This window comes from Rutidosis leptorrhynchoides, chromosome 10, assembly GCF_046630445.1.
Source record: "Rutidosis leptorrhynchoides isolate AG116_Rl617_1_P2 chromosome 10, CSIRO_AGI_Rlap_v1, whole genome shotgun sequence".
Classification (NCBI taxonomy): domain Eukaryota; kingdom Viridiplantae; phylum Streptophyta; class Magnoliopsida; order Asterales; family Asteraceae; genus Rutidosis; species Rutidosis leptorrhynchoides.
Genome location: NC_092342.1, coordinates 295859122 through 296435837, shown reverse-complemented (window position 1 = coordinate 296435837; position 576716 = coordinate 295859122). Strand labels below are relative to the sequence as shown.

The 576716-nt window shown below is 34.1% G+C and overlaps 4 protein-coding genes, 1 long non-coding RNA gene and 1 pseudogene across 10 annotated transcripts; 3 read left to right on the top strand and 3 right to left on the bottom strand.

Annotated features, from left to right (window-relative positions):
* The first annotated feature begins 44821 nt into the window (after positions 1-44821).
* On the top strand, positions 44822-50179 carry LOC139871603 (probable E3 ubiquitin ligase SUD1). Its single transcript, XM_071859315.1, has 8 exons — positions 44822-45219; positions 45512-46159; positions 46459-47232; positions 47688-47899; positions 47985-48320; positions 48451-48611; positions 48968-49131; positions 49221-50179. The coding sequence occupies exons 1-8, from the start codon at positions 44899-44901 to the stop codon at positions 49821-49823; spliced, it is 3219 nt and encodes a 1072-aa protein (XP_071715416.1). The 5' UTR covers positions 44822-44898; the 3' UTR covers positions 49824-50179.
* Positions 50180-198102: 147923 nt separating this feature from the next.
* On the bottom strand, positions 198103-203098 carry LOC139873440 (polyadenylate-binding protein 2-like). Its single transcript, XM_071861366.1, has 9 exons — positions 202518-203098; positions 201469-201587; positions 200710-201366; positions 200546-200623; positions 200362-200451; positions 200111-200248; positions 199825-200004; positions 199536-199733; positions 198103-198507 (listed from the first exon to the last, which is right to left on the bottom strand). Exons 1-9 carry the CDS (start codon positions 202780-202782, stop codon positions 198259-198261), a joined length of 1974 nt encoding a protein of 657 aa, XP_071717467.1. The 5' UTR covers positions 202783-203098; the 3' UTR covers positions 198103-198258.
* Positions 203099-395285: 192187 nt separating this feature from the next.
* On the bottom strand, positions 395286-398665 carry LOC139872601 (uncharacterized). Of its 6 annotated transcripts, none has more exons than XR_011767100.1 (8): positions 398267-398665; positions 397572-397610; positions 397005-397139; positions 396718-396826; positions 396393-396473; positions 395886-396325; positions 395676-395738; positions 395286-395553 (listed from the first exon to the last, which is right to left on the bottom strand). It is a non-coding gene; the product is annotated as an uncharacterized lncRNA (long non-coding RNA). The 6 variants fall into 6 exon arrangements; XR_011767099.1 differs by lacking the exon at positions 398267-398665 and adding an exon at positions 397717-398222 and having other exon boundaries at positions 397005-397135; XR_011767101.1 differs by lacking the exon at positions 397572-397610.
* A 413-nt stretch (positions 398666-399078) lies between these two features.
* Positions 399079-403378, top strand: LOC139872123 (elicitor-responsive protein 1). Its single transcript, XM_071859944.1, has 7 exons — positions 399079-399240; positions 399455-399559; positions 399674-399800; positions 399941-400012; positions 402409-402454; positions 402708-403005; positions 403102-403378. The coding sequence occupies exons 1-7, from the start codon at positions 399198-399200 to the stop codon at positions 403137-403139; spliced, it is 729 nt and encodes a 242-aa protein (XP_071716045.1). The 5' UTR covers positions 399079-399197; the 3' UTR covers positions 403140-403378.
* On the bottom strand, positions 401673-401781 carry LOC139873821 (U6 spliceosomal RNA; annotated as a pseudogene).
* Positions 403379-404988: 1610 nt separating the features above from the next.
* Positions 404989-407550, top strand: LOC139871174 (cyclin-D3-1-like). The gene is made up of 4 exons (XM_071858911.1): positions 404989-405528; positions 405775-405976; positions 406104-406234; positions 407314-407550. Exons 1-4 carry the CDS (start codon positions 404989-404991, stop codon positions 407548-407550), a joined length of 1110 nt encoding a protein of 369 aa, XP_071715012.1.
* Positions 407551-576716: the final 169166 nt, after the last annotated feature.

The following is a 576716-nucleotide window of genomic DNA, read 5'->3' as shown; positions in this document are numbered from 1 at the left end:
TTAATACATATATTACTGATATAAGGTATATGATATGCATGTTTTTGGAAAGCTGGCGAAAAATCAATAACTTTTCATTTAGAGATCGCGTAATTTTGATGAACGGATTAAAAGATATGGTCAACTGAATTATGTTTGACGTTAATTGAAATTGTGTTTGACACTGTAAATTAATATTTAAACAACTTGTTTATAAGATTGATAAATTGGATTTTCAAATATTACTAATCGAGTAAATAAATTTCTATATAAGGCACGTCTCGTCTTGTTAAACAATTGTCAAAGTTGACTGTCTTACCATGTTTTAAAGCTTTATAAATACTAAATCTGGTTTTACAAGTATTGGAAAACTATATGAAATGTTAAAATATATCCAATTGCCATGATCATTCAAATACAATATAACTCTTGAAATAAATAATGTTTTGAGTTTGATAAACTATAAATTCGTTCAATTATCAAGACTTATACTATGTTAATAAACATGTATAGATTTAAAGATCATATTGGGTCAGGTTGACTTTTGAGATGACTTTTGTTAACTTTCACATGTCGGTCTCGAGCATTAGGATTGTGATACACTATGACCTGACCTAGCTTATTAGACATGTATTGACCAACATATGTTCTCCGGGTTGAGATCTACGGTTATTTTGCATTTCGAGTTTCGGTCACATTTCGGTGAATGACCTTATGTGCTGCTAAGGTGATTTTATAGATCCCTTTTTAATTTCTTTTGCAATATATATTTTTGGGCTGAGAATACATGCAATATATTTAAACGCAATGGATACAAGTACATACTTAATTCTACAATGAGTTTGAATCGAAAATCCCTTAGCTTTGGTAACTAGTAACTGCCAGTACATAGGATATGGACTGGTGGGCGCGAATAATAGTATATGGATCCATAGGGCTTGACATCCCCGTCCGAGCTAGAGCGCTAGCCTTTTAACGGACGTATATTATTTGAGTTTATGACACGTTTTGCGTGTATTAAAACGAAGAGGGTAATTATCATTATAACGTTAAAGTTTAGTGACCAGGGTGCTCTGTTACGTAGAATCTTTTGATAAACATTTCTCGATGAAACAATTGAAATCTTGTGATCCACCTTTATATACAAATTATATGCAACATTAAAACTATGAACTCACCAACCTTTGTGTTGACACTTTTAAGTATATTTATTCTCAGGTTCCTAGAAGTCTTCCGTTGTTTGCTTATATGTGATACAAGCTATGTGCATGGAGTCATACATGCTTTATTCAAGAAAACTTTGCATTCACAAAATCATCACCATGTATCTTATTTTGACTGCATTGTCAACAGATGTAGTATTGTAAACTATTATATACGGTGATTGTCTATACGTAGAAATCATCAGACGTCGAAAACCTTGGATTTATATATTCGTTTATGGTGTGCCTTTTCAAAAGAACGCAATGTTTACAAAACGTATCATATAGAGGTCAAAACCTCACTATGAAATCAATGAATGATGTATTCGTCCAAAGGGATTTGGAAGGATCGTCACAGTGAGGGTGTTGGAGAAGACAGAAGAGGGTGGTGGATGTTGTGGCTCAATTTGGGCATATGCAATATGTATATATGTAAATAAAATAAGGTAGATATTAGATAGATTAGATGTAGGATATGCAGACAAAACATTTGATCACATTTGTAATTTGTTCACGGACGAAAATTGAATAAAGCATGGGTGGTGTTTGTTATTAATCACATAAAGCACATCAATAATACTATATTAATAATTAACATATCATATGATAAAGTAAACACAGTAATTGAAATTGAAATGATTAGCAGCCGGGTAATTGGTTTATTAACAATTCACGAAGTATTATATCGTGGTCCGTGATTAATCAATGGCTTTCATTAACGAAATTCTAACCAAGTATTACAATCGTTTACTATTTAAGCTCGAAATCATTTATTTTCAATATACAATATATATATGTAAATACATTTTAATATCAGGTTTTATTATATAACTAAATATATTAAATATATATATTTTCAAATAATTAAATTTAATATTTAATCTCATGTATTTACAATTAATATTCATGTATATATACACACACACACACACATATATATATATATATACATATATATATATATATATATATATATATATATATATATATATATATATATATATATATATATATATATATAATATTTCTCATTACATCGTATTTTATTTCAAATTATATTCCAAATTAAAATATATGTATATATATACATATTTAAAATATATATGAATCTATTTTCAAATAGTTGTTCGTGAATCATCGAGAATGGTCGAAGGTCAATTGAATGTATGAAACAGTTCAAACTCTGGAGACTCAACATTACAGACTTTGCTTATCGTATCGAATTCCTATAAAGATTAAGTTTAAATTTGGTCGGAAATTCTCGGGTCGTCACAGTACCTACCCGTTAAAGAAATTTCGTCCCGAAATTTTAGTGAGGTGGTCATGGCTAACAATAAAAATGTTTTCATGACGAATATGAGTTGATAAATAGAGTTTTATCATCATTGAGTAATATGGATAAAACAATTCGATTATTCGAAGAGTATGAATGAAGCTATCACAAAAGATTGAGATATGGATTTTAACTTTTGACGTAGTCATGGTTGATTTCCGGAATTTAAGGGATTTAAAGAAAATCTTCGAAATCCAAAAGATTTTATTCTTCAGCGAATAAGGAAATTAAGATCTCTATAATTTAATACGGTGATCTACCTCGATTACTCTGTCTGTTATTTCCATTATAAATTAAACTCTTCTGTTCCATTATTTTCACCATCCCTATACTTTCTTTCTTAGTGCATACATCCAAAAGATTGTGAAAATGCTTAATCCAGTTCTAATTCTTGATATTTTTCTAATTATCATTTCTGTCTTCCTTCTATTCAATCTTCCACCAGAAGAATCTGTTTACTTCTACTATTACCTTGGGGTGATACTATTCTTAATTCTACCGTGTCTTTATATTGCTATTCGTATTAATATCCACGGTTTGTAACCTCCTTGTTGTTATTGGGCTTTATATTTTCACTTATATATCAGAGCTTCATGCTCTTGTTTTCTCTTCCTGACTTTAAATCAAGCGAGTAATGGTCCAGAATTCTTAAATATGGAATTTCGAATGAATTTAATGTTCTAACAAGAAAGAACGAAATCGCACGATTTGATTTGTCAAATTACCAGAATCACAGAGAATAGAACTATCAAGAATATACTTTCTTGATATGTTCAGAAGTTAAGCAAAATGAAAGAGTTATGTAACATGGCACGTGATGACATTATGATTTGTGAATCATCACGTTCCATTAGAAACTCAGCATGATGTAACAACCCAACCCAATATACAATCGAACACGCATAAGAAATTTTTTTATTTTTTTTTTATTAAAGGGGAGTGCGCCACGCGCACCACCTCAGGGTGCGCGGCGCGCACAGGTCTATTTTCAGTTCTGTCCGATTTTTCAATTTTTCAAATAAAGATCTCCCACTTCCGACATATTTAGACGAAACGCTTTTCACAACATGTTCTAATATGAAAAACTCATATGATTCAAACATAAAATGAGTTTTACAAAACGGGGCCCACATCGGCCGTTTTACGAGTTTCATACAAAAGTTCGAGTTTCGACCACACTAGTTTAAATTCCAAACGACACTATGAGCATGGTGTTTGGGGTTAAACTACCCATATCTCGGTCAAACTCCAAAAGCTATCACATCTCAAAAGTGTCCCCTGTACAATAAGCGGGATCTCTAATCCAATCGAAGGCCCTTACCCTTGTCAACGTCGGAGCCTATAAAAAGATAAACAACGAGAGGGTAAGCAAAGCTTAGTGAATGCAATAATTATACCCATATATATATATATATATATATATATATATATATATATATATATATATATATATATATATATATATATAACATACCTACTTGCAATCACTTACACATATACCGCATACACGCTAGCAATACAATTAGCATACCATCTCAAGTACAAAGATAATAATCTCCAACAAACCACTACTAGCGTAATAAATAACATATAATCGGCATAATATAATATGCTACAAAACAATACACAACCATGGTTAACCATTCTCGCGTCATGGTGCTACCGGCTCTTTGGTTTACACCATACGCATTTGTCATGATGCTACCTGCTCTTTGGTTCACATCACAACTAGAGTCATACTCACGCTAGAGTGCTACCGGTTCTTTGGTTCACACTCTAACAACGCTAAGGTGCTACAGGCTCTTTGGTTCACACCCTAACAAATCGTGCTATAGCGCTACCGGCTCTTTGGTTCACAGTATAACACACGTACTATGATGCTACCGGCTCTTTGGTTCACATCATAGCACGCTCGCACATACTATGGCACTACCGGCTCTTTGGTTCATAACATAGCATACAAATAAATACATTACATACATATGCATATAATCATTCCACTCACCTTTAACGATTCGGTGACGGTTTTATACTTACGCAAGCTTCAAAGCAAAGTACCTAATATAATAAGTACTTCAATCAACTCACAAAAACTAGTTGGACTAAATACCAACAATTTCACTTATGTGCATTTTAATGACTTAAATGCATTAAATGCCTCATTTTCACCAAAACCGCCCTTTAAGGGTCAAGACCATCATTAATCACTTAAAAGCTAGTGATTAAGGTCCAACAACACTAACCATTACACAATTAGGGCATTTCATACCCATTTTTCCCAATTAGGTCAATCATTAGCCCTTTGCCTAATTTAAAGTCAATGCACTCATTTCGGGTTATCTACTAACCCATCTAACACCCATTTACTAATTAACTAGGTATTCTAGTGATTATCTAACCAATTAGGACTCATAAACATCAATTAACACTTTGAAACCCTAGGTTAGTTACCATTGAGTCTTCATGACGCCATCTTACCCAAGAACACCCAAAATCACCAAATATGGGTTTTATGTTCTTCATTTACCCAAACCCTAACCCATACATAAATCAAAGTAAGGAAATCCAAGTTAGAACATACCACTACAACCAAAACGTAGCTAAAGAGGATATGGACAACTTTAGAACTCGAGCTAAGACCCAAAACTAGCTCCTCCTTCCTTGGCTTGAGCTTTCTCACACAAGAATCACTCTCTCTCTCTATCTCTAAATTGAAGTGGATAGGATGAGGTTGTTCGAAATGGAGTGAATGACACCCCAAGATCTGACCTACTGGCTCCAACTCGTCCACAAGTGAAATTACCAAAAAGCCAATCAAAATATCTAATTAAAAGTAAGCAGAACCCGGCTACAGTAATAGTGTGCTGCGCGCACCCTTAGGTGTGCGCTGAGCGCACCTTGCCCAGTTCAGCTTCTGACCTCCGTTTAAATACACAAGGTCACCCACACTTCATGTACTCTATATACGCTTATGTACAATAAATATTCGGGTCTTACAACTCTCCCCCACTTAGATTGGATCACGTCCTCATGATCCGCACCAATTACTAGTAGTTAAGCACTTCTACCTTGAACATTTCCGTCTCCAATGTGGAATTACACATGAAGTAATCACCCATCCAGGTTCTCACTTCGTACACTAACGCATCATATTACAACGAGCAAGGGTAATCATCCCTCGAGACAAAACAACCGCAACTGCTCGCTCCTACACCTAGTATTTAACTCGTACCATATATTCACAATAAATCCAAAAGTGGAATAATCCCCTAACGACCTCCGTCATCACACCTTCCCACCATAGAATACTCGGGAATCATCCCGACACCTTCCTAAAACTTCCCGTAAAGATCATCGGAAAACTCGCCACTTTGACTCGTGTCACTAAATACCTTCACAATTCATTCCAAAGTTCAACTTGGGACTTTTTCGAAGACCGCTAAAGTCTTTCTTTCCTATATAAGCGACACCCGTTCGCTCATCACATCTACTAGTTAGGGACTTTTTCCGCATTCTCCGGTACTTAACTCCCCCATTTAGGGTCTTAACCCCCTACTTTCACCGTCAAGGTGATAACGCCCCACGGAATTTCGACATTCCACAACGCCCATTACATTTTCCAGCATTGGTTATACTCAATAGTCCTTCCAAAGACTCACTATAAGATATTCGAACCTCAATCTTTCAAATCAGTTAAGTGTTAATGCCCGCTAAACACCACAATATACCACAGTTGTAACTTTGGGTTTCTCACCGGTACCCGAATCCAAAGTAATCATACCATCGGAGTCAAAAGTTACACTAGCAGGTATAAGGAGGCACCTGATGTTGTGTTATCCAACTCCAATTTCTAACACCGAGTCTCCAAAGACTCGACCCTTACAGGGTCTACTCCCGGCGTCACACGTCACCTGACTACACGCGGTCACATAAATCTAACGAAACTTACGGCTCAACGCCCATGACTTCCTAGCGACACCCGTTAGTCACTACCCACCTAGGCCGCATAGCTAGTCTATTTATCTTTCAACTCAACACTAAGGAGGTGCTTGGAACACCAAGGCTTACACCTTTCTAACTTCGTCATAACCATTAACCCGGTTACCTACATACATAAGAATACTTAACCACCATGACTCTACCCGCACACGAACGTGGTTAACGGAAATGCCTCTCGAACGGCATACCGCGTACACCCCCAAAAATCATAAAAGAAAAGAGTGGCCGTCAAGAGCGTACAACACTCGCCACACAATCACAAAACCGCCATCGAAATCGAACAGCCAATTAACATGTGTATATACATCATAGTATGTTATTATCGTCAAGCGTACTACCACACTCTGGTTATGGCCTAATTGTAACAACCCAACCCGTAATACAAACGATCACAAGGAAATATCAATTAAATTTTTTTTTTGTTGGAACAGCATATGGCGCGGCGCGCCATATGGCCGCGCGGCGCGCCAAACTGGCCTGTCCAAAAAGTCATGAAATGCGAAAATGTTTGACCACTTCCTGACGTATTTAGGCAAAACGCTTTTCACAACCTATTCATATATGAAAAACTAACACGTTCCATTCATAAAATAAGTTTTATGAGGCCGGACCCACATCGATCGTTTTACGACATTCATACGAAAATACAAGTTTTCAATCACATGATTTGTAATACAAAATAAAGACCGAGCATGGCGATTGGGGATACGCTACCCAATCCTAATTAATCCAAAAGCAAGCCTTCTAAAGCAACTACGCGAGTCTACTAGTTCCCACGCTTACCAGAGCCACCGCATCCAAGCAAATCTATAAAAATGTAAACAACGAGAGGGTAAGCTAACGCTTAGTGAGTGATAATATACTACATACATATATATGTATAAAATGGACACGCCACACCAATATCAAATACCGCATACCGAAGCATCCATGAATAAGGCAACTACACTAAGCATATCGTACGATCTCTAAGCAACAAGCTAAAGATATCAACAAAATATAAGTTCACCAACGACGATGTGAACAACGCCAAATAAGCAGCACCCGGAGGGTTAGCTACATCACAACAATACATCAATATATATATATATATATATATATATATATATATATATATATATATATATATACAACAATATATAAACGCCCAAGGTTAACCAATCGTAAAAAGAAATGGTACTCGAATTTCCCATCGGTGTTCATAACAACCGTTAGTGTACAACACATATATCACTAACCCTTGGACAACACATATCCGTTTATAAAATCGTTAGTGTACAACACATATAACACTAAATTGGACAACACATATCCATTCATAAATCATTAGTGTACAACACATATAACACTAAATTGGACAACATATATCCATTCATAAAACCGTTAGTGTACAACGCATATATCACTAACTTGGACAACACATATCCATACAATAAACCGTTAGCATACAACACATATATCGCTAACTCGGACTACATACATCCGTTCATAAAGGCCGTTAGTGTACAACGACATATATCACTAACTTGGACAACACATATCCGTTCCTACAAATAAATACATTATATACATACATGTATACTTATTCCACTCACAACCACGTGTGATAACGTACACCCAAAGTGTGTACTTCGCCAAAGGTGGTCAACCAAAATGCACAACCGTGCCAATTGGACCCATACACAAGTCCATCAAATCCATCTATATGTGAAGTGAGCTCTATAGCCGAGAATCACTTCACCCGACCCGCACCCATCCTACACATACATATGCACATAGGATATTAACACTCACCTTGAAGTCTTGATGAATGCTTCCAAGTAATTCGTGACTCGTCAATGGAAAGTACCTATTCCATTATCACGAAACATGCAACACAATTAGGGTTGACTTACAAACCAACCCAATTCGACACTTAGTGCCATTTTGACCCAAATGCACTTTCAAGCACAAACCATGCCCAAACTAACCAAAAATCACTAACACAAGTGAGAATGGTCCTAATATGCCAAATAAATCCAATCATAGGTATTAAACACCTATCTTGCCCATAATGACACTTAAACCCTAATTTTGACCCAAAGGAGTCAACATCGCGCCATTAGCGAGTTTTGATACCAAAACATATTTAACTCGGTTTTATACTTCAACTTAATCCATTTTAAGTTTATAAACCTTATTAAATCGGCAATTGAGTCATAATCATCAACAAACCCTAATTTTGACTCTAGTCAAAATAGTCAACCATAAGAACCCTAATGGTTTCCAAAACACCAATAATTACTAACACTAGTGATTATACACCATTTACAAGTATTAAACATGGTTAAATCATTAACCAACCCAAAACCCGCTAATATCAAAATAGCAAGTTTCCATAAACCCTCTTCATCAACCAAATGGGTTTTACAACTAACAATCTCAAACCCTAACTTGAATATCAAATCTAACAAATGAAATTCGGTGTTAGGACTTACCAATACTACCAAAACGTAGCTAGGAGCGAGATGAACAACTTTAAAACCCGAGCTTTGGCTAGAATTCAACTCCTTCTTCTCCAAATCAAGCTCTCTCACTCTAGAACTCTTCCTCTCTCTCTAAATATGGATGAGAGTGTTTGTGTAGGTGAGAAATGAGCTCCAATGGAGTTCTAGATCAGTTTTGGTGACCCTAAACCGACCCTAAATAAAAAGACCAAAGTACCCCTCATTTAAACCTTTTAAAAAGGCTGAAAATTGCATCAGACGGGATCGGCGTGCCACGCCAAAAGGTGGAGCGCCGCTCCAACCTACAAGTCAGTTTTCAGAAACTTGTTTTGGCCATAACTTTTTGACCGTAGCTCCGTTTTCGATGAATCAAATATCGTTAGAAACGTAATAAGATTTCCTTTCCAATGGTAAGGCTTTGAAACATCAACACAAACTTTATTTGGGGTTAAAAAGATACGTACACCCTTTGTCACCTCAGACACGTCCAGTTTCCCTCGACGTTCGAGCAAGCAACACGTACATGCTTCGTACACCTCATACACGCATCGTACACCATAAATACATTATGTACCATAAAAATTTCGGTCTTACAACTCTCCCCCACTTAAACTCGATAACGTCCTCGTGATCCTCGTCACTTAACCAATCCGGAACTACTCAACGGCCCTCAATCCTAAGTTCCAATCCGAACTTTCCTAGATAATTCTTCCCAATCAATCACCTTTAACAACTAAAATCGTCACCCGCAATTTATCAAAACCACATCTGAGCACTAAAACCCACTCAATTCCCCATATCGGGAAAAACTCAACCCATCTCGTACCGAGATATCCATTCCTTAGCTTACCTTTACCAAGGACAACACTAAAAACGACCAAGTCTCAACCTAAAGTCAACAATCCGAACGTTGAAGATCAAACCACATGAATCCTTACGGATTACACTTACCGCTAAACATCCTTTGTAGCGCGCAATACAACTAATACGCCACTAACCTAACATCATAAGCAACGGCTAAGATCGATAGCGTCCAAAATGACTATCGCAACGCTAAACCCAAGGTGCACAAAAATCGACTATTGTTACACCCGTAACAACATGTGAGCGAAACACGGCTATCGCCTTACTAATCCCACAACACGGTCCTCACGATCCTACCATCGGTGTATAAAACAACCGATAGATCACTCAATACCAGATGAAGTCAGCGGACCCCGAAGGTCATGCTTCACCGATATAATAATACCATGATGAAGTCAGCGGACCCCGAAGGTCATGCTTCACCAATCAACGCCTTTTTGATCTCGAACAACGAGTAGCGTAACAACGCGCTCTGCTACGCCGTAGTGAATCCTAACGATTACCACTAACCATTCACACAATCGAGCAAGAACCACCTATATCGAACATAGGCACAAACAATAATTCTCCAAAAGAGAACCCGACTCACACACATCTCTTGATCGAGGGATTTCCCCTTGCTCGCTAAACACGTCCATTAACTCTCAACGAGATTTACCATCTCACCACCTCGGTGATAATTTACAGTCCAAAATCATAAGTACAATTTAACCGAAATTGTACTCTACCACGAATCGACCAAAACTAGGTCTCGACCAAATTTTCGGATCTACCAAAAGCATCATCCGAAATCTCACACCAAAACCTTCTCGTGCGGGAGTGTAACTCCCCCACTTGGAACTACGTTCCAATATCACAACTCGTACAACCATACAATGCTACCAAAGGTAGACTTTACCAACAATTAGGTTCACACGGCCCTTCACCATGTCTTGCTTCAACTTGAGCATACCAAGGATCCTAACCTATCCTTAAACACTTCGAACACAAAGTGTACCACAAATTACACGAACTATACACTCGCAATCGTCCAACTGCTTTAGTTTGTCGAATTTCACCCGATCACTCATGTACCTAAGGGTTTCACTTCGGTACCCTAAGTACAATGTAACCGCAACACAATCGGAGTCGAACACCACGCAAGTAGGTATAAAAAGGCACCTAATGTCGCGTCATGCAGACTCCTTTATCAACATGCATCGAGATCAACACTCGATTTCAAAAGTTTCAATCCACCCGACGAACCTCATGGTTCATTAACTTCAACACGAAAACGAACATGCGCTTAACGACCGAACACCAAAACCCATTTCCATGGTTTGGTAGAAACATTTCCCAAATACTAAGGAATGCTTGGTTACGCCAAGTCTTACGCCCTTCGCCCGACAATCCAAAGTCACCATAGGGTACTTCCATTAGGAACGTCACCCATATCAATAACATGCACAACACAATTGAGACCTTAAGGGTCTCACTCGAACGAGCTTAACGACCCGATATCAACCAAAATGCTTAAGCACCCAAGGATTTGCACCATAGGATCAAGGCACAACACACCACTTATACACTCTGCTGAGAGCAAACCGGAACCATAAACGTAAACCGCCCGCTTACTACTAATTATCTCCAACGGAGAATAAAGTTTAGCTAAGACTTACGCACATACCGCATGTTATTACAAACGAACAACATATAATTTCGTACTAAAAGTACCTGATGTAGAACTGTTGGGCTTCCGTGCTCCACTTCCCATCATGTATTCGCGCTCTAACCTCGTAACCCGATCGTCATGCAATTCGGAACACTCTGACTTCCGGTGTCCCTCCATCCGGCAAATGAAACACCTGATTGAGCCTAAAGGCACCACCGTACAATCTTGTGCCAAATGACCCCGTTCCCCACACTTAAAGCACGTGAGCTTGTAACCCTTTTTACTCTTCTTCTTCACATTCCCGACGCCTTCAGGCGTACTTCGTGCCCTCTTACCATGAGCACCATGTAATCCTAACCTTGCAAGTACATCTTCATCATCACTACCTCGAGGTTTGGGAAACCTCTTTTCAAACTCTTCCTTTACAACTTTAGTCACTTGGTCTCGGACCATTTCCGCCATTTGTCCTTCGACCAGCTCCTTGGTTACTTCCCTAACTTTGCCGGTGAAAACAGAGACATATTGTTCAAACACGGCCTCAATCTTTAACGTTAACTCATCCTTCCCTTCGTGAATAGGCTCACTCGTTCTGCATCCATCTTCCGTTTTTATTCTAAGGAATGCAAACGATTAGATCACGAACGTATAAACCACACGCACAACACCGCCCCATCTTGCTAAACACTCATCGTACATCACTTTTTAGACACGATTTGCACCCGTAATAAGGTTTGCAAGTCCTTATTATGCACACACGCCGTATCGACCCGTTAGTACAACGACCGCCTCGCTCGATGATATAAACAATCACAAACAAAATCCTACGCGATATAAGCACACGCAAGACTTATCATCGCACACAATAACATATTAATAATATCCGCATTACTAATATAAACGTTAGTCCACCTATAAACAAGGCACTAACTATAACCTATTCCGACCCGTACTCCTCCAAGTACCGCAACAATTAAGCACACACAAAAGTCTAAGTCTAGGCACCTATCTCAAGTCACCTAAATCCCTTAGACCATGCTCTGATACCACTTGTAACAACCCAACCCGTAATACAAACGATCACAAGGAAATATCAATTAATTTTTTTTTGCTGGAACGGCATATGGCGCGGTGCGCCATATGGCCGCGCGGCGCGCCAAACTGGCCTGTCCAAAAAGTCATGAAATGCGAAAATGTTTGACCACTTCCCGACGTATTTAGGCAAAACGCTTTTCACAACCTATTCATATATGAAAAACTAACACGTTCCATTCACAAAATAAGTTTTACGAGGCCGGACCCACATCGACCGTTTTACGACATTCATACGAAAATACAAGTTTTCAATTACATGATTTGTAATACAAAATAAAGACCGAGCATGGCGATTGGGGATACGCTACCCAATCCTGATCAATCCAAAAGCAAGCCTTCTAAAGCAACTACGCGAGTCTACTAGTTCCCACGCTTACCCGAGCCACCGCATCCAAGCAAATCTATAAAAATGTAAACAACGAGAGGGTAAGCTAACGCTTAGTGGGTGATAATATACAACATACATATATATGTATAAAATGGACACGCCACACCAATATCAAATACCGCATACCGAAGCATCCATGAATAAGGCAACTACACTAAGCATACCGTACGATCTCTAAGCAACAAGCTAAAGATATCAACAAAATATAAGTTCACCAACGACGATGTGAACAACGCCAAATAAGCTACACCCAGAGGGTTAGCTACATCACAACAATACGTCAATATATATATATATATATATATATATATATATATATATATATATATATATATACAACATTATATAAACGCCCAAGGTTAACCAATCGTAAAAAGGAATGGTACTCGAATTTCCCATCGGTGTTCATAACAACCATTAGTGTACAACACATATATCACTAACCCTTGGACAACACATATCTGTTTATAAAATCGTTAGTGTACAACACATATAACACTAAATTGGACAACACATATCCATTCATAAATCATTAGTGTACAACACATATAATACTAAATTGGACAACATATATCCATTCATAAAACCGTTAGTGTACAACGCATATATCACTAACTTGGACAACACATATCCATACAATAAACCGTTAGCATACAACACATATATCGCTAACTCGGACTACATACATCCGTTCATAAAGGCCGTTAGTGTACAACGACATATATCACTAACTTGGACAACACATATCCGTTCCTACAAATAAATACATTATATACATACATGTATACTTATTCCACTCACAACCACGTGTGATAACGTACACCCAAAGTGTGTACTTCGCCAAAGGTGGTCAACCAAAACGCACAACCATGCCAATTGGACCCATACACAAGTCCATCAAATCCACCTATATGTGAAGTGAGCTCTATAGCCGAGAATCACTTAACCCGACCCGCACCCATCCTACACATACATATGCACATAGGATATTAACACTCACCTTGAAGTCTTGATGAATGCTTCCAAGTAATTCGTGACTCGTCAATGGAAAGTACCTATTCCATTATCACGAAACATGCAACACAATTAGGGTTGACTTACAAACCAACCCAATTCGACACTTAGTGCCATTTTGACCCAAATGCACTTCCAAGCACAAACCGTGCCCAAACTAACCAAAAATCACTAACACAAGTGAGAATGGTCCTAATATGCCAATTAAACCCAATCATAGGTGTTAAACACCTATCTTGCCCATAATGACACTTAAACCCTAATTTTGACCCAAAGGAGTCAACATCGCGCCATTAGCGAGTTTTGACACCAAAACATATTTAACTCGGTTTTATACTTCAACTTAATCCATTTTAAGTTTATAAACCTTATTAAATCGGCAATTGAGTCATAATCATCAACAAACCTTAATTTTGACTCTAGTCAAAATTAGTCAACCATAAGAACCCTAATGGTTTCCAAAACACCAATAATTACTAACACTAGTGATTATACACCATTTACAAGTCTTAAACATGGTTAAATCATTAACCAATCCAAAACCCGCCAAATATCAAAATAGCAAGTTTCCATAAACCCTCTTCATCAACCAAATGGGTTTTACAACTAACAATCTCAAACCCTAACTTGAATATCAAATCTAACAAATGAAATTCGGAGTTAGGACTTACCAATACTACCAAAACGTAGCTAGGAGTGAGATGAACAACTTTAAAACCCGAGCTTTGGCTAGAATTCAACTCCTTCTTCTCCAAATCAAGCTCTCTCACTCTAGAACTCTTCATCTCTCTCTAAATATGGATGAGAGTGTTTGTGTGGGTGAGAAATGAGCTCCAATGGAGTTCTAGATCAGTTTTGGTGACCCTAAACCGACCCTAAATGAAAAGACCAAAGTACCCCTCATTTAAACCTTTTAAAATGGCTGAAAATTGCATCAGACGGGATCGGCACGTCGCGCCAAAAGGTGGAGCGCCGCTCCAACCTACAAGTCAGTTTTCAGAAACTTGTTTTGGCCATAACTTTTTGACCGTAGCTTCGTTTTCGATGAATCAAATACCGTTAGAAACGTAATAAGATTTCCTTTCCAATGGTAAGGCTTTGAAACATCAACACAAACTTTATTTGGGGTTGAAAAGATACGTACACCCTTTGTCACCTCAGACACGTCCAGTTTCCCTCGACGTTCGAGCAAGCAACATGTACATGCTTCGTACACCTCATACACGCATCGTACACCATAAATACATTATGTACTATAAACATTTGGGTCTTACACTAATTGGTTTTACCATAAGTTCAACACAACAATTGGGACTACGCCCTACACGGTCTCATCACTATACGCTCGGTTAAGCTCTCGCGGCTACACCAAATCAAAACACAACACTCTCGATAAAACGATCAAAACACCCGGTGCATACTAACCCAATAACACGCGCACACAAGCAATTAGTTGTTAAACTCACATACGAGCAACAATACACACACAATCTACAAAGCCTACGGGTCTCACTCGAACGAGCTTAACGACCCAAAACCACAACCATCTCGTAAAAGAGAGACGAGGTTCACCCGTCTTGCATCTCATAACACACATATCACCAAACTTTGCTCCATACTTGAGCATACGAAGGATTTCGGATTATCCTTTGCTACTTAACCGAAGCACTTACCTAACCGTACGAGTATTACTCTAGTAATCATCGAGTTGCTATCACTTGTAACTTCCACACCGCCACTAGAACACCTATGGGTTTCTTGCCGATACCCTATGTTCGATGTAACCGTAACACCATCGGAGTCGAATACCACGCTAGTAGGTATGAAAGAGACACATAACGTTGGGTCCCATAGACTCCATTACCAACATTCGTCTAGATCAACACCTTATCTTAACGGTTTCATCAACTTCCACATGAAAGTGAACACACTCAACATCCGAAAACCAAAGCCCGTCTCCATGGCTTGGTAGAAACATTTTCCCAAACACTAAGGAATGCTTGGTTGCACCAAGTCTTACGCCCTGCAATCGTCAATCCAACTCCAACGTAGGGTAATTCCATTAGGAATGCTACCCGTAATAATACCACGTATTTACACTAATGCATTCGCCCCCAAGTCGCATTCTCATGAGTTAATGACTCAAGTGCTACCCTAGTGCACCGTCATCGTAATTACTAACCCCGCACTTATATGGGTACTATTGAAATATACGTTCACTCGAGACTAATTAGGTTTCGTAACGAGACTTAAGTCTCAATCTTCATAATCGAATACATCGGCATACAACAAATAATAATAAGGCATATTTGCATCGAAAATGAAAGTACCTGAAGCAGTATTGCTGGACTTCTGTGCTTCACTACCCATCAAGTAGTCGCGCTCTAATCTCTTAACCCGATCAGCAAACGATTCGAAACACTCCGACCTTTTGTGTCCCTCCGCCTGGCATATAAAGCACCTGATCGTGCTCACAGGTACACCCGTACAATCTCGTGCCAAATGGCCTCATTGCAGACAATTATAACATGTAGGAACAAAACCTCCTAACTTTTTAGTCTGATTACTAGCTTGATCGGGACACTCAGACCTTTGGTGCCCTTCCTTCCGACAATAAAAACATACAGTTTTGCCCGACGGACATTCACAAGACTTATGTCCCCGTTGCCCACAATTGTAACACTTCAACCCACTAGAGCCCGACGCTCCCTTCCTCATGCTACTAGCTGCCTCAATTACACCTCTACTTTGATCATTAAACAATTCGGGACACTCCGACCTTCGGTGCCCCTCTTTATGACAATGGTAGCACATTCCATTATCACTCCTCGGCAACATGCACTCCCATATCTTATGGCCCCTAACACCACAATTGAAACATTTAGATGTGCAACCTCCCTTACTCTTCTTTTTCACATTCCCGACGCCTTCAGACGTACCTCTTTTCCTATTGCCCGGAGCACCATGTGGCTCTAGCCTTGCAAGTACTTCTTCTTCACCACTACCTTGAGGGTTGGAGAACCTCTTCTCGAACTCTTCCCTTACAACCTTAGTCACTTGGTCTCAGACCATCTCGGTTACTCGTCCTTCGATTGACTCCTTGACTACTTGACTAACTCCATTGGCGAAACCCGAGACGCATTGTTCAATCGCGGCTTCAACCATTACCGTTAACTCATTCCTCCTTTCATGAGTAGGCTCTTCCATTCCGTACCCATCTTCCGTCTTCATTCTTAAGAAATGAAATAGATTAAACAATGAAACGAAAAGACATAACACGTATGTATATATACATATACACCACACTACCCCATCTTGCTCAACAATCGTCGTACATTGCTTGTTTGACACGATTTGAACCCGTAACAATGGTAGCTAATCATTGTTACGCGAGCACGTCGCATTAACTTGCTAGTACAACGTCTATCTCGCTTGATGATTGCTAACACAACACAAAACAATTAGCGCAAGGTTAGTTCACATAAACCTAAGCACTAATCAACACCCGGTCCAACCCGTCTCCTACAAGTCCCGCATAAAGCGCATACACAAATAAATCTAAGTCTAGGCACCTATCTCAAGTCGCCTAAATCCCTTAGACCATGCTCTGATACCACTTGTAACAACCCAACCCAATATACAATCGAACACGCATAAGAATTTTTTTTATTATTACAGGGGAGTGCGCCACGCGCACCACCTCAGGGTGCGCGGCGCGCACAGGTCTATTTTCAGTTCTGTCCGATTTTTCAATTTTTCAAATAAAGATCTCCCACTTCCCGACATATTTATACGAAACGCTTTTCACAACATGTTCTAATATGAAAAACTCATACGATTCAAACATAAAATGAGTTTTACAAAACGGGGCCCACATCGGCCGTTTTACGAGTTTCATACAAAAGTTCGAGTTTCGACCACACTAGTTTAAATTCCAAACGACACTATGAGCATGGTGTTTGGGGTTAAACTACCCATATCTCGGTCAAACTCCAAAAGCTATTGATAATGCTAAAAACGAACATATATTTCATAGCATTATTCCTCAAGAAAGACAAGCTTTTAGTTGCAATTGTTCTATTTACAAGTGATATTCGTTTAAATAATAAAAGGTGAAGACAAAAGACAGATTCGACGAATTGAAGACGCAAACGACCAAAAAGCTCAAAAGTACGAAAGACAATCAAAAAGGTTCCAATTATTGATAAGAAACGTCTCGAAATTACAAGAGTACAAGATTCAAAACGCAAAGTACAAAATATAAAATTGTACGCAAGGACGTTCGAAAATCCGGAACCGGGACCAGAGTCAACTCTTAACGCTCGACGCAACGGACTAAAAATTACAAGTTAACTATGTATATAAATATAATATAATATATAATTAATTATATTAATTATATATATATTATATTTATATATATAAAACCGTCGGCAGAGAAACTCCAAGGGTGTGAGCTGTAATTTCTATCTCCGCGACTCGCGGAGTTTGAAGGGGATTTTGCCGCGAGTCGCGGAGCCCCAAAAATCAACTCTGGCTATAAAGCCAACCGAATTCTGATCAAAATTCATCATCTTTTTCTTCCTCTTCATACGTAAAACTTATATATATATATATAATTTATATTTTAATTTTAATTTTAATTCTAATAATAAGGGTATGTTAGCGAATGTTGTAAGGGTGTAAGTCGAAATTCTGTCCGTGTAACGCTACGCTATTTTTAATCATTGTAAGTTATGTTCAACCTTTTTATATTAATGTCTCGTAGCTAAGTTATTATTATGCTTATTTAAAACGAAGTAATCATGATGTTGGGCTAATTACTAAAATTGGGTAATTGGGCTTTGTACCATAATTGGGGTTTGGACAAAAGAACGACACTTGTGGAAATTAGACTATGGGCTATTAATGGGCTTTATATTTATTTAACTAAATGAAAGTTTGTTAATGTTAATATAAAGATTTACAATTGGGCGTCCCTATAAATTACCATATACACTCGATCGGACACGATGGGCGGGGTATTTATATGTACGAATAATCGTTCATTTAACCGGACACGGGAATGGATTAATAGCCACTAGAATAATTAAAACAGGGGTGAAATTACATTCAAGGGTAATTGGTGTAATTGTTAACAAAGTGGTAAAACCTTGGTTTACACGCAGTCGATAACCTGGTGTATTCATTAAACAAAGTATTAAAACCTTGTTACAATTCGAATCCCCAATTAGTTGGAATATTTAACTTCGGGTATAATAATAATTTGACAAGGACACTTGCAATTTATATTTATGACTGATGGACTGTTATGGACAAAAACCAGACGGACATATTAAATAATCCAGGACAAAGGACAATTAACCCATGGGCATAAAACTAAAATCAACACGTCAAACATCATGATTACGGAAGTTTAAATAAGCATAATTCTTTTATTTCATATTTAATTTCCTTTATTTTATATTTAATTGCACTTCTAATTATCGCACTTTTATTTATTGTTATTTAATCGCACTTTTAATTATCGTACTTTTTAATTATCGCAAGTTTATTTTATCGCACTTTTATTATTTGCAATTTCATTATCGTTATTTACTTTACGCTTTAATTTAAGTCTTGTATTTATTTTATATTTTACATTAGGTTTTAACTGCGACTAAAGTTTTAAAATCGACAAACCGGTCATTAAACGGTAAAAACCCCCCTTTATAATAATAATATTACTTATATATATATTTGTATTTTTATAAAAGTAAACTAATATAGCGTTGAGCTTTGTTTAAAGATTTCCCTGTGGAACGAACCGGACTTACTAAAAACTACACTACTGTACGATTAGGTACACTGCCTATAAGTGTTGTAGCAAGGTTTAAGTATATCCATTCTATAAATAAATAAATATCTTGTGTAAAATTGTATCGTATTTAATAGTTTTTCCTAGTAAATATAAACTATTTTATATACACCTCGTACGACATCAAGTATTTTTGGCGCCGCTGCCGGGGAACACTCTTAAAAGCTGGAAGCGCAACGCTAATATGAAAAAAAAAAAAAAAATTAGTTAACTTTTATTAAAATTCGTTTTTGTAAAAATACGTTTTAAAAATATAAAAAGAAAAACAAAAATATAAGTATTTTTAAGATTTTGTTAAATATTTAAGTTTTATAAGTTTCTTTATTTCTATTTTAGTTTATAAAAATATAAGTTTTATTTTAAAATCTTTTATTTATAAAAAAAACAGAAAACATAAAATAAAAAAAAAATAAAGAAAAACGCGTAAAATTTCAAACCTGTCAGCTGAAATTCTGAACCCCGCGACTCGCGGGGTTTTCTTTATAAATTGCCGCGACTCGCGGAGGCCATCTGACACGCGAACAGAAACCCTAAAACTGCATTAATTACGGGATATTATTAATTATAATTATTATTTAACCTAATTATTATTATTATTATTATTAGTTTTAGTTTTATTTTTACTTTTTATTTAATTTATGTATTTAGTATTAATTAGTTTTTATTAAATTGTAAAATTAGTAGTTTTATTAAATAAATATTATAAAAATAATATTTTTATAAAAATTGTACTTTTTACAACTTTTTGTATATTTTTATATTTTGTCCCTTTTTAATCGTTGTAGCATAATATTTGTATTTTTTAGCTCATATTTAATTTTAAACTTAGTTTTTGCTATAGTTATTTTTACTCCTAGATTTTTAGGCTTTGCCGTAGAATTCCTAAGTGCTTTTTCTTTAGACTAAGATTTAGGTGCTTTAGAATTTTGCGACGCCTTTTTAAGTTTTAGTTTCTTTTTAAGTTATTTCTATTTGGGATTTAGTTTCTCCTGTAAGCTTTAATATTTTTAGACCTTTTACTATGTATCAATTATCATTCCAATTAATAATTTCAATTTGCGATTATAATTTTAAGTTAGTTGTAGTAATAAGGTTAGGTTAGTTAAGTATTTTTAAGTTTTTATAAGTTTCTTTTATTTTTCCGTCACCTTTTATTTTTCAACCATTTTTTTTTCTTTTTTCGACGAACTCTTTTTCTCTCTTATTTCTCGCCATTCTAGTTTTTAGGACTTAGAATTTTTTTTCTACTTCTTATCTAAATTTCTTAAAATTACGAAAATTTATTTTAAGTGGTTAAATTGATAGACATCAAAATTTTCTGGTTCGTAGTAATAGTTGGATTTGTACGTGGACCGGGTTATTGGAGCCAAACAGTCCTCAATTATATTGAGACCAAACGAATCCTGCCCCTCTGCTGCATCTTTTGGCTATTCGAAACGTGGGCAAAATCAGAAAAGTCTATTGATTGGATAACTTATTATAATTTTTCTTTCCTTTTAAAAACTAATAGGATATTCAGTGAATGCACCGAGCAAGACGTTCATCACCTTTTGTACGTTCACCACCTGTAACTAGATCAAGACATTTAGCAAATATAACTGCCGTTGATTTTTCTTTAGAATCGTCATCCAGTCGACCAAGTACTTCAGTTCAAATTTCCGATAATCCATTTTTTGAACCCAACCTCACAATTGAGAATCCAGAGAATATTCAGGAACGGTTCATAGATCCTGAACCATTAAACTTTCCTCCGAAACCACCAATCATTCAAACAGAGATTGTTGAGGAACGAACCATTAAATCAGAATCATTTAGTGATACCGATTCAACAAATTCAATTATGGAGAATCTGGAACCTTTAAGTATGGAAGACCGAATGAGAGCTAAACGCACTGGCCAAGGTCACGCAATTACTCATCCAGACATTAATGCGCCAGATTATGAAATCAAAGGACAAATTCTACACATGGTGACTAATCAATGCCAATTTAGTGGTGCGCCGAAGGAAGATCCAAATGAACATCTACGTACCTTTAATAGGATCTGCACACTATTTAAAATACGAGAAGTGGAGGATGAACAGATATATCTCATGTTATTTCCCTGGACTTTAAAGGGAGAAGCCAAAGATTGGTTGGAATCGTTACCTGAAGGGGCGATCGATACATGGGACGTTTTAATTGACAAATTTCTTAAACAATTCTTTCCTGCATCCAAAGCCGTAAGACTTCAAGCAGAAATTGTTACGTTCACACAGAAACCAAATGAAACTCTATATGAGGCGTGGACAAGATATGGAAAGTTATTAAGAGGATGTCCGCAACATGGTTTAGACACCTGTCAAATAGTACAAATATTCTACCGAGGATGCGACATCACTACAAGAAAAGACATAGATATAGCAGCTGGTGGTTCTATTATGAAGAAAACCGAAACTGATGCTTACAAAATTATTGATAACACTGCTTCCCACTCACATGAGTGGCACCAAGAAAAAGATATCATTAGATCATCTAAAGCAGCTAGAGCCGATTCTAGCCATGACTTAGATTCCATTTCCGCAAAGATAGATGCTTTCGAGAGACGAATGGAAAAGATGACTAAAGATATTCATTCAATACGAATTAGTTGTGAGCAGTGTGGAGGACCACATTTGACAAAAGATTGTCTCAGTATTGAATTAACAATGGAACAAAGAGAGAATATTTCATACATAAACCAAAGGCCTGGAAATAATTATTAGAATAATTATCAACCGCCAAGACCGATTTACAATCAAAACCAGAATTATAACCGAAATATTCCATACAACAACCAACAAGGTCCTAGCAATCAACAAGTATCCAATAATACTTACAATCAGCAAAGACCTAATTTTCAAAACAAACCACCACAACAAACCGATGATAAAAAGCCGAATTTAGAAGATATGATGACGAAGCTAGTTGAAACTCAAACGCAGTTTTTCACATCTCAAAAACAAACCAATGAACAAAATGCTCAAGCATTTAGAAATCAACAAGCTTCTATTCAAAATCTGGAACAAGAAGTAAGTAACCTAGCAAGGTTAATAGGTGAAAGAAAACCGGGAAGTCTACCTAGCGATACAAACGCTAACCCCCGGAATGAAACAGCTAAAGCTATTACCACAAGAAGTGGTACAACACTTAAACCACCTGAAATACCTGTAACTTGTGATGAAACCATTCCTACTCCACAAGAACCACAACCTGATCAAGATAAGGAAAAAGAACCGGTAGTTGAAAAGGTTAATGAAAATAACACAGTTAAGGATAAACCTTATGTTAAACCATACCAACCACCACTTCCTTATCCGAGTAAAATGAAGAAGGAAAAACTTGAAGCCGAGCAATCCAAATTCTTGGATATGTTTAAACAGATAAATGTAAATCTTCCTTTCATTGATGTGATTTCAGGAATGCCAAGATATGCTAAATTCTTGAAAGATCTAATCACGAATAGAAAGAAAATGGAAGAACTCTCGGCTGTTACTATGAATGCTAATTGTTCAGCAGTGCTGTTGAATAAGATACCAGAAAAACTATCTGATCCAGGAAGTTTCACAATTCCATGTTTTCTGGGTAGTCTTAGTTCAATAGAAGCATTGGCAGACTTAGGTGCTAGTATAAATCTAATGCCGTATTCACTATACGCTAAACTAGACCTTGGAGAATTAAAACCAACCAGAATAAGCATACAACTAGCCGATAGATCAGTAAAATATCCTAGAGGGATAATGGAGAACATGCTAGTTAAAGTTGGTACTTTAGTATTTCCAGTAGATTTTGTTGTTTTGGACATGGAAGAAGATTCTCAAGTTCCTCTCATATTAGGAAGACCATTCTTAAACACGGCTAAAGCAATGATAGACGTGTTCGGTAAGAAACTGACCCTAAGTATAGAGGATGAGAGTGTTACCTTTTCAGTTGATAGAGCAATGCAACAACCACAATCTGCAGATGATACATGTTATTATATTCAAACTATAGATGCACATGCAGAATTATTAGAAGAATTTCCAGAATTACAAGGAACAGGAGAATGTTCTTTAGGAGAAGGTAATGAACCAATTGATGAAGCTGAAATGTTAGCTACACTTATAGCTAATGGATATGAACCAACAACAGAAGAAATTCAAATGCTAAAAGAAGAAGACAGATATCGATATAAATCATCGATAGAAGAACCTCCGAAATTAGAGTTAAAGCCACTTCCAAACCATTTGGAATATGCTTATTTACATGGTGAATCTGAATTACCTGTAATAATATCATCTTCTCTTACTGAAAATGAGAAATCACAACTCATTTCTGTGTTGAAAGCTCATAAACCAGCCATTGCATGGAAGATTCATGATATTAAAGGAATAAGTCCTTCGTATTGCACACATAAAATCCTTATGGAAGAAGGTCATAAAACGTATGTGCAACGCCAACGAAGACTAAATCCTAATATGCAAGATGTTGTTAAAAAGGAAATTATTAAACTGCTAGATGCAGGTTTGATATATCCAATTTCTGATAGTCCATGGGTAAGCCCAGTTCAATGCGTACCTAAGAAGGGTGGCATGACTGTTATCACAAATGAGAAAAATGAGCTTATTCCTACTAGGACTGTAACAGGATGGCGTGTATGTATTGATTATAGAAAATTAAATGACGCCACCAGAAAAGATCACTTTCCCTTACCTTTCATAGATCAAATGTTGGAAAGATTAGCCGGAAATAGTTACTATTGTTTTCTAGATGGATTTTCCGGATATTTTCAAATTCCAATAGCACCCGAAGATCAAGAGAAAACCACATTTACGTGCCCTTATGGTACTTTTGCTTACAAACGCATGCCATTTGGACTTTGTAACGCCCCTGCAACCTTTCAAAGGTGTATGATGGCGATTTTTCATGACATGATAGAAGAATGCATGGAAGTATTCATGGATGACTTTTCAGTCTTCGGTGATACATTTAAATCATGTCTAGTTAATCTGGAACGAATGCTAATTAGATGCGAAAAATCAAATCTAGTACTTAATTGGGAGAAATGCCATTTCATGGTTAAAGAAGGCATCGTTCTTGGACATAAAATTTCAAAAGAAGGAATTAAAGTGGATAGAGCTAAAGTAGATGTAATTGCTAAACTTCCACATCCCACCAATGTTAGAGGAGTTAGGAGTTTTCTAGGGCATGCCGGTTTTTACCGACGTTTCATAAAAGATTTTTCTAAAATTGCCACTCCTATGAATAAACTCCTAGAAAAAGATGCGTCATTCATCTTTTCAGATGAGTGTATCAAATCTTTTAATATTCTTAAAGAAAAACTCACTAATGCGCCGATCATGATAACACCAAATTGGAATCTACCATTTGAACTAATGTGCGATGCAAGTGATTTTGCAATGGGAGCCGTTTTAGGACAAAGGATTGAAAAACGATTTCAACCTATATATTATGCTAGTAAGACATTACAAGGAGCACAAACGAACTATACAACTACTGAAAAAGAACTCCTTGCTATTGTCTTTGCTTTTGACAAATTTCGATCATATCTCGTTCTAGCAAAAACGGTGGTCTATACCGACCATTCTGCTCTTAGATACCTATTTTCAAAACAAGATGCTATACCAAGATTAATCCGTTGGATCTTACTCTTACAAGAGTTTGATATTGAAATCCGAGATAAAAGAGGAGCAGAAAATCTCGCCGCTGATCATCTTTCTCGTCTTGAAAATCCCGAATTAGAAGTTCTGAATGAATCGGCCATAAAAGACAACTTTCCTGATGAATATCTATTGAAGATAGATTATAAAGAAATCCCATGGTTTGCAGACTATGCAAACTACTTAGTTTGTGGATTCCTTGAAAAAGGATTATCGTACCAAAGACGAAAGAAATTCTTCAGTGATATAAAACACTATTTCTGGGAAGATCCACATCTGTTTAAAAGTTGTCCCGATGGAATAATACGACGATGTGTATTTGGAGATGAAGCTAGTAAAATTTTAAACCATTGTCACACAGGACCAACAGGAGGGCATTATGGGCCTCAACTAACAGCAAGAAAAGTTTATGAAGCTGGATTCTATTGGCCTACAATTTACAAAGACGCACACCTTCTTTGCAAATCCTGTGATGCATGTCAAAGGGCCGGAAAAATAAGTCAACGTGATGAAATGCCACAAAATGTCATCCAAGTATGTGAAGTATTTGACATTTGGGGTATTGACTTTATGGGTCCATTTCCAAAATCTCATAATAATTTATATATACTCGTAGCCATTGATTATGTATCTAAATGGGCGAAAGCACAAGCTCTCCCAACTAACGATGCACGAGTTGTAGTCAACTTTTTAAAACGTCTTTTTGCAAGGTTTGGAACACCGAAAGCTTTAATAAGTGATCGGGGAACTCATTTTTGTAATAATCAACTTGAGAAAGTTCTTAAAAGATATGGAGTAACTCATAAAATCTCCACCGCATATCATCCACAAACAAGTGGACAAGTTGAAAATACCAACCGAGCTTTAAAACGTATTCTAGAGAAAACCGTAGGATCAAATCCGAAGGAATGGTCCATTAAATTGGAGGATGCACTCTGGACTTTTAGAACAGCCTACAAAACTTCAATTGGAACCACAAATTTTAGACTTGTTTATGAAAAAGCATGTCATCTTCCAGTAGAAATTGAACACAAAGCATTTTGGGCTTTGAAGACATGTAATCTTGATTTACATGAAGCCGGACGTCTACGATTAAGTCAACTAAACGAATTAGAAGAATTAAGACATGAAGCATACGAAAATTCGTTAATCTATAAAGAAAGAACGAAGAAATGGCATGATAAAAGAATCAGAAGTTCAAAGGAATTTAAAGAAGGAGACAGAGTTCTTCTTTTCAATTCACGATTCAAGCTATTTCCTGGAAAATTGAAATCAAGATGGTCTGGACCATTCATAGTCAAAAGAGTTTTCCCATACGGAACGATAGAATTGATAAATTCAAATGGGATTGAATTTAAAGTTAATGGTCACAGAGTTAAACATTACATACATGGTCCGATGGAAGTCGACAACGAAGTTAATCACAATTTCGACACCACAACTAACTAAGTGTGGGGAGAATCAAGTCTTTAAAGGATAATATGTATTTCTGTTAGAGTTAGATTGTCTGTTTTCGTGTAGTTCTCGAAAATGGAACACGTATGGTCTTTCCCTAGCAGACCCTAAAGAACTAGTCTTCTCCCCCCATTCTGAATTTTTATTTTTTTTAGGTTTTTACGAAATGAAGACTGCCTGTGAACTAAACCATGGTCTAATGCTACACGCTTTGATCACTAAACGTAATAATGACATACTACCGAGCGAATTAGTATCAGTAATCAGAGAAAGAATGGACGGAGTTAGAAAAGAATCCAGATGTGAAGATAATAAGTTACAATTTGGTAAAGGAAAATCAAAATCCGCAGCGAAAAGAAGAGCACGACACCTAGAAAGATGTCACAAATGCGGAAAATGGTCACATGGAGGTAAATGTTCAAATAATCAAACCTATTCAAATACCGAATTTGTTACTTTATGCAGAGACGGACCGTTCATATGTTTAGAAGAAAAGACACTGAATGCTCGAGGTTACGCCTATGTAGCCATGGAAAATCAATTAAACCGACTATCTTATGAATGGAATAGATCATATAACTAAGAAATATATTTCACAGAATGAAAGGGGTGAATCTTCATCCCAAGCCCGCAATGCTCCTGCCGAGAATTTAGAACAACATGAGGTAGATAACTACTACAAGCAGGATGTACCTCATCCAGTCATGACCTTTTCCGATATGCATTTGGAAGAGTTGCACCCGAACCTGAGATTTGACAGACTTTGGATAGATTATCCAAAATATCAACGGGGTTTGCATACTCTTCATTCCAAGGTTGTTGAGGTACCGAGGGTCATAGAATGGGGACCCTTAGAAGCTGTAGAATTGGCCGGGCCAATTAGGGAATTACTTGTACAGAGGTATGGTAATTCTTCTTTTAATGACTGGATATGTTTATTCACCATACGCAGACCTGTATATAAAGTATGGTGTGAAGAGTTGTTATGTAGTATAGAGTTGAATGATCGGGTAGCTAGTTTAACCGATCGTTCTTTTATTAGATTTTTGTTAGGCGGTTCGATGCGCCACATGTCTTTACTGGACATGGCTCAGGCTTTACGTATATATACGCCTGAGGAGTTAGCGTCGGCCGATTGTAGAGGATTGATACTAAACGGTAGAAAGATAGATGAGAATTTTGATACACACGGTGTGTGGAGTCAAATGACAAGCCATCACCGTTTCAAAGGGGGAAACTACTCTTATTTGGATATAGATAGAGCCGAATTAAGAGTGATACATAGGTTTTTAGCCAATTCGATTACACAAAGGGGTAAGAACAAAGAAAAGGTAAATGAACAAGATTTGTTTTACCATATGTGTATTCGAGACCCATAGAGCGCTGTAAGTATACCATATTGTGTGGGTTATTATTTATCAGCTATGGTTCGGGGGATGCGTCCACATAGCATAATAGGAGGTGGTATTTTTATTACTTTGATTGGTGAATATCTCGGTGTGGATATAAGTCGGGGGGGATTATTACTAGAAGAGCCGGAACCCCGCGATACTATAGGTTTAAATGTATACCATGGTGCGAAAGTTTTGAAGCGGCGAAATAACGCCGCAGTACGATACCATGGTAGACATCCACAGGTGGAGAGAAACCAGGAGCAAGGTAATGTAGGAGGGGGGAATGAGATGCAAGAAATGCATAGGTTTATAGCTTCTCAGGAATACGAAAATGCTAGACAGAGAGCATTTGAAGATTGGCAAGTTCATCAGAACCAGATCATAGCGCATTGCCAACATATAGGTAGAAACTATATTCCTACACCGAAACCCGTCTTCCCTCCTTGGTCGATAGAGATGCAGCCACCATATCCTACGTATGACCCTGCCGAAGCATTCTATAGCACTTATGGTTATGCCTGGAACCCCTATTGGTACCAATATCATCCTTAGTATACTTATTTTTTTTTTGTAATTTGTAATTATTGATACATTTAATGTTTTTGTTAATATTGTAATCATTTTTATAATTTCTAACTTTTATTCTTAGACTTTAATAATTTTTGAATGTGGGGTAATATACCAAACTTCAAAAATGTATATATATGTTTGCAGTTTATCTTATGTACACAACAGGGTAAAACAACGCATTTTCAAAGACTGGCATTAAGTTCAGCAATAGCAACTAATTTTGACGACAAGATGCAAAATATATGTGAAATAACAACAAGACGGAATGAACAAATGATGTGCACCATTTATCATTCAGCGAACAAACATCAATATATTTGGAAACTTTGGTAAAAATTTAATCATTTTCACACAAATCACCCTCAATAATTTAAATTGTTACTGATTTCTTGCAAATGAGGGCATTGCAAGATCTTAAGTGTGGGAAGGGGTTAAATTCTTTCGGATTTTAAAATTTTATATTAAACACTTGGTTACCATTAAAAATACTAGTAAAGCAGTAGTTGTATTAGAATCTAGTGCTCTCTGATAAAAAAGAACAGCCCTAGTCTTATATACTAACTACCCAATTCTAGTAAAAATTTTCAAAATTTTCAATTAAATGAATTCAAAATCATGTTTATACATATTTATGAACGATAAAACTAGGTTTTAACACCGAAATTATTGTTACCTCGAAAAGGACATAAATTGAGAAACAAACTAAAATGTCAAAATTCATTTAAAATGGAATAGAGGACGATAAAAAGGAAAATAAAAGCCAAGTGTGGGAAAATTTACCAAATTATTTTAAACATATGTCACATATATCTGTAACAAATAACTGAAAATACTTTTGCTTTGGACTAAACTAAACTGTTTTACCCGATGAAAGAAAAGAAGAGATGGATCTACACGATGAATCAATTCCATCATTAAAAGGAAGTAAAGTCTTCCGAAAAAGAAACGCGCTTCTTGATTTAGGTCATGAAGTTGTCGTCCAGACCAGCTGTAGGTTGACGAAAAATCTAGAAAAGTCATCACTAAAATCAGCAGGAAATCCACGGACCTCAGCATTAAACAGGGTCGCCAAGTGGTCAGATTTATCCTAACCATAAGAAGGATTTATCTCGTACAATGGGGGGGCACCATGCAAATTAGCTGGATAAGACTAATGAATCAGATCCCCAGAAAGGATAATCTCCTTAAAGATTAAAAATCAGCTTTTAAGACTGATATTACTCAATCCTTGAGATTGACCTTAAAGATTGAGAATTCAAACTCATGGAATTCAATGATATCTAAACTCGAGCTTAAACGAGAAAATATTTTGATCAAAATTACAAACCGATTTGTTTTCTGAAAACCCTATTTTCAATGCGTTCATTACCATTGAACGTAAAATCCTAAGAATTCACCTGGAATTCATTAGGTCACCTGAACTAAATCGGGTGTCAACCGTAAGAACGGTGGTTGCATAGTGGTCAAAGACAGGACCTTGTGCCAGACCGAAAAAATTATAAGGGTGAGCTTTACTATTGCTCCTACCAAGGATAGTAATTGCGTCCGACACGTTATAGACCATAATCAAAAGCATGTCACGGGACATTGCCTTAACAGTTGCTTGTTCAACGCTTTCCTTTACAACCGGACGGTAGTTTGCCGAAAGGTAATATACGGAACAAGTAAACTGGACGTGTTGCTTTCCAAATACAAGGTTAGCAAGTGGGTGACACAAAACAGCAAGTTTTGAGCTAAAATTTTCAAATCTAAAACCCACCAAACCCACAAAAATATTTTGCAAACACCGGTAAAGGGTTATTCCGGAAAACTTATCTAGGGTAAAAACTAGATTTCAAAAGATCAAATGTTTTCATAAAGATCCAATTTCCTTAATTGATCTAAATTTTTATAGTCATGTGGCACTGTAAACCATATCGTTACTACCATTGTTTATACCGCCGTATAGAAATCACTGATGTACAAAGTGTGAAAAATAAAGAAGTGATTCTAGTATTTCAAGACAATATTGCTAGAGGACAAGCAACGCTCAAGTGTGGGAATATTTGATAATGCTAAAAACGAACATATATTTCATAGCATTATTCCTCAAGAAAGACAAGCTTTTAGTTGCAATTGTTCTATTTACAAGTGATATTCATTTAAATAATAAAAGGTGAAGACAAAAGACAGATTCGACGAATTGAAGACGCAAACGACCAAAAAGCTCAAAAGTACGAAAGACAATCAAAAAGGTTCCAATTATTGATAAGAAACGTCTCGAAATTACAAGAGTACAAGATTCAAAACGCAAAGTACAAAATATAAAATTGTACGCAAGGACGTTCGAAAAGCCGGAACCGGGACCAGAGTCAACTCTTAACGCTCGACGCAACGGACTAAAAATTACAAGTTAACTATGTATATAAATATAATATAATATATAATTAATTATATTAATTATATATATATTATATTTATATATATAAAACCGTCGGCAGAGAAACTCCAAGGGTGTGAGCTGTAATTTCTATCTCCGCGACTCGCGGAGTTTGAAGGGGATTTTGCCGCGAGTCGCGGAGCCCCAAAAATCAACTCTGGCTATAAAGCCAACCGAATTCTGATCAAAATTCATCATATTTTTCTTCCTCTTCATACGTAAAACTTATATATATATATATATATATATAATTTATATTTTAATTTTAATTTTAATTCTAATAATAAGGGTATGTTAGCGAATGTTGTAAGGGTGTAAGTCGAAATTCTGTCCGTGTAACGCTACGCTATTTTTAATCATTGTAAGTTATGTTCAACCTTTTTATATTAATGTCTCGTAGCTAAGTTATTATTATGCTTATTTAAAACGAAGTAATCATGATGTTGGGCTAATTACTAAAATTGGGTAATTGGGCTTTGTACCATAATTGGGGTTTGGACAAAAGAACGACACTTGTGAAAATTAGACTATGGGCTATTAATGGGCTTTATATTTATTTAACTAAATGAAAGTTTGTTAATGTTAATATAAAGATTTACAATTGGGCGTCCCTATAAATTACCATATACACTCGATCGGACACGATGGGCGGGGTATTTATATGTACGAATAATCGTTCATTTAACCGGACACGGGAATGGATTAATAGCCACTAGAATAATTAAAACAGGGGTGAAATTACATTCAAGGGTAATTGGTGTAATTGTTAACAAAGTGGTAAAACCTTGGTTTACACGCAGTCGATAACCTGGTGTATTCATTAAACAAAGTATTAAAACCTTGTTACAATTCGAATCCCCAATTAGTTGGGATATTTAACTTCGGGTATAATAATAATTTGACAAGGACACTTGCAATTTATATTTATGACTGATGGACTGTTATGGACAAAAACCAGACGGACATATTAAATAATCCAGGACAAAGGACAATTAACCCATGGGCATAAAACTAAAATCAACACGTCAAACATCATGATTACGGAAGTTTAAATAAGCATAATTCTTTTACTTCATATTTAATTTCCTTTATTTTATATTTAATTGCACTTCTAATTATCGCACTTTTATTTATTGTTATTTAATCGCACTTTTAATTATCGTACTTTTTAATTATCGCAAGTTTATTTTATCGCACTTTTATTATTTGCAATTTCATTATCGTTATTTACTTTACGCTTTAATTTAAGTCTTGTATTTATTTTATATTTTACATTAGGTTTTAACTGCGACTAAAGTTTTAAAATCGACAAACCGGTCATTAAACGGTAAAAACCCCCCTTTATAATAATAATATTACTTATATATATATTTGTATTTTTATAAAAGTAAACTAATATAGCGTTGAGCTTTGTTTAAAGATTTCCCTGTGGAACGAACCGGACTTACTAAAAACTACACTACTGTACGATTAGGTACACTGCCTATAAGTGTTGTAGCAAGGTTTAAGTATATCCATTCTATAAATAAATAAATATCTTGTGTAAAATTGTATCGTATTTAATAGTTTTTCCTAGTAAAATATAAACTATTTTATATACACCTCGTACGACATCAGCTATCACATCTCAAAAGTGTCCCCTGTACAATAAGCGGGATCTCTAATCCAATCGAAGGCCCTTACCCTTGTCAACGTCGGAGCCTATAAAAAGATAAACAACGAGAGGGTAAGCAAAGATTAGTGAATGCAATAATTATACCCATATATATATATATATATATATATATATATATATATATATATATATATATATATATATATATATATATATATATATATATAACATACCTACTTGCAATCACTTACACATATACCGCATACACGCTAGCAATACAATTAGCATACCATCTCAAGTACAAAGATAATAATCTCCAACAAACCACTACTAGCGTAATAAATAACATATAATCGGCATAATATAATATGCTACAAAACAATACACAACCATGGTTAACCATTCTCGCGTCATGGTGCTACCGGCTCTTTGGTTTACACCATACGCATTTGTCATGATGCTACCTGCTCTTTGGTTCACATCACAACTCGAGTCATACTCACGCTAGAGTGCTACCAGTTCTTTGGTTCACACTCTAACAACGCTAAGGTGCTACAGGCTCTTTGGTTCACACCCTAACAAATCGTGCTATAGCGCTACCGGCTCTTTGGTTCACACTATAACACACGTACTATGATGCTACCGGCTCTTTGGTTCACATCATAGCACGCTCGCACATACTATGGCACTACCGGCTCTTTGGTTCATACCATAGCATACAAATAAATACATTACATACATATGCATATAATCATTCCACTCACCTTTAACGATTCGGTGACGGTTTTATACTTCCGCAAGCTTCAAAGCAAAGTACCTAATATAATAAGTACTTCAATCAACTCACAAAAACTAGTTGGACTAAATACCAACAATTTCACTTATGTGCATTTTAATGACTTAAATGCATTAAATGCCCCATTTTCACCAAAACCGCCCTTTAAGGGTCAAGACCATCATTAATCACTTAAAAGCTAGTGATTAAGGTCCAACAACACTAACCATTACACAATTAGGGCATTTCATACCCATTTTTCCCAATTAGGTCAATCATTAGCCCTTTGACTAATTTAAAGTCAACACACTCATTTCGGGTTATATACTAACCAATCTAACACCCATTTACTAATTAACTAGGTGTGCTAGTGATTATCTAACCAATTAGGACTCATAAACATCAACTAACACTTTGAAACCCTAGGTTAGTTACCATTGAGTCTTCATGACGCCATCTTACCCAAGAACACCCAAAATCACCAAATATGGGTTTTATGTTCTTCACTTACCCAAACCCTAACCCATACATAAATCAAAGTAAGGAAATCCAAGTTAGAACATACCACTACAACCAAAATGTAGCTAAAGAGGAGACGGGCAACTTTAGAACTCGAGCTAAAACCCAAAACTAGCTCCTCCTTCCTTGGCTTGAGCTTTCTCACACAAGAATCACTCTCTCTCTCTCTCTCTCTCTCTCTAAATTGAAGTGGATAGGATGAGGTTGTTGGAAATGGAGTGAATGACACCCCAAGATCTGACCTACTGGCCTCCAACTCGTCCACAAGTGAAATTACCAAAAAGCCCATCAAAATATCTAATTAAAAGTAAGCAGAACCCGGCTACAGTAATAGTGCACTGCGCGCACCCTTAGGTGTGCTCTGAACGCACCTTGCCTAGTTCAGCTTCTGACCTCCGTTTAAATACACAAGGTCACCCACACTTCATGTACTCTATATATGCTTATGTACAATAAATAATCGGGTCTTACACATGACTTACTGTAATATAATCACGTTGATCAAGTGTCATTATATTATACTAATTCATGCATCAATTTCTTTACATTTCTCCAGAATTCATTCATAAATTAAACTTAGATTTTACAGAAGTTTCCAATATAATGAAACACAGGAAGCACGAAGAGGTATATAATTTCGGACGAGAGTATTTATGAAAATATCCTCAGAAATATCGAAGATATTTATGATGATATTTTGGAATTTCCAAGTTCGAAGGTTGATGAATAAAAATTTTCCGCAAGATTTTAACACGACTTCGGAGCAAGATATTCTGTAAAGATTTCAACGGATCCAGAATTACCTGGATTCTTTGAATATAGGGTATGGTCCTTGTATTTGTCATTGGCCTCCTTCGTGATTAGCTCAATCCGTTTTTCAGTTCCAATTTTTTTTTCTGAGCTTTTCCAAGATACCATTATATATGCATATGTAAATTATGTATTGCAGGGTACTAATCTACATTCTATAATCTATTTCTTATCAAAAATCCTTCATCTGATCGTACGAGATGAATCCCTCAACCAGTTCGAGTCCCTCAGATTCCGATAGCTATTCCAATAGTTATTCCGACAGCTATTCCGACATGGATATTTCACCTAAGCTTCGGAAGCAGCGTTACCAGAATGAATCAACCAATCAGCCATCCCCAATTCATCTGATGGGTTCGTAGTCTACTTAATCATTGGAGACAAGAAGAAACGATCCCTTTCATTCACCATATTGTCCTCTGGGCGAAGAACCTGAAGCATTCACCGGCGAACCAATCCGAAACACCATTTTCACACTCATTTCCAGAGTATCTCACCACGATTATATTATATCTAAAATTTTAAACCTTATTCACCCGCTCGTTCTGACCGACAATCATCCCAGAATAATAGAAGAAGTCAACGAACTTCGCGCTCGAGTAATCAATTTAGAGAATATGGTGCAAAATTTACCAGTTTCAGCAACAACACATGCACCAACAGTACCATCAATAACAGCACCAGTACCATCAACAATCCATGTCTCAACATCTCATTCGGTACCTCGAGTATAATCATCATACTACGTATCGTTCTATCTATTTTATCTTCGTTCGACATGGCAATTATGTAATCTCTAATGTTCTAGAGATTATATATTCTTGTTCTAACGTAAATCAAATGAGATTAATATTATATTAACTCATTAAATCCATGATTATATCTGAAGAAAATATATATGTATATATATTTTCATAAGGATTGTAATTAAAAATTCTTTTGTACAAACTGTTAATGGTGAAAATATTTTAACGGGTAGGTAATACCCAAGGAATATTTAGATTTCACATTAATAAGTTACATTGTACATTCTTCAAATCTGATTCAACGGTCATTTACTATCCTACTTACATCCACAGATATACGAATCCGTTCACCACAGAATAATCATTTTCATTCAATTTCATATTTGGATTTTGACTTATCAGAATCCAACAAGTGGCATAATGAAGAAAACACTGGACAAGATAAAATTTGTTAGAAACAAACAAATTAACTATGAGAAATTTTGTTAAGAATCCACGCTAACTGTTCCTAGCTAACTGATTACATTTTATTTATCGCAATTTATTTATCGCATTTTATTTATCGCAATTTTAATTCTCGCAATTTTATTTATCGTCATTTAATTTCTGTTATTTATTTTATGCACTTTAAATATCGAGACATGTATACAAGGTTTTGACATATCATATCGACGCATCTATATATATTATTTGGAATAACCATAGACACTCTATATGCAGTAATGCTGGAGTTAGCTATACAGGGTTGAGGTTGATTCTACAATAATATATATAGTTTGAGTTGTGATCGAGTCTGAGACATGTACACGGGTCACGATACGTATTAATTAATTCGAATATTATATATTAAACTATATATGAATTATTGGACTGTTAACTGTGGACTATCGACTGTGGACTGCCGACATTGGACAATTAAAATGAATAAAAATATTGATTATAACATATGAAACTAAACAATTCTTTAAGTTTGCCACTTGATTTCATCTTAAACCTCATTGGTATTTTGACGGTTACAATCTGCGTTCAAACCTTTCATAATTCTTGAAAACACCTCAATCGAGAGGATGAACCAACCGCACTTCATCTACGGAAGAAAAGATCGATGCATATAGTTATGCACCTGAAAAATCTCGAAAACTGAGTAAACGTTTAACGCGTAGCTGTGCTAATTCCTTTAGCGTTATTATTACCGAAAATAACTTTGCAATCTCTTTCCAAATTAGCCAATTTTGTCACAGCTCCAACAAGTCAACTTCGATTTTTCGTTCGAAACAACCTTATTATAACCTTGATATATATGTGTGCTCTTTTATTGTTACCGGGGAACCTTTTATATACCACCATATTACCAGCAGACGTACCAGCAACCTCGTTGCTCCTTACCTTAAATTCCTCCGACAAATCACTATATTTATCTATTGAAGTCTTATCATATTCTCCTCCGCATCTGGTAACGAGAATTGCCATACCAATTACTGAGAATCAGCAATCAGTATTTCGAATCTCGCAGCGTTTCTACATCAACAGTTATATGTATACATATAATATTTACCTCTTAGAATTATGATCTTTCATTCTGAAATTCTGAAAAGCAACCAGTCTACGAATCAATACTCGGAATGTTAAAAAAAAAAAGCTCAAAGATTTTGATACTGAAAAATGAATTGAGCAAATCATGAAGGAGACTCTGAACAAATTACAAGGACTAAACTTGTACATAAAGGATTCAGATGATTCTGTTTCTGATGAAATCTTTAACGAATACCTTGCTTCTTAATCGCTCTAAATCATCGTGAATGAATTTCTTCATCACAATTTGATTATAAAATTCTAAGATATTATCGTATCTTTCATTATTAATACCCTAAATATTTCTGAAGATATCTTCATAAATATTCTCGTTCGATATTAATCATCTCTCTGCACTGTCTGTGTTATTTCATAAAAGGAAACTGTTTTAGTTTCTATATTATGTAAATCTTCGAATTTAAAATATGAATGTTTTGAAGCAGTGTTGGAAATTGATGCATGAGTTAGTATAATATAATGACACTTGATCAACGTGATTATATTACAGTAAGTCATGCTGAGTTTTTAAATGGAACGAGATGATTCACAGACTATAACGTCATCATGTGCCATGTTACACGACTCTTACATTCTATCTAACCTCTAAACATATCAAGAATATATAATCTTGATAGTTCTATCTTTTTCCTTGAATTCAGGAAATCAACCGTGAATACGTCACCGGTTAAGACGAACCCGCATTTAATCATTTCACTCTTTTGTAATAGCTTCACTCCTACTCTTCACATAATCGTGTTGTTTTATCTATATTATTCAATGATGATAAAACTCTAAATACTAGCTCATATGCGTCTTAAAAACATACTTATTGTCAGCCATGACCATCCCAATCAAATTTCGGGACGAAATTTCTTTAACGGGTAGGTACTGTGACAACCCAGAAATTTTCGACCAAATTTAAACTTGATCTTTATATGTTTTCGATACGATAAACAAAGTATGTAATGTTGAGTCTAGAAAATTTTGAAACGATGTTCATATATTCAATTGACCTTCGACTGCTCTCGACGATTCACGAACAATTAATTGTAAATAGATATGTGTGCATGTATATATAAATAATAATTCGAAATATAATTTGAAGTATTATATGTTGTTGTTATTAAAAATTAATAAAATAAAAATAGGATATTATAATAATTATTATTTAAAATATATCTCTATATATAAATATAGTATATTAAAAATAAATATTAAATGATTGTAATACTCGTTTAATGTTTTGATTGATATTAAACAAGTTAAAATTCAAACTTATATAATTTGAAAATAAACGGTGACTTGAAAATGAATTCTATAAACTTTAGACTTACTAAAAATGTATTTAAGACCTATTTATTAAATTTTAAAACTTTGTATATTTTACTTGGGGTGGGAGTAAATAGTAATTTAATTTTTATTTAATAATTAATGACCGAATTTTATACCATAATGACTGAAATAAATAAATATAAAAATTTAGGATTTTTCTGGAGACTTTTATCCGTCAATTAACAACGGAGCACGATATAACACTCCGTGAATTGATAATATGACAAACACCCGGCTGCTAACTATTTCACACTTTTAGATTTCGGTTTCAGGTCAATTCACTTTCACGTTTTATTCTTCTATGAATATAGTAATTTATTATAATTATATTTCTTTATCATTATTTCTTTTTATACACGATTTAATTAAATTGTATATGATTCGGTTATGGTTCTTTTCACCACCCACTATCACATATTATATATCATATATATACATCGAATGAATATATCTAGTTACTTTTTGTTTCAATAAACATCACCACCAAATCTTTTCCTTTATGTGAACCCGACACCACCACTGCATCATAGTCATAAATGAGATTAGTTTGGATCCCACATATTTTGTTTTTACACCTACAATCATATTATATTACTCATCATGTAGAACCATTTCTCTATATATTTATATAATTACGTACGGTATAAGAAGCCAAATATATGGTTGTTTTCCTATTCGACACCTTTTCACCAACTATGAATTATAATTATTATTAATTATTAATTATTAATTATATCATTATATATATCATATATATGCACATATAGTGATACATATAAGTCATCACCTAGCTCAATCACACACCACCTTCTACAATTACCACTGCCGCCATCACCAATGATCAATCATCATCTCACCGCCGCCACCTTCTATCATTTGATCATCACCATGGAACACCTCCAACAAACACCACCTTCGACTTTTATTTCAAGTTCATGATTGTGAACAAACCGATCACCACCTCTACGCCACCACTATCTTCACCACTTTCCTTAAACCATTATGATCACCACCACCGTATTCCCTACCATCAAGCCACCACAGTCCACCACCAAGGACCACCTTAATTGTTCTTCTCTCTCTCTCTCTCTTCATTTTCTTCTTTATTCGTGAATGATCAAACCCAAAAACTGCTGTTGTAGTGCAGTCGTGAATCACTTGAGAACATCAACATCAAACCCACTAGAACTATAACCATAACTGTCAAACTGCTGCTCCATGATCAACCTGCAACGATGACCAAACCAAACCAAACCATCACAAGCTGTTTTCTTCTGTTTTCTACTTCAAACTGAACGTTTAAATCAAAAACCTTCGATTATACAAACCATATAGAACCCATCTTTTTGATGATGCACGTTTCGGTTATAACTCAAATATAAATCAAAATCATTCGGACTACTGTTAAGTTATAATTTTTTTCGGTCTCGGTTGTGAACTCAACTTGAATAAACACCACCCTACCTTCTGTTTTAAACTACCACAAACTACCATCGAAACCCACATGAAGGAGATGATGAATAGTGAAAATAGTGATGAACATGCTCGATGATAATGGTAGTCATGGTTACGGGTAAGATGGTAATGAAGGAAACGATGATAATGAGGCATGAAGATGATGACGATTGTTGATGATAATATGAAATTATGATGATGATAAAGGAGTTACGATGATGATGCAAGATTGATGATGATGATAATACACGATGATAATTGGTTAATAATGATCGTAATTTTGTTAATGATACCTTGAGAATGATGATACAGTGGTATGATGACCACGGTGATATTGATAATGATAAGAAGATGATGACGTGATCATGATTTATGATGAGATGATGATAATGAGGAACCTAAGTCACTGGATCGATGCAGATTATATGTAGATAGTTGGGCTTATTTAATTGGGTTCCACTAATGGGCTATTGTGTTTTGATCTAAGTTGTAGTTGGACTTCATTTAAAACGGGTTAAATGGATTCATATAGTAAATTAAAATAGAAATGCGTTATAGCTTGGATGGTTAGGAGGGTGAGCGGGTGATCGAGGGGTCACGGGTTCGAGCCCCGTCTTGGGCAATTCTTTTTAGCACGAATTTAAAGGGTATACACTCATTTTTTTTCTAATTATTATTATTATTATTATTTGTTGTTAATATTAATTATTATTATTATGATGATTACTAGTAATGTTGTTATCATTATTAGTATTACAAATTATTAATATTATTATTATTACAAATACAAGAATTAATTATTATTATTATTATTATTATTATTATTATTATTATTATTATTATTATTATTATTATTATTATTATTATTATTATTATTATTATTATAGTTACAAATTTGAATAATATTATTATTATTGTTAACTTAATTATTATTATTATTACTAACATACTACGATTTATTATTATTATCATTAAATATTAGTATTATTATAATTACAATTGTTAGTATCATTATTATTACTATTATTATTATTATTATTATAGGTATTATTATATTATTATGTGTAATATAATTAGTAACAATATTATTAACACTATTATCATTATTATAAATATTATTATTATTAGTATTAATATCATTTTTTAAACATTAGTATTATTAATCTATTTATAACTAATATTGTTAATATTACTAAACTTTGCATTTAAAAACTGTTATTATCATTATCATTACTATAATTACTATAAGATTTATTAATAAAACTATCATTAATATTATTACTATGAGAATCATTAATATTATTGTCATTATTAATACTAGTATTTTCATTATTATTATCACTAATAATGTTATTCTAGTATTGTTACAATCACTATTTTATCAAACAAATGAAATATGTATATATAAAATATTTAATACATATGACATAACAAAACTTATATTTTTTAAATATATATATATATATATATATATATATATATATATATATATATATAATTAATATATATTAATAATGAAATATAAAAGTTACTAATATAAAAATTATATCACTAATAAATATATATATATATTTGTTCGATTACGATTATATGTTTTAATATATACACAAATGATATAGGTTCGTGAATCCGAGGTCAACCCTGCATTGTTCAGTTGTTCAATGTCGTCATATGTATTTTTACTACAAAATACAGTATTGTGAGTTCATTTGATTCCCTTTTACTCTTTACATTTTTGGGACTGAGAATACATGCGCTACTCTTACAACTGCTTTATTAAATGCTTTTGAAATACATTTTGAACTGCGAATACATGAAATGCTTTTATAAATGTTTGACGAGATATACACAAGCAAAACATTCCTCGAATGAATTATGTGGACGTGATAATTGCCACCATTGAATTATGTGGACGTGATAATTGCCACAATTGATATGAATATTATTCCCCTGATTATTATTGCTTGGTAACCTAAGAATTAGGGAACATCACTAATTTTGAGAATTATTGCACGCCTAATTGACGCGAATCCTAAAGGTAGCTACCGGGTTTAACATCCCCACCCAGAATGTTCACTAGACGGAAGAGCTAGTGGGCGTGGTGTTTAGTACTTCGAAGTTTATATGATTATTATACAGACGAGATGTTCTGTTTTGGAGATATTATTGATGCGCATTATATGTTAAGGTCGGTTACCAAGCCAAGCAATGAAAGTAAAGTGAATATTATGTATCGAGAGAATGATTTTATACACATGTTATATGTATGTTATTTTTGTGCACGGAATATGTGTACTGTTACTATGATTTATGAAAAATGGATTTCGTACACGAGAAATGTGTACTGTATTTAAAAGATATCGCATGTACATTACAGGTGGGTATAGGATTCGGGCCCATTTGTACCATGCAGCATTTAAATCTTGTGGTCTATCAAAATGATAAATTTTATTGTTTTATGATAAACTTATGAACTCACCAACCTTTTGGTTGACACTTTAAAGCATGTTTATTCTCATGTATGAAAGAAATCTTCCGCTGTGCATTTGCTCATTTTAAAGACATTATTGGGAGTCGATCATCGCAATGGGACCAGATGTTGGTGACTTCGTCCAGATGGATTAGGACGGGGTATGACATGCCATTTTCCCTTCTGTAAATAAAACTGCGTTAAATATGAATACGCCGACCGAAAGCCCTCGTCGCATCGCGCGGGCCGAACCCGGACTAGTTTATGTTTATTAGTCAGTAGCATTTATGTGTGTATCCGATTAAAATGTCACTTTTGATAATTTAGATGAGCTTGTAACTAACTGGAAGTTAATCTTTTTTTTCTTTCGAAAAAACGAATACTATATAACCAGACTTTTTCTCCGCAAGAAAAAAAGAAAAGAATATGAGACAGGAAGCAAGCACGGTTAGGGTTCGGGAACAAAAAAACCAAACCTATTGACAGAATCCGAACTAGTGCTAACTCGACTCGAGCCTTGCCAAGAGCCGACAAACAAAACATCTTACAATCTACAAACATGAAGATAAATGAAATAAAAGAACAAACTATCAAAGAAGACCATACTAACTAGCAAACAAAGTCAACCTCATCGCCGGTGTTGTTGATGACTACACCATTGACCGCACCCACCTTGAAAGAGAAAGTCAAATCACTACAGGAAACTTTGCGCATAACATACTCTAAGAGTTGTAGTCGAGACATGTTGCTTCTAGTTTTTCAGACATTACTTTTATCCTCCAACTCCATTTCTAGAAAACACATACTTTCATAAGAGCTTCTTTTATTTGAGCTTTGAGTGCAGAAAATTGATTATCAAGATCACAATTACAAAGTAATAAGTTTCAGATTCTCCAAGTAATTCTCGGTCGTTCCCTTTGTATCGTTCATGTTTTCGAGTTTGGATTTTAGAAATACACTTTGCTTTTCTGAATCCAAATGCTTTGCCTCCAATTCTTCCATCGCTCCATGTCCATGTTATTTTTATCTTAACAATGTGAATCAACTGAAACTTCTTCGTACCCAAATTATCACATAAAGCATAAATCAGACATTTACGAGTTTAAGCGTTACTTACAAAAAATATTATATATTCAATGATATTCTCACACACATTCTCAATAAATATCGTCCAAAATATACTTACTAGAATCCAAAATCCATGCGTAGGCAAGGATCAATATCTATTGTTGTATGACACGTCTCAAATTGTTTATGGGAGGACACATCGATGCTAAATTAGATGGCGTCGGCACTTCCTCGAGCAAGTATGTCATTATTTTGGAAGCAGTTATTAAGGTCTTCTAAGGGTTTTAAGGTCGAAGGCAAACTCATTAACTCTTCAGTGGTTCCCAAGTCTATGAAGACTAGGAAGAAAAAAGTCCATGGGGCCGAGCTCAAGAAATTTAATGTTGACGATTTGTAGTTTCTTTTCGGGTGTGGATTGTTTCGGCTTTTAGGTGATATATGGTTTGCAATCACCCCGTGTGGTTTTGATTGTTTGTCGTTTGTCTCGTCCTTGATTTTTAGTTTTAGTTGGTTTGTTTAGTTGTTAGGTCAGCTTGGTTTATATTTATTTGGTTTCTCTTTGTATTTGTCCTTTTGAGATATGTTGTTTTTTATTAAAAGTTTAAACAAATAAATAATAAATAAAAAAATAAATATAAATAAAAGTAAATAATAAAGTCAAAATTAAATCATTTAAATGGGCGACGAATGCAAAGCTATATTATCCTCACCAATTGGGATTCGAACCCGTGTCTGCTTCTTTAAGTAAATTTTCGATGGCATCAAAGCTTCTATTTACAATACTTTGGGATGTTTTTTCCTAACTAGTCAATGGTATTTTTTACTTTAATCTCCGATCCAAGTGTATATAATGAATCAAAAGAGTGCATGTTGTGTAATGGACTAAGCCAACATTTTGATTACTAACCTTGATTACCTTAATATATATTTTTTTATTTTTTTGCCAAAAAAAAAGAAGTTAATAATAAATAATGATAATAATAAATAATAAATAAATAAAAAAGAAGAAAAACAAGGTCATAAATCCAAATAACACAATTTCCACGATCCATCCGTCAACAACACTCGGACTTCCGTTTTCGTAACGGTTTCCCTCTGATTCCAGATTCCGATAACGAATATCGCCGTAAACCTAACCTCCGACCGCCAATAAACAATGAACGAACAACCGGTTCCGGCGGCACTCGATGGAGTCATCAACGCTGACGTCAATGCATCGGGATCTTCGTCATCTTCTGCTGCTTCAAAGATATTCGAGAGTGAAGCTACAGATAATACAAATAGCAGCAAAAATACATCAAATAGCATTTACGATGATGACGATGATGAAGACGGTGACGTTTGCCGGATCTGCCGCAATCCTGGTGACGTCGATAATCCGTTACGGTATCCGTGTGCTTGTAGCGGTAGTATCAAGTTTGTTCATCAGGATTGCCTTTTACAGTGGCTTAATCATAGCAACGCTCGCAAGTGTGAGGTTTATTTCTGACTTATCTTAATTAGTTCTTTGCTGAAATCAATTATACTGTATATGTACATATTCTATTATATAAGTTATTTGTATGATTTATGTTGCTTGTGTAATGAATTAAATCAACAATATTGATATATATTACTCTGTAAAATATTGGCATTTAGCTAGGTTAGTGTATTACTTTTACTCAAATGTGATCAAGTCATCAAACACATTCTTTCTGGTCGAAGTTTTTACTTTTGCTCTCGCCTTTTATTTTTTATTAATTAAGTAGTTTTATGTGCATATGTGACAGGTTTGCAAACATCCATTTTCATTTTCTCCCGTGTATGCTGAGAATGCCCCTGCAAAGCTTCCTTATAAGGAGTTTGTAGTTGGGATGTCGATGAAAGTCTATCACGTGTTGCGGTTCTTTCTCCGTCTCACTTTTGTACTATCTGTATGGCTTGTGATCATACCATTCATTACTTTCTGGATTTGGCGCTACTCATTCACTAGGAGTTTTGGTGAAGCTCAAAGACTTTTTATGAGTCATATTTCCACCGGGGCTATTCTTACCGACTGTATGCATGGGTTCTTACTCTCTGCAAGTATCGTATTCATATTTCTTGGGGCGACATCGTTGAGGGATTATTTTAGACACTTACGAGAAATTGGTGGTGATAGAGATGCTGGAGATAGAAATGGTGCTCGTGCCAGAAGACCACCTGCACAACCGAACAGAAATCTTAATGGTGATGATGGTGGTGGAGCTGGTCAGTTGATTAGAAGAAACGCAGAAAATGTTGCGGCCAGGTGGGAGATGCAAGCAGCTCGTCTTGAGGCTCATGTTGACCAGTTGTTTGATGGTTTGGATGATGGGGAAGTTGCAGATGATGTCCCATTTGATGAGCTAGTTGGCATGCAGGGTCCTCTTTTTCATTTGGTGGAGAATGCATTTACTGTGAGCACACTTTTTTTATTGTTTCCATTATATATATCTTATTTTCTACCAATTTGGACCTGTGTTTTATAAAAGGTAAAAGGTAGAAGGTTTTCCTGTTCGGGCTACCTGGAAGGGCGAGTAATCCGACCCCATACTCTGATATACGCAGCCCAGCAGGATTACTCCCTCCCTGGCTGTTTCCAACCCATCCCTGGCCACCACTAAATATTCGTCCTAGACGGGATTCGAACCTGAGACCTCTTGAAAGGAACTTTGGACCTGTGTTTTATATTTTTCTTATATTTCTGATCCTGCAGGTTCTTGCTAGCAACATGATATTCCTTGGTATCATGATATTTGTGCCATTTCACTTGGGACGATTAATACTCTATTATTTGTCTTGGATTTTATCAACTGCTACGAACCCCGTGTTGTCCACGGTTGTACCACTTACAGAGCAAGCACTTAAGCTGGCCAATATCACATTGAAAAACACATTGACTGCAGTTACGTATTTAACATCTGATCACAACCCAGATGCGAGTTTGTTTGGCCATGTTGCAGACATTTTAAAAGCAAATGCTACTGGACTTATGGACTCATCGAACAACCTCACCACTACTCCCCCTTCATCTGATATCCTAGAAGCAGAAACAACTGGGGCATCATGGATGTCTGATGCCACAACTTTAGCTGTTGGCTATATGTTTATTTTATCGCTTGTCATTTTCTACTTTGGAACTGTTGCAGTAATTAGATACATTAAAGGAGAGCCGTTGATCATGGGAAGGTTCTATGGCATTGGTTCAATAGCAGAGACAGTCCGTTTTCTTTTCAAGCATTTCATGACAACAATGAAACATTTGACTACAATGATTAAGGTCGCCTTCCTTTTGGTCATTGAATTAGGGGTTTTTCCTCTATTGTGTGGATGGTGGCTAGATATATGTACTATAAGGATGTTTGGCAAGACAATTGCGCAAAGAGTTGACTTCTTCTCATTGTCTCCGTTGGCAAGCTCGTTGTTTCATTGGGCTGTAGGGATTGTCTATATGCTACAAATATCAGTGTTTGTCAGCCTTCTTAGAGGGGTATGTATCTGATATCATTTTTTTCTGAGTTGGGTCAGGTGATATGCATGATGGGTTGGGTCAAGATGAGTAATTTTATATGCCTGCCAAAACAAGCTGTGCTTGACTGATCTGCCAACACTTTTATGTCCAATTTTTTTGTATTTGTTGCCTCAAGTGTGATATTAAAATGATTCTGTTATTATATTAAGATAATAATAAATATTATATAATATTGTTCCTTCAAAATAAAATGATTTAGGACGTAAGCATTTGTATACTCTTGACTCGTTTATCCGATTTTGATCCAGTTCATTTTAGCTTCTGTTTTTTTTTCTACTCGTTTGACCCATTATCATTTAATCACAGCTTGAATTGACCAAGTTTTATATAATTGGGTTGAATTTGTCACCTCTATGTTACATATCAGATTTTCTTAGCTACTATATTTCAATGATGTGATTGTGATTGTGCAGGTTTTGCGTAATGGAGTTCTGTACTTTCTGCGGGACCCAGCAGATCCTAATTACAATCCTTTTCGGGATCTAATCGATGACCCGGTGCGCAAACATGCACGTAGGGTTCTGCTGTCAGTTGCTGTTTATGGGAGCTTAATAGTAATGCTTGTATTTCTGCCTGTTAAACTAGCCATGCGAATGGCCCCCTCCATCTTCCCTCTTGATATCTCGTAAGACTGTTTTAACTTTTAAATGAACTTCTTTGTATTTTTTGAGACTTCTTATGCTTATATATTCATCATTTTGCTATTGCAGGGTATCTGATCCGTTTACTGAGATCCCTGCTAACATGCTTCTCTTTCAAATTTGCATTCCATTTGCTATTGAGCATTTCAAGTTGCGGGCAACGATCAAGTCGCTGCTACATTATTGGTTCGTTGTAGTTGGTTGGGCACTTGGCTTAACTGATTTCTTACTGCCAAGACCCGGGGACAATGTTGAACAAGAAAATGGAAATCAGGATCCAGTAGCTGCTCGATTAGTGGACCATGATCGTGCAATTGTTGGATTTATGGATCCCAGAGATATGAATAGGATGAGGCATGCTGAATCTGAGGTTGAGGTTGAGGTTGATGAACAGTCTGATTCAGAGTAAGATGTACAAAACTTTTACCTTAGTACACAATTCTATTTTGAATTTCCCATCCACTTTGCGATGGATCAATGAGCTACAATGTCGTTTTAACCGATTATATATTTCTTGTAACATTACTATTTGTAGGAGGTACGGATTTATGCTTTCCATTGTGTTGCTTTTATTGGCGGCGTGGATGACACTTCTAATATTGAATTCCATGTTAATAATGGTGCCCGTCTCGATTGGACGAGCATTGTTTAATGCAGTTCCCCTTTTCCCAATCACACATGGCATGAAATGCAACGGTAAGAAGTTTAACCGAGTTAATTTGAAACTTTGGTTTGACGTGCGGAAAGTCATTTATCTATTTGTTTCATGATATGTACTTAAAACTTATCTCCTTGAATGCTACTTCTGGTTGTATAATACAACCTTTCCATCATCCCTTAAAAGAGGCATAATAGGAGGGTGGATATATTGATCACCGATAGTTAAGTTTACGTATAGGCAGGATTTGTTCGTGTTGACCGAAGAAACGTCTTACCAAAAAGTTTTTAACAATTAGTGGGTCAAATATGATTGCAAATATCACATTGTTTCAATAATAGTGTTATTTTTTTTTGTAAAATGATACTGACCCTTCAGTGACAAATTTTTACAGATCTATATGCGTTCGTGATTGGAGGTTACGTCATCTCAACTATGCTGGCTGGTGCACGGTATACCATCGATCAAATCAGAACAGAGAGAGCAACAGTTTTGCTAGGTCGAATTTGGAAGTGGTGTACGATTGTTGTCAAGAGTTCTTTATTGTTGTCAATTTGGGTAAGAAAGATCATATACCTTTTGGGTTGTCTTGCGTTAACGTTTTTCCTTTCTTTGTTCTCCTCATTCAGCATCAATGATTTTTGCAGATTTTCATCATCCCTGTGTTGATTGGACTCCTGTTTGAACTATTAATAATCGTACCAATGCGGGTCCCAGTGGACGAAAGCCCTGTTTTTCTCTTGTATCAGGATTGGGCTTTTGGGCTTATTTTCCTCAAGATCTGGACACAATTGGTAATGCTGGACCAGCTGGCACCTCTGGTTGATGACAGCTGGCGCGTGAAGTTTGAAAGAGTGAAAAGAAATGGTTTCTCAAGGCTGCAAGGAGTTTGGGTGCTACGAGAAATTGTTATCCCTATCGTCATGAAGCTGTTAACTGCTCTATGCTTCCCTTACGTTTTAGCCAGAGGGGTATTCCCGGTATTTGGGTACCCGTTAATTGTGAACTCGGCCGTGTACCGATACGCGTGGGTTGGGTGCCTCGGTTTTAGTTTGGTGTATTTTTGTGCCAAGAGATTGCATGCATGGTACACTAATCTTCATAACTCTATAAGAGACGATCGTTATTTGATTGGCAGAAGACTTCATAACTTCGGTGAAGTTGAGTCGGTCGAAAACACAGTGATGGATAATGGAGAAGATGTGGACGGAGTACTGAGGAATAGGCGTCGTGTACCTATTGAAGGGTAGTTCGGAGCAAATAAAGGTCATTTTAAATTTTGTAAATATTATTTGTGGAAGATTAAGCAGAAGATAGTATAGAATGCAATTAGTTTTTGCATACATGTAACAGAAGATATATGTCATTTGCCATAAAAACAGTGTTGAAATGTTTCTTTACTAAATTATCTTGCAGTTTGTATACACTGTTTACTGAAAATTTGGGTGTTACGTTCCAAGTGACCATGATTGTAAGACGACCGCCAACCATCACGAATACCACTCGTGCTCACCCCGCCCTCATATCATCTCGAGGACACCAATGCCACGGTGTCCGGTCGTCCACCCTCATTGCCCTCGCTCTACTTGCGTTGGATTTCGTGGTTTTCAAGCATAAATGAGGACAAGAAGTATGGATATATTGTTTGTATTTTTAGTGTACATCGGTATAATTAATTAATTAATATAGTGGGTCAAGTTTTTGCTAGAAAGAGTGACAGATTTTGTCATCTGACCTATAAATAAGTGTTTGCGTGACGCACGTGTTCTGTATGTCCTGTGAGAAGATTGTGTGATGGATAGGAATGGGACGATTAGCATATTGATATAGCTACAGCCTTTATATGCTAGATTAGATTTCAAGGATGCAACCCTTGGTTGTTTACTCGTCTTAGTTGAACCATGAGGAACCGTCGGATTTGAAACCCTGCATTGGTTGCGTGGTGCGTGCAAGATTGTTCACCCCCTCGTTTGTTAAAAACTAGTTTTCGAACCATCGCTTCGCGTCGGGGGTTCGGTTTTCAATGTATTTTGTTGCCTTTATTTGTAAAATTATTTCGTGGCCAACGATGATGTCGTTGAAGCGCAACTCGAGTTGAACTAAAAGGTATAACCCACGAAAGATTTAAATGTTATTTTAAAATCAACAATATATGTGTATCTCCGCGTTTGGCTATGGAATTTTCAACTTTTAAAAATTTAACGCAAAATCAACATGTATGAAAAGTACCTCAAATATTTAGCGTTTTTTAAAAAGCGTCTGTTTTGCGTATAGTTAGTGACATTGTGTTCCTAAAATTATTTCGAGTTTAACGATGGTGGCGGAAAAATTTAACTCGTTGCGAGCGAGAAGATATGACCCGTTGAATATTTGGGTGAAGTTTATTTAAGATTTTTTATGAAAATGGTTATTTGACAGTTTACCCTCCTATTTGGGGGGTCGTTTTGAATTTATGAAAAAAGTGTAGGAAGCTTTATTGGTGTAATGAAAGTTGGTTAAAAAAAAGGTGAAATGACGAAAATACTCCTGGTTACTATTCATCTTTTTTGTCTATTAGATAATATAGTGATATACTTGGGTTTTTTGTATCTATAATTATGATTCAAGGACACTTGAACTTGATTGCGTTAAGTGATACATTGAGGCTATTAAATTTCTATGTTTTAACCACCACATTAGAAAGATCTTGAACACAATTTGCCAACATGTAAACATCACCCACCCAATCAGTGATGATTCTAGGTTCCAAATTTCATGGGGTCCTATAGAATTTAAGTGGTACTTTGTATAAATTTTTCTAAAGAATAACTATTTTCTTTCTAAAGGTCATTAATTTAAAAGATATATGAGTTCATATCTTAAATTTAGTGATATCATATACAATTTATACAATTAAACTAATATTTTTCAAATAAAACAATTTGTACAATAGTGGGGTCCTTGGACCCCATAACTTAAACCTTGGCATCGCCACTGCCATTGAGTCACCGGAGTACTAAAGTAACTTATTCATCCTACACTCTTAGCAAATAGCACTCAGGTAAAATATTACTACCTTGATATAGATGCGCACAAGAACCGGATCCCATAAAAAACCACTCGAGGTCCGAAAATCGGTTCTGACAAGAACCGGATCCGGTTCTTGGATCGAACCGGTTCCAACCGGTTCGAATCCGACCTTTTTTCGGGTAAAAATGGGAATATTTAGAACCGGTTAAAAACTCGTTTTTTACCGTTTTGATTTTTTTAATAGACGTTACTAGCCTTTTTTGCGGATTTTTGAACTTTTTTTGACCATTTTACCCCCACAAGTGTAGTATAAATAGATGGTTTTGGTTGAAACACATCATCTCATTCTCTCAAATATCTCTCTAAATCTCTAAATACTCTATAATTACTCTAAACTCTACTTTCTAATCCTATAATGGATAATTCACAAGTTTCCCCTTATGGTTCCGTTGGAACATCTTCAATGCGTTACACCAACAACGATGTTGACCACAATAAACAAACTAACCGAAAAGGTGATGTTTGGTCTAATTTCTACTTGTGTGTAATGACCGGTGGTCAAGAAAGAGATCGTTGTAGGAAATGTTTGAAGTTCCTTTCAAGTTCGGGTAACACTTCATTAAGAAAACATCTTGAACGAACTTGTAAAGGAACCGTTCAACAAGACCTGACACAACCTCAACTTGGTCGGGATGGTTCACTTTTTGTATACGGTCCCAAAGCCCTTCGTAAAGATTTTACGAGGTTTGACATTTAAAAAGGGCTTCCTTTCGACCACTTCCACAATCAAAAGCTTACGGATATGTTCCGAAATCGACTACAATCACGATATAACACTGTAAATCGTACTACTCTAAGATGTGACACTTTTAAATTATGGAAAAGGCTAAAAATGGTATGATTGAAGGTTTTCAAACATATAAATATAATGTTTCTATAAACTGTGATGTTTGTACCGCACCACATGAAACGGCAAATTATTATTTAGCCGTTACCGCTCATTACTTTAATCCCGATTTTTTGTTATTAATGAATCAGATCATTGCTTTTAAACTATTTGCTTATCCGTTTAACGGTAATAATATAAGAAAAATTATACAAGACACTTTGATTGAATATAATTTAATATTCAACCGACAAAATTACTATATCACTCGATAATGTGTCTAATAATATTGGTGACATGGAAATGTTACAAATACGAATGCAACCGGCTTTAAATGGTGCTTTTTCATACACGTTGTAACAACCCGTCTTTTTCCGTTTATTTATTTTAAAGTCCGTTATTAATTATAACATCTCTCGTTTACTCTACGTATTTAAGGTAATTCGTTTGGTTAATTCACGCACCCGCTTTTAAACTCGAGGGACTAAACTTGCCAAGGGACCAAAGATTTGACTAGGTCAACTAGTCAAACTCTTCTCCTCCACTCACTAATTTCCTCCCCATCTTCTTTTACTTCCACTTTTTGCTCTCAAACACCCAAATCAAAGATTCATCATCTAAATTCGATCTAACAAGCGTTCTTCAAAACAAATTACATATTTAGAATCCTTGCATCTTCCTCTTCAATTTCATAACAACTTCATCTCTTTTGGGTAACTTTCTAAAAACTCTAGATTCCTTGTTCTTGATGTTTTTGACTTATAAAAGTGTTAGTTAGTGTCTATGGCTCGAGTCTAACATGAATATATGTTTTGTTTGCTCGTTCTTGACATTTTGTGCATATAGCTTGAACTTGAAAAGTGACTATTGGTTGTTTAAATGTTGTTAGATGTTAAAAGTTCATGTATTAAATGTATTACTAGCATCACTAGCTTCATTTTGATGTGTAGGTTGACTAAGAAAACTTCACTAACATGATTATTGATTTTGTGATTTTGGTTTGAGTTTGATAGACTTAAATATGAACTTTTGATGCATTAAATGTCTTACAATGTTGTTTGTAAGTGTTTAGTAGTATTGTATGCATAATTACCTACGAAACGGCGTATTATATGTATGTGTTAAGTTTCCGAATCATTAATTGCATTTATGAGCTTGAAACATTAAATGGTGAGCATTAAATGATCATTCGACGAGATTTCGGTTATTGTAAATGATGTTTTTGTTTGATGAAATGTGCTTAGTTGTATTTCTCGTTAAATTACCTTTCGAATGATATAAGATACATGTTTTAAGTGTTTTCGGTTCACAATTTATGTTTGAATGAGTTTTGGTTCGAGACTTGTGAAATTTCAGAAAATGCAGCAGCTTAGGTGTTTCGACCGTCCCAACCTTTGGACGCCGTCCAGTCCTTCACTGCTGGACATCGTCCAGCCATACTGGACGCCGTCCAGATGAACTGCAAATGGCTGTCCAACTTGGTCATTTCACGTTTAATTCTAACTATGCTACGCACCTGCGATTAACATGTAACTTGTTCTAACATGCCCATATATGATTATATAACTCAAAAAAATTGTCCGAGACCCGACCCAAACGTGTTGACTTTTTCGTTGACTTTGACTTGACCAAAGTTGACTTTTATTCAAACTTAACCAATACTTTGTTTAATCGTTCTAACATGCTTTTATACTTATATCTTGCATGAAAATTGACAACTTGACTCACATGCTATATATAATCGAGTCATAACGAGCCATAGGACTAATTGAACAACTTTGACCGACTTCATATTTTACCGATATTGATACAACCTATTGTTTAGGTCGAGACTAGCATTCGTTGTTGCACACGATTACTTTGTGAAGTACATTTATGTTCGTTCACTCAAGGTGAGATCATAGTCCCATCTTTTAAACAACTTTTATTCTTTAAATCATGGGATGAGAAACATATACGTTTTATACTTTATACTTTGAACACAAGTACGGAAACAAACATTCCACATGCGAGTTAGAACAAAAAGCCTCAATTCAATTACCATTAGTTACACTTGTAAGGTGTAAACGTGAACTTATGTAGTGTGGATCCATACGGTCTTGACGCGCCCTCATTCGGACGGTTCGCTACCATTAGTTGATGAAATATATTTTCAGGTATAGTGTAGGTTCTAACACTGTGATAACGGGGTTCGTAAAACAGTTAAGTCTTGATAATTGGGTGCTCGCGAACGTACAACAACTTTGGAATGCAAACGATTTGGATAATCAACTTTATATTAAATCTTGTGGTTCAATACAACATACTTACTAAACCTATGATTTTACCAACGTTTTTGTTGACAGATTTTTCTATGTTTTCTCAGGTCCTTGAACGCTATGTGTTACATGCTTCCGCACACTATTTTGATACTTGCTTGGATGTCGAATATACATGCATACATGGAGCATCTTTTGACTTCACTTTAATTTGTGTCACATAGGTTTTTGATATGCCCGAATCAGACGGTTTATTTATGCGGTGTCGTTAGGTCGCAAAACGTCAATTCAGGATATCAACAGAAGAAGTTGATTTTTTTAATTTATATATGCTGGACCTAAATCTATTATTCCTTCCTATGGGTTAGCAAGGGCAAATATGATCTAGGGTCGTTCCTTGAGCGGTTGAATATGAAACGAAGCTTATTCAGATTATTTAGTAATTAAGATTGGGTTTATACACAATTTAGTATCCAAGACTAGTGGCCAGGTACACCTTGTGTGGAGAGGCAGGATCCTTTTGGTCCCAATAAATTGGCGACTATTCGGAAAATCCAACAACCAAGTCCAACCGGTTTATTCTCGACACCACTTTATCCGGAATATCAAATTATGTAAAGGCAATAGTTTGGTTGATTTGATTTATAATTGTATTTAAAATATTAAAGGAATATAATTAAAATAAGCTAGCTAGCATGCAACAGCTAAGGACAGAGAAGACGTGGTTCACCATGATTTAAGATAACGTTTGTGACGCCCCGTACAAAACCATCGTGTACGAATCATCAACAACAGGATCATTACAAGGTTAAGTACTATATGTTGTAATAAAAGAAGTTGCATTCACGAGAGAAAGATGATGTCATAGTCGACATCAAACGTTTTACACCAACAGTATGCTTCTATGAATAGCAAGCATGAATAAATGTATATGACCCTTAGGTCGTTAAAAAACATAGTTTCCAATGTATTAAAGTTTGAATGCAAGATAAACAGTTCATGCGGTGATAACACTAGAGCAGCGGGTGTATACGGCAAGACTAGCACGACAGCGGAAGCAAATAACCTTAAGCACCTGAGAAAAACATGCTTAAAAACTTCAATACAAAGGTTGGTGAGCTATAGTTTAAGTATAACAGTGTGTAAGGTAGGCCACGAGATTTCAGTGCTATAAAGAGCGTTTCAAAACAGTATGATAAAGTATATGTTAACCGTGGGCACTTGGTAACTAACTTAACGTTTATACCCCCTGAAAGTACACTTGGCAAGTGCGTATGTTTACGAAGTATTAAACACTCGTTAAATGCTAGCGCGACTAGCCCGAGTGGGGATGTCAAACGCTATGGATCCATATCTAAGATTCGCGTTCACCGGTTCAAAAACCAATGACTAAACGTTACCGAGCTAAAGGGAATGTTTCTGCTGTTATATAACCCACACATATATAAAGTTTAAGTACTCGTGCCTAGTATGTAAAACGTAAAATGCGCATGTATTCTCAGTTCCCAAAATATTTAAAGTAAAAAGGGATGCTATAACTCACAATGATAAAGTAGCAGTAAAGTATGACTCGGGAAATAAGCAAGTGTGTAGGTCCGTAAAGTCCTCAACCTAAGTCAAATAGTACTAAGTCAGTAAATCGTTCGAATAGGTTTAAAAGTATGTAAATAAGGTCTTAAAGGTCATCATCATTCATCATTAAACAAAAGGTGTAAAGTAAGTTTCGTTCATGATAAGAGTTTAAAACAAGGGCTGACTTCGGTCAGTCACCACGGCCTCAATACCTACTGAAATAAGGTGAGACCAGTGGCCATGGCTCCATCTATGAGTCCTTTAAGTGTGGTAAAAATCCCAGAAGCAACTTGGATTAAGACGAGTCCTATATGAAAAGTTATCTACTCAAACAGAGATATCTGAAAATCATAATTACAGTAGCCCAGGTCGTACGGGTCAGACACAGAAACAGTAAAACAGTAGGGTCAGTAGGTTCCGGTGGTTCTTGGTGCTCGATGCTTATCATGGTTCTCATCCTTGATGCATATAGCTTCAAGTGTACAACTCGTTGATGTGTTTGCATCATTTTCACCAAGGTTTGGCCATCATAACCCAAGTGTAAGTCTAAGACATGAAGCACAACTCACTTAAGTGTTGCAAGTGTTTTGATGAACCAAAGTTACATCAAAGTCTTAGATCTAGCACATACATGAACTATAAAACTAATAATAAGTTACAAACTTGAAAGTGAACTTATGAAATCAAGATCTTAAGTTGTAGAACATAGTTCTTAGTTAGATCTTGAAGATCCTAGACCCAAAAGTCTAGATCTAACATAAGTGTACAAAGTTATAGTTAAAGAAAGCTTACTTATATGTTCTTGAACTTTCAAAGTTAACTTTTAGTTCAAGATTAATGAGATCAAAGTTAACTAGTAACACTTGACCAATAACCACCAACAAACATGAAATTAAAGTGCATAATATGAAGAAATAAACTAAGTAAACAAGTAACTAGTTCATGGGTTGTTCATACTTTAAAGATTCAAACCAAAGTTTGATCTTTAAGAAAGTAAACTTTAAAGCTTACTAACATGAATTACAAGTATGCTTTTTACAACCATGATCTTACAATCTTTAAAACTTTAAAAGTAGAACATAAACTAGTAAGTTTATGTCCTTGAGTGTTCTTGTAAATACAAGATAAATGAAGAATGAAACTAGGTAGTTTGATTCTTGTAATTAGTAAAGAATAATTACAACAACAAGTAAGTACTTGAACATTAAACAAGAACATGTAACAAAACAACAAATGATGATGATATGAGAGTGATATGGGTCGGTTTTACAAAGAAAAGAAGAAGAGAAAAAGTCTTCAAGTTACTTACAAGATTAGAGAGAAAAGAGAGAAAAAAGAAAGCAAGTCTTGTGTGTGTTTTTAGAATGAAAGAATGCAAGTGAATACTAGTCAACAAGTAGTGTAAAAAAAAGATTTGAATCTCCCATAATACCATGCTAGTTGACAGTTTGCTTCAAAAAAGAAAAAAGGAAGGGAGTTGTCCACAAGATCATGCATGGTAAAGTCTTTAAAAGGTGGTTAATGGAGGTGTTTACATGGGAACTAGTTGTAAGTATTATGTAACTTGATTTCTTTTCACTAAACTAACTAGTTCCATATAAAAGTGATACTTACATGTGGTGATGGGCTAACTAGTCCACTTAAGGGTGTAGGGTGGGCTTATAAGCCCATGTTCAATCATAAAGCCCAAGTATGTATCAATTAACAAATTAATCCAAGTAAAAGTCCATTAACACTAATAAAGGCCCAAGTAATTAACTAGTAACCTTAGTTAATTAAAATGATTAATAAAATCAATCATGAATGTAAATAATATTTGAAAATATTATTCGTGTAAGTTTCGAGTGTCACAGAGACGTTTCGGGCATTCAAAAGTCAAGTATGGTTAATCATGGCAACATGTAAATGTAATAACATACATTCGTTTAATCACAAGTATTAATAATAATAATTATTAATAAATAAACGTTGGAAAAAAAATCCAGGGTCATTACATGAAATGTCCCGTTCTTATTGATTAAAAACGTTCCATATTAATTGATTTCGTTGCGAGGTTTTGACCTCTATATGAGACGTTTTTCAAAGACTGTATTCATTTTTAAAACAAACCATAACCTTTATTTCATAAATAAAGGTTTAAAAACCTTTACGTAGATTATCAAATAATGATAATCTAAAATATCCTGTTTACACACGACCATTACATAATGGTTTACAATACAAATATGTTACATCGAAATCAGTTTCTTGAATGCAGTTTTTACACAATATCATACAAACATGGACTCCAAATCTTGTCCTTATTTTAGTATGCAACAGCGGAAGCTCTTAGTATTCGCCTGAGAATAAACATGCTTTAAACGTCAACAAAAATGTTGGTGAGTTATAGGTTTAACCTATATATATCAAATCGTAACAATAGACCACAAGATTTCATATTTCAATACACATCCCATACATAGAGATAAAAATCATTCATATGGTGAACACCTGGTAACCGACATTAACAAGATGCATATATATAAGAATATCCCCATCATTCCGGGACACCCTTCGGATATGATATAAATTTCGAAGTACTAAAGCATCCGGTACTTTGGATGGGGTTTGTTAGGCCCAATAGATCTATCTTTAGGATTCGCGTCAATTAGGGTGTCTGTTCCCTAATTCTTAGATTACCAGACTTAATAAAAAGGGGCATATTCGATTTCGATAATTCAACCATAGAATGTAGTTTCACGTACTTGTGTCTATTTTGTAAATCATTTATAAAACCTGCATGTATTCTCATCCCAAAAACATTAGATTTTAAAAGTGGGACTATAACTCACTTTCACAGATTTTTACTTCGTCGAGAAGTAAGACTTGGCCACTGGTTGATTCACGAACCTATAACAATATATACATATATATCAAAGTATGTTCAAAATATATTTACAACACTTTTAATATATTTTGATGTTTTAAGTTTATTAAGTCAGCTGTCCTCGTTAGTAACCTACAACTAGTTGTCCACAGTTAGATGTACAGAAATAAATCGATAAATATTATCTTGAATCAATCCACGACCCAGTGTATACGTATCTCAGTATTGATCACAACTCAAACTATATATATTTTGGAATCAACCTCAACCCTGTATAGCTAACTCCAACATTCACATATAGAGTGTCTATGGTTGTTCCGAAATATATATAGATGTGTCGACATGATAGGTCGAAACATTGTATACGTGTCTATGGTATCTCAAGATTACATAATATACAATACAAGTTGATTAATTCATGGTTGGAATAGATTTGTTACCAATTTTCACGTAGCTAAAATGAGAAAAATTATCCAATCTTGTTTTACCCATAACTTCTTCATTTTAAATCCGTTTTGAGTGAATAAAATTGCTATGGTTTCATATTGAACTCTATTTTATAAATCTAAACAGAAAAAGTATAGGTTTATAGTCGGAAAAATAAGTTACAAGTCGTTTTTGTAAAGGTAGTCATTTCAGTCGAAAGAACGACGTCTAGATGACCATTTTAGAAAACATACTTCCACTTTGAGTTTGACCATAATTTTTGGATATAGTTTCATGTTCATAATAAAAATCATTTTCCCAGAATAACAACTTTTAAATCAAAGTTTATCATAGTTTTTAATTAACTAGCCCAAAACAGCCCGCGGTGTTACTACGACGGCGTAAATCCGGTTTTACGGTGTTTTTCGTGTTTCCAGGTTTTAAATCATTAAGTTAGCATATCATATAGATATAGAACATGTGTTTAGTTGATTTTAAAAGTCAAGTTAGAAGGATTAACTTTTATTTGCGAACAAGTTTAGAATTAACTAAACTATGTTCTAGTGATTACAAGTTTACCACTTCGAATATGATAGCTTTTTATGTATGAATCGAATGATGTTATGGAAATCATTACTACCTTAAGTTTCTTGGATAAACCTACTGGAAAAGAGAAAAATGGATCTAGCTTCAACGGATCCTTGGATGGCTCGAAGTTCTTGAAGCAAAATCATGACACGAAAACAAGTTCAAGTAAGATCATCACTTGAAATAAGATTGTTAGAGTAATAGAAATTGAACCAAAGTTTGAATATGATTATTACCTTGTATTAGAATGATAACCTACTGTAAGAAACAAAGATTTCTTGAGGTTGGATGATCACCTTACAAGATTGGAAGTGAGCTAGCAAACTTGAAAGTATTCTTGATTTTATGAAACTAGAACTTTTGGAATTTATGAAGAACACTTAGAACATGAAGATAGAACTTGAGAGAGATCAATTAGATGAAGAAAATTGAAGAATGAGAGTGTTTATAGGTGTTTTTGGTCGTTGGTGTATGGATTAGATATAAAGGATATGTAATTTTGTTTTCATGTAAATAAGTCATGAATGATTACTCATATTTTTGTAATTTTATGAGATATTTCATGCTAGTTGCCAAATGATGGTTCCCACATGTGTTAAGTGACTCACATGGGCTGCTAAGAGCTAATCATTGGAGTGTATATACCAATAGTGCATACATCTAAAAGCTGTGTATTGTACGAGTACGAATACGGGTGCATACGAGTAGAATTGTTGATGAAACTGAACGAGAATGTAATTGTAAGCATTTTTATTAAGTAGAAGTATTTTGATAAGTGGCTTGAAGTCTTTGAAAAGTGTATGAATACATATTAAAACACTACATGTATATACATTTTAACTGAGTCGTTAAGTCATTGTTAGTCGTTACATGTAAATGTTGTTTTGAAACCTTTAGGTTAACGATCTTGTTGAATGTTGTTAACCCATTGTTTATTATAACAAATTAGATGTTAAATTGTAATATTATAATGATATTATGATATATAATATATCTTAGTATGATATATATACAGTTAAATGTCGTTACAACGATAATCGTTACATATATGTCTCGTTTCGAAATCATTAAGTTAGTAGTCTTATTTTTACATATGTATTTCATTGTTAATACACTTAATAATATATTTACTTATCATTTAACATAATTAACCAAGTGTATCAATATCTTAATATGATTCATATGTACCTAGTAAGACGTTGTTATAACGATAATCGTTATATATATCGTTTTCGAGTTTCTTAAATTAATAGTCTCATTTTTATGTATATAACTCATTGTTAAAATACCTAATGAGATACATACTTATAATAAAATCATGTTAACTATATATATAACCATATATATGTCATCGTATAGTTTTTACAAGTTTTAACGTTCGTGAATCACCGGTCAACATGGGTGGTCAATTGTCTATATGAAACCTATTTCAATTAATCAAGTCTTAACAAGTTTGATTGCTTAACATGTTGGTAACACTTAATCATGTAAATAACAATTTCATTTAATATATATATATAAACATGGAAAAGTTCGGGTCACTACAGTACCTACCCGTTAAATAAATTTCGTCCCGAAATTTTAAGCAGTTGGAGGTGTTGACGTATCTTCTGGAAATAAATGCGGGTATTTCTTCTTCATCTGATCTTCACGCTCCCAGGTGAACTCGGGTCCTCTACGAGCATTCCATCGAACCTTAACAATCGGTATCTTGTTTTGTTTAAGTCTCTTAACCTCACGATCCATTATTTCGACGGGTTCTTCAATGAATTGAAGTTTTTCATTGATTTGGATTTCGTCCAACGGAATAGTGAGATCTTCTTTAGCAAAACATTTCTTCAAATTTGAGACGTGGAAAGTGTTATGTACAGCCGCGAGTTGTTGAGGTAGCTCCAGTTGGTAAGCTATTGGTCCGACACGATCTATAATCTTGAATGGTCCAATGTACCTTGGATTTAGTTTCCCCCGTTTACCAAATCGAACAACGCCTTTCCAAGGTGAAACCTTAAGCATGACCATTTCTCCAATTTCAAACTCTATATCTTTTCTTTTACTGTCCGCGTAGCTCTTTTGTCGACTCTGGGCGGTTTTCAATCGTTGTTGAATTTGGATGATTTTCTCGGTAGTTTCTTGTATTATCTCCGGACCTGTAATCTGTCTATCCCCCACTTCACTCCAACAAATTGGAGACCTGCACTTTCTACCATAAAGTGCTTCAAATGGCGCCATCTCAATGCTTGAATGGTAGCTGTTGTTGTAGGAAAATTCTGCTAACGATAGATGTCGATCCCAACTGTTTCCGAAATCAATAACACATGCTCGTAGCATGTCTTCAAGCGTTTGTATCGTCCTTTCACTCTGTCCATCAGTTTGTGGATGATAGGCAGTACTCATGTCTAGACGAGTTCCTAATGCTTGCTGTAATGTCTGCCAGAATCTTGAAATAAATCTGCCATCCCTATCAGAGATAATAGAGATTGGTATTCCATGTCTGGAGACGACTTCCTTCAAATACAGTCATGCTAACTTCTCCATCTTGTCATCTTCTCTTATTGGCAGGAAGTGTGCTGACTTGGTGAGACGATCAACTATTACCCAAATAGTATCATAACCACTTGCAGTCCTTGGCAATTTAGTAATGAAATCCATGGTAATGTTTTCCCATTTCCATTCCGGGATTTCAGGTTGTTGTAGTAGACCTGATGGTTTCTGATGTTCAGCTTTGACCTTAGAACACGTCAAACATTCTCCTACATATTTAGCAATATCAGCTTTCATACCTGGCCACCAAAAATGTTTCTTAAGATCCTTGTACATCTTCCCCATTCCAGGATGTATTGAGTATCTGGTTTTATGAGCTTCTCTAAGTACCATTTCTCTCATATCTCCGAATTTTGGTACCCAAATTCTTTCAGCCCTATACCGAGATCCGTCTTCCCGAATATTAAGATGCTTCTCCGATCCCTTGGGTATTTCATCCTTTAAATTTCCCTCTTTTAAAACTCCTTGTTGCGCCTCCTTTATTTGAGTAGTAAGGTTAGTGTGAATCATTATATTCATAGATTTTACTCGAATGGGTTCTTTATCCTTTCTGCTCAAGGCGTCGGCTACCACATTTGCCTTCCCCGGGTGGTAACGAATCTCAAAGTCGTAATCATTCAACAATTCAATCCACCTACGCTGCCTCATATTCAGTTATTTCTGATTAAATATGTGTTGAAGACTTTTGTGGTCGGTATATATAATACTTTTGACCCCATATAAGTAGTGCCTCCAAGTCTTTAATGCAAAAACAACCGCGCTTAATTCCAAATCATGCGTCGTATAATTTTGCTCGTGAATCTTCAATTGTCTAGACGCATAAGCAATCACCTTCGTCCGTTGCATTAATACACAACCGAGACCTTGCTTTGATGCGTCACAATAAATCACAAAATCATCATTCCCTTCAGGCAATGACAATATAGGTGCCGTAGTTAGCTTTTTCTTCAATAATTGAAACGCCTTCTCTTGTTCATCCTTCCATTCAAATTTCTTCCCTTTATGCGTTAATGCAGTCAAGGGTTTTTCTATTTTGGAGAAATCTTGGATGAATCTTCTGTAGTAACCAGCCAATCCTAAAAATTGACGTATATGCTTCGGAGTTTTTGGGGTTTCCCACTTTTCAACGGTTTCGATCTTTGCCGGGTCCACCTGGATACCTTCTTTGTTCACTATGTGACCGAGGAATTGAACTTCTTCCAACCAAAATGCACACTTTGAAAACTTAGCGTACAGTTTTTCTTTCCTCAATACTTCTAGCACTTTTCTCAAATGTTCTTCGTGCTCTTGATCATTCTTTGAGTAAATAAGTATGTCATCGATGAAAACAATGACAAACTTGTCAAGATATGGCCCACACACTCGGTTCATAAGGTCCATGAACACAGCTGGTGCGTTAGTCAATCCAAACGGCATAACCATAAACTCGTAATGACCATAACGCGTCCTAAAAGCAGTTTTTGGAATATCATCCTCCTTTACTCGCATTTGATGATATCCAGAACGTAAATCGATCTTCGAATAAACCGACGAGCCTTGTAGTTGATCAAATAAGTCGTCAATTCTCGGCAGTGGATAACGGTTTTTGATGGTAAGTTTGTTCAACTCTCTGTAGTCAATACACAACCTAAATGTACCATCCTTCTTCTTGACAAACAAAACAGGAGCTCCCCATGGTGATGTGCTTGGTCGAATGAAACCACGTTCTAATAGTTCTTGCAGTTGGCTTTGCAGTTCTTTCATCTCGCTGGGTGCGAGTCTATAAGGAGCACGAGCTATTGGTGCAGCTCCTGGTACAAGATCTATTTGAAATTCAACAGATCGATGTGGAGGTAGTCCCGGTAATTCTTTCGGAAATACATCGGAAAATTCTTTTGCGACGGAAACATCATTGATGCTCTTTTCTTCAGTTTGTACTTTCTCGACGTGTGCTAGAACAGCATAGCAACCTTTTCTTATTAGTTTTTGTGCCTTCAAATTACTAATAAGATGTAGCTTCATGTTGCCCTTTTCTCCGTACACCATTAAGGGTTTTCCTTTTTCTCGTATAATGCGAATTGCATTTTTGTAACAAACGATCTCTGCTTTCACTTCTTTCAACCAGTCCATACCGATTATCACATCAAAACTCCCTAACTCTACTGGTATCAAGTCAATCTTAAATGTTTCGCTAACCAGTTTAATTTCTCGATTCCGACATATATTATCTGCTGAAATTAATTTACCATTTGCTAATTCGAGTAAAAATTTACTATCCAAAGGCGTCAATGGACAACTTAATTTAGCACAAAAATCTCTACTCATATAGCTTCTATCCGCACCCGAATCAAATAAAACGTAAGCAGATTTATTGTCAATAAGAAACGTACCCGTAACAAGCTCCGGGTCTTCCTGTGCCTCTGCCGCATTAATATTGAAAACTCTTCCGCGGCCTTGTCCATTCGTGTTCTCCTGGTTCAGGAAATTTCTAATAATGTGGCCCGGTTTTCCACATTTATAACAAACTACATTGGCATAACTTGCTCCGACACTACTTGCTCTGCCATTACTCGTACCGACACCATTTGTTCCTTTCGTTCTATTAACCCCTGGTCCGTAGACCTCACACTTCGCCGCGCTATGACCATTTCTTTTACACTTGTTGCAAAATTTGGTGCAGAACCCCGAGTGATACTTTTCACACCTTTGGCATAGCTGCTTCTGATTGTTGTTGTTGTTGCGGTTATTATTGTTGTTGGGATGATTGTTGTAGTTGCTGTTGTTGTTGTTGTTGTTGTTGTTGGGCTGTTTGTTGTAGTTGCGATTGATGTTGCGATTGTTGGGATAATTGTTGCGATTATTATTGTAATTGCTGTTGTTGTTGTATTTTATGATTCTTATCACCGTTTTCCTCCCACTTTCTTTTGACTTGCTTCACATTGGCCTCTTCAGCCGTCTGTTCTTTAATTCTTTCCTCAATCTGGTTCACTAGTTTGTGAGCCATTCTACATGCCTGTTGTATGGAGGCGGGCTCGTGTGAACTTATATCTTCTTGGATTCTTTCCGGTAATCCTTTCACAAACGCGTCGATCTTCTCTTCCTCATCTTCGAACGCTCCCGGACACAATAGGCACAATTCTGTGAATCGTCTTTCGTACGTGGTAATATCAAATCCTTGGGTTCGTAACCCTCTAAGTTCTGTCTTGAGCTTATTGACCTCGGTTCTGGGACGGTACTTCTCGTTCATCAAGTGCTTGAATGCTGACCACGGTAGTGCATAAGCATCATCTTGTCCCACTTGCTCTAGCTAGGTATTCCACCATGTTAACGCAGAACCTGTGAAGGTATGCGTAGCATACTTCACTTTGTCCTCTTCAGTACACTTACTTATGGCAAACACCGATTCGACCTTCTCGGTCCACCGTTTCAATCCGATCGGTCCTTCGGTTCCATCAAATTCCAAAGGTTTGCAAGCAGTGAATTCTTTGTAGGTGCATCCTACACGATTTCCTGTACTGCTAGATCCAAGGTTATTGTTGGTATGTATCGCAGCCTGTACTGCGGCTATGTTTGAAGCTAGAAAAGTACGAAATTCCTCTTCATTCATATTCACGGTGTGTCGAGTAGTCGGTGCCATTTCCTTCAAAATAGTCAAATGGAACAAGTTAATCATACAGAATATTAAGAGTAGTTAATAGTATTTCGTAGCATAATATGAACTCATTTATAAAAGCTTTTTCTTCATATTAGCGTTTTATAAGTTTAAATTCGGGTAGTACCTACCCGTTAAGTTCATACTTAATAGCTAATATACAATTCAACTACTACAATTCTATATGAAAAACTGATTATAATAATATTTCGCGTTCAAACTTTTATACAATATTTTACAAACTTACAATACCGCTTATTTTACATAAAGCATGAAATATAGCACACAATAACTTTGATACAAGATATAGTTGTGAAGATAATTCTAGCTAGTACACAAGTCGTTCAGCAAAGGCAATAAAGACACGTAATTCATATGTCCAGAAACAAGTCATGCATTCTGGTTTTACTAGGACTACTTCCCATCCTTGGTCTTGTGAAACATAACCGTTATGGCCGTTGATAAGACAGCGTGTTGTAACGTCGTCAAAGGGACGAGGGTTACGTAATGTCCAACAGTCCCGTAACAATCTAAAAACCTCATTTCTTACCCCAATTACCGACTCCGTCACTTGTGGGAACGTTTTGTTTAATAGTTGTAGCCCGATGTTCTTTTTCTCACTTTGGTGAGAAGCGAACATTACTAACCCGTAAGCATAGCATGCTTCTTTATGTTTCATGTTAGCCGCTTTTTCTAAATCATGAAGTCCTATATTCGGATACATTGAGTCAAAATAATTTCTTAACCCGTTGCGTAAAATAGCATTTGGGTTCCCCGCAATATATGCGTCAAAGTAAACACATTGTAACTTATGGGTTTCCCAATGTGATATCCCCCATCTTTCAAACGAAAGTCTCTTATAAACCAAGGCATTCTTGGAACGTTCTTCGAATGTCTTACAAACTGATTTCGCATTAAATAGTTGTGCCGAGGAATTCTGACCGACTCTAGACAAGATTTCATCAATCATGTCTCCGGGTAGGTCTCTTAAAATATTGGGTTGTCTATCCATTTTGTGTTTTTAAACTGTAAAATAGACAAGAGTTAGATTCATAAAAAAATTTACTTATTAATACAAGCAATTTTTACATATATCATAAAGCATAAGCACACTATATTACATATATTACACCACACGAATACAACTATCCTATTCCGACTCGCTCGTTTCTTCTTCTTCGGTTTTGGTTCATTTTGCCAAGTTTCTAGGGATATATGATGTTCCCCTAATATGAGCCGTCGTTTTCCACATTGGTTTAGAAAAACCTGGTGGTTTAGAGGTTCCCGGGTCATTGTTACAACTTAAGGGCTTCGGGGGTTGATGATACATATAAAGTTCATCGGGGTTGGAATTAGATTTCTCTATTTTTGTGCCCTTTCCCTTATTATTTTCTTTTGCCTTTTTAAATTCAGTTGGGGTAATTTCTATAACATCATCGGAATTCTCGTCGGAATCCGATTCATCGGAGAATTGGTAATCCTCCCAATATTTTGCTTCCTTGGCGGAAACACCATTGACCATAATTAACCTTGGTCGGTTGGTTGAGGATTTTCTTTTACTTAACCTTTTTATTATTTCCCTCACCGGTTCTATTTCCTCCTCCGGTTCCTCCTCTTCCAGTTCTGATTCTTCTTCCGGTTCCGACTCTTCTTCCGGTTCCTCTTCGGGAACTTGTGAATCAGTCCACGAATCATTCCAATTTACATTTGACTCTTCATTATTATTAGGTGAGTCAATGGGACTTGTTCTAGAGGTAGACATCTATCACATAATATCAAACGCGTTAAGAGATTAATATATCACATAATATTCACATGTTAAAAATATATAGTTTCCAACAAAATTTGTTAAGCAATCATTTTTCAAGTAAACACGGTCGAAGTCCAGACTCACTAATGCATCCTAACAAACTCGATAAGACACACTAATGCAATATTCTGGTTCTCTAAGACCAACGCTCGGATACCAACTGAAATGTCCCGTTCTTATTGATTAAAAACGTTCCATATTAATTGATTTCGTTGCGAGGTTTTGACCTCTATATGAGACGTTTTTCAAAGACTGCATTCATTTTTAAAACAAACCATAACCTTTATTTCATAAATAAAGGTTTAAAAAACTTTATGTAGATTATCAAATAATGATAATCTAAAATATCCTGTTTACACACGACCATTACATAATGGTTTACAATACAAATATGTTACATCGAAATCAGTTTCTTGAATGCAGTTTTTACACAATATCATACAAACATGGACTCCAAATCTTGTCCTTATTTTAGTATGCTACAGCGGAAGCTCTTAGTATTCACCTGAGAATAAACATGCTTTAAACGTCAACAAAAATGTTGGTGAGTTATAGGTTTAACCTATATATATCAAATCGTAACAATAGACCACAAGATTTCATATTTCAATACACATCCCATACATAGAGATAAAAATCATTCATATGGTGAACACCTGGTAACCGACATTAACAAGATGCATATATATAAGAATATCCCCATCATTCCGGGACACCCTTCGAATATGATATAAATTTCGAAGTACTAAAGCATCCGGTACTTTGGATGGGGTTTGTTAGGCCCAATAGATCTATCTTTAGGATTCACGTCAATTAGGGTGTCTGTTCCCTAATTCTTAGATTACCAGACTTAATAAAAAGGGGCATATTCGATTTCGATAATTCAACCATAGAATGTAGTTTCACGTACTTGTGTCTATTTTGTAAATCATTTATAAAACCTGCATGTATTCTCATCCCAAAAACATTAGATTTTAAAAGTGGGACTATAACTCACTTTCACAGATTTTTACTTCGTCGAGAAGTAAGACTTGGCCACTGGTTGATTCACGAACCTATAACAATATATACATATATATCAAAGTATGTTCAAAATATATTTACAACACTTTTAATATATTTTGATGTTTTAAGTTTATTAAGTCAGCTGTCCTCGTTAGTAACCTACAACTAGTTGTCCACAGTTAGATGTACAGAAATAAATCGATAAATATTATCTTGAATCAATCCACGACCCAGTGTATACATATCTCAGTATTGATCACAACTCAAACTATATATATTTTGGAATCAACCTCAACCCTGTATAGCTAACTCCAACATTCACATATAGAGTGTCTATGGTTGTTCCGAAATATATATAGATGTGTCGACATGATAGGTCGAAACATTGTATACGTGTCTATGGTATCTCAAGATTACATAATATACAATAAAAGTTGATTAAGTCATGGTTGGAATAGATTTGTTACCAATTTTCACGTAGCTAAAATGAGAAAAATTATCCAATCTTGTTTTACCCATAACTTCTTCATTTTAAATCCGTTTTGAGTGAATCAAATTGCTATGGTTTCATATTGAACTCTATTTTATGAATCTAAACAGAAAAAGTATAGGTTTATAGTCGGAAAAATAAGTTACAAGTCGTTTTTGTAAAGGTAGTCATTTCAGTCGAAAGAACGACGTCTAGATGACCATTTTAGAAAAATACTTCCACTTTGAGTTTGACCATAATTTTTGGATATAGTTTCATGTTCATAATAAAAATCATTTTCCCAGAATAACAACTTTTAAGTCAAAGTTTATCATAGTTTTTAATTAACTAGCCCAAAACAGCCCGCGGTGTTACTACGACGGCGTAAATCCGGTTTTACGGTGTTTTTCGTGTTTCCAGGTTTTAAATCATTAAGTTAGCATATCATATAGATATAGAACATGTGTTTATTTGATTTTAAAAGTCAAGTTATAAGGATTAACTTTTATTTGCGAACAAGTTTAGAATTAACTAAAATATGTTCTAGTGATTACAAGTTTACCACTTCGAATATGATAGCTTTTTATGTATGAATCGAATGATGTTATGGAAATCATTACTACCTTAAGTTCCTTGGATAAACCTACTGGAAAAGAGAAAAATGGATCTAGCTTCAACGGATCCTTGGATGGCTCGAAGTTCTTGAAGCAAAATCATGACACGAAAACAAGTTCAAGTAAGATCATCACTTGAAATAAGATTGTTATAGTTATAGAAATTGAACCAAAGTTTGAATATGATTATTACCTTGTATTAGAATGATAACCTACTGTAAGAAACAAAGATTTCTTGAGGTTGGATGATCACCTTACAAGATTGGAAGTGAGCTAGCAAACTTGAAAGTATTCTTGATTTTATGAAACTAGAACTTTTGGAATTTATGAAGAACACTTAGAACTTGAAGATAGAACTTGAGAGAGATCAATTAGATGAAGAAAATTGAAGAATGAAAGTGTTTATAGGTGTTTTTGGTCGTTGGTGTATGGATTAGATATAAAGGATATGTAATTTTGTTTTCATGTAAATAAGTCATGAATGATTACTCATATTTTTGTAATTTTATGAGATATTTCATGCTAGTTGCCAAATGATGGTTCCCACATGTGTTAGGTGACTCACATGGGCTGCTAAGAGCTGATCATTAGAGTGTATATACCAATAGTGCATACATCTAAAAGCTGTGTATTGTACGAGTACGAATACGGGTGCATACGAGTAGAATTGTTGATGAAACTGAACGAGAATGTAATTGTAAGCATTTTTGTTAAGTAGAAGTATTTTGATAAGTGGCTTGAAGTCTTTGAAAAGTGTATGAATACATATTAAAACACTACATGTATATACATTTTAACTGAGTCGTTAAGTCATTGTTAGTCGTTACATGTAAATGTTGTTTTGAAACCTTTAGGTTAACGATCTTGTTGAATGTTGTTAACCCATTATTTATTATAACAAATGAGATGTTAAATTGTAATATTATAATGATATTATGATATATAATATATATTAGTATGATATATATACAGTTAAATGTCGTTACAACGATAATCGTTACATATATGTCTCGTTTCGAAATCATTAAGTTAGTAGTCTTATTTTTACATACGTATTTCATTGTTAATACACTTAATAATATATTTACTTATCATTTAACATAATTAACCAAGTGTATCAATATCTTAATATGATTCATATGTACCTAGTAAGACGTTGTTATAACGATAATCGTTATATATATCGTTTTCGAGTTTCTTAAATTAATAGTCTCATTTTTATGTATATAACTCATTGTTAAAATACCTAATGAGATACATACTTATAATAAAATCATGTTAACTATATATATAACCATATATATGTCATCGTATAGTTTTTACAAGTTTTAACGTTCGCGAATCACCGGTCAACTTGGGTGGTCAATTGTCTATATGAAACCTATTTCAATTAATCAAGTCTTAACAAGTTTGATTGTTTAACATGTTGGAAACACTTAATCATGTAAATAACAATTTCATTTAATATATATATAAACATGGAAAAGTTCGGGTCACTACATTACATTACCCACCTGTTAAAGAAAATTTCGTCTCGAAATTTTAAGCTGAGGTAGATGGAGGAGTCGGGAAAAGGTGAGGATACTTCTGCATCATTTGATCCTCTCGTTCCCAAGTAAACTCAGGTCCTTGTTTGGCATTCCATCGTACTCAGACGATCTGAATCTTGTTGCATTTTAAAGTTTTGATCTCACGATCCATAATCTCAACTGGTTCTTCCACAAAGTGGAGTTTGTCGTCAATCGTAAGTTCCTCAAGTGTTATGATAAGTTCAGGTGCAGCAAGACACTTCTTCAAGTTTGACACGTAGAAGGTAGGATGAACTGAGCTCAATTGAGCTGGAAGATCCAAACGGTAAGCAACGTGTCCAACACGTTCCAAGATTTCAAAAGGACCAATGTATCGTGGGTTCAACTTTCCACATTTTCCAAAACGAATCACACCTTTCCAAGGGGCAACCTTCAACATTACATGATCACCAACGTTGAATTCAAAGTCTTTACGTTTACGGTCAGCATATCTCTTTTGACGATCGCGGGCAGTCTTAAGTCTAGCTTGAATCTGAGCAATCTTCTCCGTTGTTTCATGGACTACCTCGGGTCCGGTGATTTGTTTTTCGCCTACGTCAGCCCAACAAATAGGAGATCAGTACTTACGGCCATACAATGCTTCAAAAGGTGCGGCATTAATGCTTGAGTGATAACTGTTGTTGTACGAGAATTCGACTAACGGCAAATGCCTTTCCCAAGCCTTTCCAAAATCAATGACACATGCACGCAACATGTCCTCCAAGGTCTGAATCGTTCATTCACTTTGCTCGTCAGTCTGAGGGTGATAAGCAGTACTCATGTCAAGACGAGTTCCCATGACTTCTTGCAAAGAACGCCAAAATCTAGAAGCAAAACGGGGATCGCGATCTGAGATGATCGATAAAGGTACACCATGACGAGATACAACCTCTTTGATGTATAATTGAGTAAGTCTCTCCATCGTATCCGTTTTCTTCATAGCCAAGAAGTGTGCAGATTTGGTAAGATGGTCAACGATAACCCAGATGGTATCGTATCCGCCCACCGTCTTTGGTAGCTTGGTGATAAAATCCATCGTTATCCTTTCCCACTTTCATTGCAGGATTTTCGGCTGTTGAAGTAACCCAGAAGGTCTTTGATGCTCGGCTTTAACCTTCGAGCAAGTCAAACACTTACCAACATAAGTCGCAACGTCCTTCTTAAGATTCAGCCACCAATACTGTTCCTTAAGATCGTGGTACATTTTTCCCGCTCCAGGATGAATCGAATATCTCGATTTGTGTGCTTCATCAAGTATAAGGTTCCGTAGATCTCCATAATAAGGTACCCAAATTCTTCCGGCATAACATCGGAGTCCAGACTCCCTAACCTCGAATCAAGAGACAAGTATGTTCAAATGTTCATGAGTTATATTCTCCTTCTTGAGAGCCTCACCTTGGGCTACTCTGATCTGACTGTTGAGATTCGAATGGATGGTGATGTTTAGAGCCCTAACACGAAGAGGTGCCGTCCTCACCTTTCGGCTTAAAGTGTCAGCTACAACATTGGCCTTGCCAGGATGATAACGAAGTTCACAATCGTAGTCGTTGAGCGTCTTGATCCATCGACATTGTCTCATATTCAGTTGCTTCTAATCAAAGATGTGCTGGAGACTCTTGTGATCAGTGAAGATAGTACTCTTAGTTCCATACAAATAGTGTCTCCACAATTTGAGCTCAAAGACAACGGCTCCAAGTTTAAGATCGTGAGTAGTGTAGTTCCGCTCGTGAATCTTCAATTGTCGGGAGGCATAAGCGATAACCTTTGATCGTTGCATCAGTACACAACCAAAACCACTTTTCGACGCATCGCAATAAATGATAATGCTAAAAACGAACATATATTTCATAGCATTATTCCTCAAGAAAGACAAGCTTTTAGTTGCAATTGTTCTATTTAAAAGTGATATTCGTTTAAATAATAAAAGGTGAAGACAAAAGACAGATTCGACGAATTGAAGACGCAAACGACCAAAAAGCTCAAAAGTACAAAATACAATCAATGAGGTTCCAATTATTGATAAGAAACGTCTCAAAATTACAAGAGTACAAGATTCAAAACGCAAAGTATAAGATATTAAATTGTACGCAAGGACGTTCGAAAATCCGGAACCGGGACATGAGTCAACTCTCAACGCTCGACGCAATGGACTAAAAATTACGAGTCAACTATGCACATAAATATAATATAATATATAATTAATTCTTAAAATTAATATATATATATTATAATATATTTATAAATCGTCGGTAAGAAAGAAGCCAAAGGAGGGTGAGCTGTATTTTCAAACTCCGCGACTCGCGGAGTTTGAAGAGCAAAAATGCCGCGAGTCGCGGAGCTCACCTGGACTCAATTCCCTATAAAAGCAAACACAGTTTGATCGCAAAAACCATCCATAATCTATCTCTCTCTCAATATATACGTAAATATATATATATATAATTTATATTTTAATTTTAATTTTAATTTTAATTTTAAATCCTAATAATAAGGGTATGTTAGCAAATGTTGTAAGGGTGTAAGTCGAAATTCTGTCCGTGTAACGCTACGCTATTTTTAATCATTGTAAGTTATGCACAACCTTTTTAATTTAATGTCTCGTAGCTAAGTTATTATTATGCTTATTTAATCCGAAGTAATCATGATGTTGGGCTAATTACTAAAATTGGGTAATTGGGCTTTGTACCATAATTGGGGTTTGGACAAAAGAATGACACTTGTGGAAATTAGACTATGGGCTATTAATGGGCTTTATATTTGTTTAACTAAATGATAGTTTGTTAATGTTAATATAAAGATTTACAATTGGGCGTCCCTATAAATTACCATATACACTCGATCGGACACGATGGGTGGGGTATTTATATGTACGAATAATCGTTCATTTAACTGGACACGGGAATGGATTAATAGCCACTAGAATAATTAAAACATGGGTGAAATTATGTACAAGGACACTTGGTATAATTGATAACAAAATATTAAAACCTTGGGTTACACTCAGTCGACATCCTGGTGTAATTATTAAACAAAGTATTAAAATCTTATTACAGTTTAAGTCCCCAATTAGTTGGAATATTTAACTTCGGGTATAAGGATAATTTGACGAGGACACTCGCACTTTATATTTATGACTGATGGACTGTTATGGATAAAAACCAGACGGACATATTAAATAATCCAGGACAAAGGACAATTAACCCATGGGCATAAAACTAAAATCAACACGTCAAACATCATGATTACGGAAGTTTAAATAAGCATAATTCTTTTATTTCATATTTAATTTCCTTTATTTTATATTTAATTGCACTTCTAATTATCGCATTTTTATTGTTATTGTATTTAATTGCACTTTTAATTATCGTAAGTTTTAATTATCGCAAGTTTATTTTATCGCACTTTTATTTTTCGCAATTTCATTATCGTTATTTACTGTACGCTTTAAATTAAGTCTTGTATATATTTATTATTTTACATTTGATTTTAACTGCGATTAAAGTTTTAAAATCGACAAACCGGTCATTAAACGGTAAAAACCCCCCTTTATAATAATAATATTACTTATATATATATTTGTATTTTTATAAATTTAAACTAATATAGCGTTAAGCTTTGTGAAAAAGATTCCCTGTGGAACGAACCGGACTTACTAAAAACTACACTACTGTACGATTAGGTACACTGCCTATAAGTGTTGTAGCAAGGTTTAAGTATATCCATTCTATAAATAAATAAATATCTTGTGTAAAATTGTATCGTATTTAATAGTATTTTCTTGTAAAAATTAATAGTATTTTATACCCCTTAGCTTTAAACATCAAGTATTTTTGGCGCCGCTGCCGGGGAACTCGCTTAAAAGCCGGAAGCGCAACGCTAATATAAAAAAAAAGATTTTTATTTTTAGTTTACTTTTATAAAAATACGTTTTTGTAAAAAAAATACGTTTTTAATTATTCGAAAATATAAAAAGAAAACAAAAATATAAGTATTTTTAAGATTTTGTTAAATATTTAAGTTTTATAAAGTTTCTTTATTTTTATATAAGTTTTATTTAAGTATTTTGTTTTTATTTAAAACATAAAAAAAAACCGAAAAAAAAAATTTTAATATATATATAAATCTATTTTTAAGATATTTATAAAATTATAAAGTAGTTCTATTTTTATTCTAGTTTTTAAAATATAAGTTTTTATTATATAAATATTTTAGATTTTAAAACAGAAAATATAAAACAGAAAATATAAAATAAAAAAAATAAAAAAGAAAAACGCGTCGAATTTTAAACAACCTGTCATTTGAATTTTGAAACCCCACGACTCGCGGAGTTTACAGCTTCTAATACCGCAACTCGCGGAGACAATCTGACACGCCACACAGGAACCCTAATCAGCATTAATTACGGAGTAATTATTAATTATTATTATTATTAACCCTAATTACTTATTATTATTATAATTAGTTTTATTTTAAGTTTCTTTTTATTTAATTTATATATTTAGTTAAATTAGTTTAATTAAAATATAAAATTAATAGTTTTATAAAATAAATAATATAAAAATAATATTTTTATAAAAATTGTAATTTTTACAACTTTTTGTATATTTTTATATTTTGTCTTTTTTAATTGTTTTAGCGTAATATTTGTATTTTTCGCTAGTTTTTAGTTTTAAACTTAGTTTTTGTCATAGTTATTTTTATTTCTAGATTTTTAGGCTTTGCCGTAAAATTACTTAAGTGCTTTTTCTTTAGACTAAGATTTAAGTGCTTTAGAATTTTGCGACGCCTTTTTAAGTTTTAGTTTCTTTTTTAAGTTATTTCCATTTGGGATTTAGTTTTTCCTGTAAGCTTTAATATTTTTAGACGACTTTTACCTATGTATCAATTATCATTCCAATTAGTAATCTCAATTTGCGATTATAATTTTAAGTTAGTTGTAGTAATAAGGTTAGGTTAGTCAAGTGTTTTTAAGTGTTATAAGTTTCTTTTATTTTTCCGTCACCTTTTATTTTTCAACCATTTTTCTTTTTCGACCTTTTTCGACGAACTCTTTTTCTTTCTTATTTCTCGCTATTCTAGTTTTTAGGACATCGATTTTTATTCTACTTCTTATCTAAATTTCTTAAAATTACAAAAATTTATTTTAAGTGGTTAAATTGATAGACATCAAAATTTTCTGGTTCGTAGTAATAGTTGGATTTGTACGTGGACCGGGTTATTGGAGCCAAACAGTCCTCAATTATATTGAGACTAAACGAATCCTGCCCCTCTGCTGCATCTTTTGGCTATTCGAAACGTGGGCAAAATCAGAAAAGTCTATTGATTGGATAACTTATTATAATTTTTCTTTCCTTTTTAAAAACTAATAGGATATTCAGTGAATGCACCGAGCAAGACGTTCACCACCTTTTGTACGTTCACCACCTGTAACTAGATCAAGACATTTAGCAAATATTACCGCCGTTGATTTTTCTTTAGAATCGTCATCCAGTCGACCAAGTACTCCAGTTCAAATTTCCGATAATCCATTTTTTGAACCCGGCCTCACAATTGAGAATTCGGAGAATATTCAGGAACGATTCATAGATCCTGAACCACTAAACTTTCCTCCAGAACCACCAATCATTCAAACAGAGATTGTTGAGGAACAAACCATTAAATCAGAATCCTCTAGTGATTCCGATTCAACAAATTCAATTATGGAAGTAACAGAACCATTAAGTATGGAAGACCGAATGAGAGCTAAACGCACTGGTCAAGGTCACGCAATTACTCATCCAGACATTAATGCGCCAGATTATGAAATCAAAGGACAAATTCTACACATGGTGACTAATCAATGCCAATTTAGTGGTGCGCCGAAGGAAGATCCAAATGAACATTTACGTACCTTTAATAGGATCTGCACACTATTTAAAATCCGAGAAGTAGAGGATGAACAGATATATCTCATGTTATTTCCCTGGACTTTAAAGGGAGAAGCCAAAGATTGGTTGGAATCGTTACCTGAAGGGGCGATTGATACATGGGACGTATTAGTTGAAAAATTTCTTAAACAATTCTTTCCTGCATCTAAATGAAATGTCCCGTTCTTATTGATTAAAAACGTTCCATATTAATTGATTTCGTTGCGAGGTTTTGACCTCTATATGAGACGTTTTTCAAAGACTGCATTCATTTTAAAACAAACCATAACCTTTATTTCATCAATAAAGGTTTAAAAAAAAGTTTACGTTGATTATCAAATAATGATAATCTAAAATATCCTGTTTACACACGACCATTACATAATGGTTTACAATACAAATATGTTACAACAAAATAAGTTTCTTGAATGCAGTTTTTACACAATATCATACAAACATGGACTCCAAATCTCATCCTTATTTAAGTATGCGACAGCGGAAGCTCTTAATAATCACCTGAGAATAAACATGCTTAAAACGTCAACAAAAATGTTGGTGAGTTATAGGTTTAACCTATATATCAAATCATAATAATAGACCACAAGATTTCATATTTCAATACACATCCCATACATAGAGATAAAAGTCATTCATATGGTGAACACCTGGTAACCGACATTAACAAGATGCATATATAAGAATATCCCCATCATTCCGGGACACCCTTCGGATATGATATAAATTTCGAAGTACTAAAGCATCCGGTACTTTGGATGGGGCTTGTTGGGTCCGATAGATCTATCTTTAGGATTCGCGTCACTTAGGGTGTCTGTTCCCTAATTCTTAGATTACCAGACTTAATAAAAAGGGGCATATTCGATTTCGATAATTCAACCATAGAATGTAGTTTCACGTACTTGTGTCTATTTTGTAAATCATTTATAAAACCTGCATGTATTCTCATCCCAAAAATATTAGATTTTAAAAGTGGGACTATAACTCACTTTCACAGATTTTTACTTCGTCGGGAAGTAAGACTTGGCCACTGGTTGATTCACGAACCTATAACAATATATACATATATATCAAAGTATGTTCAAAATATATTTACAACACTTTTAATATATTTTGATGTTTTAAGTTTATTAAGTCAGCTGTCCTCGTTAGTAACCTACAACTAGTTGTCCACAATTAGATGTACAGAAATAAATCGATAAATATTATCTTGAATCAATCCACGACCCAGTGTATACGTATCTCAGTATTGATCACAACTCAAACTATATATATTTTGGAATCAACCTCAACCCTGTATAGCTAACTCCAACATTCACATATAGAGTGTCTATGGTTGTTCCGAAATATATATAGATGTGTCGACATGATAGGTCGAAACATTGTATACGTGTCTATGGTATCTCAAGATTACATAATATACAATACAAGTTGATTAAGTTATGGTTGGAATAGATTTGTTACCAATTTTCACGTAGCTAAAATGAGAAAAATTATCCAATCTTGTTTTACCCATAACTTCTTCATTTTAAATCCGTTTTGAGTGAATCAAATTGCTATGGTTTTATATTGAACTCTTTTTTATGAATATAAATATAAAAAGTATAGGTTTATAGTCGGAAAAATAAGTTACAAGTCGTTTTTGTAAAGGTAGTCATTTCAGTCGAAAGAACGACGTCTAGATGACCATTTTAGAAAACATACTCCACTTTGAGTTTAACCATAATTTTTGGATATAGTTTCATGTTCATAATAAAAATCATTTTCTCAGAATAACAACTTTTAAATTAAAGTTTATCATAGTTTTTAATTAACTAACCCAAAACAGCCCGCGGTGTTACTACGACGGCGTAAATCCGGTTTTACGGTGTTTTTCGTGTTTCCAGGTTTTAAATCATTAAGTTAGCATATCATATAGATATATAACATGTGTTTAGTTTATTTTAAAAGTCAAGTTAGAAGGATTAACTTTTGTTTGCGAACAAGTTTAGAATTAACTAAACTATTAACTAGTGATTACAAGTTTAAACCTTCGAATAAGATAGCTTTATATGTATGAATCGAATGATGTTATGAACATCATTACTACCTTAAGTTCCTTGGATAAACCTACTGGAAAAGAGAAAAATGGATCTAGCTTCAACGGATCCTTGGATGGCTCGAAGTTCTTGAAGCAGAATCATGACACGAAAACAAGTTCAAGTAAGATCATCACTTGAAATAAGATTGTTATAGTTATAGAAATTGAACCAAAGTTTGAATATGATTATTACCTTGTATTAGAATGATAACCTATTGTAAGAAACAAAGATTTCTTAAGGTTGGATGATCACCTTACAAGATTGGAAGTGAGCTAGCAAACTTGAAAGTATTCTTGATTTTATGTAACTAGAACTTGTAAAATATATGAAGAACACTTAGAACTTGAAGATAGAACTTGAGAGAGATCAATTAGATGAAGAAAATTGAAGAGTGAAAGTGTTTGTAGGTGTTTTTGGTCGTTGGTTTATGGATTAGATATAAAGGATATGTAATTTTGTTTTCATGTAAATAAGTCATGAATGATTACTCATATTTTTGTAATTTTATGAGATATTTCATGCTAGTTGCCAAATGATGGTTCCCACATGTGTTAGGTGACTCAAATGGGCTGCTAAGAGCTGATCATTGGAGTGTATATACCAATAGTACATACATGTAAAAGCTGTGTATTGTACGAGTACGAATACGGGTGCATACGAGTACAATTGTTGATGAAACTGAACGAGGATGTAATTGTAAGCATTTTTGTTAAGTAGAAGTATTTTGATAAGTGTCTTGAAGTCTTTCAAAAGTGTATGAATAAATATTAAAACACTACATGTATATACATTTTAACTGAGTCGTTAAGTCATGTAAATGTTGTTTTGAAACCTTTAGGTTAACGATCTTGTTGAATGTTGTTAACCCATTGTTTATTATAACAAATGAGATGTTAAATTATTATATTATCATGATATTATGATATATAATATATCTTAGTATGATGTATATACAGTTAAATGTCGTTACAACGATAATCGTTACATATATGTCTCGTTTCGAAATCATTAAGTTAGTAGTCTTATTTTTACATATGTATTTCATTGTTAATACACTTAATAATATATTTACTTATCATTTAACATAATTAACCAAGTGTATCAATATCTTAATATGATTCATATGTACCTAGTAAGACGTTGTTATAACGATAATCGTTATATATATCGTTTTCGAGTTTCTTAAATTAATAGTCTCATTTTTATGTATATAACTCATTGTTAAAATACCTAATGAGATACATACTTATAATAAAAACATGTTAACTATATATATAACCATATATATGTCATTGTATAGTTTTTACAAGTTTTAACGTTCGTGAATCACCGGTCAACTTGGGTGGTCAATTGTCTATATGAAACATATTTCAATTAATCAAGTCTTAACAAGTTTGATTGCTTAACATGTTGGAAACATTTAATCATGTAAATATCAATCTCAATTAATATATATAAACATGGAAAAGTTCGGGTCACTACAGTACCTACCCGTTAAATAAATTTCGTCCCGAAATTTTAAGCTGTTGAAGGTGTTGACGAATCTTCTGGAAATAGATGCGGGTATTTCTTCTTCATCTGATCTTCACGCTCCCAGGTGAACTCGGGTCCTCTACGAGCATTCCATCGAACCTTAACAATTGGTATCTTGTTTTGCTTAAGTCTTTTAACCTCACGATCCATTATTTCGACGGGTTCTTCGATGAATTGAAGTTTTTCGTTGATTTGGATTTCATCTAACGGAATAGTGAGATCTTCTTTAGCAAAACATTTTTTCAAATTCGAGACGTAGAAAGTGTTATGTACAGCCGCGAGTTGTTGAGGTAACTCAAGTCGGTAAGCTACTGGTCCGACACGATCAATAATCTTGAATGGTCCAATATACCTTGGATTTAATTTCCCTCGTTTACCAAATCGAACAACGCCTTTCCAAGGTGCAACTTTAAGCATGACCATCTCTCCAATTTCAAATTCTATATCTTTTCTTTTAATGTCAGCGTAGCTCTTTTGTCGACTTTGGGCGGTTTTCAACCGTTGTTGAATTTGGATGATCTTCTCGGTAGTTTCTTGTATAATCTCCGGACTCGTAATCTGTCTATCCCCCACTTCACTCCAACAAATCGGAGACCTGCACTTTCTACCATAAAGTGCTTCAAACGGCGCCATCTCAATGCTTGAATGGTAGCTGTTGTTGTAGGAAAATTCTGCTAACGGTAGATGTCGATCCCCACTGTTTCCGAAATCAATAACACATGCTCGTAGCATGTCTTCAAGCATTTGTATCGTCCTTTCGCTCTGCCCATCAGTTTGTGGATGATAGGCAGTACTCATGTCTAGACGAGTTCCTAATGCTTGCTGTAATGTCTGCCAGAATCTTGAAATAAATCTGCCATCCCTATCAGAGATAATAGAGATTGGTATTCCATGTCTGGAGACGACTTTCTTCAAATACAGTCGTGCTAACTTCTCCATCTTGTCATCTTCTCTTATTGGTAGGAAGTGTGCTGATTTGGTGAGACGATCAACTATTACCCAAATAGTATCAAAACCACTTGCAGTCCTTGGCAATTTAGTGATGAAATCCATGGTAATGTTTTCCCATTTCCATTCCGGGATTTCGGGTTGTTGAAGTAGACCTGATGGTTTCTGATGCTCAGCTTTGACCTTAGAACACGTCAAACATTCTCCTACGTATTTAGCAACATCGGCTTTCATACCCGGCCACCAAAAATGTTTCTTGAGATCCTTGTACATCTTCCCCGTTCCAGGATGTATTGAGTATCTGGTTTTATGAGCTTCTCTAAGTACCATTTCTCTCATATCTCCAAATTTTGGTACCCAAATCCTTTCAGCCCTATACCGGGTTCCGTCTTCCTGAATATTAAGATGCTTCTCCGATCCTTTGGGTATTTCATCCTTTAAATTTCCCTCTTTTAAAACTCCTTGTTGCGCCTCCTTTATTTGAGTAGTAAGGTTATTATGAATCATTATATTCATAGATTTTACTCAAATGGGTTCTCTGTCCTTCCTGCTCAAGGCATCGGCTACCACATTTGCCTTCCCCGGGTGGTAACGAATCTCAAAGTCGTAATCATTCAACAATTCAATCCACCTACGTTGCCTCATATTCAGTTGTTTCTGATTAAATATGTGTTGAAGACTTTTGTGGTCGGTATATATAATACTTTTGACCCCATATAAGTAGTGCCTCCAAGTCTTTAATGCAAAAACAACCGCTCCTAATTCCAAATCATGCGTCGTATAATTTTGTTCGTGAATCTTCAATTGTCTAGACGCATAAGCAATCACCTTCGTTCGTTGCATTAATACACAACCGAGACCTTGCTTTGATGCGTCACAATAAATCACAAAATCATCATTCCCTTCAGGCAAAGACAATATAGGTGCCGTAGTTAGCTTTTTCTTTAATAACTGAAACGCTTTCTCTTGTTCATCATTCCATTCAAATTTCTTCCCTTTATGCGTTAATGCAGTCAAGGGTTTTGCTATTCTGGAAAAATCTTGGATGAACCTTCTGTAGTAACCAGCTAGTCCTAAAAACTGGCGTATGTATTTCGGAGTTTTCGGGGTTTCCCACTTTTCAACAGTTTCTATCTTTGCCGGATCCACCTTAATACCTTCTTTGTTCACTATGTGACCGAGGAATTGAACTTCTTCCAACCAAAATGCACACTTTGAAAACTTAGCGTACAATTCTTCCTTCCTCAATACTTCTAACACCTTTCTCAAATGTTCACCGTGTTCTTGGTCATTCTTTGAGTAAATAAGTATGTCATCAATGAAAACAATGACAAACTTGTCAAGGTATGGTCCACACACTCGGTTCATAAGGTCCATGAACACAGCTGGTGCATTAGTTAAACCAAACGGCATGACCATAAACTCGTAATGACCGTAACGTGTTCTGAAAGCAGTCTTTGGAATATCATCTTCTTTCACCCGCATTTGATGATACCCGGAACGTAAGTCAATCTTTGAATAAACAGACGAGCCTTGTAGTTGATCAAATAAGTCATCGATTCTCGGTAGTGGGTAGCGGTTCTTGATGGTAAGTTTGTTCAACTCTCGGTAGTCGATACACAACCTGAATGTACCATCTTTCTTCTTGACAAACAAAACAGGAGCTCCCCACGGTGATGTGCTTGGTCGAATGAAACCACGCTCTAAAAGTTCTTGTAATTGGCTTTGCAGTTCTTTCATCTCGCTGGGTGCGAGTCTGTAAGGAGCACGAGCTATTGGTGCAGCTCCTGGTACAAGATCTATTTGAAATTCAACGGATCGATGTGGGGGTAATCCCGGTAATTCTTTCAGAAATACATCGGGAAATTCTTTTGCAATGGGAACATCATTGATGCTCTTTTCTTCAGTTTGTACTTTCTCGACGTGTGCTAGAACAGCATAGCAACCTTTTCTTATTAGTTTTTGTGCCTTCAAATTACTAATAAGATGTAGCTTCGTGTTGCCCTTTTCTCCATACACCATTAAGGGTTTTCCTTTTTCTAGTATAATGCGAATTGCATTTTTGTAACAAACGATCTCTGCTTTCACTTCTTTCAACCAGTCCATACCGATTATCACATCAAAACTCCCTAACTCTACTGGTATCAAATCAATCTTAAATGTTTCGTTAACCAGTTTAATTTCTCGATTCCGACATATATTATCTGCTGAAATTAATTTACCATTTGCTAATTCGAGTAAAAATTTACTATCCAAAGGCGTCAATGGACAACTTAATTTAGCACAAAAATCTCTACTCATATAGCTTCTATCCGCACCCGAATCAAATAAAATGTAAGCAGATTTATTATCAATAAGAAACGTACCCGTAACAAGCTCCGGGTCTTCCTGTGCCTCTGCCGCATTAATATTGAAAACTCTTCCGCGGCCTTGTCCATTCGTGTTCTCCTGGTTCGGGCAATTTCTAATAATGTGGCCCGGTTTTCCACATTTATAACAAACTACATTGGCATAACTTGCTCCGACACTACTTGCTCCGCCATTACTCGTTCCGACACCATTTGTTCCTTTCGTTCTATTAACCCCTGGTCCGTAGACCTCACACTTCGCCACGCTATGACCATTTCTTTTACACTTGTTGCAAAATTTGGTGCAAAACCCCGAGTGATACTTTTCACACCTTTGGCATAGCTGCTTCTGATTGTTGTTGTTGTTGCGGTTATTATTGTTGTTGGGATGATTGTTGTAGTTGCTGTTGTTGTTGTTGTTGTTGTTGTTGTTGTTGGGCCGTTTGTTGTAGTTGCGATTGTTGTGATAATTGTTGCATTATTGTTGTAATTGCTGTTGCTATTGTATTGGTGATTCTTATCACCGTTTTCCTCCCACTTTCTTTTGACTTGCTTCACATTGGCCTCTTCAGCAGTCTGTTCTTTAATTCTTTCTTCAATCTGGTTCACTAGTTTGTGAGCCATTCTACATGACTGTTGTATAGAAGCGGGCTCGTGTGAACTTATATCTTCTTGGATTCTTTCCGGTAATCCTTTCACAAACGCGTCGATCTTCTCTTCCTCATCTTCGAATGCTCCCGGACACAATAGGCACAATTCTGTGAATCGTCTTTCGTACGTGGTAATATCAAATCCTTGGGTTCGTAACCCTCTAAGTTCTGTCTTGAGCTTATTGACCTCGGTTCTGGGACGGTACTTCTCGTTCATCAAGTGCTTGAATGCTGACTACGGTAGTGCGTATGCATCGTCTTGTCCCACTTGCTCTAGATAGGTATTCCACCATGTTAACGCAGAACCTGTGAAGGTATGCGTAGCGTACTTCACTTTGTCCTCTTCAGTACACTTACTTATGGCAAACACCGATTCGACCTTCTCGGTCCACCGTTTCAATCCAATCGGTCCTTCGGTTCCATCAAATTCCAAAGGTTTGCAGGTAGTGAATTCTTTGTAGGTGCATCTTACACGATTTCTTGTACTGCTAGATCCAAGGTTATTGTTGGTATGTAGCGCAGCCTGTACTGCGGCTATGTTTGAAGCTAGAAAAGTACGGAATTCCTCTTCATTCATATTCACGGTGTGTCGAGTAGTCGGTGCCATTTCCTTCAAAATAGTCAAATGGAACAAGTTAATCATACAGAATATTAAGAGTAGTTAATAGTATTTCGTAGCATAATATGAACTCATTTATAAAAGCTTTTTCTTCATATTAGCATTTTATAAGTTTAAATTCGGGTAGTACCTACCCGTTAAGTTCATACTTAGTAGCTAATATACAATTCAACTACTACAATTCTATATGAAAAACTGATTATAATAATATTTCGCGTTCAAACTTTTATACAATATTTTACAAACTTACAATACCGCTTATTTTACATAAAGCATGAAATATAGCACACAATAACTTTGATACAAGATAGTTGTGAAGATAATTCTAGCTAGTACACAAGTCGTTCAGCAAAGGCAATAAAGACACGTAATTCATACGTCCAGAAACAAGTCATGCATTCTGGTTTTACTAGGACTACTTCCCATCCTTGGTCTTGTGGAACATAACCGTTATGGCCGTTGATAAGACAGCGTGTTGTAACGTCGTCAAAGGGACGAGGGTTACGTAATGTCCAACAGTCCCGTAATAATCTAAAAACCTCATTTCTTACCCCAATTACCGATTCCGTCACTTGTGGAAACGTTTTGTTTAATAGTTGTAGCCCGATGTTCTTGTTCTCACTTTGGTGAGAAGCGAACATTACTAATCCGTAAGCATAACATGCTTCTTTATGTTGCATGTTAGCCGCTTTTTCTAAATCACGAAGTCCTATATTCGGATATACTGAGTCAAAATAATTTCTTAACCCGTTGCGTAAAATAGCATTTGGGTTCCCCGCAATATATGCGTCTAAGTAAACACATCGTAACTTATGGATTTCCCAATGTGATATTCCCCATCTTCCGAACGAAAGCCTTTTATAAACCAAGGCATTCTTGGAACGTTCTTCGAATGTCTTACAAACTGATCTCGCCTTAAATAGTTGTGCCGAGGAATTCTGACCGACTCTAGACAAGATTTCATCAATCATGTCTCCGGGTAGGTCTCTTAAAATATTGGGTTGTCTATCCATTTTGTGTTTTTATACTGTAAAATAGACAAGAGTTAGATTCATAAAAAAAATACTTATTAATACAAGCAATTTTTACATATATCATAAAACATAAGCACACTATATTACATATATTACACCACACGAATATAACTATCTTATTCCGACTCGCTCGTTTCTTCTTGTTCGGTTTTGGTTCGTTTTGCCTAGTTTCTAGGGATATATGATGTTCCCCTAATACGAGCCGTCGTTATCCATATTGGTTTAGAAAAACCTGGTGGTTTAGAGGTTCCCGGGTCATTGTTACAACTTAAGGACTTCGGGGGTTGACGATACATATAAAGTTCATCGGGGTTGGAATTAGATTTCTCTATTTTTATGCCCTTTCCCTTATTATTTTCTTTTGCCTTTTTAAATTCAGTTGGGGTAATTTCTATAACATCATCGGAATTCTCGTCGGAATCCGATTCATCGGAGAATTGGTAATCCTCCTAATATTTTGCTTCCTTGGCGGAAACACCATTGACCATAATTAACCTTGGTCGGTTGGTTGAGGATTCTCTTTTACTTAACCGTTTTATTATTTCCCCCACCGGTTCTATTTCTTCTTCCGGTTCCGATTCTTCTTCCGGTTCCGATTCTTCTTCCGGTTCCGACTCTTCTTCCGGTTCCTCTTCGGGAACTTGTGAATCAGTCCACGAATCATTCCAATTTACATTTGACTCTTCATTATTATTAGGTGAGTCAATGGGACTTGTTCTAGAGGTAGACATCTATCACATAATATCAAACACGATAAGAGATTAATATATCACATAATATTCATATGTTAAAAATATATAATTTCCAACAAAAATGTTAAGCAATCATTTTTAAAGAAAACACGGTCGAAGTCCAGACTCACTAATGCATCCTAACAAACTCGATAAGACACACTAATGCAAATTTTCTGGTTCTCTAAGACCAACGCTCTGATACCAACTGAAATGTCCCGTTCTTATTGATTAAAAACGTTCCATATTAATTGATTTCGTTGCGAGGTTTTGACCTCTATATGAGACGTTTTTCAAAGACTGCATTCATTTTAAAACAAACCATAACCTTTATTTCATCAATAAAGGTTTAAAAAAAAGTTTACGTAGATTATCAAATAATGATAATCTAAAATATCCTGTTTACACACGACCATTACATAATGGTTTACAATACAAATATGTTACAACAAAATAAGTTTCTTGAATGCAGTTTTTACACAATATCATACAAACATGGACTCCAAATCTCGTCCTTATTTAAGTATGCGATAGCGGAAGCTCTTAATAATCACCTGAGAATAAACATGCTTAAAACGTCAACAAAAATGTTGGTGAGTTATAGGTTTAACCTATATATCAAATCATAATAATAGACCACAAGATTTCATATTTCAATACACATCCCATACATAGAGATAAAAGTCATTCATATGGTGAACACCTGGTAACCAACATTAACAAGATGCATATATAAGAATATCCCCATCATTCCGGGACACCCTTCGGATATGATATAAATTTCGAAGTACTAAAGCATCCGGTACTTTGGATGGGGCTTGTTGGGCCCGATAGATCTATCTTTAGGATTCGCGTCAATTAGGGTGTCTGTTCCCTAATTCTTAGATTACCAGACTTAATAAAAAGGGGCATATTCGATTTCGATAATTCAACCATAGAATGTAGTTTCACGTACTTGTGTCTATTTTGTAAATCATTTATAAAACCTGCATGTATTCTCATCCCAAAAATATTAGATTTTAAAAGTGGGACTATAACTCACTTTCACAGATTTTTACTTCGTCGGGAAGTAAGACTTGGCCACTGGTTGATTCACGAACCTATAACAATATATACATATATATCAAAGTATGTTCAAAATATATTTACAACACTTTTAATATATTTTGATGTTTTAAGTTTATTAAGTCAGCTGTCCTCGTTAGTAACCTACAACTAGTTGTCCACAATTAGATGTACAGAAATAAATCGATAAATATTATCTTGAATCAATCCACGACCCAGTGTATACGTATCTCAGTATTGATCACAACTCAAACTATATATATTTTGGAATCAACCTCAACCCTGTATAGCTAACTCCAACATTCACATATAGAGTGTCTATGGTTGTTCCGAAATATATATAGATGTGTCGACATGATAGGTCGAAACATTGTATACGTGTCTATGGTATCTCAAGATTACATAATATACAATACAAGTTGATTAAGTTATGGTTGGAATAGATTTGTTACCAATTTTCACGTAGCTAAAATGAGAAAAATTATCCAATCTTGTTTTACCCATAACTTCTTCATTTTAAATCCGTTTTGAGTGAATCAAATTGCTATGGTTTCATATTGAACTCTATTTTATGAATATAAATAGAAAAAGTATAGGTTTATAGTCGGAAAAATAAGTTACAAGTTGTTTTTGTAAAGGTAGTCATTTAAGTCGAAAGAACGACGTCTAGATGACCATTTTAGAAAACATACTTCCACTTTGAGTTTAACCATAATTTTTGGATATAGTTTCATGTTCATAATAAAAATCATTTTCTCAGAATAACAACTTTTAAATCAAAGTTTATCATAGTTTTTAATTAACTAACCCAAAACAGCCCGCGGTGTTACTACGACGGCGTAAATCCGGTTTTACGGTGTTTTTCGTGTTTCCAGGTTTTAAATCATTAAGTTAGCATATCATATAGATATATAACATGTTTTTAGTTTATTTTAAAAGTCAAGTTAGAAGGATTAACTTTTGTTTGCGAACAAGTTTAGAATTAACTAAACTATGTTCTAGTGATTACAAGTTTAAACCTTCGAATAAGATAGCTTTATATGTATGAATCGAATGATGTTATGAACATCATTACTACCTTAAGTTCCTTGGATAAACCTACTGGAAAAGAGAAAAATGGATCTAGCTTCAACGGATCCTTGGATGGCTCGAAGTTCTTGAAGCAGAATCATGACACGAAAACAAGTTCAAGTAAGATCATCACTTGAAATAAGATTGTTATAGTTATAGAAATTGAACCAAAGTTTGAATATGATTATTACCTTGTATTAGAATGATAACCTACTGTAAGAAACAAAGATTTCTTGAGGTTGGATGATCACCTTACAAGATTGGAAGTGAGCTAGCAAACTTGAAAGTATTCTTGATTTTATGTAACTAGAACTTGTAAAATATATGAAGAACACTTAGAACTTGAAGATAGAACTTGAGAGAGATCAATTAGATGAAGAAAATTGAAGAGTGAAAGTGTTTGTAGGTGTTTTTGGTCGTTGGTTTATGGATTAGATATAAAGGATATGTAATTTTGTTTTCATGTAAATAAGTCATGAATGATTACTCATATTTTTGTAATTTTATGAGATATTTCATGCTAGTTGCCAAATGATGGTTCCCACATGTGTTAGGTGACTCACATGGGCTGCTAAGAGCTGATCATTGGAGTGTATATACCAATAGTACATACATCTAAAAGCTGTGTATTGTACGAGTACGAATACGGGTGCATACGAGTAGAATTGTTGATGAAACTGAACGAGGATGTAATTGTAAGCATTTTTGTTAAGTAGAAGTATTTTGATAAGTGTCTTGAAGTCTTTCAAAAGTGTATGAATACATATTAAAACACTACATGTATATACATTTTAACTGAGTCGTTAAGTCATGTAAATGTTGTTTTGAAACCTTTAGGTTAACGATCTTGTTGAATGTTGTTAACCCATTGTTTATTATAACAAATGAGATGTTAAATTATTATATTATTATGATATTATGATATATAATATATCTTAGTATGATGTATATACAGTTAAATGTCGTTACAACGATAATCGTTACATATATGTCTCGTTTCGAAATCATTAAGTTAGTAGTCTTATTTTTACATATGTATTTCATTGTTAATACACTTAATAATATATTTACTTATCATTTAACATAATTAACCAAGTGTATCAATATCTTAATATGATTCATATGTACCTAGTAAGACGTTGTTACAACGATAATCGTTATATATATCGTTTTCGAGTTTCTTAAATTAATAGTCTCATTTTTATGTATATAACTCATTGTTAAAATACCTAATGAGATACATACTTATAATAAAAACATGTTAACTATATATATAACCATATATATGTCATTGTATAGTTTTTACAAGTTTTAACGTTCGTGAATCACCGGTCAACTTGGGTGGTCAATTGTCTATATGAAACATATTTCAATTAATCAAGTCTTAACAAGTTTGATTGCTTAACATGTTGGAAACATTTAATCATGTAAATATCAATCTCAATTAATATATATAAACATGGAAAAGTTCGGGTCACTACACTAAAGCCGTAAGACTTCAAGGAGAAATTGTTACGTTTACACAGAAGCTGAATGAAACTCTATATGAGGCGTGGACAAGATTTGGAAAGTTATTAAGAGGATGTCCGCAACATGGTTTAGACACCTGTCAAATAGTACAAATATTCTACCAAGGATGCGACATCACTACAAGGAAAGACATAGATATAGCAGCTGGTGGTTCTATTATGAAGAAAACCGAAACTGATGCTTACAAAATTATTGATAACACTGCTTCCCACTCACATGAGTGGCACCAAGAAAAAGATATCGTTAGATCATCTAAAGCAGCTAGAGCCGATTCTAGCCATGACTTAGATTCCATTTCCGCAAAGATAGATGCTGTCGAGAGACGAATGGAAAAGATGACTAAGGATATTCACTCAATACGAATTAGTTGTGAGCAGTGTGGAGGACCACATTTGACAAAAGATTGTCTCAGTATTGAATTAACAATGGAACAAAGAGAGAATATTTCATACATAAACCAAAGGCCTGGAAATAATTATCAGAATAATTATCAACCGCCAAGACCAATTTACAATCAAAACCAGAACTATAACCGAAATATTCCATACAACAACCAACAAGGTCCTAGCAATCAACAAGTATCCAATAATACTTACAACCAGCAAAGACCTAATTTTCAAAACAAACCACCACAACAAACCGATGATAAAAAGCCGAATTTAGAAGATATGATGACGAAGCTAGTTGAAACTCAAACGCAGTTTTTCACATCTCAGAAACAAACTAATGAACAAAATGCTCAAGCATTTAGAAATCAACAAGCTTCTATTCAAAATCTGGAACAAGAAGTAAGTAACCTAGCAAGGTTAATAGGTGAAAGAAAACCGGGAAGTCTACCTAGTGATACAAATGCTAACCCCCGGAATGAAACAGCTAAAGCCATTACCACAAGAAGTGGTACAATACTTAACCCACCTGAAATACTTGTAACTTCTGATGAAGCAATTCCTACTCCACAAGAACCACAACCTAATCAAGATAAGGAAAAAGAACCGGTAGTTGAAAAGGTTAATGAAGATAACACAGTTAAGGCTAAACCTTATGTTAAACCATACCAACCACCACTTCCTTACCCGAGTAAAATGAAGAAAGAGAAACTTGAAGCCGAGCAATCCAAATTCTTGGATATGTTTAAACAGATAAATGTAAATCTTCCTTTCATTGATGTGATTTCAGGAATGCCTAGATATGCTAAATTCTTGAAAGATCTAATCTCAAATAGAAATAAAATGGAAGAACTCTCGGCTGTTACCATGAATGCTAATTGTTCAGCAGTGCTGTTGAATAAGATACCAGAAAAATTATCTGATCCAGGAAGTTTCACAATTCCATATTTTCTGGGTAGTCTTAGTTCAATAGAAGCATTGGCAGACTTAGGTGCTAGTATAAATCTAATGCCATATTCACTATACGCTAAACTAGACCTTAGAGAATTGAAACCAACCAGAATAAGCATACAACTAGCCGATAGATCAATAAAATATCCTAGAGGGATAATGGAGAACATGCTAGTTAAAGTTGGTACTTTAGTATTTTCAGTAAATTTTGTTGTTTTGGACATGGAAGAAGATTCTCAAGTTCCTCTCATATTAGGAAGATCATTCTTAAACACGGCTAAAGCAATGATAGACGTGTTCGGTAAGAAATTGACCCTAAGTATAGAGGACGAGAGTGTTACCTTTTTAGTTGATAGAGCAATGCAACAACCGCAATCTACAGATGATACATGTTATTATATTCAAACTATAGATGCACATGCAGAATTATTAGAAGAATTTCCAGAATTACAAGGAACAGGAGAATGTTCTTTAGGAGAAGGTAATGAACCAATTGATGAAGCTGAAATGTTAGCTACACTTATAGCTAATGGATATGAACCAACCACAGAAGAAATTCAAATGCTAAAAGAAGAAAACAGATATCGATAGAAGAACCTTCGAAATTAGAGTTAAAGCCACTTCCAAACCATTTGGAATATGCTTATTTACATGGTGAATCTGAATTACCTGTAATAATATCGTCTTCTCTTACTGAAAATGAGAAATCACAACTCATTTCTGTGTTGAAAGCTCATAAACCAGCCATTGCATGGAAGATTCATGATATTAAAGGAATAAGTCCTTCGTATTGCACACATAAAATCCTTATGGAAGAAGGTCATAAAACATATGTGCAACGCCAACGAAGACTAAATCCTAATATGCAAGATGTAGTTAAAAAAGAAATTATTAAACTGCTAGACGCAGGTCTAATTTATCCAATTTCTGACAGTCCATGGGTAAGCCCAGTTCAATGCGTGCCTAAGAAGGGTGGCATGACTGTCATTACAAATGAGAAAAATGAGCTTATTCCTACTAGGACTGTAACAGGATGGCATGTATGTATTGATTATAGAAAATTAAATGACGCCACCAGAAAAGATCACTTTCCCTTACCTTTCATTGATCAAATGTTGGAAAGATTAGCCGGAAATAGTTACTATTGTTTTCTAGATGGATTTTCCGGATATTTTCAAATTCCAATAGCACCCGAGGACCAAGAGAAAACCACATTCACGTGCCCTTATGGTACTTTTGCTTACAAACGCATGCCATTTAGACTTTGTAACGCCCCTGCAACCTTTCAAAGGTGTATGATGGCGATTTTTCACGACATGATAGAAGAATGCATGGAAGTTTTCATGGATGACTTTTCAGTCTTCGGTGATACATTTGAAACATGTCTAGCTAATCTTGAACGAATGCTTATTAGATGCGAACAATCAAATCTAGTACTTAATTGGGAGAAATGCCATTTCATGGTTAAAGAGGGCATCGTTCTTGGACATAAAATTTCAAAAGAAGGAATTGAAGTGGATAGAGCTAAAGTAGATGTAATTGCTAAACTTCCACATCCCACCAATGTTAGAGGAGTTAGGAGTTTTCTAGGGCATGCCAGTTTTTACCGACGTTTCATAAAAGATTTTTCTAAAATTGCCACTCCTATGAATAAACTCCTAGAAAAAGATGCTCCATTCATCTTTTCAGATGAATGTATCAAATCTTTTAATATTCTTAAAGAGAAACTCACTAATGCGCCGATCATGATAACACCAAATTGGAATCTACCATTTGAACTAATATGCGATGCAAGTGATTTTGCAATGGGAGCCGTTTTAGGACAAAGGATTGAAAAATGATTTCAACCTATATATTATGCTAGTAAGATGTTACAAGGAGCACAAACGAACTATACAACTACTGAAAAAGAACTCCTTGCTATTGTCTTTGCTTTTGACAAATTTCGATCATATCTCGTTCTAGCAAAAACGGTGGTCTATACCGACCATTCTGCTCTTAGATACCTATTTTCAAAACAAGATGCTAAACCAAGATTAATCCGTTGGATCTTACTCTTACAAGAGTTTGATATTGAAATTCGAGATAAAAGAGGAGCAGAAAATCTCGCCGCTGATCATCTTTCTCGTCTTGAAAATCCCGAATTAGAAGTTCTAAATGAATCGGCCATACAAGACAACTTTCCTGATGAATATCTATTGAAGATAGATTATAATGAAATCCCATGGTTTGCAGACTATGCAAACTACTTAGTTTGTGGATTCCTTGAAAAAGGATTATCGTACCAAAAACGAAAGAAATTCTTCAGTGATATAAAACACTATTTTTGGGAAGATCCACATCTGTTTAAAAGTTGTCCTGATGGAATAATACGCTGATGTGTATTTGGAAATGAAGCTAGTAAAATTTTAAACCATTGTCACACAGGACCAACAGGAGGGCATTATGGACCTCAACTAACAGCAAGAAAAGTTTATGATGCTAGATTCTATTGGCCTACAATTTACAAAGACGCACACCTTCTTTGCAAATCCTGTGATGCTTGTCAAAGGGCCGGAAAAATAAGTCAACATGATGAAATGCCACAAAATGTCATCCAAGTATGTGAAGTATTTGACATTTGGGGTATTGACTTTATGGGTCCATTTCCATAATCTCATAATAATCTCTATATTCTCGTAGCCATTGATTATGTATCTAAATGGGCGAAAGCACAAGCTCTCCCAACTAACGATGCACGAGTTGTAGTCAACTTTTTAAAACGTCTTTTTGCAAGGTTTGGAACACCGAAAGCTTTAATAAGTGATCGGGGTACTCATTTTTGTAATAATCAACTTGAGAAAGTTCTTAAAAGATATGGAGTAACTCATAAAATCTCCACCGCATATCATCCACAAACAAGTGGACAAGTTGAAAATACCAACCGAGCTTTAAAACGTATTCTAGAGAAAACCGTAGGATCAAATCCGAAGGAATGGTCCATTAAATTGGAGGATGCACTCTGGGCTTTTAGAACAGCCTACAAAACTCCAATTGGAACCACACCTTTTAGACTTGTTTATGGAAAAGCATGTCATCTTCCAGTAGAAATTGAACACAAAGCATTTTGGGCTTTGAAGACATGTAATCTTGATTTACATGAAGCTGGACGTCTACGGTTAAGTCAACTAAACAAATTAGAAGAATTAAGACATGAAGCATACGATAATTCGTTAATCTATAAGGAAAGAACGAAGAAATGGCATGATAAAAGAATCAGAAGTTTAAAAGAATTTAAAGAATGAGACAGAGTTCTTCTTTTCAATTCACGATTCAAGCTATTTCCTGGAAAATTGAAATCAAGATGGTCTGGACCATTCATAGTCAAAAGAGTTTTCACATACGAAACGATAGAATTAATAAATTCAAATGGGATTGAATTTAAAGTTAATGGTCACAGAGTTAAACATTACATACATGGTCCGATGGAAGAAGACAATGAAGTTAATCACAATTTCGATACCACAGCTAACTAAGTATAGGGGGTTTATGTATTTCTGTTAGAGTTAGATTGTCTGTTTTCGTGTAGTTCTCGAAAATGGAACCCAAACAGTCTTTCCCTAGCAGACCCTAAAGAACTAGTCTTCTCCCCCCATTCTGAATTTTTATTTTTTTTTAGGAAATGAAGACTGCCTGTGAACTAAACCATGGTCTAATGCTACACGCTTTGATCACTAAACGTAATAATGACACACTTCCTAGTGAAATAGTATCAGTAATCAGAGAAAGAATGGACGGAGTTAGAAAAGAATCCAGATGCGAAGATAATAAGTTACAATTTGGTAAAGGGAAATCAAAATCCGCAGCGAAAAGAAGAGCACGACACCTAGAAAGATGTCACAAATGCGAAAAATGGTCACATGGAGGTAAATGTTCAAATAATCAAACCTATTCAAACACCGAATTTGTTACTTTATGCAGAGACGGACCGTTCATATGTTTAGAAGAAAAAACACTGAATGCTCGAGGTTACGCCTATGTAGCCATGGAAAACCAATTAAACCGACTATCTTATGAATGAGATAGATCATATAACTAAGAAATCTATTTCACAGGTATGTTTGTACAGTTTTTATTTTTTTTTATTTTTATTTTTAACCTTTTGATAATAAACGCTAATTTGTTCTCTATAAAGTATTAAATTGGTATTGAATAAAATTAGGTTTGGCGACCGAAATTATTGATATCATTCAAAAATTTATTACATCACTGCGAAATTTAACGTTTATTATTAAGGTATAAATATCTTTAATCAATCAACCCAAAATATTTCAAAAATTCGTCATGAGTTAAATTAGGTCTTGGAACCGAAATTACTTTACCAAAAAGAGGGGCGCATATTTTTGATAATATTTGATTGATCAAAGTGGGATAAAAAGCCAAAAAGATTTTTAATTTTATTTTTACCATGTTTTTAAAATTAATATATAAATCTTAAATTAATATTGTAAACTTTGTAAAAACAATATATTTAAAATTGTAAATATTTAAAAAATTAATATAAGTTTGGTGTGAATTTATAATATGAATTTTTAAATTAAGTTTGGTGTGAATTTTTAATTTTTAAAATATGAATTTTTAATTTTATGCATTTCAAATTTTAAGTTTGGTGTGAATTTTTAATATTAATTTTGAATTTTATATTTAAATTGTGTGAATTTAAAAACAAAAATTTACTTTATCTCATTAAGTTAAAAATATGATTTTTAAAATTCGTCGTAAGTTGAAGACTAGGTCTTTAAACCGAAATTGCTTTACCCAAGGGAGGGACGAGAACTTTTATTATCATTATTTTTAATCTTATTGAATTAAAGTATGCCAAAAACATTAAAAAAAAACCCAAAAATCTTAGCTTTTAAAACAATCGCTACAAAAAGACAAATTTTAAAATTTTGTCAAAGGACGGACTAGGACATCGATCCGAAACGACCTCGTCCTAAATAACAAGGGAAACAAAATTTTAAAATTAATTACTTAATTGTTTTAATTAGTATAAGATGTTATTAAAAAAAATAATAATACAAACTCCGCGACTCGCGGAGTTTGAAGGGTCAAACACCGCGACTCGCGGAGGGACCAAAACTCAGAAAAAAATAAAAACGCAAAAACTGATCAGTTGCACACCACAAAAACAAATACTGCGAAAACACAGCCGAAATACCCCGAAAAACACCCCCAAATTCACAATTTTTGACCGTTAATCATCAAATCTTTTACTAAAATCATGTTGAGAAGGATGCTATCAAGGAATTACTCAAGAAAAACGGTAAATTTTTACACCTAAACACCATTTAATCCGAAAATTAGTGTTCTTAAGCAATTTTTTCCCCAATTCGATTTTGATGTTTTTTAGTGTAATTATGCTTAAATTGCTTATGTATTATGCTTGTATAACCTAGATTGATGCTATTTAACATGATTAGAAGTCTTAAACTTCAAATTTTGAGTAATCTAGGGTTTGTGTTCTTGAGCAAATTTGGGGCTTTTTGATATAAACAGGTTATGGCCGATTTTTGTCATGAATTATTGCTAAATTAAGTAGTGTAACATGTTTAGGTAGTTAAATGATCCAAACTTTGAGCCTAAACATGATTTTGAGAATTAAAGTGGACTTTTTTCAAGTCTAAAATTCATGAACTTGATTTTTGAAAGATAATGCCATTTGAAACTTGTTTAATTGCTAGTAATGATTATTTTGACATGTTATTTGAGTTAAATGCTTATGAACTTGGCGAACATTTTCGTATATGCTTATTTGAAAAAGTGTAGATTTGATAAAAATATGAAAATGAGCTTAATTTCGATATAAATTGATCATGTCATTGTAATTATTTTGATTGATGATTTTGCTGACACTAATGCATATTTGGATGCACAAAAATTGTGTTTGATGTGTTTTGCAGACTAAAAGGGGTGAATCTTCATCCCAAGCTCGCAATGCTCCTGCTGAGAATGCGGAACAACAGGAGGTGGATAACTACTACAAACAAGATATACCTCATCCAGTCATGACATTTTCTGATATGCACTTGGAAGATTTGCACCCGAACCTGAGATTTGACAGACTTTGGATAGATTATCCAAAATACCAAAGGGGTTTGCATACTCTTCATTCTAAAGTTGTTGAGGTACCTAGGGTCATAGAATGGGGACCATTAGAAGCTGTAGAATTGGCCGGGCCAATTAGGGAATTACTTGCACAGAGGTATGGTAATTCTACTTTTAACGACTGGGTACGTTTATTCACCATGCGTAGACCTGTATATAAAGTATGGTGTGAAGAATTGTTGTGTAGTATAGAATTAAATGATCGGGTAGCTAGTTTAGCCGATCGATCTTTTATTAGATTTTTGTTAGGAGGTTCGATGCGCCACATATCTTTACTAGACATGGCTCAGGCTTTACGTATATATACGCCTGAGGAGTTAGCATCTGCCGATTGTAGAGGGTTGATACTAAATGGTAGAAAGATAGATGAAAATTTTGATACACATGGGGTATGGAGTCAAATGATAAGCCATCACCGATTCAAAGGGGGAAATTACTCTTATTTGGATATAGATAGAGCTGAATTAAGAGTAATTCATAGGTGTTTAGCTAATTCGATTACACAAAGAGGTAAGAACAAGGAAAAGGTAAATGAACAGGATTTGTTTTACCATATGTGTATTCGAGACCCACAAAGCGCTGTAAGTATACCTTATTGTGTGGGTTATTATTTATCAGCTATGGTTAGGGGGATGAGACCGCATAGCATAATAGGAGGTGGTATATTTATTACTTTGATTGCTGAATATCTCAGTGTGGATATAAGTCGGGGGGATTATTAGTCGAAGAACCAGAACCCCGCGATACAATAGGTTTAAATGTATACCATGGTGCGAAAGTTTTGAAGAGGCGAAATAACGCCGCAGTACAATACCATGGTAGACATCCACAGGTTGAGAGAAACCAACAGCAAGGTAATGTAGGAGGGGGAAATGAAATGCAAGAAATGCAAAGGTTTATAGCTTCACAGGAGTACGAAAATGCTAGACAAAGAGCATTTGAAGATTGGCAAGTTCATCAAAACCAAATCATAGCTTATTGCCAACATATAGGTAGAAACTATATTCCTACTCTAAAGCCCATATTACCTCCCTGGTCTATAGAAATTCAACCACCGTATCCTACGTATAACCCAGCCGAAGCATTTTATAGCACCTATGGTTATGCATGGAACCCCTATTGGTATCAGTATCATCCCTAGTCTACTTAGTTTTATTTATTTTGTAATTTGTAATGTTGATACGTTTAATACTTATGATAATATTGTAATAGTTGTTATAATTTTCTAACTTTTATTCTTAGATTTTAATAATTTTTGAATGTGGGGTAATATACCAAACTTCAAAAATATGTATATATGTTTGCAGTTTATCTTATGTACACAACAGGGTAAAACAACGCATTTTCAAAGACTGGCATTAAGTTCAGCAAAAGCAACTAATTTTGACGACAAGATGCAAAATATATGTGAAATAACAACAAGACGGAATGAACAAATGATGTGCACCATTTATCATTCAGCAAACAAACGCCAATATATTTGGAAACTTTGGTAAAATTTAATCATTTTCACACAAATCACCCTCAATAATTTAAATTGTTACTGATTTCTTGTAAATGAGGGCATTGCAAGATCTTAAGTGTGGGAAGGGGTTAAATTCTTTTGGATTTTTAAAAATTTTTTATCATAAACACTTGGTTACCATTAAAAATACTAATAAAGCAGTAGTTGTATTAGAATCTAGTGCTCTCTGATGATAAAGAACAGCCCTAGTCTTATATACTGACTACCCAATTCTAGTAAAATTTTTCAAAATTTTCAATTAAATGAACTCAAAATCATGTTTATACATATTTATGAACGATAAAACTAGGTGTTAACACCGAAATTATTGTTACCTCAGAAAGGACATAAATTGAGAAACAAACCAAAATGTTAAAATTCATTTAAAATGGAATAGAGGACAATAAAAAGGAAAATAAAAGCCAAGTGTGGGAAAAATTACCAAGTTATCTTAAACATATGTCACATATCTCTGTAACAAATAACTGAAAATACTTTTGCTTTGGACTAAACTAAACTATTTTACCCGATGAAAGAAAAGAAGAGATGGATCTACACGATGAATCAATTCCATCATTAAAAGGAAGTAAAGTCTTCCGGAAAAAGAAACACGCTTCTTGATTTAGGTCATGAAGTTGTCGTCCAGACCAGCTGTAGGTTGACGAAAAATCTAGAAAAGTCATCACTAAAATCAGCAGGAAATCCACGGACCTCAGCATTAAACAGGGTCGCCATGTGGTCAGACTTATCCTAACCATGAGAGGATCTGTCTCGTAAAATGGGGAGGGCGCCGTGCAAATTAGCTTGATAAGACTAATGAATCAGACCCCCAGAAAGGATAATCTCCTTAAAGATTAAAAATCAGCTTTTAAGCCTGATATTACTCAATCCTAGAGATTGACCTTAAAGATTGAGAATTCAAACTCATGGAATTCAATGATATCTAAACTCGAGCTTGAACGAGAAAATATTTTGATCAAATTATAAACCGATTTATTTTCTGAAAACCCATTTTCAATGCGTTCATTACCATTGAACGTAAAATCCTAGGAATTCACCGGGAATTCATTAGGTCACCTGAACCAAATCGGGTGTCAACCGTAAGAACGGTGGTTGCATAGTGGTCAAAGACAGGACCTTGTGCCAAACCTACAAATTATAAGGGTGAGCTTTACTATTGCTCCTACCAAGGATATTAATTGCGTCTGACACGTTATAGACCATAATTAAAAGCATGTCAGGGGACATTGCCTTAACAGTTGCTTGTTCAACGCTTTCCTTTACAACCGGACGGTAGTTTACCGAAAGGTAATATACGGGACAAGTAAACTGGACGTGTTGCTTTCCTAATACAAGGTTAGCAAGTGGGTTACACAAAACCGCAAGTTTTGAGCTAAAATTTTCAAATCTGAAACCCACCAAACCCACAAAAATATTTTGCAAACACCGGTGAAGGGTTATTCCGGAAAACTTATCTAGGGTAAAAACTAGATTTAATTTTCAAAAGATCAAATGTTTTCATAAAGATCCAATTTCTTTAATGGATCTAAATTTTTATAGTCATGTGGGACTGTAAACCATATCGTTGCTACCATTGTTTATACCGCCTTATAGAAATCACTGATGTATAAAGTGTGAAGAATAAAGAAGTGATTCTAGTATTTCAAGACGATATTGCTTGAGGACAAGCAACGCTCAAGTGTGGGAATATTTGATAATGCTAAAAACGAACATATATTTCATAGCATTATTCCTCAAGAAAGACAAGCTTTTAGTTGCAATTGTTCTATTTAAAAGTGATATTCGTTTAAATAATAAAAGGTGAAGACAAAAGACAGATTCGACGAATTCAAGACGCAAACGACCAAAAAGCTCAAAAGTACAAAATACAATCAATGAGGTTCCAATTATTGATAAGAAACGTCTCAAAATTACAAGAGTACAAGATTCAAAACGCAAAGTACAAGATATTAAATTGTACGCAAGGACGTTCAAAAATCCGGAACCGGGACATGAGTCAACTCTCAACGCTCGACGCAATGGACTAAAAATTACGAGTCAACTATGCACATAAATATAATATAATATATAATTAATTCTTAAAATTAATATATATATTATAATATATTTATAAATCATCGGTAAGAAAGAAGCCAAAGGAGGGTGAGCTGTATTTTCAAACTCCGCGACTAGCGGAGTTTGAAGAGCAAAAATGCCGCGAGTCGCAGAGCTCACCTGGACTCAATTCCCTATAAAAGCAAACGCAGTTTGATCGCAAAAACCATCCATAATCTATCTCTCTCTCAATATATACGTAAATATATATATATATAATTTATATTTTAATTTTAATTTTAATTTTAAATCCTAATAATAAGGGTATGTTAGCAAATGTTGTAAGGGTGTAAGTCAAAATTCTGTCCGTGTAACGCTACGCTATTTTTAATCATTGTAAGTTATGCTCAACCTTTTTAATTTAATGTCTTGTAGCTAAGTTATTATTATGCTTATTTAATCCGAAGTAATCATGATGTTGGGCTAATTACTAAAATTGGGTAATTGGGCTTTGTACCATAATTGGGGTTTGGACAAAAGAACGACACTTGTGGAAATTAGACTATGGGCTATTAATGGGCTTTATATTTGTTTAACTAAATGATAGTTTGTTAATGTTAATATAAAGATTTACAATTGGGCGTCCCTATAAATTACCATATACACTCGATCGGACACGATGGGCGGGGTATTTATATGTACGAATAATCGTTCATTTAACCGGACACGGGAATGGATTAATAGCCACTAGAATAATTAAAACAGGGGTGAAATTATGTACAAGGACACTTGGTATAATTGATAAAAAAAATATTAAAACCTTGGGTTACACTCAGTCGACATCCTGGTGTAATTATTAAACAAAGTATTAAAATCTTGTTACAGTTTAAGTCCCCAATTAGTTGGAATATTTAACTTCGGGTATAAGGATAATTTGACGAGGACACTCGCACTTTATATTTATGACTGATGGACTGTTATGGATAAAAACCAGACGGACATATTAAATAATCCAGGACAAAGGACAATTAACCCATGGGCATAAAACTAAAATCAACACGTCAAACATCATGATTACGGAAGTTTAAATAAGCATAATTCTTTTATTTCATATTTAATTTCCTTTATTTTATATTTAATTGCACTTCTAATTATCGCATTTTTATTGTTATTGTATTTAATTGCACTTTTAATTATCGTAAGTTTTAATTATCGCAAGTTTATTTTATCGCACTTTTATTATTCGCAATTTCATTATCATTATTTACTTTACGCTTTAAATTAAGTCTTGTATTTATTTATTATTTTACATTTGGTTTTAACTGCGACTAAATTTTTAAAATCGACAAACCGGTCATTAAACGGTAAAAACCCCCCTTTATAATAATAATATTACTTATATATATATTTGTATTTTTATAAATTTAAACTAATATAGCGTTAAGCTTTGTGAAAAAGATTCCCTGTGGAACGAACCGGACTTACTAAAAACTACACTACTGTACGATTAGGTACACTGCCTATAAGTGTTGTAGCAAGGTTTAAGTATATCCGTTCTATAAATAAATAAATATCTTGTGTAAAATTGTATCGTATTTAATAGTATTTTCTTGTAAAAATTAATAGTATTTTATACCCCTTAGCTTTAAACATCAATAAACAACAAAGTCGTCACTGCCCTCAGGAAGTGATAGGATAGGTGCGGTGGTTAACTTCTTCTTCAAAGTTTGAAATGCTGATTCGTGTGCGGGTTCCCAAATGAACTTCTTGCCCTTGTGAGTCAGCGCAGTCAAAGGACGCGCAATCGGAGAAAATCCTTCAATAAACCTTCGGTATTAACCGGCGAGACCTAGGAATTGGCGAATATGCGTCGGAGTAGTGGGGGTCTCCCACTTGCTGATAGCTTCAATCTTGGCGGGGTCAACTTTGATACCCTGGTCGCTCACAACATGACCCAGAAATTGGACTTCCTTCAACCAAAATTCACACTTGGAAAATTTCGCATACAGTTGCTCTTGCCTCAAGAGTTCAAGTACTAATCGGAGGTGTCGCTCATGCTCTTCTTCGCTCTTAGAGTAGATGAGGATATCATCAATGAAGACGATAAAAAACTTATCCAAATACGGCTTGCAGACACGATTCATGAGATCCATGAACACGGCAGGTGCATGGGTTAATTCGAATGGCATCACGAGAAACTCATAATGACCATAACGAGTTCTAAATGCAGTCTTCATTACATCGCTTTCTTTCACCCTCAACTGGTGATAGCCGGATCGCAAATCGATCTTGGAGTAAACGCTTGATCCTTGTAGTTGGTCAAAAAGATCGTCAATGCGGGGAAGAGGATACCGATTCTTGATTGTCAATTTGTTGAGTTCACGGTAGTCGATACACATACGGAAGGATCCATCCTTCTTCTTCACAAACAGAACAGGTGCGCCCCAAGGCGAGAAACTTGGTTGGATAAATCCACGGTCTAACAGCTCTTGTAGTTGACTCTATAATTCTTGCATCTCGGAAGGTGCGAGTCTATAAGGTGTGCGAGCTACTGGTGCTGCTCCTGGCACTAAGTCGATCTGAAACTCTACTGCTCTCGGCGGCGGTAATCCAGGCAATTCTTCAGGGAAGACATCGGAAAATTCGTTCACAATTCGACCGTCGTTCACATTCTTCACCTCAGTTTCTACCATTTTCACATGCGCTAGGACAGCAAGACGTCCCTTCTTCATGATCTTTTGCGCTTTCACGCAACTAATGAGGTTCAGCTTCGAGGTACATCTCTCTCCGTAAATGATCAGTGTGACGACCCGGAAATTTCCGACCAAATTTAAACTTAACCTTTATATGTTTTCGACACGATAAGCAGAATTTGTAATGTTGAATCTTAAAAAGTTTGGAACTACATTCATGTAATCAATTACCCTTTGACCGTGTTCGACGATTCACGAACAATTATGTGTATATAGATATGTATATATAATATATAATATTAACTGAAAACATTAACAAAGTATTAGATATATGATACTTTACATGAACATATTTGTTTCGATATATTTATCGACAGAATTAAGAGATAATATCAAATGATTGAATTATCAGATACATTATGATATGATTACGGGCCTATGTTATGAGGTCCACTGTGATTTAAGAAATCTATTCTTTTTGACAACTCATTACTTAACCAGTATGATAAAGATAACGATATTTATATTTTATTTTATTAAATATATATAACGATTTAAATTAATATTATATATTTTTATACGCGTATTATACGTACATAGTTTTATACTTTTACTATACTTTAACTTTACCTTTACTTTACTTTTACTTTACTTTAACTTTAATAATTCATACTTTAATAATTCACTTTAATAATTCATACTTTAATAATTCACTTTAATAATTCATACTTTAATAATTCACTTTAATAATTCATACTTTAATAATTCACTTTAATAATTCATATTTTAATAATTCACTTTAATAATTCAAAAATCTATTATAAATAGAATTCAATAGGTTTCATTATTTCATAGAAACTTGAAAATATATTTCTCTAAACTCTCTCAATCGAATTACATATATATATATATATATATATATATATATATATATATATATATATATATATATATATATATATTACTTAGTACTATTTCAAGATATTATTAGTATACATAAAATACTACGACGGAGTTATATTCAGACGATTTCAAAATAAGTTTTCAAATGGGATATAGCTAAGGAAATTATGGGTTATAGCTATGAAGGTTATGGGTATTGATCGAGGGTATTGCTCGTGAGGTCAACCTAACGTTTATCATTTTCATTGCGTCTACGTACTTTCCTGCAATATTGAATCACAATATTGATATGTTCGTGAATCCGAGACAAACCCTGCACTTGTTCAGTGCCGTCATATACATAATTGCTACAAAATACAGTATTGTGAGTTTCATTTGCTCCCTTTTTATATATATTTTTGGGCTGAGAATACATGCGCTGATTTATAAATGTTTTACGAAATAGGCACAAGTACTAAAACTAATTCTATGTGGGTTTAAACCAGAAATATACCCTTAGCTTGGTAACATTAAACTACTTGTCTATGTACGGTAGGCGCGAATCCTAAAGATAGATCTATTGGGACTGACAAACCCCATCCTGAGTATGGGATGCTTTAGTACTTCGAGGTTATTTTAAACACACCAGATCTGGTGTACTTCAGAGGGTAAAACATGAACGTTAAGGCTTGTTACCGGGTGCCTACAACATATAGAATACTTTTATACACTTGCGAGTGTACGGATATTTATAGAAACTGAAATCTTGTGGTCTATTACTATTACGGAAATGATGGATTATGATAAACTAATGAACTCACCAACCTTTTGGTTGACACTTTAAAGCATGTTTATTCTCAGGTATTAAAGAAATCTTCCGCTGTACATTAGCTCATTTTAAGGATATTACTTGGAGTCATTCATGGCTTATTTTAAAAGACGTTGCATTCGAGTCATTGAGTTCATCAAGATTATTATTAAGCCAATTATAGTTGGATGTATTATGAAATGGTGTGCATGCCGTCAACTTTCATTGTAAAGAAAGTTTGTCTTTTAAAAACGAATGCAATGTTTGTAAAATGTATCATATAGAGGTCAAATACCTCGCGATGTAATCAACTATTGTGAATCGTTTATAATGTATATGAACGGGTCCTTTCAGTTGGTATCAGAGCGGCGGTCTTAGCGAACTAGGTCTTGCATTAGTGTGTCTAACTGATAGTTGTTAAGATGCATTAGTGAGTCTGGACTTCGACCGTGTCTGCATGTCAAAATTTTTGCTTATCATTTTTAGTCGGAAATCATCTACTTACCATCCTTAGGAAATTACCTGCTTATCATTCTTAAGTCTAGACGCGTTTTCCTACATTTATTGCATAATAGTTTATAGACGAATTCTTATCTTAGCATATCTGTTACTGTGAACTTTGACTGACATCTTTCAAAGATTCCTCCGTAATTTATGGGATTTTGGTATTATATATACATATGTAAATTATGTATTGAAGAATACCAAATCTAAATTCTACAATCTATTTCATACCAAAAATTCTTTTCCTGATCATACAAGATGGATCCTTCAACCAGTTCGAGTTCCTCGAATTCCGACAGCTATGCCGATATGGATTTCCACATGAGCTCCAAAAGCAGCGTGACCGGAATGGATCAACCAATTAGCCATCATCTATTCTGGATGAATTGGGGATGGGTTCATAATCTACTTAACCATTGGAGACAAGAAGAAGGCGATCCCTTTCATCCACCACATTGCCCTCTTGGCAATGAACCTGAAGCACTTACCGGCGAACCTGTTCGAAACACCATTTTCTCGCTCATTTCCAGAGTATCTCGTCATGATTGTATACTACACCAAATTCAAGATCTTATTTATCCACTCGTCTAAACCGACAATTACCCCGGTGTAATAGAAGAAGTCAACGAGCTTCGCGCTCGGGTAGTGGCTTTGGAGAATATGGTGCAAAGGTTACAAACACCAGCAGCAGCACCAACAGCATAACCAGTACCACCATCAACAGTACCATTACCACCACCAACAACAACTGCATCGCAAACCTCAACTTCACAATCTGTCCCACGAGTATCGACGTCATACACCATGTAGATACCAAGGAATACCACAACGATGAAGTATTGATTCATAACTTCATTGGGGAAACATTCTACGGCGATTATGTAATTTCTAAAGTTTAGAAATTATCTATCCTCGCCTTAACCATAAATCAAATGAGTTTAATTTAATATTAACTCATTAAATCAATATTACATCTGAAGAAATATACACATATATATTTCCATAAAGACTGTAATAAAATTCTTTTGTACAAAATATTAATTGTGAATTTTTTTTAACGGGTAGGTAATACCCGAGAGATATATAAATTCACAATTAATATGTTACATTCTTCGAATCTGATTCAGCAAATCATCCATTATACTCCCTACTTTCACAACAATATACATTCTTTTATAAAAATCAAAACAACCATACTCATTCAAAATCTAATTACATATTCTGATTTTGAAATCTCAGAATTCGATTCAAGATATAACCGAAATCGTCACTCTTAGATTCCTACATCTTTCAAAACTATACTTTGACTTCAAAACTGTCCTTGAACCTCATTTCTATTCATGGAACTCACAAAAATATTTGTATCATTCAAAATCTTAGAACATCATATGTATATTAACAATTACAATATGTGTTCAAACACTTCAAAATTTCCTAAAGACATGCGAGATGATGATCCAACCACATATTACCCACTGTCATGCATCTGAAAAGCTCTTGAAACCAAAGTTATAGTTTAACACGTATCCGTGTCAGATCCTTTGATATTTATTACCAAATATAATTTTTCATTCTCTTTCCAAAATAGACAGTTTTATCACAGCTCCAGCAAATCACCTTCATTTGTTTATACGAATAAACCTTATTATAACAATTACCCCTTCATCATTGTTACTGGGGAACCTTTCATATCTCACCACATTAGCAGTAAACTGATCAACAACTTCATTAACCTTCGACTTAAGCCTCTCCGAAAAGCCACTATACTTATTCATTAAAACCCCATCATGTACTCACCTACATCCTGTAACAATAATTGTCACACCAACTACTGGGAATTAGCAATCAGTATTTTGAATTTCGCGACAATTTTACGTCAAAAGTTATACATATAACGTCTATCTCCTAGACTTACATACTTCGAATGTGAATTTTCTGAAAAACATCCCAAACCATGAACTAGTTCTCTGAAATTGGAAAAATGCTGATGAAGCAGCAAAAACTGTAAACGACTTTAACAGTCAAAAGTTTGATGATAAAGAATAGTATGGTGGTAAAGCTGAGAAAAAGAGAAGGTTTGAAACTGCAAAACGGATTGAGCAGACCATGAAGGAGGCTGTGGACAAATCACAAAGACTAAACCTGCCTTCAAAGGATCCAAATGATTCAGTGTCTACTGAAATCGTTAGCAAACAACTTACTTCTTATTCTAAACCTTCACATACAAATCTTCTTCATCATCCATATTATCGTATCTTTTATTATAATATCTTCGATATTCCTGAAGATATTTTCACAACTATTCTTATCTGAAATCTTTTATCTCTTCGCAATATCTGTGTTACAACATAAAAAGAAACTGTGTTAGTTTCTAAATTCTAAAAAAAAAAAAAAATTGAATTTAAAATAGGAATGTTTTTGAAGTAGTGTTGGGAACTGAAGCATGAGTTAGTATAATATAATGACACTTGATCAACGTGAATATATTACAGTAAGTCATGCTGAGTTTCTAATGGAACGTGATGATTCATAGAACATACTGTCATCATGTACTGTTTACACGACTCTTACATTCTACCCAATTTCCAAACATATTAAGAACATATCATCTTGATAGCTCTATATTTTTGGATATTCTGGTAATTTGCCAAATCAAGATCGTGCCATTACGATTTTCTTCTTGGAACATTAACTATGTTCATCCAAAAATTCATATCTACGAATTCTAGACCATTATCCGCTTGACTTAAGGTCGGAAAGAGAAAACGAAAGCATGAAGCTCCGAAATATAATGGAGAATATAAAGCCCGATAACAACCCCGAAATTACAAACCATGTATATCAATGCGTATAGCAATATAAAGACACGGGAGAATGAAAAACACAATAACCCCAAGGTAATGGTAGAAGAAAATAACTTCCTCCGGTGGTAGATGAAAAAGAAGAATGACATATATGAAAGTTAAGAGTATATCAAGAATCAATACTGGATGAAGCATATTAACGAATGCTTTAAAGTATGAATTGGGGAGAAAGACTAGAAGGTGTGAGATGTGGAAATAAAAAAACGAAGGGGGTGGAATTATAGTAAAATATCAGACAGAGAAATCGAGACAGATTATCGCATTTAATCAAAGAAGATCCTGATTTCCTTAATCGCCGAAGAACCAAATCTTATTGCAAAGATTTTCTTTAAATCCCATGAATTCCGAAAATCAATCATAACTACGTCATCGGTTAAAACGAATATACGTTTACTCATTTCACTCTCTTGCGATAGCCTCACTTATACTCTTCACGTAATCAAATTATTTTATCTATATTACTCAATGATGATAAAACTCTATTTATCAACTCATATTCATCATGAAAACATTTTTATAGTTAGCCATGACGACCTCGATCAAATTTCGGGACGAAATTTCTTTAACGGGTAGGTACTGTGACGACCCGGAAATTTCCGACCAAATTTAAACTTAACCTTTATATGTTTCCGACACGATAAGTAGAATTTGTAATGTTGAATCTTAAAAAGTTTGGAACTACATTCATGTAATCAATTACCCTTTGACCGTGTTCGACGATTCACGAACAATTATGTGTATATAGATATGTATATATAATATATAATATTAACTGAAAACATTAACAAAGTATTAGATATATGATACTTTACATGAACATATTTGTTTCGATATATTTATCGACAGAATTAAGAGATAATATCAAATGATTGAATTATCAGATACATTATGATATGATTACGGGCCTATGTTATGAGGTCCACTGTGATTTAAGAAATCTATTCTTTTTGACAACTCATTACTTAACCAGTATGATAAAGATAACGATATTTATATTTTATTTTATTAAATATATATAACGATTTAAATTAATATTATATATTTTTATACGCGTATTATACGTACATAGTTTTATACTTTTACTATACTTTAACTTTACCTTTACTTTACTTTTACTTTACTTTAACTTTAATAATTCATACTTTAATAATTCACTTTAATAATTCATACTTTAATAATTCACTTTAATAATTCATACTTTAATAATTCACTTTAATAATTCATACTTTAATAATTCACTTTAATAATTCAAAAATCTATTATAAATAGAATTCAATAGGTTTCATTATTTCATAGAAACTTGAAAATATATTTCTCTAAACTCTCTCAATCGAATTACATATATATATATATATATATATATATTTACTTAGTACTATTTCAAGATATTATTAGTATACATAAAATACTACGACGGAGTTATATTCAGACGATTTCAAAATAAGTTTTCAAATGGGATATAGCTAAGGAAATTATGGGTTATAGCTATGAAGGTTATGGGTATTGATCGAGGGTATTGCTCGTGAGGTCAACCTAACGTCTATCATTTTCGTTGCGTCTACGTACTTTCCTACAATATTGAATCACAATATTGATATGTTCGTGAATCCGAGACAAACCCTGCACTTGTTCAGTGCCGTCATATACATAATTGCTACAAAATACAGTATTGTGAGTTTCATTTGCTCCCTTTTTATATATATTTTTGGGCTGAGAATACATGCGCTGATTTATAAATGTTTTACGAAATAGGCACAAGTACTAAAACTAATTCTATGTGGGTTTAAACCAGAAATATACCCTTAGCTTGGTAACATTAAACTACTTGTCTATGTATGGTAGGCGCGAATCCTAAAGATAGATCTATTGGGACTGACAAACCCCATCCTGACTATGGGATGCTTTAGTACTTCGAGGTTATTTTAAACACACCTGATCTGGTGTACTTCATAGGGTAAAACATGAACGTTAAGGCTTGTTACCGGGTGCCTACAACATATAGAATACTTTTATACACTTGCGAGTGTACGGATATTTATAGAAACTGAAATCTTGTGGTCTATTACTATTACGGAAATGATGGATTATGATAAACTAATGAACTCACCAACCTTTTGGTTGACACTTTAAAGCATGTTTATTCTCAGATATTAAAGAAATCTTCCGCTGTGCATTAGCTCATTTTAAGGATATTACTTGGAGTCATTCATGGCATATTTTGAAAGACGTTGCATTCGAGTCATTGAGTTCATCAAGATTATTATTAAGCCAATTATAGTTGGATGTATTATGAAATGGTGTGCATGCCATCAACTTTCTTTGTAAAGAAAGTTTGTCTTTTAAAAACGAATGCAATGTTTGTAAAATGTATCATATAGAGGTCAAATACCTCGCGATGTAATCAACTATTGTGAATCGTTTATAATGTATATGAACGGGTCCTTTCAATCAGTGGTTCACCGTCTCCTTGTGGTATACGAAGATCTTTATCTCCACAAATAATATCAGCCTTTATCTTACTCAACCAATCCATACCGATGATCACGTCAAAACTTCCCAATTTGATGGGTATCAAATCAATTTCGAAATCTGCACCAGCTATGTTGATAATAGCTCCTCGACTGATATGGTCAACTTTCTCAAGTTTTCCGTTGGCGACCTCGACAAGCATACTTTCTTTTAACGGGACTAACGACCAATTAAACTTATCACAAAAATGTCTACATACATAACTTCTATCCGCACCAGTATCAAACAAGACAGAAGCTAAAAGATTGTTGATTTTGAATATGCCTGTCACCAAGTTGGGGTTTTCACGTGCGTCCCTTGCATTAACATTGAAAGCTCTAGCGCGCGGTGGTCCGCCATCTTTTCGCTTATTTAGATACGCATTTCTGAAATGGCCCGTCTGCCCGCATTCATAACACTTCTTCGGCCCGTTGGTGTTTGGCTTCCCATTCAAAGTGGTGACCTTGCAGTCCTTCCCGATATGCCCAGTCCGTTGGCACTTTTCGCAAAAAACATTACAATACCCAGTGTGGTGTTTGTAGCACCATTTACATTGTGGTAAGGTTCCCTTGTATTTCGGGTTGGAGTTGGTGTTGTTGTTGAGGTTGGGGTTTCCACCGTTGTTGTTTTGCCTCTTGGCAGGGGTTTGATCGTAGGTTCTCCCCCTGTTGTTGTTGTTGTTGTCCCACTTTCTCTTTTCACTACTACCAGCTTCAAACTTAGCCTTCTCCAGCTCATCAATGGTGATTTGATTCATTAAAGTATGCACCATGCACATCGCTTCGGGAACATTTGGTGGCTTGGACGAGGTGACGTTTCCCTTAATGCTCTTAGGGAGTCCCAAGAAGTACCTTTCCATTCGCTTGAATTTCGGAGTGACCATTGTCGGACACATCAGGGCTAATTTCAAAAATTTCCTGTTGTAACCATCAAGGTCGTTCCCAACGGCCTTTAACTGCATGAATTCCATTTCCATCTTTTGTATATCGGTTCTCGGACAATACTCCTCAATCATGGCACACTTAAATTCTTCCCATGGCGTAGCATACGCCTCATCAATGCCTTGTGCCTGTGTCATTGTGTTCCACCACGTGAGCGCGCCGTCAGACAGCGTGCAAGAAGCAAATTTGGTTTTGCTGTCCTCCGAACAGTTGCTAACTCGGAATACTGATTCTAGCTTTTCGAACCATCTAGTGAGACCAACCGGTCCCTCAGTGCCGCTGAAGTTATGTGGTTTACAGCTCTGGAATTCCTTGTAAGTACACCCATTTCGAATGGGTTGAATAACCGGTGGTGGTGGCGGAGGCGGTGGAGCTCAGGGTTGCATTTCCGCAATGGCTGCGGCTACCCTTTCGGCAATCATCTCTTTGATTTGGGCGGTGGTAGGTGTTGATCGTCCGTTGGCCATGATGTTCTAAACAAAAATTTTGACTCAAGTCAAAATCCAGTATTCAAAATATAAATATACAGTATATGTAACCAACACGGAATCAACACATCACATGTTTATTAAATAACGCATCTAGGTACAAATACCATAGAATCATATAGTAACGTAAATAGAACATCGTGCAAGAATTAAATAACGCAAAGTTCCATTCATTAATAATAATAAGTTTCATACATCTGAATAAGTCCGTACAATACATAAGTGAAACATAAAACTACAACTAGATTACATAATGAAATCTAAATACAAAAGCCCTACGGTGCAGGTGGGTGAAGGATGTCCATAACATGGGCCATATGGTCCTCTAGCTCAGCAACTCGAGCTCGAAGGATCTCCACCTCCCTTGTCAATTCCTCGACAGTGGGAGATGGTGGGGCAGGCGGTGCTGGCGGTGCAGGTGATGCGGGTGGTGCCGGTGGTGCAGAGGGTCCGGCTCCAGACGTAGAGGCTGCAAGGCGGTAAGGCTTACGGATGAAGGGATCCGCAGGGTACGACACAAGCCGCTTACGGGCGGTAACCCTACGACGATGTCCAAATGCGTCAGTGAATGCTCGTCCTCCGTTGATCCCCTGAATAATAGTACCGTCGAAGGGATGCCGCTTCTTCGGCGGGGTGGAGGGTGGCTGAACAGGTGATTCGGGGTCCTCCTCGTCGGAGTCATCATCACTCGTGTCGTCTGTGGATGAGTCATCGGATGAAGAATCAGCGGATGATGGGTCGTCCGAATCATGTGGTGGTGACTGCACGGGCGGCCCTCCTTGGACGGCTATCATCTATCAGTAACAGGCGGGTCCGATCAGAATGAGACGTCCATCAGGGGCGCGTCGGCACCAATGGCGATACCGGTTACGGAAAGGACCTTCCCCGAACTCCGCGGGAATCACAATCTCACTGGAGCGGGGCTGTGATCCTGAGGGTGTAGTGACCCGAACTTTTCCATGTTTATATATATTAATTGAGATTGATATTTACATGATTAAATGTTTCCAACATGTTAAGCAATTAAACTTGTTAATACTTGATTAATTGAAATATGTTTCATATAGACAATTGACCACCCAAGTTGACCGGTGATTCACGAACGTTAAAACTTGTAAAAACTATATGATGACATATATATGGATATATATATAGTTAACATGATACTATGATAAGTAAACATATCATTAAGTATATTAACAATGAACCACATATGTAAAAACAAGACTACTAACTTAATGATTTTTAAACGAGACATATATGTAACGATTATCGTTGTAAAGACATTTAATGTATATATATCATATTAAGAGATATTCATACATGATAATATCATGATAATATAATAATTTAAAATCTCATTTGATATTATAAACATTGGGTTAACAACATTTAACAAGATCGTTAACCTAAAGGTTTCAAAACAACACTTACATGTAACGACTAACGATGACTTAACGACTCAGTTAAAATGTATATACATGTAGTGTTTTAATATGTATTTATACACTTTTGAAAGACTTCAATACACTTATCAAAATACTTCTACTTAACAAAAATGCTTACAATTACATCCTCGTTCAGTTTCATCAACAATTCTACTCGTATGCACCCGTATTCGTACTCGTACAATACACAGCTTTTAGATGTATGTACTATTGGTATATACACTCTAATGATCAGCTTTTAGCAGCCCATGTGAGTCACCTAACACATTTGGGAACCATCATTTGGCAACTAGCATGAAATATCTCATAAAATTACAAAAATATGAGTAATCATTCATGACTTATTTACTTGAAAACAAAATTACATATCCTTTATATCTAATCCATACACCAACGACCAAAAACACCTACAAACACTTTCATTCTTCAATTTTCTTCATCTAATTGATCTCTCTCAAGTTCTATCTTCAAGTTCTAAGTGTTCTTCATAAATTCTACAAGTTCTAGTTACATAAAATTAAGAATACTTTCAAGTTTGCTAGCTCACTTCCAATCTTGTAAGGTGATCATCCAACCTCAAGAAATCTTTGTTTCTTACAGTAGGTTATCATTCTAATACAAGGTAATAATCATATTCAAACTTTGGTTCAATTTCTATAACTATAACAATCTAATTTCAAGTGATGATCTTACTTGAACTTGTTTTCGTGTCATGATTCTGCTTCAAGAACTTCGAGCCATCCAAGGATCCGTTGAAGCTAGATCTATTTTTCTCTTTTCCAGTAGGTTTATCCAAGGAACTTAAGGTAGTAATGATGTTCATAACATCATTCGATTCATACATATAAAGCTATCTTATTCGAAGGTTTAAACTTGTAATCACTAGAACATAGTTTAGTTAATTCTAAACTTGTTCGCAAACAAAAGTTAATCCTTCTAACTTGACTTTTAAAATCAACTAAACACATGTTCTATATCTATATGATATGCTAACTTAATGATTTAAAACCTGGAAACACGAAAAACACTGTAAAACCGGATTTAAGCCGTCGTAGTAACACCGCGGGCTGTTTTGGGTTAGTTAATTAAAAACTATGATAAACTTTGATTTAAAAGTTGTTATTCTGAGAAAATTATTTTTATTATGAACATGAAACTATATCCAAAAATTATGGTTAAACTCAAAGTGGAAGTATGTTTTCTAAAATGGTCATGTAGACGTCGTTCTTTCGACTGAAATGACTACCTTTACAAAAATGACTTGTAACATATTTTTCTGACTATAAACCTATACTTTTTTTTTAGATTCATAAAATAGAGTTCAATATGAAACCATAGCAATTTGATTCACTCAAAACGGATTTAAAATGAAGAAGTTATGGGTAAAACAATATTGGATAATTTTTCTCATTTTAGCTACGTGAAAATTGGTAACAAATCTATTCCAACCATAACTTAATCAACTTGTATTGTATATTATGTAATCTTGAGATACCATAGACACGTATACAATGTTTCGACCTATCATGCTGACACATCTATATATATTTCGGAACAACCATAGACACTCTATATATGAATGTTGGAGTTAGCTATACAGGGTTGAGGTTGATTCCAAAATATATATAGTTTGAGTTGTGATCAATACTGAGATACGTATACACTGGGTCGTGGATTGATTCAAGATAATATTTATCGATTTATTTCTGTACATCTAACTGTGGACAACTAGTTGTAGGTTACTAACGAGGACAGCTGACTTAATAAACTTAAAACATCAAAATATATTAAAAGTGTTGTAAATATATTTTGAACATACTTTGATATATATGTATATATTGTTATAGGTTCGTGAATCAACCAATGGTCAAGTCTTACTTCCCGACGAAGTAAAAATCTGTGAAAGTGAGTTATAGTCCCACTTTTAAAATCTAATATTTTTGGGATGAGAATACATGCAGGTTTTATAAATGATTTACAAAATAGACACAAGTACGTGAAACTACATTCTATGGTTGAATTATCGAAATCGAATATGCCCCTTTTTATTAAGTCTGGTAATCTAAGAATTAGGGAACAGACACCCTAATTGACGCGAATCCTAAAGATAGGTCTATTGGGCCTAACAAACCCCATCCAAAGTACCGGATGCTTTAGTACTTCGAAAATTATATCATATCCGAAGGGTGTCCCGGAATGATGGCTATATTCTTATATATGCATCTTGTTAATGTCGATTACCAGGTGTTCACCATATGAATGATTTTTATCTCTATGTATGGGATGTGTATTGAAATATGAAATCTTGTGGTCAATTATTATGATTTGATATATATAGGTTAAATCTATAACTCACCAACATTTTTGTTGACGTTTTAAGCATGTTTATTCTCAGGTGATTATTAAGAGCTTCCGCTGTCGCATACTTAAATAAGGACGAGATTTGGAGTCCATGCTTGTATGATATTATGTAAAAACTGCATTCAAGAAACTTATTTTGTTGTAACATATTTGTATTGTAAACCATTATGTAATGGTCGTGTGTAAACAGGATATTTTAGATTATCATTATTTGATAATCTACGTAAAGCTTTTTAAACCTTTATTGATGAAATAAGGGTTATGGTTTGTTTTAAAATGAATGCAGTCTTTGAAAAACGTCTCATATAGAGGTCAAAACCTCGCAACGAAATCAATTAATATGGAAAGTTTTTAATCATTAAGAACGGGACATTTCAGTTGGTATCCGAGCGTTGGTCTTAGAGAACCAGAATTTTGCATTAGTGTGTCTTATCGAGTTTGTTAGGATGCATTAGTGAGTCTGGACTTTGACCGTATTTACTTGAAAAATGATTGCTTAACAAATTTTGTTGGAAACTATATATTTTTAACATGTGAATATTATGTGATATATTAATCTCTTAATGCGTTTGATATTATGTGATAGATGTCTACCTCTAGAACAAGTCCCATTGACTCACCTAATAATAATGAAGAGTCAAATGTAAATTGGAATGATTCGTGGACTGATTCACAAGTTCCCGAAGAGGAACCAGAAGAAGAGTCGGAACCGGAAGAAGAATCGGAACCGGAAGAAGAATCGGAACCGGATGAAGAAATAGAACCGGTGGAGGAAATAATAAAACGGTTAAGTAAAAGAAAATCCTCAACCAACTGACCAAGATTAATTATGGTCAATGGTGTTTCCGCCAAGGAAGCAAAATATTGGGAGGATTACCAATTCTCCGATGAATCGGATTCCGACGAGAATTCCGATGATGTTATAGAAATTACCCCAACTGAATTTAAAAAGGTAAAAGAAAATAATAAGGGAAAGGGCATAAAAATAGAGAAATCTAATTCCAACCCCGATGAACTTTATATGTATCGTCAACCCCCGAAGTCCTTAAGTTATAACAATGACCCGGGAACCTCTAAACCACCAGGTTTTTCTAAACCAATGTGGAAAATGACGACTCGTTGATATTGCTTTAAACATACATATTATTCGACGCAATATCATTTATATTTCATAGGTTTTTACCATCTACAAAGACATTCAATGAGCATTTCATGAGAAAAACAATAAAAGTAGACAAGAGCTTGCTATTCGAAGAAACAACGATAAAACGATAGTTTTAACCAAATTTATATCAAGAAACGTTTATCCGAATGAAAGTACAAGATAATTGAAGAAAAGAGTTCAAATGGAAAGTGCCAAGTCAATTTAACGTCAACACGGGATCAACAAAGAACAAATGAAAAAGAAAAATAAAGAAAACTGCCATCAACTCATACGCGAATCGTGTAGGATTACACGAAACGCGTAGTAATTTGTTCTTACACGAATCGTGTAGCCTCTACACGAAACGCGTAATATTAGGCCGAGTTTAATCATTAGCCAGAAATGGGGCGGCTGCTTTTTGGAGATAAAAACTAATTCTTTTAGAACTGAGATACAGCAATGAAGTCACTATCACCTACTACATCTTGTAGGCTTTAAATACGGAGTACTAGTTGAAGAGAATACAACACAAATATTTATACACACATACAAATTATTGTCATTTATTACTCTGTATCATTTTCATTTTAATCTCAAGGTTCAATATTTAGGATAGTTTCAAATATTAAGGGTGTATTATTCATGATTAAGGGTGTTATTGTACGCGTGAAAGGGGTGTTATTATTGTAATTTTCTACCGTTTGAAGTTAATGAAAGTGAAGATATTTTAGTAAGTTTACTCTGTTAAAATTAGCGTTGTTATTATGTTTGCATATCTATATTTTTATGTTTACCCTAGCGTAATGAATAGCTAAATTTCCCTAGTGTTTGCTTAAATGTAGAGCCCCTAGTGAAATGGATTGTTACCATTTGTAAAAGTTAAAAATGTAACTTTAGTATTTTTAATATTGAGCCTAGTTAAAAGAACCATTTTTATGTAATTAGGTATTTAACCCTTGCCACTTAATTTATTAAATTTAAAATAACGAAAGTTGTTTTTATTTACATAAATTAAGCTTCAACATTAAAAATGATCTAGACGAATTTATGGATAAGTTATTAACACCAATTTAGAAATAAACTTCGGTGGTTTGGGTAATATCAATAATTATATGACAGTGAAATTGTAAAAAGGGAAACCGTTACGATTTGGGTATTGGCGAAAGTCAAAACTAGGCTAGGTCTCAATTTAAATACTTAAGGAATAGTAGCTATCTAAAAAGAATCCGATGAAAATTAGATTTTATTTAGTTAGTCTTAACCTTATATTTTTTCGAAAGAAAAATATAAAGTTTATTACTAAAACATTTTAAATAGGGCGTAAACTCAAAACAATCCATGGACCTAGGGGTGACACATTTAAGTAAACACTCCCATTTATCCCATTATTATTTCTTGTAAACGTATTATTATCATTATTTACGAATTATTATTTTAAAATATAAAAACAATACATAAAAACATTTAAATCCGTAACAGACTCTTTGTCACATCGTATAAGTCATACGCGAATCGTGTATGGTATACGCGAAACGCGTATGCCTGTAAATCAAACTGTACGATCAGAATCACACAATTCGCGTAGGTTTTAAATTATACGCGATACGCGTATAAATACGCGAAACGCGTAAGGTAATAATGCGGCTACAGTACCAGTTAGGGTAAAATTAGGGTTTTAATTATTTAATTATTTATATTTAGGTTATTACTATATAATTAATATTAGTTATTATAAAATACCTTAATACATGTTTTAACCTTATAATTAGTGTTAATTAAAAGTTTATAACTTATAATTAGTTTGTAATTAGTTAAATTACTATTCCTAATAATTTATATTAATATAATTAAAACTTGTCATTTAGTTAATTTAAATAAGTTTATATTATAATTACTCAAAACAAAATTCTAAGCATATAGTTTTATTAAAAATTACTATTTTACTAATTACCATTTAGTAATATAATTAATGCATCAAAATTAGCATAATTTCATTTAGTTCCTTTTTAAGTTATTTATTGTAATCTTGTAATTTTATTTATGAAGTAAATTAGTTAAGTTATTTTCTGTTACTGTTATATTATAAATTCCTAATCCAAAACCCCCTTTAACTAAGTTTGACATCAAAGACTATTAAAAACCATTAAACACTCCATCTCCCTGTGGAACGAATCGGATTTACCAACAAACTAAACTACACGGATAGGACTAGTTGCCTATATATGTGTGAAATCAACCTGGATTCAATAAAATACTACATATACAATAAATCAATTCGTGTAACAAAACAACTCAAATCCGTTCATAAATAAAAGGTCTCGATCCCGCACATCAACTTTTTGGCGCCGCTGCCGGGGAGTTGGCAGTTAAATAAATAGATAATTTTTCTGATTCGTAGTAGTAGTTGGATTTGTACGTGGACCGGGTTGTTGGATCACCAATTTTATTGGTCAATAGAAGGATCCTGCCCCTCTGCTGCATCTTTTGGCTATTCGAAACGTGGGCAAAATCAGAAGGATAATCTGTTTGTTTAAAGGTTTTTATCATTGTTTTTATGTTATTCGATCCTCTCGAGGAAATTCATTTCCAAGAAAGTTCAAAGTTTTTGAATAAATCCTTTAATTCTTTGTACAATTTCCCAAATTGTATGATCCGTTCAATCCTAAACTCGTTAAACTTAATCCGGAACCTCAAAGAATTAATAAAAGGACAAAAACAACAAAAAGAAATAGGAAGTACTAGTAATTTTAAAACACCGAAAAACACTAAAAAAGAGAAACAAATAGGTAACCCTAGATAAACCTTTAGTGAAGTGATCTCATAATAGAAATTAATGTATGAACTTACGTTCCTCCAACGCTGAATTAACTCCTTCACATCCTGAACCCGAAAGAAAATTCCACGAACGCTTAAGAGCTCAAGAAGTAGAATCCCTTGCTATAAATTTAGAGTCACTTTCCTTAGAATCCGACTCTGAACCAATAATTCAACCAATCATAGAGCCGATTATTAAAGAAGAAGAAATGGCTGATACAAATCAAACGATGGAAGCATTAATGAAGGCCACAAGAAAAGGTCAAGGCCACGCAATCATCCAACCCACGATGAGTGATGGCTTTGAAATAAAAGGTCAATTTTTACACATGGTAACTAATACATGTCAATTCGGTGGAGCCCCAAATGAGGATGCTAACGAGCATCTTCGTAAGTTTGTAAGCATTTGCAAGCTTTTCAAAATCAAAGATGTCACCGATGAAGTTGCAATGTTTAAAAATCTTTCCATGGTCCTTAAAAGATGATGCAAGAGATTGGCTAGACTCATTACCAGAAGGTTATATTGAAAACTGGAATGATATGATGGATAAATTTTTGTCAGAATTCTTTCCTGCTTCAAAAGCAGCAAAATTACAAAGTGACATAAATCACTTTAAACAAAAGCCTAATGAAACTCTTTATGAAGCTTGGACCCGATTCAATAAAATGCTTCGAATATGTCCTCAACACGGGTTGAATACATTCCAAAAGGTCCAAATATTCTATAAAGGAGTCAATGTGGCAACTAGAAAAGATATAGATGTTGCAGCCGGTGGTTCGATCATGAAGAAAACACCTGAAGACGCTCACACAATCATTGCTGATTTAGCTTCCCATTCTCATAATTGGCATCAAGAAATAGAATTTTCTAGATCATCAAATGTTGCTAGTATTGAAAGCAATGATGAAATTGCTTCTTTAAAAGTTCAAATAGCAAATCAAGCATGGCAAATCGAGAAAGTAACCAAGGAAATGCATGCTATCAGAGTAGGATGTGAACTGTGCCAAGGTCCCCATCTTACTAGAGATTGTGATCAAAGTACAATGGAAGAACAAGCAAATTTCTTAGGTTACTTACGAAAAGGTGAAATGAACTTCAGTGATTTTCCAGCTATAGAAGCAAACAACCGAAAATATCCTCCTATAAACAGCTATCAAGTAGGAGGACCTTCAGGATCAAATAATAATAACTATCAAAATAATAATAACTATCAAGGAGGAAATCCAGGTTACCAAAATAACCGGAATTTCCCAAATCAAAATCAAAGAAATCCGCCACCAGGTTATAATAACCGAAATCAACCTCAACGAAATTATCAAAATAATTTCCAACACAATCAGCCACAACCACTAGCACTTATGCAACCACAACCATTAGCAATTATGCAACCTCAACCTGAGAGGAAATCTGGTTTAGAAGATCTCTTAAGAGATTTTATGGTTAAGCACGAGCAAAATGCAGAGCTCCAAACTCAGCAAATCCGAAATCAACAAGCCACAATACAAAACTTAGAAAGGAATGTTGGAAGGATATCACAGTTACTATCAGAGAGACCACCAGGTACTCTCCCCTCAAATACTCAAGTGAATCCCAACAACCCCCAAACAAGGAACGAGCATGTAAATGCTATAACTACTAGAAGTGGTTTAACTACTAAACCGGAGACTCTTAAGTCCCCGGAAGTTCCTTTATGTCCTTCTGTTTTACAAATACCGGTTGATAATGAGCAAGTTGATAAAGAACAAGAGAAAGATGATCCACCTGAGGTCATACCAAAGAAAAGTGAAGAACCACCAGTAAAGGTGCATAAGGAACCTATTCCTTACCCAAAAGCATTAAAGAAGGACAGACTCGCAAGGCGATATGAGAAATTTGCGGACATGATTAAGCAAATTAGCATTAACATGCCACTCGCGGAGGTTCTTAGGGATATGCCCAATTACGGGAAGTTTTTAAAGGATCTCATATCCTCGAAGGGTAAATACCACGACGTTTCTGCCACATTCCTCCATGAGGAATGTTCGGCCATCTTAAAGAAACAAAATGTACCTCCAAAATTAGGAGACCCTGGTAGTTTTATCATACCATGTATGATGGGTGATTCGGTGGTTTACGATGCACTAGCCGACCTAGGTGCAAGTGTTAACCTAATGCCTTACTCGTTATATTTAAAACTTGACTTAGGAGACTTAAAACCAACCCGAATGGGTATTCGATTAGCAAACCAATCATTTGATACTCCCATAGGTATAGCCGAGGATATACTTGTAAAAGTTGGCTCACTTATCTTTCCCGTCGACTTTGTTATTCTAGAAATGCAAGAGGACACAAAAGTTCCTATCATTTTAGGACGTCCTTTCCTAAACACTGCAGATGCTATCATTAATGTCCAAAAAGAACAATTGAGTCTAGGTGTGGGAAACGAGAGAATAATTTGTCACATTGACAAAGCCATGAAAAGACCCACTTCTACCGATGACTCTTGTTTTCAAATTGATGTTATAGATCTTTGTGTCGAGAATGAATTGAAGGAGCTACTTGAAATTGATATCCCGGGGTTAGCCCCGGTAAGTGAGAATGAATACTTCAATATTGATAAAGATTTTGATGAGTTGATGAAGGTGGTCACGGATGACGAGACCATAATAGAGGAAATTCCCATGGAAGAGGAATCGTTTGAGGAAATCAAAAATGAAGATAGATTTCGTATAAAAAATTCCTTACAAGAACCACCCGTACTAGAGCTTAAAGAGCTACCCAAACACTTGGAGTATGCTTATCTCGAAGGTACATCTCAATTACCAGTAATTATTGCTTCACATCTTTCAGATAATGAAAAGGATAAGCTAATTTCTGTATTAAAAACCCATAAAAAGGCTATAGCCTGGAAAACAACCGACATTCCGGGAATAAACCCGTCTTATTGTACACATAAAATTCTCCTTGAGAATGACTACAAACCCGTAGTACAAAGACAACGCAGGCTAAATCCCAACATGAAAGAGGTTGTTAAAAAGGAGGTCGTCAAGCTTCTTGACGCCGGGTTAATCTACCCCATCTCCGATAGTCCATGGGTTAGTCCAGTACAAGTAGTACCCAAAAAGGGGGGTACAACCGTTATATTAAATGAAAAGGACGAACTCGTCCCAACTAGAACAGTTACCGGCTGGAGAGTCTGTATTGATTACAGACGTCTAAATGATGCCACTAGAAAGGATCATTTCCCGTTACCTTTTATTGATCAAATGCTTGAACGATTAGCGGGAAAAGAATATTATTGCTTTTTAGACGGTTTCTCCGGTTACTTCCAAATTCCAATTGATCCCAACGACCAAGAAAAGACCACATTCACTTGTCCTTTCGGTACCTTTGCCTATCGCCGCATGCCGTTTGGTTTATGCAATGCACCCGGAACCTTTCAAAGGTGCATGATGGCAATCTTTGATGATATGGTAGAGGATTGTATGGAAGTCTTCATGGATGACTTTTCCGTGTTTGGAGACTCCTTTGAATCGTGTCTTTTCAATCTAGAACGTATGCTTATCCGATGTGAGAAAGCAAACTTGGTCCTAAATTGGGAAAAATGCCACTTCATGGTGAAGGAGGGCATTGTACTTGGTCACAAAATATCTCGTGCGGGAATAGAGGTAGATAAAGCTAAAATTGAAGTTATCTCTAAGCTACCTAAACCATCAAATGTTAAAGCAATTAGAAGCTTTCTTGGTCACGCAGGATTCTATAGGCGATTTATCAAAGATTTTTCTAAAATCGCCCGCCCATTGACCAAGCTTCTTGAAAAGGATGCTCCATTTGACTTTGACACTAATTGCGAGAATGCATTCTCGATTCTAAAGTCAAAACTCACACAAGCTCCAATTATGGTATCTCCGGATTGGAGTATGCCATTTGAGCTAATGTGTGACGCAAGCGACTATGCTTTAGGTGTTGTTTTAGGACAACGTCCCGATAATCATTTTCTTCCGATTTATTATGCAAGTAAAACTCTAACGGGAGCCCAAATTAATTATACCACCACGGAAAAAGAACTCCTAGCGGTTGTTTATGCATTTGATAAATTTCGGTCATATTTGGTGTTATCCAAGACCATTGTTTACACAGACCATTCGGCACTTAGGTATTTATTCTCGAAACTAGATGCAAAACATCATCTCATACGCTGGGTTCTTTTACTTCAAGAATTTGACATTGAGATACGTGATAAGAAAGGAGCCGAGAATCTAGCTGCCGATCATTTATCCCGACTTGAAAACCCCGAATTAGATAAACTTGATGATACAATCATCAAAGATACATTTCCTGACGAATCTCTAATGAGGGTTGAAAAAGAATCTGAAATCCCATGGTTTGCCCATTTTGCAAACTATCTTGCTTCAAGCATTCTACAAAAAGGACTTACTTATCAGCAAAAGAAGAAATTCTTTGCGGATTTAAAGTCTTATTTCTGGGAATACCCAGACCTATTTCGTGTTGGTGCGGATCAAATAATTCGCCGTTGTGTGTACGGACAAGAAGCTCAACAAATTCTTGAGCATTGCCATCAAGGGCCAACCGGCGGTCATTTCGGACCAAACCACACTGCAAGAAAAATCCTTGAATCGGGCTTTTATTGGCCCACGATCTTTAAAGATGCCCATGATTTTGTTCGGACTTGTAACGCATGCCAACGAACGGGTAACATCACGAAAAAGGATGAGATGCCTCAAACCGGCATCCAAGTTTGTGAAATCTTTCACATTTGGGGAATCGATTTCATGGGACCCTTTCCAAGTTCACATAAGTGCAAGTACATACTAGTAGCCGTTGACTATGTATCCAAGTGGGCTGAAGCAAAAGCTTTGCCTACAAATGATGCTAGGGTGGTGGTAAACTTCTTGAAAAATCTCTTCTCACGCTTTGGAATCCCAAAAGCACTCATATCCGACCGAGGAACACATTTTACCAACAACCTTCTTGAAAAGGTGTTGAAGAAGTATGGCGTAACTCATCGTTTCTCTACTTCGTACCACCCGCAAACAAGTGGTCAAGTGGAGAACACGAATCGTGCCTTAAAACGCATACTTGAGAAGACGGTTAATAACAACCCTAAAATCTGGCAACGCAAGTTACATGACGCGTTGTGGGCTTTTAGGACTGCGTATAAAACACCAATAGGTACCACACCATTTAGACTTGTATACGGTAAAGCGTGTCATCTACCTGTTGAAGTTGAACACAAGGCGTACTGGGCTATGAGAGAATGTAATACCGACCTTGTACAAGCCGGAGAAAATAGGTTATCACAACTTAACGAACTAGATGAATTAAGATTACAAGCCTACGAAAATTCTAAAACATATAAAGAAAAAACTAAAGTATGGCACGATGCACGATTAAAAAAGAAAGAATTTGAACAAGGGGATAAAGTATTGGTATTCCAATCACGTTTCAAGTTTTCACCTGGTAAACTTAGATCCCGATGGAATGGGCCATATATAATAAAACAGGTTTTTCCATCTGGATATGCAGAGTTGTATGGTAAAGACGGTGGAACTTTCAAAGTAAACGGACACAGACTCAAGTTATACTTTGAAGAAATCAATACTACGGAAAGAGACGAAACCACCTTCTACCCTAAGGACAAATAAATTCAGGGTAACTCTAAGGTTTTAAACTCCATTCTCGATTTTTATTCTTATCTTTAAGAGTGGGGTTAGATTGGTCTTTCCCTAGCAGACCCTAAAGAACTAGTCTTCTCCCTCCATTCTACCTTTTTAATTTCTTTTTGTTTTTATTGTGTAATTTCAAGATGCGCAGTCAGTATATCTACAACCATTTCATTTTAAAGTGCGATAAGATTTTACCGAGGGATGTGGTGTTAGATATTAATAAAAGATGCGATAAGGCGAGGAAAGAAGAAAGACAGAAACTAAATGAGACAAACTATGCAAGAGGAAAATCTAAATCAGCTAAAAGGCGTAGAGCACGTCATTTGGGTAAATGTGTGAAATGTGGAAAACCGACTCACTCCGGAGATTGCCCAAAGAACCAAACGGACTCTAATTACGAGTACGTAACCTTATGCCGAGAAGGGCCTTTAAAATGTGCAGAAGAAAACCTCTTAAACCAGCGAGGTTACGCCTACGAAGCAATGGGGAGCGAAATAATGCGACTCCACTACGAGGCGAGCCAACGAGGCTTCACTCTTTAAATCTTTTTCTCGCCAATTGTGTGTTTGTGCATTTTTGTGTGTAATGTTTTGGTGTGTTTGGTTTGTTTTTGTTTGTTGTATGTTCTTTTAAAACGGTCTACCATTTAAAAGTGATGAACCTTGAGTTCAATATGTTTTCATTAAAAACGATAAATGTTAAGTGTTGCAACTGAATTATCGTTTTTCAAATTGCACGAAATTTCTTATTGGATTCATAAGATATCTGTTAAATAGTAAACCACGAAAAAAAAATAAAAAAAAAAATCCTTTCTACTAAATTGAAGGTGAAACGCCTTGAGTTTAACTTGTTTCTTTGAAAATGAAAATGTTTAGGTGTCACAACTGAATTTTCATTCTTCAAAATTGCACAGAATTATTTTTTGTTAAATTCTAAAAGTCTATAGTAGATTGAAAAAAATATATACCTTTTTATCAATAACCGTAAAAATATATAACTTGTAAATCTTTGTCGTGGATAATGATAGGTTTGACGACCGAATTTATCTCTACCTAATCGATAGGAAACAAAGTTTTAAGTTTGAAAATTAGTTGATTTAGGGGTATACAAAAAAAATAGAGTGTATTTTAATTTGTGTAATTTTTATTTTTCATGTACTTAAAATTAAAAATGTTAATAATTTTAACACAAAAATAGAGTTATTTTATTTTATTTTAAATTTGTTTTCGAAAAACATTAAAAACTTTAACTTTTAATGGATTGAATTTTATAAATTGAAATTAAAAATTTATAAACGGATTAAGATCAGGTGTAACAACCGAATTTCCGTTACAAATATAAATCTATAAAAGATATTTTAAAATCAATTGTTTATAAGTTGAAAAAAAAAAAAAATAGAGACAAAGCATACGCGAATCGTGTAGACTTACACGAAACGCGTGGAAGACAAAGCTTACGCGAAACGCGTAGACCTACGCGAAACGCGTAAGGTCAAAAGTAGCTGAACATAACAGACGGGCAGAGGGCTGTTCTTCACACACTCTCTTTCATTTTTTTCTGCTGTGGACGAGAAGAAAGCACAAAAACTCGAAAATCACACCCAAAAACTTAAATTAACACTTCCAATCTTCTCCAAATCTTCAATCTTTCAACATGCCTAGATTGGGACCATTTAGAATGAGGGCATTTAACCAACAACAAGCACAAGATCAAGTTACCCCCGAAATGGAACAACAACTCTTGAACCTACACCCGATCCTGCAATTTCCTAACGAAGTACATCAAAGGGTGCAAAAAGTTAAGGATTTACTCATTCTGGTAAATCGAACCATCTCTCCAGTTTACGTTGTTGATTGGGATCCCCTAGGAGACCCAGTCAATTTAGATACACCGATAAGGGAAATTTTAACCCAAAGTTTCACGAATGAATTTAGGGAAATTAGATATTATAATGACTTTGAGAGATTGTTTAGGTTAAATTCTCCTGTATACAGAGAATGGTGTTTAGAATTTTATTCTACCGTTAGGATGAATATACACCCGGAAAATATCGAAGATACTAGTTTTCTACAATTTAGATTGGGTGGTATAGATAGAGTAATGTCCCTAGGCGACATGACTATGGCTTTAGGGATTTATGACGGTAATGAGATGAATGCTCCAGGTTTTTGGGAATATATTTTTACAGGAGCTAGGTATACAGGAGATTATGATTCTTTGAGTGTCTGGCGCTCTTTTTCCCAAAAGAATACTTATGTAGCAGGCCAAGAATCATACCTTAAGATCACTGATGTTCGCTATCGAATAATTCATAAATTTATAGCGAACACAATTAACCAAAGGGCATTCCTTAATACAGATAAGATTAATTATGTTGACCTTTGGTATTTAGATGCAATCAGAGATAGGGATACATTTATTAGTATACCCTATGAAGTGGCCTACTTTTTAGCCCATTTTGGTAAGGGTGCTCGAGGATCCAGTGACATGTCGGGGGGTCACTATGTCACGTGTTTGGCAGCCTGGTTCGGTCTCGACCCGAACGAATTTGACCCTCCAATCCAACCAATAGATCAACCGGTTCGTAATTTGGGATTGGAGGTGTATAGGACAGCTAAGGCTATACGTGTAAGGGGTGGGGTACGTAGTTTAAGGCAACAGAAAGTTGCTGCTCACGCACCTTTGGAGGAGGATGATGAACCCGCGAGGGAAGCAAGGAGGAGACGCAGAGAGACAGATCAGGCTAGCTCGTCTCATACAGGTACTTCTGATTTCGATATGCTCCAAAACTCATTTAACGCATTGAGTTTAGATGTACGTAATTCATATCAAAACTGGGGAGCGAGATCAGAAGATCAGTACACTGCATTATCTCGGCAATTAGGGGACATTAGGCATACCCAGCTAGATCAATATAATATGCTGTCCAACATCCGATATGATCAGAGGGGAATGGGAAATCAATTAGAGTGGGCGCACCAACAGGCATATCTATACGCGTCTAACCCGCAAGCTTATGCACCCTCAGCCTTTCCATCATATCCCCCATGGCAATCACCCGATGACCCTCTACCTCCACCCTATGACCATAACGCCGCCATAGCCGCGAGTCAGGATGCATATAGGCGTTTCTACGAGGAACAACGCCTAAACGAGCAACGGCAGCGACAACAACAGGAGGAGAGCGAACGGGGAGGACCATTTTGGAGCCCATTTGACTAGTTCTATTGTTTTAAACATTTTTATTTTTTTTTTATTTTTATGGTGTGTAATAACGTTATTGTATGGTGTGTTTTAATACTTTTATGTTTCTTATGTTTTATTATATATTAGTAAGAAATTAGTGTGGGGTAATATTGTTTTGTACGATTGAAGTACAACCCCATGTTTTGTGTGCTTTTACATGGTTTTGACAGGTACAGAAGAAAATGCAATTAGACGAAACGAAACATCGAATTACATTGTGATACAAACGTTGGATAAAATCATAGGTAAAACAATTTGAAAATCCAAATCGGTTAACAAAGGAAGTTCCAAATATTCTACACTTTTTGTCCTCTCAAATTTATACATTATTATCTGCTTTTATGTAATGAGGGCATTACAGAATCTTAAGTGTGGGGTGGGAATATATAAATTCTCGAGAACTTATAAGTTATTGGTTTTTATGAAAATTTGAAAATCTTTAAACAAATATAACAAATAAATTTTTAAGGTAACTACGAGCAATTAAAGATCAGTTGTCAAAAACCGAAATTGTTGTCTCAACACATTAAAAACGCATAAGTTTATTTGTTTAAAACCTATAAAAGAAAACCAAGTATAACAAGAATTTATAAAACCTTATGTTGAGAACCATATATCACATGTTTCTATGAAGTTATTGCAGATATCATTGCTTTGGAACGTATAAACCTGAATATTCTATTATCACGAGTAATAGAGGATGAATCAAGTCCATCCCGTAAGGAAGTAAAGTCTTCCAAATTGACACACTTGCTAACTTATGTTAGAAGATGTAGTCCAGAACAGCTGTAGGTTGACGAAAAATCTTGTAAAGTCATCCCTAAAATCGGCTGGAAATCCACCTAACCTCAGCATCAAACAGGGTTTTTGGTGGTCAGACTTATCCTAACCATGAGAAGGATATGTTTCGTACAATGGGGGGGCACAATGCAAATTAGCTTTTAAGACTAATGAATCTAATCCCCAGATGGATGATCTCCGTAAAGATTAACCGCATCTATGTTTGACCGCGGTCAACATACATATGCCATAACAAATTGAGGTGTGCAAACTCATGGTTCACCGATGATATTTGGACACGATATAATTTTGTTCTAAAACTTATGCTAGTTTATGAATTATATTTGTGTAAAACCATTTTTTGGACATTCGGCTTCAAGTTCCATGATACTACAATCATGGGGGCGAATAGCTTGCTAATCGCCGACTGAGACTTCGGTTTTCAGTTACCCTCAACCGGAATTTGAGGTTAAAACCGGAAAACGTGTCTAGTGTAAAAACTAGCATGACATTTTATAAAATCATAAAACGTTTTCACAAGGTCCAATTTTCCCTAAGGATCCAAATTTTTAAACCCTAATCACGAGTTTCATGTTTGTTTCTGTTGTCAGAATTTCATTTCGTGTGGTGTGCGTGTGATCCAATAAATAATGTGTTGTGTAATATATTTCATATAGCGTGTGTTTCATTTCGTGTAGTGTGTGTTGTGTGATCTAATGTTCGATAATAAAGATATATATAATGTTCTAATTCTGTTCAAAGATGTAATTGCTTGAGGACAAGCAACGTTCAAGTGTGGGGTATTTTGATATTGCTTTAAACATACATATTATTCGACGCAATATCATTTATATTTCATAGGTTTTTACCATCTACAAAGACATTCAATGAGCATTTCACGAGAAAAACAATAAAAGTAGACAAGAGCTTGCTATTCGAAGAAACAACGATAAAACGATAGTTTTAACCAAATTTATATCAAGAAACGTTTATCCGAATGAAAGTACAAGATAATTGAAGAAAAGAGTTCAAATGGAAAGTGCCAAGTCAATTTAACGTCAACACGGGATCAACAAAGAACAAACGAAAAAGAAAAATAAAGAAAACTACCATCAACTCATACGCGAATCGTGTAGGATTACACGAAACGCGTAGTAATTTGTTCTTACACGAATCGTGTAGCCTCTACACGAAATGCGTAATATTAGGCCGAGTTTAATCATTAGCCAGAAATGGGGCGGCTGCTTTTTGGAGATAAAAACTAATTCTTTTAGAACTGAGATACAGCAATGAAGTCACTATCACCTACTACATCTTGTAGGCTTTAAATACGGAGTACTAGTTGAAGAGAATACAACACAAATATTTATACACACATACAAATTATTGTCATTTATTACTCTGTATCATTTTCATTTTAATCTCAAGGTTCAATATTTAGGATAGTTTCAAATATTAAGGGTGTATTATTCGTGATTAAGGGTGTTATTGTACGCGTGAAAGGGGTGTTATTATTGTAATTTTCTACCGTTTGATGTTAATGAAAGTGAAGATATTTTAGTAAGTTTACTCTGTTAAAATTAGCGTTGTTATTATGTTTGCATATCTATATTTTTATGTTTACCCTAGCGTAATGAATAGCTAAATTTCCCTAGTGTTTGCTTAGATGTAGAGCCCCTAGTGAAATGGATTGTTACCATTTGTAAAAGTTAAAAATGTAACTTTAGTATTTTTAATATTGAGCCTAGTTAAAAGAACCATTTTTATGTAATTAGGTATTTAACCCTTGCCACTTAATTTATTAAATTTAAAATAACGAAAGTTGTTTTTATTTACATAAATTAAGCTTCAACATTAAAAATGATCTAGACGAATTTATGGATAAGTTATTAACACCAATTTAGAAATAAACTTCGGTGGTTTGGGTAATATCAATAATTATATGACAGTGAAATTGTAAAAAGGGAAACCGTTACGATTTGGGTATTGGCGAAAGTCAAAACTAGGCTAGGTCTCAATTTAAATACTTAAGGAATAGTAGCTATCTAAAAAGAATCCGATGAAAATTAGATTTTATTTAGTTAGTCTTAACCTTATATTTTTTCGAAAGAAAAATATAAAGTTTATTACTAAAACATTTTAAATATGGCGTAAACTCAAAACAATCCATGGACCTAGGGGTGACACATTTAAGTAAACACTCCCATTTATCCCATTATTATTTCTTGTAAACGTATTATTATCATTATTTACGAATTATTATTTTAAAATATAAAAACAATACATAAAAACATTTAAATCCGTAACAGACTCTTTGTCACATCGTATAAGTCATACGCGAATCGTGTATGGTATACGCGAAACGCGTATGCCTGTAAATCAAACTGTACGATCAGAATCACACAATTCGCGTAGGTTTTAAATTATACGCGATACGCGTATAAATACGCGAAACGCGTAAGGTAATAACGCGGCTACAGTACCAGTTAGGGTAAAATTAGGGTTTTAATTATTTAATTATTTATATTTAGGTTATTACTATATAATTAATATTAGTTATTATAAAATACCTTAATACATGTTTTAACCTTATAATTAGTGTTAATTAAAAGTTTATAACTTATAATTAGTTTGTAATTAGTTAAATTACTATTCCTAATAATTTATATTAATATAATTAAAACTTGTCATTTAGTTAATTTAAATAAGTTTATATTATAATTACTCAAAACAAAATTCTAAGCATATAGTTTTATTAAAAATTACTATTTTACTAATTACCATCTAGTAATATAATTAATGCATCAAAATTAGCATAATTTCATTTAGTTCCTTTTTAAGTTATTTATTGTAATCTTGTAATTTTATTTATGAAGTAAATTAGTTAAGTTATTTTCTGTTACTGTTATATTATAAATTCCTAATCCAAAACCCCCTTTAACTAAGTTTGACATCAAAGACTATTAAAAACCATTAAACACTCCATCTCCCTGTGGAACGAATCGGATTTACCAACAAACTAAACTACACGGATAGGACTAGTTGCCTATATATGTGTGAAATCAACCTGGATTCAATAAAATACTACATATACAATAAATCAATTCGTGTAACAAAACAACTCAAATCCGTTCATAAATAAAAGGTCTCGATCCCGCACATCACTCGTATTAGGGGAACATCATATATCCCTAGAAACTTGGCAAAACGAACCAAAACCGAAGAAGAAGAAGAAACAAACAAGTCGGAATAAGATAGTTGTATTCGTGTGGTGTAATATATGTAATATAGTGTGCTTATGCTTTATGATATATGTAAAAATTGCTTGTATTAATAAGTATTTTTTTTTATGAATCTAACTCTTGTCTATTTTACAGTATAAAAACACAAAATGGATAGACAACCCAATATTTTAAGAGACCTACCGGGAGACATGATTGATGAAATCTTGTCTAGAGTCGGTCAGAATTCTTCGGCACAACTATTTAAGGCGAGATCAGTTTGTAAGACATTCGAAGAACGTTCCAAGAATGCCTTGGTTTATAAAAGGCTTTCGTTGAAAAGATGGGGGATATCACATTGGGAAATCCATAAGTTACGATGTGTTTACTTTGACGCATATATTGCGGGGAACCCAAATGCTATTTTACGCAATGGGTTAAGAAATTATTTTGACTCAATATATCCGAATATTGGACTTCGTGATTTAGAAAAAGCGGCTAACATGCAACATAAAGAAGCATGTTATGCTTACGAATTAGTAATGTTCACTTCTCACCAAAGTGAGAACAAGAACATCGGGCTACAACTATTAAACAAAACGTTCCCACAAGTGACGGAGTCGGTAATTGGGGTAAGAAATGAGGTTTTTAGATTGTTACGGGACTGTTGGACATTACGTAACCCTCGTCCCTTTGACGACGTTACAACACGCTGTCTTATCAACGGCCATAACGGTTATGTTCCACAAGAACAAGGATGGGAAGTAATCCTAGTAAAACCAGAATGCATGACTTGTTTCTGGACGTATGAATTGCGTGTCTTTATTGCCTTTGCTGAACGACTTGTGTACTAGCTAAAATTATCTTCACAACCATCTTGTATCAAATTTATTGTGTGCTATATTTCATGCTATATGTAAAATAAGCAGTATTGTAAGTTTGTAAAATATTGTGTAAAAGTTTGAACGCGAAATATTATTATAATCAGTTTTTCATATAGAATTGTAGTAGTTGAATTGTATATTAGCTACTAAGTATGAACTTAACGGGTAGGTACTACCCGAATTTAAACTTATAAAACGCTAATATGAAGAAAAAGCTTTTATAAATGAGTTCATATTATGCTACGAAATACTATTAACTACTCTTAGTATTCTGTATGATTAACTTGTTCCATTTGACTATTTTGAAGGAAATGGTACCGACTACTCGACACACCGTGAATATGAATGAAGAGGAATTCCGTACTTTTCTAGCTTCAAACATAGCCGCAGTACAGGCTGCGCTACATACCAACAATAACCTTAGATCTAGCAGTACAGGAAATCGTGTAGGATGCACCTACAAAGAATTCACTGCCTGCAAACCTTTGGAATTTGATGGAACCGAAGGACCGATCGGATTGAAACGGTGGACCGAGAAGGTCGAATCGGTGTTTGCCATAAGTAAGTGTACTGAAGAGGACAAAGTGAAGTACGCTATGCATACCTTCACAGGTTCTGCGTTAACATGGTGGAATACCTATCTAGAGCAAGTGGGACAAGACGATGCGTACGCACTACCGTGGTCAGCATTCAAGCACTTGATGAACGAGAAGTACCGTCCCAGAACCGAGGTCAATAAGCTCAAGACAGAACTTAGAGGGTTACGAACCCAAGAATTTGATATTACCACGTACGAAAGACAATTCACAGAATTGTGCCTATTGTGTCCGGGAGCATTCGAAGATGAGGAAGAGAAGATCGACGCGTTTGTGAAAGGATTACCGAAAAGAATCCAAGAAGATATAAGTTCACACGAGCCCGCCTCCATACAACAGGCATGTAGAATGGCTCACAAACTAGTGAACCAGATTGAAGAAAGAATTAAAGAACAGACTGCTGAAGAGGCCAATGTGAAGCAAGTCAAAAGAAAGTGGGAGGAAAACGGTGATAAGAATCACCAATACAACAACAACAGCAATTACAACAATAATCGCAACAATTATCCCAAAAATCGCAACATCAATCGCAACTACAACAAACGGCCCAACAACAACAACAACAACAACAACAATAACAACAACAACTATAACAATCATCCCAACAACAATAATAACCGCAACAACAACAACAATCAGAAGCAGCTATGCCAAAGGTGTGAAAAGTATCACTCGGGGTTCTGCACCAAATTTTGCAACAAGTGTAAAAGAAATGGTCATAGCGCGGCGAAGTGTGAGGTCTACGGACCAGGGGTTAATAGAACGAAAGGAACAAATGGTGTCAGAACGAGTAATGGCGGAGCAAGTAGTGTCGGAGCAAGTTATGCCAATGTAGTTTGTTATAAATGTGGAAAACCGGGCCACATTATTAGAAATTGCCCGAACCAGGAGAACACGAATGGACAAGGCCGCGGAAGAGTTTTCAATATTAATGCGGTAGAGGCACAGGAAGACCCGGAGCTTGTTACGAGTACGTTTCTTATTGACAATAAATCTGCTTACGTTTTATTTGATTCGGGTGCGGATAGAAGCTATATGAGTAGAGATTTTTGTGCTAAATTAAGTTGTCCATTGACGCCTTTGGATAGTAAATTTTTACTCGAATTAGCAAATGGTAAATTAATTTCAGCAGATAATATATGTCGGAATCGAGAAATTAAACTGGTTAGCGAAACATTTAAGATTGATTTGATACCAGTAGAGTTAGGGAGTTTTGATGTGATAATCGGTATGGACTGGTTGAAAGAAGTGAAATCAAAGATTGTTTGTTACAAAAATGCAATTCGCATTATACGAGAAAAAGGAAAACCCTTAATGGTGTACGGAGAAAAGGGCAACACGAAGCTACATCTTATTAGTAATTTGAAGGCACAAAGAAAAGGTTGCTATGCTGTTCTAGCACACGTCGAGAAAGTACAAACTGAAGAAAAGAGCATCAATGATGTTCCCATTGCAAAAGAATTTCTCGATGTATTTCCGAAAGAATTACCGGGATTACCCCCACATCGATCCGTTGAATTTCAAATAGATCTTGTACCAGGAGCTGCACCAATAGCTCGTGCTCCTTACAGACTCGCACCCAGCGAGATGAAAGAACTGCAAAGCCAATTACAAGAACTTTTAGAGCGTGGTTTCATTCGACCAAGCACATCACCGTGGGGAGCTCCTGTTTTGTTTGTCAAGAAGAAAGATGGTACATTCAGGTTGTGTATCGACTACCGAGAGTTGAACAAACTTACCATCAAGAACCGCTACCCACTATCGAGAATCGACGACTTATTTGATCAACTACAAGGCTCGTCTGTTTATTCAAAGATTGACTTACGTTCCGGGTATCATCAAATGCGGGTGAAAGAAGATGATATTCCAAAGACTGCTTTCAGAACACGTTACGGTCATTACGAGTTTATGGTCATGCCGTTTGGTTTAACTAATGCACCAGCTGTGTTCATGGACCTTATGAACCGAGTGTGTGGACCATACCTTGACAATTTTGTCATTATTTTCATTGATGACATACTTATTTACTCAAAGAATGACCAAGAACACGGTGAACATTTGAGAAAGGTGTTAGAAGTATTGAGGAAGGCAGAATTGTACGCTAAGTTTTCAAAGTGTGCATTTTGGTTGGAAGAAGTTCAATTCCTCGGTCACATAGTGAACAAAGAAGGTATTAAGGTGGATCCGGCAAAGATAGAAACTGTTGAAAAGTGGGAAACCCCAAAAACTCCGAAACACATACGCCAGTTTTTAGGACTAGCTGGTTACTACAGAAGGTTCATCCAAGATTTTTCCAGAATAGCAAAACCCTTGACTGCATTAACGCATAAAGGGAAGAAATTTGAATGGAATGATGAACAAGAGAAAGCGTTTCAGTTATTGAAGAAAAAGCTAACTACGGCACCTATATTGTCATTGTCTGAAGGGAATGATGATTTTGTGATTTATTGTGACGCATCAAAGCAAGGTCTCGGTTGTGTATTAATGCAACGAATGAAGGTGATTGCTTATGCGTCTAGACAATTGAAGATTCACGAACAAAATTATACGACGCATGATTTGGAATTAGGCGCGGTTGTTTTTGCATTAAAGACTTGGAGGCACTACTTATATGGGGTCAAAAGTATTATATATACCGACCACAAAAGTCTTCAACACATATTTAATCAGAAACAACTGAATATGAGGCAGCGTAGGTGGATTGAATTGTTGAATGATTACGACTTTGAGATTCGTTACCACCCGGGGAAGGCAAATGTGGTAGCCGATGCCTTGAGCAGGAAGGACAGAGAACCCATTCGAGTAAAATCTATGAATATAATGATTCATAATAACCTTACTACTCAAATAAAGGAGGCGCAACAAGGAGTTTTAAAAGAAGGAAATTTAAAGGATGAAATACCCAAAGGATTGGAGAAGCATCTTAATATTCGGGAAGACGGAACCCGGTATAGGGCTGAAAGGATTTGGGTACCAAAATTTGGAGATATGAGAGAAATGGTACTTAGAGAAGCTCATAAAACCAGATACTCAATACATCCTGGAACGGGGAAGATGTACAAGGATCTCAAGAAACATTTTTGGTGGCCGGGTATGAAAGCCGATGTTGCTAAATACGTAGGAGAATGTTTGATGTGTTCTAAGGTCAAAGCTGAGCATCAGAAACCATCAGGTCTACTTCAACAACCCGAAATCCCAGAATGGAAATGGGAAAACATTACCATGGATTTCATCACTAAATTGCCAAGGACTGCAAGTGGTTTTGATACTATTTGGGTAATAGTTGATCGTCTCACCAAATCAGCACACTTCCTGCCAATAAGAGAAGATGACAAGATGGAGAAATTAGCACGACTGTATTTGAAGGAAGTCGTCTCCAGACATGGAATACCAATCTCTATTATCTCTGATAGGGATGGCAGATTTATTTCAAGATTCTGGCAGACATTACAGCAAGCATTAGGAACTCGTCTAGACATGAGTACTGCCTATCATCTACAAACTGATGGGCAGAGCGAAAGGATGATACAAACGCTTGAAGACATGCTACGAGCATGTGTTATTGATTTCCGAAACAGTTGGGATCGACATCTACCGTTAGCAGAATTTTCCTACAACAACAGCTACCATTCAAGCATTGAGATGGCGCCATTTGAAGCACTTTATGATAGAAAGTGCAGGTCTCCAATTTGTTGGAGTGAAGTGGGGGATAGACAGATTACGGGTTCGGAGATTATACAAGAAACTACCGAGAAGATCATCCAAATTCTACAACGGTTGAAAACCGCCCAAAGTCGACAAAAGAGCTATGCAGACATTAAAAGAAAAGATATATAATTTGAAATTGGAGAGATGGTCATGCTTAAAGTTGCACGTTGGAAAGGCGTTGTTCGATTTGGTAAACGAGGGAAATTAAATCCAAGGTATATTGGACCATTCAAGATTATTGATCGTGTCGGACCAGTAGCTTACCGACTTGAGTTACCTCAACAACTCGCGACTGTACATAACACTTTCCACGTCTCGAATTTGAAGAAATATTTTGCTAAAGAAGATCTCACTATTCCGTTAGATGAAATCCAAATCAACGAAAAACTCCAATTCATCGAAGAACCCGTCGAAATAATCGATCGTGAGGTTAAAAGACTTAAGCAAAACAAGATACCAATTGTTAAGGTTCGATGGAATGCTCGTAGAGGACCCGAGTTCACCTGGGAGCGTGAAGATCAGATGAAGAAGAAATACACGCATCTATTTCCAGAAGATTCGTCAACACCTTCAACAGCTTAAAATTTCGGGACGAAATTTATTTAACGGGTAGGTACTGTAGTGACCCAAACTTTTCCATGTTTATATATATTAATTGAGATTGATATTTACATGATTAAATGTTTCCAACATGTTAAGCAATCAAACTTGTTAATACTTGATTAATTGAAATATGTTTCATATAGACAATTGACCACCCAAGTTGACCGGTGATTCACGAACGTTAAAACTTGTAAAAACTATATGATGACATATATATGGATATATATATAATTAACATGATACTATGATAAGTAAACATATCATTAAGTATATTAACAATGAACTACATATGTAAAAACAAGACTACTAACTTAATGATTTTTAAACGAGACATATATGTAACGATTATCGTTGTAAAGACACTTAATGTATATATATCATATTAAGAGATATTCATACATGATAATATCATGATAATATAATAATTTAAAATCTCATTTGATATTATAAACATTGGGTTAACAACATTTAACAAGATCGTTAACCTAAAGGTTTCAAAACAACACTTACATGTAATGACTAACGATGACTTAACGACTCAGTTAAAATGTATATACATGTAGTGTTTTAATATGTATTTATACACTTTTGAAAGACTTCAATACACTTATAAAAATACTTCTACTTAACAAAAATGCTTACAATTACATCCTCGTTCAGTTTCATCAACAATTCTACTCGTATGCACCCGTATTCGTACTCGTACAATACACAGCTTTTAGATGTATGTACTATTAGTATATACACTCTAATGATCAGCTCTTAGCAGTCCATATGAGTCACCTAACACATGTAGGAACCATCATTTGGCAACTAGCATGAAATATCTCATAAAATTACAAAAATATGAGTAATCATTCATGACTTATTTACATGAAAACAAAATTACATATCCTTTATATCTAATCCATACACCAACGACCAAAAACACCTACAAACACTTTCATTCTTCAATTTTCTTCATCTAATTGATCTCTCTCAAGTTCTATCTTCAAGTTCTAAGTGTTCTTCATAAATTCTACAAGTTCTAGTTACATAAAATTAAGAATACTTTCAAGTTTGCTTATTCACTTCCAATCTTGTAAGGTGATCATCCAACCTCAAGAAATCTTTGTTTCTTACAGTAGGTTATCATTCTAATACAAGGTAATAATCATATTCAAACTTTGATTCAATTTCTATAACTATAACAATCTTATTTCAAGTGATGATCTTACTTGAACTTGTTTTCGTGTCATGATTCTGCTTCAAGAACTTCGAGCCATCCAAGGATCCGTTGAAGCTAGATCCATTTTTCTCTTTTCCAGTAGGTTTATCTAAGGAACTTAAGGTATTAATTATGTTCATAACATCATTCGATTCATACATATAAAGCTATCTTATTCGAAGGTTTAAACTTGTAATCACTAGAACATAGTTTAGTTAATTCTAAACTTGTTCGCAAACAAAAGTTAATCCTTCTAACTTGACTTTTAAAATCAACTAAACACATGTTCTATATCTATATGATATTCTAACTTAATGATTTAAAACCTGGAAACACGAAAAACACTGTAAAACCGAATTTACGCCGTCGTAGTAACACCGCGGGCTGTTTTGGGTTAGTTAATTAAAAACTATGATAAACTTTGATTTAAAAGTTGTTATTCAGAGAAAATTATTTTTATTATGAACATGAAACTATATCCAAAAATTATGGTTAAACTCAAAGTGGAAGTATGTTTTCTAAAATGGTCATCTAGACGTCGTTCTTTCGACTGAAATGACTACCTTTACAAAAATGACTTGTAACTTACTTTTCTGACTATAAACCTATACTTTTTTTTTTAGATTCATAAAATATAGTTCAATATAAAACCATAGCAATTTGATTCACTCAAAACGGGTTTAAAATGAAGAAGTTATGGGTAAAACAAGATTGGATAATTTTTCTCATTTTAGCTACGTGAAAATTGGTAACAAATCTATTCCAACCATAACTTAATCAACTTGTATTGTATATTATGTAATCTTGAGATACCATAGACACGTATACAATGTTTCGACCTATCATGTTGACACATCTATATATATTTCGGAACAACCATAGACACTCTATATGTGAATGTTGGAGTTAGCTATACAGGGTTGAGGTTGATTCCAAAATATATATAGTTTGAGTTGTGATCAATACTGAGATACGTATACACTGGGTCGTGGATTGATTCAAGATAATATTTATCGATTTATTTCTGTACATCTAACTGTGAACAACTAGTTGTAGGTTACTAACGAGGACAGCTGACTTAATAAACTTAAAACATCAAAATATATTAAAAGTGTTGTAAATATATTTTGAACATACTTTGATATATATGTATATATTGTTATAGGTTCGTGAATCAACCAGTGGCCAAGTCTTACTTCCCGACGAAGTAAAAATCTGTGAAAGTGAGTTATAGTCCCACTTTTAAAATCTAATATTTTTGGGATGAGAATACATGCAGGTTTTATAAATGATTTACAAAATAGACACAAGTACGTGAAACTACATTCTATGGTTGAATTATCGAAATCGAATATGCCCCTTTTTATTAAGTCTGGTAATCTAAGAATTAGGGAACAGAAACCCTAATTGACGCGAATCCTAAAGATAGATCTATTGGGCCTAACAAACCCCATCCAAAGTACCGGATGCTTTAGTACTTCGAAAATTATATCATATCCGAAGGGTGTCCCGGAATGATGGGGATATTCTTATATATGCATCTTGTTAATGTCGGTTACCAGGTGTTCACCATATGAATGATTTTTATCTCTATGTATGGGATGTGTATTGAAATATGAAATCTTGTGGTCTATTATTATGATTTGATATATATAGGTTAAACCTATAACTCACCAACATTTTTGTTGACGTTTTAAGCATGTTTATTCTCAGGTGATTATTAAGAGCTTCCACTGTCGCATACTTAAATAAGGACGAGATTTGGAGTCCATGCTTGTATGATATTGTGTAAAAACTGCATTCAAGAAACTTATTTTGTTGTAACATATTTGTATTGTAAACCATTATGTAATGGTCGTGTGTAAACAGGATATTTTAGATTATCATTATTTGATAATCTACGTAAAGCTTTTTAAACCTTTATTGATGAAATAAGGGTTATGGTTTGTTTTAAAATAAATGCAGTCTTTGAAAAACGTCTCATATAGAGGTCAAAACCTCGCAACGAAATCAATTAATATGGAACGTTTTTAATCAATAAGAACGGGACATTTCAGAGGGTCCGGGGGCAGATGGAGCTGGAATCTCAGAAGGGTCCTGGGCTCCGCTAGAAGTAACCACTGGGGCAGGCGCCTGGCTGCTAGTCCCGGAAGATGAAGCGTCAGGGTCACTAGTAGGCAACTGGATCGGTGTGTCGGCAACAGCAGCAGGTGGGGTGGCTGACGAGTCTGAACTGCCCAAAATGATAGCAGGTGGAATATCTGACATCTGAACAAGGAAAAATAAATTTTTCCATGTCAGTAAGTCATAAAGCAAGTACGTATTAGGCCAACAGTTTAAATCATGTATAACAATAAGTAGCATGCAATAATGACAAGTATCATGCAATCGAAAGCAGATAATAGCATGCAGTAGTGAAATTATGTAATAGCATACGGCATATAGCAGTAAAAGTAAGCAGCAGCATGCAGTAAGTTCAGCGGAAACAAGTAAACTAGCAAGTTGTAGATTAGTCCTATTAGTGAATCCTACTCGGGTCGGTCTTGACTCACTAATGCAACCTAATTCCCTACAACCAATGCTCTGATACCAAATGTGACGCCCCGTATAAAACCATCGTGTACGAATCATCAACAACAGGATCATTACAAGGTTAAGTACTATATGCTGTAATAAAAGAAGTTGCATTCACGAGAGAAAGATGACGTCATAGTCGACATCAAATGTTTTACACCAACAGTATGCTTCTACAAATAGCAATCATGAATAAATGTATATGACCCTTAGGTCGTTACAAAACATAGTTTTCAATGTATTAAAGTTTGAATGCAAGATAAACAGTTCATGCGGTGATAACACTAGAGCAGCGGGTGTCTACGGCAAGACTAGCACGACAGCGGAAGCAAATAACCTTAAGCACCTGAGAAAAACATGCTTAAAACGTCAACACAAAGGTTGGTGATCTATAGTTTAAGTATAATAGTATGTAAGGTAGGCCACGAGATTTCAGTGCTACAAAGAGCGTTTCAAAACAGTATGATAAAGTATATGTTAACCGTGGGCACTTGGTAACTAACTTAACGTTTATATCCCCTGAAAGTACACTTGGCAAGTGCGTATATTTACGAAGTATTAAACACTCATTAAATGCTAGCGCGACTAGCCCGAGTGGGGATGTCAAACCCTATGGATCCATATCTAAGATTCGCGTTCACCGGTTCAAAAACCAATGACTAAACGTTACCGAGCTAAAGGGAATGTTTCTGCCGTTATATAACCCACACATATATAAAGTTTAAGTACTCATTCCTAGTATGTAAAACATAAAATGCGCATGTATTCTCAGTTCCTAAAATAGTTAAAGTAAAAAAGGGATGCTATAACTCACAATGATAAAGTAGCGGTAAAGTATGACTCGGGAAATAAGCAAGTGTGTAGGTCCGAAAAGTCCTCAACCTAATTCAAATAGTACTAAGTCAGTAAATCGTCCGAATAGGTTTAAAAGTATGTAAATAAGGTCTTAAAGGTCATCATCATTCATCATTAAACAAAAGGTGTAAAGTAAGTTTCGTTCATGATAAGAGTTTAAAACAAGGGCTGACTTCGTTCAGTCACCACGGCCCAAATACCTACTGAAATAAGGTGAGACCAGTGGCCATGGCTTCGTCTATGAGTCCTTTAAGTGTGGTAAAAATCCCAGAAGCAAACTATCTTCGTTTGACCGTGGCGACGGTCTAAGTGCGAGTAGGTCAGAATTTTTCAGCACAACGTTAAAAGGACATAGGGACGATCGGAGGGCCATAAATCCTAAACCGTAACTCGGATTAAGACGAGTCCTATATGAAAAGTTATCTACTCAAACAGAGCTATCTGAAAATAATAATTACAGTAGCCCAGGTCATACGGGTTAGACACAGAAATAGTAAAACAGTAGGGTCAGTAGGTTCCGGTGGTTCTTGGTGCTCGATGCTTATCTTGGTTCTCATCCTTGATGCATATAGCTTCAAGTGTACAACTCGTTGATGTGTTTGCATCATTTTCACCAAGGTTTGGCCATCATAACCCAAGTGTAAGTCTAAGACATGAAGCACAACTCACTTAAGTGTTGCAAGTGTTTTGATGAACCAAAGTTACATCAAAGTCTTAGATCTAACACATACATGAACTATAAAACTAATAATAAGTTACAAACTTGAAAGTGAACTTATGAAATCAAGATCTTAAGTTGTAGAACATAGTTCTTAGTTAGATCTTGAAGATCCTAGACCCAAAAGTCTAGATCTAACATAAGTGTACAAAGTTATAGTTAAAGAAAGCTTACTTATGTGTTCTTGAACTTTCAAAGTTAACTTTTAGTTCAAGATTAATGAGATCAAAGTTAACTAGTAACACTTGACCAATAACCACCAACAAACATGAAATTAAAGTGCATAATATGAAGAAATAAACTAAGTAAACAAGTAACTAGTTCTTGGGTTGTTCATACTTTAAAGATTCAAACCAAAGTTTAATCTTTAAGAAAGTAAACTTTAAAGCTTACTAACATGAATTACAAGTATGCTTTTTACAACCATGATCTTACAATCTTTAAAACTTTAAAAGTAGAACATAAACTAGTAAGTTTATGTTCTTGAGTGTTCTTGTAAATACAAGATAAATGAAGAATGAAACTAGGTAGTTTGATTCTTGTAATTAGTAAAGAATAATTACAACAACAAGTAAGTACTTGAACATTAAACAAGAACATGTAACAAAACAACAAATGATGATGATATGAGAGTGATATGGATCAGTTTTACAAAGAAAAGAAGAAGAGAAAAAGTCTTCAAGTTACTTACAAGATTAGAGAGAAAAGAGAGAAAAAAGAAAGCAAGTCTTGTGTGTGTTTTTGGAATGAAAGAATGCAAGTGAATACTAGTGAACAAGTAGTGTAAAAAAAAGATTTGAATCTCCCATAATACCATGCTAATTGACGGTTTGCTTCAAAAAAAAAAGGAAGGGAGTTGTCCACAAGAACATGCATGGTAAAGTCTTTAAAAGGTGGTTAATGGAGGTGTTTACATGGGAACTAGTTGTAAGTATTATGTAACTTGATTCCTTTACACTAAACTAACTAGTTCCATATAAAAGTGATACTTACATGTGGTGATGGGCAAACTAGTCCACTTAAAGGTGTAGGGTGGGCTTATAAGCCCATGTTCAATCATAAAGCCCAAATATGTATCAATTAACAAATTAATCCAAGTAAAAGTCCATTAACACTAATAAAGGCCTAAGTAATTAACTAGTAACCTTAGTTAATTAAAATGATTAATAAAATCAATCATGAATGTAAATAATATTTGAAAATATTATTCGTGTAAGTTTCGTGTGTCACAGAGACGTTTCGGGCATTCAAAAGTCAAGTATGGTTAATCATGGCAACATGTAAATGTAATAACATACATTCGTTTAATCACAAGTATTAATAATAATAATTATTAATAAATAAACATTGGAAAAAAAATCCAGGGTCGTTACATTACCCACCTGTTAAAGAAAATCTCGTCCTGAAATTTTAAGCTGAGGTAGATGGAGGAGTCGGGAAAAGGTGAGGATACTTCCGCATCATTTGATCCTCTCGTTCCCAAGTAAACTCAAGTTCTCGTTTGGCATTCCATCGTACTCGGACGATCAGAATCTTGTTACGTTTTAAAGTTTTGATCTCACGATCCATAATCTCAACTGGTTCTTCCACAAAGTGGAGTTTGTCGTCAATCGTAAGTTCCTCAAGTGGTATGATAAGTTCAGGTGCAGCAAGACACTTCTTCAAGTTTGACACGTGGAAGGTAGGATGAACTGAGCTCAATTGAGCTGGAAGATCCAAACGGTAAGCAATGGGTCCAACACGTTCCAAGATTTCAAAAGGACCAATGTATCGTGGGTTCAACTTTCCACGTTTTCCAAAGCGAATCACACCTTTTCAAGGGGCAACCTTCAACATTACACGATCACCAACGTCGAATTCAAAGTCTTTACGTTTACGGTTAGCATAACTCTTTTGACGATCGCGGGCAGTCTTAAGTCTAGCTTGAATCTGAGCAATCTTCTCCGTTGTTTCATGGACTACCTCGGGTCCGGTGATTTATTTTTTGCCTACGTCAGCCCAACAAATAGGAGATCGGCACTTACGGCCATACAATGCTTCAAAAGGTGCGGCATTAATGCTTGAGTGATAACTGTTGTTGTACGAGAATTCAGCTAACGGCAAATGCCTTTCCCAAGCCTTTCCAAAATCAATGACACATGCACGCAACATGTCCTCTAAGGTTTGAATCGTTCGTTCACTTTGCCCATCAGTCTAAGGGTGATAAGCAGTACTCATGTCAAGATGAGTTCCCATGGCTTCTTGCAAAGAACACCAAAATCTAGAAGCAAAACGGGGATCGCGATCTGAGATGATCGATAAAGGTACACCATGACGAGATACAACCTCTTTGATGTATAATTGAGCAAGTCTCTCCATCGTATCCGTTTCCTTCATAGCCAAGAAGTGTGCAGATTTGGTAAGACGGTCAACGATAACCCAGATGGTATCGTATCCGCCCACCGTCTTTGGTAGCTTGGTGATAAAATCCATCGTTATCCTTTCCCACTTCCATTGCGGGATTTCTGGCTGTTGAAGTAACCCAGAAGGTCTTTGATGCTCGGCTTTAACCTTCGAGCAAGTCAAACACTTACCAACATAAGTCGCAACGTCCTTCTTATGATTCGGCCACCAATACTGTTCCTTAAGATCGTGGTACATTTTGCCCGCTCCAGGATGAATCGAATATCTCAATTTGTGTGCTTCATCAAGTATAAGCTTCCGTAGATCTCCATAATAAGGTACCCAAATTCTTCCGGCATAACATCGGAGTCCAGACTCCCTAACCTCGAATCGAGAGACAAGTATGTTCAAATGTTCATGAGTTATATTCTCCTTCTTGAGAGCCTCACCTTGGGCTACTCTAATCTGACTGTTGAGATTCGAATGGATGGTGATGTTCAGAGCCCTAACACGAAGAGGTGCCGTCCTCTCCTTTTGGCTTAAAGCGTCAGCTACAACATTGGCCTTGCCAGGATGATAACGGAGTTCACAATCGTAGTCGTTGAGCGTCTTGATCCATCGACGCTGTCTCATATTCAGTTGCTTCTGATCAAAGATGTGCTGGAGACTCTTGTGATCGGTAAAGATAGTACTCTTAGTTCCATACAAATAGTGTCTCCACAATTTGAGCACAAAGACAACGGCTCCAAGTTCAAGATCGTGAGTAGTGTAGTTTCGCTCGTGAATCTTCAATTTTCGGGAGGCATAAGCGATAACCTTTGATCGTTGCATCAGTACACAACCAAAACCACTTTTCGACGCATCGCAATAAACAACAAAGTCGTCACTGCCCTCAGGAAGTGATAGGATAGGTGCGGTGGTTAACTTCTTCTTCAAAGTTTGAAATGCTGATTCGTGTGCGGGTTCCCAAATGAACTTCTTGCCCTTGTGAGTCAGAGCGGTCAAAGGACGCGCAATCAGAGAAAATCCTTCAATAAACCTTCGGTAGTAACCGGCGAGACCTATGAATTGGCGAATATGCGTCGGAGTAGTGGGGGTATCCCACTTGCTGATAGCTTCAATCTTGGTGGGGTCAACTTTGATACCCTGGTCGCTCACAACATGACCCAGAAATTGGACTTCCTTCAACCAAAATTCACACTTGGAAAATTTCGCATACAGTTGCTCTTGCCTCAAGAGTTCAAGTATTAATTGGAGGTGTTGCTCATGCTCTTCTTCGCTCTTAGAGTAGATGAGGATATCATCTATGAAGACGATAACAAACTTATCCAAGTACGGCTTGCAGACACGATTCATGAGATCCATGAACACGGCAGGTGCATTGGTTAATCCGAATGGCATCACGAGAAACTCATAATGACCATAACGAGTTCTAAATGCAGTCTTCATTACATCGCTTTCTTTCACCCTCAACTGGTGATAGCCGGATCGCAAATCGATCTTGGAGTAAATGCTTGATCCTTGTAGTTGGTCAAAAAGATCGTCAATGCGGGGAAGAGGATACCGATTCTTGATCGTCAATTTGTTGAGTTCACGGTAGTCGATACACATACGGAAGGATCCATCCTTCTTCTTCACAAACAGAACAGGTACGCCCCAAGGCGAGAAACTTGGTTGGATAAATCCACGGTCTAACAGCTCTTGTAGTTGACTCTATAATTCTTGCATCTCGAAAGGTGTGAGTCTATAAGGTGCGCGAGCTACAGGTGCTGCTCCTGGCACTAAGTTGATCTAAAACTCTACTGCTCTCGGCGGCGGTAATCCAGGCAATTCTTCAGGGAAGACATCGGAAAATTCGTTCACAATTCGAACATCGTTCACATTCTTCACCTCAGTTTCTACCGTTTTCACATGCGCTAGGACAGCAAGACGTCCCTTCTTCATGATCTTTTGCGCTTTCACGCAACTAATGAGGTTCAGCTTCGAGGTACATCTCTCTCCGTAAATGATCAGTGGTTCACCGTCTCCTTGTGGTATACGAAGAGCTTTATCTCCACAAATAATATCAGCCTTTATCTTACTCAACCAATCCATACCGATGATCACGTCAAAACTTCCCAATTTGATGGGTATCAAATCAATTTCGAAATCTGCACCAGCTATGTTGATAATAGCTCCTCGACTGATATGGTCAACTTTCTCAAGTTTTCCGTTGGCGACCTCGACAAGCATACTTTCTTTTAACGGGACTAACTACCAATTAATCTTATCGCAAAAATGTCTACATACATAACTTCTATCCGCACCAGTATCAAACAAGACAGAAGCTAAAAGATTGTTGATTTTGAATATGCCTGTCACCAAGTCGGGGTTTTCACGTGCGTCTCTTGCATTAACATTGAAAGCTCTAGCGCGTGGTGGTCCGCCATCTTTTCGTTTATTTGGACACGCATTTCTGAAATGGTCCGTCTGCCCACATTCATAACACTTCTTCGGCCCGTTGGTGTTTGGCTTCCCATTCAAAGTGGTGACCTTGCAGTCCTTCCCGATATGTCCAGTCCGTTGGCACTTTTCGCAAACAATATTACAATACCCAGTGTGGTGGTTGTAGCACCGTTTGCATTGTGGTAAGGTTCCCTTGTAGTTCGGGTTGGAGTTGGTGTTGTTGTTGGGGTTGGGATTTCCACCGTTGTTGTTTTGCCTCTTGGCGGGGGTTTGATCGTAGGTTCTCCCCATGTTGTTGTTGTTGTCCCACTTTCTCTTTTCACTACTACCAACTTCAAACTTAGCCTTCTCCGGCTCATCAATGGTGATTTGATTCATTAAAGTATGCGCCATGCGCATCGCTTCGGGAACATTTGGTGGCTTGGACGAGGTGACGTTTCCCTTAATGCTCTTAGGGAGTCCCCAGAAGTACCTTTCCATTCGCTTGAATTCCAGAGTGACCATTGTCGGACACATCAGGGCTAATTCCAAAAATCTCCTGTTGTAACCATCAAGGTCGTTCCCAACGGCCTTTAACTGCATGAATTCCATTTCCATCTTTTGTATATCGGTTCTCGGACAATACTCCTCAATCATGGCACACTTAAATTCTTCCCATGGCGTAGCATACGCCTCATCAATGCCTTGTGCCTGTGCCATTGTGTTCCACCACGTGAGAGCGCCGTCAGACAGCGTGCAAGAAGCAAATTTGGTTTTGCTGTCCTCCGAACAGTTGCTAACTCGGAATACTGATTCTAGCTTTTCGAACCATCTAGTGAGACCAACCGGTCCCTCAGTGCCGCTGAAGTTATGTGGTTTACAGCTATAGAATTCCTTGTAAGTACACCCATTTCGTATGGGTTGAATAACCGGTGGTGGTGGCGGAGGCGGTGGAGCTCGGGGTTGCATTTCCGCAATGGCTGCGGCTACCCTTTCGGCAATCATCTCTTCGATTTGGGCGGTGGTAGGTGTTGATCGTCCGTTGGCCATGATGTTCTAAACAAAAATTTTGACTCAAGTCAAAATCCAGTATTCAATATATAAATATACAGTATATGTAACCAACACGGAATCAACACATCACATGTTTATTAAATAACGCATCTAGGTATAAATACCTCAGAATCATACAGTAACGTAAATAGAACATCGTGCAAGAATTAAATAATGCAAAGTTCCATTCATTAATAATAATAAGTTTCATACATCTGAATAAGTTCGTACAATACATAAGTGAAACATAAAAATACAACTAGATTACATAATGAAATCTAAATACAAAAGCCCTACGGTGAAGGTGGGTGAAGGATGTCCATAACATGGGCCATCTGGTCCTCTAGCTCAGAAACTCGAGCTCAGAGGATCTCCACCTCCCTTGTCAATTCCTCGACAGTGGGAGATGGTGGGGCAGGCGGTGCAGGTGGTGCGGGTGGTGCCGGTGGTGCAGAGGGTCCGGCTCCAGACGTAGAGGCTGCAAGGCGGTAAGGCTTACGGATGAAGGGATCCGCAGGGTACGGCACAAGCCGCTTACGGGCGGTAACCCTACGACGCCGTCCAAATGCGTCAGTGAATGCTCGTCCTCCATTGATCCCCGGAATAATAGTACCGGCGAAGCGATACCGCTTCTTCGACGGGGTGGAGGGTGGCTGAACAGGTGCATTGGGGTCCTCCTCGTCAGAGTCATCATCACTCGAGTCGTCTGTAGATGAGTCATCGGATGAAGAATCAGCGGATGATGGGTCGTCCGAATCATGTGGTGGTGACTGCACGGGCGGCCCTCCTTGGGCGGCTATCATCTGTCGGTAACGGGCGGGTCCGATCGGAATGATACGTCCATCAGGGGCGCGTCGGCACCAATGGCCATACCGGTTACGGAAAGGACCTTCCCCGAACTCTGCGGGAATCACAATCTCACCGGAGCGGGGCTGTGATCCTGAGGGTCTGGGGGCAGATGGAGCTGGAATCTCCGAAGGGTCCTGGGCTCCACTAGAAGTAACCACTGGGGCAGGCGCCTGGCTGCTAGTCCCGAAAGATGAAGCGCCGGGGTCACTAGTAGGCAACGGGATCGGTGTGTCGGCAGCAGCAGCAGGTGGGGTGGCTGACGAGTCTGAACTACCCAAAATGATAGCAGGTGGAGTATCCAACATCTGAACAAGGAAAAATAAATTTTTCCATGTCAGTAAGTCATAAAGCAAGCACGTATTAGGCCAACAGTTTAAATCATGTATAACAATAAGTAGCATGGCAATAACGACAAGTATCATGCAATTGAAAGCAGATAATAGCATGCAGTAGTGAAATTATGTAATAGCATACGACATATAGCAGTAAAAGTAAGCAGCAGTATGCAGTAAGTTCAGCGGAAACAAGTAAACTAGCAAGTTGTAGATTAGTCCTATTAGTGAATCCTACTCGGGTCGGTCTTGACTCACTAATGCAACCTAATTCCCTACAACTAATGCTCTGATACCAAATGTGACGCCCAGTGCAAAACCATCGTGTACGAATCATCAACAACAGGATCATTACAAGGTTAAGTACTATATGCTGTAATAAAAGAAGTTGCATTCACGAGAGAAAGATGACGTCATAGTCGACATCAAATGTTTTACACCAACAGTATGCTTCTACGAATAGCAAGCATGAATAAATGTATATGACCCTTAGGTCGTTACAAAACATAGTTTCCAATGTATTAAAGTTTGAATGCAAGATAAACAGTTCATGCGGTGATAACACTAGAGCAGCGGGTGTCTACAGCAAGACTAGCACGACAGCGGAAGCAAATAACCTTAAGCACCTGAGAAAAACATGCTTAAAATGTCAACACAAAGGTTGGTGAGCTATAGTTTAAGTATAACAGTATGTAAGGTAGGCCACGAGATTTCAATGCTACAAAGAGCGTTTCAAAACAGTATGATAAAGTATATGTTAACCGTGGGCACTTGGTAACTAACTTAACGTTTATACCCCCTAAAAGTACACCTGGCAAGTGCATATGTTTACAAAGTATTAAACACTCGATAAATGCTAGCGCGACTAGCCCGAGTGGGGATGTCAAACCCTATGGATCCATATCTAAGATTCGCGTTCACCGGTTCAAAAACCAATGACTAAACGTTACCGAGCTAAAGGGAATGTTTCTGCCGTTATATAACCCACACATATATAAAGTTTAAGTACTCGTGCCTAGTATGTAAAACGTAAAATGCGCATGTATTCTCAGTTCCCAAAATAGTTAAAGTAAAAAGGGATGTTATAACTCACAATGATAAAGTAGCGGTAAAGTACGACTTGGGAAATAAGCAAGTGTGTAGGTCCGGAAAGTCCTCAACCTTAGTCAAATAGTACTAAGTTAGTAAATCGTCCGAATAGGTTTAAAAGTATGTAAATAAGGTCTTAAAGGTCATCATCATTCATCATTAAACAAAAGGTGTAAAGTAAATTTCGTTCATGATAAGAGTTTAAAACAAGGGCTGACTTTGGTCAGTCTCCACGGCCTCAATACCTACTGAAATAAGGTGAGACCAGTGGCCATGGCTCCATCTATGAGTCCTTTATGTGTGATAAAAATCCCAGAAGCAAACTCGTCTTCGTTTGACCGTGGCGACGGTCTAAGTGCGAGTAGGTCAGAATTTTCAGCACAATGTTAAAAGGCCATAGGGACGATCGGAGGGCCATAAATCCTAAACCGTAACTCGGATTAAGATGAGTCCTATATGAAAAGTTATCTACTTGAACAGAGTTATCTGAAAATCATAATTACAGTAGCCCAGGTTGTAGTGACCCGAACTTTTCCATGTTTATATATATTAATTGAGATTGATGTTTACATGATTAAATGTTTACAACATGTTAAGCAATCAAACTTGTTAAGACTTGATTAATTGAAATAGGTTTCATATAGACAATTTACCACCCAAGTTGACCGGTGATTCACGAACGTTAAAACTTGTAAAAAAACTATATGATGACATATATATGGTTATATATATAGTTAACATGATATTATGATAAGTAAACATATCATTAATTATATTAACAATGAACTACATATGTAAAAACAAGACTACTAACTTAATGATTTTGAAACGAGACATATATGTAACGTTTATCGTTGTAACGACATTTAATGTATATATATCATATTAAGAGATATTCGTACATCATAATATCATGATAATATAATAATTTAAAATCTCTTTTGTTATTATAAACATTGGGTTAACAACATTTAACAAGATCGTTAACCTAAAGGTTTCAAAACAACACTTACATGTAACGACTAACGATGACTTAACGACTCAGTTAAAATGTATATACATGTAGTGTTTTAATATGTATTTATACACTTTTGAAAGACTTCAATACACTTATCAAAATACTTCTACTTAACAAAAATGCTTACAATTACATTCTCGTTCAGTTTCATCAACAATTCTACTCGTATGCACCCGTATTCGTACTCGTACAACACACAGCTTTTAGATGTATGTACTATTGGTATATACACTCCAATGATCAGCTCTTAGCAGCCCATGTGAGTCACCTAACACATGTGGGAACCATCATTTGGCAACTAGCATGAAATATCTCATAAGATTACAAAAATATGAGTAATCATTCATGACTTATTTACATGAAAACAAAATTACATATCCTTTATATCTAATCCATACACCAACGACCAAAAACACCTACAAACACTTTCATTCTTCAATTTTCTTCATCTAATTGAACTCTCTCAAGTTCTATCTTCAAGTTCTAAGTGTTCTTCATAAATTCCAAAAGTTCTAGTTTCATAAAATCAAGAATACTTTCAAGTTTGCTAGCTCACTTCCAATCTTGTAAGGTGATCATCCAACCTCAAGAAATCTTTGTTTCTTACAGTAGGTTATCATTCTAATACAAGGTAATAATCATATTCAAACTTTGGTTCAATTTCTATAACTATAACAATCTTATTTCAAGTGATGATCTTACTTGAACTTGTTTTCGTGTCATGATTTTGCTTCAAGAACTTTGAGCCATCCAAGGATCCATTGAAGCTAGATCCATTTTTCTCTTTTCCAGTAGGTTCATCCAAGGAACTTAAGGTAGTAATGATGTTCATAACATCATTCGATTCATACATATAAAGCTATCTTATTCGAAGGTTTAAACTTGTAATCACTAGAACATAGTTTAGTTAATTCTAAACTTGTTCGCAAACAAAAGTTAATCCTTCTAACTTGACTTTTAAAATCAACTAAACACATGTTCTATATCTATATGATATGCTAACTTAATGATTTAAAACCTGGAAACACGAAAAACACCGTAAAACCGGATTTACGCCGTCGTAGTAACACCGCGGGCTGTTTTGGGTTAGTTAATTAAAAACTATGATAAACTTTGATTTAAAAGTTGTTATTCTGAGAAAATGATTTTTATTATGAACATGAAACTATATCCAAAAATTATGGTTAAACTCAAAGTGGAAGTATGTTTTCTAAAATGGTCATCTAGACGTCGTTCTTTCGACTGAAATGACTACCTTTACAAAAACGACTTGTAACTTATTTTTCCGACTAGAAACCTATACTTTTTTTGTTTAGATTCATAAAATAGAGTTCAATATGAAACCATAGCAATTTGATTCACTCAAAACGGATTTAAAATGAAGAAGTTATGGGTAAAACAAGATTGGATAATTTTTCTCATTTTAGCTACGTGAAAATTGGTAACAAATCTATTCCAACCATAACTTAATCAACTTGTATTATATATTATGTAATCTTGAGATACCATAGACACGTATACAATGTTTCGACCTATCATGTCGACACATCTATATATATTTCGGAACAACCATAGACACTCTATATGTGAATGTTGGAGTTAGCTATACAGGGTTGAGGTTGATTCCAAAATATATATAGTTTGAGTTGTGATCAATACTGAGATACGTATACACTGGGTCGTGGATTGATTCAAGATAATATTTATCGATTTATTTCTGTACATCTAACTGTGGACAACTAGTTGTAGGTTACTAACGAGGACAGCTGACTTAATAAACTTAAAACATCAAAATATATTAAAAGTGTTGTAAATATATTTTGAACATACTTTGATATATATGTATATATTGTTATAGGTTCGTGAATCAACCAGTGGCCAAGTCTTACTTCCCGACGAAGTAAAAATCTGTGAAAGTGAGTTATAGTCCCACTTTTAAAATCTAATATTTTTGGGATGAGAATACATGCAGGTTTTATAAATGATTTACAAAATAGACACAAGTACGTGAAACTACATTCTATGGTTGAATTATCGAAATCGAATATGCCCCTTTTTATTAAGTCTGGTAATCTAAGAATTAGGGAACAGACACCCTAATTGACGCGAATCCTAAAGATAGATCTATTGGGCCTAACAAACCCCATCCAAAGTACCGGATGCTTTAGTACTTCGAAATTTATATCATATCCGAAGGGTGTCCCGGAATGATGGGGATATTCTTATATATGCATCTTGTTATTGTCGGTTACCAGGTGTTCACCATATGAATGATTTTTATCTCTATGTATGGGATGTGTATTGAAATATGAAATCTTGTGGTCTATTGTTACGATTTGATATATATAGGTTAAACCTATAACTCACCAACATTTTTGTTGACGTTTTAAGCATGTTTATTCTCAGGTGATTATTAAGAGCTTCCGCTGTCGCATACTTAAATAAGGACAAGATTTGGAGTCCATGCTTGTATGATATTGTGTAAAAACTGCATTCAAGAAACTTATTTTGTTGTAACATATTTGTATTGTAAACCATTATGTAATGGTCGTGTGTAAACAGGATATTTTAGATTATCATTATTTGATAATCTACGTAAAGCTTTTTAAACCTTTATTGATGAAATAAAGGTTATGGTTTGTTTAAAAATGAATGCAGTCTTTGAAAAACGTCTCATATAGAGGTCAAAACCTCGCAACGAAATCAATTAATATGGAACGTTTTTAATCAATAAGAACGGGACATTTCAGTTGGTATCAGAGCGTTGGTCTTAGAGAACCAGAAAATTTGCATTAGTGTGTCTTATCGAGTTTGTTAGGATGCATTAGTGAGTCTGGACTTCGACCGTGTTTTCTTTAAAAATGATTGCTTAACATTTTTGTTGGAAACTATATATTTTTAACATATGAATATTATGTGATATATTAATCTCTTAACGTGTTTGATATTATGTGATAGATGTCTACCTCTAGAACAAGTCCCATTGACTCACCTAATAATAATGAAGAGTCAAATGTAAATTGGAATGATTTGTGGACTGATTCACAAGTTCCCGAAGAGGAACCGGAAGAAGAGTCGGAACCGGAAGAAGAATCGGAACCGGAAGAAGAATCGGAACCGGATGAAGAAATAGAACCGGTGGGGGAAATAATAAAACGGTTAAGTAAAAGAAAATCCTCAACCAACCGACCAAAGTTAATTATGGTCAATGGTGTTTCCGCCAAGGAAGCAAAATATTGGGAGGATTACCAATTCTCCGATGAATCGGATTCCGACGAGAATTCCGATGATGTTATAGAAATTACCCCAACTGAATTTAAAAAGGAAAAAGAAAATAATAAGGGAAAGGGCATAAAAATAGAGAAATCTAATTCCAACCCCGATGAACTTTATATGTATCGTCAACCCCCGAAGTCCTTAAGTTGTAACAATGACCCGGGAACCTCTAAACCACCAGGTTTTTCTAAACCAATGTGGACAACGACGGCTCGTATTAGGGGAACATCATATATCCCTAGAAACTTGGCAAAACGAACCAAAACCGAAGAAGAAGAAACGAGCGAGTCGGAATAAGATAGTTGTATTCGTGTGGTGTAATATATGGAATATAGTGTTCTTATGCTTTATGATATATGTAAAAATTGCTTGTATTAATAAGTATTTTTTTTTTATGAATCTAACTCTTGTCTATTTTACAGTTTAAAAACACAAAATGGATAGACAACCCAATATTTTAAGAGACCTACCCGGAGACATGATTGATGAAATCTTGTCTAGAGTCGGCCAGAATTCTTCGGCACAACTATTTAAGGCGAGATCAGTTTGTAAGACATTCGAAGAACGTTCCAAGAATGTCTTGGTTTATAAGAGACTTTCGTTTGAAAGATGGGGGATATCACATTGGGAAACCCATAAGTTACGATGTGTTTACTTTGACGCATATATTGCGGGGAACCCAAATGCTATTTTACGCAACGGGTTAAGAAATTATTTTGACTCAATATATCCGAATATTGGACTTCGTGATTTAGAAAAAGCGGCTAACATGCAACATAAAGAAGCATGTTATGCTTACGGATTAGTAATGTTCGCTTCTCACCAAAGTGAGAACAAGAACATCGGGCTACAACTATTAAACAAAACGTTTCCACAAGTGACGGAGTCGGTAATTGGGGTAAGAAATGAGGTTTTTAGATTATTACGGGACTGTTGGACATTACGTAACCCTCGTCCCTTTGATGACGTTACAACACGCTGTCTTATCAACGGCCATAACGGTTATGTTGCACAAGACCAAGGATGGGAAGTAGTCCTAGTAAAACCAGAATGCATGACTTGTTTCTGGACGTATGAATTACGTGTCTTTATTGCCTTTGCTGAACGACTTGTGTACTAGCTAGAATTGTCTTCACAACTATCTTGTATCAAAGTTATTGCGTGCTATATTTCATGCTTTATGTAAAATAAGCGGTATTGTAAGTTTGTAAAATATTGTATAAAAGTTTGAACGCGAAATATTATTATAATCAGTTTTTCATATAGAATTGTAGTAGTTGAATTGTATATTAGCTACTAAGTATGAACTTAACGGGTAGGTACTACCCGAATTTAAACTTATAAAACGCTAATATGAAGAAAAAGCTTTTATAAATGAGTTCATATTATGCTACGAAATACTATTAACTACTCTTAATATTCTGTATGATTAACTTGTTCCATTTAACTATTTTGAAGGAAATGGCACCGACTACTCGACACACCGTGAATATGAATGAAGAAGAATTCCGTACTTTTCTAGCTTCAAACATAGCCGCAGTACAGGCTGCGCTACATACCAACAATAACCTTGGATCTAGCAGTACAGGAAATCGTGTAGGATGCACCTACAAAGAATTCACTGCCTGCAAACCTTTGGAATTTGATGGAACCGAAGGACCGATCGGATTGAAACGGTGGACCGAGAAGGTTGAATCGGTGTTTGCTATAAGTAAGTGTACTGAAGAGGACAAAGTGAAGTACGCTACGCATACCTTCACAGGTTCTGCGTTAACATGGTGGAATACCTATCTAGAGCAAGTGGGACAAGATGATGCGTACGCACTACCGTGGTCAGCATTCAAGCACTTGATGAACGAGAAGTACCGTCCCAGAACCGAGGTCAATAAGCTCAAGACAGAACTTAGAGGGTTACGAACCCAAGGATTTGATATTACCACGTACGAAAGACGATTCACAGAATTGTGCCTATTGTGTCCGGGAGCATTCGAAGATGAGGAAGAGAAGATCGACGCGTTTGTGAAAGGATTACCGGAAAGAATCCAAGAAGATATAAGTTCACACGAGCCCGCCTCCATACAACAGGCATGTAGAATGGCTCACAAACTAGTGAACCAGATTGAAGAAAGAATTAAAGAACAGACTGCTGAAGAGGCCAATGTGAAGCAAGTCAAAAGAAAGTGGGAGGAAAACGGTGATAAGAATCACCAATACAACAACAACAGCAATTACAACAATAACCGCAACAATTATCCCAACAATCGCAACATCAATCGCAACTACAACAAACGACCCAACAACAACAACAACAACAACAACAACAGCAACTACAACAATCATCCCAACAACAATAATAATCGCAACAACAACAACAACAATCAGAAGCAACTATGCCAAAGGTGTGAAAAGAATCACTCGGGGTTCTGCACCAAATTTTGCAACAAGTGTAAAAGAAATGGTCATAGCGCGGCGAAGTGTGAGGTCTACGGACCAGGGGTTAATAGAACGAAAGGAACAAATGGTGTCGGAACGAGTAATGGCGGAGCAAGTAGTGTCGGAGCAAGTTATGCCAATGTAGTTTGTTATAAATGTGGAAAACCAGGCCACATTATTAGAAATTGCCCGAACCAGGAGAACACGAATGGACAAGGCCGTGGAAGAGTTTTCAATATTAATGCGGTAGAGGCACAGGAAGACCCGGAGCTTGTTACGGGTACGTTTCTTATTGACAATAAATCTGCTTACGTTTTATTTGATTCGGGTGCGGATAGAAGCTATATGAGTAGAGATTTTTGTGCTAAATTAAGTTGTCCATTGACGCCTTTGGATAGTAAATTTTTACTCGAATTAGCAAATGGTAAATTAATTTCAGCAGATAATATATGTCGGAATCGAGAAATTAAACTGGTTAGCGAAACATTTAAGATTGATTTGATACCAGTAGAGTTAGGGAGTTTTGATGTGATAATCGGTATGGACTGGTTGAAAGAAGTGAAAGCGGAGATCGTTTGTTACAAAAATGCAATTCGCATTATACGAGAAAAAGGAAAACCCTTAATGGTGTACGGAGAAAAGGGCAACACGAAGCTACATCTTATTAGTAATTTGAAGGCACAAAAACTAATAAGAAAAGGTTGCTATGCTGTTCTAGCACACGTCGAGAAAGTACAAACTGAAGAAAAGAGCATCAATGATGTTCCCATTGCAAAAGAATTTCCCGATGTATTTCCGAAAGAATTACCGGGATTACCCCCACATCGATCCGTTGAATTTCAAATAGATCTTGTACCAGGAGCTGCACCAATAGCTCGTGCTCCTTACAGACTCGCACCCAGCGAGATGAAAGAACTGCAAAGCCAATTACAAGAACTTTTAGAGCGTGGTTTCATTCGACCAAGCACATCACCGTGGGGAGCTCCTGTTTTGTTTGTCAAGAAGAAAGATGGTACATTCAGGTTGTGTATCGACTACCGAGAGTTGAACAAACTTACCATCAAGAACCGCTACCCACTACCGAGAATCGACGACTTATTTGATCAACTACAAGGCTCGTCTGTTTATTCAAAGATTGACTTACGTTCCGGGTATCATCAAATGCGGGTGAAAGAAGATGATATTCCAAAGACTGCTTTCAGAACACGTTACGGTCATTACGAGTTTATGGTCATGCCGTTTGGTTTAACTAATGCACCAGCTGTGTTCATGGACCTTATGAACCGAGTGTGTGGACCATACCTTGACAAGTTTGTCATTGTTTTCATTGATGACATACTTATTTACTCAAAGAATGACCAAGAACACGGTGAACATTTGAGAAAGGTGTTAGAAGTATTGAGGAAGGAAGAATTGTACGCTAAGTTTTCAAAGTGTGCATTTTGGTTGGAAGAAGTTCAATTCCTCGGTCACATAGTGAACAAAGAAGGTATTAAGGTGGATCCGGCAAAGATAGAAACTGTTGAAAAGTGGGAAACCCCGAAAACTCCGAAACACATACGCCAGTTTTTAGGACTAGCTGGTTACTACAGAAGGTTCATCCAAGACTTTTCCAAAATAGCAAAACCCTTGACTGCATTAACGCATAAAGGGAAGAAATTTGAATGGAATGATGAACAAGAGAAAGCGTTTCAGTTATTGAAGAAAAAGCTAACTACGGCACCTATATTGTCATTGCCTGAAGGGAATGATGATTTTGTGATTTATTGTGACGCATCAAAGCAAGGTCTCGGTTGTGTATTAATGCAACGAACGAAGGTGATTGCTTATGCGTCTAGACAATTGAAGATTCACGAACAAAATTATACGACGCATGATTTGGAATTAGGCGCGGTTGTTTTTGCATTAAAGACTTGGAGGCACTACTTATATGGGGTCAAAAGTATTATATATACCGACCACAAAAGTCTTCAACACATATTTAATCAGAAACAACTGAATATGAGGCAGCGTAGGTGGATTGAATTATTGAATGATTACGATTTTGAGATTCGTTACCACCCGGGGAAGGCAAATGTGGTAGCCGATGCCTTGAGCAGGAAGGATAGAGAACCCATTCGAGTAAAATCTATGAATATAATGATTCATAATAACATTACTACTCAAATAAAGGAGGCGCAACAAGGAGTTTTAAAAGAGGGAAATTTAAAGGATGAAATACCCAAAGGATCGGAGAAGCATCTTAATATTCGGGAAGACGGAACCCGGTATAGGGCTGAAAGGATTTGGGTACCAAAATTTGGAGATATGAGAGAAATGGTACTTAGAGAAGCTCATAAAACCAGATACTCAATACATCCTGGAACGGGGAAGATGTACAAGGATCTCAAGAAACATTTTTGGTGGCCGGGTATGAAAGCCGATGTTGCTAAATACGTAGGAGAATGTTTGACGTGTTCTAAGGTCAAAGCTGAGCATCAGAAACCATCAGGTCTACTTCAACAACCCGAAATCCCGGAATGGAAATGGGAAAACATTACCATGGATTTCATCACTAAATTGCCAAGGACTGCAAGTGGTTTTGATACTATTTGGGTAATAGTTGATCGTCTCACCAAATCAGCACACTTCCTACCAATAAGAGAAGATGACAAGATGGAGAAGTTAGCACGACTGTATTTGAAGGAAGTCGTCTCCAGACATGGAATACCAATCTCTATTATCTCTGATAGGGATGGCAGATTTATTTCAAGATTCTGGCAGACATTACAGCAAGCATTAGGAACTCGTCTAGACATGAGTACTGCCTATCATCCACAAACTGATGGGCAGAGCGAAAGGACGATACAAACGCTTGAAGACATGCTACGAGCATGTGTTATTGATTTCGGAAACAGTTGGGATCGACATCTACCGTTAGCAGAATTTTCCTACAACAACAGCTACCATTCAAGCATTGAGATGGCGCCGTTTGAAGCACTTTATGGTAGAAAGTGCAGGTCTCCGATTTGTTGGAGTGAGGTGGGGGATAGACAGATTACGGGTCCGGAGATTATACAAGAAACTACCGAGAAGATCATCCAAATTCAACAACGGTTGAAAACCGCCCAAAGTCGACAAAAGAGCTACGCTGACATTAAAAGAAAAGATATAGAATTTGAAATTGGAGAGATGGTCATGCTTAAAGTTTCACCTTGGAAAGGCGTTGTTCGATTTGGTAAACGAGGGAAATTAAATCCAAGGTATATTGGACCATTCAAGATTATTGATCGTGTCGGACCAGTAGCTTACCGACTTGAGTTACCTCAACAACTCGCGGCTGTACATAACACTTTCCACGTCTCGAATTTGAAGAAATGTTTTGCTAAAGAAGATCTCACTATTCTGTTAGATGAAATCCAAATCAACGAAAAACTCCAATTCATCGAAGAACCCGTCGAAATAATGGATTGTGAGGTTAAAAGACTTAAGCAAAACAAGATACCAATTGTTAAGGTTCGATGGAATGCTCGTAGAGGACCCGAGTTCACCTGGGAGCGTGAAGATCAGATGAAGAAGAAATACCCGCATCTATTTCCAGAAGATTCGTCAACACCTTCAACAGCTTAAAATTTCGGGACGAAATTTATTTAACGGGTAGGTACTGTAGTGACCCGAACTTTTCCATGTTTATATATATTAATTGAGATTGATGTTTACATGATTAAATGTTTACAACATGTTAAGCAATCAAACTTGTTAAGACTTGATTAATTGAAATAGGTTTCATATAGACAATTTACCACCCAAGTTGACCGGTGATTCACGAACGTTAAAACTTGTAAAAAAACTATATGATGACATATATATGGTTATATATATAGTTAACATGATATTATGATAAGTAAACATATCATTAATTATATTAACAATGAACTACATATGTAAAAACAAGACTACTAACTTAATGATTTTGAAACGAGACATATATGTAACGTTTATCGTTGTAACGACATTTAATGTATATATATCATATTAAGAGATATTCGTACATCATAATATCATGATAATATAATAATTTAAAATCTCTTTTGTTATTATAAACATTGGGTTAACAACATTTAACAAGATCGTTAACCTAAAGGTTTCAAAACAACACTTACATGTAACGACTAACGATGACTTAACGACTCAGTTAAAATGTATATACATGTAGTGTTTTAATATGTATTTATACACTTTTGAAAGACTTCAATACACTTATCAAAATACTTCTACTTAACAAAAATGCTTACAATTACATTCTCGTTCAGTTTCATCAACAATTCTACTCGTATGCACCCGTATTCGTACTCGTACAATACACAGCTTTTAGATGTATGTACTATTGGTATATACACTCCAATGATCAGCTCTTAGCAGCCCATGTGAGTCACCTAACACATGTGGGAACCATCATTTGGCAACTAGCATGAAATATCTCATAAGATTACAAAAATATGAGTAATCATTCATGACTTATTTACATGAAAACAAAATTACATATCCTTTATATCTAATCCATACACCAACGACCAAAAACACCTACAAACACTTTCATTCTTCAATTTTCTTCATCTAATTGAACTCTCTCAAGTTCTATCTTCAAGTTCTAAGTGTTCTTCATAAATTCCAAAAGTTCTAGTTTCATAAAATCAAGAATACTTTCAAGTTTGCTAGCTCACTTCCAATCTTGTAAGGTGATCATCCAACCTCAAGAAATCTTTGTTTCTTACAGTAGGTTATCATTCTAATACAAGGTAATAATCATATTCAAACTTTGGTTCAATTTCTATAACTATAACAATCTTATTTCAAGTGATGATCTTACTTGAACTTGTTTTCGTGTCATGATTTTGCTTCAAGAACTTTGAGCCATCCAAGGATCCATTGAAGCTAGATCCATTTTTCTCTTTTCCAGTAGGTTCATCCAAGGAACTTAAGGTAGTAATGATGTTCATAACATCATTCGATTCATACATATAAAGCTATCTTATTCGAAGGTTTAAACTTGTAATCACTAGAACATAGTTTAGTTAATTCTAAACTTGTTCGCAAACAAAAGTTAATCCTTCTAACTTGACTTTTAAAATCAACTAAACACATGTTCTATATCTATATGATATGCTAACTTAATGATTTAAAACCTGGAAACACGAAAAACACCGTAAAACCGGATTTACGCCGTCGTAGTAACACCGCGGGCTGTTTTGGGTTAGTTAATTAAAAACTATGATAAACTTCGATTTAAAAGTTGTTATTCTGAGAAAATGATTTTTATTATGAACATGAAACTATATCCAAAACTTATGGTTAAACTCAAAGTGGAAGTATGTTTTCTAAAATGGTCATCTAGACGTCGTTCTTTCGACTGAAATGACTACCTTTACAAAAACGACTTGTAACTTATTTTTCCGACTAGAAACCTATACTTTTTTTGTTTAGATTCATAAAATAGAGTTCAATATGAAACCATAGCAATTTGATTCACTCAAAACGGATTTAAAATGAAGAAGTTATGGGTAAAACAAGATTGGATAATTTTTCTCATTTTAGCTACGTGAAAATTGGTAACAAATCTATTCCAACCATAACTTAATCAACTTGTATTATATATTATGTAATCTTGAGATACCATAGACACGTATACAATGTTTCGACCTATCATGTCGACACATCTATATATATTTCGGAACAACCATAGACACTCTATATGTGAATGTTGGAGTTAGCTATACAGGGTTGAGGTTGATTCCAAAATATATATAGTTTGAGTTGTGATCAATACTGAGATACGTATACACTGGGTCGTGGATTGATTCAAGATAATATTTATCGATTTATTTCTGTACATCTAACTGTGGACAACTAGTTGTAGGTTACTAACGAGGACAGCTGACTTAATAAACTTAAAACATCAAAATATATTAAAAGTGTTGTAAATATATTTTGAACATACTTTGATATATATGTATATATTGTTATAGGTTCGTGAATCAACCAGTGGCCAAGTCTTACTTCCCGACGAAGTAAAAATCTGTGAAAGTGAGTTATAGTCCCACTTTTAAAATCTAATATTTTTGGGATGAGAATACATGCAGGTTTTATAAATGATTTACAAAATAGACACAAGTACGTGAAACTACATTCTATGGTTGAATTATCGAAATCGAATATGCCCCTTTTTATTAAGTCTGGTAATCTAAGAATTAGGGAACAGACACCCTAATTGACGCGAATCCTAAAGATAGATCTATTGGGCCTAACAAACCCCATCCAAAGTACCGGATGCTTTAGTACTTCGAAATTTATATCATATCCGAAGGGTGTCCCGGAATGATGGGGATATTCTTATATATGCATCTTGTTATTGTCGGTTACCAGGTGTTCACCATATGAATGATTTTTATCTCTATGTATGGGATGTGTATTGAAATATGAAATCTTGTGGTCTATTGTTACGATTTGATATATATAGGTTAAACCTATAACTCACCAACATTTTTGTTGACGTTTTAAGCATGTTTATTCTCAGGTGATTATTAAGAGCTTCCGCTGTCGCATACTTAAATAAGGACAAGATTTGGAGTCCATGCTTGTATGATATTGTGTAAAAACTGCATTCAAGAAACTTATTTTGTTGTAACATATTTGTATTGTAAACCATTATGTAATGGTCGTGTGTAAACAGGATATTTTAGATTATCATTATTTGATAATCTACGTAAAGCTTTTTAAACCTTTATTGATGAAATAAAGGTTATGGTTTGTTTAAAAATGAATGCAGTCTTTGAAAAACGTCTCATATAGAGGTCAAAACCTCGCAACGAAATCAATTAATATGGAACGTTTTTAATCAATAAGAACGGGACATTTCACAGGTGGTACGGATCAGACACGGAAATAGTAAAACAGTAGGGTCAGTAGGTTTCGTTGGTTCTTGGTGCTCGATGCTTATCATGGTTCTCATACTTGATGCATATAGCTTCAAGTGTACAACTCGTTGATGTGTTTGCATCATTTTCACCAAGGTTTGGCCATCATAACCCAAGTGTAAGTCTAAGACATGAAGCATAACTCACTTAAGTGTTGCAAGTGTTTTGATGAACCAAAGTTACATCAAAGTCTTAGATCTAACACATACATGAACTATAAAACTAATAATAAGTTACAAACTTGAAAGTGAACTTATGAAATCAAGATCTTAAGTTGTAGAACATAGTTCTTAGTTAGATCTTGAAGATCCTAGACCCAAAAGTCTAGATCTAACATAAGTGTACAAAGTTATAGTTAAAGAAAGCTTACTTATGTGTTCTTGAACTTTCAAAGTCAACTTTTAGCTCAAGATTAATGAGATCAAAGTTAACTAGTAACACTTGACCAATAACCACCAACAAACATGAAATTAAAGTGCATAATATGAAGAAATAATCTAAGTAAACAAGTAACTAGTTCATGGGTTGTTCATACTTTAAAGATTCAAACCAAAGTTTGATCTTTAAGAAAGTAAACTTTAAAGCTTACTAACATGAATTACAAGTATGCTTTTTACAACCATGATCTTACAATCTTTAAAACTTTAAAAGTAGAACATAAACTAGTAAGTTTATGTCCTTGAGTGTTCTTGTAAATACAAGATAAATGAAGAATGAAACTAGGTAGTTTGATTCTTGTAATTAGTAAAGAATAATTACAACAACAAGTAAGAACTTGAACATTAAACAAGAACATGTAACAAAACAACAAATGATGATGATATGAGAGTGATATGGATCGGTTTTACAAAGAAAAGAAGAAGAGAAAAAGTCTTCAAGTTACTTACAAGATTAGAGAGAAAAGAGAGAAAAAAGAAAGCAAGTCTTGTGTGTGTTTTTGGAATGAAAGAATGCAAGTGAATACTAGTGAACAAGTTGTGTAAAAAAAAGATTTGAATCTCCCATAATACCATGCTAGTTGACGGTTTGCTTCAAAAAAAAAAAGGAAGGGAGTTGTCCACAAGATCATGCATGGTAAAGTCTTTAAAAGGTGGTTAATGGAGGTGTTTACATGGGAACTAGTTGTAAGTATTATGTAACTTGATTCCTTTACACTAAACTAACTAGTTCCATATAAAAGTGATACTTACATGTGGTGATGGGCTAACTAGTCCACTTAAGGGTGTAGGGTGGGCTTATAAGCCCATGTTCAATCATAAAGCCCAAGTATGTAGTGACCCGAACTTTTCCATGTTTATATATATTAATTGAGATTGATATTTACATGATTAAATGTTTCCAACATGTTAAGCAATCAAACTTGTTAAGACTTGATTAATTGAAATATGTTTCATATAGACAATTGACCACCCAAGTTGATCGGTGATTCACGAACGTTAAAACTTGTAAAAACTATATGATGACATATATATGGATATATATATATATATAGTTAACATGATACTATGATAAGAAAACATATCATAAAGTATATTAACAATGAACTACATATGTAAAAACAAGACTACTAACTTAATGATTTTTAAACGAGACATATATGTAACGATTATCGTTGTAAAGACATTTAATGTATATATATCATATTAAGAGATATTCATACATGATAATATCATGATAATATAATAATTTAAAATCTCATTTGATATTATAAACATTGGGTTAACAACATTTAACAAGATCGTTAACCTAAAGGTTTCAAAACAACACTTACATGTAACGACTAACGATGACTTAACGACTCAGTTAAAATGTATATACATGTAGTGTTTTAATATGTATTTATACACTTTTGAAAGACTTCAATACACTTATCAAAATACTTCTACTTAACAAAAATTCTTACAATTACATCCTCGTTCAGTTTCATCAACAATTCTACTCGTATGCACCCGTATTCGTACTCGTACAATACACAGCTTTTAGATGTATGTACTATTGGTATATACACTCCAATGATCAGCTCTTAGCAGCCCATGTGAGTCACCTAACACATGTGGGAACCATCATTTGGCAACTAGCATGAAATATCTCATAAAATTACAAAAATATGAGTAATCATTCATGACTTATTTACATGAAAACAAAATTACATATCCTTTATATCTAATCCATACACCAACGACCAAAAACACCTACAAACAATTTCATTCTTCAATTTTCTTCATCTAATTGATCTCTCTCAAGTTCTATCTTCAAGTTCTAAGTGTTCTTCATAAATTCCAAAAGTTCTAGTTTCATAAAATCAAGAATACTTTCAAGTTTGCTAGCTCACTTCCAATCTTGTAAGGTGATCATCCAACCTCAAGAAATCTTTGTTTCTTACAGTAGGTTATCATTCTAATACAAGTTAATAATCATATTCAAACTTTGGTTCAATTTCTATAACTATAACAATCTTATTTCAAGTGATGATCTTACTTGAACTTGTTTTCGTGTCATGATTCTGCTTCAAGAACTTCGAGCCATCCAAGGATCCATTGAAGCTAGATCCATTTTTCTCTTTTCCAGTAGGTTTATCCAAGGAAATTAAGGTAGTAATGATGTTCATAACATCATTCGATTCATACATATAAAGCTATCTTATTCGAAGGTTTAAACTTGTAATCACTAGAACATAGTTTAGTTAATTCTAAACTTGTTCGCAAACAAAAGTTAATCCTTCTAACTTGACTTTTAAAATCAACTAAACACATGTTCTATATCTATATGATATGCTAACTTAATGATTTAAAACCTGGAAACACGAAAAACACCGTAAAACCGGATTTACGCCGTCGTAGTAACACCGCGGGCTGTTTTGGGTTAGTTAATTAAAAACTATGATAAACTTTGATTTAAAAGTTGTTATTCTGAGAAAATGATTTTTATTATGAACATGAAACTATATCCAAAAATTATGGTTAAACTCAAAGTGGAAGTATGTTTTCTAAAATGGTCATCTAGACGTCGTTCTTTCGACTGAAATGACTACCTTTACAAAAACGACTTGTAACTTATTTTTCCGACTATAAACCTATAATTTTTCTGTTTAGATTCATAAAATAGAGTTCAATATGAAACCATAGCAATTTGATTCACTCAAAACGGATTTAAAATGAAGAAGTTATGGGTAAAACAAGATTGGATAATTTTTCTCATTTTAGCTACGTGAAAATTGGTAACAAATCTATTCCAACCATAACTTAATCAACTTGTATTGTATATTATGTAATCTTGAGATACCATAGACACGTATACAATGTTTCGACCTATCATGTCGACACATCTATATATATTTCGGAACAACCATAGACACTCTATATGTGAATGTTGGAGTTAGCTATACAGGGTTGAGGTTGATTCCAAAATATATATAGTTTGAGTTGTGATCAATACTGAGATACGTATACACTGGGTCGTGGATTGATTCAAGATAATATTTATCGATTTATTTCTGTACATCTAACTGTGGACAACTAGTTGTAGGTTACTAACGAGGACAGCTGACTTAATAAACTTAAAACATCAAAACATATTAAAAGTGTTGTAAATATATTTTGAACATACTTTGATATATATGTATATATTGTTATAGGTTCGTGAATCAACCAGTGGCCAAGTCTTACTTTCCGACGAAGTAAAAATCTGTGAAAGTGAGTTATAGTCCCACTTTTAAAATCTAATATTTTTGGGATGAGAATACATGCAGGTTTTATAAATGATTTACAAAATAGACACAAGTACGTGAAACTACATTCTATGGTTGAATTATCGAAATCGAATATGCCCCTTTTTATTAAGTCTGGTAATCTAAGAATTAGGGAACAGACACCCTAATTGACGCGAATCCTAAAGATAGATCTATCGGGCCCAACAAGCCCCATCCAAAGTACCGGATGCTTTAGTACTTCGAAATTTATATCATATCCGAAGGGTGTCCCGGAATGATGGGGATATTCTTATATATGCATCTTGTTAATGTCGGTTACCAGGTGTTCACCATATGAATGATTTTTATCTCTATGTATGGGATGTGTATTGAAATATGAAATCTTGTGGTCTATTGTTACGATTTGATATATATAGGTTAAACCTATAACTCACCAACATTTTTGTTGACGTTTAAAGCATGTTTATTCTCAGGTGAATATTAAGAGCTTCCGCTGTTGCATACTAAAATAAGGACAATATTTGGAATCCATGTTTGTATGATATTGTGTAAAAACTGCATTCAAGAAACTGATTTCGATGTAACATATTTGTATTGTAAACCATTATGTAATGGTCGTGTGTAAACAGGATATTTTAGATTATCATTATTTGATAATCTACGTAAAGCTTTTTAAACCTTTATTTATGAAATAAAGGTTATGGTTTGTTTTAAAAATGAATGCAGTCTTTGAAAAACGTCTCATATAGAGGTCAAAACCTCGCAACGAAATCAATTAATATGGAACGTTTTTAATCAATAAGAACGGGACATTTCAGTTGGTATCAGAGCGTTGGTCTTAGAGAACCAGAAAATTTGCATTAGTGTGTCTTATCGAGTTTGTTAGGATGCATTAGTGAGTCTGGACTTTGACCGTGTTTTCTTTAAAAATGATTGCTTAACATTTTTGTTGGAAACTATATATTTTTAACATATGAATATTATGTGATATATTAATCTCTTAACGTGTTTGATATTATGTGATAGATGTCTACCTCTAGAACAAGTCCCATTGACTCACCTAATAATAATGAAGAGTCAAATGTAAATTGGAATGATTTGTGGACTGATTCACAAGTTCCCGAAGAGGAACCGGAAGAAGAGTCGGAACCGGAAGAAGAATCGGAACCGGAAGAAGAATCGGAACCGGATGAAGAAATAGAACCGGTGGGGGAAATAATAAAACGGTTAAGTAAAAGAAAATCCTCAACCAACCGACCAAAGTTAATTATGGTCAATGGTGTTTCCGCCAAGGAAGCAAAATATTGGGAGGATTACCAATTCTCCGATGAATCGGATTCCGACGAGAATTCCGATGATGTTATAGAAATTACCCCAACTGAATTTAAAAAGGCAAAAGAAAATAATAAGGGAAAGGGCATAAAAATAGAGAAATCTAATTCCAACCCCGATGAACTTTATATGTATCGTCAACCCCCGAAGTCCTTAAGTTGTAACAATGACCCGGGAACCTCTAAACCACCAGGTTTTTCTAAACCAATGTGGACAACGACGGCTCGTATTAGGGGAACATCATATATCCCTAGAAACTTGGCAAAACGAACCAAAACCGAAGAAGAAGAAACGAGCGAGTCGGAATAAGATAGTTGTATTCGTGTGGTGTAATATATGTAATATAGTGTTCTTATGCTTTATGATATATGTAAAAATTGCTTGTATTAATAAGTATTTTTTATGAATCTAACTCTTGTCTATTTTACAGTTTAAAAACACAAAATGGATAGACAACCCAATATTTTAAGAGACCTACCCGGAGACATGATTGATGAAATCTTGTCTAGAGTCGGCCAGAATTCTTCGGCACAACTATTTAAGGCGAGATCAGTTTGTAAGACATTCGAAGAACGTTCCAAGAATGTCTTGGTTTATAAGAGACTTTCGTTTGAAAGATGGGGGATATCACATTGGGAAACCCATAAGTTACGATGTGTTTACTTTGACGCATATATTGCGGGGAACCCAAATGCTATTTTACGCAACGGGTTAAGAAATTATTTTGACTCAATATATCCGAATATTGGACTTCGTGATTTAGAAAAAGCGGCTAACATGCAACATAAAGAAGCATGTTATGCTTACGGATTAGTAATGTTCGCTTCTCACCAAAGTGAGAACAAGAACATCGGGCTACAACTATTAAACAAAACGTTTCCACAAGTGACGGAGTCGGTAATTGGGGTAAGAAATGATGTTTTTAGATTATTACGGGACTGTTGGACATTACGTAACCCTCGTCCCTTTGATGACGTTACAACACGCTGTCTTATCAACGGCCATAACGGTTATGTTGCACAAGACCAAGGATGGGAAGTAGTCCTAGTAAAACCAGAATGCATGACTTGTTTCTGGACGTATGAATTACGTGTCTTTATTGCCTTTGCTGAACGACTTGTGTACTAGCTAGAATTGTCTTCACAACTATCTTGTATCAAAGTTAATGTGTGCTATATTTCATGCTTTATGTAAAATAAGTGGTATTGTAAGTTTGTAAAATATTGTATAAAAGTTTAAACGCGAAATATTATTATAATCAGTTTTTCATATAGAATTGTAGTAGTTGAATTGTATATTAGCTACTAAGTATGAACTTAACGGGTAGGTACTACCCGAATTTAAACTTATAAAACGCTAATATGAAGAAAAAGCTTTTATAAATGAGTTCATATTATGCTACGAAATACTATTAACTACTCTTAATATTCTGTATGATTAACTTGTTCCATTTAACTATTTTGAAGGAAATGGCACCGACTACTCGACACACCGTGAATATGAATGAAGAGGAATTCCGTACTTTTCTAGCTTCAAACATAGCCGCAGTACAGGCTGCGCTACATACCAACAATAACCTTGGATCTAGCAGTACAGGAAATCGTGTAGGATGCACCTACAAAGAATTCACTGCCTGCAAACCTTTGGAATTTGATGGAACCGAAGGACCGATCGGATTGAAACGGTGGACCGAGAAGGTTGAATCGGTGTTTGCCATAAGTAAGTGTACTGAAGAGGACAAAGTGAAGTACGCTACGCATACCTTCACAGGTTCTGCGTTAACATGGTGGAATACCTATCTAGAGCAAGTGGGACAAGATGATGCGTACGCACTACCGTGGTCAGCATTCAAGCACTTGATGAACGAGAAGTACCGTCCCAGAACCGAGGTCAATAAGCTCAAGACAGAACTTAGAGGGTTACGAACCCAAGGATTTGATATTACCACGTACGAAAGACGATTCACAGAATTGTGCCTATTGTGTCCGGGAGCATTCGAAGATGAGGAAGAGAAGATCGACGCATTTGTGAAAGGATTACCGGAAAGAATCCAAGAAGATATAAGTTCACACGAGCCCGCCTCCATACAACAGGCATGTAGAATGGCTCACAAACTAGTGAACCAGATTGAAGAAAGAATTAAAGAACAGACTGCTGAAGAGGCCAATGTGAAGCAAGTCAAAAGAAAGTGGGAGGAAAACGGTGATAAGAATCACCAATACAACAACAACAGCAATTACAACAATAATCGCAACAATTATCCCAACAATCGCAACATCAATCGCAACTACAACAAACGGCCCAACAACAACAACAACAACAACAACAGCAACTACAACAATCATCCCAACAACAATAATAACCGCAACAACAACAACAACAATCAGAAGCAGCTATGCCAAAGGTGTGAAAAGAATCACTCGGGGTTCTGCACCAAATTTTGCAACAAGTGTAAAAGAAATGGTCATAGCGCGGCGAAGTGTGAGGTCTACGGACCAGGGGTTAATAGAACGAAAGGAACAAATGGTGTCGGAACGAGTAATGGCGGAGCAAGTAGTGTCGGAGCAAGTTATGCCAATGTAGTTTGTTATAAATGTGGAAAACCAGGCCACATTATTAGAAATTGCCCGAACCAGGAGAACACGAATGGACAAGGCCGTGGAAGAGTTTTCAATATTAATGCGGTAGAGGCACAGGAAGACCCGGAGCTTGTTACGGGTACGTTTCTTATTGACAATAAATCTGCTTACGTTTTATTTGATTCGGGTGCGGATAGAAGCTATATGAGTAGAGATTTTTGTGCTAAATTAAGTTGTCCATTGACGCCTTTGGATAGTAAATTTTTACTCGAATTAGCAAATGGTAAATTAATTTCAGCAGATAATATATGTCGGAATCGAGAAATTAAACTGGTTAGCGAAACATTTAAGATTGATTTGATACCAGTAGAGTTAGGGAGTTTTGATGTGATAATCGGTATGGACTGGTTGAAAGAAGTGAAAGCGGAGATCGTTTGTTACAAAAATGCAATTCGCATTATACGAGAAAAAGGAAAACCCTTAATGGTGTACGGAGAAAAGGGCAACACGAAGCTACATCTTATTAGTAATTTGAAGGCACAAAAACTAATAAGAAAAGGTTGCTATGCTGTTCTAGCACACGTCGAGAAAGTACAAACTGAAGAAAAGAGCATCAATGATGTTCCCATTGCAAAAGAATTTCCCGATGTATTTCCGAAAGAATTACCGGGATTACCCCCACATCGATCCGTTGAATTTCAAATAGATCTTGTACCAGGAGCTGCACCAATAGCTCGTGCTCCTTACAGACTCGCACCCAGCGAGATGAAAGAACTGCAAAGCCAATTACAAGAACTTTTAGAGCGTGGTTTCATTCGACCAAGCACATCACCGTGGGGAGCTCCTGTTTTGTTTGTCAAGAAGAAAGATGGTACATTCAGGTTGTGTATCGACTACCGAGAGTTGAACAAACTTACCATCAAGAACCGCTACCCACTACCGAGAATCGACGACTTATTTGATCAACTACAAGGCTCGTCTATTTATTCAAAGATTGACTTACGTTCCGGGTATCATCAAATGCGGGTGAAAGAAGATGATATTCCAAAGACTGCTTTCATAACACGTTACGGTCATTACGAGTTTATGGTCATGCCGTTTGGTTTAACTAATGCACCAGCTGTGTTCATGGACCTTATGAACCGAGTGTGTGGACCATACCTTGACAAGTTTGTCATTGTTTTCATTGATGACATACTTATTTACTCAAAGAATGACCAAGAACACGGTGAACATTTGAGAAAGGTGTTAGAAGTATTGAGGAAGGAAGAATTGTACGCTAAGTTTTCAAAGTGTGCATTTTGGTTGGAAGAAGTTCAATTCCTCGGTCACATAGTGAACAAAGAAGGTATTAAGGTGGATCCAGCAAAGATAGAAACTGTTGAAAAGTGGGAAACCCCGAAAACTCCGAAACACATACGCCAGTTTTTAGGACTAGCTGGTTACTACAGAAGGTTCATCCAAGACTTTTCCAGAATAGCAAAACCCTTGACTGCATTAACGCATAAAGGGAAGAAATTTGAATGGAATGATGAACAAGAGAAAGCGTTTCAGTTATTGAAGAAAAAGCTAACTACGGCACCTATATTGTCATTGCCTGAAGGGAATGATGATTTTGTGATTTATTGTGATGCATCAAAGCAAGGTCTCGGTTGTGTATTAATGCAACGAACGAAGGTGATTGCTTATGCATCTAGACAATTGAAGATTCACGAACAAAATTATATGACGCATGATTTGGAATTAGGCGCAGTTGTTTTTGCATTAAAGACTTGGAGGCACTACTTATATGGGGTCAAAAGTATTATATATACCGACCACAAAAGTCTTCAACACATATTTAATCAGAAACAACTGAATATGAGGCAGCGTAGGTGGATTGAATTATTGAATGATTATGACTTTGAGATTCGTTACCACCCGGGGAAGGCAAATGTGGTAGCCGATGCCTTGAGCAGGAAGGACAGAGAACCCATTCGAGTAAAATCTATGAATATAATGATTCATAATAACATTACTACTCAAATAAAGGAGGCGCAACAAGGAGTTTTAAAAGAGGGAAATTTAAAGGATGAAATACCCAAAGGATCGGAGAAGCATCTTAATATTCGGGAAGACGGAACCCGGTATAGGGCTGAAAGGATTTGGGTACCAAAATTTGGAGATATGAGAGAAATGGTACTTAGAGAAGCTCATAAAACCAGATACTCAATACATCCTGGAACGGGGAAGATGTACAAGGATCTCAAGAAACATTTTTGGTGGCTGGGTATGAAAGCCGATGTTGCTAAATACGTAGGAGAATGTTTGACGTGTTCTAAGGTCAAAGCTGAGCATCAGAAACCATCAGGTCTACTTCAACAACCCGAAATCCCGGAATGGAAATGGGAAAACATTACCATGGATTTCATCACTAAATTGCCAAGGACTGCAAGTGGTTTTGATACTATTTGGGTAATAGTTGATCGTCTCACCAAATCAGCACACTTCCTACCAATAAGAGAAGATGACAAGATGGAGAAGTTAGCACGACTGTATTTGAAGGAAGTCGTCTCCAGACATGGAATACCAATCTCTATTATCTCTGATAGGGATGGCAGATTTATTTCAAGATTCTGGCAGACATTACAGCAAGCATTAGGAACTCGTCTAGACATGAGTACTGCCTATCATCCACAAACTGATGGGCAGAGCGAAAGGACGATACAAACGCTTGAAGACATGCTACGAGCATGTGTTATTGATTTCGGAAACAGTTGGGATCGACATCTACCGTTAGCAGAATTTTCCTACAACAACAGCTACCATTCAAGCATTGAGATGGCGCCGTTTGAAGCACTTTATGGTAGAAAGTGCAGGTCTCCGATTTGTTGGAGTGAAGTGGGGGATAGACAGATTACGGGTCCGGAGATTATACAAGAAACTACCGAGAAGATCATCCAAATTCAACAACGGTTGAAAACCGCCCAAAGTCGACAAAAGAGCTACGCTGACATTAAAAGAAAAGATATAGAATTTGAAATTGGAGAGATGGTCATGCTTAAAGTTGCACCTTGGAAAGGCGTTGTTCGATTTGGTAAACGAGGGAAATTAAATCCAAGGTATATTGGACCATTCAAGATTATTGATCGTGTCGGACCAGTAGCTTACCGACTAGAGTTACCTCAACAACTCGCGGCTGTACATAACACTTTCCACGTCTCGAATTTAAAGAAATGTTTTGCTAAAGAAGATCTCACTATTCCGTTAGATGAAATCCAAATCAACGAAAAACTTCAATTCATCGAAGAACCCGTCGAAATAATGGATCGTGAGGTTAAAAGACTTAAGCAAAACAAGATACCAATTGTTAAGGTTCGATGGAATGCTCGTAGAGGACCCGAGTTCACCTGGGAGCGTGAAGATCAGATGAAGAAGAAATACCCGCATCTATTTCCAGAAGATTCGTCAACACCTTCAACAGCTTAAAATTTCGGGACGAAATTTATTTAACGGGTAGGTACTGTAGTGACCCGAACTTTTCCATGTTTATATATATTAATTGAGATTGATATTTACATGATTAAATGTTTCCAACATGTTAAGCAATCAAACTTGTTAAGACTTGATTAATTGAAATATGTTTCATATAGACAATTGACCACCCAAGTTGATCGGTGATTCACGAACGTTAAAACTTGTAAAAACTATATGATGACATATATATGGATATATATATATATATAGTTAACATGATACTATGATAAGAAAACATATCATAAAGTATATTAACAATGAACTACATATGTAAAAACAAGACTACTAACTTAATGATTTTTAAACGAGACATATATGTAACGATTATCGTTGTAAAGACATTTAATGTATATATATCATATTAAGAGATATTCATACATGATAATATCATGATAATATAATAATTTAAAATCTCATTTGATATTATAAACATTGGGTTAACAACATTTAACAAGATCGTTAACCTAAAGGTTTCAAAACAACACTTACATGTAACGACTAACGATGACTTAACGACTCAGTTAAAATGTATATACATGTAGTGTTTTAATATGTATTTATACACTTTTGAAAGACTTCAATACACTTATCAAAATACTTCTACTTAACAAAAATGCTTACAATTACATCCTCGTTCAGTTTCATCAACAATTCTACTCGTATGCACCCGTATTCGTACTCGTACAATACACAGCTTTTAGATGTATGTACTATTGGTATATACACTCCAATGATCAGCTCTTAGCAGCCCATGTGAGTCACCTAACACATGTGGGAACCATCATTTGGCAACTAGCATGAAATATCTCATAAAATTACAAAAATATGAGTAATCATTCATGACTTATTTACATGAAAACAAAATTACATATCCTTTATATCTAATCCATACACCAACGACCAAAAACACCTACAAACACTTTCATTCTTCAATTTTCTTCATCTAATTGATCTCTCTCAAGTTCTATCTTCAAGTTCTAAGTGTTCTTCATAAATTCCAAAAGTTCTAGTTTCATAAAATCAAGAATACTTTCAAGTTTGCTAGCTCACTTCCAATCTTGTAAGGTGATCATCCAACCTCAAGAAATCTTTGTTTCTTACAGTAGGTTATCATTCTAATACAAGGTAATAATCATATTCAAACTTTGGTTCAATTTCTATAACTATAACAATCTTATTTCAAGTGATGATCTTACTTGAACTTGTTTTCGTGTCATGATTCTGCTTCAAGAACTTCGAGCCATCCAAGGATCCATTGAAGCTAGATCCATTTTTCTCTTTTCCAGTAGGTTTATCCAAGGAAATTAAGGTAGTAATGATGTTCATAACATCATTCGATTCATACATATAAAGCTATCTTATTCGAAGGTTTAAACTTGTAATCACTAGAACATAGTTTAGTTAATTCTAAACTTGTTAGCAAACAAAAGTTAATCCTTCTAACTTGACTTTTAAAATCAACTAAACACATGTTCTATATCTATATGATATGCTAACTTAATGATTTAAAACCTGGAAACACGAAAAACACCGTAAAACCGGATTTACGCCGTCGTAGTAACACCGCGGGCTGTTTTGGGTTAGTTAATTAAAAACTATGATAAACTTTGATTTAAAAGTTGTTATTCTGAGAAAATTATTTTTATTATGAACATGAAACTATATCCAAAAATTATGGTTAAACTCAAAGTGGAAGTATGTTTTCTAAAATGGTCATCTAGACGTCGTTCTTTCGACTGAAATGACTACCTTTACAAAAACGACTTGTAACTTATTTTTCCGACTATAAACCTATACTTTTTCTGTTTAGATTCATAAAATAGAGTTCAATATGAAACCATAGCAATTTGATTCACTCAAAACGGATTTAAAATGAAGAAGTTATGGGTAAAACAAGATTGGATAATTTTTCTCATTTTAGCTACGTGAAAATTGGTAACAAATCTATTCCAACCATAACTTAATCAACTTGTATTGTATATTATGTAATCTTGAGATACCATAGACACGTATACAATGTTTCGACCTATCATGTCGACACATCTATATATATTTCGGAACAACCATAGACACTCTATATGTGAATGTTGGAGTTAGCTATACAGGGTTGAGGTTGATTCCAAAATATATATAGTTTGAGTTGTGATCAATACTGAGATACGTATACACTGGGTCGTGGATTGATTCAAGATAATATTTATCGATTTATTTCTGTACATCTAACTGTGGACAACTAGTTGTAGGTTACTAACGAGGACAGCTGACTTAATAAACTTAAAACATCAAAACATATTAAAAGTGTTGTAAATATATTTTGAACATACTTTGATATATATGTATATATTGTTATAGGTTCGTGAATCAACCAGTGGCCAAGTCTTACTTTCCGACGAAGTAAAAATCTGTGAAAGTGAGTTATAGTCCCACTTTTAAAATCTAATATTTTTGGGATGAGAATACATGCAGGTTTTATAAATGATTTACAAAATAGACACAAGTACGTGAAACTACATTCTATGGTTGAATTATCGAAATCGAATATGCCCCTTTTTATTAAGTCTGGTAATCTAAGAATTAGGGAACAGACACCCTAATTGACGCGAATCCTAAAGATAGATCTATCGGGCCCAACAAGCCCCATCCAAAGTACCGGATGCTTTAGTACTTCGAAATTTATATCATATCCGAAGGGTGTCCCGGAATGATGGGGATATTCTTATATATGCATCTTGTTAATGTCGGTTACCAGGTGTTCACCATATGAATGATTTTTATCTCTATGTATGGGATGTGTATTGAAATATGAAATCTTGTGGTCTATTGTTATGATTTGATATATATAGGTTAAACCTATAACTCACCAACATTTTTGTTGACGTTTAAAGCATGTTTATTCTCAGGTGAATATTAAGAGCTTCCGCTGTTGCATACTAAAATAAGGACAATATTTGGAATCCATGTTTGTATGATATTGTGTAAAAACTGCATTCAAGAAACTGATTTCGATGTAACATATTTGTATTGTAAACCATTATGTAATGGTCGTGTGTAAACAGGATATTTTAGATTATCATTATTTGATAATCTACGTAAAGCTTTTTAAACCTTTATTTATGAAATAAAGGTTATGGTTTGTTTTAAAAATGAATGCAGTCTTTGAAAAACGTCTCATATAGAGGTCAAAACCTCGCAACGAAATCAATTAATATGGAACGTTTTTAATCAATAAGAACGGGACATTTCAAAGTATGTATCAATTAACAAATTAATCCAAGTAAAAGTCCATTAACACTAATAAAGGCCCAAGTAATTAACTAGTAACCTTAGTTAATTAAAATGATTAATAAAATCAATCATGAATGTAAATAATATTTGAAAATATTATTCGTGTAAGTTTCGTGTGTCACAAAGATGTTTCGGGCATTCAAAAGTCAAGTATGGTTAATCATGGCAACATGTAAATGTAATAACATACATTCGTTTAATCACAAGTATTAATAATGATAATTATTAATAAATAAACGTTGGAAAAAAAATCCAGGGTCGTTACAACGTAGTGTCGGGATGATTGCGAGACACTCATTGGATAGATATACCTCAGTGTGAACACTAGATTCCCTACTAAGCGATTTCCCGATTAGCATGTCACGAGGAACTAGGATTTGAAGATTCTGATCAGATGGACTATGCTCAACTCCCGACGCTTTATCCGGTTTAAGGATATAAGTTGCACATCTTGGATGCAATGCATACCTTGGGCACACGAATAAAGTAGCATAGCCTTATATAGATAATATCCAACATTTCTTAACACCTTAATGTATCACCCAAGTGAGTGGTTATGATTGTGTTTCGAATTCTTTTCTGTCAATGGTTTGGTACAATCTAAGGGTTTGTAGACAAATTAGAACATCTGATAGTTCTCAGTCATCCTTGAAGATTCATAAGCTTAGTTTGTATTTTAGTGCGTTAAATTCCCATTTATGACTTAAACCAGCCCTTACTTAAATCTACCCAATAAATCCCTTAGTTATCCACAATGTACTAGACTTATAGTGGTTCCATAGCTTCTAACCTTGACCATGCTCAAGTGGTCCTATAGTACATCAACACTGTACTCTACTGTTGCAACAGTATTTCCTCGAGTCTTATACTCTTGACCAATGTCTTGATCTGGTCCTACGGTAATTCCCAATGTACTTTATAGTATTTTCGATGGGTTCATACCTTGACCAATGTATAAACACAGATAACTAATTACCTTTATAATAGTCGACTTTATAAAAGGTTTTAATCACGTTTATTGGTGGAAGGACGGTAATGACGAATTGACGAGGTTTAATATCATAGACAGAAAGCGAGTACGAAACGATAATCATCCCTAACTAACATTATTAAATCATGGCAAAAAATCAAGCAATTACTCACACATCATGGCAACAAGCATTTCTAATATTAATAAATCACAAACATCTAACAAGAATATTATAACAAATTAATAAAAGAAATGATAGATATTACCGAATAATGTCGGCAGAATAACACTTGTATTTCTTCATTATATCCATAGTGTTACAATGCTTGATAGCTTCTACTACTAACTACATGCTAATTTCCTATTGATCACTAGAGAGCGATAATAGAGAGATAATTACATTTCCTAATCTCTGTACTTTTCTCTCTCTAGAAACTAGAGAGAGAAAGTAGAGAGAGATCTAATCTCCTATAGATCACTAGAGAGTGACTATAGAGAGATATTTGAGAGAGAAGTGAAGAATTGGTGTGTGTTAAAATGAATGCAAAAAGCTCTTTAAATAGGCAAAAAATTCCTGGCAGGCCGTTTGGCAAGCCGTTTGCCAAGGCGTTTGCCAGGGTAAGCCGTTTTTTATGCCCGTTTGGCAAGCCATTTGGCAAGCCGTTTTACCTTATGGCAGGCCGTTTGCAAGCCAGGCAAGCCGTTTGCTGGATCGAACTTGTCTTTCACCGTTTTCGCTCTAAAATCTTCGTTTTAGCTCCGTTTTTGACGATTCTTACGCCCACGCGTTCGTAATTGAATATCATACAACATGAGATTAAGTAAATAAACTTTTACAAAAATTATAAAATAAGTTATTTAAACCCGAGTTAATCGTCTTAGCCGGTTTTGCTTGTTTTTCCTCGTTTTTCATCCGTTTTTAGTGATTCTTGAAATATAGACTTTGTAATGACATAATCTATCAAATGAAGCAAATGAATGCTTATTTAGATGATAAAGTCAATTACTTTATCATAAATGAGGCTAATATCGGGTGTAAAAACGTGACTTTTTGGTCGATATCAGTTTCTATTGTACTTAAACGTTGTAACGTAACTAGTTGTTAAACTACCTTTGTAAACTTTGAAACATCTTTACATTTAAAATGAATGTGACATATTTTAGTCAAACTGTGCTTTAAAGACTTATGACCACGTTACGGGACCTAAGTTGACGGCGCCGTCAATGACGATTTTGTCGGGTCGTCACACACGTTGTCTTGCTCATATTATAAACTTGACCGTTCAAGATTGTAATTTATTGTAGTCCGTTAAAAGATAAATTTAGAAGATTGTTAGTAACGATATATCGTACAAGCAACGAACGACATTATAACGATAAAGCTTTCGTTAAAAATTGTAATGGAACTTGGTTAGGGCCTTATTTTGATAAGAATGCTATATAATATTCTACTTGTCTTATGTTTGAATATATATTACGACAAAAACAAACTTTAACCGGTCTTAATGATAGATTACTTAGAAATTTCCGACCCATTTGAAAACCATAAACGAGATGTCTTGGAAGCATTAACAAGTTTTTTACAAGTTTTTAAACAGACAATGCAAAGGTGTTGGGTGTTTATCATCCAACTATCACTAGTTTTACAACTTTATTTAATGACGGAAAAAATATGCAAATTTGTGAACTCGAATAACTGTATTTTTCTCCAAACCGTTTTTCATATAAGAAAAAACAAACAAATATTTTGGAACAATACCTAAAGTTTATTTTATGTACGACCCCATTTGACCCTCACATTAATTTTAATGAGGTGGAACTTATGATGACAAAAATATATCAAAATTTGGATTGTACGTATGGTCTCGAAAACGCCAAACCCAACTATATATATAACCAAAAATGCGAATTTAATACCATTTTTTGAGGAATTATTTGGAATTTATGCAGTAAAATATGGTCGACAAGCAAACCCAATTGTTGACCAATTTGTGGCCGGATCATCTTTTCAAAGGCCCCGACCCCGAGACCTTAATATAAGTCTTTTTAACCAATTACGTGAAGACACTTCCAAGCGTGCACCAACATAGACACCCACAAGCGAGTTGGAAAAAATACAAGATTAAAAACTTGGTGCTAAACATGAATCCCAAACAATTTCGCAACTTTGACGTTTTGGCTTGTAGAGACCCGTCTTAATCCATCCGGACGAAGTTCATTTCGATTATAAACGATTCACAACAGTTGGTTACATCGCGAGGTACTTGACCTCTATATGATACATTTTACACACATTGCATTCGTTTTTAAAAGACAACCTTTCATTTCATCAAAAGTTGACAGGTATGCATACCATTTCATAATATCCAAACTATAAATGACCTAATCTGTCATTTACTTAATAATAATCTCTAATGAACTTCAACGACTCGAATGCAACGTCTTTTGAAATATGTCATGAATGACTCCAAGTAATATCTTTAAAATGAGCTAATGCACAGCGGAAGATTTCTTTCAAACCTGAGAATAAACATGCTTTCAAGTGTCAACCAAAAGGTTGGTGAGTTCATTAGTTTATAGTAATCATTTCATTTTCATCATTTTAATAGACCACAAGATTTTTAAATATTATAAGACGTGCAGAAGTCCCATTCCAACTGCACACAAAAAAATCTTTCATATGAAGAACACCTGGTGAGGATTCAAAATATAATAGTAACCATCTGTGCCGGTCTTTCACCCCACGGCTGAATACATGTGCCTTCAAAATATATAACCTCTGTGCTGGTCTTTACACCCCACGGCTGAACACATGTTTATAAAATATAGGTCAACCGGTGCCAAAATGTCATCAATAATAAACCATCCACCCGGCTCGGGAGCTCATACGCTCCAACGGAAACCGGGGGCTAATGCGTGTTATAATAATCAACCCCAATCCCAGATAATTCTATCATAGAATGCAGTTAAGGTACTTGTATCTATTTCGTAAAACAGTTATAAAAGTTGCGCATGTATTCTCATCCCAAAAATGTAAAGGGTAAAAAGCAAATAAAACTCACCTATTGTATTTTGTAGTAAAAATACATAGAACGACATTGAACAAGTATAGGGTTGACCTCGGATTCACGAACCTATATTATTCATATATATATTAAAACATATACTTGTAATCGAACAAATATATATATTATTATTTAATTGTTATTTTATTAATTTATATATTAATACTTAATTAGATATATTTATTTTCATAATAATAATAGTAATATCCTATTTTAATAATAATAATGATGATAATAATAATTATGACTATAACAATAATAGTAATAATATAAATAAACAAATGACTACCTCCAAGGAATAGGCTCAAAAAGAAAAATAATGTCACCGCCCAGACTCGAACCCGCGACCTCTCGCTTAACCCACAACACCCTTAACCATTCCTCTGACCTCGCTTATCTGATTTTAATCCCAGCACCATCAAAACATTATCATACCCATCTGCCTTCAAAACACGCCTAAAAATAAATGTCATGGCCAAGGCTCGAACTCAAGACCTCTCGGTTATACACCAACACACCCAACCATCCTTCTGCCATTTCATTTCTGAATTATAACATAATCTAAATTACATAACTTGTGTGGCCTTAACTTCTTTCGGTCCAACAACAGAAAAGATCACAGCCCAATAACAGATTTACATGTTGGATCTCGGCCCAACATAAATATTCTTCCAAGCCCACTTAATAGCAAGATTTAGTTTCTGTTTCTCTTTTCTTTTTATAAACACGAATGAAAAAAATAGAAAAGTAAGTAGCCAACAACTACATGATAATATTTCATGTGATTAAATATATCACAAGTATACTCTTCTTTACAGCTCATATTTTTATCACTTTCCATGATCATCATTGTTATTCCTTTTATCGCTAACATCATTCATTCGCTTTTCATCTCCATTATCCATCATCATCTCCTTAAACGTCATCGTGACCCATAACTATTTATCATTTTCATCAACTTCTATCATCAACATCATTTTTTTTTGTTAATCTTTGTTATCATCGCTTATTTTAACCGAAGTATCAACAGAATTAGGTAACAGTGGAGTAGTAGCACTCCTGTTTTGATTGATTGTCAACCGATCAAAGAAAAAGAAAAAATATATATATAAATGGAAGCGTAGCTCAATATTACACATATGGGGGCTGTTTTAGGTGGCGGATCATCTTAGGATTCTGCTGGAGTAGCGGTTGTGGTAGCTGTAAATAGGTAATAACGTACATCATCATTGCAGCAAAAATAACGAGGGTGGTGATAACCTTTCGAATAGCGAATGTGGTGGATGGTTTCTTTTGTGGCTCCTAGCGAGAAACAGAAACAATTGAGGGAAGGTGGTGGTTGTGTTAAGCTATGGTGGAGACAGCCGCTGATGGTGGTGGCATAGAGGGTAGCCTCGGTGGTGAAAGGTTGCAATGGCAATAGCAAAACAGCGGGGTCGATGGTGGTTTTGGTCTTTGTTGAAAATCCTTGGATCGAAAATGACAAATGGGTTTGTTGGTTTTCAATCGAAAACATTTCGAATAGAGGCGGTAACAAGTGGCATATGATGGTGTTGGATTATGATCATAAACAGAAACGAAATAGTGGTGGATGGGTGGAACCATGGTAACGGGTTTGTTGATTTTGGTGTTGTGGTTGTTGTGTGTAGAAGTCAGAAACATTGATCGATGGTAGTATGTGGGTCGGTGACAAGTTGTTGATGATGAATTGATAGTGGTTTTTCGAAGGTGTTTGTAGGGTGATCATGGGTTTGGTCTTGGGTTTACGAAAAGAAAAGAAAACAAGAAAGAAGGAAGAGGGATGGATGATTTACACAGAGAGAGTTCAAGTGTGGTGCTTTTTGGGTAATGGTGATCGAAATGGTTTATGTATGTCTTTATCTATATGCAATGTAGGTATATATGTATATATGACTTATATTATGAAACAAAAATAGCAGTGTGAATATGAATAAATATTTCAATGTCCAGTTGCCATTTTGTACCATATATGTATTATATATATATATATATATATATACATATATATATATATATATATATATATATATATATATATATATATATATATATATATATATATATATATATATATATATTAAAGTATTAATAATAATAATATAACATTACTTTATAATTCTAATGTGAATCAACAATAGTAAGCAGTTTAAGATTTAGGTTCAATTAGACACAGTGATTAAGTGTCGTATAGTACTCAATCAATCAATTATTCTCCATAAAGTAATAGATGAAATGAAATTCAGTTGCCTAGCACTTTCATACACAGTAATTGAAATAATAATTTTAATATAATAATAATTAATAAATTTAAACGTGTGATAACAAATATAGCAGTATTTCTTTTAAATCTCAGTGCCGACAGTTTTCACGGACTGTGTACCGTACCCCGTTGTTAAATTAGTGGCGGATAAAAGTGTTCAGAAAAATTCTAAATACATTTTTAGTAAGCCTAAAATTTATAGAACTCATTTTCGGATTACCGTTTATATTAAAATCATATAAGTTCGAATTAAACTTCTCTAAATAATAATTGAAACGTCCAACGACTAATACAATCGTTTAATAATTACATTTAATATATATATATATATATATATATATATATATATATATATATATATATATATATATATATATATATATATTCATTTTAATAATAAACTTTATTATATCTTTTATTATTTTACAAAATTAATTCTAATAACTAAATAATATAATATTTCAAATTATATTTCGAATTAATATATATATATATATATATATATATATATATATATATATATATATATATATATATATTTCTAAATATATATGCATCTATATACAAATAGTTGTTCGTGAATCGTCGAGAGCAGTCGAAGGGTAAATGAACAGTTCACAATTTTGTGACTCAACCTAACAGACTTTGCTTATCGTGTCGAGATCATATAAAGATTAAAGTTTAAATTTGGTTGGAAATTCCCGGGTCATCACAGTACCTACCCGTTAAAGAAATTTCGTCCCCGAAATTTGATAGAGGTCATCATGGATAACAATAAGAATGTTTTCATGACAAATATGAGTTGATAAATAGGGTTTTATCATCATTGAGTAATATGGATAAAATCATTTGATTTTTGTGAAGAGTACGAGTGAAGCAATCACTAAAGAGTGAAATGAGTATAGATTCGTCATATCTTTTGACGTAGATAGGATTGATTTTCATGTTCAAGAGATTTGGAGAAAATCTTCGTAATAATATTTGATTCTTCGATAATCAAGGGAATTAGGATCCGCTTTAAATGTGGTCATCTGTTTTAACTGCTCTATCAGATATTTTACTATAAATCCACCCCCGTCGTTTCCTTACAACTCCCACCTTCTATTCTTTCTCCTCAATTCATACTTTAAGACATTCGTTAATATGCTCCATCCCATTCTGATCCTTGATATCCCTTTAACTTTCATATCTGTCATTCTTCTTTTTCATCTGCCACCGGAAGAATCTATTTACTTCTACTATACCCTTGGGTTTATAGTGTTTTTAGTTCTCCCGTGTCTTTAGGTTGCTATATGCATCGATATATACGGTTTGTAATTTCCGGGTTGTTGTTGGGTTTTATATCTTTCCTTATATTTCGAATCTCTTTGCCTTTTTATTCTCCTCTCGATCTCTAGTAAAGCGAGTAATGGCCCTGAATTCGTAAGTGTGAATTTTGAAATGAATATAGTTAAGAAAGAAATCGTAACGGCACGATCTTAATTTGAAAAATTACCAAAATATGCGAAAAGATAGAACTATCAAGAAAATATGTTCTTACTATGTTTGGAGATTGGGTAGAATGTAAGATTCGTGTAAATGGCACATGATGACGGTATGTTCTGTGAATCATCACGTTTCATTAGAAACTCAGCATGAATTACTGTAATATAATCACGTTGATCAAGTGTCATTATATTATACTAATTCATGCATCAGTTCCCAACACTACTTCAAAAACATTCATATTTTAAATTCGAAGGTTCGCAGAATATAGAAACTAAAACAGTTTCCTTTTATGATATAATACGGATAGCGCAGAGAGATAATTAATATCAAACGAGAATATTTATGAAGATATCTTCAGAAATATTGAGGATATTAATAAAGAAATGTACGATGATATCTTAGAATTTCAGAATTAAATTGTGATGAAGAAATTCATTCACGACGATTTAGAGTGGTTAAGGAGTAAGGTATTCGCTAAAGATTTCATCAGAAATAGAATCATCTGGATTCTTTAAATACGGGATTTGGTCCTTGTAATTTGTTCAGAGTCTCCTTCATGGTTTGCTCAATCCGGTCTCCAGATCTAACTTTGCTGAGTTTTGTCAACGTACTATTCTTTATCACCAATCTTTCGACTGTTAAAGTCGTTTTCAGAGTGGAAGATCATAATTCTAGGAGATAAATGTTATATGTATACATATAACTACTGATGTAGAAATGTTGCGAGATTCAAAATACCAATTGTTGATTCCCGGTAATTGGTACGGCAGTGCTCATTACAAGATGCGGATGAGTATATGATAAGGTTTTATTGAATAAATATAATGGTTCTTCAGAGAGACTTAAGCCGATGAGTAATGAAGTTGCTGGTACATCTGCTGGTAATATGGTGGAATATAAAAGGTTCCCCGGTAACAATACAAGAGCACACATATATATCAAGGTTATAATTTGAACAAAAAGTCAAAATTGACTTGCTGGAGCTGCGACAAAATTGGCTAATTTGGAAAGAGATTGAAAAGTTATTTTCGGTAATAACAACGACATAGGAGCTAGCACAGATACGTGTTAAACGTTTACTTAGTTTCCGAGAGTTTTTAGGTGCATAACTATATGCATCAATCTTTTCTTCCGTAGATGAAGTGCAGTTGGTTCATCCTCCCGATTGAGGTGTTTTCAAGAATTACGAAAGGTTTGAACGCAAATTGGAATCGTCAAGATACAAATGAGGTTTAAGATGAAAATCAAGTGGCAACTTGAGGAAATATTTAACTGTAGTAGATGTAATTTATTTACGATCTTTTAAGTCAAAATGTATCGTAATTAATATTTCCTACTCTTTTAATACTTTTTAATTGTCCAATGATAGTAGTTCAATAGTTCCACCGAAACTAGTATATTTTAATGAAATAGTCATATAGGAACAGTTAGTTAGGAACAGTTAGCTAGAATTTCTTTAGTATGGGTTTAAAGTTTTACGTAGTTAATTAATCGGTTACTAATCACTTTTATTTTGTTCATTATTTTCTTCATTATGCCACTTGTCAAATCTTGACTTGGATTTTGATCGGTCAAAATCCGATTATGAAGTTGAACTTGGATGAAAATAGTTGTTCTTTGGTGAACGGATACGTATATGTGTGAATTTGAGCAGTGTTGTTAATGACTGTTGAATCTGAATTGAAGAATGTAAAGTGTAACTTATTAATGTGAGATCTAGATATTCCTCGGGTATTACCTACCCGTTAAAATATTTTCACCATTAACAGTTTGTACGAAAGAATTTTTTATTACAATCTTTACGAAAATATACTTACATATATATTTTATTCAGATGTAATAATGGATTTAATGAGTCAATATAATATTAGACTCATTTGATTTTCGGTTTGAGCTAGAATAAGAAATCCCTAAAACTATTAGGAACCACATATTCTTCGCAGAATATTGATGAAGTTATGGATCAATACTTCATCGTTAATTATTAGGATCCACATATTCTTCGCAGAATATTAATGAAGTTATGGTCCAATACTTCATCGTTAATTGTTAGGATCCACATATTCTTCGCAGAATATTAATGAAGTTATGGATCAATACTTCATTGTTCATTGTTGTTGGTACACCTTGGTATCTATGGTGCGTATGATGTTGATGTTCGTGAGATAGATTGTGAAGTTGAGGCTTGGGATGCGGATGTTGTTGTTGGTGGTACTGTTGGTGCCGGTAATGTTGTTGAAGCTGGTACATTTTGCACCATACTTTTCAAGGCTACAACTCGGGTGCGAAGCTCGTTGACTTATTACTCCTGGATGATTGTCGGTCGGAACGAGTGAATGCATAAGGTTTTGAATTTGAGATAGTATATAATTATGGTGAGATATTCGGGTAATGAGGGTGAAAATGATGTTTCGGATTAGTTTGCCGGTGAGTGCTTCAGGTTCATCGCTAAAAGGGAAATTTGGTTGGTGAAAAGGATCGCCTTCTTCTCGTCTCCAGTGATTAAGTTGACTACGAACTCATCAGATGAATTGGGGATGGCTGATTGATTGATTCATTCTAGTGACGCTGCTTTCTGAGCTGGAGTGGGACTCCATATCGGAATCCGAGGGACTTGAACTAGTTGTGAGTTCCATTGCGTATGATTGAATAAAGGATTTTTCGATATGAAATGATTTTCGGATATCGGATGATATTCTAATTACATAGAATACCTATATATATTGAACAAAAGATTTCGTAGATTACAGAGGAATTTACGAAATATATCAGGCAAAGTTTATGGTAACAGATACGCTAAGATATGGATTAGCAGATATGCTGAGATATGAATTTTTGTCTATACACTATTCATGCAGTCAATGCAGTAAGATGTGTCTAGACTAAGAATGGTAAGCAGGTAATTTTTGACAAGAATGATAAGCAAAACTTTTGACATGCAGACCAGGTACAAGTCCAGACTTATTAATATAACCTAACAACTACTAGGTCGAAGTCCAGACTTCACTAATGCATCCTAACAACTACCGGTTAGACACACTAATGTTGACCTGGTTCTCTAAGACCACCGCTCTGATACCAACTGTAGAGACCCGTCCTAATCCATCCGGACGAAGTCCATTTCGATTATAAACGATTCACAACAGTTGGTTACATCGCGAGGTACTTGACCTCTATATGATACATTTTACAAACATTGCATTCGTTTTTAAAAGACAACCTTTCATTTCATCGAAAGTTGACAGGTATGCATACCATTTCATAATATCCAAACTATAAATGACTTAATCTGTCATTTACTTAATAATAATCTCTAATGAACTTCAACGACTCGAATGCAACGTCTTTTGAAATATGTCATGAATGACTCCAAGTAATATCTTTAAAATGAGCTAATGCACAGCGGAAGATTTCTTTCAAACCTGAGAATAAACATGCTTTCAAGTGTCAACCAAAAGGTTGGTGAGTTCATTAGTTTATAGTAATCATTTCATTTTCATCATTTTAATAGACCACAAGATTTTTAAATATTATAAGACGTGCAGAATTCTCATTCCAACTGCAAAAAAAAAAAATCTTTCATATGAAGAACACCTGGTGAGGATTCAAAATATAATAGTAACCATCTGTGCCGGTCTTTCACCCCACGGCTGAATACATGTGCCTTCAAAATATATAACCTCTGTGCCGGTCTTTACACCCCACGGCTGAACACATGTTTATAAAATATAGGTCAACCGGTGCCAAAATGTCATCAATAATAAACCATCCACCCGGCTCGGGAGCTCATACGCTCCAACGGAAACCGGGGGCTAATGCGTGTCATAATAATCAACCCCAATCCCAGATAATTCTATCATAGAATGCAGTTAAGGTACTTGTGTCTATTTCATAAAACAGTTATAAAAGTTGCGCATGTATTCTCATCCCAAAAATGTAAAGGGTAAAAAGCAAATAAAACTCACCTATTGTATTTTGTAGTAAAAATACATAGAACGACATTGAACAAGTATAGGGTTGGCCTCGGATTCACGAACCTATATTATTCATATATATATTAAAACATATACTTGTAATCGAACAAATATATATATATTATTATTTAATTGTTATTTTATTAATTTATATATTAATACTTAATTAGATATATTTATTTTCATAATAATAATAGTAATATCCTATTTTAATAATAATGATGATAATAATAATTATGACTATAACAATAATAGTAATAATATAAATAAACAAATGACTACCTCCAAGGAATAGGCTCAAAAAGAAAAATAATGTCACCGCCAATACTCGAACCCTCGACCTCTCGCTTAACCCACAACACCCTTAACCATTCCTCTGACCTCGCTTATCTGATTTTAATCCCAACCTCAAACTATTTAAACCATCAAAACATTATCATACCCATATGCCTTCAAAACACGCCTAAAAATAAATGTCATGGCCAAGGCTCGAACACAAGACCTCTCGGTTATACACCAATACACCCAACCATCCTTCTGCCATTTCATTTCTGAATTATAACCTAATCTAAATTACATAACTTGTGTGGCCTCAACTTCTTTCGGTCCAACAACAGAAAAGATCACAGCCCAATAACAGATTTACATGTTGAATCTCGGCCCAACATAAATATTCTTCCAAGCCCACTTAATAGCAAGATTTAGTTTCTGTTTCTCTTTTCTTTTTATAAACACGAATGAAAAAAATAGAAAAGTAAGTAGCCAACAACTACATGATAATATTTCATGTGATTAAATATATCACAAGTATACTCTTCTTTACAGCTCATATTTTTATCACTTTCCATGATCATCATTGTTATTCCTTTTATCGCTAACATCATTCATTCGCTTTTCATCTCCATTATCCATCATCATCTCCTTAAACGTCATCGTGACCCATAACTATTTATCATTTTCATCAACTTCTATCATCAACATCATTTTTTTTGTTAATCTTTGTTATCATCGCTTATTTTAACCGAAGTATCAACAGAATTAGGTAACAGTGGAGTAGTAGCACTCCTGTTTCGATTGATTGTCAACCGATCAAAGAAAAAGAAAAAATATATATATAAATGGAAGCGTAGCTCAATATTACACATATGGGGGCTGTTTTAGGTGGCGGATCGTCTTAGGAATCTGCTGGAGTAGCGGTTGTGGTAGCTGTAAACAGGTAGTAACGTACATCATCATTGCAGCAAAAATAACGAGGGTGGTGATAACCTTTCGAATAGCGAATGTGGTGGATGGTTTCTTTTGTGGCTCCTAGCGAGAAACAGAAACAATTGAGGGAAGGTGGTGGTTGTGTTAAGCTATGGTGGTGACAGCCGCTGATGGTGGTGGCGTGGAGGGTAGCCTCGGTGGTGAAAGGTTGCAATGGCAATAGCAAAACAGCGGGGTCGATGGTGGTTTTGGTCTTTGTTGAAAATCCTTGGACCGAAAATGACAAATGGGTTTGTTGGTTTTCAATCGAAAACATTTCGAATAGAGGCGGTAACAAGTGGCATATGATGGTGTTGGATTATGATCATAAACAGAAACGAAATAGTGGTGGATGGGTGGAACCATGGTGACGGGTTTGTTGATTTTGGTGTTGTGGTTGTTGTGTGTAGAAGTCAGAAACATTGATCGATGGTAGTATGTGGGTCGGTGACAAGTTGTTGATGATGAATTGATAGTGGTTTTTCGAAGGTGTTTGTAGGGTGATCATGGGTTTGGTCTTGGGTTTACGAAAAGAAAAGAAAACAAGAAAGAAGGAAGAGGGATGGATGATTTACACAGAGAGAGTTCAAGTGTGGTGCTTTTTGGGTAATGATGATCGAAATGGTTTATGTATGTCTTTATCTATATGCAATGTAGGTATATATGTATATATGACTTATATTATGAAACAAAAATAGCAGTGTGAATATGAATAAATATTTCAATGTCCAGTTGCCATTTTGTACCATATATGTATTATATATATATATATATATATTTCTAATGTGAATCAACAATAGTAAGCAGTTTAAGATTTAGGTTCAATTAGACACAGTGATTAAGTGTCGTATAGTACTCAATCAATCAATTATTCTCCATAAAGTAATAGATGAAATGAAATTCAGTTGCCTAGCACTTTCATACACAGTAATTGAAATAATAATTTTAATATAATAATAATTAATAAATTTAAACGTGTGATAACAAATATAGCAGTATTTCTTTTAAATCTCAGTGCCGACAGTTTTCACGGACTGTGTACCGTACCCCGTTGTTAAATTAGTGGCGGATAAAAGTGTTCAGAAAAATCCTAAATACATTTTTAGTAAGCCTAAAATTTATAGAACTCATTTTCGGATTACCGTTTATATTAAAATCATATAAGTTCGAATTAAACTTCTCTAAATAATAATTGAAACGTCCAACGACTAATACAATCGTTTAATAATTACATTTAATATATATATATATATATATATATATATATATATATATATATATATATATATATATATATATATATATATATATATATATATATATATATATATATGCATCTATATACAAATAGTTGTTCGTGAATCGTCGAGAGCAGTCGAAGGGTAAATGAACAGTTCACAATTTTGTGACTCAACCTAACAGACTTTGCTTATCGTGTCGAGATCATATAAAGGTTAAAGTTTAAATTTGGTTGGAAATTTCCCGGGTCATCACATGGCTTGGTGGAAAACAAAAGAAGACATAGACACCTATCCAGTATTATCCGCTATGGCTCGTGGCTTATTAGTCGTCCAAGTTTCAACCGTAGTTTCCAAATCAATCTTTTTCTCTCAGTGGTCAAATTATATCAGAAAGAAGGTCAAGACTTGCCCCAAAGCCGTGGAAGCATGCGTATCTTTGAAGGATTATTTAACGAATTATAACTTATACAACAACAAAACAACAATAAAACTCAATCTCATATAAGTTGGGTATGATGGAGGTAAGATGTAGACAATCTTTCCCCTATCATAGAATAAAGAGAAGTCATTTCTCTACCCAGAGTGAAACAGCTCAAGAGTAGATAAAGTTCAATTTAGGCTCTAAGCTCGCCAATAAATCGACATTTGCTGCTGACTCGATTAATAGAGCCAAGGAGTATAATTTTTAATTATACGGAGTATTATTTATAGTTGTTCAAGCGTTATAAATTGTAAAATTATATTGATTATATTATTATTGTTCAAACATTTTAAAAATAGAACCGGTAAAAACATAATCAGTAAAAAGCGAAACCGATAAAGATCAGAGTCCGGAAAAAATCCAGGAAAAGGGTCGAGAACCAAAAAAAACAATTCAAAAAAAATCCGACACTGAGAACCGGAACCGATCCAAAACCGGTTATTGTGCATCTATACTACTTGATCAGAGGTGTTGTAATCGCAAGTCACTTCTTTTTCTCATTTCACCATCTTATTGCATTTCTGTCTTCTTTAGTTCTTTATAATTTAGTGAAATTTGATGGACAACTGTTACTGGGCGGATTAATTGATTTAACAGTTAACCAGTTAAACGACAGGTAAAATATAACATTTAACATGTCGGCTTTCTATAAACCAACTCGTGCTTATCCCTAAAAGAAACGGTGAAATCACCGGGAAGTGATGATGAAAACACATCAAAACAAGTATAAGGAACTCGCGCGACCACAAATTGTACTAAACCAAAATAAGAATCTCGATAAAAAAAAAAAAACGTGTTTGTCGAGACAACAATCCCCATAGCATTGCACCACAAATAGCAGATTGACACATGCAATGCTTCACCTTCAGATATAGAAAACCACCATCATACAACAACAACAATAACAACAACAAAACCCAATACCACCTAGGTGGTGCAAGGAAATGTGAGATGTAGACAATCCTTCCCGTATCCGAGAATAAAGACAACTCTCAAAAGTAGAGAAAGTCATCCCTTTCTGTATTCGACGGATAGAGAGATTGCTTCCGAGTGGACCTCCGGCCAAGGTGGTAGCGAGACCACCATCATAATGCAACTTAAATCAACAGCGTTCTTGTAAAGGGCCATAGCTAGATCCACCTGTATCACATTCAGATAATTGCATCCCAAAATACAACACAAGTACATGCAAAAAATAAAAACAAAAGCACAACAAAAAGATCCCCAACAATAAGTCGTATTTAAAACTTCAAACACAAGATAGCAGTTTAACAGTCAAAGAAAGTCAACAAGCTTCAACATCTGAAATCCGACTCAACAAACTGAAATTCGACTCAACAAAGCTAGTATCTCCCTTTCTAACAAGGGTAACAGACAGTTTAAGAAACGATGCCATCGTTCAAAGACAAGGCAGCAAGTTGATCAGCAGGGCTGCCAGGCTGTTGCTGCTGCTGAGAGACGGTCCTGAGGACCTCCATAGCTTCTGCAACCTTGGCTTTAAGAGCATCTGGGGACTCAAGCAAGTGAAGAACCTCAGTCTGATCCATTTCAAGAAGCATCCCAGTCACCTTTGCAGCTGCTTCAGATTCAAGCTGCTCCACTAGTGGGTACAGATTCTCACCCAGCATCTACACAACATTTATCCAAAACTACATTTATTATTTAGAATAGAAAAAAAACAAAAGCATCTTGAAGGTAATGCAACAGAAACATAAAACAAAACAAGCATACAACATACAACAATAACTTGTGAATAAACTAATACGAGTACTACTACGAAATCAATATGCCCTGACAAGGTTATCCCATTAATACAGACATGGTTGCAAAAGTCACGAGTCCGGGACCAGTAGAGGACGAGACAAGGACGAGTCGGATGTTGACCAACATTGATTTTTAGGAACAAAATTAATTTAACAAATATACAATACACAAATATATATCAAACATAGATACATGACACAAAATCTAATTTAAAAAATATAAGTTTTTTAACTTGACTTTGACCAACTCAAACCCGACTCGGCCCGACTTCTACAACAGTGACTACGGTTACGATGAAAAGTGAACAGTGATAGGAGGTCATGACTTACCGAGTCCCAATTCTACTATATTGAAATTGAAATTATAGCAGTCAAACACTCACCACAAATATATATATATATATATATATATATATATATATATATATATATATATATTATAGGTAATGGGCCTCGGAGACGGATCTTTTTGCAATTTGTATTTAATTTACCCACCAATGTCATATATGCAACAGTAAAGTCAGTTGTGTCCCTAAGGTTAGATATGCCAATAACCAATAAACTAATACAATTTAATATGCGTTCTATACTTGAATATCTCAAAAGGGTCATGTAAATTTTAATCAAGAAAATGAACTAGCAGCCATCTTAGAAATTAATTCCAAATCATATCTCAATTGCTTTGATTCAATATATCAGATGATATTTACCATCAACACATACTTGTATAATCAGACTTAGCACACTAGCTACTGATAGATCATGATAAAACAACAAGTGTTTAATATTTAACCTGGCCCGTCTCAAGACATATAACGAAGTGAATCCTAACAGATCACTTGAAAACTTAACAATGCTAACAAACTAAAACTTAAATAAACGAGAAGTCTTACAGTTCTCTGCTCTGTGGGAGAAGCATTTGCAAGTGCAGAAGCTAAAGCACCGATTGGAATCGGCTGAGAAATTCCAGTATCACGCAACTGCATGCCGTTCCCCATATCATAAGGAACCGAACCAATACCTCCACCCATTGAAACATCAGCGACATTACGACCAGGAGGGTAACGATACACTCTCCCACGAGGCATCATCTATATTCCCAGAAAAAAAAAAGGTAATTGTTTTAGGAACTTTATTATTATAACTCGAAACAAAACATAGCAGGTACTGAATACAACAAACCTGCTGCTGCATAAGAGGAAGCGGCTGTTGCTGATTCTGCTGCCCGGGAATACCAGCACGCCTTCCACCGGGACGTGGGCCCTGCTGACCTTGTGGGACCATTGGCATGAAAAAGTTTGGCATTGGACCGCCACCTGGACGCATGCCCGGAACAAGTTGCTGCTGGAATCCAAAACCAGGCTATCGAGATGCAACAAAAAAACAGGTGTAAAACAAATCGCAAAATAAACAATTTTCACATTATAAATTAGAAGCCCGAGAAAGAACATAATGGAAGTGAGATTACTTGGGGAGGAATGAAGGTGGGCTGAGCTTGACCAAAGAACATTTGTTGACCAAGACCGGGACCGCCAGGTGGGTACATCGGCATACGAGGAGCTCCAGCAGGTGCCATCGAAATCGGGCGCATCTGGGCAAACTGTGCCTGCATGAATCCAGTAATTAACATAAACATTTTTTTTATTTTATGGTAAGAACATAATATAAACTCATAAAACACCCTACTAAACCCAATAAAGAAAAAGAACAGCAACAAACCTGCAACTTAGCCCTTCTATCTTCCTTGCGTTGCGCAAGTGCTACATAAAGAGGCTTGCTCACAATCATCTTTCCATTCATCTCCGAAAGCTATGAAGACAAAAAAAAAGAATTAGCCTTTACACACATCAAGTATATTAACTGTGAAAGAAACAAACAAAAAATTGAAGAGTTAACCGCTTACGGCTCTAGAAGCTTCCTCTGCAGTCGAGAATGCAACAAAGCCTGATCCTTTACTTGTCCCATTAGGATCACGCATGACCTGTCAATAAACATAAACATAAAAATTATTTCCCAGTTCATAATTCGTAACCTTACTTCAAATACACGTCTTAGTGTTTTTTGTACCTTGCATGAAGTTATAGTACCAAAAGGAGCAAAATAATCCCTCAAATTTTCATCAGAAACAGTATCATCTAAATTCTTGATGTACAAGTTCAGCCCTTGTGACTTGTCCACAACCTCTTTCATACTTTGCTCAAATCGTTGTTTCAATTCCTGCTCCCTTTCTGACTTCTTCTGAGCTTTTCCAACGTACCACTCTTTATCGTCAAACTTTTGACCGTTGAGACCCTCGACAGCTTTAGCAGCATCATCAGCATTTTCAAAGTTTACGAACCCAAAGCACCTGGACTTGCCTTCTGCATCCCTCATAACAACGGCACTGGTAATTGTCCCATATTCACTAAATGCCTTGTTTAAATCATCATCAGTTGTTGATTCAGAAAGGTTCTTAACAAAGACATTAGTGAACTTGGTCTTGTCCACAGCTTGTTCTCTTTCTTGCTTACGTACGAAAGGACCCACGTACACTTGCTTATCATTCAAAAGCATGCCGTTGAGCTTCTCAATAGCTTGTTGTGCAGATTCATCAGATTCATACTGCACAAAACCGTACCCTCTCGACTGACCATTTGAATCAGTAGCAATCTTGCAAGATAGAATGTTTCCAAATGTTGAGAAGGTATCATGCAGCGCTTTCTGGTCAATGGCTTTATCCAGATTCTGAATAGTTTAAAGAAACAAAGCACGAAATGTCAATCATAACCAAATCGAAAAACCAAAAACGTAAGGCAAAAGATGGAAACTGGTATTTAAATCAAAAACCTTGATGTAAATATTTCCAGAGCCACTTTTGCGCACACTGGGATCACGATGAGAATACATGATCCTAATCGCCTTTCCATTCAGAGGTGTGAAGTTCAGCACCTCGATAGCCCTAGAAGCTGTCATTAACAAAATGGTACAGAGCATTAATCAAACTAAAAACTAACAGAAAACGACAACTTTCAAATATAACAACAAATAAGAACTGCAACAAGATAAAAAAAAAAAAAATAGCATCATAAAACACTAATTAAGCAAACTCATTTCATTAACCATTTCAAACCAATTAATATAGGTCAATAATATCATTAATATGCAACATTGAGCCGTTTTTTAGTTTAAATGATTCCAACTGTTACTAGTTCACTTAACAAAAAGCTAATATGTTCTACTCCTTTGTCCTAGAATGATCACAACACAAACTTAAACATAAAATTCATTAAATTAAAATGAAGATAATAACAGTACAAAATCTTTCCCTCACACAAAATATTACTGATGCAATCAAATCAGAGCATCATTTTCATATTTATCTACAATCATTGCAAAATAAAATCAGCTAACAATTGCATTTTCGTATACTCTAGACATAAACAAATATATACGAATTTATTGTACATTTGTACACAAATTTCTGTATAGTCTACACTTATACAATAGCAGATACATACACACAAATGTGTGTCACACACGCAGACACATCTATATCTATACACATAATACATGTACACATAGTTGTGAGAACACACAAACAACTATATCAATAAACATATATACAATGACACATATATCATATATGTTTGTATACACACAAACACATACATTTCAGTAAATTTTATAACTAAGAATATACAAATATTTATATATACACATATATAAATAAATTATACAAATATTTACACACATATAAATGTAAATATATACGGTCATAAATATACACACACATATACATACGTTTATAAATACATACATATACCCATAAATATAATAGATATTAAATATTAAATATATTTATAATTTATAATTAAAACAAAAATATAAGTAATTACCATCTTGAGGGTTGACATAGTTGACATAGCCATAACCAAGAGAGCGTCTGGTAGACAAATCTCTACAAACACGAACAGAAACAACTTGACCTAATTGATTAAACAGCTCATAAAGCTGTGAATCAGTAACGTTAACCTCCAAATCACCAACATACAACGACGTCGGAACAAACTGCGGAACAACGGCAGCACCGCCTCCACCACCACCGTTCACCGATTGAGGTTGTTGTTGTTGTTGTTGTTGTTGCATAACTTGCGCCGCCATCTCAAAACCCTAGCAAAAAAAATATTATACTTTTTTCGAATTTTTCACTTTTTTTTTGCTTTTATAACTTCCCTCTCCCCTTGTTATTGATAAATTTTCGGTTTTTGATAGAGATGTTGAAACCCTAATTTTTCGATTTTCTGATTTTTGATGAAATAGATTTTTGTGTTTTTTGGAATTGGATATAGATATATGAAATCAAAGTGAGAGAGGGAAGGATGATAGATATGGATAGAGTAGTCGGAGCTCCGACCGGAAACAGCGGTATCGCCGATAGGTTACGGCTGGGAGAAGTAAGAGAGATTGTAAGGTAATTTGGGAAAGGTGAGAGATGAAAGGGGGTTTTCAAGGGCGTATAAAAATGGCAAAGAATAGACACGTGAGTGGCATGTGAGGGGGTTGTTTGTAAATATGTGAAAGATATGGAGTAATTATTTTAATTTAAATTGCAATGAATGAGTTTCACATTAATTAATTTTAGAACTAAATTTGTAATTTGTAATGTAATTTTGTAAAAAATAAAAATTATTATTATTATTAACTACGAGGGATTTCGGCGTGCCTTTTAGTATATAGGTATAATCGTACATTTAACATAGAAAAATTAGTCACACAATAGCAAGATTATAAAAGACGCGAGACGGGATCGAGACCATGAAACATTGAAATGATTAAAACAGAGTCGAGACGAGAACGATACGAATGTTGATTAAAGTTGGCTTAAATAAACATAAACACTTAAATAATTTTTATGTTTAAAATTTAAAATATATATTAAAGGTAACTTTGGCCAAAATTCGACTTTTCTTTAAAAAATTTATTACTTGCAAACTGAATCATCATATAATTTAAATTACACTCAGTTATTAAAGCATATGGTGTTCTTGTTGTCTTCCTTCTAATTGCTTTTACACTTCAGTTATCAAAAAATCAAATTAATACAGTACATAGAAATTACATTTATTGAGTTACGGTAATTTGTTTATAGAAAAATTATGTTCATCTTAAAAAATATTAAGGAACAATTCTATAGGGAGTAAAAGAGAACCACGATGTTGTTATCCTCCATTTGCCATGGTTGAGAATTTGTTATTTGATAACAGACTCAAAGAGGATAAATGGGAGGCTTACATTTAAAAATTTAAAATATCGTTACCCAATGAAAATCGAAGATAACTACTAAAGATGGGATTAAGATGCATAAATTGTAGATCTTGCGTTTGTTTTAGAGCTTTCATATTGGACCTAACTACCCATTTGACCATCTCTTCTCCTCTTTTACTTTTACAGCCCATTGCCCCCCATTATAATTATAGATTTATAAATTTATAAATATTATTAGTTATTAAAATATATATTTTCGGATATTCGGATATCCGAATATCCGAAAATTTTGAAAAGTGCTATCCGAAATCCGAATCCGAAAAACGAAAATTCGGATATCCGATTTTACGGATATTTTCGGATCGGATTTTCGGATTATTCGGATTGCGGATTCGGGTTCGGATATTATGAACACCCCTAGCGCGAGCAGAGTGTCAACTTTTTTTTATGAGTTCTAAATCAAAAACATCATAAAATTTAGGTAAAAGGGTGATGATCCCTTAATCTAATATGATAATATTTAAATGTGAGTATTACTTAAAAAAATATTTAATAAACTATGAATCAATTTATACATAGTACATTTTAACATATGTATATAAACATATGTTAGTAGCATCTATACTATATGTTGAGTCCCTAAGTAATTATTGACTTAAATATGACAAAACGTGATTAATAACACTAAATGTAATGTGTATACAACATAGGTTTACTTTAAATATTCTAAGTCTAGAAACAGCAGTGTACCGTGTACGTTGTGTCTTAGTGTTTTTTTGTGTTGCCTTAACTATCAGTACAAGATAATTATATGAGAAGGGTTCTTCGTAACCAGCAGAAGGATGATGTCGAACTAGAAGACTACAAAAGAAGTGACCAATACAAAACATTAGATGAATTATGTTGTCCAAAAGCATAATTGTTTCCTGTTTTTTTCTACATTGAAGCATGGCTATTTAACTGACATCGAAGACGAAGTTGAAGAGAGAAGGACACAAGTCGACGGTTGACAAGTGACCTTACAAGACAACGTGCAATACAGAGGTATAATCCATGCGCAATTCATGGTTATGCCTAATGTCAACGCCTGAGTAATTACTGACTTAAATATGACGAAACGTGATTAATAACACTAAATGTAATGTGCATACAACATAGGTTTACTTTAAATATTCTAAGTCTAGAAACAGCAGTGTACGTTGTGTCTTAGTGTTTTTTTGTGTTGCCTTAACTATCGGTCCAAGATAATTATATGAGAAGGGTTCTTCGTAACCAGCAGAAGGATGATGTGATGACCCGGAAATTTTCGACCAAATTTAAACTTAATTTTTATATGTTTCCGACACGATAAGCAGAGTCTGTAATGTTAAGTCTCAAAAATTTTGAGCTGTTTACGTAAATTCATTTATACCTTTGATTATTCCCAACGATTCACGAACCTTTAATTGTAGATAGGTATGGGGGTGTGTGTGTGTATATATATATATATATATATATATATATATATATATTAATTTGAAATATTATATGTTGTTATTATTAAATGTAATTATGTAAAATAAAATAAAAATGATACTATGATAATTATTAATTAAAAACATATCTATATATATAAATAATGCATATTAAATATATATATTTTGTGATTTCGAATCTATTCAGTAAACGACTGTTACACTCAATTGTCATTTGATGGATATTACATGAGTAAAATACGAACTAATATTATTTTAAAATAAACGGTGATCCGAAAATGAGTAATATAAAATTTCAGGCTTATTAATAATATATTTAGAAATTGTTTGTCAAATTTTAAAACTTTTTATATTTTGCTTTGGGGTTGGGAGTGAATGATTAATGTAATTTTTATTTAATAGTTAATGTTCAAATTTTATACCATCATGACCAAAATAAATAAATATACTTAACTTAAAAATTTGGAATTTTTCCGAAGACTTTTATCCGCCACTAATTAACAATGGAGCACGATATACCAGTCCGTGTAATTTTGTCGGTAGAGTACATACAAATTCATGGCTGGTACCTTTTAAAAATTACTATTAGATTACTATTGCATGTGCACGATGATTATTGAATTCTTATAGAATATATAATATATTATTATTATATATATTACTCTAATATATCTATATATCTAGTATCTGTATATATATATATGTTACATATTCAGTCACCACAATTAAATCCATCACCATGGTTGTTGAACTCACCACCGGAGTACCATCAATCATCTCTCTCTATTATATACATATACATACTTACATAATAAATCCATCAATCTCTCTGCCCGTTCATGTTTAATAACCGAGAACACCACCGGCCGTTGCAACCTTCCACAAACCACCACCTTCATTCTCTTTATAACCAAACACCTTATCAATGATCCTGTTTGAAACTACTAAGGTAATTGTTCCTGTTAGACTTCATCACCCAACACTAATGTCATGAACCAACCATCACCAACAAAGTGTAACTAGTTACTGTTACAATTCCTTGTTACTTCTACTGCGTATTTTTCTGTTTACAGCCCAAATCAACCATCACCTCATCATCACTTTTAATCTATAACCACTATTACAAACACCATCGAATAAGAAAACCTGCAAGTTGTTCTAGTTATTGTTCACTGTTACTGTTTGGTTTGCAGCTCTCCTAATTCTGCTCGAACTAAACGGCCATATCACCATCAAAACCACCCCAAAACCACTTGGATTTTCTACCTTTCTACTAATCATTTTCTATTGCAGGCCAAACTCGCCACCCTCCTCATTTGTGAAACCTAACCATCGTCCACCATGTGAACTCCGGCCACCGTGGTCAACACCACAACTCACCACCAACATCAAATTTCCACCACCTCTATCACCTATCTGCCACCTCCAACAAACACCATCTTCCTTATAATTAATCTATAGCTGCCAACAATTCTGTTTCCTGTTTTGGACTAAAACAACACAAACCTACTTCCTGTTTACACGATAAATCCCCATTAAAACCACCGTAAATGGCTGTTGCAATCGATTATTAACTGCAGTCGACTATTTTTTTTCTGTCCGTTCGAGTTGCTGCAGAACCTTTGTTGCTTCCCAGTTCTATTATAACGTAAATATAGAAGATGATGAGTGATGTGCGTAGAGGTGTATACGAAATAGTTATATTTTTGTTACGAAATACTATTAAATACGATACAATTTTACACAAGTTATTTATTTATTTATAGAGTGGATATACCTAAACCTTGCTACAACACTTATAGGCAGTGTACCTAATCATACAGTAGTGTAGTTTTTAGTAAGTCCGGTTCGTTCCACAGAGATCTAGCCAAGTTTAACGCTATATTTTTAAAACTATATTTGTATATATATATATATATATATATATATATATATATATATATATATATATATATATATATATATATATATATATATGTGTGTATATATATTTATATATATATATATATATATATTTATATATAGTGGTAGGATCAAGAGGGAAGTAACCATTCGAGGGGAAGCGGGGGGAAGCAAAAACTTTTTTTTTTCGTTTTTTGAAAAAACTTTGTTCACGAACATTATAGATGAGATGAAAATATGAACATTTAGTAGAAACACTTTGTGATAAATGTTTTTAATTTGGCGAGAAAACGCTCGAAGAAGTAATATATAACAATTATCGTGTTTTTCGAGCTTATTTTGAGGTTTTAGCTATCGGGGTTTAGATATTAGGGTTTAGATATTAGGGTTTATAGGGTTTAGATATTAGGGTTTAGAAATTTAGGGTTTAGGTTTTAGATTTAGGGTTTACATTTAGGATTTAGATTGAGTTTTTAACACGAACGGTTTAGAGTTTAGGGTTTAGGGTTTAGGGTTTCGTGTTTTGGGTTTATGGAATAAACCCAAAACACCAAACCCTAAACCCTAAACCCTAAACTCTAAATCGGGCTAAATTTTACTTCACAAAACATGAAGAAAAAAAACGTTCATATTCTTCACGAACAATATTATCTTGAATGTTATTTTTGTCGATCGTTTTCCCGCCTAAATAATAACATTCATCACGAAATGTCTCTTCTAAATGTTCATATTTTCGTGTGATCTTGATGCCGGAAAAAAAAATTAAAAAAAATGAAGAAAAAAAATTTGCTTCCCCCCGCTTGGTTACTTCCCCATTGATCCTGCCCCTATATATATATATATATATATATATATATATATATATATATATATATATATATATATATATATATATATATATATATAAGTAGTATTATTATTATAAAAGGGGGTTTTTATAGTTTAATGACCGATTTGTCGATTTTAAAACTTTAGTCGCAGTTAAAACCTAATGTAAAATATTAAAAATAAATATAACTTAATTTAAAGCGTAAAGTAAATGACAATAATTAAAGTGCGATAAATTAAAGTGCGTAAATAAAATGACAATAAATAAAATTGCGATAATTAAAAAGTACGATAATTAAAAGTGCAATTAAATAAAATGACAGTAAATAAAAGTGCGATGAAATATGAAATAAAGGAATTATGCTTATTTAAACTTCCGTAATCATGATGTTTGACTTATTGATTTTAGTTTATTACCATGGGTTAATTGTCCTTTGTCCTGAATTATTCAATATGTCCATCTGGTTTTTGTCCATAACGGTCCATCAGTCATAAATATAAAGTGCGAGTGTCGTCGTCAAATTATCCTTATACCCGAAGTCAACTATTCCAACTAATTGGGGACTTAAACTATAATTACACCAATTTTTCTTGTATGTAATTCACCCCTGTTTTAATAAGTCCATTAACTATTAATCCATTCCTGTGTCCGGTTAAATGAACGATTATTAGTACTTATAAATATCCCGCTCATCGTGTCCGATCGAGTGTATATGGTTATTTATAGGTACGTCCAATTGTAAATCTTTATATTAAATTAACGAACTATCATTCAATTAAATAAATATAAAGCCCATTAATAGCCCATAGTCTAATTTTCACAAGTGTCGTTCTTTTGTCCAAACCCCAATTATGGTACAAAGCCCAATTACCCCGTCTTTAATATTTTAGCCCAACATCACGATTACTTCGATTTAAATAAATATAATAATAACTTAGCTACGAGACATTAATTTAAAAAGATTGAACATAACTTACAATGATTAATAATAGCGTAGCATTACACGGACAAAATTTTGACTTACACACTTACAAAATTCGCTAACATACCCTTATTATTATTAAATTAAAATTAAAATTAAAATTATAAATTATATATATATATCGTAAGAGTGAGAGATAGATTAGAGAAAAGTGTAAAACATTCGACCAAAAACTGCGAAATTTATAGAATGTCAGCTGCTACAGGAGCTCATGCGATCGCATGAGTTTTCTTCATGAAAGCCATGCGATCGCATGGCAGCCAAAAATGTTCCAAGTAGTTCCAAAATGTGGGCTGCTGGATTTTTATAATATTTATAATATAATATAATTAATTATATATAATTAATTATAAATTATATTATATTCTTGTACTCCGTTGACTTGTAATTTTCGATCCGTTGCGTCGCGCGTTGAGAGTTGACTCTGGTCCCGGTTCCAGATTTTTGAACGTCATTTCGTACTATTTAATATCTTGTCTTGTACTCTTGTAATTTTTAGACGTTTCTCATCAATATTTTGAACCATTTTGATTGTAATTTGTACTTTTTAGCTTTTTGGTTGTTTGCGTCTTCAATTCGTCGAATCTGTCTTTTGTCTTCACCTTTTATTATTTAAACGAATATCACTTGTAAATAGAACAATTGCAACTAAAAGCTTGTCTTTCTTGAGGGATAATGCTATGAAATATATGTTCGTTTTTAGCATTATCAAATATTCCCACACTTGAGCGTTGCTTGTCCTCAAGCAATATAGTCTTGAAATAAAAATACTAGAATCACTTCTTTATTCTTCACACTTTGTACATCAGTGATTTTGATTTGGCGGTATAAACAATTATAGTAACGATGTGGTTTACAGTCCCACATGACTATGAAAATTTAGATCCTTTAAGAAATTGGATCTTTATGAAAACATTTGATCTTTTTAAAAATTCAATCTAGCTTTTACCCTAGATAAGTTTTCCGGAATAACCCTATATCGGTGTTTGCAAAATGTTTTTGTGGGTTTTGTGGGTTTCAGATTTGAAAATTTTAGCTCAAAACTTGCGGTTTTGTGTCACCCACTTGCTAACCTTGTATTGGGAAAGCAACACGTCCAGTTTACTTGCTCCGTATATTACCTTTCGGTAAAATACCGTCCGATTGTAAAGGAAAGCGTTGAACAAGCAACTGTTAAGGCAATGTCCCGTGCATGCTTTTGATTATGGTCTATAACGTGTTGGATGCAATTACTATCCTTTGTAGGAGCAGTAGTAAAGATCACCCTATAGTTTTTCTGTCTGGCACAAGGTCCTGTCTTTGACCATGCTATGCAACTACCGTTCTTATGGTTGACACCCAATTTGGTTCAGGTGACCTAATGAATTCCAGGTGAATTCCTAGGATTTTACGTTCAATGGTAATAAACGCATTGAAAATTGGGTTTTCAGAAAACAAATCGGTTTGTAATTTGATCAAAATATTTTCTCGTTCAAGCTCGAGTTTAGATATCATTGAATTCCATGAGTTTGAATTCTCAATCTTTAAGGTCAATCTCAAGGATTGATTAATATCAGGCTTAAAAGATGATTTTTGATCTTTAAGGAGATTATCCTTTCTGGGAATCTGATTCATTAGTCTTATAAGCTAATTTGCATGGTGCCCCCCATTGTACGAGACAGATCCTCTCATGGTTAAGATAAGTCTGACCACTTGGCGACCCTATTTGATGCTGAGGTCCGTGGATTTCCAGCTGATTTTCGAGAAAACTTTTCAAGGTTTTTTGTAGACTCTACAACTGGTCTGGACGACAACTTCCTGACCTAAATCAAGAAACGCGTTTCTTTTTCAGAAGACTTTACTTCCTTTTAATGATAGAATCGATTCATCGTGTAGATTCATCTTTCTTTCAAATATATTATAAGAAATTGGGTAAAACTGATAAAATTGTCCAAAACAAAAGTATCTTCAATTATTTGTACAAAAATATGTGATATATGTTATAAATAATTTGGTATATTTTTCCCACACTTGGCTTTTATTTTCCTTTCTTTGCCTTTTTATTTTCCTCTATCTTATTTTAAATGAATTCTAACATTTTAGGTTGTTTCTCAATTTATGTCCTTTCCGAGGTAACAATAATTTCGGTGTTAACACCTAGTTTTATCGTTTATAAATATGTATAAACATGATTTTGAGTTCATTTAGTTGAAAATTTTGAAAATTTTTACTAGAATTGGGTAGTCAGTATATAAGACTAGGACTGTTCTTTATTATCAGAGAGCACTAGATTCTAATACAACTACTGTGTTACTAGTATTTTTAATGGTAACCAAGTGTTTAAATTAAAATTTTAAAAATCCGAAAGAATTTAACCCCTTCCCACACTTAAGATCTTGTAATGCCCTCATTTGCAAGAAATCAGTAACAATTTAAATTATTGAGGGTGATTAGCGTAAAAAAATGATTAAATTTTACCAAAGTTTCCAAACATATTGGCGTTTGTTTGCTGAATGATAAATGGTGCACATCATTTGTTCATTCCGTATTGTTGTTACATCACATTTGTTTTTCGTTTTGTCGTCAAAATTAGTAGCTTTTGCTGAACTTAATGCCAGTCTTTGAAAATGCGCTGTTTTACCCTGTTGTGTACAATTGACAAAATACATACATACAAATAATAATATGCATGGTAATTTGAAATGGGACTTAACATCCCACTTTCAAATCAAATATGAAATATTAGTACAACATAATAAAAATGTTAAAACTTACATAAAAATATCACAATATTATATGTTTAAACATAAATAAATAAAAATAATAAAAAGATAAAAATCATAGAAATCACCAACGGGAACTGTATCAATCTGGATAGGGGTTCCAGTTCATGTCATCGGGCGGGTTCCACGGTTGGTTATAGGTGTACTAATAGGCATGGTTAGGGTTGTAGAGAGTAAATGGTGGTCGCATATCGGGCTGGTATAGAGGATAGTAAGCAGGTCGGGTCGGTACGTAGTTATTTGGTACCTGAGGTGATAGTTGGCTCATGATCTGATGCTGATGATAGTGCCATCTATCATGCTGTCGTTGCCTGGAATGCTCGTATATATTCTCGGCTTGCCACTGCTCGTACTGACTATGTCTAGCCTCGTTTATCATTCTACCTCATCTATACGCTGGTAGACGTCAGTCATAGCCTCCCTAATGACATCCCTAATGTCATCCCCTTCCTCCATTTCCTCATATGAACCTCTCTCTACCTGAGAATGACGACCATCATATGGTACTGCCTGATTGCATCTGCTCTTTAATACCTTAGCACCCTATAGACCTTCAATCCTAAAGTGTCAACCTGTTCCCTACACACCATCAGTGAACCCCCTTGATCCCTATCTACACCCAAATACTCTCCAATGAGAGTAACAAAAATACCTCCTCCTATTATTCCCCCGTCCTGTATTCCTGCTACCATTTTGGACAGATAAAAACCAACACAGTAGAGGATATTAACAAAGCTTCTAGGGTTTCGAATACACTTAAGGTAAAATAAATCATGTAAGGTCATCTTCTCCTTGTTTTTACCTCTTTGTGTAATCGAATTAGCTAAAAATCTATGTATAATACGAAGCTCTGCTTTGTTAATATCTAAATAGGAGTGTCTTCCTCCTAGCGTAAAAACATTATAATTTGACATACGCCTCCAGACGGCGTCCGCGTCAAAATTCCTATCTACCCTTTCACCATGATAAATCAAATTTGTACAATCAGGTAGTAGTAATTCACCGGGAGTGTAAATCTGTAAAGCCCTGGCCATGTCCAGCATGGACATCCTATATATCCTACGGCCAAGTAAAAATCTAAGAAAACTTCTATCATCTAACCTATCTACATCCGTATTTAACGCTATAGTACTCATAAGCTCAACACACCATTCCTTATATACGGGCCTACGAATGGTGAATAAACGTTCCCAATAGGGAAAAGAAGAGCTGCCATACCTTTGGATCAGATGTTGTCTAACTGAGTTAACTAGTTGGACCCTTTCCAAATACTCCCAATCAATTACCCTCGGTACTTCTATATTTTTTGTTACCAGTTTAAATTTGTTACTTTGGTACATCGGGTAATCTCTCCAGCTTTGATCAAATCTCAAATTAGGATGCAGCTATTTTTCATGAATCGTTGGGTGTTCTATTATCGGATGAATTGGAAATTGTACGTAGGCATTAACATATTCTTGCTGCGGATCATAATATGGTATGTGTTGATCAGGTTGTTGTTGTTCATGTTGTTGCTCCGGTTCATATTGCATTTCTGGTTCAGGTTTTGGATCAGGTTGCCTAGATGATGATGATGCACCATCAGTATCGGTATATCTCTGTAAAACACATTAAACACAAAATTTGTGTATCCAAATATGCATTAGTGTTAGCAAAATAACAAATTAAAACAATTACAATAACATGTTTAATCAAAATTAAACTTATACACATTTTCACAATTTTAACAATTCTACACTTTTTCAAATAAGCATTTATGAAAATGTTTACAAAGTTCATAAGCATTCAACTCAAATAACATGTTAAAATAACCATTACTAGCAATTAAACAAGTTTCAAATGGCATTTACATCAATTTAATCAAGTTCATGAATTTTAGACCTAAAAAGTCTACTTTAATTCTCAAAAATCATATTTAGGATCAAAGTTTGGATCATTTAGCTACCTAAACATGTTACACTACTTAATTTAGCAATAATTCATGACAAAAATCGGCCATAACCTGTTTATATCAAAAAGCCCCAAATTGCTCAATAACACAAACCCTAGATTCCTAAAAATTTTGAAGTTTTTAGCTTCAAATCATGTTACATAGCATCAATCTAGGTTATACATGCATAATATACTAACAATTTAACTCTAATTACACTAGAAATTAACAAAATCAAATTAGGTATAAATTAGCTCAAGAACACTAAAATTCAAATTTAAAGAGTTTTAGGGATGTAATTGTTACATTTCTTGAAAAACTTCTTAACAAATTCATGATTAGAACGGATTATAGCAAGAAATATGGTTGAATTTGGTGAAAATTTGATTATTTTAGGGGTGTTTTTGAGAGTATATTCGTGTGTGTGTGTGTTGTTTGTGAAGACAGAGAACTCGCTGGGAACTTTTATTCTGCCCAGTTTTTTTATCACCATACGACCGCATGGTTTTTATGAAGGAACCCCATGCGATCGCATGGGGTCTGATATATATATATATATATATATATATATATATATATATATATATATATATATATATATATATATATATATATATATATATAAAATAAAAATCTTATACTTTTAAAACAAATAATTAATTAAAAATTAAAAATTTTGTTTCTTTTTAGGATGAGGGCGTTTCGGATCGTTGTTCTATTCCGTCCCTCGACAAAATTTTAAAATTTGTCACTTTTTAAGCGTTGTTTTAAAAGCAAAGATTTTTTGGGTTTTTTTTAATGTTTTTGACATACTTTAATAAGATTAAAAATAATGATAATAAAATTTCTCGTCTCTCCCTTGGGTAAAGCAATTTTGGTTCAACGACCTAGTTTTCAACTCATGACGAATTTTTAGAAATCACATTTTTAACTTAATGAAATAAAGTAAATTTTTGTTTTTAAATTCACACCAAACTTAAATTTAAAATGCATAAAATTAAAAATTCATATCATTAATATTTTTATATATACAAACTTATATTAAAAATATTAATTTTTCAAATATTTACAAACTTAAATATATTGATTTTAAAAAGTTTACAATATTAATTTAATATTTATATATTAATTTTAAAAACATGGTAAAAATTAAAATTAAAAATCTTTTTGGTCTTTTATCCCACTTTAATCAATCAAATATTATCAAAAATATACGCCCCTCTTTTCGGTAAAGTAATTTCGGTTCCATAACCTAGTTTTACTCCTGACGAATTTTTGAAATATTTTGGGTTGATTGATTAAAGATATTTATACCTTAAGAATAAACTGTAAATTTCGCAGTGATGTAATAAATTTTTGTATGATATCAATAATTTCGGTTAAGCATACCTAATTTTATAGAATACCAATTTAATACTTTATAGCCAACGATTCAGCGTTTATTATCAAAAGGTTAAAAGCAATAAATAAAAAAATAAAAACTGTACATACTTATCTGTGAGATAGAATTCTCAGAGACCTACTTTAGCTGACTCATAGGAGAGTCGTGTGATTTGGTTCTCCATAGCTACGTAAGCGTAACCTCAATTCTTCAATATCTTTTCTTCTAAACATAAGAACGATCCTTCTCTGCATAGAGTAACAAATTCGGTATTTGAATATGTTTGATTATTTGAACATATACCTTCGTGTGACCATTTTCCGCATTTATAACATCTTTCAAGGTGTCGTACTCTTCTTTTTGTTGCGAATTTTGATTTTCCTTTACCAAAATGTATCTTATGATGATCGTTCCTGAGTCCTTTTCTTACTCCGTCCATTTTTTCTCTTATGAATGATACCAGTTCACTCGGAAGTGTGTCATTATTACGTTTAGTAATCATAGCGTGTAGCATTAGACCATGGTTCAGATCAAAGGAATTCTTCATCTCGTAAAACCTAAAAAAAATAAAAATTCAGAATGGAGGGAGAAGACTAGTTCTTTAGGGTCTGCTAGGGAAAGATCATTCGGATTCCATTCTCGAAAACTACACAAAAACAGAATATCTAACTCTAACAGAAATAACTATTTTCCTAAAAAGATTCGAACCTTCCCACACTTAGTTAGTTGTGGTGTCGAAATTGTGATTAACTTCATCTTCAACTTCCATTGGATTGTCTATGTAATGTTTAACTCTGTGACCATTAACTTTAAATTCAATTCCATTTGAATTTATTAACTCTATTGTTCCGTATGGGAAAACTCTTTTGACTATGAATGGTCCAGACCATCTTGATTTCAATTTTCCAGGAAATGGCTTGAATCGTAAATTGAAAAGAAGAACTCTGTCTCCTTCTTTAAATTCTTTTGAACTTCTGATTCTTTTATCATGCCATTTCTTCATTCTTTCCTTATCGATTAACGAATTTTCGTATGCTTCATGTCTTAATTCTTCTAATTCGTTTAGTTGACTTAATCGTAGACGTCCAGCTTCATGTAAATCAAGATTACATGTCTTCAAAGCCCAAAATGCTTTGTGTTCAATTTCTACTGGAAGGTTACATGCTTTTCCGTAAATGAGTTTAAAAGGTGTGGTTCCAATTGGGGTTTTGTAGGCTGTTCTAAAAGCCCAGAGTGCATCCTCCAATTTCATGGACCATTCCTTCGGATTTGATCCTACGGTTTTCTCTAGAATACATTTTAAAGCTCGGTTGGTATTTTCAACTTGTCCACTTGTTTGTGGATGATAAGCGGTTGAGATTTTATGAGTTACTCCATATCTTTTGAGAACTTTCTCAAGTTGATTATTACATAAATGAGTACCCCGATTTCTTATTAAAGCTTTTGGTGTTCCAAACCTTGCAAAAAGACATTTTAAGAAGTTGACTACAACTCGTGCATCGTTAGTCGGGAGAGCTTGTGCTTCCGCCCATTTTGATACATAATCAATGGCAACGAGAATGTAGAGATTATTATGAGATTTTGGAAATGGACCCATAAAGTCAATACCCCAAACGTCAAATATTTCACATACTTGAATGACATTTTATGGCATTTCATCACGTTGACTTATTTTTCCGGCCCTTTGACATGCATCACAAGATTTGCAAAGAAGGTGTGCGTCTTTGAAAATTGTAGGCCAATAGAATCCAGCATCGTAAACTTTTCTTGCTGTGAGTTGAGGCCCATAATGCCCTCATGTTGGTCCTGTGTGACAATGGTTTAAGATTTGACTAGCTTCATCTCTGAATACACATCGGCGTATTATTCCATCGGGATAACTTTTAAACAAATGTGGATCTTCCCAGAAATAGTGTTTTATATCACTAAAGAATTTCTTTCGTTTTTGGTACGACAATCATTTTTCAAGGAATCCACATACTAAGTAGTTTGCATAGTCTGCAAATCATGAAATTTCATTATAATCTATCTTCAATAGATATTCATCAGGAAAGTTATCTTGTATGGCCGATTCATTTAGAACTTCTAATTCGGGATTTTCAAGACGAGAAAGATGATCAGCGGCGAGATTTTATGCTCCCTTTTTGTCTCGAATTTCAATATCAAACTCTTGTAAGAGTAAGATCCAACGGATTAATCGTGGTTTGGCATCTTGTTTTGAAAATAAATATCTAAGAGCAGAATGGTCAGTATAGACCACCGTTTTAGCTAAAACTAGATATGAACAAAATTTGTCAAAAGCAAAGACAATAGCAAGGAGTTCTTTTTCAGTAGTTGTGTAATTCGTTTGTGCTCCTTGTAACGTCTTACTAGCATAATAAATAGGTTGAAATCGTTTTTCAATCCTTTGTCCTAAAACGGCTCCCATTGCAAAATCACTTGCATCGCACATAAGTTCAAACGGTAGATTCCAATTTGGAGTTATCATGATCGGCGCATTAGTGAGTTTTTTCTTTAAGAATATTAAAAGATTTGATGCATTCATCCGAAAAGATGAATAGAGCATCCTTTTCTAGGAGTTTATTCATAGGAGTTACAATTTTAGAAAAATCTTTTATGAAACGTCGGTAAAAACCGGCATGCCCTAGAAAACTTCTAACTCCTCTAACATTGGTAGGATGTGGAAGTTTAGCAATTACATCTACTTTAGCTCTATCCACTTCAATTCCTTCTTTTAAAATTTTATGACCAAGAACGATACCTTCTCTAACCATGAAATGACATTTCTCCCAATTAAGAACTAGATTTGATTGTTCGCATCTAATAAGCATTCGTTCAAGATTAACTAGACATTATTCAAATGTATTACCGAAGATTGAAAAGTCATCCATGAATACTTCCATGCATTCTTCTATCATGTCGTGAAAAATGGCCATCATGCACCTTTGAAAGGTTGCAGGGGCGTTGCAAAGTCCAAATGGCATGCGTTTGTAAGAAAAAGTACCACAAGGGCATGTGAATGTGGTTTTCTCTTGGTCCTCGGGTGCTATTGGAATTTTAAAGTATCCGGAGAAACCGTCAAGAAAACAATAGTAACTATTTTCGGCTAATCTTTCCAACATTTGATCAATGAAAGGTAAGGGAAAGTGATCTTTTCTGGTGGCGTCATTTAATTTTCTATAATCAATACAAACACGCCATCCTGTTACAGTCCTAGTAGGAATAAGCTCATTTTTTTCATTTGTGATGACAGTCATGCCACCCTTCTTAGGCACGCATTGAACCGGGCTTACCCATGGACTATCAGAGATTGGATATATTAAACCTGCATCAAGCAGTATAATAATTTCTTTCTTAATAACATCTTGCATATTCGGATTTAGTCTTCATTGGCGTTGCACATACGTTTTATGACCTTCTTCCATAAGGATTTTATGTGTGCAATACGAAGGACTTATGCCTTTAATATCATGAATCTTCTATGCAATAGCTGGTTTATGAGCTTTTAGCACAGAAATGAGTTGAGATTTTTCATTTTCAGTAAGAGAAGACGATATTATTACAGGTAATTCAGATTCACCATGTAAATAAGCGTATTCCAAATGGTTTGGAAGTGGTTTTAATTCTAATGTCGGTGGTTCTTCTATCGATGATTTGTATCGATATCTGTCTTCCTCTTTTAACATTTGAATTTCTTCTGTTGTTGGTTCATATCCATTAGCCATGAGTGCGGCTAACATTTTAGCTTCATCAATTGGTTCAGTTCCTTCTCCTAAAGAACATTCTCCCGTTCCTTGTAATTCTGGAAATTCTTCTAACAATTCTGCTTGTGAATCTATAGTTTGAATATAATAACATGTATCATTCGCAGATTGCGATTGTTGCATGGCTCTATCAACAGAAAAGGTAACACTCTCGTCCTCTATACTTAGGGTCAGTTTCTTACCGAACACGTCTATTATTGCTTTAGCCGTGTTTAAGAATGGTCTTCCTAATATGAGAGGAACTCGAGAATCTTCTTCCATGTCCAGAATAACAAAATCTACTGGAAATACTAAAGTACCAACTTTAACTAGCATGTTCTCCATTATCCCTCTAGGATATTTTACTGATCGATCGGCTAGTTGTATACTTATTCGTGTTGGTTTCAATTCTCCAAGGTCTAGTTTAGCATATAATGAATACGGCATTAAATTTATACTAGCACCTAAGTCTGCCAATGCTTCTATTGAACTAAGACTACCCAGAAAACATGGAATTGTGAAACTTCCTGGATCTGATAATTTTTCTGTTATCTTATTCAATAGCACTGCAGAACAATTAGCATTCATAGTAACAGCCGAGAGTTCTTCCATTTTCTTTCTATTTGTGATTAGATCTTTCAAGAATTTAACATATCTAGGCATTCCTGAAATTACATCAATGAAAGGACGATTTACATTTATTTGTTTAAACATATCCAAGAATTTGGATTACTCGGCTTCAAGTCTCTCTTTTCTCATTTTACTCGGGTAAGGAAGTGGTGGTTGGTATGGTTTAACATAAGGCTTTGTCTTAACTTTGTTATCTTCATTAACCTTTTCAACTACCGGTTCTGTTTCCTTTTCTTGCTCAGGTTGTGGTTCTTGTGGAGTAGGAATAGAGTCATCAGAAATTACAGGTATTTCAGGTGGTTTAAGTGTGATATCACTTCTTGTGGTAATAGCTTTAGCTGTTTCATTCCGGGGGTTAGCATTTGTATCGCTAGGTAAACTTCCTGGTTTTCTTTCACCTATCAATCTTACTAGGTTGCTTACTTCTTGTTCCAAATTTTGAATAGAAGCTTGTTGATTTCTAAATGCTTGAACATTTTGTTCATTAGTTTGTTTCTGAGATGTGAAAAACTGAGTTTGAGATTCAACTAGTTTTGACATCATATCTTCTAAATTTGGCTTTTTATCATCGGTTTGTGGTGGTTTGTTTTGAAAAATAGGTCTTTGCTGATTGTAAGTATTATTGGATACTTGTTGATTGCTAGGACCTTGTTGATTGTTGTATAGAACATTTCGGTTATAATTCTGATTTTGATTGTAGATTGGTCTTGGCGGTTGATAATTATTCTGATAATTATTTCCAGGCCTTTGGTTCATATATGAAACTCTCTCTCTTTGTTCCATTGTTTGTTCAATACTGAGACAATCTTTTGTCAAATGTGGTCCTCCACACTGCTCACAACTAATTCTTATTGAGTGAATATCTTTAGTCATCTTTTCCATTCGTCTCTCGACAGCATCTATCTTTGCGGAAATGGAATCAAAGTCATGGCTAGAATCGGCTCTAGCCGCTTTAGATGATCTAACGATATCTTTTTCTTGGTGCCACTCATGTAAGTGGGAAGCAGTGTTATCAATAATTTTGTAAGCTTCAGTTGCAGTTTTCTTCATAATGGAACCACCAGCTGCTATATCGATGTCTTTTCTTGTAGTGATGTCGCATCCTTGGTAGAATATTTGTACTATTTGATAAGTATCTAAACCATGTTGCGGACATCCTCTCAATAACTTTCCAAATTTTGTCCATGCCTCATATAGAGTTTTATTTGGCTTTTGTGTGAACGTAACAATTTCTCTTTGAAGTCTTACGGCTTTAGATGCCGGAAAGAATTGTTTAAGAAATTTTTCAACTAAAACATCCCATGTATCAATCGCCCCTTCAGGTAACGATTCTAACAAATCTTTGGCTTCTCCCTTTAAAGTCCAGGAAAATAACATGAGATATATCTGTTCATCCTCAACTTCTCTTATTTTAAATAGAGTGCAGATCCTATTAAAGGTACGAAGATGTTCGTTTGGATCTTCCTTCGGCGCACCACTAAATTGGCATTGATTAGTTACCATGTGTAGGATTTGTCCTTTAATTTCACAATCTGGCGCATTAATATCTGGTTGAGTAATTGCGTGACCTTGGTCAGTACGTTTAGCTCTCATTCGGTCTTCCATACGTAGAGGTTCCAGATTTTCCATTATTGAATTTGTTGAATCTGAATCACTAAGGGATTCTGATTTAATAGTTTCTTCCTCGACAATCTCTGGATGAGTGATTTGTGGTTCAGGAGGAATGATTATTGGTTCAGGATCTCTGAATTGTCCCTGAATATCCTCCGGATTCTCAATTGTGAGGTCGGGTTCAAAAAATGAATTATCGAAAATTTGAATTGAAGTACTTGGTCGACTAGATGTTGATTCTAAAGAAAAATCAACGGCGACAATATTGGCTAGATGTCTTGATCGAGTTACAGGTGGTGAACGTATGAAAGGTGGTGAACGTTTTGCTCGGTGCATTCACTGAATATCCTATTAGTTATAAAAGATAAAAATTATATAACTTATCAAATTAATAGACTTTTCTGATTTTGCCCACGTTTCGAATAGCCAATAGATGCAGCAGGTAGCCATGACCCTTTAAATCGGAAATCCACAACTCGCCATTAACAAATCCAACTATTACGACGAACCAGAAAATTTTAGATGTCTATCAATTTAACCGCTTAAAATAATTTTTCTTCGAGGTTTAAAGAAATTTTAGAGAAGAAATAGAAAATTCTATGTCCTAAAAACTAGAGCGTCAAGAAATAAGAAAGAAAAAGAGCGCGTCGAAAAACGTCGAAAAATAAAAGGTTGAAAAACAATAAAAAGAAAGTAGCGCGTCGAAACTTAAAAGTCTAAAAACTAAGAATCAAAAGTTGCGTCTAAAGGTATTAAAGCTTAAAGGAATTCTATATCCAAAACGGCAATAACTTAAAAAGTACTAAAATCTTAAAACGGCGTCGCAAAATTCTAAAGCACCTAAATCTTAGTCTAAAGAAAAATACTTAAGGGATTTTACGGCAAAGCCTAAAAATCTAGAAATAAAAAATACTACGGCAAAATACTAAGTCTTAAAACTAGTTCCGAACGATAAATATACAAATTATTATTAAACGACTAAAAAGATACGAAAATATAAAAATAAAAATAAAGTTATAAAAATATTATTTTTATAAAAAGTATTAGGTTTATAATTGATAAAACTAATTATAACTAAAAAAATACAAAATTTAATTAAAACTTAACTAATTAATATTTAAGTAAACCCTAAACTAATTAATTAATAATAATAATTATTAAACTAACCCTAATTCTGGTCGTACCAGGTACCTGCGCTGTCAAATCCAGTCATGCGATCGTATTAGTTTGGAGTTATAATTCCATGCGGTCGCATGGGTTAGGGTTCCAGGCCAGATTATGGGCTGCTACAGTGTCGGGCCGAGTACATTATATATTTATATTTTTTTTTTTAATTTTCTGTTTTATATTTATATAAAGTATTTATATAAAATAAATAAAAACTTAATTTTTTAAAAAAACTACCTATTAGTTTTTGTAACTAAAAGAAAATACAAACTTTTTAATTTTTTATATTATGAACAACTCTTAAAAATATATATACATTTTTTTTTATTTTTTTATTTTTGATTGTATTTTATAAAACGTATGTTAAAAAAAAATGAATTAAAGCTTAATAGAAATCTTTTTTTTATAGCGTTTCGCTTTCGGCGTTGTTTGTCCCCAGCAGCGGCGCCAATAATACTTGATGTGCGTAGAGGTGTATACGAAATAGTTATATTTTTGTTACGAAATACTATTAAATACGATATAATTTTACACAAGTTATTTATTTATTTATAGAGTGGATATACCTAAACCTTGCTACAATACTTATAGGCATTGTACCTAATCGTACAGTAGTGTAGTTTTTAGTAAGTCCGGTTCGTTTCACATGGATCTAGCCAAGTTTAATGCTATATTTTTAAAACTATATTTGTATATATATATATATATATATACAAATATAGTTTTTTATATATATATATAAGTAGTATTATTATTATAAAAAGGGGTTTTTACCGTTTAATGACCGGTTTGTCGATTTTAAAACTTTAGTCGCAGTTAAAACCTAATGTAAAATATTAAAAATAAATATAACTTAATTTAAAGCGTAAAGTAAATGACAATAATTAAAGTGCGATAAATTAAAGTGCGTAAATAAAATGACAATAAATAAAATTTCGATAATTAAAAAGTACGATAATTAAAAGTGTAATTAAATAAAATGACAGTAAATAAAAGTGCGATGAAATATGAAATAAAGGAATTATGCTTATTAAAACTTCCGTAATCATGATGTTTGACGTGTTGATTTTAGTTTATTACCATGGGTTAATTGTCCTTTGTCCTAAATTATTCAATATGTCCATCTGGTTTTTGCCCATAATGGTCCATCAGTCATAAATATAAAGTGCGAGTGTCCTCGTCAAATTATCCTTATACCCGAAGTCAAATATTCCAACTAATTGGGGACTTAAACTATAATTACACCAATTTTCCTTGTATGTAATTCACCCCTGTTTTAATAAGTCCATTAACTATTAATCCATTCCCGTGTCTGGTTAAATGTACGATTATTAGTACTTATAAATATCCCGCCCATCGTATCTGATCGAGTGTATATGGTTATTTATAGGTACGTCCAATTGTAAATCTTTATATTAAATTAACGAACTATCATTCAATTAAACAAATATAAAGCCCATTAATAGCCCATAGTCTAATTTCTATAAGTGTCGTTCTTTTGTCCAAACCTCAATTATGGTACAAAGCCCAATTACCCCGTCTTTAATATTTTAGCCCAAACCCCAATTATGGTACAAAGCCCAATTATGGGTGTGTGTGTGTGTGTGTATATATATATATATATATATATATATATATATTAATTTGAAATATTATATGTTGTTATTATTAAATGTAATTATGTAAAATAAAATAAAAATGATACTATGATAATTATTAATTAAAAACATATCTATATATATAAATAATGCATATAGAATATATATATTGTGTGATTTCGAATCTATTCAGTAAACGACTGTTACACTCAATTGTCATTTGATGGATATTACATGAGTAAAATACGAACTAATATTATTTTAGAATAAACGGTGATCCGAAAATGAGTAATATAAAATTTCAGGCTTATTAATAATATATTTAGAAATTGTTTGTCAAATTTTAAAACTTTTTATATTTTGCTTAGGGGTTGGGAGTGAATGATTAATGTAATTTTTATTTAATAGTTAATGCTCAAATTTTATACCATCATGACCAAAATAAATAAATATACTTAATTTAAAAATTTGGGATTTTTCCGAAGACTTTTATCCGCCACTAATTAACAATGGAGCACGATATACCAGTCCGTGTAATTTTGTCGGTAGAGTACATACAAATTCATGGCTGCTACCTTTTAAAAATTACTATTAGATTACTATTGCATGTGCACGATGATTATTGAATTCTTATTGAATATATAATATATTATTATATATATTACTCTAATATATCTATATATCTATATATCTAGTATCTGTATATATATATGTTACATATTCAGTCACCACAATTAAATCCATCACCAGGGTTGTTGGACTCACCACCGGAGTACCATCAATCATCTCTCTCTATTATATACATATACATACTTACATAATAAATCCATCAATCTCTCTGCCCGTTCCTGTTTAATAACCGAGAACACCACCGGCCGTTGCAACCTTCCACAAACCACCACCTTCATTCTCTTTATAACCAAACACCTTATCAATGATCCTGTTTGAAACTACTAAGGTAATTGTTCCTGTTAAACTTCATCACCCAACACTAATGTCATGAACCAACCATCACCAACAAAGTGCAACTAGTTATTGTTACAATTCCTTGTTACTTCTACTGCGTATTTTTCTGTTTACAGCCCAAATCAACCATCACCTCATCATCACTTTTAATCCATAACCACTATTACAAACACCATCGAATAAGAAAACCTCCAAGTTGTTCTAGTTATTGTTCACTGTCACTGTTTGGTTTGCAGCTCTCTTATTTTTGCTCGAACTAAACGGCCATATCACCATCAAAACCACCCCAAAACCACTTGGGTTTTCTACCTTTCTACTAATCGTTTTCTATTATAGGCCAAACTCGCCACCCTCCTCCTTTGTGAAACCTAACCATCGTCCACCATGTGAACTCCGACCACCGTGGTCAACACCACAACTCACCACCAACATCAAATTTCCACCACCTCTATCACCTCTCTGCCACCTCCAACAAACACCATCTTCCTTATAATTAATCTATAGCTGCCAACAATTCTGTTTCCTGTTTTGGACTAAAACAACACAAACCTACTTCTTGTTTACACAATAAATCCCCATTAAAACCACCGTAAATGGCTGTTGCAATCGATTATTAACTGCAGTCGACTATTTTTTTCTGTCCGTTCGAGCTGCTGCAGAACCTTTGTTGCTTCCCAGTTCTATTATAACGTAAATATAGAAGATGATGAGTGATGTGCGTAGAGGTGTATACGAAATAGTTATATTTTTGTTACAAATTACTATTAAATACGATACAATTTTACACAAGTTATTTATTTATTTATAGAGTGGATATACCTAAACCTTGCTACAACACTTATGGGCAGTGTACCTAATCGTACAGTAGTGTAGTTTTTAGTAAGTTCGATTCGTTCCACAGGGATCTAGCCAAGTTTAACGCTATATTTTAAAAACTATATTTGTATATATATATATATATATATATATATAAGTAGTATTATTATTATAAAAGGGGGTTTTTACCGTTTAATGACCGGTTTGTCGATTTTAAAACTTTAGTCGCAGTTAAAACCTAATGTAAAACATTAAAAATAAATATAACTTAATTTAAAGCGTAAAGTAAATGACAATAATTAAAGTGCGATAAATTAAAGTGCGTAAATAAAATGACAATAAATAAAATTGCGATAATTAAAAAGTACGATAATTAAAAGTGCAATTAAATAAAATGACAGTAAATAAAAGTGCGATGAAATATGAAATAAAGGAATTATGCTTATTTAAACTTCCGTAATCATGATGTTTGACTTATTGATTTTAGTTTATTACCATGGGTTAATTGTCCTTTGTCCTGAATTATTCAATATGTCCATCTGGTTTTTGTCCATAACGGTCCATCAGCCATAAATATAAAGTGCGAGTGTCCTCGTCAAATTATCCTTATACCCGAAGTCAAATATTCCAACTAATTGGGGATTTAAACTATAATTACACCAATTTTCCTTGTATGTAATTCACCCCTGTTTTAATAAGTCCATTAACTATTAATCCATTCCCGTGTCCGGTTAAATGAACGATTATTAGTACTTATAAATATCCCGCCCATCGTGTCCGATCGAGTGTATATGGTTATTTATAGGTACGTCCAATTGTAAATTTTTATATTAAATTAACGAACTATCATTCAATTAAACAAATATAAAGCCCATTAATAGCCCATAGTCTAATTTCCACAAGTGTCGTTCTTTTGTCCAAACCCCAATTATGGTACAAAGTCCAATTACCCCGTCTTTAATATTTTAGCCCAACATCACGATTACTTCGATTTAAATAAGCATAATAATAACTTAGCTACGAGACATTAATTTAAAAAGGTTGAACATAACTTACAATGATTAATAATAGCGTAGCATTACACGGACAGAATTTCGACTTACACACTTACAAAATTCGCTAACATACCCTTATTATTATTAAATTAAAATTATAAATTATATATATATATATATATATATATATATATATATATATATATATATATATATATATATATATATATATATATATATATCGTAAGAGTGAGAGATAGATTAGAGAAAAGTGTAAAACATTCGACCAAAAACTGCTAAATTTATAGAATGTCAGCTGCTACAGGAGCTCATGCGATCGCATGAGTTTTCTTCATGAAAGCCATGCGATCGCATGGCATCCAAAAACTGTTCCAAGTAGTTCCAAAACGTGGGCTGCTGGACTTTTATAATATTTATAATATAATATAATTAATTATATATAATTAATTATAAATTATATTATATTCTTGTACTCCGTTGACTTGTAATTTTCGGTCTGTTGTGTCGCGCGTTGAGAGTTGACTCTGGTCCCGGTTCCGGATTTTTGAACGTCCTTTCGTACTATTTAGTATCTTGTACTTTGCGTTTTGCGGCTTGTAATCTTGTAATTCTTAGACGTTTCTCATCAATATTTTGAACCATTTTGATTGTAATTTGTACTTTTTAGCTTTTTGGTCGTTTGCGTCTTCAATTCGTCTAATCTGTCTTTTGTCTTCACCTTTTATTATTTAAACGAATATCACTTGTAAATAGAACAATTGCAACTAAAAGCTTGTCTTTCTTGAGGGATAATGCTATGAAATATATGTTCGTTTTTAGCATTATCAATGAGGTTATCGTGAATGATAATGATTGAATAATTTCTCTTGTCGGTTTCATAAAAGAAAAAGAGGTATAGCAGACAATTAATAAAGCAATTAACCCACTTGATTTAATTTATTCAGCTACTCCTTTTCTGTATTCCTTCTTTCGGACCTGAATCAATATTCGGGCTACATAATTTAATGATAGGCCGACTTGTATTCTTTTTATTTTGGGCCGAGGTTAAATTCAATCACTTTGGGCTTTTGATGTTGCTGTTGTGCTGAGCTTTATATATATGAGGATGAGCATGCCGATGATGATAATGATCATCGTGATATATGACAATAAGATGATGATAATATAAGTTGATGATGTTGCAGCAAAGATATTGATGATAATGTACAGCGACTATAATGATCGAGTTGATGTTGTTGATAACAATGAAGATTAAGGAAAATGATAGTTTATAATGATGATTATTATGATTATGATATTTCGAGATGATTATAATCGGGATGTTATGATGATTAGAGTAGCGAGAATGATGATGATTGAGAGTGATATTTAAGATGATGATTTATGCTTCGATGATCGTTAGATGATGATGATGGTATTATGATGATGATACTGTTATATGGGTTTTGGTTTTGGAAGAAGAAAAGGAAAAAGATACAACACGGGTTTAATGGATTCGGTTAGCGAATTAAAACAGAAATACATGTTAGCTTGGATGGTTAGGGGTGTTTACGTAGAACGAGAGGTCATAGGTTCGAGCCTGGACGCAGACAGTTAATTTATTTTTTTAAGCTCTTCCTATCAAGGTAGTTATTATTATTATTATTACTATTATTTTTGTTGTTATTATTATTATTATTATTATTATTATTATTATTATTATTATTATTTTATTATCATTATTATTATTATTTTTAACATTAATATTATTTTATCATGTAACTATTAGTTATATAAAACTATACTTAATATATATAATATAACTATATTTTTTTTTTTTATTTAAAGTACATGAAATGAATACATTTATGAAACATACAAGTTATTAATATAAAATGATATCATTAATAAAGATATTTATATAAATTTGTTTGATTACAATTATATGTGTTAATATATATATAAATGATATAGATTCGTGAATCCGAGGCCAACCCTGCATTGTTCAGTTTCGTCTTATGTATTTTTACTACAAAATACAGTATTGTGAGTTTCATTACTCCCCTTTTAAATGCTTTTGCAATATATATTTTTGGGACTGAGAAAACATGCGCTGCTTTTATAAATGTTTTACGAAATAGACATAAGTAATCGAAACTACATTATATGGTTGAATGATCGAAGCCGAATATGCCCCTTTTGTTTGGTAGCCTAAGAATTAGTAAACCAGTCTACTAATTGACGCGAATCCTAAAGATAGATCTATTGGGCCTAACAAACCCCATCCGTTGTAGCGGATGCTTTAGTACTTCGATGTTGTTTTATCATGTCCGATTGATGTCCCGGAATGATAGGGGTATTCTTATATGCATCTTGTTAATGTCGGTTACCAGGTGTTCAATCCATATGAATGATTTTTGTCTCTATGCATGGGACGTATATTTATGAGAAATAGAAATGAAATTCTTGTGGTCTATTAAAATGATGGAAATGAATATTTACGATAAACTAATGAACTCACCAACCTTTTGGTTGACACTTTAAAGCATGTTTATTCTCAGGTATGAAAGAAATCTTCCGCTGTGCATTGGCTCATTTTAGAGATATTACTTGGAGTCATTCATGACATATTTCAAAAGACGTTGCATTCGAGTCGTTGAGTTCATCAAGATTATTATTAAGTCAATTATAGCTGGTTATATTATGAAATGGTAGGCATACCGTCAACTTTCGATGTAATAAAAATTTGTCTTTTAAAAACGAATGCAATGTTTGTAAAATGTATCATATAGAGGTCAAGTACCTCGCGATGTAACCAAATGTAATGAATTCATCCAGATGGATTAGGACGGGTCACGACAGATGATGTCGAACTAGCAGAAGACTACAAAAGAAGTGAACAATACAAAACATTAGATGAATTATGTTGTCCAAAAGCATAATTGTTTCCTGTTTTTTCTGCATCGAAGCATGGCTATTTAACTGACATCGAAGACGAAGTTGAAGAGAGAAAGACACAAGTCGGCGGTTGACAAGTGACCTTACAAGACAACGTGCAATACAGAGGTATAATCCATACGCAATTCATGGTTATTGTCACACCCCCAAATAGGGCCTCGGGTATTTGTGACTAATTATATCAAATCACAGTTGTATAAACGAGAACGACTCTATATGAGACGTTTTATTGAGTTTTGCAGCGGAATATAAATAGATTACATTGTATTTAATGAACAACGCATTAAATGTCTTTAATTGGTATGATATGTAATGAAGACTCCAAGCATAGCAAGCAATCATCATCAAATTGGCAAATGCAAGTCCTTCAAATTATCTATGAATGACTTGTTGAAATGTTGCTTTCAATTAGCAAATACACAGCGGAAGCATATGTAGGACCTGAGAATAAACATGCTTTAAAGTGTCAACACGAGGTTGAGTGAGTTCATAGGTTTGTCATAAATAATGATTTCAGTAATAGATATAGACCACAAGATTTTTATATAAGTTGATCTCACAGATCAAAAAGTTATGCCAGTTCGTGATATTTAGACTAAACGTTTAAAGTTTGCCCCAATGACAAGTTGTTCTGTCCTTGTCGGTTTAATTTCATTATCAAGCAATACAAAGACTTAGTCAAATATATCGGGGACGTTACTCCCGATAGGCCTACCCCCAATAATTAAGAATGCATTTAACGAGCAATTAAAAATATCACTGTAGGGACTTTGTTGGACATAGCCAGGTATAGCATAGTTTAACAGTTGGTACTTGTGTCTACCGTATAAAACAGTTATAAAAGTTGCGCATGTATTCTCAGCCCAAAAATATATAAAAAGGGAGCTATGAAAACTCACGATACGATACGATAGTTTGTAGTAAATACGCATAGGATGGCACTGAACAAATGTAGAGTTGACCTCGGATTCACGAACCTATATCAAGTATATATATTAACACATATACTCGTAATCGAATAAGTTTATATATTATAACTTATTTTATATATCATATATATTTGATTGGTGTATATATATTTAAAATGATTAATATTTATATAGTTATATTAATTCATATTTGTTTTAGTATTACATTAAAAATACCTAGTTTGTTATATGCGAATATTTATATAAAAATGTTAATATGTTTGATATATAATTATATGAAATATAATTGTAATATATGAAATAAGTGTATTCGATGTACAAAATATTTATTAGTAAAAAATGATAGTTTTGATAATAATGATTTACTAATAATTATAATAATAATGGTAATAATAGTAATTTTAATACAAATGATAATTTTACTAATAATTAAAAAAGTAAAAATGATAGTTTTAGCAAAAATGATATTTTTAATAATAATGGTAAGTTTAATAATAATTATAGTTTTAATAGATATTTTAATGATCATGTTAATATTAATAATAATAGTAATACTTATTATTAATAATAATAACTATAATAATCACAATAATAACCTTAAATAATAATACTAGTAATAATAGCAATAATAATAGTAGTAGTAGTAATAATAATAATAATAATAATAATAATAATAATAATAATAATAATAATAATAATAATAATAATAATAATAATAATAATTACTACCTCAAGAAAAAGGGCTTTTAAAAAAATAAATGCCATTGCCTGGGCTCGAACCCTCGACCTCTCGCTAACCCGAAACATTCCTTAACCACTCCTCCGTCCATATAATTTCTGATTTAATCTATCTTTATATACATATAACACGTATTACTTTTATGTTCTTCTTCTTCTAAATCGATCAGGGCAATTCAATCAAAGCAACTAATTACTGGTTTGCTTTTATAATTCGAAATTGAAACATAAGTAATCGTTTATGGGCGTTTGTATCAACAGAAAATGAAAAAGAAATAAATTAAAACTTGTTGCTGCTGTTTTAAGAAAAAAAAGTTTGAACTCAATTGTTGATTTTGGATTTAAGAGCGTTTTAAATTATGATTATAACATGAAATACGTTTCAAATTACTCCTTGAATCTTTCTGTAACTTCAATTAAACCTAAAACACCCAATTGAATTCGAATTTTGTCAAGAACACAACCTTTGACTTTTTAAAAACAAAACTTTGACTTGAAAATTTGAATTTAATTCAATGAATTGGATTCTGATATTTTGCAGGTAGTTTGAGCATGGAAATCCTAACAAGAATGCATTTTTAGTTTTTGATAATTGATATGAATTCGATTTAATGCTAAAAAGCTCTGGCAACAGAGGAACGAGCTGTGTGTGTGTGTGTGTGTATGTGTGTGTGTATATATATATATATATATATAATTAAAGTCTATTGTGATGTGCTACTGAATTTTAGTTGTATAGTGAAAAATTTTGATACTTAAACAAGATTAGAGACATGATTATTCGATCCATAGTGAAGAAAACAAAATAAAAACCAGTAAAAGGAAAAAATACATCACGATGGCAAAAAAAAAAAAATTAAAAGAAGATATCACGCTCAGTTTTTAAATAAGAAGCAGATTATGATCGGATTAAAAATAAAAAATCAGATTACGATTAGATTAAAAATTAAAAAGCAGTTTTGATAACAAACCAAATTTTGTATTTGTCTGCATCAGTTTTATTTTTAATTTTGATTAATAATTAATAGATATATTAATAATAATAATAATACTTTTAATAATAATAGAATTAATAATGATAATATCAAAATAATAATGTAATAATATTAATAATAATAATATTGATAATATTATTTGATAAAAATAATAATCAAGTTAAAATGATATCAATAATAATAATTTTAACAATAAGAATAATAATGTTTTTAATATCATTAATACTAATAATATTATTAAAAATGATAACTAATAATAATTTTGATAATAATAATATTAATAATAATGACAATACTAATAATGATAATTGTAAATAATAATAATTAATGATAACTATAATATTAATGATAATAATTTCTATTGTTGCTATAATAATAATGATTATAATAATAATAGATTGTAGTATTGATAAATATATTAACAATACTGATAATAATGATATTAATCATTGATATAGTTTAAAAAGGATATTAATAATAATAATAATAATACGCGTAATTATTTACAAATGATTGTTCGTAAATCGTCAAAAGTAGTCAAAGTTAGGTTTAAGTTTAGTCGAAAATTTTCGGGTTATCATAGTACCTACCTGTTAAAAGAAATTTCGTCCCGAAATTTAGTTGTTGCCATCAATCGACGTTGTTCGTACATAGACGAGGATATTTACATTTTATTTGGTTTTCACGTTCCCAGGAATGTTCGGAGCCTTGCGTGAATTCCAACGGATAGAATATTGTTTTGTTTCAAAAGTTAAATCATACGAACCATAAATTCTACACGTTCTTCGATGAAGTGCATTTTATTATTAATGCGGAGATCATTCAAAATAATGATGTTATACAAGTCATTTCAGTAAATTGGATACATGAAATGTGTTATGAATAATATTGAGCTCATTTAAACCTTGAGCGTTTATGCCACAATATTAGGGCAGACAAATAGAGAGGAGTTCGTTAAAAATCACGGTCATGAAATTTGATAGAGATCGTCATTGTTTACAACAAGAATGATGAATATGAGTTAAAAATAGAGTTTTATCACTATTGAATAATATGGATAGAATGATTCAATTATAGGAAGAGTATAAACGAAGCTATCGTAAAAGATTGAAATGAGGAAATTAAATGTTCGTCTTAACTTTTGACATAGCTAAAGTTGATTTCTGGAATTCAAGGAATTAAAGGAAATCTTCGTAGTCTATAAGATTTGATTCTCCGGTAATTAAGAAATTTTGAGATTTCTTTGATTAAATGCGGTGAATTGCCTCGATTGTTGCGCTTGGAATTTCGCTATAAATTAACTTCTTCCATTTCATTATCTTCACCACTTCTATACTTTCTTCCTAAATTCATACTTCCAAAAGATTTGTTAATATGCTCAATCCCGTATTGATACTTGTTATTATATTGGCCATATATGCAGTCATTCTTCTTTTTCATTTACTACCAGAGGAATCTGCTTACTTTTACTATGCCCTTGAGGTTATAATGTTTTTAATTCTCCTGTGTCTTTACGTTGCAATACGTATTGATATACACGGTTTGTAATTTATGTGTTGTTATCAGGCTTTATATTTTTCCTTATATTTCGGAGCTCTTTGCCTTTTTATTCTCTTCTCGACTCTAAGTAAAGCGAGTAATGGTTCAGAATTTGTAGGTATGAAGTTTCGAATGAACCTACTGTTCTAAGCAGAAAGGAACGTAACATCACAATTTGATTTGTTAAATTACCAGAATCACTGAGGATAGAACTATCAAGAATATATTTTCTTGATATGTTAAGAGGTTAAGTAGAATGTAAGAGTCGTGTAACAAGGCAAATGATGATTATAAAGTCTATGAATCATCATCTTCTATTAAAAATTTAGCATGACTTACTGTAATATAATCACGTTGGCCTGACGTCATTATATTATACTAACTCATGCTTCAATTCCCAACACTTCTTCAAAACATTTATAATTTAAACTTGAATTTTATAAAATATAGAGACTAAAACAGTTTCCTTTATGATGTAATACAGATAACATGAAGAGGTATATAATTTTGGACGAGAATATTTATGAAAATATCTCCAGAAATATTGAAGAAATTTATGATGATATTTTGGAATTTCTAAGTTCGAAAGTTGATGAAGAAAAATTTTCCGCAAGCTTTTAACATGACTTCGTAGCAAGATATTCTCTAAAGATTTCATCGGATCCAGAATTACTTGGATTCTTTGAATATAGGGTTTGGTCCTTTTATTTGTCCTTGGTCTCCTTCATGGTTAGCTCAATCCATTTTTCAGTTCCAAATCTGAGCTTTTCCAATACGTCATTCTTTATCATCAAACTTTTGGCCATTAAGACCATCTATAGCTTTTCCTGCTTCGTCAACATTCTCAAGGTTAATAAATCTGAATCATTGATTATCAATCTGAGATGGTTTCAAGAAATTTTATTTTTAGATGATTAAACGCTGATTGTAATCGTCAACGGATCTAATGGTTGACGAATAGACGTTGTTGATTTCAAAAGTAATGAATGATAATTTCAGTGGTTTGATGTGATAATTCATCATAGTATACGAATGAATATAATTCATGAATGTAGTGATCTTTAGGAAGATAACACTTGCTAAAGCTTTACTTAAATTTCGATATGTCAAAATCAGAATATGTAATTGAATTTGTATGAAAATGGTTGTTCTTTAGTGAACGGATACATATGTGGATGTAAGTAGTATAGTTACTGATTATTGAATCAGAATTAGAGAATGTATAATGTAACATAATAATGTGAGATATAAATATTTCTCGGGTATTACCTACCCGTTAAAATATTTTCACAATTAACAGTTTGTACAAAAGGATTATCATCTTTATGAAGATATACGTTCATATATGTATTCTTCAGGTATAATATAGATTTAATGAGTTAATATAATATTAAACTCATTTGATTTGTGGTTGAAGCGAGAATAAATAATCTTCAAAACTTGAGAGATTACATAATCGTCGCAGAATATTTTTTTCTAATGAAGTTATGAATCAATACTTCATCGTTCATTGTTATTGATATACCTAGGTATATGATGTTGGTGCTCGTGGAATCCTTGTGAAATTCGCAAGGCACGAATGATGTTTTTCTAGAAAGTTTCGAGTACATCGAAAACAGAAGTGTAAAATTAAACATGTATTTGAATAATACACTTGGTTTATTATGAAATGGAGTTTATTGTGCTGAAGCAGTGATTAACGATTGTTAAGTCATTAACAAAGGATGTACATCATAGCATATTAGTGATATGAATTAACCAAGTAGTACATACTAGTTAAGATTCACACGTAATAGCTTAGTACGAAAAGATTTATTATTGTTCCTGTAGTGACCCGAACTTTTCCATGTTTATATATATTAATTGATATTGATATTTACATGATTAAATGTTTCCAACATGTTAAGCAATCAAACTTGTTAAGACTTGATTAATTGAAATATGTTTCATATAGACAATTGACCACCCAAGTTGACCGGTGATTCACGAACGTTAAAACTTGTAAAAACTATATGATGACATATATATGGATATATATATAGTTAACATGATACTATGATAAGTAAACATATCATTAAGTATATTAACAATGAACTACATATGTAAAAACAAGACTACTAACTTAATGATTTTTAAACGAGACATATATGTAACGATTATCGTTGTAAAGACATTTAATGTATATATATCATATTAAGAGATATTCATACATGATAATATCATGATAATATAATAATTTAAAATCTCATTTGATATTATAAACATTGGGTTAACAACATTTAACAAGATCGTTAACCTAAAGGTTTCAAAACAACACTTACATGTAACGACTAACGATGACTTAACGACTCAGTTAAAATGTATATACATGTAGTATTTTAATATGTATTTATACACTTTTTAAAGACTTCAATACACTTATCAAAATACTTCTACTTAACAAAAATGCTTACAATTACATCCTCGTTCAGTTTCATCAACAATTCTACTCGTATGCACCCGTATTCGTACTCGTACAATACACAGCTTTTAGATGTATGTACTATTGGTATATACACTCCAATGATCAGCTATTAGCAGCCCATGTGAGTCACCTAACACATTTGGGAACCATCATTTGGCAACTAGCATGAAATATCTCATAAAATTACAAAAATATGAGTAATCATTCATGACTTATTTACATGAAAACAAAATTACATATCCTTTATATCTAATCCATACACCAACGACCAAAAACACCTACAAACACTTTCATTCTTCAATTTTCTTCATCTAATTGATCTCTCTCAAGTTCTATCTTCAAGTTCTAAGTGTTCTTCATAAATTCCAAAAGTTCTAGTTTCATAAAATCAAGAATACTTTCAAGTTTGCTAGCTCACTTCCAATCTTGTAAGGTGATCATCCAACCTCAAGAAATCTTTGTTTCTTACAGTAGGTTATCATTCTAATACAAGGTAATAATCATATTCAAACTTTGGTTCAATTTCTATAACTATAACAATCTTATTTCAAGTGATGATCTTACTTGAACTTGTTTTCGTGTCATGATTCTGCTTCAAGAACTTCGAGCCATCCAAGGATCCGTTGAAGCTAAATCCATTTTTCTCTTTTCCAGTAGGTTTATCCAAGGAACTTAAGGTAGTAATGATGTTCATAACATCATTCAATTCATACATATAAAGCTATCTTATTCGAAGGTTTAAACTTGTAATCACTAGAACATAGTTTAGTTAATTCTAAACTTGTTCGCAAACAAAAGTTAATCCTTCTAACTTGACTTTTAAAATCAACTAAACACATGTTCTATATCTATATGATATGCTAACTTAATGATTTAAAACCCGGAAACACGAAAAACACCGTAAAACCGGATTTACGCCGTCGTAGTAACACCGCGGGCTGTTTTGGGTTAGTTAATTAAAAACTATGATAAACTTTGATTTAAAAGTTGTTATTCTGAGAAAATGATTTTTATTATGAACATGAAACTATATCAAAAAATTATGGTTAAACTCAAAGTGGAAGTATGTTTTCTAAAATGGTCATCTAGACGTCGTTCATTCGACTGAAATGACTACCTTTACAAAAATGACTTGTAACTTATTTTTCCGACTATAAACCTATACTTTTTCTATTTAGATTCATAAAATAGAGTTCAATATGAAACCATATCAATTTGATTCACTCAAAACGGATTTAAAATGAAGAAGTTATGGGTAAAACAAGATTGGATAATTTTTCTCATTTTAGCTACGTGAAAATTGGTAACAAATCTATTCCAACCATAACTTAATCAACTTGTATTGTATATTATGTAATCTTGAGATACCATAGACACATATACAATGTTTCGACCTATCATGTCGACACATCTATATATATTTCGGAACAACCATAGACACTCTATATGTGAATGTTGGAGTTAGCTATACAGGGTTGAGGTTGATTCCAAAATATATATAGTTTGAGTTGTGATCAATACTGAGATACGTATACACTGGGTCGTGGATTGATTCAAGATAATATTTATCGATTTATTTCTGTACATCTAACTGTGGACAACTAGTTGTAGGTTACTAACGAGGACAGCTGACTTAATAAACTTAAAACATCAAAATATATTAAAAGTGTTGTAAATATATTTTGAACATACTTTGATATATATGTATATATTGTTATAGGTTCGTGAATCAACCAGTGGCCAAGTCTTACTTCCCGACGAAGTAAAAATCTGTGAAAGTGAGTTATAGTCCCACTTTTAAAATCTAATACTTTTGGGATGAGAATACATGCAGGTTTTATAAATGATTTACAAAATAGACACAAGTACGTGAAACTACATTCTATGGTTGAATTATTGAAATCGAATATGCCCCTTTTTATTAAGTCTGGTAATCTAAGAATTAGGGAACAGACACCCTAATTGACGCGAATCCTAAAGATAGATCTATTGGGCCTAACAAACCCCATCCAAAGTACCGGATGCTTTAGTACTTCGAAATTTATATCATATCCGAAGGGTGTCCCGGAATGATGGGGATATTCTTATATATGCATCTTGTTAATGTCGGTTACCAGGTGTTCACCATATGAATGATTTTTATCTCTATGTATGGGATGTGTATTGAAATATGAAATCTTGTGGTCTATTATTATGATTTGATATATATAGGTTAAACCTATAACTCACTAACATTTTTGTTGACGTTTTAAGCATGTTTATTCTCAGGTGATTATTAAGAGCTTCCGCTGTCGCATACTTAAATAAGGACGAGATTTGGAGTCCATGCTTGTATGATATTGTGTAAAAACTGTATTCAAGAAACTTATTTTGTTGTAACATATTTGTATTGTAAACCATTATGTAATGGTCGTGTGTAAACAGGATATTTTAGATTATCATTATTTGATAATCTACGCAAAGCTTTTTAAACCTTTATTGATGAAATAAAGGTTATGGTTTGTTTTAAAATGAATGCAGTCTTTGAAAAATGTCTCATATAGAGGTCAAAACCTCGCAACGAAATCAATTAATATGGAACGTTTTTAATCAATAAGAACGGGACATTTCAGTTGGTATCCGAGCGTTGGTCTTAGAGAACCAGAATTTTGCATTAGTGTGTCTTATCGAGTTTGTTAGGATGCATTAGTGAGTCTGGACTTCGACCGTGTTTACTTGAAAAATGATTGCTTAACAAATTTTGTTGGAAACTATATATTTTTAACATGTGAATATTATGTGATATATTAATCTCTTAACGCGTTTGATATTATGTGATAGATGTCTACCTCTAGAACAAGTCCCATTGACTCACCTAATAATAATGAAGAGTCAAATGTAAATTGGAATGATTCGTGGACTGATTCACAAGTTCCCGAAGAGGAACCGGAAGAAGAGTCGGAACCGGAAGAAGAATCAGAACCGGAAGAAGAATCGGAACCGGATGAAGAAATAAAACCGGTGGGGGAAATAATAAAAAGGTTAAGTAAAAGAAAATCCTCAACCAACCGACCAATTATGGTCAATGGTGTTTCCGTCAAGGAAGCAAAATATTGGGAGGATTACCAATTCTCCGATGAATCGGATTCCGACGAGAATTCCGATGATGTTATAGAAATTACCCCAACTGAATTTAAAAAGGCAAAAGAAAATAATAAGGGAAAGGGCATAAAAATAGAGAAATCTAATTCCAACCCCGATGAACTTTATATGTATCGTCAACCCCCAAAGTCCTTAAGTTGTAACAATGACCCGGGAACCTCTAAACCACCGGGTTTTTCTAAACCAATGTGGAAAATTACGGCTCGTATTAGGGGAACATCATATATCCCTAGAAACTTGGCAAAACGAACCAAAACCGAAGAAGAAGAAACAAGCAAGTCGGAATAAGATAGTTGTATTCGTGTGGTGTAATATATGTAATATAGTGTGCTTATGCTTTATGATATATGTAAAAATTGCTTGTATTAATAAGTATTTTTTTTTATGAATCTAACTCTTGTCTATTTTACAGTATAAAAACACAAAATGGATAGACAACCCAATATTTTAAGAGACCTACCCGGAGACATGATTGATGAAATCTTGTCTAGAGTCGGTCAGAATTCTTCGGCACAACTATTTAAGGCGAGATCAGTTTGTAAGACATTCGAAGAACGTTCCAAGAATGCCTTGGTTTATAAAAGGCTTTCGTTCGAAAGATGGGGGATATCACATTGGAAAATCCATAAGTTACGATGTGTTTACTTTGACGCATATATTGCGGGGAACCCAAATGCTATTTTACGCAATGGGTTAAGAAATTATTTTGACTCAATATATCCGAATATTGGACTTTGTGATTTAGAAAAAGAGGCTAACATGCAACATAAAGAAGCATGTTATGCTTACGGATTAGTAATGTTCGCTTCTCACCAAAGTGAGAACAAGAACATCGGGCTACAACTATTAAACAAAACGTTCCCACAAGTGACGGAGTCGGTAATTGGGGTAAGAAATGAGGTTTTTAGATTGTTACGGGACTGTTGGACATTACGTAACCCTCGTCCCTTTGACGACGTTACAACACGATGTCTTATCAACGGCCATAATGGTTATGTTCCACAAGAGCAAGGATGGGAAGTAATCCTAGTAAAACCAGAATGCATGACTTGTTTCTGGACGTATGAATTACGTGTCTTTATTGCCTTTGCTGAACGACTTATGTACTAGCTAGAATTATCTTCACAACCATCTTGTATCAAATTTATTGTGTGCTATATTTCATGCTATATGTAAAATAAGCGGTATTGTAAGTTTGTAAAATATTGTGTAAAAGTTTGAACACGAAATATTATTATAATCAGTTTTTCATATAGAATTGTAGTAGTTGAATTGTATATTAGCTACTAAGTATGAACTTAACGGGTAGGTACTACCCGAATTTAAACTTATAAAACGCTAATATGAAGAAAAAGCTTTTATAAATGAGTTCATATTATGCTACGAAATACTATTAACTACTCTTAATATTCTGTATGATTAACTTGTTCCATTTGACTATTTTGAAGGAAATGACACCGACTACTCGACACACCGTGAATATGAATGAAGAGGAATTCCGTACTTTTCTAGCTTCAAACATAGCCGCAGTACAGGCTGCGCTACATACCAACAATAACCTTGGATCTAGCAGTACAGGAAATCGTGTAGGATGCACCTACAAAGAATTCACTGCCTGCAAACCTTTGGAATTTGATGAAACCGAAGGACCGATCGGATTGAAATGGTGGACCGAGAAGGTCGAATCGGTGTTTGCCATAAGTAAGTGTACTGAAGAGGACAAAGTGAAGTACGCTACGCATACCTTCACAGGTTCTGCGTTAACATGGTGGGATACCTATCTAGAGCAAGTGGGACAAGACGATGCGTACGCACTACCGTGGTCAGCATTCAAGCACTTGATGAACGAGAAATACCGTCCCAGAACCGAGGTCAATAAGCTCAAGACAGAACTTAGAGGGTTACGAACCCAAGGATTTGATATTACCACGTACGAAAGACGATTCACAGAATTGTGCCTATTGTGTCCGGGAGCATTCAAAGATGAGGAAGAGAAGATCGACGCGTTTGTGAAAGGATTACCGGAAAGAATCCAAGAAGATATAAGTTCACACGAGTACGCACTACCGTGGTCAGCATTCAAGCACTTGATGAACGAGAAATACCATCCCAGAACCGAGGTCAATAAGCTCAAGACAGAACTTAGAGGGTTACGAACCCAAGGATTTGATATTACCACGTACGAAAGACGATTCACAGAATTGTGCCTATTGTGTCCGGGAGCATTCGAAGATGAGGAAGAGAAGATCGATGCGTTTGTGAAAGGATTACCGGAAAGAATCCAAGAAGATATAAGTTCACACGAGCCCGCCTCCATACAACAGGCATGTAGAATGGCTCACAAACTAGTGAACCAGATTGAAGAAAGAATTAAAGAACAGACTGCTGAAGAGGCCAATGTGAAGCAAGTCAAAAGAAAGTGGGAGGAAAACGGTGATAAGAATCACCAATACAACAACAACAGCAATTACAACAATAATCGCAACAATTATCCCAACAATCGCAACATCAATCGCAACTACAACAAACGACCCAACAACAACAACAACAACAACAACAACAACAGCAACTACAACAATCATCCCAACAACAATAATAACCGCAACAACAACAACAATCAGAAGCAGCTATGCCAAAGGTGGGAAAAGTATCACTCGGGGTTCTACACCAAATTTTGCAACAAGTGTAAAAGAAATGGTCATAGCGCGGCGAAGTGTGAGGTCTACGGACCAGGGGATAATAGAACGAAAGGAACAAATGGTGTCGGAACGAGTAATGGCGGAGCAAGTAGTGTCGGAGCAAGTTATGCCAATGTAGTTTGTTCTAAATGTGGAAAACCGGGCCACATTATTAGAAATTGCCCGAACCAGGAGAACACGAATGGACAAGGCCGCAGAAGATTTTTCAATATTAATGCGGCAGAGGCACATGAAGACCCGGAGCTTGTTACGGGTACGTTTCTTATTGACAATAAATCTGCTTACGTTTTATTTGATTCGGGTGCGGATAGAAGCTATATGAGTAGAGATTTTTGTGCTAAATTAAGTTGTCCATTGACGCCTTTGGATAGTAAATTTTTACTCGAATTAGCAAATGATAAATTAATTTCAGCAGATAATATATGTCGGAATCGAGAAATTAAACTGGTTAGCGAAACATTTAAGATTGATTTGATACCAGTAGAGTTAGGGAGTTTTGATGTGATAATCGGTATGGACTGGTTGAAAGAAGTGAAAGCAGAGATCGTTTGTTACAAAAATGCAATTTGCATTATACGAGAAAAAGGAAAACCCTTAATGGTGTACGGAGAAAAGGGCAACACGAAGCTACATCTTATTAGTAATTTGAAGGCACAAAAACTAATAAGAAAAGGTTGCTATGCTGTTCTAGCACACGTCGAGAAAGTACAAACTGAAGAAAAGAGCATCAATGATGTTACCATTGCAAAAGAATTTCCCGATGTATTTCTGAAAGAATTACCGGGATTACCCCCACATCGATCCGTTGAATTTCAAATAGATCTTGTACCAGGAGCTGCACCAATAGCTCGTGCTCCTTACAGACTCGCACCCAGCGAGATGAAAGAACTGCAAAGCCAATTACAAGAACTGTTAGAGCGTGGTTTCATTCGACCAAGCACATCACCGTGGGGAGCTCCTGTTTTGTTTGTCAAGAAGAAAGATGGTACATTCAGGTTGTGTATCGACTACCGAGAGTTGAACAAAGTTACCATCAAGAACCGCTACCAACTACCGAGAATCGACGACTTATTTGATCAACTACAAGGCTCGTCTGTTTATTCAAAGATTGACTTACGTTCCGGGTATCATCAAATGCGGGTGAAAGAAGATGATATTCCAAAGACTGCTTTCAGAACACGTTACGGTCATTACGAGTTTATGGTCATGCCGTTTGGTCTAACTAATGCACCAGCTGTGTTCATGGACCTTATGAACCGAGTGTGTGGACCATACCTTGACAAGTTTGTCATTGTTTTCATTGATGACATACTTATTTACTCAAAGAATGACCAAGAACACGGTGAACATTTGAGAAAGGTGTTAGAAGTATTGAGGAAGGAAGAATTATACGCTAAGTTTTCAAAGTGTGCATTTTGGTTGGAAGAAGTTCAATTCCTCGGTCACATAGTGAACAAAGAAGGTATTAAGGTGGATCCGGCAAAGATAGAAACTGTTGAAAAGTGGGAAACCCCGAAAACTCCGAAACACATACGCCAGTTTTTAGGACTAGCTGGTTACTACAGAAGGTTCATCCAAGACTTTTTCAGAATAGCAAAACCCTTGACTGCATTAACGCATAAAGGGAAGAAATTTGAATGGAATGATGAACAAGAGAAAGCGTTTCAGTTATTGAAGAAAAAGCTAACTACGGCACCTATATTGTCATTGCCTGAAGGGAATGATGATTTTGTGATTTATTGTGACGCATCAAAGCAAGGTCTCGGTTGTGTATTAATGCAACGAACGAAGGTGATTGCTTATGCGTCGAGACAATTGAAGATTCAAGAACAAAATTATACGACGCATGATTTGGAATTAGGCGCGGTTGTTTTTGCATTAAAGACTTGGAGGCACTACTTATATGGGGTCAAAAGTATTATATATACCGACCACAAAAGTCTTCAACACATATTTAATCAGAAACAACTGAATATGAGGCAGCGTAGGTGGATTGAATTATTGAATGATTACGACTTTGAGATTCGTTACCACCCGGGGAAGGCAAATGTGGTAGCCGATGCCTTGAGCAGGAAGGACAGAGAACCCATTCGAGTAAAATCTATGAATATAATGATTCATAATAACCTTACTACTCAAATAAAGGAGGCGCAACAAGGAGTTTTAAAAGAGGGAAATTTAAAGGATGAAATACCCAAAGGATCGGAGAAGCATCTTAATATTCGGGAAGACGGAACCCGGTATAGGGCTGAAAGGATTTGGGTACCAAAATTTGGAGATATGAGAGAAATGGTACTTAGAGAAGCTCATAAAACCAGATACTCAATACATCCTGGAACGGGGAAGATGTACAAGGATCTCAAGAAACATTTTTGGTGGCCGGGTATGAAAGCCGATGTTGCTAAATACGTAGGAGAATGTTTGACGTGTTCTAAGGTCAAAGCTGAGCATCAGAAACCATCAGGTCTACTTCAACAACCCGAAATCCAGGAATGGAAATGGGAAAACATTACCATGGATTTCATCACTAAATTGCCAAGGACTGCAAGTGGTTTTGATACTATTTGGGTAATAGTTGATCGTCTCCCCAAATCAGCACACTTCCTGCCAATAAGAGAAGATGATAAGATGGAGAAGTTAGCACGACTGTATTTGAAGGAAGTCGTCTCCAGACATGGGATACCAATATATATTATCTCTGATAGGGATGGTAGATTTATTTCAAGATTCTGGCAGACATTACAGCAAGCATTAGGAACTCGTCTAGACATGAGTACTGCCTATCATCCACAAACTGATGGGCAGAGCAAAAGGACGATATAAACGCTTGAAGACATGCTACGAGCATGTGTTATTGATTTCGGAAATAGTTGGGATCGACATCTACCGTTAGCAGAATTTTCCTACAACAACAGCTACCATTCAAGCATTGAGATGGCGCCGTTTGAAGCACTTTATGGTAGAAAGTGCAGGTCTCCAATGTAGTGACCCGAACTTTTCCATGTTTATATATATTAATTGAGATTGATATTTACATGATTAAATGTTTCCAACATGTTAAGCAATCAAACTTGTTAAGACTTGATTAATTGAAATATGTTTCATATAGACAATTGACCACCCAAGTTGACCGGTGATTCACGAACGTTAAAACTTGTAAAAACTATATGATGACATATATATGGATATATATATAGTTAACATGATACTATGATAAGTAAACATATCATTAATTATATTAACAATGAACTACATATGTAAAAACAAGACTACTAACTTAATGATTTTTAAACGAGACATATATGTAACGATTATCGTTGTAAAGACATTTAATGTATATATATCATATTAAGAGTTATTCATACATGATAATATAATAATTTAAAATCTCATTTGATATTTTAAACATTGGGTTAACAACATTTAACAAGATCGTTAACCTAAAGGTTTCAAAACAACACTTACATGTAACGACTAACGATGACTTAACGACTCAGTTAAAATGTATATACATGTAGTGTTTTAATATGTATTTATACACTTTTGAAAGACTTCAATACACTTATCAAAATACTTCTACTTAACAAAAATGCTTACAATTACGTTCTCGTTCAGTTTCATCAACAATTCTACTCGTATGCACCCGTATTCGTACTCGTACAATACACAGCTTTTAGATGTATGTACTATTGGTATATACACTCCAATGATCAGCTCTTAGCAGCCCATGTGAGTCACCTAACATATGTGGGAACCATCATTTGGCAACTAGCATGAAATATCTCATAAAATTACAAAAATATGAGTAATCATTCATGACTTATTTACATGAAAACAAAATTACATATCCTTTATATCTAATCCATACACCAACGACCAAAAACACCTACAAACACTTTCATTCTTCAATTTTCTTCATCTAATTGATCTCTCTCAAGTTCTATCTTCAAGTTCTAAGTGTTCTTCATAAATTCCAAAAGTTCTAGTTTCATAAAATCAAGAATACTTTCAAGTTTGCTAGCTCACTTCCAATCTTGTAAGGTGATCATCCAACCTCAAGAAATCTTTGTTTCTTACAGTAGGTTATCATTCTAATACAAGGTAATAATCATATTCAAACTTTGGTTCAATTTCTATAACTATAACAATCTTATTTCAAGTGATGATCTTACTTGAACTTGTTTTCGTGTCATGATTTTGCTTCAAGAACTTCGAGCCATCCAAGGATCCATTGAAGCTAGATCCATTTTTATCTTTTCCAGTAGGTTTATCCAAGGAACTTAAGGTAGTAATGATATTCATAACATCATTCGATTCATACATATAAAGCTATCTTATTCGAAGGTTTAAACTTGTAATCACTAGAACATAGTTTAGTTAATTCTAAACTTGTTCGCAAACAAAAGTTAATCCTTCTAACTTGACTTTTAAAATCAACTAAACACATGTTCTATATCTATATGATATGCTAACTTAATGATTTAAAACCTGGAAACACGAAAAACACCGTAAAACCGGATTTACGCCGTCGTAGTAACACCGCGGGCTGTTTTGGGTTAGTTAATTAAAAACTATGATAAACTTTGATTTAAAAGTTGTTATTCTGAGAAAATGATTTTTATTATCAACATGAAACTATACCCAAAAATTATGGTTAAACTCAAAGTGGAAGTATGTTTTCTAAAATGGTCATCTAGACGTCGTTCTTTCGACTGAAATGACTACCTTTACAAAAACGACTTGTAACTTATTTTTCTGACTATAAACCTATACTTTTATGTTTAGATTCATAAAATAGAGTTCAATATGAAACCATAGCAATTTGATTCACTCAAAACGGATTTAAAATGAAGAAGTTATGGGTAAAACAAGATTGGATAATTTTTCTCATTTTAGCTACGTGAAAATTGGTAACAATTCTATTCCAACCATAACTTAATCAACATGTATTGTATATTATGTAATCTTGAGATACCATAGACACATATACAATGTTTCGACCTATCATGTCGACACATCTATATATATTTCGGAACAACCATAGACACTCTATATGTGAATGTTGGAGTTAGCTATACAGAGTTGAGGTTGATTCCAAAATATATATAGTTTGAGTTGTGATCAATAATGAGATACGTATACACTGGGTCATGGATTGATTCAAGATAATATTTATCGATTTATTTCTGTACATCTAACTGTGGACAACTAGTTGTAGGTTACTAACGAGGACAGCTGACTTAATAAACTTAAAACATCAAAATATATTAAAAGTGTTGTAAATATATTTTGAACATACTTTGATATATATGTATATATTGTTATAGGTTCGTGAATCAACCAGTGGCCAAGTCTTACTTCCCGACGAAGTAAAAATCTGTGAAAGTGAGTTATAGTCCCACTTTTAAAATCTAATATTTTTGGGATGAGAATACATGCAGGTTTTATAAATGATTTACAAAATAGACACAAGTACGTGAAACTACATTCTATGGTTGAATTATCGAAATCGAATATGCTCCTTTTATTTAGTCTGGTAATCTAAGAATTAGGGAACAGACACCCTAATTGACGCGAATCCTAAAGATAGATCTATTGGGCCTAACAAACCCCATCCAAAGTACCGGATGCTTTAGTACTTCGAAATTTATATCATATCCGAAGGGTGTCCCGGAATGATGGGGATATTCTTATATATGCATCTTGTTAATGTCGGTTACCAGGTGTTCACCATATGAATGATTTTTATCTCTATGTATGGGATGTGTATTGAAATATGAAATCTTGTGGTCTATTATTATGATTTGATATATATAGGTTAAACCTATAACTCACCAACATTTTTGTTGACGTTTTAAGCATGTTTATTCTCAGGTGATTATTAAGAGCTTCCGCTGTCGCATACTTAAATAAGGACGAGATTTGGAGTCCATGCTTGTATGATATTGTGTAAAAACTGCATTCAAGAAACTTATTTTGTTGTAACATATTTGTATTGTAAACCATTATGTAATGGTCGTGCGTAAACAGGATATTTTAGATTATCATTATTTGATAATCTACGTAAAGCTTTTTAAACCTTTATTGATGAAATAAAGGTTATGGTTTGTTTTAAAATGAATGCAGTCTTTGAAAAATGTCTCATATAGAGGTCAAAACCTCGCAACGAAATCAATTAATATGGAACGTTTTTAATCAATAAGAACGGGACATTTCATCCAATTTGTTGGAGTGAAGTGGGGGATAGACAGATTATGGGTCCGGAGATTATACAAGAAACTACCGAGAAGATCATCCAAATTCAACAACGGTTGAAAACCGCCCAAAGTCGACAAAAGAGCTACGCTGACATTAAAAGAAAAGATATAGAATTTGAAATTGGAGAAATGGTCATGCTTAAAGTTGCACCTTGGAAAGGCGTTGTTCGATTTGGTAAACGAGGGAAATTAAATCCAAGGTATATTGGACCATTCAAGATTATTGATCGTGTCGGACCAGTAGCTTACCGACTTGAGTTACCTCAACAACTCGCGGCTGTACATAACACTTTCCACGTATCGAATTTGAAGAAATGTTTTGCTAAAGAAGATCTCACTATTCCGTTAGATGAAATCCAAATCAACGAAAAACTTCAATTCATCAAAGAACCCGTCGAAATAATGGATCGTGAGGTTAAAAGACTTAAGCAAAACAAGATACCAATTATTAAGGTTCGATGGAATGCTCGTAGAGGACCCGAGTTCACCTGGGAGTGTGAAGATCAGATGAAGAAGAAATACCCGCATCTTTTTCCAGAAGATTCGTCAACACCTTCAACAGCTTAAAATTTCGGGACGAAATTTATTTAACGGGTAGGTACTGTAGTGACCCGAACTTTTCCATGTTTATATATATTAATTGATATTGATATTTACATGATTAAATGTTTCCAACATGTTAAGCAATCAAACTTGTTAAGACTTGATTAATTGAAATATGTTTCATATAGACAATTGACCACCCAAGTTGACCGGTGATTCACGAACGTTAAAACTTGTAAAAACTATATGATGACATATATATGGATATATATATAGTTAACATGATACTATGATAAGTAAACATATCATTAAGTATATTAACAATGAACTACATATGTAAAAACAAGACTACTAACTTAATGATTTTTAAATGAGACATATATGTAACGATTATCGTTGTAAAGACATTTAATGTATATATATCATATTAAGAGATATTCATACATGATAATATCATGATAATATAATAATTTAAAATCTCATTTGATATTATAAACATTGGGTTAACAACATTTAACAAGATCGTTAACCTAAAGGTTTCAAAACAACACTTACATGTAACGACTAACGATGACTTAACGACTCAGTTAAAATGTATATACACGTAGTGTTTTAATATGTATTTATACACTTTTGAAAGACTTCAATACACTTATCAAAATACTTCTACTTAACAAAAATGCTTACAATTACATCCTCGTTCAGTTTCATCAACAATTCTACTCGTATGCACCCGTATTCGTACTCGTACAATACACAGCTTTTAGATGTATGTACTATTGGTATATACACTCCAATGATCAGCTCTTAGCAGCCCATGTGAGTCACCTAACACATGTGGGAACCATCATTTGGCAACTAGCATGAAATATCTCATAAAATTACAAAAATATGAGTAATCATTCATGACTTATTTACATGAAAACAAAATTACATATCCTTTATATCTAATCCATACACCAACGACCAAAAACACCTACAAACACTTTCATTCTTCAATTTTCTTCATCTAATTGATCTCTCTCAAGTTCTATCTTCAAGTTCTAAGTGTTCTTCATAAATTCCAAAAGTTCTAGTTTCATAAAATCAAGAATACTTTCAAGTTTGCTAGCTCACTTCCAATCTTGTAAGGTGATCATCCAACCTCAAGAAATCTTTGTTTCTTACAGTAGGTTATCATTCTAATACAAGGTAATAATCATATTCAAACTTTGGTTCAATTTCTATAACTATAACAATCTTATTTCAAGTGATGATCTTACTTGAACTTGTTTTCGTGTCATGATTCTGCTTCAAGAACTTCGAGCCATCCAAGGATCCGTTGAAGCTAAATCCATTTTTCTCTTTTCCAGTAGGTTTATCCAAGGAACTTAAGGTAGTAATGATGTTCATAACATCATTCGATTCATACATATAAAGCTATCTTATTCGAAGGTTTAAACTTGTAATCACTAGAACATAGTTTAGTTAATTCTAAACTTGTTCGCAAACAAAAGTTAATCCTTCTAAATTGACTTTTAAAATCAACTAAACACATGTTCTATATCTATATGATATGCTAACTTAATGATTTAAAACCTGGAAACACGAAAAACACCGTAAAACCGGATTTACGCCGTCGTAGTAACACCGCGGGCTGTTTTGGGTTAGTTAATTAAAAACTATGATAAACTTTGATTTAAAAGTTGTTATTCTGAGAAAATGATTTTTATTATGAACATGAAACTATATCCAAAAATTATGATTAAACTCAAAGTGGAAGTATGTTTTCTAAAATGGTCATCTAGACGTCGTTCTTTCGACTGAAATGACTACCTTTACAAAAATGACTTGTAACTTATTTTTCCGACTATAAACCTATACTTTTTCTGTTTAGATTCATAAAATAGAGTTCAATATGAAACCATAGCAATTTAATTCACTCAAAACGGATTTAAAATGAAGAAGTTATGGGTAAAACAAGATTGGATAATTTTTCTCATTTTAGCTACGTAAAAATTGGTAACAAATCTATTCCAACCATAACTTAATCAACTTGTATTGTATATTATGTAATCTTGAGATACCATAGACACGTATACAATGTTTCGACCTATCATGTCGACACATCTATATATATTTCGGAACAACCATAGACACTCTATATGTGAATGTTGGAGTTAGCTATACAGGGTTGAGGTTGATTCCAAAATATATATAGTTTGAGTTGTGATCAATACTGAGATACGTATACACTGTGTCGTGGATTGATTCAAGATAATATTTATCGATTTATTTCTGTACATCTAACTGTGGACAACTAGTTGTAGGTTACTAACGAGGACAGCTGACTTAATAAACTTAAAACATCAAAATATATTAAAAGTGTTGTAAATATATTTTGAACATACTTTGATATATATGTATACATTGTTATAGGTTCGTGAATCAACCAGTGGCCAAGTCTTACTTCCCGACGAAGTAAAAATCTGTGAAAGTGAGTTATAGTCCCACTTTTAAAATCTAATATTTTTGGGATGAGAATACATGCAGGTTTTATAAATGATTTACAAAATAGACACAAGTACGTGAAACTACATTCTATGGTTGAATTATTGAAATCGAATATGCCCCTTTTTATTAAGTCTGGTAATCTAAGAATTAGGGAACAGACACCCTAATTGACGCGAATCCTAAAGATAGATCTATTGGGCCTAACAAACCCCATCCAAAGTACCGGATGCTTTAGTACTTCGAAATTTATATCATATCCGAAGGGTGTCCCGGAATGATGGGGATATTCTTATATATGCATCTTATTAATGTCGGTTACCAGGTGTTCACCATATGAATGATTTTTATCTCTATGTATGGGATGTGTATTGAAATATGAAATCTTGTGGTCTATTATTATGATTTGATATATATAGGTTAAACCTATAACTCACCAACATTTTTGTTGACGTTTTAAGCATGTTTATTCTCAGGTGATTATTAAGAGCTTCCGCTGTCGCATACTTAAATAAGGACGAGATTTGGAGTCCATGCTTGTATGATATTGTGTAAAAACTGCATTCAAGAAACTTATTTTGTTGTAACATATTTGTATTGTAAACCATTATGTAATGGTCGTGTGTAAACAGGATATTTTAGATTATCATTATTTGATAATCTACGTAAAGCTTTTTAAACCTTTATTGATGAAATAAAGGTTATGGTTTGTTTTAAAATGAATGCAGTCTTTGAAAAACGTCTCATATAGAGGTCAAAACCTCGCAACGAAATCAATTAATATGGAACGTTTTTAATCAACAAGAACGGGACATTTCAGTTCCAATCCATATATATAAAGTATACATATATAATTCTTCAGGAAGAATGAGTCAATACATCTTAGCTCATTATTACTAATATTCATTGGTATCTATGGGGCGTATGATGTTGATATCCGAGGTACCGAGTGCGATGTTGAGGCGTGGGATGCGGATGTTGTTGTTGGTGGTGCTGGTGCTGGTGGTGGTGATGCTGATGGTACTGGTGGTGCTGGTTATGCTGCTGGTGCTGCTAATGCTTGTAGATATTGCACCATATTCTCCAGAGCCACCACTCGAGCGCGAAGCTCGTTAACTTTTTCTATTATACTGGGATGATTGGCGGTTCGGACAAGGGGACGAATAAGATCTAGAATTCTAGATATTATATAATCGTGGCGAGCTGTTCTGGAAATGAGGGTGAAAATGGTGTTTCGGATCGGTTCACCGGTAGGTGCTTCAGGTTCTTCGCCAATAGGGCAATGTGGTGGGTGAAAAGGATCACCTTCTTCACTTCTCCATTGATTGAGTCGACTAAGAACCCACCCCCAATTCATCAAAAATAGATGATGGCTAATTGGTTCGTTTGTTCCGGTTACGCTGCCATTGGAGCTCGAGGAATCAGATGAGAAATTCATATTATGTGATCGGATAAGGGTTTTGATATGAGATGAGTTATTGAATACTGAATGATATATTTGTCTCCTTGAATATGTATATATAGCAAAAGATTTTCGTAATTTACGAAGAAAATTTAGAAAAAGTGTTAGACAAAGTCTATTGGGATAGATATGATAAGATATGATAAAATATGATTTGTCTATACTCCAATAATGGCAGTATGACGTGTCGAGATCATAAAATGATAAGTATGTAATCTAATAATCTTTCAATTAAAGACTTTCAATTTGTATACTGTGATAACCCAATGACATTTTCCGGTTCGCAAACCGATGCATAAAGGCATAAGGCATATAGGTACATGATATATAACAGGAAATTATATACGTTTGAGTATGAATAGTAACAATTATAGGAGTTTCAAAAATCATGGATAATATTTCATGTAATACATATGTAATACACAAAACCATGATAAATGACATAGGACTGTCAAGAATTTCTGAAATCTTGGTGTCATATTTAAATGCGGTGGCGTAATTGGATAGTACTTAGGAAAGTGAGCAGAGTTCTTAGGTTGGCTCGGCATTCTAAGATAAGTAAAGTTTCTAAAGTATAGTGTAGCATTTATCAATTAAAGGCAACAATTAAAAGCACTACGGTCAAGGAAAGTTGTAGTCCTACATTGCTAAGGTACCTAATTGTATAAGGCACACATAAAATTCAATCTTGGTTCTCTACAACAAACTGCTCTGATACCAATTTCTATCACACCCCCAAATAGGGCCTGGGGTATTTGTGACTAATTATATCAAATCACAGTTGTATAAACGAGAACGACTCTATATGAGATGTTTTATTGAGTTTTGCAGCGGAATATAAATAGATTACATTGTATTTAATGAAAAACGCATTAAATGTCTTTAATTGGTATGATATGTAATGAACACTCTAAGCATAGCAAGCAATCATCATCAAATTGGCAAATGCAATTCCTTCAAATTATCCATGAATGACTTGTTGAAATGTTGTTTTCAATTAGCAAATACACAGCGGAAGCATATGTAGAACCTGAGAATAAGCATGCTTTAAAGTGTCAACACGAGGTTGAGTGTAGGTTTGTCATAAATAATGATTTCAGTAATAGATATAGACCACAAGATTTTTATAGAAGTTGATCTTGCAGATAAAAAAGTTGTGCCAGTTCGTGATATTTAGACTAAACGTTTAAAGTTGGCCCCAATGACAAGTTGTTCTATCCTTGTCGGTTTAATTTCATTATTAAGCAATACAAAGACTTAGTCAAATGTATCGGGGACGTTACTCCCGATAGGCCTACCCCCAATAATTAAGAATGCATTTAACGAGCAATTAAAAATATCAATGTAGGGACTTTGTTGGACATAGTCAGGTATAGCATAGTTTAACAGTTGGTACTTGTGTTTACCGTATAAAACAGTTATAAAAGTTGTGCATGTATTCTCAGCCCAAAAATATATAAAAAGGGAGCTATGAAAACTCACGATACGATACGATAGTTTGTAGTAAATACGCATAGGATGGCACTGAACAAATGTAGAGTTGACCTCGGATTCACGAACCTATATCAAGAATATATATTAACACATATACTCGTAATCGAATAAGTTTATATATTATAACTTATTTTATATATCATATATATTTGATTGGTGTATATATATTTAAAATGATTAACATTTATATAGTTATATTAATTCATATTTGGTTTAGTATTATATTAAAAATACCTAGTTTGTTATATATGAATATTTATATAAAAATGTTAATATGTTTGATATATAATTATATGAAATATAATTGTAGTATATGAAATAAGTGTATTCGATGTACAAAATATTTATTAGTAAAAATGATAGTTTCGATAATAATGATTTACTAATAATTATAATAATAATGGTAATAATAGTAATTTTAATACAAATGATAGTTTTACTAATAATTAAAAAAGTAAAAATGATAGTTTTAGCAAAAATGATATTTTTAATAATAATGGCAAGTTTAATAATAATTATAGTTTTAATAGATATTTTAATGATCATGTTAATATTAATAATAATAGTAATACTTATTATTAATAATAATAACTATAATAATAACAATAATAATAAAAATAATAACCTTAAATAATAATACTAGTAATAATGGCAATAATAATAGTAATAGTAATAGTAGTAATAGTAATAATAATAATAATAATAATAATAATAATAATAATAATAATAATAATAATAATAATAATAATAATAATAATAATAATAATAATAATAATAATAATAATTACTACCTCAAGAAAAAGGGCTTTTAAAAAAATAAACGCCATTGCCCGGGCTCGAACCCTCGACCTCTCGCTAACCCGAAACATTCCTTAACCACTCCTCTGTCCATATAATTTCCAATTTAATCTATCTTTATATACATATAACCCGTATTACTTTTATGTTCTTCTTCTTCTAAATCGATCAGGGCAATTCAAACAAAGCAACTAATTACTGGTTTGCTTTTATAATTCGTAATTGAAACATAAGTAATCGTTTATGGGTGTTTTTATCAACAGAAAATGAAAAAGAAATAAATTAAAACTTGTTGCTGCTGTTTTACGAAAAAAAAAGTTTGAACTCAATTGTTGATTTTGGCTTTAAGAGCGTTTTAAATTTTGATTATAACATGAAATACGTTTCAAATTACTCCTTGAATCTTTCTGTAACTTCAATTGAACCTAAAACACCCAATTGAATTCGAATTTTGTCAAGAACACAACCTTTGACTTTTTAAAAATAAAACTTTGACTCAAAAATTTGAATTCAATTCAATGAATTGGATTCTGATATTTTGCAGGTAGTTTGAGCATGTAAATCCTAACAAGAATGCATTTTTAGTTTTTAATAATTGATAAGAATTCGATTTAATGCTAAAAAGCTATGGCGACAGAGGAACGAGCTGTGTGTGTATATATATATATATATATATATATATATATATATATATATATATATATATATATATATATATATATATATATATATATATATATAAAATTAAAGTCTATTGTGATGTGCTACTGAATTTTAGTTGTATTGTGAAAAATTTTAATACTTAAACAAGATTAGAGACATGATTAATCGATCCATAGTGAAGAAAAGAAAATAAAAACCAGTAAAAGGAAAAAATACATCACGATGGCAAAAAAAATTAAAAGAAGATATCACGCTCAATTTTTAAATAAGAAGTAGATTATGATCGGATTAAAAATAAAAATTAAAAAGCAGTTTTGATAACAAACCAAATTTTGTATTTGTCTGCATCAGTTTTATTTTTAATTTTGATTAATAATTAATAGATATATTAATAATAATAATAATACTTTTAATAATAATAGAATTAATAATGATAATATCAAAATAATAATGTAATAATATTAATAATAATAATATTGATAATATTATTTGATAAAAATAATAATCAAGATAAAATGATATCAATAATAATAATTTTAACAATAAGAATAATAATGTTTTTAATATCATTAATACTATTAATAATATTAAAAATGATAACTAATAATAATTTTGATAATAATAATATTAATAATAATGACAATACTGATAATGATAATTGCAAATAATAATAATTAATGATAACTATAATATTAATGATAATAATTTCTATTGTTGCTATAATAATAATGATTATAATAATAATATATTGTAGTATTGATAAATATATTAACAATACTGATAATAATGATATTAATCATTGATATAGTTTAAAAAGGATAATAATAATAATAATAATAATAATAATAATAATAATAATAATACGCGTAATTATTTACAAATGATTGTTCGTGAATCGTCGAAATTAGTCAAAGTTAGGTTTAAGTTTAGTCAAAAATTTTCGGGTTGTCATAGTTATGCCTAATGTCAACGCCTTGGAAAACCAACATTTTATATGTTTTTTCATATAGTATGTTCGCCTAATTTGGGCAGTTCCAGAAATATCTTATAAACAAATGAGAGCCGTGTGTTTTCTTACAGGCTTGTCGGCTGAAGTACAAATCCATTGAACCAGTGTACAATGAAAGGACTCGTTTATATACATTATAAACGATTCACAATAGTTGATTACATTACGAGGTATTTGACCTCTATATGATACATTTTACAAACATTGCATTCGTTTTTAAAAGAAAAACTTTCTTTACATCGAAAATTGACAGGCATGCATACCATTTCATAATATCCACTATCCAACTATAAATTGATTTAATAATAATCTTTGATGAACTCAATGACTCGAATGCAACGTTCTTCGAAATATGCTATGAAAGACTCCAAGTAATATCTTTAAAATGAGCAAATGCACAGCGGAAGATTTCTTTAACACATGAGAATAAACATGCTTTAAAGTGTCAACCAAAAGGTTGGTGAGTTCATTAGTTTATCATAATCATTTATTTCCATGATTTTAATAGACCACAAGAATTTCATTTCCAGTTCTCATAAATATACGTCCCATGCATAGAGACAAAAATAATCATTCATATGGTGAACACCTGGTAACCGACATTAACTAGATACATATAAGAATATCCCCTATCATTCCGGGATCCTCCTTCGGACATGATATAAATTTCGAAGTACTAAAGCATCCGGTACTTTGGATGGGGTTTGTTAGGCCCAATAGATCTATCTTTAGGATTCGCGTCAATTAGTAGACTGGTTTACTAATTCTTAGGTTACCAAGTAAAAGGGGCATATTCGGCTTCGATCATTCACCCATATAATGTAGTTTCAATTACTTGTGTCTATTTCGTAAAACATTTTTAAAAATTGCGCATGTATTCTCAGCCCAAAAATATAAAGGGTAAAAAGGCAAATGAAACTCACCATACTGTATTTCGTAGTAAAAATACATATAACGTCATTGAACAAGTGCAAGGTTGGCCTCGGATTCACGAACCTAAATTAATTATATATATTTATGTGTTGGTCAATATTTGTCTAACAAATTAGGTCAAGTCATAGTGTACCACAATCCTAATGCTCGAGACTAATATGCAAAAGTCAACAAAAGTAAATTTAACTCAAAATAATTTCCAAAAATCCATACATGATTAATATATAGTTTAAATATCGTCGTTTTATATTTTTAAATATTTTTAAAAGATTTATTAGAGTGAATAATATAATTTATTTATTAATAAATAAAATTTTATATTAAAATTATATAATAAAATATACTTTTATATATATTAAGTAATAAAATTTATAGGGTTCATTTAATATCATAAAGATAATATGATAGGTATTATTAAAGTAAGTTATTACACGTAGTAAAATATGTTTGTATCACATATTTATTTGATAAAATAATATCTATAATGATAGTAAGTAAAAATTGTATTATTTTGTAATAATAATTATTATTGTAAAAATATCAATATTTATAATTACTAAGATGACATTATGATAAAACGATAATTATAATTATGATATCTTTAATATTTACGATAATTTTTAATATTATCTTTAAAATAATAATTCTATTTAAAATAATAATAATAATGATATTTTATAGTAACAATGACATTTCTATTAAAATGATAATTTTTATTAAAATGATAGTTTTAATACTAACGATACTTTTAATAATAATAGTAATGATAAAAATAATAAGAACGATAATTTTATCTAAATCAATATCTTATAATATTTTAATTTCATCATGATACTCTTACTCATTATTTTCTAATCGTTTCGTTTAATAGCTTTTAATCGTCTTTTATATCGTGTTCATAATAATGATAATAATAGTAATCAAAATAATTAGGTGTTACAAATATTTGTTTTAATTACACTAATATTAATAATGATAGTTACTATAACATTATTAACGATAATACTAATAATTATCTTAATGATAATATAGTAATAATAATAATAACAATAACAATAACCATTTTTAAATAATGATATATATATATATATATTAATAATGATAATAATAATAATAATAATACTAATAATAATAATAATAATAATAATAATAATAATAATAATAATAATAATAATAATTGGATAATAATAATAATAATACTAATTATAACTTTAACGATAATAACGATAGTAATAATAAAAAAATAACAATTTTTAATGATAAATCCCTTTTATTGATAAAGATAATAATAATCATAATAATAAGATAAAACTAGAACGACGATAAAAACGACGATAATAATAATCATTTTTAATAAAAATATCGAAAATTCAATTGATTATAACTTCTAATCCGTTCATCGAAACCATTCGATATCTAAAGGAAAAGTTCTTAATTTTTCGCTAGCTTTCCAAGGACATGCATATCTTATACCTTATCTCAACCGCAAGTGTAACTAATTCAAGATTCAACCTAACCTGTCTAAGGGCAATATCAAAAGTACAAGCATGCATAATCCTAAATACTCGAGCACTAGTCAGGGATACACTATTAGTATGTAAAAGTTAAATTATGAGTACTCACGTATCAATATTGAGATTCAATATTGCAGGAAAGGTACGTAGATGCAACGGAAATGATAAACACTATATTGACCCTCACGAGCATACCCATGAACCATACTCAATCACCTCCATAGCTATAACCCATAATTTCCTTAATCCTATCCTACTCGAAAAATAATTTCGAAACCACTCGGACAGCACTCCGTCGTAATATTTTATATATACTAATAATATCTTGAAATAATACAGAGTAAATATATATATGTAAATCGATTGAGAGAGTTTAGAGAAAAATATTTTCAAGTTTCTATGAAATAATGAAACCTATTAAATTCTATTTATAATAGATTTTTGAATTATTAAAGTGAATTATTAAAGTATGAATTATTAAAGTGAATTATTAAAGTGAATTATTAAAGTTAAAGTAAAGTAAAAATAAAGTAAAGGTAAAGTTTAAGTATAGTAAAAGTATAAAACTATGTACGTATAATACGCGTATAAATATAGATAATATTAATTTAAATCGTTATATATATTTAATAAAATAAAATATAAATATCGTTATCTTTATCATACTAGTTAAGTAATGAGTTGTCAAAAGTGGTTCTAGATATTTATAAAAGTTATATACGTTTTAATAATAAAGTCTTTTTAAACTAAAAACGTTTTTGTACGTTTGAAATTAAATAGATCAATCGAGTCTTTATGAGATTCAATCTTCCACTATCCTTTGTCTAGTTCTCAATGATTGACAATTTGTTCTTATTTATAAATCACTTTACCATTTTTCGAATATTGTTAAAATGGAAAGATTTCTCAAATCAACGTGTGCCTTTCAACAGAGACTTGTAATCATAATTCAATATATCTGATAATTCAATCATTTGATCTTATCTTCTAATTCCATTGATAAACATTTTGAAACAGATACAATCATATAAAGTATTTAATCTAATATTTTGTTTACGTTTCAAGTTATAATATATATACACATATACATATATAATCATATTCGTTTAATGGTTCGTGAATCGTTGGAACTTGGTCGAGGTTGAATGAATGTATGAACATAGTTTAAAATTCTTGAAATTTAACTTAACTAATATTGCTTATCGTGTCAGAAACATATAAAGATTAAAGTTTAAATTTGGTTGGAAATTTCCGGGTTGTCACAGTACCTACCCGTTAAAGAAATTTCGTCCCGAAATTTGAGTGGAAAGGTCGTGAATGATAATAAGTATGTTTTCATGATGCATACGGGCTGAAAATTGGAGTTTTATCATCAACGAATAATTTGGATAAACAATCCATTTATATGAAGAGTACGAATGAAGCTAACATAGAAGAGTGAAATGAGTAAGTGTAGATTCATCTTATCATTTGACGTAGATATGATTGATTCCCAGATTTCAAGGGATTTGAAGAAAATCTTCTTAATAAGATTTGACTCTCCGGTAATCAAGGGAATTAGGATCCGCTTTAAATGTGATCGTCCATTTTAATTGTTCTGTCGGAGATTTTCTTATAAATTCACCTCCTTCGTTTCCTTACAACTCACACCTTCTGTTGATGCATTTTATGCAAGTCCCTAGACATCTACCCACGTCCATTGCAGGTACAACAATTTACAGGCCACCATGATTGCTCGTTATTATCCTATCCATGTTTGTATGTGGTTACAGGAACTGCAGGAACGAGATTTAGATGTTTGACTATGTTAGACTTAGTCAGACGTACGAGTGAAGCCTCACTAGTATGGCTGACAGGCTCATACGCACATTTGATGCTGAGCTAAGTCACAATTACAACCTAAATGAAAAGACACGAGTGAGTGATCACCCGTACAGCTGATGAAGCCAACTCGTACGTGTGATGAATGAATCGTATGGGTGAGTCAACAGCAGGGATATATAAAGTCTTATGTTCTTCATTTTAGGTTAAGCCTCTCATTTGTTACACACACTCAGATCTAGTGAGCTCTTCCGATTCTTTCTCAGTCCAAATCACCCAGGTGGTGAATAATAGCTCTAGGTGTTGATCTAATCACACTTGATTTAGTTGTGGTTTGACTAAATTAATCAAAAAAAAAAAAAAACTTAACCTATTCACTAGAGGGTTTGATTCACTTATTCCGCCATTGTGTGAGTTAAATCTGTTGATTTCTAAGTTCCTAGTCATGTTTCATCACCTTCTATTCTTTCCCCCTCAACTCATATTTTAAATTATTCATCAATATGCTCCATCCAGTTCTGATTCTCGATATACTTATAACTTTCATATCGGTCATTCTTCTTTTTCATCTACCGCCGGAAGAATCTATTTACTTCTACTATACTCTTGGGTTTATAGTGTTTCTAGTTCTCCCGTGTCTTTATATTGCTATATGCATCGATATATATGGTTTATAATTTCTGGTTTGTCGTTGGGCTTTATATGTTCCCTTATATTTCAAAGTCTCTGCTTCTGTCTTCTATAATCATTATCATTCACAGTTAATGCTCTCTTTTATTTGCTGCAATTTATACCCCAATTTCTATTTCGGAGTTTTGTCCTTTTGTTTCTTCTTCTTGCGATTAAGCACCGCTTGTAATGGTCCAGAATTCACAGATATGAATTTCGAAATAAACATTGTTAATGTTCTAGGAAGGAAATTGTCATGGCACGATCTTGACTTGTCAAATTACTAGAATACCTTGGAAAAGGCCGAATCATCAAGAAATATTTTCTTGATATTTTAGAGGGTAAGTAGAATACAAAAGTCATATAACATGGCACATGATGATGTTATGATCTGTGAATCATCACGTTCCATTTAGAAACTCAGCATGACTTACTGTAATATAATCACATTGATCAAGTGTCATTATATTATACTAATTCATGCTTCAGTTCCCAACACTACTTCAAAATATTTCTATTTTAAACTTGAATGTTTCAGAATTTTGAAACTAAAATAGTTTCTTTTATGATGTAATACAGATAGCGCGAAGAGGTAAATGATTTCAAATAAGAAAAATTAAGAAAATATCTTCAGAAATATGGAGGATATTTATAATGAAAGATATGATGATATTTTAGAATTTCTAATATCAGAGGATGATGAAGAATATTATCCGCAGGAGTTTAGACTCAGGAGCAAGGTATTCGTTAATGACTTCAGCAGGTACTGAATCATTTGGATCCTTTAAAGTCAGGTTCAGTCTTTGTAATTTGTCCACAGCCTCCTTCCTACTTTGCTCAATCCGTTTCCCAGTTCCAAAATTTCTCTTTTTCTGCGCTTTGCCAGCACACTTCATCATTATCATCCAGCTTTTACCGTTTAAAGTCGTTTATAGTTTTTGCTGCTTCATCAGCATTTTTTTTTTCCGGAGAACCAATTCGTAGTTCAGAGTATTTTTCAGACACTTCACATTCAAATTAAGTCCAGAAGATAGACGTTATATATACACATATAACTGTTGGCGTAGACATGCTGCGATGTTTCAAAATACTGATTGCTAATTCCCAATGATTCGTATGGCAATTCTCATTACAAGATACGAATGAGTAAATGATGGGGTTTTAATGAATAATTATAATGACTTTTTGGAGAGGCTAAAGTCAAAGGGTAATGAAGTTGTTGGTACATCTGCTAATAATGTGGTGGAATGTAAAAGGTTTCCTAGTAACGATGGTGTATATCTCAAGGATATAATAAGGTTAGTCTGACTGAAAAGTCGAAGTTGACTTGCTGGAGCTGTAACAAAACTGGCTACTTTGAATAGGAGTCGCAAAGTTATTTTTGCTAATAAATGCCAAAGAATCTGACGTGGATATGTTGTTTAAACTTTTACTTTGGTTTCAAGAGTTTTTCGGGTACATAACTGTGGGTAACATGTGGTTGGATCATCATCTCGATTGCTCATCATTCGAAGTGTCTTCAGAAATTTTCGAAGGGTTTGAACACAGATTGTAATCGTTAACATACATTTGATGTTCTAACACAGTTTTGAAGTCAAAATATAGCTTGTGAAAGATGTAAGGATCTAAGAGGGATGATTTTGGTCATATCTCAAGTTGAATTTTGAGATTTCAAAATCAGAATATGTAATTAAATTTTGAATGAGTATGGTTGTTTTGATTTCTATAAAAGAATGTATATTGTTGTGAAAGTAGGGAGTATAATGGATGATTTGCTGAATCAGATTCGAAGAATGTAACATATTAATTGTGAATTTATATATCTCTCGGGTATTACCTACCCGTTAAAAAAATTTCATAATTAATATTTTGTACGAAAGAATTTTATTACAGTCTTTATGAAAATATATATATGTATATTTTCTTCAGATGTAACATAGATTTAATGAGTTAATGTTAAATTAAACTCATTTGATTTACGGTTGAAACTAGAATTGAATAATCCCTAAAGGCTTTAAAAAGTACATAACTTTTACGCAGTATTTCTTTAATGACATTGAAATTATGAATCAATACTTCGTTATTTGTTGATGTATGATGTTCGGTTCGTGGAATTCTTGTGAATTTCGCAAAGTACGAATGATGTTATCTGAAAAGTTTCGGGTACATCGATGATGAAAGTGTAAAATCAAATATATACTTGATTTATTATGAATTGGAATTTGTTGAATTGCGACAGAGATTGTAGTTAACGCTGGTTAAGTTGCGGCCGAAGGACGTACATTATTGCATATTTGTAATATGAATTAACCGAGTAGTTAAGATTCACACACAATAGCTTAGCACGGAAAGATTTATTTCAATATATATATATATATATATATATATATATATATATATATATATATATATATATATATATATATATATATATAATATACATATAATTTCTTCAGAGTGAATGAGTTAATTCTTCATAACTCGTTGATACAATATACACGTTATTGATTCGTAATGATGTCCACAGTGATTCTTGAACTGACGGAGTTTGTGATGTTATCTGTTTTGTTGATTCGGATGTTGACTGTACTGACGATGCTGGTAACGCTGACGGTACTGTTGTTGCTGTTGGTAAAGCAAGTTTAGCTTGTTAATCACACACCATTTTTGTCAGGGTTTCTACTCTTCCTTCTATCATTTTGGTTCGCTTAACTGATTTATGGTTAGGGCTAGATTAGATTATCTCTAAGACTTTAGAGATTACATAATCGCCGCGGAATGTTTCTCCAATGAAGTTATGAATTAATACTTTGTCAGTTATTGTTGTTGGTACTCCTTGGTATCTATGGTGCGTATGACGTTGATGCTCGTGGGACAGATTATGAAGTTGAGGTTTACGACACGGTTGTGGTTGGACGTGGTAATGGTACTATTGGCGTTGATGATGGTGGTACTGGTTATGCTGCTGATGCTGCTGCTGGTGTTTGTAATCTCTGCACCATATTCTCCAAAGCCACTACCCAAGCGCGAAGCTCGTTGACTTCTTCTATTACACCGGGGTGATTGTCGGTTCGGACGAGCGGATAAATAAAATCTAAAATTTGATGTAATATATAATCGTGACGAGATACTCTGGAAATGAGCGAGAAAATGGTGTTTCAGACAGGTTCGTCGGTAAGTGCTTCAGGTTCTTCGTCAAGAGGGCAATGTGGTGGATGGAAGGGATTACCTTCTTCTTGTCTCCAATGATTGAGGAGGCTACGAACCCATCCCCAATTCATCCAGAATAGGTGATGACTGATTGGTTGATCTATTTCGGTCACACTGCTTTCGGAGCTTGAATGGGATTCCATTTCGGAATCTGAGTGACTTGAACTGATGACGAATTCCATTTCGTACGATTGGATAAAGGATTTTTTTTCCGATATGAAATGATTTTGGCTAATGGATGGTATTCTAATTACATAGAATATATATATATATATATATATATATATATATATATATATATATATATATATAGATCAAAAGATTTCGTAGATTACGGAGGACTTTGCGGGATATGTCAGGCAAAGTTTAAAGTAACAGATACGATAAGATATGATTTAGCAGATATGCTAAGATATGAATTTTTGTCTATACACTATTCATGCAATCAATGCAGCAAGACGTGTCTTAGACTAAAAATGATAAACAGGTAATTTCCTGAGGATGATAAGTAGTTAATTTTCGACACAAAATGATAAGCAAAACTTTTGACATGCAGACACGGTCGAAGTCCAGACTCACTAATGCATCCTATCGACTTATCAGTTAGACACACTAATGCAGACCTGGTTCGCTAAGACCACCGCTCTGATACCAATTGAAAGGACTCGTTCATATACATTATAAACGATTCACAATAGTTGATTACATTGCGAGGTATTTGACCTCTATATGATACATTTTACAAACATTGCATTCGTTTTTAAAAGACAAACTTTCTTTACATCGAAAATTGACAGGCATGCTTACCATTTCATAATATCCACTATCCAACTATAAATTGATTTAATAATAATCTTTGATGAACTCAATGACTCGAATGCAACGTTCTTCGAAATATGCTATGAAAGACTCCAAGTAATATCTTTAAAATGAGCAAATGCACAGCGGAAGATTTCTTTAACACCTGAGAATAAACATGCTTTAAAGTGTCAACCAAAAGGTTGGTGAGTTCATTAGTTTATCATAATCATTTATTTCCATTATTTTAATAGACCACAAGAATTTCATTTCCAGTTCTCATAAATATACGTCCCATGCATAGAGACAAAAATAATCATTCATATGGTGAACACCTGGTAACCGACATTAACTAGATACATATAAGAATATCCCCTATCATTCTGGGATCCTCCTTCGGACATGATATAAATTTCGAAGTACTAAAGCATCCGGTACTTTGGATGGGGTTTGTTAGGCCCAATAGATCTTTCTTTAGGATTCGCGTCAATTAGTAGACTGGTTTACTAATTCTTAGGTTACCAAGTAAAAGGGGCATATTCGACTTCGATCATTCACCCATATAATGTAGTTTCAATTACTTGTGTCTATATCGTAAAACATTTATAAAAATTGCGCATGTATTCTCAGCCCAAAAATATAAAGGGTAAAAAGGCAAATGAAACTCACCATACTGTATTTCGTAGTAAAAATACATATAACATCATTGAACAAGTGCAAGGTTGGCCTCGGATTCACGAACCTAAATTAATTATATATATTTATGTGTTGGTCAATATTTGTCTAACAAATTAGGTCAAGTCATAGTGTACCACAATCCTAATGCTCGAGACTAATATGCAAAAGTCAACAAAAGTAAATTTGACTCAAAATAATTTCCAAAAATCTATACATGATTAATATATAGTTTAAATATCGTCGTTTTATATTTTTAAATATTTTTAAAAGATTTATTAGAGTGAATAATATAATTTATTTATTAATAAATAAAATTTTATATTAAATTTATATAATAAAATATACTTTTATATATATTAAGTAATAAAATTTATAGGGTTCATTTAATATCATAAAGATAATATGATAGGTATTATTAAAGTAAGTTATTACACGTAGTAAAATATGTTTGTATCACATATTTATTTGATAAAATAATATCTATAATGATAGTAAGTAAAAATTGTATTATTTTGTAATAATAATTATTATTGTAAAAATATCAATATTTATAATTACTAAGATGACATTATGATAAAACGATAATTATAATTATGATATCTTTAATATTTACGATAATTTTTAATATTATCTTTAAAATAATAATTCTATTTAAAATAATAATAATAATAATAATGATATTTTATAGTAACAATGACATTTCTATTAAAATGATAATTTTTGTTAAAATGATAGTTTTAATACTAACGATACTTTTAATAATAATAGTAATGATAAAAATAATAAGAACGATAATTTTATCTAAATCAATATCTTATAATATTTTAATTTCATCATGATACTCTTACTCATTATTTCCTAATCGTTTCGTTTAATAGCTTTTAATCGTCTTTTATATCGTGTTCATAATAATGATAATAATAGTAATCAAAATAATTAGGTGTTACAAATATTTGTTTTAATTACACTAATATTAATAATGATAGTTACTATAACATTATTAACGATAATACTAATAATTATCTTAATGATAATATAGTAATAATAATAATAACAATAACAATAACAATAACCATTTTTAAATAATGATATATATATATATATATATATATATATATATATATATTAATAATGATAATAATAATAATACTAATAATAATAATAATAATAATAATAATAATAATAATAATAATAATAATAATAATTGGATAATAATAATAATAATACTAATTATAACTTTAACGATAATAACGATAGTAATAATAAAAAAAATAATAATTTTTAATGATAAATCCCTTTTATTGATAAAGATAATAATAATCATAATAATAAGATAAAACTAGAACGACGATAAAAACGACGATAATAATAATCATTTTTAATAAAAATATCGAAAATTCAATTGATTATAACTTCTAATCCGTTCATCGAAACCATTCGATATCTAAAGGAAAAGTTCTTAATTTTTCGCTAGCTTTCCAAGGACATGCATATCTTATGCCTTATCTCAACCGCAAGTGTAACTAATTCAAGATTCAACCTAACCTGTCTAAGGGCAATATCAAAAGTACAAGCATGCATAATCCTAAATACTCGAGCACTAGTCAGGGATACACTATTAGTATGTAAAAGTTAAATTATGAGTACTCACGTATCAATATTGAGATTCAATATTGCAGGAAAGGTACATAGACGCAACGGAAATGATAAACACTATATTGACATCACGAGCATACCCATGAACCATACTCAATCACCTCCATAGCTATAACCCATAATTTCCTTAATCCTATCCTACTCGAAAAATAATTTCAAAACCACTCGGACAGCACTCCGTCGTAATATTTTATGTATACTAATAATATCTTGAAATAATACGGAGTAAATATATATATGTAAATCGATTGAGAGAGTTTAGAGAAAAATATTTTCAAGTTTCTATGAAATAATGAAACCTATTGAATTCTATTTATAATAGATTTTTGAATTATTAAAGTGAATTATTAAAGTGAATTATTAAAGTTAAAGTAAAGTAAAAATAAAGTAAAGGTAAAGTTTAAGTATAGTAAAAGTATAAAACTATGTACGTATAATACGCGTATAAATATATATAATATTAATTTAAATCGTTATATATATTTAATAAAATAAAATATAAATATCGTTATCTTTATCATACTAGTTAAGTAATGAGTTGTCAAAAGTGGTTCTAGATATTTATAAAAGTTATATACGTTTTAATAATAAAGTTCTTTTTAAACTGAAAACGTTTTTGTACGTTTGAAATTAAATAGATCAATCGAGTCTTTATGAGATTCAATCTTCCACAATCCTTTGTCTAGTTCTCAATGATTGACAATTTGTTCTTATTTATAAATCACTTTACCATTTTCCGAATATTGTTAAAATGGAAAGATTTCTCAAATCAACGTGGGCCTTTCAACAGAGACTTGTAATCATAATTCAATATATCTAATAATTCAATCATTTGATCTTATCTTCTAATTCCATTGATAAACATTTTGAAACAGATACAATCATATAAAGTATTTAATCTAATATTTTGTTTATGTTTCAAGTTATAATATATATACACATATACATATATAATCATATTCGTTTAATGGTTCGTGAATCGTTGGAACTTGGTCAAGGTTGAATGAATGTATGAACATAGTTTAAAATTCTTGAAATTTAACTTAACAAATATTGCTTATCGTGTCGGAAACATATAAAGATTAAAGTTTAAATTTGGTTGGAAATTTCCGGGTTGTCACATACAATAGATACTTTACCTGGTTAATATGCTCTCTATAAATTGATAACTCCACTTACGTTTTATTTAGTGGTGTGAGATATTAAATCGATAGAGTCTCTAATCTTGTATATGCTTGAGAGTTTTCTAAGTTATCAAAGCTTAATCTGCATCAACCTATTATCTATTCCGCTCTAAGATAGTAGTGATTCTTTAAGATTATATCAATAAAAGAATAAGTTGAAAATTACCTTGGCTCTGATTTAATTATTTACTTAACTATTAAAACATTTTAATTAGCAAAAGAATTGTATTCACTCACCTCTACAATACTTTTTGTTGTTAAACCGAAACCAATACTATATGAATTTACGTAGACATACCGATCAACAACCTACTATTTAAAACATTGATATGAAATTGTATCTCATAATAAAGTTTACATTAAGTATGTAATAAATGGATTGTGATTTATATATATATATATATATATATATATATATATATATATATATATATATATATATATATATATATATATATATATATATATATATAACATGGTTTGGGTTATCACACTTTGTGGCGTGTGATTTGTAGCTGGAAATCGGTTTTAAGATTATTTTAATTTAGACACGTATCGCTGAATAGTATAATATCGAGTAGTTATCATTAATCACAATATTGTAATATATATATATATATATATATATATATATATATATATATATATATATATATATATAAATTGAGTGCTAGAATCGTAAATACGATGTATTAAATACGGTTAACTCAATGAAATTTACTCATTCAATTTAATAGACTGGTAAAAAAGGTAAACAATTATTATGGTAAAAAAGTAAAAAAAAACCATATTAAATAAAAATGTCATAAATAAATTTTAGTTAATTAATAATAAATAAATATATAAACCTTTCATCTTCTACGTAACGTAATTTATTAATTTAGTCTATAAATATGTCATCTCCATTCCGTTTTTCCATATCAATCATACAAAAGAGTACACCATATATTCTCGATTTTTTAGATGTAAAGAAGAAGAAATGATATATAAAATATTATAGTAGATATAGTTGTATGATATATATATATATATATATATATATATATATATATATATATATATATATATATATATATATATATATATATATATATATATATATATATATTATTAAATATAATATATGTTTGCTTGTTTTCGTAGCTATCGGAGAAACATCAATTTCAAAATATTGTAACCGCGGACAAGGCAAGAAGAAACGTGGTTGACTCTATGTTTGATAGATTCATCCGAATATTCTCTTTTTAGTGTTAATATTATGATATTATAAATATTATATTGTATATTTGTATAACTTATACAATTAATAATTAAGATTATGATTATAATTCATAATTATAATTATGGATTTAATTACGATTATTATTATTATTATTATTATTATTATTATTATTATTATTATTATTATTATTACTTTTTAGTTATAATTCATATAACTATGATTATTATAGGTGTAATGTTTTTTATACATGTAAATATATAGATATTGTATATTTAATTAATTTATATAAATAATTATTCATAATTATAATTATTAATATGATTACGATTATACTATATTTTGCCTCAAAAAATTGTCATCTTTATTTGGCGTGCGACCAAAACAAATTGCCCGTAAGAACCGAGCTCAGTAAACGTGGAATTGACTTGCACTCAACTAGGTATCCGGTATATGATGACGATATCGAACTCTCCACCATATTCTTTTCAATTGTAAAATAGCCTCGATGGAATGGGAAAAAATCCGAAAATGGTGGAACATTGATCAACTAAAGTTAGACAACCTCACATATCTAGCAAAAGCATCCAATCCATCCTTCTCCGCCCCATTCGAAGCTTCTATTTGGCAAGCGGTGATTTGGGTTTCGAGTTACTTCCTTTGGAAAAATAGAAACGACCACGTTTTTGGAAATAACACACTTTGTCCACCAAAAATCTTATCCGATATCCAAGTAAAATGTTTCGAATGGATCAATTGTCGTGGAAAATTATTGAGTCTCGAGTGGTTAGCTTGTCTAACCAACCCACTTCTTTCTATTAGTGTAGCATCCTCAAAATTAGGTATTGGTTAATCTTGTAGGTTTTTCGCTTGTCTCTCTTAATCCTATGTCCAAGGGGCTAAGTGATTTTAGGCGCGAATAACTTTGTAGCCGCATAGATGACACTGTTGTTTCGTTTCCTAGCCGGCTTGTCTCATCAAGTTGTCCCTTTCTCGTAGTGGTTATGAAAATTACAAGTGTTTTCCTACATTATTATCCTCGGGTTTAATATTTTTTTACACAAGGTATATAGATGATTCATTGTATAGGTTGTCGAGCCTTTTGAGCTTTGGTTTGTTAGCCTTATGGCTTTGTTGTAATTTTTTGTTTGAGCTTTTAACAAAGTTTGACTTTATATATATATATATATATATATATATATATATATATATATATATATATATATATATATATATATATATATATATATATATATATAGTATACACAAGGGCTTTGTAAGTATGTGCCCTTATGACATATATTGAGGCGTATTAAATTAACTGAAAAAATAATTATTAATTTTTTACATAAATTATTTAATTCCAATACTAATAATTTTCATGCATATATTATTTATAGAATTTGATACTATTTAAAAATATTGTGAATTCAATGCATTTTAGTGTGTGTATAAAAATATACTTTAGTAACATTTATAAATACATATATGAATTATTATGAGTGGATTGGTTTGTGGGCTAGTAACAATTAACAAGCTTGTAACGCAGGTGTAAAAGTCTTAATGACCATGTGGTTGTATTGTTTTTTTTCTCTTTTTATATATTGAATTAAATGAAATAATTTGCAATATAATTTTCATTTTCGCAGAAAAAAGTAACATTTATATATTGTAACAGACTGAAACCCGGGCAAATTGTAAGTTGCCTATTTTGCCCTTAGAGTTTGTGCTTAGTCTTAAGTGCTTTTATTTTAATTATTTTATTAGTGTTTTATTATAATTGTGTTCTGACCAGTTTGTGACAAGGGTCCCAGAACAGGTTGGTTTATTTAATTTGGACTCCGTTAGGACCGCCTAAGGAGATACGAAAGGTTATCAGATAAGATAACTGGTAAATACCTGTGTGATATGGGGTATGAGTTTGTAACTCATTTAAGTATATGTTTCTGGATATTTATATCCATATCTCATTTCATTAAACACACACACGAACGAATACACAAACACACACATAAACCCTAATTTGATTTTGTGAACCTTTGGATTAATTGAAGCTAGCAACTTGTTCTCTGTGATTTCGTGATCCTCACAAGGTAAGTGTTTCATAGATTCATGCTTTAATTCTTGCTCTAATTAAGTTTTTGTGTTAAATGAGTTTTTGATAGAAATTAACTCAAATCTAGTTGTTTGATGTTTAAAAACATCAATTGATGTTAGAAATAGGTTGTATATATGTTTAGTAACTTTCTTGTGCTTAAAATTTGGTCAAAAACACTTAGAAATCGAGTTTTTGGAGAAAAAATCACAAAATCAGCGAACTTGTTCGAAACCCAGTTTGCTACAGTATTTGCTACAGTGTCACTATTTGCTGCAGTGTCACTATTTGCTACAGTGTCACTATTTGCTGCGTGTGTCACTATTTGCTACAGTGTCACTATTTGCTGCATGTGTCACTATTTGCTACAGTACCGAATTGCTACAGTGTCACTATTTGCTACAGTTTTCTGAAAACCACTATTTGCTATAGTACATTTTATGAAATTGAAACGGGCGTAACTTTCAAAACGTAACTCTATTTTTGATGAATAAACTATCGTTAGAATTGTAATAAAGAATACTTTTCAATGGTGAACTTTTAAGAAACTAGATCAAACTGTTTTTGGGTCAGAAAAGGAGTTTTAGTGTGTATGTCGTGTTTTGCACGCACTTGTATGCCATTATTGAATGGAGTCATTATGTAGACTCATAAAATTATGAATATATGCTGTTATGACCTAGTTAATTGTATGAAATGATTATATTATTTATTGGATATGTATATTAACTTTGTTTGTGTTGTTCTTAGGTTATAAGGACAAGGAGGAAGCTCAGAAATAATAACTGAGTAGTTGCTGGTAATTGGTGAGTGGGGCTATCTCCGGATAGAGTTCAAGTAGCATATCATGCTACTGTGGTTGACTCTTTTACCATGCATAGTGTAGAAATTGCCATGTTAGAATAATATAGTATGCCTGATGTTGTATGTGATTTATGTGTACACTGTGTGAATGGCACCAGTCGGGCCTAGGGAGACTGGGGACTCGAAACCGTGCCTAGGAGAGGTTATAGTCCGTATGAGGTCAACCGTGCCTAGGGGAGGTTGGGTCTATAGGCTACTAATTGTGGAGTATAGTGTGAACGATGCATCACCTGCATCTGGATAACTATACTGCGAATTGAGTAGCAGAGACTATCGGTAGACTCAAGTCCGATCAGCTAGGAGTCGTGTGCTCGTACAAGCCGCCGATCCTCGTATTATCTTATTGTATGCTAGTTGGTAGTTAGCATGTGTTGTTGTTAGTATATAGCTTGTGTATGACTTAAGCTATATCTGTTAGATAGATTCCATTCACTTAGCGGTGCGCTAATCCCCCACATAATTACCCCTTGCAGATTTAGGTACTGCTAGTCGGGATGGGTGCTGATGAAGAAGACATGTTTGACAACCCTACTCTGATGTGGACTTTTGTTTAAATCATGTTTTGTAATAACGTAACACCGTTGTGTAAACTTAAACTTAATTACTCAGATTAATGTAATGACGCGACTTGTAGTGTGTTTGTTAATAAAGTCTTCCGCTGTGTTTTAAAAAAAAATAAAATTTGCCGGTGTTATAAGTTGGTATCAGAGCATGGTTTGGTAGCAAATACGTGCGCGTATTTTGTTCCCAAACCCTGAGGCAAGTCAAACATGTCTGTGGGAGTAGGGGCTAAGTGAAAATAGGATATACGTGTGTTAGTTGTGATTGAACTAACTGTTATCCACTAAGCTTTTGTGTGAGATGTTTTGTAGCACATGTATGGCTGATAGAAATGCAACTGGCCCCTCTAACCCCGGAACATTCAGAGCACCAGAAGAGGGTGTTGAGTCGGATGATGATCAGAGTAGTTACATCCTTCAGTTAAAAAGCAAGCTAAAAGAGGCTGAGGACAAAATTAATGAGCTTGAATTGGCGAGGCATTCTGGAAATGATGATACACCACCTGGATTCCCAACCGTGCAATCCCAAATGATACCTAATGTGCCCCAGAACCAGTTTCAGAATTAAATATCTAACCAATATTATATGCCACCACAAAACACCTTTATTTACCAAAATCCCATGATGATGAATCCATACCAAATGCAAATGTTCCAACAACCTTACATGCAACCATCCAAAAGGTGTACTTATAAAAATTTTCGTGATTGCAAACCCTCCGAGTTCTCTGGAAGTACTGATCCGACTGTAACTCTCAATTGGTTGCGAGAAGTTGAAAGGGTATTTAAAGCATGTCAGTGTGAACCCGAGCTGAAGGTAACATATGCTAGTAGACTGTTGAAAGGTAGGGCTATGTTTGGTGGGATTCTTTGATTTCAAGTATACCGAAAGTGCAAGTGAGTATGATCACATGGGAGCAGTTTTATGGGAAGGTGTGTGAACAGTATTGTAATCCGTTTGATATGAACCGAATCAAGACTGAGTTTCTTGAAATGAAGATGACACCTCAAATGACGATCGATGAGGTAGTAGAGAAGTTTATGGATAAACTGAGGTTTGTACAACAATGGGTGCCAGACAAACCATCTCGTATTCAGCATTTTGTTAATATTATTCTGCCAGAGTACCGAACTTTTGTTAAAACAGCTACATCGTTGTCTCAAGCTGTTGTGATGGCTAAGATGGTAGAAAGTGATGTTCAGGCCACCAGAAACAGAATATTTGGTAATGTGCTACAATAAGGTGGGCAAGTATCTAGTCAATCAGGATCTAAATCCAAGAAGTCTCGTGGGTTTAAATCGAAGGGTAAAAGTGGCCAGAGTAGTACTGGATCTGGATTAGGTAAAGGGAATTGGTGTCACACGTGTCGATCTTCTCACAGTGGTCAGTGTTCTGAGGCTACAAAAAGATGCTTAAAGTGTGGTGTTGTTGGGCATGAGTCTTCAGCATGTCCGTATCCGAATAGTGTGTGTTGGACTTGTCACAAACCAGGGCATCGTGCAATTTGTTGTCCGTCGAAGAGTGGTAGTTCCGGGGCAGGGTCAGGAGCGCGTTCAGCATCAGCCGTAGGGTCAACTGCCTCGTGTGGGCAGAAGAGGAAGAACCCTTCGACAGCAGAGGCTAGAGCTTTTCAGATGTCGGTGGAGAATGTTGTGGCAACCGACGAAGTGATCACCGGTATGTTTCTAATCAACTCAATACCTGCTCGCGTATTGTTTGATTGTGGTGCCAATAGGTGTTTTATGTCCCTAGATTTCTGTGCTAAGTTGAATTTACCAGCTATTGTGTTACCCAAGCCGGTTAGTGTAGAAGTAGCAGATGGTAAGACCACACCTGTCACAATGTATGTGACTGGGATTTGTATAGAGATTGAAGGGAAGTCTTTCCCGGTGACTTGTTTAGTGTTACCTATTCCTAGCTTTGATGTAGTATTAGGAATGGATTGGTTGAGCTCGCTTAGGGCTAATATTAAGTGCAATAGGAAAATGATTACCTTTCGTTCGACCGATGGAACCCTTGTTGTGGCCCGAGGGGAGCGGAGCGGGTATAATCTTTCGTTGATAACCATGATGAAAGCGAAAAAGTCGATGTGAAAGGGTTGTGAATCATTTCTTGCATATGTAATTGATGCGAAGAAAGGAAAGAAAACAATGGCTGATATTCCGGTAGTATCAGAATTTTCCAAAGTGTTCCCAGATGAGTTACCAGGTCTGCCGCCGGTAAGGGAAGTTGAATATAAGATTGAGTTGGTTCCTGGAACAACTCCAGTTGCAAAAGCTCCATACCGATTAGCGCCATCTGAAATCCGTGAAATGATGTCACAGATTCAAGAACTATTAGATCGTGGGTTTATCCGACCGAGTTCTTCACCGTGGGGTGCTCCGGTATTGTTTTTTAAAAATAAAGATGGGTAAATACGTATGTGTATTGATTATCGTGAATTGAACAAAAGAACAGTGAAGAATAAGTATCCGTTACCTTGAATAGACTATTTGTTCGATCAGTTACAGGGTGCTTCATTCTTTTCTAAGATAGACTTACGATCCGAATATCATCAGGTTCGTGTTGCTGAATCAGATATACTGAAAACAACGTTCAGAACAAGGTATGGTCATTATGAATTTCTTGTCATGCCGTTTGGGTTGACGAATGCGCCAGCAATCTTCATGGATCTAATGAATAGAGTGTGTCGTCCGTTCTTAGATAAGTTTGTGATTGTGCTTATAGACGATATACTAGTGTATTCAAAGACCGAAAGTGAACATGCTGAACATCTGAGATAGGTTTTGAACTTGTTGAAACGTGAACAACTATTTGCAAAATTTTCAAAGTGTGAATTTTGGTTACGTGAAGTGCAGTTTTTGGGTTATGTGATTTGTACCGAGGGTATAAAAGTTGATCCGACAAAGATAGAAGCGGTAATGAATTGGAATTCTCCGAAGACTCCGACTGAGATTAAGAGTTTTCTGGGATTAGCCGGTTATTATCGCAGATTTATCAAGGATTTCTCGAAAATAGCGGGTCCGTTGACTAAGTTGACTCATAAAGATGTAGCCTTTCGATGGACTGATGAACAGGAAAAGGCTTTTCAGATTTTGAAACAGCTACTGTGTCAGGCACCAGTATTAGCTTTATCAGAAGGTTCAGACGACTTCGTGGTATACTGTGATGTGTCATTTGCTGGGTTGGGTTGTGTATTAATGCAAAGAGATAAAGTAATCACTTATGCCTCGCGACAGTTGAAAGTTCATGAGAAGAATTATCCAGTGCATGATCTTGAAATGGCTGCAATAGTGTTTGCTTTGAAACCGTGGAGACACTATTTGTATGGAACCCATTGTGTTATATGTACAGATCACAAGAGTTTTCAGTATATCTTCTCACAGAAAGAATTGAATATGCATCAGAGACGATGGCAAGAGTTGATCAAAGATTACGATTGTGAAATTAAATACCATCCGGGTAAGGTAAATGTGGTTGCAGATGCGCTAAGTCGTAAAAAGTCAAGTGAAAATGTGAAATTTCTTCGTTTGAATATAACTTCAGATTTGATTAACAGCTTAAAAACCATTCAGGCCTGTGCTTTAGAGGACGAACATATTAAATCTGAACAAATGACCAAACAAAAAGTGGACTTAATTGATGACTCATTTGGACTAAAGACCTTAAACAATCGTGTTTGGGTGCCTAAGCTTGGAGATTTGAGGGATTTAATCATGACGGAAGCTCACAAATCCATATTGACAGTACATCCGGGTAGTAATAAGATGTATCATGATTTGAAAACAGTGTATTGGTGGCCAACTATGAAATCAGATATCGCCCGTTATGTCGAGAAGTGTCATATATGTGCTCAAGTGAAGGCAGAACATCAGAAACCTTATGGTTCGTTACGTCAGTTACAGATTCCAGAGTGGAAATGGGAACATATAACGATGGATTTTGTGACCAAATTACCTCGAACTCAGAAAAGACATGATATGATTTGGGTAATAGTGAACCGTCTAACTAAAAGTGCTCATTTTCTTGCTACTCGTGAGACAGCTTCGTTAAGTGAGTTAGCCGAATTGTATGTGAAAGAAATAGTTAGTCGTCATGGTGTGCCGTTATCGATCGTTTCAGACAGAGATTCCAGATTTGTGTCAAATTTTTGGAATAGTCTTCAACAGAATCTGGGTACACGTGTGAATTTATGTACAACTTATCATCCTCAGACAGACGGACAGAGTGAAAGAACGATACAGACTTTGGAGGATATGTTAAGGGCTTGTGTGTTAGAATACGGTGGTTCGTGGGATACACATTTGCCGTTGGTCGAATTCGCGTATAATAATTCATATCATTCGAGTATAGGGATGCTGCCCTATGAAATGTTATACGGTCGTCGTTGCAGAACTCCGACTTGTTGGTTAGAAGCCGGGGAGAAACAGTTTGCAGGTCTCGAAATTGTTCAAATGACAGCCGAAAAAGTTGCAATTGTGAGAGAAAAGTTGAAAGCCGCTAGAGATAGGCAGAAAATGTATGCTGATCCGCGTAGACATCCGGTAACCTTTAATGTGGGTGAATGAGTGTATCTGAAAGTTTCGCCGTGGAAAGGGGTTATCAGATTCGGTAAACGTGGTAACTTAGCACCGAGATTTATTGGTCCGTTTTCGATCAGTGAAGTGTTGAATGATCAGACTGTGGTGTTAGATCTTCCGCCAGAGTTAGCTGGTATTCATAATACATTCAATGTATGTTATCTTCGTAAGTGTAAAGTCGACGATGAAACACAACTTCTTCCTTTAGAAGATTTAAGGGTCGATTTGAATAAGAAATTGGTGGAAGAGCCGGTCCGTGTGGTTGACCAAAAGGTGACTAAGCTGAGAAAGAAAGAGATTTTGATGGTGTTGATTGAGTGGAAACACAGTTTGGGTTCTAATCTTACGTGGAAAACGGAAGAGTTGATGAGAAAACGCTACCCTCATTTGTTTGACCAAGACCAGATTCCGAGGACGGAATCTTCTTAAGGGGGTGGATTTGTAACAGACTGAAACCCGGGCAAGCTGTAAGTTTCCTATTTTGCCCTTAAGGTTTCTGCTTAGTCTTAAGTGCTTTTATTTTAATTATTTTATTAGTGTTTTATTATAATTGTGTTGTGACCAGTTTGTGACAAGGGTCCCAGAACAAGTTGGTTTATTTAATTTGGACTCCGTTAGGACCGCCTAAGGAGATACGAAAGGTTATCAGATAAGATAACTAGTAAATACCTGTGTGATATGGGGTATGAGTTTGTAACTCATTTAAGTATATGTTTCTGGATATTTATATCCATTTCTCATTTCATCAAACACACACACAAACGCATACACAAACACACACATAAACCCTAATTTGATTTTGTGAACCTTTGGATTAATTGAAGCTAGCAACTTGTTCTCTGTGATTTCGTGATCCTCACAAGGTAAGTGTTTCATAGATTCATGCTTTGATTCTTGCTCTAATTGGGTTTTTGTGTTAAATGGGTTTTTGATAGAAATTAACTCAAATCTAGTTGTTTGATGTTTAAAAACATCAATTGATGTTAGAAATAGGTTGTATATATGTTTAATAACTTTCTTGTGCTTAAAATTTGGTCAAAAACACTTAGAAATCGAGTTTTTGGGAAAAAAATCACAAAATCAGCGAACTTGTTCGAAACCCAGTTTGCTACAGTGTCACTATTTGCTGCAGTGTCACTATTTGCTACAGTATCACTATTTGCTACAGTACCGAATTGCTACAGTGTCACTATTGCTACGTGTGTCACTATTTGCTACAGTGTCACTATTTGCTACAGTGTCACTATTTGCTACAGTGTTCGGAAATCGCTATTTGCTACAGTACTTTTTATGAAATTGAAACGGGCGTAACTTTCAAAACGTAACTCCGTTTTTGATGAATAAACTATCGTTAGAATCATAATAAAGAATACTTTTCAATGGTGAACTTTTAAGAAACTAGATCAAACTGTTTTTAGGTCGAAAAAGGAGTTTTAGTGTGTATGTCGTGTTTTGCACGCACTTGTATGCCATTATTGAATGGAGTCATGATGTAGACTCATAAAAGTATGAATATATGGTGTTATGAACTAGTTAATTGTATGAAATGATTATATTATTTATTGGATATGTATATTAACTTTTTTTGTGTTGTTCTCAGGTTATAAGGACAAGGAGGAAGCTCACAAATAATAACTGAGCAGTTGCTAGTAATTGGTGAGTGGGACTATCTCCGTATAGAGTTTAAGTAGCATATCATGCTACTGTGGTTGACTCTTTTACCATGCATTGACTCTTTTACCATGCATAGTGTAGAAATTGCCATGTTAGAATAATATAGTATGCCTGATGTTGTATGTGATTTATGTGTACACTGTGTGAATGGCACCAGTCGGGCCTTGGGAGACTGGGGACTCGAAACCGTGCCTAGGAGAGGTTATAGTCCGTATGAGGTCAACCGTGCCTAGGGGAGGTTGAGTCCATAGGCTACTAATTGTGGAGTATAGTGTGAACGATGCATCACCTGCATCTGGATAACTATACTGCGAATTGAGTAGCAGAGACTATCGGTAGACTCAAGTCCGATCAGCTAGGAGTCGTGTGCTCGTACAAGCCACCGATCCTCGTATTGTCTTATTGTATGCTAGTTGGTAGTTAGCATGTGTTGTTGCTAGTATATAGCTTGTGTGTGACTTAAGCTATATCTGTTAGATAGATTCCATTCACTTAACGGTGCGCTAATCCCCCACATAATTACCACTTGTAGATTTAGGTACTGCTAGTTGGGATGGGTGCTGATGCAGAAGACATGTTTGACAACCCTACTCTGATGTGGACTTTTGTTTAAATCATGTTTTGTAATAATGTAACATCGTTGTGTAAACTTAAACTTAATTTCCCAGATTAATGTAATGACGCGACTTATAGTATGTTTGTTAATAAAGTCTTCCGCTGTGTTTTAAATTTTTTTTTTGTCGTTGTTACATATATACATAAATGAATCCATATTATGTACACACATTAATCAACAACCTACTACCAAAAAATGATTGGTATAAATTTGTATATGCTAATAAATTTTACATTAATTATGTGATAAATGGATTGTGATTTAATATTAACATGATATAAATGTAGATAAATCTAGATGTAGATGTACAGGTGTACACATAATTTTGTATGGTGTGCATGTGTGTGTCATTTTTTTGAATAACTATAATAATAAATATGACACATTTGAAAATAAAAAAATTGGATGTTGACGTTATATTGATGTCGACATAACGTCATGTGATGTTACTGTTAATTTTAGTTTGTGTTTTCGTATAGAGGTTAACGTTGTGAAAGATATTGATTGACTTATAATTAAAGTTATACTATGACGACACCCAAACATTAGTGTTTAATCTTTAATATATGGAGTATTGATTTTCATTATGGCACGACGTTTTAACGTTGGACAACACGAGTTCATAAACATACACATACTTTAACAAATGACGGACACACAATAATGAAACAAGTGTTGTTTCCACAAATAGCGGATTGCAGCTGATACTATGGTTTGACCGCAATTTTGACCACAAAAAATATTGTTATAACTATGATAAATAACTACATAATGCAACTATAATTCGACAATTGTAATGCTTAATTAACTGTCTTATAACATTTATAAGAACCTTTCAATACTCATAATCATATTTTAACAGTTAGAAAAATTGAGCGTAATTCTATGTCTTTAGTATTTGTCTAAGTAAATGTGATGAACAACTAAGCATCAAATATTTTAGCAAATGTAATCACAATTATTCTAACATAAATAAAAGTCATCATGTCCTACTTCAAACATATTCACATTTTAACCCTTAACTTTCTGCTGCTCCTTGATTTCTCATATTTAAATCAAGAATTTATGTTTATTTCTTGTGATTCCTAACAGATACCAGGTAATCATGTGTTGATTTTGTGTTAGATTATCTTGTTGGTTCCTGGTGTCATGAAGACTTTTATGAAACTCTATGAACAATTTCTCGAGTATTGTTATTTGATGTTTGTGTGACAGAATTGATGTTTGAATTAGCTTAGATATGTTATATGCGAAGTTTCTGTACACTTTTATGGTCAAAACACATCAAAAACATGACTAGTCATGTGTGCACATGTCAAGCTAGGTGTGAGCCTATCGGGTCACCCGTGCGTGTGATAAACTCACATGTGTGCATGTTAGGTCTTGCGCGTGACTGAAAATTGATGGTTGCTTAGGCACACATGTTAGGTCTTACGCGCACATGTTTAAGACACACGTGCACATGTCATGTCATGCGTGCGCATGTGGACTCTTACATATTATTGAATTTGGTTGGCATCATATGTGCACCCGTCATGGTCAATCATATACGCCTGTGACTGGACTCACGTGCGCATGAGTGGTGACAGTAAATGAGTCAGGTGTAATATTGACTCTTGTGCTAAAAATGATTGTATGAACTGATTTACAGTTTCATACTGTTACTATTTTTATTGGTAATGTGTTATGACTTTGAATATAATATTCTCAAGTGATAAAGGAAAATAGGAGACTCGGTAATATTAGACCTACGAGTTCTTGTTAGTAACCAGGTGAGTGGGAATATCCTTACGGATATTATTACATATTAACAATTGTAGTTACTATATGTTGGTATGATTGATCCTAACTGACTGTTTCTTGAGTACCCTACATAATTAAGGATTTAATTATGCTAAAACCACCACCAGCACTAAATTGTTGACAACCAATATAGGTTAATTGTGTGTAACCAACAAAGATGTATGCTAGTCTTGAGTGTTTGAAGTGTGCCGCCTTAACTATCAGCTCAAAATAGTTAAGTATAATGGTTATTCATAATCAACATAAGAGATGAATGATGAATCAGCAGAAGACCGAAGAAGAACTGACAAAAGATGCAGATGCAGCACAAAACACTTAGTCAATTTATGCCTTTCAGAAGCATGAATGTTTCGAGTGTTGTATACATCACAAACGTGGTATTCAACTGACAACAAAGACAAAGTTGAAGAAAGAAGGACACAAGTCGGCGGTTAACATGTGACCTTACAAGACAACGTGGAATGCAGAGGTATAACCCATGGGCAGTTCATGGTTATACCTAATGTCAATGCCTTGGGAACTCAAAATTATATTTGTTTATTCAAATAGTATGTCCGCTTAATTTAGACAGTTGCAGATATAGCTTATAAACAAAATATAACTACGTGCTTTGTTACAGTGTTTTCTGTCAAAGTACAAGCATCCCTTTAACCATCAGACAATAACTCCATTACAAGGTTACTAGACTTTGTATAATAAACAACTTCACTACGGTTTTTTTTAGTAATGTGGGATTATAAAACGATAGAGTTTGTAACTTGTATATGCCTAAGAGTTTTCTAAGCTACCAACATGTTTAATCTGTATCAACCGGTTATCCCTTCCAATATAAGATACTTGTGATTTTTTGAGATTATATCAATAAAATAATAAGTTGAAAATTATCTGGACTCTGATTTATATTACTTGTTTAATTATATGCGTAACCATTGAAAACAATTTAAATAAGCGAAAGAACTGTATTCACCCCCTACAATACTTTAGTTGTTAATTTGGAACCAACACTATTTATGATATTATGTGCAATAATTGTGGTAGCATCTAAGCATGATGGAGACGAAAGAGGTCAACCATGAGAGGCTGAGTTTGGCCCAATTGCTATTGTGTTGACTAGTATAATAGTAGTTGATGTATGTGTTGCATCAAGAGAGATTATGTTGTATGATAATAGCAAAGGGCTATCAGAAAACTCTATTGTGATCAACTTTGGTTGTAGATTTGACAGGGTCATCGGGCCTTTTGTAATGATTGGATTACTTGTTCATATGATCTAAAGTTGAGCTTGAACTATCAGATTACATATGTTAGAATGATCATTCACTTAACTTCGGGCTTAACCCCACACATCTTCTCCCGTGTAGGTTAAAATACTGTAGTTTGATCAAATAGAAGTGATGTTTTGGGATTGTAATGTTTGACACACACTTACTCTGATGTTGTAATCATGAGCCCTAATGTAGTTAGTTTACATAACATTGGTGTTGTAATATAGCTATTGTTTTGTTGTATAACATAATATGTAATTACTGATGTGTGTAATTATTGAAAAATACTTTCGTTGTGCTTGTAAAAAAATGGGGAATTATGCAATGTTGTGGTTTAAGAGCTAAGCACCATCCAACTATTTAATTCAAAAAATCATTGGTTTTGGTTTCCTACAAGAAATGGCATGTTTACTAGGAGTTCAGCTAGGAAGCATATCGACAACCACATGATGCCTTCGTTAACCTCAATCACCTCATCTATTATCATCTGAGGTGTCATTTTCATTGCCAGAAATTATGTCTTAATTCGATTGAGGTCATAGGACGAACAATACTGCTCACAAACTTTACTATAAAATTGTTCCCAAGTAATCATGCTCACTTGCTCTTTCGGTATACTAGAAATAACTGTATCCCACCAAACCATTACCCTATTTTTCATGATATGACTAGCCTAAATAACCTGTAATTCTGGTTCACACTGACAGGCCTGAAAAACCTTTTCTATCTCTCTTAACCAGTTAAGGGTTACTGTTGGGTTAGAACTTCCTAAATACTCTGGCGGATTACAGTTCAGAAACTGTTTGAAAGTACATTTCTTCGGTTGTTGAAATGTCTGCATCGGATACGGACCCCACATTTGATTTGGGAACTGTTTATTAAACTGAGGTGGCATCTGATACTATTGAGGATATTGACACTGAGGTGGTAACCATTGCTTTTGTTGGAAAGCACTTCCCGTTTGCTGGTAAATATTTGAGTGCACCAGATACCCACTAAACAGCTGATTCGGTACACTACCACTGAGATTCACTGTTATCTGGCACTGTTTTAATTCCCTTATTCGGTCATGTGCTTCTTTTAACTTACTTTCCAAATCTAGAATTTGCTCCTGCGGATTATCTTTTGACACATACCCGTCGTCATCTGGGGCTCTGAATGTTCCGGAGGCTGACGAACTAGTTGCGTTTCCTATATTATCTACCATATCTGCACTACCACAACAACTCACACAAATGCTTAGTGGAAAACATGTTAGTATCTATCAACTAACACATGTATTCCCTACATTCACTTATTCCATCCCCTCAGATATGTTTAACACAATACAAGGTTTGGGAACATGACATTCAACACAATGTACATGTGGCCAAACCTATGCTCTAATGCCAAGTTGCAACACCCGGATTTTTTTTACAACCACAGTGGAAGACTTAATTTACATAAATACCCTTAGCTAATTACAAATGATTACTAAAAATCATTAGTTAATTACTTAATTACAAACCACCGGTGTTATGTTAAACTACTAGTTACATATTTACAAAAGTTAAGACATTAGAGTTTGTCTTGTCAAACATATCGTCAGCCCGACTCCCGTCCCTTCCAACACTAAGATCCAAGACCTGCAAGAGAGGAGGTGAGGAGTTAGCACAAGGCTAAGTGAATGGAACTAACAACTGGTCTAGCATACAGTACCAACTTGTACTCCTACAGCAACAACTATATTCAACCACATACAACAAGCAACAACTGGTGATGCGTCGTTCAACACTATTGATAACGCCAAAATTATACATATTTATTGTCGTTATTTCGATCCAAATTTATATCATTTCGTATGTGATTGTAGTTCTTTTGTATTGTAATAAGTTAAAATGTGTGTATAATCCGTTGCGAGTGTTGAAGCGAAGATTTATGGATAATATTGCTAATTTTAGAAGATTCTGCGCACCTGCATCGTTTTGGCCATAACTCGGTCATACGAACTAGAAAAAGGGTGAATTCGGAGCCCAGACGTCCGTAACTCATAGCTCTGGAAAATTACCAATATTCAGAGGTAGATGCGGCGCTTCTGCTTTAGATGCGGCGCATCCAAGGTTAAAAAATGCCGAAAGTTTCAGATGCGGAGCATCAGACATCAACAAGGCCAGATGCGGCGCATCTCATCCAGATGCGGCGCATCTGAGGGCCTGCTGACAGTTTTGGATTCTAAAACGAGCTGGAATCCACCAAAAATAAAGAGATGCGGGGCATCACCTTTAGATGCGGCGCATCTGATGAATTTCTGGCTAGATTGCTTCACTTTTGAGCCTATTTAAGGGAGCCTTTGATTCATTCTTTCATACACCACAATATAGATCAGTTCTAGTCTGAGAAGGGGGCTTCCCCCAGCCATTCTGAAGGGTTCTTCACCCTTTTGAGCATCAAGATTGAAGAAGGGACATACGCTACGATAGGTACTATCGGTTTTATTTATTTTAGTGATAAGATTATGAATTCCTATTGTTTTGATTGTATCGTTGTAACCTTCATTATTATGATTGGCTAAAGCCTTGTGTGTTTACTTTAATGTAAGATTTATGGTTTGGGATTGTTCTACCTTTTAATGTTATTTAAGTTACTATGATGTTTGATTGATTAAATTACCATGTCCAACCAAAAGAACTATAATTATGCTAGTTTGGTACTTTCCTTCAATTACATAGATTGTTAACTACATGTAACATTAGGAACACAATCTATGCTTCAATACTTTTAGTAATCTCGACGGGTAAACATATATTTAATTGACGACTTTGCTATATGTTTAGATCGGTAATTGAATAGGTACTAGAACTACATAGTCATGAATTTACCTCAAGTGATTGTTGTAATTTAGGTTTTACCTGAGTTTAACCGGTTTGGGTCTAATTAATCTAATCAATCTAAATCAATTATGTTCTTCCATAGATCCATTGTTGTAAATATCCATTTACTCTAGTTCAATTATACAAGTTATGAATTGGTTTATGTGAGTTTATCAATGTTCATGGCTTGTACTTCAACACTTAGTGATTTAGACATCTACATGTGAGTGTAGGATGGTAATTGAATGGTAAATAGATTTCACAGTAGTGTAGTTTATTTAGAGTGATCTTAATAAACTAGGTTTTATGTGAATTCAACCAAGGAAGAGTCTTATTGATTAAACATAGGTAAAGAAGAACTAATGACAAGGTTTATGTGAATTTACTAAGTTTATAGTTCTCGGTTTATAGATATTGTGAGATTGATATGAACCATTTACTTGTAACTACAAAATAACGGGTTTAAGTATAAAAGAATAATCTCTATCATTTATCAAGCATTGAAGTAAACACCGCCTTCTCATCCTCGTTATTCATTTCATTTTAATTACTGTTATTTACAAAGCAATTCAACAACTAAAACTCCCTTTTCCTTAGAATAATTAACTATTTTTGAAGTCCTTAAAACAAACTTCTCCCTGTGGATCGAACTGGTCAATTTACTTGCTAGTTACTGAATGATCGGGTTTAGTTGCCTGTATTATGTGTTAATTATTAAGCATATTGTCTACATTTTAAAGGTTACGTCTTAACACATCAACTATATTCAACAAACGGTAGCGAACTAGACCCAACTATAACTAGATTGACCTCTCTGAGCTGAACCTAACATATCAAGGTTCTAACAACAACAACAACAACTTGTGCATATGCAACCAGTCAACTACTGCTACTAAAGGCAACTAATACTACTAAAAGCATGACAACCCTAACTGTAATTAGCTTCACAACATAACTACTAAGCATGGTAACTAACAACAATATAAACATAGTAGCACAACTTGCTACTCTGTACTACACTAGGAGATAATTGAAATGTCCCGTTTTTATTGATTAAAGACGTTCCATATTAATTGATTTCGTTGCGAGGTTTTGACCTCTATATGAGACGTTTTTCAAAGACTGCATTCATTTTTAGAACAAACCATAACCTTTATTTCATAAATAAAGGTTTAAAAAGCTTTACGTAGATTATCAAATAATGATAATCTAAAATATCCTGTTTACACACGACCATTACATAATGGTTTACAATACAAATATGTTACATCGAAATCAGTTTCTTGAATGCAGTTTTTACACAATATCATACAAACATGGACTCCAAATCTTGTCCTTATTTTAGTATGCAACAGCAGAAGCTCTTAGTATTCACCTGAGAATAAACATGCTTTAAACATCAACAAAAATGTTGGTGAGTTATAGGTTTAACCTATATATATCAAATCGTAACAATAGACCACAAGATTTCATATTTCAATACACATCTCATACATAGAGATAAAAATCATTCATATGGTGAACACCTGGTAACCGACATTAACAAGATGCATATATAAGAATATCCCCATCATTCCGGGACACCCTTCGGATATGATATAAATTTCGAAGTACTAAAGCATCCGGTACTTTGGATGGGGTTTGTTAGGCCTAATAGATCTATCTTTAGGATTCGCGTCAATTAGGGTGTCTGTTCCCTAATTCTTAGATTACCAGACTTAATAAAAAGGGGCATATTCGATTTCGATAATTCAACCATAGAATGTAGTTTCACGTACTTGTGTCTATTTTTGTAACGACCCGTCAAAATCGCTATTGACGCGGCACGTTAATCATTGATTCCACAGTGAGGTTTTGACCTCTATATGATACGTTTTGATAAAATATTGCATTCATTAAAATAAGTGACTTTCTAAACATAGAAAGTTATAAACATGTGGGCGAGTGCTTAGGTATAAGCAAAACCCCGAAATACATAAGTCTTTAATTTACAGGTTGACATCACAGTCCAATTATTTATTACACAACGCAGTTTTACTTTGAATGCAATAAACTTTGTACAAAGCATGAGAGACTCCATGCAGGCAACAAGCACATCACAGCGGAAGCATTCTAAGGACCTGAGAATAAAACATACTAAAAAGTCAACACGAATGTTGGTGAGTTATAGGTTTAATTGCTCGAGTCATAAACATATATAAAGATAGACCACAAGATTTCATCAAAAGTTTATCAATAGATTCTACGTAACAGAGCACCCTGGTAACTAAACTTAACGCTATAGTGATAATTACCCCATTCGTTTTAATACACGCAAACCAACGTGTCTTAAACTCAAATAACATACGTCCGTTAAAAGGCTAGTGCTCTAGCTCGGACGGGGATGTCAAGCCCTATGGATCCATATACAATTATTCGCGCCCACCAGTCCATATCCTATGTACTGGCAGCTACTAGTTACCAAAGCTAAGGGATTTTCTGTTTAACTCAGTGTAGAATTTAGTATGTACTTGTGTCTTATCGTGTTTAAAATAAATTGCATGTATTCTCAGCCTAAAAATATTTAAAGTATTTAAAAAGGGAGACTATAAACTCACAGTTCAATATTGAGACTCAATATTGTAGGCAAATTGCGTAGACGTAATGATGGTAGACGACTGTATGGTTGGTCTTGGATTCAAGAACAATACCCCGAACAATACCCAATATTTCTTTAGTTTAAAACGGTTTGAAACCCGAATTAAAAATACTCGTTCATAACCTCTTTTCAATATATTACCACTTATAAAAATATAACATCAAAATATGTAAAAGTATATATGCATGTGTAGTTTAAAAGCAAGAATGAATTCTCAATTTATAGATGAAAAACTTCGATCCTATCATGCATATTTTATTTAAATAATAATATAATAATTAAAGCCGCCATCACTTTTTATGTCGACAAACTTTTTATGTCAACAAACATTACGCGTTTCGCGTAGATAGGTACGCGGTCCGCGTATCGTGTCTTCATGAAAGTTGTAGATTTTTGAGTTACGGACGTCTGGACACCAGAATCACCCTTTTTCGAGTCAGTATGATTTAATTATGATTTTTCTCGTGAAAGTACGCATGTTTAGTGATTTCCATCATTTTAACTTGAAATCTTGATACGAAATGTTGTAGTCTTTTGTTGCTCATTAGAAATCTTTATTTTATATTTAACAAAATTTAAATGAGACTAATTATATACACACACATCAGCTTGCATGATCAAATGTCTAGCTACATTAAATTTTGTCCTCGTCTAATTTCGAATTTATATAGATATGCATGTTTATCAAAAGTGAAAAATAGAAAGTCCCATATTTTTGTCCAAATACAATCTTGCCATTTTCAATGATATATATATCGAGTTACTTATATAAAATATATAATTACATTATTTATTTAAATCGTTATATATATATATATATATATATATATATATATATATATATATATATATATATATATATATATATATATATGTGTGTGTGTGTGTGTGTGTATTAATGTGGAATTTTCTGGATCATTACAATTTTGTAAATCATTTATAAAACCTGCATGTATTCTCATCCCAAAAATATTAGATTTTAAAAGTGGGACTATAACTCACTTTCACAGATTTTTACTTCGTCGGGAAGTAAGACTTGGCCACTGGTTGATTCACAAACCTATAACAATATATACATATATATCAAAGTATGTTCAAAATATATTTACAAAACTTTTAATACATTTTGATGTTTTAAGTTTATTAAGTCAGCTGTCCTCGTTAGTAATCTACAACTAGTTGTCCACAGTTAGATATACAGAAATAAATCGATAAATATTATCTTGAATCAATCCACGACCCAGTGTATACGTATCTCAATATTGATCATAACTCAAACTATATATATATTTTGGAATCAACCTCAACCCTGTATAGCTAACTCCAACATTCACATATAGAGTGTCTATGGTTGTTCCGCAATATATATATATATAGATGGGTCGACATGATAGGTCAAAACATTGTATACGTGTCTATGGTATCTCAAGATTACATAATATACAATATAAGTTGATTAGGTTATGGTTGGAATAGATTTATTACTAACTTTCACGTAGGTAAAATGAGTAGTTTTTATCAATCTTGTTTTACTCGCCATTTCTTCGTTTCTAATCCGTTTTGAGTGATTCCAGTGGCCACGGTTTCGTATTGAACTTAAATTTATGAATCTAAACAAAATCGGTATAAGTTTATAGTAGGAAATACAAGTTACAAGTAGTTTTTGAAAGAGGTAGTCATTTCCGTCGAAAGAACGACATCTTGATGACCATTTTGAAAAACATACTTTCACTTTGAGTTTAACCATGATTTTTGGATATAGTTTCATGTTCATAAGAAAAATAATTTTTCCAGAAGTATAGCTTTTAAATCGAAGTTCTTCTTAGCTTTTAATTATCCCAACCAAAACAGCCCCCGGTTTTACTACGACGGCGTATATCCAGTTTTATGGTGTTTATCGTGTTTCCGGGTTTTAAATCATTAAGTTAGCATATCATATAGATATAGAACATGTGTTTAGTTGATTTTAAAAGTCTAGTTAGAAGGATTAACTTTATTTGCAAACAAGTTTAGAATTAACTAAACTATGTTCTAGTGATTACAAGTTTATAACGTTGAATAAGACAGCTTTTTATGTATGAATTGAATGATGTTATGAAAATCATTACTACCTTAAGTTCCTTGGATAAACCTACTGGAAATGAGAAAAATGGATCTAGCTTCAAAGGATCCTTGGATGGCTTGAAAGTTCTTGAAGCAGAATCATGACACGAAAACAATTTCAAGTAAGATTTCCACTCGAAATAAGATTGTTATAGTTATAGAAATTGAATTAAAGTTTGAATATGATTATTACCTTGTATTAGAAAGATAACCTACTGTAAGTAACAAAGGTTTCTTGATCTTGGATGATTACTTGGAATGGATTTAGAAAACTTGGAAGTAAACTTGCAATCTTGGAAGTATTCTTGATTTTATGAAACTAGAACTTTTGGAATTTATGAAGAACACTTAAAAATTGAAGATAGAACTTGAGAGAGATCAATTAGATGAATAAAATTGAAGAATGAAAGTGTTTGTAGGTGTTTTTGGTCGTTGGTGTATGGATTAGATATAAAGGATATGTAATTTTGTTTTCATGTAAATAAGTCATGAATGATTACTCATATTTTTGTAATTTTATGAGATATTTCATGATAGTTGCCAAATGATGGTTCCCACATGTGTTAGGTGATTCACATGGGCTGCTAAGAGCTGATCATTGGAGTGTATATACCAATAGTACATACATCTAAAAGCTGTGTATTGTACGAGTACGAATACGGGTGCATACGAGTAGAATTGTTGATGAAACTGAACGAGAATGTAATTGTAAGCATTTTTGTTAAGTAGAAGTATTTTGATAAGTGTCTTGAAGTCTTTCAAAAGTGTATGAATACATATTAAAACACTACATGTATATATATTTTAACTGAGTCGTTAAGTCATCGTTAGTCGTTACATGTAAGTGTTGTTTTGAAACCTTTAGGTTAACGATCTTGTTAAATGTTGTTAACCCAATGTTTATAATATCAAAAGAGATTTTAAATTATTATATTATCATGATATTATGATGTACGAATATCTCTTAATATGATATATATACATTAAATGTCGTTACAACGATAATCGTTACATATATGTCTCGTTTCAAAATCATTAAGTTAGTAGTCTTGTTTTTACATATGTAGTTCATTGTTAATATACTTAATGATATGTTTACTTATCATAATATCATGTTAACTATATATGTAACCATATATATGTCATCATATAGTTTTTACAAGTTTTAACGTTCGTGAATCACCGGTCAACTTGGGTGGTCAATTGTCTATATGAAACCTATTTCAATTAATCAAGTCTTCACAAGTTTGATTGCTTAACATGTTGGAAACACTTAATCATGTAAATAATAATTTCATTTAATATATATAAACAAGGAAAAGTTCGGGTCACTACAATAATCCCACTCACCGAATACTAGCAACTACTCTGATTCTCACTACTGAGTCTCGTTCTTGTCTTTATCACCTAAGAACACCATAAACATAGTTAGTTTCTATTCGTTAGCATAAGACAGCACAACACAGCAATTCAGTATCAAAAGCGCCGCTAAAAAGTCTATTCAACACTTCTGCATTTTCAGAATTTACATTCTGATCATCATAAGTCACGAGGGCAGCATAACAGCTAGAAAATAGCCATTAAACAACAACAGTCAGCACTGATCTACATCCGTACGGTTGCAGGTGTAACCGTACGGTTGCACACTTACTGCCCGGTTGCACCAACACCTCTGCATCTATACGGTTGCACATGTACTCGTACAGGTGCACAATGTACCCTTGCGGTTGCAGGATGCAACCGTACGGTTGTGTTCATCGAGTAGCAGCAGCAGAAACTGACGGATTTTGAGCCAAAATCACCCAAATCTTGATTTCTAAACGTGTTGACACCAAAATCCGTTTAGGAAACATTTATAACACTTATAGAAACTTAAACCCCAACGAATTATATTAAAACAACACCCAAATCACTTGATTTTGACCAAAAAGCCATTTATACCAAAACCTAACCAAAACTCCTTCAATCTCAGATTACATCAAGAAAACAAACAATCTTTACCTTGTTATGACCACGAAATCACTAGTAACTGATTATTCAACACAATTTAGACTCTAAATTGAGATTCAAGAGATTAGGGTTCTAGAGAGTGAAAGGTATAAGTGTGTGTGTGAAATGGAATTTCTAGAAACTTCACAAAAATGAGCTGATGACTTCCTTATATATTTGTGTTAAACACAATACCCCATCACACACGGGTATTTACCAGTTATCTGATAACTTTCGTACTTAATTTGACAACACTAACGGAGTCCAAATTAAATAAATGAACCTATTCTGTGACCTTTGTCACAAACTGGTCTCAACTAAACAACCAAATAATTATAAACATATAATATAAAATAACATACAAACACACCCAAGGTCAAAAGGGTCTAATAAGCTAGGCCCGGTAACAGGATGTTACAAATCTACCCCCTTAAAGAGATTCCGTCCTCGGAATCGGGTCAACTGCGGTCAACAAAACCGTAAACTCAACTGAATCTTTCACAAAATCGATCCAAACTAGCAAATCATCCTTCCAATACCAATCGTCTTCCTTCAAACAAGTGCACGAATATCGAATTTATAACATTTACGCATGTCTAATACAATACTGATTACCAAAATGCCCATACTGGTCAACAACTTGAATCCACAATTCCCCATTGTCAATCCAATAATCAAAGTCAAATTTCACGTTTCTAAGTCATTTGTATCGAAAATTTCACAATCTGTCATCAAATTCAACTCTTAACATAGTCAACATTTTGCAATTATTCTAAGCTAAGGCATTATAATTAGTCATCATTCTAATTATGTGTCTATGTCCACACACATGTCCTTAAGTCAAGATAATATCCCAGATTACTCGTCTTATGTCCAAACATATCACAGTCCCAATGTTCAACTCACAGTCCACGAATAGCATAGGCCACCTAATTTTCCTTCTGCTTCTCAGAAATTTCATATGACTTACCACAATATACTTCTGTTGGCCAGATAAAAGCATATTTTCCTACTACTTGTCCCATTCACTTGCTTAAGTCTAACAAATCTCCTCAAACGCTTCGGCAATAACTAAGCTACTTTATAATTAATCAATCATACCATCTCTCCAATCATAGTTATTTAAACATTGTCCATCAAATGTTCAAATATAATCTACCAACATTACCACACATCTACCAAACATAGGAAATCGAAACATATGTTCCTTAATGTCAAAATACGCTCAACTAGCAGTATCATACATCTCATTAAGCAAAAGAATTGTCCAATCAACACAACCCTCATTCCATCACATCAGTAACAACGATATCATTATCTAATAATCTTCTGCCGTCTAAGAGTCCACTACATAAATCACAACACATCTCTATCCAAGTCACAGTTTTCAATCCCAGAAAGTCAACCTAAGGATCACCCTTACCCAACTAAGCACACAAGGGTCGCAACCAAACATGCAACAACATAACCAACAAAATAAGTCTTACACTACAATCAAGATCTACCAATCTAAAACACACATATATATACATATATACACAATCATATACATATGTACAACTAAACAGTACACGGATTTTAAAGCATACATGTATTCACATCATAATCATCATCTGTATCAGCAACCATCTGATAAGCTCTTGCTGTTGTCGTAGGTAGATTCTTTCTTTTCTGCCCTACTGGAGAACCAGAAGATCCACCTACCAATCCCGACTGCGCTCTTGGCCCTGCCTGAAAGGACCCGTTCATATCGATTATAAACGATTCACAATAGTTGATTACATCGCGAGGTATTTGACCTCTATATGACACATTTTACAAACATTGCATTCATTTTTAAAAGACAAACTTTCTTTACATCGAAAGTTGACGGCATGCATACCATTTCATAATACATCCAACTATAATTGACTTAATAATAATCATGATGAACTCAACGTCTCGAATGCAACGTCTTTCGAAATATGCCATGAATAACTCTAAGTAATATCCTTAAAATGACCTAATGCATAGCGGAAGATTTCTTTAATACCTGAGAATAAACATGTTTTAAAGTGTCAACCAAAAGTTTGGTGAGTTCATTAGTTTATCATAAACATTCATTTTCATCATTTTAATAGACCACAAGATTTCGAATATTTAATTGTACACGTAACCCGAGTACAATATATTACGCATAACCTGCGAATTAAAAATCATTCATATGGTGAACGCTTGATAACCGACTTAACTTTAATGCATAGAATATCCCCAAACAGAACCTCTCATCTGTATAATAATAATAATCTCGAAGTATTAAAGCATCCGTACCCCGGATGGGACTTGTCGAGGTCCATAGATCTACCTTTAGGATTCGCGTCAATTAGGGGTCATACTCGTTTCCTAATTATTAGGTTACCAAGCTAAAAAGGGGTGATATTCGATTTCGATAATCCAATCATAGAATGTAGTTTCGATTTCTTGTGTCTATTTCGTAAAACATTCATAAAAACAACGCATGTATTCTCAGTCCCAAAAATATATATAAAAAGGGAGTAATGAAACTCACTATACTGTATGTCGTAGTAGAAATACATATTATGGCATTGAACAAGTGCAAGGTTGGCCTCGGATTCACGAACCTATATTAAATATATATATCAAATAATATAAAGAACCTATATTAGTACTATATATATTTTAATTATTAAGTATATATATATATATATATATATATATATATATATATATATATATATATATATATATATATATATATATACACACACTTTCATATTCATCTTAATATTTTAATAATTAAAAAGTTAATTAAATATGTTAAACACCTATTTCAAAATATATTTATATATATATTTAAGCTTATATAAGTTAAATTAGTATTTAAAAATAAAATGGTTTTATATCTATTAATATTTACAAAACTTATAAATATAATCTATTAATAAGGATTACTTATAATTATATTCATGGTATATTTATCATATCTTCTATTTTCTTATTATGTATATAATAATATTAGTAGTAGTAGTAATGATAATGATAATAATAATAATAATAATAATAATAATAATAATAATAATAATAACAACAATAATCATAATATTAATTATAAAAGGAAACTACCTCAAAGTAAAGTTCAAAAAATAAGTGCCTTGCCCGGGCTCGAACCCGAAACCTCTCGGTTAACACCAACACCTTAACTATCCCTCTACGCCTTAGTCTCTGTTATAATTACTACTTTATATTGTTTTAACTCGTCATCATCAATGGTATCACTCGAACATCATAGATAACATCACCTACGTGCAATCATCATCATCATTTCATAATTTAAACCGTATCATTAATCATGAATCAATATTGCATAAATGCTAATGGCCCAATATCGTATGGCAGCCCAATCGGCCCAACAACTATAAGGTTTTACGGCCCAAAAAGAAAACTGATTATGGCAGCCCAACAATTAAAGATGTGGATTTAATGAATTCAGTTTGGTCTGTTTACTTTCGAACTGCATCATCTATACATCATCATTGTGTCACATAGCATTATCTTCATTGAATTGGTAGCTTAAAATAGAAAAATACCAACAGCTCAAAGTAAATGATGGTGATTGTCGGTGACAGTTCACAGGAGAAAAATATAGAAAAAAATTCGCAGCAACACAAACTAATTCGTTAACAGCTGAAGTATTGAGAACGAAAATAAAAGGAGAAAAATAAAATAATAACAGGAGGTGGTGATTATGGGTTGAGAGTGGCAATGATGGTGGTTCCTAGTTCGATGGAATGGTTTGGTTTGATGTTGTAGTTATAACAGAATCGAGTAACAGTAACTAAAGGGTATTTGGGTCGTTCGAGCAGTCCATAGAACTCTCTTTAATGGGTGTTGAGGTTGTTTGCAAGGTGGTGGTGGAGAAGGGGTTTCAAGGTGAAGCAGGCGATGGTGGGTGTGGTTCAAGGGTAAGGTGGTGGATTTATGGTGATACATAGGAACCGAAAGTCGGTAGTAAACAGAAAAGGAAACGAAAAGGGTTTTGGTTACATAAAATAAGAGAGAGTGAGAAAGGTGGTAGTTGTTTCAGGTGACGTCGTCTGTTGTTGGCATAGGAACAAAATGAGACTGTATAATTGAATTTGGAACATATGTAGTCGCCTAGTTAATGAGGTGTGTGTGTGTGTGTTCGATGGTGGGTTTTAGGTCGAAGAGGGTGGTGATATAGTTGGTTGTTCTCAATAGTGGTGATGGGTTGGTTGTCGTGGTGATGTAGGTGTTACAGTGGAGGTGACCGAAAATAGTGAGGGTGGTGCCCGATGGTGGAAAGTAATTAAGGTGTGACGTGGGTGTTTAATGACAGTGGTTTTTGTAGATGACGAACGAAGATGGGTTGTGGTGATGTAGGGTGACGGTTACCGGTGTTGGATGTTGGAGATGGCGGGTGGTATCTCCCGAAGGTTGAAGATGGTGTCGTGAGCTAGTGATGGTGTGTGTGTTTTGAAATGTCCCGTTCATATCAATTATAAACATTTCATATTAATTGGTTTCGTTGCGAGGTTTTGACCTCTATATGAGACGTTTTTCAAAGACTGCATTTTTTTTTAAAACAAACCATAACCTTTATTTTACCGATAAAGGTTTAAAACATTACGAAGATTATCAAATAATGATAATCTAAAATATAGTGTTTTCACTCAACCATTACATAATGGTTTACAATAATATTACACAATAACTTAAGTCTTCGAATGCAGTTTTTAAACAATATTATACAAGCATGCTGACTCCAATTCTTGTCCTGAATTTAGCATGCAACAGCGGAAGCTCTTAATAATTACCTGAGAATAAACATGCTTAAAACGTCAACAAAATGTTGGTGAGTTATAGGTTTAATCTATATATATCAAATTGTAATAATAATAGACCACAAGATTTCATTTTATAAACATAATCCTCAAGCAGAATCCTCTCGTCTGCATTAAGGTAAAATCATTCATATGATGAACACCTGGTAACCGACATTAACAAGATGCATATAGAATATCCCCAAAACAGAATCCTCTCGTCTGTATAACAGAATCCTCTCGTCTGTATAAAAATCGAAGTACGAAAGCATCCGTACCTCGGATGGGGTTTGTTAGGCCTATAGATCTATCTTTAGGATTCGCGTCAATTAGGGGTACTGTTCCCTAATTCTTAGGCTACCAAGCTAAAAGGGGCATATTCGATTTAGATAATCCAACCATAGAATGTAGTTTCGATTACTTGTGTCTATTTCGTAAAACATTTATAAAACTGTATGTATTCTCATCCCAGAAATATTAGATTTTAAAAAATGGGACTATAACTCACTTTCACAGATTTTTCCTTCGTTGGAAATAAGACTTGACCACTGGTCGATTCACGAACCTATAACAAATGTGTACATATATATCAAAGTATGATTGAAATATATTCATAACATTTTTTATTACGTTTTTATGATTTAAGTTTGTTAAGTTAGCAGTCCTCGTTAGTAACCTACAACTAGTTGTCCACAGTTAGATGTACAGATATAAATCAATATATATTATCTTGAATCAATCCACGACCCAGTGTATACACGTCTCAGGCTAGATCACAACTCAAAGTATATATATTTTTGGAATCAACCTCAACCCTGTATAGCGAACTCGAACATTACAGCATATAGAGTGTCTATGGTTGCTCCAAATAATATATATAGATGGGTCAATATGATATGTCAAAACATTGTATACGTGTCTATGGAATCCCAAGATTACATAATATATGTTAGAATACATGTATAATACAATATAAGTTAGCTAGGATATGATTAGTGTAGATTTGTTGTAAAATTTTCGTAGCTACAACAAGTAAAATTTTCCAATTTTGTTTTACCCATAATTTCTTCGTTTTAAATCCGTTTTGAGTGATTCAAGTTGCTAAGGTTTCATAATGAACTGTAATTTATGAAACTAAATAGAAAAAGTATAAGTTTATAGTCGGAAATATAGGTTACAAGTCATTTACTAAAGAGGTAGTCATTTTCGTCGAAAGAATGACATCTTGATGACCATTTTGAAAAACATACTTCCACTTTGAGTTTAACCATGATTTTTGGATATAGTATCATGTTCATATGAAATATCATTTTTCCAGAAAATAAACTTCCAATTCAAAGATTAATATAGTTTTTATTTTTCTAACCCAAAACAGCCCCCGGTTTCACTACGACGGCGTATGTCCGGTTTTACGGTGTTCATCGTGTTTCCAGGTTTTAAATCATTAAGTTAGCATATCATATAGATATAGAACATGTGTTTAGTTGATTTTAAAAGTCAAGTTAGAGGGATTAATTTTATTTGCGAACAAGTTTAGAATTAACTAAACTATGTTCTAGTGATTACAAGTTTAAATCTTCGAATAAGATGGTTTTATATGTATGAATTGAATGATGTTATGAACATCATTACTACCTTAATTTTAGTAGGTAAACCTACTGGAAATGAGAAATATAGATCTAGCTTCAAAGGATCCTTGGATGGCTTGAAAGTTCTTGAAGCAGAATCATGACATGAAAACAAGTTCAAGTAAGATTTCCACTCGAAATAAGATTGTTATAGTTATAGAAATTGAATCAAAGTTTGAATATGAGTATTACCTTGAATTAGAAAGATATCTTACTATAAATAAGAAAGATTTCTTGAGATTAGATGATTACTTGAAATGGATTTGCAAGATTGGAAGTAAGCTAGTAAACTTGAAAGTGTTTTTGGTGTGTTCTTGAGTAGTTGTTTTGTAAGTTGATCTAGGTTAGGATTTATGAGCTAGATTGAGCTAAATTTTGATGAAGGTGATGAAGAACACTTAGAACATCAAGAGAGAACAAGAGAGAGATGAGTTTGATGCATGAAAGTTGAAAAATGAAAGTGTTATGGTTGGTGAAGAAAAACGTGATCCTACCCTTGAATATAAGGTTCCATTAGTTTGTATTTTTATTAGATATTTCATGCTAGTTGCCAAATGATGGTTCCCACATGTTTAGGTGACTCATTAAGGCTGCTAAGAGCTGATCATTGAAGTGTATATACCAATAGTATATACGTTTAGAGGCTGGGTATTGTACGAGTACGATACGGATTGAATACGAGTAAATTGTGTCTACTGTAGCAAATAGTATTTTACTGTAGCAAAGTGAAAATTTACTGTAGCAAATAGTCTTTTACTGTAGCAAATAGTGTTTTACTGTATCAAATAGTATTTACTGTAGCAAAAAGTGTTTTACTGTAGCAAATAGTGTTTTACTTGTACATCTTTGATTTAATTGTATTTCTTCTTATATATATATATATATATATATATATATATATATATATATATATATATATATATATATATATATATATATATATATATATATATATATATAATAAAAACTTACATCATAAAAAAATAAAATGATTATATAATTATCACAATCTATGACGTTTGTGAATCATCAGGCAAACTGGGTGGTCAATTATCTACATGAAACTCATTTCAAATAATCAAGTCTTAACAAGTTTGATTGCTTAACATGTTGGAAACATTTAATCATGTAAATATCAATTTCATTTAATATATAATCATGAAAAAGTTCGAGTCACTACATGTTTGAGTTGATAATCAAATACAGAAAGAGAGATGAGATAGGTGGATGATGATTAATCTCTTAGTGTATGAATATATAGATATATAATATAACTTACAGTATATAATATAATAAAATAATAAATATAATGAATATAATAATAATATCATAATTCCAATGATGAATGAGAACGTGGATAGAAACAGTAATGCAGCCATGAGTTTGTTTCCTTCTACCGACAATTTTAACACGAAGAGTATATCGTACTCCGTTGATATTTAGTGGCGGATAAAAGTCTTCGGAAAAATTCCAAATTTTTAGATTAACTATATTTATTTATTTTGGTCATTATGGTATAAAATTCGATCCTTAATTTGTTAAATAAAAATTACATCAATTGTCCCTCTCAATTCTGGGTAAAATATAAAAAATGTTAAAACTTAACAAATAGTTCCTAACTATATTTTTAATAAGCCTAAAATTTATAGAACTCATTTTCGTATCACCGTTTATTTTAAAATTACATAAGTTTGAATTTAACTTGCTTAATATCAATCGAAATATCAAACGAGTATTACAATCATTTAATATTTATTTTTAATATACTTTATTTATATATAATGATATATTTTAAATAATAATTATTATAATATCCTATTTTTATTTTATTAATTTTTAATAACAACAACATATAATACTTCAAATTATATTTCGAATTATTATTTATATATACATACACACATATCTATTTTCAATTAATTGTTCGTGAATCTTCGGGAGTAGTCAAAGGTTGAATGTTTCTATACAAACAGTTCACAAATTTTGAGACTTAGTTTAACAGACTTTGCTTATCGCGTCGAAATCATTTAAAGATCAAGTTTAAATTTAGTCGGAAATTTCCGGGTCGTCACACCTCCCGAGAAACTGATCCTCTTACACACGGACACTGAGCTGACCTATGCCTCACTTGATGACATTTCCAACATACATCCTCTTGGAACGAACACATCCGAATCTCATGCCCCACAATTCCACATCTTAAACATCTTTTGGTTGAATCCGAACAAGGACCACTATGATATAATCTACAACTATAACACGAAGAATTCTGACTTGATGCTGACCCACTCTGTTCTGATCCAGTTTTATGTTTTAACTTAACAGACTTCTTTGACCTAGAGTTCGACTGACTCATCACCTGATCTTGGTGTGGCATCTCATAACCTACGATTCTATTTCTTACTACTCTGACGTCATCCTCTACCATTTTGGCCATAACAAACGCTTGAGATAACGTCGTCGCCATCCTGACCATTGTTCCGCATTCTGGTAAAATATTAACAAAATGCTGAATTTTGGACTGTTCATCCGGAACCCATTGTTGCACGAACATTAATTTATCCATATACTGCTCAATCACCTTATCTATCGTCATCTGATGTGTCATTTTTGTAACACCCTAGGAAAATCCCACATCGCCCACAGACATGAGTGATTATGGGATTATAAGGTAATACTCACGCTTAAATGACACAACGCATTTTGGGACCACATGCAGACTGCAGTTAAGCATGCTCGGGCGAGAGCACTACCAGGATGGGTAGCCTCCTGGGAAAGTGCTTCTCGTGTGTGGTCTCCAAGAAAAAGTCGCGCGCCTACGGGCAAAGCGGACAATATTGTGGTCATGTTAAGCTAGGGTGTTACAGAATGGTATCAGAGCCACTCATGTGCCGTTGGGGGTGGTGGGGCAAACCTCATCGAGGACGATGAGTCCCTGAGGGGGGGTGAATGTAACACCCTAGGCAAATCCCACATCGCCCACAGACATGAGTGATCATAGGATTATAAGGTAATACTCACGCTTAAATGACACAACGAGTTTTGGGATCACAGGCAGAGCAGATGTGTGAGTACGCTGCAGTTAAGCGTGCTCGGGCAAGAGCACTACCAGGATGGGTGATCTCCTGGGAAAGTTCTTCTCATGTGTGGTCGCCAAGAAAAAGCCGTGCGCCTACGGGCAAAGCGGACAATATTGTAGTCATGTTAAGCTGGGGTGTTACAATTTTCATTGCCAGAAATTATGTCTTAATTCAATTGAGGATAGGACGAACAATACTGCTCACAAACTTTAATATAAAATTGCTCCTAAGTAATCATGTTCACTTGCTCTTTCGGTATACTAGAAATAACTGTAACCCACCAAACCATTGCCCTATTTTTTAACATACGACTAGCATAAATAACCTCTAATTCTGGTTCACACTGACAGGCCTCAAAAACCTTTTCTATCTCTATTAACCAGTTAAGGGTTATCGTTGGGTTAGAACTTCCTAAATACTCTGGCGGATTACAGTTCAAAAACTGTTTGAAAGTACATTTCTTCGGTTGTTGAAATGTCGGCATCGGATACGGACCCCACATCTGATTTGGGAACTGTTGATTAAACTGAGGTGGCATCTGATACTGTTGAGGATATTGACACTGAGGTGGTAACCATTGTTGTTGCTGAAAAGCACTTCCCGTTTGCTGGTAAATATTTGACTGCACCGGAAACCCACTAAACACCTGATTCGGTACACTACCACTGAGATTCACTGTTAACCGGCGTTGTTCTAATTCCCTTATTTGGTCATGTGCTTCCTTTAACTTACTTTCCAAATCTAGAATTTGTTCATGTGGATTATCTTCTGACACATACTCGTCGTCATCTGGGGCTCTGAATGTTCCGGGGGCTGACGGACCAGTTGTGTTTCCTGTATTATCTGCCATATCTGCACTACCACAACAACTTAAACAAACGCTTAGTGGAAAACATGTTAGTATCTATCAAATAACGTATGTATTCCCTACATTCACTTATCCCGTCCTCTCAGATATGTTTGACACAACACAAGGTTTGGGAACATGACATTCAACACAATGTATATGCAGCCAAACCTATACTCTGATACCAAGTTGTAACACCCGGATATTTTTTTTTACTAAACCACAGCGGAAGACTTAATTTACATAAATACCCTTAGTTAATTACAAACATGATTACCAAAAATCATTAGTTAATTACTTAACTACAAACCACCGGCATTACGTTAAGCTAGTAGTTACATATTTACAAAAGTTAAGACATTAGAGTTCGTCTTGTCAAACATATCGTCAGCCCGCCTCTCGTCCCTACCTACACTAAGATCCAAGACCTGCAAGGGAGGGGGCGAGGAGTTAGCACAATGCTAAGTGAATGGAACTAACAACAGGTCTAGAATACAATACCAACTTGTACTCCTACAACTACAACTATATTCAACCACATACAACAAGCAACAACTGGAAACTACGCTCCAACTAGAGGATCGACGGCTTGTACGGGCACACAACCACTAGCTGATCAGACTAGAGTCTACCGATATTCCTTACTACTGAATCCCTAGTATAGTCATCCACACGCAGGTGATGCGTCGTTCAACACTATACTCAACAAACAGTAGCCAACTAGACCCATCCACAACTAGGTTGACCTCTCTGAGCTGAACCTAACATATCAAGGTTCCAACAACAACAACAACAAATTGTGCACATGCAACCAGTCAACTACTGCTACTATAGGCAACTAATACTACTAAAAACATGACAACCCTAACTGTAATCAACTTCACAACATAACTACTAAGCATGGCAACTAACAACAATATAAACATAGTAGCGCAACTTGCTACTCTATACTACACCAGGAGATAATCCCACTTACCGAATACTAGCAGCTACTCAGATTCTCACTACTGAGTCTCGTTCTTGTCTTTATCACCTAAGAACACCATAAACATAGTTAGTTTCTATTCGTTAGCATAAGACAGCACAACACAGCAATTCAGTATCAAAAGCGCCGCTAAAAAGTCTATTCAACACTTATGCATTTTCAGAATTTACATTCTGATCATCATAAGTCACGTGGGAAACATAACAGCTAGAAAACAGCCATTTAACAACAAAAGTCAGCACTGATCTGCATCCGTACGGTTGCAGGTGTAACCGTATGGTTACAAGTCCATCCGTACGGTTACATCATGTATCCGTACGGTTGCACACTCATTGCCCGGTTACACCAACACCTCAGCATCCGTACGGTTGCACAATGTACCCGTGAAGTTGTAGGCTGCAACGGTTGTGTTCATCGAGCAGCAACAGCAGAAACTGACGGGTTTCGAGCCAAAATCACCCAAATATCAATTTATAAACGTTTTGACACCAAAATCCGTTTAGGAAACATTTATAACACTTATAGAAACTTAAACCCCAACGAATTATATCAAAATAACACCCAAATCACTTGATTTTGACCAAAAAAGCCATTTGTACCAAAACCTAACCATAAACTCATTCAATCTCAGATTACATCAAGAAAACGAACAATCTTTACCTTGTTATGACCACTAAATCACTAGTAACAGATTATTCAACATAATTTAGACTCTAAATTGAGATTCAAGAGATTAGGGTTCTAGAGTGTGAAAGGTATAAGTGTGTGTGTGAAATGGAATTTCCAGAAACTTCTCAAAAATGAGCTGATGACTTCCTTATATATTTGTGTTAAACACAATACCCCATCACACACGGGTATTTACCAGTTATCTGATAACTTTTGTACTTAATTTGACAACCCTAACGGAGTCCAAATTAAATAAACGAATATGTTATGTGACCCTTGTCACAAACTGGTCTCAACTAAACAATCAAATAATTATAAATATATAATTATTATAATAACATACAAACACACCCAAGGTCAAAAGGGTCTTTCAGCTAAGCCTGGTAACAGGATGTTACAAATCTACCCCCCCTTAAAGAGATTCCTCCTCGAAATTGTATTGAATTTAGACACGACGCGTGTCAAAATTCAATTCCAATTCATAAAATAAATTGGAATCCGTGAGTCAAACATGACCTTAACATATATCATAAGAAGTTGTGATGTGGTCCAGCAGTTCGTGGCCTGCCTCCTTTAGGGGAGGTCAGGAGTTTGACCCTCGTTGGCTACATATTAAAAACACAATTTCATTCCTGCCATGAAGTATCCACCCATGACACCTTTCACATATTGTTTGGGGGGGGGGGGGTAAAGGGGAAGGGGATTTACTTGGCCGTGCCCTTGGATCGGTTTCAAGGTTTCCTCCCGGGCGGCGATGGGGGCTGTAACGACCCAACTTTTTTGACTTGCTTTTGTGCCTTGTATTTTAGCGAAACTGCGTATCTGTGCGTACTGTGTTACTTTATACTCTGAAAACTTGATATACGTGGTTTACTTCCATTTATATGTTAAAACGTGCCTTAGAGTACGTAGGATACTTAACTTGTTCAACGAAAGCCTTTATAACCGTTAGTGTTACTTAACGTTTCGAATAAACCGCGAACTGCGCGCACGTTTGACTTCTGTCGTAATCGGAATATTATGACTGCGAAATATTAATTATTATTTTATAATAATAATTACTTGGGCTTTTGGATGCTTAATTTTAATTAATTATTTACTAGATCACAATAGTTAGTCTTTTTGGACTTTCTACCTTATTGGACCTTAGCCCACCCTACACTAGCTAGTGTAGTGACCCAAACTTTTCCATGTTTATATATATTAATTGAGATTGATATTTACATGATTAAATGTTTCCAACATGTTAAGCAATCAAACTTGTTAAGACTTGATTAATTGAAATATGTTTCATATAGACAATTGACCACCCAAGTTGACCGGTGATTCACGAACGTTAAAACTTGTAAAAACTATATGATGACATATATATGGATATATATATATATAGTTAACATGATACTATGATAAGTAAACATATCATTAAGTATATTAACAATGAACTACATATGTAAAAACAAGACTACTAACTTAATGATTTTTAAACGAGACATATATGTAACGATTATCGTTGTAAAGACATTTAATGTATATATATCATATTAAGAGATATTCATACATGATAATATCATGATAATATAATAATTTAAAATCTCATTTGATATTATAAACATTGGGTTAACAACATTTAACAAGATCGTTAACCTAAAGGTTTCAAAACAACACTTACATGTAACGACTAACGATGACTTAACGACTCAGTTAAAATGTATATACATGTAGTGTTTTAATATGTATTTATACACTTTTGAAAGACTTCAATACACTTATCAAAATACTTCTACTTAACAAAAATGCTTACAATTACATCCTCGTTCAGTTTCATCAACAATTCTACTCGTATGCACCCGTATTCGTACTCGTACAATACACAGCTTTTAGATGTATGTACTATTGGTATATACACTCTAATGATCAGATCTTAGTAGCTCATGTGAGTCACTTAATACATGTGGGAACCATCATTTGGCAACTAGCATGAAATATCTCATAAAATTACAAAAATATGAATAATCATTCATGACTTATTTACATGAAAACAAAATTACATATCCTTTATATCTAATCCATACACCAACGACCAAAAACACCTAAAAACACTTTAATTCTTCAATTTTCTTCATCTAATTGATCTCTCTCAAGTTCTATCTTCAAGTTCTAAGTGTTCTTCATAAATTCTACAAGTTCTAGTTACATAAAATCAAGAATACTTTCAAGTTTGCTAGCTCACTTCCAATCTTGTAAGGTGATCATCCAACCTCAAGAAATCTTTGTTTCTTACATTAGGTTATCATTCTAATACAAGGTAATAATCATATTCAAACTTTGGTTCAATTTCTATAACTATAACAATCTTATTTCAAGTGATGATCTTACTTGAACTTGTTTTCGTGTCATGATTCTGCTTCAAGAACTTGAGCCATCCAAGGATCCGTTGAAGCTAGATCCATTTTTTTCTTTTCCAATAGGTTTATCCAAGGAACTTAAGGTAGTAATGATGTTCATAACATCATTCGATTCATACATATAAAGCTATCTTATTCGAAGGTTTAAACTTGTAATCACTAGAACATAGTTTAGTTAATTCTAAACTTGTTCGCAAATAAAAGTTAATCCTTCTAACTTAACTTTTAAAATCAACTAAACACATGTTCTATATCTATATGATATGCTAACTTAATGATTTAAAACCTAGAAACACGAAAAACATCGTAAAACCGGATTTACGCCGTCGTAGTAACACCGCGGGCTGTTTTGGGTTAGTTAATTAAAAACTATGATAAACTTTGATTTAAAAGTTGTTATTCTGAGAAAATGATTTTTATTATGAACATGAAACTATATCCAAAAATTATGGTTAAACTCAAAGTGGAAGTATGTTTTCTAAAATGGTCATCTAGACGTCGTTCTTAAGACTGAAATGACTACCTTTACAAAAACGACTTGTAACTTATTTTTCCGACTATAAACCTATAATTTTTCTATTTTGATTCATAAAATAGAGTTCAATATGAAACCATAGCAATTTGATTCACTCAAAACGGATTTAAAATGAAGAAGTTATGGGTAAAACAAGATTGGATAATTTTTCTCATTTTAGCTACGTGAAAATTGGTAACAAATTTATTCCAACCATAACTTAATCAACTTGTATTGTATATTATGTAATCTTAAGATACCATAGACACGTATACAATGTTTTGACCTATCATGTCGACACTTCTATATATATTTCGGAACAACCATAGACACTCTATATGTGAATGTTGGAGTTAGCTATACAGGGTTGAGGTTGATTCAAAAATATATATAGTTTGATTTGTGATCAATACTGAGATACGTATACACTGGGTCGTGGATTGATTTAAGATAATATTTATCGATTTATTTCTGTACATCTAACTGTGGACAACTAGTTGTAGGTTACTAACGAGGACAGCTGACTTAATAAACTTAAAACATCAAAGTATATTAAAAGTGTTGTAAATATATTTTGAACATACTTTGATATATATGTATATATTGTTATAGGTTCGTGAATCAACCAGTGGCCAAGTCTTACTTCCCGACGAAGTAAAAATCTGTGAAAGTGAGTTATAGTCCCACTTTTAAAATCTAATATTTTTGGGATGAGAATACATGCAGGTTTTATAAATGATTTACAAAATAGACACAAGTACGTGAAACTACATTCTATGGTTGAATTATCGAAATCGAATATGCCCCTTTTTATTAAGTCTGGTAATCTAAGAATTAGGGAACAGACACCCTAATTGACGCGAATCCTAAAGATAGATCTATTGGGCCTAACAAACCCCATCCAAAGTACCGGATGTTTTAGTACTTAGAAATTTATATCATATCCGAAGGGTGTCCCGGAATGATGGGGATATTCTTATATATGCATCTTGTTAATGTCGATTACCAGGTGTTCACCATATGAATGATTTTTATCTCTATGTATGGGATGTGTATTGAAATATGAAATCTTGTGGTCTATTATTATGATTTGATATATATAGGTTAAACCTATAACTCACCAACATTTTTGTTGACGTTTTAAGCATGTTTATTCTCAGGTGATTATTAAGAGCTTCCGCTGTCGCATACTTAAATAAGGACGAGATTTGGAGTCCATGCTTGTATGATATTGTGTAAAAACTGCATTCAAGAAACTTATTTTGTTGTAACATATTTGTATTGTAAACCATTATGTAATGGTCGTGTGTAAATAGGATATTTTAGATTATCATTATTTGATAATCTACGTAAAGCTTTTTAAACCTTTATTGATGAAATAAAGGTTATGGTTTGTTTTAAAATGAATGCAGTCTTTGAAAAACGTCTCATATAGAGGTCAAAACCTCACAACGAAATCAATTAATATGGAACGTTTTTAATCAATAAGAACGGGACATTTCAGTTGGTATCCGAGCGTTGGTCTTAGAGAACCAGAATTTTGCATTAGTGTATCTTATCGAGTTTGTTAGGATGCATTAGTGAGTCTGGACTTCGACCGTGTTTACTTGAAAAATGATTGCTTAACAAATTTTGTTGGAAACTATATATTTTTAACATGTGAATATTATGTGATATATTAATCTCTTAACGCGTTTGATATTATGTGATAGATGTCTACCTCTAGAACAAGTCCCATTGACTCACCTAATAATAATGAAGGGTCAAATGTAAATTGGAATGATTCGTGGACTGATTCACAAGTTCCCGAAGAGGAACCGGAAGAAGAGTCGGAACCGGAAGAAGAATCGGAACCGGAAGAAGAATCGGAACCGGATGAAGAAATAGAACCGGTGGGGGAAATAATAAAATAGTTACGTAAAAGAAAATCCTCAACCAACCGACCAAGGTTAATTATGGTCAATGGTGTTTCCGCCAAGGAAGCAAAATATTGGGAGGATTACCAATTCTCCGATGAATCGGATTCCGACGAGAATTCCGATGATGTTATAGAAATTACCCCAACTGAATTTAAAAAGGCAAAAGAAAATAATAATTGAAAGGGCATAAAAATAGAGAAATCTAATTCCAACCCCGATGAACTTTATATGTATCGTCAACCCCCGAAGTCCTTAAGTTGTAACAATGACCCAGGAACCTGTAAACCACCAGGTTTTTCTAAACCAATGTGGAAAACTACGGCTCGTATTAGGGGAACATCATATATCCCTAGAAACTTGGCAAAACGAACCAAAACCGAAGAAGAAGAAACAAGCGAGTCGGAATAAGATAGTTGTATTCGTGTGGTGTAATATATGTAATATAGTGTGCTTATGCTTTATGATATATGTAAAAATTGCTTGTATTAATAAGTATTTTTTTTTTATGAATCTAACTCTTGTCTATTTTACAGTATAAAAACACAAAATGGATAGACAACCCAATATTTTAAGAGACCTACCCGGAGACATGATTGATGAAATCTTGTCAAGAGTCGGTCAAAATTCTTCGGCACAACTATTTAAGGCGAGATCAGTTTGTAAGACATTCGAAGAACGTTCCAAGAATGTCTTGGTTTATAAGAGACTTTCGTTTGAAAGATGGGGGATATCACATTGGGAAACCCATAAGTTACGATGTGTTTACTTTGACGCATATATTGCGGGGAACCCAAATGCTATTTTACGCAACGGGTTAAGAAATTATTTTGACTCAATATATCCGAATATTGGACTTCGTGATTTAGAAAAAGCGGCTAACATGCAACATAAAGAAGCATGTTATGCTTACGGATTAGTAATGTTCGCTTCTCACCAAAGTGAGAACAAGAACATCGGGCTACAACTATTAAACAAAACATTCCCACAAGTGACGGAGTCGGTAATTGGGGTAAGAAATGAGGTTTTTAGATTGTTACGGGACTGTTGGACATTACGTAACCCTCGTCCCTTTGACGACGTTACAACGCGCTGTCTTATCAACGGCCATAACGGTTATGTTCCACAAGACCAAGGATGGGAAGTAATCCTAGTAAAACCAGAATGCATGACTTGTTTCTGGACGTATGAATTACGTGTCTTTATTGCCTTTGCTGAACGACTTGTGTACTAGCTAGAATTATCTTCACAACCATCTTGTATCAAATTTATTGTGTGCTATATTTCATGCTATATGTAAAATAAGCGGTATTGTAAGTTTGTAAAATATTATGTAAAAGTTTGAACGCGAAATATTATTATAATCAGTTTTTCATATAGAATTGTAGTAGTTGAATTGTATATTAGCTACTAAGTATGAACTTAACGGGTAGGTACTACCCGAATTTAAACTTATAAAATGCTAATATGAAGAAAAAGCTTTGTAAATGAGTTCATATTATGCTACGAAATACTATTAACTACTCTTAATATTCTGTATGATTAACTTGTTCCATTTGACTATTTTGAAGGAAATGGCACCGACTACTCGACACACCATAAGGATATGCTAACTTAACAATGTAAAACTTGGTTTTTCCAAAGAACACCTTAAAAACTGAAGTTACGTCGTCGGAGTACAACCAGGGACTGTTTTGGGTTGGATAATTAAAAACCATCTTGAACTTTGAATTGGAGGCTTATTTTCTGGAAAATTGATATTTACTATGAATATGTTAATACATAAAAATTTCATGATTTAACTCAAAGTATAAATATTTTTAGAAAAATAATCATTTAAGGTTGTTTACATGATGGAAAATGATCAACTTCATAAGTTTCACCAAAGTTTGACCTATGACCTGTGATTTCGAATACAAACTAAGGTATTTACAGTTCATATTCTTAAAGAAGGACTCGATCCAAGGAAGTGGCAAGTTGAACCAACGAAAACGGAGTTGTAACGAAGAAACTATGACTAAAACAAGATCGGATATCCAAAACTAGTTTAGCCACGAAAATAATTGGAGAAAAATTAAATAAATCACATCTTTCTAAAATAACATGATATTTTATATATATGTACTCATAATTTAATTTTATATATTTCAGGATCACCCATAAACTATACGAGAAGATTAATCATAAGATTCCATGATTGTACGCAATACGTCTTCTTGACAATATAGGTACCATGGGTCAAGATTAATCCCGACCAATACAAATACGATGGGGGTTTTATTTATTTCGATGGGGGTTTTATTTATTTCGATGGGGGTTTTATTTATTTATTGAACACCTAAATATGAACCATTAAAATTGAATTGCTAACTACGGACTAAGAAGACATTAAAAGTATTATAAGTATATATACGTGACGATTGTTTAAAATGAAAATATATTGATATATTATATATGGATAGGTTCGTGATATCAACCGGAGACCAAGTCAAAATATATATATCTTCAAGGCAAAAGTGAGTATATAGTCCCACTTTTAAACTCTAAATATTTCGGGATGAGAATACATGTATTTTATGTTTTACGATATGGACACAAGTAACTGAAAAATATATTCTACGTTGAGTTGTACCACTGGCATACTTCCCTGTAGCTTGGTAACTACTATTTACAGCGGTATTGTAAACGCGAATCCTGTTGATAGATCTATCGGGCTTGACAACCCCAACCGGACTGGACGACCAGTATTCAACGGTTGCACAGTACTTCGTTTCGTGACTACACTTGGTACGGTGTAGTAAGATTTCATAATAAAGGGAATATGCGACGTGATTAAATGTTAAGTATGGTTACCAAGTGCTCAACCACTTAGAATATTTTTATTAAAATATTTATATATGAAATCTTGTGGTCTATATATATATATATTGCTGCCGGCATTAAACCTATATCTCACCAACTTTATGTTGACGTTTTAAGCATGTTTATTCTCAGGTGATAACTAAAAGCTTCCGCTGCAACATGTTGAATTTAAGCAAGATCTTGAGTATGCATATTTGTGTCAAAAATAAAACTGCATATCCGAGGAATTGTAATGTAAAATATGTTAGAAATCGTATTGTTATCATCACATGTAAAGTTTGTAAGTCTAAGATTATCGCTAAACGATAATCATCTTTTTATTATCTAAAGCTTGTATTAAAATAAGAGTTATGGTTTGTAATGTAAAATAAATGCAGTTGTTCTTTTAAAAATGTCGCATATAGAGGTCAATACCTCGCAATGAAATCATACGTTATCTAACTCGTTCTTATGGTTAAGGACGGGTTATGACATGTGGTATCAGAGCGGTGGTCTTAGCGAACCAGGTTTGCATTAGTGTGTCTAACTGATAAGTCGTAAGGATACATTAGTAAGTCTGGACTTTGACCGGGTCTGATTTAAAAACCATTGCTTATCATTGTTGGTTAAAATTTATATGTAAATATTATGTAGTACTAATGGGTTAGTTGTTGTGTGATAGATGTCGGGCTCAAAACTTGTTATCACATTCAGCGACTCCGAACCAGAATCTTCAGATGGTGTTCCAGTCATTAACCTATCCGATGACGAAAATAATATCTTTGGGGAAGACTCACAAATTCCGGATGAACCGACTATAGAGAACCCGGAAAGTGAACCCGAGGAGGAAAGTGAACCCGAGGAGGAAAGTGAACCCGAGGAGGAAAGTGAACCCGAGGAGGAAATACAGGAAATTACAAAAGACAAGTTCGAACTAGGAAAGAAACGAAAGGCTAATGAATTAGAAAATTCAAATCCCGAGTTTAGTGAGGATGATGTGGCACCAACTCCACTAGACACTACCACCCCTATTCCCGCTATTCCTATTCGTTCTATCCCGGCATCCAGTTCTTCAGCCCCACAGCCAAAATATAGGCAGACAGCCAGGATAAGCGTTAAGCGATTCTTTGAACCTAAACGTCCTAGAAAATAGACCAAACGATGCGCTGCCGTATTAAACCATGGGATCATATAATGTTTTGTATAATATTATTAGTGTGGTTTGCTTAATGTTCGATGTAAGATAAGCATATGTAAAATAGTGAAGTATGAAATGCAATAATTTTTCATGGTTAAGTATTATTTAGATGGTAGTAATTGGTTCTGTACTAAGCTATTAAGTATGGACATTAACGGGTAGGTACTACCCTAGATATAATTATAAAACGCTAATAAGAAGAAAAGGCTTTTATAATAATACCTGGTTCATATTATTAATAAGCTATAATGTACTGTAAATATACACTACATCTATAATATTCCATGTGAATAATTATTTTCTTTTCATTCTTATAGAAGAATATGGCGTGATTGAATCGAATGACGGAACAAGAAGTCGAGGAATTCATCAACCAGCGAGTGAACGACAGAATGTTATGGCTCGAGGCTGCAAGAGCTGCTGCAGTTAACCCAAATCCTCATGTAGGATGCACCTACACAACTTTTCAAGCTTGCAAGCCCTCATCATTCAGTGGAACAGAAGGACCGATCGGTTTAACCCGGTGGATAGAAAAGATGGAGACTGTGTTTAAAATCAGTGGTTGTGTTGAAAAGGACATGACCAAGTATGCATCGTGCACTTTACAAGATAGTGCACTCACGTGGTAGAAAAATTATGTGAAGGCTGTAGGAGGAGATGTAGCTTATGATACTCCATGGGAAGAATTCAAAATAATGTTAATCAACGAGTATTGTCCAAGGAACGAGGTTAGGAAGTTGGAAGATGAATTACGAAGCCTGAAGGTTGTTGGTACTGAAATCACCAACTACAATCAGCGATTCATGGAATTAGTTTTGCTATGTCCTGAATTGGTTCCAACCGAAGAACGGAAGATTGAAATGTACAAAGATGGTTTGCCCAAAAAGGTCAAGGCAAATGTTACAGCATCGAAACCTAAGACAATTCATGAAGCTATAACCATGGCAAACGAGCTAATGGATCAGGTCATCATGGATAAGAAAGTATCCAATACTGATATGAAGGAATCAGGTAACAAAAGAAAGTGGAATGGAAATTATGGTCGAGGTAACCAACAACAATCTTTTAAGAAACAAGAAACCACGCAAGGTGCGGGTAGTGGTTCAAGCTTTGGTTATAAAGGACAAAATCCTTTATGCAACCGATGCCACAAACATCACTTTGGTTACTGTAATGTGGTATGCAACAAATGTAATCGAATGGGTCATCTTGCTGAAAATTGTAGGGCTCTCGTTACAAATACAAATGGTACCAAGACTCCTGCCACCAATGCAAATAGAACTGCTTTGGCTACCGTTACTTGTTTTGGGTGTGGAAAACAAGGTCACTATAAGAGCCAGTGCCCGAATCCAGAGAAGAATATCGGAGCTGCACGTGGGAGAGCATTTATTATTAATGCTAGAGAGGCATGTGAAGACCCGGAGCTTGTTACGGGTACGTTTACCATTAATAACTTATCAGCATCTATTATATTTGATACTGGTGCTGATAGAAGTTACGTGTGTAGAAATTTTTACACTAAATTGAATTGCTCATCATTACCTCTAGATGCTAAGTACATGATTGAGTTAGCAAATGGTAAACTAATTAAAGCCGATAAAATTTGTCGTGATTGTAAAATAAATTTAGCCGGAGAAACGTTTAAAATTGACTTAATACCCGTAGAATTAGGAAGTTTTGATGTAATAGTCGGCATGGACTGGATGTCCAAAGTAGGAGCTGAAGTTGTGTGTGCCAAGAAGGCAATTCGCATTCCTGGTAAGGATAAAATGCCGGTGATGATTTATGGAGAGAAGGGTAATTCAAAGCTAAAACTTATTAGCTGTTTGAAAGCCAAGAAGTGTTTAGAAAAGGGATGTTATGCTATTCTAGCACATGTTAATAAAGTCGAAAAGAAAGAAAAAGAGAAGTGCATCAACGACGTGCCTGTGGCAAGAGATTTTCCTGAAGTTTTTCCGGAAGAGTTGTCGGGATTACCTCCATTTAGATCTGTAGAATTTCAAATAGATTTAGTACCAGGAGCTGCACCAGTGGCTCGTGCTCCATATAGACTTGCACCGTCCGAGTTAAAAGAACTTCAAAGTCAGTTAAAAGAATTACTGGACCGTGGATTCATACGACCAAGCACTTCACCGTGGGGAGCTCCAATTTTGTTTGTTAAGAAGAAAGATGGATCTTTTAGGATGTGTATAGATTATCGTGAATTAAATAAGTTAACTATCAAGAATCGGTATCCACTACCGAGAATTGATGACTTATTTGATCAACTGCAAGGATCATGTGTTTATTCGAAAATCGACCTAAGATCGGGCTATCATCAATTACGCGTCAAAGAAGAAGATATACCGAAAACTACTTTTCGGACACGTTACGGTCATTACGAATTTTTGGTCATGCCGTTTGGATTGACGAATGCGCCAGCTGTATTCATGGACCTCATGAATCGAGTTTGTAGTCCATATTTAGATAAGTTTGTTATTGTTTTCATTGATGACATTCTTATCTATTCCAAGAGTGAGCAAGAGCATGAGCAGCATTTAAGGTTAATATTAGAGTTGTTGAGAAAAGAACAGCTATACGCTAAATTTTCTAAGTGTGCTTTCTGGTTGAAAGAAGTGCAATTTCTTGGTCACGTTGTTAGTAGCAAAGGAATTCAGGTTGATCCAGCTAAAATTGAGGCCATTGAAAAATGGGAGACTCCTAAAACACCAATGCAGATACGCCAATTTTTGGGTTTAGCCGGTTATTATAGAAGGTTTATTCAAGATTTTTCCCGAATAGCTAAGCCGTTGACAGCATTAACGCAAAAAGGGAAGAAATACGAATGGACCTCGGAGCAGGAGAACGCATTTCAATTACTGAAGAAGAAGTTAACTACGGCGCCTATTTTATCGTTACCTGAAGGGAACGATGATTTTGAAATATATTGTGACGCTTCGCGACAAGGTTTTGGTTGTGTTCTTATGCAACGAAAGAAAGTTATTGCATACGCATCCCGACAATTGAAGATTCACGAGCGGAATTATACGACGCATGATCTAGAACTGGGAGCAGTCGTGTTTGCGTTGAAGATATGGAGACACTACTTATATGGGGTTAGATGCACTGTGTTTACTGATCATAAAAGTCTTTAACATATTTTCGATCAGAAACAGCTGAACATGAGGCAACGTAGGTGGGTCGAGCTGATAAACGACTACGATTGTGAGATTCGCTATCATCCCGGGAAAGCGAATGTAGTGGCCGACGCTTTAAGCAGAAAGGAACGAGAACCAATTCGAGTACGAGCAATGAACATAAAAATTCACATGAATCTCAACTCACAAATCAAAGAGGCTCAACGAGAAGCTCTTACTAAAGAAAACATAGGAAATGAAATAATGAAGAAGTATGGGAAACAACTCATTATGCGGGAAGATGGAATTCGATATTTTGCAAACCGTATTTGGGTACCAAAGTTGGGTGGATTAAGGAAGTTAATGTTGAATGAGGCACATAAGACAAGATACTCGATACATCCTGGAGTTGGAAAGATGTATCAAGATCTTAAGACGCATTATTGGTGGCCTAATTTGAAGACAGACGTTGCAACATATGTTGGGGAATGTTTAACTTGTTCCAAAGTCAAAGCAGAACACCAAAAGCCGTCAGGGTTACTTCAACAACCAGAAATCCCAGAATGGAAATGGGATGGTATTACCATGGATTTCATCACGAAGTTACCAAAGACTGCCTGGGGATACGACACCATTTGGGTAATTGTTGATCGTCTTACCAAATCTGCACATTTCTTGCCTATAAAGGAAACGGATAGAACAGAGAAATTATTACGATTATATATAAAGGAAATAGTTTCAAGGCATGGAATACCTATTTCCATTATATCTGATCGTGATAGTAGATTTACCTCAAAGTTCTGGCAATCACTACAGGAGGCACTAGGAACTCGTTTGGATATGAGTACCGCATATCATCCGCAAACTGACGGGCAGAGTGAAAGAACAATTCAGACTCTTGAAGACATGCTTAGGGCATGTGTGATCGATTTTGGAAACGGATGGGATAAATATTTACCATTAGCAGAATTCTCGTATAATAATAGTTATCATGCAAGCATTAAAGCTGCACCATTCGAAGCACTGTATGGAAGGAAGTGTAGATCCCCTATCTGTTGGAACGAAGTAGGAGATCGACAATTAACTGGACCCGAGATCATCCATGAAACTACTGAGAAGATAGTGCAAATCAAGGAGAAATTGAAAACAGCCCGTAGTCGCCAAAAGAGCTACGCCGATGTCCGAAGGAAACCATTAGAGTTTCAGATCGGTGACATGGTTATGTTAAAGGTGTCACCTTGGAAAGGTGTAATACGTTTTGGAAAAAGGGGTAAACTAAACCCAAGGTATGTAGGCCCGTTCAAAATTATCGAACGCATCGGACCGGTAGCTTATCGACTCGAGTTACCGCAACAACTCGCCGGAGTACATAATACATTTCACGTCTCAAACCTTAAAAAGTGTCTTGCAAAGGAAGACCTCACCATTCCTCTTGAAGAAATTCAAGTTGACGAGAAACTACAATTCATAGAAGAACCAATCGAGATCATGGACCGTGAAGTTAAACGGCACAAGCAGAGCAACATACCGATCGTTAAAGTTCATTGGAATGCACGAAGAGGTCCCGAGTTTACTTGGGAGCGAGAGGATCAAATGAAACAAAAATACCCGCATTTTTTTCCCGATGACGCAAAATAGGTAAGATTTTAAAATTTCGGGACGAAATTTATTTAACGGGTAGGTACTGTAATGACCCGGACTTTTTCGATCGATCTATACTTATAAGATTAATATTTACATAAATTAAACCTTACCAACATGATAAGCAACCCAAATTGTTGAGACTTATGTTTTTGAAAAGAGATTTACACAACGTTTGACCGTCTAGTTTGACCGATGATATCACGAACTATATAACATATGATAATTATACGTTTGTGTATATATATGTATATATACATATTTAACATGATCTAAGGATGTTTTAATATCTCATTTTGTATTAATAACAATAAGTTATAAGTATATTTTGAAACTACTAACTTAAGTTTTCAAAACGATAACTTTAAGTAACGTTTTTTGATATAAATACTTATAACCTATAATGTTTATACATATATCGTATATGTAATGTATTTAATCACTTTTTAAGGACTTAAATACATAAAACAATATAAGTATATTCACAAAAGATAACTATATTTGAATCCTCGTTCCGTTTTCACAAGATTTCTATACGTATATCTAGAGTATATGTACTCGTATCATACCTAACTTCTATACGTATTTACTATTGGTATATACACATCAAATCACCACCTAACTAGCCCTTGTTACTGCCCTAAGGTAGAGGTAATTACTTTTGTAAGATAGTATGACTAATTACACAAGATTACAAGCTTGGAAATTTGTCCATGTCCCCCCCCCCCATTCACGTTTTTAATGGGGGTATTCTCACCTCATTTTGGTTCAACTTCTATCATCATTTCTCTAGCTAAACACACACACTTACTAGCCTCATGTCTCTCTAAGAACTCCAGCAAAAATCCTCTCAAGAATCACCTTAAACACCACCATAACAAGATCAAACAAAAACACTACAAAAATACAACTTTCATTTCAAGTTTATGTCTTAAGTTGCTTCCAATCTTTCATCCAACTCCATCACTCTTTTGGTTCTAGGTTTTTACTCCTCTTTTACAGCAACCTTGTCCAAGTAACTTGAGGTAGTAACTTTGTTCATAACCTTATTCGATTCATATATATATAGTTATCTTATTTTATGGTATAAAATTTTAACAACAAGAACATAGTTTAAATGTTTTCAAACTTGTTTGCAAACTAAATAGATCCTTCTAACTTAACTTTTAAAATACTTCAAGACCTGTAATATATCATAAGAATATGCTAACTTAACAAGGTAAAACTTAGTTTTTCAAAGAACACCTTAAAAACTGAAGTTACGTCGTCGGAGTACAACCAGGGACTGTTTTGGGTTGGATAATTAAAAACCATCTTGAACTTTGAATTGGAGGCTTATTTTCTGGAAAATTGATATTTACTATGAATATGTTAACACATAAAAATTTCATGATTTAACTCAAAGTATAAATATTTTTAGAAAAATAATCATTTAAGGTTGTTTACATGATGGAAAATGATCAACTTCATAAGTTTCACCAAAGTTTGACCTATGACCTGTGATTTCGAATACAAACTAAGGTATTTACAGTTCATATTCTTAAAGAAGGACTCGATCCAAGGAAGTGGCAAGTTGAACCAACAAAAACGGAGTTGTAACGAAGAAACTATGACTAAAACCAGATCGGATATCCAAAACTAGTTTAGCCACGAAAATAATTGGAGAAAAATTAAATAAATCACATCTTTCTAAAATAACATGATATTTTATATATATGTACTCATAATTTAATTTTATATATTTCAGGATCACCCATAAACTATACGAGAAGATTAATCATAAGATTCCATGATTGTACGCAATACGTCTTCTTGACAATATAGGTACCATGGGTCAAGATTAATCCCGACCAATACAAATACGATGGGGGTTTTATTTATTTCGATGGGGGTTTTATTTATTTTGATGGGGGTTTTATTTATTTATTGAACACCTAAATATGAACCATTAAAATTGAATTGCTAACTACGGACTAAGAAGACATTAAAAGTATTATAAGTATATATACGTGACGATTGTTTAAAATGAAAATATATTGATATATTATATATGGATAGGTTCGTGATATCAACTGGAGACCAAGTCAAAATATATATATCTTCAAGGCAAAAGTGAGTATATAGTCCCACTTTTAAACTCTAAATATTTCGGGATGAGAATACATGTATTTTATGTTTTACGATATGGACACAAGTAACTGAAAAATATATTCTACGTTGAGTTGTACCACTGGCATACTTCCCTGTAGCTTGGTAACTACTATTTACAGCGGTATTGTAAATGTGAATCCTGTTGATAGATCTATCGGGCCTGACAACCCCAACCGGACTGGACGACCAGTATTCAACGGTTGCACAGTACTTCGTTTCGTGACTACACTTGGTACGGTGTAGTAAGATTTCATAATAAAGGGAATATGCGACGTGATTAAATGTTAAGTATGGTTACCAAGTGCTCAACCACTTAGAATATTTTTATTAAAATGTTTATATATGAAATCTTGTGGTCTATATATATATATATATTGCTGCCGGCATTAAACCTATATCTCACCAACTTTATGTTAACGTTTTAAGCATGTTTATTCTCAGGTGATAACTAAAAGCTTCCGCTGCAACATGTTGAATTTAAGCAAGATCTTGAGTATGCATATTTGTGTCAAAAATAAAACTGCATATCCGAGGAATTGTAATGTAAAATATGCTAGAAATCGTATTGTTATCATCACATGTAAAGTTTGTAAGTCTAAGATTATCGCATGGTTTGTAATGTAAAATAAATGCAGTTGTTCTTTTAAAAATGTCGCATATAGAGGTCAATACCTCGCAATGAAATCATACGTTATCTAACTCGTTCTTATGGTTAAGGACGGGTTATGACACGAATGGACAAGGCCGCAGAAGAGTTTTCAATATTAATGCGGCAGAGGCACAGGAAGACCCGGAGCTTGTTACGGGTACGTTTCTTATTGACAATAAATCTGCTTACGTTTTATTTGATTCGGGTGCGGATAGAAGCTATATGAGTAGAGATTTTTGTGCTAAATTAAGTTGTCCATTGACGCCTTTGGATAGTAAATTTTTACTCGAATTAGCAAATGGTAAATTAATTTCAGCAGATAATATATGTCGGAATCGAGAAATTAAACTGGTTAGCGAAACATTTAAGATTGATTTGATACCAGTAGAGTTAGGGAGTTTTGATGTGATAATCGGTATGGACTGGTTGAAAGAAGTGAAAGCAGAGATCGTTTGTTACAAAAATGCAATTCGCATTATACGAGAAAAAGGAAAACCCTTAATGGTGTACGGAGAAAAGGGCAACACGAAGCTACATCTTATTAGTAATTTGAATGCACAAAAACTAATAAGAAAAGGTTGCTATGCTGTTCTAGCACACGTCGAGAAAGTACAAACTGAAGAAAAGAGCATCAATGATGTTCCCATTGCAAAAGAATTTCCCGATGTATTTCCGAAAGAATTACGGGGATTACCCCCACATCGATCCGTTGAATTTCAAATAGATCTTGTACCAGGAGCTGCACCAATAGCTCGTGCTCCTTACAGACTCGCACCCAGCGAGATGAAAGAACTGCAAAGCCAATTACAAGAACTTATAGAGCGTGGTTTCATTCGACCAAGCACATCACCGTGGGGAGCTCCTGTTTTGTTTGTCAAGAAGAAAGATGGTACATTCAGGTTGTGTATCGACTACCGAGAGTTGAACAAACTTACCATCAAGAACCGCTACCCACTACCGAGAATCGACAACTTATTTGATCAACTACAAGGCTCGCCTGTTTATTCAAAGATTGACTTACGTTCCGGGTATCATCAAATGCGGGTGAAAGAAGATGATATTCCAAAGACTGCTTTCAGAACACGTTACGGTCATTACGAGTTTATGGTCATGCCGTTTGGTTTAACTAATGCACCAGCTGTGTTCATGGACCTTATGAACCGAGTGTGTGGACCATACCTTGACAAGTTTGTCATTGTTTTCATTGATGACATACTTATTTACTCAAAGAATGACCAAGAACACGGTGAACATTTGAGAAAGGTGTTAGAAGTATTGAGGAAGGAAGAATTGTACGCTAAGTTTTCAAAGTGTGCATTTTGGTTGGAAGAAGTTCAATTCCTCGGTCACATAGTGAACAAAGAAGGTATTAAGGTGGATCCGGCAAAGATAGAAACTGTTAAAAAGTGGGAAACCCCGAAAACTCCGAAACACATACGCCAGTTTTTAGGACTAGCTGGTTACTACAGAAGGTTCATCCAAGACTTTTCCAGAATAGCAAAACCCTTGACTGCATTAACGCATAAAGGGAAGAAATTTGAATGGAATGATGAACAAGAGAAAGCGTTTCAGTTATTGAAGAAAAAGATAACTACGGCACCTATATTGTCATTGCCTGAAGGGAATGATGATTTTGTGATTTATTGTGACGCATCAAAGCAAGGTCTCGGTTGTGTATTAATGCAACGAACGAAGGTGATTGCTTATGCGTCTAGACAATTGAAGATTCACGAACAAAATTATACGACGCATGATTTGGAATTAGGCGCGGTTGTTTTTGCATTAAAGACTTGGAGGCACTACTTATATGGGATCAAAAGTATTATATATACCGACCACAAAAGTCTTCAACACATATTTAATCAGAAACAACTGAATATGAGGCAGCGTAGGTGGATTGAATTATTGAATGATTACGACTTTGAGATTCATTACCACCCGGGGAAGGCAAATGTGGTAGCCGATGCCTTGAGCAGGAAGGACAGAGAACCCATTCGAGTAAAATCTATGAATATAATGATTCATAATAACCTTACTACTCAAATAAAGGAGGCGCAACAAGGAGTTTTAAAAGAGAGAAATTTAAAGGATGAAATACCCAAAGGATCGGAGAAGCATCTTAATATTCGGGAAGATGGAACCTGGTATAGAGCTGAAAGGATTTGGGTACCAAAATTTGGAGATATGAGAGAAATGGTACTTAAAGAAGCTCATAAAACCAGATACTCAATACATCCTGGAACGGGGAAGATGTACAAGGATCTCAAGAAACATTTTTGGTGGCCGGGTATGAAAGCCGATGTTGCTAAATACGTAGGAGAATATTTGACGTGTTCTAAGGTCAAAGCTGAGCATCAGAAACCATCAGGTCTACTTCAACAACCCGAAATCCCGGAATGGAAATGGAAAAACATTACCATGGATTTCATCACTAAATTGCCAAGGAATGCAAGTGGTTTTGATACTATTTGGGTAATAGTTGATCGTCTCACCAAATCAGCACACTTCCTGCCAATAAGAGAAGATGACAAGATGGAGAAGTTAGCACGACTGTATTTGAAGGAAGTCGTCTCCAGACATGGAATACCAATCTTTATTATGGCAGATTTATTTCAAGATTCTGGCAGACATTACAGCAAGCATTAGGAACTCGTCTAGACATGAGTACTGCCTATCATCCACAAACTGATGGGCAGAGCGAAAAGACGATACAAACGCTTGAAGACATGCTACAAGCATGTGTTATTGATTTCGAAAACAGTTGGGATCGACATCTACCGTTAGCAGAATTTTCCTACAACAACAGCTACCATTCAAGCATTGAGATGGCGCCTTTTGAAGCACTTTATGGTAGAAAGTGCAGGACTCCAATTTGTTGGAGTGAAGTGGGGGATAGACAGATTACGGGTCTGGAGATTATACAAGAAACTACCGAGAAGATCATCCAAATTCAACAACGGTTGAAAACCGCCCAAAGTCGACAAAAGAGCTACGCTGACATTAAAAGAAAAGATATAGAATTTGAAATTGGAGAAATGGTCATGCTTAAAGTTGCACCTTGAAAAGGCGTTGTTCGATTTGGTAAACGAGGGAAATTAAATCTAAGGTATATTGGACCATTCAAGATTATTGATCGTGTCGGACCAGTAGCTTACCGACTTGAGTTACCTCAACAACTCGTGGCTGTACATAACACTTTCCACGTCTCGAATTTGAAGAAATTTTTTGCTAAAGAAGATCTCACTATTCCGTTAGATGAAATCCAAATCAACGAAAAACTTCAATTCATCGAAGAACCCGTCGAAATAATGGATCGTGAGGTTAAAAGACTTAAGCAAAACAAGATACCAATTGTTAAGGTTCGATGGAATGCTCATAGAGGACCCGAGTTCACCTGGGAGCATGAAGATCAGATGAAGAAGAAATCCCCGCATCTATTTCCAGAAGATTCGTCAACACCTTCAACAGCTTAAAATTTCGGGACGAAATTTATTTAACGGGTAGGTACTGTAGTGACCCGAACTTTTCCATGTTTATATATATTAATTGAGATTGATATTTACATGATTAAATGTTTCCAACATGTTAAGCAATCAAACTTGTTAAGACTTGATTAATTGAAATATGTTTCATATAGACAATTGACCACCCAAGTTGACCGGTGATTCACGAACGTTAAAACTTGTAAAAACTATATGATGACATATATATGGATATATATATATAGTTAACATGATACTATGATAAGTAAACATATCATTATGTATATTAACAATGAACTACATATGTAAAAACAAGACTACTAACTTAATGATTTTTAAACGAGACATATAAGTAACGATTATCGTTGTAAAGACATTTAATGTATATATATCATATTAAGAGATATTCATACATGATAATATCATGATAATATAATAATTTAAAATCTCATTTGATATTATAAACATTGGGTTAACAACATTTAACAAGATCGTTAACCTAAAGGTTTCAAAACAACACTTACATGTAACGACTAACGATGACTTAACGACTCAGTTAAAATGTATATACATGTAGTGTTTTAATATGTATTTATACACTTTTGAAAGACTTCAATACACTTATCAAAATACTTCTACTTAACAAAAATTCTTACAATTACATCCTCGTTCAGTTTCATCAACAATTCTACTCGTATGCACCCGTATTCGTACTCGTACAATACACAGCTTTTAGATGTATGTACTATTAGTATATACACTCCAATGATCAGCTCTTAGCAGCCCATGTGAGTCACCTAACACATGTGGGAACCATCATTTGGCAACTAGCATGAAATATCTCATAAAATTACAAAAATATGAGTAATCATTCATGACTTATTTACATGAAAACAAAATTACATATCCTTTATATCTAATCCATACACCAACGACCAAAAACACCTACAAACACTTTCATTATTCAATTTTCTTCATCTAATTGATCTCTCTCAAGTTCTATCTTCAAGTTCTAAGTGTTCTTCATAAATTCTACAAGTTCTAGTTACATAAAATCAAGAATACTTTCAAGTTTGCTAGCTCACTTCCAATCTTGTAAGGTGATCATCCAACCTCAAGAAATCTTTGTTTCTTACAGTAGGTTATCATTCTAATACAAGGTAATAATCATATTCAAACTTTGGTTCAATTTCTATAACTATAACAATCTTATTTCAAGTGATGATCTTACTTGAACTTGTTTTCGTGTCATGATTCTGCTTCAAGAACTTCGAGCCATCCAAGGATCCGTTGAAGCTAGATCCATTTTTTTCTTTTACAATAGGTTTATCCAAGGAACTTAAGGTAGTAATGATGTTCATAACATCATTCGATTCATACATATAAAGCTATCTTATTCGAAGGTTTAAACTTGTAATCACTAGAACATAGTTTAGTTAATTCTAAACTTGTTCGCAAATAAAAGTTAATCCTTCTAACTTGACTTTTAAAATCAACTAAACACATGTTCTAGATCTATATTATATGCTAACTTAATGATTTAAAACCTGGAAACACGAAAAACACCGTAAAACCGGATTTACGCCGTCGTAGTAACACCGCGGGCTGTTTTGGGTTAGTTAATTAAAAACTATGATAAACTTTGATTTAAAAGTTGTTATTCTGAGAAAATGATTTTTATTATGAACATGAAACTGTATCCAAAAATTATGGTTAAACTCAAAGTGGAAGTATGTTTTCTAAAATGGTCATCTAGACGTCGTTCTTTCGACGGAAATGACTACCTTTACAACGACTTGTAACTTATTTTTCCGACTATAAACCTATACTTTTTCTGTTTAGATTCATAAAATAGAGTTCAATATGAAACCATAGCAATTTGATTCACTCAAAACGGATTTAAAATGAAGAAGTTATGGGTAAAACAAGATTGGATAATTTTTCTCATTTTAGCTACGTGAAAATTGATAACAAATCTATTCCAACCATAACTTAATCAACTTGTATTGTATATTATGTAATCTTGAGATACCATAGACACGTATACAATGTTTCAACCTATCATGTCGACACATCTATATATATTTCGGAACAACCATAGACACTCTATATGTGAATGTTGGAGTTAGCTATACAGGGTTGAGGTTGATTCCAAAATATATATAGTTTGAGTTGTGATCAATACTGAGATACGTATACACTGGGTCATGGATTGATTCAAGATAATATTTATCGATTTATTTCTGTACATCTAACTGTGGACAACTAGTTGTAGGTTACTAACGAGGACAGCTGACTTAATAAACTTAAAACATCAAAGTATATTAAAAGTGTTGTAAATATATTTTGAACATACTTTGATATATATGTATATATTGTTATAGGTTCGTGAATCAACCAGTGGCCAAGTCTTACTTCCCGACGAAGTAAAAATCTGTGAAAGTGAGTTATAGTCCCACTTTTAAAATCTAATATTTTTGGGATGAGAATACATGCAGGTTTTATAAATGATTTACAAAATAGACACAAGTACGTGAAACTACATTCTATGGTTGAATTATCGAAATCGAATATGCTCCTTTTTATTAAGTCTGGTAATCTAAGAATTAGGGAACAGACACCCTAATTGACGCGAATCCTAAAGATAGATCTATTGGGCCTATCAAACCCCATCCAAAGTACCGGATGTTTTAGTACTTCGAAATTTATATCATATCCGAAGGGTGTCCCGGAATGATGGGGATATTCTTATATATGCATCTTGTTAATGTCGATTACCAGGTGTTCACCATATGAATGATTTTTATCTCTATGTATGGGATGTGTATTGAAATATGAAATCTTGTGGTCTATTATTATGATTTGATATATATAGGTTAAACCTATAACTCACCAACATTTTTGTTGACGTTTTAAGCATGTTTATTCTCAGGTGATTATTAAGAGCTTCCGCTGTCGCATACTTAAATAAGGACGAGATTTGGAGTCCATGCTTGTATGATATTGTGTAAAAACTCCATTGAAGAAACTTATTTTGTTGTAACATATTTGTATTGTAAACCATTATGTAATGGTCGTGTGTAAACAGGATATTTTAGATTATCATTATTTGATAATCTACGTAAAGCTTTTTAAACCTTTATTGATGAAATAAAGGTTATGGTTTGTTTTAAAATGAATGCAGTCTTTGAAAAACGTCTCATATAGAGGTCAAAACCTCGCAACGAAATCAATTAATATGGAACGTTTTTAATCAATAAGAACGGGACATTTCAGCTAGTGGCCCAATTAATTAGCCCAAGTATTATTTACTAGTGACCCATAATAAATAAAATAAATGCCCATTTAATTAGATGAGTCATACTAGCATTTGGATAAGGATTATCCATAATGTTACATGGGATCCTAGCATAAGTACATACTTTAGACAACCACTAACCAAAAAGCAAAATGGTGTCTCCCCTCTCCCCCTTTGAAAATCACGGCCCTAGGGGCCTCCACCTCATCAATCCATGTCAAAATTTTGCCTATAAATACTAGCCATATTCCTCTCATTTTACACATTCTCTCATTTGAATTTCACACACACTTACTCTCTTACTTCCTTTCTAGCATTTCTCACTTGTAAGTTTTTGATCTTTTTCTTCTTCTTTCCCTTTCTAATTCGTGTATCATCATCATTCTTAAAGATCAAGCTTTTTAGCTTTGATCTTGATTATATCTTATTGATTCAAGCATGAATCCTTCAAGAACATGGAAGATTCAAGCTTTCTAGCTTTGAATCTTCACCAACTTTGTAGATCTATATTTTTCTTACTTTAATCTTGTTATTTTGTTTTAAAGATTCAAACTTGTGTTTGTAATCTTCATGTATCTTAAAGATCCAAGCTTTATGCTTCAAGATCTTCAAGAACAATCAAGATGCAAGCTTTCTAGCTTGAATCTTCATATCTTATTGTTGGATCTAAGTTTTCTAACTTATGATATTGTTATTTTGTTAAAAAGATTCAAACTTGTGTTTGTTATCTTCATGTAACTTAAAGATCCAAGCTTTATGCTTCAAGATCTTCAAGAACAATAAAGGTTCAAGCTTTCTAGCTTTGCAACCTTGTAACTTGTGTGAATAGGATCCAAGCTCTCTAGCTTAGGGTTCCATCACCTCATTTGACTTAGATTGTGTTCATACTTGTTTGATTGATGTAAAGTTTGTAACTTTGTTTGTAAATAGGACTTGTAATTGTGTTAAGACTAAGGATATGATGTAACCTTGGTTCATCATCCATCTAAGACTCTTAAATGAGTTGTGTTACCACTTGGTCTTAACATATTGTGTATTGATGGTAGAATCTTGGTCAAAAGTGATGCTAACCCATCAACGAGTTGTACACTTGAAGCTACAAGCATCAAGGATGAGAACTGGGATGAGCATCAAGCATCAAGAACCCCACCGGAGCACTTGTCCACTGATTTTCGTATCTGATCAGGCCACCTGGGCTACTGGAAAGTTGATTTTCAGTTATTTAGGTTTGAGTAGATGATTTTCCATTTAGGCCTCGTCTTAATCCGAGTTATGGTTTAGGATTTATGGCCCTCCGAGAGTCACTACACCCTATTAACGTTGTGCTGAAATTTCTGACCTACTCGCACTTAAACCGTCGCCACGGTCAAACGAAGACGAGTTAGGTTCTGAAAATTGGTCAGCTGTTAAGGAACTCATATACGGAGACATAGCCACTGACTATTCATCTTTTTGATTTACGTAGAGGTCGCAGCAGCTGACTGAATACATCCTATTGTTTCGATCTCTATTCTTGTCGAACTTACTTAGCTTTTATGATGATGAATGATGATGATGATGACACTTAAACTTATTTTATGCACTATTAGAACTTATAAGGACAACCTACTGACCTAGTAACCTTTGATTTAGGTTGACGACCTTTCGGACCGACTTACTACTTGCGTACTTTCATTACCGACTTTACCGTTTTTATCACTGTGAGTTATAGCATCCCTTTTTACTTTAACTATTTTAGGACTGAGAATACATGCGCTTTTTACGTTTTACATACTAGGTACGAGTACTTAAACTTTATATATGTGTGGGTTATACAATATAAACTTTCCCCTTAGCACGGTAACGTGTAGTCATTGGTTTTTGAACAAGTGAACGCGAATCTTAGATATGGATCCATAGGGTTTGACATCCCCACTCGGGCTAGTCACGCTAGCATTTAACGGGTGTTTAATACTTCGTGAACATACGCACTCGCCAAGTGTACTTTCAGGGGGTTATAAACGTTAAGTCTAGTTACCGGGTGCCCACGGTTATACATATACTTTTCATACTGTTTTGTTACACTGAAATCTCGTGGCCTACCTTACGTTACTGTTACAACTTAAACTATAGCTCACCAACATTCGTGTTGACCTTTTAAGCATGTATTTCTCAGGTGCCTAGAGGTTTCTTGCTTCCGCTGTTAGATTTGCTGTCATGCTGTTAAGGACCTGCTGTATTAGTTATCCGCTGCATTACTAGAGATGTCTCATTCATAAAACTTTTCTGTTGCATTCGTAGTTTATGTTAATTTCAAACAATGGCTTTGTAACGACCTTAGGGTCAAATACTTATGTATATGCTCCTAATCGTAGGATGCACGTTATCTTTTGTAAAACGCTATCTTTTTATGAATGCAAACTGGTTTTCAAACAACATGTAGTATTCAACCGTGTAAAGATCCTGTTGTTGACGAATCATACACGATGGTTTTGTACGGGGTGTCACATTTGGTATCAGAGCATTGGTTGTAGGGAATTAGGTTGCATTAGTGAGTCTAGACCGAACCTAAGTAGGATTCACTAATAGGACTAATCTACAACTTGCTAGTTTACTTATTTCCGCGAAACTTACTACATGCTTTTGTCTACTTTTTCAGCTGTATGATCTTACTGCATGCTATTACTTATCTTTACTGCCATGCAAACTTGCTGTATGCTTACTTCCGCTAATGCATGATTACTATCTGCTTTCGCATGTTATTTCTGTTTAGCACTGTTATTATTACCGCCATGCTAGGTTGCTGTAGTGCCTAATACGTGCTTGCTTTATGACTTACTGACATGGAAAAGTTATTTTTCCTTGTTCAGATGTCGGATATTTCACCTGTCATCATTTTGGGCAGCGATTCAGACTCTTCAGCCACTTTACCTGCCACTGTTGCCGATCCTCTGATCCCGTCGGTGACACCCACCAGTGACCCCGGAGCTTCATCCTCCGGAACCAGCAGCCGTACGCTTGCCCTAGTGGTTACCTCAGACGGAGCCCAGGACCCCCCGGAGATTCCAGCTCTGCTTGCCCCAGGACCCTCGGAGCCACAGCCCCGCTCTGGTGGTGTTGTGATTCGCAGGGAATACGGGGACGTTCTGTTCCGTAATGAGTATAACCATTGGTGCCGACGCCTTCCTGATGGACGTGTCATACCGATCCCGCCTTTCAGATACCGGATCATGACTACCGGTCGCCGAGCGCCGCCACCTCCAGCTATTTTCGACGATTCATCATCCGACGACTCATCCACAGACGACTCTAGTGACGATGACTCCGAAGAGGAGGACCCTGATGATGCACCTGTACAGCCACCCTCCACCCCGCCGAAGAAGCGGTACCGTTTCGATGGCACCGTTATTCCAGGGATCAACGGAGGTCAAGCGTTCACTAATGCACATGGTCAGCGTCGTAGGGTTACCGCCTGTAAGCGGGTTGTGCCTTACCCTGCTGATCCTTTCGTGCGTAAGCCTTACCGCTTTACAGCCTCTACTTCTGGTGCTGAACCATCTGCACCACCGGCACCACCTGCACCAGCAGCACCGCCTGCTCTGCTAGCCCCTCTCTCTATCGAGGAACTGACAAGGGAGGTGGAGATCCTCCGTGCTCGGGTAACTGAGCTCGAGGACCAGATGTCCCACGTAATGGACATCCTTTACCCATCGTCACCATAGGGCTTTGTAGTAGATTTCATTATGTAATCTCGTTTGTAGTTCATATTTTACTTATGTATTGTACGAACCTATGCGGATGTATGCAACTCTTTATTAATGAATGGAACTTTGTATTGTTTAATTCTTGCACAGTGTTCTATTTACGTTACTGTATGTTGGTTTTGCGGTATTTGTACCTGGTTGCGTTACTTAATTGGCATGTGTTGTGTTGTTCCCCTGTTTACCATATACTGTATTATTATATATTAAATGCTGGATTTTGACTTAATTCAAAATTTCTGTCTAGAAGAGCAATGGTTAAACGGACGAGCAGCACCCACAGCAGCACAAATTGAGGAAATGATTGCGGAATGAGTTGCCGCAGCCATGGTAAATGCTATTCCCCCAGCCCCACCGGTTAACCAGAACGTCCAGAACGGTTGCACTTACAAAGAGTTTCAAAGCTGCAAGCCCCACAACTTTAGTGGCACTGAGGGTCCAGTTGGTTTGACTAGGTGGTTTGAGAAATTGGAAGCTGTGTTCCGCGTCAGTAACTGCTCAGAAGCGAACAAAACCAAGTATGCCTCATGTACGCTGTCAGACGGCACCCTAATCTGGTGGAACACACTGGCTCAAGCTAAGGGTATTGATGAGGCTTATGCCATTCCGTGGGAAGAATTCAAGGGGGCCATGATCGAAGAGTACTGCCCCAGGACAGAGATACAGAAAATGGAGGCTGAGTTCTGGGAGTTAAAGGTTGTGGGCAACGATCTTGATGGTTATAACCGTAGGTATCTGGAATTTGCGCTGATATGTCCCACGATGGTTACCCCGGAGTTTAAGAGAATGGAGCGATACTTGAGGGAACTTCCCAAGTCCATTCAGGGCAATGTCACCTCTTCCAATCCACCTAACGTCCCGGCAGCTATGCGCATGGCGCATTCCCTTATGAACCAAATTATCAGCAAAGAACCGGAAAAGACTAAATCCGAATCGGGAGCCAGTGGTGAGAAGCGTAAGTGGGACTACAACAACAAGGGGAGAACCTATGATCAAACCCCAGCTAAGAGGCCTAACGACGGAAGGAACCCCAACCCGAACACTAGCTCGAACCCCAACTACAAGGGTAGTCTACCGCAGTGCAAGAGGTGCTACAAGCACCATACTGGGTACTGTAATGTAGTTTGTGAAAAGTGCAAAAGGACCGAGCATATTGGCAAGGACTGCAAGATTCCCATTCCAGTTGTGAGGACAAACCAAAATGGGCCAAGGAAATGCTATGAGTGTGGACAGCAGGGCCACTTTAGGAATGATTGCCCCAATAAAAGAAGGACGGCGGACCACCGCGTGGTAGAGCTTTCAACGTTAATGCAAGGGATGCACGTGAGAACCCCGACTTGGTTACAGGTATATTCACTATCAACAATCTATTAGCCTCTGTCCTATTTGATACTGGTGCCGATAGAAGCTATGTCTGTATAAACTTTTGCTCTAAGATAGATTGGTCATTAGTGCCTTTAGAGGAGAATATGCTAGTAGAAGTAGCCAATGGGAAACTTGAGAACGTTGACCAAATCGGCCGAGGAGCTATTATTAACATAGCTGGCGTAGATTTCGAAATTGACCTGATACCCATCAAATTGGGAAGCTTTGACGTGATTGTCGGCATGGACTGGTTGACCAAAGTGAGGGCCGACATTATCTGTGGAGATAAAGCTCTTCGTATACCACAAGGAGACGGTGAGCCATTGACTATTTACAGAGAGAGATGTAACTCGAAGCTGAACCTCATTAGTTGTATGAAAGCGCATAAGATCATGAAGAAAGGACGTCTTGCTGTTTTAGCACACGTGAAGGCTTTAGAAACAGAGGAGAAGAGTGTGAATGATGTGCGAACCGTGAATGAATTCCCCGACGACTTTCCAAAAGAGTTGCCTGGATTACCGCCACCGAGACCCGTGGAATTCCAGATCGATCTAGTGCCGGGAGCTGCACCCGTAGCTCGCGCACCTTATCGACTAGCACCTTCCGAACTGCAAGAGTTGCAGAGTCAACTTCAGGAATTGCTCGACCGAGGGTTTATCCAACCAAGCTCGTCGCCTTGGGGCGCTCCCGTTTTATTCGTGAAGAAGAAGGACGGATCCTTCCGCATGTGTATCGACTACCGCGAACTCAACAAATTGACGATCAAGAATCGATATCCTCTTCCCCGAATTGACGATCTTTTTGATCAGCTACAAGGATCGAGCATGTACTCTAAGGTCGATTTGCGATCCGGTTACCACCAGTTGAGGGTGAAAGAGAGTGATGTGATGAAGACTGCGTTTAGAACCCGCTATGGTCATTACGAGTTTCTCGTGATGCCGTTCGGATTAACCAACGCACCAGCCGTGTTCATGGACCTCATGAATTGTGTCTGCAAGCCTTATCTGGATAAATTCGTTATCGTCTTCATAGATGATATCCTCATCTACTCCAAGAGCGAAGAAGAAAATGAGCAACATCTTCGGTTAGTGCTTGAACTCTTGAGACGAGAGCAGCTTTATGTCAAATTCTCCAAGTGTGAATTTTGGCTGAAGGAAGTCCAATTTCTGGGTCATATTGTGAGTGATCAAGGTATCAAAGTTGACCCCGCCAAGATTGAAGCTATCAGCAAGTGGGAGACACCCACTACTCCGACTCACATCCGCCAATTTCTAGGTCTTTCCGGTTACTACAGAAGGTTTATTGAAGGTTTTTCATTGATTTCGCGTCCTTTGACCGCACTGACTCACAAAGGAAAGAAGTTCGTTTGGGAAACCGAACAAGAAGCAGCATTTCAAACCCTGAAGCAGAAGTTAACCACTGCACCTATCTTATCTCTTCCCAAAGGCAGTGGCGACTTCGTTGTGTACTGCGATGCTTCGAAGAATGGTTTTGGTTGTGTATTGATGCAAAGAACGAAGGTTATTGCTTATGCATCTCATCAGCTGAAGATTCATGAGCGAAACTACACTACTCACGATCTTGAACTTGGAGCCGTTGTCTTCACATTGAAGCTATGGAGACACTATCTCTATAGAACAAAGAGTACCATATTCACCGATCACAAAAGCCTCCAACACATCTTTGACCAGAAACACCTGAACATGAGACAACGACGATGGATTGAGATGTTGAACGACTATAATTGTTAACTTCGTTACCATCCTGGTAAGGCCAATGTTGTAGCCGACGCTTTAAGTCGAAAGGAGAGAACGATACCTCTTCGTGTTCGGGCTCTGAACATCACCATCCATTCGAACCTCCATAGCCAGATCCGAGTAGTCCAAGAAGAGGCTCTCAAGGAGGAGAACATATCTCGTGAATACCTGAACATCCTGGTCTCTAAATTCGGGGTTAAGGAGTCTGGACTCCGATGTTATGCTGGAAGAATTTGGGTACCTCGTTATGGAGATTTACGAAACCTTTTACTTGATAAAGCCCAAAAGTCGAGATATTCGATTCATCCAGGAGCCAGAAAAATGTACCACGATCTCAAGGAACAGTATTGGTGGCCAAATCTTAAGAAGGATGTTGTAACTTATGTTGGGAGGTGTTTGACTTGCTCGAAGGTTAAGGCTGAACATCAGAGGCCATCTGGATTACTCCAAAAACCAGAAATCCCACAATGGAAATGGGAAGCAATTACGATGGATTTCATCACGAAGCTACCAAAAACGGTGGGCGGATACGATACAATCTGGGTTATCATTGACCGTCTTACCAAATCTGCTCATTTCCTAGCAATGAAGGAAACAGATACAATGGAGAGACTTGAAATGTCCCGTTCTTATTGATTAAAAACGTTCCATATTAATTGATTTCGTTGCGAGGTTTTGACCTCTATATGAGACGTTTTTCAAAGACTGCATTCATTTTTAAAACAAACCATAACCTTTATTTCATATATAAAGGTTTAAAAAGCTTTACGTAGATTATCAAATAATGATAATCTAAAATATCCTGTTTACACACGACTATTACATAATGGTTTACAATACAAATATGTTACATCAAAATCAGTTTCTTAAATGCAGTTTTTACACAATATCATACAAACATGGACTCCAAATCTTGTCCTTATTTTAGTATGCAACAGCGGAAGCTCTTAGTATTCACCTGAGAATAAACATGCTTTAAACGTCAACAAAAATGTTGGTGAGTTATAGGTTTAACCTATATATATCAAATCGTAACAATAGACCACAAGATTTCATATTTCAATACACATCCCATACATAGAGATAAAAATCATTCATATGGTGAACACCTGGTAATCGACATTAACAAGATGCATACATAAGAATATCCCCATCATTCCGGGACACCCTTCGGATATGATATAAATTTTGAAGTACTAAAGCATCCGGTACTTTGGATGAGGTTTGTTAGGCCCAATAGATCTATCTTTAGGATTCGCGTCAATTAGGGTGTCTGTTCCCTAATTCTTAGATTACCAGACTTAATAAAAAGGGGCATATTCAATTTCGATAATTCAACCATAGAATGTAGTTTCACGTACTTGTGTCTATTTTGTAAATCATTTATAAAACCTGCATGTATTCTCATCCCAAAAATATTAGATTTTAAAAGTGGGACTATAACTCACTTTCACAGATTTTTACTTCGTCGGGAAGTAAGACTTGGCCACTGGTTGATTCACGAACCTATAACAATATATACATATATATCAAAGTATGTTCAAAATATATTTACAACACTTTTAATATATTTTGATGTTTTAAGTTTATTAAGTCAGCTGTCCTCGTTAGTAACCTACAACTAGTTGTCCACAGTTAGATGTACAGAAATAAATCGATAAATATTATCTTGAATCAATCCACAACCCAGTGTATACGTACCTCAGTATTGATCACAACTCAAACTATATGTATTTTGGAATCAACCTCAACCCTGTATAGCTAACTCCAACATTCACATATAGAGTGTCTATGGTTGTTCCGAAATATATATAGATGTGTCGACATGATAGGTCGAAACATTGTATACGTGTCTATGGTATCTCAAGATTACATAATATACAATACAAGTTGATTAATTTATGGTTGAAATAGATTTGTTACCAATTTTCACGTAGCTAAAATGAGAAAAATTATCCAATCTTGTTTTACCCATAACTTCTTCATTTTAAATCCGTTTTGAGTGAATCAAATTGCTATGGTTTCATATTGAACTCTATTTTATGAATCTAAACAGAAAAAGTATAGGTTTATAGTAAGAAAAATAAGTTACAAGTCATTTTTGTAAAGGTAGTCATTTCAGTCGAAAGAACGACGTCTAGATGACCATTTTAGAAAACATACTTCCACTTTGAGTTTAACCATAATTTTTGAATATAGTTTCATGTTCATAATAAAAATCATTTTCCCAGAATAACAACTTTTAAATCAAAGTTTATCATAGTTTTTAATTAACTAACCCAAAACAGCCCGCGGTGTTACTACGACGGCGTAAATCCGATTTTACGGTGTTTTTCGTGTTTCCAGGTTTTAAATCATTAAGTTAGCATATCATATAGATATAAAACATGTGTTTAGTTAATTTTAAAAGTCAAGTTAGAAGGATTAACTTTTGTTTGCGAACAAGTTTAGAATTAACTAAACTATGTTCTAGTGATTACAAGTTTAAACCTTCGAATAAGATAGCTTTATATGTATGAATCGAATGATATTATGAACATCATTACTACCTCAAGTTCCTTGGATAAACCTACTAAAAATGAGAAAAATAGATCTAGATTCAAAGGATCCTTGGATGGCTTGAAAGTTCTTGAAGCAGAATCATGACACGAAAACAATTTCAAGTAAGATTTCCACTCGAAATAAGATTGTTATAGTTATAGAAATTGAATTAAAGTTTGAATATGATTATTACCTTGTATTAGAAAGATAACCTACTGTAAGTAACAAAGGTTTCTTGATCTTGGATGATTACTTGGAATGGATTTAGAAAACTTGGAAATAAACTTGCAATCTTGGAAGTATTCTTGATTTTATGAAACTAGAACTTTTGGAATTTATGAAGAACACTTAGAACTTGAAGATAGAACTTGAGAGAGATCAATTAGATGAAGAAAATTGAAGAATGAAAGTGTTTGTAGGTGTTTTTGTTCGTTGGTGTATGGATTAGATATAAAGGATATGTAATTTTGTTTTCATGTAAATAAGTCATGAATGATTACTCATATTTTTGTAATTTTATGAGATATTTCATGCTAGTTGCCAAATGATGGTTCCCACATGTGTTAGGTGACTCACATGGGCTGCTAAGAGCTGATCATTGGAGTGTATATACCAATAGTACATACATCTAAAAGCTGTGTATTGTACGAGTACGAATACGGGTGCATACGAGTAGAATTGTTGATGAAACTGAACGAGGATGTATTTGTAAGCATTTTCGTTAAGTAGAAATATTTTGATAAGTGTCTTGAATTCTTTCAAAAGTGTATGAATACATATTAAAACACTACATATATATACATTTTAACTGAGTCGTTAAGTCATCGTTAGTCGTTACATGTAAATGTTGTTTTGAAACCTTTAGGTTAACGATCTTGTTGAATGTTGTTAAACCATTGTTTATTATAACAAATGAGATGTTAAATTATTATATTATCATGATATTGTGATATATAATATATCTTAGTATGATATATATACAGTTAAATGTCGTTACAACGATAATCGTTACATATATGTCTCGTTTCGAAATCATTAAGTTAGTAGTCTTATTTTTACATATGTATTTCATTGTTAATACACTTAATAATATATTTACTTATCATTTAACATAATAAACCAAGTGTATCAATATCTTAATATGATTCATATGTACCTAGTAAGACGTTGTTATAACGATAATCGTTATATATATCGTTTTCGAGTTTCTTAAATTAATAGTCTCATTTTTATGTATATAACTCATTGTTAAAATACCTAATGAGATACATACTTATAATAAAATCATTTTAACTATATATATAACCATATATATGTCATCGTATAGTTTTTACAAGTTTTAACGTTCGTGAATCACCGGTCAACTTGGGTGGTCAATTGTCTATATGAAACCTATTTCAATTAATCAAGTCTTAACAAGTTTGATTGCTTAACATGTTGGAAACACTTAATCATGTAAATAACAATTTCATTTAATATATATATAAACATGGAAAAGTTCGGGTCACTACAGTACCTACCCGTTAAATAAATTTCGTCCCGAAATTTTAAGCAGTTGGAGGTGTTGACGTATCTTCTGGAAATAAATGCGGGTATTTCTTCTTCATCTGATCTTCACACTCCCAGGTGAACTCGGGTCCTCTACGAGCATTCCATTGAACCTTAACAATCGGTATCTTGTTTTGTTTAAGTCTCTTAACCTCACGATCCAATGAATTGAAGTTTTTTATTGATTTGGATTTCGTCCAATGGAATAGTGAGATCTTCTTTAGCAAAACATTTCTTCAAATTTTAGATGTGGAAAGTGTTATGTACAGTCGCGAGTTGTTGAGGTAGCTCCAGTTGTTAAGCTACTGGTCCGACATGATCTATAATCTTGAATGGTCCAATGTACCTTGGATTTAGTTTCCCCCGTTTACCAAATCGAACAACGCCTTCCCAAGGTGAAACCTTAAGCATGACCATTTCTACAATTTCAAACTCTATATCTTTTCTTTTACTGTCCGCGTAGCTCTTTTGTCGACTCTGGGCGGTTTTCAATCTTTGTTGAATTTGGATGATTTTCTCGGTAGTTTCTTGTATTATCTCCGGACCCGTAATCTGTCTATCCCCCACTTCATTTCAACAAATCAGAGACCTGCACTTTCTACCATAAAGTGCTTCAAACGGCGCCATCTCAATGCTTGAATGGTAGCTGTTGTTGTAGGAAAATTCTGCTAACGGTAGATGTCGATCCCAACTGTTTCCGAAATCAATAACACAAGCACGTAGCATGTCTTCAAGTGTTTGTATCGTCCTTTCGCTCTGCCCATCAGTTTGTGGATGATAGGCAGTACTCATGTCTAGACGAGTTCCCAATGCTTGCTGTAATGTCTGCCAGAATCTTGAAATAAATCTGCCATCCCTATCAGAGATAATAGAGATTGGTATTCCATGTCTGGAGACGACTTCCTTCAAATACAGTCGTGCTAACTTCTCCATCTTGTCATCTTCTCTTATTGGCAGGAAGTGTGCTAACTTGGTGAGACGATCAACTATTACCCAAATAGTATCATAACCACTTGCAGTCCTTGGCAATTTAGTAATGAAATCAATGGTAATGTTTTCCCATTACCATTCTGGGATTTCAGGTTGTTGTAGTAGACCTGATGATTTCTGATGTTCAGCTTTGACCTTAGAACACGTCAAACATTCTCCTACATATTTAGCAATATCAGCTTTCATACCTGGCCACCAAAAATGTTTCTTAAGATCCTTGTACATCTTCCCCGTTCCAGGATGTATTGAGTATCTGGTTTTATGAGCTTCTCTAAGTACCATTTCTCTCATATCTCCAAATTTTGGTACCCAAATTCTTTCAGCCCTATACCGGGTTCCGTCTTCCCGAATAAAAAGATGCTTCTCCGATCCTTTGGGTATTTCATCCTTTAAATTTCCCTCTTTTAAAACTCCGTGTTGCGCCTCCTTTATTTGAGTAGTAAGGTTATTGTGAATCATTATATTCATAGATTTTACTCGAATGGGTTCTCTGTCCTTCCTGCTCAAGGCGTCGGCTACCACATTTGCCTTCCCCGGGTGGTAACGAATCTCAAAGTCGTAATCATTCAACAATTCAATCCACCTACGCTGCCTCATATTCAGTTGTTTCTGATTAAATATGTGCTGAAGACTTTTGTGGTCGGTATATATAATACTTTTGACCCCATATAAGTAGTGCCTCCAAGTCTTTAATGCAAAAACAACCGCGCCTAATTCCAAATCATGTGTCGTATAATTTTGTTCGTGAATCTTCAATTGTCTAGACGCATAAGCAATCACCTTCGTTCGTTGCATTAATACACAACCGAGACCTTGCTTTGATGCGTCACAATAAATCACAAAATCATCATTCCCTTCAGGCAATGACAATATAGGTGCCGTCGTTAGCTTTTTCTTCAATAACTGAAACGCTTTCTCTTGTTCATCCTTCCATTCAAATTTCTTCCCTTTATGCGTTAATGCAGTCAAGGGTTTTGATATTCTGGAAAAGTCTTGGATGAACCTTCTGTAGTAACCAGCTAGTCCTAAAAACTGGCGTATGTGTTTCGGAGTTTTCGAGGTTTCCCACTTTTCAACAGTTTCTATCTTTACCGGATCCACCTTAATACCTTCTTTGTTCACTATGTGACCGATGAATTGAACTTCTTCCAACCAAAATGCACACTTTGAAAATTTAGCGTACAATTCTTCCTTCCTCAATACTTCTAACACCTTTCTCAAATATTCACCGTGTTCTTGGTCATTCTTTGAGTAAATAAGTATGTCATCAATGAAAACAATGACAAACTTGTCAAGATATGGCCCACACACTCGGTTCATAAGGTCCATGAACACAGTTGGTGCGTTAGTCAATCCAAACGGCATAACCATAAACTCGTAATGACTATAACGCGTCCTAAAAGCAGTTTTTGGAATATCATCCTCCTTTACTCGCATTTGATGATATCCAGAACGTAAATCGATCTTCGAATAAACCGACGAGCCTTGTAGTTGATCAAATAAGTCGTCAATTCTCGGCAGTGGATAACGGTTTTTGATGGTAAGTTTGTTCAACTCTCTGTAGTCAATACACAACCTAAATGTACCATCTTTCTTCTTGACAAACAAAACAGGAGCTCCCCAAAGTGATGTGCTTGGTCGAATGAAACCACGCTCTAAAAGTTCTTGTAATTGGCTTTGTAGTTCTTTCATCTCACTGGGTGTGAGTCTGTAAGGAGCACGAGCTATTGGTGCAGCTCCTGGTACAAGATCTATTTGAAATTCAACGGATCGATGTGGGGGTAATCCCGGTAATTCTTTCGGAAATACATCGGGAAATTCTTTTGCAACGGGAACATCATTGATGCTCTTTTCTTCAGTTTGTACTTTCTCGACGTGTGCTAGAACAGCATAGCAACCTTTTCTTATTAGTTTTTGTGCCTTCAAATTACTAATAAGATGTAGCTTCGTGTTGCCCTTTTCTCCGTACACCATTAAGGGTTTTCCTTTTTCTCGTATAATGCGAATTGCATTTTTGTAACAAACGATCTCTGCTTTCACTTCTTTCAACCAGTCCATACCGATTATCACATCAAAACTCCCTAACTCTACTGGTATCAAATCAATCTTAAATGTTTCGCTAACCAGTTTAATTTCTCGATTCCGACATATATTATCTGCTGAAATTAATTTACCATTTGCTAATTCGAGTAAAAATTTACTATCCAAAGGCGTCAATGGACAACTTAATTTAGCAAAAAAATCTCTACTCATATAGCTTCTATCTGCACCTGAATCAAATAAAACGTAAGCAGATTTATTGTCAATAAGAAACGTACCCGTAACAAGCTCCGGGTCTTCCTGTGCCTCTGCCGCATTAATATTGAAAACTCTTCCGCGGCCTTGTCCATTCGTGTTCTCCTGGTTCGGGCAATTTCTAATAATGTGGCCCGTTTTTCCACATTCATAACAAACTACATTGGCATAACTTTCTCCGACACTACTTGCTCTGCCATTACTCGTTCCGACACCATTTGTTCCTTTTGTTCTATTAACCCCTGGTCCGTAGACCTCACACTTCACCGCACTATGACCATTTCTTTTACACTTGTTGCAAAATTTGGTGCAGAACCCCGAGTGATACTTTTCACACCTTTGGCATAGCTGCTTCTGATTGTTGTTGTTGTTGTTGCGGTTATTATTGTTATTGGGATGATTGTTGTTGTTGTTGTTGTTGTTGTTGTTGTTGGGCCGTTTGTTGTAGTTGCGATTGATGTTGCGATTGTTGGGATAATTGTTGCGATTATTGTTGTAATTGCTGTTGTTGTTGTATTGGTGATTCTTATCACCGTTTTCCTCCCACTTTCTTTTAACTTGCTTCACATTGGCCTCTTCAGCCGTCTGTTCTTTAATTCTTTCCTCAATCTGGTTCACTAGTTTGTGAGCCATTCTACATGCCTGTTGTATGAAGGCGGGCTCGTGTGAACTTATATCTTCTTGGATTCTTTCTGGTAATCCTTTCACAAACGCGTCGATCTTCTCTTCCTCATCTTCGAACGCTCCCGGACACAATAGGCACAATTCTGTGAATCGTCTTTCGTACGTAGTAATATCAAATCCTTGGGTTCGTAACCCTCTAAGTTCTGTCTTGAGCTTATTGACCTCGGTTCTGGGACGGTACTTCTCGTTCATCAAGTGCTTGAATGCTGACCACGGTAGTGCGTACGCATCATCTTGTCTCACTTGCTCTAGATAGGTATTCCAACCATGTTAATGCAGAACCTGTGAAGGTATGCGTAGCGTACTTCACTTTGTCCTCTTCAGTACACTTACTTATGGCAAACACCGATTCGACCTTCCCGGTCCACCATTTCAATCCGATCGGTCCTTCGGTTCCATCAAATTCCAAAGGTTTGCAGGCAGTGAATTCTTTGTAGGTGCATCCTACACGATTTCCTGTACTGTTAGATCCAAGGTTATTGTTGGTATGTAGCGCAGCCTGTACTGCGGCTATGTTTGAAGCTAGAAAAGTACGGAATTCCTCTTCATTCATATTCACGGTGTGTTGAGTAGTCGGTGCAATTTCCTTCAAAATAGTCAAATGGAACAAGTTAATCATACAGAATATTAAGAGTAGTTAATAGTATTTCGTAGCATAATATGAACTCATTTATAAAAGCTTTTTCTTCATATTAGCGTTTTATAAGTTTAAATTCGGGTAGTAACTACCCGTTAAGTTCATACTTAGTAGCTAATATACAATTCAACTACTACAATTTATATGAAAAACTGATTATAATAATATTTCGCGTTCAAACTTTTATACAATATTTTACAAACTTACAATACCGCTTATTTTACATAAAGCATGAAATATAGCACACAATAACTTTGATACAAGATAGTTGTGAAGATAATTCTAGCTAGTACACAAGTCGTTCAGCAAAGGCAATAAAGACACGTAATTCATACGTCCAGAAACAAGTCATGCATTCTGGTTTTACTAGGACTACTTCCTATCCTTGGTCTTGTGGAACATAACCATTATGGCCGTTGATAAGACAGCGTGTTGTAACGTCGTCAAAGGGACGAGGGTTACGTAATGACCAACAGTCTCGTAATAACCTAAAAACCTCATTTCTTACCCCAATTACCGACTCCGTCACTTGTGGGAACGTTTTGTTTAATAGTTATAGCCCGATGTTCTTGTTCTCACTTTGGTGAGAAGCGAACATTACTAATCCGTAAGCATAACATGCTTCTTTATGTTGCATGTTAGCCGCTTTTTCTAAATCACGAAGTCCAATATTCGGATATATTGAGTCAAAATAATTTCTTAACCCATTGCGTAAAATAGCATTTGGGTTCCCCGCAATATATGCGTCAAAGTAAACACATCGTAACTTATGGGTTTCCCAATGTGATATCCTCCATCTTTCAAACGAAAGTCTCTTATAAACCAAGACATTCTTGGAACGTTCTTCGAATGTCTTACAAACTGATTTCGCCGTAAATAGTTGTGCCGAAGAATTCTGACCGACTCTAGACAAGATTTCATCAATCATGTCTCCGGGTAGGTCTCTAAAAATATTGGGTTGTCTATCCATTTTGTGTTTTTATACTGTAAAATAGACAAGAGTTAGATTCATAAAAAAAAATACTTATTAATACAAGCAATTTTTACACATATCATAAAGCATAAGCACACTATATTACATATATTACACCACACGAATACAACTATCTTATTCCGACTCGTTCGTCTCTTCTTCTTCGGCTTTGGTTCGTTTTGCCAAGTTTCTAGGGATATATGATGTTCCCCTAATACGAGCTGTCATTTTCCACAACGGTTTAGAAAAACCTGGTGGTTTAGAGGTTCCTGGGTCATTGTTACAACTTAAGGGCTTCGGGGGTTGACGATACATATAAAGTTCATCGGGGTTGGAATTAGATTTCTCTATTTTTATGCCCATTCCCTTATTATTTTCTTTTGCCTTTTTAAATTCAGTTGGGGTAATTTCTATAACATCATCGGAATTCTCGTCGGAATCCGATTCATCGGAGAATTGGTAATCCTCCCAATATTTTGCTTCCTTGGCGAAAACACCATTGACCATAATTAACCTTGGTTGGTTGGTTGAGGATTTTCTTTTACTTAACCGTTTTATTATTTCCCTCACTGGTTCTATTTCCTCCTCCGGTTCCTCCTCTTCCGGTTCTGATTCTTCTTCCGGTTCTGATTCTTCTTCCGGTTCTTCTTCGGGAACTTGTGAATCAGTCCAATATATATTCGACTCTTCATTATTATTAGGTGAGTCAATGGGATTTGTGCTAGAGGTAGACATCTATCACACAATATCAAACATGTTAAGAGATTAATATATCACATAATATATACATGTTAATAATATATAGTTTCCAACAAAAATGTTAAGCAATCATTTTTAAAGAAAACACGGTCGAAGTCCAGACTCACTAATGCATCCTAACAAACTCGATAAGACACACTAATGCAAATTTTCTGGTTCTCTAAGACCAACGCTCTGATACCAACTGAAATGTCCCGTTCTTATTGATTAAAAACGTTCCATATTAATTGATTTCGTTGCGAGGTTTTGACCTCTATATGAGACGTTTTTCAAAGACTGCATTCATTTTTAAAACAAACCATAACCTTTATTTCATAAATAAAGGTTTAAAAAGCTTTACGTAGATTATCAAATAATGATAATCTAAAATATCCTGTTTACACACGACTATTACATAATGATTTACAATACAAATATGTTACATCGAAATCAGTTTCTTGAATGCAGTTTTTACACAATATCATACAAACATGGACTCCAAATCTTGTCCTTATTTTAGTATGCAACAGCGGAAGCTCTTAGTATTCACATGAGAATAAACATGCTTTAAACGTCAACAAAAATGTTGGTGAGTTATAGGTTTAACCTATATATATCAAATCGTAACAATAGACCACAAGATTTCATATTTCAATACACATCCCATACATAGAGATAAAAATCATTCATATGGTGAACACCTGGTAACCGACATTAACAAGATGCATATATAAGAATATCCCCATCATTCCGGGACACCCTTCGGATATGATATAAATTTCGAAGTACTAAAGCATCCGGTACTTTGGATGGGGTTTGTTAGGCCCAATAGATCTATCTTTAGGATTCGCGTCAATTAGGGTGTATGTTCCCTAATTCTTAGATTACCAGACTTAATAAAAAGGGGCATATTCGATTTCGATAATTCAACCATAGAATGTAGTTTCACGTACTTGTGTCTATTTTGTAAATCATTTATAAAACCTGCATGTATTCTCATCCCAAAAATATTAGATTTTAAAAGTGGGACTATAACTCACTTTCACAGATTTTTACTTCGTCGGAAAGTAAGACTTGGCCACTGGTTAATTCACGAACCTATAACAATATATACATATATATCAAAGTATGTTCAAAATATATTTACAACACTTTTAATATATTTTGATGTTTTAAGTTTATTAAGTCAGCTGTCCTCGTTAGTAACCTACAACTAGTTGTCCACAGTTAGATGTACATAAATAAATCGATAAATATTATCTTGAATCAATCCACTACCCAGTGTATACGTATCTCAGTATTGATCACAACTCAAACTATATATATTTTGGAATCAACCTCAACCCTGTATAGTTAACTCCAACATTCACATATAGAGTGTCTATGGTTGTTCCGAAATATATATAGATGTATCGACATGATAGGTCAAAACATTGTATACGTGTCTATGGTATCTCAAGATTACATAATATACAATACAAGTTAATTAAGTTATGGTTGGAATAGATTTGTTACCAATTTTCACGTAGCTAAAATGAGAAAAATTATCCAATCTTGTTTTACCCATAACTTCTTCATTTTAAATCCGTTTTGAGTGAATCAAATTGCTATGGTTTCATATTGAACTCTATTTTATGAATCTAAACAGAGAAAGTATAGGTTTATAGTCGGAAAAATAAGTTACAAGTCATTTTTGTAAAGGTAGTCATTTCAGTCGAAAGAACGACGTCTAGATGACCATTTTAGAAAACATACTTCCACTTTGAGTTTAACCATAATTTTTGGATATAGTTTCATGTTCATAATAAAAATCATTTTCCCAGAATAACAAATTTTAAATCAAAGTTTATCATAGTTTTTAATTAACTAACCCAAAACAGCCCGCGGTGTTACTACGACGGCGTAAATCCGATTTTACGGTGTTTTTCGTGTTTCCAGGTTTTAAATCATTAAGTTAGCATATCATATTGATATAGAACATGTGTTTAGATGATTTTAAAAGTCAAGTTAGAAGGATTAACTTTTGTTTGCGAACAAGTTTAGAATTAACTAAACTATGTTCTAGTGATTACAAGTTTAAACCTTCGAATAAGATAGCTTTATATGTATGAATCGAATGATGTTATAAAAATCATTACTACCTCAAGTTCCTTGGATAAACCTACTTGAAATGAGAAAAATAGATCTAGCTTCAAAGGATCCTTGGATGGCTTGAAAGTTCTTGAAGCAGAATCATGACACGAAAACAATTTCAAGTAAGATTTCCACTCGAAATAAGATTGTTATAGTTATAGAAATTGAATTAAAGTTTGAATATGATTATTACCTTGTATTAGAAAGATAACCTACTATAAGTAACAAAGGTTTCTTGATCTTGGATGATTACTTGGAATGGATTTAGAAAACTTGGAAGTAAACTTGCAATCTTGGAAGTATTCTTGATTTTATGAAACTAGAACTTTTGGAATTTATGAAGAACACTTAGAACTTGAAGATAGAACTTGAGAGAGATCAATTAGATGAAGAAAATTGAAGAATGAAAGTGTTTGTAGGTGTTTTTGGTCGTTGGTGTATGGATTAGATATAAAGGATATGTAATTTTGTTTTCATGTAAATAAGTCATGAATGATTACTCATATTTTTGTAATTTTATGATATATTTCATGCTAGTTTCCAAATGATGGTTCCCACATATGTTAGGTGACTCACATGGGCTGCTAAGAGCTGATCATTGGAGTGTATATACCAATAGTACATACATCTAAAAGCTGTGTATTGTACGAGTACGAATACGGGTGCATACGAGTAGAATTGTTGATGAAACTGAACGAGGATGTATTTGTAAGCATTTTTGTTAAGTAGAAGTATTTTGATAAGTGTCTTGAAGTCTTTCAAAAGTGTATGAATACATATTAAAACACTACATGTATATACATTTTAACTGAGTCGTTAAGTCATCGTTAGTCGTTACATGTAAATGTTGTTTTGAAACCTTTAGGTTAACGATCTTGTTGAATGTTGTTAACCCATTGTTTATTATAACAAATGAGATTTTAAATTGTTATATTATAATGATATTATGATATATAATATATCTTAGTATGATATATATACAGTTAAATATCGTTACAACGATAATCGTTACATATATGTCTCGTTTCGAAATCATTAAGTTAGTAGTCTTATTTTTACATATGTATTTCATTGTTAATACACTTAATAATATATTTACTTATCATTTAACATAATTAACCAAGTGTATCAATATCTTAATATGATTCATATGTACCTAGTAAGACGTTGTTATAACGATAATCGTTATATATATCGTTTTCGAGTTTCTTAAATTAATAGTCTCATTTTTATGTATATAACTCATTGTTAAAATACCTAATGAGATACATACTTATAATAAAATCATGTTAACTATATATATAACCATATATATGTCATCGTATAGTTTTTACAAGTTTTAACGTTCGTGAATCACCGGTCAACTTGGGTGGTCAATTGTCTATATGAAACCTATTTCAATTAATCAAGTCTTAACAAGTTTGATTGCTTAACATGTTGGAAATACTTAATCATGTAAATAACAATTTCATTTAATATATATATAAACATGGAAAAGTTCGGGTCACTACAAGACTTGCTCAACTGTACATCAAAGAGGTTGTATCTCGTCATGGTGTGCCTCTATCAATTATCTCAGATCGCGATCCCCGTTTTGCTTCCAGATTCTGGTGTTCTTTGCAAGAAGCCTTGGGAACTCGTCTCAACATGAGCACCGCGTATCACCCCCAGACCGACGGTCAGAGCGAATGAACGATTCAGACTTTGGAGGACATGTTGCGTGCCTGTGTTATTGACTTCGGAAAGTCTTGGGAAAGGCATCTGCCGCTAGCCGAATTCTCTTACAACAACAGTTATCATTCGAGTATTAAAGTCGCACCTTTTGAAGCGTTGTATGGCCGCAAGTGCCGTTCTCCTATTTGTTGGGCCGAGTTAGGCGAAGTGTAAATCACCGGACCCGAGATAGTCCATGAAACGACAGAGAAGATTTCTCAGATTCAGGCGAGACTTAAGACGGCCCGTGATCGCCAAAAGAGTTATGCTGATCTCAAATGTAAAGACTTCGAATTCAACGTGGGTGACCGTGTGATGTTGAAAGTCGCACCTTGGAAAGGTGTGATCCGATTTGGAAAACGCGGAAAGTTAAACCCGCGATATATTGGTCCTTTTGAAATTTTGGAACGTGTTGGACCCGTTGCTTATCGTCTGGATCTTCCGACTCAGTTGAGTGCTGTTCATCCTACCTTCCATGTATCAAATTTGAAGAAGTGCCTTGCTCCACCGGAACTTATCATACCATTGGAAGAACTTACGATTGATGACAAACTCCACTTCGTGGAAGAGCCTGTCGAAATTATGGACCGTGAGGTCAAAACCTTGAAACGTAATAAGATTCCAATTGTCCGAGTTCGATGGAATGCCAAGCGTGGACCTGAGTTTACCTGGGAACGAGAGGATCAAATGATGCAGAAGTATCCTCACCTTTTCCCGACTCCATCACCATCAGCTTAAATTTCGGGACGAAATTTCCAATAACAGGTGGGTAATGTAACGACCCGACTTTTTCGACTTGCTTTTGTGCCTTGTATTTTAGTGAAACTGCGTATCTGTGCGTACTGTGTTACCTTATACTCTGGAAACTTGATATACGTGGTTTATGTAGTGACCCGAACTTTTCCATGTTTATATATATTAATTGAGATTGATATTTACATAATTAAATATTTCCAACATGTTAAGCAATCAAACTTGTTAAGACTTGATTAATTGAAATATGTTTCATATAGACAATTGACCACCCAAGTTGACCGGTGATTCACGAACGTTAAAACTTGTAAAAACTATATGATGACATATATATGGATATATATATATAGTTAACATGATACTATGATAAGTAAACATATCATTAAGTATATTAACAATGAACTACATATGTAAAAACAAGACTACTAACTTAATGATTTTTAAACGAGACATATATGTAACGATTATCGTTGTAAAGACATTTAATGTATATATATCATATTAAGAGATATTCATACATGATAATATCATGATAATATAATAATTTAAAATCTCATTTGATATTATAAACATTGGGTTAACAACATTTAACAAGATCGTTAACCTAAAGGTTTCAAAACAACACTTACATGTAACGACTAACGATGACTTAACGACTCAGTTAAAATGTATATACATGTAGTGTTTTAATATGTATTTATACACTTTTTAAAGACTTCAATACACTTATCAAAATACTTCTACTTAACAAAAATGCTTACAATTACATCCTCGTTCAGTTTCATCAACAATTCTACTCGTATGCACCCGTTTTCGTACTCGTACAATACACAGCTTTTAGATGTATGTACTATTGGTATATACACTCCAATGATCAGCTCTTAGCAGCCCATGTGAGTCACCTAACACATGTGGGAACCATCATTTGGCAACTAGCATGAAATATCTCATAAAATTACAAAAATATGAGTAATCATTCATGACTTATTTACATGAAAACAAAATTACATATCCTTTATAGCTAATCCATACACCAACGACCAAAAACACCTACAAACACTTTAATTCTTCAATTTTCTTCATCTAATTGATCTCTCTCAAGTTCTATCTTCAAGTTCTAAGTGTTCTTCATAAATTCTACAAGTTCTAGTTACATAAAATCAAGAATACTTTCAAGTTTGCTAGCTCACTTCCAATCTTGTAAGGTGATCATCCAACCTCAAGAAATCTTTGTTTCTTACAGTAGGTTATCATTCTAATACAATGTAATAATAATATTCAAACTTTGGTTCAATTTCTATAACTATAACAATCTTATTTCAAGTGATGATCTTACTTGAACTTGTTTTCGTGTCATGATTCTGCTTCAAGAACTTCGAGCCATCCAAGGATCCGTTGAAGCTAGATCCATTTTTCTATTTTCCAGTAGGTTTATCCAAGGAACTTAAGGTAGTAATGATGTTCATAACATCATTCGATTCATACATATAAAGCTATCTTATTCGAAGGTTTAAACTTGTAATCACTAGAACATAGTTTAGTTAATTCTAAACTTGTTCGCAAACAAAAGTTAATCCTTCTAACTTGACTTTTAAAATCAACTAAACACATGTTCTATATCTATATGATATGCTAACTTAATGATTTAAAACCTGGAAACACGAAAAACACCGTAAAACCGGATTTACGCCGTCGTAGTAACACCGCGGGCTGTTTTGGGTTAGTTAATTAAAAACTATGATAAACTTTGATTTAAAAGTTGTTATTCTGAGAAAATAATTTTTATTATGAACATGAAACTATATCCAAAAATTATGGTTAAACTCAAAGTGGAAGTATGTTTTCTAAAATGGTCATCTAGACGTCGTTCTTTCGACTGAAATGACTACCTTTACAAAAACGACTTGTAACTTATTTTTCCAACAATAAACCTAAACTTTTTATGTTTAGATTAATAAAATAAAGTTCAATATGAAACCATAGCAATTTGATTCACTCAAAACGGATTTAAAATGAAGAAGTTATGGGTAAAACAAGATTGGATAATTTTTCTCATTTTAGCTACGTGAAAATTGGTAACAAATATATTCCAACAATAACTTAATCAACTTGTATTGTATATTATGTAATCTTGAGATACCATAGACACGTATACAATGTTTTGACCTATCATGTCGACACATCTATATATATTTCGGAACAACCATAGACACTCTATATGTGAATGTTAGAGTTAGCTATACAGGGTTGAGGTTGATTCCAAAATATATATAGTTTGAGTTGTGATCAATACTGAGATACGTATACACTGGGTCGTGGATTGATTCAAGATAATATTTATCGATTTATTTCTGTACATCTAACTGTGGACAACTAGTTGTAGGTTACTAACGAGGACAGCTGACTTAATAAACTTAAAACATCAAAATATATTAAAAGTGTTGTAAATATATTTTGAACATACTTTGATATATATGTATATATTGTTATAGGTTCGTGAATCAACCAGTGGCCAAGTCTTACTTCCCGACGAAGTAAAAATCTTTGAAAGTGAGTTATAGTCCCACTTTTAAAATCTAATATTTTTGGGATGAGAATACATGCAGGTTTTATAAATGATTTACAAAATAGACACAAGTACGTGAAACTACATTCTATGGTTAAATTATCGAAATCGAATATGCCCCTTTTTATTAAGTCTGGTAATCTAAGAATTAGGGAACAGACACCCTAATTGACGCGAATCCTAAAGATAGATCTATTGGGCCTAACAAACCCCATTCAAAGTACCGGATGCTTTAGTACTTTGAAATTTATATCATATCCGAAGGGTGTCCCGGGATGATGGGGATATTCTTATATATGCATCTTGTTAATATCGGTTACCAGGTGTTCACCATATGAATGATTTTTATCTCTATGTATGGGATGTATATTGAAATATGAAATCTTGTGGTCTATTGTTACGATTTGATATATATAGGTTAAACCTATAACTCACCAACATTTTTGTTGACGTTTAAAGCATGTTTATTCTCAGGTGAATACTAAGAGCTTCCACTGTTGCATACTAAAATAAGGACAAGATTTGGAGTCCATGTTTGTATGATACTGTGTAAAAACTGCATTCAAGAAATTGATTTCGATGTAACATATTTGTATTGTAAACCATTATGTAATGGTCGTGTGTAAACAGGATATTTTAGATTATCATTATTTGATAATCTACGTAAAGCTTTTTAAATCTTTATTTATGAAATAAAGGTTATGGTTTGTTTTAAAAATGAATGCAGTCTTTGAAAAACGTCTCATATAGAGGTCAAAACTTCGCAACGAAATCAATTAATATGGAACGTTTTTAATCAATAAGAACGGGACATTTCAGTTGGTATCCGAGCGTTGGTCTTAGAGAACCAGAATTTTGCATTAGTGTGTCTTATCGAGTTTGTTAGGATGCATTAGTGAGTCTGGACTTCGACCAAGTTTACTTGAAAAATGATTGCTTAACAAATTTTGTTGGAAACTATATATTTTTAACATGTGAATATTATGTGATATATTAATCTCTTAACGCGTTTGATATTATGTGATAGATGTCTACCTTTAGAACAAGTCCCATTGACTCACCTAATAATAATGAAGAGTCAAATGTAAATTGGAATGATTCGTGGACTGATTCACAAGTTCCCGAAGAGGAACCGGAAGAAGAGTCGGAACCGGAAGAAGAATCGGAACCGGAAGAAGAATCGGAACCGGAAGAAGAAATAGAACCGGTGGGGGAAATAATAAAACGGTCAAGTAAAAGAAAATCCTCAACCAACCGACCAAGGTTAATTATGGTCAATGGTGTTTCCGCCAAGGAAGCAAAATATTGGGAGGATTACCAATTCTCCGATGAATCGGATTCCGACGAGAATTCCGATGATGTTATAGAAATTACCCCAACTGAATTTAAAAAGGCGAAAGAAAATAATAAGGGAAAGGGCATAAAAATAGAGAAATCTAATTCCAACCCCGATGAACTTTATATGTATCGTCAACCCCCGAAGTCCTTAAGTTGTAACAATGACCCGGGAACCTCTAAACCACCAGGTTTTTCTAAACCAATGTGGAAAATGACGGCTCGTATTAGGGGAACATCATATATCCCTAGAAACTTGGCAAAACGAACCAAAACCGAAGAAGAAGAAACAAGAGAGTCGGAATAAGATAGTTGTATTCGTGTGGTGTAATATATGTAATATATGTAATATAGTGTGCTTATGCTTTATGATATATGTAAAAATTGCTTGTATTAATAAGTATTTTTTTTATGAATCTAACTCTTGTCTATTTTACAGTATAAAAACACAAAATGGATAGACAACCCAATATTTTAAGAGACCTACCCGGAGACATGATTGATGAAATCTTGTCTAGAGTCGGTCAGAATTCTTCGGCACAACTATTTAAGGCGAGATCAGTTTGTAAGACATTCGAAGAACGTTCCAAGAATGCCTTGGTTTATAAAAGGCTTTCGTTCGAAAGATGGGGGATATCACATTGGGAAATCCATAAGTTACGATGTGTTTACTTTGACGCATTTATTGCGGGAAACCCAAATGCTATTTTACGCAATGGGTTAAGAAATTATTTTGACTCAATATATCCGAATATTGGACTTCGTGATTTAGAAAAAGTGGCTAACATGCAACCTAAAGAAGCATGTTATGCTTACGGATTAGTAATGTTCGCTTCTCACCAAAGTGAGAACAAGAACATCGGGCTACAACTATTAAACAAAACGTTCCCACAAGTGACGGAGTCGGTAATTGGGGTAAGAAATGAGGTTTTTAGATTGTTACGGGACTGTTGGACATTACGTAACCCTCGTCCCTTTGACGACGTTACAACACGCTGTCTTATCAACGGCCATAACGGTTATGTTCCACAAGACCAAGGATGGGAAGTAATCCTAGTAAAACCATAATGCATGACTTGTTTCTGGACGTATGAATTACGTGTCTTTATTGCCTTTGCTGAACGACTTGTGTACTAGCTAGAATTATCTTCACAACCATCTTGTATCAAATTTATTGTGTGCTATATTTCATGCTATATGTAAAATAAGCGGTATTGTAAGTTTGTAAAATATTGTGTAAAAGTTTGAACGCGAAATATTATTATAATCAGTTTTTCATATAGAATTGTAGTAGTTGAATTGTATATTAGCTACTAAGTATGAACTTAACGGGTAGGTACTACCCGAATTTAAACTTATAAAACGCTAATATGAAGAAAAAGCTTTTATAAATGAGTTCATATTATGCTACGAAATACTATTAACTACTCTTAATATTCTGTATGATTAACTTGTTCCATTTGACTATTTTGAAGGAAATGGCACCGACTACTCGACACACCGTGAATATGAATGAAGAGGAATTCCGTACTTTTCTAGCTTCAAACATAGCCGCAGTACAGGCTGCGCTGCATACCAACAATAACCTTGGATCTAGCAGTACAGGAAATCGTGTAGGATGCACCTACAAAGAATTCACTGCCTGCAAACCTTTGGAATTTGATGGAACCGAAGGACCGATCGGATTGAAACGGTGGACCGAGAAGGTCGAATCGGTGTTTGCCATAAGTAAGTGTACTAAAGAGGACAAAGTGAAGTACGCTACGCATACCTTTACAGGTTCTGCGTTAACATGGTGGAATACCTATCTAGAGCAAGCGGGACAAGACGATGCGTACGCACTACCGTGGTCAGCATTCAAGCACTTGATGAACGAGAAGTACCGTCCCAGAACCGAGGTCAATAAGCTCAAGACAGAACTTAGAGGGTTACGAACCCAAGGATTTGATATTACCACGTACGAAAGACGATTCATAGAATTGTGCCTATTGTGTCTGGGAGCATTCGAAGATAAGGAAGAGAAGATCGACGCGTTTGTGAAAGGATTATCGGAAAGAATCCAAGAAGATATAAGTTCACACGAGCCCGCCTCCATACAACAGGCATGTATAATGGCTCACAAACTAGTGAACCAGATTGAAGAAAGAATTAAAGAACAGACTACTGAAGAGGCCAATGTGAAGCAAGTCAAAAGAAAGTGGGAGGAAAACGGTGATAAGAATCACCAATACAACAACAACAGCAATTACAACAATAATCGCAACAATTATCCCAACAATCGCAACATCAATCGCAACTACAACAAACGGCCCAACAACAACAACAACAACAGCAACTACAACAATCATCCCAACAATAATAATAACCGCAACAACAACAACAACAACAATCAGAAGCAGCTATGCCAAAGGTGTGAAAAGTATCACTCGGGGTTCTGCACCAAATTTTGCAACAAGTGTAAAAGAAATGGTCATAGCGCGGTGAAGTGTGAGGTCTACGGACCAGGGGTTAATAGAACGAAAGGAACAAATAGTGTCGGAACGAGTAATGGCGGAGCAAGTAGTGTCGGAGCAAGTTATGCCAATGTAGTTTGTTATAAATGTGGAAAATCGGGCCACATTATTAGAAATTGCCCGAACCAGGGGAACACGAATGGACAAGGCCGCGGAAGAGTTTTCAATATTAATGCGGCAGAGGCACAAGAAGACCCAGAGCTTGTTACGGGTACGTTTCTTATTGACAATAAATCTGCTTACGTTTTATTTGATTCGGCTGCGGATAGAAGCTATATGAGTAGAGATTTTTGTGCTAAATTAAGTTGTCCATTGACGCCTTTGGATAGTAAATTTTTACTCGAATTAGCAAATGGTAAATTAATTTCAGCAGATAATATATGTCGGAATCGAGAAATTAAACTGGTTAGCGAAACATTTAAGATTGATTTGATACCAGTAGAGTTAGGGAGTTTTGATGTGATAATCGGTATGGACTGGTTGAAAGAAGTGAAAGCAGAGATCGTTTGTTACAAAAATGCAATTCGCATTATACGAGAAAAAGGAAAACCCTTAATGGTGTACGGAGAAAAGGGCAACACGAAGCTACATCTTATTAGTAATTTGAAGGCACAAAAACTAATAAGAAAAGGTTGCTATGCTGTTCTAGCACACGTCGAGAAAGTACAAACTGAAGAAAAGAGCATCAATGATGTTCCCATTGCAAAAGAATTTCCCGATGTATTTCCGAAAGAATTACCGGGATTACCCCCACATCGATCCGTTGAATTTCAAATAGATCTTGTACCAGGAGCTGCACCAATAGCTCGTGCTCCTTACAGACTCGCACCCAGTGAGATGAAAGAACTGCAAAGCCAATTACAAGAACTTTTAGAGCGTGGTTTCATTCGACCAAGCACATCACCGTGGGTAGCTCCTGTTTTGTTTGTCAAGAAGAAAGATGGTACATTCAGGTTGTGTATCGACTATCGAGAGTTGAACAAACTTACCATCAAGAACCGCTGCCCACTACCGAGAATCGACGACTTATTTGATCAACTACAAGGCTCGTCTGTTTATTCAAAGATTGACTTACGTTCCGGGTATCATCAAATGCGGGTGAAAGAAGATGATATTCCAAAGACTGCTTTCAGAACACGTTACGGTCATTACGAGTTTATGGTCATGCCGTTTGGTTTAACTAATGCACCAGCTATGTTCATGGACCTTATAAACCGAGTGTGTGGACCATACCTTGACAAGTTTGTCATTATTTTCATTGATGACATACTTATTTACTCAAAGAATGACCAAGAACACAGTGAACATTTGAGAAAGGTGTTAGAAGTATTGAGGAAGGAAGAATTGTACGCTAAATTTTCAAAGTGTGCATTTTGGTTGAAAGAAGTTCAATTCCTCGGTCACATAGTGAACAAAAAAGGTATTAAGGTGGATCCGGCAAAGATAGAAACTGTTGAAAAGTGGGAAACCCCGAAAACTCCGAAACACATACGCCAGTTTTTAGGACTAGCTGGTTACTACAGAAGGTTCATCCAAGACTTTTCCAGAATAGCAAAACCCTTGACTGCATTAACGCATAAAGGGAAGAAATTTGAATGGAAGGATGAACAAGAGAAAGCGTTTCAGTTATTGAAGAAAAAGCTAACTACGGCACCTATATTGTCATTGCCTGAAGGGAATGATGATTTTGTGATTTATTGTGACGCATCAAAGCAAGGTCTCGGTTGTGTATTAATGCAACGAACGAAGGTGATTGCTTATGCGTCTAGACAATTGAAGATTCACGAGCAAAATTATACGACGCATGATTTGGAATTAGGCGCGGTTGTTTTTGCATTAAAGACTTGGAGACACTACTTATATGGGGTCAAAAGTATTATATATACCGACCACAAAAGGCTTCAACACATATTTAATCAGAAACAACTGAATATGAGGCAGCGTAGGTGGATTGAATTGTTGAATGATTACAACTTTGAGATTCGTTACCACCCGGGGAAGGCAAATGTGGTAGCCGATGCCTTGAGCAGGAAGGACAGAGAACCCATTCGAGTAAAATCTATGAATATAATGATTCATAATAACCTTACTACTCAAATAAAGGAGGCGCAACAAGGAGTTTTAAAAGAGGAAAATTTAAAGGATGAAATACTCAAAGGATCGGAGAAGCATCTTAATATTAGGGAAGACGGAACCCGGTATAGGGCTGAAAGGATTTGGGTACCAAAATTTGGAGATATGAGAGAAATGGTACTTAGAGAAGCTCATAAAACCAGATACTCAATACATCCTGGAACGGGGAAGATGTACAAGGATCTCAAGAAACATTTTTGGTGGCCGGGTATGAAAGCCGATGTTGCTAAATATGTAGGAGAATGTTTGACGTGTTCTAAGGTCAAAGCTGAGCATCAGAAACCATCAGGTCTACTTCAACAACCCGAAATCCTGGAATGGAAATGGGAAAACATTACCATGGATTTCATCACTAAATTGCCAAGGACTGCAAGTGGTTTTGATACTATTTGGGTAATAATTGATCGTCTCACCAAATCAGCGCACTTCCTGCCAATAAGAGAAGATGACAAGATGGAGAAGTTAGCACGACTGTATTTGAAGGAAGTCGTCTCCAGACATGGAATACCAATCTCTATTATCTCTGATAGGGATGGTAGATTTATTTCAAGATTCTGGCAGACATTACAGCAAGCATTAGGAACTCGTCTAGACATGAGTACTGCCTATCATCCACAAACTGATGGGCAGAGTGAAAGGACGATATAAACGCTTGAAGACATGCTACGAACATGTGTTATTGATTTCGGAAACAGTTGGGATTGACATCTACCGTTAGCAGAATTTTCCTACAACAACAGCTACCATTCAAGCATTGAGATGGCACCGTTTGAAGCACTTTATGGTAGAAAGTGCAGGTCTCCAATTTGTTGGAGTGAAGTGGGGGATAGACAGAAAGTGCAGGTCTCCAACGAAAAACTTCAATTCATCGAAGAACCCGTCGAAATAATGGATCGTGAGGTTAAAAGACTTAAGCAAAACAAGATACCAATTGTTAAGGTTCGATGGAATGCTCGTAGAGGACCCGAGTTCACCTGGGAGCGTGAAGTTCAGATGAAGAAGAAATACCCGCATCTATTTCCAGAAGATTCGTCAACACCTTCAACAGCTTAAAATTTCGGGACGAAATTTATTTAACGGGTAGGTACTGTAGTGACCCGAACTTTTCCATGTTTATATATATTAATTGAGATTGATATTTACATTATTAAATGTTTCCAACATGTTAAGCAATCAAACTTGTTAAGACTTGATTAATTGAAATATGTTTCATATAGACAATTGACCACCCAAGTTGACCGGTGATTCACGAACGTTAAAACTTGTAAAAACTATATGATGACATATATATAGATATATATATATATATAGTTAACATGATACTATGATAAGTAAACATATCATTAAGTATATTAACAATGAACTACATATGTAAAAACAAGACTACTAACTTAATGATTTTTAAACGAGACATATATGTAACGATTATCGTTGTAAAGACATTTAATGTATATATATCATATTAAGAGATATTCATACATGATAATATCATGATAATATAATAATTTAAAATCTCATTTGATATTATAAACATTGGGTTAACAACATTTAACAAGATCATTAACCTAAAGGTTTCAAAACAACACTTACATGTAACGACTAACGATGACTTAACGGCTCAGTTAAAATGTATATACATGTAGTGTTTTAATATGTATTTATACACTTTTGAAAGAATTCAATACACTTATCAAAATACTTCTACTTAACAAAAATGCTTACAATTACATCCTCATTCAGTTTCATCAACAATTCTACTCGTATGCACCCGTATTCGTACTCGTACAATACACAGCTTTTAGATGTATGTACTATTGGTATATACACTCCAATGATCAGCTCTTAGCAGCCCATGTGAGTTACCTAACACATGTGGGAACCATCATTTGGCAACTAGCATGAAATATCTCATAAAATTACAAAAATATGAGTAATCATTCATGACTTATTTACATGAAAACAAAATTACATATCCTTTATATCTAATCCATAAACCAACAACCAAAAACACCTACAAACACTTTCATTCTTCAATTTTCTTCATCTAATTGATCTCTCTCAAGTTCTATCTTCAAGTTCTAAGTGTTCTTCATAAATTCTACAAGTTCTAGTTACATAAAATCAAGAATACTTTCAAGTTTGCTAGCTCACTTCCAATCTTGTAAGGTGATCATCCAACCTCAAGAAATATTTGTTTCTTACAGTAGGTTATCATTCTAATACAAGGTAATAATCATATTCAAACTTTGGTTCAATTTCTATATCTATAACAATCTTATTTCAAGTGATGATCTTACTTGAACTTGTTTTCGTGTCATGATTCTGCTTCAAGAACTTCGAGCCATCCAAGGATCCGTTGAAGCTAGATCCATTTTTCTCTTTTCCAGTAGGTTTATCCAAGGAACTTAAGGTAGTAATGATGTTCATAACATCATTCGATTCATACATATAAAGCTATCTTATTCGAAGGTTTAAACTTGTAATCACTAGAACATAGTTTAGTTAATTCTAAACTTGTTCGCAAACAAAAGTTAATCCTTCTAACTTGATTTTTAAAATCAACTAAACACATGTTCTATATCTATATGATATGCTAACTTAATGATTTAAAACCTGGAAACATGAAAAACACCGTAAAACCGGATTTACGCCGTCGTAGTAACACCGCGGGCTGTTTTGGGTTAGTTAATTAAAAACTATGATAAACTTTGATTTAAAAGTTGTTATTCTGAGAAAATGATTTTTATTATGAACATCAAACTATATCCAAAAATTATGGTTAAACTCAAAGTGGAAGTATGTTTTCTAAAATGGTCATCTAGACGTCGTTCTTTCGACTGAAATGACTACCTTTACAAAAATGACTTGTAACTTATTTTTCCGACAATAAACCTATACTTTTTCTGTTTAGATTCATAAAATAGAGTTCAATATGAAACCATAGCAATTTGATTCACTCAAAACGGATTTAAAATGAAGAAGTTATGGGTAAAACAAGATTGGATAATTTTTCTCATTTTAGCTACGTGAAAATTGGTAACAAATCTATTCTAACCATAACTTAATCAACTTGTATTGTATATTATGTAATCTTGAGATACCATAGACACGTATATAATGTTTCGACCTATCATGTCGACACATCTATATATATTTCGGAACAACCATAGACACTCTATATGTGAATGTTGGAGTTAGCTATACAGGGTTGAGGTTGATTCCAAAATATATATAGTTTGAGTTGTGATCAATACTGAGATACGTAAATATATATAGTTTGAGTTGATTCCAAGATACTCGAATGCAACATTTCAGTTTACTTCCATTTATATGTTAAAATGTGCCTTAGAGTACGTAGGATACTTAACTTGTTCAACGAAAGCCTTTATAACCGTTAGTGTTACTTAACGTTTCGAATAAACCGCGAACTACACGCACGTTTGACTTTTGTCGTAATCGGAATATTATGACTGCGAAATATTAATTATTATTTTATAATAATAATTACTTGGGCTTTTGGATGCTTAATTTTAATTAATTATTTACTAGATCACAATAGTTAGTCTTGTTGGACTTTCTACCTTATTGGACCTTAACCCACCCTACACTAGCTAGTGGCCCAATTAATTAGCCCAAGTATTATTTACTAGTGACCCATAATAAATAAAATAAATGCCCATTTAATTAGATGAGTCATACTAGCATTTGGATAAGGATTATCCATAATGTTACATGGGATCCTAGCATAAGTACATACTTTAGACAACCACTAACCAAAAAGCAAAATGGTGTCTCCCCTCTCCCCCTTTGAAAATCACGGCCCTAGGGGCCTCCACCTCATCAATCCATGTCAAAATTTTGCCTATAAATACTAGCCATATTCCTCTCATTTTACACATGCTCTCATTTGAATTTCACACACACTTACTCTCTTACTTCCTTTCTAGCATTTCTCACCTGTAAGTTTTTGATCTTTTTCTTCTTCTTTCCCTTTCTAATTCGTGTATCATCATCATTCTTAAAGATCAAGCTTTTTAGCTTTGATCTTGATTATATCTTGTTGATTCAAGCATGAATCCTTCAAGAACATGGAAGATTCAAGCTTTCTAGCTTTGAATCTTCACCAACTTTGTAGATCTATATTTTTCTTACATTAATCTTGTTATTTTGTTATAAAGATTCAAACTTGTGTTTGTAATCTTCATGTATCTTAAAGATCCAAGCTTTATGCTTCAAGATCTTCAAGAACAATCAAGATGCAAGCTTTCTAGCTTGAATCTTCATATCTTGTTGTTGGATCTAAGTTTTCTAACTTATGATATTGTTATTTTGTTAAAAAGATTCAAACTTGTGTTTGTTATCTTCCTGTAACTTAAAGATCCAAGCTTTATGTTTCAAGATCTTCAAGAACAATAAAGGTTCAAGCTTTCTAGCTTTGCAACCTTGTAACTTGTGTGAATAGGATCCAAGCTCTCTAGCTTAGGGTTCCATCACCTCATTTGACTTAGATTGTGTTCATACTTGTTTGATTGATGTAAAGTTTGTAACTTTGTTTGTAAATAGGACTTGTAATTGTGTTAAGACTAAGGATATGATGTAACCTTGGTTCATCATCCATCTAAGACTCTTAAACGAGTTGTGTTACCACTTGGTCTTAACATATTGTGTATTGATGGTAGAATCTTGGTCAAAAGTGATACTAAACCATCAACGAGTTGTACACTTGAAGCTACAAGCATCAAGGATGAGAACCGTGATGAGCATCAAGCATCAAGAACCCCACCGGAGCACTTGTCCACTGATTTTTGTATCTGATTAGGCAACCTGTGAAAGGACCCGTTCATATACATCATAAACGATTCACAATAGTTAATTACATTGCGAGGTATTTGACCTCTATATGATACATTTTACAAACATTGCATTCGTTTTTAAAAGACAAACTTTATTTACATCGAAAATTGACAGGCATGCATACCATTTCATAATATCCACTATCCAACTATAAATTGATTTAATAATAATCTTTGATGAACCCAATGACTCGAATGCAACGTTCTTCGAAATATGCTATGAAAGACTCCAAGTAATATCTTTAATATGCTATTTAAGGACAACCTACTGACGTAGTAACCTTTGATTTAGGTTGACAACCTTTCGGACCGACTTACCACTTGCGTACTTTCATTACCGACTTTACCGCTTTTATCGCTGTGAGTTATAGCATCCCTTTTTACTTTAACTATTTTGGGACTGAGAATACATGCGCTTTTTACGTTTTACATACTAGGCACGAGTACTTAAACTTTATATATGTGTGGGTTATACAACGGCATAAACTTTTCCCTTAGCACGGTAACGTTTAGTTATTGATTTTTAAACCAGTGAATGCGAATCTTAGATATGGATCCATAGGGTTTGACATCCCCACTCGGGCTAGTCGCGCTAGCATTTAACGGGTGTTTAATACTTCGTGAACATACGCACTCGCCAAGTGTACTTTCAGGGGCTTATAAATGTTAAGTCTAGTTACCGGGTGCCCACGGTTATACATATACTTTTCATACTGTTTTGTTACACTGAAATCTCGTGGCCTACCTTACGTTAATGTTACAACTTAAACTATAGCTCACCAACATTCGTGTTGACCTTTTAAGCGTGTATTTCTCAGGTGCCTAGAGGTTTCTTGCTTTCGCTGTTAGATTTGCTGTTATGCTGTTATTGAGTTGCTGTTAAGGACCTGCTGTATTAGTTATCCGCTGCATTACTAGAGATGTCTCATTCATGGAACTTTTCTGTTGCATTCGTAGATTATGTTAATTTCAAACAATGGCTTTGTAACGACCTTAGGGTTAAATACTTATGTATATGCTCCTAATCGTAGGATGCACGTTGTCTTTTGTAAAACGCTATCTTTTTATGAATGCAAACTGGTTTTCAAACAGCATGTAGTATTCAACCATGTAAAGATCATGTTGTTGACGAATCGTACACGATGGTTTTGTAGTGACCCGAACTTTTTCGAACCTTTCTATGATTATATGTTTAATGAAAACTATATTTACATGATTAAATGTTTCCAACATGTTAAGCAATCAAACTTGTTAAGACTTGGTTAATTGAAACGGAAATTTTGTAAACGTCTGATTACCCAGTTTGACCAATGATTCACGAATGCTATAAGTTGTATATGACATGATGATACATAAATGAATAAATATATATGTTTAACATGATATAATGATCATCAAGTATCTCATTAAAAATAGTAACAATAAGTTATATACTTAAAAGGAGACTATTGACGTATGAAACTCGAAACGATACATATAACGATTATCGTTATAACCACGTCTTACTAAATATATATGAAGCATATTAATACATTGTTATATTATATATAACATGATAATATGATAATTAAATATGTCATTAAGTGTATTAACAAAGAACTACATAAGTAAAAACAAGACTACTAACTTAAGGATTTCGAAACGAGACATATATGTAACGATTATCGTTGTAACGACATTTAAATGTATATATCATATTAAGATATATTAATATATCATAATATCATGATAATATAATAATTTAAAATCTCATTTGATATTATAAACTTTGGGTTAATAACATTTAACAAGATCGTTAACCTAAAGGTTTCAAAACAACACTTACATGTAATGATTAACGATGACTTAACGACTCAGTTAAAATGTATATACATGTAGTGTTTTAATATGTATTCATACACTTTTGAAAGACTTCAAGACACTTATCAAAATACTTCTACTTAACAAAAATGCTTACAATTACATCCTCGTTCAGTTTCATCAACAATTCTACTCGTATGCACCCGTATTCGTACTCGTACAATACATAGCTTTTAGATGTATGTACTATTGGTATATACACTCTAATGATCAGCTCTTAGCAGCCCATGTGAGTCACCTAACACATGTGGGAACCATAATTTGGTAACTAGCATGAAATATCTCATAAAATTACAAAAATATGTGTAATCATTCATGACTTATTTACATGAAAACAAAATTACATATCCTTTATATCTAATCCATACACCAACGACCAAAAACACCTACAAACACTTTCATTCTTCAATTTTCTTCATCTAATTGATCTCTCTCAAGTTCTATCTTCAAGTTCTAAGTGTTCTTCATAAATTCCAAAAGTTCTAGTTTCATAAAATCAAGAATACTTCCAAGATTGCAAGTTTACTTCCAAGTTTTCTAAATCCATTCCAAGTAATCATCCAAGATCAAGAAACCTTTGTTACTTACAGTAGGTTATCTTTCTAATACAAGGTAATAATCATATTCAAACTTTAATTCAATTTCTATAACTATAACAATCTTATTTCGAGTGGAAATCTTACTTGAAATTGTTTTCGTGTCATGATTCTGCTTCAAGAACTTTCAAGCCATCCAAGGATCCTTTGAAGCTAGATTCATTTTTCTCATTTCCAGTAGGTTTATCCAAGGAACTTGAGGTAGTAATGATGTTCATAACATCATTCAATTCATACATAAAAAGCTGTCTTATTCAACATTATAAACTTGTAATCACTAGAACATAGTTTAGTTAATTCTAAACTTGTTCGCAAATAAAGTTAATCCTTCTAACTAGACTTTTAAAATCAACTAAACACATGTTCTATATCTATATGATATGCTAACTTAATGATTTAAGACCCGAAAACACGATAAAGACCATAAAAATGGATATACGCCGTCGTAGTAAAACCGGGGGCTGTTTTGGTTGGGATAATTAAAAGCTAAGAAGAACTTTGATTTAAAAGCTATACTTCTAGAAAAATTATTTTTATTATGAACATGAAACTATATCTAAAAATCATGGTTAAACTCAAAGTGAAAGTATGTTTTTCAAAATGGTCATCAAGATGTCGTTCTTTCGACGGAAATGACTACCTCTTTCAAAAATGACTTGTAACTTGTATTTCTGACTATAAACTTATACTTTTTATGTTTGGATTCATAAAGTTAAGTTCAATACGAAACCGTGGCCACTGGAATCACTCAAAACGGATTAGAAACGAAGAAATGGCGAGTAAAACAAGATTGATAAAAACTACTCATTTTACCTACGTGAAAGTTAGTAATAAATCTATTCCAACCATAACCTAATCAACTTATATTGTATATTATGTAATCTTGAGATACCATAGACACGTATACAATGTTTCGACCTATCATGTCGACCCATCTATATATATATTGCGGAACAACCATATACACTCTATATGTGAATGTTGGAGTTAGCTATACAGGGTTGAGGTTGATTCCAAAATATATATATAGTTTGAGTTGTGATCAATACTGAGATACGTATACACTGGGTTGTGGATTGATTCAAGATAATATTTATCGATTTATTTCTGTACATCTAACTGTGGACAACTAGTTGTAGGTTATTAACGAGGACAGCTGACTTAATAAACTTAAAACATCAAAATGTATTAAAAGTGTTGTAAATATATTTTGAACATACTTTGATATATATGTACATATTTGTTATAGGTTCGTGAATCGACCAGTGGCCAAGTCTTACTTCCCGATGAAGTAAAAAATCTGTAAAAGTGAGTGATAGTCCCACTTTTAAAATCTAATATTTTTGGGATGAGAATACATGCAGGTTTTATAAATGATTTACAAAATAGACACAAGTACGTGAAACTACATTCTATGGTTGAATTATCGAAATCGAATATGCCCCTTTTTATTAAGTCTGGTAATCTAAGAATTAGGGAACAGACACCCTAATTGACGCGAATCCTAAAATAGATCTATTGGGCCTAACAAACCCCATCCAAAGTACCAGATGTTTTAGTACTTCGAAATTTATATCATATCCGAAGGGTGTCCCGGAATGATGGGGATATTCTTATATATGCACCTTGTTAATGTCGATTACCAGGTGTTCACCATATGAATGATTTTTATCTCTATGTATGGAATGTGTATTGAAATATGAAATCTTGTGGTCTATTATTATGATTTGATATATATAGGTTAAACCTATAACTCACCAACATTTTTGTTGACGTTTTAAGCATGTTTATTCTCAGGTGATTATTAAGAGCTTCCGCTGTCGCATACTTAAATAAGGACGAGATTTGGAGTCCATGCTTGTATGATATTGTGTAAAAACTGCATTCAAGAAACTTATTTTGTTGTAACATATTTGTATTGTAAACCATTATGTAATGGTCGTGTGTAAACAGGATATTTTAGATTATCATTATTTGATAATCTACGTAAAGCTTTTTAAACCTTTATTGATGAAATAAAGGTTATGGTTTGTTTTAAAATGAATGCAGTCTTTGAAAAACGTCTCATATAGAGGTCAAAACCTCGCAACGAAATCAATTAATATGGAACGTTTTTAATCAATAAGAACGGGACATTTCAGTTGGTATCCGAGCGTTGGTCTTAGAGAACCAGAATTTTGCATTAGTGTGTCTTATCGAGTTTTTTAGGATGCATAAGTGAATCTGGACTTCGACCGTGTTTACTTGAAAAATGATTGCTTAACAAATTTTGTTGGAAACTATATATTTTTAACATGTGAATATTATGTGATATATTAATCTCTTAACGTGTTTGATATTATGTGATAGATGTTTACCTCTAGAACTAGTCCCATTGACTCACCTAATAATAATGAAGAGTCAAATGTAAATTAAAATGATTCGTGGACTGATTCACAAGTTCCCGAAGAGGAACCGGAAGAAGAGTCGGAACCGGAAGAAGAATCGGAACCGAAAGAAGAATCGGAACCGGAAGAAGAAATAGAACCAGTGGGGGAAATAATAAAACGGTTAAGTAGAAGAAAATCCTCAACCAACCGACCAAAGTTAATTATGGTCAATGGTGTTTCCGCCAAGGAATCAAAGTATTGGAAGGATTACCAATTCTCCAATGAATCGTATCCCGACAAGGATTCCGATGATGTTATAGAAATTACCCCAACACAATTTAATAAGGCAAAAGAGAACAATAAGAGAAAGGGCATAAAAATAGAGAAATTTGATTCCAAACCCGATGAACTTTATATGTATCATCAACACCCGTATTTCTTAAGTTGTGACAATAATCCGGGAACCTCTAAACCACCAGGTTTTTCTAAATCAATATGGAAAACGATGGCTCGTATTAGGGGAACATCATATATCCCTAGAAACTTGGCAAAACGAACCAAAACCGAAGAAGAAGAAATGAGCGAGTCGGAATAAGATAGTTGTATTCGTGTGGTGTAATATTGTCATAACCCGACCTTAACCATAAGGACGAATACAATAACATATGATTTCATCGCGAGGTATTGACCTCTATATGCGACATTTTTCAAAAACTGCATTCGTTTTTACAATACAAACCATAGCTTTTTTTTTACAAATACAAGATTTAAACAACTTAATAATGATTATCGTTTAGCGATAATCTAAGACTTACAAACTTTACATGCGATAATAACAATACGACCTCCAACATATTTTACATTACAAATCCTCCGATATGCAGTTTTATTTTTGACACAAATATGCATACTCAAGATCTTGCTTAAATTCAACATGTTGCAGCGGAAGCTTTTAGTTATCACCTGAGAATAAACATGCTTAAAACGTCAACATAAAGTTGGTGAGATATAGGTTTAATGCGGGCAGCGTTATAAATATAGACCACAAGATTTCATATATAAACATTTTAATAAAAATATTCTAAGTTGTTGAGCACTTGATAACCATACTTAACATTTAATCAACGTCGCATATTCCCTTTATTATGAAATCTTACTACACCGTACCAAGTGTAGTCACCGAAACGAAGTACTGTGCAACCGTTGAATACTGGTCGTCCAGTCCGGTTGGGGTTGTCAGGCCCGATAGATCTATCAACATGATTCGCGTTTACAATACCTCATGTAAATAGTAGTTACCAAGTTACAGGGAAGTATGCCAGTGGTACAACTCAACGTAGAATATATATTTTTAATCACTTGTGTCCATAACGTAAATCATAAAATGCATGTATTCTCATCCCGAAATATTTAGAGTTTAAAAGTGGGACTATATACTCACTTTTGCCTTGAAGGTATTTATCACTATTTGGTCTCCGATAGATATCACAAACCTAACCATATATATAATATATCAACATATTTTCTTTTTAAGTAATCGTTACATATATATATATATATATATATATATATATATATATATATATATATATATATATATATATATATATATATACTTTCAATACTTTTAATATTTTCTTAGTCCGTAGTTAGCAGTCCGATGTTAGTGGTCCACAATTAGTTGCTTAAATAAAATAAATAAAGATCCCATCGTATTCGTATTGATCAGAATTAATCTCGACCCATGGTACCATGTTGTCAAGTGACGTGTTGCGTACATAAAGTACCGCGTTGTCAAATGACGTGTTGCGTACAATCATGAGGTCTTATGATTAATCTTCTCGTGTTGTTTATGGGTGGTCCTGAAATATATAAAATCAAATCATAAGTAAATATATATGAAATATCATATTAATTAGAAAATATATGATTAATTTAATTTTTCTCCAAATATTTTCGTAGCTAAACTAGCTTCGGATACCCGATCTTGTTTTAGTCGTAGTTTCTTTATTAAAACTCCGTTTTTGTTGGTTCAACTTGCCACTTCCTTGGATCGAGTCAAATTTTAAGAATATGAACTGAAAATACCTTAGGTTGTATTCGAAATCACAGGTTATAGGTCAAACTTTGGTGAAACTTATGAAAGTGATCATTTTCCATCATAAAAACAACATTTAATGATCATTTTTCTAAAAATACTTACACTTTGAGTTAAACCATGAAATTTTTATGTGTTAACATATTTATAATAAATATCATTTTTCCAGAATATGAACTTCCAATTCAAAGTTTAAGATGGTTTTTAATTATCCAACCCAAAACAGCCCCCGGTTGCACTCCGACGATGTAGATTCAGTTTTTAAGGTGTTCTTTGTAAAACCAAGTTATATCTTGTTAAGTTAGTATATCATTATGATATATTACAGGTCTTGAAGTGTTTTAAAAGTCAAGTTAGAAGGATCTATTTAGTTTGCGAATAAGTTTGAAATCATTCAAACTATGTTCTTGTTGTTAAAATTTTATACCACAAAATAAGATAGCTATATGAATCTGAATTGAATAAGATTATGAATAAGGTTACTACCTCAAGTTACTTGGACAAAGTTACTGTAAGAGATGAGAAAAATCCTAGAATCAAAAGAGTGGTGGAGTTGGATTGAAAGGTTGGAAGTAAACTTGTTTACTTGGAAGGATTTTTGAAGTGTTCTTGAATGGATTTTCTTATGATGATTAAGGGTTGTTTTTGAAGCTAGATCTTCATGGTTATTTGCTGAGATTGTGAAGAACACTTAAGGTTCCTAAGAGTGTGTTTTTGGTTAGAGAAAATGTGTAGTAAAAATGAAAATGGAATGGAGTATAAATGGTGGTGAAAAGATGTATAAATTTGTAATATTGTGCAAAAGTCTTGTAATATGCCAAATTGATTAATCATTCATGCTAAGATCCAAAATTGGATGACTCTTGGCTGCTAATAAAGTGATTGTGATGTGTATATATCAATAGTAAATACGTATAGAAGCTGGGTATGATACGGGTACATATACCCTAGATATACGTATAAAAATCTTGAGAAAACGGAACGAGGATTCAAATATAGCTATCTTTTGTAAATATACTTACATTGTTTTATGTATATAAATCCTTTAAAAGTGATAAAATACATATCTATACGATACATGTATAAGCATTATAAGTTTTAAGTATTTAAGTCAAAGAACGTCACATATAGTTATCGTTTTGAAAACTTAAGTTAGTAGTCTCAAAATATACTTATAACTCATTATTATTAGTACACAATGAGATGTTAAAACATTCTTAGATCATGTTAAATATATAAAAATACATATATATACACAAACATATAATTATCGTATGTTATATAGTTCGTGATATCATCGGTCAAATTGGACGGTCAAACGTTGTGTAAAACTCTTTTCAAAAACATAAGTCTCAACAATTTAGATTACTTATCATGTTGGTAAGGTTTAATTTATGTAAATATTAATCTCATAGGTATAAAATGATCGTAAAAATCCGGGTCGTTACAGTACCTACCCGTTAAATAAATTTCGTCCCGAAATTTTAAAATTGTACCTATTTTACGTTCTCGGGAAACAAATGTGGGTGCTTTCGTTTCATCTGATCCTTTCATTCCCAAGTAAACTCGGGACCCCTTCGAGCATTCTAAAGAACCTTAACAATCGGTATGTTGCTCTGCTTGAGTTGTTTAACTTCACGGTCCATGATTTCGACTGGTTCTTCTATGAATTGTAGTTTCTTGTCGACTTGGATTTCTTCAAGAGGAATGGTGAGATCTTCCTTTGCAAGACATTTCTTGAGGTTTGAGACGTGAAATGAATTATGTACTCCGGCGAGTTATTGTGGTAACTCGAGTCGATAAGCTACCGGTCCGATGCGTTCGATGATCTTGAACGGGCCTACATACCTTGGGTTCAGTTTACCCCTTTTTCCAAAACGTATTACACCTTTCCAAGGTGACACCTTTAACATAACCATTTCACTGATCTGAAACTCTAATGGTTTCCTTCGGACATCGGCGTAGCTCTTTTGGCGACTACGGGCTGTTTTCAATCTCTCCTTGATTTGTACTATCATCTCAGTCGTTTCGTGTATGATCTCAGGACCAGTTAATTGTCGATCTCCTACTTCATTCCAATAGATAGGGGATCTACACTTCCTTCCATACAGTGCTTCAAATGGTGCAGCTTTAATGCTCGCATGATAACTGTTATTATACGAGAATTCTGCTAATGGTAGATACTTATCCCATCTGTTTCCAAAATCAATCACACATGCCCTGAGCATGTCTTCAAGAGTCTGAATTGTTCTTTCACTCTACCCGTCAGTTTGTGGATGATATGCAGTGCTCATATCCAAACGAGTTCCCAGGGCCTCCTGTAGTGATTGCCAAAACTTTGATGTAAATCTACTATCACAATCGGATATAATGGAAATAGGTATTCCATGCCTTGAAACAATTTCCTTTGTGTATAATTGTAATAGTTTCTCCATTCTATCCGTTTCCTTTATAGGCAAGAAATGTGCAGATTTGGTGAGACGATCAACTATTACCCAAATGGTGTCATAACCCCAGGCAGTCTTAGGTAACTTTGTGATGAAATCCATGGTAATACCGTCCCATTTCCATTATGGGATTTCTGGTTGTTGAAGTAACCCTGACGGCTTCTGGTGTTCTGCTTTGACTTTGGAACAAGTTAAACATTCCCCAACATATGTCGTAACGTCTGTCTTTAAATTAGGCCACCAATAATGCATCTTAAGATCTTGGTACATCTTTCCAACTCCAGGATGTATCGAGTATCTTGTCTTGTGCGCCCCATTCAATATCAACTTCCTTAATCCACCCAACTTCGGTACCCAAATACGGTTTGCAAAATATCGAATTCCGTCTTCCCGCATAACGAGTTGCTTCTCATACTTCTTCATTATTTCATTTCCTATGTTTTCTTTAGTAAGAACTTCTCGTTGAGCCTCTTTGATTTGTGAGTTGAGATTCAAGCGAATTTTTATGTTCATCGCTCGTACTCGAATTGGTTCCCGTTCCTTTCTGCTTAGAGCGTCGGCCACTACATTCACTTTCCCGGGATGATAGCGAATCTCACAATCATAGTCGTTTATCAGCTCGACCCACCTACGTTGCCTCATGTTCAGCTGTTTCTGATCAAAAATATGTTGAAGGCTTTTATGATCGGTAAACATAGTGCATTTAACCCCATATAAATAGTGTCTCCATATCTTCAATGCAAACACTACTGCTCCCAATTCTAAATCATGCGTCGTATAATTCCGCTCGTGAATCTTCAATTGTCGGGATGCGTATGCTATAACTTTCTTCTGTTGCATAAGGACGCAACCAAAACCTTGTCGCGAAGCGTCACAATATATCTCAAAATCATCGTTCCCTTCAGGTAACGATAAAATAGGTGCTATAGTCAACTTCTTCTTCAGTAATTAAAATGCACTCTCCTGCTCAGAAGTCCATTCGTACTTCTTCCCTTTTTGTGTTAACGCTGTTAATGGTTTAGCTATTCGGGAAAAATCTTGAATAAACCTTCTATAATAACCAGCTAAACCCAAAAATTGGCGTATCTGCGTTAGTGTCTTAGGAGTCTCCCATTTTTCAATGGCCTCAATTTTAGCTGGATCAACCTGAATTCCTTTGCTACTAACAACGTGGCCAAGAAATTGCACTTCTTTCAACCAAAATGCACACTTAGAAAATTTGGTGTATAACTGTTCTTTTCTTAACAATTCTAATACTAACCTTAAATGCTGCTCATGCTCTTGCTCACTCTTGGAATAGATAAGAATATCGTCAATGAAAACGATAACAAACTTATCTAAATACGGACTACAAACTCGATTCATGAGGTCCATGAATACAGCTGGCGCATTAGTTAACCCAAACGGCATAACCAAAAATTCATAATGACCGTAGCGTGTCCGAAAAGCAGTTTTCGGAATATCTTCTTCTTTGACGCGTAGTTGATGATAGCCCGACCTTAGGTCAATTTTCGAGTAAACACATGATCCTTGCAATTGATCAAATAAGTCATCAATTCTCGGTAGTGGATACCGATTCTTGATAGTTAACTTATTTAATTCATGATAATCTATACACATTCGAAAAGATCCGTCTTTCTTCTTGACGAATAAAATCGGAGCTCCCCACGGTGAAGTGCTCGGTCGAATGAAACCACGGTCCAGTAATTCTTGTAACTGGCTTTGTAACTCTTTCATCTCAGATGGTGCAAGTCTATATGGAGCACGAGCCACTAGTGCAGCTCCCGGTACTAGATCTATTTGAAATTCTACAGATCTAAATGGAGGTAATCCCGGTAACTCTTCCGGAAATACTTCAGGAAAATCTCTTGCCACAGGTACGTCGTTGATGCTCTTCACTTTTTCCTTCGTTTCGACTTTATTAACATATGCTAAGATGGCATAGCACCCTTTCTTCAAGCACTTTTGAGCTTTCAAACAACTAATGAGTTTTAGCTTTGAGTTACCCTTCTCTCCATAAATCATTACTAGCGTTTTATCCTTACGAGGAATGCGAATTGCCTTCTTGGCGCACACAACTTCAGCTCCTATTTTGGACATCCAGTCCATGCCGACTATTACATCAAAACTTCCTAATTCTACGGGTATCAAATCAATCTTAAATGTTTCTCCGGCTAAATTTATTTTACAATTACGGCAAATTTTATCGGCTTTAATTAGTTTACCATTAGCTAACTCAATCATGTACTTAGCATCTAGAGGTAATGACGAACAATTCAATTTAGCGTGAAAGTCTCTACACACATAACTTCTATCGGCACCAGTATCAAATATAATAGATGCGGATAAGTTATTAATGGTAAACGTACCCGTAACAAGCTCCGGGTCTTCATACACCTCTCTAGCATTAATAACAAATACTCTTCCACGTGCAGATCCGTTATTCTTCTCTGGATTCGGGCACTGACTCTTATAATGACCCTGTTTCCCACACCCATAACAAGTAACAGTGGCCAAGGCAGTTCTATTTGCATTGGTGGCAGGAGTTTTGGTACCGTTTGTATTTGTAGCGGGAACCCTACAATCTTCAGCAAGATGACCTTTTCGATTACAATTGTTGCACACCACATTACAATAACCAGAGTGATGTTTGTGTCATCTGTTACATAAAGGATTTCGTCCCTTGTAACCTGAGTTCGAACCGATACCCGCACCTTGCTTGGTTTCTTGTTTCTTGTTGGATTGTTGATGATTACCTTCTCACTTTCTTTTGTTTCTCGATGTCTTGAAATCGGTGTTCTTATCCAGAATAATCTGGCCCATCAACTAGTTCGCCATGGTGATAGCTTCATGAATAGTCTTGGTTTTGGATGATGTAACATTTGCCTTGACCTTTTTAGGCAAACCGTCTTTGTACAGTTCAATCTTCCGTTCTTCGGTTGGTACCAATTCGGGACATAGCAAAGCTAATTCCATGAATTGCTGATTGTAGTTGGTGAGTTCAGTACCAACAACTTTCAGGCTTCGTAATTCAGCTTCCAACTTCCTAACCTCGTTCCTTGGACAATACTCGTTGATTAGCATTGTTTTGAATTCTTCCCAGGGAGTATCATAAGCTACATCTCCTCCTACGGCCTTCACATAGTTTTTACACCATGTGAGTGCACTATCTTGTAAGGTGCACGATGCATACTTGGTCATGTCCTTCTCAATACAACCACTGATTTTAAACACAGACTCAATCTTTTCGATCCACCGGGTTAAACCGACTGGTCCTTCTGTTCCACTGAATGATGAGGGCTTGCAACCTTGAAAAGTTTTGTAAGTACATCCCACACGAGGATTTGGGTTAACTGCAGCACCTCTCGCAGCCTCGACCCATAACATTCTATCGTCCACTCGCTGATTGATGAGTTCCTCGATTTCTTGTTCTGTCATTCGGTTCAATCGCGCCATAATCTTCAATAAGAATGAAAAAAAATAATTATTCACATGGAATATTATAGATGTAGTATGTATTTACAGTACATCGTAGCTTATTAATAATATGAACCAGTTATTATTATAAAAGCCTTTTCTTCTTATTAGCGTTTTATAATTATATCTAGGGTAGTACCTACCCGTTAAAGTTCATACTTAATAGCTTAGTACAGAAATCAATTACTATCACCCAAATAATACTCAACCATGAAAAATTATTGCATTTCACACTTCACTAATTTACATATGCTTATCTTACATCAAACATTAAGAAAACCACACTAGTAATATTATACAAAACGTTATATGATCCCATGGTTTAAAACAACAGCGCATCATTTAACCCAAAGCATTTGTGTTCAAAGAAATCGCTTAAAGGTTATCCTGGTTGTCTCCCTGCATTTTGGCTGAGGAACTGAAGAACTGGATGTCGGGATAGAACTGATAGGAATAGCGGGAATAGGGGTGGAAGTGTCTGGTGGAGTTGGTGCCACAACATCCTCACTAAACTTGGGATTTGGATTTTCCAATTCAGTAGCCTTTCGTTTCTTTCCTCTTTCAAACTTGTCTTTCGTAATTTCCTGTATTTCTTCCTCCTCAGGATCACTTTCCGGTTCCTCTTCAATTGATTCATCCGAAAATTTTGAGTCTTCCCCAAAGGTATCGTTTTTATCATCGGACAGGTTAATGACTGGAACACCATCTGAAGATTCTGGTTCGGAGTCGCTGAATGTGATAACAAGTTCTAAGCCAGACATCTATCACATAACAACTAGCACGTTAGTACCACATAATATTTACATATTAATTTTTTTTTAACCAACAAGGATAAGCAATAGTTTTCGAAATCAAACACGGTCAAAGTCCAGACTCACTAATGCATCCTAACAAACTCGATAAGACACACTAATGCAAATTTTCTGGTTCTCTAAGACCAACGCTCTGATACCACATGTCATAACCCGACCTTAACCATAAGGACGAATACAATAACATATGATTTCATTGTGAGGTATTGACCTCTATATGCGATATTTTTCAAAAACTGCATTCGTTTTTACAATACAAACCATAGCTTTTTTTTACAAATACAAGGTTTAAACAACTTAATAATGATTATCATTTAGCGATAATCTTAGACTTACAAACTTTACATGTGATAATAACAATACGACCTCCAACATATTTTACATTACAAATCCTCCGATATGCAGTTTTATTTTTGACACAAATATGCATACTCAAGATCTTGCTTAAATTCAACATGTTGCAGCGAAAGCTTTTAGTTATCACCTGAGAATAAACATGCTTAAAACGTCAACATAAAGTTGGTGAGATATAGGTTTAATGCCGGCAACGTTATAAATATAGACCACAAGATTTCATATATAAACGTTTTAATAAAAATATTCTAAGTTGTTGAGCACTTGATAACCATAATTAACATTTAATCAACGTCGCATATTCCCTTTATTATGAAATCTTACTACACCGTACCAAGTGTAGTCACCGAAACGAAGTACTGTGCAACCGTTGAATACTGGTCGTCCAGTCCGGTCGGGGTTCTCAGGCCCGATAGATCTATCAACAGGATTCGCGTTTACAATACCTCTTGTAAATAGTAGTTACCAAGTTACACGGAAGTATGCCAGTGGTACAACTCAACGTAGAATATATATTTTTAATCACTTGTGTCCATAACGTAAATCATAAAATGCATGTATTCTCATCCCAAAATATTTAGAGTTTAAAAGTGGGACTATATACTCACTTTTGCCTTGAAGGTATTTATCACGACTTGGTCTCCGATAGATATCACGAACCTAACCATATATATAATATATCAACATATTTTCTTTTTAAGTAATCGTTACACACACACACACACACATATATATATATATATATATATATATATATATATATATATATATATATATATATATATATACTTTCAATACTTTTAATATTTTCTTAGTCCGTAGTTAGCAGTCCGATGTTAGTGGTCCACAATTAGTTGCTTAAATAAAATAAATAAAGACCCCATCGTATTCGTATTGATCAGAATTAATCTCGACCCATGGTACCATGTTGTCAAGTGACGTGTTGCGTACATAAAGTACCGTGTTGTCAAATGACGTGTTGCGTACAATCATGAGGTCTTATGATTAATCTTCTCGTGTTGTTTACGGGTGGTCCTGAAATATATAAAATCAAATCATAAGTAAATATATATGAAATATCATATTAATTAGAAAATATATGATTAATTTAATTTTTCTCCAAATATTTTCGTAGCTAAACTAGCTTCGGATACCCGATCTTGTTTTAGTCGTAGTTTCTTTATTACAACTCCGTTTTTGTTGGTTCAACTTGCCACTTCCTTGGATCGAGTCAAATTTTAAGAATATGAACTGAAAATACCTTAGGTTGTATTCGAAATCACAGGTTATAGGTCAAACTTTGGTGAAACTTATGAAAGTGATCATTTTCCATCATAAAAACAACATTTAATGATCATTTTTCTAAAAATACTTACACTTTGAGTTAAACCATAAAATTTTTATGTGTTAACATATTCATAAGAAATATCATTTTTCCAGAATATGAACTTCCAATTCAAAGCTTAAGATGGTTTTTAATTATCCAACCCAAAACAGCCCCAGGTTGCACTCCGACGACGTAGATTCAGTTTTTAAGGTGTTCTTTGTAAAACCAAGTTATATCTTGTTAAGTTAGCATATCATTATGATATATTATAGGTCTTGAAGTGTTTTAAAAGTCAAGTTAGAAGGATCTATTTAGTTTGCGAACAAGTTTGAAATCATTCAAACTATGTTCTTGTTGTTAAAATTTTATACCACAAAATAAGATAGCTATATGAATATGAATTGAATAAGATTATGAATAAGATTACTACCTCAAGTTACTTGGACAAAGTTACTGTAAGAGATGAGAAAAATCCTAGAATCAAAAGAGTGGTGGAGTTGGATTGAAAGGTTGGAAGTAAACTTGTTTACTTTGAAGGATTTTTGAAGTGTTCTTGAATGGATTTTCTTATGATGATTAAGGGTTGTTTTTGAAGCTAGATCTTCATGGTTATTTGCTGAGATTGTGAAGAACACTTAAGGTTCCTAAGAGTGTGTTTTTGGTTAGAGAAAATGTGTAGTAAAAATGAAAATGGAATGGAGTATTAATGGTGGTGAAAAGATGTATAAATTTGTAACATTGTGCAAAAGTCTTGTAATATGCCAAATTGATTAATCATTCATGCTAAGATCCAAAATTGGATGACTCATGGCTGCTAATAAAGTGATTGTGATGTGTATATACCAATAGTAAATACGTATAGAAGCTGGGTATGATACGGGTACATATACCCTAGATATACGTATAAAAATCTTGAGAAAACGGAACGAGGATTCAAATATAGCTATCTTTTGTAAATATACTTATATTGTTTTATGTATATAAATCCTTTAAAAGTGATAAAATACATATCTATACGATACATGTATAAGCATTATAAGTTTTAAGTATTTAAGTCAAAGAACGTCACATATAGTTATCGTTTTGAAAACTTAAGTTAGTAGTCTCAAAATATACTTATAACTCATTATTATTAGTACACAATGAGATGTTAAAACATTCTTAGATCATGTTAAATATATAAAAAATACATATATATACACAAACATATAATTATCGTATGTTATATAGTTCGTGATATCATCGGTCAAATTGGACGGTCAAACGTTGTGTAAAACTCTTTTCAAAAACAAAAGTCTCAACAATTTAGATTACTTATCATGTTGGTAAGGTTTAATTTTTGTAAATATTAATCTCATAGGTATAAAATGATCGGAAAAATCCGGGTCGTTGTGCTTATGCTTTATGATATATGTAAAAATTGCTTGTATTAATAATAATTTTTTTTATGAATCTAACTCTTGTCTATTTTACAGTATAAAAACACAAAATGGATAGACAACCCAATATTTTAAGAGACCTACCCGGAGACATGATTGATGAAATCTTGTCTAGAGTCGGTCAGAATTCCTCGGCACAACTATTTAAGGCGAGATCAGTTTGTAAGACATTCGAAGAACGTTCCAAGAATGCATTGGTTTATAAAAGGCTTTCGTTCGAAAGATGAGGGATATCACATTGGGAAATCCATAAGTTACGATGTGTTTACTTTGACGCATATATTGCGGGGAACCCAAATGCTATTTTACGCAACGGGTTAAGAAATTATTTTGACTCAATATATCCGAATATAGGACTTCGTGATTTAGAAAAAGCGGCTAACATGCAACATAAAGAAGCATGTTATGTTTACGGGTTAATAATGTTCGCTTCTCACCAAAGTGAGAACAAGAACATCGGGCTACAACTATTAAACGAAACGTTCCCACAAGTGACGGAGTCGGTAATTGGGGTAAGAAATGAGGTTTTTAGATTGTTACAGGACTGTTGGACATTACGTAACCCTGGTCCCTTTGACGACGTTACAACACGCTGTCTTATCAACGGCCATAACGGTTATGTTCCACAAGACCAAGGATGGGAAGTAGTCATAGTAAAACCAGAATGCATGACTTGTTTCTGGACGTATGAATTACGTGTCTTTATTGCCTTTGCTGAACGACTTGTGTACTAGCTAGAATTATCTTCACAACTATCTTGTATCAAAGTTATTGTGTGTTATATTTCATGTTATATGTAAAATAAGCGGTATTGTAAGTTTGTAAAATATTGTGAAAAAGTTTGAACGCGAAATATTATTATAATCAGTTTTTCATATAGAATTGTAGTAGTTGAATTGTATATTAGCTACTAAGTATGAACTTAACGGGTAGGTACTACCCGAATTTAAACTTATAAAACGCTAATATAAAGAAAAAGCTTTTATAAATGAGTTCATATTATGCTACGAGATACTATTGACTACTCTTAATATTCTGTATGATTAACTTATTTCATTTGACTATTTTGAAGGAAATGGCACCAACTACTCGACACACCTTGAATATGAGCGAAGAGGAATTTCGTGCCTTTCTTGCTTCAAACATAGCCGCAGTACAGGCTGCGCTACATACCAACAATAACCTTGGATCTAGCAGTACAGGAAATCGTGTAGGATGCACCTACAAAGAATTCACTGCCTGCAAACCTTTGGAATTTGATGGAACTGAAGGACCGATCGGATTGAAACGATGGACCGAGAAGGTCGAATCGGTGTTTGCCATAAGTAAATGTACTGAAGAGGACAAAGTGAAGTACGCTATGCATACCTTCACAGGTACTGTGTTAACATGGTGGAATACCTATCTAGAGCAAGTGGGACAAGATGATGCTGACGCACTACCGTGGTCAGCATTCAAGCACTTGATGAACGAGAAGTACCGTCCCAGAACCGAGGTCAATAAGCTCAAGACAGAACTTAGAGGGTTACGAACCCAAGGATTTGATATTACCACGTATGAAAGACGATTCACAGAATTGTGCCTATTGTGTCCGGGAGCGTTCGAAGATGAGGAAGAGAAGATCGACGCGTTTGTGAAAGGATTACCGGAAAGAATCCAAGAAGATATAAGTTCACACGAGCCCGCCTCCATACAACAGGCATGTAGAATGGCTCACAAACTAGTGAACCAGATTGAAGAAAGAATTAAAGAACAGACTGCTGAAGAGGCCAATGTGAAGCAAGTCAAAAGAAAGTGGGAGAAAAACGGTGATAAGAATCACCAATACAACAACAACAGCAATTACAACAATAATCACAACAACTATCCCAACAATCGCAACATCAATCGCAACTACAACAAACGGCCTAACAACAACAACAACAACAACAACGACGACGACGACGACGACGACGACGACGACGACGACGACAACAACAACAACAACAACAACGGCAACAACAGCAACTACAACAATCATCCCAACAACAATAATAACCGCAACAACAACAATAATCAGAAGCAGCTATGCCAAAGGTGTGAAAAGTATCACTCGGGGTTCTGCACCAAATTTTGCAACAAGTGTAAAAGAAATGGTCATAGTGTGGCGAAGTGTGAGGTATACGGACCAGGGGTTAACAGAACGAAAGGAACAAATGGTGTCAGAACGAGTAATGGTGGAGCAAGTAGTGTCGGAGCAAGTTATGCCAATGTAGTTTGTTATAAATGTGGAAAATCGGGCCACATTATTAGAAATTGCCCGAACCAAGAGAACACGAATGGACAAGTCCGCGAAAGAGTTTTCAATATTAATGCGGCAGAGGCACAGGAAGACCCGGAGCTTGTTACGGGTACGTTTCTTATTGACAATAAATCTGCTTACGTTTTATTTGATTCGGGTGCGGATAGAAGCTATATGAGTAGAGATTTTTGTGCTAAATTAAGTTGCCCATTGACGCCTTTGGATAGTAAATTTTTACTCAAATTAGTAAATGGTAAATTAATTTCAGCAGATAATATATGTCGGAATCGAGAAATTAAACTGGTTAACATTTAAGATTGACTTGATACCAGTAGAGTTAGGGAGTTTTTATGTGATAATCGGTATGGACTGGTTGAAAGAAGTGAAAGCAGAGAATGTTTGTTACAAAAATGCAATTCGCATTATACGAGAAAAAGGAAAACCCTTAATGGTGTACGGAGAAAAGGGCAACACGAAGCTACATCTTATTAGTAATTTGAAGGCACAAAAACTAATAAGAAAAGGTTGCTATGTTGTTTTAGCACATGTCGAGAAAGTACAAACTGAAGAAAAGAGCATCAATGATGTTTTTGTGGCAAAAGAATTTCCCGATGTATTTCCGAAAGAATTACCGGGACTACCTCCACATCGATCCGTTGAATTTCAAATAGATCTTGTACCAGGAGCTGCACCAATAGCTCGTGCTCCTTACAGACTCGTACCCAGCGAGATGAAAGAACTGCAAAGCCAACTGCAAGAACTATTAGAACGTGGTTTCATTCGACCAAGCACATCACCATGGGGAGCTCCTGTTTTGTTTGTCAAGAAGAAAGATGGTACATTTAGGTTGTGTATTGACTACAGAGAGTTGAACAAACTTACCATCAAGAACCGCTACCCACTACCGAGAATCGACGACTTATTTGATCAACTACAAGGCTCGTCTGTTTATTCAAAGATTGACTTACATTCCGAGTATCATCAAATGCGGGTGAAAGAAGATGATATTCCAAAGACTGCTTTTAGGACGCGTTATGGTCACTACGAGTTTATGGTTATGCCGTTTGGGTTTGACTAACGCACCAGTTGTGTTCATGGACCTTATGAACCGAGTGTGTGGGCCATATCTTGACAAGTTTGTCATTGTTTTCATCGATGACATACTTATTTACTCAAAGAATGATCAAGAGCACGAAGAACATTTGAGAAAAGTGCTAGAAGTATTGAGGAAAGAAAAACTGTACGCTAAGTTTTCAAAGTGTGCATTTTGGTTGGAAGAAGTTCAATTCCTTGGTCACATAGTGAACAAAGAAGGTATCCAGGTGGACCCGGCAAAGATCGAAACTGTTGAAAAGTGGGAAACCCCAAAAACTCCGAAGCATATACGTCAATTTTTAGGATTGGCTGGTTACTACAGAAGATTCATTCAAGATTTCTCCAAAATAGCAAAACCCTTGACTGCATTAACGCATAAAGGGAAGAAATTTGAATGGAAGGATGAACAAGAGAAGGCGTTTCAGTTATTGAAGAAAAAGCTAACTACGGCACCTATATTGTCATTGCCTGAAGGGAATGATGATTTTTTGATTTATTGTGATGCATCAAAGCAAGGTCTCGGTTGTGTATTAATGCAACGAACGAAGGTGATTGCTTATGTGTCTAGACAATTGAAGATTCACGAGCAAAATTATACGACGCATGATTTTGAATTAGGCGCGGTTGTTTTTGCATTAAAGACTTGGAGGCACTACTTATATGGGGTCAAAAGTATTATATATACCGACCACAAAAGTCTTCAACATATATTTAATCAGAAACAACTGAATATGAGGCAGCGTACGTGGATTGAATTGTTGAATGATTACGACTTTGAGATTCGTTACCACCCGGGGAAGGCAAATGTGGTAGCCGACGCCTTGAGCAGAAAGGACAGAGAACCCATTCGAGTAAAATCTATGAATATAATGATTCACACTAACCTTACTACTCAAATAAAGGAGGCGCAACAAGGAGTTTTAAAAGAGGGAAATTTAAAGGATGAAATACCCAAAGGATCGGAGAAGCATCTTAATATTTGGGAAGACGGAACCCGGTATAGGGCTGAAAGGATTTGGGTACCAAAATTTGGAGATATGAGAGAAATGGTACTTAGAGAAGCTCATAAAACCAGATACTCAATACATCCTGGAACGGGGAAGATGTACAAGGATCTCAAAAAACATTTTTGGTGGCCGGGTATGAAAGCCGATGTTGCTAAATACGTAGGAGAATGTTTGACATGTTCTAAGGTCAAAGCTGGGCATCAGAAACCATCAGGCCTACTTCAACAACCCGAAATCCCGGAATGGAAATGGGAAAACATTACCATGGATTTCATCACTAAATTGCCAAGGACTGCAAGTGGTTTTGATACTATTTGGGTAATAGTTGATCGTCTCACCAAATCAGCACACTTCCTGCCAATAAGAGAAGATGACAAGATGGAGAAGTTAGCACGACTGTATTTGAAGAAAGTCATCTCCAGACATGGAATACCAATCTCTATTATCTCTGATAGGGATGGCAGATTTATTTCAAGATTCTGGCAGACATTACAGCAAGCATTAGGAACTCGTCTAGACATGAGTACTGCCTATCATCCACAAACTAATGGGCAGAGCAAAAGGACGATACAAACCCTTGAAGACATGCTACGAGCATGTGTTATTGATTTCAAAAACAGTTGGGATCGACATCTACCGTTAGCGGAATTTTTCTACAACAACAGCTACCATTCAAGCATTGAGATGGCGCCGTTTGAAGCACTTTATGGTAGAAAGTGCAGGTCTCCGATTTGTTGGAGTGAAGTGGGGGATAGACAGATTACGGGTCCGGAGATAATACAAGAAACTACTGAGAAGATCATCCAAATTCAACAACGGTTGAAAACCGCCCAAAGTCGACAAAAGAGCTACGCCGACATTAAAAGAAAAGATATAGAATTTGAAATTGGAGAGATGGTCATGCTTAAGGTTGCACCTTGGAAAGGTGTTGTTCGATTTGGTAAACGAGGGAAATTAAATCCAAGGTATATTAGACCATTCAAGATTATTGATCGTGTCAGACCAGTAGCTTACCGACTTGAGTTACCTCAACAACTCGCGGCTGTACATAACACTTTCCACGTCTCGAATTTGAAAAAAAAAATTTGCTAAAGAAGATCTCACTATTCCGTTGGACGAAATCCAAATCAATGAAAAACTTCAATTCATTGAAGAACCCGTTGAAATAATGGATCGCGAGGTTAAGAGACTTAAACAAAATAAGATACCGATTGTTAAGGTTCGTTGGAATTCTCGTAGAGGACCCGAGTTCACCTAGGAACAAGAAGATTAGATGAAGAAGAAGTACCCGCACTTATTTCCAGAAGATGAGCCAACACCTCCAATCGCTTAAAATTTCGGGACGAAATTTATTTAACGGGTAGGTACTGTAGTGACCCGAACTTTTCCGAACCTTTCTATGATTATATATTTAATGAAAACTATATTTACATGATTAAATGTTTCCAACATGTTAAGCAATCAAACTTGTTAAGACTTGGTTAATTGAAACGGAAATTTTGTAAACGTCTGATTACCTAGTTTGACCAATGATTCACGAACGCTATAAGTTGTATATGACATGATGATACATAAATGAATAAATATATATGTTTAACATGATATAATGATCATCAAGTATCTCATTAAAAATAGTAACAATAAGTTATATACTTAAAAAGGAGATTATTGACGTATGAAACTCGAAACGATACATATAACGATTATCGTTATAACCACGTCTTACTAAATATATATGAAGCATATTAATACATTGTTATATTATATATAACATGATAATATGATAATTAAATATATCATTAAGTATATTAACAATGAACTACATAAGTAAAAACAAGACTACTAACTTAAGGATTTCGAAACGAGACATATATGTAACGATTATCGTTGTAACGACATTTAAATGTATATATCATATTAAGATATATTAATATATCATAATATCATGATAATATAATAATTTAAAATCTCATTTGATATTATAAACTTTGGGTTAATAACATTTAACAAGATCGTTAACCTAAAGGTTTCAAAACAACACTTACATGTAACGATTAAAGATGACTTAACGACTCAGTTAAAATGTATATACATGTAGTGTTTTAATATGTATTCATACACTTTTGAAAGACTTCAAGACACTTATCAAAATACTTCTACTTAACAAAAATTCTTACAATTACATCCTCGTTCAGTTTCATCAACAATTCTACTCGTATGCACCCGTATTCGTACTCGTACAATACACAGCTTTTAGATGTATGTACTATTGGTATATACACTCCAATGATCAGCTCTTAGCAGCCCATGTGAGTGACCTAACACATGTGGGAACCATCATTTGGTAACTAGCATGAAATATCTCATAAAATTACAAAAATATGAGTAATCATTCATGACTTATTTACATGAAAACAAAATTACATATCCTTTATATCTAATCCATACACCAACGACCAAAAACACCTACAAACACTTTCATTCTTCAATTTTCTTCATCTAATTGATCTCTCTCAAGTTCTATCTTCAAGTTCTAAGTGTTCTTCATAAATTCCAAAAGTTCTAGTTTCATAATCAAGAATACTTCCAAGATTGCAAGTTTACTTCCAAGTTTTCTAAATCCATTCCAAGTAATCATCCAAGATCAAGAAACCTTTGTTACTTACAGTAGGTTATCTTTCTAATACAAGGTAATAATCATATTCAAACTTTAATTCAATTTCTATAACTATAACAATCTTATTTCGAGTGGAAATCTTACTTGAAATTGTTTTCGTGTCATGATTCTGCTTCAAGAACTTTCAAGCCATCCAAGGATCCTTTGAAGCTAGATCCATTTTTCTCATTTTCAGTAGTTTTATACAAGGAAATTGAGGTAGTAATGATGTTCATAACATCATCCGATTCATACATAAAAAGCTGTCTTATTCAACGTTATAAACTTGTAATCACTAGAACATAGTTTAGTTAATTCTAAACTTGTTTGCAAATAAAGTTAATCCTTCTAACTAGACTTTTAAAATCAACTAAACATATGTTCTATATCTATATGATATGCTAACTTAATGATTTAAAACCCGGAAACACGATAAACACCATAAAACTGGATATACGCCGTCGTAGTAAAACCGGGGGCTGTTTTGGTTGGGATAATTAAAAGCTAAGAAGAACTTTGATTTAAAAGCTATACTTCTGGAAAAATTATTTTTCTTATGAACATGAAACTATATCCAAAAATCATGGTTAAACTCAAAGTGAAAGTATGTTTTTCAAAATGGTCATCAAGATGTCGTTCTTTCGACGGAAATGACTACCTCTTTCAAAAATGACTTGTAACTTGTATTTCCGACTATAAACTTATACTTTTTATGTTTGGATTCATAAAGTTAAGTTCAATACGAAACCGTGGCCACTGGAATCACTCAAAACGGATTAGAAACGAAGAAATGGCGAGTAAAACAAGATTGATAAAAACTACTCATTTTACCTACGTGAAAGTTAGTAATAAATCTATTCCAACCATAACCTAATCAACTTATATTGTATATTATGTAATCTTGAGATACCATAGACACGTATACAATGTTTCGACCTATCATGTCGACCCATCTATATATATATTGCGGAACAACCATATACACTCTATATGTGAATGTTGGAGTTAGCTATACAGGGTTGAGGTTGATTCCAAAATATATATATAGTTTGAGTTGTGATCAATACTGAGATACGTATACACTGGGTCGTGGATTGATTCAAGATAATATTTATAAATTTATTTCTGTACATCTAACTGTGGACAACTAGTTGTAGGTTACTAACGAGGACAGCTGACTTAATAAACTTAAAACATCAAAATGTATTAAAAGTGTTGTAAATATATTTTGAACATACTTTGATATATATGTACATATTTGTTATAGGTTCGTGAATCGACCAGTGGCCAAGTCTTACTTCCCGACGAAGTAAAAAATCTGTAAAAGTGAGTTATAGTCCCACTTTTAAAATCTAATATTTTTGGGATGAGAATACATGCAGGTTTTATAAATGATTTACAAAATAGACACAAGTACGTAAAACTACATTCTATGGTTGAATTATCGAAATCGAATATGCCCCTTTTTATTAAGTCTGGTAATCTAAGAATTAGGGAACAGACACCCTAATTGACGCGAATCCTAAAGATAGATCTATTGGGCCTAACAAACCCCATCCAAAGTACCGGATGCTTTAGTACTTCGAAATTTATATCATGTCCGAAGGAGAATCCCGGAATGATGGGGATATTCTTATATATGCATCTTGTTAATGTCGGTTACCAGGTGTTCACCATATGAATGATTTTTATCTCTATGTATGGGATGTGTATTGAAATATGAAATCTTGTGGTCTATTATTATGATTTGATAATATATAGGTTAAACCTATAACTCACCAACATTTTTGTTGACGTTTTAAGCATGTTTATTCTCAGGTGATTATTAAGAGCTTCCGCTGTCGCATACTTAAATAAGGACGAGATTTGGAGTCCATGCTTGTATGATATTGTGTAAAAACTGCATTCAAGAAACTTATTTCGTTGTAACATATTTGTATTGTAAACCATTATGCAATGTCGCGTGTAAACGGGATATTTTAGATTATCATTATTTGATAATCTACGTAAAGCTTTTTAAACCTTTATTGATGAAATAAAGGTTATGGTTTGTTTTAAAATGAATGCAGTCTTTGAAAAACGTCTCATATAGAGGTCAAAACCTCGCAACGAAATCAATTAATATGGAACGTTTTTAATCAATAAGAACGGGACATTTCAGGTTTTGTACGGGGCGTCACAGGGGCGGGGTTATTATCGCTGCATCGGCATAGTCAAAACGGGAGATGATCGCAATGGGTGGTTTAGTCCCCCTCGGGTGATCCTAATCGCTGTCCAAAAAAAAAAACATTATCATAAAATAAATTAAAAGTTACAAATATAACATTCGTATTTTCATAATAATAACATTACATGCAGGAGGCTGTTAGAGTTACATATTATCTAGTGGCCATCGGTATGTTAATACGGGAGTAGAGTAGTATATCAAAGTAACAGATATATGTTTTAGGAACTTGCACTTTCAAACCAGTAGGTCACCATCTACTTCTTAATTTTTGCGTCTTGATGGATTCAGAACGTAAATAATCGATTAAATTTATTTATTTGTCAAACATTATAAAATAATTATTTCCGACTTGAAACGTGATAATTAAAAAATCAATCTACAAGCGCAATAACAAACACCTATAAATATTGAACGCCCCTAATCAAAATTTAAAACATCAAAAAGCGAATATAGGAACATAAGAACAATTTCACTATTCGTCTCTAAGACAATATCAATCAATTTAATACTTGATATATTATTGAAAAATATGTGACGACCCGAAAATTTCCGACCAAATTTAAACTTAATCTTTATGTTTCTGACACGATAAGCAAAGTCTATAATGTTGAGTCTCGAAAACTTTGAAACTATGTTCATGTATTCAATTACCATTCGACCATTACCAACGATTCACGAACAATTAATTGTAAATAAATACGTACAGGTGTATACATATATAAAGGTAAATATATAATAATTGAAAATAATAAAATTTAATCATTTGAATTAAGAATTATTATTATTAAGTATTGTCATTAGGAATTATTATTATTATTATTATTATATATATCACATAGTAATTAATAACATGTAATATTAATATCTAATATAATAAATGTAATTATAAGTTAAACTATAATTGTTATAGTAATAATATTACTACTATCAATATTAACATCTATATTAGTATTATTAATATTATTATGGATATAAATATAAATTTGTTATATTATTATTACTAATATTATTGTAATGACTAATATTATTAGTATCATTAATAAATTATTATCATCATCATTATTATAGTTATCAACATTATTATAATAAAAATAATACAATTTAATATGATTATCATTAATAACATTATTATGATCATTTTTATAACTACTTTTATTCTTATTAATATTAGTATAATTTTGATAAAGATATTATTATTATTATAAATACTATTATTATTATTATTACTAGTACTTTTATTAAAAATTTATAAACAGGTTTTATTAACAGATTTATATTACTAATTAATATTACAGAATTAATATAATAGATATATAAATATAAACAATTGATATTTATACGTAAATATAATTACAGATATAAAAAGGTATATATATACAGCTACACATAACAGATCGATACAATTACTGCTTCATGTCATTATCTAACCTTATTTGATTCATGATTCTGTCTGTAAAAGGTCCACAAGGTCGATCTCATATATGAAATAAAACAAATTCAGTTATCAATCCATCTCACCCTTTTTAATTTTTCTAATTGTTTTTGTCCGCTTAGAATATTGTTAAATTGGATTTACAATAGGAATCAATCAATTCAAGTTATATACACATCTGAGTTCTTTTCATTGTTAAATACTACTATCAATTACAACAACCAGTTTCTTTTCAATCAGTTAGGCTCATCAAAGAATTTTAATAAATAAAAAAAAAACAGACAACGAATATCCTGTTCTTCAACTTTATAGCCAGATCCCAAATTCGAATTCAATTTCAAAAATGAAAAATGCAGTCATGTTAGGAATCTCGTGCTCAAACTATCTGGAAAGTTTCATATCCTAATTTCTTATATCAAGTAAGAATTTCGAAGTCAAAGTTATATTACAAAAAAGTCAAACATGTGTTCATGGGAAAATTAGTAAGTGTTTTGATATTATGGTTTCCAGTGATGATCCAGATATGTTCTAACAACGATTTAGAATTGATTTTGTTTAAGAATCTTAGTCCAAAACGCTTTCAATCTCAAAATCAAATTTTTTTTTTCTTTTCTTCAAACGTCGGACACAGCAACAGGGGTTGTATATTTTGTTTTTTGTTTTCAATTGATAACTAATTTAAAACCATTCTCAATGTTCTGTTCTATTTTAAAACCTAAACAAATTGGTAACTCCAACTGAAGGATGAAACAGAAATGATTGTTTATGAAGAAGGAGAATAAGAACACATAATATCGGGTTATATATATAAGGGTAGATAAAAACAGAAAGACACGGATGGTTGAATGGTTTGGATGAGTGCGGGTGAGCGAAGGGTCTCGGGTTCGAGTCCCGTTAGGAGCTTCTTTTTATTAAAGTTTTCTTAAAAAGGGTATACTACTTAATCTTATTTTTATAATTATTATTACTAATATTATTGTCATTATAATTATTATTTAGTAATGTACTAGTATTATAAATAGTATTAAAATGATTACTACTAGTATCATAATTATTATTAGCATTATAATTATTGTTATAAGCTTCATAGTTGTTATTATGATTATTATAATTATAAGAATTATAACCATTATTATTATTATTATTGTTTTTATTACTAAAATGATAATTATTATCATTATTATTATTACTAAAACATGTATTATTAGTACTATTATGATTATGATTATTGTTATTACTAACATAAGTAAAATTATTAATAATATCAACATTATTATTAATATCATTATTAGTATTGTATTATTATTGTTATTATCGATTATTATGATTACTAATATGTTAATAACAACTATAATATGAAAATAATAACAATAAGAGTTCATATGATAAAAACTACAGAAATTATAGTTATAAGACTACAAATTAAACACGAAGTTTATAATAAAACTTATTATTATTAACACTATTATTATTATTATCATTACATTATTAAAGTAAGGTATCTCTATAATTAAAAATTATCAAAATTATTATTTTCACGAAAACTATCATTTTATCTTATCGTTATTATCTTTAAAAATTATTAGTATCATTATGGTAAATAGTATTACAATTTTTATTATTATCCTTGTTCTAATATTATTATTATAACTATTATTTTGTATACAAAAGAAATCTATACAAAAATATGTTTATTGCATAAGTATAATAATATTACTTAATATTATGTTATAATTAATATAATATTATTTGTATAACGTTAAATAAATTATCTATCAAACAAGTATTATAAGATATTATAAATACTAATAAAAATTATATATATGAGAATATTAATCTTAATACATAAATAAATATATATAAATTGGTTCGATTACAAGAATATGTTTTAATACATATATGAATGATATAGGTTCGTGAATCCGAGGCCAACCCTGCATTGTTCAGTTTCGTCGTATGAATATTTTTACTACAAAATATTGGATTGTGAGTTTCATTACTCCCTTTTTAAATGCTTTTGCAATATATATTTTTGAGACTGAGAATACATGCGCAACTTTTATAAATGTTTTACGAAATAGACACAAGTAATCGAAACTACATTATATGGTTGAATGATCGAAGCCGAATATGCCCCTTTTGCTTGGTAACCTAAGAATTAGTAAACCGATCTACTAATTGACGCGAATCCTAAAGATAGATCTATTAGGCCTAACGAACCCCATCCAAAGTACCAGATGCTTTAGTACTCCGAATTCGTTTTTATCATGTCCGAAGGATTTCCCGGAATGATAGGGGATATTCTTATATGCATCTTGTTAATGTCGGTTACCAGGTGTTCAATCCATATGAATGATATTTTTGTCTCTATGCATGGGACGTATATTTATGAGAACTGAAAAAGAAAATCTTGTGGTCTATTAAAATGATGGAAATGGTTATTTATGTTAAACTAATGAACTCACCAACCTTTTGATTGACACTTTAAAGCATGTTTATTCTCAGGTATTAAAGAGATCTTCCGCTGTGCATTAGCTCATTTTAAGGATATTACTTGGAGCCATTCATGACATATTTCAAAAGACGTTGCATTCGAGTCGTTGAGTTCATCAAGAATATTATTAAGTCAATTATAGTTGGATATATTATGAAATAGTATGCATGCCTTTCAACCGTCGATGTAATGAAAGTTTGTCTTTTAAAAAAACAAATGCAATATTTGTAAAATGTATCATATAGAGGTCAAGTACCTCGCGATGTAACCAAATGTAATGTATTCGTCCAGATGGATTAGGACCGGTCATGAAAAAATACATATATATGTTGACTAATTATGTATTTTTGGCAAAGTTAAAAGAATATCAAATATCAAAGGTGTACGAATAAAATCATCTTCTTAGAAGTTTATTGTTTCAAGAAATGGTTTACTTAGACCATTTCTTATGCGGCGTCAGGGAGAGTCCCTGGGCTTCAGTCCAGTTGGCACTAAACTGACAAAAAGTGACGAGTATATTGCAGCGTCACTCAGAAATCCGTCAGTCACTCCCAAGACGAATTTTGTTTGCACCGTCAGTTTTGTTTTTGGCCAATCACACATTTTCTTTATTTAATAAATATATAGTTATTATTATTAATTTATTTTTTCCCACTCATTTCAATCAGATTTTACCACATCTCTACCCAATATTTAACACAAAAAACTGACACACACGGTTATAAAATTTGAGAAACTGACTTTGCCAGATCACGGTCAAATTGTCTTTTTTTGGCCAATAATTGTCAAAACTGCATGTGACGTTACAGTCACGGTTGAGAATGGTCTTATATCAGTTCCATCTTTGGGGCTTTTCGAAATTCTTTTATATTTTGCTGTATAATCTTTAAAAATGAAATTCTACCTCTATAAACCCTTGAGAATACAAATCTACAACTTCATTACACCCAATTAATTAATTAAAAATAAATCAATAATTAAAAAATGAAACATCTAGCTCCAAACCTAAATTAAAGCTACAACTTTTTTAAACATTGGAAGATTGATTTAAGGCAAATCATTCAATTTAGTCATTTAAACATGTTAAAATCTGAATCAAAAACCAATTATATAGATACCAAAAATATACACAAATACCAAAAATATACACAACTTGCAATTGCAATTGCAATTACATAAACAAGCAGGTGGTCAGTCGCGCATTGCAGCGACCACCTTCCAATGCATTCAGATTGTGCGTTACATAATGTTTAGATATTTCACGATGTTGTTTGCTACATAATTGTACAATGGGTAACCTAATACAGGTGTTACAATATGTTACAGGTACATTCGTACAAAATCCTGTAAGCTGCAGTAGTTCATAATGGTCATAGAGCATGCTGCAGGTCACCTTCAATATATACATTCAAAATTACATGGCCTCTTTAGCTGCAGTTGTTGTCTCAATCTCTTTTTTTCTTCGATTCTTTTTCAGTAGTATCTGTGATACAGAAAACATCATGTGTGTGAATATACTTTTTATTATGTAGGTGGTAGCGCTATATACTGCCGTCATTGTCATTCAATCATTTATGTAGGGATCTTAGGATATTGCTAACATACCTCAAATCTGGTTAAAATGTTGCTTTGAATCTTGAAGTCTTGCAAGGAGTCCATGTGCAACATCTTCCAAAGCAACAACAATCGAATTACAACAAATGTATACTATAACTAACATTAGCTTAAAAAACACAGCTGCCGTAATGCTATGAACGCACACAAAATTATAAGAACTAAGACTTAAATTGGCAAGATAGTATACGATAGAATTACCTGTTGGCATACTCAGATAGTGCCTTGAACAGACTCACCTGGAGTGAATATAACGATGATAAGTTTACAACGGTATTTTAAAATTTATGATGTCAAATTGTATGTCGACCACACATTTCAACACCTTCTACTGTCTTTGCAAAGCAAACTTATTTAGATCAATCAAATGCTCTTTATAAATGTTGAACATGTTAATTAAGCCTGCATAACAAAACCTCTGGCACACAGTATGCAAAAAGGTAAGTCTATCATAAACTTAAAAACTCGGTGCCATGTGTTGAGTTACAATTTATGTGTTTTTAAAACATGCGTACCTTGTAGATGTCGGGGGTTGGTATTAGTAGTAGCGGGTACTGTTCCTTCTCTTTTCGATTTCTGGGACCTCAAATTTAATTGGGTTAATTAGTAGTAGCGTTTGTTCCGGAATTCTTTCCCTGTACCTGTTAAGCAGACGTGTATGAATTATAACTCAAAGAAATTTTTTGTTTTTGGTTTGGCTGTATTTACCTTTCAATGGAACGGTCATATTCTTCGATCTCCGGGTTTAGATAATAGTGGGAAACGATATACCATTGATATGAGGATGATCTGCTTTAAGGAAACATGTGACATATGAAGTGTAAAAGTTGTTAAGAATTATGAATTAGTAAACTTAATTTAACAACACAATAAGTAATTTAATAGAAAATGATAATGATAGTAATGGAATGAACATATATATGAGCAATGAGGGAAGGTATAATCGTTTGATACATTTGTAGCGTTTTGCCGAGGCTGCGCTTATAGCAATTACAACTGGCTTGCTCTCCTAGTCGAAAATAGATGCACTAACCTTAAGTTACTGATGTTTATGTCCCTTTTGACAGTCTCAGTCGGGCTAACTTGTTCGCTTGTGCTCGCGTTACCGGGAGGCCTAACAGGGCTGACGTTGACTATGCAACCTACAGTGTTATAAAAATTGTAAGAAAGCATGGGCAATGGTTTTCCAAAAAAATTAAAAATTAATTTTAACTTTCTTTTTATCACCTACTATAAATGTTTCTTTTATAGTCAGTAACGAATTCGAAGTAGGGAATAATATATACTGGAAATTAGAAATGTAACTAAAAGGTAACTTACATATAGATCAAGTAAAACACAGCAGAAATCGGTAGGTGTAGGGTTCCGGATGCCTCATCCAACCCAAGTGCAGTATACTTATGGCTGAAGTGGTATGCTTGCCTCATTAGGTCTCAGGATGCCTGCTAAATCTGGCTGTTCCATCATGTAAAACAGGCGTTATTAGCATAGAAATCCGTGAATAAATGATGTTGGCATTACACGGGAGTTAACTATGACACATAAGTTACTAAAGTAAGCAACTAACATTCTCAATGCATGTAAAGCAGAGGGAAGAAGACAAACCAAAACAACACCAGGTAAACCCCGCCCCCGAGACAAAAGGCGTTTCAACATTATGTTTCTTTTGACTTTTTGTAGACGAAATTATACCTAATTCGTTTAGTGTGCAATGAAAAATGGCAACTAACATGCGCGAAAAAAGAGGCAAAAAATACGTTGAAGAAAGGACATCAATAGCGACAGGTAACAGCAGCAGACAAATAATTAGTAAAAAAACAATAACCCTAAACAAAAAATATTATATCATAAGAATGTCTAGTTAAACTTAGAATACCAACATGACACCTGGAAACAGAGTAAGTGAGACAATAATAGATAAAGTACCTGCAAATAAGAGAAAATCATCATCGATTTTAGAAGCATATACCAAAATCGCAGCAAACTTAAGGGAAAACGAAGAAATCGAAAACTATCAATAAGAGAACCATACCAAAGTATTTCAGCCGTTAAATGCCTCTTCAATCAGGTGTTAATAACCAAGAACAATCCAAATCAATCGCAACTAACAAACCAACTTAAAATCCTTTTTTTTTTTTTTTTTAGTTTCAAATCGTAACCCCAAAGCGACAAAAAAAGCAGGGTATACAAAACAACACTAAATATCATAACTATATTAATCTTGTGCTTATTATATCCAAAATATGTATTCATCTTTCTATATAATTCGAAATAACAGTTCATAGATTCAACCTAATAATTACAGTATATAACAATCTCCGTGTTCACATTCACAGTATCACAAATAAGAATACATAATTCCTAAATTAATGCTCCGAATCCTATTATTTTATATTTAGATTACCAATTGTAGTATATAAACTTATGTGGTCAACAATTAGACCTAATGTGAAAGAAATAACCATTATTAATATGAATAATTATAGTACAAAACTCATAGCGTCACTTGATTATATGAAAAACCGTGGGGAAAAAAACATAAAAGTATATACATGTATTCATTTCAAAAAAGGAAACCTAACCTCATTTTCACCGGAAAACAATAGTTCGTCATCGCGAGGGTAGAGTTGGACGATGATCAATAGCTTTGCTAGGCGATTAGCTAAAACCCTAACCTTTTTAGTCCAACAATACACTGACGGACCGTAACCTGGCGGGGAACGTTGTCGCTGGTAGAAGAGGCGTCAAAGGTGGAGGAGGAGCGGTAGCAACGGCGTTGAAGGCAGGAGCAGAAGCGACGACATTGGTGGTTGCAGCAACGACGATCCCCGCCGTTGATGGTCTCCCGACGAAGTATTTCTCTGAAGAGTAAATCTACCAGAGAGAAAAATCAAAGAGGCGCTGGAGATGGAAACGATCACCAGAAGCTTCTACATGAAGTTGGTGATGGAGAATGGAAATATCAGAACATACCTAGGTTAATAAAACGGTGGATAAAATTGGATTGGAAGTGAATGAAAGCAGACGAAGGTTCTAGGCAACTAAAGATCTGAAGAGAAGAATACGCAAAATGACGAAAATACCCTTTAGTAATAAATTAATGGTGTTAATAGTAAATTCATACTATATATATATATATATATATATATATATATATATATATATATATATATAAAAATATTCACAAATACCAAAAATATATACAACTTGAATAGCAATTGCATTATTGCAAACTATATATATATATATATATATATATATATATATATATATATATATATATATATATATATGTGTGTGTGTGTAAAAATATTCACATTCACAAATACCAAAAATATATACAACTTGAATAGCAATTGCATTATTGCAAACTATATATATATGGTCATCTCAAAAGCGCGTCCAAGTCAATTATATAAGGTCAACTAGAATAGAATTCCGCTAAATCGCTAATTCATTCAATTTCAATTTCAATTTCAATTTCAATTTCATCATCAATCAATCTACTAAATCATGGCAGCTTACGGCATCCAAGGCAATCTACTAGAAGTCACTGGTACGTTTAATTAATTTAATTCTTCAGCTTATACGCAATTGATTAATCATGTTTATATGCATGTAAACGTTATAACCATTTGTGTTACCGATTGTTGCCCTAAATCATTGAAACCTGCGCAGACTAATTTTATAGCTTACAGTTTGATTTTGTGAGTTTTTAAACGCAGATCTTAGTTTTAAGGTCTAATTGTGACAGTTATTTTAACTTTCAGTTGTTAGCTGTAACAAATTGAAGGATACTGAGTGGATTTCAAGGCAAGATCCGTACGTTTGTGTTGAATACGGTAGTAATAAATCTCGAACACGTACCTGTACAGGTAATTTTTTTGATTATAAAAACGAAAAATATGTATTTATTTATTTATTTATTTATGTGATTTGATGATTGATGAAGGAGTTTGTTGTAATTAGAGGTTTGTGATTTGATGTAGATGGAGGGAAGAACCCTACGTTTCAAGAGAAATTTGTGTATACGCTAATTGAAGGATTAAGAGAGTTGAATGTTTATGTTTATAATAGCAATACACTCAAACATGATGACTTTATTGGCAGTGGAAAGTAATTACTATTTATTTTTTTATTTTTTTTAATTCTGATTTAGAGTCTTGTTTATATGCTACTGATGTTATTTATTTATTTAATTAATTGAAATTGATATTGATTATTTTATGTTTATGGACAAATTGTTGTGGTTCTAGGGTTCAATTGGCAAAGGCTATTTCACAAGGATTTGATGACAGTACTTGGCCATTGCAGAGTAAAAGTGGAAGGTTTGTTGTTTTAACTTTTAAGACCTAAATTCTGTATTCTATTTTGAATAATACTTATAATGTAACAGCAAAGTTTTTTTTTTTTAATCAAACGTTAAGGAAAAAAAAAAAATTGAACAGTTACTGAATAGTTGTGTTCATGCATATTTTTTCTAAGGGAAAACCTACACACGAACAACAATGCGAAAGGGTTTTTTTAGGCGTCAACGTCGTTGATCTCCGGTCCGGTTACCGTGAATAACCCGTACCCGAGATGATGATCTCGGGAGGGTGGCCAACGAATTGCCCGCCGGTCGATAGTCGGACCCTATCGACGGCAAAGGGAGAAAAAACCCTACAAGACCCGTAGGTAAAAACCCTAGTGTTGCGATCGTGAAGACGATCGTGGAGAAGATCCGGCGATGACTGCCGCGTGCTTGCCGCGTGCTTTCATTGAGAGAGTGAGAGGCGAGATTGAATGACCGCATGAGAGTGTATGCGATTGGGAGCGTGTGAACTTGATGTAGGTTTTGCCCCATATTTATAGATGGGAATTAGGGTTACTTGACTTGGGGCCCAAGTTAATTGCGTAGACCCTAATTGGGCCAAACCCTACGTCATCAAGTCCCCCAAGTTCGGTATGATATTTTTGTCAAATATCGTATCGAACTTTTCATTATGCTGCGGAAAATAAGTTCACAGGAGCCTGCGCAAACAACTGTGCGTAAACCCGCGAACATAGGCGCAAAAAACCGCATGCAGAATGCGTGGGGAAACCGCATGAACTAGCATGCGTAAAACCGCATGAAAATCGCGTCTAAAGTCGCGGACAACTGTGCGCAAAGCGTGCGTAACCTGGACAAAAGCGTGTGGACAGTTGCGCAAGCTCGCGAACATCTGCGCTAAATATTCATGTACTTAAACCGCATATAACGAATTAAAAGCTCAATAAGAAAAGACAAACCTTTTCAAACCGAACGATAGACGGTAGAAACACGAGACATAATGCATCGTGTCCCACGGATGGCGCCAATTGTTCATGCATATTTTTTCCGAGGGAAAACCTACACACGAACAGCAATGCGAAAGGGTTTTTTTTAGGCGTCAACGTCGTTGATCTCCGGTCCGGTTACCGTGAATAACCCGTACCCGAGATGATGATCTCGGGAGGGTGGCCAACGAATTGCCCGCCGGTCGATAGTCGGACCCTATCGACGGCAAAGGGAGAAAAAACCCTACAAGACCCGTAGGTAAAAACCCTAGTGTTGCGATCGTGAAGACGATCGTGGAGAAGATCCGGCGATGACTGCCGCGTGCTTTCATTGAGAGAGTGAGAGGCGAGATTGAATGACCGCATGAGAGTGTATGCGATTGGGAGCGTGTGAACTTGATGTAGGTTTTGCCCCATATTTATAGATGGGAATTAGGGTTACTTGACTTGGGGCCCAAGTTAATTGCGTAGACCCTAATTGGGCCAAACCCTACGTCATCAAGTTGTAAGAAGTAGGGAGATTGATAGTTTAGTACATGTAAAACATGACAGCAAAGAGAAGCCATCTATGAATGTTCCTACTAATTCGTTAATCTTGATATCAAACCTTTTGATGAGCTCACCTTGTACATGCAACCAAGTGGTATTTGCTTTTTAGTTTTTATGACGACTCGCATGAGTATTGTTCCATTTTTTTTGGACCATTTCTCGATTTTTGCGTGTCATCCTTGCGCAGGGGCCATGTTAATCTTCTCTGTATCGTTCCAATTCTCGTTGTGTCTTTATTGGATGAGAAAACTATAAAATTAGTGGATGATGTTGTCGTTTCTACATTATACTTTTGCATTTTTAGCTGCGCTTCTCCTAGTGCAAGTCACCTAGAAGGTTGAAGGTTTTGTCATCATAGGTGATGTTGGTGCTAGAGTTATTGTCGTCACTTATAAACACGCTCGTTAGGAATTTGGCCATATCCGAGAACTAGATTGAACCATCCAACTCTGCTTAGGTGACCTCAAAGTTTTCTTCCCACTTGGGTTGGGGGGTCCTTTGTCTTGGCTCACTTGTGGCTTGTTAGACTTTTCACAAATTATTAAGTATAAGTCAGTCATCAATATTCATAAAATGCAAGCATGGATTTTGATAGGATGGTTATCACCTGGAATAAGAAACAATAAAAACATGTACAATTTTAAGATCATCTTTCTAAGAGTACAAAATGATCATAGCTGCTCACGCTAGAGTCCGTGTCATTGCATTTTGACTGACTGATCCGTTTTTTGCTTATCCTCATGTCGTTAACTCGCACATGTTGAAAATCTTATTATGTTAATGTTAAATAATTGGTAAAATTTAGCAAAGATGATAGCTCAGATATAATTGATTGAGACTGTATCCGTTTTTCTAATGCACAACTTTGGCTATGCAGGCATGCTGGAGAGGTTCGATTAATTGTACACTATACCAGTGCCAATGTAAGTTCCATTTATGCATCTTTTTTACCCTTGTAACAAGATATCTGATATTTCATAGAGGTGGGAAAATGGTCGGGTTCACTAATGTAGAAAACCCGGATACTTTTCTGGTACTGTTCAAAACTGGTCAGGTTGACCTGAATTAAGATTGTATAAAAGTGATTAGCTAGTGTATATAATCACTTGGTATGTTTATGATCAATTACTAACAAAATATCTTATGCTATGCTGCTAATACTTTGTTAATGTTCAGAAACCAACAAAACCATCAGGCAGTCATGGTACAGCAGCTCCACCATACGGTGCGCCCCAGGCCTCACTCTACTCTGCACCACCACCGCAATATCCATATGCGCCATCTGCTGGTTATCCTGCACAATCACCCTACCCATCGTACCCACCGAATACGGGTTATCCACCATCTTCATACCCGCCCAATTCAAGTGGTTATCCACCGTCTCCATACCCACCTCAAGCAGCACCTTATGGACAACCGTACCCACCCGCTCCAGCGTATCCGCCTCAACCATATGGATCCCAATATCCTCCTGGTTAGTCCTTCTTTAATCCCATATATCTATGAATTTTTTTTTTTCTTTTTTTAGCGGTGATTTATAAGTATATATGTTATTTTGTTTCGTGATTAGGTCCTCCACACCCAGGAACATATCCTCCACCGTATTGAGGAAGAAGTCTTACCCCCTTAAAACAAGAGTGCAATGTATCAATGGGTTAAACTTTCTAGTTATTGTCGAAACTGTAAATTTCGTAATAGTGGTTTGATTTTCGTAAGTTGGTTTATAGTTGTTAGACCCTTGAGATTTGCTACTTGTGAATTTGTGATGACATATGCCTTGTGTCTTTCTGTTGGCAATTTTTTTTCTTTTTAATGGAGTAAGAATGGGATAAGTAATCTGTTTATGCCTTGTTTTTGTTTTGAATTATAATTATAATTATAATTATAATTATAATTATAATATAATAATTATAATTATAATATAATAATGAATATGTGAATAATGATGGATTCTTTCATTGCTTGTTTAACTGCTCAGTGAAATTCATTTTTTTTTTTTTTTTTTTTAAATTGAAAAGTTTGATGGTATTTTGTCTAACAAGATAGAGTTACTGTTTAGTGCCAGTAGATTAATCAATCAATTACGATCGCATGAAATTCTATTTAGCGATGATTATGTTGGAGTATTAGACATGATGGGGTCATAAGTTATTAACTGTAATGTTTTTTTTTAAGCAAAACTTTTATTAATTCCAACTCAGACGAAATCAGCTGCAAAAAGCAGCCCTAAACAAGCGACCTATACAGAGCAACGAATCCGAACTAAATCGCTAGCAACACGACTAAGTGAAATAATTACAAACTTTTGAGCATATAACCTATGAAAGACACTGCCAAGATCCGAGTGAGGCAGCAGCCTGCCGACGAATTGATTAACTGGAATAATTTTCGAATGTCTGGAATATCAGCTAAGTCAACCAATGCCGCCAATATCAAATGGGTTTACCGACCATTGTAACCAATCGAGGGAGAAATTCTTTACCCTATTTGAAATTCACTCGAAACTAAAAACTTTAATCTATTGGAATGTAAATGGGCTTGACCCATTCACGTTGCGGAAGAGCTTATTATTTCCCGTTTTGCCAAATTTTATATGCACAAACCCATACACACGCTTGCCATAGACATACATTTGGTGGGTTATTTACTTGCGGTAGTTTCCCGAAAAGGAGGTTATTAATTAAGTCGGTATCAATCAAAATGTTGTGTCATGTATATAACACTTGCTAGATGTGCATGCACATAACCACCGAATATAACAAAGTAACAAACCATACGTAGAGCACACGGTATCCACACCGTCGCTCAAAGAATCGCTCACCGACTCTGGATTTTTGGATACCGTCCCGCCGTCAGTTGTCACCTATTACGCCGTCGGTTCTTCGATGTCGGCCTACCGACGGTGTGAAACTTGATTTTATGTTTTTTTTTAATTATTTTATTTTCTTATTGGTCCACGTCTTATTTTCTTTCACCGAGACTTCGAACCAACGATACCGAACAGCACCTCACTTTAATCAATTTTAATTTTAAGGTCCATTTGCGACCTTGAAATGAACACCGAAAAATGGACACGAACACCTTGTGCTCATAGAAAGTAAAATACGTAGTATGTTGGCATAACTTTCCTTCACCTTGGGTGGAGTCATCTACGATTTGTTTCTTAAGATGTTTTTATTTATAGATTTGACGTCTGTATGGTGAATATTAAACAAAAAGTCTATAGTAAAAATGTGTAGCGGAGACATACGATTTTATAAGATCTTAGAAAAACAAACGACGCTGCTTTCCATCTTAATGTGATGTGATGGGTATATAAGAGAGAAAAAGTAGATAGACAAAATAGAAGGATATAGCAATATTACATTACATTAATATCACACCACTTTATTCATCTCTTTTTCTACTATATATTGTATGTATTGTTATTTTTAATCAAAATCAACCCCTTTATCCCATGGCGATTTCTTCACCATCATCATCATCTTCATCTATCTTATTAGATACATTCTTATATTGTGAAGAACAAGATCAACCATGGACTCATGACCATGATGATGATTATGTTGTTGATGATTATGATCATAACAATGTAATTACACAAACAACCCTCCATGATTTCACTCATCTTCATATCCCACCCTTGAACAACCAAGATTTCTTCTGGGAAGATGAAGAACTTGTTTCACTCTTTACTAAAGAACAACAACAACAACAACAATTACAAAGACACCCTTCTACTTTCTCTTTTGACCAAACAGACCCTTATCTTTTGCTTGCTCGCAAACAAGCTGTGGACTGGATACTTAAAGTGAAATCACATTTTGGATTCACACATCTTACTGCCATTCTTTCAATTAATTATCTTGATAGGTTTCTTTCAAGTTTTCGTTTTCAAAAAGGTAAGCCATGGATGATTCAGCTTCTTGCTGTCACTTGTCTCTCATTGGCTGCTAAAGTTGAAGAAACACAAGTGCCAACTCTTCTAGATCTTCAAGTATGTTTCTTGTATCCTATGATTTAAAGCTTGGAACTTTATATGAAAATTATCATCACTAGCAACTAATTTGATGAAAAACGAACTGGGTTTTGCTTTTTAAGTGTTGATTTGTTAATCAAGTGCTAAAACAAGTACTGTAGTTTTCGGTTGTACGTTAAGCTGTTTGACTTGTACCTTGGACTTATCATTAGCCATGTGAGTGATTTTGTTGTCTTCATGATTTGGGTTTCTTTTTCTTTGCAGGTAGTGGACACAGAGTACTTGTTTGAGCCAAAAAACATACAAAAAATGGAGCTTTTGGTGATGTCAACTCTAAAATGGAAGATGAATCCAGTTACACCTATATCATTTCTTGATCACATTGTAAGAAGGCTTGGATTGAAGTCACAATTTAATTGGGATTTTGTCAAGAAATGTGAAGATCTCATTTTATCCCTGGTCTCTGGTAATTTTACTAGTCAAAACCAAATCTTTTACTAATTTTGACCAAAAGTCAAAACTTTTATAAGAAAATGTGGTGGTACTAGTTCATATCACTAATGATGTATTGTTCGGTGCTTTATTGATGCTAGATTCAAGATTTTTGGGCTATCAACCATCAGTATTGGCCACAGTTACAATGCTTCATGTCATACATCAAGTTGACTTTTTCAATTATGTGGACTATCAGAATCAGCTTCTGGATCTGCTCAAAACCACCAAGGTTTGTCCCTTGTCCTTTGTACAAATGTACTAAACTACCAACACATATATGTTGTGTTAGTTTTCTGGATTGAGATGAGTACAACTTTAATTGCATATAATACAATATTTGGTGAAACCATTTCATTTATACTATTGATCCTTGCCTTTGACCATGTTAGTACCACCATCAACCATTTATTTATTTATGTTTATATTTAATTAACATTTTTGTAAATCAATATGTACAAGTATATAAGCGTAGCCCAACGTTCATTAACTTTGTGTCATGGGATAGGGAGAGGTCATAAGTTATATCCTTAGGTATGTATTTTCTTTAAACCAATTGAACACAAATAATGGTGGTATATATTGACATTATAGGGAAGTTTTACGGGATTCGTTCACGGACCTCTACCCAGGAACACTGCCCGAATGGATGTGTTCTCGGGTATCATCGATCGGGTTCGAGTTTCTGCCCGAACGTGTGTGACGTGCAAATAATGAGAGTCGTTGAATTAAATGATCTCCTGATACCAAAAAATCGCTGTTCCAAAAAAAAAAAAGCCAAGATACTACACATATGAACAAACAGATGAACTTGATTACTTGAATGATAACTAGAAAAAGGGTAGCAAGAAAATTTGATTATTTGATTTGATTTTTTTTTTTTTTAATATATAGTTTATAATATATAATACATTACAATTACAATAACGTGTCATATTGTTTTGGGGGATGATTCTTACACACACTTTTTTGATCCTCACACCTATTCTAACCTTTTACTCTTCTAATAATACTGAATTGGCGTGTGAGGATCAAAAAAGTGTGTGTGAGAATCATCCCCCGTTTTGTTTTACCACCTAATGATGAGTGCTACAAAATGTTGGAATTTATTATCATAGTCTATTAGTGTACTAGTGTACTTAATACATTTACACAATATGCATATTATTACTATCTTTTTGGTCAAAGAAAAAATAGCATTACTGGACAGCATTAAAGATACAGAACATTATGAGGAGGTTTAAAGTGAGAACACAGTACATAATATTAAAGACGATTAACTCATTGGATTAATATATTGTTGTTCTTCAGGAGAAAGTAAATGAGTGCAATGAGTTGATTATGGAGGCATCATGTTCAACTTCAATTAACCTAAAAAAACGGAAGTTTGAAGAGGATGAAACATCATCATCATCATCATCGGCGTCTTCATCATTCCATCGCTATCAACCTTTGATCAAGAAAAATGGAATCGTAGTAAAACAACAAAAGTTTAGTTTTGGGTCGTTAAGTTGCAAAGCGTTTGTTGATGCTTCTATTCCTCATTAGTTTTGTATATGTTAAGTGTTAATGTTACTATCATTTATTGATAAACTTTGTTTAAGTTTATTAAAGATTTAAGGTTTATTCAAGTAAGAAGCACTTGTAGCGTGTTGTGGTGGGGCTCCTTGTCGAGTTCACCATGACCATACTATTCGTCACCACTACGCGTACCCATCGCAAGATAGCCTAGTGGTTGCGGCTTATTTCTTCACAAGAGGTTTCATGTTCAAACCTCACTAACTACATATCTTGGGGTGATTAGAGTGCTGAGATGAGTGATGACTAGCTAATGAGAACTTGTGTTTGTCTCGTGATCCTTTGTTTATTTTTTTTTATTTTTTTTTTGTTGATTTCTACTTAGATCACTTGGTTTGGATCCTGTTACTATCGTGTTGGACAGGTATATAATTGTTTAGTTTGTTTCAAGGTTTTTTCAGGTTGTTAGTCGAGACTCGTTTATAGATAGCTTTTGTCTTAGATGATTGCTTTCTATGCGTGAGTGTTCGTTCACGTGTTTCTTTTGTAATATTTGTTAAGGGTGTTTTCATTTGAAAAAAGAATGAGTTTAAGATTTTTTGCCAAAAAAAAAAAAAAAAAAAAAAAAAAAACTAGCTATTGATCCTAAATGAGTAGATGAGTGATGACATCCATAATATTCTTATATCATAGCAAGGTTAGAGATACAAACATAATTTGATTAATTAAGGTTAAGGTTAATGTACGTATTATAGTACTAACATTTGCAGTAAAAAAAAATAGTATTCGTTGTAAGGTTGAGGCTCGGTCATATAAAGTATTTCGTTGATTGTTAGTTTTTTAGGTACGAGTTTCTCATGTTACCGTTTCCTTTTATATCTTTTTGTTGAAGTTGTTTTCTTTTGAAAAATGTCTTCACTTCTATACGAGTTTTTATTATTTTTTTTTCAAAAAGAAAAAAAAAACTAGTATTTGCCATTAAATTAAAGAAAAGAATAATAGTACTAGCATTTTGTGTTGTGGATGTTCGTTTTTATATATATATATATATATATATATATATATATATATATATATATATATATATATATATATATATATATATATATATATATATATATAGCTTCCTGAATCCTGACAATGAGTAATTCCAAACGAGGAATAAAACGTGTGACCCGCTTCACACCTCACATGTTATATCGCATTCAGTGAATTGAAAATTTACTAAATTACGGAGTAATACAATAACAGTTTTACTTTTTATTTTTTGAAAGACAAACAATTTTTTGTTCAACACGAAAGCATTACAAAAAGTTCTAGGATGACTACATGCCTAAGAACTACATACACGAGACGTGTTGCAAAGTAAGCAACACACTAACTATATACATAATCACGAATTACTTAAATAATAACCCGGATTAGAAAGCCATGTGAGCCAATCCATCTTTTTTTCTTTCGAACTATTAGAAATCTACTGGAATGACATAACTTGAATCTCGTTTAATGCGACCGGACCATTCTTACTTTTCCCTTGAAATATCTTGTTGTTCCGATTTTCCATATAAGATATGCACAAATCCATTTTGTGGTTTGCAATATTTTACTACCACGAACTAATGATAATGTGTTGCTATCTTCATTGGCAATTTCCGATAAGCTATAGCTCGAGAAACTACCAAGTCCCCACCATTTAAACAACATTTCCCAAATATCAAGAGCATGCTTACATAATATGTGGTATGATCTACCGATTCAAGATCATCGTCGCAAAGGGGACAACGAATACTATCAAGATTGATGCCCCTTTTATCGAGTTCGACCCAAACTGATAACCTTTTCTTTAAATCCCTCCACATAAAAATATCAATTTTCTTAGGGACAAGATTGTTTCAGGTAAGAACATGATTAAAAGTTATGTTTCCAAGCAGCTTCTCGACTATAATCGATGTTAACCCCTTGACTTCGAAGATCCTGTTGGCGTTTAAAGACCATTTCCATTTGTCTTCTGACCTGCCATCAAATGGTACATCTGCAAGCATCCTTTCAACCTGTCCTAGTTCTCCCATTGTTCGACCCGAGGGGGCCCGCGGCCAGTTCCACGAAAACACCAATCGATTATTATCTCTTGCGACTCGATCCTTGATTGTTGCTGTTTTGTTGCATTCTAATCTCTAAAGTCTCGAAAATAAAGTGCTTAACTTTTCTTCAATACTCCATTGCTCGTAAATAAACATTTTTTTTAATACACATTAATTTATCACTTTAATAGCTTTTGTCATTTTTAGCTTTTTCTTTCTTCCGTCATGGGTTAGAGGATGTCTTTTTTGTGGCTGTAGGTATGTAGGTTATGTATGTAGATATGTATGCTTAGGTATGTTTAGACGTGTATGTGAAATGGCCCGTTCATATCGATTATAAACGTTTCATAATAATTGGTTTCATTGCGAGGTATTTGACCTCTATATGATATGTTTTACAAAAAATGAATTCGTTTTTAAAAGACAAACTTTCATTACAACGAAAGTTGACAGGTATGCATACCATTTCATAATAGATCCAAACTATAAATGACTTATTAATAATCTTGTTGAACTTAATGACTCGAATGTAACGTCTTTTGAAATATGCTATGAATGACTCCAAGTAATATCTTTAAAATGAGCAAATGTACAGCGGAAGATTTCTTTCATACCTGAGAATAAACATGCCTAAAAGTGTCAACCAAAAGGTTGGTGAGTTCATTAGTTTATCATAACAATAATTTTAATAATTTTAATAGACCACAAGATTTCATTTTTCATAAATAACCTTACACTCGCAAGTGTATAAAAATCATCCATATGCTATATATAGGCAATCGCAATTACCATTTAAATCGAAGTACTAAAGCAGTTCATATCTTTGACCGGGGCTGGTCAGTACCCGTAGATCTACCTTTAGAATTCGCGTCAAGTAGGGGCCATTTCCCTAATTCTTAGGTTACCAAGTTAAGAGGCGATATTAGTATAATAATCCAACCATAGAATGTAGTTTCAAGTACTTGTGTCTATTTTGTAAAACATTTATAAAAGCAGCGCATGTATTCTTTAACGACCCGTCAAAGTACACTTGACGACCATCGTTATCTTGGTCCCACAGCTTGATCATAACTCTAAATGAATTTAATAAATAACCGTGCATTCTTTATTTAAAAATGATTTCCTATAAAGGAAACCTACCAAAATATGTAAGTTTAGAAAAACCATACATAAATACTTAACTAAAAGTTGACCAAAACAAAGTCAACAAACACCCACAATTTAAAGTATCAAAATAGAATGCAAGTTAACATTTAACAAAAGCTGCTATCATAAATATGCAGACTCTCTAAGCACAGCTAAAGTAATCAATCATGAACCTGAGAATAAAACATGCGAGTAAACTGTCAACAAAAATGTTGAGTGAATTATAGGTTTAACATTGCAAACAATATTTAATTTAAACCATAAAAATTTATGTTTGAAAACATAAAGACTCATTTTGGATCACAAAATTATATGCTCGATGTAACACCCCAGCTTAACATGACCACAATATTGTCCGCTTTGCCCGCAGGCGCACGGCTTTTTCTTGGCGACCACACACGAGAATCACTTTTACAGGAGGTCACCCATCCTGGTAGTGTTCTCGCCCCGAGCACGCTTAACTGCAGCGTACTCACACATATGCTATGCCTGTGGTCCCAAAACGCGTTGTGTCATTTAAGCGTGAGTATTACCTTATAATCCCATGATCACTCATGTCTGTGGGCGATGTGGAATTTGCCTAGGGTGTTACATTCACCCTCCTCAGGGACTCGTCGTCCTCGATGAGGTTTGCCCCACCACCCCCAACGGCACATGAGTGGCTCTGATACCATTCTGTAACACCCCAGCTTAACATGACCACAATATTGTCCGCTTTGCCCGCTGGCACATGTCTTTTTCTTGGCGACCACACACGAGAAACACTTTCCCAGGAGGTCACCCATCCTGGTAGTGTTCTCGCCCCGAGCACGCTTAACTGTAGCGTACTCACACATCTGCTCTGCCTGTGGTCCCAAAACGCGTTGTGACATTTAAGCGTGAGTATTACCTTATAATCCCATGATCCCTCATGTCTGTGGGCGATGTGGGATTTGCCTAGGGTGTTACACTCGAGAACATATAAAACATTATTCCATTAACCCGTGAGCCACCTGGTAATCACTTAACAACTCCATACCCTTAACAAAACCAATATAAAAATATACACTGAACAGATGTATCTTCTAAAATACGAAGTACTAATACATTCCGTCTGTAACTGCTAGCGCGACTAGCACGAAATGGGGCTGTCAGGCCCGATAGATCTATCCATAGGATTCGCGTTTGTAGTGACCCGAACTTTTTCATGTTTATATATATTAAATGAAATTGTTATCTACATGATTAAATGTTTCCAACATGTTAAGCACTCAAACTTGTTAAGACTTGATTAAATGAAATAAGTTTCATATAGACAATTGATCACCCAAGTTGACCGGCGATTCACGAACGTTACAAAATTGTAAAAACTACATGTTGTGGTATATATATATAGACATATATATATGGTTAACATAAGATTATGATGAGTAAGTATCTCACTAAGTATATTAACAATGTGTGATATACATAAGAAATGAGATTATTAAGTTAAGAAACTCGAAATGATATATATAACGATTATCGTTATGATAACGTCTACTAAATACATATGTATCATATTAAGATATTGATACACTATATTTAAGATGATAAAATGATATTTAAATATATCATTAAGTGTGTTAACAATGAACTACATATGTAAAAACAAGACTACTAACTCAAGAATTACGAAACGAGACTTATATGTAACGATTATCGTTGTAACGACATTTAAATGTATATATATCATATTAAGATATATTAATATATCATAATATCATGATAATATAATAATTTAACATCTCATTAGATATAATAAATATTGGGTTAACAACATTTAACAAGATCGTTAACTTAAAGGTTTCAAATCAACATTTACATGTAACGACTAACGATGACTTAACGAGTAACGACTCAGTTAAAATGTATATACATGTAGTGTTTTAATATGTATTCATACACTTTTGAAAGACTTCAAGACACATATCAAAGTACTTCTACTTAACAAAAATGCTTACAATTACATCCTCGTTCAGTTTCATCAACAATTCTACTAGTATGCACCCGTATTCGTACTCGTACAATACACAGCTTTTAGATGTATGTACTATTAGTATATACACTCCAATGATCAGCTCTTAGCAGTCCATGTGAGTCACCTAACACATGTGGGAACCATCATTTGGAAACTAGCATGAAATATCTCATAAAATTACAAAAATATGAGTAATCATTCATGACTTATTTACATGAAAACAAAATTACACATCCTTTATATCTAATCCATATACCAACGACCAAAAACACCTACAAATACTTTCATTCTTCAATTTTCTTCATCTAAGTGATCTCTCTCAAGTTCTAAGTGTTCTTCATAAATTCCATAAGTATAGTTTCATAAAAATCAAGAATACTTCCAAGTTTGCAAGTCTACTTCCAAGCTTTCTAATCCATTCCAAGTAATCATCTAAGATTAAGGAACCTTTGTTATTTACAGTAGGTTATCTTTCTAATTTAAGGTAATATTCATATTCAAACTTTGATTCAATTTCTACAACTATAACAATCTTATTTCGAGTGAAAATCTTACTTGAACTGTTTTCGTGTCATGATTCTGTTTCAAGAACTTTCAAGCCATCCAAGGATCCTTTGAAGCTAGATCCATTCTTCTCATTTCCAGTGGTTTTATCCAGAAAACTTGAGGTAGTAATGATGTTCATAACATCATTCGATTCATACATATAAAGCTATCTTATTCGAAGGTTTAAACTTGTAATCACTAGAACATAGTTTAGTTAATTCTAAACTTATTCGCAACCAAAAGTTAATTCTTCTAACTTGACTTTTAAAATCAACTAAATACATGTTCTATATCTATATGATATGCTAACTTAATGATTTAAAACCTGGAAACAAGATGAACACCATAAAATCGGATATACGCCGTCGTAGTGAAACCGGGGGCTGTTTTGGTTTGGATAATTAAAAACTATGATAAAATTTGATTTAAAAGTTGTTCTTCTGGGAAAATGATTTTTATTATGAACATGAAACTATATCCAAAAATCATGGTTATAAGAAAAGGTTGCTACATCTTATTAGTAATTTGAAGGCACAAAAACTAATAAGAAAAGGTTGCTATGCTGTTCTAGCACACGTCGAGAAAGTACAAACTGAAGAAAAGAGCATCAATGATGTTCCCATTGCAAAATAATTTCCCGATGTATTTCCGAAAGAATTACCGGGATTACCCCCACATCGATCCGTTGAATTTCAAATAGATCTTGTACCAGGAGCTGCACCAATAGCTCGTGCTCCTTACAGACTTGCACCCAGCGAGATGAAAGAACTGCAAAGCCAATTACAAGAACTTTTAGAGCGTGGTTTCATTCGACCAAGCACATCACCGTGGGGAGCTCCTGTTTTGTTTGTCAAGAAGAAAGATGGTACATTCAGGTTGTGTATCGACTACCGAGAGTTGAACAAACTTACCATCAAGAACCGCTACCCACTACCGAGAATCGATGACTTATTTGATCAACTACAAGGCTCGTCTGTTTATTCAAAGATTGACTTACGTTCCGGGTATCATCAAATGCGGGTGAAAGAAGATGATATTCCAAAGACTGCTTTCAGAACACGTTACGGTCATTACGAGTTTATGGTCATGCCGTTTGGTTTAACTAATGCACCAGCTATGTTCATGGACCTTATGAACCGAGTGTGTGGACCATACCTTGACAAGTTTGTCATTTTTTTCATTGATGACATACTTATTTACTCAAAGAATGACCAAGAACACGGTGAACATTTGAGAAAGGTGTTAGAAGTATTGAGGAAGGAAGAATTGTACGCTAAGTTTTCAAAGTGTGCATTTTGGTTGGAAGAAGTTCAATTCCTCGGTCACATAGTGAACAAAGAAGGTATTAAGGTGGATCCGGCAAAGATAGAAACTGTTGAAAAGTGGGAAACCCCGAAAACTCCGAAACACATACGCCAGTTTTTAGGACTAGCTGGTTACTACAGAAGGTTCATCCAAGACTTTTCCAGAATAGCAAAACCCTTGACTGCATTAACGCATAAAGGGAAAAAATTTGAATGGAATGATGAACAAGAGAAAGCGTTTCAGTTATTGAAGAAAAAGCTAACTACGACACCTATATTGTCATTGCCTGAAGGGAATGATGATTTTGTGATTTATTGTGATGCATCAAAGCAAGGTCTCGGTTGTGTATTAATGCAACGAACGAAGGTGGTTGCTTATGCGTCTAGACAATTGAAGATTCACGAACAAAATTATACGACGCATGATTTGGAATTAGGTGCGGTTGTTTTTGCATTAAAAACTTGGAGGCACTACTTATATGGGGTCAAAAGTATTATATATACCGACCACAAAAGTCTTCAACACATATTTAATCAGAAACAACTGAATATGAGGCAGCGTAGGTGAATTGAATTATTGAATGATTACGACTTTGAGATTCGTTACCACCCGGGGAAGGCAAATGTGGTAGCCGATGCCTTGAGCAGGAAGGACAGAGAACCCATTCGAGTAAAATCTATGAATATAATGATTCATAATAACATTACTACTCAAATAAGGGAGGCGCAACAAGGAGTTTTAAAAGAGGGAAATTTAAAGGATGAAATACCCAAAGGATCGGAGAAGCATCTTAATATTCGGGAAGACAGAACCCGGTATAGGGCTGAAAGGATTTGGGTACCAAAATTTGGAGATATGAGAGAAATGGTACTTAGAGAAGCTCATAAAACCAGATACTCAATACATCCTGGAACGGGGAAGATGTACAAGGATCTCAAGAAACATTTTTGGTGGCCGGGTATGAAAGCCGATGTTGCTAAATATGTAGGAGAATGTTTGACGTGTTCTAAGGTCAAAGCTGAGCATCAAAAACCATCAGCTCTACTTCAACAACCCGAAATCCCGGAATGGAAATGGGAAAACATTACCATGGATTTCATCACTAAATTGCCAAGGACTGCAAGTGGTTTTGATACTATTTGGGTAATAGTTGATCGTCTCACCAAATCAGCACACTTCCTGCCAATAAGAGAAGATGACAAGATGGAGAAGTTAGCACGACTGTATTTGAAGGAAGTCGTCTCCAGACATGGAATACCAATCTCTATTATCTCTGATAGGGATGGCAGATTTATTTCAAGATTCTGGCAGACATTACAGCAAGCATTAGGAACTCGTCTAGACATGAGTACTGCCTATCATCCACAAACCGATGGGCAGAGCGAAAGGACGATACAAACGCTTGAAGACATGCTACGAGCATGTGTTATTGATTTCGGAAACAGTTGGGATCGACATCTACCGTTAGCAGAATTTTCCTACAACAACAGCTACCATTCAAGCATTGAGATGGCGCCGTTTGAAGCATTTTATGGTAGAAAGTGCAGGTCTCCGATTTGTTGGAGTGAAGTGGGGGATAGACAGATTACGGGTCCGGAGATTATACAAGAAACTACCGAGAAGATCATCCAAATTCAACAACGGTTGAAAACTGCCCAAAGTCGACAAAAGAGCTACGCTGACATTAAAAGAAAAGATATAGAATTTGAAATTGGAGAGATGGTCATGCTTAAAGTTGCACCTTGGAAAGGCGTTGTTCGATTTGGTAAACGAGGGAAATTAAATCCAAGGTATATTGGACCATTCAAGATTATTGATCGTGTCGGACCAGTAGCTTACCGACTTGAGTTACCTCAACAACTCGCGGCTGTACATAACACTTTCCACATCTCGAATTTGAAGAAATGTTTTGCTAAAGAAGATCTCACTATTCCGTTAGATGAAATCCAAATCAACGAAAAACTTCAATTCATCGAAGAACCCGTCGAAATAATGGATCGTGAGGTTAAAATACTTAAGCAAAACAAGATACCAATTGTTAAGGTTCGATGGAATGCTCGTAGAGGACCCGAGTTCACCTGGGAGCGTGAAGATCAGATGAAGAAGAAATACCCGCATCTCTTTCCAGAAGATTCGTCAACACCTTCAACAGCTTAAAATTTCGGGACGAAATTTATTTAACGGGTAGGTACTGTAGTGACCCGAACTTTTCCATGTTTATATATATTAATTAAGATTGATATTTACATGATTAAATGTTTCCAACATATTAAGCAATCAAACTTGTTAAGACTTGATTAATTGAAATAGGTTTCATATAGACAATTGACTACCCAAGTTGACCGGTGATTCACGAACGTTAAAACTTGTAAAAACTATATGATGACATATATATGGATATATATATAGTTAACATGATACTATGATAAGTAAACATATCATTAAGTATATTAACAATGAACTACATATGTAAAAACAAGACTACTAACTTAATGATTTTTAAACGAGACATATATGTAACGATTATCGTTGTAAAGACATTTAATGTATATATATCATATTAAGAGATATTCATACATGATAATATCATGATAATATAATAATTTAAAATCTCATTTGATATTATAAACATTGGGTTAACAACATTTAACAAGATCGTTAACCTAAAGGTTTCAAAACAACACTTACATGTAACGACTAACGATGACTTAACGACTCAGTTAAAATGTATATACATGTAGTGTTTTAATATGTATTTATACACTTTTGAAAGACTTCAATACACTTATCAAAATACTTCTACTTAACAAAAATGCTTACAATTACATCCTCGTTCAGTTTCATCAACAATTCTACTCGTATGCACCCGTATTCGTACTCGTACAATACACAGCTTTTAGATGTATGTACTATTGGTATATACACTCCAATGATCAGCTCTTAGCAGCCCATGTGAGTCACCTAACACATGTGGGAACCATCATTTGGCAACTAGCATGAAATATCTCATAAAATTACAAAAATATGAGTAATCATTCATGACTTATTTACATGAAAACAAAATTACATATGCTTTATATCTAATCCATACACCAACGACCAAAAACACCTACAAACACTTTCATTCTTCAATTTTCTTCATCTAATTGATCTCTCTCAAGTTCTATCTTCAAGTTCTAAGTGTTCTTCATAAATTCCAAAAGTTCTAGTTTCATAAAATCAAGAATACTTTCAAGTTTGCTAGCTCACTTCCAATCTTGTAAGGTGATCATCCAACCTCAAGAAATCTTTGTTTCTTACAGTAGGTTATCATTCTAATACAAGGTAATAATCATATTCAAACTTTGGTTCAATTTCTATAACTATAACAATCTTATTTCAAGTGATGATCTTACTTGAACTTGTTTTCGTGTCATGATTCTGCTTCAAGAACTTCGAGCCATCCAAGGATCCATTGAAGCTAGATCCATTTTTCTCTTTTCCAGTAGGTTTATCCAAGGAACTTAAGGTAGTAATGATGTTCATAACATCATTCGATTCATACATATAAAGCTATCTTATTCGAAGGTTTAAACTTGTAATCACTAGAACATAGTTTAGTTAATTCTAAACTTGTTCGCAAACAAAAGTTAATCCTTCTAACTTGACTTTTAAAATCAACTAAACACATGTTCTATATCTATATGATATGCTAACTTAATGATTTAAAACCTGGAAACACGAAAAACACCGTAAAACCGGATTTACGCCGTCGTAGTAACACCGCGGGCTGTTTTGGGTTAGTTAATTAAAAACTATGATAAACTTTGATTTTAAAGTTGTTATTCTGAGAAAATGATTTTTATTATGAACATGAAACTATATCCAAAAATTATGATTAAACTCAAAGTGGAAGTATGTTTTCTAAAATGGTCATCTAGACGTCGTTCTTTCGACTGAAATGACTACCTTTACAAAAACGACTTGTAACTTATTTTTCCGACTATAAACCTATACTTTTCTGTTTAGATTCATAAAATAGAGTTCAATATGAAACCATAGCAATTTGATTCACTCAAAACGGATTTAAAATGAAGAAGTTATGGGTAAAACAAGATTGGATAATTTTTCTCATTTTAGCTACGTGAAAATTGGTAACAAATCTATTCCAACCATAACTTAATCAACTTGTATTGTATATTATGTAATCTTGAGATACCATAGACACATATACAATGTTTCGACCTATCATGTCGACACATCTATATATATTTCGGAACAACCATAGACACTCTATATGTGAATGTTGGAGTTAGCTATACAGGGTTGAGGTTGATTCCAAAATATATATAGTTTGAGTTGTGATCAATACTGAGATACGTATACACTGGGTCGTGGATTGATTCAAGATAATATTTATTGATTTATTTCTGTACATCTAATTGTGGACAACTAGTTGTAGGTTACTAACGAGGACAGCTGACTTAATAAACTTAAAACATCAAAATATAATAAAAGTGTTGTAAATATATTTTGAACATACTTTGATATATATGTATATATTGTTATAGGTTCGTGAATCAACCAGTGGCCAAGTCTTACTTCCCGACGAAGTAAAAATCTGTGAAAGTGAGTTATAGTCCCACTTTTAAAATCTAATATTTTTGGGATGAGAATACATGCAGGTTTTATAAATGATTTACAAAATAGACACAAGTACGTGAAACTACATTCTATGGTTGAATTATCGAAATCGAATATGCCCCTTTTTATTAAGTCTGGTAATCTAAGAATTAGGGAACAGACACCCTAATTGACGCGAATCCTAAAGATAGATCTATTGGGCCTAACAAACCCCATCCAAAGAACCGGATGCTTTAGTACTTCGAAATTTATATCATATCCGAAGGGTGTCCCGGAATGATGGGGATATTCTTATATATGCATCTTGTTAATGTCGGTTACCAGGTGTTCACCATATGAATGATTTTTATCTCTATGTATGGGATGTGTATTGAAATATGAAATCTTGTGGTCTATTATTATGATTTGATATATATAGGTTAAACCTATAACTCACCAACATTTTTGTTGACGTTTTAAGCATGTTTATTCTCAGGTGATTATTAAGAGCTTCCGCTGTCGCATACTTAAATAAGGACGAGATTTGGAGTCCATGCTTGTATGATATTGTGTAAAAACTGCATTCAAGAAACTTATTTTGTTGTAACATATTTGTATTGTAAACCATTATGTAATGGTCGTGTGTAAACAGGATATTTTAGATTATCATTATTTGATAATCTACGTAAAGCTTTTTAAAACCTTTATTGATGAAATAAAGGTTATGGTTTGTTTTAAAATGAATGCAGTCTTTGAAAAACGTCTCATATAGAGGTCAAAACCTCGCAACGAAATCAATTAATATGGAACGTTTTTAATCAATAAGAACGGGACATTTCAGTTGGTATCAGAGCGTTGGTCTTAGAGAACCAGAAAATTTGCATTAGTGTGTCTTATCGAGTTTGTTAGGATGCATTAGTGATTCTGGACTTCGACCGTGTTTTCTTTAAAAATGATTGCTTAACATTTTTGTTAGAAACTATATATTTTTAACATATGAATATTATGTGATATATTAATCTCTTAACGTGTTTGATATTATGTGATAGATGTCTACCTCTAGAACAAGTCCCATTGACTCACCTAATAATAATGAAGAGTCAAATGTAAATTGGAATGATTCGTGGACTGATTCACAAGTTCCCGAAGAGGAACCGGAAGAAGAGTCGGAACCGGAAGAAGAATCGAAACCGGAAGAAGAATCGAAACCGGATGAAGAAATAGAACCGGTGGGGGAAATAATAAAACGGTTAAGTAAAAGAAAATCCTCAACCAACCGACCAAGGTTAATTATGGTCAATGGTGTTTCCGCCAAGGAAGCAAAATATTGGGAGGATTACCAATTCTCCGATGAATCGGATTCCGACGAGAATTCCAATGATGTTATAGAAATTACCCCAACTGAATTTAAAAAGGCAAAAGAAAATAATAAGGAAAAGGGCATAAAAATAGAGAAATCTAATTCCAACCCCGATGAACTTTATATGTATCGTCAACCCCCGAAGTCCTTAAGTTGTAACAATGACCCGGGAACCTCTAAACCACCAGGTTTTTCTAAACCAATGTGGACGACGACAGCTCGTATTAGGGGAACATCATATATCCCTAGAAACTTGGCAAAACGAACCAAAACCGAAGAAGAAGAAACGAGCGAGTCGGAATAAGATAGTTGTATTCGTGTGGTGTAATATATGTAATATAGTGTTCTTATGCTTTATGATATATGTAAAAATTGCTTGTATTAATAAGTATTTTTTTATGAATCTAACTCTTGTCTATTTTACAGTTTAAAAACACAAAATGGATAGACAACCCAATATTTTAAGAGACCTACCCGGAGACATGATTGATGAAATCTTGTCTAGAGTCGGCCAGAATTCCTCGGCACAACTATTTAAGGCGAGATCAGTTTGTAAGACATTCGAAGAACGTTTCAAGAATGTCTTGGTTTATAAGAGACTTTCGTTTGAAAGATGGGGGATATCACATTGGGAAACCCATAAGTTACGATGTGTTTACTTTGACGCATATATTGCGGGGAACCCAAATGCTATTTTACGCAACGGGTTAAGAAATTATTTTGACTCAATATATCCGAATATTGGACTTCGTGATTTAGAAAAAGCGGCTAACATGCAACATAAAGAAGCATGTTATGCTTACGGATTAGTAATGTTCGCTTCTCACCAAAGTGAGAACAAGAACATCGGGCTACAACTATTAAACAAAACGTTTCCACAAGTGACGGAGTCGGTAATTGGGGTAAGAAATGAGGTTTTTAGATTATTACGGGACTGTTGGACATTACGTAACCCTCGTCCCTTTGACGACGTTACAACACGCTGTCTTATCAACGGCCATAACGGTTATGTTGCACAAGACCAAGGATGGGAAGTAGTCCTAGTAAAACCAGAATGCATGACTTGTTTCTGGACGTATGAATTACGTGTCTTTATTGCCTTTGCTGAACAACTTGTGTACTAGCTAGAATTATCTTCACAACTATCTTGTATCAAAGTTATTGTGTGCTATATTTCATGCTTTATGTAAAATAAGCGGTATTGTAAGTTTGTAAAATATTGTATAAAAGTTTGAACGCGAAATATTATTATAATCAGTTTTTCATATAGAATTGTAGTAGTTGAATTGTATATTAGCTACTAAGTATGAACTTAACGGGTAGGTACTACCCGAATTTAAACTTATAAAACGCTAATATGAAGAAAAAGCTTTTATAAATGAGTTCATATTATGCTACGAAATACTATTAACTACTCTTAATATTCTGTATGATTAACTTGTTCCATTTGACTATTTTGAAGGAAATGGCACCGACTACTCGACACACCGTGAATATGAATGAAGAGGAATTCCGTACTTTTCTAGCTTCAAACATAGCCGCAGTACAGGCTGCGCTACATACCAACAATAACCTTGGATCTAGCAGTACAGGAAATCGTGTAGGATGCACCTACAAAGAATTCACTGCCTGCAAACCTTTGGAATTTGATGGAACCGAAGGACCGATCGGATTGAAACGGTGGACCGAGAAGGTCGAATCGGTGTTTGCCATAAGTAAGTGTACTGAAGAGGACAAAGTGAAGTACGCTACGCATACCTTCACAGGTTCTGCGTTAACATGGTGGAATACCTATCTAGAGCAAGTGGGACAAGATGATGCGTACGCACTACCGTGGTCAGCATTCAAGCACTTGATGAACGAGAAGTACCGTCCCAGAACCGAGGTCAATAAGCTCAAGACAGAACTTAGAGGGTTACGAACCCAAGGATATGATATTACCACGTACGAAAGACGATTCACAGAATTGTGCCTATTGTGTCCGGGAGCATTCAAAGATGAGGAAGAGAAGATCGACGCGTTTGTGAAAGGATTACCGGAAAGAATCCAAGAAGATATAAGTTCACACGAGCCCGCCTCCATACAACAGGCATGTAGAATGGCTCACAAACTCGTGAACCAAATTGAAGAAAGAATTAAAGAACAGACTGCTGAAGAGGCCAATGTGAAGCAAGTCAAAAGAAAGTGGGAGGAAAACGGTGATAAGAATCACCAATACAACAACAACAGCAATTACAACAATAATCGCAACAATTATCCCAACAATCGCAACATTAATCGCAACTACAACAAACGGCCCAACAATAACAACAACAACAACAATAGCAACTACAACAATCATCCCAATAACAATAATAACCGCAACAACAACAACAATCAGAAGCAGCTATGCCAAAGGTGTGAAAAGAATCACTCGGGGTTCTGCACCAAATTTTGCAACAAGTGTAAAAGAAATGGTCATAGCGCGGCGAAGTGTGAGGTCTACGGACCAGGGGTTAATAGAACGAAAGGAACAAATGGTGTCGGAACGAGTAATGGCGAAGCAAGTAGTGTCGGAGCAAGTTATGCCAATGTAGTTTGTTATAAATGTGGAAAACCGGGCCACATTATTAGAAATTGCCCGAACCAGGAGAACACGAATGGACAAGGCCGTGGAAGAGTTTTCAATATTAATGCGGCAGAGGCACAGGAAGACCCGGAGCTTGTTACGGGTACGTTTCTTATTGACAATAAATCTGCTTACGTTTTATTTGATTCGGGTGCGGATAGAAGCTATATCAGTAGAGATTTTTGTGCTAAATTAAATTGTCCATTGACGCCTTTGGATAGTAAATTTTTACTCGAATTAGCAAATGGTAAATTAATTTCAGCAGATAATATATGTCGGAATCGAGAAATTAAACTGGTTAGCGAAACATTTAAGATTGATTTGATACCAGTAGAGTTAGGGAGTTTTGATGTGATAATCGGTATAGACTGGTTGAAAGAAGTGAAAGCAGAGATCGTTTGTTACAAAAATGCAATTCGCATTATACGAGAAAAAGGAAAACCCTTAATGGTGTACGGAGAAAAGGGCAACACGAAGCTACATCTTATTAGTAATTTGAAGGCACAAAAACTAATAAGAAAAGGTTGCTATGCTGTTCTAGCACACGTCGAGAAAGTACAAACTGAAGAAAAGAGCATCAATGATGTTCCCATTGCAAAAGAATTTCCCGATGTATTTCCGAAAGAATTACCGGGATTACCCCCACATCGATCCGTTGAATTTCAAATAGATCTTGTACCAGGAGCTGCACCAATAGCTCGTGCTCCTTACAGACTTGCACCCAGCGAGATGAAAGAACTGCAAAGCCAATTACAAGAACTTTTAGAGCGTGGTTTCATTCGACCAAGCACATCACCGTGGGGAGCTCCTGTTTTGTTTGTCAAGAAGAAAGATGGTACATTCAGGTTGTGTATCGACTACCGAGAGTTGAACAAACTTACCATCAAGAACCGCTACCCACTACCGAGAATCGATGACTTATTTGATCAACTACAAGGCTCGTCTGTTTATTCAAAGATTGACTTACGTTCCGGGTATCATCAAATGCGGGTGAAAGAAGATGATATTCCAAAGACTGCTTTCAGAACACGTTACGGTCATTACGAGTTTATGGTCATGCCGTTTGGTTTAACTAATGCACCAGCTATGTTCATGGACCTTATGAACCGAGTGTGTGGACCATACCTTGACAAGTTTGTCATTGTTTTCATTGATGACATACTTATTTACTCAAAGAATGACCAAGAACACGGTGAACATTTGAGAAAGGTGTTAGAAGTATTGAGGAAGGAAGAATTGTACGCTAAGTTTTCAAAGTGTGCATTTTGGTTGGAAGAAGTTCAATTCCTCGGTCACATAGTGAACAAAGAAGGTATTAAGGTGGATCCGGCAAAGATAGAAACTGTTGAAAAGTGGGAAACCCCGAAAACTCCGAAACACATACGCCAGTTTTTAGGACTAGCTGGTTACTACAGAAGGTTCATCCAAGACTTTTCCAGAATAGCAAAACCCTTGACTGCATTAACGCATAAAGGGAAAAAATTTGAATGGAATGATGAACAAGAGAAAGCGTTTCAGTTATTGAAGAAAAAGCTAACTACGACACCTATATTGTCATTGCCTGAAGGGAATGATGATTTTGTGATTTATTGTGATGCATCAAAGCAAGGTCTCGGTTGTGTATTAATGCAACGAACGAAGGTGATTGCTTATGCGTCTAGACAATTGAAGATTCACGAACAAAATTATACGACGCATGATTTGGAATTAGGCGCGGTTGTTTTTGCATTAAAAACTTGGAGGCACTACTTATATGGGGTCAAAAGTATTATATATACCGACCACAAAAGTCTTCAACACATATTTAATCAGAAACAACTGAATATGAGGCAGCGTAGGTGAATTGAATTATTGAATGATTACGACTTTGAGATTCGTTACCACCCGGGGAAGGCAAATGTGGTAGCCGATGCCTTGAGCAGGAAGGACAGAGAACCCATTCGAGTAAAATCTATGAATATAATGATTCATAATAACATTACTACTCAAATAAGGGAGGCGCAACAAGGAGTTTTAAAAGAGGGAAATTTAAAGGATGAAATACCCAAAGGATCGGAGAAGCATCTTAATATTCGGGAAGACAGAACCCGGTATAGGGCTGAAAGGATTTGGGTACCAAAATTTGGAGATATGAGAGAAATGGTACTTAGAGAAGCTCATAAAACCAGATACTCAATACATCCTGGAACGGGGAAGATGTACAAGGATCTCAAGAAACATTTTTGGTGGCCGGGTATGAAAGCCGATGTTGCTAAATATGTAGGAGAATGTTTGACGTGTTCTAAGGTCAAAGCTGAGCATCAAAAACCATCAGGTCTACTTCAACAACCCGAAATCCCGGAATGGAAATGGGAAAACATTACCATGGATTTCATCACTAAATTGCCAAGGACTGCAAGTGGTTTTGATACTATTTGGGTAATAGTTGATCGTCTCACCAAATCAGCACACTTCCTGCCAATAAGAGAAGATGACAAGATGTAAAAGTTAGCACGACTGTATTTGAAGGAAGTCGTCTCCAGACATGGAATACCAATCTCTATTATCTCTGATAGGGATGGCAGATTTATTTCAAGATTCTGGCAGACATTACAGCAAGCATTAGGAACTCGTCTAGACATGAGTACTGCCTATCATCCACAAACCGATGGGCAGAGCGAAAGGACGATACAAACGCTTGAAGACATGCTACGAGCATGTGTTATTGATTTCAGAAACAGTTGGGATCGACATCTACCGTTAGCAGAATTTTCCTACAACAACAGCTACCATTCAAGCATTGAGATGGCGCCGTTTGAAGCATTTTATGGTAGAAAGTGCAGGTCTCCGATTTGTTGGAGTGAAGTGGGGGATAGACAGATTACGGGTCCGGAGATTATACAAGAAACTACCGAGAAGATCATCCAAATTCAACAACGGTTGAAAACTGCCCAAAGTCGACAAAAGAGCTACGCTGACATTAAAAGAAAAGATATAGAATTTGAAATTGGAGAGATGGTCATGCTTAAAGTTGCACCTTGGAAAGGCGTTGTTCGATTTGGTAAACGAGGGAAATTAAATCCAAGGTATATTGGACCATTCAAGATTATTGATCGTGTCGGACCAATAGCTTACCGACTTGAGTTACCTCAACAACTCGCGGCTGTACATAACACTTTCCACATCTCGAATTTGAAGAAATGTTTTGCTAAAGAAGATCTCACTATTCCGTTAGATGAAATCCAAATCAACGAAAAACTTCAATTCATCGAAGAACCCGTCGAAATAACGGATCGTGAGGTTAAAAGACTTAAGCAAAACAAGATACCAATTGTTAAGGTTCGATGGAATGCTCGTAGAGGACCCGAGTTCACCTGGGAGCGTGAAGATCATATGAAGAAGAAATACCCGCATCTCTTTCCAGAAGATTCGTCAACACCTTCAACAGCTTAAAATTTCGGGACGAAATTTATTTAACGGGTAGGTACTGTAGTGACCCGAACTTTTCCATGTTTATATATATTAATTGAGATTTATATTTACATGATTAAATGTTTCCAACATATTAAGCAATCAAACTTGTTAAGACTTGATTAATTGAAATAGGTTTCATATAGACAATTGACTACCCAAGTTGACCGGTGATTCACGAACGTTAAAACTTGTAAAAACTATATGATGACATATATATGGATATATATATAGTTAACATGATACTATGATAAGTAAACATATCATTAAGTATATTAACAATGAACTACATATGTAAAAACAAGACTACTAACTTAATGATTTTTAAACGAGACATATATGTAACGATTATCGTTGTAAAGACATTTAATGTATATATATCATATTAAGAGATATTCATACATGATAATATCATGATAATATAATAATTTAAAATCTCATTTGATATTATAAACATTGGGTTAACAACATTTAACAAGATCGTTAACCTAAAGGTTTCAAAACAACACTTACATGTAACGACTAACGATGACTTAACGACTCAGTTAAAATGTATATACATGTAGTGTTTTAATATGTATTTATACACTTTTGAAAGACTTCAATACACTTATCAAAATACTTCTACTTAACAAAAATGCTTACAATTACATCCTCGTTCAGTTTCATCAACAATTCTACTCGTATGCACCCGTATTCGTACTCGTACAATACACAGCTTTTAGATGTATGTACTATTGGTATATACACTCCAATGATTAGCTCTTAGCAGCCCATGTGAGTCACCTAACACATGTGGGAACCATCATTTGGCAACTAGCATGAAATATCTCATAAAATTACAAAAATATGAGTAATCATTCATGACTTATTTACATGAAAACAAAATTACATATCCTTTATATCTAATCCATACACCAACGACCAAAAACACCTACAAACACTTTCATTCTTCAATTTTCTTCATCTAATTGATCTCTCTCAAGTTCTATCTTCAAGTTCTAAGTGTTCTTCATAAATTCCAAAAGTTCTAGTTTCATAAAATCAAGAATACTTTCAAGTTTGCTAGCTCACTTTCAATCTTGTAAGGTGATCATCCAACCTCAATAAATCTTTGTTTCTTACAGTAGGTTATCATTATAATACAAGGTAATAATCATATTCAAACTTTGGTTCAATTTCTATAACTATAACAATCTTATTTCAAGTGATGATCTTACTTGAACTTGTTTTCGTGTCATGATTCTGCTTCAAGAACTTCGAGCCATCCAAGGATCCATTGAAGCTAGATCCATTTTTCTCTTTTCCAGTAGGTTTATCCAAGGAACTTAAGGTAGTAATGATGTTCATAACATCATTCGATTCATACATATAAAGCTATCTTATTCGAAGGTTTAAACTTGTAATCACTAGAACATAGTTTAGTTAATTCTAAACTTGTTCGCAAACAAAAGTTAATCCTTCTAACTTGACTTTTAAAATCAACTAAACACATGTTCTATATCTATATGATATGCTAACTTAATGATTTAAAACCTGGAAACACGAAAAACTCCGTAAAACCGGATTTACGCCGTCGTAGTAACACCGCGGGCTGTTTTGGGTTAGTTAATTAAAAACTATGATAAACTTTGATTTTAAAGTTGTTATTCTGAGAAAATGATTTTTATTATGAACATGAAACTATATCCAAAAATTATGATTAAACTCAAAGTGGAAGTATGTTTTCTAAAATGGTCATCTAGACGTCGTTCTTTCGACTGAAATGACTACCTTTACAAAAACGACTTGTAACTTATTTTTCCGACTATAAACCTATACTTTTCTGTTTAGATTCATAAAATAGAGTTCAATATGAAATCATAGCAATTTGATTCACTCAAAACGGATTTAAAATGAAGAAGTTATGGGTAAAACAAGATTGGATAATTTTTCTCATTTTAGCTACGTGAAAATTGGTAACAAATCTATTCCAACCATAACTTAATCAACTTGTATTGTATATTATGTAATCTTGAGATACCATAGATACGTATACAATGTTTCGACCTATCATGTCGACACATCTATATATATTTCGGAACAACCATAGACACTCTATATGTGAATGTTGGAGTTAGCTATACAGGGTTGAGGTTGATTCCAAAATATATATAGTTTGAGTTGTGATCAATACTGAGATACGTATACACTGGGTCGTGGATTGATTCAAGATAATATTTATTGATTTATTTCTGTACATCTAATTGTGGACAACTAGTTGTAGGTTACTAACGAGGACAGCTGACTTAATAAACTTAAAACATCAAAATATAATAAAAGTGTTGTAAATATATTTTGAACATACTTTGATATATATGTATATATTGTTATAGGTTCGTGAATCAACCAGTGGCCAAGTCTTACTTCCCGACGAAGTAAAAATCTGTGAAAGTGAGTTATAGTCCCACTTTTAAAATCTAATATTTTTGGGATGAGAATACATGCAGGTTTTATAAATGATTTACAAAATAGACACAAGTACGTGAAACTACATTCTATGGTTGAATTATCGAAATCGAATATGCCCCTTTTTATTAAGTCTGGTAATCTAAGAATTAGGGAACAGACACCCTAATTGACGCGAATCCTAAAGATAGATCTATTGGGCCTAACAAACCCCATCCAAAGAACCGGATGCTTTAGTACTTCGAAATTTATATCATATCCGAAGGGTGTCCCGGAATGATGGGGATATTCTTATATATGCATCTTGTTAATGTCGGTTACCAGGTGTTCACCATATGAATGATTTTTATCTCTATGTATGGGATGTGTATTGAAATATGAAATCTTGTGGTCTATTATTATGATTTGATATATATAGGTTAAACCTATAACTCACCAACATTTTTGTTGACGTTTTAAGCATGTTTATTCTCAGGTGATTATTAAGAGCTTCCGCTGTCGCATACTTAAATAAGGACGAGATTTGGAGTCCATGCTTGTATGATATTGTGTAAAAACTGCATTCAAGAAACTTATTTTGTTGTAACATATTTGTATTGTAAACCATTATGTAATGGTCGTGTGTAAACAGGATATTTTAGATTATCATTATTTGATAATCTACGTAAAGCTTTTTAAAACCTTTATTGATGAAATAAAGGTTATGGTTTGTTTTAAAATGAATGCAGTCTTTGAAAAACGTCTCATATAGAGGTCAAAACCTCGCAACGAAATCAATTAATATGGAACGTTTTTAATCAATAAGAACGGGACATTTCATTTATAACCCGTGTTTATTTAATATTACACCCATGACATATCTATACCCGTGACTATACAGTTAATACCCGTGATATCTATTATTGACATAGATATTTACTCGTGACTCTATCTTATCTATATTATCTACATCAGATTCATTTCATCAAACAACCACGTACACAATTTTTCTCTTAAGAACACCCATCTACTATTCATCATCTTCATCGATCTTCCTTCCTCAAAAACACCTTCAAGAAATCACTTGATCATAAAATCGTTTACATATTCGGACTCCTCTCGAAGAGCTCTACACATCTATACCAATAATTTCTTGATTAGGGTAAGTTTTAAAAACTCTAATTTTTGAGTTTTCATGTTTTTGATACATATTAGGGTAGATATAGTGTCCAGTGCTCAAGTCCTTGAATATTTACAAATGAAATGGTGTTTAATTGATCATTTGAGTAGTTATAATAAAATTCCATTTTTGAACTGATATGAACTCATTCTTACATGTTAAATACAGTTAATCAAAGTTCATAATTGAATTGCTATTGAAGAGTAGTTAATTTTTCATATAGATATTGAGCGATTTCGATTTCTAGATCAAAAATTGTGATTAATTGATTTTGGTTTGAAAATTCGTATTTGATATTGCTAATCTGGAAAAGTTAAGTTTACAATCTGTTCTTGGCATGATAATATTTGAAAAGAGCTTAAAAAATTATTAACTTTTCGTTTAGATATCATATGTTTTCGATTTATAGAACTTAAGTTATGAACGATTGAAGTTATGTTTTTGTATGATTAAAGGTGAACGTTTTTGGCATGCTAAATGAGATATAACTGATAATATAAGTTCATAGGGTTGTTGGACTTGAAAAACCACTGATGTTAGACTCATGAATCGGGTCGATTCGAATTTTCTTTAGACTTTTACGCTTGTTCAAAGTTTGGTACATGTTAATAAAAATGCTGTTTGATTTCTGAAAACTGCACGAACATTGTTTAACGTATTCTGTAACTGGGGTTTTTCTGGGACAAATCAGACTATACGAAAAATTGGGTAGATTCTCTACTTAAAAATGCCGCATCTCCAATTGGCAGTGACTGATTTGGAGTTGCGATGATTTTTCTAAAAATCACAGAAGTTGCTGCTGTAAACCTTGTTTTAAACTTGTGTTTTTGCAAATGTTTCGGGTTATAAAAATAATGACCAATACTTGAGACTTGAAACTTTTTGTATGAACTTAATACACTTATATTAACTATTTCATATAGTGTGGGGTGTTCTAAAGTGGTAATTTTGTATATGTATAAACAATGTAATTTAAACCGTCCGTTTGGACATTTAACCCGTTTAAGCCAAAAAGTGTCAAAATGGGTAACGGACACCGAGGACACGTCCGATATATCAATTTAAGTAAGTTTGAAGTTTGTAATGTTTTAAAAATGATTTTTGACATGTTTTGATCAAAATGGGTATTTATGACCCATTTGAGTCATACGCGTTTACTTTGACCAATATGCGAAATTTTGAGGATCAAAGGAATGTAACACGTCTAAAATATCATTTTTAAACTTATGACATGATTTTTACAGGCTCAAGTATTATGGTTTGGAATTTGAGTTGTCAATGGAAAATTTTTATTATTTTAGTGAAAGTGTCAAAATGACTCTCGGGCTCACTTTGTAGGCTCGTAAATTATAAATGATTAAGTTATGGCGAAAGCTATTAATTGGGTCAGAAAGTAGATATGAGATGCTTCAAAATGATATAAGATATGTATGATTTTGTCGAGTCAAAACTAGTTTAAAACGAGCCTGAAAACAGGATGTTGGGGCTGACTTTTAGTTTTGGTAAAGTGTCAAAAATGACTCTTGGGTCTACTTTGCGAACTCGTAAGTTGAAATCAGTTAAGTCTGGATAAAAACTATTAATTGGTATTGAAATTATTTACCACATGCTTTAAAACGATATATTATATGTATGATTTTGTTAAGTCTAAACAGGTTTAAAACAAGCATGAAAATGGGTAATCGTTGCTGATTTTGAACACAGCATTTTATCAGCAGTTTACATTTTCTCAGCAGTTTATGTTTCGGGAGGCTGTTTTCGCGAGGCCATAACTTTCAAACCGTAACTCCGTTTTCGTCAAATAAACTGTCTATAGAAAGGTGGGATGATATACTTTCCAATGGTCACGACCTAAGGTATTATATTAAAGTTGGTAGGACCCGGAATCAGCTACAAAATACCTAAAAAATACATATATGTAAATAATATTTTTTTCTAAGTAAAAATAGATAACCTAAGTTTGACTTATGTTTGACTATTTGACCAACTTGGGTAATATTATGAGATTGTTTATTTGTGTTGACCATGTTAACTGTGTTTGACTTGCGTTTGACTTACATTTGACTTACTTTGACTTCTGTTGACTTTTGTGGACTTTTGCTAAACTTTGCTAAATTTATGAGTCGGACTTGAGCAATAGGACTATACGTACCCTATGGACCGACCTAGCTTATTAGACACTTATTGACCAACATATGTTCTCTAGGTTGAGGTCTACGGTTACTTGCATTCCGATATTCGGTCACATCTCTATGATTTATTTCTGAAGTTGTCAGGTGAGTTTCATATGCTCCCTTTTTAATTGCTTTTGCAATCTATATTTTTGGACTGAGAATACATGCACTTTATTTTAAACAATGGACACAAGTACATACTTAATTCTACACTGAGTTTGAACCGAAAATCCCTTAGCTTTGGTAACTAGTAACTGCCGGTTATAAGAACTGGTGGGCGCGAGTAGTTATATATGGATCCATAGGGCTTGACATCCCCGTCTGTTTCAGGTATAGAAACCCTAGCCTGAACTATAAAACAGACGTATGCTATTTGAGTTTAGTACACGTTGGTTTGCGTGTATTGTACATGTTGTTTGCATGTATGTTAAAACAGGGGTACTTATTAGATATACGTTAAAGTTTAGTTACCAGGGTGCTCAATCTTGTAGAATATTTTGATAAACGTTTCTGGATGAAACAACTGAAATCTTGTGATCCACCTTTATATACAGATTATGCGCAATATTAAAACTATGAACTCACCGACCTTTGTGTTGACACTTTTTAGCATGTTTATTCTCAGGTCTCTAGAAGTCTTCCGCTGTTTGCTTATACGTTATACAAGCTATGTGCATGGAGTCATACATGCTTTATTAGAGAAAACTTTGCATTCACAAAATCATCACCATGTATCTTATTGTGACTGTATTGTCAACGGATGTATTATTGTAAACTATTATTTACGGTGATTGTCTATATGTAGAAATCATCAGATGTCGAAAGCCTTGGATTTAGATATTCATTTATGGTGTGTCTTTTCAAAAGAATGCAATGTTTACAAAACGTATCATATAGAGGTCAATACCTCGCAATGAAACCGGTGAATAACGTACTGCGTCAATAGCGATTTTGGCGGGTCGTTGCAAGTGGTATCAGAGCGTTGGTTGTAGAGAGTTAGGTGCATTAGTGTGTCTGACCTGGACTATTTGGATACATTAGTGGTCTAGTCTACAACCGTGTCGTTATACTTATACGTGATTATGTGCATATTCTGACATTAATATAATATTATTATTACTATCGGGGAGAAAGTATTTCTCCTTTTGATTACAAGCCTTCTCCTGCTCAAATCATTTTCAACACCTCGGTTAGTGAAAAACCAGGAAGTGTCATTCAGGACTTTCGAAATTCCTGACATTCCTATGTGAGTTATTACTTATATATTTTTATAGATATCATATGTGTTATATTATGTGCTTATGTGCTTCGATTCAGAAACTCCCGACATCTCGAATTGTAAATCGGAAGAAGTCTTATCCGACTCACGAAGATTCTCAATAGTTTCAAAGACATTCTTACGTCATTACCCTTTCAATATTATTAATTAAATTAAATATTATATTCTAGTACTATTTTTAGTACACCCCTTTTTGAAATCATTTCGATTTATAAATTCTGGAAAATGACACTTGTTTTATATCCATAAATATTTTGGAGTAGTGTTGGAATGGAAGCATGAGTTAGTGTAATATAATCACGCCCGATCAACATGGTTATATTACGGTAAGTCATGCAGAAGTTCTAATGGAACGTGATGGTGGTAATGCTTGATCAACCTTACCTTCACCACGTATCATGTTACATGACTCATTTATTTTCTCTGCTGACATCTGAATATACTCTGACTATATATGTGACATCATTTGAGGTCACACTTGATTTTCTTCACATCTTTGTCATATCATACTTGCACTCCGAGCAGTTTATTCGAAGGTATTCGTCACCAAAGGAATATGATCTCGTTTTACCCAACTTTCATACTTAACTACAAGATGCTCGATCTTACTACGTCAAGACAAACATTTCTATCCTCACTTGTTTTCCTAAACGTCGTTTAATCGCACTAACCAAAATTTCGGGACGAAATTTTCTTTAAGGGGTAGGTACTGTAATAACCCGACTTTTTCCGTTAACTCTCCGTTAAAAAACATAACAACCGTTACTTAAAATCTACAATTTTATATGTAATTTTTTTTAATATACTACTATTAATATTGGTTACATTTTTTTTGAAAACACTACGGTTAGTGAAAACGAAAAAAAATATATATTTTAAGACAACAAAATGTATGATTATTAATTTTAATAATTAGGTTATATAACAATTAAGTTTTGAAAATCAATTTAATTAAGTAGGATGATGATACTTATATTTTTATTCAACAAGTATTTATACGCGTATTATACGAACGTTTCTAGATATATAGTTTTATTCACTAATAATTCAAACTAATAAATGAATTAATAATTCATATTAATAATTCAGTTTAATAATTCAAACTAATAATTCAATTTATTATTATAATATTTTATATTATATAATGGATATAAAAATTCGTAACCCACTTGCCAACTACTCCCATAATTTACGTAATACATGACTTATAACCATTATAATTACTCTATCATATAATTTAAATATTATAGTGATATTTAAACATAATCTTAATAATTGACTGGAATTAAATATAAAAGGTTTCGAACAATTTACATAGATGTATTTTTTTTAAATATAAAATTTATCAATCACAGAAACATGTTAAGGCAAAATACATTGGGTTTTAGATAACGGATAAAAATCTAATAAATATCTAATATATATATTTTAGGGATACCCGTAAATGCCATTGTTAATTACCCTTGACTATATATTATATCTATATTTCCCTACTATTAAACCCGTGACTACAAAAATTTATAACCCGTGTTTATTTAATATTACACCCATGTTATATCTATACCCGTGACTATACAGTTAATACCCGTGATATCTATTATTGACATAGATATTTACCAGTGACTCTATCTTATCTATATTATCTACATCAGATTCATTTCATCAAACAACCACGTACACAATTTTTCTCTTAAGAACACCCATCTACTATTCATCATCTTCATCGATCTTCCTTCCTCAAAAACACCTTCAAGAAATCACTTGATCATAAAATCGTTTACATATTCGGACTCCTCTCGAAGAGCTTTACACATCTATACCAATAATTTCTTGATTAGGGTAAGTTTTAAAAACTCTAATTTTTGAGTTTTCATGTTTTTGATACATATTAGGGTAGATATAGTGTCTAGTGCTCAAGTTCTTGAATATTTACAAATGAAATGGTGTTTAATTGATCATTTGAGTAGTTATAATGAAATTCCATTTTTGAACTGATATGAACTCATTCTTACATGTTAAATACAGTTAATCAAAGTTCATAATTGAATTGCTATCGAAGAGTAGTTAATTTTTCATATAGATATTGAGCGATTTCGATTTCTAGATCAAAAATTGTGATTAATTGATTTTGGTTTGAAAATTCGTATTTGATATTGCTAATCTGGAAAAGTTAAGTTTACAATCTGTTCTTGACATGATAATATTTGAAAAGAGCTTAAAAAATTATTAACTTTTCGTTTAGATATCATATGTTTTCGATTTATAGAACTTAAGTTATGAACGATTGAAGTTATGTTTTTGTATGATTAAAGGTGAACGTTTTTGGCATGCTAAATGAGATATAACTGATAATATAAGTTCATAGGGTTGTTGGACTTGAAAAACCACTAATGTTAGACTCATGAATCGGGTCGATTCGAATTTTCTTTAGACTTTTACGCTTGTTCAAAGTTTGGTACATGTTAATAAAAATGCTGTTTGATTTCTGAAAACTGCACGAACATTGTTTAACGTATTCTGTAACTGGGGTTTTTCTGGGACAAATCAGACTATACGAAAAATTGGGTAGATTCTCCACTTAAAAATACCGCATCTCCAATTGGCAGTGACTGATTTGGAGTTGCGATGATTTTTCTAAAAATCACAGAAGTTGCTGCTGTAAACCTTGTTTAAAACTTGTGTTTTTGCAAATGTTTCGGGTTATAAAAATAATGACCAATACTTGAGACTTGAAACTTTTTGTATGAACTTAATACACTTATATTAACTATTTCATATAGTGTGGGGTGTTCTAAAGTGATAATTTTGTATATGTATAAACCATGTAATTTAAACCGTCCGTTTGGACATTTAACCCGTTTAAGCCAAAAAGTGTCAAAATGGGTAACGGGCACCGAGGACACGTCCGATATATCAATTTAAGTAAGTTTGAAGTTTGTAATGTTTTAAAAATGATTTTTGACATGTTTTGATCAAAATGGGTATTTATGACCCATTTGAGTCATACGCGTTTACTTTGACCAATATGCTAAATTTTGAGGATCAAAGGTATGTAACACGTCTAAAATATCATTTTTAAACTTATGACATGATTTTTACAGGCTCAAGTATTATGGTTTGGAATTTGAGTTGTCAATGGAAAATTTTTATTATTTTAGTGAAAGTGTCAAAATGACTCTCGGGCTCACTTTGTAGGCTCGTAAATTATAAATGATTAAGTTATGGCGAAAGCTATTAATTGGGTCAGAAAGTAGATATGAGATGCTTCAAAATGATATAAGATATGTATGATTTTGTCGAGTCAAAACTAGTTTAAAACGAGCCTGAAAACAGGATGTTGGGGCTGACTTTTAGTTTTGGTAAAGTGTCAAAAATGACTCTTGGGTCTACTTTGCGAACTCGTAAGTTGAAATCAGTTAAGTCTGGATAAAAACTATTAATTGGTATTGAAAGTATTTACCACATGCTTTAAAACGATATATTATATGTATGATTTTGTTAAGTCTAAACAGGTTTAAAACAAGCGTGAAAATGGGTAATCGTTGCTGATTTTGAACACATCATTTTATCAGCAGTTTATGTTTCGGGAGGCTGTTTTCGCGAGGCCATAACTTTCAAACCGTAACTCCGTTATTGTCAAATAAACTGTCTATAGAAAGGTAAAGGTGGGATGATATACTTTTCAATGGTCACGACCTAAGGTATTATATCAAAGTTGGTAGGACCCGGAATCAGCTGCAAAATACCTAAAAAATACATATATGTAAATAATATTTTTCTCTAAGTAAAAATAGATAACCTAAGTTTGACTTATGTTTGACTATTTGACCAACTTGGGTAATATTATGAGATTGTTTATTTGTGTTGACCATGTTGACTGTGTTTGACTTGCGTTTGACTTACATTTGACTTACTTTGACTTCTGTTGACTTTTGTGGACTTTTGCTAAACTTTGCTAAATTTATGAGTCGGACTTGAGCAATAGGACTATACTTACCCTATGGACCGACCTAGCTTATTAGACACTTATTGACCAACATATGTTCTCTAGGTTGAGGTCTACGGTTACTAGCATTCCGATATTCGGTCACATCTCTATGATTTATTTCTGAAGTTGTCAGGTGAGTTTCATATGCTCCCTTTTTAATTGCTTTTGCAATCTATATTTTTGGGCTGAGAATACATGCACTTTATTTTAAACAATGGACACAAGTACATACTTAATTCTACACTGAGTTTGAACCGAAAATTCCTTAGCTTTGGTAACTAGTAACTGTCGGTTATAAGAACTGGTAGGCGCGAGTAGTTATATATGGATCCATAGGGCTTGACATCCCCGTCTGTTTCAGGTATAGAAACCCTAGCCTGAACTATAAAACAGACGTATGCTATTTGAGTTTAGTACACGTTAGTTTGCGTGTATTGTACATGTTGTTTGCATGTATGTTAAAACAGGGGTACTTATTAGATATACGTTAAAGTTTAGTTACCAGGGTGCTCAATCTTGTAGAATATTTTGATAAACGTTTATGGATGAAACAACTGAAATCTTGTGATCCACCTTTATATACAGATTATGCGCAATATTAAAACTATGAACTCACCGACCTTTGTGTTGACACTTTTTAGCATGTTTATTCTCAGGTCTCTAGAAGTCTTCCGCTGTTTGCTTATACGTTATACAAGCTATGTGCATGGAGTCATACATGCTTTATTAGAGAAAACTTTGCATTCACAAAATCATCACCATGTATCTTATTGTGACTGTATTGTCAATGGATGTATTATTGTAAACTATTATTTACGGTGATTGTCTATATGTAGAAATCATCAGATGTCGAAAGCCTTGGATTTAGATATTCATTTATGGTGTGCCTTTTCAAAAGAATGTAATGTTTACAAAACGTATCATATAGAGGTCAATACCTCGCAATGAAACCGGTGAATAACGTACTGCGTCAATAGCGATTTTGGCGGGTCGTTGCATCCCATTATAAAAATATACGGCTTGCAAGTGCATTTCGTGTTTTCTAGTATTCAAACAATAATATATCAAAATCCTCCACTTAACAGAATCATCCTCGTCATCAATTATCACTATGGTTCTTATTTTAATTAAACATCATCATCATTATCTTAGTCGGCAGCAAATAAAAAAAATTATATATATAACGACAGACAGGCCGTTACAATCCTAATAGTTTTATTATATGCCAATCATAATATATATCTCACTGGTTTATCGTTGTATTAATCGGGGTAGACACAGCAGCAAGAACGCACCAGGTATTGTGGTGTTTTCCATGGTGAGTTTCGATTTAACAGATAGCTAGAAAATGCTTAACAACATACCGGTATGCAGTAGCAGTCTGAAACAAGAGTGGCTCGAAGGTGTCGATTGGAACAAGAAGGTGAATCATGAAGATGGTTGAGGTGGTTTACGTTCAAAACAGAAATATATATTCAGAAGCTACAGCCGTAGTATCACTCGATATTGACAAGTAATAATGGTTATGGAAATTGTAATAGCAACAGCAGCTCACGATGGTTCTTGTTGGGTGGGTTTGTGCTCAACGATTAACAAGGTTTTCAAATGGTGGTTTTTGTGGTGTTGGTTTAATCCCAAAAGAAACGCAGAAGTAACAGCAGTAATTAATGGTTCGTTTAATTGTGGGTTTACGGTTTAGAAGATGAGAGAGAGAGAGAGAAGAGATATAGAGAGAGGAAATTGATGGTGGCGATGGACTGTGGTGATGACGAGTTGTATAGGGTGGTGATGGTTTGTTGTAGGTTATAATGTTTGCCTAGATAATCGCTACATGGTGGGTTTTCGTTTGTTTGATGAATCGAAGGTGGTGGTCATGGGTGAAGGTAACTCGAGCATGGTGGCGGATGAGTGTGAAGAAGTTGGGCTTCGAACAATAAACATCAGCATGTAGTTTGATTAGGAGAATTTAAAACAAGTGGGTGTTATTCTCAATTAGTATCTTCTTGGTTAGTATCAACAAGCGAAGTAGAAACAATCTAGTATTATTTAAAGTAAAAGGGCAAGTGAGAAGTGGTGGTTGTTTAATATTACAACTGGAAAGAAATGAATCAAATCGAAGATATAATATAAAAATAAAAGTAAACGTGCATTGTGTACCTATATTATAATTATGCGATGAAAAGCAAAATCAAAAGGTGTTAAATTTGGCTCGTCATGGATCATACGGAAAAAGAAAAAAAAATTAAATAAATAAAAGTTGATGTTGATTGAAAATACAGATTTTGTTTATATTGATCATCAAAATTCGATTGGTACCCATATTAAAGACAGAAAAACAAATCTGATGGTGATATTAAACAACTCGATTCCTTTTTGGATTTATTTTCAGTATTTTAAGTTAATAATATAAATATATTAATAATTATAATAATACTAATTAATAATAATCATATTTATTATTAATAACAATAATAGTATTACTGATAAAGATAATAATAATAATAATAATAATAATGTGGTAAAATAATAATCTCCTTAATAAAAATAATAGATTCAATAATATTTAATACTCTTAATTAGTGATTTTTAATAATAAAAATAATAGTAAAACTAATAATCATAAAATAACTAGAATCATAAGTTTATTATTAATTATAATGAAAGTTATAATAATAACCACTTATATTATAACTTATAATTAAATTTAATATTTTAATATTACATATTATTAGTTATGTATCATTTAATAATTACATCATTATATAATAATATACATCATTTTATACCTTTTATATATAATCCAATATATGTATTATAATAATTATCTGTATACATTTATATATATTTTTCTTTTAAATAACTAATTTATTATCTTGTATATTATTTTACATACTTAATCTTAGTGATCATTTGTATTTTATTATTTTTAATTTATTATACATACTTATATATATATATATATATATATATATATATATATATATATATATATATATATATATATATATATAAGTATATATTTATTTATTTACAAACACATTGTTCGTGAATTGTCGGGAATAGTCACAGGGTAAATGAATATTTTAAAATAGTTCAAAAGAAAATTTTGAGACTCATTATTACAGGCTTTGCTTATCGTGTCGAAATTATTTGAAGATCAAGTTTAAATTTGGTCGGAAATTTTCGGGTCGTCACAAAGAACAGCCATGAACTAACTTAATTCTTTAATCCGATTTAAAACTTGTTTTAGCCATTCCGGGTGATCCGTGGCTCGGATTTCGATGATCCGAACATGAATGTTCATCCCATCATCAATCATAACCCAATGGTACACCTTAGAGGCTCCAATAATGGTCACAAAGTCGGACCCCAACTGATCATACAAGCTTTCACATTTCAATTTCAACAAAACCTTAAAACAAACATATTTTATGATCCGTAACTCGAAATGATATGAATCCAAAGACTAAAATTATTGTCTTGATGAGAGGAACTCATCTATACACTTTATTTAATCAAAAACATCTGTTAAGTTCACTGATTTTAAACAAAAAGCTGCTGTCCACTTTTGATCAAACCGAAAACATACATAATCGAGTATTTCTACGCATCAAATCAACAATCCAACAACATACAAGTACTATATCATTAACATACACATGAAATCATTAAATAAAAATGAAAATTGAAAAGTTAGGGTTTATGAGTATACCCTAATCAAAGAACAAGGAGATGGATGATGAAGAACATGAATTGGATCACCCGATTAAGCAAATAACCTTAAGAAATGATGAATAATTGTATAGGAATCATTGGTGGACAATTTTTGGTGTTGGATGGAGCTAGGTCACAGCATAGGTGAGAGGGAATGAGAGGAGAAAGTGATTTAGGGTTTTGATAAATGAAAGTGTGTGAAATGAGAGCAAAATGAACTTAGTTCAAAATTTTGCTACAAAATAAATGGGTGAGAAGGCCTATTTCGATCGAGTTGGATATGGGGATGGGCCCTTCATGGCCCAAAATGATAAAATAGATAATATCTTGTGGCCCGAATGCCCGAATGAAGCCCGATTCGAAAACGCCATTTCGCGATAAAATCTTCAGAGGAAACACGCACACGCGAGAAATAAAATATAGAAATACTATATATACACATATGATATAAAAATATCATAATTAAAATAATTTAGATTCAAAAATCTCAAAAGTCTAATCGTTGGTATGAAAACCGAAATGATTCACCGGATAGAAATTCACGATACGTAGAAACGTACAATTCTAAATACGAATACATATATTCATATATACACATAATAAAAATATATATTATTACTAAAATAATAATATAAGTCATAGAAGTGACGTGGCACGAATATCAAATAACGGACGTTAAATACAGACGGTAAAAGATAACGAAAAAAGTAGGGTCGTGACATATTCTCAGCCCAAAAATATATATTGCAAAAACATTTAAAAAGGGAGAAAATGAAACTCACGATACTATATTTCGTAGTGATTTACGTATATGACGGCACTGAACAAGTGCGGGGTTGGTCTCGGATTCACGAACCTATATCAGTTATATATATATATATATATATATATATATATATATATATTAAAACATGTAACAAGTTCGTATATTAATATTATTAATATACTTTTTATATATAATGATTCATATTAATAAATAACTTAAATATAGTTATTTTATATATTTTAAATAAATACATAATATTTATATATTAGATTTTTATTAAAGTAAGTCATATATGTCTTTTATTATATTTATTATATGTTATATTAAATAAGTTATATTTATTATATATATTTTAAGTAGTTAATATATATTAAAGTAGTTTAACAATATAATATTTATCGCTCTTTATAATAAAAATTTATATGTGATAAAAATTTATTTCTATATAATAATTGATGAAATCTGTATATAGCTCAATTAATATCATTTTAATGATAAAGTATAGTGATATATAATATTAATATAGTTGTATTATATGTAGTAATTATATTTTTATATATTTAATATTTATTTGATAAAATAATATTAATAATAATAATGTATGTAAAGTTTTATTATTTTGTAATAATAATATTAATAATAATCATATTGATAATTATAATAATTATATTCGCTATATAATAATAATTTTTGATAATAATGATAGTCATTTTATTTGTAGTAATATTAATATCATAATATTATTAATGATAATAATAATAATAAGTTGTATTATAACGATAACTATAATAATTTTTAATAAGTTTTAGTAATAATGATAATACTATAACGATATTGGCGATAATATTAGCAATAATATTAATGTTATTAATAATTAATAATAATGATAAAAGAAATGATAATTTTTAATAAAAATAATAATTTTAATAAAAATGATAAAACTATTAATTTTAATAAAAATTATAATTTTTAATAATAACGATAATTTTAATAATAATAATGATAAAAATAATGAAAACGATATTTTTATCTAAATCATAATCTTAACAATATTTTAACTAAATCATGATACTTATACTTATTATTTCCTAATCGACTTGTTTAATAGCTTTTAGTCGTCTTTTATATCGCATTCATAATAATGATAATATTAATAATCATAATAATTAGGTGATACTAATATCAGTTTTAATGATAATGATACTAATAATAATACAATTATAATAATACTAGTGATAATACTAATAATTATTATAATGATAATAATAATAATAATAATAATAATAATAATAATAATAATAATAATAATAATAGTAATATTAATAATAATAATAATAATAATAATAATAATAATAATAATAATAATAATAATAATAATAATAATAATAATAATAATAATAATAATAATAATAATAATGATAATGGTAATATTAATAATAACCTTGGTGATAATAACGATAGTAATAATAATAACAATAGCAACTTTTAATGATAATACTTACATTAATAACGATAATGATAATATTAATAATTATTAGATAATACTAATAATAATGATTACAATAACAACGATAGTAATAAAATAATAATTGGAAATGGGATCATCACTCACGTATCAATATTGTGATTCAATATTGCAGGAAAATTATGTGGACACAACGGAAATGATAAACACTAGATTCACGATCAAAACCCCTGAGCAATACCCATAACCTCCATAGTTATAACCCATAATTTCCTTAGCTCTATCCCGCTCGAAAAACCGTTGTGAAATAACTCGCTCATGACCCCGTCGTAGTATTTTATGTATAATATTATTTTTGTATCATAATATGTAGCGACCCCGACAAATCGTCAAGTGACGGCATCGGCTACGTGGGTCCCATTACCTGATTATAAGTCTTTAAGATAACGTTTGACCAAAATATGTCGCCTTCATTTCAAAATAAAGATTGTTTCAAAGTTTACAAGAATTGTTCAACCAAAAGTTAAGTTACAACGTTATAAGTACGATTGAAATCTAGGCGACACGGTTTAAAGTAAAGTCAAAAGACGCTCCAAGTAATGCATGTATACTCGACATCCAATGCAAGTATCAAAATAGTGAGCGGAAGCATGTATCACATATCGTGCAAGACCTGAGAAAAACATAGAAGAATCTGTCAACGAAAACGTTGGTGAAATCATAGGTTTAGTAAGTATTAAGCGTTGTTTTTGAACCACAAGATTTTGTATTTCCATAACGTAGATTATCCAATCATTTGCATTCCAAAAGTGTTGTTATACGCGAGCACTCAATTATCAAAACTTAACCAACGTTACCCCATCACACAGTGCTAGAACCCGCACTAAAACACAAAAATATATTTCATCCGCATAACGGTAGCGAACCGTCCGAATGAGGGTTTGTTAAACCCGTATGGCCACACAATATAAGTTCTCGCTTACACCCTGCAAGTGTAACTAATGATAATCGAATTGAGGCATTTTTGTTCTAACTCGCACGTGGAATGTTTGTTTTCACACTTGTGTTCAAAACATAAAAGTAAGTAGTACAAGATGTAACAAAGTAGATGTTTTCTCAGCCCACGATTTAAAAGTATAAAAGTTGTTGAAAAGGTGGGACTATGATCTCACCTTGAGTGCACGAGTAGTAAAGTACTTCGACAAGTAAACGTGTGCAAAGAACAATGCTAGTCTTGACCTAAACAATAGGTTGTATCAATAACGGTAAACACGATAGGTCAAAGATGTTCAATTAGACCTATGGCTCGTTACGACTCAATCATAATAGCATGTGAATCAAATTGTCATGTTTCATGCAAGGTACAAGTATAAAAACATGTTAGAACGATTGCACAAATATTTGGTTAAGTTTGATTAAAAGTCAACTTGGTCGGGTCAAAGTCAACAGAAAAGTCAACGGGGTCGGGTTGGATATCCGACAATTTTTCTAAGTTACATAATCATATATGAGCATGTTGGCCAAGTTTCATGTTAATCGGAAGTCCGTAGCATAGCAAACATTTTCATGTCAAATGACCAAGCGAACAGCCAGTTTTAGCTAAATGGGACGGCGTCCTGGGAAGCTAGACGGCGTCCCGGTTTGAAGGCTGGGACGGCGTCCCGAGAAGCTAGACGGCGTCCCGGCTTGAAGGCTGGGACGGCGTCCCGAGAAGCTAGACGGCGTCCCGGCTTGAAGGCTGGGACGGCGTCCTGGGAAGCTAGACGGCGTCCCGGCTGGTTTCCAGGCCCTGTTGTTTCTAAGTGCACGAACCAACAATCAAACCAACCCAAATTACAAACCGCAAACAATTAGAACATGTATTTTATGTCACCGGAAAGCTCTTTCGACAAGGAACACAACTAGATACATTTCCTAAATCAATTGTATCATTTTAGACAACAAAAATCTCGTCGAAAGTTCGTTAAACGTTCCAAAACAAGGTTTCAAGTTCATCAATTGCAATTCAAGTTTCGGGAATCCAATTTATACATATGATATGCCGTTTTGAAGGTAATGAAGCATGTAACCCAACTAAACACTTATCAATAACAATAACAAGCATTCAACGCATCAAAAGTTCGTTTTAAGAGTTGTCAAACCTAACCAAAAGTTCACAAAATCAATAATCGCGTTTATGAAGTTTCTTAAATCAATCTATACATCAAAATGAAGCTAATGATACTAGGAACACAATTATAACATGAACTTTTAACATCTAACAACATATGATCATCCAAAATTCAAGAACAACACACCAAAATTCAAGTTCATGCTAGTTACACTAAAACAACGAGATCGAGCATACAAATTATATATTCATGTTAGACTTGAGCCATAGACACTAATTAACACTTTTATAAGTTAAAAACATCAAGAACACAAAATCTAGTGATTTTAGAAAGTTACCCAAATGAGATGAAGTTGGTACCAAAACGAAGAGGATGAAGAGAGGATCACGAATATGTAATTTATTTGGTTGCTAGCTCCCTAATCCGGATTTAGATGATGAATGAATGGATTTGGTTTTTGAGTGTGTGTTCTTGCTAGAGAGAAAGAGAGAGAGATGGAGGTGGAAATGAATGGGTGAAAGGGGTTTGACCCTTTGACCTAGTCAAGGGTTTGATCCCTTGTCAAGTTTAGTCCCTCAACTATGAATCGGGTGCGGGAATTAACCGAACGAATTATTTTAAATTTCACGGGAGTACGGGAGATATTAAATTCCGATAACGAGAATATTTAAAATGTTACTTAACAAAGGATACGAATCTAGATACGAAGGGTATTATTTAAAAAGAAAAAAGACGGGCGTTAAAATAATTTAACGGAAAAATGCGGGATGTTACATTATCCACACCTCAAAAGAAATTTCGTCCCGAAATTTAGTTGGAAGTAATAATCGATGCCTCTCACTCGAGACCGGAGATGTCAATGCTATGAATAAGTGAAGGTACGTCCTTGAGTGTTCTCATGAATTTGGATTGTCAGGGTTTTACGTTGCATTAAGGTTCGGTTTTTACGATCCCCGGTTTCAACTGGTTTTCCTACGAAGAGAAGTTTGTCATTGATAGTTGATGTATTCAGCAGGATTGCACGTTCCTGTTCCGCAGGACACGTTTCTAAGTTTGTTACACGAAATGTAGGGTAAACGGAAACTTAATTGCATCGGAAGTTCTAAACGGTAGGAAGCGGTTCCAATACACCCCAAGGTTTCAAAAGGTTCAATATTGCAGATATAGCCTTTCTCGATTTCCTAAAATGGATTTCACCTTTCCAAGGTGCGGTTTCTCAATATCACGCGATTACACACTGGGATTTGTGGGGTTTTCATCTAAGTTTGGTATAACTCTTCTGGGCGACTACGGGTCGTCTCGAGCCCTCCTCGGATATGAATGATTTCAATTGTTGTTTCTTGATGGAGTTCAGATTTCGGTGGTTGATGCTTTGGTTAAATGAACAGGGGTATGACATTAGCGGTCATATAGGGTTTCGGAAAGTGCGCGTGAACACACGAGTGGTAACTACTGTTGTAAGAGTGATCTACTAAAAGTGACAATACGAGTTTGTGACATGTCTTTCCAAGACGTAAATCGTTCGTTTGCTCGGTTCGTCAGTTTGTGGGTGGTACGCGGTACTCATGTCTAAACGGGTCTCCAAGGTTTCTTGTAAAACTAGAAGTGAAACGAGTATTTCGATACGGAAAAATTTACAAAGATACGCCGTGTTGGAATAGAATCTCTTAAGATACGTTTGAACAAGTTAGTTAGGGTTCGAAAAATGTTCGTTAGGACTATTCACCCTCGTGGCGAATACTAATGTAATATGATGAATTTCTCCATCCATGGAGAAATGTTACAAGGAGTTTCTTTAAACGGAAATGCGAACGGTAGAGATAGTAGTGAAATGAGGACTTAGAATAGGATGAGCTTGCATCTCGAGGTTGCCATAACGTGCCTCTAGTTGTCAAAAGTTGAAGTCTGAAAGAGAAACGAGGTAGTACACATAGTTGTATAGTTCGGGGTTGAATATTAGTTGACCGATTATCAGAAACACAAGGGCGTTAAGTCAAAGAAGAGTGAAGTATCGTTGGATTGTGTGTTATCTTAAATTCCAGTAATATCAGACGGTGACGGTGAAATAATAGAGGTATGTAATGTGGTACGTGATGATGAGAAGTTTGATCGGATCCACAATTTAGTATTCGAATTCTTCGTGTAAAATAATGAATTTTAGTTATGTTGATTTTTGAGTCGGGAGAGTATGCCTTTCGGCGTTCAAGTAGAATATTTCCATGTTTGAGTTCCATCTGTTGCTATACGATTTTAACTAGAAGTGTTGGTGTGAAGAATCACGCTCAAGGTTCGAACACGGAGAGGTTTAGAGTTTTCCTTAGTGAGTTAACGAGTTTAAAAGTCGTGTAACACGAGAAAAGTCAGAAATGAATCTTCGGTAAAAATAGACGAGATCTAAGATTTTACGAATACAAGTCTGAGTCGAGAGAGTTTAATGATTACGTGTGGCTTGATTTCGAGATTGATTGTAATGCATTGACCGTTAACATCATGGTCTAGAAAATTTGACTTCGTTTAACAGAAATTCTCACTCGGAGAATTTGGTATAAAGTTGCTCTTTTTTTCAAATGTTCGAGCTTAAGATGGTGGTGTTGTTCGTTTTCCTTCTTTACTTGAATAAGTTAAGATGTCATCCATAAATACGATAACAGATTTGTCTAGATAAGTTGCATACGTGGTTTAGGAGGTTCATGAATACGGACGGAGTCCTAAATAAATCAAACGGTACTAAGAGGGATTTACAACTAACGTTGCGAGCTCGGAAAATGGCTTAGGAGACATCGTCTCCCTTAACCCCCAATTGATGATAACCAGAACGGAGGTCGATTTGGAATACACGGGATCCACGTAAATAATCATGAGGTAATGGATACGAGGAAGAGAGTATTGGTTTCCAACCGAAAGTTACTTAGTTCACAATAATCTATACATAAATGTAGGGCAACAATTTCTCCTTAATGAATAGGTTTTGAGTTCCTTAGTTCTATTGGTGTCGAGTTCAATTTCTTAACGTATATCTTCCGATAATTAACGTATATCCTCCGATAATTTTTTTTTTTTTTTTTTTTTTTTTTGTCGCTTAAATCGCCTAAATAGTATCTAGGGGAAAAGAGGTGGAATATAAAGAGCACGAGTCAATCCTTGGTTATAAAACGTCTAACGGTACTCGAATCGAATAAGTATGAAATATACGGTTTGTTGTGAAGAAACGTACCCGTGACTAGTCCATCATCGTCTCGGGCATCCTAGGTGTCGATGTTGTAAGTTCAACGGCGCGCGTTGGTTTTTGCTTTATTCTTTGGGCACTCATTCCTAAAATGACCCGATTGGCCACATTTGTAGCAAATACTCGGCTTTGGTGCGTCGGGCCCCTTTTGAGTGACGGGAGCAGTACTTCCACAATACTTGGCAATATGACCACTACCTTGGCACCGATGGCAAATTAGCTTGCCACATTCACCAAAATGATGCTTGTGGCATTTGTTGCAAAAAGGTCGTGTCCCGGCATAACTTTTCTTGCCGACGGGGGTGAGAGGTTCCTTGGAAAAGTTGTTGTTGTAGTTACTCGATTGGGGGGCTTCCCATTTTCTTTTGTTGTCACCCGACTCATCCTCGGCTCTAGGTGCCTGCACTTCAATCTCGTCCACTGTTTCAATCAATTGGCGGGCCATATTCAAAGCCTCTTGGTGGTTAGCGGGTTTGGATGACATTACTCCTTGTTTGATGCTCTTGGGAAGACCATCCATGTAAAGTTCAACCCTTAGAGGTTCGGGGGTCACGAGGTTTGGGCACATCAAGGATAGCTCAGAAAATCGTTGATTATATGCCTTTAGGTCATTCCCGACCGCCTTTAAAGTTCTTAGTTCGTGTTCGAGCTTACGGGTCTCTTCGCGCGGGAAGTATTCGGTGATCATCTTTTTCTTTAAGTCGGCCCATGAGAGTGTGTGGGCTTCATCGATACCCACCGACAGCACATACGTATTCCACCATGTGAGGGCGATACCGGCAAAAGTGTGGGTGGAATATTTGACTTTGTCTTGGTCCCGACAACCGCTTATGCTAAAAACGGCTTCTGTTTGCTCAAACCATCGGGTGAGCACAACCGGTCCTCCGGTCCCATCGAAGGTGTGAGGTTTGCACCCCATGAAAGTTTTGTAGGAGCAACCCTCGTTTGAATTACCGGCTCCATGGTTGTTGTGGTTGTGGTTGTTATTGATGTCGGAGGAGATACTAGCCATAGCCGCACCTATGGCGGTGGCTATCATGCGTTGAAAAGCTTGTTCGGAAGTTTCATTACGTGGTCCGCGACGGGGAGGCATTGTTCCTTCAAGACATACGAATATCGTTGATTAGTATTCTCAATAATACTAATCATGATAGGGAAATGATGATGTAGAGAAAATTTTCCTTGACTCGCCTTAAATTCTTTATGTCATAATGTCGGAATGTCCATATGAATCACCGTAATATAATCCCGGAAATTATATTACCCTGATTCTCATGTGCATTTAACATTACTTCATAAAGTCAAGGTGGCGCATCAACAAAATTTATCAACGTAAGATCAAGATCGAATACGAGTTAGATATGATAGAAGAGTTCGAGTATAAATGCACAATTAGTCAAGTAATCCCTACTTCAGTCTATATGCCGGTTGTAGTCTAGATTCACCTATGTACCCTATGACTCGGGGTGGACACAAATGAACTCTAAATCCCTACAACCAAGGCTCTGATACCAACTGTAGCGACCCCGACAAATCGTCAAGTGACGACATCGGCTACGTGGGTCCCATTACCTGATTATAAGTCTTTAAGATAACGTTTGACCAAAATATGTGGCCTTCATTTCAAAATAAAGATTGTTTCAAAGTTTACAAGAATTGTTCAACCAAAAGTTAAGTTACAACGTTATAAGTACGATTGAAATCTAGGCGACACGGTTTAAAGTAAAGTCAAAAGACGCTCCAAGTAATGCATGTATACTCGACATCCAATGCAAGTATCAAAATAGTGAGCGGAAGCATGTATCACATATCGTGCAAGACCTGAGAAAAACATAGAAGAATCTGTCAACGAAAACGTTGGTGAAATCATAGGTTTAGTAAGTATTAAGCGTTGTTTTTGAACCACAAGATTTTGTATTTCCATAACGTAGATTATCCAATCATTTGCATTCCAAAAGTGTTGTTATACGCGAGCACTCAATTATCAAAACTTAACCAACGTTACCCCATCACACAGTGCTAGAACCCGCACTAAAACACAAAAATATATTTCATCCGCATAACGGTAGCGAACCGTCCGAATGAGGGTTTGTTAAACCCGTATGGCCACACAATATAAGTTCTCGCTTACACCCTGCAAGTGTAACTAATGATAATCGAATTGAGGCATTTTTGTTCTAACTCGCACGTGGAATGTTTGTTTTCACACTTGTGTTCAAAACATAAAAGTAAGTAGTACAAGATGTAACAAAGTAGATGTTTTCTCAGCCCACGATTTAAAAGTATAAAAGTTGTTGAAAAGGTGGGACTATGATCTCACCTTGAGTGCACGAGTAGTAAAGTACTTCGACAAGTAAACGTGTGCAAAGAACAATGCTAGTCTTGACCTAAACAATAGGTTGTATCAATAACGGTAAACACGATAGGTCAAAGATGTTCAATTAGTCCTATGGCTCGTTACGACTCAATCATAATAGCATGTGAATCAAATTGTCATGTTTCATGCAAGGTACAAGTATAAAAACATGTTAGAACGATTGCACAAATATTTGGTTAAGTTTGATTAAAAGTCAACTTGGTCGGGTCAAAGTCAACAGAAAAGTCAACGGGGTCGGGTTGGATATCCGACAATTTTTCTAAGTTACATAATCATATATGAGCATGTTGGCCAAGTTTCATGTTAATCGGAAGTCCGTAGCATAGCAAACATTTTCATGTCAAATGACCAAGCGAACAGCCAGTTTTAGCTAAATGGGACGGCGTCCTGGGAAGCTAGACGGCGTCCCGGTTTGAAGGCTGGGACGGCGTCCCGAGAAGCTAGACGGCGTCCCGGCTTGAAGGCTGGGACGGCGTCCCGAGAAGCTAGACGGCGTCCCGGCTTGAAGGCTGGGACGGCGTCCTGGGAAGCTAGACGGCGTCCCGGCTGGTTTCCAGGCCCTGTTGTTTCTAAGTGCACGAACCAACAATCAAACCAACCCAAATTACAAACCGCAAACAATTAGAACATGTATTTTATGTCACCGGAAAGCTCTTTCGACAAGGAACACAACTAGATACATTTCCTAAATCAATTGTATCATTTTAGACAACAAAAATCTCGTCGAAAGTTCGTTAAACGTTCCAAAACAAGGTTTCAAGTTCATCAATTGCAATTCAAGTTTCGGGAATCCAATTTATACATATGATATGCCGTTTTGAAGGTAATGAAGCATGTAACCCAACTAAACACTTATCAATAACAATAACAAGCATTCAACGCATCAAAAGTTCGTTTTAAGAGTTGTCAAACCTAACCAAAAGTTCACAAAATCAATAATCGCGTTTATGAAGTTTCTTAAATCAATCTATACATCAAAATGAAGCTAATGATACTAGGAACACAATTATAACATGAACTTTTAACATCTAACAACATATGATCATCCAAAATTCAAGAACAACACACCAAAATTCAAGTTCATGCTAGTTACACTAAAACAACGAGATCGAGCATACAAATTATATATTCATGTTAGACTTGAGCCATAGACACTAATTAACACTTTTATAAGTTAAAAACATCAAGAACACAAAATCTAGTGATTTTAGAAAGTTACCCAAATGAGATGAAGTTGGTACCAAAACGAAGAGGATGAAGAGAGGATCACGAATATGTAATTTATTTGGTTGCTAGCTCCCTAATCCGGATTTAGATGATGAATGAATGGATTTGGTTTTTGAGTGTGTGTTCTTGCTAGAGAGAAAGAGAGAGAGATGGAGGTGGAAATGAATGGGTGAAAGGGGTTTGACCCTTTGACCTAGTCAAGGGTTTGATCCCTTGTCAAGTTTAGTCCCTCAACTATGAATCGGGTGCGGGAATTAACCGAACGAATTATTTTAAATTTCACGGGAGTACGGGAGATATTAAATTCCGATAACGAGAATATTTAAAATGTTACTTAACAAAGGATACGAATCTAGATACGAAGGGTATTATTTAAAAAGAAAAAAAGACGGGCGTTAAAATAATTTAACGGAAAAATGCGGGATGTTACATAATACTAATAATATTAATAATAAAATCGATAATACTAGTAATGATATAATAAAAATAATAATAATAATAATATAAATATAATTATATACGGAGTAATTAAGATAGACAGTTAGATGAATTGTGACCAGATTTCGTCCAGCTTTATAGCCCAAAACATGGACCCCATACCTCCGCGATCGCGGAGGGTTTTAGTGCAAGTGTGCCGCGATCGCATCTCTCCCTATTCCAGCTCACAAATCAATTTTCACGTGGGCTGCCGACGGTTTTAATAATATAATATATAATATATATTTAATTTATATTATTAATTAAATATTATATTATATTTACGGGCATAGTTAACTTGTAATTTTAGTTCCTATGACTTGTACGTTGACACTCGACTAATATCCCGGTTTCGGTTTTTCGAACTACGTTTCGTACGCTTAGAAAACTTGTACTTTACGTTCGCGACGTGTACCTTTATCAATAATTAGACTTAATCATCGATAAACTATATTACCTTAAGTATAACTTATACATTTGAGTGTTTTGGTTATTTGCGTCATTGAATCATCTTCTCGTTATTTATAAAATACATTTAATAATATACTAAATCTTTATTATAAGAAAATAATATAATAAAAATATTTTTTTCATTTAAGTTAGTATTTTCTAATAATGTATTTCATTATGTTATAAAGTATATGTATGTTAACGTTTGAAAATATATAGACTTTGTACGTATTATAATTAGAACATGATATATATATATATATATATATATATATATATATATATATATATATATATATATATATATATATATATAGTTGAAATCTTTATTTAATGATATAACATTTAGTTTTTCAAAAACTAATTATATTAGAACTCATTTTATTAACAGATCATAATAATAGAAAATCGTTATATCCTAAAATGTTTTAAGAAATTAAAATCATATATAATTCATAATGGGTTTCAAGTTTTTAATTATAGTTCGTTCGCGAATCGTGAGGTAAAGTATAATGTATGAAATCATTTTAATGTAACACATCAATTTACTTATCTTGACAACGTCCAATCTAAATTATTTACATTCCATGTTCTCACTAAATATTATGAAAGATAATTAATTAACTTGTCAAAAGACACGAGGAAAATTTATTGTAAAGCACACATTGAAAGTTATACAGGAATCTCTACTGACTTTTGTCTAGTTATTGTTATTTGACACTATTGTTCTTACTTGTAGATCACTTTACCATTTATCTCAAATATTGTCAAAAAGGAAAGATTTCTCAAATCAACGTGGTCCTCACAACAGAGACCCATAATCATATCACAACATTTATGAGATTTATAAATGTTAAAATATCTTCTAGTTCAATCGTTTGGTATCATCTTTTAGTTCCGTAGTTAAATATATCAAATAGTTATTCAAACCAAGAAGTTTAATGTACGGTATCATACACTTAATATTTTGTTAACGTTATATATATATATATATATATATATATATATATATATATATATATATATATATATATATATATATATATATATATATATATATATATATATATACACATATACATATCTATATACATATCTATTTAAGTGTTCGTGAATCGTTGGAAATAGTCAAAGGGTAATTGAATATATGAACACAGTTTCAAAATTTTCGAGACTCAACATTACAGATTTTTCTTATCGTGTCGAAATCATATAAAGATTAAATTTAAATTTGGTCAGAAATTTCCGGGTCGTCACAGTTTGTATGGGGTCATATATGTTTATTGTTAGTTTGATGTTGCATTTATTGATAGGTCTAGAGCTATGTCCTGAGCTCTGCACAGCACTTGAAGGTATGTCTTCAGTTTTTTACTCTTTATTATTTATTTATTAATTTTTTACTGTTATATATATATATATATATATATATATATATATATATATATATATATATATATATATATATATATATATATATATATATATATATATATATATATATATATACGGCTCTATTAAGTAAGTTAACAGCAAACGTCGATTTATTGACGCCTTGACTGCCGCTTAAGGCCAAGAATTATGGTCCGTCGTTGTTGTTTTTTGTTTGTTTGTTTTGTTTATAGGTTGGCTCGTTCTTGTATCGATTTTTCAGTATTAAGCTATCAATATGTTATATATTTTCAGTTTTATTTCAATGTAGACTATATATTTAAAAAATATCATTCTAGGTCATAAACTTTAAAAATGTGTGGTAACGTAAATAAAATGTGATCGGTTACTTGCTAGATCGGTAAGACTAATTACGTGTCATTTTTAACTGAAAAAATGTACGCGAACAGTCCCTGTAGTTTGCTTGTTTTGTGTGTGCAGTCCCTAAAGCTAACATATGTTAAAATTTTCGTTATGTCAAAACACATGCTAATGGATTTGAGGGTACATTGTCAAGGTGAGGGACCAATCGTGTAATGTACAATACTTGAGTGACCAACCGTGTCGAAAAAAATACATAAATGTAGAATAAGAGACAAACGTTAAGGACCAACTGCATAATTTTTCTTTAATAAATGTCTTACTTATCGGGTCAAAATTTTATATATCTTAATAAGACACATAAACAACAAATTTGTTGTAGCCTAATGTATGCTAAGAGGCCTATTCATACCTTTATCCCTTCTTTTTACAAGTTTAGTTTTTTGCCAAAAATAATAATAAAAAAAGTGCATGTACTAATCTCGAATATTTTAAAAAAATTTACTCCGTATTAAATAGAACTTAATGTATGCTGCAGGACTTACGTTAGCTAAACCTTATTTCTAATTACTAGGGAACCTTTATGGTGTGCATAGCCCATAAACGTTTATCTTAATCACCTATGAGTACTAGGAATTCGTGAAAGATATTTGAGATTGCTCGATTGGTTCACATAGTTTTCAGGTTTTCTTGGCAAAGATGGTTCTTATTCTTTCGTCGAAGAGTTGGACACCCTCCTTTATTCGATTTTTTTATTTTTTTAATTTTTTATTTTTTTGTCAATATGTTTTGTTTATTGTTGCAAAACATGTGTATCGGCAGGGACATGTTAGCCCTGTGTTGACTTTGTTAACACATCCAGCGGTCTCCGGTAGCCCACTGGAGTCTGGCGAAACACTTGTTTATGTGGTCTGTTTTGTTTATTTGGATTGGGATTTAAAGGTTGTGAGTTCTAGTTTGATATTGTAGTTTAGTAGAGCTCGGACGTTTTTCGATTTTTATATGTGTTTTAAGGCTTCATTTATTTGATTGGAAATTTTTAAGAGTGCTTATAAAGTTTTTTCGAAAAACAAAGTTCTAGGAAGTTAGCTTGAAGCAAGCTGTCAAGTTGATATCACACGATAGTATTATCAATTCAACCAATACATTGTTGGTAAAATAAGGCTCACCAATGTAATCGGTAATTGTAACGCTCTTTACGTCTTTTTCTACCCCTTGAATTGTACAAGACTACATGTTTAGTCCGCTAATGAATATGAGTTGAATGATATATCATCGGTCCTCGATTGAACCACCATAATCACTGATTTCTGGTTTAACCAGCCGGTCAGGTGCTAACATCCATGATTTAGTTTTACTACCCTTGATACATTATTGCTTAATATCTATAGAATTTATAACTCAAGATCTGACAAAGTTTACATCAAGTTTAAGTTTTGAAGAACATTGTCAACTTTAATTATGAGACGTGTTGCAAATGGTGTGAAAATAATGAATAAAGTTGAAACGTCACAATCAAAACAATATCAGAGGTCAAAAGACAAAAGGTGTGGGATATTGAATTTGGGGGACATAAAATCTCTAAAAATAATAGGAATTTAAGTGGTATGGTCCGAAAAATGGTTCTTTTGTTTCATGTCCAATAAATATAAACAGTAGTTCGTTTTATATTTTAATGTTACTGTTTGTATATTCTAAGAAAAAAGAAAAAGTCACACTGGTAGTAGTTGTCTTGTGGTATTGTGAATCGGTTATTACTAGTAATTACTTCTTGTGTATATGCCAAGTACATTTTGGGTTTTGGGTTTTTGATTTGCTACGCGGTTTGTGTTTATGTAGGTTTGAGGCTTTATATGATCCAGGTTTGTATGCATTTTGAAGCGTTCTTTCACTATTTATGAACGACTCATATTATATTTTAGTTTTGAGACAACTTTTTTTTGTTAAATGAGATATTTCATTTACGGTAAAATTTATAAGAATTGTGAAAGTTAACGAACACAAATGCACAATTGATCCAAAATGGTGTAATTTTGATGCGATTCCCTTCGACTAAAATTAATTTGGCCGAGTTTAACATATATTTTGATCCTTTGGACATAACAAGATCACTTAGAGTATTAACTCTTAAGAGCTATAAATAGAATTTTCTTTTTACTAGTTGTGTCAAATGGATACATTTTTAATCAATACACTTCACACGATTACATGTTTTTCGGTTATATATGCGATGATGTTCTACTATATATGACTCTTCTATTTAATATCATGATCACATTATATTATATTCGACTTTTATAATAGAACTATAACTATACTATATATGCACATTTATCTATATCTATCATAAAATGATCCTCACACACCACTTTTTGATCCATGTACATTTTTATTTCATAAACTTACAATTATACCCCCAGATTAATCTAGAGAGTTGAGCTTAGATTATTATTCTAAGTATAGTTAAGGGTATAGTAGGTAATTAAGTGTACATGAATCAAAAGATGGTGTGTGTTCCATATCTATAGCATTAGCATATAAACCTTATAAATAAAACTAAAATGATTAGGCTGAATTGTCCTCTTGTGATTAAATTAGACTTATGTGTAATTTTCTGATATTATGATTAACTAATCAATAAACTATAGGGAAAAGGAGAAAGGAGAAAGTGCAATATGGATTGCAGCAAGGCAAAATTACTTTCTCACCTTTATCAAATTTCATAATGGTGTTCCTTTTTGACATTTATAATTCGGTCAAAATATCATTTTATAAGGCTTATAAATTGGCATGACAATTAATCCTATATTCATATTTAATTTTTTAATTACATATTTGTATTTATATTCATTTAAATATAATTCATCTATCAATATCCAAAACCGTTAAATTAAGCTGGTTAATAAATATCCGTTAAATTTTAAATTTTTCTAAAAATATTCCTATTACGAAATGAAATCATCAAAATATTTTAGTAAAGATGCGTAACACGTGTAAGATATATTAATTTAATACTATTCACATAATTGTACTTTCAAAATTTATATTTTAATAATATTTTAGTAACTTATAGTATATACTAATGATTACTACATGTATATGCAAATATTTAAGTATATATATATATATATATATATATATATATATATAACCACGCATGCTTGCTTGAGTGGTCACCGAGTTGACTTATGAAGCACACCACCCGGATTCAATTCCTGACTATGCCAAATTGTTCAAAAAGAGAGTGTGCCTAGAGGGTGCGCATAATGCGCAATTCACCCGGTACCAGGTTTCGTGCTGGAGGGCTTGATTACCCGAGGTTTTACCTCATATGGAGGAGCCAATGTGCTCGTTCATAAGAGGGTTTACTAGCTTACTATATATATATATATATATATATATATATATATATATATATATATATATATATATATATATATATATATATATATATATTGTTATTACTACTATTGTTATTATTAATATTTATTATTATTATTATTATTATTATTATTATTATTATTATTATTATTATTTTTGCTACTATTATTATTATTATTATTATTATTATTATTATTATTATTATTATTATTATTATTATTATTATAGTAGAACACTATAAAATCAAGTGTATAGTAGAAGTAAATAGATTCTTCCGGCGGTAGATGAAAAAGAAGAATGACAGATATGAAGGTTATGAGTATATCAATAATCAAAAATGGATGGAGCATATTGGCGAATGATTTAACGTATGAATTAAGGAGAAAGAATAGAAGGTGTGAGTTGTAAGGAAACGAAGGGGGTGGATTTATAGAAAAATATCCGACATAGCAATTAAAACAAATGATCGCATTTAAAGCGGATCCTAATTCCCTTGATTACCGAAAAATAAAATCTTATTACGAAAATTTTCTCCAATTCCCTTGAACTCTGGAAATCAATCTTATCTACGTCAAAAGATATAACGAATCTACGCTTACTCAATTCACTCTTTTGTGATAACTTCACTTATACTCTTCACAAAAATCGAATTGTTTTATCTATATTACTCAATGATGATAAAACTCAAATTTTCAGCTCGTATGCGTCATGAAAACATACTTATTTTCAGCCATGACCATCCCGATCAAATTTCGGGGACGAAATTTCTTTAACGGGTAGGTACTGTGACAACCCGGAAATTTCTGACCAAATTTAAACTTAATCTTTATATTATTCCGACACGATAAGCAAAGTTTGTTAAGTTGAATCTTAAAAATTTTAAACTAGGTTCATACATTCATTAACCTCGACCAAACCCTGACAATTCACGAACCATTATATGTAACTTGTTTTGTACATAAATGTATATATATTATAACTAGAGAACGTTAATAAATGTACTAGGTATATGTTACCGTACATTAAACATTTTGGTTTGAATACCTATTGGATATATTTATCTACGGAGTTGAAAGATAATATCAGATACATTGAAATATGATTACGGGTCTCTATTGTGAGGTCCACGTTGATTTGAGAAATCGTTCCTTTTTAAAGGTATTCGGAATAATTGGTAAAGTGATCTATATATGAGAACAAAGTGTCAAATAATGAGAATTAGACAAAAGTTAGTGGGAGACTAAATTTCATAATAATCAACTGATTTAGTTTCAAGTGTACGAAAACGTTTTTCGATATAATAGAACTCGTTTATTAAAATGTCTTGGTTTAAATAACGTGAGTTGGAATATTAGTGTTAGATATATATATAAATAGCTTGTAACGTATATTTAAAACGTGTTTATGTATAATAGATATATATGATTTCAAATTAGTTAAGTAAACGATAGTAGCACTTGTTTATTTATTCGATTGATTTTTAGAGATGTTATTTAGAACGTTTGAGAAGTTAAATTAAACGTTGGCGCATAAATGAATCATATCAAATTAAGTTCTAGAGCGTAAAACGTTAGGTGATATAATAATATCTATTGTTTAAACAATTTTAAATATATTAAACTTTGAAATATAATTAGTTTTTGAAAAAATAAATATTATATTAGTAAATAAATATTTCTAAAATATAAAAGTTTATAATTCTAAATGATAATATAATTAGTTTACAAAGTGATAAAATATAATAGTAACTTAGTCGTAAAACGTTTTGGATTTAAAATAATATTATTATAATATATATTAGTAAATAACGAGACGTCAATTTATAGAAGCAAATGACCAAAACACTCGAATGTTCAAGTTACATTTTGAGTGGGATAGTTTTCATTGATTTAAGTCTAATTATTGATAAAGGTACACGTCGAAAAACGTAAAGTACAAGTTTTCTTAGCGTACGAAAGGACGTTCGGAAAACCGGAACCGATACGTAAGTTGAGCGTCAACGTACAATTCATCGGTGCTAAAATTACAAATCAACTATGCACGAGAATATAATATAATATTTAATTAATTATATAGATTAAATAATATTTATATATATAATAGTAAAATAAAGTGTCGGTAGAACTTGTTATCAAATTGTGAATGTAAACAAAGACTCGTGCGATCGTACGAGTCTCTCCACACAACCTCATGCGATCGCATGAGGGGTAGGTGAGGTTTACTTCCTTTAAATGCTCGACGTTTTGCGTTCTAATTCATTCATTCAACTATTTGCTTATCGAAATCCCTCTCTGTAGATATTTATATTATTATTATTATTATTATTGTTATTATTAAGATTAATATTATTATTATTAATCATATTATTATTATTAGTAATATTATTATTAGTATTATTATACATAAAATACTACGACGAGGTTCTGCTCGCATATTTCCAAAATGGGTTTTTCGAGAGGGATAGAGCTAAGAAAATTATGGATTATAGCTATGGAGGTTATGGATAATGTTCATGGTTATGCTTGTGAGGTCAATATAGTGTTTATCATCTCCGTCGCGTCTACGTACTTTTCCTGCAATATTGAATCACAATATTGATACGTGAGCATTCAAATCTTACTTTTTATATATTAATAGTGTATCCCTGACTAGTGCTCGAGTAGATATGTTTATGCATGTTTGTATGTTTAATTTAGTCGTTAGATAGTTTTGATGAATCATGAGTTTGATACATATGCTACTGAGATAAGGTATAGGATATGCATGTCATTGGAAAGGTGGCGAAAAAGTAACAACTTTTCATTTATATAGCGTATAGTTTCGAAGGACGGATTAAAAGATATAACCAATTGAATTATCATTAATTTTAGTATTATTACTAAAACGATTATTATTATTATCGTCGTTATTATCGTCGTTATTACTATCTAATTATTATTATTATTATTATTATTATTATTATTATCGTTATCGTTATAAGTATTGTTATTAAAAATTGTCATTGTTATTAGTATTACTACCGTTATTATCATTAACATTATCATTATTATTACTACTATTATCATCATCATTATCATCATCATTATTATTATTATTATTATTATTATTATTATTATTATTATTATTATTATTATTATTATTATTATTATTATTATTATTATTATTATTATTATAAGTATTAGTATTATCATTAATATTATTATAACACTTATTAGATCATTATCATAAAAACTAATATTAGTATCATCTAATTATTATGAATAATATTATTATCATTATTATGAATACGATATAAAGAGAACTAAAAGCTATTAAACATATCAATTAGAAAATAATGAGTATGAGTATCATGATGAAATTAAAATATTGTAAGATATTGAATAAGAGAAAAATATCGATTTCATTATTTTTATCATTATTATTATTAAAAGTATTACTAATATTAAGACTATCATATTTATTAAAATTATCTTTTTATTAGAAATATCATTGTTATTATAAAATATCATTATTATTATCATTTTAGTATTATTAATAAAATAATAATTATTATTATTATCGATAATATTAAAAAGTGTTGTTATTATTAAGATTATCATTGTTAGAAAATGTATTCATTAAAATTATCGTCTTATGAATAATATTAATAATATTAATAATAATATTATTATCACTGTTATTATCATTAATATGCTTATAATAATATTATTTATTATTAAAATTATTATTATCATTAATAAACATAAATAATGGTATTATTATTATTGTTATTATTATTATCATTACTATTATTAAAATAATTAATATTACTATTACAAAATAATACAACTTTTGTTCATTATTATTATTATCAATATTATTTTATCAAATAAATATGTGATATAAGGATATTTTTACCACACGTAATATAATTACAATAATAATACATACCACTATATTTTATGATATTAAGTGAACTTTATAAATTTTACTACTTAAGATATATAAAACTATATTTCTATCATATATAAATTTTAATATAAATGTTTATTTATTAATAAATGACTTGTATTATTTACTCTAATAAAATCTGATAAATATATGTAAATATATAAAATGACTACATTTAAGTTATATAATAAACATGTATAAATCTTGGAAGTCATTTTGGGACAAGTTGACTTTTATTGACTTCTGCATGATAATCTCGCGCATTAGGATTGTGATACACTATGACCTGACCTAAACTGTTAGACAGATATTGACCAACATATGAATATATATACTTAATATAGGTTCGTAAATCTGAGGCCAACCCTACACTTGTTCAATGCCGTCATATGTATTTTTACTACAAAATACAGTATCGTGAGTTTCATTACTCCCTTTTTAAATGCTTTTGCAATATATATTTTTGGGACTGAGAATACATGCGCTGTTTTGATAAATGTTTGACGAAATAGACACAAGTACTTAAAACTACATTCTATGGTTGGATTACTATACCGAATATTGCCCCTTCAAGTCTGGTAACCTAAGAATTAGGAAAATGACCCCTAATTGACGCGAATCCTAAAGATAGATCTATGGGCCTAACAAACCCCATTCTGGAATTTAGAATGCTTTAGTACTTCGATTTAAAAAGGTGAATGCGATTGCCGTTATATATGAAAGGACCCGTTCATATACATTATAAACGATTCACAATAGTTGATTACATCTCGAGGTATTTGACCTCTATATGATACATTTTACAAACATTGCATTCGTTTTTAAAAGACAAACTTTCTTTACATCGAAAGTTGACAATATGCATACCATTTCATAATATATCCATCTATAGTTGACTTAATAATAATCTTGATGAACTCAACGACTCGAATGCGACGTCTTTTGAAATATGTCATGAATGACTCCAAGTAATATCTCTAAAATGAGCAAATACACAGCAGAAGATTTCTTTCAAACATGAGAATAAATATGCTTTCAAGTGTCAACCAAAAGGTTGGTGTGACAACCCGGAAATTTTTGACCAAATTTAAACTTTATCTTTAAATGATTTAACGTTTCCGACACGATAAGTAAAGTCTGTAAAACCGAATCTCAAAATTTTTGAACTATTCAAGTACCCTTCGGTTGTTCTCAACGATTTGCGAACCATTATATGTAAATAGATACATATATATACTATAACTTAAAAACGTAACAAAGTTTTAGTTGCATGATACCGTACATTAAACTTATTGGTTTATATATCTATTTGAATATATATGATTTCAAGTTATTTAGTAAACGATAGTAACATTCAATTATTGATTCGATTGATATTTAGATAAGTTAACTAAAACGTTTAAGATGAACCAGTAAAACACTAATTTGCTACAGTATTTTCGAATTGCTACAGTACCCAAAATGCTACAGTGTTTTTGAAAATCACTATTTGCTACAGTAAAAAAATTTTGCTGCAATAATATATTTTTAATACATAATTTATATCAATATGTTTAAATATTCAAAGTTTTTATATGTTAATATTTTAAATAAATACAAATTATATAGTTATATGAAAACGTAATATATTATATTATTAATAAATATTTATATACTTGTTAATATGTCATTTAAAAAAACAATATATGCTTATATATATATATATATATATATATATATATATATATATATATATATATATATATATATATATATATATATATATATATATATATATATATATATATAGAAAATTATAATCAATATATATTGTATTTATTACTTATATTTATATATACAAGTTATATACTTATTTCCCATTAAAATCATGTTCATAGAGTTTACTTATTCGTATATGCATCGTATTAAATACAATTTTTACATCATTACATATCTATACTTCTACGTATATCGTATTAGTATTTATTATACATATCGTGGTTATATTCATAGTATTATCTTAATATCTCATAACTTTAATCATACCTAATACAATCACAATCATATATTATCTTATACTTATTTTAGTAATCATGGTAATTATAATAATAACAAGTAATAATAATAATAATAATAATAATAATAATAATAATAATAATAATAATAATCATAATAATAATAATAATCATAATAATAATAATCATAATAATAATAATAATACTAATAATAATAATAATAATAATAATAATAATAATAATAATAATAATAATAATATTTAGTAATATTACTTAATAATAACTAAAATGATATTAATAATTATTATATCATAAATTTTAACATAATAATAACAACTTATAATAACAATAACGGCAATAAGTAATAATAAAAATGAAAATGATGAAAAAAAATTAACTACCTCCAAGGAATTAAGCCCCAAAAAAATAAACTGCCTCATTAGGGATTCGAACCCAAGACCACACGTTACCCACCATCACTCTTAACCATTACTCCATATCAATTTCTCCGATTTAAACTCATGAAAATAACTTTTAACCCGACTGTCTATTTCTCCTTTCTCCTTCATATTACCAAAATCGTACCAGGATTAAACCCAATCTATTAATGAATCAATTATTTATTTTTAGTATAATTAAACAAAATAGAAGCGATTATTAACCTGTGGTGATGTTTGAATTTAATCAGAAATAAATAAGTAAAAAAAAATATACCTGCTGTACACGACCTATAACTCAATATTGATTCTTGAAATTAAGAATGTTTTAGTTCATGATCACAACATGAATTATGTTTAAAATACCTTTTAGAAACTTTCCGAAATCTTAATTTAATCTAAAACATCGAATTAAACTCGAATTTTATGATGAACGAGAAGTTTAACTTTTGAATCGAAATCTTTGACTCCAAAATTTTTGCTTGGTATTAAAAATTGGGATCTGAATCTTTCCAGAAAGTTTAAATGGAAGATTTAGAGAAGAATGGCATTAACACATTTTGAAGTTTATTTCGAAATCTTTTAAATTGGAAAATAGAAACAAAACAGAGCTATCGTGCAGTTTCTTCATAATTAAATTCAATTTTTTGTTGTTTTTCCCTCGAATTGCATTAGGGTGTATCAAATAGAGATTAATAGATATTATTACCACGTAATCGACTCATTTATCTTTATTTTGTAGCTTGGATTGCCCGACAACAAATATTCTATTAGTACAAAAAAAACAAAAAAAAAATGAAGATGAATTCGACCTATAGCAGCCTGGTACGAACGATTATGATGTCTAACAAATTGGAAGATTCAAACAAAATATAATACAGTAATTGATTTAGATGGGAAACTGATTTTGGATCTTATACTTTTAATTGAGTAGTTATTTACTTATTCTTAATTAAAACTAATTATTAATAATTGTATTAATAATAATAATATTGATATTTATATATAATAATAATACTGAAATATTCTTAATAATAATAAGATAATAATAATGCACTTAATATTATAAATAATAATAATAATATAATAGTAATAATAATAATAATAATATTATTATTAATAATGATAATATTAACTATAAAATTTATAATAATAATATTATTAATATTAATGTTATTAATTATAATAATACTAATAACACTTATATAAATAAGACTCATATTTCTGTTCTAATAGTAATTATAATACTAATAATAATAATAATTACATTCGTAATAGTAAATAATAATGATACTAAAGAATAAAAATTATAATAATAATGTTATTATTGATAATAATAATAATAATAAATTGTATTATTTACTAATAATAATAATAACATTAACATAAAATTTACATGTATTTTACTTTCATATATATAATCTTCTTAATAGATTTTTGTGTTACTATTTATTTTGATGAAAGTAATAATACATTATTAATATAATATTTATGTTTTTATCTTGTAATTACATTTAATATTGCAATTTATTAGTTATGTAATATTTAATAGCTATATCTATAATAACATATATTTGATATTTAATGTCTATACCTTACAACATATATATATATATACAATAATAATAATGATAACAATCTATTTAATATTATTATTGATAATGTTACTTAATAATAATACTAATAATGATAAGGGTATTAATATACTAATTATATTCAGCTTGTAATTAAGTTTACTATTTGTTATAATATCTTTTAACTATAAAATTTTATTGTATCCTTATTATTATTATTATTATATATATATATATATATATATATATATATATATATATATATATATATATATATATATATATATATATATATATATATATATATATATATATATATATATATATATATATATTTATTACAATATTACATATGTATAGATTTCATATATATTTACATATTTATTCATACATCGATGTTCGTGAATCGTCGGGAATAGTCAAAGGTCAAAAGCATTCATGAAAAATAGTTCAAACATTTTGAGATTTCAATTAAATAGACTTCGCTTATCGTGTCGAAATCATTACAAGATTAAGTTTAAATTTGTTCAGAAATTTCCGGGTCATCACAGTACCTACCCGTTAAAGAAATTTCGTCCCGAAATTTGATTGGAATCGTCATGGTTGACAATAAATATGTTTTCATGACTCATATGAGCTGATAAATAGAGTTTTATCATTATTGAGTAATACAGATAAAACAATTCGATTATTCGAAGCGTATGATTGAAGCTATCACAAAAGATAGAGATAGAGATTTAACTTTTGACGTAGTCACGGCGGATTTCCGGAAATCAAGGAATTTAGAGGAAATCTTTGTAATAAGATTTGATTCTTCGGTGAATAAGAAAATTATGATCCCTATAATTAAATATGGTGATATGCCTCGATTACTATGTCAGATATTTCCATTATAAATTCACTTTTTTCGTTCCATTAATTTTCACCACCTCAATACTTTCTTTCTTAGTTCATACATCCAAAAGATTGTGAAAATGCTTAATCCAGTTCTAATCCTTGATATTTTCTTAATTATCATTTCTGTCATCCTTCTTTTCAATCTTCCACCAGAAAAATCTGTTTACTTCTACTATTACCTTGGGGTGATACTATTCTTAGTTATACCGTGTCTTTATATTACTATTCGTATTAATATCCACAATTTGTGATTTCTGTGTTGTTGTCGAGTTTTGTATCTTCCTTTATGTTTCGGAGCTCTTTGCATTTTTTTTATTTTCCTCTCGATCTCTAGTAAAACGAGTAACGGTCCAGAATTCGTAAGTATGGAGTTTCAAATGAACTTAATGTTCTTAAACAAGAAAGAACGTAATAGCACGATGTGATTTGTCATATTACCAGAGTCACTGAGAATAGAACTATCAAGAATATACTTTCTTGATATGCTCAAAAGTTAAGCAGAATGAAAGAGTTATGTAACATGGCACATGATGACGTTATGATCTATGAATCATCATGTCCCATTAAAAACTCAGCATGACTTACTGTAATATAATCGCGTTGATCAAGTTTCATTATATTATCCTAAGTCATGCTTCAATTCCCAACACCCCTTCAAATATATTCATACTTCAAACTCGAAGGTTTCAGATTTTAGAAACTAAACAGTTTCCTTTATGATGTAACACAGATAGAACAGAGAGATAATTAATATCGGACGAGAATATTTATGAAGATATCTTTAGAAATATTGAGGATGTTTATAATGAAAGATACCATGATATCTAATAATTTTAGAACCAAAGTGTGATGAAGAAATTCATTCACAATGATTTGGAATGATTAAGAAGCAAGGTAATCGCCAAAGATTTCATCAGAAACATAATCATCAAGATTCTTTATGTATAAGTTTAGTCCTTGTGATTTGTTCAGAGTCTCCTTCATGGTTTGCTCAATTCTTTATTATCAAACTTTTAACTGTTAAGATAGTCTCCAGTTTTCACTGCTTCATCAACTTTTTCAAAACTCAGAATACTAATTCATAGGCTAGGGCGCTTTTCGAAAATTCAGAATTGAAGTTCATAAATCCAGGAGATAGGAGTTATATATATATATATATATATATATATATATATATATATATATATATATATATATATATATATATATATATATATATATATATATATATATAATTGTTGTCGTAGAATTGTTGAGAAATTTGAGATTATCGATTGATGTCTCCCAGTATTTGGTATGGTAATTATCGTTACAAGATGCCAATGAGTTCATGATAAGACTTTAATAGATAAATATAGTGATTTATTGGAGATATTTAAGCCACGGAGCGACGAGGTTACTGATACTTCTGTGGTTATAAAGGTGGAATATAAAAGGTTACCCGGTAACAATAAAAGAGCACGCATATATTTCAAGGTTATAATAAGGTTGTTTCGAACGAAAAGTCGAAGTTAACTTGCTGGAGCTGTGACAAAATTGCTAATTTGAAAAGGAATTGCAAAGTTATTTTCGGTAATAACAACGCCAAAGAGCTACCACAGATACGTGTTAAACGTTTACTCAGGTTTTGAGTGTTTTCGGGTGCATAACTATGTGCATCAATCTTTTCTTCCGTAGATGAAGTGCGGTTGGTTCATCCTCTCGATTGAGGTGTGTTCAAGAATCATGAAAGGTTTGAACGCAGGTTGTAATCGTCAAGATACAAATGAGGTTTAAGATGAAATCAAGTGGCAACTTGAAGAAATGTTTAGTTTCATATGTTATAATCAATATTTTAATTCATTTTAATTGTCCAATGTTAATAGTCCACAGTTGATTGTCCACAGTTAGCAATTCAATAATTCATATATAGTTTAATATATAATATCCGAATTAATTAATACGTATCGTGACCCATTGTATACATGTCTCAGACTCGATCACAACTCAAAGTATATATATTATTGTAGAATCAACCTCAACCCTGTATAGCTAACTCAAGCATTACTACATATAGAGTGTCTATGGTTATTCCAAATAATATATATAGATGCGTCGATATGATATGTCAAAACCTTGTATACGTGTCCCGATATTTAAAGTGCGTAAAATAAATAACAGAAATTTAATAAAATTATGAGAATATAAATTGTGATAATTAAATTGCGATACATAAAATGTAATCAGTTATTAATAGTTAGCTAGGAACAGTTAGCTAGGAATAGTTAGCGTGGATTCTTAACAAAATTTCTCATAGTTAATTTGTTTGTTTCTAACAAATTTTATTTTTGTCCGATGTTTTCTTCATTATGCCACTTGTTGAATTCTGGTAAGTCCAAATTCAAATATGAAATTGAATGAAAATGGTTATTTTGTGGTGAACAGATTCGTATATCTTGTGGATGTAAGTAGGATAGTAAATGACTATTGAATCAGATTCGAAGAATGTACAATGTAACTTATTAATGTGAAATCTAAATATTCCTCGGGTATTACCTACCCGTTAAATTTTTTTCACCATTAACAGTTTGTACGAAAGAATTTTTAATTATAATCTTTATGAAAATATACTTACATATATATTTTCTTCATATGTAATCATAGATTTAATGAGTTAATATAATATTAATCTCATTTGATTTACCGTTAGAACTAGAATACATAATCTCTAAAACATTAGAGTTTACATAATCGCCATGAAGAACGAAGATAATTGATGTAGAACGATACGTAGAACGATGATTATACTCGAGGTACAGAATGAGATGTTGAGGCGTGTGATGTTGAAACTTGGGTTGTTGGTGGTACTGGTATTGCCGGTGCTGTTGCTGAAGCTGGTAGGTTTTGCACCACATTTTCCAAATTGATTACTCGAGCGCGAAGTTCGTTGACTTCTTCTATTATTCCGGGATGATTGTCGGTCAGAACGAGCGGATGAATAAGGTTTAGAATCTGAGTTATGATATAGTCGTGGCGAGATACTCTGGAAATGAGAGAGAAAATGGTGTTTCGAACAGGTTCGCCGGTAAGTGCTTCAGGTGTTTTTTTCGCCAAGAGGGAAAATCGGTGGGTGGAAAGGATCGCTGATAATGCTAAAAACGAACATATATTTCATAGCATTATCCCTCAAGAAAGACAAGCTTTTAGTTGCAACTGTTCTATTTACAAGTGATATTCGTTTAAATAATAAAAAGTGAAGACAAAAGACAGATTCGACGAATTGAAGACGCAAACGACCAAAAAGCTCAAAAGTACAAAATACAATCAAAGTGGTTCCAATTATTGATAAGAAACGTCTCAAAATTACAAGAGTACAAGATTCAAAATGCAAAGTACAAGATATTAAATTGTACACAAGGACGTTCGAAAATCCGGAACCGGGACCAGAGTCATCTCTCAACGCTCGACGCAACGGACTAAAAATTACAAGTCAACTATGCACATAAATAAAATATAATATTTAAATAATTCTTATAATTATTTATATATTATATTATTATTTATAAACCGTCGGCAGAAGAAACAAACACATGTGAGCCTCCCCAGCTGGCCATGCGATCGCATGGCCTTGAAGGGCAAAGCTCATGCGATCGCATGAGCTCCTTTTTCAGCTCACAGGCCTATAAATTTCGAGCTTTGGTGCACCATTTAACATTTCTTTTTCTCATTCATCATACGTAATATATATATATATATATATATATATATATATATATATATATATATATATATATATATATATATATATATATATATATATATATATATATATATATATATTTATATTTTAATTTTAATTTTAAATCCTAATAATAAGGGTATGTTAGCGAATATTGTAAGGGTGTAAGTCAAAATTCAGTCCGTGAAACGCTACGCTATTTTTAATCATTGTAAGTTATGTTCAACCTTTTTACATTAATGTCTCGTAGCTAAGTTATTATTATGCTTATTTAATACCGAAGTAATCATGATGTTGGGCTAAATACTAAAATTGGGTAATTGGGATTTGTACAATAATTGGGGTTTGGACAAAAGAACGACACTTGTGGAAATTAGACTATGGGCTATTAATGGGCTTTATATTTGTTTAACTAAATGATAGTTTGTTAATTTTAATATAAAGATTTACAATTGGACGTACCTATAAATAACCATATACACTCGATCGGACACGATGAGCGGGATATTTATATGTACGAATAATCGTTCATTTAACCGGACACGGGAATGGATTAATAGTCACTAGAATTATTAAAACAGGGGTGAAATTATGTACAAGGACACTTGGCATAATTGATAACAAAGTATTAAAACCGTGGGTTACACGCAGTCGATAACCTGGTGTAATTATTAAACAAAGTATTAAAACCTTGTTACAGTTTAAGTCCCCAATTAGTTGGAATATTTGACTTCGGGTATAAGGATAATTTGACGAGGATACTCGCACTTTATATTTATGACTGATGGACTGTTATGGACAAAAACCAGACGGACATATTAAATAATCCAGGACAAAGGACAATTTACCCATGGGCATAAAACTAAAATCAACACGTCAAACATCATGATTACGGAAGTTTAAATAAGCATAATTCCTTTATTTTCATATTTAATTGCACTTCTAATTATTGCACTTTTATTTATTGTTATTGTATTTAATTGCACTTTTAATTATCGTACTTTTTAATTATTGAAATTTCATTTTATCGCAATTTCATTATCATTATTTACTTTACGCTTTAAATTAAGTCTTTTATTTATTTAATATTTTACATTAGGTTTTAACTGCGACTAAAGTTTTAAAAATCGACAAACCGGTCATTAAACGGTAAAAACCCCCTTTATAATAATAATATTACTTATATATATATTTGTATTTTTATAAAATTAAAACTAATATAGCGTTAAGCTTTGTTTAAAAGATTTCCCTGTGGAACGAACCGGACTTACTAAAAACTACACTACTGTACGATTAGGTACACTGCCTATAAGTGTTGTAGCAAGGTTTAAGTATATCCATTTTATAAATAAATAAATATCTTGTGTAAAATTGTATCGTATTTAATAGTTTTTCCTAGTAAAATATAAGCTATTTCATATACACCTCGCATAACATCAAGTATTTTTGGCGCCACTGCCGGGGACCAATTCTGCTTAAACGCCGGAAGCGCAACGCTATATAAAAAAAAATTATTTTTAGTTTACTTTTATAAAAAAAATACGCTTTTGTAAAAATACGTTTTAAATATACGAAAATATAAAAAGAAAAATAAAATTTATATATTTTTAAGAGTTTGTTAAATATATAAGTTTTATAAAGTTTCTTTATTTTTATTTTAGTTTGTAAAAATATAAATTTTATTTAAATATTTTGTATTTATATAAAACAGAAATTTTAAAACATAAAAAAAAAAATTAAAAAATCTCACGGCCTGGTACTGTAGCAGCCCAGACCGTGGCCCAAAATCCAATCTCATGCGATCGCATGAGCCCGAAGGCATAACTTCATGCGATCGCATGAAGGCACCTGACACGCCACAGTAAAACCCTAAACAGCATTAAATACGGAGTAATTATTATTATTATTTAATTAAACCTTAATTAGGGTATTATTATTATAATATTTAGTTTTAATTTTATTATTCAGTTTTAATTAGTTTAATTAATTTATATAAAATTAATAGTTTTATAAAATAAATAATATAAAAATAATATTTTTATAAAAATTGTAATTTTTACAACTTTTAGTATATTTTTATATTTTATATCTCTTTTAATTGTTTTAGCGTAATATTTGTATTTTTCGCTCATATTTAGTTTTAAATCATAGTTTTAGCCATAGTTATTTTGTGTTTACTTCTAGATTTTTAGGCTTTGCCGTAAAATCCCTTAAGTGCTTTTTCTTTAGACTAAGATTTAGGTGCTTTAGAATTTTGTGACGCTATTCTAAGTTTTTAGTACCTTTTTAAGATATTGCCATTTGGGATATAGAATTCCTTGTAAGCTTTAATATTTTTAGACGCAACTTTTAATTCTTAGTTTTTAGTTCCTTTTTAAGTTTCGACGCGCTACTTTCTTATTTTTATTTTTCGACGCCTATTAGTTTTCAATCTTTTATTTTTTGACGTATACCGACGCGCTCTTTTTCTTTCTTATTTCTCGCCATTCTAGTTTTTAGGACATAGAATTTTCTATTTCTTATCTAATATTTCTTTAAATTACGAAAATTTATTTTAAGTGGTTAAATTGATAGACATCAAAATTTTCTGGTTCGTAGTAATAGTTGGATTTGTACGTGGACCGGGTTATTGGAGCCAAACAGTACTCAATTATATTGAGACCAAACAAATCCTGCCCCTCTGCTGCATCTTTTGGCTATTCGAAACGTGGGCAAAATCAGAAAAGTCTATTAATTGGATAACTTATATAATTTTTCTTTCTTTTTAAAAACTAATAAGATATTCAGTGAATGCACCGAGCAAAACGTTCACCACCTTTTGTACGTTCACCACCTGTAACTCGATCAAGACATCTAGCAAATATTGTCGCCGTTGGTTTTTCTTTAGAATCGTCATCCAGTCGACCAAGTACTCCAATTCAAATTTTCGATAATCTATTTTTTGAACCCGACCTCACAATTGAGAATCCGGAGAATATTCAGGGACGATTCCGAGATCCTGAACCATTAATTTTTCCTCCGGAACCACCAATCATTCAAACAGAGATTGTTGAAGAACGAACCATTAAATCAGAATCCTCTAGTGATTCAGATTCAACAAATTCAATCATGGAAAATTTGGAACCTCTAAGTATGGAAGACCGAATGAGAGCTAAACGCACTGGCCAAGGTCACGCAATTACTCAACCTGACATTAATGCGCCAGATTATGAAATCAAAGGACAAATCCTACATATGGTGACTAATCAATGCCAATTTAGTGGTGCGCCGAAGGAAGATCCAAATGAACATCTTCGTACCTTTAATAGGATCTGCACTCTATTTAAAATAAGAGAAGTTGAGGATGAACAGATATATCTCATGTTATTTCCCTGGACTTTAAAGGGAGAAGCCAAAGATTGGTTGGAATCGTTACCTGAAGGGGCGATTGATACATGGGACGTTTTAGTTGAAAAATTTCTTAAACAATTCTTTCCGGCATCTAAAGCCGTGAGACTTCAAGGAGAAATTGTTACATTCACACAGAAACCAAATGAAACTCTATATGAGGCGTGGACCAGATTTGGAAAGTTATTGAGAGGATGTCCGCAACATGGTTTAGACACCTGTCAAATAGTACAAATATTCTACCAAGGATGCGACATCACTACAAGGAAAGACATCGAAATAGCAGCTGGTGGTTCTATTATGAAGAAAACAGAAACTGATGCTTATAAAATTATTGATAACACTGCTTCCCACTCACATGAGTGGCACCAAGAAAAAGATATCGTTAGATCATCTAAAGCAGCTAGAGCCGATTCTAGCCATGACTTAGATTCCATTTCTGCAAAGATAGATGCTGTCGAGAGACGAATGGAAAAGATGACCAAAGATATTCACTCAATACGAATTAGTTGTGAGCAGTGTGGAGGACCACATTTGACAAAAGATTGTCTCAGTATTGAACTAACAATGGAACAAAGAGAGAATGTTTCATATCTAAACCAAAGGCCTGGAAATAATTATCAGAATAATTATCAACCGCCAAGACCGATTTACAATCAAAACCATAATTATAATCGCAATGTTCCATACAACAACCAATAAGGTCCTAACAATCAACAAGTATCCAACAATACTTACAACCAGCAAAGACCTAATTTTCAAAACAAACCACCACAAACCGATGATAAAAAGCCGAATTTAGAAGATATGATGACGAAGCTAGTTGAATCTCAAACACAGTTTTTCACATCTCAGAAACAAACGAATGAACAAAATGCTCAAGCATTTAGAAATCAACAAGCTTCTATTCAAAATCTGGAACAAGAAGTGAGCAACCTAGCAAGGTTAATAGGTGAAAAAAAACCGGGAAGTCTACCTAGTGATACAAATGCTAACCCCCGGAATGAAACAGCTAAAGCCATTACCACAAGAAGTGGTATTACACTTAAACCACCTGAAATACCTGTAATTTCTGAGGAAGCTATTCCTACTCCACAAGAACCACAACCTGAACAAGATAAAGAAAAAGAACCGGTAGTTGAAAAGGTTAATGAAGATAACACAGTTAAGGCAAAACCTTATGTTAAACCATACCAACCACCACTTCCTTACCCGAGTAAAATGAGAAAAGAGAGACTTGAAGCCGAGCAATCCAAATTCTTGGATATGTTTAAACAGATAAATATAAATCTTCCTTTCATTGATGTGATTTCAGGAATGCCTAGATATGCTAAATTTCTGAAAGATCTAATCTCAAATAGAAAGAAAATGGAAGAACTCTCGGCTGTTACTATGAATGCTAATTGTTCAGCAGTGCTGTTGAATAAGATACCAGAAAAATTATCAGATCCAGGAAGTTTCACAATTCCATGTTTTCTGGGTAGTCTTAGTTCAATAGAAGCATTGGCAGATTTAGGTGCTAGTATAAATTTAATGACGTATTCACTATACACTAAACTAGACCTTGGAGAATTAAAACCAACACGAATAAGCATACAACTAGTCGATAGATCAGTAAAATATCCTAGAGGGATAATGGAGAACATGCTAGTTAAAGTTGGCACTTTAGTATTTCCAGTAGATTTTGTTGTTCTGGACATGGAAGAAGACTCTCAAGTTCCTCTCATATTAGGAAGACCATTCTTAAACACGGCTAAAGAAATGATAGACGTGTTCGGTAAGAAACTGACCCTAAGTATAGAGGAAGAGAGTGTTACCTTTTCAGTTGATAGAGCAATGCAACAACCGCAATCTGTAGATGATACATGCTATTATATTCAAACTATAGAATCACATGCAGAATTGTTAGAAGAATTTCCAGAATTACAAGGAACAGGAGAATGTTCTTTAGGAGAAGGTACTGAACCAATTGATGAAACTGAAATGTTAGCTACACTTATGGCTAATGGATATGAACCAACAACAAAAGAAATTCAAATGCTAAAAGAAGAAGACAGATATCGATACAAATCATCGATAGAAGAACCACCAATATTAGAGTTAAAGCCACTTCCAAACCATTTGGAATACGCTTATTTACATGGTGAATCTGAATTACCTGTAATAATATCGTTTTCTCTTACTGAAAATGAAAAATCTCAACTCATTTCTGTGGTGAAAGCTCATAAACCAGCTATTGCATGCAAAATTCATGATATTAAAGGAATAAGTCCTTCGTATTGCACACATAAAATCCTTATGGAAGAAGGTCATAAAACGTATGTACAACTCCAACGAAGACTAAATCCTAATATGCAAGATGTTGTTAAGAAAGAAATTATTAAACTGCTTGATGCAGGTTTAATTTATCCAATTTCTGATAGTCCATGGGTAAGCCCAGTTCAATGCGTGCCTAAGAAGGGTGGCATGACTGTCATCACAAATGAGAAAAATGAGCTTATTTCTACTAGGACTGTAACAGGATGGCGTGTATGTATGGATTATAGAAAATTAAATGACGCCACCAGAAAAGATCACTTTTCCTTACCTTTCATTGATCAAATGTTGGAAAGATTAGTCGGAAATAGTTACTATTGTTTTCTTGATGGTTTTACCGGATATTTTCAGATTCCAATAGCACCCGAGGACCAAGAGAAAACCACATTCACGTGCCCTTATGGTACTTTTGCTTACAAACGCATGCCATTTGGACTTTGGAACGCCCCTGCAACCTTTCAAAGGTGTATGATGGCAATTTTTCACGACATGATAGAAGAATGCATGGAAATTTTCATGGATGACTTTTCAGTCTTCGGTGATACTTTTGAATCATGTTTAGTTAATCTTGAACGAATGCTTATTAGATGTGAACAATCAAATCTAGTTCTTAATTGGGAGAAATGCCATTTCATGGTTAAAGAAGGCATCGTTCTTGGTCATAAAATTTCAAAGGAAGGAATTGAAGTGGATAGAGCTAAAGTAGATGTAATTGCTAAACTTCCACATTCCACCAATGTTAGAGGAGTTAGGAGTTTTCTAGGGCATGCCGGTTTTTACCGACGTTTCATAAAAGATTTTTCTAAAATTGCCACTCCTATGAATAAACTCCTAGAAAAGGATGCTCCATTCATCTTTTTAGATGAATGCATCAAATCTTTTAATATTCTTAAAGAAAAACTCACTAATGTGCCGATCATGATAACACCAAATTGGAATCTACCATTTGAACTAATGTGAGATGCAAGTGATTTTGCAATGGGAGCCGTTTTAGGACAAAGGATTGAAAAACGATTTCAACCTATATATTATGCTAGTAAGACGTTACAAGGAGCACAAACAAATTACATAACTACTGAAAAAGAACTCTTTGCTATTGTCTTTGCTTTTGACAAATTTCGATTATATCTCGTTCTAGCAAAAACGGTGGTCTATACCGACCATTCTGCTCTTAGATACCTATTTTCGAAACAAGATGCCAAACCACGATTAATCCATTGGATCTTACTCTTACAAGAGTTCGATATTGAAATCCGAGATAAAAGAGGAGCAGAAAATCTCGCCGCTGATCATCTTTCTCGTCTTGAAAATCCCGAATTAGAAGTTCTAAATGAATCGGCCATACAAGACAACTTTCCTGATGAATATCTATTGAAGATAGATTATAATGAAATTCCATGGTTTGCAGACTATGCAAACTATTTAGTATGTGGATTCCTTGAAAAAGAATTGTCGTACCAAAAACGAAAGAAATTCTTTAGTGATATAAAACACTATTTCTGGGAAGATCCACATTTGTTTAAAAGTTGTCCCGATAGAATAATACGCCGATGTGTATTCGGAGATGAAGCTAGTAAAATCTTAAACCATTGTCACACAGGACCAACAGGAGGGCATTATGGGCCTCAACTAACAGCAAGAAAAGTTTATGATGCTGGATTCTATTGGCCTACAATTTACAAAGACGCACACCTTCTTTGCAAATCCTGTGATGCTTGTCAAAGGGCCAAAAAAATAAGTCAACGTGATGAAATGCCACAAAATATCATTCAAGTATGTGAAGTATTTGACATCTGGGGTATTGACTTTATGGGTCCATTTTCAAAATCTCATAATAATCTATACATTCTCGTTGCCATTGATTATGTATCTAAATGGACGGAAGCACAAGCTCTCCCGACTAATGATGCACGAGTTGTAGTCAACTTTTTAAAACATCTTTTTGCAAGGTTTGGAACACCGAAAGCTTTAATAAGTGATCGGGGTACTCATTTCTGTAATAATCAACTTGAGAAAGTTCTTAAAAGATATGGAGTAACTCATAAAATCTCCACCGCATATCATCCACAGATAAGTGGACAAGTTGAAAATACCAACCGAGCTTTAAAACGTATTCTAGAGAAAACCGTAGGATCAAATCCGAAGGAATGGTCCATTAAATTGGAGGATGCACTCTGGGCTTTTAGAACAGCCTATAAAACTCCAATTGGAACCACACATTTTAAACTCGTTTACGGAAAAGCATGTCATCTTCCAGTAGAAATTGAACACAAAGCATTTTGGGCTTTGAAGACATGTAATCTTGATTTACATGAAGCCGGACGTCTACGATTAAGTCAACTAAACGAATTAGAAGAATTAAGACATGAAGCATACGAAAATTCGTTGATCTATAAAGAAAGAACGAAGAAATGGCATGATAAAAGAATCAGAAGTTCAAAAGAATTTAAAGAAGGAGACAGAGTTCTTCTTTTCAATTCACGATTCAAGCTATTTCCTGGAAAATTGAAATCAAGATGGTCTGGACCATTCATAGTTAAAAGAGTTTTCCCGTACGGAACAGTAGAATTAATAAATTCAAATGGGACTGAATTTAAGGTTAATGGTCACAGAGTTAAACATTACATAGATAGTCCGATGGAAGTCGACAATGAAGTTAATCACAATTTCGACACCACAGCTAATTAAGTGTGGGGAGAATCAAGTCTTTAAAGGATAATATGTATTTCTGTTAGAGTTAGATTTTCTGTTTTCGTGTAGTTCTCGAAAATGGAACCCGAATGGTCTTTCCCTAGCAGACCCTAAAGAACTAGTCTTCTCCCCCCATTCTGAATTTTTATTTTTTTAGGTTTTTCGAAATTAAGACTTCCTGTGAATTAAACCATGGTCTAATGCTACACGCTTTGATCACTAAACGTAATAATAACACACTTCCAAGTGAATTGGTATCATTAATAAGAGGTAAATTGGACGGAGTAAGAAAAGAATCCAGATGCGAAGATAATAAGTTACAATTTGGTAAAGGAAAATCAAAATCCGCAGCGAAAAGAAGAGCACGACACCTTGAAAAATGTCACAAATGCGGAAAATGGTCACACGAAGGTAAATGTTCAAATAATCAAACCTATTCAAACACCGAATTTGTTACTTTATGCAGAGACGGACCGTTCATATGTTTAGAAGAAAAAACGTTAAATGCTCGAGGTTACGCCTATGTAGCCATGGACAACCAATTAGTCCGACTATCTTATGAGTGGGCTAGAGCATATCACTAAGAAATCTATTTCACAGGTAAGTTTGTACAGTTTTCATTTTTTATTTTAATTTTTAACCTTTTGATAATAAACGCTAATTTGTTCGCTATAAAGTATTAAATTGGTATTCGATAAAATTAGGTCTTGCGACTGAAATTATTGTTATCATTCAAAAATTTATTACATCACTGCGAAATTTAACGTTTATTCTTAAGGTATAAATATCTTTAATCAATCAACCCAAAATATTTCAAAAAGTTCGTCATGAGTTAAATTAGGTTATTGAACCGAAATTACTTTACCGAAAAGAGAGGCGCATATTTTTGATTATATTTGATTGATTAAAGTGGGATAAAAGCCAAAAAGATTTTTAATTTTATTTTTATTTTGTTTTTAAATTTAATATTAAAATAATATTGTAAACTTGTTAAAATTAATATATATTTAAAATTGTAAATATTTGAAAAATTAATATTTTTAATATAAGTTTGTATGTATAAAAACAAAAATATAATTTAAGTTTGGTGTGAATTTTTAATATGAATTTTTAATTTTATGCATTTTGAATTTAAGTTTGGTGTGAATTTAAAAAAAAAAATTACTTTATTTTGCTAAGTTCAAAAAATGATTTTTCAAATTCGTCGTAAGTTGAAGACTAGGTCGTTGAACCGAAATTACTTTACCCGAGGGAGGGACGAGAATTTTTATTATCATTATTTTTAATCTTATTGAATTAAAGTATGCCAAAAACATTTAAAAAACCCAAAAATCTTTATTTTAAAACCGCGCTTTAAATTGACAAATTTTAAAATTTTATCGAGGGACAGACTAGGACATCGATCCCAAACACCCTCGCTCCTAAAGAAAAATAAATTTTTAAAATTTTATTAATTAAATGTTTTAAAACTGTTATAAGGTTTTTTTTTTTTTTTTAAAAAGGGAAAGTACTGTAGCCGGACCCCCATGTGATCGCATGGGATTCTCACTATACCTCCATGCGATCGCATGGAGGCAAAAATCAGGCCTGATACAAGGCAGTCGCCTGTTCTGTCTTCTCCATAAACACACACACATATACGAAAATACTACCAAATCACCTCTAAAATTCGCCAAAATTCACCGTAATTCGTCAAATTTTTTGTTCTAATTATGCCTAGATTCTCATTCTTCAGCAAAAAGGTAAAAATTACACCCTTAAACTCTATAAATTCCTAGTTTTTGTGATAATTACCAATATTTTACCTAATGCAATTTTGTTAATTTCTAGTGTAATTAGTGTTAAATTATTAGTATTTTATGCATGTATAACCTAGATTGATGCTATTTAACATGATTTGAAGCCAAAAACTTTAAAATTTTTAGAAATCTAGGGTTTGTGTTCTTGAGCAATTTAGGGCTTTTTGATATAAACAGGTGATGGCCGATTTTTGTCATGAATTATTGCTAAATTGAGTAGTGTAACATGTTTAGGTAGTTAAATGATCCAAACATTGATCCTAAACATGATTTTTGAAGATTAAAGTGGACTTTTTAGGCGAAAATTCATGAACTTGATTAATTTGATATAATTGCCATTTGAGACTTGTTTAATTATTAGTAATGACTATTTTGACATGTTATTTGAGTTAAATGCTTATGAACTTTGTCTACATTTCCATATGTGCTTATTTGAAAAAGTGTAGAATTGTGAAAAATTGTGAAAATGTGTATAAGTTTAATTTTGATTTAACATGTTATTGTGATTGTTTTAAGTTGTTATTTTGCTAACACTAATGCATATGTGGATGCACAAATTTTGTGTTTAATGTGTTTTGCAGAAAGCCGATACTGGAGGTTCAGGATCATCATCATCTAGACAACCTGCTCCAGCTCCAGAACCAGAACCAGAAATGCAATATGAACCTGAACAACAACCACAACAGGAACCACAATATCAGCCTGATCAGCACGTACCTTATTATGATCCGCTACAGTTACCTAATGAATTCATAGTATTTCCCCCGCATCCGCCTGTCGAATACCCAACAATTCCAGAACACACGTTACATCCTAATCTGAGATTCGATAGACGATGGAGAGATTACCAGGCATATCAAAGTAATAAATTTAAATTGGTAACAAAAGAGGTAGAGGTGCCGAGGGTAATTGATTGGAATCATTTGGAAACGGTCCATCTAGCTGACCGTGTTAGACAGCATTTGTTACAAAGGTATGGCAGTTCTTCTTTTACAGATTGGGAATGTCTTTTCACCATTCGTAGACCTGTATATAAGGAATGGTGTGTTGAGTTGATGAGCACTATAGCGTTAAATGTAGATGTAGATAGGTTAGATGATAGAAGTTTTATTAGATTTATCCTTGGCGGTAGGATGTACAGAATGTCCATGATGGACATGGCCAGAGCATTACAGATTTACACTCCTAGTGAATTGCTACTACCCGATTGTATGAGTTTGATTTATCGTGGTGAAAGGGTATATAGGAACTTTGACGCTGACGCCGTTTGGAGGCGTATGTCAAACTATAATGTTTTTACACTGGGAGGAAAACACTCCTACTTACATATTAACAAAGCCGAGCTTCGTGTGATTCATAGATTTTTGGCTAACTCGATTACACAGAGAGGTCACAACAAAGAAAAATTGACCTTACATGATTTATTTTACCTAAAGTGTATTCGAGACCCGAGAAGCTTTGTTAATATCCCTTACTGTGTTGGTTTTTATTTATCTAAAATGGTAGAGGGAATGCAGGACGGGAGTATAATAGGAGGAGGTATTTTTGTTACTCTCATTGGAGAGTATTTATGTGTTGATAGGAACCAAGGGGGTCCATTACAGGTTTGTAGAGAACAGGTTGAGCCTTTAGGATTGAAAGTTTATGTGGGTGCTAAGGTATTGAAAAGTAGACGCAACCAGGCAGTACCCTATGAGGGCCCTCATCCACAGGTAGAAAGGGGCTCAGACGAGGAAATAGAGGAAGCAGAAGACATTAGGGATGTCTTTCGAGATGCTATTCTTGACGTCCACGTTCGTATAGATGAGGAATCAATGACGAACGCGGCCAGACATAGTATGTATGAGCAGTGGAACTCCGAGCGAGTATACGAGGATTATAGGCGACGCCAACACGATAGCTGGTTAGTTCATCAGCACCAAATCATGAGCCAGCTATCATATCAGGTACCAAATAACTACGTACCTACTCGACCTGCTCATTTTCCGCCACACAACCCCGAGATCCGACCACCCTTTAACCGGTATGACTATAACCAAGCCTATCAGGACACCTATAACCAACAATGGAACCCACCTGACGAGATGAACTGGAACCCCTATCCAGACTGATTTAGTTCCATCGGTTATTTTTATGATTTTTATGTTTTTATCTTTCTACTTTTTCATGTTTAAACTTATGTTATTGGATATATTTATGTAATTTTTATCATTTTTATTATTATTGTGTACTAATATTTCACATTTAGGATTTGAAAGTGGGATTTTAAGTCCCATTTCATATTGCCATTCATGTTTATATTTGTATGTATGTATATTGTTAATTGTACAAAACAGGGTAAAACAGCGCATTTTCAAAGACTGGCATTAAGTTCAGTAAAAGCTAGTACTTTTGACAACAAAATGAAAAACAAATGTGATGAAACAACAAGACGGAATGAACAAATGATGTGCACCATTTATCATTCAGCAAACAAACGCCAATATGTTTGGAAACTTTGGTAAAATTTAATTATTTTTCTACGCTAATCACCCTCAATAATTTAAATTGTTACTGATTTCTTGCAAATGAGGGCATTGCAAGATCTTAAGTGTGGGAAGGGGTTAAATTTTTTCGGATTTTAAAAAAAATTTTGATTTAAACACTTGGTTACCATTAAAAATACTAGTAACGCAGTAGTTGTATTAGAATCTAGTGCTCTCTGATAATAAAGAACAGCCCTAGTCTTATATACTGACTACCCAATTCTAGTAAAATTTTTCAAAATTTTCAATTAAATGAATTCAAAATCATGTTTATACATATTTATGAACGATAAAACTAGGTGTTAACACCGAAATTATTGTTACCTCGGAAAGGACATAAATTGAGAAACAAACCAAAATGTTAGAATTCATTTAAAATGGAATAGAGGACAATAAAAAGGAAAATAAAAAGCCAAGTGTGGGAAAAATTACCAAGTTATTTAAAACATATATCACATATTTTTGTACAAATATCTGAAGATACTTTTGTTTTGGACAATTTCTAAAAAGTTTTACCCGATTTACTGTAAGAAAGATGGATCTACACGATGAATCAATTCCATCATTAAAAGGAAGTAAAGTCTTCCGAAAAAGAAACGCGCTTCTTGATTTAGGTCATGAAGTTGTCGTCCAGAGCAGCTGTAGGTTGACGAAAAATCTAGAAAAGTCATCTCTAAAATCAGCAGGAAATCCACGGACCTCAGCATCAAACAGGGTCGCCAAGTGGTCAGATTTATCCTAACCATGAGAGGATCTGTCTTGTAAAATGGGGAGGACGCCGTGCAAATTAGCTGGATAAGACTAATGAATCAGATCCCCAGAAAGGATAATCTCTTTAAAGATCAAAAATCAGCTTTTAAGACTGATATAACTCAATCCTAGAGATTGACCTTAAAGATTGAGAATTACAAACTCATGGAATTCGATGATATCTAAACTCGAGTTTGAACGAGAAAATATTTTGATCAAAATACAAACCGATTTGTTTTCTAAAAACCCATTTTCAATGCGTTCATTACCATTGAATGTAAAATCCTAGGAATTCACCTGGAATTCATTAGGTCACCTGAACCAAATCGGGTGTCAACCGTAAGAACGGTGGTTGCATAGCATGGTCAAAGACAGGACCTTGTGCCAGACCGAAAAATCATAGGATGATCTTTACTATTGCTCCTACAAAGGATAGTAATAGCATCCGACACGTTTTTGGACCATAATCAAATGCATGTCATTAGACATTGCCTTAACAGTTGCTTGTTCAACGCTTTCCTTTACAACCGGACGGTAGTTTGCCGAAAGGTAATATACGGAACAAGTATACTGGATGTGTTGCTTTCCCAATACAAGGTTAGCAAGTGGGTGACACAAAACCACAAGTTTTTAGCTAAAATTTTCAAATCTGAAACCCACCAAACCCACAAAAATATTTTACAAACATCGGTGAAGGGTTATTCCGGAAAACTTATCTAGGGTAAAAACTAGATTGAATTTTCAAAAAGATCAAATGTTTTCATAAAGATTCAATTTCCTTAAAGGATCTAAATTTTTATAGTCATGTGGGACTGTAAACCATAACGTTACTACCATTGTTTATACCGCCGTAAAGAAATCACTGATGTACAAAGTGTGAAGAATAAAGAAGTGATTCTAGTATATTTCAAGACTATATTACTTGAGGACAAGCAACGCTCAAGTGTGAGAATATTTGATAATGCTAAAAACGAACATATATTTCATAGCATTATCCCTCAAGAAAGACAAGCTTTTAGTTGCAACTGTTCTATTTACAAGTGATATTCGTTTAAATAATAAAAAGTGAAGACAAAAGACAGATTCGACGAATTGAAGACGCAAACGACCAAAAAGCTCAAAAGTACAAAATACAATCAAAGTGGTTCCAATTATTGATAAGAAACGTCTCAAAATTACAAGAGTACAAGATTCAAAACGCAAAGTACAAGATATTAAATTGTACACAAGGACGTTCGAAAATCCGGAACCGGGACCAGAGTCAACTCTCAACGCTCGACGCAACGGACTAAAAATTACAAGTCAACTATGCACATAAATAAAATATAATATTTAAATAATTCTTATAATTATTTATATATTATATTATTATTTATAAACCGTCGGCAGAAGAAACAAACACATGTGAGCCTCCCCAGCTGGCCATGCGATCGCATGGCCTTGAAGGGCAAAGCTCATGCGATCGCATGAGCCCCTTTTTCAGCTCACAGGCCTATAAATTTCGAGCTTTGGTGCACCATTTAGCATATCTTTTTCTCATTCATCATACGTAATATATATATATATATATATATATATATATATATATATATATATATATATATATATATATATATATATATATATATATATATATATATATTTATATTTTAATTTTAATTTTAATTTTAATTTTAAATCCTAATAATAAGGGTATGTTAGTGAATATTGTAAGGGTGTAAGTCGAAATTCTGTCCGTGTAACGCTACGCTATTTTTAATCATTGTAAGTTATGTTTAACCTTTTTACATTAATGTCTCGTAGCTAAGTTATTATTATGCTTATTTAATACCGAAGTAATCATGATGTTGGGCTAAATACTAAAATTGGGTAATTGGGATTTGTACCATAATTGGGGTTTGGACAAAAGAACGACACTTGTGGAAATTAGACTATGGGCTATTAATGGGCTTTATATTTGTTTAACTAAATGATAGTTTGTTAATTTTAATATAAAGATTTACAATTGGACGTACCTATAAATAACCATATACACTCGATCGGACACGATGAGCGGGATATTTATATGTACGAATAATCGTTCATTTAACCGGACACGGGAATGGATTAATAGTCACTAGAATTATTAAAACAGGGGTGAAATTATGTACAAGGACACTTGGCATAATTGATAACAAAGTATTAAAACCGTGGGTTACACGCAGTCGATAACCTGGTGTAATTATTAAACAAAGTATTAAAACCTTGTTACAGTTTAAGTCCCCAATTAGTTGGAATATTTGACTTCGGGTATAAGGATAATTTGACGAGGATACTTGCACTTTATATTTATGACTGATGGACTGTTATGGATAAAAACCAGACGGACATATTAAATAATCCAGGACAAAGGAAAATTAACCCATGGGCATATAACTAAAATCAACACGTCAAACATCATGATTACGGAAGTTTAAATAAGCATAATTCTTTTATTTTCATATTTAATTGCACTTCTAATTATTGCACTTTTATTTATTGTTATTGTATTTAATTGCACTTTTAATTATCGTACTTTTTAATTATCGAAATTTTATTTTATCACAATTTCATTTATCGCAATTTCATTATCATTATTTACTTTACGCTTTAAATTAAGTCTTTTATTTATTTAATATTTTACATTAGGTTTTAACTGCGACTAAAGTTTTAAAAATCGACAAACCAGTCATTAAACGGTAAAAACCCCCTTTATAATAATAATATTACTTATATATATTTGTATTTTTATAAAATTAAAACTAATATAGCGTTAAGCTTTGTTTAAAAGATTTCCCTGTGGAACGAACCGGACTTACTAAAAACTACACTACTGTACGATTAGGTACACTGCCTATAAGTGTTGTAGCAAGGTTTAAGTATATCCATTCTATAAATAAATAAATATCTTGTGTAAAATTGTATCGTATTTAATAGTTTTTCCTAGTAAAATATAAGCTATTTCATATACAACTCGCATAACATCAATCGCTTTCTTATTGTCTTTATTGGTTTAGTCGACTATGAACCCATCCCCATTTCATCCAAAATAGGTGATTGATAATTGGTTGATCCATTTCAGAGCTTAGGTGAATATCCATATCAAAATAGCGGTCGGAATAACTATCGGAATAGCTTATTGGAACCTGAGGGACTCGAACTTGCCGAGGGATTCATCTCGTGCGATCAGATGAAGGATTTTCGATAAAAAATAGACTATAGGATGTAGATTAGTACCCTGCAATACATAATTTACATATGCATATATAATAATAAAATTCCATAAGTTACGGAGGAATCTACAGAATCTGTCAGGCAAAGGTAACAATAACAGATACGCTAAGATATGAATTAGCAGATACGCTAAGATATGAATTTTGTCTATACACTATTCATGCAATCATTGCAGTATGATGTGTCTAGACTAAGAATCATAAGCAGATAATTCCCTAAGAATGATGAGCAGATAATTTCCGACAAGAAATGACAAGCAAAACTTTTTGATATGCAGACACGGTCGAAGTTCAGAATCACTAATGCATCTTAACAGCTATTAGTTAGACACACTAATTCAAGACCTGGTTCGCTAAGACCACCGCTCTGATACCAACTGAAAGGACCCGTTCATATACATTATGAACGATTCACAATAGTTGATTACATCGCGAGGTATTTGACCTCTATATGATACATTTTACAAACATTGCATTCGTTTTTAAAAGACAAACTTTCTTTACATCGAAAGTTGACAGCATGCATACCATTTCATAATATATCCATCTATAGTTGACTTAATAATAATCTTGATGAACTCAACGACTCGAATGCAACGTCTTTTGAAATATGTCATGAATGACTCCAAGTAATATCTCTAAAATGAGCAAATGCACAGCGGAAGATTTCTTTCAAACCTAAGAATAAACATGCTTTCAAGTGTCAACCAAAAGGTTGGTGAGTTCATTAGTTTATCATAAACATTCATTTCTATCATTTTAATAGACCACAAGATTTTCATTTCCATTTCTCATAAATATACATCTCATATCAGGCATTTCGCAAACTGCATAGAGATAAAAATCATTCATATGGTGAACACCTGGTAACCGACCTTAACAAGATGCATATAGAATATCCCCATCATTTCGGGACTCCCTTCGGACATGATAAATTCGAAGTACTAAAGCATCCGGTACTTTGGATGGGGCTTGTTGGGCGCAATAGATCTATCTTTAGGATTCGCGTCAATTAGGGTGTCTGTTCTCTAATTCTTAGATTACCTGACTAAAAAGGGGCATATTCGGTTTAATAATCCAGCCATAGAATGTAGTTTCGGTTACTTGTGTCTATTTGGTAAAATATTTATAAAAGCAGCGCATGTATTCTCAGTCCCAATAATATATTGCAAAAGCATTTAAAAATGGGGCAAATGAAACTCACAATACTGTATTTTGTAGTAAAAATACATATGACGACATTTAACAAATGCAGGGTTGGCATCAGATTCACGAACCTATGTCATTTGTATATATATTAATACACATATTTGTAATCGAACTATTATATATATATATTATTAGTGATATATTTATTATAGTAATAACTTATATGTTTATATATTAATTTCATAGTATTTACATATTAAGAGTTTTGGTTAAATAATATTTATTATATCATTACATTAATAGTTTTAATAACTAATATTTATATTTGAATTATCATAATACATTTATTAATATAAATGTAGTAAGTACCTGTTAATATATTTTTAATACATAATTTATATTAATATGTTTAAATATTTAAATTTTTTAATATGTTAATATTTTAAATAAATACAAATTATATAGTTATATGAAAACGTAATATATTATATTATTAATAAATATTTATATAATCGTTAATATGTCATTAAAAAAATATATATGCTTATATATATATATATATATATATATATATATATATATATATATATATATATATATATATATATATATATATATATAGAAAATTATAATCAATATATATTGTATTAATTACTAATATTTATATATACAAGTTATATACTTATTTCCCATTAAAACCATGTTCATAGAGTTTACTTATTCGTATATGCATCGTTTTAAATACAATTTTTACATCATTACATATCTATACTTCTACGTATATCATATTAGTATTTATTATACATATCGTAGTTATATCCATAGTATTATCTTAATATCTCATAACTTTAATCATACCTAATACAATCACAATCATATATTATCTTATACTTATTTTAGTAATCATGGTAATTATAATAATAACAAGTAACAATAATAATAATGATAATAATAATAATAATAATAATAATAATAAATGAATATCTTGTTATCAATATCCGATCTATTAATTTTTCACATCATCCATATCGATATCCATATGAGTTTGTCATCCGTTTAGATTATTCATTCATATCCATTTATATGGATCGGATGAATATATGATGGACCATTTCCATTCCTACTTACAAAAGAAACATGGTACTCTCTATCCATAATTTGAAGTTTATACAAAATCAATGTGTTTACTAAGTTTCGAGCACCGGCTCTTATAACTAAGAGAAATAAACAAAAAAAAGATTTTACTGTCAAATCATCGTCACGTCATACGAGTTCAATAACAAATCGCTTGCCTCACACAAACATTTATCAATTATAGTTACATTTATATATGAAAATAAAAATATATACTCCATAAACCAAAGAACGCATAAGATAAGATAAGCACTTTTATAAAATACACTCTTAGACCAATCCCAACCATGACGCCGTCATGGACATTTTCTCAGCACCACATCAGCTTTCTCTCTCCTCTTTTCTCACCACTACCTCTCATAACACTCCTATAACACACCATTGCCAACCATGACATACTTTCTCAATTTTTATTTTTATTTTTATTATTATTAGTTATTATTATTATTACTAATACTACTATATTATTAATTATTGTTATTATTATTAATAATTAATTATTGTTATTGTTATTAGAATTACGAAGTAATCTTTAATATTTTTAATTTAAAATTTTGTGATTAATTTTTATATGTAACGAATTAATAAAATAGAAACATATATTTAAACAAACATTTATTTAACACGAACACAAACATAATAATAAAAAAGACAAATACAACTAAATTAAAATACAAACATTTATTCGGGACACAAACACAAATACGTTTTTAATAATCGGAATCCAAATCCGAAAAAAACGACCATCGGTGTCGTAAACAGGTCCCGAGGGTATGTAATCTCCCATTTCGACGTACCCCTGGTTGAGCTCTTCAATGTAGCGCATACCCAACGATTCCTCATCTTCATAAATTAAATATAGCGAAATCGGTTTGACACCATCCGCGACCCAATCTTGTATCCCGGACCAACGTTCGTTGGTCGTAAGATACGTAGCCGCCTGATTCGGCTCGGCAAAATACAGAATGTCCGTCCATTCGAACGAAATGTTTTCTTTCACAAATATTCGGAATGCTTGGACACTACAGTCGACATTGACATCTTCGAAAGAAACCTTCGTAGCAAGTGTGTCATAGTATGATTTGTACTCGAAATCAAACAAACCGCCGAAGTAAACGTCGAACGAACCGAGCAATGGTGTTGATATTTTTTGGTGTGTTAAAAATGAAAGTGTGTTTGAAATGAGAGTGTTTAAGATGAATGTGAAGTGTATATTGTGAAGTGTATATTTAATATGTATATGTATATAAAGAGTCACAAATTTTACAAATTTATCCGTTGCTCCATTGTTGTTGCTGTGTAACGTTCAAATACGGACCAGGAAACCAGCTTTTTTAGCCCTGCAACATGCGTATCGATGATTTGAATGAGGGCGACGGCATCCAGGGTGGAGGAGGGCGGCCGAGGGTGACTGGATTGCCATCGATGCCCTCAGAGAAAGCTGATGAAGAAACCCTCCAGCACGGGCCGCTGGGAGTGGTCTTATTGTGACGATCGCTCCAAATCCATATAGACGAACACGTCATTCATCGATTTCATTGCAAGATATTTGACCTCTATATGATACGTTTTGTAAACATTGCATTCTTTTAAAAAGGCACACCATAAATGAATATTTAAATCAAAGATTTTCGACATCTGATGATTTCTACATATAGACAATCACTGTAAATAATAGTTTACAATAGTACTTCCGTTGACAATGCAGTCAAAATAAGATACATGGTGATGATTTGATGAATGCAACGTTTCCTTAAAAAATATGCCATGTAAGACTCCATGCACATAGCTTGTCTAACATATAAGCAAACAGTGGAAGACTTCTAGGGAACCTGATGTAGTGACCCGAACTTTTACATGTTTATATATATTAAATGAAATTGATATTTACATGATTAAGTGTTTCCAACATGTTAAGCAATCAAACTTGTTAAGAATTGATTAATTGAAATAGGTTTCATATAGACAATTGACCACCCAAGTTGACCGGTGATTCACGAACGTTAAAACTTGTAAAAAACTATATGATGACATATATATGGATATATATATAGTTAACATGATATTATGATAAGTAAACATATCATTAAGTATATTAACAATGAACTACATATGTAAAAACAAGACTGCTAACTTAATGATTTTGAAACGAGACATATATGTAACGATTATCGTTGTAACGACATTTAATGTATATATATCATATTAAGATATATTAATACATCATGATATCATGATAATGTAATAATTTAACATCTCATTTGATTTAATAAACAATGGGTTAACAACATTTAACAAGATCGTTAACCTAAAGGTTTCAAAACAACACTTACATGTAACGACTAACGATGACTTAACGATTTAGTTAAAATGTATATACATGTAGTGTTTTAATATGTATTCATACACTTTTGAAAGACTTCAAGACACTTATCAAAATACTTCTACTTAACAAAAATACTTACAATTACATCCTCGTTCAGTTTCAACAACAATTCTACTCGTATGCACCCGTATTCGTACTCGTACAATACACAGCTTTTAGATGTATGTACTATTGGTATATACACTCCAATTATCAGCTCTTAGCAGTCCATGTGAGTCACCTAACACATGTGGGAACCATCATTTGGCAACTAGCATGAAATATCTCATAAAATTACAAAAATATTACATGTAAACAAAATTACACATCCTTTATATCTAATCCATATACCAACGACCAAAAACATCTACAAACACTTTCATTCTTCAATTGTCTTTATCTAATTGATCTCTCTCAAGTTCTATCTTCAAGTTCTAAGTGTTCTTCATAAATTCTATAAGTTCTAGTTTCATAAAATCAAGAATACTTCCAAGTTTGCTAGCTTACTTCCAAACTTGTAAAGTGATCATCCAACCTCAAGAAATCTTTCTTATTTATAGTAAGATATCTTTCTAATACAAAGTAATACTCATATTCAAACTTTTATTCAATTTCTATAACTATAACAATCTTATTTCGAGTGGAAATCTTACTTGAACTTGTTTTCGTGTCATGATTCTGCTTCAAGAACTTTCAAGCCATCCAAGGATCCTTTGAAGCTAGATCTATTTTTCTCATTTCCAGTAGGTTTATCCACAAAACCTAAGGTTGTAATGATATTCATAACATCATTCGATTCATATATATAAAGCTACCTTATTCGAAGGTTTAAACTTGTAATCACTAGAACATAGTTTAGTTAATTCTAAACTTGTTCACAAACAAAAGTTAATCCTTCTAACTTAACTTTTAAAATCAACTAAACACATGTTCTATATCTATATGATATGCAAACTTAATGATTTAAAACCTGGAAACACGAAAAATACCGTAAAACCGGATTTACGCCGTCGTAGTAACACCGCGGGCTGTTTTGGGTTAGTTAATTAAAAACTATGATAAACTTTGATGTAAAAGTTGTTCTTCTGGGAAAATAATTTTTCTTGTGAACATGAAACTATATCCAAAAATTATGGTTAAACTCAAAATGAAAGTATGTTTTTCAAAATGGTCATCAAGACGTCATTCTTTCGACTCAAATGACTACCTCTTACAAAAATGACTTGTAACTTATATTTCTGACTATAAACCTATACTTTTTCTATTTAGATTCATAAAATAGAGTTCAATATGAAACCATAGCAATTTGATTCACTCAAAACGGATTTAAAACGAAGAAGTTATGGGTAAAACAAGATTGGATAATTTTTCTTGTTGTAGCTGCGTGAAAATTGGTAACAAATCTATATTAATCATATCCTAGATAACTTATATTGTATTATACATGTATTCTAATATATTATGTAATCTTGGAATGCCATAGACACGTATGCAAATGTTTTGACATATCATATCGACCCATGTGTATATATTATTTGGAACAACCATAGACACTCTATATGCAGTAATGTGGGAGTTAGCTATACAGGGTTGAGGTTGATTCCAAAAATATATATACTTTGAGTTGTGATCTTGCCTGAGACGTGTATACACTGGGTCGTGGATTGATTCAAGATAATATATATCAATTTTTTTCTGTACATCTAACTTTGGACAACTAGTTGTAGGTTACTAACGAGGACAGTTGACTTAATAAACTTAAAACATCAAAATATATTAAAAGTGTTGTAAATATAATTTGAACATACTTTGATATATATGTACATATTTGTTATAGGTTCGTGAATCGACCAATGGCCAAGTCTTACTTCCCGACGAAGTAAAAATCCGTGAAAGTGAGTTATAGTCCCACTTTTAAAATCTAATATTTTGGGATGAGAATACATGCAGTTTTTTAAATGTTTTACGAAATAGACACAAGTAATTGAAACTACATTATATGGGTGAATGATCGAAGCCGAATATGCCCATTTTGCTTGGTAACCGAAGAATTAGTAAACCGATCTACTAATTGACGCGAATCTTAAAGATAGATCTATTGGGCCTAACGAACCCCATCCAAAGTGCCGGATGCTTTAATACTTCGAATTCGTTTTTATCATGTCCGAAGGATTTTCCGGAATGATAGGGGATATTCTTATATGCATCTTGTTAATGTCGGTTACCAGGTGTTCACCATATGAATGAATTTTATCTCTATGTATGGGATGTATATTGAAATATGAAATCTTGTGGTCTATTATTATGATTTGATAATATATAGGTTAAACCTATAATTCACCAACATTTTTGTTGACGTTTTAAGCATGTTTATTCTCAGGTGATTATTAAGAGTTTCCGCTGTTGCATACTAAAATAAGGACAAGATTTGGAGTCCATGCTTGTATAATATTATGTAAAAACTGCATTCAAGAAACTTATTTTTGATGTAATATATTCTTATTGTAAACCATTATGTAATGGTCATCTGTAAACGGTATATTTTAGATTATCATTATTTGATAATCTACGTAATGCTTTTTAAACCTTTATCGATAAAATAAAGGTTATGGTTGTTTTAAAAATAAATGCAGTCTTTGAAAAACGTCTCATATAGAGGTCAAAACCTCGCGACGAAATCAATTAATATGGAACGTTTATAATCAATATGAACGGGACATTTCAGTTGGTATCCGAGCGTTGGTCTTAGAGAACCAGAAAATTGCATTAGTGTGTCTTACCGATTTTATTAGGATGCATTAGTGAGTCTGGACTTCGACCGTATTTTTCTTCAAAAACGATTGCTTAACATTTTTTTTGTTGGAAACTATATATTATTAACATGTAAATATTATGTGATATATTAATCTCTTAACGTGTTTGATATTGTGTTATAGATGTCTACCTCTAGTACAAATCCCATTGATTCACCTAATAATAATGAAGAGTCGAATATATTTTGGGAAGATTCACAAATTCCCGAAGAGGAACTGGAAGAGGAGGAACCGGAAGAAGATGAACCAGAAGATGAGGAATCGGAAGAGGAGGAACCAGAAGAAGAAGAGGTTCCGTAGGAAGAAATATTGATACCTATAGTAAATCGATTAAATAAAAGAAAATTCTCAACCAACGGACCAAAGTTAATAATGATCAATGGTGTTTCCGCCGAGGAAGCAAAATATTGGGAGGATTACCAATTTTTTGATGAATCGGATCCCGATGAGGATTCCGATGATGTTATAGAATTACCTTGACCCAATTTAATAAAGCGAAAGAAAATAATTAGGGAAAAGGTATAAAAATAGAGAAATCCAATTCCAACCCCGATGAACTTTATATGTATCAACAACATGCGTATTTCCTAAAATGTAATAATGACCCGGGAACCTCTAAACCACCAGGTTTTTCTAAACCATTATGGAAAACGACGGCTCGTATTAGAGGAACATCATATATTCCTAGAAAATTAGGAAAACGAACCAAGTCCGAAGAAGAAGAAACCAGTGATTCAGATTAGAGGGTTGTAATCATGTTGTGTATTATATGTATTGTAGTGTGCTTGTACTTTTATGTTCTATGTAAAAATTGCTTGTATTGTTTGTTAATTATCTTTTACGAATCTAATCCTTGTCTATTTTACAGTATAAAAACAAAATGGACATTAAGGGTAGACAACCGAATATTTTAGAAGACCTACCAGAGGATATGATTGAGGAAATCTTGTGTAGAGTCGGTCAGAATTCATCAGCACATTTAGTAATGTCGAAATTAACTTGTCAAACATTTGAAAGACTTTCCGAAAATGCCTTAGTTTATAAAAGGCTTTCCTTTGATAGGTGGGGTATATCATATTGGGGAGACCGTAAGTTACGCCGTGTTTTCTTCAAAGCATTAAATGCGGGGAACCCAAATGCAATTTACGCTACGGGTTAAGAACCTATCTTGACTCAACATATCCCAACATAGGATTTCGTGAATTAGAAAGAGCTTCTAACATGCAACATAAAGAAGCATGTTATGCTTACGGGTTAGTGATGTTCGCTTCTTACCAAAGTGAGAAAAAGAACATCGGATTGCAACTTTTAAATAAAACTTTCCCACAAGTGACCGATTCAGTAGTTGGGGTGAGAAACAAGGTTTTTAGATTATTACGGGGCTGTTGGACATTACGAAACCCTCGTCCTTTTGATGACATTACAACATGCTGCCTAGCCAATGGTCATAACGGTTATTTTCCACAAGACCAAGGATGGGAAGTCGTCTTAGTAAAACCAGAATGCATGACTTGTTTCTGGACTTATGAATTACGTGTCTTTATTTTCTTTGCTGAACAACTTGCGTATTAACTAGATTTATCTTCAAAACTGTCCTGTATCATAGTGTACTATATTTCATGTTATATGTAATATAGCGAAGTTGTAAGTTTGAAGAATATTTGTATGTGATATATTATTATAATCAGTTTTTTCATATGGAATTGTAGTAGTTGAATTGTATATTAGCTACTAAGTATGAACTTAACGGGTAGGTAGTACCCGAATTTAAACTTATAAAACGCTAATATGAAGAAAAAGCTTTTATAAATGAGTTCATATTATGCTACGAAATACTATTGACTACTCTTAATATTATGTATGATTAACTCGATTCAGTTGGCTATTTTGAAGGAAATGGCATCGACTACTCGACACACCATGAATATGAGCAAAGAAGAATTTCGTACCTTTCTTGCTGCAAACATAGCCGCAGTACAGGCTGCGCTACATACCAACAATAACTCTGAATCTAGCAATGCAGCTAACGGCGCAAGAAATCGTGTAGGATGCTCCTACAAAGAATTCACTGCCTGCAAACCTTTGGAATTTGATGGAACCGAAGGACCAATTGGATTGAAACAGTGGACCGAGAAAGTCGAATCGGTGTTTGCCATAAGTAAGTGTACTGAAGAGGACAAAGTTAAGTACGCTACACATACCTTCACAGGTACTGCGTTAACGTGGTGGAACACCTATCTTGAACAGGTAGGACAAAATGCTGCTTACGCACTACCGTGGTCGGCATTCAAGCAATTGATGAACGAGCAGTACTGTCCTAGAAACGAAGTCAATAAACTCAAGGCAGAACTTAGAGAGTTATGAACACAAGGGTTCGACGTTACCACATATGAACGATGATTCACAAAGTTGTGCCTATTGTGTCCGGGAGCATTCGAAGATGAAGAAGAGAAGATCGACGCGTTTGTAAAAGGGTTACCAGTAAGGATTCAAGAAGATGTGAGTTCACACGAGCCCGCTTCTATACAGAAGGCAAGTCGAATGGCTCATAAACTCATAAATCAGATTGAGGGAAGAATTAAAGAGCAGGCGACCGAAGAAGCCAACACGAAACAACTCAAGAGGAAGTGGGAGGAAAACGGTGACAAGAGTCACCAGTACAACAACAATAATTACAATCACAATCGCAACAACTATCCCAACAACCGCAACAACAATCGCAACAATAACCGTAATCTTAACAATAACTACAACAAACATCCCAACAACAACAACAACAACTACAACAACCGTTTCAACAACAATAACAATCCCAACAATAACCACAATAACAACAACGGCAACAAAAACCAAAAACAGCCATGTCATAGGTGTGAAGAAAATCATCAGGGGTTTTGCATGACATTTTGCAACAGGTGTAAAAGAAATGGTCATAGCGCGACAAAGTGTGAGGTCTACAGACCAAAGTTTAACAGAACTAAAGGAACAAATAATGTCGGAACAAGTAATGCCGAAACGAATAGTGTCGGAGCAAGTAATACCAACGCTGTTTGTTATAAATGTGTAAAACCGGGCCACATTATTAGAAATTGTCCGAATCAGGGGAATACTAATGGGCAGGGCCGTGGAAGAGTTTTCAATATTAATGCAGCAGAAGCACAGGAAGACTCGGAGCTTGTTACGGGTACGTTTCTTATTGACGATAAATCTGCTTATGTTTTATTTGATTTGGGTGTAGATAGAAGCTATATGAGTAGAGAATTTTGTGCTAAATTAAGTTGCCCATTGATGCCTTTGGATAGTAAATTTTTACTCGAATTAGCAAATGGTAAATTAATTTCAGCAGATAATATATGTCGGGAGAGAGAAATTAAACTGGGGGATGAAACGTTTAAAATTGATTTAATACCAGTCGATTTAGGGAGTTTTAATGTAATAATTGGCATGGACTGGTTGAAAAAGGTGAGAGCAGAGGTCGTTTGTTACAAAAATGCGATTCGCATTATGCGTGAAAAAGGAAAACCTTTAATGTTGTACGGAGAAAAGAACAACGCGAAATTAAATCTTATTAGTAGTTTGAAGGCGCAAAAACTAATAAGAAAAGGTTGTTACATCATTCTAGCACACATCGAGGAAGTTAAACCAGAAGAAAAGAACATCAGTGATGTTCCCGTCGCAAAAGAATTTCCCGATGTATTTCCGAAAGAATTACCGGGATTACCCCCACATTGATCCGTTGAATTTCAAATAGACCTTGTACCAGGAGCTGCACCAATAGCTCATGCTCCATACAGACTCGCACCCAGCGAAATGAAAGAATTACAAAGTCAGTTACAGGAACATTTAGAGCGTGGTTTCATTCGACTAAGCACATCACCATGGGGAGCTCCTGTTTTGTTTGTCAAGAAGAAAGATGGTACATTTAGGTTGTGTATCGACTACCGAGAGTTGAACAAACTTACCATCAAGAACCGCTACCCACTACCTAGAATTGACGACTTATTTGATCAACTACAATGCTCGTCTATTTATTCGAAGATCGATTTACGTTCTGGATATCATCAAATGCTGGTGTAGGAGGATGATATTCCAAAGACTGCTTTTAGGACGCGTTACGGTCATTACGAGTTTATGGTTATGCCGTTTGGATTGACTAACGCACCAGCTGTGTTCATGGACCTCATGAACCGAGTGTGTGGGCCATATCTTGACAAGTTTGTCATTGTTTTCATCGATGACATACTTATTTACTCGAAGAATGATCAAGAGCACGAGAACATTTGAGAAAAGTGCTAGAGTTGCTGAGAAAAGAAAAACTGTACGCTAAGTTTTCAAAGTGTGCATTTTGGTTGGAAGAAGTTCAATTCCTCGGTCACATAGTGAACAAAGAAGGTATTCAGGTAGATCCAGCAAAGATTGAAACCGTTGAAAAGTGGGAAACCCCGAAAACTCCGAAACACATACGCCAGTTTTTAGGACTAGCTGGTTACTACAGAAGGTTCATCCAAGACTTTTCCAGAATAGCAAAACCCTTGACTGCATTAACGCATAAAGGGAAGAAATTTGAATGGATAGATGAACAAGAGAAAGCGTTTCAATTGTTAAAGAAAAAGTTAACTACGGCACCTATATTGTCATTACCTGAAGGGAATGATGATTTTGTGATATATTGTGACGCCTCAAAGCAAGGTCTCGGTTGTGTATTAATCCAAAGAACGAAAGTAATTACTTATGCGTCTAGACAATTGAAGATTCACGAACAGAATTATATGACGCATGATTTGGAATTAGGCGCGGTTGTTTTTGCATTAAAGACTTAGAGGCACTACTTATATGGGGTCAAAAGTATTATATATACCGACCACAAAAGTCTTCAACACATATTTAATCAGAAACAACTGAATATAAGGCAGCGTAGGTGGATTGAATTGTTGAATGATTACGACTTTGAGATTCGTTACCACCCGGGGAAGGCAAATGTGGTAGCCGACGCCTTGAGCAGAAAGGACAGAGAACCCATTCGAGTAAAAGCTATGAATATAATGATTCACACTAACCTTACTACTCAAATAAAGGAGGTGCAACAAGGAGTTTTAAAAGAGGGAAATTTAAAGGATGAAATACCCAAAGGATCGGAGAAGCATCTTAATATTCGGAAAGACAGAACTCGGTATAGGGCTGAAAGAATTTGGGTACCAAAATTTGGAGATATGAGAGAAATGGTACTTAGAGGAGCTCATAAAACCAGATACTCAATACATCCTGGAACGGGGAAGATGTACAAGGATCTCAAGAAACATTTTTGGTGGCCAGGTATGAAAGCTGATGTTGCTAAATACGTAGGGGAATGTTTGACGTGTTCTAAGGTCAAAGCGGAGCATCAGAAACCATCAGGTCTACTTGAACAACCCGAAATCCCGGAATGGAAATGGGAAAACATTACCATGGATTTCATCACTAAATTGCCAAGGGCTGCAAGTGGTTTTGATACTATTTGGGTAATAGTTAATCGTCTCACCAAATCAGCACACTTCCTGCCAATAAGAGAAGATGACAAGATAGAGAAGTTAGCACGACTGTATTTGAAGGAAGTCATCTCCAGACATGGAATACCAATCTCTATTATCTCTGATAGGGATGGCAGATTTATTTCAAGATTCTGGCAGACATTACAGCAAGCGTTAGGAACTCGTCTAGACATGAGTACTGCCTATCATCCAAAAACTGATGGGCAGAGTGAAAGGACGATACAAACACTTGAAGACATGCTACGAGCATGTGTTATTGATTTCGAAAACAGTTAGGATCGACATCTACCGTTAGCAGAATTTTCCTACAACAACAGCTACCATTCAAGCATTGAGATGGCGCCATTTGAAGCACTTTATGGTAAAAAGTGCAGGTCTCCAATTTATTGGAGTGAAGTGGGGGATAGACAGATTACGGGTACAAGAAACTACCTAGAAGATCATCCAAATTCAACAACGGTTGAAAATCGCCTAAAGTCGACAAAAGAGCTACGCCGACATTAAAAGAAAAGATATAGAATTTGAAATTGGAGAGATGGTCATGCTTAAGGTTGTACCTTGGAAAAGCGTTGTTCGATTTGGTAAACGAGGTAAATTAAATCCAAGGTATATTGGACCATTCAATATTATTGATCGTGTCGGACCAGTAGCTTACCGACTTGAGTTACCTCAACAACTCGCGGCTGTACATAACACTTTCCACGTCTCGAATTTGAAGAAATGTTTTTCTAAAGAAGATCTCACTATTTCGTTAGACGAAATCCAAATCAACGAAAAACTTCAATTCATCGAAGAACCCGTCGAAATAATGGATCGTGAGGTTAAAAGACTTAAACAAAACAAGATACCAATTGTTAAGGTTCGATGGAATGCTCGTAGAGGACCCGAGTTTACCTGGGAATGATAAGATTAGATGAAGAAGAAATACCCGCACTTATTTCCAGAAGATACGTCAACACCTCCAACTGCTTAAAATTTCGGGACAAAATTTATTTAACGGGTAGGTACTGTAGTGACCCGAACTTTTCCATGTTTATATATATTAAATGAAATTGATATTTACATGATTAAGTATTTCCAACATGTTAAGCAATCAAACTTGTTAAGACTTGATTAATTGAAATAGGTTTCATATAGACAATTGACCACCCAAGTTGATCGGTGATTCACGAACGTTAAAAATTGTAAAAACTATATGATGACATATATATGGATATATATATAGTTAACATGATATTATGATAAGTAAACATATCATTAAGTATATTAACAATGAACTACATATGTAAAAACAAGACTACTAACTTAATGATTTTGAAACGAGACATATATGTAACGATTATCGTTGTAACGACATTTAATGTATATATATCATATTAAGATATATTAATACATCATGATATCATGATAATGTAATAATTTAACATCTCATTTGATTTAATAAATAATGGGTTAACAACATTTAACAAGATCGTTAACCTAAAGGTTTCAAAACAACATTTACATGTAACGACTAACGATGACTTAACGATTCAGTTAAAATGTATATACATGTAGTGTTTTAATATGTATTCATACACTTTTGAAAGACTTTAAGACACGTATCAAAATAATTCTACTTAACAAAAATGCTTACAATTACATCCTCGTTCAGTTTCATCAACAATTCTACTCGTATGCACCCGTATTCGTACTCATACAATACACAGCTTTTAGATGTATGTATTATTGGTATATACACTCCAATTATTAGCTCTTAGCAACCCATGTGAGTCACCTAACACATGTGGGAACCATCATTTGGCAACTAGCATGAAATATCTCATAAAATTACAAAAATATTAGTAATCATTCATGACTTATTTACATGTAAATAAAATTACACATCCTTTATATCTAATCCATATACCAACGACCAAAAACACCTACAAACACTTTAATTCTTCAATTTTATTCATCTAATTGATCTCTCTCAATTTCTATCTTCAAGTTCTAAGTGTTCTTCATAAATTCTATAAGTTCTAGTTTCATAAAATCAAGAATACTTCCAAGTTTGCTAGCTTACTTCCAATCTTGTAAAGTGATCATCCAACCTCAAGAAATATTTCTTATTTACAGTAAGATATCTTTCTAATACAAGGTAATACTCATATTCAAACTTTGATTCAATTTCTATAACTATAACAATCTTATTTCGAGTGAAAATCTTACTTGAACTTGTTTTCGTGTCATGATTCTGCTTCAAGAACTTTCAAGCCATCCAAGGATCCTTTGAAGCTAGATCTATTTTTTTCATTTCCAGTAGGTTTATCCACAAAACCTAAGGTAGTAATGATGTTCATAACATCATTAGATTCATATATATAAAGCTACCTTATTCGAAGGTTTAAACTTGTAATCATTAGATTCACTCAAAACGGATTTAAAACGAAGAAGTTATGGGTAAAACAAGATTGGATAATTTTTCTTGTTGTAGCTACGTGAAAATTGATAACAAATCTATATTAATCATATCCTAGCTAACTTATATTGTATTATACATGTATTCTAATATATTATGTAATCTTGGGATACCATAGACACGTATGCAAATGTTTTGACATATCATATCGACCCATGTGTATATATTATTTGGAATAACCATAGACACTCTATATGCAGTAATGTGGGAGTTAGCTATACAGGGTTGAGGTTGATTCCAAAAATATATATACTTTGAATTGTGATCTAGCCTGAGACGTGTATACACTGGGTCGTGGATTGATTCAAGATAATATATATCAATTTTTTTCTGTACATTTAACTTTAGACAACTAGTTGTAGGTTACTAACGAGGACAGCTGACTTAATAAACTTAAAACATCAAAATGTATTAAAAGTGTTGTAAATATAATTTGAACATACTTTGATATATATGTACATATTTGTTATAGGTTCGTGAATCGACCAGTGGCCAAGTCTTACTTCCCGGCGAAGTAAAAAATCTGTGAAAGTGAGTTATAGTCCCACTTTTAAAATCAAATATTTTGGGATGAGAATACATGCAGTTTTATAAATGTTTTACGAAATAGACACAAGTAATTGAAACTACATTATATGAGTGAAAGATCGAAGCCGAATATGCCCCTTTTGCTTGGTAACTTAAGAATTAGTAAACCGATCTACTAATTTGAAACAACCCAACCCGTATTCCATACGGTAATTTTTTTTTTATAATACACATTTACGCGACAATTAAATATGTAAACCATTCCACAAGTTCCATTTAAACGTACATCAATTTAAATGTTTACAAAAGGTACGAAGGCCATTAATTAAGTTTTGTACAAGTTTGACCCACTACAATGATAGTTTATAATCTAAACGACACTCGAGTACGGTTTGGGGCTAAACTACCCAAAACGTTAGGCCAACTTCAGAAAGCTAACACCAAAAGCACCCCCTGTCAACATAACGGGAGACAACTAATCCAACCGTATGCCCTTACCCTTGTCCAATCCGGAACCTATAAAATGATAAACAACGAGAGGGTAAGCAATGCTTAGTGAGTGCAACAATTATACATACATATGTATAACCTATCCATTTGCAATCACAGTACCAAATACCTCATACGAACTTGTAACTCAAATAGCATGTCAACATACCCGTAACACTAACAAGTCATACATTATCACACCACTTCATTAGCATATACTCAACTCAATATATATATATATATATATATATATATATATATATATATATATATATATATATATATATATATATATATATATATATATATATATATATATGTATATATATATATGTATATATATATATAATATGCTAAACAAAACAACAATCTCAATATGGTTAACCAATATCGCTATGGTGCTACCGGCTCGTGGTTCACACCATACGCTTTTGAGTCATACTCGTTTATAGTGCTACCGGCTCGTGGTTCACACTCGATGCTACTGGCTCGTGGTTCACATCTTATTTTATAGTACTACCCGCTCGTGGTTCACACTCGATGCTACCGACTCGTGGTACACATCCTAACCCACACATGTTATGGCACTACCGGCTCGGTGGTTCATACCATAACATTCACAAATAAATACGCTATATACACATACGTATAATTACTCCACTCACCTTGTCACAAGGATGATGATTTAGCACTTCCGAGCTTCAACGCAATGTACCTAAATCATTAAGTGCACATTCAATTTCACAACTAGTGGGATTAACCACGATACTCCCACTTGAGCATTTAATGACCCAATTTGCATTAAATGACTCAACTACACCCAACCGCCCATAAATGGCCAAGACTCGACTTTAATCACTAAGGCTAGTGAATTAAAGTCTACTAACTTCAATTAACACAAAACTTAGGGTAATCCATACCCATTTCATCTAATTAGGTCAACTAGTACATTTTGACCTATTTTATATTACTTAGACTCACAATCAAGTCAAACTTACCCATTTACACTTCTTTCATTAATCTTAAAGTGCATTAGTGGCTAACAACACCATTTGACACTTACAACCTCAAATCATAATGCCAAAACCCTAGATTGTGGCTATTAGTGTTTCATTACAACAACACAACCCAAATTCACCCATTTTACCCTCAAATGGGTCATACAAATCTCTAGTAACCAAAACCCTAGCCATTAACCAATTAAAACTTAAAACATAAGGTTAGAACTTACCAAGACTATCCTCTTGTAGCTAACAACAAGGAGAACAACTTTAACTCTTGCTCCTAGGATTGATCCACAAATCTTCACCTCCAAATCTTAAGTTTATTCTAAGTGGGTTTTGTGTTTTGGGAGAGAAATTGGAAAGAAAAGAGAAAAGGAAATGAAATAAATGGAATAAGTGGTTGTGATTTAATGCTCCAATCTGATCTACAAGCAAAAAGACAAAATTACCCCTAAAACCCTTTTAAATTGAGTAGAAATCGGAGTCAGAACAGCAGAGATGCAGCGGCATGGCCCGTTTGTCGCGACGCGACTTATCGAAGGAAAAACGACCCCTTTTAACCCAACTTCTGATCCAGATTTGCTTGATATGCCGCGGCGCGGACCCAATTGTTGCGGCGCGGCCTAAGGCTGTATCTGAACAGCTCGACCAACTTAAACAATTATCGATTTTATTTAATTTGTACATTCCAAACCCGCTTCCTTTATTCACCTAGCCTTCAACAATAGTCTCACAAGACTTAACGCTAACCAAACCCATGTTTAAACTTATACATGCACACATTATCAAGTATACATATATATATATATATATATATATATATATATATATATATATATATATATATATATATATATATATATATATATATATATATATATATATATATATATATATATATATATATATATATATCTACACATATATTCATACATTTACGCATAAGCTAACGAGTTATAAAAGTACAAATGATTAAGTAAGTACCTTTCGATATGTACGGGAAAACGGGATGTTACAACTCTCCCCCACTTGAATCGGAGCGCGTCCCCGTGATCCAAGCCGCATGACAAGAAGGAAGATAAACCAACACAAACTCTTCGGGCTCCCAAGTAAACTCGGAACCCTTACTATGACGCCATTGAACTTTAAAAGTCCTAACCTCTTTATGCCTCAACCTTTTAACCTTCTCATCAAGTATGGCAATTGGTTCCTCGATATACTCTAACTTATTATTTAGCACAATTTCGTCTAATGGGACCCAAGATGAATCATCCGCAAGACACTTACGGAGATGGGAGACATGAAATGTATTATGGATCCCCGCAAGCTCTTCGGGTAATTCCAAACGATACCCGACTTCACCAACACGAGCTAAAACCTTAAACGGCCCAATAAACCGAGGAGCTAACTTTCCCCATTTTCGAAATCGAATAATACCTTTCCATGGCGAAACTTTGAGCATCACCATGTCACCTTCTTGAAATTTGATCGTTCGTCTACGTTTATCGGCATACGACTTTTGCCTATCTTGAGCCTTTTTCAAATGCTCTCGAATCATATCAATCTTGCTATTCGTCTCTAAAACCAAATCGGTACTCCCGATTTCCTTTTGTCCCACTTCACCCCAAGAAATCGGGGTTCGACATCTACGCCCATAAAGCATCTCATATGGCGGCATCCCGATACTAGTATGATAACTATTATTGTACGAGAATTCCACCAAAGGCAAATGCTCATCCCAACTACCACCGAAATCAATAATGCACGCACGTAACATATCTTCCAAAGTTTGATTCGTACATTCGGTTTGACCGTCCATTTGAGGATGATACGCCGTGCTTAATTTTAATTGCGTACCCATATCTTCATGAAATTTATCCCAAAACCGAGATGTAAAACGGGTATCTCGATCCGAAATAATAGATATAGGAACTCCGTGTCGAGAGATAACTTCCTTGATAAACAACTTAGCCAAGGTCTCCGACGATATTGCTTCTTTAATGGGAAGAAACAAAGCGCTTTTCGTCAATCGATCTACTATAACCCAAATCGAATCAAATTGGGTTCTCGCCGTTTTAGGTAACTTTGTAATGAAATCCATGGTAATGTGCTCCCATTTCCATTTCGGGATTTCTAACGGTTGTAACTTACCATACGGCTTTTGGTGCTCGGCCTTAACTTGCAAACACGTGACGCATTGCTCAACATACTTCACAACATCACGTTTCATGCCCGGCCACTAATAATCTTTCCTTAAATCAAGATACATTTTCGTCGCGCCCGGGTGAATGGAATAATTTGACTTATGTGCTTCATTAAGTAGCACTTGTCGATAATCACCCATCTTAGGCACCCACACTCTTCCTTGAAAAGACAACAAACCACGCGAACCCATAGTAATGAACTCCGATTGCCCCACAATTCGTTCCGCATGCTTGTTGTGAACGTAAGCCTCTATTTGAATCACACCAAGTTTTTAAGAAAATCGTTAGTAATAATCATACGTAACAATCCCAATCGTAACACCAGGTGATGATTCTTTCGACTTAACGCATTCGCGACCACATTTGCCTTGCCCGGATGATAAAGTATTTCACAATCATAATCTTTCACCACATCCATCCACCTGCGTTGATGATAATTCAAATCTCGTTGATTAAAGAGATGTTTCAAACTCTTATGATCCGAATAAATAGTACACTTGACACCATACAAGTAATGGCGCCAAATTTTCAACGCATGCACCACCGCCGCCAACTCAAGATCATGAGTCGGATATCTCATCTCGTGTTCCTTTAATTGTCAAGAGGCATAAGCGATGACTTTACCTCTTTGCATTAGAACACACCCGAGCCCATTTAACGAAGCATCGCAATAAACCGTCATGTCTTCCACTCCTTTCGGCAACACTAACACCAGAGCTTGACACAACTTCTCTTTAAGCAATTGAAAAGCAATTTCTTGCTCGTCCTCCCAATTAAATCTCGCGTTCTTCCTTGTCAACTTCGTCAATGAAGAAGTGATTTTAGAAAAGTCTTGGATAAACCGACGATAATAACCGGCCAATCCGAGAAAACTTCGGATTTCCGTAGGCGTAATCGGTTGTCTCCAACTCTTCACCGTCTCTATCTTCCCCGGATCTACTTGAATGCCGTCTTTGTTCACAATGTGACCAAGGAATTGAACCTCCCTTAGCCAAAATTCACATTTGGAGAACTTAGCATACAACTTCTCCTTTCATAACGTCTTCAATACTTCACGCAAATGACGTTCATGCTCGTTCATACTTTTCGAGTATACTAGTATGTCGTCAATGAACACAATCACCGACTTGTCCAACATAGGTTGGCACACTCGGTTCATTAGATCCATGAATGCCGTCGGTGCATTCGTAAGACCAAAAGGCATAACTACAAACTCAAAATGCCCATAACGCGTTCGAAAAGCCGTTTTCTCAATATCTTCCTCACGGACCCGCATTTGGTGATAGCCGGACCATAGGTCAATCTTTGAGAAATACGTCACACCTTGGAGTTGGTCAAACAAATCGTCAATCCTAGGCAATGGATAACGATTTTTGATCGTCACTTTATTCAACTCCCGATAATCGATGCACATCCACATACTACCATCCTTCTTTTTCACGAATAAAACCAGAGCGCCCCATGGCGAAGCACTCGGTCAAATAAAACCCTTCTCAAGCAACTCTTGGGTTTGATTTAACAACTCTTGCATTTCCGTTGGTGCTAAACGATAAGGAGTTTTAGCAATGGGAGTAGCTCCCAGAACCAACACAATACGAAATTCAACTTGTCTTTCCGCCGGAACACCCGGTAACTCGTCCGAAAAAACGTCTTCGAATTCACTAACAACCAGAATTTCACGAATGGATGGTGGCTCATCACGAGTATCAAAAACATGGGCAAGAAAAGCCATGCCACCACTAACAAGGAAATGATGTGCCCGTGCAAAAGTGCATATCGACACAAGTATTCTACGCTTATCACCGTGAATAACTAACTCTCCCCCACTTGGGGTCTTCACACGGATAAATTTCTCATGGCATGCAATATCGGCTCTATTACGATCGAGCCAATCCATGCCCACAACAATATCAAAGTCACCCAAAGTCATCAGAATGAGATCTATCTTAAAGTTTTCGGCACCAAACACAACATCACAATTTTTGCACACATCGACCACTAGCACCGTCTTGCCGTCCGCTATTTCGACTTCTACCAGACGACTTAACTTAGCTAACGGTCTATCAAGTTTAGGCACAAATTTTGGAGACACAAACGACAAATTTGCACCGCTATCAAATAAAATCCTTCCCGGATTAGAGTTAACTATAAAAGTACCTGAGACAACTTCATTGGATTTCTTAGCTTCATCATTCGTCATCAAATAGTTGCGACCCCTAGCAGTGCCCGCCGCTCTCTCCAATTTCTTAACATGATCATTATTCAACTCGGGGCATTCCGGCCTCTTGTGCCCCTCTTTACCACAATTAAAGCAAGTGATTTTGGTCGACGCCTTGGTGCAATCACGGGCCATGTGCCCTCTTTGGTTACAATTATAACACGTGGGTCAGAAACCCCCGGAAGTACCCTTCTTCACACTATTAACGCTCTCGGAGCCTTTCTTGTTCTTTTTATTTGAAAAATTCGAATGACTCGAACCTTCAAACTTTCTCTTTGAAAAAGTGAAGTCACTCTTCCTTGGAACCTCCGGCTCAAAACCCCGAGCCAACTCGAATAGCTCTTCAAAGGTCTTAGCCATTCCCCGACTAATCTTACCCTTTAACTCATCGTTCAAGGTACGGTAGAAATCTTTCATTAGCTTGTGATCGTCACCAACGTATTCCGGGCAAAAACGAGTCTTTGCCAAAAAGGTAGACTTGAGAGTAACCAAGTCCATTGAACCTTGTTACAAATGATGCAACTCGTCCCGGATTCTATCAAGGTCGGAAGAAGTTCGGTATTCTTGGAAAAATTCCTTCTTAAACTCATCCCATGTCAAGCTCATGCATTGCTCTTCACCATATAAATTGATTTTATCATCCCACCACAATTTGCCTTCTTCACGTAACATGCTAGACCCATACCTCGTCTTCTTCTCGGGAGGACACTCCGCGGTACGGAACGCCCCCTCGATATCGGAAATCCAACAAGTACTTTTCAATGGATCCCTCACCCCATTAAACATCGAAGGTTGAGTATCCTTGAAATTTTTGTAGTAGAAGTCCCGCCTTCCTTCACCTCCTTCACCACGAGGATAAATGTTTCTAGAGTCAAGAGCCTCATCAACAGTGGCCTTCATTCATTCATTAATTAAATCGGTTATCTGCTCATCAACCGATTCCTTGAAAACTTTTCTCACGCTAACAAGAAAATCCTCCTTGTAGTTCTTCAAGATGGCCTCAACTTTGGCCGTGAATTCGGGGTCCTCGCTTGTACCACCGATATCGTTATCATGTCCGTTTCTTGTCTTCATTCTATAAAACGGAAAAGGTTAAACCATGAACGAAAGGCATAACATGTAAGTATATACATGCGCACCACACTACTCCATCTTGCTCAACAATCGTCGTACATTACTCGTTTGACACGATTTGCACCCGTAACAACGGTAGCTAATCATTGTTACGCGAGCACATCGCATTAACTCGCTAGTACAACGTCCGTCTTGCTTGATGATTGCTAAACCCAACACAAAACAATTAGCACAAGGTTAGCTCACATAAACCAAAGCACTAACAATTCCCGATTAGACCCAAAGTCCTACAAGTCCCGCATAAAGTGCTCACACAATAAAGTCTAAGTCTAGGCACCTATCTCAAGTCGCCTAAATCCCTTAGACCATGCTCTGATACCACTTGAAACAACCCAACCCGTATTCCATACGGTAAATTTTTTTTTATGATACACATTTACGCGCCAATTAAATATGTAAACCATTCCACAAGTTTCATTTAAACGTACATCAATTTAAATGTTTACAAAAGGCACGAAGGCCATTAATTAAGTTTTGTACAAGTTTGACCCACTACAATGATAGTTTATAATCCAAACGACACTCGAGCACGGTTTGGGGCTAAGCTACCCAAAACGTTAGGCCAACTTCAGAAAGCTAACACCAAAAGCACCCCCTGTCAACATAATGGGAGACAACTAATCCAACCGTATGCCCTTACCCTTGTCCAAGCCGGAACCTATAAAATGATAAACAACGAGAGGGTAAGCAATGCTTAGTGAGTGCAACAATTATACATACATATATATAACCTATCCATTTACAATCACAGTACCAAATACCTCATAGGAACTTGTAACTCAAATAGCATGTCAACATACCCGTAACACTAACAAGTCGTACATTATCACACCACTTCATTAGCATATACTCAACTCAATATATATATATATATATATATATATATATATATATATATATATATATATATATATATATATATATATATATAATATGCTAAACAAAACAACAATCTCAATATGGTTAACCAATATCGCTATGGTGCTACCGGCTCGTGGTTCACACCATACGCTTTTGAGTCATACTCCTTTATAGTGCTACCGGCTCGTGGTTCACACTCGATGCTACCGGCTCGTGGTTCACATCTTAGTTTATAGTGCTACCGGCTCGTGGTTCACACTCGATGTTACCGGCTCGTGGTTCACATCCTAACCCACACATGTTATGGCACTACCGGCTCGGTGGTTCATACCATAACATTCACAAATAAATATGCTATATACACATATGTATAATTACTCCACTCACCTTGTCACAAGGATGATGATTTAGCACTTCATTAGCTTCAACGCAATGTACCTAAATCATTAAGTGCACATTCAATTTCACAACTAGTGGGATTAACCACGATACTCCCACTTGAGCATTCAATGACCCAATTTGCATTAAATGACTCAACTACACCCAACTGCCCATAAATGGCCAAGACTCGACTTTAATCACTAAGGCTAGTGAATTAAAGTCTACTAACTTCAATTAACACAAAACTTAGGGTAATCCATACCCATTTCATCTAATTAGGTCAACTAGTACATTTTGGTCCATTTTATATTACTTAGACTCACAATCAAGTCAAACTTACCCATTTACACTTCTTTCATTAATCTTAAAGTGCATTAGTGGCTAACAACACCATTTGACACTTACAACCTCAAATCATAATGCCAAAACCCTAGATTGTGGCTATTAGGGTTTCATTACAACAACACAACCCAAATTCACCCATTTTACCCTCAAATAGGTCATACAAATCTCTAGTAACTAAAACCCTAGCCATTAACCAATTAAAACTTAAAACATAAGGTTAGAACTTACCAAGACTATCCTCTTGTAACTAACAACAAGGAGAACAACTTTAACTCTTGCTCCTAGGATTGATCCACAAATCTTCACCTTCAAATCTTAAGTTTATTCTAAGTGGGTTTTGTGTTTTGGGAGAGAAATTGGAAAGAAAAGAGAAAAGGAAATGAAATAAATGGAATAAGTGGCTGTGATTTAATGCTCCAATCTGATCTACAAGCAAAAAGACCAAATTACCCCTAAAACCCTTTTAAATTGAGTAGAAATCGGAGTCAGAACAGCAGAGATGCCGCGACGTGGCCCGTTTGTCGCGTCGCGAATTATCGAAGGAAAAACGACCCCTTTTAACCCAACTTCTGATCCAGATTTGCTTGAAATGCCGCGGCGCGGACCCAATTGTCGCGGCGCGGCCTAAGGCTGTATCTGAACAGCTCGACCAACTTAAACAATTATCGATTTTATTTAATTTGTACATTCCAAACCCGCTTCCTTTATTCACCTAGCCTTCAACAATAGTCTCACAAGACTTAACGCTAACCAAACCCATGTTTAAACTTATACATGCACACATTATCAAGTATACATATATGTATATATATATATATATCTACACATATATTCATACATTTACGCATAAGCTAATGAGTTATAAACGTACAAATGATTAAGTAAGTACCTTTCGATACGTACGAAAAAATGGGATGTTACATAATTGACGCGAATCCTAAAGATAGATCTATTGGGCCTAACGAACCCCATCCAAAGTACCGGATGCTTTAGTACTTCGAATTTGTTTTTATCATGTCCGAAGGATTTCGCGGAATGATAGGGGATATTCTTATATGCATCTTGTTAATGTCGGTTACCAGGTGTCTATCATATGAATGAATTTTATCTCTATGTATGAGATGTATATTGAAATATGAAATCTTGTGGTCTATTATTATGATTTGATAATATATAGGTTAAACCTATAATTCACCAACATTTTTGTTGACGTTTTAAGTATGTTTATTCTCAGGTGATTATTAAGAGCTTCCGCTGTTGCATACTAAAATAAGGACAAGATTTGGAGTCCATGCTTGTATGATATTATGTAAAAACTATATTCAAGAAACTTATTTTTGATGTAATATATTCTTATTGTAAACCATTATGTAATGGTCGTGTGTAAACGGTATATTTTAGATTATCATTATTTGATAATCTACGTAATGCTTTTTAAACCTTTATCGATAAAATAAAGGTTATGGTTGTTTTAAAAATGAATGCAGTCTTTGAAAAACGTCTCATATAGAGGTCAAAACCTCGTGACAAAATCAATTAATATGGAACGTTTATAATCAATATGAACGGGACATTTCACCTGAGAATAAACATGCTAACAAGTGTCAACACAAAGGTTGTTGAGTTCATAGTTTTAATGTTTCGTATAATCTGTATATAAAGGTGGATCACAAGATTTCAGTTGTTTCACCTGAAACGTTTATCAAAAGATTCTACAAGATTGAGCTGAAGGTATTTCGTATGCTCGAGAGACATATTAAATTAATGTGGCTAATGTGTTATGATCCAAGTCGGTTCATACCCAATAACAAACTTACCGACACCTTATACGTATTTAATCTTAACGATTGGATCATTGATTAAATACGCGTCACTTGAAACTTAAGAAAAATGGTTTTCTTAAATATTACTTGATGTGTATATATATATTATGGAATAATTTATATAATTTGGATTTAATTATTTATAGGTTAAATAATTAATAAATTTATGTTACATTTTATATAAATGGGTTTTATATAATAAAAATGTACATAAAAATTATATAGAAGTTTTATAAATTAGTTTTTATAAAATCTAACTTTTATAAAACTAATAATATAAAACAAAATTGGAAGTGGCATTGGAGCCTTAAACTAGCATGCATTTGACTAGGCTTTAAGTGGTTACTTCCACATATTCCTTAAGCATATGAACCAAGACTTCTTGGAGACTTCACAACACATGCATACACATCAAAACAAGCAAAAAAACTGCATCAAACTCTCTCATTTTCTGTTGAGCAGGCCGTGGCCTTTGTGAGAGTGTAAGGTGTTCTTTTATTTTATTTTTTTTGCAAGCAATATTCAAGTGCAAGTAAATCCTAACTAAGGCTACGTGTTGGTGCATAAGTTTGGGGTATAACTACTTGAGGTTTCATCCATTTGAAGCTCTATTCTTCATCATCATCTTCATCATCAACTACATAGCTTGGAGAAGGTATAATCTCTTATCTATCTTGTAGTTTGTAAGTATGTTTCACAACTTGATCCTAATTGGGATTTAACTTTAATTGGTTAAAGTTTAATAAGTCTAAAATTGGTAATTAACATGCTTCCGCTTTCTTAATTCTTAAAATGGTTTAAGTATATTATGAACTTGTTAAATCCCAACAATGGTATCTAGAGCCGAAGTTGATGGAATATGCTTCGAGATGATTTATTAAACCCACTATAATTTTGCATTCTATGAACATGCATGAAGTAGAATGTAAAATTTTCGGTTTTGGGTGGTTTGTCATTTTGGCCAAAATCACTTGTGATTCTGTATTCTGTATTGTCAATCACTTGTGATTCTGTACTGCCAATCACTTGTGATTCTGTACTGCCAATCACTTGTGATTCTGTACTACCGATCACTTGTGATTCTGTACTGCCAATCACTTGTGATTTTGTACTGCCAATCACTTGTGATTCTGTATTGCCTATCTCTTATGTAGTTAAAGTTCACAATCTAAGCCTTGACCTTGTGTTTGGTTGCATGCATGGTTGATTGATATTTATTCAATTGGTTTGTAATAATATTTATTCATTTGGCATGTAATAATTCATTTGGTTATGTAATTTATTTTATATTTGGTATGTAAAATAGATTAGGTTGTAATTTCATTTTTTAGACAAAATGTATTAGGATATATTTTGTAAAATGAAGAATAATGATGAAGACTTGAAGAACACATGAAGAAGCATTTGGATGCAAGGTTAAGTGGGAGATTTGAAATCTCCTACTTTGTGTAATTACCCCTTACCCGGTGGCATTTTGTTTTCGGCTAAACAAAATGCTTACCAAAAGGCTTGATTGTGAACATGTTGTTTTGCATGCTTGGTTGTGTTGTATGATTATGTGAATTGTATGTTTGTATGCTACAAGTTAATCACACAAGTCGACAACTAGAAAATGGCAATTTAATTGGTTAAATTATAACATTATTAACGGCATGCAAAACGTCAATTTAAATGGTTAAATTAAAAATGGCTAAATGGACATTAATAATCGGTTATTAAGAACATGATAAGGATTATATATACATATAATGGTTTATATCAAGTAATTGGCTAAAATTACAAGACTTGAAAATGGATTTCAAATGAACCATACACTAAATGCATGTTGGTGTATGGCATAAATGTTTTCTTAAACTAGAATTAACGAAAACTTAAAATCCCTTAATCGACAAGGTAAACAAGTTTAACGCCATCCTTTTGTGGGACACTTAAACATAGTAGGGAACTCATAATGGGATAAAGGTCACCTAACCGTTATGAGCTAACTAATATGGTTAAGGTAAAATTCGCATGCTTGTGGGATAAAGGTCACCTAACCACTTGTATGTTAATTTTACATGTTTACACAAGTAGGATGACTTGATTTGGGAATCATGAACTTAGGGTCACCGAAGCATGAGGAACAAATAGGCGTTGATGGGATAAATATGCCATGCAAAAGGATTGAATGATCCCATAATTTAGAAGTTGCAAAAGGATTGCAATTGTCATATAAATGACTACCTAGCTAAATCAAATAACGGGATAAAGGTCACCTAACCAAAATTTGATTTACCGTTGGATTCTAATATTTAATAAGTCAATTAATATTTAAAGGGTATTGTTTATTAAATTTAAAATCGATACTTAAATGAACTTTGTTAAATTTTGTAGATGGCCGCCAATAACAACAACATGCAAAACACACCTATTAACTTGAACAACCTACCGCTAAGGTCTCTCCTCGAGAAAGACAAACTCAACCATACGAACTTTATGGATTGGTTCCGCAATCTTAGGATTGTCCTCAAACTTGAGGATAAGGCGTATGTGTTAGAAGACCCCATTCCCGATCAACCCGACGAGGATGATACGGAAGGCATGGCTTATTAGGATAAGTATTGCGCCGATTCGGTGCAAGTCGCTTGCCTGATGCTTGGGACTATGATACCCAAACTCCAAAAGGATTTCGAGCATCATACTGCATACGACATGATCACGCAATTGAAGGAGATGTTCCTTCAACAAGCACGTGTCGAGCGCTTCGAGACCGTTCGAGCGCTTCATGCATGTCGTATGGATGACTCCCAATCCGTTTCATCTTATGTCCTTAAGATGAAAAGCCTCATTGATCGCGCAAACCGTCTTAATCTCAACATATCTAATGAGCTAGCCACGGATCTTATCCTAAACTCCTTGTCAAAGAGGTTTGACCAATTTGTAATTAATTACAATATGAATGGGATGGATAAGACCATTGGCGAACTTCATGGCATGCTTAGAATGGCGGAAACTAGCATGGGTAAGAGGGCTTCACCCGTGCTAATGGTCAATGATGGTGGGTCCAAAGGTAATAACACCTCTAAGCCAAAGGCGGCTAAGAGGAAAGGACCCGCCCATCAAGGCAAGGGAAAGGGGAGGATGGTTACCCCAACCAAAAACAAGAACAAGAAGCAAAATGTTGCCGGACAAGCAAACCCCAAGGAAGACCCGTGCTTCGGTTGCGGTGAAATGGGTCACTGGAAACGCAACTGTCCGGTCTACCTTAAGGAGTTGAAGGAAAAGAGGGATGCGGGGCAAACCTCAGGTAATATATATATATATGGTATATATAGAGCTTAGTATTACTTCTTCTAATACATGGGTATTAGACACTGGATGTGGAACTCACATTTGCAATTCTTTGCAGGGGTTCAAAAGAAGTAGCAAGCAAGCGGGAACATCAAGTCTCTTTATGGGTAATGGAGCCAAAGTGCAAGTGAAGGCTCAAGGAGACTTTGTATTAAAGCTTCCAAGTGGTTTGGAACTTATTTTGAACAATGTTTTGTATGCACCGGATTTATGTCGAAACATTATTTCAGTTTCCCGTTTAAAACAATGTGGTTTTTATCTTAATTTTGTTAATGATGATATCCACGTTTATTTAGATAATGTATTCTATTTTAAGGCTTCGCCTTCAAATGGAATTTATGAATTGGTTCATGATGACACATCATCTAGTAGCTCAATATACCATACTAGCACCAAGAAACTCAAAAGGGATTTGAGTGATTCCTACTTATGGCATTGTCGCCTTGGTCACATAAACAAGAACCGAATGCATACACTTCAAAAGAATGGACTTTTGAAATCAAATGAACTAGACTCGTTTGATGTATGTGAGTCTTGTTTACAAGGCAAAATGACTAAAGCACCTTTCAAAGGGACCTATGAAAGGGCTAAGAACTTATTGGGATTAATACATTCGAATGTATGTGGACCCTTTAAGCCCATAACTAGGAATGGTGAAAGATACTTCGTTACTTTCATTGATGACTTCAGCCGTTTCGGATATGTCTACTTGTTAAAACATAAGGACGAAACTTTTGAAGCATTCAAAGAGTATCAAAATGAAGTACAAAATCAACTCAATAAGACAATCAAGGTACTTCGTACCGATAGAGGAGGTGAATACCTAAGCGATGCTTTCCAAGATCATCTTAGAAGTTGTGGGATTATCTCGCAACTCACTCCTCCTGGAACACCCCAACTGAATGGAGTTTCCGAAAGGAGGAACCGAACCCTAATGGATATGGTTCAATCTATGATGGCTAGAAGCTCGTTACCTCTATCATTTTGGGGTTATTGTCTATGCTCCGCGGCTCGTATTTTAAATATGGCCCCAACCAAGAAAGTGGAACGAACACCTCATGAGATGTGGTTTGGAAAACCTCCATCTCTATCATACTTAAAGGTATGGGGATGTGAAGCTTACCCTAAGCGTTACATCCCTAATAAGTTGAATTCTCGATCCACGAAGTGTATCTTCATAGGATATCCCAAGGATGATATGGGATATTATTTCTATGATCCATCCGAGCAGAATGTATTTGTTGCTCGGAAGGCGGAATTCCTTGAAACTAAGTTCCTAATGGAAGGAAATAGTGAAAGGAAGATAGATCTTGAGGAGGTTCAAGATCAAGTAGATGATACACAATTGGCTGACACTAGCACTCAACATGAAAATGTTGAGAGTGATCAAATGGATGATCAAAATACACAAGACGTTCGCAGATCTGGTAGGATTAGTAATCCTCCTGAGAGATATGGGTTTCTCATGGATGGTTGCTATGTGGTTGATTTGGATGAGCCAACAAACTACCATGATGCTTTATCAAGGATTGATAAGGATAAATGGCAGGAAGCCATGAACGCTGAGATGCAATCCATGTATGACAACCAAGTTTGGGAACTTGTTGAACAACCTACTGGCTCAAGGCTAGTTGATTGTAAATGGATTTTCAAAATGAAAACCGACATACATGGAAACTTGGATACATATAAAGCTAGACTTGTAGCAAAAGGTTTCACTCAAACTCAAGGGGTTGACTATGATGAAACTTTTTCGCCTGTGGCAATGCTAAAGTCTATTAGGATATTACTTGCCATTGCTGCTCATTATGATTATGAAATATGGCAAATGGATGTCAAGACCACTTTCCTAAATGGACATCTTGAGGAAGATGTCTATATGGTTCAGCCTGAAGGTTTTGTTGATCCGAAGTGTCCTAAAAGGGTATGCAAGTTAAAGAAGTCAATCTACGGATTGAAACAAGCATCTAGAATGTGGAATCATCGTTTTAATGAGGAAGCCAAGAAATTTGGCTTCATTAAAAATGGTGATGAAGCTTGTGTATACAAGAAGGCTAGTGGGAGCACAATCATGTTCCTTGTACTATATGTGGATGATATATTGTTATTTGGAAATGATATTCCGAAAATGCAAAGTGTTAAAACTTGGCTAAGTAAATGCTTCTCCATTAAGGATCTTGGAGAAGCACAATATGTCTTGGGGATTGGGATCTACAGGGATAGATCCAAGAAATTGATAGGTTTGAATCAAAGTGCATACATTGAAAATATCTTGAAAAGGTTCAAGATGGAGAACTCTAAGAAAGGTTTAGTACCTATTCAAAGAGGAACACTCCTTAGTTCATCTCAGTATCCCACCACGAAAGATGAACAAGAGAGAATGAAGAAAGTCCCATATGCGTCTGCTATTGGGTCAATCATGTATGCAATGATATGCACTAGACCGGATGTGTCATGCGCTCTTAGCTTGACAAGTAGATACCAGAATAACCCAGGAAACAGTCATTGGATTGCGGTTAAAAGTATATTGAAATACCTTAGGAGGACTAAAGATATGTTTCTTATATACGGGTCTGGTGAGGAGGAACTCGCTGTAAAAGGTTACGTGGACGCGAGTTTCCAAACTGATCGAGATGATTCTCGATCACAATCCGGTTATGTCTTCACGTTAAATGGAGGTGCAGTCTCTTGGAAGAGCTCAAAACAGGATGTTGTTGCTTTATCCACTACAGAGTCGGAGAAAATTGTCACCTCATTGGCAGCTCAGGAAGCTGCATGGATGAAGAAATTCATCGACGACTTAGGAGTAGTCCCTTCCATTCAGGACCCTCTTGAGATCTTTTGTGACAACGAGGGTGCGATTGCTCAAATCAAAGAACCTCGTGCTCACCAAAAGACCTATCACATTGAGCGGAGATTCAACTACATAAGGGATGAAGTTGAAAAGGGAAAGATATGTATTCGCAAAGTTCACACAGATCTTAATATAGCGGATCCTCTCACGAAGCTCTTACATGGATCAAAACATACAGGACATGTTTGTGCATTAGGGCTTCGATATTCTAGTGATTGGTCATGATCTGTTTTAAGTATTGTAACAGAACGAAATTGTTCAAACTCATTAATATAATTATGGTATTAATTTATTTTGAGTCATGTTCCTATTTTGCATATTTTATCCATGAATAAGTAATTATTCTAAATTCCGTAGTCGATCACATTCGTGGGAACAAGTGTGAGGTTTAGACTATTATGAACTTGGATTGGTATACATTCACGGACTGAATGTGGGGCAAGGTTGCTACCAAGGTTCATAGATATTTGTGGGATGCAAATATTGGAAGACCCGCCCTCAAGATTTGCTAAATGGAGCCTTTGTGGTTGATCACATGTAATCTTGAGTAAAGGCAAATATCATTGTATCCTCTGACCTGAGATACATATTGGGTTCAGATATTTACCAAGTATTGTGCCTTGATTCTTTCCTTCGCTATTCTGAAATATGGTAGTTCATAAGGAAGAGCTCAGGTACAATGCAAGGTACATATTTAGGACGTATGTAGTAAAGATGGAATTTGTCCCTCTTATTCGTTGAGAGTCAGATGTCTAAGGTCTGATAAAGTTAAATCTAAAAGAGAGTGATCACTCTATGTCTCTTGGATTTAACATGACATCTAGGATGAAAGGATAAATGAAAGATTCACCTAATCATATTCAAGATGGGAACTCGAAAGGGATGATGTTATTGAATGGCACTAAGTCATAACATATTGGGGGTGATGGACGGTCGTTAGGTGGTATCCATCACTTGCATTAATTTCTTATGTTTCTCGTGCAAGTGGGAGATTGAAGGTATTTCGTATGCCCGAGAGACATATTAAATTAATGTGGCTAATGTGTTATGATCCAAGTCGGGTCATACCCAATAACAAACTTACCGACACCTTATACGTATTTAATCTTAATGATTGGATCATTGATTAAATACGCGTCACTTGAAACTTAAGAAAAATGGTTTTCTTAAATATTACTTGATGTGTATATATATATTATGGAATAATTTATATAATTTGGATTTAATTATTTATAGGTTAAATAATTAATAAATTTATGTTACATTTTATATAAATGGGTTTTATATAATAAAAATGTACATAAAAATTATATAGAAGTTTTATAAATTAGTTTTTATAAAATCTAACTTTTATAAAACTAATAATATAAAACAAAATTGGAAGTGGCATTGGAGCCTTAAACTAGCATGCATTTGACTAGGCTTTAAGTGGTTACTTCCACATATTCCTTAAGCATATGAACCAAGACTTCTTGGAGACTTCACAACACATGCATACACATCAAAACAAGCAAAAAAACTGCATCAAACTCTCTCATTTTCTGCTGAACAGGCCGTGGCCTTTGTGAGAGTGTAAGGTGTTCTTTTATTTTTTATTTTTGCAAGCAATATTCAAGTGCAAGTAAATCCTAACTAAGGCTAGGTGTTGGTGCATAAGTTTGGGGTATAACTACTTGAGGTTTCATCCATTTGAAGTTCTATTCTTCATCATCATCTTCATCATCAACTACATAGCTTGGAGAAGGTATAATCTCTTATCTATCTTGTAGTTTGTAAGTATGTTTCACAACTTGATCCTAATTGGGATTTAACTTTAATTGGTTAAAGTTTAATAAGTCTAAAATTGGTAATTAACATGCTTCCGCTTTCTTAATTCTTAAAATAGTTTAAGTATATTATGAACTTGTTAAATCCCAACATGAGCACCCTGGTAACTAAACTTTAACGTTATAATAAGTACCCCTGTTTTAACATACATGCAACCAACATGTACAATACACGCAATTCAACGTGTACAATACATGCAATCTAACGTGTACTAAACTCAAATAGCATATGTATGTTTTATAGTTTAGGCTAGGGTTTCTATACCTGGACAGACGGGGATGTCAAGTGAAATTTCCCGTTCTTATTGATTAAAAACGTTCCATATTAATTGATTTCGTTGCGAGGTTTTGACCTCTATATGAGACGTTTTTCAAAGACTGCATTCATTTTAAAACAAACCATAACCTTTATTTCATCAATAAAGGTTTAAAAAGCTTTACATAGATTATCAAATAATGATAATCTAAAATATCCTGTTTACACACGACCATTACATAATGGTTTACAATACAAATATGTTACAACAAAATAAGTTTCTTGAATGCAGTTTTTACATAATATCATACAAGCATGGACTCCAAATCTCGTCCTTATTTAAGTATGCGACAGCGGAAGCTCTTAATAATCACCTGAGAATAAACATGCTTAAAACGTCAACAAAAATGTTGGTGAGTTATAGGTTTAACCTATATATATCAAATCATAATAATAGACCACAAGATTTCATATTTCAATACACATCCCATACATAGAGATAAAAATCATTCATATGGTGAACACCTGGTAACCGACATTAACAAGATGCATATATAAGAATATCCCCATCATTCCGGGACACCCTTCGGATATGATATAAATTTCGAAGTACTAAAGCATCCGGTACTTTGGATGGGGTTTGTTAGGCCCAATAGATCTATCTTTAGGATTCGCGTCAATTAGGGTGTCTGTTCCCTAATTCTTAGATTACCAGACTTAATAAAAAGGGGCATATTCGATTTCGATAATTCAACCATAGAATGTAGTTTCACGTACTTGTGTCTATTTTGTAAATCATTTATAAAACCTGCATGTATTCTCATCCCAAAAATATTAGATTTTAAAAGTGGGACTATAACTCACTTTCACAGATTTTTACTTCGTCGGGAAGTAAGACTTAGCCACTGGTTGATTCACGAACCTATAACAATATATACATATATATCAAAGTATGTTCAAAATATATTTACAACACTTTTAATATATTTTGATGTTTTAAGTTTATTAAGTCAGCTGTCCTCGTTAGTAACCTACAACTAGTTGTCCACAGTTAGATGTACAGAAATAAATTGATAAATATTATCTTGAATCAATCCACGACCCAGTGTATACGTATCTCAGTATTGATCACAACTCAAACTATATATATTTTAGAATCAACCTCAACCCTGTATAGCTAACTCTAACATTCACATATAGAGTGTCTATGGTTGTTCCGAAATATTTATAGATGTGTCGACATGATAGGTCGAAACATTGTATACGTGTCTATGGTATCTCAAGATTACATAATATACAATACAAGTTGATTAAGTTATGGCTGGAATAGATTTGTTACCAATTTTCACGTAGCTAAAATGAGAAAAATTATCCAATCTTGTTTTACCCATAACTTCTTCATTTTAAATCCGTTTTGAGTGAATAAAATTGCTATGGTTTCATATTGAACTCTATTTTATGAATCTAAACAGAAAAAGTATAGGTTTATAGTCGGAAAAATAAGTTACAAGTCGTTTTTTTAAAGGTAGTCATTTCAGTCGAACGAACGACGTCTAGATGACCATTTTAGAAAACATACTTCCACTTTGAGTTTAACCATAATTTTTGGATATAGTTTCATGTTCATAATAAAAATCATTTTCTCAGAATAACAACTTTTAAATCAAAGTTTATCATAGTTTTTAATTAACTAACCCAAAACAGCCCGCAGTGTTACTACGACGGCGTAAATCCGGTTTTACGGTGTTTTTCATGTTTCCAGGTTTTAAATCATTAAGTTAGCATATCATATAGATATAGAACATGTGTTTAGTTGATTTTAAAAGTCAAGTTAGAAGGATTAACTTTTGTTTGCGAACAAGTTTAGAATTAACTAAACTATGTTCTAGTGATTACAAGTTTAAACCTTCGAATAAGATAGCTTTATATGTATGAATCGAATGATGTTATGAACATCATTACTACCTTAAGTTCCTTGGATAAACCTACTGGAAAAGAGAAAAATGGATCTAGCTTCAACGGATCCATGGATGGCTCGAAGTTCTTGAAGCAGAATCATGACACGAAAACAAATTCAAGTAAGATCATCACTTGAAATAAGATTGTTATAGTTATAGAAATTGAACCAAAGTTTGAATATGATTATTACCTTGTATTAGAATGATAACCTACTGTAAGAAACAAAGATTTCTTGAGGTTGGATGATCACCTTACAAGATTGGAAGTGAGCTAGCAAACTTGAAAGTATTCTTGATTTTATGTAACTAGAACTTGTAGAATTTATGAAGAACACTTAGAACTTGAAGATAGAACTTGAGAGAGATCAATTAGATGAAGAAAATTGAAGAATGAAAGTGTTTGTAGGTGTTTTTGGTCGTTGGTGTATGGATTAGATATAAAGGATATGTAATTTTGTTTTCATGTAAATAAGTCATGAATGATTACTCATATTTTTGTAATTTTATGAGATATTTCATGCTAGTTGCCAAATTATGGTTCCCACATGTGTTCGGTGACTCACATGGGCTGCTAAGAGCTGATCATTGGAGTGTATATACCAATAGTACATACATCTAAAAGCTGTGTATTGTACGAGTACGAATACGGGTGCATACGAGTAGAATTGTTGATGAAACTGAACGAGGATGTAATTGTAAGCATTTTTGTTAAGTAGAAGTATTTTGATAAGTGTATTGAAGTCTTTCAAAAGTGTATAAATACATATTAAAACACTACATGTATATACATTTTAATTGAGTCGTTAAGTCATCGTTAGTCGTTACATGTAAGTGTTGTTTTGAAACCTTTAGGTTAACGATCTTGTTAAATGTTGTTAACCCAATGTTTATAATATCAAATGAGATTTTAAATTATTATATTATCATGATATTATCATGTATGAATATCTCTTAATATGATATATATACATTAAATGTCTTTACAACGATAATCGTTACATATATGTCTCGTTTAAAAATCATTAAGTTAGTAGTCTTGTTTTTACATATGTAGTTCATTGTTAATATACATAATGATATGTTTACTTATCATAGTATCATGTTAACTATATATATATATCCATATATATGTCATCATATAGTTTTTACAAGTTTTAACGTTCGTGAATCACCGGTCAACTTGGGTGGTCAATTGTCTATATGAAACATATTTCAATTAATCAAGTCTTAACAAGTTTGATTGCTTAACATGTTGGAAACATTTAATCATGTAAATATCAATCTCAATTAATATATATAAACATGGAAAAGTTCGGGTCACTACAGTACCTACCCGTTAAATAAATTTCGTCCCGAAATTTTAAGCTGTTGAAGGTGTTGACGAATCTTCTGGAAATAGATGCGGGTATTTCTTCTTCATCTGATCTTCACGCTCCCAAGTGAACTCGGGTCCTCTACGAGCATTCCATCGAACCTTAACAATTGGTATCTTGTTTTGCTTAAGTCTTTTAACCTCACGATCCATTATTTCGACGGGTTCTTCGATGAATTGGAGTTTTTCGTTGATTTGGATTTCATCTAACGGAATAGTGAGATCTTCTTTAGCAAAACATTTCTTCAAATTCGAGACGTGGAAAGTGTTATGTACAGCCGCGAGTTGTTGAGGTAACTCAAGTCGGTAAGCTACTGGTCCGACACGATCAATAATCTTGAATGGTCCAATATACCTTGGATTTAATTTCCCTCGTTTACCAAATCAAACAACGCCTTTCCAAGGTGCAACTTTAAGCATGACCATCTCTCCAATTTCAAATTCTATATCTTTTCTTTTAATGTCAGCGTAGCTCTTTTGTCGACTTTGGGCGGTTTTCAACCGTTGTTGAATTTGGATGATCTTCTCGGTAGTTTCTTGTATAATCTCTGGACCCGTAATCTGTCTATCCCCCACTTCACTCCAACAAATCGGAGACCTGCACTTTCTACCATAAAGTGCTTCAAACAGCGCCATCTTAATGCTTGAATGGTAGATGTTGTTGTAGGAAAATTCTGCTAACGGTAGATGTCGATCCCAACTGTTTCCGAAATCAATAACACATGCTCGTAGCATGTCTTCAAGCGTTTGTATCGTCCTTTCGCTCTGCCCATCAGTTTGTGGATGATAGGCAGTACTCATGTCTAGACGAGTTCCTAATGCTTGCTGTAATGTCTGCCAGAATCTTGAAATAAATCTGCCATCCCTAACAGAGATAATAGAGATTGGTATTCCATGTCTGGAGACGACTTCCTTCAAATACAGTAGTGCTAACTTCTCCATCTTGTCATCTTCTCTTATTGGCAGGAAGTGTGCTGATTTGGTGAGACGATCAACTATTACCCAAATAGTATCAAAACCACTTGCAGTCCTTGGCAATTTAGTAATGAAATCCATGGTAATGTTTTCCCATTTCCATTCCGGGATTTCGGGTTGTTGAAGTAGACCTGATGGTTTCTGATGCTCAGCTTTGACCTTAGAACACGTCAAACATTCTCCTACGTATTTAGCAACATCGGCTTTCATACCCGGCCACCAAAAATGTTTCTTGAGATCCTTGTACATCTTTCCCGTTCCAGGATGTATTGAATATCTGGTTTTATGAGCTTCTCTAAGTACCATTTCTCTCATATTTCCAAATTTTGGTACCCAAATCCTTTCAGCCCTATACCGGGTTCCGTCTTCCCGAATATTAAGATGCTTCTCCGATCCTTTGGGTATTTCATCCTTTAAATTTCCCTCTTTTAAAACTCCTTGTTGCGCCTCCTTTATTTGAGTAGTAAGGTTATTATGAATCATTATATTCATAGATTTTACTCGAATGGGTTCTCTGTCCTTCCTACTCAAGGCATCGGCTACCACATTTGCCTTCCCCGGGTGGTAACGAATCTCAAAGTCGTAATCATTCAACAATTCAATCCACCTACGCTGCCTCATATTCAGTTGTTTCTGATTAAATATGTGTTGAAGACTTTTGTGGTCGGTATATATAATACTTTTGACCCCATATAAGTAGTGCCTCCAAGTCTTTAATGCAAAAACAACCGCGCCTAATTCCAAATCATGCGTCGTATAATTTTGTTCGTGAATCTTCAATTGTCTAGACGCATAAGCAATCACCTTCGTTCGTTGCATTAATACACAACTGAGACCTTGCTTTGATGCGTCACAATAAATCACAAAATCATCATTCCCTTCAGGCAATGACAATATAGGTGCCGTAGTTAGCTTTTTCTTCAATAACTGAAATGCTTTCTCTTGTTCATCATTTCATTCAAATTTCTTCCCTTTATTCGTTAATGCAGTCAAGGGTTTTGCTATTCTGGAAAAGTCTTGGATGAACCTTCTGTAGTAACCAGCTAGTCCTAAAAACTGGCGTATGTGTTTCGGAGTTTTCGGGGTTTCCCACTTTTCAACAGTTTCTATCTTTGCCGGATCCACCTTAATACCTTCTTTGTTCACTATGTGACCGAGGAATTGAACTTCTTCCAACCAAAATGCACACTTTGAAAACTTAGCGTACAATTCTTCCTTCCTCAATACTTCTAACACCTTTCTCAAATGTTCACCGTGTTCTTGGTCATTCTTTGAGTAAATAAGTATGTCATCAATGAAAACAATGACAAACTTGTCAAGGTATGGTCCACACACTCGGTTCATAAGGTCCATGAACACAGCTGGTGCATTAGTTAAACCAAACGGCATGACCATAAACTCGTAATAACCGTAACGTGTTCTGAAAGCAGTCTTTGGAATATCATCTTCTTTCACCCGCATTTGATGATACTCGGAACGTAAGTCAATCTTTGAATAAACAGACGAGCCTTGTAGTTGATCAAATAAGTCGTCGATTCTCGGTAGTGGATAGCGGTTCTTGATGGTAAGTTTGTTCAACTCTCGGTAGTCGATACACAACCTGAATGTACCATCTTTATTCTTGACAAACAAAACAGGAGCTCCCCACGGTGATGTGCTTGGTCGAATGAAACCACACTCTAAAAGTTCTTGTAATTGGCTTTTGCAGTTCTTTCATCTCGCTGGGTGCGAGTCTGTAAGGAGCACGAGCTATTGGTGCAGCTCCTGGTACAAGATCTATTTGAAATTCAACGGATCGATGTGGGGGTAATCCCGGTAATTCTTTCGGAAATACATCGGGAAATTCTTTTGTAATGGGAACATCATTGATGCTCTTTTCTTCAGTTTGTACTTTCTCGACGTGTGCTAGAACAGCATAGCAACCTTTTCTTATTAGTTTTTGTGCCTTCAAATTACTAATAAGATGTAGCTTCGTGTTTCCCTTTTCTCCGTACACCATTAAGGGTTTTCCTTTTTCTCGTATAATGCGAATTGCATTTTTGTAACAAACGATCTCTGCTTTCACTTCTTTCAACCAGTCCATACCGATTATCACATCAAAACTCCCTAACTCTACTGGTATCAAATCAATCTTAAATGTTTCGCTAACCAGTTTAATTTCTCGATTCCGACATATATTATCTGCTGAAATTAATTTACCATTTGCTAATTCGAGTAAAAATTTACTATCCAAAGGCGTCAATGGACAACTTAATTTAGCACAAAAATCTCTACTCATATAGCTTCTATCCGCACCCGAATCAAATAAAACGTAAGCAGATTTATTGTTAATAAGAAACGTACCCGTAACAAGCTCCGGGTCTTCCTGTGCCTCTGCCGCATTAATATTGAAAACTCTTCCGCGGCCTTGTCCATTCGTGTTCTCCTGGTTTGGGCAATTTCTAATAATGTGGCCCGGTTTTCCACATTTATAACAAACTACATTGGCATAACTTGCTCCGACACTACTTGCTCTGCCATTACTCATTTCGACACCATTTGTTCCTTTCGTTCTATTAACCCATGGTCCGTAGACCTCACACTTCGCCGCTGATAATGCTAAAAACGAACATATATTTCATAGCATTATTCCTCAAGAAAGACAAGCTTTTAGTTGCAATTGTTCTATTTACAAGTGATATTCGTTTAAATAATAAAAGGTGAAGACAAAAGACAGATTCGACGATTTGAAGACGCAAACGACCAAAAAGCTCAAAAGAACAAAAGACAATCAAAAAGGTTCCAATTATTGATAAGAAACGTCTCAAAATCACAAGAGTACAAGATTCAAAACGCAAAGTACAAGATATTAAATTGTACGCGAGGACGTTCGAAAATCCGGAACCGGGACCAGAGTCAATTCTTAACGCTCGACGCAACGGACTAAAAATTACAAGTTAACTATATATATAAATATAATATAATATATAATTAATTATATTAATTATATATATATTATATATATATATTTAAAACCGTCGGCAGCAGGAAACTCCAAGGGTGTAAACTGTAAATACCTCTCCGCGACTCGCGGAGTTTTAAGGGTATTTGGCCGCGAGTCGCGGAGCCCCAAAAATCAAGTCTGGCTATAAATCAACCCGAATTCTGATCAAAATCATCATCATTTTTTCTTCTCATTCATACGAAGTAATATATATTTATATTTATAATTTATATTTTAATTTTAATTATAATTCTAATAATAAGGGTATGTTAGCGAATGTTGTAAGGGTGTAAGTCGAAATTCTGCCCGTGTAACGCTACGCTATTTTTAATCATTGTAAGTTATGTTCAACCTTTTTATATTAATGTCTCGTAGCTAAGTTATTATTATGCTTGTTTAAAACGAAGTAATCATGATGTTGGGCTAATTACTAAAATTGGGTAATTGGGCTTTGTACCATAATTGGGGTTTGGACAAAAGAACGACACTTGTGGAAAATAGACTATGGGCTATTAATGGGCTTTATATTTGTTTAACTAAATGAAAGTTTGTTAATGTTAATATAAAGATTTACAATTGGGCGTCCCTATAAATTACCATATACACTCGATCGGACACGATGGGCGGGGTATTTATATGTACGAATAATCGTTCATTTAACCGGACACGGGAATGGATTAATAGCCACTAGAATAATTAAAACAGGGGTGAAATTACATTCAAGGGTAATTGGTGTAATTGTTAACAAAGTAGTAAAACCTTGGTTTACACGCAGTCGATAACCTGGTGTATTCATTAAACAAAGTATTAAAACCTTGTTACAATTCGAATCCCCAATTAGTTGGAATATTTATCTTCGGGTATAATAATAATTTGACAAGGACACTTGCAATTTATATTTATGACTGATGGACTGTTATGGACAAAAACCAGACGGACATATTGAATAATCCAGGACAAAGGACAATTAACCCAAGGGCATAAAACTAAAATCAACACGTCAAACATCATGATTACGGAAGTTTAAATAAGCATAATTCTTTTATTTCATATTTAATTTCCTTTATTTTATATTTAATTGCACTTCTAATTATCGCACTTTTATTTATTGTTATTTTATTTAATCGCACTTTTAATTATCGTACCTTTTAATTATCGTAATTTTATTTTATCGCATTTTTATTCGCAATTTCATTATCGTTATTTACTTTACGCTTTAATTTAAGTCTTGTATTTATTTTATATTTTACATTAGGTTTTAACTGCGACTAAAGTTTTAAAATCGACAAACCGGTCATTAAACGGTAAAAACCCCCCTTTATAATAATAATATCACTTATATATATATTTGTATTTTTATAAAAGTAAACTAATATAGCGTTGAGCTTTGTTTAAAGATTTCCCTGTGGAACGAACCGGACTTACTAAAAACTACACTACTGTACGATTAGGTACACTGCCTATAAGTGTTGTAGCAAGGTTTAAGTATATCCATTCTATAAATAAATAAATATCTTGTGTAAAATTGTATCGTATTTAATAGTATTTCCTAGTAAAATAATAACTATTTTATATACTACCCCGCTGCACATCAAGTATTTTTGGCGCCGCTGCCGGGGACCTATCTTAAAAGCCGGAAGCGCAACGCTAATATAAGAAAAAAAAAAAGATTTTTTATCTACTTTTATTAAAAGTCATTTTTGTAAAAATACGTTTTAATTATTGAAAAATATAAAAAGAAAAACAAAAATATAAGTATTTTTAAGATTTTATTAAATATTTATGTTTTAAAACTTTCTTTATTTCTATTTTAGTTTATAAAAATATAAGTTTTATTTTAAAAATCTTTTATTTATTTAAAAAAACAGAAAACAAAATAAAAAAAAAAAAATAAAAAGAAAAACGCGTAAAAAGACAAAGCTGTCAACTGAATTCCTGAACCCCGCGACTTGCGGGGTTTTCCTCTTTATTTGCCGCGACTCGCGGAGGCCTTCTGACACACGGACAAAAACCCTAATCACGGGTTATTTTTAATTATTATTATTATTAAAACCTAAATATTATTATTATTATTAATTTTAGTTTTATTTTTACTTTTTACTTTATATTTATGTATTTAGTATTAATTAAGTTTTTATTAAATTGTAAAATTAATAGTTTAGTAAAATAAATAATATAAAATAATATTTTTATAAAAATTGTACTTTTTACAATTTTTTGTATATTTTTATATTTTGTACCTTTTTAATCGTTATAGCGTAACTTTTGTATTTTTAGCTCATATTTAATTTTAAACTTAGTTTTAGCTATAGTTATTTTTACTCCTAGATTTTTAGGCTTTGCCGTAGAATTCCTTAAGTGCTTTTTCTTTAGACTAAGATTTAGGTGCTTTAGAATTTTGCGACGCCTTTTTAAGTTTTAGTTTCTTTTTAAGTTATTTCCATTTGGGATTTAGTTTTTCCTGTAAGCTTTAATATTTTTAGACCTTTTACTATGTATCAATTATCATTCCAATTAGTAATTTCAATTTGCGATTATAATTTTAAGTTAGTTGTAGTAATAAGGTTAAATTAGTTAAGTATTTTTAAGTTTTGATAAGTTTCTTTTATTTTTCCGTCACCTTTTATTTTTCAACCATTTTTCTTTTTCGACCTTTTGCGACGAACTCTTTTTCTTTCTTATTTCTCGCCATTCTAGTTTTTAGGACTTAGAATTTTATTCTACTTCTTATCTAAATTTCTTAAAATTACGAAAATTTATTTTGAGTGGTTAAATTGATAGACATAAAAATTTTCTGGTTCGTAGTAATAGTTGGATTTGTACGTGGACCGGGTTATTGGAGCCAAACAGTCCTCAATTATATTGAGACCAAACGAATCCTGCCCCTCTGCTGCATCTTTTGGCTATTCGAAACGTGGGCAAAATCAGAAAAGTCTATTGATTGGATAACTTATTATAATTTTTCTTTCCTTTTAAAAACTAATAGGATATTCAGTGAATGCACCGAGCAAGACGTTCACCACCTTTAATACGTTCACCACCTGTAACTCGATCAAGACATCGTTTAACAAATATAACCGCCGTTGATTTTTCTTTAGAATCGTCATCCAGTCGACCAAGTACTTCAGTTCAAATTTCCGATAATCCAGTTTTTGAAACAAACCTCACAATTGAGAATCCAGAAAATATTCAGGAACGGTTCGTAGATCCTGAACCACTAAACTTTCCTCCGGAACCACCAATCATTCAAACAGAGATTGTTGAGGAACGAACCATTAAATCTGAAGCATCTAGTGATACCGATTCAACAAATTCAATTATGGAGAATCTGGAACCTTTAAGTATGGAAGACCGAATGAGAGCTAAACGCACTGGCCAAGGTCACGCAATTACTCATCCAGACATTAATGCGCCAGATTATGAAATCAAAGGACAAATTCTACACATGGTGACTAATCAATGCCAATTTAGTGGTGCGCCGAAGGAAGATCCAAATGAACATCTACGTACCTTTAATAGGATCTGCACACTATTTAAAATCCGAGAAGTGGAGGATGAACAAATATATCTCATGTTATTTCCCTGGACTTTAAAGGGAGAAGCCAAAGATTGGTTGGAATCGTTACCTGAAGGGGCGATTGATACATGGGATGTTTTAATTGACAAATTTCTTAAACAATTCTTTCCTGCATCAAAAGCCGTAAGACTTCAAGCAGAAATTGTTACGTTCACACAGAAGCCAAATGAAACTCTATATGAGGCGTGGACAAGATATGGAAAGTTGTTAAGAGGATGTCCGCAACATGGTTTAGACACCTGTCAAATAGTACAAATATTCTACCAAGGATGCGACATCACTACAAGAAAAGACATAGATATAGCAGCTGGTGGTTCTATTATGAAGAAAACCGAAACTGATGCTTACAAAATTATTGATAACACTGCTTCCCACTCACATGAGTGGCACCAAGAAAAAGATATCATTAGATCATCTAAAGCAGCTAGAGCCGATTCTAGCCATGACTTAGATTCCATTTCGGCAAAGATAGATGCTTTCGAGAGACGAATGGAAAAGATGACTAAAGATATTCATGCTATACGAATTAGTTGTGAGCAGTGTGGAGGACCACATTTGACAAAAGATTGTCTCAGTATTGAATTAACAATGGAACAAAGAGAGAATATTTCATACATAAACCAAAGGCCTGGAAATAATTATCAGAATAATTATCAACCGCCAAGACCGATTTACAATCAAAACCAGATTTATAACCGAAATATTCCATACAACAACCAACAAGGTCCTAGCAATCAACAAGTATCCAATAATACTTACAATCAGCAAAGACCAAATTTTCAAAACAAACCACCACAACAAACCGATGATAAAAAGCCGAATTTAGAAGATATGATGACGAAGCTAGTTGAAACTCAAACGCAGTTTTTCACATCTCAAAAACAAACAAATGAACAAAATGCTCAAGCATTTAGAAATCAACAAGCTTCTATTCAAAATCTGGAACAAGAAGTAAGTAACCTAGCAAGGTTAATAGGTGAAAGAAAACCGGGAAGTCTACCAAGCGATACAAATGCTAACCCCCGGAATGAAACAGCTAAAGCTATTACCACAAGAAGTGGTACAACACTTAAACCACCTGAAATACCTGTAACTTCTGATGAAACTATTCCTACTCCACAAGAACCACAACCTGATCAAGATAAGGAAAAAGAACCGGTAGTTGAAAAGGTTAATGAAGATAACACAGTTAAGGATAAACCTTATGTTAAACCATACCAACCACCTCTTCCTTATCCGAGTAAAATGAAGAAAGAGAAACTTGAAGCCGAGCAATCCAAATTCTTGGATATGTTTAAACAGATAAATGTAAATCTTCCTTTCATTGATGTGATTTCAGAAATGCCAAGATATGCTAAATTCTTGAAAGATCTAATCACAAATAGAAAGAAAATGGAAGAACTCTCGGCTGTTACTATGAATGCTAATTGTTCAGCAGTGCTGTTGAATAAGATACCAGAAAAATTATCTGATCCAGGAAGTTTCACAATTCCATGTTTTCTGGGTAGTCTTAGTTCAATAGAAGCATTGGCAGACTTAGGTGCTAGTATAAATCTAATGCCGTATTCACTATACGCTAAACTAGACCTTGGAGAATTGAAACCAACCAGAATAAGCATACAACTAGCCGATAGATCAATAAAATATCCTAGAGGGATAATGGAGAACATGCTAGTTAAAGTTGGTACTTTAGTATTTCCAGTAGATTTTGTTGTTTTAGACATGGAAGAAGATTCTCAAGTTCCTCTCATATTAGGAAGACCATTCTTAAACACGGCTAAAGCAATGATAGACGTGTTCGGTAAGAAACTGACCCTAAGTATAGAGGATGAGAGTGTTACCTTTTCAGTTGATAGAGCAATGCAACAACCACAATCTGCAGATGATACATGTTATTATATTCAAACTATAGATGCACATGCAGAATTATTAGAAGAATTTCCAGAATTACAAGGAACAGAAGAATGTTCTTTAGGAGAAGGAAATGAACCAATTGATGAAGCTGAAATGTTAGCTACACTTATAGCTAATGGATATGAACCAACAACAGAAGAAATTCAAATGCTAAAAGAAGAAGATAGATATCGATATAAATCATCGATAGAAGAACCTCCGAAATTAGAGTTAAAGCCACTTCCAAACCATTTGGAATACGCTTATTTACATGGTGAATCTGAATTACCTGTAATAATATCGTCTTCTCTTACTGAAAATGAGAAATCACAGCTCATTTCTGTGTTGAAAGCTCATAAACCAGCCATTGCATGGAAGATTCATGATATTAAAGGAATAAGTCCTTCGTATTGCACACATAAAATCCTTATGGAAGAAGGTCATAAAACGTATGTGCAACGCCAACGAAGACTAAATCCTAATATGCAAGATGTAGTTAAGAAAGAGATTATTAAGCTGCTAGATGCAGGTTTGATATATCCAATTTCTGATAGTCCATGGGTAAGCCCAGTTCAATGCGTACCTAAGAAGGGTGGCATGACTGTCATCACAAATGAGAAAAATGAGCTTATTCCTACTAGGACTGTAACAGGATGGCGTGTATGTATTGATTATAGAAAATTAAATGACGCCACCAGAAAAGATCACTTTCCCTTACCTTTCATAGATCAAATGTTGGAAAGATTAGCCGGAAATAGTTACTATTGTTTTCTAGATGGATTTTCCGGATATTTTCAAATTCCAATAGCACCCGAAGATCAAGAGAAAACCACATTCACGTGCCCTTATGGTACTTTTGCTTACAAACGCATGCCATTTGGACTTTGTAACGCCCCTGCAACCTTTCAAAGGTGTATGATGGCGATTTTTCATGACATGATAGAAGAATGCATGGAAGTATTCATGGATGACTTTTCAGTCTTCGGGGATACATTTAAATCATGTCTAGTTAATCTGGAACGAATGCTAATTAGATGCGAAAAATCAAATCTAGTACTTAATTGGGAGAAATGCCATTTCATGGTTAAAGAAGGCATCGTTCTTGGACATAAAATTTCAAAAGAAGGAATTGAAGTGGATAGAGCTAAAGTAGATGTAATTGCTAAACTTCCACATCCCACAAATGTTAGAGGAGTTAGGAGTTTTCTAGGGCATGCCGGTTTTTACCGACGTTTTATAAAAGATTTTTCTAAAATTGCCACTCCTATGAATAAACTCCTAGAAAAGGATGCGCCATTCATCTTTTCAGATGAGTGTATCAAATCTTTTAATATTCTTAAAGAAAAACTCACTAATGCACCGATCATGATAACACCAAATTGGAATCTACCATTTGAACTAATGTGCGATGCAAGTGATTTTGCAATGGGAGCCGTTTTAGGACAAAGGATTGAAAAACGATTTCAACCTATATATTATGCTAGTAAGACATTACAAGGAGCACAAACGAACTATACAACTACTGAAAAAGAACTCCTTGCTATTGTCTTTGCTTTTGACAAATTTCGATCATATCTAGTTCTAGCAAAAACGGTGGTCTATACCGACCATTCTGCTCTTAGATACCTATTTTCAAAACAAGATGCTAAACCAAGATTAATCCGTTGGATCTTACTCTTACAAGAGTTTGATATTGAAATCCGAGATAAAAAAGGAGCAGAAAATCTCGCCGCTGATCATCTTTCTCGTCTTGAAAATCCCGAATTAGAAGTTCTGAATGAATCAGCCATACAAGACAACTTTCCTGATGAATATCTATTGAAGATAGATTATAAAGAAATCCCATGGTTTGCAGACTATGCAAACTACTTAGTTTGTGGATTCCTTGAAAAAGGATTATCGTACCAAAGACGAAAGAAATTCTTCAGTGATATAAAACACTATTTCTGGGAAGATCCACATCTGTTTAAAAGTTGTCCCGATGGAATAATACGCCGATGTGTATTTGGAGATGAAGCTAGTAAAATTTTAAACCATTGTCACACAGGACCAACAGGAGGGCATTATGGGCCTCAACTAACAGCAAGAAAAGTTTATGAAGCTGGATTCTATTGGCCTACAATTTACAAAGACTCACACCTTCTTTGCAAATCCTGTGATGCATGTCAAAGGGCCGGAAAAATAAGTCAACGTGATGAAATGCCACAAAATGTCATCCAAGTATGTGAAGTATTTGACATTTGGGGTATTGACTTTATGGGTCCATTTCCAAAATCTCATAATAATCTATATATACTCGTAGCCATTGATTATGTATCTAAATGGGCGGAAGCACAAGCTCTCCCAACTAACGATGCACGAGTTGTAGTCAACTTTTTAAAACGTCTTTTTGCAAGGTTTGGAACACCGAAAGCTTTAATAAGTGATCGGGGTACTCATTTTTGTAATAATCAACTTGAGAAAGTTCTTAAAAGATATGGAGTAACTCATAAAATCTCCACCGCATATCATCCACAAACAAGTGGACAAGTTGAAAATACCAACCGAGCTTTAAAACGTATTCTAGAGAAAACCGTAGGATCAAATCCGAAGGAATGGTCCATTAAATTGGAGGATGCACTCTGGGCTTTTAGAACAGCCTACAAAACTCCAATTGGAACCACACCTTTTAGACTTGTTTATGGAAAAGCATGTCATCTTCCAGTAGAAATTGAACACAAAGCATTTTGGGCTTTGAAGACATGTAATCTTGATTTACATGAAGCTGGACGTCTACGATTAAGTCAACTAAACGAATTAGAAGAATTAAGACATGAAGCATACGATAATTCGTTAATCTATAAAGAAAGAACGAAGAAATGGCATGATAAAAGAATCAGAAATTCAAAAGAATTTAAAGAAGGAGACAGAGTTCTTCTTTTCAATTCACGATTCAAGCTATTTCCTGGAAAATTGAAATCAAGATGGTCTGGACCATTCATAGTCAAAAGAGTTTTCCCATACGGAACGATAGAATTAATAAATTCAAATGGAATTGAATTTAAAGTTAATGGTCACAGAGTTAAACATTACATACATGGTCCGATGGAAGTCGACAACGAAGTTAATCACAATTTCGACACCACAGCTAACTAAGTGTGGGGAGAATCAAGTCTTTAAAAGATAATATGTATTTCTGTTAGAGTTAGATTGTCTGTTTTCGTGTAGTACTCGAAAATGGAACACGTATGGTCTTTCCCTAGCAGACCCTAAAGAACTAGTCTTCTCCCCCCATTCTGAATTTTTATTTTTTTAGGTTTTTACGAAATGAAGACTGCCTGTGAACTAAACCATGGTCTAATGCTACACGCTTTGATCACTAAAAGAAATAATGACATACTACCGAGTGAATTAGTATCAGTAATCAGAGGTAGAATGGACGGAGTTAGAAAAGGATCCAGATGCGAAGATAATAAGTTACAATTTGGTAAAGGAAAATCAAAATCCGCAGCGAAAAGAAGAGCACGACACCTAGAAAAATGTCACAAATGCGGAAAATGGTCACATGGAGGTAAATGTTCAAATAATCAAACCTATTCAAATACCGAATTTGTTACTTTATGCAGAGACGGACCGTTCATATGTTTAGAAGAAAAGACAATGAATGCTCGAGGTTACGCCTATGCAGCCATGGAAAACCAATTAAACCGACTATCTTATGAATATAATAGATCATATAACTAAGAAATCTATTTCACAGGTATGTCTGTACAGTTTTTATTTTTATTTATTTTTTAACCTTTTGATAATAAACGCTAATTTGTTCGCTAAAAAGTATTAAATTGGTATTAAATAAAATTAGGTTTGGCGACCGAAATTATTGATATCGTTCAAAAATTTATTACATCACTGCGAAATTTAACGTTTATTCTTAAGGTATAAATATCTTTAAACAATCAAACCAAAATATTTCAAAAATTCGTCATGAGTTAAATTAGGTCTTGGAACCGAAATTACTTTACCGAAAAGAGGGGCGCATATTTTTGATAATATTTGATTGATTAAAGTGGGATAAAAAGACAAAAAGATTTTTAATTTTATTTTTACCATGTTTTTAAAACTAATATTTAAATCTTAAATTAATATTGTAAACTTTGTAAAAACAATATAATTAAAATTGTAAATATTTGAAAAATTAATATAAGTTTGGTATGAATCTATTAATTTTTAAATTAAGTTTGGTATGAATTTATAAATTTATAAATTAAGTTTGGTGTGAATTTTTAATTTTTAAAATATGAAATTTTAATTTTATGCATTTCAAATTTTAAGTTTGGTGTGATTATTTTTTTTATTAATTTTGAATTTTATATTTAAGTTGTGTGAATTTAAAAACAAAAATTTACTTTATCTCATTAAGTTAAAAATATGATTTTTAAAATTCGTCGTAAGTTGAAGACTAGGTCTTTGAACCGAAATTGCTTTACCCGAGGGAGGGACGAGAACTTTTATTATCATTATTTTTAATCTTGTTGATTTAAAGTATGCCAAAAACATTAAAAAACCCAAAAATCTTAGCTTTTAAAACAATCGCTACAAAAAGACAAATTTTAAAATTTTGTCGAGGGACGGACTAGGACATCGATCCGAAACGACCTCGTCCTAAATAACAAGGGAAACAAAATTTTAAAATTAATTTCTTAATTGTTTTATAAGTTAAAGATTATAAAAAAAAAAAAAAAAAAAAAAAAAAAAAGGGTAAACTCCGCGACTCGCGGAGTTTGCAGTGCAAAACTCCGCGACTCGCGGAGGGACAAAATTACAGAAAAAAAAATATAACCAGCTGCACGATCAGTTCACTCACCCACACACATAAACACCCAAATACTGCGAAAAAAGACCCCGAAATACTGCGAAAATCACCCCCAAAAATCTCAATTTTTAACCGTTAATCACCAAATTTTTTGCTAAAATCATGTTGAGAAGGATGATATCTAAGAACTACTCAAGAAAAACGGTAAATTTCTACACCTAAACACCATTTAATTCGAATTTTAGTGTTCTTGAGCTAATTTTTACCCAATTTGATTTTGATGCTTTCTAGTGTAATTAGACTTAAATTGTTTATGTATTATGCTTGTATAACCTAGATTGATGTTGTTTAACATGATTAGAAGCCTTAAACTTCAAATTTTGAATAATCTAGGGTTTGTGTTCTTGAGCAATTTGGGGCTTTTTGATATAAACAGGTTATGGCCGATTTTTGTCATGAATTATTGCTAAATTGAGTAGTGTAACATGTCTAGGTAGTTAAATGATCAAAACTTTGAGCCTAAACATGATTTTGAGAATTAAAGTGGACTTTTTCAAGTCCAAAATTCATGAACTTGATTTTTGAAAGATAATGCCATTTGAGACTTGTTTATTTGCTAGTAATGATTATTTTGACATGTTATTTGAGTTGAATGTTTATGAACTTGGCGAAAATTTTCGTATATGCTTATTTGAAAAAGTGTAGATTTGATAAAAATGTGAAAATGAGCTTAAGTTTGATATAAATTGATAATGTCATTGTGATTATTTTGATTGATGATTTTGCTGACACTAATGCATATTTGGATGCACAAAATTTGTGTTTGATGTGTTTTGCAGAATGAAAGGGGTGAATCTTCATCCCAAGCCCGCCATGCTCCTGCTGAGAACTTGGAACAACAGGAGGTAGATAACTACTACAAGCAGGATGTACCTCATCCAGTCATGACCTTTTCAGATATGCACTTGGAACAGTTGCACCCGAACCTGCGATTTGACAGACTTTGGATAGATTATCCAAAATATCAACGGGGTTTGCATACTCTTCATTCCAAGGTTGTTGAGGTACCGAGGGTCATAGAATGGGGACCCTTGGAAGCTGTAGAATTGGCCGGGCCAATTAGGGAATTACTGGTACAGAGGTATGGTAATTCTTCTTTTAATGACTGGATATGTTTATTCACCATACGCAGACCTGTATATAAAGTATGGTGTGAAGAGTTGTTATGTAGTATAGAGTTGAATGATCGGGTAGCTAGTTTAACCGATCGTTCTTTTATTAGATTTTTGTTAGGCGGTTCGATGCGCCACATGTCTTTACTGGACATGGCTCAGGCTTTACGTATATATACGCCTGAGGAGTTAGCGTCTGCCGATTGTAGAGGATTGATACTAAACGGTAGGAAAATAGATGAGAATTTTGATACACACGGTGTGTGGAGTCAAATGACAAGCCACCACCGTTTCAAAGGGGGAAACTACTCTTATTTGGATATAGATAGAGCCGAATTAAGAGTAATACATAGGTTTTTAGCTAATTCGATTACACAAAGGGGTAAAAACAAAGAAAAGGTAAATGAACAAGATTTGTTTTACCATATGTGTATTCGAGACCCACACAGCGCTGTAAGTATACCATATTGTGTGGGTTATTATTTATCAGCTATGGTTCGAGGGATGCGTCCACATAGCATAATAGGAGGTGGTATTTTTATTACTTTGATTGGTGAATATCTCGGTGTGGATATAAGTCGGGGGGGATTATTAGTAGAAGAGCCGGAACCCCGCGACACTATAGGTTTAAATGTATACCATGGTGCGAAAGTGTTGAAGCGGCGAAATAACGCCGCAGTACGATACAATGGTAGACATCCACAGGTAGAGAGAAACCAGGAACAAGGTAATGTAGGAGGGGGGAATGAGATGCAAGAAATGCATAGGTTTATAGCTTCTCAGGAATACGAAAATGCTAGACAGAGAGCATTTGAAGATTGGCAAGTTCATCAGAACCAGATCATAGCGCATTGCCAACATATAGGTAGAAACTATATTCCTACTCCGAAACCCGTCTTCCCTCCTTGGTCGATAGAGATGCAGCCACCATATCCTACGTATGACCCTGCCGAAGCATTCTATAGCACTTATGGTTATGCGTGGAACCCCTATTGGTACCAATATCATCCTTAGTTTACTTATTTTGTTTTATTATTTTGTAATTTGTAATTATTGATATGTTTAATACTTTTGTTAATATTGTAATCATTTTTATAATTATCTAACTTTTATTCTTAGATTTTAATAATTTTTGAATGTGGGGTAATATACCAAACTTCAAAAATATGTATATATGTTTGCAATTTATCTTATGTACATAACAGGGTAAAACAACGCATTTTCAAAGACTGGCATTAAGTTCAGCAAAAGCAAGTAATTTTGACGACAATGATGCAAAATATATGTGAAATAACAACAAGACGGAATGAACAAATGACGTGCACCATTTATCATTCAGCAAACAAACGCCAATATATTTGGAAACTTTGGTAAAAATTTAATCATTTTCACACAAATCACCCTCAATAATTTAAATTGTTACTGATTTCTTGCAAATGAGGGCATTGCAAGATCTTAAGTGTGGGAAGGGGTTAAATTCTTTCGGATTTTAAAATTTTTTACTTTATACACTTGGTTACCATTAAAAATACTAGTAAAGCAGTAGTTGTATTAGAATCTAGTGCTCTCTGATAAAAAAGAACAGCCCTAGTCTTATATACTGACTACCCAATTCTAGTAAAAATTTTCAATTAAATGAATTCAAAATCATGTTTATACATATTTATGAACGATAAAACTAGCTTTTAACACCGAAATTATTGTTACCTCAAAAAGGACATAAATTGAGAAACAAACTAAAACGTCAAAATTCATTTAAAATGGAATAGAGGACGATAAAAAGAAAAATAAAAAGCCAAGTGTGGGAAAATTTACCAAGTTATTTTAAACATATGTCACATATATTTGTAACAAATAACTGAAAATACTTTTGCTTTGGACTAAAACTAAACTGTTTTACCCGATGAAAGAAAAGAAGAGATGGATCTACACGATGAATCAATTCCATCATTAAAAGGAAGTAAAGTCTTCCGAAAAAGACACGCGCTTCTTGATTTAGGTCAAGAAGTTGTCGTCCAGACCAGCTGTAGGTTGACGAAAAATCTAGAAAAGTCATCACTAAAATCAGCAGGAAATCCACGGACCTCAGCATTAAACAGGGTCGCCAAGTGGTCAGATTTATCCTAACCATGAGAAGGATTTATCTCGTACAATGGGGAGGCACCGTGCAAATTAGCTGGATAAGACTAATGAATCAGATCCCCAGAAAGGATAATCTCCTTAAAGATTAAAAATCAGCTTTTAAGACTGATATTACTCAATCCTAGAGATTGACCTTAAAGATTGAGAATTACAAACTCATGGAATTCAATGATATCTAAACTCGAGCTTGAACGAGAAAATATTTTGATCAAAATTATAAACCGATTTGTTTTCTGAAAACCCTATTTTCAATGCGTTCATTACCATTGAACGTAAAATCCTAGGAATTCACCTGGAATTCATTAGGTCACCTGAACTAAATCGGGTGTCAACCGTAAGAACGGTGGTTGCATAACATGGTCAAAGACAGGACCTTGTGCCAGACCGAAAAATTATAAGGGTGAGATTTACTATTGCTCCTACAAAGGATAGTAATTGCGTCCGACACGTTATAGACCATAATCAAAAGCATGTCACGGGACATTGCCTTAAACAGTTGCTTGTTCAACGCTTTCCTTTACAACCGGACGGTAGTTTGCCGAAAGGTAATATACGGAACAAGTAAACTGGACGTGTTGCTTTCCAAATACAAGGTTAGCAAGTGGGTGACACAAAACCGCAAGTTTTGAGCTAAAATTTTCAAATCTGAAACCCACCAAACCCACAAAAATATTTTGCAAACACCGGTAAAGGGTTATTCCGGAAAACTTATCTAGGGTAAAAACTAGATTTCAAAAGATCAAATGTTTTCATAAAGATCCAATTTCCTTAATGGATCTAAATTTTTATAGTCATGTGGGACTGTAAACCATATCGTTACTACCATTGTTTATACCGCCGTATAGAAATCACTGATGTACAAAGTGTGAAGAATAAAGAAGTGATTCTAGTATTTCAAGACAATATTGCTTGAGGACAAGCAACGCTCAAGTGTGGGAATATTTGATAATGCTAAAAACGAACATATATTTCATAGCATTATTCCTCAAGAAAGACAAGCTTTTAGTTGCAATTGTTCTATTTACAAGTGATATTCGTTTAAATAATAAAAGGTGAAGACAAAAGACAGATTCGACGATTTGAAGACGCAAACGACCAAAAAGCTCAAAAGAACAAAAGACAATCAAAAAGGTTCCAATTATTGATAAGAAACGTCTCAAAATCACAAGAGTACAAGATTCAAAACGCAAAGTACAAGATATTAAATTGTACGCGAGGACGTTCGAAAATCCGGAACCGGGACCAGAGTCAATTCTTAACGCTCGACGCAACGGACTAAAAATTACAAGTTAACTATATATATAAATATAATATAATATATAATTAATTATATTAATTATATATATATTATATATATATATTTAAAACCGTCGGCAGCAGGAAACTCCAAGGGTGTAAACTGTAAATACCTCTCCGCGACTCGCGGAGTTTTAAGGGTATTTGGCCGCGAGTCGCGGAGCCCCAAAAATCAAGTCTGGCTATAAATCAACCCGAATTCTGATCAAAATCATCATCATTTTTTCTTCTCATTCATACGAAGTAATATATATTTATATTTATAATTTATATTTTAATTTTAATTATAATTCTAATAATAAGGGTATGTTAGCGAATGTTGTAAGGGTGTAAGTCGAAATTCTGCCCGTGTAACGCTACGCTATTTTTAATCATTGTAAGTTATGTTCAACCTTTTTATATTAATGTCTCGTAGCTAAGTTATTATTATGCTTGTTTAAAACGAAGTAATCATGATGTTGGGCTAATTACTAAAATTGGGTAATTGGGCTTTGTACCATAATTGGGGTTTGGACAAAAGAACGACACTTGTGGAAAATAGACTATGGGCTATTAATGGGCTTTATATTTGTTTAACTAAATGAAAGTTTGTTAATGTTAATATAAAGATTTACAATTGGGCGTCCCTATAAATTACCATATACACTCGATCGGACACGATGGGCGGGGTATTTATATGTACGAATAATCGTTCATTTAACCGGACACGGGAATGGATTAATAGCCACTAGAATAATTAAAACAGGGGTGAAATTACATTCAAGGGTAATTGGTGTAATTGTTAACAAAGTAGTAAAACCTTGGTTTACACGCAGTCGATAACCTGGTGTATTCATTAAACAAAGTATTAAAACCTTGTTACAATTCGAATCCCCAATTAGTTGGAATATTTATCTTCGGGTATAATAATAATTTGACAAGGACACTTGCAATTTATATTTATGACTGATGGACTGTTATGGACAAAAACCAGACGGACATATTGAATAATCCAGGACAAAGGACAATTAACCCAAGGGCATAAAACTAAAATCAACACGTCAAACATCATGATTACGGAAGTTTAAATAAGCATAATTCTTTTATTTCATATTTAATTTCCTTTATTTTATATTTAATTGCACTTCTAATTATCGCACTTTTATTTATTGTTATTTTATTTAATCGCACTTTTAATTATCGTACCTTTTAATTATCGTAATTTTATTTTATCGCATTTTTATTCGCAATTTCATTATCGTTATTTACTTTACGCTTTAATTTAAGTCTTGTATTTATTTTATATTTTACATTAGGTTTTAACTGCGACTAAAGTTTTAAAATCGACAAACCGGTCATTAAACGGTAAAAACCCCCCTTTATAATAATAATATCACTTATATATATATTTGTATTTTTATAAAAGTAAACTAATATAGCGTTGAGCTTTGTTTAAAGATTTCCCTGTGGAACGAACCGGACTTACTAAAAACTACACTACTGTACGATTAGGTACACTGCCTATAAGTGTTGTAGCAAGGTTTAAGTATATCCATTCTATAAATAAATAAATATCTTGTGTAAAATTGTATCGTATTTAATAGTATTTCCTAGTAAAATAATAACTATTTTATATACTACCCCGCTGCACATCAGCCGCGCTATGACCATTTCTTTTACACTTGTTGCAAAATTTGGTGCAGAACCCCGAGTGATACTTTTTGAAATGTCCCGTTCTTATTGATTAAAAACGTTCCATATTAATTGATTTCGTTGCGAGGTTTTGACCTCTATATGAGACGTTTTTCAAAGACTGCATTCATTTTTAAACAAACCATAACCTTTATTTCATCAATAAAGGTTTAAAAAGCTTTACGTAGCTTATCAAATAATGATAATCTAAAATATCCTGTTTACACACGACCATTACATAATGGTTTACAATACAAATATGTTACAACAAAATAAGTTTCTTGAATGCAGTTTTTACTCAATATCATACAAGCATGGACTCCAAATCTTGTCCTTATTTAAGTATGCGACAGCGGAAGCTCTTAATAATCACCTGAGAATAAACATGCTTAAAACGTCAACAAAAATGTTGGTGAGTTATAGGACAAAAATGTTGGTGAGTTATAGGTTTAACCTATATATATCAAATCATAACAATAGACCACAAGATTTCATATTTCAATACACATCCCATACATAGAGATAAAAATCATTCATATGGTGAACACCTGGTAACCGACATTAACAAGATGCATATATATAAGAATATCCCCATCATTCCGGGACACCCTTCGGATATGATATAAATTTCGAAGTACTAAAGCATCCGGTACTTTGGATGGGGTTTGTTAAGCCCAATAGATCTATCTTTAGGATTCGCGTCAATTAGGGTGTCTGTTCCCTAATTCTTAGATTACCAGACTTAATAAAAAGGGGCATATTCGATTTCGATAATTCAACCATAGAATGTAGTTTCACGTACTTGTGTCTATTTTGTAAATCATTTATAAAACCTGCATGTATTCTCATCCCAAAAATATTAGATTTTAAAAGTGGGACTATAACTCACTTTCACAGATTTTTACTTCGTCGGGAAGTAAGACTTGGCCACTGGTTGATTCACGAACCTATAACAATATATACATATATATCAAAATATGTTTAAAATATATTTACAACACTTTTAATATATTTTGATGTTTTAAGTTTATTAAGTCAGCTGTCCTCGTTAGTAACCTATAACTAGTTGTCCACAGTTAGATGTACAGAAATAAATCGATAAATATTATCTTGAATCAATCCACGACCCAGTGTATACGTATCTCAGTATTGATCACAACTCAAACTATATATATTTTGGAATCAACCTCAACCCTGTATAGCTAACTCCAACATTCACATATAGAGTGTCTATGGTTGTTCCGAAATATATATAGATGTGTCGACATGATAGGTCAAAACATTGTATACGTGTCTATGGTATCTCAAGATTACATAATATACAATACAAGTTGATTAAGTTATGGTTGGAATAGATTTGTTACCAATTTTCACGTAGCTAAAATGAGAAAAATTATCCAATCTTGTTTTACCCATAACTTCTTCATTTTAAATCCATTTTGAGTGAATCAAATTGCTATGGTTTCATATTGAACTCTATTTTATGAATCTAAACAGAAAAAGTATAGGTTTATAGTCGGAAAAATAAGTTACAAGTCGTTTTTGTAAAGGTAGTCATTTCAGTCGAAAGAACGACGTCTAGATGACCATTTTATAAAACATACTTCCACTTTGAGTTTAACCATAATTTTTGGATATACTTTCATGTTCATAATAAAAATTATTTTCTCAGAATAACAACTTTTAAATCAAAGTTTATCATAGTTTTTAATTAACTAACCCAAAACAGCCCGCGGTGTTACTACGACGGCGTAAATCCGGTTTTACGGTGTTTTTCGTGTTTCCAGGTTTTAAGTCATTAAGTTAGCATATCATATAGATATAGAACATGTGTTTAGTTGATTTTAAAAGTCAAGTTAGAAGGATTAACTTTTGTTTGCGAACAAGTTTAGAATTAACTAAACTATGTTCTAGTGATTACAAGTTTAAACCTTCGAATAAGATAGCTTTATATGTATGAATCGAATGATGTTATGAACATCATTACTACCTTAATTTCCTTGGATAAACCTACTGGAAAAGAGAAAAATGGATCTAGCTTCAATGGATCCTTGGATGGCTCGAAGTTCTTGAAGCAGAATCATGACACGAAAACAAGTTCAAGTAAGATCATCACTTGAAATAAGATTGTTATAGTTATAGAAATTGAACCAAAGTTTGAATATGATTATTACCTTGTATTAGAATGATAACCTACTGTAAGAAACAAAGATTTCTTGAGGTTGGATGATCACCTTACAAGATTGGAAGTGAGCTAGCAAACTTGAAAGTATTCTTGATTTTATGAAACTAGAACTTTTGGAATTTATGAAGAACACTTAGAACTTGAAGATAGAACTTGAGAGAGATCAATTAGATGAAGAAAATTGAAGAATGAAAGTGTTTGTAGGTGTTTTTGGTCGTTGGTGTATGGATTAGATATAAAGGATATGTAATTTTGTTTTCATGTAAATAAGTCATGAATGATTACTCATATTTTTGTAATTTTATGAGATATTTCATGCTAGTTGCCAAATGATGGTTCCCACATGTGTTAGGTGACTCACATGGGCTGCTAAGAGCTGATCATTGGAGTGTATATACCAATAGTACATACATCTAAAAGCTGTGTATTGTACGAGTACGAATACGGGTGCATACGAGTAGAATTGTTGATGAAACTGAACGAGGATGTAATTGTAAGCATTTTTGTTAAGTAGAAGTATTTTGATAAGTGTATTGAAGTCTTTCAAAAGTGTATAAATACATATTAAAACACTACATGTATATACATTTTAACTGAGTCGTTAAGTCATCGTTAGTCGTTACATGTAAGTGTTGTTTTGAAACCTTTAGGTTAACGATCTTGTTAAATGTTGTTAACCCAATGTTTATAATATCAAATGAGATTTTAAATTATTATATTATCATGATATTATCATGTATGAATATCTCTTAATATGATATATATACATTAAATGTCTTTACAACGATAATCGTTACATATATGTCTCGTTTAAAAATCATTAAGTTAGTAGTCTTGTTTTTACATATGTAGTTCATTGTTAATATACTTTATGATATGTTTTCTTATCATAGTATCATGCTAACTATATATATATATCCATATATATGTCATCATATAGTTTTAACAAGTTTTAACGTTCGTGAATCACCGATCAACTTGGGTGGTCAATTGTCTATATGAAACATATTTCAATTAATCAAGTCTTAACAAGTTTGATTGCTTAACATGTTAGAAACATTTAATCATGTAAATATCAATCTCAATTAATATATATAAACATGGAAAAGTTCGGGTCACTACAGTACCTACCCGTTAAATAAATTTCGTCCCGAAATTTTAAGCTGTTGAAGGTGTTGATGAATCTTCTGGAAATAGATGCGGGTATTTCTTCTTCATCTGATCTTCACGCTCCCAGGTGAACTCGGGTCCTCTACGAGCATTCCATCGAACCTTAACAATTGGTATCTTGTTTTGCTTAAGTCTTTTAACCTCACGATCCATTATTTCGACGGGTTCTTCGATGAATTGAAGTTTTTCGTTGATTTGGATTTCATCTAACGGAATAGTGAGATCTTCTTTAGCAAAACATTTCTTCAAATTCGAGACGTGGAAAGTGTTATGTACAGCCGCGAGTTGTTGAGGTAACTCAAGTCGGTAAGCTACTGGTCCGACACGATCAATAATCTTGAATGGTCCAATATACCTTGGATTTAATTTCCCTCGTTTACCAAATCGAACAACGCCTTTCCAAGGTGCAACTTTAAGCATGACCATCTCTCCAATTTCAAATTCTATATCTTTTCTTTTAATGTCAGCGTAGCTCTTTTGTCGACTTTGGGCAGTTTTCAACCGTTGTTGAATTTGGATGATCTTCTCGGTAGTTTCTTGTATAATCTCCGGACCCGTAATCTGTCTATCCCCCACCTCACTCCAACAAATCGGAGACCTGCACTTTCTACCATAAAGTGCTTCAAACGGCGCCATCTCAATGCTTGAATGGTAGCTGTTGTTGTAGGAAAATTCTGCTAACGGTAGATGTCGATCCCAACTGTTTCCGAAATCAATAACACATGCTCGTAGCATGTCTTCAAGCGTTTGTATCGTCCTTTCGCTCTGCCCATCAGTTTGTGGATGATAGGCAGTACTCATGTCTAGACGAGTTCCTAATGCTTGCTGTAATGTCTGCCAGAATCTTGAAATAAATCTGCCATCCCTATCAGAGATAATAGAGATTGGTATTCCATGTCTGGAGACAACTTCCTTCAAATACAGTCGTGCTAACTTCTCCATCTTGTCATCTTCTCTTATTGGTAGGAAGTGTGCTGATTTGGTGAGACGATCAACTATTACCCAAATAGTATCAAAACCACTTGCAGTCCTTGGCAATTTAGTGATGAAATCCATGGTAATGTTTTCCCATTTCCATTCCGGGATTTCGGGTTGTTGAAGTAGACCTGATGGTTTCTGATGCTCAGCTTTGACCTTAGAACACGTCAAACATTCTCCTACGTATTTAGCAACATCGGCTTTCATACCCGGCCACCAAAAATGTTTCTTGAGATCCTTGTACATCTTCCCCGTTCCAGGATGTATTGAGTATCTGGTTTTATGAGCTTCTCTAAGTACCATTTCTCTCATATCTCCAAATTTTGGTACCCAAATCCTTTCAGCCCTATACCGGGTTCCGTCTTCCCGAATATTAAGATGCTTCTCCGATCCTTTGGGTATTTCATCCTTTAAATTTCCCTCTTTTAAAACTCCTTGTTGCACCTCCTTTATTTGAGTAGTAATGTTATTATGAATCATTATATTCATAGATTTTACTCGAATGGGTTCTCTATCCTTCCTGCTCAAGGCATCGGCTACCACATTTGCCTTCCCCGGGTGGTAACGAATCTCAAAATCGTAATCATTCAATAATTCAATCCACCTACGCTGCCTCATATTCAGTTGTTTCTGATTAAATATGTGTTGAAGACTTTTGTGGTCGGTATATATAATACTTTTGACCCCATATAAGTAGTGCCTCCAAGTCTTTAATGCAAAAACAACCGCGCCTAATTCTAAATCATGCGTCGTATAATTTTGTTCGTGAATCTTCAATTGTCTAGACGCATAAGCAATCACCTTCGTTCGTTGCATTAATACACAACCGAGACCTTGCTTTGATGCGTCACAATAAATCACAAAATCATCATTCCCTTCAGGCAATGACAATATAGGTGCCGTAGTTAGCTTTTTCTTCAATAACTGAAACGCTTTCTCTTGTTCATCATTCCATTCAAATTTCTTCCCTTTATGCGTTAATGCAGTCAAGGGTTTTGCTATTCTGGAAAAGTCTTGGATGAACCTTCTGTAGTAACCAGCTAGTCCTAAAAACTGGCGTATGTGTTTCGGAGTTTTCGGGGTTTCCCACTTTTCAACAGTTTCTATCTTTGCCGGATCCACCTTAATACCTTCTTTGTTCACTATGTGACCGAGGAATTGAACTTCTTCCAACCAAAATGCACACTTTGAAAACTTAGCGTACAATTCTTCCTTCCTCAATACTTCTAACACCTTTCTCAAATGTTCACCGTGTTCTTGGTCATTCTTTGAGTAAATAAGTATGTCATCAATGAAAACAATGACAAACTTGTCAAGGTATGGTCCACACACTCGGTTCATAAGGTCCATGAACACATCTGGTGCATTAGTTAAACCAAACGGCATGACCATAAACTCGTAATGACCGTAACGTGTTCTGAAAGCAGTCTTTGGAATATCATCTTCTTTCACCCGCATTTGATGATACCCGGAACGTAAGTCAATCTTTGAATAAACAGACGAGCCTTGTAGTTGATCAAATAAGTCGTCGATTCTCGGTAGTGGGTAGCGATTCTTGATGGTAAGTTTGTTCAACTCTCGGTAGTCGATACACAACCTGAATGTACCATCTTTCTTCTTGACAAATAAAACAGGAGCTCCCCAAGGTGATGTGCTTGGTCGAATGAAACCTCGCTCTAAAAGTTCTTGTAATTGGCTTTGCAGTTCTTTCATCTCACTGGGTGCGAGTCTGTAAGGAGCACGAGCTATTGGTGCAGCTCCTGGTACAAGATCTATTTGAAATTCAACGGATCGATGTGGGGGTAATCCCGGTAATTCTTTCGGAAATACATCGGGAAATTCTTTTGCAATGGGAACATCATTGATGCTCTTTTCTTCAGTTTGTACTTTCTCGACGTGTGCTAGAACAGCATAGCAACCTTTTCTTATTAGTTTTTGTGCCTTCAAATTACTAATAAGATGTAGCTTCGTGTTGCCCTTTTCTCCGTACACCATTAAGGGTTTTCCTTTTTCTCGTATAATGCGAATTGCATTTTTGTAACAAACGATCTCTGCTTTCACTTCTTTCAACCAGTCCATACCGATTATCACATCAAAACTCCCTAACTCTACTGGTATCAAATCAATCTTAAATGTTTCGCTAACCAGTTTAATTTCTCGATTCCGACATATATTATCTGCTGAAATTAATTTACCATTTGCTAATTCGAGTAAAAATTTACTATCCAAAGGCGTCAATGGACAACTTAATTTAGCACAAAAATCTCTACTCATATAGCTTCTATCCGCACCCGAATCAAATAAAACGTAAGCAGATTTATTGTCAATAAGAAACGTACCCGTAACAAGCTCCGGGTCTTCCTGTGCCTCTACCGCATTAATATTGAAAACTCTTCCACGGCCTTGTCCATTCGTGTTCTCCTGGTTCGGGCAATTTCTAATAATGTGGCCTGGTTTTCCACATTTATAACAAACTACATTGGCATAACTTGCTCCGACACTACTTGCTCCGCCATTACTCGTTCCGACACCATTTGTTCCTTTCGTTCTATTAACCCCTGGTCCGTAGACCTCACACTTCGCCGTGCTATGACCATTTCTTTTACACTTGTTGCAAAATTTGGTGCAGAACCCCGAGTGATTCTTTTCACACCTTTGGCATAGCTGCTTCTGATTGTTGTTGTTGTTGCGGTTATTATTGTTGTTGGGATGATTGTTGTAGTTGCTGTTGTTATTATTGTTGTTGTTGTTAGGCCGTTTGTTGTAGTTGCGATTGATGTTGCGATTGTTGGGATAATTGTTGCGATTATTGTTGTAATTACTGTTGTTGTTGTATTGGTGATTCTTATCACCGTTTTCCTCCCACTTTCTTTTGACTTGCTTCACATTGGCCTCTTCAGCAGTCTGTTCTTTAATTCTTTCTTCAATCTGGTTCACTAGTTTGTGAGCCATTCTACATGCCTGTTGTATGGAGGCGGGCTCGTGTGAACTTATATCTTCTTGGATTCTTTCCGGTAATCCTTTCACAAACGCGTCGATCTTCTCTTCCTCATCTTCGAATGCTCCCGGACACAATAGGCACAATTCTGTGAATCGTCTTTCGTACGTGGTAATATCAAATCCTTGGGTTCGTAACCCTCTAAGTTCTGTCTTGAGCTTATTGACCTCGGTTCTGGGACGGTACTTCTCGTTCATCAAGTGCTTGAATGCTGACCACGGTAGTGCGTACGCATCGTCTTGTCCCACTTGCTCTAGATAGGTATTCCACCATGTTAACGCAGAACCTGTGAAGGTATGCGTAGCGTACTTCACTTTGTCTTCTTCAGTACACTTACTTATGGCAAACACCGATTCGACCTTCTCGGTCCACCGTTTCAATCCGATCGGTCCTTCGGTTCCATCAAATTCCAAAGGTTTGCAGGCAGTGAATTCTTTGTAGGTGCATCCTACACGATTTCCTGTACTGCTAGATCCAAGGTTATTGTTGGTATGTAGCGCAGCCTGTACTGCGGCTATGTTTGAAGCTAGAAAAGTACGGAATTCCTCTTCATTCATATTCACGGTGTGTCGAGTAGTCGGTGCCATTTCCTTCAAAATAGTTAAATGGAACAAGTTAATCATACAGAATATTAAGAGTAGTTAATAGTATTTCGTAGCATAATATGAACTCATTTATAAAAGCTTTTTCTTCATATTAGCGTTTTATAAGTTTAAATTCGGGTAGTACCTACCCGTTAAGTTCATACTTAGTAGCTAATATACAATTCAACTACTACAATTCTATATGAAAAACTGATTATAATAATATTTCGCGTTCAAACTTTTATACAATATTTTACAAACTTACAATACCGCTTATTTTACATAAAGCATGAAATATAGCACACAATAACTTTGATACAGGATAGTTGTGAAGATAATTCTAGCTAATACACAAGTCGTTCAGCAAAGGCAATAAAGACACGTAATTCATACGTCCAGAAACAAGTCATGCATTCTGGTTTTACTAGGACTACTTCCCATCCTTGGTCTTGTGCAACATAACCGTTATGGCCGTTGATAAGACAGCGTGTTGTAACGTCGTCAAAGGGACGAGGGTTACGTAATGTCCAACAGTCCCGTAACAATCTAAAAACCTCATTTCTTACCCCAATTACCGACTCCGTCACTTGTGGAAATGTTTTGCTTAATAGTTGTAGCCCGATGTTCTTGTTCTCACTTTGGTGAGAAGCGAACATTACTAATCCGTAAGCATAACATGCTTCTTTATGTTGCATGTTAGCCGCTTTTTCTAAATCACGAAGTCCAATATTCGGATATATTGAGTCAAAATAATTTCTTAACCCGTTGCGTAAAATAGCATTTGGGTTCCCCGCAATATATGCGTCAAAGTAAACACATCGTAACTTATGGGTTTCCCAATGTGATATCCCCCATCTTTCAAACGAAAGTCTCTTATAAACCAAGACATTCTTGGAACGTTCTTCGAATGTCTTACAAACTGATCTCGCCTTAAATAGTTGTGCCGAGGAATTCTGGCCGACTCTAGACAAGATTTCATCAATCATGTCTCCGGGTAGGTCTCTTAAAATATTGGGTTGTCTATCCATTTTGTGTTTTTAAACTGTAAAATAGACAAGAGTTAGATTCATAAAAAAAATACTTATTAATACAAGCAATTTTTACATATATCATAAAGCATAAGAACAATATATTACATATATTACACCACACGAATACAACTATCTTATTCCGACTCGTTCGTTTCTTCTTCTTCGATTTTTGTTCGTTTTGCCAAGTTTCTAGGGATATATGATGTTCCCCTAATACGAGTCGTCGTTATCCACATTGGTTTAGAAAAACCTGGTGGTTTAGAGGTTCCCGGGTCATTGTTACAACTTAAGGACTTCGGGGGTTGACGATACATATACAGTTCATCGGGGTTGGAATTAGATTTCTCTATTTTTATGCCCTTTCCCTTATTATTTTCTTTTGCCTTTTTAAATTCAGTTGGGGTAATTTCTATAACATCATCGGAATTCTCGTCGGAATCTGATTCATCGGAGAATTGGTAATCCTCCCAATATTTTGCTTCCTTGGCGGAAACACCATTGACCATAATTAACCTTGGTCGGTTGGTTGAGGATTTTCTTTTACTTAACCGTTTTATTATTTCCCCCACCGGTTCTATTTCTTCATCCGGTTCCGATTCTTCTTCCGGTTCCGATTCTTCTTCCGGTTCCGACTCTTCTTCCGGTTCCTCTTCGGGAACTTGTGAATCAGTCCACAAATCATTCCAATTTACATTTGACTCTTCATTATTATTAGGTGAGTCAATGGGACTTGTTCTAGAGGTAGACATCTATCACATAATATCAAACACGTTAAGAGATTAATATATCACATAATATTCATATGTTAAAAATATATAGTTTCCAACAAAAATGTTAAGCAATCATTTTTAAAGAAAACACGGTCGAAGTCCAGACTCACTAATGCATCCTAACAAACTCGATAAGACACACTAATGCAAATTTTCTGGTTCTCTAAGACCAACGCTCTGATACCAACTGAAATGTCCCGTTCTTATTGATTAAAAACGTTCCATATTAATTGATTTCGTTGCGAGGTTTTGACCTCTATATGAGACGTTTTTCAAAGACTGCATTCATTTTTAAACAAACCATAACCTTTATTTCATCAATAAAGGTTTAAAAAGCTTTACGTAGATTATCAAATAATGATAATCTAAAATATCCTGTTTACACACGACCATTACATAATGGTTTACAATACAAATATGTTACAACAAAATAAGTTTCTTGAATGCAGTTTTTACTCAATATCATACAAGCATGGACTCCAAATCTTGTCCTTATTTAAGTATGCGACAGCGGAAGCTCTTAATAATCACCTGAGAATAAACATGCTTAAAACGTCAACAAAAATGTTGGTGAGTTATAGGACAAAAATGTTGGTGAGTTATAGGTTTAACCTATATATATCAAATCATAACAATAGACCACAAGATTTCATATTTCAATACACATCCCATACATAGAGATAAAAATCATTCATATGGTGAACACCTGGTAACCGACATTAACAAGATGCATATATATAAGAATATCCCCATCATTCCGGGACACCCTTCGGATATGATATAAATTTCGAAGTACTAAAGCATCCGGTACTTTGGATGGGGTTTGTTAAGCCCAATAGATCTATCTTTAGGATTCGCGTCAATTAGGGTGTCTGTTCCCTAATTCTTAGATTACCAGACTTAATAAAAAGGGGCATATTCGATTTCGATAATTCAACCATAGAATGTAGTTTCACGTACTTGTGTCTATTTTGTAAATCATTTATAAAACCTGCATGTATTCTCATCCCAAAAATATTAGATTTTAAAAGTGGGACTATAACTCACTTTCACAGATTTTTACTTCGTCGGGAAGTAAGACTTGGCCACTGGTTGATTCACGAACCTATAACAATATATACATATATATCAAAATATGTTTAAAATATATTTACAACACTTTTAATATATTTTGATGTTTTAAGTTTATTAAGTCAGCTGTCCTCGTTAGTAACCTATAACTAGTTGTCCACAGTTAGATGTACAGAAATAAATCGATAAATATTATCTTGAATCAATCCACGACCCAGTGTATACGTATCTCAGTATTGATCACAACTCAAACTATATATATTTTGGAATCAACCTCAACCCTGTATAGCTAACTCCAACATTCACATATAGAGTGTCTATGGTTGTTCCGAAATATATATAGATGTGTCGACATGATAGGTCGAAACATTGTATACGTGTCTATGGTATCTCAAGATTACATAATATACAATACAAGTTGATTAAGTTATGGTTGGAATAGATTTGTTACCAATTTTCACGTAGCTAAAATGAGAAAAATTATCCAATCTTGTTTTACCCATAACTTCTTCATTTTAAATCCATTTTGAGTGAATCAAATTGCTATGGTTTCATATTGAACTCTATTTTATGAATCTAAACAGAAAAAGTATAGGTTTATAGTCGGAAAAATAAGTTACAAGTCGTTTTTGTAAAGGTAGTCATTTCAGTCGAAAGAACGACGTCTAGATGACCATTTTATAAAACATACTTCCACTTTGAGTTTAACCATAATTTTTGGATATACTTTCATGTTCATAATAAAAATTATTTTCTCAGAATAACAACTTTTAAATCAAAGTTTATCATAGTTTTTAATTAACTAACCCAAAACAGCCCGCGGTGTTACTACGACGGCGTAAATCCGGTTTTACGGTGTTTTTCGTGTTTCCAGGTTTTAAGTCATTAAGTTAGCATATCATATAGATATAGAACATGTGTTTAGTTGATTTTAAAAGTCAAGTTAGAAGGATTAACTTTTGTTTGCGAACAAGTTTAGAATTAACTAAACTATGTTCTAGTGATTACAAGTTTAAACCTTCGAATAAGATAGCTTTATATGTATGAATCGAATGATGTTATGAACATCATTACTACCTTAATTTCCTTGGATAAACCTACTGGAAAAGAGAAAAATGGATCTAGCTTCAATGGATCCTTGGATGGCTCGAAGTTCTTGAAGCAGAATCATGACACGAAAACAAGTTCAAGTAAGATCATCACTTGAAATAAGATTGTTATAGTTATAGAAATTGAACCAAAGTTTGAATATGATTATTACCTTGTATTAGAATGATAACCTACTGTAAGAAACAAAGATTTCTTGAGGTTGGATGATCACCTTACAAGATTGGAAGTGAGCTAGCAAACTTGAAAGTATTCTTGATTTTATGAAACTAGAACTTTTGGAATTTATGAAGAACACTTAGAACTTGAAGATAGAACTTGAGAGAGATCAATTAGATGAAGAAAATTGAAGAATGAAAGTGTTTGTAGGTGTTTTTGGTCGTTGGTGTATGGATTAGATATAAAGGATATGTAATTTTGTTTTCATGTAAATAAGTCATGAATGATTACTCATATTTTTGTAATTTTATGAGATATTTCATGCTAGTTGCCAAATGATGGTTCCCACATGTGTTAGGTGACTCACATGGGCTGCTAAGAGCTGATCATTGGAGTGTATATACCAATAGTACATACATCTAAAAGCTGTGTATTGTACGAGTACGAATACGGGTGCATACGAGTAGAATTGTTGATGAAACTGAACGAGGATGTAATTGTAAGCATTTTTGTTAAGTAGAAGTATTTTGATAAGTGTATTGAAGTCTTTCAAAAGTGTATAAATACATATTAAAACACTACATGTATATACATTTTAACTGAGTCGTTAAGTCATCGTTAGTCGTTACATGTAAGTGTTGTTTTGAAACCTTTAGGTTAACGATCTTGTTAAATGTTGTTAACCCAATGTTTATAATATCAAATGAGATTTTAAATTATTATATTATCATGATATTATCATGTATGAATATCTCTTAATATGATATATATACATTAAATGTCTTTACAACGATAATCGTTACATATATGTCTCGTTTAAAAATCATTAAGTTAGTAGTCTTGTTTTTACATATGTAGTTCATTGTTAATATACTTTATGATATGTTTTCTTATCATAGTATCATGCTAACTATATATATATATCCATATATATGTCATCATATAGTTTTAACAAGTTTTAACGTTCGTGAATCACCGATCAACTTGGGTGGTCAATTGTCTATATGAAACATATTTCAATTAATCAAGTCTTAACAAGTTTGATTGCTTAACATGTTAGAAACATTTAATCATGTAAATATCAATCTCAATTAATATATATAAACATGGAAAAGTTCGGGTCACTACACTTTTCACACCTTTGGCATAGCTGCTTCTGATTGTTGTCGTTGTTGCGGTTAATATTGTTGTTGGGATGATTGTTGTAGTTGCTGTTGTTGTTGTTGTTGTTGTTGGGCCATTTGTTGTAGTTGCGATTGATGTTGCGATTGTTGGGATAATTGTTGCGATTATTGTTGTAATTGCTGTTGTTGTTGTATTGGTGATTCTTATCACCGTTTTCCTCCCACTTTCTTTTGACTTGCTTCACATTGGCCTCTTCAGCAGTCTGTTCTTTAATTCTTTCTTCAATCTGGTTCACTAGTTTGTGAGCCATTCTACATGCCTGTTGTATGGAGGCGGGCTCGTGTGAACTTATATCTTCTTGGATTCTTTCCGGTAATCCTTTCACAAACGCGTCGATCTTCTCTTCCTCATCTTCGAATGCTCCCGGACACAATAGGCACAATTCTGTGAATCGTCTTTCGTATGTGGTAATATCAAATCCGTGGGTTCGTAATCCTCTAAGTTGTGTCTTGAGCTTATTGACCTCGGTTCTGGGACGGTACTTCTCGTTCATCAAGTGCTTGAATGCTGACCACGGTAGTGCGTACGCATCGTCTTGTCCCACTTGCTCTAGATAGGTATTCCACCATGTTAACGCAGAACCTGTGAAGGTATGCGTAGCGTACTTCACTTTGTCCTCTTCAGTACACTTACTTATGGCAAACACCGATTCGACCTTCTCGGTCCACCGTTTCAATCTGATTGGTCCTTCAGTTCCATCAAATTCCAAAGGTTTGCAGGCAGTGAATTCTTTGTAGGTGCATCCTACACGATTTCCTGTACTGCTAGATCCAAGGTTATTGTTGGTATGTAGCGCAACCTGTACTGCGGCTATGTTTGAAGCTAGAAAAGTACGGAATTCCTCTTCATTCATATTCACGGTGAGTCGAGTAGTCGGTGCCATTTCCTTCAAAATAGTCAAATGGAACAAGTTAATCATACAGAATATTAAGAGTAGTTAATAGTATTTTGTAGCATAATATGAACTTATTTATAAAAGCTTTTTCTTCATATTAGCGTTTTATAAGTTTAAATTCGGGTAGTACCTACCCGTTAAGTTCATACTTAGTAGCTAATATACAATTCAACTACTACAATTCTATATGAAAAACTGATTATAATAATATTTCGCGTTCAAACTTTTACACAATATTTTACAAACTTACAATACCGCTTATTTTACATATAGCATGAAATATAGCACACAATAAATTTGATACAAGATGGTTGTGAAGATAATTCTAGCTAGTACACAAGTCGTTCAGCAAAGGCAATAAAGACACGTAATTCATACGTCCAGAAACAAGTCATGCATTCTGGTTTTACTAGGATTACTTCCCATTCTTGGTCTTGTGGAACATAACCGTTATGGCCGTTGATAAGACAGCGTGTTGTAACGTCGTCAAAGGGACGAGGGTTACGTAATGTCCAACAGTCCCGTAACAATATAAAAACCTCATTTCTTACCCCAATTACCGACTCCGTCACTTGTGGGAACGTTTTGTTTAATAGTTGTAGCCCGATGTTCTTGTTCTCACTTTGGTGAGAAGCGAACATTACTAATCTGTAAGCATAACATGCTTCTTTATGTTGCATGTTAGCCGCTTTTTCTAAATCACGAAGTCCAATATTCGGATATATTGAGTCAAAATAATTTCTTAACCCATTGCGTAAAATAGCATTTGGGTTCCCCGCAATATATGCGTCAAAGTAAACACATCGTAACTTATGGATTTCCCAATGTGATATCCCCCATCTTTCGAACGAAAGCCTTTTATAAACCAAGGCATTCTTGGAACGTTCTTCGAATGTCTTACAAACTGATCTCGCCTTAAATAGTTGTTCCGAAGAATTCTGACCGACTCTAGACAAGATTTCATCAATCATGTCTCCGGGTAGGTCTCTTAAAATATTGGGTTGTCTATCCATTTTGTGTTTTTATACTGTAAAATAGACAAGAGTTAGATTCATAAAAAAAATACTTATTAATACAAGCAATTTTTACATATATCATAAAGCATAAGCACACTATATTACACATATTACACCATACGAATACAACTATCTTATTCCGACTCGCTTGTTTCTTCTTCTTTGGTTTTTGGTTCGTTTTGCCAAGTTTCTAGGGATATATGATGTTCCCCTAATATGAGCCGTCGTTTTCCACATTGGTTTAGAAAAACCTGGTGGTTTAGAGGTTCCCGGGTCATTGTTACAACTTAAGGACTTCGGGGGTTGACGATACATATAAAGTTCATCGGGGTTGGAATTAGATTTCTCTATTTTTATGCCCTTTCCCTTATTATTTTCTTTTGCCTTTTTAAATTCAGTTGGGGTAATTTCTATAACATCATCGGAATTCTCGTCGGAATCCGATTCATCGGAGAATTGGTAATCCTCCCAATATTTTGCTTCCTTGGCGGAAACACCATTGACCATAATTAACCTTGGTCGGTTGGTTGAGGATTTTCTTTTACTTAACCGTTTTATTATTTCCCCCACCGGTTCTATTTCTTCATCCGGTTCCGATTCTTCTTCCGGTTCCGATTCTTCTTCCGGTTCTGACTCTTCTTCTGGTTCCTCTTCGGGAACGTGTGAATCAATCCACGAATCATTCCAATTTACATTTGACTCTTCATTATTATTAGGTGAGTCAATGGGACTTGTTCTAGAGGTAGACATCTATCACATAATATCAAACGCGTTAAGAGATTAATATATCACATAATATTCACATGTTAAAAATATATAGTTTCCAACAAAATTTGTTAAGCAATCATTTTTCAAGTAAACACGGTCGAAGTCCAGACTCACTAATGCATCCTAACAAACTCGATAAGACACACTAATGCAAAATTCTGGTTCTCTAAGACCAACGCTCGGATACCAAGTGAAATGTCCCGTTCTTATTGATTAAAAACGTTCCATATTAATTGATTTCGTTGTGAGGTTTTGACCTCTATATGAGACGTTTTTCAAAGACTGCATTCATTTTAAAACAAACCATAACCTTTATTTCATCAATAAAGGTTTAAAAAGCTTTACATAGATTATCAAATAATGATAATCTAAAATATCCTGTTTACACACGACCATTACATAATGGTTTACAATACAAATATGTTACAACAAAATAAGTTTCTTGAATGCAGTTTTTACATAATATCATACAAGCATGGACTCCAAATCTCGTCCTTATTTAAGTATGCGACAGCGGAAGCACTTAATAATCACCTGAGAATAAACATGCTTAAAACGTCAACAAAAATGTTGGTGAGTTATAGGTTTAACCTATATATATCAAATCATAATAATAGACCACAAGATTTCATATTTCAATACACATCCCATACATAGAGATAAAAATCATTCATATGGTGAACACCTGGTAACCAACATTAACAAGATGCATATATAAGAATATCCCCATCATTCCGGGACACCCTTCAGATATGATATAAATTTCGAAGTACTAAAGCATCCGGTACTTTGGATGGGGTTTGTTAGGCCTAATAGATCTATCTTTAGGATTCGCGTCAATTAGGGTATCTGTTCCCTAATTCTTAGATTACCAGACTTAATAAAAAGGGGCATATTCGATTTCGATAATTCAACCATAGAATGTAGTTTCACGTACTTGTGTCTATTTTGTAAATCATTTATAAAACCTGCATGTATTCTCATCCCAAAAATATTAGATTTTAAAAGTGGGACTATAACTCACTTTCACAGATTTTTACTTCGTCGGAAAGTAAGACTTGGCCACTGGTTGATTCACGAACCTATAACAATATATACATATATATCAAAGTATGTTCAAAATATATTTACAACATTTTTAATATATTTTGATGTTTTAAGTTTATTAAGTCAGCTGTCCTCGTTAGTAACCTACAACTAGTTGTCCACAGTTAGATGTACAGAAATAAATCGATAAATATTATTTTGAATCAATCCACGACCCAGTGTATACGTATCTCAGTATTGATCACAACTCAAACTATATATATTTTGGAATCAACCTCAACCCTGTATAGCTAACCCCAACATTCACATATAGAGTGTCTATGGTTGTCCCAAAATATTTATAGATGTGTCGACATGATAGGTCGAAACATTGTATACGTGTCTATGGTATCTCAAGATTACATAATATACAATACAAGTTGATTAAGTTATGGCTGGAATAGATTTGTTACCAATTTTCACGTAGCTAAAATGAGAAAAATTATCCAATCTTGTTTTACCCATAACTTCTTCATTTTAAATCCGTTTTGAGTGAATCAAATTGCTATGGTTTCATATTGAACTCTATTTTATGAATCTAAACAGAAAAAGTATAGGTTTATAGTCGGAAAAATAAGTTACAAGTCGTTTTTGTAAAGGTAGTCATTTCAGTCGAACGAACGACGTCTAGATGACCATTTTAGAAAACATACTTCCACTTTGAGTTTAACCATAATTTTTGGATATAGTTTCATGTTCATAATAAAAAACATTTTCTCAGAATAACAACTTTTAAATCAAAGTTTATCATAGTTTTTAATTAACTAACCCAAAACATCCCGCGGTGTTACTACGACGGCGTAAATCCGGTTTTACGGTGTTTTTCGTGTTTCCAGGTTTTAAATCATTAAGTTAGCATATCATATAGATATAGAAAATGTGTTTAGTTGATTTTAAAAGTCAAGTTAGAAGGATTAACTTTTGTTTGCGAACAAGTTTAGAATTAACTAAACTATGTTCTAGTGATTACAAGTTTAAACCTTCGAATAAGATAGCTTTATATGTATGAATCGAATGATGTTATGAACATCATTACTACCTTAAGTTCCTTGGATAAACCTACTGGAAAAGAGAAAAATGGATCTAGCTTCAACGGATCCTTGGATGGCTCAAAGTTCTTGAAGCAGAATCATGACACGAAAACAAATTCAAGTAAGATCATCACTTGAAATAAGATTGTTATAGTTATAGAAATTGAACCAAAGTTTGAATATGATTATTACCTTGTATTAGAATGATAACCTACTGTAAGAAACAAAGATTTCTTAAGGTTGGATGATCACCTTACAAGATTGGAAGTGAGCTAGCAAACTTGAAAGTATTCTTGATTTTATGTAACTAGAACTTATAGAATTTATGAAGAACACTTAGAACTTGAAGATAGAACTTGAGAGAGATCAATTAGATGAATAAAATTGAAGAATGAAAGTGTTTGTAGGTGTTTTTGGTCGTTGGTGTATGGATTAGATATAAAGGATATGTAATTTTATTTTCATGTAAATAAGTCATGAATGATTACTCATATTTTTGTAATTTTATGAGATATTTCATGCTAGTTGCCAAATGATGGTTCCCACATGTGTTAGGTGACTCACATGGGCTGCTAAGAGCTGATCATTGGAGTGTATATACCAATAGTACATACATCTAAAAGCTGTGTATTGTACGAGTACAAATACGGGTGCATACGAGTAGAATTGTTGATGAAACTGAACGAGGATGTAATTGTAAGCATTTTTGTTAAGTAGAAGTATTTTGATAAGTGTATTGAAGTCTTTAAAAAGTGTATAAATACATATTAAAACACTACATGTATATACATTTTAACTGAGTCGTTAAGTCATCGTTAGTCGTTACATGTAAGTGTTGTTTTGAAACCTTTAGGTTAACGATCTTGTTAAATGTTGTTAACCCAATGTTTATAATATCAAATGAGATTTTAAATTATTATATTATCATGATATTATCATGTATGAATATCTCTTAATATGATATATATACATTAAATGTCTTTACAACGATAATCGTTACATATATGTCTCGTTTAAAAATCATTAAGTTAGTAGTCTTGTTTTTACATATGTAGTTCATTGTTAATATACATAATGATATGTTTACTTATCATAGTATCATGTTAACTATATATATATCCATATATATGTCATCATATAGTTTTTACAAGTTTTAACGTTCGTGAATCACCGGTCAACTTGGGTGGTCAATTGTCTATATGAAACATATTTCAATTAATCAAGTCTTAACAAGTTTGATTGCTTAACATGTTGGAAACATTTAATCATGTAAATATCAATCTCAATTAATATATATAAACATGGAAAAGTTCGGGTCACTACATCAAGCCCTATGGATCCATATATAACTACTCGCGCCCACCAGTTCTTATAACCGGCAGTTACTAGTTACCAAAGCTAAGGGATTTTCGGTTTAAACTTAGTGTAGAATTTAGTATATTTGTATCCATTGCGTTTAAAATAAAATGCATGTATTCTCAGTCCAAAAATATAGATTGCAAAAGCAATTAAAAAGGGAGCAAATGAAACTCACCTTAGCAGCACATAAAGTCGTTCACCGAAATGTGACCGAAACTCGGAATACCAAATAACCGTAGATCTCAACCTAGAGAACATATGTTGGTTAATAAATGTCTAACAAGCTAGGTCTGGTCATAGTGTATCATAATCCTAATGCTCGAGATCGACATACAAAAGTTATCCAAAGTCGTTTCAAAAGGTCAATTTTGACAATAGTTCAACAAAACGAGACGTACCTTATATAAGGATTCATTTACTCGGTTGGTAATATTCAAAAATTCAATTTATCAATCTTACAAACAAGTTGTTTAAATATTAATTGCATATTCAAAAGCAATTCCAATTAACGTCAATTATAATTCAGTTGACCATATCTTTTGATTCGTTCATCGAAACTATTCGATATCTAAATGAAAAGTTATTGATTTTTCGCCAGCTTTCCAAAAACATGCATATCATATACCTTTTATCAGTAATATATGTATTTAATTCGTGATTCATCATAAACTGTTTAACGATGAAATTTAGCATACAAGCATGCCTAAACATATATACTCGAGCACTAGACATGTATACACTATTAATATATAAAAGATAAGATATGAATGCTCACGTATCAATATTGTGATTCAATATTGCAGGAAAGTACGTAGACGCAACGGAGATGATAAACACTAGGTTTGACTTGCCAATAATACCCATGAACATTACCCATAACTTCCATAGTTATAACCCATAGTTTTCTTAGCTCTATCCCGCTCGAAAACCCATTTTTGAAAGTGACACGCTCATAACCTCGTCATAGTATTTTATGTATAATACTAATAATAATACAACTAATAATAATAATAATAATAATAATAATAATAATAATAATAATAATAATAATAATAATAATAATAATAATAATAATAATAATAATAATAATAATAATAATAATACGATTAATAATAATAATATTAATCTTAATAATAATAATAATAATAATAATAATAATAATAATAATAATAATAATAATAATAATAATAATAATAATAATAATAATTATATAATAAATATAAATATATGTATATTTCTGTGAGAGAGTGCGAGAGAAAACAGATGACAAAATGAACCAGAAATCGACTTGCTTTATAGATGTTTTCTGGATCCAGCCTCCATGCGATCGCATGGAGTTTCTTTGGTATGCTCATGCGATCGCATGAGCTTAAATGACAGCTCACATTTTATTTGTTTTGTAGTTCGTCGACATATTTAAATATATTATATATAATATATATAATTTAAATTAATTAATTATATATTATATTATATTCTCGTGTATAGGTGACTTGTAATTTTTATTCTGATAAGTCGTACGTCGTCACTCGACTTATGTCCCGGTTCCGGTTTTTCGAATGTCCCTTCGTACGCTGAGAAAACTCGCTCTTTACGTTTCGTGACTCATACCTTTGCCAAATTATAGACTTAAATTATCCATAAACTATACCACTCGAAATATAACTTATACATTTGAGTGTTTTGGTCATTTACTTCTATAAATCATCTTCTCGTTATTTGTTAATATATATATATAATAACAAATCGTTTTATAACCAAGTTAATATTATATTTTATCGTATTGTTAAATATATATTTTCAATATAAACACGTTTTAAAATACATAACACAATTTATTCATATATCTAATTCCAACTAGTTAATATTCCTTATTATTGTATGTGTTCAAATTACGTTATTTAAACAAATACTTTAACATTTATTTCGAATATCGTTAAAAATGAACGATTTCCCAAATCAATGTGGACATCACAACAGAGACTCGTAATAATATTATAATCCTTAATGGACTCAATAAATATCTTTTAATTCAATCATTTGACATAATCTTTTAACTCCGTAGTTAAATATATCAATCAGATAATCAAACCAATAAGTTTAACGCACAGTATCATTTATCTAACACTTTGTTACGTTTTTAAGTTATAGTATATATATATGTATCTATATAATTGTTCGCGAATCGTCGAGAACATTCAATGGGTAATTGAACATATGAAAATAGTTCAAAAATATTGAGATTCAGTTTTACAGACTTTTCTTATCATGTCGAAAACGTTAATCATACAAAGATTAAGTTTAAATTTGGTCAGAAATTTCCGGGTCATCACACTTATAGAGACCACTCTGAATGGGTAGTCGCCCTCACATGGAAGGCTCCAAGCTAGCCCTCGCTAGCCCTCAAGTTTCTATTTTTTCGTCCTCAATTTTGTGATGTTTAAGGATAACTTACCACGAGTGACGCGTATATATCGTTTATACTTTTGGTTTAAATAGTTTTTTGAGTAAAAGGTTTACCCGATGAATAATTGAGAATCATTAAAAATAATAAAAGAATGAGAACAATGGATCTCAAGTGTTACAAGAGAAATTTGCAACTCACTAAACGACCAACCAACCACAACTAGCCAAACATCCAAACAAACACTCGACTAACAAAAAACAACGACCATTACATAAGCCAGATCGCCCTCATTTTCTCAACTTGCGGTGATTCCTTAAATTGAAGTGATAACAATTTTAGCCGAAGCGTGGATAATATTATATCTGGAAAGCATTGATCCGATCACACCTTTCATTTGAAGCGTCTATTATTCCTTTCATGCCATACAAAATAGATTGTAACAGCAAAAACAAGCTTCAACAGTACTATATAGTGAATCTCAAATATTCTAAAGAAGTATGTCGTGAATGACGAATATGACCGTTATTCTTTGAGAGGAAGTTTAAGGATGGTTGGAAATGGTCGAAAATCTTGATTATATTATTTCAAATCATTTCTTTACTCATTGATTTTTGGTAACTAAAATTAACTTTAACTTCTATAATGCCAGTATATACTAGTACTATGTAATACAGTACTCGTTTAATACTATATGATAAAATCACATCATGACCAAAACCGATATGTGAAATCTCAAAAAAGACTACCAGAACCACATACACAAACCCACCCGAAAAGGGCCCCTCAAACCCTCCCACCCACCACCCCCTCACTGTGGCAGTGTCAGGTTTACAGTAAAAAATTGAACATACATACAAAACACACACCCCTTGTGATACAAATAATTGTTCATTATTTGCTGACTTATTTCCACAATATCAACTTCAACTGTCATGTGGGCCTCTAATGCATTTTACCTAGTATTATTTTTGTTTAGCCATTTACAATCAACTCCAAAATTTGATAAAAAAAAGAGAGGACCAAAAACATCCGTTTTAAAACACTTGTATGTGGAAACATTTTTAGGCGTTAAGTTACTAATTTTATAAAATTGGGTAGTCTATGTGAATCTTAATTATTTGTTTATCTAGGGCGATTGCACGGTATGTAATAAATAATGAATCTGTATATATGGGCACACCATGTTGTCCTTTATGCATGAAATCAATTGTTGTTGTCGATAAATCAATGTTAAGCCAAATGTATAAATAAACGTCCTTCCAGTTTTAGGGTTGGGTGGTCCTTAAAATCTGAGAAAATTTAGCTGGCATCTTGGAAGCATGTTTGTTTCACTTGGACAAACATATATATAATACTTATGGTTATGGTTATTATATGAACATATAATTCTAATAACTGTATGTACACCAGAATAAATATGCAACTATAAGAATTTAAGAATGCATATTGTTTACTTAATACTATTAACTTCAGTTGCAATATTTTATTTTATTTAATGGTACAGCTTCCGTATCGCATCTCAAAAAAAAGAACTCAAGGAAAAATTCTCTTATGACTGTTCACTGTTAACGGGGTTTAAAAGCTATAAGGCCGTGACACGTTAAATCTGTCTAGAGTAACATGCAAGTCCTTGGACGTCAGTCAGTGTATAAGCCCCACGTAACCTGACAGTGCGCACAACCCGTTTAGGTGCGTAAACCCTGGCGTGGAAGGTCAACTCCGAGTCTACAGGAATTGACTGGTCAACTTCGAGTCTTAGGGGTTGACCATAGGTTTCGAAAAGTGATGTTCGAAGTTTAAGGCGTGACATTTGCCTATAAATAGGAGACTTGGGGCTTCATTATTCAAACACTTCAAATTTGTTAGGGATTACAGACTTTCTCTAATACAATGTTTCTTCCTCTTGAATCCGAGCATTACACTCAGACCGGATTCATATAATGTTTAATCCGAAGATCAATTGATTACACGTTAACGGAGAACCTACAACTGATAACGGTTCACCGTCAACGTGATTCTCTACACTCGTGGTGTATTCTTATTACCGGAATACACACAATCATTATGAATATTATATATATAGCTTCCAAGAGTCAACTATACAATATATATATATATATATATATATATATATATATATATATATATATATATATACTGATTGGTTTAAGAGTACTAAGAGACTCTTGGGCTTATGTGTAGGATATGTTGTTTGGACTATCGATCATATCATTGGTATCAGAGCCAAGCTATAGCCCAGATGCGGTGGACGACGTAGTAGACGCACCCTAGAGCGCACGGTGAACGACGTGTCGCAACCCTCGATTGTAAGCAACGATGAGTGGACCCAACTATCGTTCGAGGGACGCCTAAGAGAGGGAATTAGGTTTGAGGGGAGGTTTATATATATATATATATATATATATATATATATATATATATATATATATATATACATACATATATATATATATACATATATATATACACACACATATATATACACACACACATATACATACATATATATCATTTTTCTTTTTTTCCATCTCCCCCTCCTGGTGGTATCAATCGAAATGGCTTATTTGTCTTTTCAGAAAAATGGATATCTTCAGAAAATTTGATCACTTTAATTTTTTCCCTTTTTTTTTCTTCACTCTGACCAATCATCCTGCCCGACTTCTATTTAAGTGATTTGTGTATCTACCGCAATAATATTATTGTGCGGTACCATTATATAAGAAGATTCGGCCAAAATGTGGACTTCCACGGGGATAAAAAAAGGATTTTCTTCCTTTTGGTATTATGGTCAAAATACCTTGACTCCTCAATCCTCGATCAAATCCTCTTCGTTGACGATTGGCTTCAGTTCTGTGATCTCATATTTAGTAAGTCCCTCATAACAATTATTATGTAACACATAAAAAATAATTTAAGTTCAAAGTTAGAAAGAAAATGACTCTAAAGTCAAAAGAGGATAATTGATTCGGGATGGAAGATAAAAAATTCAGGACAATAGTAACTTGAAGACCTTGCGTTTTGTTTCTTTTGCTTCGTTAAGATATGGATGTTTTGTCCAACTTCATTATGGGCCGAACTCAAAGCCCTTTTAGATTACTATCTTCAATATGGGTTCAAGTAGTGCTGGCCAATCCATCAGTAAGTGTTGTTTGGGCTCACACTTTCACCCATAATTTAAAGTTTAAACTGTGAACGCAATCTTCTTATTATGGTGAATCTCTTTATATTTAGTCTACTAAAAAGAAACCTCCCGAGTCTAGCTCAAAAAAATTTAAGGTTCATTGTTTAAACATTATCATCAATCATCAACTGCAATCTGTTGTTATATTGTTCATAGGTTTCAAAAATAGTGGAAATCATTGCGAGTGTATGATATATGGAAAATATAATATAATATTAGAATTAAAATCTACTGTATAATATAAATGCTACAAATGTAACATCCATGTCGGAAGCTAATATCGCGATAGTGTCGTAGTAATGGTGTTACACATATTTGAAGGGGGACAGATGACAATAGTCATTGGTCAAGATGAACCAAGTACTGTGAGTTATGTCTTGCTGTTACATTATACTCGTACTATTATTTTGTTATCTACATTTTTCAAGAATCAAGTCACTACTAGAATTAAACCGCCACATTTGCAAGCGAAACATTCCTTATTGTTTTTTCATCGTTGTTAAACGAAATGATATTTGATTATCAACACTACAAAGTTAACTTACGAGTTATCTAAACTTCTGCTGATACTTGCCTTTTTTATCTGTGAATAAACATAACTAATATTAAAATATATATGATAATCTAGTGTAGTTACATCTTACTAATGATACCGCAACCCGCATGCGCACCTCATAGGCATGCGGGCGCTTAATAGTGTGCGTATGCGTGTGCTTGTGTGTGATATGCGGTATGCGGATTGTATCTGATTCCTTTGTTCTCGGTACAGCGGTTGCTTAGCTGTCAAGTAAATATCTTTTCCATAATTATATCCGTGATTCGGGGGAGTCAGTTATGGATGAGGTTATTATGATCTGGGACGGTTCTAGAATTAGGGTTTGCCTATAAATACAAACCATAATCATCACCTACGAGACACAGCATATTACGTAACCATCACCTACGATACAAAAGCATCATTCGGCATCTTTTCAAGGTTAACAGGTTAGTCTTTCGTAAGCTAGTACCTACGACCTTATTTGGGGCCTCTTGATCGACGACCGTTATCGGAGGTGGACTTAATCACTTGGCCACCCCGCCGACATCATCATGTCGGCCAGGGTTATTCACGGTAGCCGGACCGGAGAGCCACGTTCTAAGATCCTTAAACCCCTCTACGTATTGAGCAGGCATATTTAACCCTATGGTAAAAATATGCATGATCAAGTGGTGCTTTCATTGAGAGTCGAATTAATTCAAGACTGTTTAATTGCTTTTTCTTTTAAGGTTTTGAATTGTATGACTCGTTATTTACAAAATTTTTGAATTTTTTTCTTTAACAGTGTCATGACTTCCGAGGAATCATCGGAACATACCCAAACAGATATTCAAAACGCACTGTCTGGTAGTCAACAGATACCGGTTATGACTACGGAGGCGGCTATTCAGGCGGGGTACACGATGTACCCTCCACCTATATCCGGCGAACCCTTTTAGAGGTACAAGCCGATATATTCAGACGGGATTACACCGCCAAGAGCAAACTCACCAGTCACAACCACGCGGCTGGACTTTTCGTCAGTGGATCCAAGGGTCATCTTGGCAAGCACTAGCGGTGGAACAACGGGGCCGCATGTGGTTTGCTGCGGCCAGGTACCTATTTACAGTACCACTGTTTCAATACCTCTGCATACGCAGAGCATTCAGCAGAATTCGTCATTTACACCGTTGCAACCTTGGTAACCACCCCGCCCAGTTTCACAATTTTTAACTCCTGCGGATGCGCATGCGTTACTTAATAGTTGGGGGTTTGGTGTCATCCCAGATGCAAACTCTCATTGGGCGCCGATAACAGCACAGCAGCAAAGCACAACGCATACAGTTGGGCTTTTAAGTGTGTATCCTCAGGTTTCGCAGATATCCGCGCCACAGGTTTCGCTTCCTTTACAACCACCTGTGTACTCTGCGTCTTCAAGTTATCCCTCTTTTCCAACGCAGCAGCCTTGGTTATATCCGCAGACGCAGGGTCAACCTTGGCAAAATGTTCAAGGGCAGGCAAATCTTGCAAGTCAATTCATGCAGGCCGCACCTCCTGATATGGTTTACTTATTTTCACAACCTGACTTTGTTCAGGACATGATGAAGCGTTTCTTTGCAAACTTGAAAGGGGATCCTGTTAAACCACCCTTCGAGCTACCGACTACCTTTGACAAGTTTCCTCCGCATATATCCGCATACCCGTTTTCATCAGTACCAAAGATACCTAGCACGTTGGGTACTTACAATGGCCTGACCGATCCAGATGATTTTTACAGCGTTTCGAAGGCGCAATGCGCACTCAAGGCTGGGTGGATCCGGTTGCGTGTAAGATATTTCCTATTACACTACAGGGTATTGCTCGTGAGTGGTTTAATAAGTTTCCGGCGTGTATTATTGCCGGGTTTATGGATCTGCGAACAAAGTTTTTACTGCAATATCAGAATCAGAGACCACGCAAGCGCACTCACATTGAATGCCATGACATCGTGCAGAAGTCCAAGGAATCTTTGGGTGAATTTCTCACAAGATATACTAACGAGTGTCTGCGCATACCAGATCTCAAACCAGAGCAACAGATTTCCGGACTCATACATGGTATAAACTCAGAACGTCATCCAACACTGGTAAGGCGTCTGCGCCATACAGTCCCAACAACTTATGCTGAGGCGCTTAATGAATGCCATGACTATATGCGGAGTGGCGAAGATAATGACATCCCAACAGCTAGCTCACGCAACGAGAGGAAGGACGACGATGATCGTTCGCGCGATCAAAATTGCGGTAACAACTCTCGCGGAAGGTATCCTAGCGGTGGTCCTATCAGGAATGATAAAGGGAAATCAAATGGCAATTATCGAAACAATAATCAGCGCGGCATCAATAATCAGAACTATGTGCTACTCAAAAGTTTGTCTAAAACGCCAAAAGAAATTTTGGCAACCGAACCGGCATGCGCAACCTTTGCGGTTCCAACTCCGCTTACAGAATTTGGTAAGCGGGATAAAACAAAGTATTGTGAATTTCATGACGATTATGGTCACGACACCAATCGGTGTAAAAACTTGATGGAACGGGTTCTGGAAGCGCTTCACGCGGGCAAATTGGATCATCTAAAACCACCTAAAAAGGACAAGGGAAAGGCCGCAGAAGAGGCTTCGAAGTCTAAGACTTTCGCGTGGCAGAAAGTTGACAAAGCGAAAAATGCTGACTTAACCATTAACATGGTTGACGCAGAGAAAATCAGCCATCGGAGAAAGTACAATGATCACCAGGATTGGGAGCTTCTCCCAATCACTTTCCCTCCTGTAATGTCAATTGATTCTATTAATGAGCCCATTATCATCAAGTGTCGCATCCCTGATTGCGGAATTCAGATTAAGCGCATGCATGTTGACACTGGCAGCGGTGTCGATATTATGTATGAGCATTGTTATCATTTCCTTCCGGCAGAAGTCAAAGCGCAGTTACGCCAGCCTGATATTACGCTATCAGGGTTTTTCGGAGAAAACTCGTGGCCGCTAGGCCGGATAGAATTAATGATAGAGCTTGCGGATGACAGGAACCCGCAAATGATCAGGCATGAATTGGTCGATTTGTATGTGGTTCGTTCAACTTCACAATATAACGCACTGCTAGGGAGAAACTTCATACGGCGTTTCAACATCATCCCATCGGTAGTGCATGGTTTGATTAAGTTTCCCACAGTAGGAGGCGTTGCCACAGTTGCGTCACATCAAGCAACCGAGCTGTGTGGCTCTGTCGCGTCTGTAAGCGCTCCTAGCGTAGGAGAGCAACTTGCAAACTGTGCAGTAATAGCAAATCGCTTACATCCGGATAAGCGAATTAAAATCGGCGCAGGCTTGTCAGCCGAAACGAAGGGCAAGTTGCATGGAATACTGTCAGCTAACGCAGATATTTTTGCATGGCTCGAGTCAGACATGACCGGGGTTCCGCGGGATATTGCGGAACATAAGTTAAACGTTAATCCATCATTGACACCCGTTAGGCAAAAGAAGCGGCATATGGCCCTAGACCACAGTGATTGGTTGTGAGCAGAGGTGGAAAACCTTGTCAAAGCAAACATTCTGCGGGAAGTGCGTTATCAGACGTGGGTTGCAAATCCTGTGTTGGTAAAAAAGGCTGACGGTAACTGGCGAATGTGCGTTGATTTCAAGGACATTAATAAGGCATGTCCTAAGGACAACTACCCTCTCCCGGAGATAGACTGGAAGGTAGAATCACTATCGGGATTTAGGTACAAGTGTTTTTTGGATGCATACAAGGGTTATCACCAAATCTTAATGGCTGCGGAAGATGAGGACAAGACTGCTTTTCATACGCCGCAGGGTATTTATTGTTACACGAAGATGCCTTTCGGTTTAAAGAATGCTGGCGCGACCTATCAGCGTGTAATTGACGCAGCATTCAAGCACCAAATCGGTAGAAATCTTGAAGCGTACGTCGACGACTTGGTAATTAAAAGTAACACCGAAGAAGACATGCTCGCGGACATCCTGGAAACGTTTGCATCTCTGCGCAGGATCAACATGAAGCTTAACCCGCTTAAATGTAGTTTTGGGGAAGAGGAAGGCAAGTTTTTAGGTCATGTGGTGACAGCGCGGGGTATCAAGGCCAATCCCAAAAATATTGAAGCCATTGATAATTTGCCATCTCGAAAGACAAAGAAAGATGTGCAGAGTCTAACTGGGAAGCTTGCGGCTATCACACAGTTTTTGTCGAAAGCCGCAGAGCGACAGTTACCATTCTTCAACACTTTGAAAAATTGTTTGAAGAAAAAAGACTTCGTATGGACTCAGGAAGCAGAATCAGCCTTTCAGGAGATGAAAAAGGTACTTGCAGAATTACCAACACTTACTGCTCCAGTATCAGGATAAACGCTAACGTTGTACCTCGCGGCATCGAAGGAAGCTGTCAGTTCAGTTCTCATCGCGGATCGCGAAAAGGTAATACATTAATTTACATGCTTTATTTATTTCGCAGAAACTTAACGACTGAGGTTTTTCTCAGTCGCAAATGCCGGTCTACTTCGTAAGCAAGACGCTGACATCAAGCGAAGTAAACTACTCACCGATAGAAAAACTTGTATATGCACTGGTCCATTCGGCGCGGCGTTTGCGCTGATATTTTCAAGCACATCCAATCGTGGTCCTAACTGATCAACCAATCAAACAGGTTGGTAAACGCCTGCTTTGCGGCAATGACCGGGGTTACCGCATTGACTAACGCAATCATTTTTCTTTCAGGTGTTATACAAGCCGGAGATT

Excerpts from the sequence above, each read along its gene's own strand:
- LOC139871174 (XM_071858911.1), top strand. The coding sequence starts at position 404,989 with ATGGCGATTTCTTCACCATCATCATCATCTTCATCTATCTTATTAGAT. Across the intron at positions 405,529-405,774 it reads CAACTCTTCTAGATCTTCAA|GTAGTGGACACAGAGTACTT; the intron begins GTATGTTTCTTG and ends TTTTCTTTGCAG. Across the intron at positions 405,977-406,103 it reads CATTTTATCCCTGGTCTCTG|ATTCAAGATTTTTGGGCTAT; the intron begins GTAATTTTACTA and ends TATTGATGCTAG.
- LOC139871603 (XM_071859315.1), top strand. The coding sequence starts at position 44,899 with ATGAACGAACAACCGGTTCCGGCGGCACTCGATGGAGTCATCAACGCT. Across the intron at positions 48,321-48,450 it reads GATGAACAGTCTGATTCAGA|GAGGTACGGATTTATGCTTT; the intron begins GTAAGATGTACA and ends TACTATTTGTAG. Across the intron at positions 48,612-48,967 it reads ACATGGCATGAAATGCAACG|ATCTATATGCGTTCGTGATT; the intron begins GTAAGAAGTTTA and ends AAATTTTTACAG.
- LOC139873440 (XM_071861366.1), bottom strand. The coding sequence starts at position 202,782 with ATGGCGGCGCAAGTTATGCAACAACAACAACAACAACAACAACCTCAA. Across the intron at positions 201,367-201,468 it reads CTGGAAATATTTACATCAAG|AATCTGGATAAAGCCATTGA; the intron begins GTTTTTGATTTA and ends TAAACTATTCAG. Across the intron at positions 200,452-200,545 it reads CAGAGGAAGCTTCTAGAGCC|CTTTCGGAGATGAATGGAAA; the intron begins GTAAGCGGTTAA and ends TTGTCTTCATAG.
- LOC139872123 (XM_071859944.1), top strand. The coding sequence starts at position 399,198 with ATGGCAGCTTACGGCATCCAAGGCAATCTACTAGAAGTCACTG. Across the intron at positions 399,241-399,454 it reads CAATCTACTAGAAGTCACTG|TTGTTAGCTGTAACAAATTG; the intron begins GTACGTTTAATT and ends TTTAACTTTCAG. Across the intron at positions 403,006-403,101 it reads TGGATCCCAATATCCTCCTG|GTCCTCCACACCCAGGAACA; the intron begins GTTAGTCCTTCT and ends TTTCGTGATTAG.